Source organism: Xiphophorus hellerii, chromosome 20, assembly GCF_003331165.1.
Source record: "Xiphophorus hellerii strain 12219 chromosome 20, Xiphophorus_hellerii-4.1, whole genome shotgun sequence".
NCBI classification, from domain to species: Eukaryota; Metazoa; Chordata; class Actinopteri; order Cyprinodontiformes; family Poeciliidae; genus Xiphophorus; species Xiphophorus hellerii.
The window spans coordinates 22208598-22717877 of record NC_045691.1 but is presented as its reverse complement, the minus strand read 5'-3'; the positions used below and the strand labels follow the sequence as shown (position 1 = coordinate 22717877).

General features: G+C 37.7%; 19 protein-coding genes and 3 long non-coding RNA genes across 42 annotated transcripts; 10 read left to right on the top strand and 12 right to left on the bottom strand.

Moving 5' to 3' along the window:
• Positions 1-3178: 3178 nt before the first annotated feature.
• ube2j2 (ubiquitin-conjugating enzyme E2, J2 (UBC6 homolog, yeast)) lies at positions 3179-11329 on the bottom strand. Its single transcript, XM_032549591.1, has 7 exons — positions 11182-11329; positions 9014-9144; positions 5826-5866; positions 5597-5699; positions 5376-5514; positions 5205-5285; positions 3179-5101 (listed from the first exon to the last, which is right to left on the bottom strand). The coding sequence occupies exons 2-7, from the start codon at positions 9142-9144 to the stop codon at positions 4811-4813; spliced, it is 786 nt and encodes a 261-aa protein (XP_032405482.1). The 5' UTR covers positions 11182-11329; the 3' UTR covers positions 3179-4810.
• A 1096-nt stretch (positions 11330-12425) lies between these two features.
• Positions 12426-70471, bottom strand: LOC116710476 (arf-GAP with coiled-coil, ANK repeat and PH domain-containing protein 3-like). 5 transcript variants are annotated; one of them, XM_032549544.1, is made up of 26 exons: positions 70211-70471; positions 44198-44255; positions 40489-40608; positions 40033-40086; positions 36313-36371; positions 35098-35281; positions 34889-34933; positions 34685-34780; positions 33799-33873; positions 32708-32719; positions 26664-26776; positions 26063-26114; positions 25759-25859; positions 24629-24740; positions 24290-24522; positions 23682-23751; positions 23405-23499; positions 22783-23003; positions 22608-22700; positions 22348-22437; positions 21532-21758; positions 20557-20666; positions 19950-20060; positions 18919-18980; positions 14678-14727; positions 12426-13501 (listed from the first exon to the last, which is right to left on the bottom strand). In XM_032549544.1, exons 1-26 carry the CDS (start codon positions 70255-70257, stop codon positions 13433-13435), a joined length of 2559 nt encoding a protein of 852 aa, XP_032405435.1. In that variant the 5' UTR covers positions 70258-70471; the 3' UTR covers positions 12426-13432. The 5 variants fall into 5 exon arrangements, with proteins under 5 accessions (XP_032405435.1, XP_032405437.1, XP_032405436.1 ...); XM_032549546.1 differs by having other exon boundaries at positions 22348-22428; XM_032549545.1 differs by having other exon boundaries at positions 21532-21755; positions 70211-70470.
• A 722-nt stretch (positions 70472-71193) lies between these two features.
• pusl1 (pseudouridine synthase like 1) lies at positions 71194-83261 on the top strand. Its single transcript, XM_032549586.1, has 8 exons — positions 71194-71742; positions 71813-71873; positions 72495-72682; positions 76541-76690; positions 78342-78512; positions 81672-81726; positions 81914-82076; positions 83128-83261. Exons 1-8 carry the CDS (start codon positions 71687-71689, stop codon positions 83175-83177), a joined length of 894 nt encoding a protein of 297 aa, XP_032405477.1. The 5' UTR covers positions 71194-71686; the 3' UTR covers positions 83178-83261.
• A 386-nt stretch (positions 83262-83647) lies between these two features.
• On the bottom strand, positions 83648-92196 carry LOC116710488 (ATP-dependent RNA helicase DDX19B). Its single transcript, XM_032549568.1, has 12 exons — positions 91992-92196; positions 91607-91646; positions 90169-90255; positions 89918-90053; positions 89587-89679; positions 89333-89435; positions 89130-89244; positions 88855-89032; positions 87457-87694; positions 87051-87213; positions 86586-86777; positions 83648-86476 (listed from the first exon to the last, which is right to left on the bottom strand). Exons 1-12 carry the CDS (start codon positions 92046-92048, stop codon positions 86415-86417), a joined length of 1464 nt encoding a protein of 487 aa, XP_032405459.1. The 5' UTR covers positions 92049-92196; the 3' UTR covers positions 83648-86414.
• A 15137-nt stretch (positions 92197-107333) lies between these two features.
• Positions 107334-110196, bottom strand: camk2n1a (calcium/calmodulin dependent protein kinase II inhibitor 1a). The gene is made up of 2 exons (XM_032549605.1): positions 109471-110196; positions 107334-108701 (listed from the first exon to the last, which is right to left on the bottom strand). Exons 1-2 carry the CDS (start codon positions 109637-109639, stop codon positions 108631-108633), a joined length of 240 nt encoding a protein of 79 aa, XP_032405496.1. The 5' UTR covers positions 109640-110196; the 3' UTR covers positions 107334-108630.
• Positions 110197-114631: 4435 nt separating this feature from the next.
• LOC116710504 (trypsin) lies at positions 114632-123087 on the bottom strand. Of its 2 annotated transcripts, none has more exons than XM_032549588.1 (5): positions 122069-123087; positions 119459-119618; positions 117535-117676; positions 117145-117411; positions 114632-114992 (listed from the first exon to the last, which is right to left on the bottom strand). In XM_032549588.1, exons 1-5 carry the CDS (start codon positions 122124-122126, stop codon positions 114819-114821), a joined length of 801 nt encoding a protein of 266 aa, XP_032405479.1. In that variant the 5' UTR covers positions 122127-123087; the 3' UTR covers positions 114632-114818. The 2 variants fall into 2 exon arrangements, with proteins under 2 accessions (XP_032405479.1, XP_032405481.1); XM_032549590.1 differs by having other exon boundaries at positions 119495-119618; positions 122069-123084.
• A 1566-nt stretch (positions 123088-124653) lies between these two features.
• On the top strand, positions 124654-128262 carry LOC116710506 (trypsin-like). 2 transcript variants are annotated; one of them, XM_032549592.1, is made up of 6 exons: positions 124654-124752; positions 125779-125850; positions 125962-126112; positions 126317-126458; positions 127250-127501; positions 127992-128262. In XM_032549592.1, exons 2-6 carry the CDS (start codon positions 125787-125789, stop codon positions 128139-128141), a joined length of 759 nt encoding a protein of 252 aa, XP_032405483.1. In that variant the 5' UTR covers positions 124654-124752; positions 125779-125786; the 3' UTR covers positions 128142-128262. The 2 variants fall into 2 exon arrangements, with proteins under 2 accessions (XP_032405483.1, XP_032405484.1); XM_032549593.1 differs by having other exon boundaries at positions 124675-124752; positions 125782-125850.
• A 2402-nt stretch (positions 128263-130664) lies between these two features.
• On the top strand, positions 130665-134470 carry cdab (cytidine deaminase b). The gene is made up of 4 exons (XM_032549600.1): positions 130665-131238; positions 131912-132023; positions 133595-133652; positions 133892-134470. Exons 1-4 carry the CDS (start codon positions 131097-131099, stop codon positions 134030-134032), a joined length of 453 nt encoding a protein of 150 aa, XP_032405491.1. The 5' UTR covers positions 130665-131096; the 3' UTR covers positions 134033-134470.
• Positions 134471-135435: 965 nt separating this feature from the next.
• Positions 135436-144760, bottom strand: LOC116710479 (dnaJ homolog subfamily C member 16-like). The gene is made up of 15 exons (XM_032549551.1): positions 144354-144760; positions 144135-144201; positions 143855-144000; positions 143384-143559; positions 141980-142164; positions 141620-141724; positions 140491-140649; positions 140258-140388; positions 139680-139857; positions 139296-139478; positions 139082-139158; positions 138712-138792; positions 138504-138599; positions 137183-137353; positions 135436-137098 (listed from the first exon to the last, which is right to left on the bottom strand). The coding sequence occupies exons 1-15, from the start codon at positions 144542-144544 to the stop codon at positions 136618-136620; spliced, it is 2427 nt and encodes an 808-aa protein (XP_032405442.1). The 5' UTR covers positions 144545-144760; the 3' UTR covers positions 135436-136617.
• A 922-nt stretch (positions 144761-145682) lies between these two features.
• b3galt6 (UDP-Gal:betaGal beta 1,3-galactosyltransferase polypeptide 6) lies at positions 145683-150503 on the top strand. Its single transcript, XM_032549583.1, has 2 exons — positions 145683-145986; positions 146998-150503. Exon 2 carries the CDS (start codon positions 147002-147004, stop codon positions 148019-148021), a length of 1020 nt encoding a protein of 339 aa, XP_032405474.1. The 5' UTR covers positions 145683-145986; positions 146998-147001; the 3' UTR covers positions 148022-150503.
• Positions 150504-152558: 2055 nt separating this feature from the next.
• LOC116710511 (protein FAM107B) lies at positions 152559-155940 on the bottom strand. Its single transcript, XM_032549599.1, has 5 exons — positions 155835-155940; positions 155068-155101; positions 154729-154885; positions 152795-152939; positions 152559-152689 (listed from the first exon to the last, which is right to left on the bottom strand). The coding sequence occupies exons 1-5, from the start codon at positions 155856-155858 to the stop codon at positions 152591-152593; spliced, it is 459 nt and encodes a 152-aa protein (XP_032405490.1). The 5' UTR covers positions 155859-155940; the 3' UTR covers positions 152559-152590.
• A 1191-nt stretch (positions 155941-157131) lies between these two features.
• On the top strand, positions 157132-161191 carry tmem167b (transmembrane protein 167B). Its single transcript, XM_032549607.1, has 3 exons — positions 157132-157288; positions 158456-158587; positions 159860-161191. The coding sequence occupies exons 1-3, from the start codon at positions 157279-157281 to the stop codon at positions 159940-159942; spliced, it is 225 nt and encodes a 74-aa protein (XP_032405498.1). The 5' UTR covers positions 157132-157278; the 3' UTR covers positions 159943-161191.
• A 3021-nt stretch (positions 161192-164212) lies between these two features.
• mapk14b (mitogen-activated protein kinase 14b) lies at positions 164213-186556 on the top strand. Of its 2 annotated transcripts, none has more exons than XM_032549581.1 (12): positions 164213-164673; positions 170568-170697; positions 175428-175486; positions 177865-177976; positions 178366-178395; positions 178526-178573; positions 178658-178772; positions 179098-179169; positions 182129-182208; positions 182675-182753; positions 183760-183933; positions 184008-186556. In XM_032549581.1, the coding sequence occupies exons 1-12, from the start codon at positions 164555-164557 to the stop codon at positions 184070-184072; spliced, it is 1083 nt and encodes a 360-aa protein (XP_032405472.1). In that variant the 5' UTR covers positions 164213-164554; the 3' UTR covers positions 184073-186556. The 2 variants fall into 2 exon arrangements, with proteins under 2 accessions (XP_032405472.1, XP_032405471.1); XM_032549580.1 differs by lacking the exon at positions 182129-182208 and adding an exon at positions 181658-181737.
• A 942-nt stretch (positions 186557-187498) lies between these two features.
• srpk1b (SRSF protein kinase 1b) lies at positions 187499-211615 on the top strand. Of its 3 annotated transcripts, XM_032549552.1 has the most exons (16): positions 187499-187583; positions 188190-188244; positions 197234-197361; positions 198244-198352; positions 199128-199215; positions 199515-199602; positions 199710-199816; positions 199967-200132; positions 202859-202884; positions 202989-203211; positions 204301-204732; positions 205353-205447; positions 205684-205791; positions 208048-208117; positions 210028-210120; positions 210341-211615. In XM_032549552.1, the coding sequence occupies exons 1-16, from the start codon at positions 187571-187573 to the stop codon at positions 210523-210525; spliced, it is 1986 nt and encodes a 661-aa protein (XP_032405443.1). In that variant the 5' UTR covers positions 187499-187570; the 3' UTR covers positions 210526-211615. The 3 variants fall into 3 exon arrangements, with proteins under 3 accessions (XP_032405443.1, XP_032405444.1, XP_032405445.1); XM_032549553.1 differs by lacking the exons at positions 187499-187583; positions 188190-188244 and adding an exon at positions 191539-191646; XM_032549554.1 differs by lacking the exons at positions 187499-187583; positions 188190-188244 and adding an exon at positions 194744-194882.
• Positions 194235-196484, bottom strand: LOC116710522 (uncharacterized). Of its 2 annotated transcripts, XR_004337098.1 has the most exons (3): positions 195322-196484; positions 194833-194941; positions 194235-194575 (listed from the first exon to the last, which is right to left on the bottom strand). It is a non-coding gene; the product is annotated as an uncharacterized LOC116710522 (long non-coding RNA). The 2 variants fall into 2 exon arrangements; XR_004337097.1 differs by having other exon boundaries at positions 194833-196484.
• A 700-nt stretch (positions 211616-212315) lies between the features above and the next one.
• On the bottom strand, positions 212316-216004 carry lhfpl5a (LHFPL tetraspan subfamily member 5a). 2 transcript variants are annotated; one of them, XM_032549595.1, is made up of 4 exons: positions 215240-216004; positions 213375-213473; positions 213237-213292; positions 212316-212741 (listed from the first exon to the last, which is right to left on the bottom strand). In XM_032549595.1, the coding sequence occupies exons 1-4, from the start codon at positions 215640-215642 to the stop codon at positions 212628-212630; spliced, it is 672 nt and encodes a 223-aa protein (XP_032405486.1). In that variant the 5' UTR covers positions 215643-216004; the 3' UTR covers positions 212316-212627. The 2 variants fall into 2 exon arrangements, with proteins under 2 accessions (XP_032405486.1, XP_032405487.1); XM_032549596.1 differs by having other exon boundaries at positions 212627-212741; positions 213237-213473.
• A 10062-nt stretch (positions 216005-226066) lies between these two features.
• On the top strand, positions 226067-296836 carry kif21b (kinesin family member 21B). 6 transcript variants are annotated; one of them, XM_032549512.1, is made up of 35 exons: positions 226067-226479; positions 250694-250916; positions 252069-252251; positions 253282-253431; positions 254923-255057; positions 255354-255533; positions 255628-255743; positions 255840-256035; positions 257534-257723; positions 257840-257903; positions 257994-258224; positions 260178-260301; positions 260378-260516; positions 260692-260880; positions 260955-261154; positions 261242-261349; positions 262024-262340; positions 262701-262878; positions 263294-263497; positions 263583-263684; positions 264262-264427; positions 265465-265525; positions 265695-265743; positions 266111-266358; positions 267471-267539; positions 267643-267753; positions 272338-272376; positions 278308-278444; positions 279279-279459; positions 279697-279861; positions 280866-280983; positions 282079-282249; positions 286684-286883; positions 287661-287795; positions 289908-296836. In XM_032549512.1, exons 1-34 carry the CDS (start codon positions 226439-226441, stop codon positions 287758-287760), a joined length of 5085 nt encoding a protein of 1694 aa, XP_032405403.1. In that variant the 5' UTR covers positions 226067-226438; the 3' UTR covers positions 287761-287795; positions 289908-296836. The 6 variants fall into 6 exon arrangements, with proteins under 6 accessions (XP_032405403.1, XP_032405402.1, XP_032405405.1 ...); XM_032549511.1 differs by having other exon boundaries at positions 262698-262878; XM_032549514.1 differs by lacking the exon at positions 272338-272376.
• Positions 296837-311503: 14667 nt separating this feature from the next.
• cpne5b (copine Vb) lies at positions 311504-431355 on the top strand. 4 transcript variants are annotated; one of them, XM_032549559.1, is made up of 22 exons: positions 311514-311677; positions 311834-312109; positions 344067-344107; positions 344794-344840; positions 351347-351450; positions 353716-353755; positions 355601-355615; positions 359207-359283; positions 393234-393297; positions 406496-406599; positions 408155-408259; positions 414678-414719; positions 414902-414977; positions 416192-416245; positions 416821-416882; positions 418415-418461; positions 419579-419760; positions 420044-420171; positions 424465-424567; positions 427746-427803; positions 429265-429338; positions 430451-431355. In XM_032549559.1, the coding sequence occupies exons 1-22, from the start codon at positions 311667-311669 to the stop codon at positions 430640-430642; spliced, it is 1902 nt and encodes a 633-aa protein (XP_032405450.1). In that variant the 5' UTR covers positions 311514-311666; the 3' UTR covers positions 430643-431355. The 4 variants fall into 4 exon arrangements, with proteins under 4 accessions (XP_032405454.1, XP_032405450.1, XP_032405451.1 ...); XM_032549560.1 differs by lacking the exon at positions 355601-355615 and having other exon boundaries at positions 311515-311677; XM_032549562.1 differs by lacking the exons at positions 311514-311677; positions 311834-312109; positions 344067-344107; positions 344794-344840 and having other exon boundaries at positions 351428-351450; positions 355608-355615.
• A 1313-nt stretch (positions 431356-432668) lies between these two features.
• On the bottom strand, positions 432669-450291 carry LOC116710521 (uncharacterized). The gene is made up of 3 exons (XR_004337096.1): positions 449829-450291; positions 446885-446888; positions 432669-433519 (listed from the first exon to the last, which is right to left on the bottom strand). It is a non-coding gene; the product is annotated as an uncharacterized LOC116710521 (long non-coding RNA).
• A 5340-nt stretch (positions 450292-455631) lies between these two features.
• LOC116710499 (adenosine receptor A1-like) lies at positions 455632-467006 on the bottom strand. The gene is made up of 3 exons (XM_032549582.1): positions 465623-467006; positions 462086-462380; positions 455632-460678 (listed from the first exon to the last, which is right to left on the bottom strand). Exons 1-3 carry the CDS (start codon positions 466024-466026, stop codon positions 460295-460297), a joined length of 1083 nt encoding a protein of 360 aa, XP_032405473.1. The 5' UTR covers positions 466027-467006; the 3' UTR covers positions 455632-460294.
• Positions 467007-497143: 30137 nt separating this feature from the next.
• LOC116710496 (oocyte zinc finger protein XlCOF8.4-like) lies at positions 497144-501609 on the bottom strand. Its single transcript, XM_032549579.1, has 2 exons — positions 501361-501609; positions 497144-499924 (listed from the first exon to the last, which is right to left on the bottom strand). Exons 1-2 carry the CDS (start codon positions 501539-501541, stop codon positions 499005-499007), a joined length of 1101 nt encoding a protein of 366 aa, XP_032405470.1. The 5' UTR covers positions 501542-501609; the 3' UTR covers positions 497144-499004.
• On the top strand, positions 501563-504472 carry LOC116710520 (uncharacterized). Of its 2 annotated transcripts, none has more exons than XR_004337095.1 (4): positions 501563-501675; positions 502240-502350; positions 502516-502601; positions 502876-504472. It is a non-coding gene; the product is annotated as an uncharacterized LOC116710520 (long non-coding RNA). The 2 variants fall into 2 exon arrangements; XR_004337094.1 differs by having other exon boundaries at positions 501565-501675; positions 502276-502350.
• The last annotated feature ends 4808 nt before the right edge of the window (positions 504473-509280 follow it).

Sequence of the window (509280 nt, the reverse complement as noted above, 5' to 3'; positions counted from 1 at the left end):
TAGCAGAGTTTGTATTTAGACCAGCGGTGTCAAACTCATTTTCGTTTTGGCCCAAATCATAAATGCATTTATGATTTGGGCCAAAAATGCTTATGGGCCGATTGTGCCAGAATGTACTAATACATACATTCCTATTCACCACCTGTTAATATATCAATGAATATCAATGAATTTAAAACTAAATAATAATATTGAACATCTTCTCTGTCCCTCCAGAATTTCGTGAAACATTTTGGGATTTTTTGCAATAAAAATCAAAGTGTCTGTGGTACTAATTTTTTTAATATTTTATTTATGACAGTAAATGCAACTTTTTATTCCTCGCTGTGTAGATCACGGACTATAATTTGACATCAATTAAGGCTGAGGCAGCTGTTTAGTACAAGTAAGAAAGGTTTGGACAATTTTTGAGGAAGATCTGCAATAAACTCCCAATTATTAGTGCAAAAAAGTGCGTAGCTTCGATGATTTTGCGTGAATTTCCATAATTCTCAAGAAACTGAAGGGACTGGTTGATATAATTTGGCAGTAAACAAATAAAAACTGCATTGACTAAAAACATAAATAAGCACACTTAGTGTTTAGTCTAGAATCTAGAGGGCCACATAAAAAGCTACAGTGGGCCGGATTTAGCCCACGGGCCTCGAGTCTCACACATGTGATTTAGACAGTCTGTCTGTAAAGAACATGTTCAGTCAGGCAAACATTCACTTGGGTTTTTTTTTAATAAAAAAAGAAAAACCTTATGATTTAAAAAGGATCCAGTGTGAATTTTTGTCTGTTGATTACATTTTTCATGGTTTGATAGTTTTTGTCTTTCAGGTCTGAGTTAGAGGCGTCATCATGAAAATCCCTGAGAGCTTCCTGTTCGTTTACATCCAGAATATTCTCCATTACATGTGACGGCTTTCCACTGCAGTCTGAGTCATTTAGAGCATTTGAGAAAAGCTGCGTAGCCGAAATTGCGTTGAGCAACAGCAATTAATTGGAATTAACTCGTTTCTGCTAACACGGTCCTCCTGCTGCTGGTTCCTGTGAAACAGAATTAATTACTCTGATTGTCACAAATTAACTGGCAACGTATTTGAAAGGAGAGATTTTATGGTTAAAAAACGACATAATTTTTTAAGTTAAAGAACTATTTGCTTTGACAAAATGTTCAGGATTTACTCCTTTTGACTCGCTTTTTTTGACCTTTACCGTACCTTACTGTCTTTCTGGGGTTTTTTGTTGTAATCTTTGTGTCTGTGTGGTTCCAGTTTCCAGTCACTGGGAAACAACAGATTCTGTTCTATTCTATTCCGTTTGGATTCTGAAACCCAGCAGTCTTACGCTCTAACTCCTTCTACCTTGTGTGTGAACTCAGGCGGCGGCATCCGCAGTGTAAAACCTGAACGCTTCCAGAATCATTCTCATTCCCTCTGCCATCAGACTTTTCATGCAATAAATCACACATGCTCCTTAGTTCCCTTCTCGTGAGCTCTGTAACGTTTTTGCTGTACAAAAGAATGTATTCTCTATTTATTTATTCAAAAATCTCCAGGTTTTCAGGCTTTAATTTGATTTAAAATAGGTTTCAACTATGTCTTGAGGCCTATTTTATAAGTGATGATGATGGTGGTTGAGTTGTAGACAATGAAGTAATTTGCTATTCCAAAATTGTAATAGCTACAGAAATACGCAGCTTGGTCAAAAACAACCAATCAGTGCCAGGAGGAGGGTCTTAGCGGTGTCAATCATGCTGGCAGCCTCCCCGCTTGATCTCTGCTACGCTTCAGCTGCTTCACCGCAATGGAGGTGAAGCAGCCATGAACGCTACGGCTAGTTAGCACGGCCACCAATGAGAGCATTAAGTGATTTCTACGCCACTAGCACATTTAGCAGCGTGTACACAAGCTGATTGACAGCGCTAAGACCTTCCTGGTAGCATTGGGAAGAGGTGTAGAAGCTTGATATTTTTCACAGATTATCTATAGTACCCTGTCACATCATGGTCAGTGTTAACAAATATGCAAAAACATTTTTTTTTTTCCTTTTTGCAAAAGTTACATAACCCCAGATTTAAGGAGTGGCTTTAATCTGTCTGCTTTATCATACATGATCGGTTGAGTTCTGCAGAAATAAAACTCTCACAAACATTTCTCCATCTTGTCATAGCGGGGTAATTGTAGAATTTTAATGAAAGATTATTTTAACACACTTATTTTCCACAGAACATGGAAACAAAATGAGTCAGAGTTTACTTACTCAGAAAATGTCAGGTACAGCCAGTCAGGACAGAGCTTCGCCAGGTGAATTTCAGGAATGATTGAGGTGCATTTATACGTTTTTATAGCCAGAGGTGTGTGAATTGTGAGACAGTTGTTTTTAAGCATATGCACTGACTGATGGCACCTTTTAAATTTCGTTGTCCTTGTGACAATGACAATAAAGATTTATCTTATCTTATTTTACCTGAAAATGTGTATAAGTAGGAAAAAAAATAAATTTATTCCAGCAATTGATTACTGAAGAAAAATGAGATGCAAGGGTATAAAGACTACAGTCAAAAAGCAGTTCAATTTGAAACTCTTGGTTAGAAACATTCATTTTGCTCTGGCTGTAAACTTGTGTGCTTCAGTTGAAAAACAACAGCATTTAGCCCCACGATCAAAACGGAGGTACATGAAGCATCAAGTTGTCGAGTCTCTTAGTTTGTTTCAGACTCACAACGTAAAAAGAAGAGGTTCACATTTTTCATCGAAAACAGCGTGAGGGGTTTAGTCATCTCTCTCATGTTGAATCACCTTCTGCTTTCTTCCACTCCACACCGAGAAGCAAAACTTTGCCCATAATTCTTTATAGGATATTTTCAATTCTTGGTACATTTTCTCAATCGAATTAAGCACTGTATTTTTACTGAGCCATTCTAACACAATGATCTCTGATCCAAAGCTTCTCACTGTTCCCCCCTGGTGAGTCTTAAGCAAATAATTTTATTCAACTTTATTTTCACTCAGCTGTATGGATGTAATGTTTCACTTTTTATGTGTGAAATCTTGTAGCTTCACTTCTCAAGTCAAGACAGGTGAGAAAGTATTAACATTTTTGCAAGGCATAGTTTCCAGATAAGAATTGCCTTCCTTCTGCGGAATAGGAAGTTTGCCCAAGATAACAAAAGAAGCTTTTGTGACACGAGTTTATGGGCTTATCAAATACTTTTATTTGTAGAAAAAGAAAGCAGAGACCTTCATTTGTTTTCTAACCTGCAACTATTTGCTAAACACTGACAGATATAGTTTGTGACAAAAGCAGATTCAAAGGGAGATTTATTAAACGCCCCAACAAGCAGGGTATTTATTAGCATTTACTATGAAACCATACAAGGTCACACAAGGTTAACTGAAGCATGGAAATATGGCCATTTGCTGTATCACTACACAAATGCACTCCCATCATCAGTCTCACCGCGCTTTGTTTGTGAAGGTGCAGAGAAAAAGAGAATCATCCGTTTACCGCTGAAGCATCAGATACGCAGTAGAACCATTTATTCTAAATTCAGGAGTTAATCATCAGCAAATAATGAGAGGCAGCGTCTTTGCCCGTGTTTGCACTGTGTGTTTCACAAAACACAATCAGCTGGCAGTTTCTATAAATAAGAAAACAACAAAAAAAAAGGGTAGGGAGGAAATTTATATCTTTAATCAAAGAAAATTTTGATTAACAAATAAAAATGTTAGTTCCTTATTTGGACCTGGATAGACTGGCGCTATACTGGTCAGCTAAACCGATTTAAAAAAAAAAAAAAAAAAGAAAGTCTCCAATGTGTACCTTACACTTGTGGCTCATGGGTTGACTGGGAAACTCTTACTGGCATTTTCATATCAGGGCATCAAACCCAATCTGTGCTGTTTACGGAGAGATGCACATTTATTAAAAGACTTGTTTTCTTGTTAAACCCAAAGATAAAAGTCTCTGTTCTGAACACTGAAGGAGCGACCTGACGAAGCCAATGGGATGGATATTTAGCATAAACTTTTGGTAAGAAAACAGTTTTAGCAAAAACAAAAACAAAAAAAGCAAACTGACAGTAATGTGATGATCCAAACCCGTGCGAGGTTCCAGGATTACATCGGCTGTTAAAAATAGGCCAGGCTCTTTGGAAACGGCTTCCTTTAGTACACGCCCCACAGAGAGGTGAGCTGGCGTGTGAGGTGTGATGACGTGAAACTTGTCTTTTCATGTATGGAAAGCAAAATGAAACCTGCTCAATGTAAACCTATAAACTTAGAGGCAAGTTTAAGCATTAAATTATGCCTTGTGGGGCGCCTGAGCAGGAAATGCATGTCAGGCCGAGGCGGCTCCTTTTCTGTGGAACATAAAAGCATGGATGCTTCACCCGATTAAAGATGATACTTAGATGCTTTTAAGTTCAGGAGAATCATCTTTTTTTTTCTCCCCCAGACAGGCCATGTTATTTAGGACAAAATCACTTCTTATTTTAAAGACGGTGGGAATTGCTAAGATGGATTTTTTTGTCACAACCCATGAGCCAAGATTGTTCCCAGGAACTCTATTAAACCACTGAAGCACAAAGTGGACTACAACCGTTTTAATAAAAACTGCTCCAACCCCATCCACTTCCCAGTTCCTTCAGTCCAGCCATTCTGGATGGGGTGGAGAGTGGGAAGGGGCTTTGAGTTTGTTTCTGGTGAGGTCCATGGTGGCAGAAGTTGCTGTGGAGCGATTAGAACTCAGGACTGAGCGTCTCTCCTCCACGCATTGACTGTATAAAGTTTGGAGTCATTTGGAGAAGGGCGGACGCCTCCTTTCACTCCTGAGCTATGCTCCTCAGAACGTATTTGACTGTATAAGCGAATGCAGCGAAGCCTACAATCACAAACAGGTTGGCTAAAGCTCCTCCTAAGAGTCCATGGTTGCGATTTCCCTGTTGCAGGCCAGGGGCGGGGTTGGCGTCCCCCACAGGGACTGGCCCTCCATTGAGGACCGGGAGGCCGTAATGAGCTTGCTGAGGGTCTCCATCAGGCACCACATCTGGTAAGGGGAGAGGCTGTGTGCGCGCGCTTAACTCTTCTTGGACCTTCTGTTTCTGCTTAATCTCCTAGAGGAGAAAAGGAGAAATCGTTGGAGAGAAGACGTAAGATTTTTATTTTTTAAACAAAAAGGAGAAAGAGCAAATCTGTAAGAAATCTCCTCATACTTACTTCTACCACATCAGGAAACAGCTCGCAGAACACTTTGTCTTTGAGGTTAAAAGCCAGGCTTTGGGCAGAGAGCTGTCTTTTCTAGAAAAAAAAAACAACAAAAGACGTCAGATATCTGGTTCAATGAAGTCGATCTACAGTTTTATTGTCATTCCAGATAGTTCTGCTCACCGTGTAGTCAGACGTCTCAATGCTGCCGAGTGTTGGTCCTTTTTCCACCATAAAACTGAGCAAACCCGTCAGAATTGTGCTGACAGACCACGCAGGGTTCCACGTATCAGGATGGAAGTCTGTGATGGACAAACATAACCTGTGCAAAAACACAAACATTTAGCAAAATAATCTTCAGCAGCTATATCCAGACTGATTTTCAATCTTTTTTGTTTTTTTACCTTGTGTTGCACTTGAACCTTCCGTTTGGCGTTATCATATAAATACTTGGAGGTTTAAAAGGAAATTCACGAGGAAATATGAGTTTTCCGTGGTAATATCCTCCTATGAAAGACAAAAGAAAAGATAAGGTTACACAATAGGTGCTGCAGAAACAACAAATCCAGCTGAGGTGAACAAACATCACATGACAATTTTTCTCAGTACAGAGGTTTTGTAAGGATACATTACCTTCATATGGAGTTTTCTCAGGACCTCTGACTACATAATGCCTGAGGGGAAATAAAAGACTTTCGTTAATCAAACTATTCCAGATTTCTGTAAGCTTCAGATTTATGGCCTGGAAACAGAACCAACTTTCCAAAGTGTTTCTTTAAAAAAAAATAATTCATTTTTGATCCTTCATTTAGAAGTATTGATTAAAAGTCTTTATCCTTCTATGAGAGGAATTCTGCCCTCTGTACTACTTATAAAAAGTTAAGAGCCAGAATACCAACACAACCGCTCAAATAAAAATACTTCAATAGTCTTATGTAACATTCAAATCTTCTGATAAAAATAATTTAGTTTTTTCAGTCTCATAAGGCATAATAATCTAAATGAACAAATAATAGCTTGAACTATATCCCTCCGTGTGGCTCTATAATTTACAAGGTTCTTTTACTGAATTGAAATGCTGAGATTGTCATATTCAATAAATATTTCTTAAAAGTTCAATTTCAGTAACGCAATTCACTCAATTGCACATGGTGCAATGTGTTTGCACCTTAATTTCTATTAAATAAAATTCAACTAGGTTGTGATTCTGCAACACAGCAAAAGAGCTTCATATAGTTTAAAAATATTTGTAAAGAAAAAAAAAAATGTTTTAAATGATAAAAGGATTTCATTTCAACTGAACTGTAAAGCTGACGCTGTACGAGCAAGGAAAGGTCAGCAAAGATGAACAGAGAAATTCACTGTTAAAACGCTGTGGACACGTGTGAACATTTTACTGCAAGGAAAAAGACTGTAAAATCTCAACAGCAGCTCTTTCCTGGTTTCTTGCCAACTGGTCCTTTTCAGTTTGGACAGCACATTGCTGTTCCACGGAAATCAGGCTGTTGACATACCACTGTCACGTTACATAGATAAAAAAAAAAAAAAAAAGAAAAGTGCTCAGTTGTTGGTTTATTTGAAGCAACAATTCACGTACCAGGACAAAAGTCAGGGCTGTCAGAGTTGAACTCGTGTCTTTTTAAAAGCCGATTTTGGGTTTTTAAACACGACACTATAATTTCTTTCATTTCCAAGAACTAGATTTGACAAATACTGCAAATTACATGTTTATTAAAAAAAAGTGGATGTGTGTGACAATAAATAATATTTTAATTTTTTTTTTAAATTAAGAGATTAACAGGACAAATACATTTTAATATGAGAAAGCTAGAAAAACATAAAACATTAACATTTTTTCATTTTTTTATTCCTACTTAAATTTTTATTTAAAACCTTAAATTGCTGCTGGTGAATCCTTGACCTAGGTATAACTCTTGTATGACTCCCAATAGTACCAACTAGACAATATATCAAACCTGACATACAATCACGTGCAACAACCTTACCAGTGAGGTTTTGTTGAGAAATATTCTCCCTGAGTCACTTAGCTTGTTGTTTGACCTATATTCTAACAGGGAACCATAAAGGTGCAAATAACAGTGACACATATTAAGTAGGATTAACATGTTGTCACATCCTATTTGTCACTAATAATCTGTTAACAAAAGCATGAGAGAGAACAAAACCAAATACTGATCTGTTACCAACACTGGAATTCCCCATTTTCAGCAATCGCTCTCCGTAACAGAAAGCAAATAAAATACCTCAATACCAACAGGAATGTGTGCGCCAATTCCTGTTGTCGCATGACAACACGAATTGTCATGTGACAATTACAGCATGCGTTTAGTTTTCTGCCAACGTCCGGAATTACAGCCAATCACAAGTTGCTACTTGTGGTTGAAGTTTTGGGAGAAAAAGTCAAGGGGCCGTGTGTAAATGTAAGAGTCGATCTAGATGTGGCATTTACAACCTGATGGTCCAATTCAGAACGAGGCTCTTCATGCCCTTGACTACTTTTACCAAAACTTATATAAGTTTGTACATTTAAATTACTACAAAGTAATTTAAAAACAAACAAGAATACTAGTAAATGCATTTTCCCCATCAAAGTAAAATCTTTGGTAGTTTTCTTTATTTTGAAAACCATAAAAAAAACCAATTATTACTATCATTCTTTAATTTCACATTTTAACAGTGGCTATTAATAAATCTTGAGAAAATCTTTTTTTCTAAAGGTTATCCAAGTTTGAGAGTACTACACTCTCTAACTGGAAGCTGAAAAAAAGCACAAAAATGGCTGTTTGGTGTGTAAAGGTTGCTGACCAGTGATCTAGACACAAAATATGTAGTAAACACTTCCTACAAATTTGCGTTTAAAAAATAGGAGTACCTTTGTACAAGTGAAACATGAAGCATACAACATAAAAGCACAACCAGCTCCTGACACTGAGGTTGAAAACAAGCGTGTGCGTTACCTCGAATATGCCAATTATACCTTCTAGCTGAGTGGTAATTTATAAAACTGGTAGGAAACACAGCTCTACCGATTCATGAGTCAGAACCAGTCATATCTGCACTTCTGTGATGTCTTTATAACATCTGGTAGCTGTGTTAACATTTTAACTAACACAACCTTGATTAATAATTAAACTGTTAACTGACTATTTCCAAACTCTCTCCTCCTGGCTTCTATCCTAGAAAAAACTGTAGTTTTACACCTCAGTTTGTAGTCGTGCCAACAGCTCTTTAAATTACATTTAAGGGTGTATTTTATTTGAGTTCTGAAGAACATTGAAGTTAACGTGGACAAAGTCTAAAAATTTAAAAATAAGTCATACATATACTTATAACATGAATTACTTCAGAGGAAAAAACATAATAATTACTTCTAATTATTATGCAAACATGCATTATTTGACCAGTGAGTGCATTTCAAGCTGTTTTTCCCCCCTCCAACAGCAGTTCTAGTTTCAGAGCAACATTTATTTCTATCTTAATCGTCACAACAGTGATAATAAAGTCAAGGAAACAAACCTGTTACAGTGACAACATGACCCACGCTGCCAGACCACAGCACAGAATCCATTTCATCAGGGCCTTTAAACAGGCTTATATTAGTTGTGCTAATAATGACAACCAGCTGACTGGAGAGAACTGTTGATCTCAAGTAAATTGTAGCATGTGCAAATCTGTTTATAAATACATTCATTCCCCAACAACTTCTGAAGAAATATGGTTAAAAAAAAAAAGAAAACATCTTTTGCAGCCTTCTGCTCTTTCAGCCCAGCGTTGGTCAGCACTGTGGATGGAAATCTCACCATTCTAAGATGTTGGAGGGGAGAGGTTCTGCACAGATGTAAGGCACTGGGTCTTTCTTTATCCTGAGGTAATCCTGCTTAAGTCGCTGTGTGGCTGTCGTTGGAGCTCTCTTATTCCCGGTGTTGTTCATCTGAGATCAGGAAAAAAAAAAAAACTAAGCTGAGAATGAAAAATGTACATCTTACTCTCACTAATGTGCAAATTAGCTTAACAATAAAATTCAAACACTTTTCTGTGTTTAAGTAACAAAACTTTTGATAGCTTTTTTTATTTACCATATAAAAATAAAACTAAAAGATGAATAACAATGTTAAATCAGAGACCAGATAAAACCAACATTAGCGTCATAATAAAAACAGAAATAAGCAGAAAACCAAAGTCCTTGTTTATTTTAAGCACACCTAAAAAACAAACAAACAAACAAACAAACAAAAAAAACTAAAATGGTTACAAATGTCTTCCAGATCATTTATTGAGTGAAAACTTGTCCAAACTACATTCCTGGAATAGCTGCATGGACAGATGGATCTGAGTCCAGCACAGAGATTATATGTTGCATAACACGATACACTGAGACAGGTAATCAAGTCATTTATTCTAAAAGGAGTGGAATTCACTGTAGTGTGTGCCATCTGAGTGGAAAACATTATTACAGCAAAAACAAACCACAACATCCCAGTCAAAACGATCTGTGATGTCATCAGCAGTTGAACGAAGTTCAGTCATGTGAATGGGAGAGGCTTAGACTTTCACTACCTCTTAAAGTTACCATTACACTCTGCAGATATAAGTACATTTCACTTTAACAGAGCAGAGATAATTCTTACAATTAAAGTATATAATTTGGTGATGCATATTAGTATGATTATGTAAACCCTCACATTCTGCGTAAGATATTAAACTGTGATTTTCACATTAACAGTGCTTGATAACTATTTGATAATTACTTTTTCCACAGGTAGCGGGGTCAAAGCTGGCCAAATGTAGCATTGTACTGCGCTGAGAGCAATGGTGGCAGTGACTGGTCCATTACTAGCTCAAGGACAGCATCAAAAAGTGAATTGTGTGTGCAAATTTAATTCCTATGTAACAATTAAAATTAATTTCAAAACAAATACACTTGTACTCTGTAGATATCTGAAAAAGCTGGAACAACTGTATTTCATTTTGACATTTTAGGCCCACAAAATATTGAAAACAGTCATTGCAATGTTACTGCTGAATATTGAAAACAGACGTTGAATTTCAACTATATAAATTTGGGAATGCTGAATATCATTAGCATGGAGGCAGTAATTGTTTTATTGCAAAAATCGACACTGCAGGCAAAATTTTAATATTGTGCAGTTTTGTTTGTAAAGCATTGTGACCTTTTGTTTTCCATTAACGTAGTTACTGAGATCTTGAAATAAAAAAAAACATTGGACTGGAAGATAACAGATTTTAGATAGCTGGACAATGTCATTAATGATAACCGTAAGAGCAACTATAACATATTATGCAATTTCATAACAGGTTTCCATTCCCACAAAGCAAATATGAAACTAAGTATTGCTATTCCATCACATGACTACATTCGAAATGTACTTTCCAACCGCTCACGTATTGGCCGTTCAAGTGAAAATGAGTAGTGTGTCCTCCTATCCATTGACCTATTATAGTGGCCAAACAGCAAACTAATAATGAGTCATACCTGGACTGAAAAGGTGTGTAAAGTATGACGAGAACATTTCCTGATAAACAACACCTTCTTAGCTCAACTTACTTAGCTAGTGCTAATCCGCTAGTTGACGTGCTAAGTTAATGTTAAAACACCGACAGATCGATAAGTTAGCCAGATCAATGTGGAGCAGCTGTTTAATCACGAACTGTAAGACATTTCATTTACAAACTACAGAAATATACCCCCAATTTTTTTTTTTTGACAACTCGTGAAATCACACTATATACTGTCTGTTACAGCTGGTGAACTTCTCCCGGCACCAGCCTCCAGCTAGCAAGTACAGCCGTTAAAAAAGCTGCTTCCAGTAGCGCAACGCTAACGGCTAACGAAGGCCGTTGCTACCTAGCTTTAGCCACCAGCTGTCATGAACAGCTCCCATACAGGTGACCTGCCTCAACGTCTCTCATTTCTTTCCCTACCAGTGGGTGTGTAATGTCGACATACCTCTTCAGGGACTCCAATGAGAATATTTGTTCGTGGCTGGGCACGAAATTAAGACTGCTGTTTTTGTTGTCAAGCCTCCACACCGAGAAGACGATGACACCAACGTAGCTTTAGCTAACGTCACCAGCAAGAACAGTTGCACTTCCGGTTTCTTTCTTCATGGGCAGCTCGTTGAGAGGTTCTTTAGTGTCACCAGCTGATGTGGAATAAACCCGCCATTTAATTCTTTTTAAAGGCGTACAAAATGTGGTTGGCAAATAAAAACTCCTATTTATTTTAGGGAGTTGCCATTAAAAACTGCAACTTGTCTGATTTTAACATTGTTTACCTCATCAAACAGCTGACAGGCCTTGTAGACAACACTTTTATGAAGGTTCTTCATTTACCAAATTTAAATTTAAAACAGACTGAACAAAATATTCACACAAACCTTGAAATTTGCTGCTTTATTTTATTTCATTTCTACCCTGAGATGCATACTCATCACAGAGTATGAATATTCCAGCAAAACCATTTCCGAATGTTCTTTAAGCCTTCTTTTATTTTTAGACACCAACAAAAGCAGATGATTAATGGTTAAATTCCGGTTATGACTGGGATAAAGAGAAGATCCAAAATGTGAAAAAAATAAAATAAAAAAGTTTAAACGGCTGCAAGCTCAGTTTTCTAATATTTTTTATAACGGTCACTTTATATCCAAGTTGAGCTGACATTTTATATCAAATAAGCTATTATCAATGTAGTTGTCAAAACACCCAAAATAACATCAGTTTAATAGATATGTGTAAACTAGGCTACAGGTACAGTACATATATTTCAATAAATTAGAGTATTTTGTGGAGAACTCCTTTTTTTTCATAATTACATTCAAAAACAAAATGTATATATTATAAAAATCTATTGCATACTTATTTATATTTATGTTTATTTCATATTTCACATTTTGACTATCAGAGCTTACAGCTAAACTATTGCGTTCCTTTTAAAGGGAAAATTAGAATATTAAATAATTAAAAATCTATCTTTTATTATTATTTTTGAGGCACTTGTGGTTTATATTCACAGTATTTACATCTTACACAAAACATCATTACTGAAGATGTGGGGGTTCAATTCAACAGTTAGAGATAGAAAGAAAACGAGAGAGTTGGAGAGATAAATAGAGTCAACAATCCAGTTATGTTCAGTTTGTAATTCTAATTGGTTAAAAAAGTTTTCTATTCAATCAAATAAAGCAAATTGTATTGAGTAACTGACTTGCAGGATTTATTCTTATTTATAGCATATTAAAGGAATGCTAAGCGTAATCAATGCAGCCAACAAATCAGGAAATTTAAGAGCACTTCATGCTTCGGAGATGTTTTAATTTTCCAGGAGGAATGGACATCTACCTACATTGGTAAATGCACTAAAAGACCAGAGAGAGTTGATAAAGACTTGCTGAGAGGAAGATGAGAAACACCAGACCCAACAATGGAGATAGTTTGAAGGCCATTATCAAAGCAACCTGGCATCAGCAGAGACACAAGCTGATATAGACAAACTTTTCAGTTGACTCACACTTAAACAGCTTTTTGTTCATTTTATGATTTTATTCTAATCAACAGAGAAACTGAATTTTGGGTTTTCTTTATCTGTAAGCCATCATCATCATAATCATCACCATTTTTGAATTACTGAAATAAATAAACTTTTTATTATTATTCCAATTCATTGGGATAAACTTGAGACTTTGGCATGACCAACACCCAAACTTAATCTCATCGAGAAAAAATGCAAAGCTGAATCATGGCTTCCTTCACCATTGTTTTTTCTTTAAAGTACGAGACAACAGTCATTTCTCATCACGTTTGAGCACCAGCTTAACTCATTGCTGACAACAAAAGAAAAAAAATCCACACCCATTTCATTAGTGTGCTAATTCATTTTCAAAACAAAGGAAAAAATAAATAAATTAATATAGGAAGTGATATGCCAAAGATTAGAGATGCAATTCCATATACTGAGAGTGCAGAGTACTGTGCAGAAGCTAGATTTATTGCCTCCTGAGTCCTTTAAATGATGAGCTATCTTACTAGAAAAGCAGGAGTCAAGTAACGAAGGTTAAGCCTTTCAAGCAATTTAAGTAATATGAAACATGCAGTACAACTGCTTTTATTATAACACATATTGACTAAAGAATGGGCAACGAAGCGGTGGTCTGTCGGTCACTGTAGCTTCTGATAAAGGCTGAATTGTATGCTTCTTCTCCTCAGCTTCTCGGGCTGGAGAGACGCGAGGACAGAAAACTCGCGAAAGACATCAGCACTGGAGATGTCACCTGGAAAAGGAATATTGAAATCAATGCGACACCATGGAGATCTAAACACATTTTTTTCAGAACCTCTTTTCAGAATTCAGGAGGAAATCCCCAAAAACCTTTATGACCACCTAAAGAGAAAAACCCACAGAGCATAATGAAATGTAGTTTGCCTTCCATCTTACATACAAGTTTCATGTTTTAGCAAATGTAGAGCTACAGAGAAACGTGCAGTTAGTCACTCCTATACTTCTTTTATCAACAGTTCAATTAATTTCACATGAGAAGTTCTCATTCTGCTCTTTCTTACTTACCAGTGACCTAAATGTTTGTGCCATTCTGATTGAGTTAGACCTAAAATCAGACGTGATTTCACATTTCATATTTCACATTTTATGGGTGAATGACATAATATTTCAGTTTAATGCTGGAACATTCTGATCTACTTTAGCTTGGTAACGATAAAGATTTCTCTCTGTGATTCCAAGTAAAGGTCGGACTGGGTGCACTTACTAGCCTTATAAAGTGCAATGCAAAATTCATGCTGCTTTTTTCACATCTTGTCACATTTCAACAACAAACTTACATTTTTTAAATTAAAGTGGTATATATTTGTAAAGTGTAAGTAAAAGGCCACTTTGATGTTTTTTACACAAAAAAAAAAAAAATCCAAAAGTGGGAATGACTCAGAGGAGCAGGTGCTTCCCTTAAGTAACTGTGCAATCAGTCCCCTTCAAAAATAAGTAAAAAGAGTCCTTTTTGTGAAAGTAATACAAGAAGAAAGGTTTTGTTGAAAGAAAGCCCAGATGAGCCCATATTTCATCCATGAAACATGGTAGTAGCACCATCATGCTGCAGGGATCCAATTCTTTGACAGTTAATGGGAAGTTGATCAGAGTTGGTCAGAAGATTAATTTTGCTTAAAAAAAAAATAGTAATTGTGGAAGGACAACTGTTTAAATGCTGCAAAAGAAGCCAATGCCCATCTAAAATAACCTACCAATATTTGTGGATATAATCTGACAAAATGTGAAAAAGTCTGCAGAACATGAATGGATTTGCGAAGCACTCCAAAGACTCTCCATAAAGAAATGCTCAGGTAAAGGAGCTGCAAACCAAGGGATCTGAAGAATCACCCCCCAATCACCAGATCAGAAAGAAAGATCCCACTCAGACGGCCCAGGTTGCTTCACTCACTCTATCCCGAACGTCCTTGTGTTTATCTTTCCTGCTGCCTGTGGAAACCCCTGTGGCAACAGAAGCAATGACATGTCAGTCATGGGTTATTTCCACACATGGACAAGTGTTACCTTTTTGGTGTAAGATGAAAAATTAGTCATTCGTGAGATATATTTTTCAGTTATGTGCATGGCGCTAAATAAAGCCTAAAAGTATTACCGTAGATAACTAAAGGAAATTAAGAACATTTTAAACAGAAAAAAATAAAATTAGAATCAGAGTGTTGAGATTTGGTCTTCAAATGTGAGAAACAAACAATAAATTAAAAAGTACTAAGTGATGCTCAAGTTTCTTTCAGTTTCAAACAAACATAAAATCCACCAAGCAACAACAACAAAAAAAATCTTACTGGAGTAAACTTTAGCCACATTTCTTTCTATTTTAAATCAATTTGTTGTGTTTTCAGAGTTCGGATTAAAACTTGACATTCATCTTTAGTTTTTCAGGTTCAACTTTTTTTGTTTCCAAATAAAAATGCTTTATAGTCTTTTCTTAGTTTCATTTGTACTTGTTATACTTGAAAGCATATTTTCCTGGCAGCAATTGTGGGGTGAGTTTACACAGTTTAGAGGGAATTTTATTTCTTTGAATAAGTCAAGTGATGTAAACAATTTACCATAATAAAGAAACAACGCCACACACACACTCAGGCAAGATCTGATTGAAAAAAAAAGAAACATTCTCCCAACACCTTTAATTGCTAAAAAAATAGTACTAAGATATAAACTGCAATTCCAACCACAATATTTATGAAATTGTCATGCTGGGAGGATGTTGCGAAACAACAATGGGAGCAAGAAGCAGGAAGCATGGGTTAGTTTCTCAGGAATTTCAGGTTTATTTGCATTGTTTTTTTCCCCTTAGTGCTTCTAAAGACAAGAAGTATTCCTAAAATATTCAAATGTAAGGAATCAGAAGAATGCCTCCAAGTACTTTAGAAGTGATTTCCGTCTGACATGTGTCTTTTTTTTTTTTTTTTTTTTACACACAATACAAAGACAAACATAAAACATCATCAGTTAATCAGATTCTGTGTTAGAATGCTGAGAGGCAGCCAGCTGGCATCAAGATAAAATACACACCCAAATTATTTACAGTACATTTCCTTTCGACAGTACCTTGAACCACTCTTAAGTAAATACACACAAATATACATAAAACATTTAATACTTCCTTGAAGGCGGCGGCGGCCCTTGACGGTTTGGTCACAGTAGGTTCACATCGCCCATTAAGCCTGGTTCTACTCAAAGTACACTCAACTATTGCATCTATCAGGACTTCTCTGGAACCTCGTTCAGAGGACACCGACAGTGTTTTCTACCTCTCTGCTGCTTCACAGAGCAAGGCAGGACTACTCTGTATCTACACGTTCCCTTTATAAAAGTCTTTGGCAGAGGAAAATAAAAGCACAGCTGTAGAAAATGGAGAAAGAAACAACTGTGATACAGAGATACAGAGGCCACAGCCTCAAAGCTGTGGATGGAGGAATGGCACAGATGTGCAGAAAGGACACCAGAGACCAGTGGGCTCTCACGGTGGTACATGCTCATTCCACAGGACTGCACCGTACAAAGTCATCAAATTATCAAAAGAAAATTTGTTCATCATGCATTAGAATGCAAACGATGCTGAGCTCCCCCAAATAGTAATTCTGGTAAAAGCATACATAGAATATCATAAGTACTGACCTGGAAGGGAAGCCAGACACACAGATCCTTTGACCACACAAGGTGCTCTGTTATCCCCTCACATAGGTTAATATACATGAGTATTTACAGGAAGTTGGAGGTCTTTTCATATACAGTCTCTCGAGTCACTCGTCTTCAATACATGGTATTAAACGGAAGAAGGTGAAATGGAAATGGAAGTGAAGATACAGTGCTTTGCAACAGTATTTATACGTGTTAAAACCTTCCATTGTTTGAGACAAACCAACGCAAGGCGGCATGTGTCTGGGAATTGGATGGAAAAGAACGATTGAAACTTTTTTCTCACAAATAAAAATCAGAAAAGAGTGGGGTACATTTGTATTCAGCCCCATTGAATGAAATCCAAGAAACCTATTTTCTTCAGAAGTCATCTAATTTGTGCTGTAAATACACCAGCAAGTACTTTATTCTCAGTCTAAATACTAAGCTGTTCTTTGAAAGAGCTCCACAGTTCTAGTCGCAGAATCTGAGATGTAACTTGTCCACTCTACAAATCTTGAGAAATGCCACGAAGGAATCCCTAGCCAAATGAAGCCCTAACTTCAGTTTCCCCACACACCATACTGTATATGGAAGATGGTGCAAAATAGAGACCAAATTAGACCCCTACACACAGTGCCAAACACTAAAAACCACCCTAAATGCACCAATTCTACTGCATGGTGATGGCAGCATCATGCTGTGGGCATACGTTTTTTTCAGCAGGGACATGGAAGCTAGTCAGAGTCAATGGGAAGATAGAAGGAGCTAAATACAGGGCGAACTTGGAAGAAAAAAATGTTACAGGTCGTAAAGAGTTAAAACTGGAGAACGTTCATCTTCCTTAAACATGTAGCCAGAGCTACAATGTGGAGGTTTGAAAAACGTATATTCACGAGTTAGAATGGCCATGTCAAAGGTCATATCTGATTGGGGAATCTACAGTAAGACTTGAAAACTGATGTTCACAGACTAAGTTTGAGCTGTTTTGGAAAGTTGGTAACAACATAAAACCAAAGATGTAACTGCAGCGAAAGTTAGTTTTGCAAAGTATTGAGTTAGAGCTGAATACAACTGCATGCCACATCTTTAATATTTTATTTGTAACAAAAAACAACAACAACAAAAAAACACTTGATGTGACATTTTCCTTCCCTTTCCAAACATGCAAGATGTTTTGGTCCATCACATAAAATCCCAATTAAGTAGTTTGATGTTCGTTGTTGTAACATCACAACGCAAGAAAGAGGTCGAGGAGTATAACTACTTATGCATGGCGCTGTGCAAGTGCACTGTAAGCTTCCTGCTCTGGTTTGTTGGCTCATGTACTTTACAAGTCAGCAAATTAATGGCTGCAGTTTCAGTTAAACAGAATTTCAATTCAAAAGCTTGTGCAATTTAGCAAAAAGCATCGTGTCCGAGATATCAGTGAGTTTATTAACTGCAAATTAAGGCTATTCCCTATCTTCTCCCATAAGTTCGGAGCTTTGGGATTAAAATGACAATCATTATATATATGCAGACAGGAACTGCATTCCAGGATGAATTGCACTGGTTCTCTGGTATGATAAATAAAAAAAAAAAACACTCACATAGACATAATCTAGACATGAACAATGTAAAACAAACAAAAAATAATACTTTATTATGGGAAAAGTGCACAGTTTATTTTTTTTCTTTTAATAATATATATATATAAAAAAAACACATTTAACTCTTGCTCTCCTGTTCACTCACTCTTCATATCACATCGTATCTTACACAGCAGACCAAGGACTCTTCTCCACAAGCTCTTCAGTATCTTTTTTTTTTGTCACAGTAAACTACCCTGGCACCTCCGATGTAGCTTCTCAGTTGTTATTTTTCTTTTTTTAGTAGTTGAACAGATACCATTTGTAACCTCATGCCACAGTACACAGTTTCTAGTCCTCTAAATACGATTATAGTCACATCTCTGTTAAAGAAGAGATGGGCGAATGGGATGTCACGCAGATGGTCTGTATAGATAGAGAATGTGGAAGATTAACGCAGCTAGATCCCCAAGAGGTGAGGGCCAGAAATCAACACAGAGCGCGCAGCGTTCGGTGAACTTAGAAGATTAACCCTGTTAGTACAACGCCAAAAAGCAGAAGTTAGTTTAAGTGTATGTAATGTAGTCAGCAACAGCATGAGTGGTGCCAAGAAATAACAAGCAGAGACTTAGCAGTGATGCAGGAAAATGGAGAAGGTGACTATATAGTCAGTAGAGTTAGACAGCTCCATCAGGGGTCTCGCCCACTCAGTCACCCCGTTGGCAAGAAGTTGCCTGTAAGATCTAGATCTACAGTTGACTTGAGATCAATGTCTAGGGGCAACTTCAACCCAATCGGCTCTCAGTCTGGATGAAAAAAAAAAGAGTTTATGCTCCCGGGTAAGGAAGGGACCACTAGCTCTCGTCTATGTTGAGGCAGATGAATTCCTGGATGCACTTCCTATACTGCTGCTCAGTGGGGCTGCTGCTTGGATATTGACCTGGTTGACCCAGTGGAGCCTCCGCCTCGCGCATCTCCTCGTTCATCCGCGCCAGTCGCAACCTGCAGGAGGAAAAGAGGAGGAGTAGAGGGGCAGAAAGAGATGAAGGGGTGAAATAAATGGGTTAAAAACAGATTAAGAGCAAGTGCAAATAGACACAAAGGGAGGAAATGATTGGTGATGATATATGTTGTAGCATGCAGGAAGGCTTGAGCAGAAATTTGATTTTAACGGTGTAGCCTATAGGAAAAATACCACAGATTCACTGTAATTACACAGAAACCTAAAGCTAAAAGTACAATAAATGATCAAACTGGTTTCATTTAAAAGCAACAATTATTCCTGCTGCTGCTAAAAATATAACATACTGATTTATATAGCTCTGGTAATATCTCATACAGCAGTTTAAGGTTAAATATAATATCAAATCAATTGAAAGTTACTGACAGACTTAAGGAATCATTTGCGGGGGAAAAAAACTTGAAAAGCTAATTGTTACTAAGATAAAAATCAGTTCTTATGATTTTAAACATATTTAACTACCCATTGCTAATGTGATTGTGTAGTAGTGTTTTTGATTACGTAGAGGATTCTTATAGAAAACTATTAAAACTGATGAGTAAAGATGCTCAATTTATTGCAAATTCAATCACAGTGTTAAATTAATCTTTTTTGCTCCAATGGTGGAAACTCATTCACTGGTGCTCAAGACTTGTCCTAACAGCTCCAATAAAAGAACCAGTTAAACCAGTTTTTCAATAAAAGAGTCCTGTATTTTGAATTTTGGCAGAGAAGTTTATTGCAAGGAAGGCAGTTCTTTCTACTACTGCTTCTAAGTCATACTTCTAAGTTATGTATTTGGTGCGGAGATATATTCAGCTTTTCAGTGAGTCAGTGTCTTAGTGTGGAAACTCAAAGTTCTGTCACCAGTTTAGCTACAGAGCAGGTTTGGTTGGAAAACCCCGTGAATAATTCAGACAGTAACAGCAGGGTGATTATTAATAAAGCACGTGATAATTGTGATTCCTTACAGCGTGACGATGTCTGCGTTGGCAGCCTGAACAGCGATGCTGAGGGGGTCATTACCCTGCTCGTCCACTTCCGTCTGCGATGCTCCTCTCTTCAGAAACAAACACACCTGTCTGTACAACAGAGACAGAAAGGGACAAGAAGCTCATCATTCCAAACACATGGAACAAGGAACAATGGAACAAGCATGGCAACCGATTTGTCTGTGAATATATTTTATCCATCCTCTTTCTTTTAAATGTATCCAAACATTTCATACTTGCCAAAATGATGCAAGATCATGAGAGACAATGACTAAGCCAACTGACAGGCTTATGATTCAGGGCTCAAGTGTGACATGCTGACTTTGGTCCTGTTGATGTTATAGATAGTATTGCCTCACTGAAGAAGTACCCAACTGGAAAGTTTTGAATCTCATGACGGAAATGTAGCCTGAAGAAAAATTTTCACGAACAACAACAACAAACACCACGTCATGTGCCACTGACTAGTTTTTGGAAACTTAAGTATTTCCTGAAAGCCATCAGAAATTTCTTTTAAATCACAGTCTTCTTATTACACACACTGGTTGGTGATAGATAGGTAGCTATTCCTCTGAAAGCCTCTCACCCGGTGTGGCCCATGTAGGTAGCGTGGTGAAGCGGGCCCCTGCCTCTCATGTCTCTCTGGTTCACATCAGCTCCGTTCTGTAGCAAGAACTCACAAGCGATCAAAGATCCCTGGAAGAGAATCAGACAGAGATGTCATTCACTTTGTGGAAGCTAACCACTTATTAGCTAACATACACGAAGCCTGACTTTAAACAGTATTTGATCCCAGAGCAAAAAAAGGGAGGGGAAGTCATGCTCTTTGTAACATAGTAAACACATACTGATGCAAGTGAAGTTTGTCAAAACATGTTTAAATTCAGTTTGTGATCTGCAATAAAAATGATAATAGAAACAATTACATTTCAACTATTCATGTTCTGGCAAGTAAAGTAGTTGTGGAAATTTTTATAACAAAATTTCCAGTTGTCTGGACCCATAAAAACGACGCAAATGACTCACAGTTATACCTGAATTAAAAGCGAAACTCATTTTGTGATGTAATAAAATCTAAGATAAAAGCTGCTATCAAATAAAAACGAATGTAAAAAGCTAAAATTTTTTATTATTGTTTTAGAAATTTATATTTTTATATGATAGGAAATAGAACAAAGCATGAAAAGCCAAATCTCTTTCTTGACTTAATTTTCAGTTTTTCATATTTATGCAGAATAAAAAAAACCCTATAAAAATAAATTCCATTTACAAATTTTTCAGAACTATGTAGGAACCCTGTTTAGTCATGGACATTTCAAATGAGAAATGATGATATTGGCACCTAAAAATCACAAAACACATCTGCTTGATAACTGTGAGGCGTTACCGGACCAAACACAACAGGTGTTGCACCGTCTTCCATTTAAATCACAGTGTCTACTGTGAGGAAGAAGGAAGAGATGTGACATTAAATTTATCTGAGGCATGATGCCAACTAAAAATATATTTATGCAGGTTTATATTAACACTAAGCCTGCAGACAGACCAAAAAGCCTCTCACCCCGACCACAGCCTGTATGAGAGCTGTTTTTCCCTCCTCTTCTTCGTTGGTAGCGTGCACATCAGCACCGTGCGCCAGTGCCTCTGCCATGAGGGGCAAATTGTGGAGACGAGAGGAGCGATAGAGCATCGCCCCAGGATGCAACTCCCTGGGATCCTCGGGATCCGAAGACCCCTCCTGTTCGATCTCCACTTCCCCACTGGAGGACTCCTCCGACTCCTCTTCTGCTAGTGAGCAAACGAATAATGCAGTTAAAATTTTTATCTTATAAAACACAAAATAAATGGAGTGTTCAAGCTCCCCTTTACTCTTCTAGATGCTCGAAAAAACACTGATCAGTGATTCGGCTCTTTTTCAGCTTTATCTTATATTTTATCTTTATCTTACTTTTGGTTTTGTTTTTTTTCTTCTTTTGCTCTTTCCTTTGGTTTGCTGTTTTGTTGCATTTCCTTCTAATTCATGTAAAGCCCTTTGAATTGCCTTGAAATGTGCCATATAAATGAATTTACCTTACCTTTATCAGTCTTGACCATCAACCAGAAAGTAAAAAAAAATACTAGATGTTTTTCTGACCAGTGAACACACCATTTGTAAGAACTGCTATGCAGCTATAAAACACTAAAAGCTAGTTTAGAAAGTCAACTCTATATTGATTTGTTTTTAACTAATTACTCTCTCACACAAACATTACATTCGCTTTGCGCATAAGATAAAGAATGAACACTGACAGCAGGAAGGCTAGAATTGTTTTTTTTAATTTCTCCTTTAATTATAGTTCTTAAATAGAAATCCTAATTACAGGTGGACTCGTTTTACCTTCCTCCGTCACACTGCCAAACACAAGGATGTCGGTGCTGCCGTCTGTGCTTCCTCCCAGGCCGCTGTCGCTGCTGAGACCTGCAGGGCCAAGCATCGCCAAGCCACGGACACGTTAATCATTACACACGCACAATTTCCCTTTTCTAAGCAAACACAAACATCACGCTGGAACCGAATCGCCAAAATCACTATAGTCAATGTAAGCAAGAAACGGAAATTTTCTTCTCTCTACGTTATTATCCAAGTTGTGGACTTACTGCGAGGACCAGAGCCGGTGTCAAAGTAGGAAAACAGTGAGTCCAGCTCGTCTGGGCAGAACAAGGAGTCCCGTCGAAATTTTGCTGCAGCGGCTGATTAAAATACAAACAATTGAAAAATAGATAGATTTTGCTTCATGCTTGTGATGACGGATATTTTAACCTCTTCACCGACCTGCTGTGAGGTTGGCGGGTGAGGCGCTGCCAGGCTCGTAGCGGTGGTACTTCCTGCGCGCCTTGTTGGGGGCCCGCACAGAGCTGCTGTGCCGCTGGCATTTCTTCACCATCCAGGGGCGGGACTTCCTCTCGCCTTCCACCAGTGCCTCACTCCCACTCAGCTTCTTCAGGAAGCGTTTCTCAACATATTTAAACTTGATCCAGGCCTCTTTCTCCTGCCTAGAGGGAGACAAGTAAATATCATCTCGGGCACAGAGTAAAACAATTTCCGATCAAATTTTATTTTCTATCAATATGTCATCTTTCCATCTTCCTTTGACGCATAGTGACACATTGCTATTATTTTAAATGTATAAAAATAAACAGAAAAAATGTTTTGTGGACTTTTATTGCAGGACAAAGAGCTGAAAATACTGAAATCTGAACCACTAGCTGTATTATTACCGATACATAGCATAGATTTTAATGATATTTTGAACTGGAGTTGGATACGGGAACCTCCTTGGTCTTCCATGACCATCTGTATTGGGTCAGAAAATCGTGACCAAAAAATATGCATCAACAAAATAACTGTTCATTCTAATTTTCTAGTCAAACTTTCTCGCTGGAGCTAGCTGTACCTCGAGCTAGACGGTCCCGGTTTTTTAACTCCCAGTTCCTCGCAGGCTCCCTCGTAAATGTTGTTGATCACAGTGTTTCCCAACTCACACATGAGCTGCAAGCAAAGAGAGAAAAACACAGGGGCAAAGTTGACAGGAAAAATACATTTAAAAGGAGTAATTAAAAATGTAGCAGTGTGGCAATATGCTGGTGTCAATTAATATTGCAACACCACTGGGAAGAAAGAATGCTGGACATGCAGAACAAGCTGTGGGGAAACTGGTGAGAGAGATGCACCTTGAGTAATTCTGGCTCCCACGAGTCCAGCGTCAGCGAGCGCACTTTAGAGAAATGGACGCCTAAACTCCTGTAAATAGAAAAAGGGAAAGAGATGCAATAAAGCGCATAATGTTTTTCTTTCTATATTTTTAACTTACCCCACTTTTTTTTTAAACTGCCTGGAGTGGCATATGTCAAAGTCCTTTAAAGATTGCCTACACTGTGGGAGAATCTTTGTGAAAATCTCAGTTTTTATATTTAACACGGATGGAAGTGTTTTAAAATGCAGTTACTGCTCCTGACAACTGTAGATTGCAACAGTGTGCCCTGGTTCATTATCTTTAATAAAATATATTCGTTTAAGTACCATAATACCCCTGTGCTTTTACAAGTGAAATGTTGGAAAAATTAAAGTGTTAAGGGATTGACACTTAAACATTTTTATTTTTATGGAAGGTAAAATAAAGCAGAATAAAACAACACAGGATGTCTGCAAAGATTTTTTTTTCCATCGTGTGATGTTGGTTTTACTATCAGGAAGAATTCGGAAGAGCAACAGCTAACTAGAAAATCTGGTTTGGAGTATGTTAACATGCATATGCAAGATTCCTCAAACATGCAAATACCTGTGGATCCCCGAGCACTCGATGCAAAGCAGCACGCCCAGGTTGATTGAAGCCCAGCATGGCGCCGCCTGGCTGCAGTCGCTGCACAGCTCGTTGCCCGGCAGGCTCTGCACCCGCTGCAGGAGAGACTCTCCGCCGCCCCGGCACGCCTTGTCCGCCCTCTCCCCCCTGTCTCGGGGCTCGCTGGCAGAGTCGATGCTGCTGGTGGACGGTGAAGCCGTCCGGTCCAAACGCTGCAGAACAAGGCAAATGTTCAGATTTGCTTACATTTCAGAAATGATTTGAAATAAACAGATTTTTTTTTTTTGTATTTGGTTGCTTTCTGATTCTGGGCTGTACCTCAATGTAATAGTTGTCGCCGATGTCTTTGTAAGCAGAAGCGATGCTTGCCTGGACCGCCTGGATCCAAGCCTGCCGCAGCTTCTCAGACTCTGCTTGCATCATGCAGCTCCTGCACACAGCAAATCATAAAACATGCCTTATTTGATTGCTGTGAATAGTGATAGCCCATTTAAATTATGACACAGCCTGCTATGAGACAACTACCTGTAGTAAAGAAATATGAAAAAAATACTACGAGTAAATAGTTTATGCTTGACTCACAGTGGCTGATATTTTGGCCACAAATAACACCTAATTAAAAACTATGTTTAAGAATCATCTCATTGAAAAAGGCCGTTTGTTTTGTTTCTCATGAAGCCAACAAAAAAGAAAGTAAAAAGAATTAAACGGTAACACTTTGAAGGACTGAGTATAAGACTGCAAGGTTTAGTGCAACGTTGCATTTAAAGTTTCAACCTGTGTGATTATTTACCAAATGACACTTAATGACAACTGTTGTAAACACTTTATTCATGATAGGTGTTAATGACAGCGTCATGTCAGTCTTCACATAAAATGTTACTGAATAATGTATATTCCTATACACATAAGAATATCCACTTGGCACAGCATGTTGAAGGACATTGATTGTTGAAGGATTAATTGTGTATAGTTTCACTCAGACATCTGTTCAACTTTTAGCTTAGAATAACGTAGAAGATACCTTGAAGTTAAAATTCCAAGTTTGAAAGTTTTTCATAAACCACAACCTCAAAATTAAAAAATGCCACCATGTTTTTAATCTGTAGCAGAAGCTGCAGGAATAAAATGTTTATTTGCACAGAGTTTGTATCTTACTAAATGAGACAAATTGTGAGACACATAGTGCAGAACGAAAAGCAAACGACATTTGTTCTTGTTCACTTCTAAAACGTCACATTATGCTGCTGCTTCTTCCACATTACATTTCTTTTTTATGTAATGATTGGAAAGCATATTGTTTTGGGTCCTTGTGTGTATTAGCATCAAAGTTAATTAGCTTCATCTTAATGGAAAGCTAATTAGAAGCAGAAAGGGAATCTAAGCAGCACCAGCTGTGTTTATACCACAGAGAACTGCTTTTGTTTGACACATACTAACACACTTACTTTGTGGGCGAAACCACCTCAAAGCAGAATCTCCTCTCATTATCTTCACATGGTTTGACTGAGCACAGCCTCAGATCCTCAACCACCACCGTCAGAGAATCCTGTTGTTTTAGGAAAAGAGTATCACAGAAACCACAAACTACAGAAAGCAGGTTCGACTTCTCAGGCAAGTCAGTGCAGCAATCCTCCATTCCTTGCCAAATGACTAATAAAAATGAATTTCTGGAAGCAACTTATTGGTTTTGTTGCGCAAGGGAAATATTTTTTAAAATGAAATTAGTTCAAGAACAAAAGCTACTTTTACCTTGAGTTTTTTTTGGTAGACCAGCTGGCTGTTTTGGATTGAAAACCACCGTCTGATGGAAGCAAAATGCAACAAATGTGATTTTCCAATTAAAAAAAGATTTAGATTTTCAAAGTTTAAAAAAAAAAAAATCATTTCACTATGAAAATTGAACATTCAAAAACCAAAGAAAGAAAGGACGAAAGCAAAAAGTAGACATTAAAGAAAAGACAGAAATGAAAAGAAAGAACTTAATGAAGGAAGACCACTAGGTAGAAAGAACACAAATAAGAAAGGACACAGAGAAATTTGTTATGTAATGAAGGAAAGAAATGACAGAAAGAAGGAAAGACAAAGGGAAGAAAAGGATGTAGGATGCACAAAAATAATGGATACAGAAGGGAAAACTAAAGGACATAGGAAAAAAGGAAGGCAGGAAAAGAGGAAATAAGGAACCAAGGAAGGACACAACATTCACACAATCTAAAAGTCTGGATAGTTTTTCATATTCTACTTTCTTTTTCCACCCTGATCCAGAAAAAAAAAAATCATTTTCCAAACTATTATAGAACCATGACTGTAGATATTCATAAGTGTCGTATTGTATTGTTTGGTTCCTCACCTGTTCCAAGTTTTGAAAGCATTGCTGGCTCTCTTGAACAGATAGCCCTCCATGACGACCCCATTGGGTGCGTCCACATTGAATTCAAGCTTGGGATCATCGTAGGAAAAATCCTGCACATGGAACATGTGAAAAAAACGTTGAGGTCTGGCTTTCTTTCATCGAGCTTTTAATGTGAAGACAGAGACCAATTAGATTGGTGATCAGTAGTAAAACAAAGTCTCTCATGAGGTCGGTAAGTCACTTTCTCAGCCAGGATGTTTAAACCATGGAATATTTAAACCATAGAAAACTGCAGGTTTAAACTCTCAGATTCACACTACCTTATTTAATTGTGATATTGTTGTGCAGCCTGTTTGAATCAAATTACAGCAGATAGCGGTGGCATGGCAAGGATCACATCTGGAGCTCTGCTAACAACATTTGTCTGTCTTTACAAAGGTCTGAGAAACAGATGACAGTTGCTGAGCGTGATTAAAAAAAACATGCTATCATTTTACATAGACTGTGATTATGTTTCACTTCGGTTAGACAGCTTCTGTTCACCGGTAAGGTAACACTGAGCATATGGCAGGTTGGGCACAGACAGACACACACACGCCCACCCCCCGCACACGCCTACACAGTGTCCGCACAAGTATCAATTCCAGTTGATTGATTTTAATCAGCACCAAAAATCAAGGCTCAAATGAGGAAGGTAATATAATATTTGTCGTTTTGTTGAGGCATTTGGAAGTAGGCTGTGTACAATTTTCAAGCGCAATGAATGTAGTGTCTCGCAAAAGAATTCACACTTCTAGATACTTTCCACATTTGTCCTGTTACCACAACAAGCTACAATGCATGTTTGGGGTGATTTTATATGGTAGAGCAGTACATAATTGCTAATCGAATGAAAAATGATACAATACATGGCTTCCAAAATAACTGTGGCATGTCTTGGAATCCTGTCTCCTTCATTTCGATAGCTCAAAATATAATACAGCACAACCAAAGGCCTTCAGAAGTCACTTGATTACTAAAAAATGTCTGTGATTTAATCTCAGAAGAAGCATTCAGGTAAAACACATTGTACAGCAGAACACCAACACTGCACACCACCCTGAATGCACCATCCGCACGGTGTGAGGTGGTGGTGGCAGCATTATGCTGTGAGGATGTTTAAAATAAAATGGGATGGTTCACCTTCCTGATGGCTTAGATCAAATCATTTGCAAGTGATAGAAAGGCCTAGACAAAGTCCAGACCTAAATCTAAATGTGAATCTGTGGCAAATATGTGAAATTTGCAGATCATAAATATTTTTCATCCAATATGTCTAGATATAGTATATTTGCAAAAAAAAAAAAAAAGAATGGCCAAAAAAAATTCTCCATGTGCCAGGCTGCTGGAGAAATACCCCAAAACACTTGCAGCAAAAGCTGGTTCAACAAAGCAATGCCTGAAAGATGCTGCACCTTGGATTGTTTTCCTGAGGTTTGTGGTTGTACTGTCCTGAAATTTGAAAAAATTCAAAAGGTACCAACATTTTTGGAAAACACGGCACATACCGAAAGGCAACTGCAGAGAAAAGCAAAAAAAGGTTTTATATATACATAAAACCACCAACAAAACGTACATTTTCCTCTGATTCCTATTCATAATCAGAGGGATGTGCAAAAACATGACAGTTTAAATATTAAGTTCTCTACCGAGTATGATTGGAAAACCTCAGTTGCATCATCATGCAGAGTAATGAAAATGCAACAAACAAAAGCTCTAATAGAAACAATCAGAAATGATCCTCACCAGCAAAAAGTCCAGCCTGCCAAATATCTTCATTTTCGCCAAACTGACATCTAGCAACATTATGAACAACAACAAAGTCAGCTAATATAAACAGAGCAGCAAATGTTTGTATGTATCCTGAAGGACCCAGTGGTCAGGCGTGCCAGCCACACAAGACCAGATGAGAGACTGTCAGGCGGCAGCAGCACGCTCGTGCCGTTCCTTCACACTGCGCCACCTGCCAGCAGACTAGCAGTCTTCGCCGCGTGGATGTGGATCTGGAGCTCATTACCATACAGCTGCCACACTCGTGCCCCGCTGACCCCGTCGAGAGAGATCAAACATCTCATTTTACTGCAGCGGGTAAAAGGAGGGGGAAGCGGGGTGTTCTCTGCTGCATGTCCTGTTTCTCCCCTCCGCCCTGCAGCACAATTTAAAGCTCCCCTCTAACCCTCGCAACAATCCCGAGGCCCGGTGTGTTCTGAGGGGAGTCAGCTTTCCATCTGTCTGCAGCTCTGAAAACTGTTCCTGTTAAATCAAGCTGATATTATTGCTCCCCAAGCACCAGGGCAAGACCCCCTCTTCCCACCTTAAATCAGCCGAGACCCTGCGAGAATCTAGAGCTTAAGTGCCTGGAGGGAAGGAGGCTGCAGAACGAGGGGCCCTACAGAGTGAAATCCATTTAGTTTGCAGAATCCGGCCAGTTTAACAACACAGAGACTGAGTTATGCATATTGAATGCATCCCTGTAGAGTCTTTGATAGAGTCTATGTCATGAGGTGCGGGTGAGGAGGTGGTGACGCAGACGCTTGAGACCCAGGTATAAATGGAAATGATGGTGGTTTTAATAAAGAAATCCAAATACTCCAACTACAAAACAGTCCTACAACCAGGCGGCATGGCTGAGCGGAAGCCAGGGCTCAACGCCGGTAGCAACTGGTGAATCGAAAGGACAACGGAGGACACAACGACAGACGAGACACCAAATGAGACAGAACTGACAAGGACCCGACGAGGAACAAGGAACACAGGTGGGGTTAAATACACTGAGGGTAATCACGGAAACAAGACACGCCTGGGAACAATCAAGGGGAGACAGGACAACACGGAGACTCAGAGACACAGAAACTCAAAATAAACACAGAGAAAAACACAGATCCTGACAGTCTAACTTTAATTTTGGTACTTAGATACACTGCAAAAACACACAATATTTCGATTTTGGTGTAGTTTCAAGTTCAAAATCATAAACACTTTTCATCCAATCTGAAAAGTCCAAGTGTAAATATCTCAGTACACTTGAAATAAGACAAAACTAACTCACAAGTAACTTTTCAGCATGATATAGGAGCTTGTTTGTGTCAATAATTAACTATTCTTTTAACTTATGGAAAAAATATCTTGTGCTAGTGGTAGATTTATAACCAGCACTTTTTTAATCAGTATTAAAGAACTGTTAACTTAAAACAAGCTCCTATATCTCGCCGGTTACTTGTGAATTAGTTTTGTTGTGTTTGTGCGGACATATTCGCACAAGAAACTGGACCAAAAATAGTTGGTAAGATCTTTTGTTTTTGCAATGTACAATAAGCATGCGGTGCAGTTAACAGGTGTGTCTGCGCAAAGGTGAATAAGGAGCTACATGTGACATTCATGCCATTCATTACAACTTCATTAAAGCGCACCACATTAATAAGCAGCTTCTGCTGCTGTTTTCTGAGGTGTTACGTAAAAGCTGCTGCAGCAGAAGAACCTCTCTTGTCAGTCACAATCACAGTAACACTAAAGGACATTAGGAATGTGAAACAACCGTCCAATTAAATGGCTCCATGAGTTTAAATACCTGTAAGCAAAGAGGTTGCATTTCATAGCGATTGTATGCTATGAAATGCATAGATTCAGGATAAAACTACTAGAATCACGTGCAGCTTCAGATTCAAGCTTGAACTGCCACAAACTTCGTCTAGAAGACATTTACTCTTTGGCACCCGAGTGTCTTTTTAATCTTTTGTGTTTATTTCAGTTAACATTTCTCTGATCCAGAATCTTCTACTGGTAAAAAAAAATGGGGTGGAGGAAGGGTGACGAAACGGTTCCCTTGGGAGACACAATAAAGTTCTGCTCACATAGAAACTGGGCGTCAAACAGAAAGAATATCTGTGTATCTATAGAGAGAGACACAAGGACGGATGCAGGGAAGAAAGGAAATTAAGAAAAAAGCATATAATAGAAACAGGAAAGACACTAGGACTTGAAGCAGAAAAGACACAACATGAGGAAAGAAAGAAAGATCCTGAAGGAGGAGAGTGAAAAGAAAGGAAGAAAACAAATCTATTTTATTTTTTCTATCCTCATCCAGTCTTGGAAAATACCACAAAAAACTTTCAGATTTTCTCTATTTTCCAGAGGGTGTAGAAACATTCACATGTAACTTAACTCCCCAAAGAGTCTTTTTTTTTTCTTTTTACTGTGTTGTCTGAAGTAACTTAGAGACCTATTAGTAAAAAACGTCAGCATCTATAATTCAAAAAAAATCTGCTGCTTCATGACTGTGCCTCAGGCTGCACCGCATTTGCATATTATTGAAGGAAACGTGTGAAGAAAGGGGAGGCGATCTGTCTAAATGTCTCCTTAGGCTGTTGTGCAAAACATCTTTACATTAAAGCCGTTTGCGTTACACTTCCCTTTGACAGACAATATGAGACCTTTACAGAAGCAGCCACTTTAGTGGGGAGGCGCCCTGAGAGGCAACCGAAGACGCCCTCTTCCTCACAGCTTCATTCTCCATCACACTCAGCTGGCGCTGAATCCTAATCTCTCTTTATCTGCTTGTCTTCTGTCTGTACCACTCTGCCTCACATTCAGCGCCCTGCTGCGCCTCACGATGCCATCTGTTGACTTTGGCCGGAGCTGGCAGCGGATGAAGGAGGGAGTGGAGGCAGGCTGGCATCGTGTGCGCTCACATCTCCACAATCACTGGCAACAAATCGACCTTTCTGGCACCATAATTACCAAACCTGTAGCTTAACTGAGGACAGCATCTCGAACCAGAGCCAGCCCAGAACATCCTACTGCTGTCCTGTTTTTTTTTTTTTTGAGCTCTGAAAACATTTTGATTTGTAGTAGTTTTTCATTTCTACTGCTACGTTTACTGAACGTATTTAGGTTCTTATAAAGCTTTGCAAGAGTAAGTTTGCAGTCCTAACATTGCTCTCTTTGTGAAGAGGAAAACAAAGGCTGAAAATACGTTTTTTACTGTAGCAGCAAAATCTCACACTGAAAAAATGACAAAAATTCAACATACATATTGGACAAATATTTTCAGTAGGTGTAAAAATCCAAATTGAAAACGTTTCGGTTACTAACTTTTGGTGCCAGACCAAATGACTCCTAGAAAAATTATAATAGAATTTACATTAAAATGTAGAAGTTTCTTTTTATATTTATTACAGTTTCTAGGAACTTTTAATAAATCATCCATAGAATTTTTTCACTGTAGTTCTACTTAGGCATTGTTCTAAATGGGAAAGACAAGAAAGCAAATGTGTTTTGATCCGCTTACAGTCCAAGTCTGAGCCCTCAGAATCCTTTCAAGGCTGTAATTATCTCTGTCGCTTGTGCATATTTTTCTTCCACAGCGTTTTCTTCCACTCAAATTATGCTTGGATACAGCACTCTGTGAACAGCTAGCTCATTTAGCAATGACCTTTAGATTAGATGTTATCCCATGTATAGAAGGTGACTGTCAGTGACGGTCTGCTGGACATCTGTTAAGCCAGAAGTCTTCCATTGATTTTTACTGGTCTTATGTGAAATTTGCATTTTCTGAGAAATTGAGCTTTGGGTTTTGATTAGCTGTAAGCAATAATCATTGAAATTAACAAAATGAAATGCTTGAAATATAAAACTTTTAACTGCTTAACTTTGGGGAAATATATTGAGTGATATTCTAATTTATTGCTATGCACCTTAGTAAGGTAAAAGAGGATTGTTTGCATTTTCTTTCTTTTGGTCGCAGAGATCTTTGGTGAGAGACAATGTTATCTGAAAGGACCAAAATGTTTCACTTCAAAATAATCAACTGTGACCAAGAACACAATCTGGAACAAAATAAGGGCTAAAAGATGCTGGACACTTCCATTTTCATCTAGATTTACAGATATTATCCACAAACCAGTTAAAATAGACATCCTCACTGTTCAGGCCGAACCAGAACGCTTTTATTAAATATAAAAGTTTCTAATTGGAGCTTCACTTAGGTAAGGTTACACACTCACCTGCATCAAAGTCTGGAGGTGGAAGAACAAGGCCGCACATTAGCATGGAGAAGAAAAACGGAGAATAATAAAATATTAGTGTTTAAAGTGAATGCATTAAATGTAATAAACAGTGTAACAAAGGTTTTCAGACTACTCTAACATTTTTTTGTCTATCCAGGAAACAGCTTTTAAAATTCCTTGATGGGCTGTTTTTTTTTGTTTTTGTTTTTTTTTTCATATTTCATCAAGCCAAAAGTATGCATAGAGAGTTAAAGTGAGTCAGAAAATCACCCAATTAAAGAGAAGAGGTTGCTGAAAGGCCAGCAGAGCACGAGGCTGCTCGTCAAGTCTGGCAGGATGCCTTCACTGGGCAACTACATCGATCACAGGGAAGGGCCAAGTCAGGCAGAAAAACAGGCATGTAGTTGGCATCGCCCTCCCTAACAGATGGATGTTTTTTTTGTGCATCTGTGCATGAATGTTGAATATGGAGCGGGAGCCGGATTGGGCTAAAGGAGCTACTTTTCACTCATTGAGAGATTTTAGAACAGAAATGTTTGATTTTCTTTTCAACTGTGATCTTTTACTTTGAACTTCGAAGGTAAAAAAAATATCCTGCATTCATTTTAATGGTTCACTGAAACCAGAAAGAAAACACATAATACATGATAAAAATACCTTGGCGTTTCTCTGGAAGGCTAAACAAAAACTCTGATGCCAGCTGAAGATAAGTCTTTTGTTATCTTTTCAAGACTGCTTTGTGTCTTCAACTGAATGCATTACAAACCAACAAGCTTAGGAATAAGGAAAGTAAAAAAAAAAAGATAAAAACCAACAAAGAACTAACTTTGCGAGTGAAATCGCTGATAAGGCGACAAATCTAACCCCCCAAAAATGTGGTGATTGCTAACTGAGATTACGCAGTAAGCAATCACTAACTGTGTAATCAGTTACGCAATACTGCCAATTTTTTTTCTCCAGCAAAAAAAAATTGCTGGAGACGTTTATGTTTCACTTCAGATGTTTGGAGGAGAAAAAAAATGTGACGCTAAGAAAAGATGCAATATCAGGGCGTGGGCTGGAAAATCAGAGCGGTGTTGTTTTCTCACCCTCTGCTGGATGAGAGCATGTTTGTGCTCCAGCTCCCTCTTCTCCATGGCAGAGTCGATCACCAGCTGGTCCAACTGAAACATAAAGCAGAAGCTGTCAGAGGGAGAGTACGCCTCACTTCTTTTTTTTTTTTTAATTCACCACTTTCATCTATAGAGACTAAGTATTAGTTTAACTGAAGAATTTTTTGATTTACCAAAACAACGGCAGATATGCTTTATTTGGACTCTAGGTGGCCGACAAACACAATTAGTACGTAACTGTAAATGGGGAGGAAAAGTGTGATGGTTTTCGACACGTTTAACAATAAAGACGTGAGAAAAGTGTGGCAGTTCATCTAAGTTTTGTTTAGATCAGGACTTTGACTAGGCCATTCATACATGTGAATACGTATTTATCCATGTGATTCCTCTGGCTGTATGTTTGTGATTGTTGTCCTGCTGGAAGGACTGAATCTTGAAAGATTGTCCTGTATTTAGCTGCAATCAGATTTTCATCAATTCACCAGCTTTCTAATCTAAACTTAAAAAAAAAAAGTTTACGTTTTGTTTTGTTTTTTAACTGCACTTGCTAAAAAAAACATTTTTGTTTTTTTAAGATTTCCACACAGTAACTGAATTACGATGTGGAAATTTGGGGAAGCTTGTATAAAACCAACACAAAACTTGTCTACATTTTTTCAGAAGAAACCATGATGCCACCCACATGCTTTACCGTGAAGACGTTCCTGGATAGTTGTTCATATTTTCACTTGTAAATAATAATAAAAAAATCTTTTTAAAAATCACATAATTTTTCTCCCCACTTCACAGTAATTCACTGCTCTGCTTTGGACCACAGTTCCAACAGAATACATCGAAAGTTGTGAATAAGAGTACTGTATACCTGTGCAGCCAGCTTTTTCATGTAGGGGTCAATCTCATCTAAAATGTTGAAGCCTTGCCTGAACAAAGTATACTGGGCTTGCATGAAGGACAGCATCTTAAGGAAGCATGGGAACAAAACAAAACGGTCACAAAATGATGTTCAAAACCATAGAAAGGACACATACTGATCATCTGCAAATGTTTCAGACTGTGAGTTTCTTACTGCATCAAGGATTTCAAACTTCTTCTTAGCTTGAAGGACATTAATCTGCACAAAAACAACAGCAACAAAAAGCAGATTTAGATTCGAATCTGAGAACAACACAGGTGATCTGATCTGATTTGTTGTGCCAGATACACAAGCCTCAGCAGTCGTGGTGTGTGAGTGCCACCTACTGGACAATACTGAAAACATAACCTGAGGTGTCTCACCTGCAGCACATAGTCCAGGGCAAGGTGCCTGAAGGCTTTGCGGCTGAGGATGAGCGCCTGTGTGGCCTCCTCTGCTTCGTGCACCTTGTTCCTCGGTGCCTGAGCGTTCTTCACTTGAGCCAGCTCCATGTCCTCGCGCACGCGGTCAAACTGCTTCTTGGTGTCCTTGAACTTACGGATGTCCCTGAAGCAGACGCAGCACAAAAATCCCAAATACAACTTTAAAACTATACACACTGCATCAAAAACAGAATAGCTTTGTTGACCAAGTTTGTTTGCACAAATAAGGAATTAGCCTTTGATTGACAAGCAATTATAGATGTAGAGTACAGATATTAAGTATAAATTGGTAGTCAATGCTTTTTTATTGATAAGAAAGAAAAAAAAGGGCTTGATGTGCAAAATGTTTATTTTGTTGCACAGCAGAGTAGCTGACTATTCTGGCTGTAAGGAGTCCATCGTGTTTATCAGACAAACAGCCTGGAGGAAAAAACTGTTTCTGTGGCAGTTATTTTGTACAAATACCACTTTTTTTTTGCCATGTCATAATTGCAAACACGAGGCACTTTATTAGGAGTGCAAAGTGAATAAAATATGATGTATAGTTTTCAGAATTTACAAATAAATCAATTGGGAATAATGGGCTGCATACTTTAAAATGTTATGATTTAGTAGAGCTCAGAACAGCACTGATTATGTACAAAGATTACAATAAACTCCTTGCAAGGTGTATACAGATGTGGTTTGAAAATAAAGAAAACATATGATTTAAGAGGAAATGGGTTGTTTAATAAAGGTCAGGACAAATATTTTTAAACAAATGCACTTCAGTTAGAGGGATTCATGTGTGAAATAATTGTTGTGAGGAGTTAAAACTGTATGTATAACAAAGTGTAGGTAGGTTCTTACCATTAACAGGAATTTAAATATTGCTCATCTATTTCTGTATTAGTTTTGTTGTTTTCCCCTGTTTGTTTTTTTTTAACTTGTGTATGAAAAAGTTAAAATGACCAAAATAAATACATGATACAATTTAAACCCCTTTTTTTTTTTTTTTTACTTCCACTGCATAATTAGACACTTCTTTGTCTCGCTCTGTTACATAAAATCCCAGGAAAATGCGTAACATTTGTGGCTTTAATGTGATAAAATGTGAGAAAATTTCAAACAATCTTGAACAAAGTGTCTCCACAAGGAGACAGCTGGGATACTCACTCCTTAATGAAGGTATGAAGCTGCTGTTTGATCGACCTCTGAGCCTGGTCAAACAAAATCTATACGCAGACAAACACAAGCAAGGAGTCACATTAAAGCAGCAGACAAATATCTCACTTTATGTAGACATTGATGATTACTGCACATAAATTTGTAGTGGTTAGGTGTTACCACAAGATGGCACTAGAAACCCTTTGAGAGTAGAAGATGCCACGGGGTGAGGATGAAGAGGAAGGAGAGGAAGGACACATGTGCACAGACTCAGCTGCTGCATCAACAGATTTTTGGCCTCACATTTCCCTTCCTGTTAACCTTAGGATTTCCATTTCTCCTCCCACTGCGCTTTCTTCTTTTCCTTTTGTTTTCTTTCCATCTTGGCAAAAACTATTTTCCCTCCATTACTGTTTGTTTCATGTGCAATAAAGCACCCAGCGGGTGATGGTGGTGATGGTCGTATTAGGAATAAGATTTGAATGAAATTGTGATTGCATCATAATCACACACAACAATCAACAATCAATTCTTTTGGGCTGGGATTAAGCCCTATAGAGAGAACCATTATTTATCCTGGACATACGCATTGCAGATTACAGGCTTAGTTTATGTGTAAGCCTCCATCCACATAATGACCCCGCAGCACCCGATGACATCAGGGAATCAGGTCGTGCAACATAAAAAGGTTTCTGGATGTGACAGGTCATGCATTTCCAAATAGGGTCTCTTTAGCTCTTTGTGGAAATATAAAAAGCATCATTTCCCTCCAAAGTTAACTTCTGCCAATCCACAGTTACTTCCTACATATTGATCACTGATAACATTTTCCATCCAGGAGAAATGTAGAAAAACAAATATTGGGATGACAGTAATAACCACAATGCAAAAGGAACAAAACAGATTAAACATCTTTGTAGTTTTAAGGAAACTCAGTGAAGCTAATTGGGAGGGAAAAAAGGCTCCAATTTACAAGGGAGCATGATGATTATGATGTGGATCTATAGAAAAAGGTCTGTGATCTAAAATTTAAACACCATGGCCTGCCTCTTCATCTGTTCAATCCTGGCTTTGTATTTCTAAACATTTGTTGAACAAGATGTACAAAGAGACAAACTGTGAAAAGCAGCGAAAGGACAGATTTATTGTCTCTCTGTCCTTCAGTCTCACGCTACCATGACTCCATTAATGAAGAAGAGGTGGTAGACTGGAGGACTGGGACACATTTACTGAAGAGTAATGTGAGAAAGTCATTAAGGGGAAAGAGAAAAACAAGAGCTGGGAAGAGGATCAATTAAAAACTAACGGCATCTATACAAAATCTCTGTTTTCTGAAAGTGGTTCATAAGACTGCAGCCGGGCAGCACAGTGCACACCTGAACAGCAGAATGAATAAAAGATGATTAAACTGGACTTATGAATTAAAAAAAAAACCCCACAGAAGATCTCATCAGCCTCATGGAGCTGATCAGTTCAACAGTTTGATCCGAAAAGTCATGGTTAAACAGGCTTAAAAAGCCAGAGAAGAAGAGATATGAATAAAGATTACAGGAATAGAGACAGACAAATTACTGAGAAATAAGAAGGGATCAACAGATTATTTTGTACTTCATGTTGTGCATGTGATTCACTGCTCTCCGAACACAGCTGGAAGGTATTCTCTTACTAAGAAATTGTTCTTGTGAAAGCCCCTCTACTGATTTAACCAATATGCAACAAATAGTAGCTGTGGGATCTGCTCTTTGTTCCCTTGTGTGCCATGCAAAACCAAAAGTTTTAAGTGGAAATTCCACTCAAAACTAAAACCACAAAGGGAAATGACAGATTAAATACAAAGTGATACAACTAGACTGGAATGCCTTTCAGATTTAGAGAGGCATAGTTTTGTGTGAGGTCAAAGAATGATGCTGGAGTTTGAAGAGGGAAGGATGGGGTTGTTTTTTGTGGTTTCTGGTCTAACACCATCACAAGAGCCTCCAGTGCAGCAACACGAACAAGGCAGAGTAGGAATGTACCCACACAGTTTATCCAAGCTCTGTAGGTCTGAAACATTGTTCTGTTTGTTCAACTTGATTTCACAGCAGAGAACCTAAGAACTTTTGCTAAAGTCAATGCAAGTTCAACAACATGCTCAACAAATTTAGACACAAATCATCCATTAAAGTTCATGTTCTTGAGTTATCTGAATGTTCAGCTTCCTACATCCAGAACAGATAGATATTTCTTTTATTTCACCCTTTTATCAGATTTTCAGTTTAGTTCTCCATCACTGCATGTTTGAAAAATCAGCTACAAAAAAAAAAAATGTTTCTTGTGGATCTTGTAGAAAACCTCAGATTGTTTTGAGCAATAACGAAACTTTGATGGTCAGATTGTTGGAGTTCATTGTAAAATAATAAAAAAAACAAAAACAACTTGATTATCTGCATCTTGTCATGCTGATGACAAACTCACAAAAATTCTTAAGGTATTTATCAACAAAAAAAATAGACAAAACTCCTACAAACAAATACTGAAGCTAATTGTGGAGGTGCAGAAACCTCTTGTATTTTTAGGAAAATTAGACTCAGTGCCAACAGCATTACAGTGATGCTGTTGGTGCTGGTACTGTGGCAGAGTACCAGGGACAGACACAGGAAAACCTGTATGTCCTGAGAATGTACAACCACGATTACCTAAAGAATAAAATTACATTTCCATATTTTCCTCGGTCCAGCTGATCTTTGAATAGTCACAGTCCTGTTGTGAGGGGAGATTTACAGGTTATATTATGACTTCCAGAGGTCAATCTTCACTTAACGTTTTAGTCCCATCCAACGCTGCTTACCTACGCATGCATGGATTGAACATGCAAACTCTATGCAGAAAGACTCCCAGCAGGAGTTTGAACCCAGGACCTTCTTGCTCGTTAAACTGTGCCACTGTTCAGCTGAGTTATTACTTTAACCTTCAAATACATGCAAATAACTTTCCACTGCTTTGTTTAGCAAATAATGTCATACAAAGACTAACCAGAGAGTACTAACATCCTCAGGAAGCAACTCTAAACATCCTAACACTGAAGTAATTAAAAGGAACTTTTTAAAGTAATTTCCCACTTACTTTGTAATTATCTAGTAACTTTGTAGAAGGTTACGTGATTTACGTTAGCTAATTCTTCCAAAATGAGTTTTTGGTGCTTTCTGGTCATCAACAATTTCCTGATTGCACAATAAAGGAAATGTATTTTTCCTATTTTTGTAGAGGAGATTGGTCTCTGACACTGCAAGACAATCAGACCCACCATACTGTGAGCTTATTTTGTCTTTACAAGCTTACAAAAAAAGGAAGCAGAAAGCCATGTTTATGTTCCTGTTGAGATCCCAACACGAGAGTTTTTGAAATGTCATAATATCAAGGTCTGATTCATCTCAGCAGATTCCAATTACACTTACTGGTAGTCATAAAGAAGAACCACTCTGGTGTCATGCAGGTAAAACTGTGTTTTCCGTTAAACATGCACACAAGACCCAACAAAATACAAAGAAGTGGGAGTGTGATTGTGTGTGATGCTTGGGTGTTGAGCCCTAAAGGGGAGCCGGATTACAGAAAGATGTTGGAAAGATTCGGGCATGTGGGGGCGTCTCTCCTCCCCCTCTCGCCTGTGGCAACAACAGTGTGGGGTTTCTGTGGGTGTGTGTGTGTGTGTGGGGGTGTGTGTGTGTGTGTGTGTGTGTAAAATTGTCTTACCGTTTGATAGTTGACAATCTCCTGGAGGCTTTCTCCACACTTTTCAAGGCATTCCTGCAATATTGCCAACACACAAATGTGATTATACTTCCTTTTCTGTGCACAGCACTGTTTTCACGACAGATTTTAGATCTGCTCTTTGGACAAGTCGGTGCTAACACTCAGTGATTCGAGGGGTTTTTATCTCCCTAAGGGACACTTACACTGACATGAGAAGGAGCCTGAATGTTTTAATAAAAAAAAAAGCAACAGGCTTTGCGTAAACATTTGTGTCTGTCTGTGGTCACCTCTTTCATCACCAGAACAGCTGGATTCGTCCAAGTCTGGACAAAACTGTTTATCCAACCTTGCAATCATTTTTAATGTTGGGGAATCTCAGGAATGCACTTCCAGAGATAGATGGCTGCTCGTCCGTTGGGAAAAACTCTCAGATTTTTTTTGTCAGCTTGTACTCACCGATATCATCTCCTCCTTCTTGCACTGGTGGGACAGATCTCTGATGCCATTCACAAAGAGTTTATTGGCGCTGACATAAACCCTGCCGGCCTCGATCATCCCGCTGCACAGCTTCACCAGCTAACATGATAAAAGAAAAAGAAAGCATCAGCACAGCAGCCTGTTTGATCGGTCACATGTTTTAAACAATGTGCTCCCAGGGTAATAATAGACCATCACATGAGTGGTGAGTGATTGAGTCATATGAAAGAAGAATTGCTCTCTCTGCTTGTGAGCTGTTAAAGACTAGTGAAATTATAATGAGAATATTTAAATAAAAGCAAGAATTAAACAGATCGAAAAGACAAAATGATCCAAAGACAAAACCTTACATGACAAAGCATCAGCACTTACATCATAAGTCACAAATCTCTAAACAATAATTAAGATAAAATAAATACGCATTTTTAAATTCTTATTGGTGATTTTCAATATGCAGTTTGTGGCATATTGATTAAAAAAGCATCCCTTAACCTTAACTGTGGTCCTTTTTAAAGGTTTAGCATATTGATCAAAGGCAGCACCAATGGCATAATGTTTTGTCTTTATTTTTTTACTCTAATGACAAGATTGTTAATTGTTCTTTCTTTTTGTTATTGTTTCCAACAAGGCTTTTGTGGTTTCTTTTATATAAATCTTTAACATTCATATTACAGCTACCATATTTTTAAAAAGCATTTCACATTTTGCTACTTTACATTCACAGTTTTGCGACAGACCAAAAAATAGTTAAAGAACTAGAAGGAAACTGATACATGACTGATTTTTTTTTTTTTTTTTTTCAAACACAAATCTGAAAAGTGTGCTATTCAAAAGTACTACTGAACTACATTTTACTACAGCTGCAAGTTAGGGAGTGACATGTTTGTTTAATTTTTTCTGCAAATTAGCTTCCGCTCAGTCAGATCGCTGGGAAAGCATCAGATCAATTTTTAAGTCTCTATGGATTCTCAACTGGATTAAAGTCTAAACTTTGACTGGGCCATGACAAAACCCATAAATACACTTCGAGCTAAGCTATTTCAGTGAACCCCTTACTGTGTGTTTTGGGCTGTTGGAAGGTGAACCTCATATTAGTCTTTTGCAGCCTGTAAAGGTTTTTCTTACAGGACTCTCAATCACCAGTTTCACTATCAAAGAAAAGTAAGCGGCAGCACGATGCTGCCACCACCCTGTGTTACGAAACATTTTACATGTCAGCAAAAAAAGTTCAATCTGGTCCCGTTTGACCTGGGCAACTTTTTCCACAAGTTTGCTGTGTTTTCTACGTTGCTTGAGGAAAAATGCAAACAGCACATGTTATGGTTTTGTCCTTGCCATTCGTCCATTAAGGTCAGATTCGTGATCCTTGGTTAATGTTTGTCTTGTCTACAGACTCCTGACGGTCATGTCTCTGTGCTATTCTTCTTCCATTTAGAAATTATGGATTTGTAGTGTTCTCTGAGAAGTGTAACAACTGGTACCCTACAGTCCCATGACAGGTTGTCTTAAGAGTGCTCATGGTTGCAGGACATCAGGCAGATTACTTGGAGTCTCATGACAGTTGAGCATTTAGGACATATTGTATGAACTGTCAGTATCATAGGAGAAAATAGATTTTTAGATAATGAAACTAGAATAAAAGCCACTGTGTGTTTTCTAAAAAGGTTTCAGTGGCAATTATTCAACTGTATATGGAAAGGAAGAGAGAAAGAGTTGAGATGCAGCAAATATTCCTGGGCCGGGAATCGAACCAGGGACCACCGCCTTGAGGGCTGTAGCCTCAGTACATGGTGCGCCTGCTTGAGCCCAACCACAGCATGTTTTAAGATGAACAATACATGAAAAAATATGTTTCTGGAATCGGGGTAAACAGAGTTCGTCATTTTCGGTTTGTTGTTTCATACACTCCAATTTTCTGTCTCTCTCTATTGTAAGACGAGTTTCATACAAATGTAACAAAAAATTATAAAGTTGGAAAGCAAACATTGATGTAATTTATTACTAAAGCATCATTTTGATGCCTAAAAAAGCTTGTTTCATATAACAAGAAGCAGGCACGATGGTAGCTTCCCTTTCAAACACCACATGAGGAAGCAACTACTACACCTCCCCACTTAAGAGGTAATATGATGAGCTCCACAGTGGTAAGTTGTCATTAGCAGCACATTGATGCAGCTGTGTATAAAACAGCATCAGAGAGAGAATGTTGATGCATGGAGGGCGTGCAGTAAACCTTTAATTATCTCATTTAGAGCAGAAGTTCCCAAGGCTGAAACTGTATGAATGTGGTTTTCTAGGAGGCTGGCACTGCCGTCAGTAATGCATGCACGCCGGCTACGTGAATGATTGCTGCTAAAATGAGCTGCTGGAATGAAGGCGTGGGTGGGCGTGTGTGTGTGTGTGTGTTTCTGACATGTAAAGCGTGCTCCCTTGTGTAGAAAAGTCACTGTCCAAAATCTGCATTTAAATTCATGTGTGCAGAGCTGAGAGTTTTTCTGAAGCAGCAGAAAATGTGAAGGAGCCACGACACATGCTGACCCCTCCGGGCCTGCAGTGGCATGCAGTGTATGTAAACACACTGACATATATGTGAATCTGATCTAATTGTGTGGTGTACCAAGCCTCCAGCCTGTGAGCAAGGTCATTAGATGTACAATAAATGTGTTTGGAGGACCAAAACAGGCAGAGCAATGCAAAATCTCTGCAGAGGAGTAAGCTTTTGAATTGGCAGTGCAAAGATTTTGCCTTGTTAAAGATAATCTGCAGCAGTTTCAGGGTCTTTTGGTTGTTTATGATAAGGAAACCAATTCATATCCCAATGCAAGTCCTCAGTTTAATCACTTTTTTGGTTATTGCAAAACACTTTCTTTTTTTTTTTGGCACTTTCTTATCAGCTTTTCTGAATCTTGTTAACATTATCCACTAAAACCCATCAGTGATGTCAAAGCAGCGCAGCAACATGGGCTGGCTGAACAAGCAAGCAAATCACCTTGATTCAAAACCTCTCCAATCTCTCTTCTCCGACCTTTTCTCATCTTTCAGTGGAGCTTAGTCAGGGATCAGAGTTCAGCGGGCGGTCCTGACCTGTCGGCTGGAGGAATAATCCATCAAAGGGCTTCTATTTTCTTTATGGGGTAGTTAATTTAAAATGTTAGATTATGAACCTGAATTCTGATGTGCAATAACTATCTAAGCAGGACAAGCAAAGGGTTTTAAAGGATGCTGTCTAAATGTTCGCTACAATAGTGCAATTACAGATTTTTATTTGCTTATTTTCTTTCTTCTTAATTCAAATCTGTTCTGATTTGCCCATGCTTGTGGTCTGTATCAACAACTTAAAACAAAAATGTGGTTGTTGTTTGCAATACAAACACTCAAAAAGTCATACTACAAAGAATCCCTAATAAATACGTTGTTTCTAGGGAACTATATTTTAAAGCTACCCTATTTTATATTTAACAAACACTAACGTTCCAAAAAAAAAAAAAAAAAAACTGTTGCGTCATTGCTTTTGGGAACCATCTTTTATCTTGATTACAGGCAGCACTTTGTACTACGGAACATAACGCTTCCTCTGCATTTATCGGTGTTTGTACTGTATACTGTGTGCGTGCCTTCGTGTGTAGGATATGAAAGACAAAAATATCCTCACACGAAGACAAAATATTTTCAGTTCAATGGTTCATACCTTGTCAAGCTTTGCCTCGATTTCCACCACGTCTGTCTCCACATCATCGATTCCGGCCCTGCAGGGGAAGACACAAAGACACTCGGTTAATCAGATCTGCTTTCTCTCTCATGCCACTTCTGACAGAAGGATAACCTGAGAGACAGACAGAGGAATCAATAGATTATTTGGGACAGATTCTTGGATAAGCAGCAAAACACAATATTCCGTATTGTTCCAATTACTCGTAGTTTCTTGGAAAAGTATTCACACCAATTTTCACATTTTGTCAATTGTTTTTGTAGGATTGTATGTTGAAGACCAACACAATGCAGTTGATCATGATGAAGTGGAGGGAAAATGATACATGGGTTTGAACTTTCTGCAAATAAAAATCTAAAAAGTGTGGAAGGCATTTTTATCCACCCCCTTTCCAACGAGACCTGTTTAGGAACATCACTTTTCAAGTCTTTCCACAGATTCTTAATCAGATTAAATTTTGGACTTTAAGCCTTTCTAACACATGAATATGCTTTAATCAAACTATTCATTTGTAACTTTGTTTAACATTGTTGTCGTCAACCTCAACCATATATTCTGTAGGATGTTACTGGATTAAGCGCCATCAAGATACAAAGATGTCACATTTTACAGATTCTGATTTTAAAATTTTTTAATTAACTATCATTTTCCTTCCACTACAATACTCTATGTTGGTTGATTACATAAAATCCCAATAAAATGCAATGCAGTTTCTCACAGAAACCTGAAAAAATATGAAAGAGTGCAAAGGATGTGAAGGTATTGCAAGGGACTGAATATAGACATAGAAAAGTTTTAAAACTTTGTGTCTTTGGAATAGGAAAGAAAGGGAGGGCTGTCGTGTTGGAAGAGCCGTATGCTGTTGTGCACTGTAACGTAACGCTGTGTACTCAGAGCTGCCATCGCATCAACATCTGTGGTTTAGCCTCCTGCACATTAAGCTGCAATCAGCCACCAGACATCCCAGCCTCTCAGGTTTGAGCATTAATCCTGATGTTTAGATCAACAGCGGCATCGCTCTGGTAGATTAGTGGCCCAGCAGAGCAGTAAAGAAAAAAAAAATCAATGAATGACATCATGCAGAGACATCTGCACTGATAAAGCTAATAAAGCACTCAGCAGCAACACGGACGGGTTCATCGTCACCTTCAGACATTTCACAGAATTTAATAAAAAGCAACAAAATTACAGTAAGTAAGTTACCCTTTAAACTACTGTTAGTTTTCATTTCTGTGTTTATTCAGTCTGAGGGTAATGAGACTTGAAGGCCTTCAGCAGGAGTGTGTCAGGTGGTTTTGGAGGGCGATCAGCCTTAGCCATCCCTCCCCTCAGGGTCTTCTTCCATTAGCGCAGAAGTACACAAACACACACACACACACGCACCCCTCCATGACCACACACACGCAGGGTCAGCTGTTATGGCAACCTCTTTCTAAGTGGGTCACAGAGGCTGCTCATAAGGTCATCTTTCTAAATCAAATTTTCATTCTTATTTGTCTGACGCCACTCTACGCTTCCTTGGAAAGGCAAAACAAGGTTCAAAAGTATTCCTGTGGAGGAAAATACCACAGAACAACTCCTATTTAGCCCTAATTAAATTTATATAACTCATGCCAGCATTTCCATTCTTCAATTTCAGTTGTTCCTGCCAAGGAATCAGCATCACACCCCTAAATCTGTTGTAACTTGCCAACCATATACCTCAGAGCGTCACTGATCTCATCATCCAGTCCCAGCCCCACCCTGATCCCAACTCGTTTACAGCTGATCCCGTGCGTCAGCTGTAAAAATGCGGTCTACAGATGGGGAAAGATATGGCCAATAGCACCTGCCAACCTAGTTTATTTTCCAAAGGTCATAACTCTGCTGTTGCCATTTTTACCCAACGGCAGGGTGAAGGGTGATGTGGGAGGGGCTAACGGAGATCTGTTCTCACCTGCTCCACAGAACGGCATTCCTGAAATGCTTATAAGCTCCAATGGTTCAATGTAAGGCAAAGAAATGCTCATTTTTTGACTTTTTATGACTTCTTGAGTTCTTTGCCACTTAACACAATGTGTTGATTGTATAGAGGTTTCCTTTTAGTATCACAGCATGGTATATAAATTATTTTAAAGAACAACAGAAGATAAAACACAACATTGCTCCGTCTGTGGATCCGCCAAGGGAGAAGTGAGGGGGCAGAATTTGCAGGTTCCCACTGATCTCCACTGTGACATTTTTTCTCTTATTTATGTTCACAGAAATGTTGTATATCCATGAATCTTTCTCAGCCACACCCACCCCACCTAAATATGACAACAGCATGACGAAACTCCTGAAATTCCTTGATGGCTTCATTATTTAGTTCTGGTGCACCAACCAGAGCTTTTGGGACCAATTTCAGATTCTGAAAGGCTGTGAACTGTCGATTTCAATTTCTCTTTCCGTACAATAGATAGACGTGATGCGTTTCTGTTAATTATTGTAAAACTACATCTGTAGAAGCAAAACTGAGTAGAAACGAATTACAGTAAAGCATATCTCCATTAGTCTTCTACAGGAGATCTGTTTTTCCTCAGTACAAAAACAAGGAAAACATGATTATAGTAATAAGTTCAAATTATCAGCAGAATTTTATTGCATTAAGCAAGGTTAGCATTAATAACTGTCTCTATGTGTAATCCCTGTAGAGATCTTTGGTAAACCCCACAAAGTAATTTATGTCATGGTAGACTTATAATGAAAAGTTAAAAGGACAAAGCCAAAGACTACACAGCAACATGTTCACAATGTTCTGGTTATCTGCTGACCTTTCCTTCCCTTTTAACCTTAAGTTGCCGCATTAATTAACAGCTATTACACCTGTGTTGGAAATAGTTGGCCAGCTTCTAGCAGCTTTTGTACTCTGAATTAATATTCAAGCATCTTCTGTGCTGAAAACATTAAGCTGGGTATTCTTCATTTAGAAACAACTTCCACACTGAAGAGTGTTGCCATCAGCCCCACATGTTAGTGCTTGTGCTTACTGATTGAGATAAAGCTGCATTATGACACCCAAGCCTCCGCCTGGCTGCCACCGGGCTTGCACTGCTTCCAACTTAGACTGCAAGTACTATAAAGAAAAGGTTATTTATATATTCAAAGGTGTGATTGGATAAATTAAATTAAACTAAAAAGATGTAGAATAGCTCCTTTGTTCTTTTATCTTCAACAGAAAAGGATTTCACACACCCACTCTAGGCACAGCTTCATCCTGTTCAGGGCAATGGTACAGGACTGAGTACAGACAGATTCCCTTTAGAAGAACGGTTCTCTCATTTATCACTCCTTTAATAAGAGACCTGGGTGAATTTGAGCAGAACTGCTCAAAATGTAACGATTTAATGTTTTGTTGTAAATGGTTAATGGGCAGAACTTGTATAATGTTGTATCATGTGTAAAATGTTTTTGCTATTGTTGGTTTGTTACATCTGTCTATGGTACGTTAATACATAAAGTGCTGTGAAAAATGATCTCTTTTGGAGATAATACAGTCCAAGTCTGAGTCAGCAGCAACGTGATGCTGTTAGTGCAAGCTTTATAATTTAGATGTCCTAGGCTGACTCATCAGAATGCAGATTGGACTTTTATGTAAATTTCTCTGTGAGCATCATAAAAAATGCTTAGATTTTTGGTTTACAAAGTAGTTAATCCCCAATCAAGGCCAGTCAAGTGTAACATCATCCATTTCTGGTAACCAGCTGATTTTTCAGTAAATCCCGTGTTTTGGAGCACCACCCATTACATCACAAGTGGCTCTACCAACTTTACCAAGCTGTGCTTTGCTCCCGATCTCTGTACCAGCTCCAGCAGCATCCTCTTCACTGTTAAATCACTCAGAACCATATACCGTCCCATCAAGCGGCTGTTCAATCTAGGGTACAGGCCCATTACAAGCTCGCAGTGTCTCAAGTAGCACCGACTGCCAATAAACACAGACTCAGATTTGATGACAAGGATTGCAGACAACACTTGATGCAGCTGCAGCCAAAACAGTATTGATCTGAGCTTTTAGCTTCAGCACAAGATGACTGCGCTACTTGTGCTTTTTGCAGATAAGTTACAAACTTCAGTGTTTATTGAAAGATTAGATGCATCCACAACGGCACTGCTACAGACCTACGAGATGTGCGAGATGCTTGTCCTCTTTTGGTATTTTAATAAATGAGACGCATTATAATTTTTCCACTACCTGAGTGGGATTAAAGTGAAATGGAGTAAAATTCAATCTTAAAGAGGATTACGGGTCATAATAACATGCTTCCTGTGACTTTAGGTTTAAACACTGAACAAGTGGCTCAAAGCAGCTCTGTGGATGATGAGGATGATGATGCTGGCCACTCAGAGAGGGGGGATGGGCCCGAATGCACCACCAGTTTTAGCGTAGTGTACGTCGTCTGAGGTCTGACATCGCTAATGTGGAGGGGGGAAGGGAAGCCACACGTGCACCGGCTACACGTGTCCCCCCTCCCTTCAGCACACACAACCTCTGTCCACAACAGAGTAGTGAGTCCAAGGCTCTCCTCCACTCAGATGACGAACCATAGCATGAAGCATGCACAGTTTTTGTCTTGCATCTCTTCACACATGTCAAAACAAAGAGCAAATCTGAACCTTTGGTGTCTTCAAGACTGAATCTGCCATCACTTCATGCACAAGCACAATGGCAGAAAAGATTGGAATGTTCTGATGTGCCAAGCAAAATTAAAGAAGCTCAACTACTGGATATTGTTGAATATTAACCTGATATAGACAAAAATGTATACTAAGAATATTTAAACCATGTAACCAAACCCTGCTTGTTACTGATAACCAACTTTTTGCACTGGTTGGAAGTCCTCCTTGCCATCATCATAATTTTTTTTCACCTTTGAAAGATTCCCCAGATTCAAGTTCAGATTCTGGCTGGGCCAATGCAAAAATAATAACATTACTACCAGTTAAACAAAACATGATGGTAAATGTCTAAATCTACCACAGCTTCCAATAATCTTGATCCTAACTGGAGTTAGAAACAATTTTACACAAAATGAGGAAAGCATGCAATGGAAACATCCTTGTTATGTGTTGTGACAGTTACGATAAATCCACATTGTGCTCTTACTTCTGTTTTTCATCTGTAATAACAATCCACCTCCATCATCTGTATCAACTTCGAACATCAGAGACTCCATCTAGAAGGCTGACTATTTCATCGACATGTAAAATGAGAATTCCTGACACTTGGAATAGTATTGTTCAACAAATATTGCATATTAAATAGTAATTTGGGATAGTAATTTTGAGCACAATGACAATGACAATATTTTTGAGCATCTTTTTCTCACGTGAAGACAAAACTGTCACACATGGGCATGGGCATTTAAAAAAATCAAACCAAAACACATGTACACCGAACCAGAAACCTAAAGAGCATGTGGTTATGCCAGAAATGTCTAAACCCTTGCAGACAAAAGTCAGAAAAATTAAAAAACAGCTAAATTTAGCCCATTAAGTAGCTGTGCTAGCTCTTTACTAAATAATGAGAATATTCAAGTTTTAAAAAGTACCTCCAATCTGCTGGAGTGTTTCTTCTTGAGCAACAAATTTCAGGTCAAGAAAAAAACAAAACAAAAAAACAACCAAAGAACCACTTTGCCTGTCAATTCCAGTTTCAGTCCTCTCAACATGCATGCTTAATTTTTCTCAGCAGCAGGTTCAAATGTTAATTACCGCAGCGCCTCTGGGAACCTGCGCACCAGACATGGCAAAGATACATTTGTAAGCCGTCTCAGATGTTGACATGCATATTTTTCTCAGCCTTCATTTAATCGGTCCTGTTGGCACATTGAGGGCATCAGTAAGCAACTCAGCAATGTTTTGAGGCTCACTCAAATCCTGAGTGGCTGTTTAAAGTTTCAGAGCACTTCGTTTTATTCTGTTCATATGTGGTCACTTAAATAACTCTGGTGTGAGATCTATCACCTTGTAGTGTTTAATAAGATTATTTATTTTGACAATGAAATTTAATGCACAGGAGTACTTCAGTCAATAATGCAAATATGCCACAAAGATTATTTTTCATCTGCTGTTCCAGGCTTGTTATTGGTACAAAACAAGACTGAAATATAAATCACATGATTGTTAAACACAACAAGAACTAAAAAAGTAAAAATCGGAGATTAAATACAAAACATCTGGTCAGCGTGGTGGATGGAGTCTCTTTGTCTTCCAGTCTGAAAATGATGACTGAGATTGATATCCTCCCAAATGATCAACAGTGGTTCGTTCTGCTTCCTGCAGACATTCCGAGCTTTCAGCATCACCTTCTCATTAAAAATAGAATATGCGCTTTTGTCGTCCAGATTGCACACACACTGAGCGACAAATGCATACGTCAAAATTTCCTCTCCCCATATTCCAAGCCGTGGGCTCCATAGCAACCATTCATTGACCCCAATCTCCATGGCAACAGGCATCTCCATTACTCACGCCTTTTTTCCTGACTAATTTTCTCTTTGTCTGATCTGTCTGGAGTCGTGCATCTCCCTGAAACTATTTCAGGTCCCCCTTCCCCCATCCAAGGTGAATGTTATCATCTTATTTGTCAGACAGGAAAGGAAAAATGTTCACCCCCGCCCCCTCCTGAGAGTATCAAGCCAGTGTGTTGCAATCATGAACCTCTGGCTTCGCAGCTGCATGCGGCGCCTGCTGTCAAGAGGAAAGTGCCCTTGAGTTGCATACAGATTTCTTAAAAAGCTACAAACAGAGAGTGATCTGTCACACGCTCTGGAAACACGTTCATGTCTATCAGTCAGTTTCCTCCTTTCACAGCACTTCTTGTGCATGTTTTGAAAATTTCTCATGGGAGTCCTAAAACATTTCCAAAACAATAAAATCAGTAATTAACCTAATGTGTTCGCAGAGAGCATATTTAGTAAGCGTAGTTCGTTTCTGGGGAGAGCAGGAACAGGTGGTGTTTGGGTGTGGACAATAACCACGGACCATCCCTCATCTCTTTGTTCTGTTAACAGAAATTATTTTCAGCCACTTCCTATGGCTGAAAATAATTGTTGTAGCATTTATAACTACAACAATTAAATATGATTCCACCTACCTTTCCACTAAAATGTTAAACTGCAATTTAAGCTACGGTATTCAGTCCTCTGAGACGACATTCTCCTCCCCTAAAATTATATTCTCAGTTAGCCTCTTTGTTTTTATTAATGCACGCCTCCTTCTGTTCATTTCACTACCAGTCTGCCTCCTGACTCTCTGTCCATAAGACACATTTCTTAGCTGACAATTCAGCTTATAACAAAGAAGAAGGGAGTCTCAACCAGAGGACTAAGCTGCACTGAAAAGTCTGAATTTGTTCAACAGAATTCAGGCCTCATCACTGCTGAATTCTCAAACGAGTGTTCAGAGTCAATTAAAAGAGCCTCAAGTAAAATATTCTCATAAAACACACACACACACATGTCGCACACACTCGCTTTAACACAAATAACAAGCCAAGCCAAACACTAGTATCCTATGTGCGGCAAACAAAGACGCCTTCACCGCTTCCCCTGAGCCAGCCCCGCCACCCCTCCCTACACACAACAAACATCACACTCATTCCCTGAAAAAAAAAAAGCATTTGACTGCACCGACGGTCGGCTGATGAGACAAAGAGACCAAACATGATGCTGGAAATAAGGACAACAGACATGGTAACCAACACCTATTAAACATCAGGATTAAGCCACTTAAATAAGCTAATATTTCTTACAGGAGCAGCTTGTATCTTGGATGAGGAGAAATTTGCAAAAAACAAAAAAAACAAATTCCCAATTAATATGAGTTTCTAGTTGCTTTGCAGAAGCAATGTATTCTCACTGTGTAGTGCACTCAATATTCTCACAATACAGAGATGAGTCAACAATATCAAATGATATTATGATGTTATTTGATGACTTACCAATGTTGGTAAAAATTAAAACATTATTTATTATGCAAAGGGTTTTAATCATTTGGGGCTTACATTGAGCTATGAATCCTAAATGCTGAACCTATATTGAAGGGAACTATTCTTTAAGCCTGATGCTGAGACCTCCATGTCTCCATGTTTAATGTGATGTCAATTGCTATTTTTTTTTTTTACACATGTAGCATTTTGTATGCATGCCAATGTTTGATACTGGTCTTACCTGAGCAGAGCAACTTTTTTCACATGTCATCTGGACGACTGATGGAAAACTACATGAATATGGTGAATTCAAACTTCCCTGCCTGCATTTTATTCTCTGTAGTTGTAATTCACCAAAACATGAAGGCAAGCTGACATTTAGAGAGAAAACACAGCATCTGTTTCCCACCAGCTGTCAGACCACCTACCACTTGTCCTCACTAAAATATAACATTCACCCAAATATGATTCATCTTTGTTATCGCTGCTCATTAGAAGCCATTCTGTAAATCACTCTTGGTGTAAACAAAACATTTCTAAATATTTCTAGTAATAAACGAAAGTCTTGGACGAGGAAAAGTCTTTTTCTGTCATTCCAGAGTGCATTCCAGCTGCAGGCCAACAGCAAGTGAGCTGGAAAACCTTCCGTGCATGGAGTGTGAAACAGACAGAAACCATTTTCCACTGATGTATTATTACCACAGCTAAGGCCAGGTGGAACTATTTTTTCCCCACTTGTAAATTACAACAATTTCTTTGCTTTCCAAAAGGAATGAGGAGGGGGCCGCTAAACAGGGTTTCACAGGAAGTCGCTCCACTAACTTAGAAAAATACAACCTGAGTTACATCATCATTTAGTGAATTTTTTTGCTTTGTCAGCAGAAGCTTTTTACATCTCAAACATGTCACAGAAACGGTACTGATTCCTTCAAAACTGCAGTTTTACAGTAAACACATGCCGTTTTGGTGACACATTTCTGCATCTTTGTAGACCTGTTTCGTCAGCAAAATATTTATACATGTCTGTATTTATTTAGCAAGAGCAAATGAGTAGAAGAATGCAGTTCTCATTCTTGACTGCAAAACTTGCAAGTCCATACTTATCCAGGATATTTTGAATCTGACAAAGAAAACAAGTCTGACGCCAAAGCGGTGTATCCTCTGTCTGCAGCATGAAATTAGTATCTGGACCTAAGCTGTTGGACTATTTAAGTCCAAACACAAATTCTTAATGTGAATCCACTGGTTCTTTACTCAAATGCATCAGACGTATTTGGTCCATCGCAAATTAAGTTTTGAGAAAGATTTCAAAGACAAAGTGATGACAAGATCACAAAACTGGCTGCAACACCCTCCGACTCTGAAACCAGCGTGTGACGCGAGTTAAGAAACTGTAGATAAAGAGAGCCCGCAGAGCTCTCACAAAAGAATGCGCTCGACAGGAAGCTTAAAAAAGGACAGCATAAAAGTGGGACTGTGCGCTCATCCCAATCCCTAACCTCTTTAACCTTCACTGATCTCCCAGCGGGGTGGAAGCACCAGCAGCACAGGGTGCGTGCACACAGATGCAGCCTGCATGTGAAAAGCAGAGGAGGAAGACCCCCTGTGACGTTTAAGCACTTTGTTCCCAGGACTCATTTTTCTTTTGTCCTTCTGTTCTTTTCAATATCGCAGAAAAAAAAAAAAATTAGGCTGACCAGGAAGACATTTAAAACAGCAACTAGAGGTTGTGCGTCCTCCACTGAGTCCAACATAATGAACATAGTGTCTTGGTTCCTTGCATTCTGATTAAACAGTTACTTCTTTTTGCTTATATACAAAGACGAGCAGCAGTATAGATGAGCTGCTAAATGAACAGTAGAAGGATGTAGTTGCTACAGCCAGAGATTATTCTGGAGTTTATAAATTGCTGTATTCTGTGCTGTTTTTAACATAGATGGGATGAGTCAGTCCTCCCACTCTGCAGCTTGTATCTTGGATGAGGAGAAATTTGCAAAAAACAAATTCCCAATTAATGCGAGTTTCCAGTTGCTTCGCAGAAGCGATGTATTCTCACTGTGTAGTGCACTCAATATTCTCACAATATAGAGATGAGTCAACAATATCAAATGATCTTGTTATTTGATGACTAACCAGGACACGCATCACAACCCCCACATGCCTGCAAGCGAGGAGCCAAAACCAGGAGAGAATCAAAATGAAAGTCAACGTTGTCCCTTTTGATATTATCCGTTTCCGGCGAAACAAGATTTCCTCGGCTCTGTGCGGTGAAACTGGCGGAAGAAGAGCTCATCACTGAAAGCGAAAGGAGACAGATGAGATTATGTCTTTAATCCATGCGGACAAAAGAACCTGTACACCAACCATTCTACTCTACACAGAATTTAGAGATTTCTGAAGGCAGCTAGATTTTAATAAGTGGTATCAGAGTAAATAGGGGGTCGAATACAAATGCACGCCTGGTCTACCAGCTATATTCATACTGTGTAAAAAAAAGCTACATTTAATTACAACGTGGAAAATAAACCTACATACCATTTGAACCAGTGAATAAATGTTCCATTGCAAGTCATGCAGCGTGTAATAATCTGCTCCCTGTCCTTTGTGTGTTTGGCCGGTGGCAGGGAGCTTGCCCGCAGCTGTGGTGCCACAGTTTGAGTCAATCTCAATAAATTACATCGCAGTTAGTGGCAACAACAGGAAAAAAAAAACTCAAGAGTTCATCACAGGAAGTAGAGGCTATCCCTAAATCTGGTGTGTGAAAAGCCCACATATCATTACGGTTATCATTATTACACCGTTTGGATAAAGAGACAGATTTACAGGTATGCATTCCTTGAGTCTTGCTGAGCATAATAGAGACACTGTGTCTGCTACAAGATGCAGGGTATGACATATTTCTTAAAGAATGTCTGGTACTGATAAGACTTGCTGTTCGTGTTACCCCTGAAACCCAAAACCACACCTATATGCATACACCAACACAAGCACAGCATTTACACACAGTAGTTAGTGAAGCTACTCACACACAAACACACACCTGGCTGACTGTCAAGGTCAGAAGTGTGATCAGACACAGCAACTGCAGGAACATCTGATGAGACCATGCAGATGCTTATTTAGCAGGGCTGTTTTGAGCCAATGTTTATTTTGACTTTCTCCATTAACTAAGTACTAATAAATTCCCCACAAAAGAGTTTTCTGGTTTAAATAAGCTTTTAAAGGCATGGGTGAAAATTTATATATTGATTTTAATTTGGTTTTATGAATACAAATCTGAAAATCATGGCCTGCATTTATATTCAGCCCCCTTGACTCTGATATTGCCAATGAAAGCCCAGTAAAAATGGATGTCACCTGCTTACTCATACCATAATAAAATGCAAAAGTGTTCAATTGGTTTGATTCCTTTTGCAAGGAAACCTATTTGATCCAGGCTGTCATGCAGGTTATCAGTGTATAAGTTTAGCAAGAGTAAAACTGTAAGTAAGAGTCTGCTAATATGAAATATGATCCATTACCCCACATTAAGAAAGCAGCACATTTTTTCTGTCAATCATAGAGTTTATATGTGACGCTGCATGCATGTCTGAGAGCAATCACTCTTAACATGTGGAGGTAAAGAGATCCCGCCTTGAAGCCAGCTGTGCACCAGAACAAAGAAGCAAGCTTTGCACAACAGCCAGATCTCGCTCTGTTGTCTTTGGCAGCGCTGGCTGAACATGGGGGGAATAAGACTCCTGCTGACACCGCAGTCAGATCTGCCAAACAGGGAACAACCACAGATTTACACTTCCATCCGTCGAAGAGGGTCCATCAATGTCAAACACTCACTGAGGTCTGGCAGTGTACAACACACCCACGCAAATCGATCACATGTTGGCCAAAAAGTGGCTTTTTTTTTAACCCCTCCAGGGGGTCTTTTTGTGGGCTCTAGAGTCCCTTTTCATGAAGTAGGCTGACAGAAAAGGGGGAAGGAGAGGGGGGAAGACATGCAGTAAACGTCGCCGGGTCCGGGAGTCGAACCCGCGACGGCCACGTCGAGGACTTGAGACCTCCAAATGTGGGTCGCGCTAACCCCTACGCCACCACGGCATGCCCGGCCAAAAAGTGGCTTTAAGTCTGGTTTGGTTTAATGTGGAATACTGATGTACAGTTTATGAATATATGCGGGGCTCTTATTGCACGCAAGTGTCACACAATATTGCAAATAAAGACTTTAAAATGATTTAACTGCTATCATAATAAACCAGCTCCAAATGCTGCGTTGGAATTGGTTTGCAGTGCATGTACTTGTGTGGTTTTCTTCTTTATGATATTTATTGATGGGAAAAAGGACAAATTAGCTCTACAGTGTCATACTTTTCAGGGTCATCCAGACCAACATGAAGCCTACCATTAAACCAGTGAATACCAGTGGTTGTAGAACCTCACATAAATATAAAATTAAAGCTGAAAAGAAAAATTGTTTGAAAAATACAAAATAAAACCACAATTTGTTGTACTTGACTTGGACTAGGGCCAGTTATAAGTATTCACTGCATATGTGTATTATTTGGTAATGACTAAAGAGTTTGCTGATGACCACCATCCCAGGAAACTCCGAAATTCCTGATCGGATAAAATACCATAGTGTGACTAACTTGAGTAAAGCAACAACATTTGTATTTTTTAGAAAATGGACCAGGTTATAGTTATTTTTCCATTTTTTCTATAAATCATACTATTTCTACAGCCAAAACAAGACAATTTTATGTCTTAAGGTACACGCATACTTGGGTGAACTGAAAACTTCAGTGCAATCAGTGAAAAGAAAACTTAATGAAATTATTGATGACAGATTGTAGGTATGGTTTCGCACACAGTTAAAAATGTGATTATGATCCACCATAGGGTAGACTGGAGATATTTTACTTTGTGACAGATGAGTGACTTTTCACACGCTGATAGAGAATATTTTGAGACAGCAAGGGGAAAGTTTTATGACAGTTGTTGCTTGAGGCAATATTCAAGCTGAGAACTGAAGCCAAAACTGAGTACCGAATAATTTTGTCTTCAACGTACAGAAAATACATCAGTTCGTCTATTAAATGCACTATATACAAAAATAATAGTTAAAGTGAGAAATATTCAACGTTTTGAATACAGATTGTGATATTTGGGAGTATTTCTGTTGAAAAAGACTTACAGTACCTTGTTCTTTGGGATTATCAAGTTTCTTTGGCAAATGTGAAATGGGCTTTCGTTAGCAGTTTTGGCTGAGGAAGAGACTTTTTTTATCATGTTAAATTATGTTCACTGACTTTTACAGAGCCAAGTGAGGCCCGCAGTGCTTCAGATGTTGTTTTGGGTTCATTCAGGAGGCCGACCATTGCTGGGAAGGTTCACATGTTCCATGTTTTCCTAATTTGTGGATAAATTGTGGTACATTGCAATCCCTAAATCTTGGAAGTAGCTTTGTCAGCTATTACAGATTGATAAATGTCAATCATTTTACTTCTCATTTATTCTCACATTTGCATTGTTTGGGACTGAAAGTGTTGCTCTTTGAGCTCTTTGAGGCTATATCTGGATGTGGCTAGTGAAGTTAAACTCATCCCCCCATCCCGCAAGAAAAAAAAAATTGGTTAATCTATCAATTTATGATTTACAATTAGTTTTTCAGACAAGGCCCAGTTAATTTGGCTTTTGTTTTTGCCATTAATAAATAAAACCATCATTTGAAGGCTGCATTTTGTATTTACTGAAGTTAACCTTGTCTAATATTAGCATCCGTTGGATGATCTGATGTAAGCGTGACAAAGCAGCAAAAGCAGAAGAACTCTGTAAATGAGGGGAAATACTTCTATAAGTTTCTATAAACATCTAACTTTCAGTTTCCTTGGAGTATAAACATAACATGTCACACATGTCCATTTCTTTTAGCTACTGGTCAGTGTGGTAGGTGAGGACCCAATTCCTCTCTCTGTTCACTCCAACCTTGAAAGGTCCCAGAAACCCTTTCTCGTATGCACTGCAGTGAAAGTAATGCCTTTATTCAGATTATTAGCCTCTGATGCAAAACAAACCACAAGTTGCCTTCACTGTGAAATTTCTAGTTCTGCTTGTTTCATGTGGCATTTAAAACGAGCACTGGCATAGCCAAAGAAGCTTCCTGTTCAGCTCGCTACATCTGTCTGCTCCACACTCCCATATGTGTGTGCGATTACACGCTGTAATTCCTGTTATACCACAGCCGTGCCTTAATATGTATATTTAACATGGCCATCCTTCCTTCCTGCTCCCAGACATAATGTCCATTATCGAGCCGTGACTGCGGTTCTGCTCTTCTGATTTCTTCCAGTTGTACGCAGTGGGAAATCCATCCAATAAACGAGAGGAAGCACTCCGATTTTTGTGTTTTTTCATTTGAGCGGATGCATGTGTGAGGGACTATGAGGGGGTGGGAGAGATGGATCCAAGAAAGTGTGGGACTGCTGACATAGCAGATGGGAATGTTTTCCTTTGGGTTCGGAGAATTCCGTAGAGATCTAAAGGCTGGATAACAGGAGAAGGATTGTGACTGGGAATCCGTCAGTTTCTAAGAGTGCAATCAGCATTGCTGTCTCCTCTTGTGTCTCTGAAGAAGATAAGCTTGTCAATGGCATTTTAGGTTAAGCGCTGCAGGAGTGTCTGGATTCAGCGAGGATCAGGTCTGGTGGGCTGCCAAACAATCGCCTGCATCAGCAGCCCATCATGAAACATTCAGTGATGGATGTTGTAACACAGAAAAGCAAGGATAGCAGAGGAAAAAAAAAAAACAAACAAAGAAGATGAAGTAAATCACAAAAACCCAAAAGAAGTCAGTTAACGGCGGTGTTTAGTAAACACCCTCAAAGCTCATGTCGCTGGTCCAGAAAATCTGACGCAAATTGGTTTAGCCTCCTCCAAATATGGCACCAAATACCGTTGAAGGCAAAAGGAACGTGGGTGGAGGAGGACGCAGAAGCGCCAAGGAGTGGATGAGTAAACAGGAAGAACAAACAACACATTAAAGATGAAAAATAACAGAAAATTGTGGTTCATGCAAATTAGAAGTGTTCAGGGAAACACAAAGGCAGAGAAAGTTGGGCTAAATCTGAACCAGATGACTAGGTGGATCCCAGATGTGCGCGAGCAAGAGTCAGCGCACACGATTCCTTCTGTCTATTTCACATGAAGTGAGTCAGAGTGGGGCGCAGGACTTCTTTATTGGTCACCTAAAAGAGCGGCACCTTCCATATAACAAGACAAATATCTTCTTCTCCTGCACGTTTAGGTGGACATGCACCATAAATAATGTAGTTTGTGATGCAAAGAGCATAATAATTTGCAAAATATATCAAGGGAATAGCTTTAAAGGCAATTAATCCTTCTCCTGGCCCGATTGGCCTTCATGGTCCACTCCTCTGATTCTTTTTATTTTATTTATTTATTATTTACCCCATCTTTCCTTCTCAGGCTTCCTCCCTCTTATAAACATCCTTCTATAATCCATATAAAGTACAATCTTTTCAGCTAAACGAGGCAAATGTGAAAAGTGACGGGTACATAGATCCCTCAGTCAGTAGCAACAAGGATATAGGAACAAAGGATCTCATACTTTCTCTTTTTGTTTTTTGGCCTTTTAGAACCAAACCAGTTTTTTTTTTGTATTGTGAGAAGGGCTTGTCAGCACCAGCTAATCCCCGCACTGTGAATAAATGACAAGCCACTTGTGGCTTACACATGTCTTTTTAGAGAAAAGGAACTAAAAGTATGCTACTAGAGATGGACCAAAAGTCCAAAATGTATTCTTGATTTCAGTTTTTGTAAAGTTATAAGTGTAATGATCTGCAGGCTATGATTTTTTTCCTCCAGTCCGTTTCCCACAGTTGATACTCTTCTTCAGAAGTGGCTGACACTAAATGATCTAAAATCGAGTCTTCTTTACTCAGTAGGTGCATTCACACTTCAGTGTTGATGTTACCAAAACCTGGTAACTGCTAAACTATGTTGAATTAACTGATCGTAAAACAATTGGAAACATGAGGTCACTGGTCAAGCTTAAACTAGTCCAAATTAGGTCTAAGTGCATCTCTCGCCATTAAGTCACATTGATATCAAAAGAGAAATGCCTGTTACTAAATACTGTAGACCAGAATCAAAAACACCAAATGGGTCCATGATTATTATTCAGGCTGGGTTGTATTTATATTGCTTAAAAACTAGCATAATTGTGTACCCACACCAAAACTAGCTAAAATACACCGCAGTAAAAGTTCTATATTTTCTTACAAATAACCCCAATTCTGAGTTCATCTTTAATGAAGTTATTTTGATAACTAAAACTAAGACTGTCAACTCACTGATCTTTTCACCATGCATAACATGACGAGAAATTCATTAAGGTATATTAACTTTATGCATGTATGTATACATTCAACCATATCTAAAAAGGTTTATCCAAGTATGTCTTAATAGTCTATGTGACAGTTTTATTAATTACAACTGTGTCTGGTCCTGTAGATACCTCTCCCTGTAATGATGTAATGAAATCATGATGTGATTTCATTACATCTACATGGGGGTGTGAACTCTACCGAGCTCAAACTTATGTTTTGAAGGCTTCGTCTCTGTGAAACTCAAGAAAAGATTTGTCAGCAAAGATTCATCACCTATAGTACAAAGGCATGGGACCAACCCAAAATATAAGCAAAAATATGGGTTTGAAATAGGGCTGGGACTTTACCATGTTAATGTAGATTAATTAATTACATAAATGTTAACACAATTAATCACATTTTTCCTCATATGGCAAGGTTTGCGTCAAGAAAATGATTTGATGGAATGCTTTTGATGTGTGCAAGTTCTGCAAAAACGAGTTGGTGTATTACTGGAACTATTCAGGCCTAAAATACCATCTCATTGCAAAACAGCAAGCAGAGACGTAACCATTGTTAATGTTAGCCGTTCACAGTTAATATTTCTAATGAAGTATTTTTTTCAAAGAAGTTACATGAGTGATCAGGTGTTCCTGAAACACTTCAAAGCTGAATGGTTACAACACTTTGCACCAACTGAATGGCTCAATAACGTTCAATTAGTTAAAAGCAATAAATATCTTTGTTGTCAAACTGACACGTTAGTTAATCAATATATTTGGCACCAATTTTAAATTGGTTAATTAACCCTACAATTACCTCGATGAACAATTTTAAGCGTGCCCCACCACTAGTTGGATCAGACAAAAAAAAATCCAGTGTAAAAGCTGATTGTGTCAGCATTAAGAAAGAAAAATGTGGGCAATTTAGTATCAAGATTTTATTTGAATCTCAAATTTTCCTAACTGCTGAAATTTTGTTAAAATTTTCTGAAAGAGCAGATGGATGAATGTAAATAACAGAGAATGAAAGTTATTCAATTGGCTTTATTTTTCACCAGGTTCATATAAAATCCATTACAAACTCATTTGAAATATCTTTCTTTGATGTTAATTGTAAAACCTGGTGAAAATTTCTGAGTAAAAAACATTTTCTAGATTCAGTATTAGTCTTAAATAAGGGTATATTTAATGGGATTAGCATACATTTGAAGGTTACAAAGCATTCAGTGTTTCTTAGTGAGAGCAGGCTGAGTAAACAGACTGCTACTAAAGATCAATACGATTGTTACATGCAGAACTGGCAGGGCCAGTAGGACATGTGCCCCACCTAACACTTCAAAATCACACATAAAAACACTAAGACAATAAAAAAGACAAAAACAAAATTGAAGTTCTATTGTCATCTTATTTTATGAAATACCACAGAGGACCATTAAAAGAAGAAAACACACCACATTAAATAAGCTTTTGGTTGCTCATGTTACTTTCTACACAGCAGGAAAGAATTCAGACGTCTGGGACTAAATTAGCCTTTCGAGCATCAATAATAATCGGGAAATAAGTAAAAAGCACAACTTGAAGATATGCATAAGTTTGTTGAATACTGTTAAGTCAAATGCTGGGCTAGCTATCTCTGGACTGGTTATATGTGTCAACACATGCATTCTTTTTGTAAAAAAAAGGTTGAATTTTCTGTTTTTACAGAAAGTGATGAAATGAGTTTTCTTGGACTGCATGATGTATAAAATAACGAAGAGCTGTACTACAGATAGCTGAAAAAAGCTAATGAGTGTTTCTTCAACAAGTTGTTTGGAAAAAAAACATTGCCTGATGTGGAAACAGGAGGACCACCCGTCACTCTTATTAAGGTAGCTGTATTTTAAAACTAGTTTGCAGCCTTAACCAGGCTGGCTGACTGGGTAGGTAGTAATTTCAAGTAACTTATTAACCTTCTAATTCCACATTAATATATGTGGGCACTCTACACAGTGCAGAATGACAGAAGAGAATATTATTCTGCATAATCAGAATTTGAAAATTACAGTACATCAAACCCTGCATTCCTGCAGAGTATGGATAGAAAAACTACACTGAAGTTATTGGGTTTAAGAAGCTGATAGTGTGTGAGCTTTAATAGGTTGTGTAGGCTGCTTTCTTGATTTAATCAGTGTCAGATAATCTTGTTTTATACACGGCTACCACACCAAGCCCCCTCTGCCATTACATGCAGCAGGGTGGAAGAAAATCTGCTGCAGCATGCATTCAGAGGGACGGCCCACGTGCTGGAGCGATGCTCTCTCATGGACATGACAACCTATATGTTGGCCGAGAAATGGAGGTAAAGGAATGAACAGCAGGGACAAAGAGGACAGGAACACAAACTAGATAAAGCAACTACTCACTACTGAATAATGTAAATACATTTTACATTTTTAAATTATGGTATCAGGCATCTCAGTGAGCACGCTGTATCCCTGAGATGAAAGCAGAATCCCAAGCAGGAAACCCAGGTTTGTGAGCACAGCTGTAATCTGTGCACTCTCTGCTTCAAAGTAAACAAATGCTTTAACCACCACACAAACCACAGCTGGAGAAAAGAGTCTTCATGAGAAAGATGTGTGAAGAATCTTTCGTCTACTTCCTGCTCATTTTTGCCTCAAATCACATGGGGACATTCTTAAGGGTACGCTTGAGATATGCAACCATCCATTTAATAAAACGTTTTTATTTTTTTTAACAATTTGAATAATAATCTGAACCTACCTATGGACTTTGCTTCCTTCTTTCCGTCCTTACTTCCTTCTGAGTATTTAGTTCACCTTAAAAATATCTGCTATAAATTCAAAGTGAACTCACAGTGAGGGTTTTTAATGTTTTAAAATTGGCATAAAGGAGCGAGGGCTCCTTTGAACGTTGAGTGTGGAGAAGCTAGGAATTTTTAGAAGAAATTTTGCAGGGAACCTGCAGGACGTGCATTTTTTAAAATCCTTTACAGGAATAATTTTTCATGCTCCTGACGTGAAGCGATGAAACTCTCCACTAAAGCTTAGACTTTTACACTCTCAATGGGAGCTGAAATATTTATGTGAATGTATGGGTGCTGGGAAAATTGATACAGTATTTATGGGGCAGCACATCTATGTTATCTCTTAAGTAAAACCTTATCAATAAAATGAGTTAAGGTCTCTAAGCTGCCATACATGTTGCTCCTGGTGGTCCAGACAATGCCGATTTTAAAACTGCTATTTAAAAAGTTGTAATTATTCAAAGACAATATTTATCACCTGCACATTTTTTGAAGTATAATAAAAACTGTAAAATTAATCTATGACAGTGCTTTCCAGTCCTGGTCTTCGAGGAATGCTCGCTTCAGAGGCTTCCCTGCTTTACCACGTGTGATTCAGGTGACTGCAGTTTAGCAAACACCTGTCAATTGGAATCACATGGGCTGAAGCGAAGAAAAGCCTAAAACATGCATGGCAGCGTGCCTTTATGAAAAAAACTAAAATAAAATAATGTGTTTGGCACATCAAAAAGTATGTTGAACCTGAAAATGTATCATACTGCAGCCTATGTCATCAGATTTTGCTTTTTACAGGTGCTGGAATTGAACAGAAATCCACCTTAAATGGTTTTAGGGAGATATTGTAAAGTAAATAGGGGTTGTTTGAAACATTTGTGCAGTGCAACAGTAAACAGTAAAAAAAATTACTATAAATAGTTCAGCCAGTCAGTGGTCTAAATACTTTGTCTAAATCCTCAAATCCATTCATTTATTATTCTAGTTGACACTCTATGCAGCATCTGAGTCAAACCTGACCAGCTTAAAAAACACATTTGTCATGAAAGTCAGCTTAAAGCTTTGCCATAATATTACATATTGAGTACTCTGGAATTAAACCTGCTGAAATAGATTCTGTGTGTGTATGGGACCAGATCTGGGCTTTAACACAGCCTTCCTTCCTCTACCTTCAATGAAAATGATTTTGCCATAACAAACAGAGACTTTAATATAAATCAGGAACTTCTACATGCGGAGCATTACTGACTGCAGGAAACCAGCCAGGCGCATATTCAGCACTATGTGTGCACATCTGCTGCGTGCATGGGTGCATTACCAGAAGTGCTCGGGAAAGAGTATCATGACATTATCATCTTAATGGGAGTGGTTTGGAATCTGTCTAAACATTTTGACAAGCCACCGATGCTGCAGACAGGATCTAATGCTGCTGAAGTTTAAAGGTTCACATGCTGCTCTGGAGGACGTCTGCTCCACATTCACAAACACACAGTCCGGCCAAGGTCCTTTGGACAACTTTAATCAAATTCAACATGTCGATGCGCTTTCTCGGCGCCAATAAATGCAAGGACGATCCTGTGCCCTCCAATTTCAAACCTCTCCCACCGGCGCACGCCGCTAGCAGCTGTGTGTGAACAGATACGAGTCTCATTCTGTCTCCCTCCCTCAGTGAGACTAATGGACAGGTACTCTCCATCCCTGCCAATGCCAGTGGTCACGCTTTGGAAATGGCAGACCCACTTTCCTGCCCCTGCTTGGAAAACACAGCAGGATGTATATTTTACACACTTCACACACAGCTGACCAAAAAAAAAAAAAGGATCCACTAAATCAGACCGGCAGGGAGACAGAATGTGTGAAGAAGAAAGATTTGAGGTGATGGTGATAATGATGCAGGTAGGAAATAAATATCCAGACACTTAAAAGAAACCAGGCTAGCAGACAGACATTTAAAGGCGCTTTAATATGCCACTAAAGGGAGATGTAATATTAAAGTAATGGAGAAAATCTCACATAAAACCACCCAAATGGCTTCTTTTTACAAGACACAGTTAAGTCTTTAGCCAAGCATAATCCAGTGGTGAGTCATACAAACTGAATTTTTTTTAATTACTATCATTTACTAAACAATATGAAGGCATTCAATTATTCAAGCTATTCCAAAAGTAATATTTTCATCACCAACCTTAAGCTTAATACCAACTGGGTCCTATTTAAAGGCCCAAGAAAACGGGCAGAGACGAGCTGAAAGTTATAGTTTGTTGTTAAGATCTGTAAACTGTCAGCTGTACACACAGTAAACTAAACAACACCTAGCAGGAGTCGGCAGCTGCTGTCCCACGTTCAGCTTCTCAATTTGTTTTCAGTAACCATTCAACACAGATGGCCCAACACACCTACACACACATGCTGTTATTACTGACTGGATTTTTAAAAAAATGACTAAATCTACTACATTTAACGTAATTATATAATATCTATTGGCATCCAGGGTAAAAAGTTAAAAAAAATCTTAAAATAATATCATTTTTATCAAAGTACCACAATTTAGACATTTTGCTCAAGTTCTATAACAAGGTGTGGTAAAATGTAGAACTGTAGTATAAGATCAGTACTATAATACACTACTACGACTAATATGAAGACTTAACAGCTTTGTTTGTCATTTTTTCAGCTATTTTTAGCAATTTAATTATATAAAGTTAAAGAAAATACCCATTTCCCAGCTTGTGATGTAGCACACATATCTGCCTTAAAACTATTATTTCAGGTAACGCAGAAAGAAATGCACACTTCTTTGGTCTCTGAGAGAAGAACACAGTAAGTTAGCTATTTATTATATCAATCGAAAAATCAAATCAAAGTTTACTTGTATAGCACCTTTCAGCAGCAAGGCAGTTCAAGGTGCTTTACATAATAAAAACATAAAAGTACAAGGTTATAAAGAAAACACCATACAAGTCAACAACAGTATCAAAAAGATTCTTGAAAAGAAAGCCGGAAAAAACTGATGTAAGAAACTAAAAGGAACCAAAACCGCTGTTCATTCAGACTGTGAGAGCAAGACTTTGAGCAGATAACAGGAAGACTATGAAGAATCCAGCTAGAGTTCTCCGTTTTATTCTCTTGAGCTTTCAACCTCTCTCAACTCTCTCTCTCTATCATAAAAATATGCTGAAATTTGGAAATATTGGCAGCCTTTCGGAAACGTCATGTGTTAACAATCTATATTCCCTAAAGAGTACAAACAGACACTATATTGGAGTACTGCTAGCCACGCCAACTATTTTAAATGCTAATACAAAATGCTAAAGACCGCTACGAACGTTATCTGTAATAATTTTGTCTTTGTTCTAAAAAGTAGTCCCTTTTTTTGCCAGGAGTGCCAATAAATGTAGAGCATGCTGCAGAGTGACTCTCCCCTGACACTTCTTTTGGATCGGAAAGCGACAGAAAAGAAATGACACAAAAACTGATTCTCTTGTCTCTGCAGCCCTTCTCCTCCTTCATTCTTAAATCTCCTGCCCTCCTTTCCCCAGCTCTCAGTTGTCTGTCTTTCGGCAGCTGCTGGTCGGCTACAGCTCCCACCCACCATGTGCGTATTAATAGACTCATCACAAAGATTCAGTCAATGAAATGTCCCAATTTTAACTGTGAATGGCTCAGTCGACACATTATATAATGCCGCTTGTTCTTGTCGGTATAATTATGCTTTACAGAAACGCTCTACGGAAGTATCGCTGCTGTATTTTAGCTGGAGCCCAAAATATGAGGACAGTCCTGTTTGTGTTGCCCACTCTACAGCCATTCTGTGCTTACAGTGATAGCCGAGACAAAATTTGTCTCATGCATTTATGAGTTTACTGAAGCACATGGACGGCCTACTCTTAAAAGCGTAGTGCTAAACTTCTGGGTATCTCAAGCAAAATCATATTACAATGGTTTGGTGACGACAGAACTGAGGGACACAGTTCGAGGGAATCTTTTCAAAACAGAATGAATGCAGCGGATGACTGCTGAATAAGGGGCATGGCACAATAAAGAAAACAGGAACAAAAAGATGTCTGTTATGAGTACGCAGTCCTAACTAAAATGCTCCTAAGTCATCTTCTCGTTCTGCACACACAACTACTGCACACATACAAGTTCAGACCTGCAGCATCAGGGTGCAGCTCTTTAAACTTCACGAGGAGGAAGACAGACAGGACCGGTTCTCGGCTTCTTTAATTTCGCGTTTCCCCAGAGTGACACAACGAGACAAAAGGAGAAAGAAGAAAGTTGGATGCGAGTAAAAAAAAAATTCTATAAATATAATAGAAAGTTTTGCAGCAGCTGACTTTATTTACCTGGTTGTGTCACGCAGCACTTAAAAACAGGCCGGCTGCTGTTTTTAGAACAAGTATTCCTTTTAAAAAGATTAAAAGATTTTTTTTTTTTTCTGGGATTATGGAGATTTTGTGAAACCATTTTACGGCCGAGTTTAAACTCTTAATGGTCCAGAGTTTCTTCACTCTCACTGAACTTACTTCCCAAGGTATTTGTTCAACTAAAGACGCTATTTGGACAATTCTGGTTTCGGACTGTACGTGTTGAACCACAACATCCTGACATCTAACAAGTGAAGCATTTTTCTTTGGAAGCTGGGTTTTTTTTTTTCATATCTGCACAAGATATGAAAAAAAATATATTTTTTTATCAAGGCTGTGAGTCTTGATATAGCTCACAGCCTGATTTGTTTTTCCAGACTTGCATACAGCACCTTGAAAAAATATTCAAACCTCTTGAACTTTTTCTAATTTTGTCACATTATGACTACAAACTTTACCGGTTTTTATGCGATAGATCAACTCAAAGAGTTCTATAATTCTCTAATTATTTGTTGGTTTATGTGGACAGGCCTGTTTTGGCAGTTGTGCCATAATCTTTTCATATTTAGATGATGAACTGAACTAAACTCTATAATCTTGATTTCACCAAAACTTGGGCGATTTTTTTTTTTTATAACCTAACTCTGCTTTAAACTTATTCACAACTTTTTCTGATCTGTCTCATGTGTTCCTTAGTCTCTGTTAAGCTTTTCTTGTTTTCTCGCTTTCTCTAATAAATCTGTAAGGCCTTCACAGAACAGCTGCTTTTACACTGAAAAAAAACTGGAACAGGCTTTTACAGATGTGACTTTTGAAAACCGAGAAGGATTTTGTTCCAGGGTATTAGAGTAAAAGGGGCCGATTACAAATGCTTCTCAGATTTTTATTAGCAAAAAATCTGAAAACCATGCAAGATTGTCCTTACTCTTCACTGTTATGCTCTACTTTGTGTTGGTCAATCACAACAAAAGCAGAAAAATTCATAACTGTTTTTGGTTGCACCATGACAAAATCTGAAAAAGTGACGTTTGCCAGCACTGCAGTGTTTTAAAGTGGATATTCAGTCAAAAACAGGAAACTGGAATCATAAGACTCTCTTGCTTTATCAGGTGAACAATCATTACATCATAAAAAATAAATCAAAACCAGGATTTAACTTTATAATAGGGCCAAATTATTGTATTTTATTACCATATTACTTATTTAAGGTCTCATAAATGTAAACGATGTCAGATTGCTCACCAACTTCATTATAATTATGGTACTGTACATGCTACTGTGATCCAGTGAAGCAACCACATCGGTTTCCTTTGGCTTTTGTGGAATTTTCCAAATACTCTCTTCACAAGAATATGGGAAAGTACAGCAGTAGCGGGGAAAACAAGGAAGTGCTCTGCTTCTTTCCTTGAACTGCTGTCTGAGTCATCCATAAACACTCAAGAAAGACTGAAGCAGCAGGTTGGACATCTGCCTCCGTAATTTGCTCTATAGATTACAAGTCACAAAACGAGAAAGCAAGTAGAAACAATTGCTGGAGATCAAGACAGCAAACTGGCAGCAGACGCTGATCTGCAGAGATAAAAGATGGAGGGAAAAATGCAACAAAACAGTGTGATTCGAAAAAAATCTTTTCAGGAAGAACAGATGTATCTGGGGATAAACTGGAGCTACATGGCCTGCTCGGTTCTCCACATTTTCCTCGCTGGACCCCACAGACTGGCACGTGGATTGAGACAGCTGGGAGTGATGGAGGTGAACATCTGGATGTGTGCCTGGCTGCTAGATGAGCTCCATTCCCGCTGCCTCTTTCAGCCTGGCCGCCAGTGCTGCCGCTGCCAGAGCATCTACCCTTCCTTCAATCAGTCCAGACTTAACACAGTTTCTGACCGCAACCTTCAGCATGAACAAGACGAAAGGACTGCACCCACACCGTATACCACGCTGCAACACTCTCACACAGCAGGATCTGCTCATGCTGTCACAATGAATGAGTCCCACATATCACAGCATTATGTACAGGCTGAAGGAGGGTCACTGCAATTTGATTTTGCGTGTAAGCAACATGGATCCTGTCTGTGTCTGGCCATTTATGAGAATTTACGTTCTCATAAATTCTGAGCTAATTTGCCCACATTCAAACAACAGACCACAGAAGACACCACAGCCACTAAGAGCATTCCAACAAACACATCATAAGTTAATATGAATTCTGCATAGTCTTATTTTGACGTTTTCAGCCAAGGCCTGAAAATCTGATCAGAAGGACACATAGGAAACAGACATATGGACAGAAGAAACGCCATCTTATTGTTGCACATGTGAGAGGCATCCTTTCATTCTAATTCTTGAAAGCACTACATTTAAAAAAAAAACAACAACAAAAACAACCACGCGTGATATGATTTTTTTTTTTTTTAACTCAGTCATACAAAAGAAGGTGCGCCTTTTTTTTGCGCACCGCTGAGATGTACCCTGTGATGTGGAGTCTTACCTGAATCTGGGCGAATCTTTTATACATTCTTCAAAGTCCACCGTCATTTTTGCTGTTGTGATCTTGTATTCCCACTTCAATTTGCAAATGTCATTGCCCACGGAGGGATGTCGCCTTGACCGTAAAGGATGGTGACGGGTATATCCCCCCCTGACGCGCAGCAGCAGCAGCAGTGTGTCGCTTCTCGCCCGGTGGCACCGTGACACAAAATGCGAGCTGAAGCAATGCGCGGCGCGGCGCGGCAGGCGGAGATACTACTACACTGCTGCTGCCGCTGCCGAGGAGGGAGAGGGGCGTAGCCGCAACACAGAGCCTGAAAGAGGAGGGGAGAGAGTCCAACAGATACAACCTACCCTAACAAGGATGGCAGGAGTCGTGGTGGAAAGGTAGAACCTTTATTATTAATAATACAAAAATAATAATAATAATAATTATTATTATTATTATTATAGATTCTGACTACTAAGTAAAAGTGGTACAAAATATGAAACTAATTAATATCATAATTTTAAAAGATTTTGCCAACATTTATTGTGTTTTACATACCAGATTGGTGTTTCCAACCTGACTATTCACAGCTTCTGTATATTCAGGTGTAAATGAGGCTTCGTAATTCAAATTACCTTTGTAAATGATTGAGATTGAATTCAAGCTTCAGTATCTGCAAATATATATATAAATTAATAATAATAATAATAACAACAACAATAATAATAATAATACAGATATTAACCTGTCAAGTTTACACTTAATAAAACAGCTCAAAAAGAAATCAGCATAAACCAAACCTTCTCATTGTCTCTTTTCCTGCACTTTTTGATCATTTGATCCTGAAAATCATTTGATCGATTGAATGACTCTCTTTTGATCACTTGCACTTGACATATCTCTGACATCTATGCTCTCTGGGTTCATTGCTTTCAATGAAGGTTGGCTTGCAGCTGACACCTTTTTTTTCTCCATTCTCTATGACGTCATCAATAAGCGACCAGACGCGCTTCCTTTTATTGAACATGACGTGATTTCATGCTTGTGTTTAGGAAGGAAGAGGGTTTGTCGATGGTTAACATTTAAATTAGCAGTTGTTTTTTGTCGCATGTGCTAAAATGCTGATGCCAAATCTTTAAATGTTACCCGCCAGTGTGAAGGTGACACGAAGCGTTTTTGCCTTTTATGTTAAAACTTTTATGTTAAAAAGACTATTTATTGTAAATACACTCAACCTTGCTCTTTTATTTTGATTTACTAAAAGAGAAGGAGACCTGGGTATTATTGACTGTAAGCGGCATTACTACTGCACTTCCGGACTACAAATACGGTTCTATCACTGATTTCTGTTACTGCATGTGCTCCATACGAGAGGACAGTCAGCGCTTACGTTCTTGCTGTAAACATGAACGTGAAATGGGTTTTTATCGCATCTTTGTAGTTTTACTAACAAGTGGTAACTTGTGAACGAAGATTTCTCATAACACAATGCACAACTGGGCACGTTACCTCATCTTTTTTCAGTACATTGGGACGAAATACAGGTCAGTGTGCGGCGCAAGGGTTACATTATAATAGCAATCATTTATTTACTACTTCTCTACATTTTTACAGGGGAGTAGTAAAAGTACCGCCACACCAGCTGGGTCAGTCGGGGGTCCAGGAGCACTTGGAGGTAAGTTTTACTTATTTATACTCCACCATGCAGCTTTATTTGTAAAGCACTTTACAAACAATAAGTGCTGTATACAAAAAAAAGATGCCAGCACAAGCAGTGCTTAATTAAATATATATATATATATATATATATATATATATATATATATATATATATATATATATATACAGTACAGACCAAAATTTTGGACACACCTTCTCATTGAATTCAATGAGAAGGTGTGTACAAACTTCTGGTCAGTACAGACTTTTGGTCTGTACTGCATATATATATATATATAATTATTTTTTTTTTTTTTAATTAAAAACAGTGTCTGCAACCTGCTAAGCATTCCAGTTGTCATAACTGGAACAAATAGAAATTATTAGAATGGAAACTGTTACCTTTCTGTTTTAAAAAATTTAGATAATTTTATATGTTGTTGTTTTTCATTTTTGCACGAATACCATAAAACATGGAACTCAAGATTCTTACACTGTGATAATCACCTGCTAGCACATAATCTAGATTTTAATTTTTTTTAAATAATCTTGATTAAGAGCCCTTCACACTTTTTCAAGGCTTTTTCTACATTTTGTATGCACTGAAAGCTTTGCATTTTTTCCTGTCTTTGTGCAGGAAGCAATTAAGAGACTGAGACCAGTCAACCCAGTGTCTCTGTCGGTGTCCAGCAGGACAGATACAGGTGTCCACGCCCTCTCGAACTCGGCTCACTTTGACCTCCAGCGCAAAGACGACAAGCCTCCTTTCACTGAGGACGTTCTGGTTAAAGCTCTCAATTTTCACATCAAGGAACAGCAAATCAGGTGAGTCAGGCTTCATGTTAAAGCTCATCATACATATGTAAAGTGACAAACAATAAATTCAAAATCAAATGGGATGAGTGAGCTGTAATCTGAAAACCCTTCAAAATTGGCAGTGGTTAATGAGATGCGTGCAAGTGTTCAGCCACTCGTTTCTTTCATTACCAGATTTTCTTTGTCATTTGATTTAACATTTCTGTTAATCTCACAGTGAACATTTTCTAAAAAGCATGCACTGCTCTTGGTACAAGACTATCGTTGCATAAGCTTGTATAATAAGTCTTCCTTGAAGAAGTTATGTTTTAATTTATTGATTTTTGGAAACCTTTCACTCATTTCTCAAGCAGATTTTTCTTCTGTCATTCCATTTCTTTTGCTCCGATACTGTCTGTAACCTTTGTTGCTCATCTTGACAACTCCTTTTGATTCAAAAAAGAAAGTAGTTTGTAAACCCTCATCACTTCTGACACATTAACATATGTTGAAATGAACAGATGCAAAATTAAAATTATTTGTAACAGAGCCAAATTTATGGTAGAGAAAAGTGAATGTTTTTCCTGAGAACATGTTTTCATCAAAATAACATAATAAAGAGTTTACCATCTGCAGTAATTGACACTGGGCAACACAAAGACACACAGGACAAACAACTATAAATAAACACACTCTCCTTAGGGCAACTTAGAGAGACCAGTTAACCTACAAGTCATGTTTGTGGACTGTTGTAGCAAGCTGGAGTACCCAGAGAGAACCCATGGATGCACAGAGAACATGGAAACCCTGCACAGAAAGAACCCAGGACCTTCTTGCTGCAATGCAACTGCACTGCTGTGCAGCAGACTGAAAATGATGCATGATTTTCCAAATAGTTTATCTGAAAGTGTGGCTTGCATTTGTATTTAGCCATCCTAAGTCAATACTGTGTAGAACTACTTTTTCCTGCTGCTACTGGTGCAAGTCTTTTGATGGTATATCTGTATCTCTACTAGCTTTGCACATCTAGACTGAAAATGTTGCACATTCCAGTTTTCAAAATAGCTTAATGTCAGTCAGACTGGATCTAGAGCATCTGTGAGAATACACTTTTAAGTTTTGCCACTTGTTTGGATGTGGACGGATTCAGGTGTGGACGTTGATTGGCCCATTCTGTCTGTACACTTTAGGTTATTGTCTTGTTGTAAGTGTTAGTATTATTAATAAACAATAAAATCTTTTTTCCCCATTCTGGTGCTCCCAGTTTCCTCATCTTAATCTCTTCATTAGGGATCTCTGCACTATTCAGATCTTTTAAGTGCTCACAAAAGACGCACTACAGCTATGCATGATTAGATAAGTGGCTTTGTATTATTTTCAGCTTTTTTTACAATAAAAAAAAGCTGAAAATAAAAACAATGGAGAAAGCTGGATCAACAAAGATGTGGATATTAACAAGGAGAGATTGTCTTGAAGGGTCAGACCTGTGAGGACAGATGGTGTGAAACCCAAACTGGCAAACGCACATAGAAGTGCTGAAGGATGGAAGGGAAGCTCCCTGCATACTGCTAATCCTTAAACCTGTAGAGAAAAGGTTGGAAAGGATTATCCCAGCTCCGCTGTTAGGGCTGTGCCATCCATTAACAGACACACACACACACTTCCACACACTCACAAGGATGCTTTCATCTGGCTTAATGGGAATATACAGTATAAATATGCTCTTGTTTCCATAGATGTATGACTAAATCAGCATCATGTATGTTTTTGTTTTGCGTCACATTAGAAATAAGCCTGAATAAAGTCTCTCATCACCATCACTATTCGTTTTTGCTGCAAAGGGAGCCTGTAACCGAAATAAAGACATCTTCCACAACAACGCTGGCTCACAGCTTTGGTCTGCCGCCTCCAGGGATGCAGAGCCAAGATGAGAATTAAACATAGACTGCACACTGTAAAAGAGAAAATGTCCTGACGGAATGGTCTATGTAAAGGCCCAGGTTAATGACTGTTTTCTCATAGATGGACTGGTGCCACAACAAACAATGCCCCATTTTCCCAAATTTGTGCAGCCACCTTTTGTACACTGTATGAAAATTTGATCTGGGTGTGTGGTGGGTAAGTGGGGAGGGGGCAAAAGCCGTCACTTCACATCGGAGGCGCTGGCAGAGGCATACACAAGGGTTTTCTCTGCTGTGTGCCACACTCAAATCTCCTCCCCTGGTAGTGTAACCTAGTTTTTCAGATTCTACGCGCACACACCCCTACACAAGCGTGAATTTCTTATTGTCATTGTTGTCATACCTTTGCGTGCTTGAGCATGCTTAAATGGGACTGCTACATGTCTCCCACATCATCTAGCACTCACTAAACATGTACACCATCAGACTGACTGCACTGCAGACACAAATCTGTGTGAACCAACTGTAAGGGTATTGATGTGTCACATTCAGTCACTCTCATGGTGCTACAGTTTGCTGCAGCCCTTTATCAAGTTCACGACTTAACCCTGAAGAATACTGTTTGTCACTTTAGCCCTAGTAGTGGTGAACTCTACTAAATTTATCTGCAATGCACCCATCAGACCTTTTTAGTAGTCGATATGTATTCCTGGTTTTAATTTCTGTAGCTCAAACTCACTTCAGGTTTTGTTTTAATCCAGTGATTAAGTGTTAGAAACATTTTTAAATAAACCATCAAGATATTAAGGGACTACAAGATAATCCATCACAGTATATGTCCATGACCTTAACCTGATTTTTACTCAGTTATTACTTTACACAGTTGCATAGTGACACAGTTGGTCGCACTGTTGCCTGGCAGCAAGAAAGTGCTTTGAATCCTGGCCTGAGTCTTCCTGCATGGAGTTTGCATGTTCTCCCTTTTGCTCCCAGTGCTCTGACTTCCTCCCAGTCTAAAATCATAACTGTCGGGTTCATTGATCTTTCTGAATCATTCTTGGGCATAAGTGTATTTGATTGATTGTTCTGTTGTCTCTATGTAGCCCGGTGATTGGCTGGCAACCTGTCTAGGGTGTACCATGTCTCTTGCCCACTGACTGCTGGAAATAAGCAGCTGCCTATCTGAATGTCTGTTTGGTGTTGAATGAGTGCATCACTGATTTGGGCAACATTCAGTTTGATCGCTCTCTAACCGGTGGAGACCAGGCAAACTCAAAAATCCAAAACCTTTCCAATCAGAGAAAACACGGCATATAAAGAGCTACCACATGTTTCAAAAACAAGTCAAGAGGAAGCACTTAAATCAAAGAAGCCATTTAGAAACAAACAATATTTTTTTACCACACAAAACTTGTATGTGACTACTTCAGGCTGTGAGGAAGCAAGAGAGAGCATTACGTTTTTGCAGATAACAGGAAGATTGTACAGAATACAGCTCACAAGATGCTTCTTTTATCTTTCTGAGATGAGGAACATACTGGATTTAGAACGGCTGCAAGTTTTTTGGAAATATCAGAGCTGAGGTAAAGGTTGAATTTCTTTCTTGAGTTCACAAAAGAGACTGTTGTTTGAGTTGATGACCAGGATAATCACTAATATAGGATATAAAAACACCAAATGGCAAACCTGGAATCATTTTGTCTTTTTTTTATGATAATGATTGGTTTTATAGCAGTTCTCTCACACACGCTGAGGCGTTGCTTCTGCTTCTGATGTAAATGATTAAGCTCAGGAATACGAAGAAAAAAAACATTGTGATAGTTCTTACATAATCCAATTTCATAGACTTTAAAGAGAAATTGGAATTAGCTTGAATTGTTATTACTAGGAGAATGGAAATGGGTTAAGAAAGACATTTTTCAGATTAAATTAATGGACATGCCGTTTCCAACTTTTCAGAATCAATACTGATCTTATGTTTTTCAAGGGTCACCCATGCTAACCGCGTCCCTGACGACTTTCATGCCCGTTATCGTGCTCAGTCTCGGACCTACATCTACCGAATAGCGCTGGGCGTCACCCACCACACTCTGCTCCCGCTCACAGACTGGAATCTGTGCTGGAGTCTCCGCAACACGTGAGTGATCCCATCACTATTTGCTTGCTGTGTTTCACCCATTATTTGCATGTTTTTCCATTCCTGTGCTGCATCACGAGAAATAAAGCTTGGACTATGATTTTTTTTTTCACAGTAAGCTCAGAGCTCACAGAGAATAACTGGATATTAATTGCATGAATAATCCCCAATTGGGAATGGTGGAGCTACAAATTAGGGACTGTGAGAAGGTTTTATGTAAGCTGACACACCAAAAGCAAACAAGAAGGAGGCAGAGGGAGAGACAGCGTGTACAAAGAGATAAAATGTTTAGGGCTTTGAAGCATAGGCAATGTTCTTCTGGCTGTGACTACATCGAGGGAGCATGAAGGAAAAATGTTTTAAAGAGTGTATGTTTGCTCTTCTTACTTTTTTTTTTTTTTTTAGGGAAAAGTAGGGCAAGATAAGCTGCGGGCTTATACACGCTGAACAACACCCACGCATTTTAGCCAGGTTTCCTTTTTTTTCACTCACTTTCCTTTTTTTTTCATTTCTCCATCCCTCACTTGTTCCTCAATCTCTTCTCATTCTCCTTTTCCCTAATTTCTCTCTCCGTCGTCTGCTTCTTTATCCCTCTCTCATGTTCAGCCTTTATCTCGTCTTTCTGCCCCTGAGCATCTCTGCCTCAGCAGCGTCTCTTCGTTTTCTCTTTGATCTGCCGCTCCTCTCCCGCGTCATCACACCCGCTTTTCCACTGCAAGAAATATCTGATAGATTGCTTTAGTTCTTTACTTCCCAAGCTGGTTTTCAGTAGAAATGAATGCAGCTTATTTTTTATTTACCGTGTATTTCTCAAACTTTCTTGAAGATGCACCTATGGGGTTTTTCTTGCAAGTACAGATTTCTGTTTTTGTCATTTTTAATTTGCTTCTTCTGATGTTGACAAAGCTTTTCGACAATAAATCTTAAAGTACACAGGCCCAGCTTTCCTCTCTTGTTTTAAATGCATTGTGCATTAAGTAGCAGAGTTGAGGACGTAAGTCACAGCCTTGAAGAACTTTCCAAATCCTCTTTGCAAATGGATTTTTGGCAGTGGCAGTGTGATGGTATGGGAGTGGAACCTTCTCCTGCTTGTAATTATTGGAATCAGTCTCTGGGCAGAGAGATATCAGGACATTAATCTACAATCGATGGTAATCCAATATCATTCACTCTTTGGTACCAAACTCTTTCCTTTATTGAGTCAATAATTAAGATTTCTTTGTAAGGCAGAGGTTTTAAATGATTGCATTAAGGATTTTAATGGCTCAGTCACTCCTCGCTGCATCCATCCCCGTCTCTGTCAGCTCATATTTACACAGTGACGTGAAGCTGTGGAGAGTCCAAGCCGTGATCCCACTCTCACTCCCTGCTCGAAATGAGCCACTCGTCGACATGCCTCTGCTCTCTCACGTGGCCTTGTTCCTCAGAATGTTAATATTATATAAGTTCATGGGAAATTGGAACAAGCAGGCCTAGAAATACTTCTTACTTAGTGTGAACCCTTCAGTCTGACCTAGCTGTTTAGACAAGTCGCTTTCAGGTCAGCATGAAGGAATCCCAATAACACCAGAAAAGGGCTGATTTTGGGAAACTGGCCTGCCGGGAGTCGCGTCATTTGTGCGTTTAAAATCAAATGTTTTGTTTGTTTCAGAGAGCTGGATATAGACGCCATGCATGAGGCCGCTGCACTGCTGGTTGGGACTCATGATTTCAGCAGCTTCAGGGCAGTGAACTCTGACTTGCCTTTTAAGAATCCTGTGAAGACGATGGATGTGGTTTCCATACAGCCTGGAAGCTCCTTCGCACATTCACATTTTCACAGGTAGGATTGTGGGCAGGAAAACAAGACGTTGTGCCCAGCTTAGCTTTAGCGTGTCAATATATAATTCTTGCGTTGATGGACTTTACTTTTGAATTTTAATATACTTACAGGACCTCATATATAAATACGTATATGAAAGCTCTTTGTAAACATTTGTAAAAAAAAATGAGCATTTTTTTGCTACTCACACGCTTCTCACAATACTCAGTAAGAATATTTACATTGTATGATTTCCTGATAAAAAAATGTTTTCTGAAAAAGATTGCCAACTTCATTGAAGTCCCAACTTGATTCTGATAGAGAATCTGTGGAGGGTGCTAAAAATTAGGGTGATGCAAAACAGGCGTTCCAGCCTCAAAGACCTGGATTTCCACACTGTTAGCTGAGCTGCTAATAACTGGACTGACTTGACTTTCCAGCTACGCTCTGTATTATTTAATGCCTTTTTAAACAGCTGATGTTCCCCGCTGTTAGATCAAGCAGGAATAGATGTTGTTTGTGTTAATTAAGGAGCTGTGTGTGATTATGTATTAAGCAGGTTTATGTACTTTAGACAATGAGGATTCAGTATAATCCATGGCAGAGATGGAGAGGGCCACGTGGGCTGTGGGAGATTACATTTCCATGGGGGGTCGCTCTGTATGCTAGATAACACTTCCATGAGTATTAATTATTAATCCTGAAAATATGGCGCACGTTATAGAAGTAGGTTAGCGCTTCTTAGAATAAATGTAATTTCTTATGCCCTAACCCCCAACACACGTGGTGCACCAGCATGAAGTGACCTCCAGGGTTAAAGGTCCATGGCACATCTTCCAGTCAAGCTTGCATGCTTGCATTTCTACGAAATTAAAGTCTTTTGCATATTTTATAATTAGGGGTTGATGTGAGGCAACACTGGTCTAGAAAGCCTGCATTCGAGTTAAGTGTTCATTTTTTATGACCGTCACTATTCTAAGTAACTGCGATAAAATAAAACGAAACTAAGTGATAAATTATTAAGAAATGTCAAAGGTTGGCCTCAAGGTTTTATCCTAAAAGAGGGCAGTGAAAAGGGATGGACTCGTTGGCTCTGGCTGTAGATAGTTAAAAATAAGGTGGTGTTTTGTTCTTGATTTTTATGAAGTTAATCTAATTTTATTTTACAAGTAAACCACTCTCCATTTAGTCCTTGTGCTGTCTGTGCAGTGCTTTCACCGAAAGGGTAAGTTTGTCTGAGGCTTGTGCTGAACGGACTGAGAAATAATTCAACCTTCTAAGTTATAAAAGTGAGCAGATTGTAAGGATTATTACTTGTAAGCTTCTATTGTCATATGAAACAAAAGTAAAAAAAAAAAAAAACTTAAGTGTCCCACTAAACGAGAGGCTGCTGTTCAAGAAGAAAGCCAAAAACAAATCTGCATCTACGAGCCAAACTCCAACAGACCATTTACATTTTTCCCAAAGCTTTCCAGGTTGAGACTTTTTTTCCCTTTAATAAATTATATTTTACTTGAAAACTGCTTTTTACATTTACTTAGGTCATCTTTATTAAAATTTGTTTAATGTGAAAATGTTATAATGTGACAAAAAAGCACAAACAAAGTAAATTTGTAGGGATGTAAATACTTCTTCAGAGCACTACATATTTAACATGTAAACTCCAAATGCACTAAAAGGTTGATGCAAACTGCTAGTCAGCTGGATGAAAAAATCTTCTACAGTTTTCCTGTGCATACAAGAAAGACTGTGGGCTTCCTTCCACTTGCACAAAATCTGAACAGGTATGTTCCAATCATTCTTATTAAGACAATGTTGCTTTAAAATTACAGTTGTAGAGCCACAAGGTGCATGTCTGCGAAGCAGCTGACTGTAGCCTGGCTACCAGAGCAGACAGCCTGACTAATTAACCAGCTCTTTATACTTTACTCTATAAAGTATGCTCTATACTTTACTCTGGCATATTTATGAAGGGAGAAGGATTATTCTGCACAGTAAGTCTTAGAAAATTACTACTCAATCTTCATATGTTATAAATAGAATTTATAAAACCAAAGTTACCAAAAAAAGTAACAAATTAACTGTATTTGATCAGCAATAGGGATATGTGTTGCTTTTCTTTTTTTTTAATGAAAGCGATTATATAAATCTATATATTTTGCTTGTAATTTTTGCAAAAGTCTCAATTGCAATTTATGGGTCAATATGTTCATGCTACCACAATGATAAGGCATGTTTACAAAATAGCTTGTCTGTGTCATTAGAGCTACATTCCACACAATCATTATTTAAAAGAAATCAACTGCAGCTCGATATTATCTTAATATTTCCAAGATATATGTGTCAGCCTCCCAGCATGAATGTTGTTTTATATCTTTATTTTTCTAATTAGTTTTCCTGGTACTCTTTGCAGTCATTTGGGTCAAAAACAGCAATTCAAAAAGGCCTGTATTTTACAACTTTCCCCACATTCATCTCCTTGTGTCACAACAGATGTCCAACTTCCAGCTTAAATAGAAAAATACTGATCTACTCTTAACTTTTATTTGTTTGTTTGTTTGTTTTTTGGTAACTTTGGTTTAAATATATGTGTAATAATGATGTCTAGCACACACTGCTTTCTGCCCTGTTAAATGAACGTTGGTCTATATTTAATATTTGTCAAATGCAATCAGACAGTAAGCTGCGAGTCACATTTGCATTTGACCCAATTCTTGCCACATGTCTCTTCGTTTATTTGTATCTTTCTTTACCAAAACAAAAAAGAAGAACTAGAAAGGTTGCTCTGATTTTTAATGCAGAAATGGAGTTTGTATGCCTTCGCTCAAAATCCTGTGGCTTTCTGGCATATTCGTGACGTGACATTTAAACAAATCCATGCAACAATAGACTCTTGAATTTTGTCTGATGTCTGGGTGAATGTCACATGAGCCTCATCCACGCAGACGCGGGTTGCGCCTGAATTGTCTGACATGGGTTATTTTTACCTTTTTCTGTTTTTAGTTTCCCGTCTTCCTGCTCATCTCTCATGGTTGTTAGAATAATTACATCTGTCCTAACATAATTAAAAATGAGACCTAAAAATCGTTTTTGTTAAATCAGTCATTTAGGTTAAGTACAGACATTTTTTAAAAACCTGGTTTTATGCGTATTGCTGCTAATGCTACTTTATTTTTACAGACAGCTACAATTCTGGGAGCTGACCTTTAAAAGTCGATCTTTTCTCTATAAGCAGGTTTGTTGCTCTAATCTCTTTCAAATGCCTGATACATTAATGTGTGCTCGTCTGATTTTGCGCCAATTCATTGTGAGTGGTGCCCTCTGCTGGTGATGGCTGAGTCGGATCAAAACCAAAACAATCACATATCTGCAGTGATGTTTGACGTAAACCTGAGAGTGAAGCTGTGGTCGTTGTGATCCAGGTGAGGAGGATGGCTGGAGTCTTGGTGGCTGCAGGCCAGGGGCTGCTGTCCGTGTCCCAGGTCAAACACATCTTGGATGCGCGGGACACACTGGCCTTCCCTCAGGGTGTGGCGGCTCCAGCCCATGGCCTCTTCCTTAAAAGTGTAGATTACAAAGAGTCCGGTGAGTGAGAATCACTCTGAATCTTTAGTCATATGTAATATCTCTTTTCTTTAATGTGTACAGCAAGTCTGTTATATAATCCAAAGCCTTTAAGACTCTGACAGCTAATTGAAATATAACACATTCAGGACATTACTACACTCATGTTTCCTGTGTGTAACTTCTATATTATTTTTAAAATACTTACATTTTTCTAAACTTTTTGTTTCCCAACACAAATGAACAGGGAATATTTTTACCATCATCCTTTGCTGTATGAAGGCTAGTTACTCTACCATTCTTCCATCAAATAAACTCTAAGTAGGTCAAAAACATTGCACTACATGTAGATTCTTCAATTGTATATTTATTTATTTTACCTTTTTGGTGAAAATTTGTTCAATTTAGCTTTTAAGGAAATAATGTTTGGCCTACATCTAAAACTGACATCTCCCACTCTACTGCTAAACTCACACCATTTATGCAATAAAAACAGTCCCTAGTGCCACATTTTAAAAAAAAATATCAAGTTATGCCAGTTTTCCAGTTAGGTTTTAATGCAGTATGTGCAGAAAATTTAAGTAACATGAAGACACTGATAGTAGATATGAACAACAGTTGTACTGCATTGTTGATCAGAGCTGGATATAGCAACATTTTATAATGTGTGTTTGCTTTTATTAGACGATGACTTGATGTTTCATTCATTTTAAAATTGCTTGTTTTTATTTTTCAATCTGAAATTGGCCTGTATAGCTTTGTGTTAAATTTACAGTATAAAAGATTTATAGCTGAAATGTGTGTTCCTCTCCCTTTCTTCATAAATATCAACAGTTTAAGCTTATATTATCTTATAAATGTGTTATTAAACATCATTCTGGATAAGTCACACAGGGAGCAAAAATGACTACAAAGAGTTTACAATATAGAACTACGTAACTGGTTTAGTTATCTTAATCTTAAATATAGCTGTTATATTTTACAGGGTTTTATTTTTGCTATGCTGTTATATTTCCCATACTTGTACATCAGGAAACGTCTCAGGTTAAATCTTTGTTTCTGATTTCCTCAGACCTTCTGTTCTCCCAAAAGCCTGACGCCACTGAAGATCCAGAGACATGACGATGCTACCTGAATAACAAATATTTGATATATTTGTAAAGTCTTTATGATAATGACTATAATAAAGTTTTTTAGTAACATCTATCTTGAGTTATTGGTTATGCTTTGAACTTTGGTGCTTCAGACGTCTTTAGTTTCACTCGGGAAATTTTGTCTCCAAGGCAATAAAATGCTCAGGTTTGTCAGAATTATTTCTATTTTCTAAAAGATAAAATAACTAGAAATGTTTCTTTTTATATCTATTCAGCCCATGTCAGATGTATTTCTCACTGAATATTGGCACTCTTACCAGTTTCAGTCAGCTTCTTTGGAGGGTCTTGTGCTTTGGTTCCCAGGTCGAGTCCTTCTGGTCTCTGGGATATGAAGCCTGTCTGTTTCCTGAACAGTCAGATGGCTGAACATTGCTTCTAAATGATGAGAACCAGAACCATAGTTTCCAATCTGACATAAATAAGCAATGGAGAACAAGGTGAACCTCTATATGTTCATTTAATTCAACATATAAGAATACATAACTGTGTCCATGAACACAGCTCCGCTTATACAACACCACACACCTTGAACCTATCACTGGCTACTACGGACACAACTTGCTGAATGCCTGTTTAGCTAATGTACACATTTATGAACTGGGTTCATAACATTATCAAAACATGGTGTACTACAAGTGGGGAGGTCAGGTGGGGGCAGGCGTGGTGTTCTTTAGCAAAAGCTGCTGTGTCCATGGCTCTCACACAGAGGCATTACACTACAGGTTAACAAAGTGCACACAAACACACTCAATGTATACATCCGGTTGTCCTAATAAAACTGCATTCATCACTTTTTCTTTCTTTTTTTTTTTACCTACAAAGTGTTGAGTATTCTCATGCTCATTGTTTCCTAGCTTCTCCTAATTTGTCTGCATTTGTTCAGCTAGTTTTGAGGTCCATTAACAGTCCATTAAAACCAGACTACCACCAGTTACCTTCTCTGTGCTGCTGATTGAGGCTTGTTGCAGATTCACACTGACTGGCAACTGGCTCTGAGGCTCCAGTGTTAACATTACACTTTTTTGTGTGTGTGATTTGTTTTCAACATTCCCCAAACTGATACAAAGGTACACTGATTTACAGTGCCTTGCAAAGTGATTCATATCCCATGTCTCATTGCAACAACAAACACCAATGCATTCCTTTGGGCGATAGACATAAACTAGTGTAAATTTGAAAGGTGAAAAGACAAGGGTTCATGGTGCCTGGTTTTCGAAAACCTTTCAAAGGTTTCAAAGAAAGAAACTGCAAAGTTTAGTGTACATATGTATTCAACCCCCTGTGTTGACTGCAGACATTGCCTGACTATTAAATAGTGTGTCTAAGTCACTCTCAAAAACATGGAAGAGTGGCAAAAGGAAATCCTAAAAAAGTCCCGTTTCACGTTCACCACAATCCACGAAGGAGCTCTGGTCAGATGTCTGCACAACATCCTGAACACTGTTCTTCAGCGAGGCCAGGAAAGCTGGTCATAATAAATAGAAGGAAGGAATTAAATGCAAGAAAACGTATGAGAGGCTGAAAAATGTGTTCCAAAGCTTGAAAACTGATGGTCACAGACTTTCCACCAAATCTGACTAAGCTGGGGAAAAAATATAAATTAAGTTTTCAAACATTAGCCATAAAAGACTGGTGTCTGCAGTGAGAGGGTTTCTACAAAGTGTTGAATCAGGGGGGATGAACAAACATATTCTAGAAATTAGAAAGGCACACCTCGTTCCTTCCTGTTCACAGCTATAGCCCATCACATACTACTCAAATAAATGACATTAAAGTTTGCAGTTTTAATGAAAACGTTGACAGGGGCGTGAATATTTTTGCAAGGTCCTGTATTCTATTAAAATTAAACCTCGTCGGGAATGTTTTATTGCACTTCTTAGAAGTGACAAACCTAAATACTTCACCCATGTTTATCCTTATACATTTTCTTAAATATGTACACAAGTACATGTTTTCTATGCACGCAACCATATTGAAGCAACACAGTGAGTCTGATTATTAGCATAGGTCCTCAAGTTCAATTCAGCATTTGGTTTCAAAAAGATAATGTAGTTCACACACCCATAATTAAAGGCTCCCTATTATTCAGTATGTATATCAAAATTTCAAGTGTTAGCCAGAATATTAAGCCCAATGTCTTAAAATAGCAATATCAAAATCCTATGCGTATATATAATGCACTTGAGGAAGGCATTGCGTATTTATTTTGTAACTCACAATCCTTTTGACGGCACAGTCTGGGTGAAGAATGGGAACTGCGCCGAGGTCTGAACTGGAGACCCTGATTAGAACTAGTTGGATGGGATAGCGACGACATGAAAGAAAAACGACTCACACTGGACCCTGCAGGTCATGTTTTGGACTTAAAATTAGATTTTATGAGTCCAATGAAGAAACAGAAGATGACTTATGATGAATGGCTGCCTGGACTGTTCAGATAGTGGCCATTCTGGCTTTCAAAAGTGACACAAATGGTGTGTGTTGATGGCTGACGAATGACTAGTGGCTAAGCAAAGATGCACCTTTATGCCTATGAGTTAGTATCATTCTACGCAGCCGAATTTGGCATCCGACTACACACCCTGATGCTAGAGGTTATTTCAGGATTAATTTGTGTTATGAGAATACATATTGATAGCATTTGATAATATCTATCAGGCTGATAAGTTTGCATAGACCCTTAGATCCTAACCCTCACCATCTCATAAACAAAATGATTTGAACAAACTACCACTTGGAGCAGCATACCCAACTTCACCCTTTGTACCGACCATCTGCTACGTTTTCTTTTACATTAAAACATTTGTGGCACCTTTAAATGCTTCTTTTTTTGTTTTTTAAATTTTGAACTTGTGAATATTCCTATAAATTGCTAAAACGTTCCTAAATTTCACAAGTTTTCAAATAAATAACTTGATAATGTTTAGAGCATTAAGATCCATACACAGCACTGAAGTTACAGACTTTATTATTTTTTTTTTTTAGAAAAAAAGTGTACAAAGAGTGAAATGGGGTATGTTCCAGAGATTTACAAAAAAAAAAAAAACACTTGTCTGAAAGGAGTCATGTCCACATGTAAACATATGATCTGTTGGTGTGGTTCTGCTCTTTTCTCTGACAGCTAAAATAAAAAATAAAAGCTTAAAACATCATAGAAGCGTAGAGTCCTTGGAGAGTAAGGAGGGGGTGGGGACGCTTTCTCCGCTTAGTTGGCAATTTTCTCAATTTCATCCAGATCATCTGTATCTAGTCTTTCAATTTTCTTATCTGTAGGAGGAAGAAAGCAGAGATTACAGCAGTTCAGACACCCGATCTGAGGTGTGTGTGTGTGTGTGTGTGTGTGTGTATGAAGGAGAGTGAAGCTGCTTGGACTTACTGAAATGCTCCTGGATCCTGTTGAGGATGTTCATGCTCATCTTACTGTCCACCATGTTGATGGCCAGTCCCCTCTTCCCAAATCGGCCGGTACGCCCAATCCTGTGCAGGTATGTCTCGTTGTCAGGGTTACCATCTTTGTCGACTGGCAAGTCGAAATTGATCACCACAGAAACCTGCTCCACATCAATGCCTGCATAAAAAAAAAGAAAATCAAATCTGACTACGATGCATAATCAGACTTTAAGTTGCCGATTTATAACAGTAAGTCTGAGGCATCTTCAAGCCCCGTTAGGCAGAATGGCTCTTTTCAAAAGCAGCCAGGATTGATGCAAAAAGTCACCGCTGGTTATTATAATTTAAGACAAAATTCTGCAGCAGTCTAATCTTTTGAATAACATGAGCTGCAAATTTTGACCAAGCCTGTACTTCATATTCCCTTTATTTTCCACTTCATCATCCTTACCTCGAGCACAGACATTTGTGGTCACCAGGACTTTCTCTTTTCCATCTCGGAAGCGGTCTATGACGGCAGCTCTCTGCTCTACTTGCATTTCTCCACTGAGCAGCGCCACCTGGTGGCCTTCTCTGGACAGCTCCCCTGCAAGCCAACCTGCAGTTTTTCTCGTCTGGATTGCACAGAGGAACAAAAAAAAAAAAAGAAAAACCACAAAGTTGCTGTAGCCACTTGGCAAAGAGAATAACACAACAAGCTTCAGGTGCTGCGAATTGTGGGAAAAATGACCATCCAATTTTTTCAGAGCATAATTATAACCAATAAACTCTGTTAAACTGGAAGATTTAATAATTTAGTGGAGAAAAAAAATATGCACAATGTTTTTAATGCATGGAGTGTGAGAAAATGAGCTCACATGGCAGAAGATCATGGCCTGAGCAATTGTAATGGCTCCGTAGATGTTACAGAGAGCTTGGAACTTCTCCTCTCTGCTGTTGCAGAGCACAAAGTACTGCTTGATGGTGTCCAGAGTCTCCTCCTCTCTCTTCAGCTTGATGATGTTGGGTTCGGGCACGATGCGCTGCGCGAAGTTCCAAACGCTCTCTTCAAACGTAGCTGAGAACAGCAACATCTGGCAGTTCTTCGGCAGCATCCTACAGAGGGGGGTCATGGACAGAGTTGTAAACCATCGACTGTGCTTACAGGAAGCTTTTCAAACAATAAATCTGTTGCTTTTGCATTTTCAACTTTTATGAGACACACGTTTCTATCTTTAGTTGTGAACGCTCATATAATAATCTTTCTCAAATGATTATTACATGTGCATGAGTCAGAAATGAAAGCATTTTTCTGGTAAAGGTTTAGACTGCGTCCGAGGAAAACCCGTTAGGTGTGTCACTTGAGAAGAGGTCCACAGCCTGCAGTTCTGGAGAAGATGAGCATCTTCATTAACTTTGGCCAAACATTACATAAGACCGAGTGTTTACAAATCCAAAAGGTAAGTTCAGTGTACACATTATGTGCACAAAGAAAGACTACAACAAAAAATACCCTAACAGTGCCGTAATATTTTTTTATAACATGTACGTGTCATTTTCTCTACAAACATAGATGACTTCATGTTTTCCCTTCATTTTCCTTAAATGTTCTATAAAAGAAAATGTATACACTCCTTTGTTGTAAAGCACTGATTATTTTCTTTCTAAAAGATCCAAACTGAAAAAAATGGGTTTAATTTCACCATAAAACATGTTTTATTGCACTTATTCATCTTTTTTGAGGGGCCAAATAGGTTGTTTCATCTTAGGTGATTAATGGCTGTTAGGATCGCTGAGTCCTGCACTACAGCACATGACTAAATGACTGGGCCAAAACTCTGAAAGTAAAACTTACTATGAATCCGTTTTCAAATTCTAACTTTTTTGTTGTAGACCTTTTAACTAAGTAGGTTGTGTTAATTCAAAACAGATTGGTCATATTCAACACTGCAAAGTAGTAAAATAATCACAGTTCATTATAAAATTTCCAAATTCACAGACTCAAATTTCTACATTATATTGTTAGCTTCTTAAAATGGATTTCTGAATTTCAGACTCATTTTGATGTCAAATCTATATAGGTCAATATGATTGCATTATTGGATTTTTCCCGTAATTATTTCTATATTGATATGGCTCCTAACATTTAACTAAAATTAAAAAATTGACAATTCAATTAACATCCAAGATTATTATTATTACTTTATTTTTTAACATATGGCTAATTTGAAATTAAATTTGATCAAATATTTAGTTACACGTGTGTTTCAGCTTACCTCTGGATTCGGATACTCTGGTCCTGGTGTCCCTGTGTGGCGATCATGACGTCGGCTTCGTCCAATACAAACACTCTGATCTTCTTGGGATCTATAAACCGGAATTTATTGCACCAGTCCAGCATTGTACCAGGTGTCCCAATAACTATCTGTTCCTGCAGTTTACTGCCTCGTTCCACTGGAAAAGACCCAAGACGACACTGTTCATGATTAAGGCAAAACAAAAGAAATGACTTGCTTTCTTTTTGGCAGCAAAGTGCTGTAGAGAGACTCACACTTGTTCCCTCTAATGGCGTAGACTAGTTTGACTTCAGGATAATATTTGCCCATCTGTTCGATAACTTTGCCGGTCTGAAGTGCCAGTTCGTATGTTGGTGACACACACAAGCACTAATGGAGAAGACCCAAAGAAATGTTGCAGCTCAAGTGTTGAGAAGAGAGTTACACTTTTACATAAACATGCAGATGTTGTTCTAACCTGGGGATATTTGTTGTTGGGGTCGACGTGGCTGAGCATTGCCAGGACAAAGGCGGCCGTTTTTCCTGTCCCTGACTGAGACTGAGCAATCAGGTTCTGTGGACTTCAGGAAAAGACTAAATTTGATTCCAAGTAGCAAGACATATTTCAGAAAAAAAAGCAGCCCTCTTTCAACTTCTCTTTAAAAAAAATAACAGCCCAAAGCACCAACCAGAGGTTTTTACGAGGTATAGAAAACATCAAGTAGAACTCACGGCTCTGCCAGCATCATGGGTAAGGCGGTCTCTTGGATTTTAGATGGTCGATTGAACCCCATGGCATATACACCCTGAAGAAGCTGTGGTTTGCTGTGAAAAAATGGAAAAAAAAACCAAAGCAAACTGTTTTAGTGATTTTCTTTTAGAACTGTATGAAACTGCTTTGATCAACGTATGACAGAAACACCCACAATGAAGGAAGGACATTCGAGAGTGATGAAGACAGAATGGACAGAAGGAATGAATCAATGGAGAAAAGACACAGAAAGGACAAAATAAAGACAGATTTATTATTAAATGAATGTAAGAACACAGAGGAGACACTTACAGGCGTAGCTCTTCAAAGGACTTCACAGAGTATAGTGGGGAGTTTGGATCCTTCTGGAGAACTTCCACTTGATTTGTCGTATTTACGAGATTATTCCGTATCAGCTTGTTCAACAGCGATTGTGCTGCTTTGTCCTCTGAAAGACATACAAGGCAACGCAACCTTAAAGCACAACAGACTGAGCAACTTGAATGGGTGTAATCAAAGCCCACGCTCATATTTTAGACACAGCCACATTTCAAGCTCCTCACCCTTGTCGTCGTCATCTGCAGGTTTGGCGTCACGTTCAGCTTCTGATTTTGCAGCCCCACTGGAGTCTGTGGCATTTGAAACAGTACCTAAAATGTAATATTTACAAGTTGATTTTTGCTTTTAAAAGTTGTGCTACAAAATGAATACGACATTTTATAAAATGATTAAATGGATAGAGTTGTGTACATCTGAGCACCAATTGAAGACATACAAAACTGTACATTAACAGGGAATCAATATAATTAAAGAATCCATCCATATTAATATTTACAGTTGCCCATTTTTAATGAATGTCTTTTTTTTTTGGTTTGTTTGTTTTCTGATTTTTTTAAACAAAAGTTCCAGTTGTTTTCCTCCAAACGGCAGTGCGTGCATAAAAACCCTGTAGCTGTGGTGTGTGTGTGTGTGTGTGTGTATGTCAGTGGTGTTCTGTTCATGTTCGTCTGAGCTAATGTTTTAAAAAAAAAGCCAGATTAAAACATGGATAATAAGCCTGTCAAATCAATTAATCACATGATAAATTAAAAATTAGCTGTTATACTTTGAGAGGGAGAACTTGTATTATTATGCCAATGTCAATATATTAGGAGAAAATGGTCTTAAAACAACAATATTATTGTTTATGGCAATGATTTCCAGGACAATAATAGTCCAGAAATTTTTTTTATTGTGACAGGCATAAATATGGAAGCACTCAATTAAGGCAACAACAAGCAAGGCATTAAGATTTTCTCTAAGATTTAGATTGAAAATTGAACAAGATGAGCATGATGGATGAAGAGTAGCTGAAGAAATAACACAGCACTCACAGACAGTAAAGATGAAGAAAACTAAAGTTTTTATGATTGCTTAAACTATGAAGACATACATTAAAAATTTTTTACTGTATAAATGCTCCCAGAAACATTGACTGATTAACTCTCTGCCTGTGTGTATCTGTGTGAAAATGAAGACTTTGTGCAGTCAACCTTGAAAACTTTCTTTGCACATTTAATTATGTAAATAACGCTAATTTCTAAATTAATCAGAAAAACTACAAAACCATAATAAACCACAATAAAGTAGGCATCTACAGAAGTCCTCAAAGATGCAACTTTTAGATGCTTCTCTGCTTTAAACCATGTAAACCACATGTTTGGATGCTGAAAAACAACAATAGGAGTCTGACGTCCCTGACTTAGATTACACTATCAATATATTAATCAGGCAAAGTAATAGTTCTTTAGATAATTTCTTGTTTTACATCATTATACAAGTCAAAAACGGGAGACATTTCCGATTTGACTACCGACTTTGTATTTTATCATTACACAAACACTGGAAAACTGTACAAAAATTATATGATATATGAATTATATTACCAACAAAATTATGGAATACAATTACGCTTTCCCTGTAATTTATATTTTATTTTATTCGTAATATAGCTACACTTACCATTTTCTTCTGGTTTCTCTTTTATCTGAAGACTATTAATCTGTGGAGAAGAACATGATACAAGTTTTCAATCAGAGAGTCGTAGTAAGTAGTAGTTAACAACAGTGTGCTTGGATCATTTCCATGCTAGCCCGCTACGTGCTAAAGCTACCATGGGGCTAACTTAGCCGGTAGTTTAGTTTTATGAGTCACAAAACTTCAAAAGGAAAATCTGCCGCGGAGGTCGGCTAACTCTTTGTCAGCACTATCACTGGAAAATTATGTATGTTATGAACCAACCACTGACACCTATTTTTCACACAGACCGTTCCCACAAAAGGCAAAAGCATCATTTTAAACAGGCTAACAACAGGTTAGCTCACGTTGCGTAAGTTTAGGCTTTTACCGATTCTGCCGCGGCTTCCTGCTCATCCACGGCCTGCGCCCAAGACTCTGAAGCCATTATGGGACAGGTTGATATACCACTGTTACAATCTGGACAGATGAGTTTGAAGTCTGGCTCTGAATGACCACTCGCTGATGTAAAAGTAACTACTTGTTACAATGGCGTGCCAATCCAGATTCTGGACGGGGGTGTAACGACTTAACGTTTCCGGCTGACTTAAAGGCATTAGCAACAATAGTTCCTAGCACGATAATTTAGAAAATAAATAAAATTGAACTAAGACTTTATATTTGAAAACTGCATTTAGAAATGCAATCCTTTTTATAAATAATATGCAAAACCGAATATGACAATGATAACAATAATAGTGTACTATTATTATTATTATTATTGATTGCTTTATTCAACAGACTCGTGGTCTACAAAGAGATGATACACAACAACACGACATATATAAAAAACAAGATAAAATAAATCTTATAAAAGACTTGCATACCAATGTTTCCACAGAGCCGACTGGTATCTTAGCGCACTGAGAGAGGGATGTGAAAACATTACAATAAGACTGTTCAATGAGCTGCCCAAACGACACAGAAACTTGTATATCAGATTTCTCACAAGTGCCTGGAATGTTCTGACATGTGCGTTACAAAACATCTCACTTGCACTGCTGAACCTGGGTTTCTTAAGCAGAATTCTCAGTCATTATAAGCAACCTTAAGCTTCTACATGCTAGCTTTTTTAAATTTACACCACAAAGGAGCTGTATACAAGGATGTAGCCTTTAAACAGGCTTATTTTTACCTCATCAGTGCACCTATGAAATTTCTTCCCCAGAATGTTTTCCTGGGCGTACAACATGCGACACTGCCGATAAATGTCATCATCATCACAGAGCTGGTCTGTGATGTAGTGACGCAGATATTTAGTTTTGGAACAAACATTTAACTTTTGCCCTGACAGAAAAAAAAAAATCTGAGAAACAAAGTTGTTATTTTCTTTTTAATATTTTGTAAAAGCCAGATGATTAAAATGTGAATGTGTAATGCACTATTCAGTCGCTCAGCCTGCAGAGGGAGTCAAAGTCCTTACATAGTATGCAATCTGATCTGCTGTGTGTCAAACCATCCTGTAAAAACACAGTAGCACAGAAGAAATTCAGATCCCTTGGTCATACAAAATTATAAGGGATTGGAACAAGCTAAATTGATCTAATCATAATTCTCAAAAAAATAAATAATACCTGCAGGTTTAGTGTTACATATTAGCTAAACAGAGCATAATTGGTATGTAAAACATTTTTTCGTGATACACAACTACAAAATAGAATTTATAGTTAGCTTTAATAATACATCAAGCACAATCGGTCTGTTTTTTTTTGTGGTTTTTTTTAGCTCTGTTGGACATTTCTTATATATTCTTGTTTTGTAAGAAATTACATTTGCAGAGATAATCCTGCCATTAACTAAATGCTCTTCCTCTGTTGTTATTAACTTTTTACATTTCCCTAACACATAAGTAATCCTACATTAGTTGTTTTGTATCCTTTTTTATGCATCAGCTCTGTCTTTCTAAATCCCCTAGTCGGTCGTGCCAGAAGGCCTCTTACACTAAGTCAAGTTCTGCTGGAGATTTCTTCATGTTGAAGTGGAGTGTTTCCTCTCCACTGTTAGTATGAGGGGTTACTGTAAAATCAACAATTGCACAGTAAATTGACATAATTGTTTTAAAATGATTTTATCAGAAATTGTAATTAAAAACAAGCCTCATATACATTTTTACAGCTCTCTATGTAATTGTATTCACTTGCAAAGCCCAAGACAATTATTCCATCTGACAAGAAGAAAACAAACTTTGTTCGCATAGACATTCTGTCCGTTACATAATCAGGCTCAGATGCATAATAACAATAGTTTGGTGTTTCAGTGTAAGTTGAGGTACTAACCACAGGCCTGTAGGATCAGTCCCGGTCACCTCAGGAGCATGGCTGCAGTGGCTTGCTGCCCTTTAAGTGAATGCAGAATTGATTTCAAACATTTCATCCACTCTGCCGAGACAGATAGATGGAGGATGACAGTGGGTTTGGGTTGTGTGAAAGGGAATTACATTCGTCTTTGTGCTTATATCACCCTTCCTTCCACTATATGTGCTGTACACTGGTGGTTGTTGAGACATCTGTTAGCAGACAAATTTGACAAAGATTTCAAAGAGAAGAGTTTACTACTGCCTCCAATCAGCATCCTTGCCAGAGGTATCCATAGCAACTGAAAGAGTAAAAGGAAGGTTTGAGGTCTCCGGAGAATTGGGAAGACAAGGAGAGAAGGACTTTATTTGCCAGATAAGGACTTATTTCAAGCACTGAATGTGACAGAGAGGGTATCAAAGCAGACACTGTGTGAACAATTTGAAAGAATAAACAGCACAGAAATGCATAGTAAAGGCTCACCTTAACACTTTTCCATTTTTATATACGTATATTTACAATCAATAGATGCTTTTATAATCTCCTCATATTCAGTCTAGATGTTTTTCAGCATTACGTTTTGAAATTAAAAGATGACATTGTGCCGTTCTTTTTGTTGTTTTTCAATAATGACACATAGTGAATATCAACAAAGGGCTTTAAAAATAAAAACTGTCCTTGGTCATTCATACAGTCGTTTATACACTGACTAGGATTTATGAATGGGCAAACATGCAGTTTGCCATGGGCCCGGTCAGGCCTCATCTTTTGCAGCTTGCCCGAGGAGTTTTACAAATTCAGCAAGTGTTCGCAACATTTGCATTTAAATAGACTGGGCATATAAATCCAATATTAACGGCCCTTCAAGTTTTTGGAAATAAATTGAATATATCTGTGGGTTCTGTACTGTTGCTGAGGGAAGGCATCCAACAAATACATCCTGATAGGTTATTATGGCACTAATTCATTCGGAGAGCCTCCTTCAAGATCTGGATGACACAACATTCTGGGGCATCTTGTTATTCCCATTTACCAGACAGCTTATATAGATGCATTGCTGCCACTCTGAGCCACAAATGTTTCAGTAAAAATGTCAGAGCGGTTTATTTAGTAGCTCTTCCTATGGCCGTTGATGCCAGTGGTTTTGATTTTTTTGTAGTTTAATGAGATAAACGTGATTAGAGTACAGTGAATATCTTGGTTCATATTTGTGAAAGGTTTACTGCATAAGAAAGCACTTCTAATATTTCTGAAAATATACACACATCAACATGGATGAACTACTGTATAACACATACAATGCCTCGTAAAATATTCACAACTCTCGAACAGTTAGACAATTTTCACATTACAACTATAAACCGCAGTCTTTTTGACTCAGATTTGGTTTTATTTATTTATTTATTTTTTTACAAATAAAAATCTGAAAAGTTGATCCTCCAGCCCCCAAGTCAGCATGCAGTAGGACCCCTTTAGCCATAATTATTTTATTTCAATTTGGGATTAGTGAAATCATTTTGAGCTGAATTGAAATTGAGCTGCAAGTCTTTCACACATCAAGAGACTGAAACATTTTCCCCATTCTCCTTTGCAAACAAACTCAAACTCAGCCACACTGGATGGGTAACCACTTTAAACATTGAAGTCTTGACATACTGTATTTCCCCATTAAAATTTAGGTTCTGACTTTGACAGGGCCACGTTAGCATCTTAATATGCTGTGATCTAAACTCCTCTGGTGTAGCTCTGGATGTAAGTTCGTCATGCTGTGGAAGGACAAAGGTCTGCTTCAGTTTGAAATCTTTTGTTGCCCCTAAAGGGTTTCTCATAGGTTTGTCCAGTTTTTACCTATATTATTTTATCATATTAGACAAGTTTTCTTGTTTCTGCTGAAGAAAAGTAGTTCCACAATTTTATTGTCTCATCATGTGGATGTGGTGTACTTAGATGGTGTGCAGTGTTAGCTTTGTGTCCCACGTAGCATTTTGAATGTAAGCCAGAAACATTTTATGTATCACTGTCAATCTCTGCAGCTCCTCTGCAGTTAGTATGGGCATCTTGGCTTTAGTAAGGGATTGTCGATCCAGTTTATAAAGATATGTGAACAGATTACCGAAACACTGATACCTCTTATACCATTTATCTCTTCCATGTCCAGAACAACTATCGATACTATTGCACAAAAACGACGCCATGTGTGAAACTACACTGCCCAAGGATTTATTTTGTGTGCTCAAGTAATTTTTCTTTTTTTTACCAAGACAGCTTTTAGAGACATGGCTGTCCATTGGTAGTTAATTAATCTGAATCAAAGGGAGACAAATCCTGTAAACACGAACAAGCTGTTAGAACGGGTCCGTGGGTGAAAGGCAGACAAGCGATCGGGGAGAAAGCGAGATTAAGGGCGGATTCTCTCCAGACTTCTTCATCCCACTTTCTTCTGGTAGAAGTCATTAAGATTCATACCCCTGATTCTTCACTTCTTACTGCTCTCTTCATGCATCTTTATCAGAGAGGGAGAGGGGAAAAAAACAAATAATATAAAAAAAAAAAAAAACCTGCACACCCACGCCAGAATCTAAAATGGTGATGCAGCACTTGTTTTCAGTCAACAAGCGAGAGCATACTGAGAGAAAGTGAGTATAGATGGGAAGAGTTAGGGGGCGCACAGCTGGTTTGTATTCCTGAGGCTTAGCTTAGAGGCTGCTGGTACACAGTGGACATCACTGAGGAATTTCAATGCGGGTGCAACAACTTGCTTATGTCTGAATCTCTGTACTTTATAAACTTGGGTGTTTTAGCAGCAACTGTTTCATCAGGTCAAGTATCATCAAATCAACCACAAATTCAAGTTTTTTTTTACAGCTTGTATGTTGTGCTTTAGAAATATTTATAACAAGACCTTTAAACGTAAAATGAGTATATTTTAGTTTTCCTACATGCTGTTTTTTTGTGCTTCTTTTTCTGAACAACAGCAGAACATTTTTCCTAGCAAATGTACACTGGCAATTAAAAACAAGTGGAAGCAAAAATTTCCACAGCCAGCAGCAAAAATCCTGCTTACTGTGGTTTGCATGTACATGATTTGATGGCATCACAAGAGGGTCGGGAACTGTTTAGCTAGAACTAGTAAACACTATGGTGGACAAAGGTCTTCTACCAGATGTTGGAATAGATTCCAAACCAATTAGAAGCCATTTGAGTTTGAACGGGTTCAGCTTTTATGGGTCTGAACCAGTTTGACTCAGATGAGATTTCCCCTAAGCCTGGGGATGGAGGAGCTGAAACAAACTGTGGTGATAACAGCAGTTAAGGTTTATGAAACTTTAACTGCTACAAATTTGTTCATAAACTTGTTTGAGTTATTCCATTTGATTGATTTAAATACATATTTGCATATGTATTTAAATCAATGTGGCTTGTATACATATACAAGTCACACCATTTCATTTAGATGCCCCCAAATGGCTGGTATTACAATTTTGTGCTTTTTTTGTTTTACAAAAACAAAAAAAGCACAAAATGTTTGTTTTGGGCCCAGTTTGGATCTGTAAATTGAATAACATAGTGGTTCAAAATACAATAATAAGAATTTACTGCATAAGACAGTGTAGATCCAGCCTGATGTGGACTTTGGGGCCAAAAACCAAATTTGATTTGGGGCCACATTGCCTTTCAAGCCTTTAAAATCTGTTAATCACAGAGTTGGTTTTGGCTTGACCCTCATTGTTTCCTTGCTTTATTTACTGTATAAAAAGTGAAGTAAACAGGTTGCAAATATTAGGGTTTTTTCTCTCAGTCGTATTTGAAGCATACATCGTTTTATAAAGGATTTGGTAAATCTGGGGAGGAATGCCAGTTTAACTGATTATGATTTTAAGCATACACATAAAATGGTCTTTTATTGACTGAATAATTAGAATAAAATGCTTGATAAACACACGGAAGACAACGCTCTGTCTATCAGCCTGTTGTTTTTCCCTTGAAGCCAAGGCTTAAGAATTTTATTCATATGATGAGTCTCACCCTGCGTCATCACACACCTGGGTCTTTCAGGTAACTATGGAGGCTCAAGTCGTCCTTTGAGTTCTCGGTAGTAGTTTTTTAAATCAAGAAAACAATCCCTGTCCTACATACAACAATATCAGACACTGCAAATCCACAGTACAGCTCCTAGTCCATATATGGCACTCACTTCCTGAGTGGCTAATGTACGGCCTTTTTTGGTGTCAAAGAAAGCTTTTAAAATGACTTGTCTGCTTCGAAAAACAATTAGAAGGCTAATTAGGATTATATGCAAACTGACAGTTTTGTTGTGTGGCTTAAATACAATTCTTTTAACAGCAGGAATTTTGCAAAAAATAAAAAATAAATGAATGCATGCTAAAGAAATGCAAATCTTTTTTTATTTCAAAAAAATATATTTTTTAGTATATTTGCATCAACTTGCTGATTTTAATTGTACACAGTCAAATATGAAATGTTAGACTATTGTGGAGCTATGCACTAAGTTATATGCACTAAGTCTGGACAAAGTTTGAAATCTGGTCAGAGAGCTTTTTGTGTTGTGTGGAGTTTGCCTGGACCTGTGTGACTTCCTCTCAGAGTCCAGTATTATGCATCTTAGAGTGCATGCAGCATGCATGAGTGGCTGCATTTTTCCTATTTGCCTCAATGACAATCAAGCAACCTGTCAGGGTATGCGCTCCTGGCCATTGGTGGCTGGAAACAGTCCCCTGCCTGCTAGGCAATCTCGAAAATGGATGGATGAAACAACTGCTTACCAGCTGGTGTGGTTAAGACAGAAGAACAGGCATATTCTCTCTGTTTCTAAGAATCGGTTTTGCTTGCAGTATTTTCCTGGCAATGATGAGCATTGAATTTCATCTTTCCTTCTTTCACAGCTGGGACTTCCAGCTATTAACCCCACAAATACCAGCTTGATTCCCGCATAGCTTGTAGCACAGTGCTGAGCACCCTTGATTTCTCCTGAAAATCTTCAACAAAATTGCGCAGACTACTCGTTCGCTCAGACATTAGCAGTCACTGACAATCAGGCGGCTATGTTCACTCACCCAGTTGGGCCAAAAGAGCCTCAGGGCTGTCAGGCCTCAGCGCAACAATTTTCAATTCCTTAATAATTTATTGATGGCAGGCAGTCAAATTGCATATCAATTATGTAGTAGGGCTCAGTACAGTGTTGATACAAAATACCCTTTGAGTTGGGCTCATTCATGCTCACAGACCTACAGACATATGTACTATGTTTAGTCCCACGTGGTCGAGGGCCGGCACGCTGCACGCATGCAGTCTGCATCAGTGAGCCGTGTAATGCTGGCTGATGGTAAAAATGCCTCTCATGTTTTCATTTATGACTCTGTCTTTGAAGATGTGCTCAGGATTCAGCCCCAGAGGTGAGAAATTGAGCTTTGTTTCCAGTGACGGGGGCTGGAAAAGTGCATTAGCTCCTCTACTGAGAAGGTGACAAGGAAGAACACGTGCGAGGCTTGACCACTGATGACAATATATATTCCAAGCCCTGACTCCAGAGCACTGTGTTTCAAATTATCTTCTTGTAAGGTAGTGTTTCTGTCAAAAAAAACCCCAAAAAACTGGCAGATAAAAGAAAGTTTTGCACATTTTGCACACACACTTGCTCTAAGTCCGTTGGACGGCCACGCCGTATCCGAGCATGAGCCAATCACACATGTAGAACAAATGAAGTGACCAATGGCGCCGTTCCATCTAGGTCAGCATCTTTTATTCAGGAGGCACACGTACACAGTTACATGCTATCCTGCCCCGGGGGCCCTGCAGAAACCCACTCCGCTAAGCAGAGATGGCCCACCATTTTGTTCTGTTTTGAAAATGATCTCCATGCATGAGATTAGCCAGGGGGGCCTGGAAAGCTCTTCCTTTTGTTGAGTATCTCGGTTTGGATATTTTATGGGTTGTGTCTGTGGGTGCAGGGGGGGGCGGAGGGGGAGGGGGGGTGCGTGTGTGTGTGAGTGTGTGAATACATCTGTGTGTGATTGCGCAATTTAGTTTTGAAAATGTCTTTCATTGGAATTTCTGCACATGAAAGTGATAGTCTGCTGCGGAGCGTTAGAAAGACGCCTTCGTTGCGTTTGAATCTGTTTGCAGATGCAGAAACAGTAAACACCTCAGCGCTAGTGAATATGAGGAAGGGTCGTTGGTTTGCTTTTGCCCAGGTATTTTTGCAGGAATGAGGTAATCAACACGTAAAAGAGTTTTCATAAGAAATGTAAAGAAGTTTGTTGTGGAGCTTTAATATGCCACTGCACCAAAAATGTAAAATGCCGTCTCTCTCTCTCTTTCTCTCTTTTTCTCTCACACACACACTCACTCTCTCTGGTTTCCCTCCACAGAATTAAAGCAGCAACAAAGCAACAGAGAGAAAGAGAGAGTGAGGGAGAACAAGAGGGAGAGACTGAGAGAGAGAGAGAGAGAGAAATAGAGAGAGAGAGACTGGGGAATGTGGTTGCTATAGTAACCATCTGGTAGGTCTGAACTGCTTCTCCCATAGCTTTCATTTCATCATATTGAACCCCCGTCTCTCGTCCTCTCTCCCAACCCCGGCGCTCTCACTTTTGTTTATCCCTCTCTTCTCTCCCTCCATCTCTCCTTATCTCCTCATCTCCATCTCGCGCCATTCTCTATCTCACTTTCTCTCGCTCTATCATTCCAAGCTGCCAGCCCCGCCTCTCTCTGAACGCAGAGTGGTCTTTCCATCTCTGTCTTTTTGGCTGTCAGTCCTGCTTTTTTTTTTTTTTTTACTTTTTAAATCACCATGCCCTGACAGACCCATCTGTTTAAAAAAAAGAAGAAAAAAAAAAAAACCCGGACAGAATTCAGGTTCAGTCACTTTCTGGAGATGAGGATGAGAAGAAACTCTGCTTGAAAGATTGACGTCATGCAATACAAATCTAGCCAGGTTGTTTTTACCCACCATAGCCTTGACAAGGTAGTTATTTTTTTGTCAAATGTTTCAGCAAACAGAACATTCTGCCATAGTATTTTTCCAATGGTTGACTGCATGCTTTTCCTTTTTCCTCCTTATCAGCAGTCGCCCTTGTAAATTCCCAGCAGAGACTCAATCAGCCCGAGAATACCTGATCCCACTGCTAAATGAGCTTGCACACACCACACATGCTCCCGCTGATATTTACTTGTGTGCGTACTGACATAACAAGGAACACAAAACCGGTGTGTCAGAGTGGGCCAAACCACAGAGGAGTGCGCAGGCAGTGGAGGGGATATTTAATTTTGACTCAACCCATTTGCATGCAGTACACATGACATAGCACCCATTGATTCACAGGAAAAATAAGTTAAGGTGATTTTTTTTTTTTCTTTTCCCGTGAATGCTTCAGAGTGTGAGATCAGTGTCCACATTTCCATGCGGCAGACAAAGGTCACATTTTAGTGTGCACCAGGAAGGAAGTGATTTCTGGGTTTTTTGGGATCAACCTTTGCAGGGTGTGGCTGTATCCTTTATGTCAGTGACCTGTGAATGCTCCCTCTCCCCCCCAGTCTTTCCTGCTTAAGTATCCCTGCCTCTTCCCATCCCTCGCGATGCTCCTCTTCCTCCGCTTTCCGTATCTTCCTTTCACCTGTCACAGCTTATGTAACCCAACAGCGATCCAGCGCTTGACTTTCATCTGCCCCCTTCGCAGCACCGGTGATTACTTTCTCATGAGTGCTCACTTCAAAGCCCGTTTATCGTAATATCTTCCAAACACTAGCTGAGTGACTTAAATTCCCCACTACATTAATTACAATAATGGGGGACCAATTTATTGTGAAGAGTAATTTAAGCGCAAGCTTGAATTAGAGGTAGAAGACGTCTACAGCGTGGTGATATCATTATTCCTTGGCCTTTAAGTTCGCTTAGCATGGCTGACAAAAATGTTCTAGTTATAAAATGTGTTGTTGAAGTGAGCGGTACATAAAATACACAACACAATTTATTTCAAACTCTGCACTCTGATGCACTTTTGTATGACCTTAAGACTATTTTTAATTTAGCCTTTCCATCAGACGCTCCTTTTGCCAGATTAGGATCGTTAAAACATAGCTGAACCAAAGCAAATTTGGAAAAATCTCCTTTTCATTATGAAGGCAGCCACATTCTCTGAGCTTGCCAAATGCCTATACCCTGGTGCTTTCGTGCTCAGAGGTATTCCCTCTGTATTACAATGTTTCCTTCCAGCTTCCACAGATTTTTATAATAAATACGGGAGGTTTCTGAAATCAGCTTCAGTCTTACAATAACAATCAGGATTTTCGCCAGTGTGTCAGCAGGGGTATGATACAGTATCATATGATATGATGCAATACTCTTTATTGTCAGAACAATTCTGAAATTTGCCATGAATCGCAGCACTATTGTTTACAGACATGCAAACACAATTGTCGGTTTGTCATCCTGTGCAAGGATTTTAATGACGATGCTGCGACAAAGCGCTCCGTTTAAATATCTCATCAAGTTCACTCAGAAAGAACCACACAACCAAAGTCTGAAATCTTTGTGTTTTCCTGATCATATTGTGGCAGAAATTAGGTATTATTTTACAATGTGACTGCTATAGAATTATTATATAATAAACCTTCTAAGCAACTGTTTACAAGCGTTTTCTTCTCCCTGTCCTTCTCATCACATGTTCTGAGATCCTTTTGATTGCTGCTGGAGCAGTGGTAATATGCAACACACATAACATCCAAACCACCAACAGCATTGCAATAACTTCTTTGGACCACCACTGAAGATTTGCACATGATTAAAACAGTCTGAGGACTTTCATGTGTTCATACAGTTCATGCATCCCCAGATCTTTTCAAAGACCCTGCAGAGACCGTGCATGGTCCCGTTAATTTTTAATGTCTTGGTGTGGTCTGGTGCAAAGGGACCTAGCTGCAAAGTGCTCAACTGACTTAGCACATGTGAATGTTAAAATGCATGTTAGCAGTTCTTACAAACTGCTGTTTACTTGTCCTTATGTAGCCAATCTAAGAAGAACCCACTTTTAAATCCTTGGTAATAGTGTTTTAAATTTAAAACACTATTAGCAGACATAATATGTCATAATATGTCAATATGTCTGAAACTGGACAAGCATCCAGTCAGATTTTGAGAATCTTAAACTGTGAGCGTTCTACCCACTAAATGGGTTTTTTGCAGGTGGAATTTGGCTCCTAAAAACTCTTTTGAGTGTTTGTTTGAGTCTATAAAAATATTTCAAGGAGTACCTGTTTGGGGTCAGATTATAGTGAAATAATGACGATCACTTCCAGATTTTGACTATGGCATTCCTCACTAGATTAGAAGTAATTCTGTAACCACTGTCATCAAAATGCAGGTTTTGAGAGATCCCTTTGCTTTTACCCTCATAAAATGCTTTTTATGCGATTGCTTTATAAAGAGAAACTTTTTTAATTAACTGGGGGAAGGACTACTTTCTATATAGTGACACATTTCAAGTGGTTTTCTATGTGATTTGCATGTCTTCTACTTCTTCTTCATGCGTTCAGTCCTTTTCACTTATTTTTAAGCATAGCACTTATTTTGATAACTTTCATCAGATGTTAATGTTTTTTGTTATTTTCCCTAAACAGTAACTCATATTGTCTACTTTCCCAAAGGGTCTAACACTATTTAATTCACAAATTCATCAGGGGTTTCAAACTCCACCTTACAAGAACTGCTGTCTTGTAACTTCTGGATGCGTCCCTGGTCCAACACTATGAACAAATAGCTGCATTACCTCAGCATGTGTTTAAGTTCTGCAGAGTCCTGCTAATGACGTACATATTTTATATTGTTGTGTTCAGTCAGAAATGTATCCAAAAGCTGTTGGACACCAGCCCTTACGACCATTGCTAATTAATCTTCAAGGCTTTTTCTGGCCAGCAAAATATGTGTGTGTTTCAATGCATTAGACAAGAGTGTTGTCCTGTACTACAGTAACAGTATAGCTTCACCTGCAGCACTTTCTTCCAGAAACTGGCAACAGGTCTGCAGAATTCAACTTGAAAGGTCCAACGGGCTCATTTCACAGGTTACACTCGACGTCCACCTGGCTCCTCCATCAGAGTGATGCTGCGTATCCAACCGTTGTAGTCGCCCATCTTCACACTCCCGCTTGACCTGCCCAAAAACACTTAACATGTTCAACTGGTGGATCTAATACAATTACAAGGCAGTGATCAAACTTAAGACTGTTGGGATTGGACCATAAACATAACGGCTTTCTGCTACAAAATACTCACTCCAAAGTGTTATTTCCTTACAAAAGTAAGGTAAAAGAGAGAATGTAGGTGATGTTCTGAGCTTATTAAACAGAATCCTCACTAATTTGTATGTTTTTGGGAAAGATCAATTATTTTACTTATATATCTGACTGTTTAAATTGACTGAGAATAAATATTTCAAAGTCAGACACCGATATTGAAATACTTTATTGGTCATTTTAATTTTTGCAAATACATACTAATCATCACTGTTCAGTAAAACAGGACACATGTTCCTGTTTTTGAATGTGTCTTCCAGAAAATCATATGTATGTATTTTTTTCCTGTTTTTGTCTCTCTATTTCAAACTCTTCCATGCCATATTTTGAAAAAAGTGCACAATTTTTCGAATATTGGGGTAGATTTTATATCTCAATTTTTAATTTTGTTTTGTTGTTATGATGTAAGAGCAGCAACAATATTTTCCGGTCTTCCTGTTTGGTCATCTATTATTTATAATAGGAGCAGAGACAACATCACACCCACCATGTGTGAGAGAGAAGTCGCTGACCAACAGGCGTTTACTGTTATGTGAATTACGAGCTGAATGAGTTCTTAAAAAGTTAGCTAAATATGTTAGTTAAAATAAGATCCTTTGTAACAATGAACATTATTACCTTTATTATCTCTCTGTGGATGTTTTCTCCAGAGTTAAGATCTTTTTTCTTAATCTAACATTTCCAAAAGCTATGAACATTCCCTAATCTAGCACATTTTATGGCAGACAGAGGTTGAAAACTCAAAAGGGTTCAGCCTTCCTGTTACATCCTAAAAGTCTTGCTCTCTCACAGCCTGAATGAAGATTATTTGACATGTCAGAGTAAAATGTTTCATTTTCTCTTCCAACATCTCAATGATTCCTCTCACTTTATTCTAAATTTACACTGTTGCTACTAAAATAACAAATCTGGAGATTTCTTTATTCAGTAACAGAATCAACACCAAAGAGTTTTGTTATAGCGGCCCTCACACTCAATGTTTCAGATTATCAAATTAATTTTAGTATCAGAAAATATTTCTCAAGTGAGTACAGTAATAATTTCATTCATTATTAAATTATCAGGAATTTAATAATGAATTAAATTCATGAATTCATGAATTTGAACATGCAAAGCAACAAAGACAAATTAGGTCTTTGTTGCTTTGCATGTGGTTCTGGGATGTTTTGTGACTTGAGCTCTCAACGCAGTCTTTGGTAGACCAGCAACTGAAGGTGTTTCTTTAAGAAGGCCAGATTTGTAGTCATGGTCCATGATGTCTTTATGATGGCTATTGTGGTCTGTTTTAAGTTGATTTTAGCAGTTATGTTATGCTTGACATTTTATCTTGCTATGCTGATTTACAGTCTTCTCAATTGTTTTATGATGTCAATGGCCCATCTGGGGATGTCCTCCCTTGCAAATTGAAAATTAGCTAAGGCTATAAATATCATAGTTCAGTATTTGTTTATACTTAACACGTATTCCTATGCAAATAAATAAAAAAGGAAAGAAATAATTCCTGGGAAATGTCACTATATGGTTCAATAGTGGATCGTGGCTAGTTTTTATATAATTTTACTGAAGTTAAATCATCATTTGAAAATTGCAGTTTGTATTTAATTTTCAGTGTGACAACAAAGCAAAAACAGATAAAAAATATATAAACACTTTTTTTCTGAGCACTAATGGTGTGGTGCTTCTTCTGATCAGATAGAGGTTGACTTTTTTTATCATTTCTAATTGATTTCTCAAGGCATTGTGTGTTATTTGATTTCTTTGGAAATGACTAAATTAGCCTTCCTGGTTTATTACAGTAATCTGAATAAGTCATGTCTGTTATTCGGTTATTTTTTTTACACAGATTTGGGTTAACATGTGAATTCTGGCCACATCCTTTTACACCTTTTTACATCTTTTCATTTGTTTAACAAAGCTCCAGCACATTGACACCCACCGCACCATTACTACCCAAATGTGCTACCTCTGATCCTGTGTGAGGGGACAGCTTGTTGCCAGAGAAGCCAACGCTGTCATGGTCGCCTGCCATCTTGAAAGAAGGGGCTGTTTTGGAGGGATAATGCGGTCATGCCGCTTAGCGACCAGATAAAGAGAATGAAGAACATTCCATTAAAGATAGCGATGTTATCAAGCAGAGGCTCAGGGAAGACTATTCGAAACCCACCGCTGCACCATAGAGCGCAAGGTGCATCTGTTACCATGGCACCCGGCTCAAGCAGCCCCTTTCATGTCTGTCAAGATGGGAGGGAGAAGGGATAGTGGTGGTTATGGGAACTAACAACATGTTCCTTTCGCCTGCAGATGGAGGGGAAATGGACATGCAAGTTCTGGGATGTGCGTGTTTCCATGCGTGTCCCTGTGAGAGCCAGGCGGCCCAGGTTGAAGATGCCGTGCGCTGACAGAGGCTCGTCACACAACATGAATCATTCAGTCACCATGGCAGAGCTGGAAATGTCATGTCTCATCAGCGTTCCTCACGCCCGGGTGCCCTCGACATCCCAGGCAGAGGTGGAGTTTAAAGGGAGGACTTGATTAAAGAGAGAAAGCAGAGCTTTTTAATGCAAACAGACATTTATTGCATTGGGAAGCAGTGTTGTACATTATCCCCACAAAAAAAAAAAAAAAATCTTTTCGCAGAACTGTAGCACTTAATGAGATCATAGTCCGTTGTGCAACTGTTTGAGCTCGCCTTTGTCTCGGCAGGACAAAGTGTGCATCTCAGATTCTCCGTGGGATTATCCTCTCATCATCCTGTGCCTCTTCCACGTCCGATCGCCCTCCAAAGACTGGGATGCTACTTTCTCACAGTGGAAAAAAATGCTGACTTCACCGTTCCTTGGCAGCCAGATAGGCAATACAATAACAACAGGAGAAACTGTCCAAGCAACATGTCCAAAAAGTAATCCGGGTTACCTGCTACTATCTTTAACTCTCTGATACAAAACTATATTTTCATGTTTTTGCTACAGATTTCAAAGGGTTTTTTTTCCTCCTTTTTTATTAAACAAAAAGAAACATCAAATACATCATTCCTTATTGTAAACCACAATCAACACTAACAGTAAATAGTACGTTATCATAATCTTTATTACAAGATATTAGGCCACTGTACAAATCAGTGAGAGTCGTACAGTACAACGAAGAATTAAGACTGTTTCTTGAGGTCTTTGTCATTCAAAGCTGTATACGAGGTGCTTCAAGATTACACAAGAGTTTCAGAACTGCTGCCATGCATGCATGAATTCATATTCGCCATGCATGAGTTGGTACTTTTAAGTGTTTTTTTTTCGTCTTTTTTTTTTTTTTTACCAAAAAGAGCCCTAAAAATGGCAACCCCAGGGGAAACGACTGGAATCAATGAGTAAATGTATTAAGCACAAAAAAAAACAACCAAAAAAATGGTATTCAGTAAACCCATGAGATTTGGCACACACAATAATGCACAATGAAATATAAATAGTTTTTTTTATCAATAGGGTGTTTACAGTCAAGTTACAGTATCAATCGATCCAGGTGAAAGCCTGGGTAAGCTTACAAACAGGTGGGAAGTACGCTGTTTAGAAATGACTCGTTATAGCTGCAAAGTATGGTAACAAAAACACTCAGGCAACATCGAGAATCCATAAGTGAAAAATAACATCACTCTCATTTGCTCAGTTTTTCTCAACATACAAAAAGAAAAAAAAGCAAATAAAACAACAACAACAAAAGAACGAAACTCTCCCACGGGCTTTACGTCACTTCAAAAAGACATATTCCCCAAGGTTTCCAGAATAAATTAAGTCGTCAACACAGAACAAAACCAGATTACCAGTTCTCCCTTTGTGCAAGAAAATATGGGCTACCCTTTCCATATTTACAAAACTCTGGTATTCGTTTGCCCTCAGTCACAAAACGAAGAGCAGAAAGGTTTGATTGATAAGATATAGGAGAAGTGTGTGCTTTAGTTTATTATAATAGATCTACCTCTGTATCCTGTCCCTGATTTCTGCATTTCGACAGCATCGCCTCCATCCTTCACCTCGCTCCCCACCACTTGCCTCCTCCCCCAGTCTCCTCTCCTGTGACTGGATTTATGGCAAAACCCTGTAATCAAGGGTGTGTTTGTGTAAATGCGTTATGGGGGTCCACCTGGAGGTCTCCATTTTTTTTCGTTTTCTTTTTTTTGCTGCCGCCTCCCACCTGTGGCCAGCGCTTGTGCATCCATCCATCCGGCTGGTCATGACAGACTCGGAAGAGGAGGGCGTGGAAGTGCTTGCTTGCTGCCACATGAGAGAAAGTGCTTATATACAGTGTCTTTGGGTTAGAACTGGTAAATATCGCCATAGAAAAAAAACTGGATTGTCTTTCGGTGGGTTCGGATGCCTTAAGCCTCTCCTGAAGTCTTCTCTGTTCCGTTTTTCAGCGCTTCGTCGCCATTCTCATCCTCGATCACAACTGTGGATGACAGGGGAGGGAAAGTTAATGAGGATGAGGAGGATGATGGGGTTGGTGGGGGGAGGCTGGTCTTGGTGTGGCGTCTTGAAAATTCACCATCAACTAACAAAAGAGCATGAAAAGCACAGCGCTGAGAGAGCAAGACGTGATATGTGCATGCATGTGAGAGTAACCTAGTGCACAGCAGCGCTCAAACAACTGCCTCTGATGCACTCCTGCACATGTGCATGTGTGAGTGTCTCCACTGCAGACCTACAGGTGTACTTCCTCCCTGACTGCCATGTTTTTGCTTGAAACTGCATGCATTTATGTGCAACCTCCTTTTTATGCATTGTCATAAAAAGAATTCCTTAATAAAGAGTCATACAAAAGATAATAATAATAATAATAAGGAAGGATTTATAGAAAACTCAACCATGCCACCATTTCATCAAGGGGGGAGGTTGCGTTAAGATCAATTCTATTGAGCAACATTGAAGTGGCAACGCAGTGCGCATCCAACTTGTGTTGCAATGCGAATTATTTAACAATCTACGCAACACACATGCATGCAAACAGTAAATTTGTGCACCCAGCTGAATCGATGTGGTAAAAAAAAAAAAAAAATCAAAACAAAACAAACAAACAAAAAGACTGGCCGTTGCATCCTCAGCCATGGTCCACATCAGCCAAAAGTGCGCATTCACCACATCCCCACATAAGCCAATGGAGATAGGGAGAAAACCGGGGTGGGGGGAAGGAGAAAAACCCGTCTTAATTATATAATTACCTCGTTTGCTCCTGCCAATTTGTCCGAGTTTTGGCGGACGCTTGTTCTGTGAGCCGTTGAAGAAGTTGTTGGTGTCTTGAAGGCGACAGGTGAAGGAAAGGTGTTCCTCGTCGCCCTCATTTCCATAATGACTCATTTTCTCTTCGTTGAAAGGCAGCACTTCCGACATCTCCAAAATGCGTCTTATTTACCAAGGCGGACGGATGAAATAGACAATAAATGCGGTAGCCAAGCTTAAGCCCGGTGTGTCGGTAACAAACACAGTAGAGGGGGGAAAAAACAACAACAACAGAGGGAAAGAAACAACGCGATCCGCTGGCACGACCTAGCCCTTTCTGTTTACCCCGAGGACACGTGTCTAGCTCCGCTGGTACGCACCAGAAAGAAGAGAAAATAAAGCAGGGAATGAAAAAATCTCTTCAGTTTCCCCAATCGTGGAGCTTCGGCAACATTATTTTAAAAATCCAGATGTTTTGTTTTTCGTTTGTATGTTTTGTTTCCTTTTCTCTAGTTCTCTGTCTCTCTTTGCGCGTATGGATGTTGCTGTGGAAATGGAGGCGCGCGTATATGTATGTATCTATATATATATATATTTTTTATATATAAAAAAAGAGCCGTGAAGAAGCGCCCGCTGAACCCGTCGCACGGAAAATCTGAGGAAGAAATGCAAATCGAGGAGTGATGCAAAACACCGATCCCGGGGAGACCTGATGAGGGAGCTGTGTACAGGGAGGGGGGGTTCTGGTGCAACCCAGAAGCGTCCAGCTGGACACAACCAGAAAGCTCTTTCTCTGCTAAAAGAAATCAAACAATCGACTATTCTGAACAAGGACATGACCAAATTCTGTACCAAACGAGATGAATCTATATATTTATTTATTTGCTTGTTTATTTGCTTATTTATTTACTGCAGCAGCACGAGTCTGAAAGACATCAAATTGTTAGATCTCTACAATTTGACGAATTTTGCGCATTTTTTTTCTTTTATTTTCTTTCTTTGTTTCTTTTGCCGTGATTTCTTTTCGAGGAGGACGTTTGTTCATCAGGGGGTAAAGCTGGCCAGATGATGGCAGTATTTTCATAAGCTGCGGATGTGACATTTGGACTCTCAGTTGTCACGTTTATATTGCATTCGTTATTTTTCCAAATTTATCTCCCTCCATTGTTTGCTATGAACAAATTGTCAAAAATGTGGAATCCAAAGGTCTTTTGGTTAAACATAATATACATGATGGAATAGCTAGTATTTTTTTTTCTAACTCGTTCACACTTTATGACAGAACCCCCCCCACCCCCCACACACACACAAACTTTGATGTCTTTTAAGAGAGCTTTATGTAGATTAAATTAATTATTTAATTCAATATTTAATTTGCATGATGTAAATATAATATTTCTTTCAAAGATAACTTTTCTCCCTTTTCAAGCTTCCATAATGTCCAGATTTTAAATGTTGTGCCGCTGCTCCATAGTTTGCACTCACAGGATCTTTTATTCCCAGTGAGACCAGACCAGATTTTATTTATCCAACCTTAAGAAATAAGGATACTATTAGTTGTGCATAAGAAATTTTAATGTCGAATAATTCACAAATTGGAACAGAACAGAGAGAGTCAGTCACCATTCAGCTCTGGGCTTCACTTTGAGGATGAAACCAAGACACACAGCTCTGGATTTATGCTAAACTACACCCACTGTGGGGTTCTTATCCTGTTTATGTATCAATATTTTCATGATCACGTGTGCCCAAACCTGTCTTGGGTGCAGCAGTTGTGGATTTGTGTGAGTTGTGGCAGTGTGTGTGCAAGCAAAAATAAAAACCGAGTCCAGATGACGCTATCAAAAAATAATAAAAATCCGGGTACAGACAGTTTCCGCTGAAAGCACGAACAGTTTCACCTCACCCTAAGGAGATAATGATCATTTATGCTCTCGGTTACTAAACATTTATTAATTGTACTATTACAGTGAGTGCTCCAATAAAAGTTGGCCTATCAAAAGATTGTGCCACCTGAGCTGTGGATCTCTGTAGCTCCTCCAGCTTTAAGGATTGCTTATCGTCTGCTTCTCTGTCCAGACATGCTCTCCATGACTGGACAGTGAGCTTAGGTGTCTTGGCAAGTTGCCGTACAATACCGGTTCGACTTTTAGTTGATGTACGGAGCAGTGCTCTGTGAGATGCTCAAACCTTGGGATATTGTTTGATTAACTAACCCTGATTTCTGCACAACTTTCTCTTGTATGATGTAATCTAGTCATGCTCTTTGTTCTGGACCAGTCATACAAATCAGCAACATCTGAAGATGACTGGTTGCACTTGATTTAATTAGAGGTATCAGAGGAAACCGGTTCTGTGTACAAATCCATGACACATGCAGCAGATTTTTTTATGTAAAAATGTTGGCAACTATGTATAATTTTCCTTCCATTTTACAATCATGTGCTAAGCCCTAATCATTAAAAGGATGTATGACAAAAAATTATTGGGCTTTATGTAAGCCCATAAAATATGCTGGAAGTCAAGCAAAGGGCGTTGCAGTTTTTAGGAAAATGAAGCAAATTCTTAGGCAGAAATCACTGTATGATTGCGCACAGATTTGGAGCAGCACACACATCAGCAAACGGTTCATAAGGTCAGATATCAGAAGCGCTCAAGTTTCTTTGTTTGTTTTTTTTACTGTCAAAATCTAACATGTGTGAGGAGGGATTTCATCAAAGTTAGTGACACTGAGAAATATTTTCCCGAGTGAGAAAACATTTTTCCAACTGATAACCTGAGCTGAGCTTGACTGTATTGTTCTATAAACAGGATATAAGTTTAAAGTATTGACTTTAAATCTGTATCTGACTGGGCTAACCTGACAATATGCCTTTCAAATTCATCAAATATTTTTATGTACTTAATTTTGTTTTGCAAAGGACCTGATTCACACATTTGATGTGAATCATTGTTATATAATTAATCTGGCTTGCATCGGATGTTGTCATTTATGCACCTGTGCATATTTTAAAACCAGTCAAATAATAAATGGAGAAATAAAAGGGGAACTGAGGAGAACAGCTCAGCTATTTTAGAAAACACAAAGAGAATGATTCAGCTTGAATGCTATATAATAATAATCTAGGTTTAAATACCATAATTAGATTTGAGTTACACATTTGTGGGTGGATGTGACATGGATACAGTTATTTAGCACTAGCTCTATTAAAAACAATAGAGTGTTTAATAGTAAAACATTTATAGATGATGTTAGCAGTATAAAAGTATAAAAGTGGTGCACAGCCTTGTTTTATAGATATTGTAGCTGTAAAAGTATGATCAGTATGAAATATTAATTACACTTATAAATGTTTATGGATAACGTAGTTAATGCACTTTACATGTAGGATTAGTTAAATAGTTGTATAATTTAATTACCATTCCTTTTCAAACAGGGATTGATTCAACTTCATTGATATTAATTTTTATTTTATGTATTTGATTTCATTTATATTTTATAGTCTCAGCTATAAACCTTCACTGACATGGTTTGTTGTCACATTGCTATGACAGACTAAATGAATAATTTTTTAAAAATTTATATTTATTTGTTTCCCAAATCAAGTTGTGATTCATTCACCCATCCATAGGTTCATTCATTAATGGATGCATTGTTTCGCTGTGTTCCCTTCCTTGTGTATTATGAAAAAAATACACACATTATCATGTCGGCGTCCCATATGATTTATTTTGCTGAAATAAACCACTTTAAAAGATTTATATGCCAACACATCAGGTACAAAATGTCCAGGCCAGATGAAACTGGTAGGATTAACTTACTGAACTATTTTTTAAAGTTGGTTTCCACCTGCTGTTAACGCTAATACAGTATCTGCAGAAGGAACAAGATGAAAGGAGGCCTCCCCAGATTCTTTGAGTTGATAAAGGGCCCAAATCGTCTTTTCTCAGAAGAACCAAACCCAATATAACTACGCAGACAATGGAAGGACAGACGACACATGAGCCTGCAGCAGAGCTGACTTTCTACACGTTGTCTATTCATAAAAAAGCAATTATGGCACACCTACTCCCTTTAGATTTAAAATAGATTCATAAAAACAAGATGATCTGGAAAGCAGGCCTGCAGGTTAATGTAATGCTTCCGTCTATCACCTATCACCCAGTTGTCAACTCAACTGGGTGATAGTTTATAGGCTCCAAAAAACCCTCAATTCACTCCATATAGAACCTTCTGTTGCGACTTCAGAGGCAATAAAAGGCGTATTTCTCTACAAACATCTGCGAGCATTAGTTTTTGTTGGCCACAGATTCTCAGTTGGATTTTGGTCTTCTATACTAGTCTCAAGCTTCTTGTGTCAACTAGCAAGTTTTCTTCCAGACTGGCATGCTTAGCTCCATCCATCGTCCATCCAGCTCTCACCAGATTCCCCGTCTCTGATGCAGAAAACCATCCATACAACATGAAACTGCCACCACCACGTTTCCCATTGTGGATGTTACGTTTAGGATCATGCTCAGTGTAGGTTTTATTTCATATTTTTGGCCACATTTCACCAAAACATTGTATTCCAGTTAATTACTGTATACCTACAAAATGTGTTTTTTATGGCTTTCTGTCAGCAATTACTTTCTTCTTCCAACTCCTCAACAAAGGCTCCCCCCCCCCCCCCCCCCCCCCCCCCTCCACAAAGATGCAACTGTGAATTTGGCACCAAATAATCTGTTTGCTTGGCTACCGGAGTTTACAGAAAATATTGAAAAACTACAAGCGTGCCTATGATGTATCAAAATGTTACTGGTGCAGGTAAAAAATAAATAAATAAATAATTAAAAACCGGGAAAAAATCTAGAATAGATGTACAAATAATAATATATTGCTAAATATACAGTATATAACTTAGCATATGCAAAAGTTGTCTATATAGTTTTCCAGTTTTCTGTCAGTTTTTATGATTCTGCTCTATTACCTATGTTATATCTATTGAAGTTTTTATTTTTCCTTCTACTTGATAATTATTTGCTGCTTTGCATTGGTCTATAAGATAAATCCCAATAGGAAACACTAAAGCAATGTGGCAAACTGTAAAAAAAAAAAAAGAAAGCTTAGAGATGCTTTTTACCTCACACCCTAAAAAGTGACTGAGAAATATCACACTCTTATCCAAGCGATGGTATTTATTGTCATAAATCTGCAATTTCTTACAGGTTGTGAACTACAGTAGGAGGCACAGCAGGGGATCCAGTAATGGTTTTAGTTGACGCAGACTTTTACTAAAGCTTTAATATTTAAGAGCAGAGGATGCATTTCTCTTTACACTGACACAACGACAAAATGATACTCGGAGTTTCATCTGTATCCGAAACAACGCAGGTGTGGCCCGTAGATGGTTTGATCTATCCAGCAGCGGAACCTGGACACAGCAGTGTACACGCCTGGAAACTGAGCGTCGCCGCAGCCATTGCCCCATGAAACCATGCCGTACACCCGGCCCCTGCACACCAGCGGCCCGCCCGAGTCTCCCTGCAAAGACAAGACCACACCCTCTATCAGTTACCGAGCCACAATGTCCCGTTGGTGATTACACCTTCAGATTTCACATAAAGCTGAGCCTGTGGGAAAACGTTTCAGCAGGGGCTTGCTAATCCTTTGTCTTGAATGTCTCAGGGATTTAAGGTCACTTTTACTGTATTATCTTCAAGCATACTAATATAATGTTACATAATTTGATGTGTCATTCATTTTGTAGAACAAATTACGTCCAATGAAAAAGTCTGACTGGGAAGATATGAAATATTGCATTTCAGAAATGATAGCTTTTTGTAATCGTATCTAAATTCAAAGCTTGTTTCAAAAACATCTCATAATATTATGGAAAATATTGAAACTTGTGTTTATACATATATTTTTTTCCCTCTTCAAACTGTTTTTCAGTGCCACCAATGCGACATTTGTGATGGAATACTAAAGAAAAAAATACCACTTTGTAGAAGCGTAAGCAGAATTTTTTAGATTTTTATTTGTCATATTACAACTGTCAACTTCAAAGTATTTTACTAGGATTTAATAGGATTGATTAACTCAAATTAGTGCGTAACTTTGATAGTGGAAAGAAAATGATCCATGTTTTAACATCAAATTCAACTGGGATTTGCAATCATTCACTTTCCTCTAAAACCTCTAGATGAATTACAACGCAGACAATTGCCTTCAGAAGACCTTTAATTCAAGGATATAATCCTGTGTATTTTTTTTTCAGAATAAATTCATTTATTCCCTAAAGGTCTCAGAGATTTGTTAGAGAAGATTAGCGAAGAAGCAAAGGAGCAATCAAGAGTCTCATCGCTACAGGTTGTGGACAAATCCAGCCATTATGGAACAATGGCAAGAACAAAGTAAACTTGGAAAGATAGCCATAAGAAGTCAAATTTACAGTTTATCTTGAGCCATCTAGAGGAAACATGCACAAGAAGATACTCTCATCAGATGGGACCAAACTAAACTGTCTGGCATGAATGCAAAACACTGCGTGACAGAAAACTAATGCTGTACTTCACTGTGAACACCACCCACGTTACGAAACATGGTGGTAGAAGTGGCATGCTGTGGGCAAGCTTCTTCTCTGCAGAGACGGGTAAGCTGTATAGAGTTGATGGAATGCTACATATTGCTAAACATCGAACATTCCTGGTCAAGTCAAAGAGTATTAAATTGGCAAAATCAAAGTAAAGACCAAAATTCTATTGGGAATCTGCAGCAAAATAATTGAGAATTGAATCTGATTAAACTTTTTCTATTTTAGAAACAATAATGGACAAAAACTTCAGATATATAAACCCTAAAAGACTTGTATCTGTAATTGCATATAATAAATATGGTTCTACAAAGTGCTGACTTAAGAAGCTGAATACAAATGCACTATTCATATGTTTATTTGACTCAAAAAAAACAAACATGCACAATGTTTAACTTTTACCCCACAAGTATAGATATTAGTTTATATTGTCATGAAAAATCACACTGAAGTTTAACATACAATGAAGTTTGTCGTTGTAGGATGATTGAGGGGTGTAAATACTTTCCTTGCCGTTTTATTATGCAACTGCTTGAAAAGTCTCCCAGTACAGTGTTAGATGTATCGGTTGTTCGATGTAATTAAGTAGGTTTCTCTTCACAAAGGCAAATGACTATTGGTACATCGCATATTGAATTTCAGGTAATTTTCTTCTCACATTAAAGGCTCTGAAAGGAAACACACACGAATAAGCACAATGAATGCACCATAACATACACCAGCATTTAAGTGTGCTGTTGTTTTGCAGCCATCCACCAGATTAGCTTTTTTTTGTGTTTAAAATCACAGTTAAATTTTGACCTTTGAGATTTTCCATTTCATCTACAACTATAGTCTGGCATGTCAGCCTAACAATTCATCATGTAATGACATAACGATCTGTGTCCTCTTACTGGCAAAGGGATGGACTTCCCCAAAACTGTGTTATGGATATACTCCAATGTGAGATGAGAATCAGATCAGCTTCTGCTACGTGATATACATTACTGGGTGATGGAAAATGTATTGTTTGAGAAATAAATTAATGTGTTTTCAAGGACAAGACACTCCTGCGTGTAAAACAGGTTAAGCCTTGTACCACCCTGCAGTCCCCGTGTTAACCTTGCATGCGTCCTTTCCTCCGGACGGGTAGCCGGCGCAGATCATGTTCGCCGTGATGTTGCCGTTGAAGGAGTCGCTGCCGTTGCATCTCGCGGCTGAAACAATGGGCACTGTGACCGTCCTGAGCTTAACTGGGACCTGTCCTCCACCCACCCTAACGTGGCCCCATCCAGACACCTGACACAGGTGGCCTTCGACCACGCCTGTCCCCTGTCTGGGGAGAGGCGCCAGTGACACAAACTTGTTCAGGACCATAGGGGCACGCAACTGAAATAAATAAAAAGAGTAAAAGAAAATATTAGATGGTTTCTGGTAGGAAAAGGAACTTATAAAATATTCACACGCAGTTTAGAAAAGATATGAAAAAGGAAAACTAAATCTCTGCAGTACCTTGATGAGCATGATATCGGCGTTGTTGGTGCTGCTGTTGTATGAGGGATGAATGACCAGCTTGTGGGGTTTAGCATATTGCTCAGTACCCTCGAAGATATTTACTTTGTAGTCACCTGCCACTATCATCATCTGATCTGCCCTAAAACACACACATACAAGCATTGCATGGAACATCACTTTTAAACATGATCATTTTCATGCATTTTGTTCCACCTTCAAGATGTGTGTTTGTCCAATGATGGGAGAGCGACACATATTACTACTCTGTATATCACTACTCTGAAAAATAAAATAAGATATTTTTTCAGAACACATGGACATGCATTAAAAATATTTTACCTCATTTTTCAATTACGTATTTACTTTCTAAGCAACTTATAAAACAAGTGAGCTTTAGTAGCATGTATAAATACTGTATACATGGACTAAATTAAACTTCGCTCCCAAATTTTTGACCAAAAAATTAGAGATGAATGAAATGTGAAGCTAACAGGAACCCGGTCTCCTTTGGTGTTGACTAATTCCTGCGGCCTAATAGGAGAGTTCAGAACTAAAAGGTTCTACACAAAAAGTTGATTGTCCACAGATTAAGGAACTGACTCCATGAAATCAGAGCTTATAGATGTGATGATTATTTTTCAAAGTCAGAAATCTTTATCTGCAGATGTTGATGTATTATAATTGCTTTAGCAGATTAAAATAAGCAAGTGTGGTGAAGAAAAAAAATGTTCATTCGGTTGCATTATAATTCTGCACTGTCGTAGTTGTCCAGTAATTGTACACACATAGATATTCTCATAATAAAAACAAAACCTCACTTCTTTCCTAAGTATTTACACTTGCTAACATTTTGGATTGACTTTGAGCAGTGTAGTTGTTCAAAACAATATATTCAGGAGAACAGCCTAGTGAATAATTGTGTACAGAGTTTATTTCTGTACTTGTTTGAATAAGTAGATGGCATATGGGAAAATGTGTCAGCAGTGTAGAAATTTACCAGCTCAGGGTGTGGAAAAGGATCGACTGCGACTGCAGCTGGATGGATTGTGAACAATGGCTTACTGTGATCTGGCAGGACTGGGGCAGAGCTACAGAGATGTGGATGATTTCCAGGAACTAGACAAGATGACACTTCACTGTCACTCTGTGTTTTACACACACACACACACACACACACGCACGCACGTGGACACGTACACACACAGGAATGTTGCTGCACCAAGGTCAGCTGACTCAACTGTATCTGTTTGTGTGCAGTTTGACCTCCAACGCACAGGTTTGCTGTGACATTACCTGTTTATACCAGAAAGGGCTTTTTTTTTCTTTGCTTCCATAAATCTGCTCCTGTCATGCTGAGTGAGGCTCTACACAATAAACAGACTAAAATTTACATAATTAAATAATGTGAGCAATTGAATGCAGTGGATTAAATTTAGGGATTTTACAGTAAAGGGGGCTTAATGAAGGATGCACAGTACATTTATTCTATCACATAAAATCCCAACAAAGTATGTCGAATGTGAAAAATGCTATTGCTTCTTATACATTAGAAATTATGTTAAAGAGTAGTTTTATTTGGAATGCACAATATATTCGCATTAACATCGGTTTCGGCAGATTTTTTATATAATAAAGCTGGGGCAATATTAATACCTGATGTTTATTTCCGTCTTGCTTGCCATTTGTGTCTGTGCTTCAGGAGGGGGAGGGAATAACATGTGACAGTGACAGTGATGCAACTCAGGATTGGGGGGTGTTTAACTGAGGCAGTTAATATTGCGGTGTCCACACCGCAATATCAGTGGTGTGAACATTTTTCACAGTGTGGAAAGGACTGGGGAGAATATATATTATATGAATCATGTGGCGGTATCCTTCAAGCTCTTAGTTACAGATGATTGCAGCTGTTGAACACTCTTACCCGATGTTACAGTGCGCTGCAGTCAGAACCCAGTACCTGTGAACTAGCGATCCCCCACAAAAGTGTTGGCGGCTTGTTCTCTGAAGAGACACCATGTATTTGATGGAGTTCGGTGCAGCTACGTGGCCGCCGATTATGCGGCTCTGCATAAGCGCTCGGCCTACATGGAGAAACAAATAGGATGCGATATTTACACATGTTTACATTAAGATTTACTGTGAATTCTTCATCATTGCTATCGGATATGAATTTATGAACAACCAAATCTCTCCTGGTAAACTGGGTTAGCAGTGAAGCATTGGGATAGTTTATCCTCCAAGAAAAAAAAAACAAAAACCAGCAAGCAACCAAAGCTGCATTGTAGGAAAGCTATGACAGCTGGTCAAAGTAAAACAGAACGCCCTCGGTGAGTAGAAAGACTGTAGAGTTGCTCGTAATCCCACTTCCTCCAAGTTAATTTACCCATTTAGAAAATTGCTATATTTCTGCCATATGGGGGGCCTGGGTGCAATAGAGGTAATGGAACGCAGCGTCCCTGAGTCACTACTTCATGGATGCAGAAATATTACAGCAGGGACTCTCCTGCCAGCATTATGTAACTGCTGAACCGTGGAGCTCTGACCTCAGGCTGCACAATCAGAGACCGAGGAGAAGTGGGGAACATTTCCTGCAACTCCTCAACATGAGGGGAAGAAATGCAGACTCTCTCAAAATCCTTCATATCCATTTCGACTTATGATTGATTGAGATTTTTCTTTGTTCAACGCCATTCCAAAAATAATTAGAGTGCTTTTCCTGTGACTCAGCAACTTTCTCAGCTTTTTTTTGTACTTTTTTCTGACATATTTGCATCTTTAACACTTAAACCAGTTTCTAGTGATCATAAATAGGATTTTGAACACATTCTGAGCCATTTTAAAATTTGTTAGCATTATTAGGACTGTTTTAGACTTTTGCTGCTCAAAAGTCCCTTTTTTTGCAATGAACCAGTCATGGCTGTAGCGTGTCCACTGAGAGAAAGAGCAAACTGTTGGTCTCTCTGCTGGACAGCTGTGTCACTCACAACAAATATTTCATTAATAAAACAATCTATATATCATTTGCACTTCTGTAGCATTTATAATCTCATCAAAATTGCACACTACACTTAAAAAAGCTATCAAGGGCTTTGTAGGACTTTGTGTGTTAACCAAGGCCAGTGCACTAGTGACTGTACAGCCAACTTTTCCATAGAAAGATGCATTGAACCTGAACTTTTACCATGAAATAAAGTCTAAAACCAGACTGTTGGTTCATTCATGGGCTTAGTATTTTATTTGATTTCACACAGCTGTAGTCTTCCAGTTTAGCAGTTCAGCTAAAAAGGGAGACAAAAAGGTCAATCGGGCTGCTGGTTCTCGTTTAGATTGCTGGATATCCTAAGTGGTCCTTCTTTTTTTTGCTTCAAAAAGGAGTTGCATGTGCAGAAAAATAGTTAAGCTCACTGGAGGTGAGCCAGCAAAGTGTGTAATATGAAAATAAATATATTTTTCGTAACCCAATCTCGCAAGTTGATCAGATCTGGTACTGGATCGTCTTGGCAAAGCTTCTTATTGGTTCTGTATTTTTTTTCATTTCTCTTAATATTCAGCTTTGCCTCAGGAGACAGCAGGTGAAGTGAGGGATGAGTCGTTGTCTGATGCTGATCAGCCAATCATACGCGGATTTGGTTGAAATTATTATTATTATTATTATTATTATTATTATTATTATTATTATTATTATTATTATTATTATTATTATTATTATTATTATTATTAAGGCACATGAAGAGAGATAGAAAACAAACAGACTAACCTGGAAGATAAAACTTACTCTATTCGTGCTATTTTACATTTAATTAGTCAGCCATGTGGGCATTTGATTAAATTAATATTCAGAGTTTAACCTAAAAACATTACTTATCATGGATTGTAACGTTTAGAACACATTTCTAAATTATTCAAATAAGAAATTCTACATCGCTTTACGTAGTTAACTCTTTACTAAGGAAAAGGTAAGGATTGATTTATGCTGAATTGTGGGTGGATCATAAAATTAAAGCATGTCAAATTGAATTTTGTCTTTGTTGATTCTGCAGTGTTTGGGCTCACCAGGGCCTTACATGGATCTTTGTGTTCAATCAAGTGTCCAAAGGAGCCCTGAACGTAAAAGCAATGTCCAGTTTTTAACCTCCTGAGGCTGGATTGGGGAAAAAGTGGGGCTCCTTCTCCTTCTCAAAGCATCTTTTTTCTTTCTTGCAGTTGTGCATTGCATTGTGCATGCACAAAATATCTGCAGAAAAATGACTCACTATCTGAAAGTTAAGAAGGAAGGCAGCAATCTGTTGGTCCGACATGTTCAAAGTTTGTACTCTGGCTGAACAAGACATCAGCGATTACATTTCAAATTCAATTTACAAATTAGTTAATTTATCACAAAGGAACTTTAAATAAAATATACCAATTTATGTATTCAATTAAATGATTTTTTTTTTTTTTGCTATGCAACAATCAAGGAGATACATTAAACAATCAAGGAGATACATTAAAATATTACTTTTTAGGCATTTATCCCAAAAAATATACTCACTGTCGACCGCAGTTAGCGCCAGGAGCAGACAGGCTAAACACATGAGCAGCTTCATCATATAGCAAACAAGGATGTTACTTTAGACGATATGACTGAATCACTGCAGACAAGCAGCCTTTTCTCTGTCGGCCCAGACTGTTCATTCCTTCTTCTCTGGTACCAGTGAAAGTGATTCCAATCAAACCATATCCTTCAGTTTCCAATAAAAAAAAAAGTTTTTCATTTCATTGGTTTTCATGAAGCTGCAAAGTCACTCTGGGATGGGCTGAGAGGAGAAAAAGAGAAGAAGGAGCAACAAAGTTCACATTCAGAAAGTCTTTATTATCAGAGCTGTCTGTCCTCTGACCCTTCTGACCTGTTGAAAGACCTGACGTTGTTGCCATAGCAACAAAGATGGCACCGTGCCCGGGTGGATTCATCTATACGATATCAGCACTCTGTGTTTCAACATCCAGGATTATCCTTGCTGAAATAACTGTAGGGGTGTGTGGGGGGGTGGGGTGTGTGCGTGCGTGCGTGTGTGTGGGGGTGTCTTTGTGAGTGTCTGTATGTGTTCATGTATTTGATACAGTCTAAGGACCATTTTTTTAAACAAATGCTACGCTGTGAGGACCGACTGGTCCATATGAGGCCCAAAGGTGCTGTTTTTGGGTTAGGGTTAAGGTTTAGGACAAAGGTGTGAACTGGGTTTAGGTTAGGTTTAGGGTTAGGATCAGGGTTTGGCTATAGAAATGAATGAAAAATGAATAGAAGTAAATGCAAAGTCTCTCAAAAGACGTACTATGTGTATGGGTGTGTATGTATATGTGTGTGTGTATTTCTGTATGCTCCATGTGGTTTTGTTGTGTAATCGTGGGGATATTCACACAGAGGGATTCTGCACACAAGTGTCTCTTTCTGACTCATTGGCCATTGCTGAATCTGTGTCAGCAATGATAAGAAGTCCTTATCAACCCAGCGGCTACCACAACAATGATGATGATGATGAAGATGATGATAATGATGATTATGATCAGCCATCTGGCAAGTCAATATCAGCCACAGTGGGAGGGCTGGGAGGGAAGTTTTGGTGTGTTGGGGGAGTGGAGGAGGAGTAAGGGGAGGCGGTCACCTGACCTCCTGTTGTCCCACATGTGGAGCCATCTGACTAACTGATGTTTTACCCAGAGAAAGGGAGAAACGACTTTGTGTGTGTGACCTTCCATGGCCAGGTGTTTCCCAAGTCCGAGCTGCAAATGAACACAGCACCAGACTAACAGCAAGAAAATGGTGAAAGAGACTTTCCAAAATTTCCTTTCTAAGTTTTTTTTTTTCTTGTGTACATCATTAATTTATTATTTTATGAACAGCATATTTTTAAACTTCATTTATTTTAACTGAGCCCTGAACAGACCACCCCTACTGTGGAACATGGTGGTGGTAGCATCATACTGTGTGAGGATGCTTTTCTTTAGCAGGAGATGGCAAGATGGTTAGAGTTTATATTTACATTGAATGGTTCAGACAGAATCATATTTATGTTCCAAAACAGCCCAAGAAAATCCAATTATGATTCTGTAGTTGTCTTGTTAATGGACTTTCTAAACTGTGGACCTCTGCAGCTTCTCCGGAGATATCATGGCTATTTCTCTGATTATTACTCTTCCTGCCATTTCTGTCAGTTCAGGTGGAAATGCACAACACCTTTATGCCTTTATTCCTAAAAGATTTTAAAAAACCGTGTATCACCTCCTTTCAACTAAGCACTAGTTTGTGTCGTTCTGTGGGAAAGGGTTGATTGTCTTGCCTTTTCTATTTTTCAACTTCAACATTCATTTCCCAAAACATTCCCTGTCTCACAAACACACCAGACACAAAGGCACACTCTGTTTTGTCACAGCGACGTTTCACCCAAGGGAAAGCTGAGCATGCTATCACCTTCCAACCTCACAGGTGGAATGACACCTTGGGGAGTGCTGATTGTATGTAGGCTGGGAGTTGCAAACACCCATATGGCTGCAAAGTCTGTAAGGAAATAAATGAGGGGAGTCTGGGGCGAATTTGGCTGTGAGGGAAAATGAAATAAGAACAGAGTTACATTTGAGTGCGATTCAGCTGAAGCACGGTTAGCAACACCTTCACACATGGTCATTATTTTTGATCACGAGTCAATGTGAGATGTACAAAGAGGGTTAAGAAGATTTACTCTCTGAGCAGCTTTACAGGAATACTGGAGAAAAAAAAAAGAGAAAAAACTTTTCCTTGTTCAAAGAAAGAATGACTGCAATCATCTCCTGCCACATCTCAGGTGGACAGAACATTAGAGGGCTCTTTATAACATAAAAACAACATGTCGAACAAGTATAGGTTGTCATTTCACTGGCTTGTTGGGTTTCATGTCTGCAAAGATTCACTTTATCTGCAATGCTGAACAATAAGTTGATGCTGTGAGAACAAAGGCCCCCCGAAGAAAAAGGTGTAATAAAAGAAGGATAAAGTGTTTTTTTTCTTCTAGTACTGGGTCAGATACTCTCCTTTCTGAATGTGACAGAGATGTTAATAATGGTGAGGGATAATGAGAGGGACAGGCTTATTTAGAGTATAAAAGAGTCCTGAGACTTCTCAGTCTTCTCTTGATGTGTGGGAATGTTTTAGTGTATCTTGAAGCTGATAATTTGGAGGATTTTGACCCAACTGTTGATAAGGTGAGAAAGCTTATATATTGTTACCACTAAGCAGTGAGAGTGTTATTCACATCTCAGCCAGACTTAGATTTTCATCCGCTGTCCCAGAAGTTGTTTTTCGATTGCAAATGAGAAAGGAATCTCTAATAAAACAATGTAAAACAAGTATCAGTTTGTCTTATTACATGTCACTTGACATTTAAAGCAGCAAAGACTTTTTTGTATACACCTCCAAATGATCGAGTGAAAAATGTTTATTGGCAATACAGCAATTAAACCCTTTTAGTTTTCTGCTGGTGTTTTGATTACTTCTCTTTGGTAACAATCTCCAAGTGTTTGAGGATGGAAGGCCTCATTGCTATCACCCTAATCTTTATCTCAGTCTACAAAATCTTCCTGGGGCACCCCAGAAGATTAATGTTGCATCCAGTCAAAAGAAAAATGTTGATCATATTAAAAGATTGCTGCAAACCTAAATCTGCCAGGGTGATGAATGATTTTGAGCTCTTTTCTTCACGGTTACGTTACGTTACGTTACGTTACGTTACGTTACGTTATGCTGTCATTTTATATTGCATAGAGTTACATTATGCTGTTTTACATAATGTTACTAGTGTTGGATTATTTACATCACATTGTATTACTTTATGCTATGTTTCATTTTCTTATGTTGTTAAAGTAGCTGTCATGTTATATATGTTGTGATATGTTGTATTGCATTATGTCATGTTATAATCTGTTATATTTTGTTCTGATCACAACTCCAAACTTCTGTGCAAGAGTTGATCCTGAAGTCTTATACATTTCATGTATTTGATAGTTATGATTTATTGCTGCTCTGTGAAAATGATCTTACTTCTGAGATTCATTTTACTACTTGTCTTTCTGTCATTCACTTAGCAATTCAAAATGGAATGAATTCATATTTCTTGTTTATTTTGTGTGTATGAAGAGCACAACGTTTGTGCCCTTTCCATCAGCTTTCAGTGAGGATTTTTGTCTTAACTTGATTTTTATTGTCTGTATTTATTTTTATTTTTTTTGTAGCAGCTGATATGACGCAACTTTCTCCCTACTGTCTCCTCTTACTGCTCCCCCTGATCGTTGCTAACCTGGCAGGTGAGAAATAATATGCATTGTTGTTTTGCCAGAATATTCACGTGGATCTGCTTGCAAATGCAACCCTTCGTAGAGGAGAAAGAATGTTTTGTTTTTCTTTGTCTCTTTTAGTTGAGAATGGTAACAGAATTGTTGGTGGCACAGTGGTAGAGCCTCACTCTATCAAATATCAAGCCTCTCTCCTGTACAGAGATTCCCTCTTCTGTGGAGGCACCTTGGTTCACCCGCAGTGGGTGGTGTCTGCTGCCCACTGCTGGAGGCCGTAAGTTACTGCAACTGTCCACCTTCACCAGTCACACCAATACACATTAATATGTATCAGAAGTTAGTCTACATACATAAAATGTATTATCATAATCAGTCTTTTATGGCAGAAAGAAATAACATCAAATAACTCTAACCTCATCAGGTGTCTTTAAATAAACCCTATGAAGTGAATTATGTGCTTTCCTAATAACCTCTGCAGGAATCAGCTGATGAAAGTGGTCCTTGGGGAGCACAACATCAAAGAAAAGGAAGGATATGAGCAAATATTTGACGTCTTGTTAATCATAAAACATTACCAGTTCAATTACTGGAACCTTGACAATGACATCATGCTTCTTAAGGTAAAACATCCACTGTGACAAATATTTTGATTTAGAAAATGCTGAGTCACTCAGAATTGGGAGCCACAGTATAGACTGAAATTTCAGACCATGATTTCCCACTGATGTGAAAGGGAGAAGATGAAAACTTTAGCATGTCAGCTGACCGTATGCACAAATTTCAAATCCAATTGTGTCCAAAAGTAGTATTTAAATGGAATATGCAGCCATGTGTAACATTATATTTCAATATGTCATTTATTAATATATATTTTTAATGTGAAGTGTAATTAATGTATATAAATATTTTTTAGCAATTATTTTCTGTGCAATTATTGTTAGTATTTTTATGAGGATTTTTGGAAGGTAAAAAAGTGCAATAATAATTATAATAATTATAATAATTATAGTAATTATAATAATTATAATTATTATAATTGTAATTATAATTAATAATTGTAAGAAATGTTGTCTTTCTACAGATGAATATTTTTAAAATGTATGCACATTATGATTTGGATTGTAACACCAAGTGCAATAATCCCCCCCAAAAAAAACAACAAAAAGGCAAAAATATGCAAGAGTAATAAGAAATGACTAATAAGAAATGACTAACAAGAAATTACTAATAAGAAAAAAAATGGCATCAACACTGTAGTTTCATTGTCGCCTTTTTCATTTTTAAATTCAATTGGACATTTTACAAAGCAGAATTACATGATACCTGTGAGGATTTGTTGCTGAAAAGTATTTCATATGCATTACTAACATTTTGAGATGACTAACTGACTGGTTTGTTCTTCGGTGGTCAGCTGGACCGCCCTGCTGTCATCAACGAAGTGGTCAGTCCAGTTGTTTTGCCCCGCAATGGCACTTTGCAAAACTTTGCTCGGTGCACAGTTAGCGGTTGGGGAGTCACCTCTGTCTATGGCCAGAGCCTGTCCCCTGAGCTGATGTCTGTAGATGTGGATTACTTCGCAGACTGTTGGTACTACTACTACTTCAGGATCACAAGCAACATGATCTGTGCTGGGTCCACTGAAGGAGGAAGAGATTCCTGTCAGGTGAGCCAATAAATCCCTAAACTAAGGTTGTAACAGCAGAGGAGTTGTTGTGTTTCCTCTCAGTGTTTAACAATTCCAAGGAAATAAACAAAACGTCAGAAATAAGTTTAGTTGATAAAACGGTTAGCAGTGGTAGAGCCTGCTAACCGGCTGCTCTAAATAAAATAACCATTTTATTTAGAGCAGTGAAGTAAGCTTTAAACATACTTAAGTTCTTTTCAAAACTGTTCCAATATTAACTTTTAATTACATTTCATGGTGTTTCACAAATCCAAATATTTTATGAGTCAGATCTAGTTTGGATTGTTTAACTAGTTTATCTGGAAAAAACTTTTTCTAAACAGGGGGGGGGGGGGGGGGGGGGGCGAACAAGAGTTGGGGATGGTTGTGTCACACACGAAAGTTAGATTTTTAATCAAAACCTATCTCATCACTTTAGACTGCTGGGATTTAGCTCATTAAAAATATCCCCTTCATTTGCCCTTGCCAGGGAGATTCAGGAGGACCGCTGGTCTGCAACGGTAGACTGGAAGGCATTGTGTCATGGGGCATCGGCTGTGCTTATGCTTTTTACCCCGGCGTCTACACTAATGTGAGAAACTACATCTCATGGATCGACTGGGTCGTCCAGAACAGCTAACCATCCACCAGGCCAAAGAAGACACTCCTCGGATGAATCTTCAAATGGATGCTGAAGATCAAAAGGCTTTTCTGTCTTTTTGATAGTTTATCTTAATAAACGTGAATGAATCTGCTCAGAATCTGCTCAATGAATCTGCCCAAACTTACAGTGTTACTTTTTACACTCTTTTTTTTAATCAATGACTGGAACTCAGATTATTCACATTATAACAGATCAACCCAGAGAGACACAGTTTGTTTGTTTTTAAAAAAAAAAAATAGATTCACTTTCATTGTTTTTTTTTAGACCCTATTTCAAATAAGGTTTCAACTTCATGTCTGGGATTTTTTACCCCTCTCAAACAATTCTATCAAGGAAAGAAAAAAGCTAAAAAAAATTTAAAAAAAAAAGCTAAAATAAAGATACATATTTTCTCAAACTGACTTGTCCTTTTTGTTGTTTTGCTCACCTTGAGCTAAACATGAACACGTGTGTCTTTCAAAATATTGACATCCTCTTTTACAGTTTGTAATGCAAAATGTAAAATGGGATATATATTTTAAATCTCAATCTTAATGTAAATATTTCTATAAATAATTTTCTCTACTATTGTCATTGCAGCAGGTGTAATTTTAACAAAAATGTTGAGTATTTTTGGAAAGTAAAAAAAATCTCAACAATAAGAATAATAATAGCCATGTGACATTTGAATTCTTTCTACAGATGAATGCATGCTTAAGAAAAATATGCAAGCTATAAATTATGCTAAGTGTAATAACGCAAAAAGGGAATATGCAAAATTTCAGGACTAATCAAAAAATGGCAACAACAGAATAGTTGCCTTGCTACTTTTATAATTTTTCAATAAGGTATATCACAGGGATTTTTTTTAAGGAAATGTGATTTTTTTTTGCTGAGAAGCATCTTAAATGCTCTGCTAACAACATGTAATATATCTAAGTGAAGGGTTTGTCCTTCTGTGGTCAACTGGACCGCCCTGCTGTCATCAATGAAGTGGTCAGTCCAGTTATTTTGCCCCATACGGGCACTTTGCAAAACTTTGCTCGGTGCACAGTTAGCGGTTGAGGAGTCACCTCTGTCTATGGCCAGAGCCTGTGCCCTGATCTGATGTCTGTAGATGTGGATTACTTTGCAGAGTGTTGGTACTACTACTACTTCAGGATCACAAGCAACATGATCTGTGCTGGGTCCACTGAAGGAGGAAGAGATTCCTGTCAGATGGGCCAATAAATCACTAAACCAAGGTTGCAACAGCAGAGGAGTTGTTGTGTTTCCTCTCAGTGTTTAACAATTCCAAGGAAATAAACAAAACGTCAGAAATAAGTTTAGTTGATAACATGTTTAGAACAAAAAACCATTTTACTTAGAGCAGTGAAGTAAGCTTTAAGCATACTGGAAATCATTTCAAAATTGTTCCTTCAATATTAATTTTTAATTACATTTCAAGGTGTACAACAAGTCCAAATATTTTATGAGTCACACCTAGTTTAGCTTGTTTAACCAGTTTATCTGGAAAAACACATGTTTGAATGGAAAAATGCAGGAGTTGATGCTAAACCAAGGAGTGTGAGTGCAGAGGAGTTGTTGTTTTGCTCTCAGTGTTTAACAATTCCAAGGAAAGAAACAAAAAGTCAGAACTAAATTTAGTTGATAATATGGTTAGGACAAATAGCCACTGTATTACTTCATTTTATTTACCAGAAAGAGCAGTGAAAGAAGCTTTAAGCATACCTAAGATCTGTTGAAAATTGTTCCTCCTATGTTAATTTTTAATTACATTTCAACGTGTTTGACAAATCCAGTTCCTTATTCCTTGAGACCTCTGACACGGGGAAGAGGTTTCTTCTCATAGTCAGGGCTCTTCTGCAGGTGCCTTGAAACCTTAGGCACCTGCTGGCCTAAGGTTGCAAGCCTTAGGCCAGCCAATCACTTATGTTAGATTTTAAATTTAGTTGGATGGATGAGGAACAAAGAGTATTGCTAAGTTAAAAGCACATCTTCTGAAGTTGGGACATTTATCCTGCAACAACAGGTTCCAGAGGCGTCACCTCATTCCAGATGTTGGAGTGGAATTTATTTCAATGTCATTTATGACTGTTGGCTTTTGGACACCTCCACATTTTCAACAGTGGAGCTATCCAGGTTGAAAAGGACTCTTGATTTGGAGAAAATCTCATCAAAATCAATATTCCCGCTAAATGGGAAATCCATATAGCTAGCTTGATATAGGAAAAAGCACCTCTCAAACTTTGTGCTCAAGGCAAGATGCCAGAGAGCATCAAGCTAATTTTTATTTTATATTAGACAATTAATTTAATTCTACATAACTGTAGCGGTAAGAGTCATAGTTTGTTAAACTATGATGTTTATGATGCTTAACAAACTTTGATGACTGATGCTCGTAGTAAATATTGTGATGTATACTCAAAAATGAAAAAGATAAATTATTCCAACTTTTATCAAACGTTCAGCGGCTTTAGTGCACATAATAAAGCTAAAATAATGCAGAACAGATCAAAACCACTTGTATCCGTTTATTTGCCCTTTTATGTCATTTTGCTCAGATTGAGCTCCATGTGGACACGAGCACCTTTCAAAAATATTCACATACGTTTTTATAGTCTGTAAAAAAAAAGGCCAATGAAAAGTCCTATTCAAATGCACAACACAAATACACAACCAGAACTGGAATGGGAAGATTTGCATGAAACAACTCACATCAAAGTTCAGAAGACTCATCCAAGAATATTTTGCTATAATTGTCCCTTATTGCATATTAAAACCACCTCCCCTTTTCTCCATGACGCCATGTTGGGTTGGTTTCCGAGCAAACGATTGGCTGTATGACTGCACCCTCACCCCTTTTCCCTCTGTCCTTTTCACATTTAAAGCAGAGCCACATCATTTTCATTTAGATGCTCAAAACCAAGCCAACAAAATAAAGAACGCAGGATGGACCAAAGGCACTTGTCACAGGAGGAAGTTAATGAACTGATCCATCAGTCCCACGAGGCCAAAAAGTTTTCTTACTCTCCCTACAGCAAATTTAGAGTGGGAGCTGCACTCAAGACTCGAGACGGCCGTGTCTTTACAGGTAAGCTGTGGGCGTGGACAACTGAGAAGAGAAAATAGGATGAACAGAGGTTGAATTTGATTTTAACAGAATCAAACAGAAAACTGGTAGCATTGCTTATGACTGGGTTTCAGGAGTCTGAAAAACTATAAGTACATTGTGTTCAGTGTTATGCAGTCTGACTCAGCCAAATCAGTTCTGACTTCTGGGATAAGATACCCTATTCATAATCTAATCGGCACATATGTAGGTTTGTTCTGAAGCTGATGCTGCTAAATAATGTTAATTGTTACCTAAGAGTTAACTATGTGGAAAATTCAGAGGAAAGGATTACAATCCAGCCTATCAATCAATAATCCTCCCAGGTGACAGGACATCATAAGTCCATCTGACAGAATCATATGCTACCGTTTAATGATATAGATGCAATCTGTGTCAACCTCACCTTGTACACGGACACAGATGTCCTGTCAGCATTGCTGGACAGCACAAAGCTTGACAAGTCACCTGTTTTCATCACATGAGGGGGTGGGGTGAAGGGTGGTGAGGTGAATGACAAGCAAACAGCTGTGAGTCCAAAGACCCAGAGAGCCACTGTTTGAAAAGACCTGAATAAGTAAATAAGCCAGCTCTTTTAACCTGGAGTGGGTCTCTTTACAGGATCACTCATTATGTCTGTTTGTGCCTCTGTCAGGTTGCAATGTGGAGAATGCATGTTACAACCTGGGAGTGTGTGCTGAAAGAAATGTCATTGCAAAGGCCGTGTCAGAAGGTTACAAAGACTTCATTGCCATCGCCATTGCCAGGTAACTAGCGCCTTTGATTGATGTCTGGAATTCACCCAGGACAGGAATTTGTCCTGTAGACACTTCTGAATTATCAATCCATATGTCACTTCACATTGCTTTTCTTTTTGCACATCAAAATGCTTAAACAATAATACCCAGTTTCACACAAGTTTGGTAATAAAATTATACATTCCCAGAAAAAAAAGCCCTCTCTACCCAGTGACACTATCCAGCTAAATCTGAGTCATTGTCTCTCATTGTGACCAATACCAATACAAATTCTCTCCTGAAACGTCAATGGAAACATTTTTTAAACTTATAGCAAGTCTAATAATCACTTTCATTATAATCAGAGGTTAAATTTCCTATAGACTAGAATGGAAAGCTCTTCTCATGTACTCATATCTTCTAAATAATAAAGAGAAATTTATTAATGTATGAAAACTTCCATGAGCGACCACCGGACCTCTCCATAAAGACTTTGGAGGCTTTAAGTTGGCAATCAGCTCACTAATTTAACAGACCAAACCAGAGACTTTAGTTAGTCATTCACGACTAACTAAATTGATATTGTTCATGAAAGATTTCACTCTTTCTTACCCAAATATTCAATACCTGTCCATATTAAGGAAGTAAAGTAAGTCAATGCTAACATAGCTAACATAACCTAATATTAACTCTTAAGGATATTAAGGTCTTCATATTAGCTGAACACAGTTGCTAATGTTAGCTAACGTCCTAAAATTTGCATATTAGTTTTTCCTAGCGTATTAACCACCATTAGCACAAAGCTAATATTCACTCCTATTAGCAATACATTAAGCATTTAAGCTTATGATAGCTTAAAAATTGCTTTTAGTGTAGGATAACTAGCTTTTATTAGTATGCTAGCTAATGCTACCCAACCATAGCATAGTAACATCTGATGTTCATAGCTAATAAGCTTATATCTTTATATTAGCCAAGATTAGCATTTAAACTATTGCTGGCACATGCCATTTAGATGTTAGTATTATAAACATATTTCATCTCTGAAATAACTTCTGAGGCCTTCTGCTATAACCTGAGTGCTCTACTGCATAGACCTCACTTTTCCATACTACCTAACACCTAAACATGATACTTAGAGTTCATTTTTCCATAGTTATATCCTCTTTTTTTCTCTTTTAATCCATCCATTCATCCATTTTCTGTACACCCTGGTCCCTAGTGGGGTCAGGAGGGGTGCTGTTACTATCTCCAGCTAACGTTCCGGGAGAGAGGCGTGGTACACCCTGGACAGTCTGTCACAGGACAACACAGAGACAGACAGGACAACCAACCATGCACACACACACACTCACACCTAGGGAGAATTTGGAGAGAACAATGAACCCCGGGCCTGGAATCAAACCCAGGAGCTTCTTCCTGCAAGGCAACAATTCTACCAACTGCGCTACTGTGCAGCCCTTCTCTTTTAATATTGATGCTTATTTTTACTCTTCAACAAGTGTTCCTGCTTTACATCAAGAATACAGCAGCCACACTGCATTTTCAGAGGAAATGCATTTATTCTAGTTTAAAGGAAATTGTTCCTTCTGATCTTTCAGTGATATGAAGAAAGAGTTCATCTCCCCCTGTGGAGCCTGCAGACAAGTCATGAGAGAGGTATGATGTGTTTTTGTACTATCTATACCTGTTTTTTTCTGTCTCCAGGCAGTACATGTTAGTTTGAGGGTAAATATACAAAAAGATATATACATGCACTACATATACTGCTGAGTAATTGAGTTGCACTTGGCATATTATTATGAAGTTGTGAATGAACCATCTAAGATAGAAAGATATAATGTTTAGATAAAAAAGAAAAAGTATTTATTCTTATCTTTGTATTCTTCCAACTACAGTTTGGGTGTAAATGGGACGTTTATCTTACAAAGATCGATAAGTCGTACGAGAAGATGACTGTGGACGAGCTACTGCCCCGCTCTTTTGGCCCCGATGACCTGTCCAAGAAGAAGGTGTCCAACATTCCCAGCAATCACTGAGTTTGGATTATATGACAAGTTAATTTACAGAAACAAAATGAGATATCACTCTGTTTTAGCATATACACAGTCTTCTCCACATTTATTGTCATCTTTAGTAAAGTATCATTAAAAAGAAAGAAAAACAAATCTACAGAACAGAAGCATATCTAGTTGCAATAGCATAATCTCAAACTGAAAAATGTGTGTTGGTCTTTACCTCCCTTATGTTTAAAGGTGAGTTGTTATTTTTTGGAGCCATTAGCACCCTGACTTATGGAGCTTAACATAAATTTGCCTAATTTGAATAGCATGTTCTCATGTTTTTTCATGTTGGGGATCTAAGATACAACATACTACTTTAAATAATTAAATGTCTAATGAAAAAAAAATATTAGTTGAGTTTCTCTAAAAGTTTCAGTGAAGCTGCTGTACTGCAATAAAAGAAATTCACTTAAAGTTTTTTTTTTGTTGTTTTGCACACACCTTTAACAGTAAACACCACATGTTTAGCAGCAGTTATATGTATGATTAATACCCATTTTTGTGGTTTCTGCTAACAAACAATAGTTAAATGTTCTATATCCACATTATAAAAATATGAACAGAGATTTGTTTTCAGTTTTGCGCCACTGACTCAAAAACAACTGATGCCCTGTTAATGTAGATAAAAATATTTATTAGTTCCAAGAAGCAAAAACAGAAATTGATGCACACATTTTAATAAATAAACATTTTCTGAAAATTAGTAATCTTTCATTTTCTATAGTTAGACCAGAAAAGAATATTTAGGCTTCAGTGTACAGCAAATATTATTTGTTGAGCAGCAAAGGATATTAATAGTTAAGGAATTAATTATCAGGAAAAGTGAAACATTTAAGAAGTGTAAAAAAAAATTATCCAGCAGCATTTTTTGAGTCTACCTACTTGAAGCTTACACATTTGAGGTTAAAGGTTAAGATTTAAAGAAAGACAGAATAATAGGTTCTGACTGCTTCTCCCAAATGTGACAAAAAATATTTTCAGTTTTTAAATGAACATTTCCGAATATCCCTATTTGATGTTTAAAATCTCTTGAAGCAGTTTCAAAGTTTAAATTTCCATCAGCTAAAAAATTAAGGGGGGGGGGGGGGGAGAGTTGTGATTAAACTGAAAAGTGTATCTTGTAGATTTAAAGAAGCATTTGGCAAACATGTTTCCTCTGACTGGATGTAATAACTGCTTAGCATTGAGGCAGCCTTTGACTGGGATCTGTAAGATTCATGAATTTTAAGGAGCGTCTGATTGCTGAAAAACCACTAAAGGCTTTATCACTGATCAAGTAATGGCTTAAGTAATTTTCAACATGTGCTAAATAAAAAGTTCTTGGGAGTTTGAAGTCTGCCAGGTGTATGAATAATTCTGAGCCTAACTCTATTCCTTCAGGCCCCATGCTGAAAATCAATCTCTAAAGAGAAGTCTTTTTTTTCTTTTTTTTTTTTTTTAAAAGCTTCTAAACTTGAGGTGCATTTCAGAGGTTTGGTGCGTGTTTAAATAATTTAAGTAATGCAAAAAATGCCACACACTGAATGACTTCACCTAATAAATAAGAGACAGCAGAGGATCAAACTCCTGGGGTCAGATGAAGAAAACATGTGCACACACAAAAAGCCATGTACCGTGTCTGCCTTTTCTCTACAGATAAACTGGTAATTATGAAGAAAATTAAACTCTCTTTACCAGAGTCATTTCTGTAGCTGATATGGCAGAAAAAGAGAAAAGAAATGACAGGAATGGATTGTACCCATAATCTGCTTCTCTTTTTTTTTTTTTACATATTCTCTTGAGTTTCAGCATTTAGATGGCTTCTTAATGCAACAATAAATATTTAAAGATAGGCTCACACATTTTTCTTGCTGCTGGAACTGATTTTAGCCCAACAAATGCATCCCAAGTATATAGGTCCTGGATTGGATGTTTTGGACATTAAATTTCCAAGCCTGGCTCTATAACCCAACATACAGGCTGAATGTACATCTCCTGTATATAAGGAATAGTGTTTGTGTAAGCAGAAGATCTTTCTTGCCTCTGGAAGCTTTTTCATTATCGTGCAAGGACTTTTCTCAGAACTCTTTTACTGATCTCTTTTACTTGTTTTTTTTGTTATTTAGTTCTTTTTTGCTTCTTCTTTGCTCTTGCGTTTATGTTCAAGTGCATTCGGGTGTGATGAAAGCAGTGCTTGTATCTGGGTCTGATTGAGCCAGGTGTGTCTGCACCAAATCATTTCGACAGATGTTACTGGAGGATTTTCATCCCATGTAATTATGACAGAGATTTATAAATAAAACCTATGGTACACAATGGCATAACAAAATACATATAAACAAATAAATTTCCAATTTCAGACAGGGCTAGACACAGCTAACATCTCCTGCACTGTGAATCATCCAGACTGTGAATATGACGAAGCAATATGGACAAGGTGTTGCTGCTCACCAACAGATCAGTGCCGCGCTACACAGAACGTCAACAGTTATTTCAAAACAACATGGTTGCTCTGCAGCTTTCTTTGTTCAGGAGGGGGAAAAAAAACAAACCAGAAGGTGCAGCTGTTCTTTTCTCTGACCTCAGCTCTCTGCGGAGAAGGCGCTGGAGGCATCGCTCAGCGTAGGCCACGACGAGACGTACAACCTGGGCAGGGTGCCCTCCATGAGCCGTTCCATCCACAACCCCAGCCTGTCCAGCTTGTGGTGGACCTCTATGCTCGTGGCCCTGCTCGAGCCTCTCTTGGGGACGGCTCCGTCTTCCCTGGAGTGAGAGCGAGAGCGGGAGTGGGAGCTGGACCTGGATCTGGACCGTGATTTCCTCTTGCAGTCGGAGGAGTCAGACGACGAGTCGTTGGGGTCGTCCCCGGTGAAGACGGGTCTGAAGAGACAAAAATATTTCTTGTGCCCGTTGAGGGCCAGGACGTGGCCCGTGTAGTCTAAGGACTCCTCGTCGTCCGAGTGGCTTTCGCTCGGCCAGGCAGGACAGGCGGAGCGAAGGAGCGAAGGCATCCAATGATGGTGCTTATCCGCGTTGAGGAAGGAGAAGTGGAGGGTCTGAGTGCTGAAGTAGGACAGCAATTTCAGCATAAACAACAGGAATTATGGGCCACTTCTTAACACAGCAGATGCATCTTATTAGACTCACCCAGAGAAAGAGAAAACCTCCTTTGCAAACTTTCTGAGCAGAGCATTCTTGGAGGCGTTGGTGAGCACCAGCACAACGTTGATGTGACCCGGTCTCAGTTTTACCAGGTTGCTGGTGTAGGTGACGTCTGTTAGCTCTGTCACTTCCACAAAGTCCTTCCTTGGAGGACGGCTATGAAACGAGGAAAGGAGAGTTAACTGGAGAACAACAGCGTAGATGAGGCTAGGAACTCCATACTTTGGGAATATTTGGTGGTGATTTTTTTTTTACATTTTTTCTACCTTTCTGCTCACTGTGTGTGTTTGAATGTTAAATATGAGTTCTGTGTCACATCATATTTATCATCCGTTAAAACAAAAAGCCACTGACTAGTTAGGAAGTTCATAGAAACTCTAATAAATTTTTTAATTAAAAGTATGAATCCAAGTAGAAAGTATAAATTTATGAAAGTCTATAGATTTTATTTTAGTCATGGTGAACATTTTGTACATCTGGACTAATTCAGACAATTTTTATAGCAAAATTTTAAACTTTATTTGTATTTGCCAAATAAGAATGACTGTGAATTCTTTGTCTTTTAAAGTAAAGTATTTTGCTTATAAACATTTCAAAATTAGCACTTTTCAAGCCCAGCTTAACCAGAATATGAAGTTGTCTAAAGTCCAGAAAGAAGTGAAATTATCCATTTTTCCCTTTTTTGAATGTACATTTACTCAATTAATTTAAAAAAAGAGATGTGGTAAATCAAAGATAAATAATGCAACTAAAATGCCTGCTAATGCAAAAAACTGAATTTATTAAGAATCACTACATTTTTTCCTTGAAATCAAAGAAAGAAGACTTTAAAATTAAACATTTCTCAATTTTCTTTTTTCCAAACTTATCAAAACCTGAAAAATGGTCAAAAAAAATAAAATAAAAAAATTAATTTCAATATTGTGTATAAAACCTAGCCTCAATATAGTGGCAAATGTTTTATTGTTTTGTGAAGATCTGCTAAATCAGAATTCCAGCTGAGCGTGACAGGAATCATCTTGCGAGGTCTTTCTTGCATTGATTGGACTTCGAGAGATTGATTGGAGAGATAAAATTACAGTGAGAGCTAATATAAGCAGTCGTGGAAATTAAACCAAAAATATGTTGATGTAAAACTGACCAGCTGAAAATAATTGAGCCATTTGTGTGCAGGCATGCTCTGTAGGGGCTAGTCTGAGACTAGAAGTTACTAATCCCAGTACATCATTACAGATATTCACACAAGATATGCAAGATGTCTCATATATTGGATCCATCTTGTGCTCATTTCAACATACTGCATTACCTCGAGGTATTTGCTCTGCTTGATGCATCATCCTCTGTTTGAGTTGCGTTTTGCTCCTTTGCCTTCGGTTTCTGAGGTTTGCTCTCGCTTGGCTCACTGTGAACAACAGCAAACGAGAGAATGAAAGGTGAAAGTTCCTCTAGCCATGAACTAGGAGGTTAGATTTCTGCACACTCATTCAACTGATTGCATTTGATTTAAGACTCACCTGAAAGCCTGAATTATTACAGTACCAAAAAGAATGAAGAGAGCTGAGAAGATCAAGGACAGGATAGGCATCATCTCTCGCCTAGAAGTAGGGAAAAATATAAATATTATTTTTAAAAATGTACTAAAATTCCCAGACACAGGTGTATTTGTTGATTCACCCCAGTAGCACTCCAATAAAAAGACACTGCATTGCCAATTCAGTCACTAGTTGTTGTATAACTTTCAAAGAGGAGCACTGCAGCTTTAACAGGACAGACTAAATAAGGACCAACGCAGATCTTAAAGCAGCATCCGATCTTGTTTCAACAAACACCGTTGATCTCTTTTTCCATCACATTCTGCAGCTTCCTGAGGGAGTACTGTCTTACCAGTTTGAGTATAGAAGGCCATCATATATTTGAAGGATGTAATCATACGCAGCATTCATCCACTGAATAATAAAAATCTGGAGAAAAAATCAAAAACACACACACACAAAAAAAAATGCAGCCATTAAAAATTAAACAGGACTGCAAGGCAAAAAAAAAGAAAAAAAGAAACAGCTTTCTGTCTCCAAACTGCGCTCGGTTATCTGCGACTTACCGGAGCCATCTCGTTGTTGAGTTCCGGTAAGGTTGTGTCTGAGCTCAGGTAGGTGGGGTCTTTCTGCAGCAGCTCCAGCTGCTCGTGGAGCCGGTACTTGTCCTCCTGGCTGCCGTTCCAGCCGCTGCTCACGGAGCGGAACAGCACCCTGCCCGCCTGACTCCGCCTCTCCAGAATCACCACCTGTCAAGTGTTATCGGAGAACACTTTTAAACCGAGGCGGCGCGGCACATTGCGGGTCGCGTGTCTGTAATCTGAAACAACGAATCCTATACGACTTCAACGTTTTGTGCGCCGTCAATGGGGGTTGGGGGAGTGCAGGGAGAAAAAATAAAAAAGTTCATCTTGTCCTTGGTGTTTGCTGATTCTTGTGCTTGAACCGACCTGAGGGAAGGCGGCAGCCTGGTTGGGTAGTAGCGCCTGACAGAGAGGCTGCTGCTGACGTTGGTAGACGTATGCGAAGCGTAGGATGTCTTTTTTGTTAACAGTGGCAAAGTCCACAAAAGCCTTGTTGCCTGGGAGGAAGGCTTCATCCTCACCAGTGATAAGCAGCACACAATACCTGAAAAAATACAAAAAACACATGGTACAAGTTTAAACTAGGGTTAGGTTATGAAACAATATCTCTGACAGAGATCCACAGAATGAAGCCAAATGAAGAGCAATACAGGAAGAATATCTGCTAGAAACCGCAATCGGACATTATAGTAGAGGTTCACTTTCTGGCAGGAAAACTATTCTAAGACATCTAAAATAAACTTGACACCAGTGAAAAGATTTGAAAACTGATGGACAATAATAATTTTAAAAATTATTTTAGAATTTTAATTTCTGTCTCGCCCAAACATAATTTGTATGTAGAGAAGAAGTGTAGAAGGGGCAGAAAAATTTTGTAAAAAGGAGTTTAATCAAGCCATCTACAAAATATACTATGACAACAACAATCTGCTAATTTTTCTTACTTCCTCCGTCGGTGGAACTGCTTAACTGGACACAGTTCATCAAAAAGCTGCTGGTTGACAAGCCGTGGCACCTGTAGGAACTTGTTGTTCGTAACAAACTCGTCCATGAGCTGCTTCTTCATCCCCCTGGCCTGGAAGAAACAAACGTCAAGAGGAGTTCAAAATTTAAATCAAAAAATGAAACATTTTTTTAATAGGGAAGAGCCCTGGATTTCAGAGAACACAAGTTGTACCTGGATGATGTCTACAGGCTTCTCTGTGTCCTCCTTAAACAGCAGCATGGTGGGAGCGTAGGTGTTGATGTTGAACTGCCGCAGCAGCTTAGTGTTGGGTGTCGCACCTTGATCCACGTAGCCAAAGCGAATGTAGTCTCTAAAGGCAAAAGCTGTCAGCTGAAGGATGATAAGATCGAATAGAAAGAAATGATGTTAGAAAACATGAATAGGCAAAATTCTCTGCTTCTTATAAAAATATTTCAGGATTTTTTAGCTTCAGTCTTTGGCCAAATGTTTTGCACCACTAGATAAAAAATTACCACACTGTTGTGGTCACATTTCCATTTTTTCTTTAAACCATTTCTTTAGGTATTAGTAAGGGACATATTAAACTATTTAAGACCATTTACCATTGTGATTCAAATTCAGGACTTACTTTTCATGAATAACAATTAAACAATTAAAGTCATCTTAACAGCTTACTAAGTTCTGTTTAACATGGCTACTTAATCAAATTTAATGTAACTTTGTCAACTTAAGATAGTGTTTTTAGATTTTAATCTGAATGCTTTCACATCTACAGGTAATCTAACAGCACTGCTTTCTGATTTATTCTCAAAAGTTAATGAAAATTGGGATTGCTGCAGCACACTGGATACTGTAAAGACACCAAGAGTGTAAATTGCAATAAATCCGTTAAATCATTTTTAACAAAGGAACAATTAGCTAACATCAGGAGCAAAGTTATTCACTCTGATTGTTATTTGACAGTGTAATTAAATCCAGATCCTCAGCAGGATATATCGCAGCTGCAGCATATAGAATAACTATATAGGACAGAAGCAATACACAAATCAAGAAACAGATTTATTTAAGATATTTTAAGGGCTTAAACTTAATTCTGTAGAATGTAAAAGATTTTATGATGACATAGAGAATCTGAACTGTCAATAACAAACATAATCTAAAGAAAATATTTGTTCTTGATTTATGCAAGGTTTTCAATCCTGTTGGAGATGCTATTAAAAATGGTCAAACTGTGACATTTCCATAGAGATAAATGTTGCCTGGGTGATGAGAAATTCATGATATATGTGTAGGTTAATAATGCACTTTCACATGTCTAAAGTCGACCAGATGCCTTTACCTTATAAAGAAGAGGCACAACAGGAACTTGGTCAAATAGCAGCAGACTGGGTTTATTTTCCACATGCCACCGGTCAAGAAAAGCCTGATAGTTGTTGTCATTGATCTGTAAGAGAACATCATAGAAGTTAATAAAAGAAAGACAAGTGTTGGAAACAGGATAACAACAGGCAATAGAAAGGAGGTGTGTTTGACCCCCCGCCCTGTATTTACACCTCAGTTTGCTAAATACTAATTAAAGGACAAAGCCACCGTATCCCTAGTGTGACTATTTGCATGAAAAAGGAATCAACTGCAGAAGCAGCTGTCAGGCTGTAACTTCAGAGAAACCTTTGTAAAGGTGAAATGAAAATGCAGTTACCCTCTCCACCAGGTTGTGAGGCAGCAGATCCTCCACAAACTGTCGCAGGTGCTCCCGTACCACATGCTGGTGGAAGAAGGTCATCCTGCCGTTCACCAGCCCAATGATAGAGGGAGCCCGATAAGCTCCCAGCTGGTTGGCCAGACGACGCTCAGAACCCACGTCCACGATGCCGATACCCACGCCTGATTCAACATTGACATAAAAAATGATACAATGAGGTAAAAAAAAAACAACAAACAAACAAACATGGTCAATGGATACAATTGTATAAATTTGACATATCTGAAGTGAACTGCTCATCTAAGTATGACCCCACAAAAAATTGATAGTCAAATCCATGTAATACATCCAAGGAAGGAAGTTTCAGAATATGTTTATTTGATCAAGGCAAATCACGATCACCACTAGTGGAGCTGCCAATTTACTCATGCATAGAAACCTGTGAAAAAGTACTGGTCCCCTTTCAGGTTTCCTTTATTTTAGATATTTTATTACACATAAACATATAGGTCTTGTTTCCTTATCAACAAAGCCTAATAAAGGAATATTTTTAAGGTTGGTGCAAAAATCAGTCGAGATATGATCCACTTATTTATTGGATAGATTTATTTGAAACCAAGACAACTTTGCAGGCTTTGATATGTTTAACATTCGCTGCTTTATAGCAACTAAAACAATTTTAAATAGAGAATTAAAGGCACACTTAAATTACTCTGTTGGCAGAATGTGTAATCAGTGATCTAAATCAGTTTAACCACTAAACGTACAGCATTAGTGACAAACTCATTTTCATTTTGGGCCATATCAAAAATCTGACTGTTCGTAAAGGGTCTGTTGTGTGAGAATGTATTGATAAAACCAATTTAAAACAGTTGTTTGTGTCTGCATTCAATAAGTGTTTCTTAAAATTAAATAATATTGAACATCTTTTCACACCAATCAGTCCATCCAGGATTTTGTGTTTGTGTTTTTTTGTGTTTTTTTTTTTTTTGCAATGAAAATCACAGATCTTGTTGTGCTAATTTAGAAATATTTGTAAGGAATTTTTATGATATTTGCGCTTATATATGATGTTAAATGTGACTTTTTCTTAATCACTGCATCGATCACAAACTATGACTTGACAGGATGTAAGGCTGAGGTAGCAGTCACTTAAACACAATGTTTTTGGCCAATTTTGAGACAAATCTGCAGCAAAAATTACAAAAAAAAATGTGGGGATCTGTTGAGTTTGTGTGAATTTTGCAGGTTTGTGAAAAACTGGAGGGAGTTATTGATGTATTTTGGAGTCTATAGAGCCACTTAAAAAGCTACGGTGGGCCAGATTTGGCACCCAGGCCTTGAGTTTGACACATGTGGCGTAGAGTATTGTTACGTATTTAAAAATACTCAAAGCCCTACCCAAAGGTTCCAGCTCTAGCACCGTCTCCTTCCACACTGGCTCGATGTGGATGCAGGCAAAGCACCACTCAGAAGTCACTTTGATCAGGTACGGCCTCTTGTAGCTGTCTGGGAGAATGTCGTTGTTAAACTGAGCATGGTGCAGCATATACTTGCTGTCTGCAAAGTCTCTGGACCTGGAACCAGACAGAAGTGTTTTTGTTAGGGTTTGCCAACAAGAAGCTCTGCAAAATCAAGAATATCTACATGCATGCACGTTGTAAGGAGTTTGCAGAGGTGGACTAACTTTGATCTTTACACATTTTCCCTCCCATCTTATCTTAGTAAAGTAAGAGCCCATTTTTTGGGGAATAATTATTTTTTAGTAAGTTGATATATTTTTAGATACTTTATTGGTTATTTGGGGTAGATTCTACTCTGTAGCTGCACCCATCTCCTTTGCATTATTAACAACAACAATAACTACAATACCTGGGAAAATGGAAAAAAGAATCATCAAAGTAGAAGCTGTTGTCAAAGTGGCGGAACCCATGATGTTGTGACTGTCCGAAAGGCTGATTTTCATCCATCTGTCCATAGCGGTCAAAGTTGGACCGTCGCTCCTCATTTGACAGGATCTGTGAGTAAAAACAGAAGTGAAAGGAGACTGTTTTTATACTCATGATTTCATTAACAATATAGTGAAATCGTGATATAGTGAAGATATGACAACAAGCAGTTGTGTAGCCTGTATAATATTTCTTCAACTCACCTCGTATGATTTGGAAATCTTAATAAACATATCTGCAGCACTGGGGTCCTTGTTCTTGTCTGGGTGCCTAAAGAAAAGACATCATAAACTATAGCATATATTAAGCCAAATGAAACATATTTAGTGGTAAATGATCAGCAATTATTGACACCGGTTTTTGTAGAACATGACACACCCACAATACAAACTAATGGCCTCTCACACACTTGTGTTACTCACCATTCTCTGGCCAGGTTTTTATATGCCCGCTTAATTTCTACGTGACTGGCCCTCCTGCTGACCCCCAGGACTTTATACGGGTCAAACTCATTAGTCGGTTGCACCACATGTGAAGTAATAATTAGTAGAAAGATGGCGAGAGTGACTGGACATGTCAGAGCAATCCAACCGGTGCTCCGATCCGTCATCATCTTATGCTGCTGCTGCTACAGTCTGACGTTACGGCAGTTAGCTATCATAAATCGGAGAATAAACCTTACATGTTCGGATCAGTGAAAGTTTTGAACGTCAAGTCGAATTACTATATAGTATACGACTGCTTTACTACGACGAGGCCATGGTTTTCCTTACATATGATGGACATTAGCGACCGATAGCGCCATGACAGCCAAGGCGACCTACGAAATGCAAAACTTCCTGTTTGACCTTTCAAAATAAATTTTCTCTGATATCCTCAAATTACCAAATGAACAGATAAAAATAAATAAATCGTAGAATTGAACAAAACATGCATGCCAAAGAAAGCTGACAAGTGCGACAAGCGTATTTTCCGATGTTCGCGTTTTGACAGCAAGCAAAACGAGAACATCGGAGTGAAAGAAAAATGAAGGTAAACAATATTGAAATTTTGAAACTCCCTTAACATTGTCCATATTTTACAAACACTACCTAATTTCACCAGTATTTTGTTTTCTCAGCGTACTTGTAACAAGTTCTTTAGGTTGGATTAGTTTTTATTATTATTATTATTATTTGATTAATCCATTTACCCATTGTTTTTTTCCCTAAATCAAGGATCACTCTGAGGAAGTAACAAGTTCAGCCTGGGACTCAAAAATCAAATATATCAAGCAACAATTTCAAACAGTAAGAAAATTATTTTTCATTGTATGAAAATACATTGTTTCAACAGTCAAAATCCAGCTGTGGGCTTTCATTTTGGAATGTCTATACATAACATCCGGTGTGCCTCCGAAAGTAAAATCTGGGTCTTAATGCGCATGTGCCAGTCTGCAACTGTCGTTCTTATTCTATGTTTATTCCCTGGCTTCTCTTGTCTTCAGATACATCATGAAAAAACAAAAGAAAATAACACACACGTGTATAAGTACAACGCAAAGATTCATAGTTATTTTCAACACTTAGTTATGTGGTCATTTTCTTTTGTAACAATAAAATGTTATAATTCATACTTGTATATTTGTCAGGGTTTTTTTCCCAAGTAAATTAAAAAGTTAAATTTATTGAAATGTATTCTATTCTACCATGTACGCATTTAAAATTTTTCTTTCTGTGTTTTTAATTTCACTCACTCACGGCGGGGGGCGCTTCACTTCCGCTTCCTCTTCCACAGAGCCACCCAGAACTGATTCAGATCAAGACTGAAGATGGTCACATCATATCACAAAATGTCCCTTCTAACCTATTTATAGTAACCCTTGTGATTGAGCCTGATCCATTCCCTGGTCAGACCAACATGAACAGGCTGTGTGTGTCTGCTGTCCGCGTAGAGTGCTCACAAAGTGCGCAGATGGTTTTATCCGGGTAGGTAACGCTAGCCGTGCACAGCTGCTTTCCGTGGCCCGACCTGCCTGCATCATTCAAGGGACGGTGCTCCTTTAACCCAGCAAAGGTAAACGAGTAAGCCTCTATATGATATCTGGTGACCCAATTCATGTGTCATCGGGGTGTCCTGTTCAGCAGATGGGTAGGCTGTTTACTAGCATCATGCTAATCTGCACCGTTATTAAAGTCAAAAGAACAGAGTCATCCTTAAGTGCATTTAATATTATGGGTTTTATTGCAGTTTCCCACACGGTCTGGACAAATGTAGGCTGCGATTTTGGCGTTTTCAAGTTCATCCACCCATTCATGGGTCTACCATATTAACTGATACATGTGTTTACTCATTTTTCATTAGATTTACTCATTTATCCAACAATTAATCGTCGACTTTTTTATCCACTCATACATCTAATTATCCACCCATCCATCTATCCATTTTTTATTTAATCATTCATCTGTGCATTCATTTGTCTGTCATCCATTGTTGTATCATCCATTCATCTATTTACATATTTATCCATCCAGCCATTTGTGCATCTTTGCATCCAAATGGTTGTCCTTGTCTTCTGTCCATCTGTCCATACCTTTATTGAGCTTTCCACCCCTGAATGATGTCATTTCTCCATATGTTTATCCATCTTTGCAGCCAAACATTTATGTCCATTTATTCATCCATCTGTCCAGCAGTCTGCTGTTTTTGCCGATTCCTTATCGAAAGGCTGATATTTATTGCAAACTATTGTATTTAAACTTGACAAATGAACAGAAAACAGGTAGAGAAAATCAAGTTAACATAAGTAAGGAATGACATGAATTAATGCATATTAACCCTTTACCTCTGAGTATTAGTTTGAGTCTGTCATATGTGTGAACAAATAAATACTTCAAGTCAGATATACCTGGATATTCATTAACCAGGTGCAGCCCTTTGCAAACATTGCCTTTCTTTCTTTGTTCTTATCAGTAACATTAGCAATAATCTGTTTGCAAAATGTTATGAGGAATATTACATAATCAAACAGGTTTGTAGAATTAAAAAAACACTGACAAATATTTGTTTTCCTCTTCCCACATTCAGCAACATGAATCTCTTCCGTCTAATATGTCGCCATAAGACGGCTCTGGTCATTGGTACTGTATGCAGTTTTGCCGTTGTCCTTGTCTTCTTGGCCAAATGTACATCAGAAACTCTAAAGCAGGGTCACCTGGATCCTCCGGGCTTTGCTCCCCACACCAAGTCTTTGCAGTTCCGTCCAGACCACCAGAATCCTGTGTCCTCTTCGAAAGACTTGTCAGCATTTCTCGTGGTCCTCATCACAACAGGACCCAAGTACACAGAACGCAGGAGCATTATCCGCAGCACCTGGCTTGCCAAACGTGACTCTGATGTTCTGGCCATGTTCGTGGTTGGAACTCAGGGCCTTTCCAGCGAAGACCTTCAGAATCTGAACACGGAGCAAGGACGGCACAAAGACTTGCTCTTACTGCCTGATCTGCGGGATTCTTATGAGAACCTGACACTAAAGCTGCTGCACATGTACTCCTGGCTGGACCAGAATGTGGACTTTAAGTTTGTCTTCAAAGCGGACGACGACACATTTGCTCGCTTGGACCTCCTTAAAGAGGAGCTGAAGGGGAAAGAGCCAAGCAAGTTGTACTGGGGTTTCTTTTCAGGGAGAGGCCGTGTGAAATCAGCTGGGAAGTGGCGCGAAAGCTCTTGGGACCTCTGTGATTATTACCTGCCCTATGCCCTGGGCGGGGGTTACATTCTCTCATCAGACCTGGTACGCTACGTGCATCTTAACGCGGGCTACCTCAAGATATGGCAGAGCGAGGACGTGTCACTGGGCGCCTGGCTGGCACCGGTGGATGTTCGGCGGACGCACGACCCGCGCTTCGACACGGAGTACAAGTCGCGAGGTTGCAACAACAAATACCTGGTGACGCACAAGCAGAGTTTGGAGGACATGTTGGAGAAACACCAGACTCTGCAGCGAGACGGGAGGCTCTGCAAAGAGGAGGTCAAGCTGCGGTTATCCTACATTTATGACTGGAGTGTTCCACCCTCACAGTGCTGCCAAAGGAAAGATGGGATTCCATAGTTTCTGTCCTTTGCCTAATAATATATATTTTAATACAAAATGAGGAATGTTCACGTTTTCCATTGGATCGCGATCTGTGTGGACGCTTTTAGAATTGTGCAATTGGTACTAGATGTCAGAAGACAAACAATACTCCAGTTGAAAACTTCATTCTAAACTGTCAAAAAAAAACAACCTTACATTCGTGGAAACACAAATGGATCCAGTGTAGAACTGATAGCACCAGTTATTTGCGTGTTTGTTTGCGTTTTCTCCTTCACATGCACTGTTACCTATAAACCGGAGCTATCTCACCAGCTCTTAATTGGACAAGAGGAAAGAACAGCTTTAATCAAGAGCTGGCTCTTGGAGACTTTAAACTGTCTAATTAAGGATAAAAACCTTAAAAACATTGAGCTTCAGTGTTATTTAAATGTCAAGTAAGCAATAGAATAAAACAAGCTCCCCGTCTCTAGGCTTTCTGTTCTTCATTTTATGGAAAGCCATATTTGGACTTAATTATGCGCTTTGCAGCACCATCTGGCATGTAATAAACCACCTTAAAGGTGCCACCTGCATATCATTTAGTGTTGCTGCATACTTCTGAATGACTTATGAATGTCAACAGATGCTCAATAGGAACCACTTGGTGTTCAAAAAGTGTATTGCCGCCAGGTGTTAGTTAAACATCTGGTGTTGCTTATCAAACTTCTATTGGTGTAGAATTAGTAACGCTGCTCTTAGATTTTTTTTTTTTTTGAGTTTTGTTTATTAAGTTTATTTAATGGGTAGTAGTCGCTAAATAACTGCCAGGTGGGGCTCTTAACATTATCTAGTGGTCACCAAGTGGAACTGCAAATTGATTATTAATGCCAAAACTGCTTTCTATAATAACACATCATGTAGCTGAGATGAGACAACAAGCTGCATAGAGCTGTGCATACAGACAGAGCGGAGTGGTAAGAAAAACATTTAAATGCAATTGATATTATTGCAGTCTTCAGTAATAATGCAATTTCATGTTTTCCTGATAATCCACAGCACAGTACTGTCCTGTTTTGTAGGTTTACTAAGAAGCACTATGGTGGAAAATTTTCTCTCTCATTTAAACTGGGAGGGCTCGAAAACCAATGCTAATATTCACTATAGTTTGGAAGTATTTAAACATTTTCAGATCCCTCAAAATGTCTAGTCAGAGCTTCGACAGATGTGGTTTTTGTGTTTTTTTGTAGATGTGTGATTTGGAAAAAAAAAACTTTCAACCAAGCCGAAGGTTGGTTTGAAACTCTCACTATAGTCTAGGCTTGGTTCTCAAGTCTGTTGATTTAGTCTTTGCATATGTTAATGTGGTGCAAAGACACCAATACATGAATTCCCTCTGATTTGTTTTTAGAAACAGACGGGGGTTTTAAACCGAGCTGTTACCTTTTCTGTGTAGTCTCGGACGTTTTCGACCTCAAGTTGTTCGACGTAAGTATTTCCCCAATTTAACGTCTCACTTCCTGAATAAAAGGCCAATGTCAATCCTGTTGCTTTTTTAGTCGTTTACTGCTTGAACCTCGCTGTGATCTCCAGTTTACAACCTCAGTAACTTAAATCCGTATGTGCTTCATCTGCTGAAACTTCTTCGTGGGCAATATTTAAAGTGTCGTCATACATGGAAACCTGGACATTACTCTCCCATATTGTTTTATTTCCCTTCTTTTTATATTCTGTGAAAGTAATTTTTTTGTGATTTATTTATTTATTATTAACTTATTCTGTAGCAAACGCAGCACTACAGTTTGGACTTAAGTGCAGTGGATGTTACTTCGGAACATGTTGGACTGAATGAACACAAATAATGGGTTATGAGAAATTTTCTTTTTTTTTTTTAAAACAACTTGTTTATGAACCATGCTACGTAAGGTTTTGTTTTAATGGTGCAAAAGAAAATGTTTGACTATATCTTATTGAAAAGGCCTTCCTCCTTATAGTAAAACTAATGTGAGAATGATATGACAAACATTAGCGGTACAAGAGTTTTTGTTTTTTTTTGTACTGTCGGGATCAGTGTATTTATTGTGCTAATCGTGAATGTTTGTTAGCAGCACACCTGGCACTTTTTTTCACTTGTTTTGTTTTTGTTTTTTCTAATTACTTTTAAGTTCCTGTAATGTTTCTTTGTTGGTAATTGTCGTTCTTGATGTGACTCTTCACCATAAACTCTCCTTTTTAATGTCTGTAATGTCTTAACACTTCGGGAAGTTTATGACACAGATTTGGATGATGGGCTGTAACATCGACTGGCGACCAGATTTGTTGGTTTGATTTTCAGTTTGGAAAAATTGTTTTCAGAAAAAAGAGATAAAAAAAGATCAACTTTCAAGCTTATTTTTAATGGCTCATGTTATGTTTTTGTAAATGTTGCAGTTCCCCTGTCCTCTGCGTTTATTCGTCACTTCTTATGCTTTTCTGATTGCTATCACATGTCTAAATGTTTTATTAAAAAAACCCAAATGTATGCTTGTCATTTCAAATTTACTTTGGTAATTTGGTAAAGAGTTCAATCTTAGTCAGGTAAAGTCCTGTGGACGAAAGTGTCTGCCCTCTAACAAATTTTATTTTGCCACGAGTAGAAGTTACAGATGATGAGCGTCATTTGAATATTAGACTGGGTAAATATGAATTAAATTTTTAAATGATTTAATTTAATTAGCAGAAAAAAATTATCCAAACTAGCCATCAAATTTGTAGAAAAGGAGTTTAAAAGTGGCAATGAGTCTTTTATGTAACTCTGGAGAAATATGTGCCAAGTCTTTTTCACAGAATTCTTGTAATTTAACATTTGAAGGTTTTCATGTATGAAAGGCGTATTTGTGGTATTAACCGCAGCACAGCAATTGGATTTTGTTGCATCTTCTTTTTAGTCAGCAGTATTTTTCTGCTTGGCACTCCCACATGGATGCCGTTTATTTTGAATCATAAACACTGACCTTAACCGAGGCAGATGAAGCATATCGATGTTGTTTTGTGTTCTCTGTGACTTCCTGGATGAGTCATCTTTGACCACTCCCCAGCCACTCCTGGGAAGGTTTGCCACTGTCCCATATATTCCCTGTTTGTTGCTTTTAGAGATAACTCAGCAGTTCTGTCACTCTACCCCTGTTGATATTCTGTCACCCTCCTCTTCTGGCTCAGCAAGGTTTTGGTGCTTCATTTGCGCTGTTGCAATGAGACAGTGCTAAGTAGTGATGGGAAGCTTGTCTTTTTTCAGAGCCGGCTCCTGTTGCTGCACTCACTCAAACCGCTCATAATTTATTATAATCTTCTGCGTCGAATTTTTGATTTAGCTGGATGTTTTTATATGTTAATAAATCTTGTAGCAGTTAGCGTTTTTATGATAAGCCTAACACTTTCCCAAATTTTTACATTTGTTCCATTATGAAAACAAACATTCTTACTTTTGTGTAATAGTTTATTGAAAATGTTATATTAATTTAACACAAAAACAAATGAACAAAACATTGCTGAGAAATCTACCAAACTGAACCAGAGGAGAACCAGAACCAAACTCGGCAACCAAACGATGTCCCCAATGCAGGCTGGTGTTTAAAAAAGAAAAAAAATCAAAAGCCTCAGCTTAGACGGACCGATGCAGTTTCTCCTTTTTTCACTTGTCATCTTTCCTCTCCTTCAAAGGAGACAAGTAGTAATTCACTATAGCAGCATACTGCTTTGAACAAATTAACAACATGAGAAATAATAAAAACAAAAGCAACAAAGACCTGAGAAATGATCTCATGTTTAAATACTACATCCGTTCTCCCTCAAGGACAATTTACTCTGGCCAGCAGTGTGAATAAGTGTTAATCTAACATAATTATGTGAAACAGTTATGCAGACTTTGAGGATTTCCTGGTTTCAGCCATCTCCTCCCCATTACTATTCCTCAAGAAAACAAAACCGGTCATGGCTATATGGTTAAGTTGCCTTTGTAAAGTCAGACCTTTTTGATTTTTTTTTTTAGGGGTTTCCATCACACAATGTTATAACAGCATGTTTTAGTCTATCAGCGGTTTACGTGACGAGTTGTAATTCTTTATTACACTTCCTAGTGTTACATTTAATTCATTCTACTTTATTTGTTTCCTTGTCTCAAACCCACCCAAAATCTATCTTAATTTTCCCCCATCAAATATAGAAAAAATCACCTGCAAAGCATTTGTGCTTAGGGCACCACAATGCCTAGCAACAGTCCTGTAGCTCAGCATACTTCATGTGGTCAGACAGGTTCAGTCTGTTCACAATCAGGCCTGGCAGAGTAACTCAACTCAAACACAGCAGTTTCCTTTTATAGTAAAAGAGCTGAATTGCCCCTTTGAGTTAAAAATGACACAGCCATGACTACAATCTACGTACAGCCTACAGGAAACTTTTTCTAGTGCTTGTATAGATTCATATTAAGTTGATCACTGTTTTGGCAATAACTGGTTGGATGTATGCGATTCTCGATTGAAATATGTTGTTTCAAATAAATAATGATGCTCCTTTTAGATGATAGAAACAAACCACACTGTCACAGTTAGAATGTTTATTTCTCTATTTGCATTAGGAAGAATGTGGAACGTGCTTCAGGGATTGTCTCACGCGAACAAACTCTGGCACATTTTTCAGGCCTTCCCTCCACTTCTTCTCCTCCAGCTCAGACTGCAAAACAGAAAACATTTTTTTGTGTGTGTTTTTTAAGGTTTCACGATCCCAGAGAAAATGAATCACTGAACAGTTGCTATTTTCCCCCCTCGGTGTGCTTACATGTTGTATTCTCTGCTGTCTCCTGCGCAGTTTGACCTCTAAGTCGGAGCGAGGTTGGAGAGACAGTTCCGTTTTCTTGAGCTGCTCTCTGTTTTTGCTTTCGAGCACACGTTGCAGCTCCGGCTTCGTTCGCGGCAGCATACCCCTGGAGATGCAACAGATTATTACCAGAGGGCTTGGTCTCTGGAATGAGTCACAAATGCTGCTGAGCGTGTAACACATAAATCAGTGCGGGCACAATGCACAGTACACTCCTTAATTATAGGAACTCAGGTTGAAGATGTGAAAAAAATTGAAATAAATGACTCTTATGGAGACTTGTTGACTCCTAACCTATGGCAGGTTTTGACACGACTCATATAGGCTTTTGCCCAGGGCGGCAGTGGTAAAGGGGTGGGGGGGGGACACCTGTACCATTTCAAAAATAGAACATATTTATCTGTTAGTTGTTCTTTGAACACATTTGCTACTGCTTTCATACATGTGCATCCAATGGGAGTTGGTGCCCTTTTTTACTGTCTACAGTTAGAGGTTTTTTGCCTTTGATCACACAGATTCCCCAAATGGGGTGAAATGCATGTTGTTTTGTGGCTTCTTTTCTTTTAGGTAAATTGGCTGGACAACTTCCACAACTAGCTCATTATTTCAAAAACTAGAACAGCTTCTATGGCTGGTTGTGTCATGGAAGCAGCCATAGGAGAAAGTAGAGGTAAAGCAAGTGGTATAAGAAAGGTCTGAAAACACCATCTGATTTTGATGCTGAGAAAACAACTTGTCTTCTGCTTCAGAGGTGTACACAGAATCAATATAGAAAACAATAAATTCTCATAGTACTTTTTTGTAAAGGCTATTGATTTAGGAGTTAGGGAGTGAGGGGCAAAGAAGTTATGAATCAGACAAGAACTGAGAGTGGTGGGTCAGGGCCCGAGAACAATGCTGGCAGTCAGAAAATCATTTTATTTTCACTCGTAAAGACATATCTGCCATCCTTAAAATGTTCTTTCATCTTTTCCAATTTGAACATTGGAAAATGTTCAAAATGGAGAAATAGACCACTCTGTCACAATATATTTGTAGCTACAGGCATTAAAAATCAATTGCTAATATAAAGTTATTTGATATTGATCACCTTAAAGTATCACAGAACAAAAAGAATATCTTCTTTTAATTAATTTGCCAAAAATGATTAGGAGTGAATCACTAGGAATGCCAAACATTGTGACAGCAATCATTTTACAAAAACACACAAACAAAAAAAATAATATAGAACAATAGGTGCATTTTTCTGCATTTTTTTAAATGGAAGGTTTTTAAAAATGCAGCAAAAGATTATTTCATCTTAAGGCATCTTTACCATTGGTTCCAAAAAATGTAGAAGGTGATATAAGTGCTCAAGTATTAGAAATCCACACTGTTAGAGATTGAACCCATAAAGCTAGTGGACAGTCTTTATTGACATAAGCTGTACTTCTTCATTTTAGAAAAGAAAAACACCTGTTTTAGGGATAATCAGGGATATTCAGAAGAGAGTTTGGCCTTTGAGTCGACCTATACCACCTGGACAGAGTGCTTATCTATGTCCACAGCTCCAAGACAGCTGGACAGGGAAAGCCTAAGAGGATTCAATGACTCAAACAAGGAGACAGATAAAATACAGGACTAGCACTGCGACTTGATTTACAACAACTTGATTTATAATATAGAGACAATACAGAAAGCACCTCCTTCTGAAATGACCTAGCTGAAAAGGCACATCAATCTCCTAAAACACTGAACCTGTATTTAATACCACCAAAAAAAGAAAAACAAAGATTCCAGGGAGTCAATGGAAGTCTAAATATCATCTGTTCCCATGTTTTCAGCTCCCTTGTATGTGTTTTTGTGATAATGCTGAAATGACCTGATTGTTGTCAGACAGAAAGCTGTTTCCTCACCGTCTGTGGCAGAATAGGAGCTCCTGATGAAGAGCTCTCCGTTGGACAGAGGCCAGGATGGGATTTATCAGCTTTTGTGGTTTGATGAGGTCATCTTCCTCCTGTTGTTGATTTTCAATCACCTGGTGAGGCGGCCTGATCCAACACTGCGCTCTGTCTGATACGGATAAATTCAACGTCAGTGTGCGTCAGTGTCTGTGCTACACCAGAGCTAACTCTCGGCAAGACAGAAAATGTACGCCATAAATCATGTGATTTATATTTTAACGTTGAATTGCAAAATATGAAAAAGCTTAGGCTTTTTCAGTTTACAGATCAAATGTAAACAATGAATCTTACTTGTTTTGGTTCTGAGACCATTTTTTTGTGCTACCTAAAAAAAAAAAAAAGGTCAGTTAGAAACTGTTAGGCTCAAATCATACAAATCCACAAAGACAACCATTCCCTCAATCAAGCATGTAAACCATTGAATTAGGTATATGTTTTAAATAAAATGGGTAATTAAATTTCTGTTTGATCATAACAACACAGGAAACGATAAATAACTAAGCATGGTTCTTCTAAACACTACAGAAATCCAATTTTTATTAAGTTTATCAACAATTGTTGGATTGTTCAGCATTTTAGAAACAGTTTGTATTATTTTTATTCATCTTATCCATGTCAGAACAATAAAATATGAATTAAAACCCTTTACTCTAAAATTTGTATTATGCAAATAAGGAAAGAAAAATTGCTGTGATTTTGAAATCATTATGAAATGAAATTGGATATAAAAAACTTCAGCATAGAGTTGGCTGACTAAATAAATGGTTTTCTATTATTGTGTGTCCGCTACATTTTTGTTAATCAACAATTTAATAGATTTTTGTTGTTCAAGATTTTCAAAAAATGTATAGCTAAAAAAAAAAGAATTATAGGATGATCATTTGATACTGCATCTCTGCACAGTAACACAAATGTCACAGAAATTTTAAGCCAGAAACAGTTATTAGAACAGCTTAACATTGTTTTCCTTTTTACATTTTTATTTCTTGAGGAAATCTTTTTGCTTCCTAATTATATCATCTAATAGCAGCGCATTGATCATAATAAGACAATCTTACCTGCATGTTTTGGTAGAGACGCATTGCTTTGGATAAGGTACTCCGCACAAACGGATGATGCAGGAGAAGCTTTCTCTGCTGTTTGCACACTGTGAGCTGCAGTAGCTGTGAGGTGGATCAGAACAGCTGTGCCACTCTGTCAAATCTTGTTAAGTGTCTTATGACCCTTTGTTCTACCCCTATTATCATTAGAGGACAAACTTCTGTTGTTTTTGCACTGCAGCAGGAGCACCATACGCACAGATTAGGATAATGAAACATGATGTCGGGGATAACACCAAAGTCTTTACACAAATGAGCATCTGCTTTGTAGACATATTTATTAAAGGCTATAAGTACTCACACTGTCACATTAAAGTTTACCTTGTTGTTAAATTGCACTTTTCTCTTTACGGTACTGAGATAAAACCTTAGAATTAATAAGTATAAATAACACATGAATGAAAAAGAAAGCTCATAGTAAAACATTACTTACAAAAAACACAAAAATTATGCTTTAATGTAAAAAACAACAAATACATAAAAACCTGATGTATATACAGTACCATACAATGGCAATCAGCAAAATAAATGAACAAAGATACAAATAGCTAAAATAAAATCTATCCACTGGCATAAATAAATGAATGATAAAACAAATAAATCTGACATATGTACAATATCATAAAAATCTAGAAAAGTAATAATTAAATAAAATCTTATATATGATGAGTATTGTGCACACTGATGTAAATGAAAATATACAAACAATAAATTAATTAATTAATACATTGGATACAGTACCATGCACTGGTAAATATATGAACATAAAAAAAACAAGACAATTTTTCACATAAAATGTGTTGTTCTTTAATTAAAATCATATTTTTTGTTGATTGTTTATTAATACCTTATTTGGCAATTACATTTATAGTACACCAAAATAAATTATTTCTTCTTCTATCATGCAACATCCAGAGTTGTTGAGTATATTTGATGAAGCAGGGAGGATACCCAAAAGCATCATATTACAGTGCCTGTCTGGTGGCATGAGAAAGAAAAAAATCCAAATCGATTGAAATATAAATAAGATCAGACTTGTCAGTTATTTCCATTATTAATGCTAATAATTAACGTTAGTATTAAGCCGTGCCCACGAATTAAACAAGTCATGACTACGATTTCTTTCTGTCCAATGTCACCATACGGGCTCCGTATAATGCTTTTTATTACAAACCTGTGGATTTCAATGAGGTCCTACCAATAATCTCCAGTAGGTGGCAGTAATATCAGTTGGACAACAACAAACGTACAACATAAAGGAAGAGTGTTAGGCAGGAAAACGGAAAAGTCAAACGAGTAACCAGGATGCGACACAGAATACCTTCTCTTTAAACTGTAGGATGGTTTGTTAATTATTAAGAAGAAAACCTCATATAACATAGTCAGAGGCCAAATTGAAGCTATGACGAATGGTAAGTAAATTGCTTTATCCGGCAGGTTAACGTGAGGAGAATAGTTTTAAGTTGGCTTAGTTGTGAAGAGCAGAGCTAGTGAAGGCTAGCTGGGCTGTAGACGTGGCCCCTGGTGCTGCTTTCTGTCATGTCATGAAAACCGAAATAAACCCACCATTCATTCTGATACGGACTGATCTGATTGTTTTTTGAAGCGTTACAAATGGACCGTCAAGCTCCTTGACAGTAAAATAAAATTACAATTCGAGTTGTTGGGCTACCAAGTAGTTTGCTAACTAGCATTAGTCGATGAGGCTAACTCTAAACAAATCAGGATGTCCAGGTGAACCTTGGTTGTGAAGTGTGTATTCTTCTTTTTTATGGTTGGTATCTTTGTCGGTAGTGGACAGATGTAGACTTAACCTTAAAAATGTTGACATTACTGGAACTGACCAAAACTGACTAGCAGAAGATTAATTGAAACAGCTTTTGCTACTTTTGCTTTTCAGAAATGGTTAGTCAAGCCTAGCCTGCGTGGGAAAGAATTAACACTTGAATTTAAACATTTACATGGAAGGAGAACATTTAGACAAGCAGCCTGCTCACATTTCCAGGTGCATCTCAATAAATTATATTATCCAAAAACTACAATTATTTCTGTAATTAATTAAAAAAGCAAAAAATAATATGATCGAAATTCATACAAAACAACCTATTTGCTTATGATATTACATAATTTTAAAAACTGGATTTTCAGTGAATGAAATAACCTGCGTAATCATAGCAAACACGCTGACGTCATAGTTGTCAAGTTGGAGTCAATATTTTCAGAGCCACCACACAGAGACTTATCCAGGACGGCAGCTGCAAAATCACGTGTTTAGCGACTCCTGAAGCAGAGATGTCCGAGCCAGGTTACCTGGGCTAAGGCGAAAATAAACAACTACTGTTCAAATTTTTCATATGGAAATAAATTTTACATTCTATTCGGAGATCAAGATCCCAGAGTCTGAAAGGAAGAGCGAGGAGGCACAAAGTTGATGTTGTCGTAATGGTGAAAAAAGGCATATGTAAAATTACCCACGGTGTTACCTGTAGTTTTACAGAAGTTCTCTTATTTATTTTTATGAAATTAATGGCCTAGTTTACATCTGAGTAACGGTTTGTAATGTTTGTCCTCTTTTGCAGTGTACTCCTTAGACGGCATCCTTGTATTTGGGCTGCTGTTCATCTGCACTTGTGCATACCTCAAAAAGGTACCGCGTCTCAACAGCTGGTTGCTGTCAGAGAAGAAAGGAGTGTGGGGCGTCTTCTACAAAGGTAAACAAAGTAAAATACCCCAACAGAATAATAATTCAACATATTGCACTTATTTTAAAAAATGAAATCATCATAGTGTTTTAGATATTGTTGGAGAGTTTTGCTGTGCAGAAATAATGCCATATTTTGTCATTAATAGAGGAAATGTTTGTGCCATTCATGCCCAACTTTGTCATTATAGAGCTTAGCAAATAATACAACTGGGAAAACTTTTAAAAATTCCAATTAGACCAGTATGTGTCATTGTCACAGAGTAACTTTTATTTTTATTCTGCATTTAACTTACTAGATTTTCCAAAACATTTGACATAGTTAGTAAATAGTGAGATAAGCACTCATTTATCCAGTTTATACCAACAAATTACCAAAATGCCGACATGTCCTGACACTCATTTCTGAAACGCCTGCAACCCTAACGAGATATCTGTGGTTTGCTCGGGTGGGTGCCTATCTCTTTATGGTGGTCATTGGGCTCTGACATTAAAGTTGAACTAAAATGTTTCTGTTTCTTGAGACACTTTGTTGCTAATTTGGAGGCGTGCCATCCAGGATCGTTGTCCATTTGGAAGACCCAATTTGTGCCTGAGCTTTAACACACTCTTATGTCTGTAATGTTGCTTTACTAATTTAGTGTAATGCTCTTTCTCCATGATGTCATGTATTTTGTGAAGTGCACCAGTCGCTCCTGCAGTAAATGCACAACTTGATGCTGCCACCACTGTACTCCTCAGTGGGATGGTGTTCACAGGCTTCTCTGTTTTTCCCTTAAATGTAACAATGGTGTTTATAGCCAAACATACTTCAATTTTAGTTTCATCAGATCACAGGACATGTCTTCAAAAATCAGAGTCCTTGTCCCTAAATCCATTTGCAGAAAGTTAAAAAAAAAACTTTAATGCATTACTTCACCCCATTTTGGTACATGACTCATTTAATTGCAAATGAAACTCTCTTACCTGATTCAGCGAGCTTCTTCACAAGGTCTTCATCTATTATTTTGGGATTCACACACTTATTTAACCCCAGCCACATTCATCTCTTGCTCCTATCTGGTATGAAGGATGGACATTCCTGCTGTGTTTGCAAAATAATTGTGGGAACAGAACAGCGTGACACTTTAGGGAATCTTGTACGCAAGATATCTGTTTCAGTTAAAGTATATATCAGCAAAGGAAGCAGAGTGTTCAGGTGTTGCCCTAAAATACATCTTTCCTGTGCTGTATCTATGCATCACTGACATGTAATCTTCTTCCTCCAATATCTCATTCTCAGCTGCAATAATTGGGACAAGGCTTCACATCGCTGTGGCGATTTCCTGCTTGATCATGGCCTTTTATGTCATCTTCCTGAAATGATAGTCACCTTGGACTGGACAGACTGAGTGGCTGCTGGCTGAGAACGGACTCATCTCTGTGGTCCTGTGTCAATCCTCGCCATGGGGGCTGCCTCGAAGTGACAGACAAAACCCCCGCTGGGCTTCTGGACCCTTGTAAATATCAAGCCAGTGCTGCCCCCTTCTGGAGACTAGGCATATAACTCTTCCCTGAATATGTATGCACTACAGTGATGGAGGATATTGTGAATCTACAAATCCTACAATTGAGAGAACCTGCTGGTTCTCTTGATTTCATTCTGTCGTTGGGTTGTATTATTTGTCTTAATTAAGACACTCACATGATTATTATTAATACTGTACTTTAAAACAGCAGAATGAAGGGTGAAATGTTCATACACTTTACCTGTGTACAATTTAAAATTTGCCACACTGTACATATAAAAAAATAAATAAATAATAGAAATCCAATGATTAATTCCACTTGCTCCCAGTTATACTGTTGTTTATGTATTGCTTTTCCTAGCACCGGTGGAGGGAAAGATAAAACTAATATATAAATATCTCCTTGTCTACACTATTTTTAAAAAAAATTGCTTTTAATCTTGTACATTTTCTTACTAGCGCCTCTTATGTTTGGCATCTCCTAAACATGTTTCAGGTTTGAAGGACACTTTTTGTACAAGTTTATGTTCCGTTTGTTCGATCGTCACCACGGACGCTTTTCCACATTTTGTCTTGTTACAATCAAAAATATCATTGTGCTTTACTGGAATTATATGTGAAGTACTGAAACAATGTAGTTCATATTTGTGAAGCAGAAGGAAAATGATGCATGCTTTTCAAATAAAAGAAAAAACAAAAATGTGGTGAGCATTTGAATTCAGATCCCCTAAGTCGATACTACTAGAACTGTTTGTGCTGCACACAAACAGTTTCATGTTTTCTTTGCTGTGTATTTACCAGTTTGCAATTCACATTTTTGTTAAACTGCTTAAATTCAATTAAGGATCTGGACTTTACGGTTCTGGCTCAGTTAAAAATCTCCAAAATACTTTTGTACCTTTTTGTTTCTAGGACTGATTTCTATATAGAATAATCTTAAGAACAGAACCTTACTAGTTCCTTCTACCTGCTGGAGAACAAAATTCCTACAGCATGATGCTGCCACCACCATGGTTCCATGTGATTCAGGATGATGTGCATTGTTCATTTTGTTACAAATTACATTTCTCATCTTGTTATAAACTGCTACACAACTTTATCCCCAACCTGTCTGCTGTGTTCCTTGGTCTTTGTGAAGCCTTTTCTTCTAAAAAAAATTTCTTTAGCAAACCTCTGAGGCCTCCACAGAACAGATCAGGTGTAATGAGTACTGATCTTTTGTATGTTTTAAAATTTTCTGACTGAAATTAAATCACACATGTGAGATTTGTATTAGTGAAAGGAGATATTGAAACAAAATTTTCTTTCTCTTGACAATTGAGTGCTAGATTATGACCCATGCAGTCCCTTTATAATTTATACTAAGCATGTATTAATGTGATGAAAGGGGTTGAGATCAGTTCAAGATCTATCACTAATCTACCAAATTTGCAGATTACCACAGAAGAACTCTAAATGAAGAAAATGCTAAATTAGCTACATTTAATTTGTCTGAAGATGCAAAAGCAATGCCAAACTGGTTCTGTGATCATGCCAATTTATTCATTTGCTGTTAATCAGATTTCATTATTTGTACTATTAAAATGCATTGTTTTGGAGAATTCAATGATGTTTTGATAAAGAAAAAATTCAAACAGTCTCTGCTTCTTGTGTTTGAAAAACACATTGTATTCCTCAAGTGTTAGTACCCATGAAGCAGAACTCAACATACACGTGTCTGCATGTTTCAGATTGTCAACTTGTTTCAAAATAGCTCACAGCCATTGTGGTCAGCGTTTTTCTCAAAACAATACATTGTTTTTGTGCTTTCACTTTCACCCCCAAACCTTCATGCACGTTGCAGAAACTCCCTGTAGAATTTCCCATCTTAATAGTTTTACCCCCTTCAAGCATAGTGGTGGGCTCTACGTGCTGCTACTGGCTTTAAGTTGACTTCCAGTCAGTTCAACTTAGCGTATTTTTGATTTATATAATTTACCTTTTCAATTTCATCTAGTGTATTTATGAGAGTGCTACACATGCTTTCTTATTAATGTTTTTGAACAAACAGTAGCAAAAATAGTGTACATGCAAAAGCTAGTACATCACCAAGTTGTCCCTTCACCTTCTTTTCTTCAGAACAGTTTTTATGAATGAAGTAATTGAACGTCATGTTCATTACAGGCTTTTTAGTGGCAAAAGCAGTTATGAATTGAAACATCGCCATTGGGCTTGTACTGCAAAATGTGTTAACCTCAAAGGATAAGAGATGGAATACAAGTGTGCTCTTTATAAATAAGATAAAGATCAAAAGCTATTAATATACTTCCTGTCCAAATACAGAGCCTCCAGATCCAATATCTATTGTGCATATAAAACTAAACAATTTATATGCATGTCTATGTATCTAAAATCTTTGACATTTACTGCCATGTCATCTTCTTTAATAAATATGGTGTGACAAATTTTGAAAATGCCAAGGAAATGTGTTTTTTGTAAAATCTACCTCCTTGAGCATGTCAGTTGACAAAATGCACAGTTTTGTGCTTGACCCACTCATCTTTTGGTAAATATGTCTGTCTTTACAGAATCAAGCCAGCAAATAGCAAATATTAAAATGTTGTCTTGCAGTCGTTTAAAACATGGACATAGATCAAAGCATTATTCAAGCCTTAAAATAGTCCAATTCAAATTAAGACCATGATCAAATTGATAATCAAGCAAAACTTGAAAACTGTTCAACACTGTTGCTCTTCCTCCAGTCTGACTGAGATTGAGCCATTTTTTCTTGCATAAAAAAATGGTCTGTAGATATACAAAGCAGGTGGGGACGAAAACAAAAGTTGTACAGATCTAACTGTAAAAGGGCTGAATACAGTCATAGTGTTTTTATTCATATGAATGTTTCTTTCTCCTTATTGAGAAGACCAGACTTATCGTGTTGCCATGCATTTGTAACAGATTCATGCAATTTGACCTGCTGTTGCATCTTGGATAAATATTTTGGATAGATATATTTAAACTATAGAAGGAAAATGCTTGTTTTTTACTGGAATAGCTTACTGAGGTAATTCCCATAGTTGTGTTTCAAGCATTTTGTCATATTGTATTAGGGTTCTGTTAAAAAATATGGTTGAAGATCCCAGAATTAAAACAGAATTTGGTAAAAGTGCCCTTTCCTATTTTGCTCTGCTTCTATAAGATATGTTTAGAGACAATTCCTTCTCTTCATATTTTTCTCTCTTCAATGCTTGAAAGAGACATGATATTCCATCCAGCATTTTCTTGCTGAAGAATTATGTTGGCGTGGGTCTGTTTTTGGTGATAACTTGAGGTTTTTTCTCTAATTATTTGTTTTTAACATTACTGGTTATGTTTTTGAAATTGTGCAGTGACCTTGACCAGGATTCCCTGCAGGAAGAGAATCTGTGTCTCAGTGGGACCTTGCTGGAACAACAACAATCCATCTGTACCCGCTTCCCCTTCCACAGTTGCAGGATGGCTGGTGCTGATCTTCAGTGGTCATGAGGAAAGAGGTGGAATACACACTGGACAGGTCACCAGTCCATTACAGGGCAACACAAAGACACACAGGACAAACAATCATGCACACACACACACACACACACCCACACGTTAACACAATGTGTGTTAATGTGTGTCTCAATTGTTTTTAGACTATGGGAAAGCTGGAGTACCCAGGGTACTACAACAACAGCAACTACTACTGCTACTACTAACAATAAAAATAATACAAATAACAATAATTAGTCATGTCTTACTACATACAATCACAATAAAGTACACATGTCTTGGTTATAATATGTCAATATGTGAAAAATGCTCCAGGTATTACTCTACAAGGCAGTATGTAGTCCAAATTGTCTCTTTTTTAAACCAGTTCTACAAGATTAGTTTTTCTTAATTTAAACCATATAGTAACCAAGTTTGGTTGTAATTAATATACATTTTCAAAGTATGCCTCATCCTAGCATGTTTTATTCTTATCAGAGGCTACACAAGTAAAAATATCTAACTATTGACAGAGGGAGATTCCCGCCCCAGGGGATATCCCCGAGTTACCCAAGAGCGCGCACTTTCTCGCGAGAAAATCTTTCTCACCACAGTGAACGCGCAGTGACAATCGAACGTGCGCGTTCAGGTCGCCTCGAGCCCAGCTCAGAATAGAGGCGAAAAATCCAGCGAAAGCCAGACAGAGGGCTTCCTGACCTGAAACATTGTGTACACCAAGTTGTTTTCGAGCGCTCGGCAGACAGAGGAGGGGGATTTTCCTTTTGCGCAACTGCTCTTTTTTTTTTCCTTCTTTTTGCAGAGACTGGGCGAGTGAAGTTGTGCTTCATTTTTAGAGTTTACACAGGGAGAGCGGCAGCACAGCACGTCGCCACACGCAGGGAGGAGCGGAGAAGAGGGCAGAAGTTTCCGCTGGCTTGTTTTGTCACCGCGGGGCTGCTGGTGGTCAATCCGCAGGAATGTCGCACAAGGAAAGACCCGTTTTTTACCGACAGGAGCTCAACAAAACCGTGTGGGAAGTCCCGCAGCGCTATCAGAACCTGTCTCCGGTCGGCTCCGGTGCTTACGGATCCGTGTGGTGAGTAGTTGCTGCTGCAGAGTCCTGTCGAAAGCTTACAGCGCGATTGCACAACGACCGAGTGGCTTCCCATTACCCGCGGAGGCCAAGCGAGCTGGCTCTCCTCGGGACTAAATATTAGCTTGCAGAGAGCTTCCGTGGAAGACATGCTGGACAGCAGCTATTGTTTACAGCTTCGCGTCGTGCACTTTCCATAGCAGTTCGCGTCACTTTCAGGCTTTGCTTTATGTTTTGTGCAGATTTGCTTGCTTTTCCATGCTCTCTTTTGCTTGTTGTTGTTGTTTTTTTGTTTGGTTGGTGTTTTTTTGCTTTAAGTTTTAGCGACACTCCTGGCGTCTACTGTGCAGACGGCCTTCGGTTTGCACTGGTCCCTCCTCTGATTAGATGACATGCCCATACTCGTATCCTATGGAGAAAGGGTGACTCCTCGTTGCATCTGTTCTCATGGTGTCTGTAAATAGCATGGCTGCTCTTAGTCCTGCACGTAAAGAACTAACTACCGACCCAGTATTGCATATACATTATACATTTTCCAGTTGGGTGCAGCCTGCAGAGTACCAGGAGGTCACGTGGTTTTTCGGAAAGCAGGCCCCCCTACTGCACATCGTTCTACAGGAACCCATCCGAGGATGATGATGACTCTAGTCTAGAATGATGTCATCCTTTCTCCCGTTGTGTTACACGCGGATGAGTCACAGTCCCGAGGTTAGGTGTTGGCCTCAGCTGTGACGCCCTCCACTCAGCCATGTCATTATGATATAGATGTGTTTGACCTATAACTTTCCTGCTTACTTTGACCCAACTTTAGCTGCTTGCAAGAGGAATTCCACGGAAGTGCATGCCCATATTTAGAATTGACGATAATAACCGCTATTAAAATGAATCTGGAGAACTCTTGCAAAAGGTTGCAAGAGTTCTTGCCCCCACCCGAGCTCCATGTTACAATCACAAACTGAAGTGGTTTTGATGTTGTGGAGCCACAAAACAGTTGCATCCAACTGTGAAACGGAAGTCATTTAAGTCTGAGTGCAAATTCAGCTGTTAAGTGAATGCTCGAAAGTTTATTAGGTTTATCAGAGAGTATCTTTTTGGAGTACAATATTTAGCCAGTAAAACAGAGTTTCAACACAGCAAAAGCTCTCACTTAGAAATAAATGACATTTCCATAAATGCTGAAGGTCATACAGAGCAGGAAGCGCAGATCAGAAGTAGAGGAAAGAAGAAAACATACATATATAGCACCAGATATTGTCATTGTAATATTTGATAATGTTATCATTATTGCAAGATTTTCTAATATTGTGCAGGCTTAGTTATTCATATATTAAAATGGCGTAGTCAAATTTTCCTAAGTGTAATTCAATATCTGTGGTCAAGCTTAGATTCATGTTTGCTCTCTCCATCCAAACTGACCGAGCTTGAGGGATTTTCCAAGGAATTTGAAAGACGCATTCCTCAAAAAGACTTGCAGTTGTAATCAAAGGATGAAGTCATTGTAAAGGGATTGACAGAATGCACACTTTCAATTTTTATTTATGAAAAAAATATGAAAGCTTTGTTTCTTTTTTGCCTCATTTCTCAATTATTTACTATTTTGTGTTGGCATGTCGCATAAAACTCCTCCAAAAGTCAGTCAAGTGGGACACAGTCTAAAAAGTTTTAATTCTGTTATTACTCTTGTGAGGTTCTTTGTGATTAAACTATTTTATATGTTTTCTTTTATGCTTATCTTTTCTTTGCAACTTTACTGAAAAAGAACTGATAAAACTTTGAGCTTGCAATTGCCCTCTTGTCACACTGCTGTCAGCTGCTACTGTATTTCAAAGTAAAGCAGACCAGAAAGGGAAAAAAATCCTTCTTCTTTTTTTTTTGAATCCCGCTCAGTATCATGCAACAAGTTCATGACTTCTTTGTTAGAAACGTCAAAGCCTGTTTAACTACAGTAGCTTCTAATAAATCATCCGGCCAGTTTCTCCAAACAGCCTCCAGCCTCTGAAATTGTTCAGTGTTTCTGAAAACCATGAATACCATCAGCTCCTCTGGCATGCTGAACTCATTTTAAGTCTTTTATTGTTGCTGCCATAGTATTGCTCAATTTTCTCACACAAATTTGGGTGAAACAGATTTATTATGTTGGGTTCTTGGTTTCTTTCTCAGTGATATAATGTGAAAACAATCCCATGTCTTCTTAGCAGTGCTCAGTTTTATTTTAAAAAGTCGCACTGATTCAAAAGAGTTTAAAGGTTTGTAGAGTTTACCTTGAATGTCACTGTTTGCAGAAAGTCAGTGTTGAATACTTTAAATAAGCTCCAAGTTGACTTTTCTCAGCTAAGAACAACAACAACAACAAAAAAAAAACACGAACCCAATATAGAGCCAGAGATCAATCACATTTTAAAGTGTCAGACAGTCAAAGATAAAAATGGGGCACAACTGTGTAGCAAACAAAGTTTTTGAAATTCAATTTACACGCCTTATTGCGCTCTGACTCACTCAGTTCTTGTCTCACAGCATTGTTTTCAGCTTAAGTTTAAAAACAAATCATTTTCTGTCTAGTTTCAGCATCTTCAGAATTCATTTTAGTCTATAGCTTGGATTGAACGTCACAAAGCGTTACAGCAACTCTCAAATGGTTGAAAACGTCAGTTTTGCATACTTACAGGTTTTTTTTGCAGGTCTGTCCTTTTTTTCTGGATGAAACGAAAATACTTATTTTGCCTGGAAAGTCATGTCCTTTAGTATTGTATTCAGAAAATGTGTTTTATGTGTCTTTCTGAGCAGAGCATATTACAGCTTCACTGTATTTTAATGTTTTCTATATACCGCAATTTACTTTTCCTTTTCACGTTCCTACTACTTCAGTTTGCTAAAAAAAAACACACACACAAAAAAAAAAAAACAGGAAATAAGCAGGGTGTAGCTTGGTTGCCAAAATCACAACTCTCATATTTGTCATACCAGTTAACCTCTTACATTGATTGCTCTTGTTGCCTTATGTCACTATGAGGACATCAACACCTGAGCTCTGTAATTATGTGCATTGTGAGATCTGACAACTTGAGCCCAAAAACAGCAAATCTAGATGATGAAGAGTGCAAATACATCTATGACAAACCTTAAAAACGGCTTTTATTTTTTTTTTTAGTTTGTCATGTTTCTCAAAGGTTAGTTTGTTAGCTGGAAAGGCTACACTGTCCTACATTTCTGGGTCATCTTGATGTTTGTTCTTGTCATAAAAGAATAGAACGGATAAAAAGATTAGTACTCATAACACCTGTCTTATATACCTGCATGAATTAGTTTTATGTCTTGGTGCAGTTTTTTTCTCCATTCTTTCTTTGCAAATGAAAATTAGGGTTGTGACAGCAAAATTCACCTAAAAATATTTTTATAGCCTTAAAAGTTATAAGAATTATATTTGCCCTTTTTAAATAAAAGTTTGTTTTTTTAACTTCAGTGGGCAAGAGGGCATATTTTTTAAATATTGCATTTGTACTCAATTGTTCTAAAAACACACACTAAGTAACAAAAGCTAAATGCATTGTAGACTTTTATGTAAAGTTTTGTTTAAACCTTTCTTTTTATTATTTTCATTTGATTAGAGTTCCCAATGTGCTGCTGCTGTTGTACTGAAGACATTGCTAGAAATTAATATAAATATCCTTTGCGGTCCCACATTGGGGAAATTCTGGTGTAACAGCAGCATCAGGGCATGTAGGTTCACATAAAGATAAATGTTAAAAATATATAAAAACAAAGAAAATTAAGAATGACATATTGCATGCTATTGAAAACGGTTATAGAAAAGTTTTTGTTGTCTCAGTTTAATCATGTTGGTTTATTATGAGATGCTCTAATAATCTGAAATTTCACTAAAGAAAGCACCTGTCTTCAGACTTTTGTGATTAGACTGCGTATAACTTGCTGAGGTTTTGTTGTCAGAGGTGACCAAACACCTTCTTGATGTGTAAATACAAGGTGGCACAAAACGCCTTACTTAGTTTTAGTTCACACAACAATGTGATTGTAGGTTTAGGATTTTGTCCAGGAGAGAATAGCTAAAATGCACTGAAAGATTAGACTGCACCTATTACAGACATCTCTACCAGTCATTTGTAGTACACATTTATGTGTTTGCTCACTTAGCGTGCCTGTTAGTCAGCAGCCTGGCTCTCCACTTCCATGAGAAGCTGGCCTGACAGCGCTGCTCCTTTTTACAGCCCACAGTTTATGGCCATTTGTTGCTGCACTTCCATTTATCACAGACTAATTGGATGATGTGTGCTTAGGCTTGTTCTGTTTGCCTTGTAGATTAGCAGTAGTTTTAAACATGGTTTGCTCGTGTCATTTATTTATTTATTTTTATTTCAGTTCTGGTTCTGCTGAGTATGACTTTTCCCTCGCTGCTGATACACACATGGTTGTTCCTCAAGCCTCCAACATTGGGTGTGGGAGATTATCTCCAGCTTACTGGAAAGAGCACAATGCTTATCTTAATGTTCTTGTTATGGATGCATGACAAATAGGGTTATAGTTTACCACTAAATCTGCTACAGCTGGGAGTAAATTCTAGGATGTGTTTTGCATTCTTAGTAGTTTAAAATGTTGACCGTCCAAGTGTCTGTTAAGGTGTCCAGGAGAAATTTACACTGCTCTGTTTCTGGGTTAGGTTATGTTTTTACTGCTCAATGACTAAAGTTCCTGTTTTGTATTTGGCAATATTATAGTCTAGACTTACAAAAGCATGTTGACAAAAAGCAAACTACCATTGTAACAACAAACTTGTTAGCATCATTACTACAAAATCATTGCTATTTTTTTCCTGCTGGGTTTGCAATCGTCTTTATATCTATTTAGATTAGGTGACTGACCTCAAAGGAATGTGGGTTATCTTAAGCAGGTTGTACTCCTTTCAGATGCAGGAGAGGCAGAAATATGTGGTGTGTTTTATAGGCAAGACCTGTCTGACACTTTTCTCTGTGTTGAGGGAACCACGGAAAATCCTTGAGTAACGTTTGAAACTTGATAAAACAAAATCACTTCTCTGCTTTTTGGAACATGCATGTTTGGTTCGACCGGATTCGCTGTATGTTTTTAACAAAAAATATCCTGTTCAACTGTTTTTATTTAGAAACAGTTGCTTTGTAAGCAAATAGGTTGTGCGGCAGTCTTCTTTTTAATTTGAAAAATCTCTGTAGTGTAAACAATTAATCACAATTGCATTCTTTTAATGTAGCAATATTTTATGTTTTTTAACTCCAGTAATTTTTTGCATGCAATTTCTTTGATGTAGAGTCTAATGATTTGCGAAATAATGCATACAAAGCAGTCCTTTGTAATTACAATACAGTACACTTAAATATTATAATAACGATATGTATGTAATAAGGATACCTAATATGATGTGCAGCTCTGGTGTGATAAAAGAGTAATTAGTTAATAGAGATTTGATGATGAACATGTATTTCTCAGTACAAAGTTTTTAAAGGTGTAATGCTTAATATGATGGCAAAAATTGTCTTTACAGCATGCAAACTTAGTAAATGTAACATGTTCCATATACAATGGTAGGTTTGCTTTATCTAGACAGTGCTTTGAACAGCATAACAGTACTAAAGTGACTATTGTTCTTCTGCCTGTTGCCGTCCACAGTGGTCATAATGTTCAGCAGCAGGTTCAGTTATTAAAGTAAGAACTGAAACCGAGGGATCAGTGTTATGCAATTATTTGCTCTGTCTGCTGGGTTGTGACCACCTACACAGTCAGGTGAAGGATCTCATTGTCGGCTAAATCAAGGGAAACGTTGAGCTTTTGATACGTTGTTTATTCCCTGCCTGCATTAACACATCGACTGCCTTCGTCTCATGCGTTTCATACGTTCTGCTCGTTCACAGCTCAGCGTTCGACGAGAAGACGGGCCTAAAGGTAGCGGTGAAAAAGCTGTCCAGACCTTTCCAGTCCATCATCCATGCAAAGAGAACGTACAGAGAGCTGCGGCTGCTCAAACACATGAAGCACGAGAACGTAAGTCCCCTGCAGTTCGGCCTCCCTCGCTTCCAGCAACACCTCTGTCCTGGCTTTGCAAACCCGCACACAGACCTGCATACGTTTTTGTTTATTTTAAGATTTAATAACCGCTCGATCACATTTATGTCTGCTGTACATGCAGGGAGAGACATGTGACATTAGGATATCATGCGGAGCTGATTCTGGGGGGTGGGGGTGGGGGTGGGGGGGGGGACATGTTGTGACACACGTAACCAGACTTTATTAATCAGGTTACAGGTTATTTATATAGCAGGTTTGAAAAGGCTCCAATTATGAGAAAAGTGAAGGTCACAGCAACACACAGAGGTTTCTCTTGTTCTGTGAATGATAGCATAACCACCCAAGACTTAACTGGCCAGCTGAGGCAGGTGTCAGCTCTTGCTTGAAGAGGTTTTCCCCCTGCTTTGTGCTTTCTGAGTCACCAAACAAGTTTACTAAATGCACTGTCCTCACCCTCTGATCTATGGAGTCTTCTCTGTGTGTCCCTTTTTGTCACAGCAACACTGCATTGTTCAGGGAAGTGGCTTCAGTTGCCCTCCCACAAATCACTGCTTTGGTTTCCAATTTGATTGAATTGATTTCAAAGTCTGGATAAGCATGAGGAATAAAAAGAAGTATAAAAATATTTCAATTTGTTGTTTCCATTCTTCCTTTTCTTTTTTTCCTTTCTTCTTTAAAATCCTACTTTCCTTCTTTCCTACATCCTTTCCATATTATTTTCTCTCCTTCTTTCTGTCCCTCTTTGTCTCATTTAAGTCTTTATTGGTGTCCTTCATACTGCCTTACTTTTTTTCCTTTTGTTTGCGTCCTCTCTTCTGTTCTTCCTTGTGTCCTTATGTTTCTTTCTTTCCTTGGTGTCTCCCTTTTTTGTGTCCTTCCTTCCTTCTGTACTTTCATTATCCCATGATCCTTCCTTGCTTTGTCTGTGTGTTCCTTCTTCCTTCCTCTGTGGTGTTTCCTGGTTCCAATTTAAAGCTTTACAAACATGGAATTTTACAAATTTGAAAGGTATTTTATATGAAAATCGTGTAGGAACTCTAATAATAGTAGTACTCCACAAATGACTGAGTTACTCTAGATAGCAGATATTGGCTATTTAAGGTTTAGGAATAAGTTGTGTGTGGAGAAATTTGAATGGCTAAGAGTTTGTTTGTTTGTTTGTTTGTTGGTGTGCTTGCAACTATCACAGGAGTAAGAGACTTTGCTGTACAAATATCTGAAATTCCTTTCTTATTTTCAATTCGTTGTCTTAAAAACAAAATTTTGTTTGTCACATTCATTCATTCAGAAATTCAAGAATAGTCCTCTAAACACCCACTACACAATTAGCCCAGTATTCACAATATACAGTAAATGATTTCAGTGTTGGCACAAGTTTAGTAAGCAGTGACAGCAAACAGAAAGCATATCAACACAGAAGAGTAACAGAGAGAGTCATAGAGTAATGTTTGATTAATGCTGTTAGGCTGATTGTCTCTGGATGGGGTAGAGAGAAGAAGGGAGCTGTTGTTCAGCAGCCTCACTGCCTGTGGCTACAAGCTTGTATAGACCTGCACCTTCTACCTGAGGGCAGCAGATGGGACGGGTGATGCACCGGATGGTGTTGGATACAAATACGTTTGTGGATACTTCTCAGTCAGTGGTTGGTGTGGAAGAATTGCTCCAATAACTTTCTCCGCTGTTTTAGCCACTTTGCTTTCTGAGGAGGTTTTATTGTCCTAGGTCAAATCCTCTGAAGTAGTTACTCCCAGGTATTTGGAGTTAGTAAGTCTCTCTATTACCTCCCTGCCTGCAGAGATTGGGGTGTGGTTTTGTCTGCTTCTGCAGAAATCCATAATAATTTCCTTGGTCGTCTTGATGTTCAGAATCAGGTCATTGTTGCTGATGCCAGTTGTTGCAGTTCAGTCCTGTACAGTGTCTCATCATTGTTGATGAGGCCGAGCACTGTCATGACATCAGCAAATTTAACAGTGAGATTTGATGGGAAAGAGGAAAAGCAATCATGTATGGAAGAGAGTGTATTTCTTTCTGTTTTTCTTTTCTTTTGTCATTAAAGCTTTTGATTTAGAAAGTGTTTATGAACTGTTCTACTTCAAGCGTTCAAAAGGCCTTTTAAAGCTTGTCTTAGTTTTGCTCCTTTATTGGAATTTATGGATATTTGAAAAATGTCTCATAAGAGTTTCACATGTTGTAATTAAGTATCAACAAACTGTCATGAATTCAAAAGCTTATCTGATTTTTGGACTTTGGAAGTAAAACACTGAGAAATTATTTGTTAACAAAGCTTCTGCACATCACTTTGCATAAAAATTAGTGTAGGATAGTTTTGACTAAAATTACAAATGCTGGTTAAATTTTTCTTGATATTGTGGAGCACTTATATTGGTAACACATAGTGAGGTTAAAAATAAACCTACTGTAGACCAGGTAGGATCAGATGAGATAACGATTCAATTTTCCAGATTTAAGCAATATTGACTCAAATCTTGTCTTTTCCTTTCACTTTGGGATTTTTACTCTACTTTCTGTGGGTCCGTCACTTAAAATCTCTGTAAAATACGTTGTTGTAAAAGAATTTTTGTGTGAACCTGATTCCTTTGACTAAAACCCGATGAAAGCTTGTTGTGATTCATTGCACTCTCAACATGACTTTTTAGCTAGATCCTGTTTCCTGAACACACCCTTATTTCACTACTGGATCAGCTACAGCATGTTTGTTGAGCAGTTTTGGAATTAGTGTTGCACAAAGCAGCGATACAGTAGCTACCTCTCTGTATTCATATGAAAAACAAGTTTTACATGAGGGGGGGAGATTATTTGGGATTAGTGGAATCATTGTGCTAAATGCATATCAGTGACATTGTATAGAAACTGAATAGTTTGCTCGCATAATAAAATCACACTGAAGGGCTTATGTAAGAGTGCATGCATGCTATCGAGCTCTTGTTCTTCATGTTTACAGGAAGCAGAAGCATAAAGCTGAGCAGCGTTTTGATACAAACGTGAGATTTACACACACAGAAAAGGGATTCTGTGTTTTGCTAATGCTGTTGCCAGGAGACTGCCCGGGTTTTGATTTTGGAAAGTCAGACTGGGCCAATCAGCTGTTTGCTGTGGTTTCAGCTCCACCAATAAGCTCAGAGTTAGGATGCTGTGTGGGTGGGCCGCTCAAATGTTTTCCCCACACCTTATCCATCTCGGCCTCTTCTCTAGGGGTTGGGGGCAGGGCTGGCACTCTTTGTCAGTATGCATGCTTGCACGTATATGTATATATGTAAATATGCATGATTGTGTGCATAACCAGGTGCTTCAGATGCATATCAGATGGAGTTTATGCTCAGTGTTTTTGCACAGTGTTCCCCACCTTTGTTTTGGTTCATCCTGCAGCAGCATGAAAGCAGTTTATTCATGTTCAGATATTTAACGCATCGTTTTTGGTTTTCCTTTTTTGCACTTGCTGTCTCACTTGACAAGATTGTAGATAAGCGCAAAAGAGCCACTGCTCATTTTATTGTATGCAACTTTTCTTTTAAAATGAACTGTATTTAGACACATCAGTAACATCCTAGTGGTTTGTGTTTTTTAGCTTTGTGCACACACTTGACCACAAAGGAAGTAAAAAATTTTATTCTGTGTAATGTCCCCATTTGTGTGATTAAAGAGTTATGCAGTCATAACATAGCATGACCTACATCTAATATAATCAGATCAAATTAGATTTGTTAGTTGGACTTAATCTAAAGAAACATTGAGGTCACTTTAATATCTAGTTATTGTACTTCAGTCAAGGTTACTACAGAATCTTAAATAGTTTGGAATTTACTTTTGTTATTTTCCAGATCTAGAAAACTATTAAAGAAAGCAATTGCATATGGATAAATAGTTGAGTTTCCCGTCTGCACTTTCTATTCCAATTTTCTTTTTTTAAATCATCTGATTTTCTGGATTTTTTACGATTTATATTTAAGTGTCATATCTTGATCCCTCTCCTGACCCCACTAGGGACAAGGGTGTAAGAAAATGGATGGATGGATGGATTTTCATCCCGGCAGCAGAAAATTTGTGAGAATTGTGAGAACTCCATCAAAATATAAGAAAATAATATTTTGATGGCGTATAGAGCTCCATCAAAATAATGAAGACATTCATAAATATATACAAATAGAATTATCTGGCAGACGAGAGAACAACATCCGTTAAAACATTTCAGCCAGTTACATAAAGTAAAATTAGTTTTAATAAAACGTGGTGTTAGAACACTTAACAATTCTGAGCATAGATCTTAAAAGTGAATAAATTAAAATCTTTAAGGTCTAATTTCAGAATAGGTATGATACAGCAATACCTTTTTTTAAAACAGTGCTGATCTACATTGGTCCACCAGAAGCCTTTATACTGTAAATGGCCCTTTATCACACCAAGACATTGAAAACTAACTTTTGTGTTGTCTTATTTCATGATTTGTAGAACATGCAGATGCCAGGACCTGTTTATTTTGCAAGTGAGGTTCTAGTACTCAAAAAAGCTAACACAAAAAACATTTTATTTTGAGAAAATTTCCATCTGCAAAGTCTGTAGCGCTTTTTTTTGGTTTAAAACAAGCATATTTAATCATGTGAGCCGAGTGTTTTCAGATGCCATGTTCTGTGTCGAAGAGCAGGCAGTTGTAAATGTTTACTAACCTCCTAACTTATGTTTCCCTGCAGGTAATCGGACTCTTAGATGTTTTCACCCCTGCAACCAGCTTAGAGGAGTTCAACGATGTGTAAGTTACGTTTTCCACACCTCTCTCTTTCTGTTGCCTTTTTGTCCCCACTTGGAGTCTTTGGTTCTTACTGTTTTTCAGTTTCTCTTCCTCCTTTCTGCTCACACTTCTGTTGCTCGACTTCAAACCTAAATGACGTTTGTGCAACTAATGGCAGTTCAGCAAAAGATAGTTAAAGTTTCTGTGAGCCCAGCTTGTGGCGAGTGTGTACCAAGGTGAATGCAGGGTTGAACACACGGGCACAGTGCACATCACAGCTAGTCTCCATGGTAACAGCCATCTGGCCATCTCTGTGAATGTATTCTCTGTGTGTGTGTGTGTGTGTGTGTGTGCGCTGAATCCTCAATGAGCGTCCTTGAATTCTCTGTGTGCTGTTGCGTCATCAGCTTGTTGCACATTTGTGGAAATGTGAGTTGAACCTGCACAGACAATTCAGGATGTGCGACACCTCTATTTTAGGTGAGCGTTCGTGAAGGCAGTAAAAACAACTTTCATCCTGCAGAAAATCAGATGGACACAAGTTTCTCACTAATGATGATTTGGGCCATTAGAAGCAGAGCTTTATAGATGTAGCATTAGACTGCGCATCAGTGTGCAGCATTTCCATTTGGTGAAGCAAAACGGGTTTCAATTTCACAAAGTAGGAGTAAAAATTCAGCTTTTGTTTCATGCTGTTCGAATTCAGAATGTTAATGCGTTCCGATTACAAATGTGTTCTGCTGTGCTAATTATGAGTTGTATGTGTTTGATCTTGAATTTAATTTATTAAAAAAGTAAAAGCATCAAATAGATGCATCTTAATAAATTAAAACATAATTGAATAGTTAGTTTATTTTAGTAATTCAATTCAGAAAGTAATACTTACTAAGGTACCTTGCAGAAATTGCTATATAATTCCACATAAAAAAATTGCATTTAAAATACTATCCCCAAAAATTTTACTTGAGGGAAAAAAATATAATTTTTCCTTCAAATACAGATAGGTTGAGTTATAATTAGCTTCAACAAACAGATCATCATGTTAAACCACAGCTGAATCAGAGACCTCTAAATCATTTTTATCTTAAGGAGAAAAAAGTGACTGGATTATTGCTCAGTGGTCTACAGTCCTCTAAATGGCAAACAGGAGTAATAAGTGTTTTATTTGGTTATCAAGGTCCCAGAGTCTGGAGGGAGAGTGGGTAGGTTAAGTTTCCCCAGTCTGTGTTTACTGAATGATTGAAACCATGCCATGTGTTGCAGTTGCTATGCGTGTATCAGGTTTTACAATTGAATTGCTGAAACAAATAAACAGATTTTCTCATTTATCTCCTTCCACTTGGTAACTATTTCAGCTTTAGAAGCTAAACCGAATAAAATAAAGGGAAGTATTTGTTACAAAATGCAATGAATGAATTGAATAATCTGTTTAAAGAGATTTAGAAAACTAGATGCTGAAAGTGACAGTGGGCAGGTTAGGGATGCTGTGTACCTTGTCCTACACTGTAGTTTTGGCTCCGCTGCTTATGAGTTACTTGGTGTAGAAAATACCTTTTCCATTCTCAGCAACAAAAATAGGACATCAGTCAGAAAGTACTTCAAACATGCTCTACTAACCAAGTTAAATGTGTAGTTTATGTGTAGTTTATAAGTCTGGTTATGGTCTTATTTGCAATTAAATAAAAATGAAAGCACAACTTGTGGCCTAGAATCAATAACATTTTTATTTTAAGTAGATTTTTTTTTGTTAGTGAAACAATAAAAAACATGCAAACTAAGTTAATATTCAAATAATATGTTCCTTTGTTTGGATTCTATTATACCGATAACCATCCTGCACCCACGAGCTACCAGTGAAGCATAATGGATTGACGGGCATAACTCTAAAAATATACATGCTCAGTTAGCTCCATATGGCTCCATCTATTTTAGCTAAACAAAATTGAATAAAAAGAGAATCTCTGCATAGAAATATATGAAAAAACTTGTAAAAATCTGTCTATATAAGGAGCGGACACATGAAATTAATGATCATATTATGGCCAATCCATTTAGAATGTGTTTCTTCTCCATTTTCTTCTAAAATACAAGAATCTTTGTCTGGCTCAAGAGGTAAGAAATTGTGGCTCTCAGAACATGTAAGGAATCCAGCTCCACCTCTAACAAACATGGATGTGGTTTCATTATCAGGAAAGCATGAGGGAAACTGATGCCCAAGTTGACCTTCGTTCTTTATGCTGATAATGCTGATGAGTTTTTAGAAGCTTGTAAACAACTTGCCAAGTGTTATAATGAGTTACCACACAATTAGGGAGAGTAATGTAGCACGAAAAAGCCTTCGCACAGCTATGAAGGCTGATACTCATGTATAATAAAGGTCACATCTGTTTCATTTGCAGATATCTGGTGACGCACCTTATGGGAGCAGATCTAAACAACATTGTCAAGTGTCAGAAGCTGACAGACGACCACGTCCAGTTTCTCATTTACCAGATCCTCAGAGGCTTAAAGGTTGGTGGGAGTCTCACTCAGTTAACAGCTTGAACTAAAATGACTAAAATTAGTAACTGGGTGCAACTGGGTAAAATGATTCTGAAAAGCAATGATGCATATATTTTCTGTAAGCTTCGTTATAATTTTATAAACATTTATTGCTTTATCTAATCATAAGCTTTTAGGTCGTCTTTAGTCTTTCATTTAATGGTTTAGTCGACATGTACAAAAGAAGTCAAAACAATGCAATAATCAAACCTAACATTTTTTTTTCTTCTTTTGTTTTTGCATCAATTTAGATTGTATTTATGTATTACATGTAAATATGTATACTTGTATATTCTATTGTCTAAAATAGTATTGATTTTATAAGTTAAACCCTTTTTCTTTTGCTCTTTCTCCTACAGTACATCCACTCAGCAGATATAATCCATAGAGTAAGTGTTGGCTCTGCTGAATATGTAGATAAACTCCATATATTAAACTATTTTCTTTCAGCCAAAGAATACTGTTTTTTTTTTCTTTGCTAAACATGGTGACTAAATGGGACCCTTTAACCTTTTTTAGGACTTAAAGCCCAGTAATCTGGCTGTTAACGAAGACTGTGAGCTTAAGGTGAGGAACATTTCCCAGAACTGTTTTGGACCCACATCACAATGAGCGGTGCTCAGCACACTGTTCTGTCTTCTCATTGCTCAGATCCTTGACTTTGGTTTGGCGCGGCACACAGATGACGAGATGACGGGATACGTAGCAACGCGGTGGTATCGAGCCCCAGAGATCATGCTCAACTGGATGCACTACAACATGACAGGTAAGCTGTCATAATTCTTAAAACTGAGATTAACATATGCAGTTTTACAAATCTTAGATTTTGTATTGTGTGCTTAATTGTACTGTTCCGTTTGGATAAATAGGCCTTATTTCTAAGTTCAATAAATATAGATGGATGACATCAAGAACAGCCAGTGTGTCAAGATTGTATTTTTATTTTTTCAGTGCATATTTGCAAAGAACATTGGACTCACAACTTCTCAATGTTTTTTTTTTTCTGTTTTTTTTTTAAGAAAATCTTTTTACCTTATCTGTACAGATGAATTTTCATGCCTGTGCTAACAGATTTTTTAAATGTTTAACAGTGGATATCTGGTCGGTTGGATGCATCATGGCGGAGCTGCTTACAGGACGGACACTCTTCCCAGGCACAGACCGTATCCTTTCACTAATGTTACTCCTCTGCGTTAAATCTCTGTTTGGCTGTGATTTCTTTAATGCTATTCATCTAGAGGACATTTTTACTGTTTATGTAATTTAGTTGTACACCAATCTGAGATCATATTAAAAACTCAGCAATCCTACCCTGCTAAGGGTAAGCCAAAAAATGTTGCAAAGTGTTTGTAGGGTGCATGCTGGAAGAGTAAATTGATTTATGTGATTCCCTAATAGAAGTGTTGTGATGGACCCTTTAGTGCATGGCTCACCATCTTCTGCCTCTCCACGACAGTGCATTGTTCTGCTTCTCTTCCACAAGGATAACCACAAACAGCAGCTGAGCATTCAGATTATTTTTTATTAAAACATGCATGATGATAATATGTCATTTTAGTGCAAACACAATGAAATGTAGACATTGGCACCTGTCAATGGGGCAATGGTCCTGTTACAAACAAAAACATGGGGCTGGCAGGCGATTGTGTAATGTATTGGGATCCTGCTCTAAGTAACCAACTCATCCACGCTTCCTCTGCATGTCCTGTGTGTGGGTGTCGTTAGAGTTGGGATTTCTTACCACATGTGATTCACTCTTTTGAAGAGCAATCTTTCTGGTCTGCCTCCTCATAACCTCTCTGAATGAAATATGAATATTTATTTGTTCATGGGGAAATCTAAGAGGACTAGGTGTTTGCTTATTATTGCCAGTTAAAGTGTTTGCAATTATTTGCAAACGTTACGACAAATGTATTGTATTCATTGTAAGTGTTGTGCTCTCTTAGTAACAGCAGATCAGATTTATATAAATATTTGGTTCGCTGGTTTGCTGGATGTCCGGTTTCTAGAACATCAGTGCGTCATCACATTAATGCTGTTTTCTGGATTCAGTTCTCCCAGAGTGAGATTGCTTGGTGGGAGAAAATTAAAATAATAATTGGAGGTATAAATATTAGAGTTTTGTGGCTCATATCCATTCTCCAATATTTTCTTTTGAATGTCCGACCTGCTTATATTACTTTTAGGCTAGTTCAATTTCTCTCCAACAGCTTATGAGCTAAAACAAATAGCTTTAAGATGTATTTTTTGATTAATATATTTATATTTGAAGCTGTTGTGGCATGTGTAAGAATGGAGTGGTTGTTAAACAAAGTTGGTTCTACTTTTTTTTTTAATAACAGACAAAATGATTAGGACGTTTAAGATCTTATATTGGCTTGAATCTCTGTGTGAGTTCCCTGGAAAATGACAATCTTTACTTAACTGAGATTTCCAAAAAGAGGTCAACATCTCCAAATGCAGTAAGTTCCATGGCGAGCATATTTTGAAAGCCGAAGAAAAAATTAAAATGACTTAACTTTGCTGTACTCCATTTATCCTTCCTGTTATCCAATGAACTTTTGCTTTCCCCTGCTCTCTTGCAGCCTGAATGAACCCCAGGCTTATTGAAAAAGAGGATAGTTTTCTTTATGTGTTTAAAATTAACTCTCCTCTGACTTACTTTCATACACATCACTCATACTGAAAATGACTGACATGGAGGCTCCATTATGGTCACCAGCTGATTTCTCTGTGAACCTCTAACAATGGTTATTTGAATTCAATCTTAAGCTTGACAGCAACCTCGGAGTGGAATAACACTGCATGGCATGATATTTTACGCTTTGTTAGGCTTACTGAGGAAGTAAGCATAACTCCTTTTCCACATTATAATGAAATAGTTTGCAAAGTCTTATAAAGAGGATCTTTTAGACAAACTTCAATTCAAACTGAAGAATAACACAACAAAGTTTTTGAGTAGGACTCTTCAAATCCAGTCCTTTAGCCACTGCTTTGAGCATTTATTTATGTTTTTGTTTTAATACATAAAAAACATTCCATTAACAAGTCCAAAGATGGAAAAAAAATATTTAATCCTTGGTGTGTTAGCAAGACATGAATGGGAAAAGCAGAAAGAGCAGCAGATGAGAATGAATGATTTCCAGATATGTTAGGGAACAGCAGTGGGGATCATTCTTTAAGATCAATATTTATGAGAGAAAAGACTGTGAATTATTTTTCTGAAAATAAGAGAAACACCAGCTTTTGTCCATGAAAATCAACAAAACACCAATCAATTTGCAGGAGATGAAGAAAAGGCTTTTCTGTGTCCGACAAAATGCTTTTGACATCTGTCAAACAAATTTAGCGCTCAAATGTGACGATGTTTAATAGAGCACATTTATCCAAACAGGTAATACGTAATGTTTTCATTTTCTGCTCTCAGTCTTAATAGAGATCTTCCTGCTCAGAGGGGTTTAAATGCTGCAGCAATTCCCATTCAGTCTTGCTGCGTTTGTAGCGTTGCATTTATTACTCTAAATCTCGGCTGAAATTACTTTGGATTATTTCTTCTTTTTTTTGCATGTTTTATCACTCATTTTTCCTTTTTTTATCAGTGCCATCCATCCATTCCTTTGGTTTTTTTTTTCCTTCATGTGAGTGTTGTAGACATTGATCAGTTGAAGCTTATAATGATGCTCGTCGGAACCCCAGGGCCCGAGCTCTTGATGAAAATCTCTTCAGATTCTGTGAGTGCTAAGTACCATCCCGCCCAGTTTGTCCGTTGCCTGTCTGTGCGTTCATTGCCTCTGTTTTGTTCTGGTTATAGTTAGCCCACTTCCCTGTGTTTACACTAAACCATCTTCAGTCCAGCTTTGTGTGGGACTGCAGTTTGACTTGTTTTGTCTTTGCTTTCCATGTTTGCCAAGCATTCTTTGAGAACTGCCGAGCTCTAAAGGATTTATAAATCTTTTTATCTGTGACAAGTCAAAATATTGACTGTCACAGTATGTCGCAGCTTTTTGTCTGATACCTTCCCTTCCACTCTTCTATATCTGCCTCTTTCCATTTATTTACAAACTCCACTAACCCCCCATGCTTGTTGACTCGCTATGATTCCCCTTGACTCCATGGCTTTAGATATAAACCAGCTGCAGCAGATAATGCGCCTGACGGGGACTCCCCCAGCCTCCCTCATAAGCAGGATGCCCAGCCATGAGGTGAGACCCCCTTTCCCTTTCCCAGGTGGCCTCCTTCTTCAGCCAGAGTCGGAGGGCGGGGACGAGCAGTTAGCTGTCAGCTCGATGTTTGTTTGCAAACAAATAGCGGCAGACTTCCCTTCCCCACCAACAGTCTCACCACCACTCTATGCTGTCGCTCCACTTCTTCCCTGTTTCCTTTCTGACTCACCATTCCTGTCACTGCGATGCCTTTCAGAGTGCTGTCGTGGTGCAGCTCCTGTTGCACTGGTGATTAGTTTTCAGTATGAAATTTTGTGCAGCGTTTTTTTTTTTCTTTCGGGGAGTTGTACTAACTTAAGTGTGTGGAGTGTAGGTCGTTGGCTAAAAGTTTGGAGCTGTCTCGCTACACCCGGATGGGTTGCTGTGCGAATATTTCTTGATGGTGACAATAAAAGGTGGCTTTTTTTTTAAACAGTTTGTCTTATTTTGTTTATCTCTTTAACAGGCAAGGAACTATATTAACTCGCTTCCTCACATGCCCAAGAGAAACTTTGCTGATGTGTTTCTTGGCGCCAACCCTCTTGGTAAGTTCCTCTTTAGGTGTTGGTCTGTGGTTTTTACCACTTCTGGCTCACTGCTTCCCCCTAGTGGCATCATAAAGCATTATTTTAAAAGTTGCCATAAATCTTCACAGTGGTATAAATCAATCTAAACTTCTTTCTGCAGTTAAAATAAGTTGAAAATTATTATGATGAAGCAGTATAGCATTGAATAAGCTGACTTATTATGTATTGTGTTTTAGTTATGTGTATTTCTGTGTGTATTTGAAATATGGCTGGAATGGTCCTCTTGGGTTGAACAGTTAATTTTCTCTTTATGTAAATAGGAGGCAGATATGTTTGTGCTTCTTTCTGCTTTTTCATTCATAGTTTAATTTTATCTGTTACATTGACTTTTCATATGTATCACTGAGTGAATGAAATACAAGATAAAATGAAAAATGTTACCTTTTGCATTGGAATAAGTTGCTGATATGAAACTGCTAATAAAGACTGTGAGCAGGGGGCTAAAAGTTATTGAGATTAAATTTCAGCACATCAAGATATTATAAATAAAGGAAAGAGGTAAAATTGTGTAGATGGATTGGAATTAGAAGCTACCCAAATTTGCTTACATTTTACAGTGCTTTCCTCTGTTGTTTAAAATGTGTCTCAATGAAACCAGAAATCTATTTTGGTGGAATTTTATGTGATAGTACAACACATAATTCTGAAGTTGGAGGGGAAAAAAACTTTTTAATTTCTTTTACCGAGTTGCAAGTGATACAAACTGTAATTTTGTGAGTTGTACATGTAAATAGGTTTATGCAGAGTTTATGCAATTCAAAATGGCATCTCCAGATGTTAAGTGTCTGAAATTTGATTTGGTATTGAAAAGAACTGAGTGAAAACTTAGTTTCACACAATTTATTTTAATGTACCTTGTACTGTAAAACCAGATATGAAAAGAATGTCACAGAATGTCTAAAGATGTAAGTGTTCCTCACTGTAAACCTTATATAACCGTTATGCAACAACCATTGTGCTTCAGCTGTAGACTTGCTGGAGAAAATGCTGGTGCTGGACACAGACAAGCGGATCACGGCGTCAGAGGCGCTGGCGCACCAATACTTCTCTCAGTATCATGATCCAGACGACGAGCCCGAAGCGGAGCCCTACGACCAAAGCTTTGAAAGCCGCGACCTGGAAATCGAGGAGTGGAAGAGTAAGTTTGGACGAGATGGGAACCTGGGTTGGGATAAGAAATTTGTACTAATTGTTTTGTTTTCCCTCCCTTAGGCCTAACCTATGACGAGGTAGTCAGCTTTGAGCCGCCACCTTTAGATGATGAGATGGAATCCTGAGTGGGGAAACGCCTTTTCTTCCTTTTTATTTAGTTCTTTTATTATTATTTTTGTTATTTCAAAGGAACACTCTTAAAACTATCAATCACACGTGACCATCTATTTGTTTCCTGCTCACATGCACAACCATGACATTCAAGTGCCTGCCATCATTTATATCTTGGGGACGTTGTGATAACCTGTTCATAACGCCCCCTAATTTGAACCCTCTTCTGAGGCCAACTTTAACTGTTCCTTGTTTCTTTTTTTTGCTTCCAACATTTAATTACTAGTTTTCACGTTTTAGTCACCCAGTTGGAAAAAAGCATACATGCCAGTATCTGAAAACAATTTATTTGTTAAACATTTATAAAGTTTTACTACTTAGGAGTTAGCACAGCAGGGGCAAATTTTATTAGTATTCCTCTCCTTCAAATATTAGACAAAATGTTATTTCTGTGTAGATATTGCAACAAACAGTATTTGTACATAAGTATTTTAGGCTAAAATAATTATCACATTAGAATATTCATTGACACTTTAACCAGTCTCTTCAACAGTATGGATTTGATTACCAGAGTTCATCCTAAAATGGCCTAAATTGATATTGTATGTAATTTATACTATGTATGTACAGAATATGAGGGGAAATGTATGAGATTAACTCATTATGACAAGAAAAAAAAATCTAGGCTTTATATTTCTTCTTGGTTTTGTAGACTTGGTCATTTTTTAAAGAAATTATCACTTATGGAAGAATTGCATATTCATCAAATACATCAATTTGATGTATTTGTTTTCTCTGAATCAATTCATAAAACTTCTTTAGCTCCAAAATGAATGTTTTAGCAGTCAGCAAGCTTCAGTATCACAGCTGCATGATGAAGACAGGGTTGGCTTTGTAATTTATTCAGATCGGATGTTTCCTGCGAGAACATTAGCTGTCAATGTAATTTAATCATATTGCATTTTATAAACCATATTGCATTTATTGTGTGTGTTGAATGTTTTTGGGCACCAGTTTGCTCTGTATTTATGATCCTTTTTGTTATGTTTGTATATCAGTGTAAAAGAGAATGTTATTTGTCAGATTTTAGGGTTGTTTTTGTTATTTATGGAGAGCCTCTTGTTTCAGTATCCAAAAGCATCATTAAATATCTGATTTTTCCCTCATTGGCCTCAGGGACTGCAGTTACAGCTTGTGTATCTAAGCAGACAGAGAGAGCCATGCTGTCTAAAATGTGTTAATGTTAATTTTCTGAAAACTGAGTTCTCAGCATCCTGCCGGTATGATAGTCCTGTTTACAAAAACGAAGATGGTAAACATATTCAGAAATGTAGAGCCTTGACAATGTTCATATCCCTTTAATTTTTCAACATTGTGTTACGTTACAACACGAAACTTTAAGGTATTGTAATCAAACTTTATTTGATGGACCAGCACATAGCATTGGATAATTAAGACGCACAAACAAATTAACGTGAGTTTTTTTCTCCATAAATAAAAATGTAACATCAGAACTTTGGAGAACTGTCTTTTACTTTAATTACAGCTGGAAATACTTTATTTCAACTGGCTTTGTCCATCTAGAGACAAAACAATTTTGGATGAAAACCATCTGTGAACATTGATTTTTCCGGTCTGGACTTTGACTGTGCCATTCATCCACATAAATATGGTTTGTGGCCACACAAGAAGTTCTACTTTAGTCTGATCTTACTAGAGAATGATCTTCCACATTTTTTTTCTGTGTTCATATGACACGTGGGCCTCTTCAGAATTCAATGCTTTGTGCTGGTCTATCACATGAAATCTAGATAAAATGCATCAAAGGTTATGGTTACAGCATGGGAAATTAATATATATATATATATATATATATATATATATATATATATATAGTTCCAGGGGTATGAATAGTTTGGAAAGTCACTGTTTACAGCATCCGTCAGACCACTAAAGTGAAGATTTCACTTTCAGAGGCCGGAAAATATTTTCCAGTCAAACCACATTTCTAGTTCTACCACAGTTGCTCTGGCTAAGTCACCCAAACGACTTGCATATCTTTTTTTTTTTATTTCCTTCCGGTTAGTTCATTTTTTTTTTTTTTTTTTTTTTTATGCATTACTTTACTGCATGTTCAATAAAAAAATGATGTCAGTGATTTATATAGGGCTGATTTTTAAGATATTAGGAGGATCACAAGAACCGAAATGTTCATGTACTAGAATATCCAAGCAAGGCACATGAGTGGATGTTTACTCGGTGGATGCTGAAGGGTGATGCCGATTTCTGTCATGTTTACACATCTGCATCAATCAGATTAAGATGTTTCTTCTCCAGGTCCCAATGTCATAAGTTAACCTGGTTTGCTTGCTTTGCCTGAGATATGTTCATGTATTTTCCACTGAGTTCTTCACCTAATGTACCAACACAGCAAGGCCATGTTATGTGTAAATATACAACCATCAGTAAATAAAGGCTACTATTTTTCAAAGCTGTAACAGCGTGCGTTATATTGGGTTGAGGTTTGGTGGTTAACATGACACCACATGGGGGCAGCATAACGTAATCTCTTATTTAGAGAACTCAGTCATTTTTTTTCTCCACACCACGTATTTTATAATGCATGTCATTAACTACACAAAAGGACGCTTTTTATATTTTGTTTGCATTGTGGCTGAGCACCTTTAAAGGTATTAAATAGATATTAAATGGGTCCTTTTTGGATGCCTCAGCGGTTTGGGCTGACTGATCGCAGCTTTAACATTGCACTCGGCAACTTCTTGGTCTCGCAGTTAGATAAGAATCCTATTTATAGAAATCCATTTCACGCAAGACAAATTGGAGTTATAAAATTGTGTGCAAGTGCTATAATGTTAATTATTTAATCCGTTTGAGCACAGATAGTCTGCTATTCCTACCTCCACAAATTGATGCATAATCAAATTATTTGTAGGCAGTAGGTTGATCACTACTGCAGTCTTTTGATTTATTTAAAGCAATTAGGTGATTCTGTAAATTTAAATGCGTCTGCAGTTTTCCGCAAGCGTTGGAGGAGACGGTGGGAAAATGCTGTTAGTTGATACAAAATAAGCTACATTTTGGTCATTGTTATTCGAAAGCATATATTACACTCTGCTGCTCCCTTTTATTTTGGTTCTGAGTTCTTTTTTTTTTTTTATGGCGGTTGGCTAGCAACGTAGGTTCTGAGTTTTGTTTGGGCCTGTTGATTTAAGGCAGATATGATCAAACGTTATTTGACTGGTGACCTTCTGATGGATCGTTACATGAGGTCATACTGTCCTCCGTAAATGTCGGAAAAAACCCGACAAAAACTCAAAGGGACAAAAATTTACATAAAAATCTATTTAAAAATATTAAGATTAGCCAAAACAATTCACACAAGTAAGAGTCAAGGAAATTACAGTTTCAGAACACAGCGCCCTCTACAGCTCATACCTCCTTTCAGGCAGTTCCAACAGCCACTGAACGCAGCACTTGACTGGTTGTTCAGCATGGAAAGAAAAGGTAACGCTGCTAACTAAACCAAAATGCTTTTTACTTGTTGAACCTGTTACTCACAACGCATTAGCATTAGACGCTTATCGCCGATTAAATTCTGCTTAAATAGATTTAGCAAATGTTAAACAAACTACGTAACTACCGGTTAGAGTACAAGTGTACCATGCGTTCTGCTGTGTGTTTTCTGTGGTAACGTTATGTTAGCTTTAGCTTCACATGATTGTGCACAGTTTTGTCCCAATACATTTTGTTATCGCTGTCTGTGAGAAAATATATACGTCGTACTGTGACAAATGCTTAAAAATAATGAAAGGACTGTTTGTGGTGGTTAGTATTTTCACAGCGAAACGTTCGAAGTTGCTGTTAGCTAGATTAACAATACCCACAATACACCGCTAAGCCAAGTAACCTGCTAACTGCATAGTTTCTCATTTTGCCGTCATTGTGAATTTTGTTACACCTCAGAAAAGTAGCTAATCTTTTTACTGAGATCTAGGGTAACAGCTCGGAAAAAACGCGGACTCGTGTTATCTCTGTCACACAAACATAACAGCGTGTTTTTGTCTCAGACCTGTTTTCTTTATGCTTTTTTTTTTTTTTTTTTTTTTTTAGTTCTCGCGATCCAAGCGAGGAAGAAGAGGACGAAGCCGAGGAAACCTGGCAAAAAGTAACCAGAAAACTTCCTTTTTTATTTATTTACACATAATGGGTTTCTTTACTCTGTTCAAGAGGCAGAGCAGGAAGTTTAGAGAGCACTTTGTGATCACAGCAGACAGGGAAACTCAGGTGCGCCTAAATAATTTGAATATTTTCCAAAAGTGACTCCCCTCCCCGTCCCCCAAAGAATCAGTTTATAAAGAGAATCGGATGTAGATTCATTGCACATAGTGTGATATACTTCCAACAGTGTATTTCTGTCCGCTTTAATAAGTATGACACTAATGAAAACTGCCAGTTTAGTTTCTCACTGAATGTTAAATTCTTTTCAGTCCTGCTGAAAAATAAAATGAGCATCACCATAAGGGGAAGCAGAGGGAAGACTGCAACACTCTGAGTACCTGTAAAATGACTTTGCTGACTTTAAACTTGACTAAAACGCAGTGGACTAACACCAATAGATGACATGGCTTCCCTTATTATTACTGAAATATCACATCAGACCTCAAGCAACTCTGATGCGGTGCCAGTCTGGTCTTCTTCCAGACTCTTGAGACCTTGATTTCCACATGAAATGAAACATTTATTTTTATCTGAACAGAACATTTGGACAACTACACAGCAGTCCAGTTTTTTTTTTCTCATTAGTTAAGGCATCAGAGATGTCTTTAGTTCAGGAGTGGTGAAATACGAGGAACAGAACAATAGTAGTTCAGGGTACATTTGTGTGTGTGTATGTGTGTGTGTGTGAGTGATGGCTTTTAAAACAGACTCTCCCACAAACTCTTGAATGAACTTAGCTACCTCTCAAAGCTGTTGTCAGTCTTGTCCACTTTTTGTTTTACCATACTTTTTCCTTCCACTCAACTTTCGATTTATATGTTTGCATTCAGCCAAACAACTGATTGCACCTCATTGTTGAGGGCTTTGAGAGTGTTTACTGGACCAATTCAGTAGCCTCTACGTGATTGTAGTTTATAGCATAAAAAGTCTGTATAAAAATATTTTTATTGGGTTTTTGTAATATCCAATCTTCCAAGATGAGGAATTTTAACTGTAGTAATAAAAACTTTCTTTAATGTATATAATATAGGTGTGTAACTTTTCAATTACATTTGATTTATTGAAATACGCTTGTATTCGTTGTGCTCCAGGTTAGCTGTTTTTCTTGATTATGTTTGGTAACAGATGACAGTAGATCTAAAGGGGATATATACACTGCTCAAAAAAATAAAGGGAACACTTAAACAACACAATATAACTCCAAGTAAATCAAACTTCTGTGAAATCAAACTGTCCACTTAGGAAGCAACACTGATTGACAATCAATTTCACCTGCTGTTGTGCAAATGGAATAGACAACAGGTGGAAATTATTGGCAATTAGCAAGACACACTCAATAAAGGAGTGGTTCTGCAGTTGGGACCACAGACCACTTCTCAGTACCTATGCTGTCTGGCTGATGTTTTGGTCAGTTTTGAATGTTGGTGGTGCTTTCACACTCGTGGTAGCATGAGACGGACTCCACAACCCACACAAGTGGCTCAGGTAGTGCAGCTCATCCAGGATGGCACATCAATGCGAGCTGTGGCAAGAAGGTTTGCTGTGTCTGTCAGCGTAGTGTCCAGAGGCTGGAGGCGCTACCAGGAGACAGGCCAGTACACCAGGAGACGTGGAGGAGGCCGTAGGAGGGCAACAACCCAGCAGCAGGACCGCTACCTCCGCCTTTGTGCAAGAAGGAACAGGAGGAGCACTGCCAGAGCCCTGCAAAATGACCTCCAGCAGGCCACAAATGTGCATGTGTCTGCACAAACGGTTAGAAACCCACTCCATGAGGATGGTATGAGGGCCCGACGTCCACAGATGGGGGTTGTGCTCACAGCCCAACACCGTGCAGGACGCTTGGCATTTGCCAGAGAACACCAGGATTGGCAAATTCGCCACTGGCGCCTTGTGCTCTTCACAGATGAAAGCAGGTTCACACTGAGCACATGTGACAGACGTGACAGAGTCTGGAGACGCCGTGGAGAGCGGTCTGCTGCCTGCAACATCCTTCAGCATGACCGGTTTGGCAGTGGGTCAGTAATGGTGGTGGGTGGCATTTCTTTGGAGGGCCGCACAGCCATCCATGTGCTCACCAGAGGTAGCCTGACTGCCATTAGGTACCGAGATGAGATCCTCAGACCCCTTGTGAGACCATATGCTGGTGCGGTTGGCCCTGGGTTCCTCCTAATGCAGGACAATGCTAGACCTCATGTGGCTGGAGTGTGTCAGCAGTTCCTGCAAGATGAAGGCATTGAAGCTATGGACTGGCCAGCCCGTTCCCCAGACCTGAATCCGATTGAGCACATCTGGGACATCATGTCTCGCTCTATCCACCAACGTCACGTTGCACCACAGACTGTCCAGGAGTTGGCGGATGCTTTAGTCCAGGTCTGGGAGGAGATCCCTCAGGAGACCATCCGCCACCTCATCAGGAGCATGCCCAGGCGTTGTAGGGAGGTCATACAGGCACGTGGAGGCCACACACAATACTGAGCCTCATTTTGACTTGTTTTAAGGACATTACATTAAAGTTGGATCAGCATGTAGTGTTATTTCACTTTAATTTTGTGTGTGGCTCCAAATCCAGGCCTCCATTGGTTAATAAATTTGATTTCCATTGATGATTTTTGTGTGATTTTGTTGTCAGCACATTCAACTTTGTACAGAACAAAGTATTCAATGAGAATATTTCTTTCATTCAGATCTAGGATGTGTTATTTGAGTGTTCCTTTTATTTTTTTGAGCAGTGTATATATATATAGAGCACATAGTATACAGTTAAAACAAAGCTTTCAGTTTACCACTTATTGTTTCATTTTAAAATGCCGCTCCATGTTGTTAGAAACTGTCCAACAACATGCAGCTTTAGAGCTTGTGGAGCGAAAACATCCCAAAGCATCCTGCTCTGCTTCTGGACTCATAATTTTCTCAAATAATATTGCAACAGTATTGCCATTCCTCTCACCACACTACTAACATGTGAAACAGCGATTGGATTGCATTTTTAATTGAAAATAATTTTTTTCTGTTATGAATAGCTGGCAGCAGACTAGTATTATTCAGCCTCCCTGTAAGACTTCTCCTGCCCCCTGCTCCTTCCCTCCCACTAGCTCTTTTTGTGCCTGCTGTGGCGAAAGGGACTCAGCAGCAGCCACAGTGCATTCAAAGAGCAGCGGGTGAATAGTGCAGTCCTCATCACAACTGAGACTAGACATAATTCCAAACACCTAGTTATTGGCCTTTCCGGTCAGTGTTTAAGACAAAAAAAAAAACGAAAGCGTTGTGTCTTCTCTGTCATGTGGCTCCTGGACTGGATCTTCTCCATCAATACAGCTGTGGTGAAACTTGCCAGTGGGCTGACATGGAAGTGAGTAGCTTTTATGCATGCATTTGGAGGAGAAACCAGTTGAAGAAGTTAAAAATTTCAACTTGTTTTTGTCATTTTTGTTGGAGCTGTGATGGTTTACGCTGAGCCTGACATGGCTTAATGCTAGGATGATGTATTTTTTCATTCAGGAGCTTTGACAGACGGCTGCAGCCTCACTGATCACCTCATTACCTGCTAATGTATTCTGCTTGGTGTGGGAGAACAGGACCGATTGCGTCTCTTGTGGATTTGTGCCTCCAGCTTTTCAAAGAGCATATTTTATTTAATTTTTTTTTCACATCCCTGGGATAAAAAGCCCCCACCTGTTTCTTTAACTTTCCTGCTTCAAATTTTTATCAATGCAGTTATAGCTCAGGCGGAGATGTAGGAGTGCGCCGAGTTTCTACCAGTGCTATTGCTCCGTGTTATGTTTAGCTTTCATCTCTGCTGCTTCTCTCCCAGCACTAGCTGTGTTTTTTTTTATTACATAACCCATCAACTCTTTTCTCATCTGCAGCCCTCTACAGCACCAGACCGGTACACTGCAGGTTTCGCAGCAACTCTTTCTCCCTTTTCTTTCCTCTTTGTGGTAGAAATATTAATATGTTTGCCCTGATTTGTATTATTATTATTTTAAGGAGTTGATGGATGACTTCAGGCCGTAAACCTTGGTTTGTGTTTAACAAAGAGCTGTTGTTTTTATGAACTAAGAAAACCCTCAGTGGAGTTAGGCGTCTCTGTTTTGATTGCTCTGGTTCCAGTATGATGCTAGTTGAGGTCAACGTGGAAATCAATTTGATCCCAATTTTTTAAAGTTTGCATGATGTTGTTTTTAGCCTCCCTTTATTCCTTCAGTGAGGCTTGGAGTGCTGAAGGGCAATGCTTTATTGCCACCTTCATTTACACTTTGTGTGCATCGTACCTTCATTCTGCTTGTCAGGCACTTTGTATTGATTTTACTTGAAGGGAGGGGAGCCGGGACAGCAGTGTTTCTGGTTCAGCTCCATCGTCAGGAGCAATGTCTTCTTCTGCACCTTGTTTTGTTTTGGGGTTTTTTGTCCTACTTCTCTGATCCGAGTGTGGCCGAATGGCTTTGAAAGCAGGAGACGGCGACAGGCTCTCATGTCGCATGTTTTCAAGAGTAGTGGATATGTTAAGAGGTTGTGAGTTAGTTTTGCCATTTTATCCCTGACTGGGGTTGATGAATCTTAGTAGAAAAAGTGCAAGTTCAACTTGAACAAGAACTACTTCTAAGTTTCACACAGGGTAAAACTCTGTCAGTTTGTTTTCATAGTTCACCAACTATTCTGAACTAAATTCACAGAGCAGCCTGAATAAGTTCTGTATTTAAAAAAAATAAGTCTATATAAATGTTTATCCCATAATGACGTTGAGATCCAGTTAGCACATCATTTAGCTCGTGACCTGGCCTTTGCCAGTTTTTTGCATTTTTTATTCTCATTTTTTCTGTGCTCACACAAACCGTATTTTGTTTCTCTCTAAACATTCAAGATTTGGTTTACTAAATCAGCTGACAAAAAAATTAGTTCCCTCTAAGACTCTAATTTAAAGACATCATATGTGCTGTTACTTTGACTAATCCTACATTTATGATTGTCGTGACAAAGTCAGAAGTGATGGAAAGCATTAAGCTGCAGCTTGTGCTTGTCTCTGCTGTATCTGCAATTCCTCTTTTATTTACTCCCTGCCTGCAGCAGGCTCAGTGCACCAATCACACAAACTGAGATGCAAACAAAGAAACTCATAGTCTGTTCGTTTTAGTGGCTAGGGCTTGAACCTTTAGTTTAGATTAAGTTTTCAGAAAAAGAGAGGCATTATGGTCAAGGTTAAACAAGGGGAGAGAAAGTATCTGCTATCTACAAAGAGCCTGTGTGTGTGTGTGTGTGTGGGCGTGCGTTTCTGTGTGTAACAGCCTGAAACACACACACACAGCGGTCACCAAGTTCTTGGCTTCAAGGGGAAATGTTGTTTCTCTTTTCTGCATAAAAAGTGTTGTTCACCAAGAAAATACGTTTTACATCTTTACTTCTGTTCTTGATAGAGCAGCTTTTCGCAAGACCCAAATAAAATGTATTTAGATTAAAAAAACAAAGAGAATTGTTGGGTTCAGAGTGCCAAAATCTTGGGTTACTGATAAAATGTCAGTGTTTCCATTCTTGCTTGAGAAGAGCAAGTTTGGACAAAAACGAAATGAAATATTTTACTTCGTAGTCTTGCATAATTGTTTACAAAAATCCCACCATTAAAGGAATACATTTATTTAAAGGGTGAAAATCATGTATAAAGAAATTGTTTTTGACTCATTTACTAGTGGTACAATTGTTGATGCCACTAACTTTTCTTTTTTTTTAAATAAACATAGCAAAAGATTTTTTGCTGATCTATGATGCTGTGGGTCTCTCATGTAAACTTTTATCCCCACAAAATAAGTGTACAACATAAAAGTAGCATATCTTCAACTAATTGAGCAATTGGATGACGACCTGTCAAAAAAGTTATTTGAAATTGTGTACAGTTGCTGTCGATTGCGTTTCTCTTGAAAGTACATGCGAGTTGGATTTCTTCTGAGAAATATTTCAAGATATGTGAGGTGAAACACGTAAAGTAAGACCTGTCACGGTTACAAAAGCCCACTCTGGGTCCGGATTGGAGAGAAACGGTGTATTTCTTGGTCATTTAGCTAATAAAAGCCACGCATTGAAGTTGGTGGTGATGGACTGTCTGGGGGCAGAGGAGGATGGTGTTTGGTCGGATCAGGAGGGGCACTGACGTCGCACCTCACCTGCAATGCAGTGCTGGGGTCTTTCCCCCAATCATCTTCCAGCTGTCAGCGAGAGGGGGGTGGGGCCAAAAGCTGACGACAGCCAAGGAGAGATCTCGGTCAGACGGAGCGATGGAGAGGCAGTGACTGTGGGAGAGAGCAGAAAGTGAGCGAGAATCGCAGCATGTAGTGGAAGCCTGCAGTTCGGGACTCGGTCTGCAGCTCAGCCTCGCCACATCTCGCCTTCCCACTCTCCTCCTCTCTTCTCTCCCCCTCCTGCTGTCTCCTTGGCTTTTCAGTCATCAGCTCAGACTGCTTTTGCTGCCTCCTATCTACTTTTCCACTTCTGAACCTCCGTCACATTTTGCTCTTCGGGCGAATGGAGTGAGAGGCTTTTTCAGTACCTGGTCTTCCTCCTCGCTTCTTGTCCCATGGGCATACGTGCATCTTGCAGGTAGGATGCGTGTTGTTGTAGTGGTGGATTGAAGAGCTGTAGCACCCTTCAGGCTTTGGCTGTCAGAAAGAGGAAGGGTACAAGTATCTTCAGTGTTGCAGAAGTCCTTGAAGTACCCTGGTGTGTTGTGTGATTAGGAGGCATTGAACTGTCTCCTCTAAGTGGAAATAACAAGTGACAAAGTGTCTAATTTACATCATACACACCTCGGAAAATCACAATCGTGATGTTTTGGCATCAATTGTCTGTGATGTAAACATCCAAATTCGCCTGTCTTTGTAGTCTGCACTCCTTTTTCTTGGACACTGGTTTAGAGGGGGATTTTATGTTTTAATAATACCCTACGCCGATTAATTTACTAGAAAATTTCAGAAACGATAAATGAAACCTCTGTTGTAAGTCTGTAATAGAAGAAAGGTTAGGTTTTATTCAGAACTACCTGTCAAGTCAGAGTATCGCCATGATTTATCTTTTGCTTCCGTCCTGCAGAGGTGTTCTGTCCTCCAGTGCAAGGACACCACCCCTCCCACTCACTCACTCACTCACTCACTCACTCACTCACTCACTCACTCACTCACTCACTCACTCACTCACTCACTCACTCACTCACTCACTCACTCACTCACAGCGGCTGTAGTTGACATCATGTCCTCACTTACTCAGGAATTTACTGCAGCAGGAATTTTAAGAAGATATAAGGTGTTTGGTGCGAGGTCTAATAATAACGGGTGCTGTTGTGTAGATACTGAGGTGACGCAGGGGTTTGGGTGGTCGCCATAGCGATAATAGATTCTCAAGTATTAAAATGTGTTGACGATCTGGTCACGTAGAGGTAGCTGGATCATCTGACTTCAATCTGCGACTTAGATTTGAGTCTTGTTCAAAGTCCTCAGACTTTACTTGGACTCTAATGACTGTAGACTCAACTTGCACTTGAGGTCAGGACTTGAGTCTCCTGAACAATCTTTACTTTATCTTAATCAGGAGTGAATGTAAGGCTGATCTTTAACATTTAATTATACTGTGTAGAAGTGTTTCCCTCATTATGAAAACACTTCAAGTTCGTCAAAAAGACATTTGTGGGTTATTTTTTTTTTCCATTTTCTTTCAAAAATAAAATCTACCAAGCCTTGCTCTTTATTTGGTAATATATCGCATATCTTGGAAGGCTTAGATTTTAAGTGCAGATTTTGTACCTCATTTCAAAATAACCTCCGATTAGACTCTGACGTCAAGAGAAGAAAATTCTGTCAACTTTGTATGTTGCACTAAAGTAAAGGAGTGAATAATTTAAGCCAAGTGAAATCTACGTCATTAATGTCACAATTAGATGAAGGCCTCTTAAAAATGTCATTTGGTCTATGTATTTATGTTTGAAGAATGTTTGTTTTTAAAAAATTAAAATTTTTTTGTACTGTAAAAAAAAAACTTTCTGTGTATCAGGTTACACATTTGTCAATAATTCTTTTTTTTTTTTACAGCGTTTGTTTGGGGTGGTGGTACTACTCAAATCAAAAATCAAATAAAATTTTATTTGTATAGCACATTTCAGCAGCAAGGCATTTAAAAGTGCTTTACATCATATCAAACACAGAAACACAAAGCAACATAGAATCAACAATCAAAACATGACATTAAGTCAAGTTCCATCAATAAATTTGTAATTGATTACGTTTCAAATACAACGCTAAACAGGTGGGTTTTTAGTGGAGATTTAAAGGAAGTCAGTGTTTCAGCTGTTTTACAGTTTTCTGGAAGTTTGTTCCAAATTTGTGGTGCATAGATGCTGAATGCTGCTTCTCCTTGTTTGGTTCTGGTTCTGGGGATGCAGAGCAGACCAGAACCGGAAGACCTGAGAGGTCTGGAAGGTTGATATAACAGCAGCATATCTTTAATGTATTGTGATGCTAAACCGTTTAGTGATTTATAAACTAACAGTATTTTAAAGTCTGTTCTTTGAGCTATAGGGAGCCAGTATAGGGACATTAAAACTGGTGTTATGTGCTCCATCTTCCTGGTTTTAGTGAGAATGTGAGCAGCAGCATTCTGGATCAGCTGCAGCTGTTTGATTGATTACTCATTAATCAATCAAAAAAAGACTAGTCATTCATTCTGGATTTCATTAGACCTTTTACTTGCAAACAAAGACCCAAATAATCAACTACCAAAGAAATTGGGTTGTGTTCTTGCCTCCTTATTTTTGAAATGGTGTAAAATTAATTCCTATTTTTATGGTGTACAACTCAAACATTTCACTCTGTAAACGGCCTTTACAAAATCTTGCTCTACTTTAAACTTTATCAGACCTCCCAGTACTGTTCTCAGCATGCTGTTTGTTGTCGTCCAATCAGGCCAGAGCCTCATGGTCGCGGCGGGGCGTCTCTGCAGGGTCAGGGAGAAAATCCCCTTCCGGAGCAGGATGAGGAGATTCTGGGCTCCGACGACGACGAACAGGAGGATCCCAACGATTACTGCAGGGGTAGGGTCTCTTTTGATCTTCAGAAACCACTTCTGCATCTGCATGATGAAATTAAATAGGTTCTAGCTTCTCAGAGGAAAATTATTTTGGTCTAGATTGAAATAATTTTTAAAAAATGTTTGTGATTGATAAAGCTGCTGGACTGATAAAAGCATTTTTTAGTCTTTACTGATGGATTTCTGCTGACTCTTGACTTTTAAACCAGGGAATAGTCTGTTGTACTTTCTGGTCTAATAAATTTTCCTTTGACTCAGACAACAAACTGTCTCCTTGCACGCCCCCTCTCTTCAACTTTTTGTCCATTTTTTTTTCTTAGTGGGATAAAGATAATAAGCTGGAGAAAGTAAAGTGTTTTTGCCCACACCAAGTAACACATCATGGCTCCTACACTGTCTGGGATTTGATTTCCATCTCGTCTTGGTTCTTTCTTGGTTCCTCAAACAAACATCTAAAGTTTATGAGCCTTCATCTTTTCTTTTGTTCTTCTTCCTGCCAAAAGTAGCTCTTCTTTCCATCCTTTCTTTGTTCTCTCACTAATTTCCTTTTTTCCTTCTGTTGTTCCATCCACATCTCTTGCCCCATTTCATTCATTTGGTAATTGTGGCCTGCCTCTCTCCCTTCCTTGTGTCCCACATCCTTTCTGTATGTCTATCTCTTCATCCTTCCTTTAATATTGTTTCTGATTTTCTTCCAGCTTCCATAATTAGATCCTTCCCAATTCAAAGGTTTTATTCATAAAATTCCACTAAACTGGATTTTTAAAATGGATTCTAGTTGTTTTAATCCACATACAAGTTAAACACATTACTCCTGATTTTACTGCACATGGAAACCACAACATAATTTCACCCGGTCTTCCATTTTGCGTATGTGTTTGTTCAGGTGGATATCATCATGTGAAGATTGGCGACCTGTTCAATGGAAGATACCATGTGATCCGTAAGCTGGGGTGGGGTCACTTCTCCACCGTGTGGCTGGCCTGGGACATCCAGTAAGTCTGCTCATCAGTTTAAGGAAAGAGAAATAAAAATGAGCAGGACTCATTTTTACATGCTGGTTAGCAGGTTTAGGATTTATTTGTTAGCAGTTGTCTTAAGTTCACACACAAAGAAAAATTTGGGTATTTGACAAAACTGTAGGGCATGTCACAGAAACTAGAAGCTGCAGTGGCTGCCTGTTCTGCCAGCTAGAGTCAGTGCATTGTTTCTTAGAAGCAGGAGCTTCAGATCTAGAAATGACGCCGCACCCAAGCTGAGCATGTTTTGGTTGCAAGTGGAAGAACCAGTAAGGGTGACTAAGTGCTGTTAAGACGGATATGATTTTTTAAAAATGTTTGTAATAGATAAAGCTGCTGGACTGCTTTCATCTTTCCAGCAGCTTTCATCAGGAAGTCTGTTTTTTGTGTCTAAGGAAACATTTTCATAAGTAAAAGTAGTCCAGTACTCTGTGTTTGTAGGTTAATGACATACTGTACAAACCATCAGAAGTGCTAATAAATAATATATACCGGCAACTTTCTGTTTTGTATGGGGAGCAGCCATGTTGTACGTTGAACTCTGGGTGGCTCAGAGGCGTCCACCTTTCTACATCAGAGTTCTGACAGTTTTTGGGGGGTTTTTTTGCAGACTGAAAATCTGACTCAACTGCAATATTGTCCTATTAGTTTCCACTTCATTTTAGCTATAGGTGTCACTTTATTCTATTCTATTATGACACTTAATTTTTTTTGTGTGATGTATTGTATTTTCATTTTGTTTTTTTCTCAGGGAGAAGCGATTTGTGGCCATGAAGGTTGTAAAAAGTGCTGAACATTACACAGAGACTGCGCTGGACGAAATCAAGCTGCTGAAATCTGTAAGGAACAAAGATACAGTATATACTTTATTCAAGTGTTTACAGAAAAAATGAATCTGTCGTTTTTCCTCGCCATCTGTTTAAGTTTAATTAGGCTTAATTTCACTTATTTTTTTGGACCATAAATTTACCTATACTATTATTTATTTGAACTATTTAATGTGATTGAAGAAAAGTGAGATGCACATCTTTATATACAATACATGTAAACATTTGGGGAAAATGTATACGTTCAACCTAATATTATCACTTATGCTCCACTTTGTGACGTTCCCACATGCCTCATTGATGATTTCCAGGTGAGAAACACGGATCCCAGAGATCCCAACAGAGAGAAAGTGGTGCAGCTGCTAGATGACTTCAAGATTTCTGGGATGAATGGAACTCGTATCCTCTACTGAATTATGAATCTGTCACTGATTGTTACAGATAATTAAAGGCTGCAGATTTTTAATAATTTTATGCAGAGGTTTCCTTGACTTGGATTTCTTCAGATGTGTGTATGGTGTTTGAGGTCCTGGGCTACCACCTTCTGAAGTGGATTATAAAATCAAATTATCAAGGCCTGCCCCAGCCTTGTGTGAAAAGCATCATACGACAGGTAGAGAATTGCAACGCTCAAAATGTGGTTGAGCAAATCTAAAAGTAATCCTTGTTACAAAACATTCACATATATCACATTATTCCCCTGAACTACATTTGAACACATTTTATCCAGAAAACGCTTCATTATCATCCGACTCTTCTGCAGGTTTTGCAGGGCCTAGACTACCTCCACGCCAAGTGTAAAATCATTCATACAGACATCAAGCCTGAAAACATTCTGCTGACTGTCAACGAGCCCTACATTAAGAAGATGGCTGCCGAGGCGACACAATGGCAGAAGTCTGGTGCTCCACCTCCATCTGGATCTGCAGGTAACCATTTCTTATGTTTCACACTTTAACAAAAATGTGGACCCATTGACTTATAATGAATGAGAAGGGGCTTTAATTCAGAACTTTAGTTATTAATACGTTTCGATCAATAAATCAAATTTTATATGTATAGCACCTTTCAGCAACAAGGCATTTCAAAGTGCTTTAAATCATAAAAAGGCAAAATTACAAAGTCTCACAGTCATTGACATTACATTTTGCACATCAGATTATTGATTAGTGTTTCATGATTAGGTTTCAAAAGCAACTCTAAGCAGCTGGGTTTTTAGTCTAGATTTAAAGGCACTCCGTGTTTCAGCTGTATTTTATGGAAGTTTGTTCCAGATTTGTGGTGCATAGAAGCTGAATCCTGCTTCTCCTCATTTGGTTCTGGTTCTGGGGATGCAGAGTAGACCAGAACCAGAAGACCTGAGAGATCTGGAAGGTTGATACAACAGCAGCAGATCTTTAATGTATTGTGGTGTAAAGCCACAATACATTCAGTGATTTATAAACAGTATTTTAAAGTCTATTCTCTGAGCTACAGGATATCAGTGTAAGGGCTTTAAAACTGGTGAGATGTGCTCTAACTTCCTGGTTTTAGTGAGAATGCGAGCAGCTGGGTTCTGGATCAGCTGCAGCTGACTGAGTTTTTTTTTTTTTTTTAGGCAGACCTGTGAAGACAATGTTGCAGTAATTAATGCGACAAATAATTGTTTTTTTTTTAGATCCTTCGAATATGGATTGCTACATGTATATGCAGTGCCTTATCTAAAGTTTTCAACCCCCCTTAAATATTTTTTTTACAATCCAACCACAAGCTTCAATTTATTTTAATGGGATTTTATGTCCCTATGTCCAGACAGTGGAACTGGGCACCACTGTGATAGACCAGCACAGTGGTCTATCTAGGCCTGTCACGATAGCAAATTTTGCTCAACGATTAATTGTCTCAAAAATTATTGCAATAAACGATCATATTGTTTGAAGACCTTTTTACACTGATTTAATGGAAATGACATAATAATGCATGCGATTTCCTGCCAAAGATAGATACACTTTATTTTCAAAAGAACACTCAACACTTGAGCTAATAAACAAAATAAACAAAACAACCAAAAATAAAATGGATTCTCAGTCTCCATTAACAAAAAACCCACTTGAAAAAAAAAACCTAAACAACATAAAGCCAAAGTGGAAATAAATACTGCATTCAACCAAAAGATTATGAAGTCTGTGTATTATGTTGCCCTTCAGTAATAATTAGATTTAAATAGAGAAGATGGGCACATCGACTACCTGATGCAGTAGTTCACACTACATGATTTTTTGCTTTTATTTTTCCCCTTATGACAATCTTAGAAAGTTGGCCTTTCTAAGATTGTGTGGTGTGTTACGGTAGATCGTTGCCACTCTGATCTAAATCAGGGGTTTTCCCCGACTGTTGAATGTGACAGGCAGCCAATCAGAAAGCGCAGAATCAGAAAGCGCAGATTCTCCTCGTGTTTTCTGAGGGGAAATTACAGAGGGGAATCCTAAACAGCTGACACGTGGCAACCCGAAGTCCAGCAGACATTGGAGATGATATGTGGAAACAACATTAATGTTTATTCAACATGCAAAGAATATAGAAATGACAAGAGGAGGAGTTGGAGCGAAATTGCTACTGCATTTGATAAACCCGGCAACTTTTCAGCTGTTCTTCGTTAACGTGACGTAAATAGGTTATAATGATTTTCATTCAGTCATGACTTTACGCTGACAGTAGCCACATGCATTGCAGGTAGATTGTAGTAAAGCATTGGTTAATGCCTGGTTTTAAAATTAGTTCACTGGACTTGTAGCCATTATTTTGTGCCCATTGTTGGACACCACACGGCAGGAACGAACCCGATTGAACAGTTATACCTAGGATTTCTGTCGGGTAATGTGTGGTCTGTCAGGTTTTGAAAATGGGGCGACAATCGGCCAACAACTCCTAAGATCGTGTAGTGTGCGCTGGGCATTACACTAAGGAAATGAGGAAGGGGGGGTCAGTGGAGAGCACCGGAGTTGAGCCTTTTTTCATTCGGCGTCATCAACAGAAAGAGAAAAAGGCCGGAAGAGACGATAAAGCCGATAATTAAAATGACGTCAATAGTTTTAATTTATCGTACGATTAATTGATTTACCGTTTATTGCGACAGGCCTAGGTCTATCACAGTTTTATTTATTAAACTGACATGCGTTAAGCAAACATGTGGAAACTTTTCTGGTATAAAATTCTCTTGTAGGGCCCAAGCAATTTTTGGGCCCTACTTAATCAATAACATCCAATATAATAAAATATTTGTCCAGCATCAATATTTTCGTCAATTCAACTTCTGTTTCAGTTTTTGTGGTCTCTGATGTCTTAGTTATTTTTCTACACATATTGTTGGTTTTCTAAGAAAGTGACATACTGTAGTTTGTAGTGGTACTGTATTTGATGATGCTGCATGTTTTGAGTAAAAAGCTGCTTCTAATAAAAGCGGCGAGCTGAGCTCCGTCTCGCTATGAGTCACCACTGGATTGGTTGCGGCTGTCATCGACTCACTCAGAGATGTTTATGAGACTCTTGAGCCTCCACAGAGGCAGTGTGTTAGCAAAACCCAGCCACCAGAACAAAATACTCACTATAGAACGGCTATGAATGTGCTGCGCATCACTCAATATTATCACCCTTTGATGTTTCCCTTCTCTTGCAGTGAGTACAGCGCCGGCACCCAAAACGGTAAGTTCTCTCCCTTTTATCGCGTTCATATGCTGTGATGTGACAATTTCTCAGAACACGGGGAGTAAAATGTGACTGGAGGACTGCGTGTTCTCCATTTGTAGATGGCCAAAATGTCAAAGAATAAGAAAAAGAAGATGAAGAAAAAGCAAAAGAAACAAGCAGAGCTACTGGAGAAGAGGATTCAGGAGATGGAAGGCGGTGCTATGCCTGATGCTGCAGAGGAAGATGATGACGATGATGAGACGGAGACTAATGAAGATACGTCCTCAGCTACTGTTCCTGTCTCTTCGACACTGCAAGACGTTGCTAACCACACAAGCACAGGTAAATAATGGATTTGAATCTGGTGTTATCTTTGAATCTCAGTCATATGCTCTTCCGGCAGCTCCACAAGTCTGATTAGGATCTGCTCTGCTTAATTTATCAGAAATGTTTTATTGGCTAAAACGGGCTTCTAGAGAGTCTGGAAATGTCCACAATATGATATGATATGTTTTGACTGACTGAATTCCCAGATTTAATCAAGAATGGGAAAAAAGTCATAAATAGTTGAATATTTGCACTTCCCGAGTATTTCCCATCCCATCTTCATCATTTCTTCCTGTGGGATAAGTGTGGAAAATATTTGTAATTTCAGACTCTAAACATCTTTCCGTCCACTGTTGGAATGAGAATGAAGAGAGTTTGTTTGGTAAAGAGCAGAAATTAAATCTTCACCTGCCTGAAGGATGAGCTCCTGTTAATTCCCCAGGCAAAGATAAACTCTTTAAACACTGGTAAAATACAGGACAAAACCAACGTTGTCTTATCTTTCAATGGTGACAGCTGAAATGTGCACAGTGTCACTATGACCTCATCTAAATCTTCATTTTGACTTAACAGATGCTCCTAAATTTGAATGTGGAGAAAAAATGTTTGAAGTCGACAAAAACTCCAGCTGTGTGCCCTGACCCTATTCACGTTTTGTGAAGTCAGAAGTTTTTTTAGGCTTTTCCTGGAAATTTTTGTGACAGCTGAGCTCAAAGCAGTGCTAAGAAAATGATGTAGCATATTTAAAAATGTTTTCCACATGCATATCTTTTCTCTGTACCTGCAAGTTTTTTGAAGTAGGTCTGTTTACCTCCTGCGTAGGAAACCTGTGCTGTTTTTTTAATATAAGTTATCTTGAGTCAGAGTGTCTGTGAACATCAATCCCAAAATTTCTTTGTTTGGACTTTGACTGGACCATTTTAGCCACGCCATTGTAATTCCGCCTGTATGTGTAAGGCCAGATGAACTTTAACACCACTGTCAAGTCTTTTGGAGCCCAGTAATTAGTTTTTTCAACCTTCATATTTCATCGTAAGGGTTCTGGATGAAGAACTGTGTTATTAAAAGTCTTATTAAATAAAATAAACCCTTTTTTTGCGGCAGACTCCACTTCCGACGAGCAGCCTCCTCTGACGCCTCAGCTAGGTCATCAGAAAGCGGGCGCAACAGCGGAGGAGAACCAAATGGAGATCAACTGCAACGGCCATTCCTCCTCACCGGACAACAAGGACAGTTCAGAAAAACAAGGGACCAAGGAGTCTGCGGAGGAGCAGGAGGAGGAGGAGGACCAACAGAACGCGAACCAACCAGAAACCAATGCAGAGACTCCAGATTCTATATGTAACGAAGAGGAGCAAGAAACCTGTGACGCCTCACCCGCAGTGGCCGATCCCACCTCGGAGCCTCTCCCTGCTTCCCTCAGCTCCGACGTCGCCGTGGAGCCAAACGACAGAGAAAGACAGGAGAAAAAGATGGAAGATATGGAGACTCAAGGGGAGAACAAAAAGGAGAGTGAGGAAGAGGACAACCAGAGTGGTGAGTTGCAGAACAGATATTGGTTTTCCCTTTTACTACATTTTTAAGATTTGACTAAATTCATCTTGCTCGTGCTGTTTCTCTACAGAGACAGCTGAATTTTATTAGAAAAATATTTACTGTTTATATTGAAGGTCTCCAGTACACTCCCTTATCTGTTGAAAACTACAAGACTGGGATAAATTCCATGAATATGAAGAAAATGTAAAATGAATATGCTGTATTATTATTTTCTTTAAAGACAAAACAAAACAAAAAATCACATAATTAATGCAGATGTAAACCAGATTGGAGTTTAATATGCAAATCAATGCACATTAAGCTATGTTTCACTGTGGTTAGAAACAGCTTGCTGACGCTCTAATCTGTGTGGGTTGAGTCCAGTCAGACTACTGCATTATGAATGTGTTATTTTCTAGTCTTCACACATTAAATCAAATCCTCCACTGTAACTAACTTTCTAATGAATGCACACTGCAACACTTTGTAGCAAAAGCTTCCTCCAAGTTCCACTCTGTAAAATTCTTGGACATGTTTTTATATAATCTCTGGTGATAGAGAAGACTCCGTGCCAGTCTCTCATCTGTTTTTGTCTGATTTCTGACTCCGCTCTGTGCCAGGCTCAGCAGGCAGTTTGTTGGTAGACCCCCTGGATCCTCTTAACGCCGACAAGCTGCAGGTCAAGATCGCTGACCTTGGCAATGCCTGCTGGGTGGTGAGTAAAAATATGCATCCATCAGCAGCAGGCAGCTTCTTATAGGTGTTAGTGGGCGGGGCCTCTACGGGTCAGTCTTGATCGTGTAATTTGTCAGAAATCAAGCCATTCTTTAAAAGTACCTCAAGATGCTTTCTGTCGATTATAAGCGTTTTGAGTCTTTTTTTTATCTTATAGCTCATCTGTTCATTTTGGGATCTGTGAATTTTACTGAGATGTCGGCATTGTTTTTGCAGCACAAACATTTTACAGATGACATCCAGACACGGCAATACCGTTCACTGGAGGTTCTGATCGGAGCTGGCTACAGCACTCCAGCCGACATCTGGAGCACCGCCTGCATGGTAAAACACAAACACAGGACCACTGCATGGACAGTGCAATGAAAGCTGGATACTTTCTGTTAAGGTTACAGCAACCTGTCAATAGAGAAAGGCTTCTGTAACTTTAAAGGGAAAAGCCTTTAAAGTAAATTCTCCAGCATTTTATTGTTTATATTATATATTTGAACACAGAGAAACAGGAAGTAATGCATTAATTTGTGATTTCTGAACACATTGGCTTAAAATAGTCGAGTATTACAATAAATGCTTTGGTTCCATTGATTCCTTTGGAAATATTAGAATATTAGAGGTGTAAATAATGATTTTTGTAAAGACAAATTTTTTTTAATGGGATTTTATTCATCCATTCATAATTGTAGCTATCTATATATATATATATATATATATATATATATATATATATATATACACACACAGTACAGACCAAACGTTTGGACACACCTTTCTATGAGGGGCCGTTTAGGACAAAATTTACGTTTTGTCTCTCACACACTACCAAAAAGTCTCGCATACTCCAAAAAAGTAGCCACGCACACTCCAAAAAATTACGTTTTGTCTCTCACACACTACCAAAAAGTCTCGCATACTCCAAAAAAGTAGCCACGCACACTCCAAAAAATTACGTTTTGTCTCTCACACACTACCAAAAACTCTCGCATACTCAAAAAAATTACATTTTGTCTCTCACACACTACCAAAAACTCACGCATACTCAAAAAAATTACATTTTGTCTCTCACACACTACCAAAAACTCACGCATACTCAAAAAAATAGCCACGCACACTCAAAAATTACTCACGCACATTCAAAAAATACTCAAATTGCGTATACACACACTACTAAAATGTCACACACACACACACAAACGTTAACTTTCTCGCTCACATACACTGTACTAACAGCTCGCACATTCACAAACGTTAACTTTCTCGCACACATACACTACTACCAGCTCGCTCACATACACTGTACTAACAGCTCGCACATTCACAAACGTTAACTTTCTCGCTCACATACACTACTACCAGCTCGCGCACATACACACAAACGTTAACTTTCTCGCACACATACACTGCTAACAGCTCGCACACACACAGACGTTTATCTCTCACATACACAAGACTAAAGTTGAACACACACACAGTACTAAGACTCGTTTTATGTATGTGCGCGAGCTGGTAGTAGTGTATGTGAGCGAGAAAGTTAACGTTTGTGAATGTGCGAGCTGTTAGTACAGTGTATGTGAGCGAACTGGTAGTAGTGTATGTGTGCGAGAAAGTTAACGTTTGTGAATGTGCGAGCTGTTAGTACAGTGTATGTGAGCGAGAAAGTTAACGTTTGTGTGTGTGTGTGTGACATTTTAGTAGTGTGTGTATACGCAATTTGAGTATTTTTTGAATGTGCGTGAGTAATTTTTGAGTGTGCGTGGCTATTTTTTTGAGTATGCGTGAGTTTTTGGTAGTGTGTGAGAGACAAAATGTAATTTTTTTGAGTATGCGAGAGTTTTTGGTAGTGTGTGAGAGACAAAACGTAATTTTTTGGAGTGTGCGTGGCTACTTTTTTGGAGTATGCGAGACTTTTTGGTAGTGTGTGAGAGACAAAACGTAATTTTTTGGAGTGTGCGTGGCTACTTTTTTGGAGTATGCGAGACTTTTTGGTAGTGTGTGAGAGACAAAACGTAAATTTTGTCCTAAACGGCCCCTCATACCTTTCTAATTCAATGGGTTTTCTTTATTTTCATGACTATATATAAGGCAAGAAATCCCACTTATTAACCTGACAGGGCACACCTATGAAGTGAAAACCATTTCAGGTGACTACCTCTTGAAGCCCATCAAGAAAATGCAGAGTGTGTGCAAAGTAGTAATCACAGCAAAGGGTTGCTACTTTGAAGAAACTAAAATATAAGGGGTATTTTCAGTTGTTTTACACTTTTTTGTTTAGTGCATATTTCCACATGTGTTATTCATAGTTTTGATGCCTTCAGTGTGAATCTACAATGTCAATAGTCATGAAAATAAAGGAAACTCGTTGAATTAAAAGGTGTGTCCAAACTTTTGGTCTGTACTGTATGTATGTGTGTAACTGTTTCATTGTTGAATGTAATAATTAGGCATCGTCTTTTAGCAGGAAACTTTCTGGTATATAAAGTTTTCAGAGACAGAAACACAAAAACCAAAATAGAATAAAGTCTTGACTGGTATACCTGTAATTAAACCCTCCTTAATTCTGGATGTGTGTTTTGTTTTTGTCAGGCCTTCGAGCTTGCTACTGGAGATTATCTGTTTGAACCGCACTCTGGAGAGGACTACTCCAGAGATGAAGGTTGGTTCAGAAAACAGGAGTTCCTTTACAAATGGCTGCCAGGCTTAAGTGTTGGAACTGGATTCAATTTGGGATCTGAAGTATATAAAACCTAAAACTGTTAAGAGTTGTGACTAGACAGAAACATTAAAGCGAAGATATATTTATTCTATGAGATTGAGTTCTTTCTTTTCTACATAAAGTACTTTGCAGACATTATTTATACCCCTTTAGCTTTTACACCGTGTTCCAAATTATTATGCAAATTGAATTTAAGTGTCATAAAGATTACATTTTTTGTTAAGCGCTCTTTGAATCACTATAATTAATTTCAGAGAGCTGGGTTAATTAGTTTGTCTGGTGAGCTCAATTAAAGGAAATCTACTTAAGAAGGATGTTCCACATTATTAAGCAGGCCACAGGTTTCAAACAATATGGGAAAGAGAAAGGATCTCTGCTGACGAAAATCATCAGTGTAGTGTCGTATGACAAGATATAAAAACATTAGATATTTAACGAAAACTGAAGCGTTATCATCGTACTGTGAAGAGATTTGTGGCTGATTCAGAACAAAGATGGGTTTGTACAGATAAAGTCATAATGAGGAAGGTTCCTATTAGACAAATTCATCGGATTAAGAGAGCAGCTGTTAAAATGTCCTTACAAAGCAGCAAACAGTTATTTGAAGCTGCTGGTGCCTCTGGAACCTCAAGGTGGAGGATCCTCCAGAGGCTTGAGGTGCATGAACCTGCTATTCGACCGCCCCTAATAAGAGCTCACAAGCAGAACCGGTCACAGTGGGCCCAGCCGCAGAAGATCTAAGGGTGGAATGCAGTTCATATCAAAACAGCTCTGGGAAGGTTTTCTGACATCCTGCAGAGAAATTCAAGCAGAAACTTTCCACAAACTCACAAGTTCAATGGATCAATAATTGTGCAGGTGATATCAAAGAAGGTCCTATGTTAACATGGAACTCGGTCTGTTAAGATGTTTTTGATTGAAATAGCTTTTGATTTTAGTACATGTGACCACTTAATGCTGCACATTCAAAGAATGACCGTTTGCAGTTCTTTATAATCCATAAAATGTTTAGAAAATCTGCTGTGCATAATAATTTGGAACGGTGCATTTTGAGTTTATTTTTGAAAAAAATACTGTTCTCATGGGGAGCTTTGTTCAGTAAAATTTGATTTATACTGTAATAGTTCATGACTTTAAAATTATACTGACCATCATTTGCATTGATTTTAAGAAAATCTGAGAAAATCTCACTTGCTTAATAATTTGGAACACGGTGTGTTTGCAGCAACAAACTTCAGTGTGTTTTATCAGAGATTTATGTGATTGACATATGTGTGTGTGTGCTTTTATAGGGAAAACAAGATGTTGGTTTTTAGTATTTATAGCAAAAATCTGAAATGTAAAGACACACATTTGCAAGCAGCCCCCTTTTACTCCAACACCACCTGTAACACCCATAGATCTCTAAGGCTGTCGCAGATCAGCAATTTTCATTTACACGGCAGAAGTTATTTTAAATAGTGACTTGTGTTGGGTGAATGAAGGTTATGTTAAATTATATTCATGGATCAAAGTTGACCTTTTTCAGTCGGGACTGGTTAAAATTTCCTATATATTTTTTTTTTTCCACTAAATAACAATCAGGCCCAGATTAATCCGATTGGGTTTCTCTTCTTGATGTTGTGGTTCTGTTGCTATAGCATATTTTTCTGTTTGAAAACATGTTTTGTTTTTTTACTTTCAATTGTTCTATTTTGTGTTGATCGATTAAAAAAATTCCCTTAAAATACATTTAAGTTTGTGGGGGAAAAAAAAGTTGAAGGGTTGCAATTCCTTTTTATGGAGCTTCATATTTGATGATTCTTGTCACCTGTACTCACCGTGCGTTTCCACATCTCTGCTCCCTGCAGATCACATAGCGCTCATCATTGAGCTGCTTGGCAAGGTTCCTCGGAAGCTGATCGTGGCGGGCAAATACTGCAAGGAGTTTTTCACCAAGAAAGGTAAACACACCCGCCAGCTGTCTGCTGGAGAGCTGCTTCCCCTTTCGCTTTGAAACATCCTCAGGTATTTGGAGAGGAGATGCTATTTCAGGCTAAGCATGTGACGCCTCGAAGGGAGCAGCCATCTGCTCCGCTCAGGACAGAACCTGCAAAAACTAAATGAAGCTCAGCTCTGTGAAGGTCCACCGAGATTGAATCTTATGAAACGTGTTTCTCCCAGGTGACCTGCGACACATCACCAAGCTGAAGCCGTGGGGCCTGTTCGAAGTCCTGGTGGAGAAGTACGAGTGGTCCAAGGAGGAGGCTCACTCTTTCAGCAGCTTCCTGCTGCCCATGCTGGACCTGGTGCCTGAACGGAGGGCCACGGCGGCCCAGTGCCTCTCTCACCCATGGCTCTCCTCCTAAAGCCTGCACACCGCCGCCATTTTTATATATCGTGACAGAACCCAGCCAGCAAATACATTCATATCTGCGAGCAGGACCCTCATGGTTGCCAGTACATCCAAACGACGGAGAGGAAAGCAGTCGAGGCTTTGTCACTAATTGGAAAACGTTCAACAACGCCCTACACTTGTACTTAGAAAGAATTGGCATTTATTTTTTTATTATTTTCTGAGTGCAGGTGTATCGCTGGTGCACATTTTTTTCTCTTCAAGAACTAAAATTTGCACTTTTCTGACACAAACAGAAGTGAAAGAAGCTTTGTGAAACAGTAATCCACTGGGTGTCGTATAGTTGAGCCAAATCTTTGCCAGTCATCATGTGCCAGCTTTTACACTTTTTGGCCTAAGACTTTGTTCAGTTTGCTCCTGCACAGTGCTTATCAGATTAAAAAGTTACCATTGATTTTTAAGAACAGTCTTAAGATTTATCATCACCAACAACAAAAGGAAGATAAAAGTGTTTTTTTTTTTTTTTTTACATTTTTACACAAACATCTCCACAGAATATGACATTTAACACAGTGTGCATCAATAACAGTTGTCCAAAAGTACACTGACAACCAGGCTTTTTTTTTCTTGAGGTATTGTCAAGGTTCTGCATTACTTTGCATTTTTTCAGCATTTCAGGGTAAAACAGATTTTTTTTCTTCTGGATGGACAGCTCTGCAGACGGTTTATAAACACTGGTATACTTGGAATCCAGCCACACATGGATAAGCAACCAGCGCTCAGTACATCGTACCAAAGAGTTTGGCTTGACGCAGATTCTGAAAAAGACACTGAGTAGCAAAGGAGGCTTTATCTGAAGGGCTTAAAAACTTTTTCATTCTGTGTGATCAGGCAATAAATTTAGCTTCTACTGTGCAAGACTCCCCCCTCCCCCCCCATGAATGTGCTGGTTTAACAAAAGATTGTACTAATTGCAGATATTATTTTATTGCTTTGACTTTCTTCACAGTTGTCATATGTTTAATGATGCAAGTTTCTTATGTCCATGTCTTCCGTCTTTATTTCTTCCTGTAGAATATAAGAATAAACACTTTTCCAAATTAGTTTGACTTGTGAGCTGAAGGTTTTTAGTAACTCCTTGCAAAAAAACCAAAACAAACAATACACTCTCAACAAACGTGAGTGTATTTTGTAGTACTTAATGTGCTAGCCCAACAAAGAGTAGTAGCAGAATAACAATGTTGAAAGAATATGACAGACATTTCCCTACGTTTTTATAAATAGCAATCAGATTATTTTGGTGTGCACTTATGCTGCCAATATTACATCTCTACCAGCTTTGGACATCTAAAACTTTTTTCTGCTAATAATTTTTCCCCACCGGAGCTGTGGATCTGTACAGCTCCTCCAGAGGTACCGTGTAAACATATCGGAGAGTCTTGTATAATTTTTCTTCCACTTCACGTTTACTCATGACTTTTTCTCGTGCTATTTAAAAAAAAAAAAAAAAAAGCATTGCGATTTATGGCTGGTGCATGACAAAATGTGAACAAATTCAGAAACTGCAGACTTCTGCACTCCTCTAATAAAACAAAACCTAATCATATAAAAGTTGAAAAATTAAAAACGTTGTAATTGGAAATTCAATTAAGCCCAAAATAATTCACAATCTTTTGGGATTTAGGTTTAACTTTATTTTACCAAAGTCTTTCTTCTGAAAGAAACACTTTGAAAATCTTGGGGAATTTGTGTTTCTCCTAAACACAAATTCCATTTGTGACTTGGATCTGATTTTATTTTAACTTTTTTTTTTTTTCTAATCTGTGGAGAACTAAAGCTTTGATCGACAACAAGCCGGTCTTCCATCTTCAAAGAGAAATCCTCAAAACAGTGGAATCGCCCAAAAAATATGACCAGCAATTATAAGAACGGTTTGATCAATTTAATGTCATTAAATATTTAGAGGATAGTCGATTGCATTGTCTGGTTAAACTTTTGAGAGATTATGACCAAATTTTCTGTCAAAAGTAAACTTCTGGTTGAAGTCCATAATACTAGGCAGGTCTATACTGAAGCCAGAGGTCAGTGGAACACCTTCGCTCTGTCCGAGTCGTTTCAGGAAGGACATGAAGGCTTTTTGCGGAGGCTGCCGGTAAACTCATGGGAGTTTATTTCAGTGTTGAGTTGGTTGCATCTCCTCATTGTGTTCACCGGGGATCTATGCATGATCTGTCAAAAGTGGAGAAAAAAAAGATTTGTCAGATCAGATGTTTTCACTGTTTAATCTGAGTCAAAAGTTTTAACATTTATAGGTGGCAAAGCATAGTAAAACCCTGTGCATTCTTACTGCATCAATCCGTTATATAGCTCAAAAAACAATTTGCACTGCAAGTATCTAGATAGACAGGCCCAGTGTTGATGTTTTTGGTGCACAGAGCTCTGATTGGAGTGTAAATAATTTGTTTTACCATTATGCCCACTCTGATTCTGGCTCTGCTCTACACATGTACCAATTTCATCTTATTGGACCACTCTCTCTTTCTCTCTCTGTGTGTCTTTCTTTTTTTTTTGCAGTGTAAAGGGTAAAAGTATTTTGAAACCATCTTAACCGTTTCAAGTCATTCCTCCTTGGGCTCTGTCCATCTACTTCCCACCCCTTCATGAATGTTAAAATCCCTACTCCTCTTTTCTCAGCATTCTCCCACCACGCCATTATCTTCTTACCCTTCTCCTCAACCTGGAAGTCCTCGGGCAGCAGCTTGTCCTGCCGGCTGCCCAGGCTGAAAGCCAGAAAGGACAGGATGAGTGAGTCCATGATGCTGATGATGGCCAGGATGTAGGCCCAGCGCACCGTGCAGTTACCCAGGGTGTATTTGTCAGTCCGCTGGCCACACATGCGCTTCACTTCCTCCGAGTCCCAGCCGTCGGGATAGATCATGCAGCCGATCACCATGCACGTACCTGGAGAGACGGGAGATACACAAAGTGGCGAGGCGTCGAATTTTGAAGCTTTGCGGAACTTGTGTTCGTTTGTTGATTGAGACATTTGTGACTGAAAGCATTCTAACTTGCAGAAGGATTCATGTGCAATTGGGGTTTTCAGCTTCTCAGAAAGATGAATAATTTTGAATTTGTGGCAAGACAAAAAAATATAAAAATTATGTTCCACATGTTGAGAATGCAACATTACAAACCATTTCCTTCATACTGATAAAATGAAAAGCAACTACTAATAAAGCAAAAAAAATGTATTCACCAGAGAAATAAAACTTACACACACCCCTTCAATATTAAGTTGCTTAGCAACTTTGTAGCACAGAAAGACGAAGCTATTCATCCATTATTAACTCCGCCGCCAGGTTTGTGCAATCTCACTTTAACGTGAAGTGAAACACGACGCGTCTCAGATCTTAACTTCCTGCTGCCTACAAACACTTTAATTCTCACAGAAAGGACTCGGCTGACTTTGTTTCCTCTGAACAACAAAAATTTTAATTGAGAACATTTTAACATAAAAAATTATTTTAAGTTAAATCAGAAGTTTTGTCATAGGTCAGTCTGCGATTAATTTAGAAATGTTTAATGTATTTAGCCCACATTCAAAGCTCCTCATTAACACTCCTAACTCCTTTGAATTCAACAAAAAAGGCACTAAAAAAATACTTCATAACATCTGTGCTAACCTTTCCCCAACAGCAACTTTAATGTTGCTCCATTAATGCTGTTTTTTATTTTTTTTATTTTAAAATAAAACCTTAAATAGTCTCAAACTGACCAAACACCTCTTTGTAACCACCTGAAGACAGAAAAATGAGCAGCCAGGAAGAACGCTGCACAGACGCATCATGGACAGCAGGTGTGTGTTGGGATGAAAAGTGAGAGTAAAGTGTGTAACAGCACACCTCCGGTTTTCATCTCATTACTTGTTTCATTACAGGCTCGTCCTTTCACTCGCAGGCGCGTCTGTTCACAAGCTGCATCGTGTTTCCAAGCCGCACTCATGTTTCTCTCTCTGCCTCTTAGTGTTTCTGAAGGAGAAGCTGAACTGTCCCTCACAGTCTGTCACACATTTGTCAAGGTTTGCCAAACTTTCGCAGCACTGAGTAGAATTAGTTTTGCTCTAATTTACATTCTCTATACGCTATTGATTGTCCACAATTTCATTAATACTTTTAGTATGATTTCTGGCTTTGTTAAGCAAGTTGGTCGTACATTATATTGCAGGTACAATTCACTAGGATGTCTAGTGTAAAAAAAAACAAACAAAAAAAAGTTATTGCTGTTATTTTAAGTTCTCCATCAAATCTAACTGACAGATGCATGTTTTCATGCCGAAAGCGACTTAATTAGCAGAAACTGCATCATCAAAAATGATTATACTTTCATAGTAACAATAATAATAATAATAAAAATAAAACCATTATCCACACCAGAAACGTGATTTGGTGCAGGCTGCATTGTCTAATGAGGAATCGGCGACAATTTTACTTTCTGGATGCGCAAAGACAAACCCAGACAAAAGTGCAGCTGCAGTTACAGCAAAAACGTTGCTCCACAAAGTAGAAAGCAACAATTTGATATCTCCACCTTAAGAAATGAGGGTTATTTACTAGCTTTGTGTGTTGAATGTACCCGCCGAGCTCTAATTACACACCCTCCATCTGTTCATCATGTCAACCACTTTAAAGAGTAAATCTGCAGCAGAGAAACTCTGATCTAACGCTCACTGGAGGCCAGCTGCGTCCAGGCGCAGATCTTGTAGACGCTCCCGGCGTTGCAGAAGAAGAAGAGGCTGAAGCAGACGATGCTTCCCACGATCAGCAGCATGGAGATCCCCACGAAGAACATGGCCGTCTTGAAGGCCCCGGACGGGATGGAGCCGAAGTCCAGCGCGCTCCCTTTGCAGGTGAGCTCCGAGGTGAGCGCGTTCCCGATGCAGTAGTGAAACAGGCCGAAGTAGCCCGCCTGCGGCGTGTTCACGCTGTCCCCGATCCAGTAGGGCTGGATGAACACCACCACCATGATGACCGCGAAGGTGACGGTGAACACCTGCCACATGACGCCCATGGCCCGGGCGTTGCGCACGTAGTTGGTGTGGTAGATCTTGGCCGCTTCTTGAGCAGGAAGCATCCCGAGAGACAACTGGCAAAAGTTATTTCCTTATCTTCAGTTAAGTCTAATTCCCCCCTTCAGATGACTCGCTTGAGAACATCAGAGAGTGCTCTTAGGCGCCCAAGAAGCCTCTCGTCTTGCGTCAAGAGGATTCAAAACCACGGACAGCTCCACGGTGCTGAACACCGTGAGGTTCTCTGACTCATCTGCCCCACGGAGGCTCTGAGTCCCCGTAAAACCAGCGGACGGGCTGCAGTAGCAGTGGCTTTATCCCTGAGCCTCATGTGGAGGCGATAGTTGTTCTCTCCCCCGGGGAGGCTGTGGTCTTCACATAATGAATCATTAATGGTTAAAAGATCCGCTGAAGAGTGAGACACACATCCAGCACCACCAACCGCCTTAACACAGCTTTATGATAATGAACTTTATTTAATTAAAGGAAGGTGCAACTCAAACATAAATGTCACCATTTGCTTGGCGCTTTTGGTACGCTGTGCCACCAAAAGCGAATTCCCGTCTGTTCCTTGACACGTTGCAAAAATGGATACAATACAATAATAAAATAAGACAGAAAACATAACACCATAAGTTGGTTTCTAATCACAACACACGCACGCCCCCCCCCCCCCCCCCCCCCCCCCCCCCCCCCCCCCCCCCCAACCCCCCCCCCCCCCCCCCCCCCCACACGTACACACACCACACTCATGCAGTAAATGTGTACACCTGAGCAATTTTTAAACAATATTTTGAAATTAGAATTAAAATAGACTTATTAATGTTGGAAGACAGAAGATGGTTGGTTAATGTGATTATTTAAATAGCCTAACATGGCAACAGAAACTGTTCTTGCAGTCGGGAGCGGTTTTTTTTAATTGTTTTTTGTTGATTTGCAATTTTCAAACAAATTGCTTTCCACCTTAGGACTTTCCAGTCTTGGGTAGATTTACTGGTACGTTTCTGCGTCATCGTTATGTTGTAATAACTAGTTCTGTTCATCTTTGTCTCTCATTTTCCTCATGGAACCACTGATAAAGAGTAGATCTTCCAGATCTTTCCAATTCATGGTGGGCCATGAATTGTGGCTGCAAAGCCTCCTTAATCAATAATAAAAAATGATCCCATCTTAGGTCAGCAACAATTAAAAAACAGAAACAAGCCTATGACCTGTTTTCGCACTGGCCATGACCTTTTTTTATAATCTAATTTTAATTAGTAAGTTGTTTAAATTAAATTTAATAGCATTTTTATTTGCTGGCAATAGACGAGAAAAGTTCCTGCTTTTATCACAGTCGGCCACTAGATGGAGCTAAACAACTGCTGCCTACAAGTTTTCCCTTTTTCTCTATTTTCTAGACCATTGTAAAGAATTGTACCCCAGACGTCTAAAACCGTGTTAATGCATGCTAGTCATTTAAAGTGAAGAACAGTAGTCAATGAAACTCTCAACTGCTTATTTTTTCTCCTGAAAGTATGCACCTGAGTATTTGAAATAACTATTTTAAATTCTGAAAGCTCTTTTTCTGTCATGTTAGAACAGGCGGTTTCTATTTACTGCTACAGTAATTCAATGGAAGCAATTTTAGAAGTGGCAACAAATCAGTTTGCTTAGAAACCAACAATGCTGTCATATATTTAAAGTTTAGTGTCATGTAAGCTAGCTATAAGTGTAACATTTCCTGACGTGAACAAATATTTTTTTCTGTAGTTTTCCAGTTCAGTTTCAAATCTTTGTTCTTAGTGTTTGTTTTCATGTTGCTGCACAAAGAGAACACAGGAATGTGTAGACTAAAAGGCGTCTTTTCATACTGTTAATCCTAACAGATTTATTGTGTCACAAGATTTCTAATCCTGTCACCACCTATGTTTTTTGTTCACCTTTAGCTTGCTTTAGTCATGCTTCTTTCAATGTACATAGAAAAGGAGTTGTGAGTTATGATCATGCAATAGTTTTTCTTTCTGTCTGAATGTTGACACACCAACAGGGCACTGTACTCGAGCTTTATTAAGTGATACAGACCCTGGTGTGAGGCAGAAGCTGCTTATAATCAAGTTATCTGGAGAAGAAATCCAATTTTCTTATACAGAATGGAGTGATATTAAATGTGTGTGGGGGTGTGTGGGCGTGAGTGTGTGTGTGTGTAGGCGTGGACATTGGTGTTTAGAGGGGGAGTGGATTTTGTGGAGTTTTTTTGTGCAAATCTTTATTTGCATGCCCAAGGTGGTGAATAGATGATATAAAATGTTACTCTGAGTTCACTTGATTGAACCTGTGAATTGTAATGAATCTTAACGAGAAAAAGAAAACAAAACTTCTCTGAGGCTGATCATTTATGGCAGAAACACTCTTCCACGTGCAGTAGCAGTTATGCAGGTCATTGCTTCTTGTTGAATGACTATAAACAACATTTAGGCGTGCAAAGATGTCTTTGCAGGGAAAAACTCACAAAACTCACTTGGTTTTGTGACTTTGGGACTAACTCTACATTTTTATTGGCTGGTTTACTTTGAGAACATCAGAGAGTGAAAATGCTTTTCTGTCATTTTGCAAGGTGGTGTTGGTAGGTTTGCGCACGGACCATGTAGTTATAATATACGTGGTCTCCATTATGCTCACTTGACAGAACAGCTGCAATAATACTGCAATGAAATCACACAAACATGGATTATATTTAGGGGCAAATACAAATGCACTCCACATTTTTCAAATTTTTATTTTTCAATTTTCTTCCACTTCACAACTATTACACTACTTTCTGCTGGTTGTTAACTACATCAGTAAAGGAGACAATCCCTCTAATGTTTTAACAATTAGTTGAGGTACTATTACAAATAAGCAACAGAAATAAATGTGTCTGCTTCATGATGAATAAATCCTAATTTCTCTTTAAAAAAAAAAACCCGGTCAGTCAGGATTGCAAAGTGATTGAATGAGTGAATGCAAAAAGCTTGCAGTTGGACTCATAACCAGCCACACTCCACCGTCCTTAACCAATCACAGGCTGGTCTCGATGTGCTTGTGTTGCACCACTGTCTCGGTCACTACCTCCATGCTCTCTCCTTGCACCTCCTCCCCTGCAGCGACCAACCACTGTGAGCCACCTTCACGCCTCCACCCGTCCGCCTCTTGCTCGTGGCCCATCAGGGAGAGTCAGAGACCGGAGAGAAATACTGCGGGTCATTAAGTTGCCCTGCGGGAAAGGACTCTGAAATGTAGGTCCACTTTGTGGTGGAATCATCTCTGATCAGTCACAACCAATAAATCCCTCCTCTTTTTGGCCTGGTAATCTGCTCAGGGATGCGCAAGTGATCTGCAGCCAGAACCTTCCACGTATCTTTTCATGACATCGCTGCTTTCACGCTGCTCTACAGATATGTCCACAGATTTACATTTTAATTATACCTCTCCGCAGCTTGAAATATGCATTTCTGTTCAGTTCTTCCACAACGTTTTTTCAGATGCTGCTGTTTAGCTCTGCTCTGTTTCAGCACTAACTGGGTTCAGAAATGTCTTGTACAGCTGTTCCCTCTGTCATGGTACGATACATAAATGCAGTGTGTGGCAGAAGTATCCACATCGTGTTTTCGCTGTTTGTCTTTTCAGCTCTTGCAGCTGCAAATTCGTCGTGGAATGTCTCTACCATCTTTTCATGTAGCAGTGTCAGAGTATTTGAATACACACATGGCAGAGCACATTTTTTATGTTTTATTTGTACAAGTCCTTCCACTGCGCAGCTGTTTTTTTTTTTTTTTGGCAGTGTTCTTAATGTTGAATAAAGATCTCCATCGGCTTGAGGAGGTTTATTCGTAAAATATTGGATTGTTTGTGACTTATTTGCTCTTTTTGTGCTGGATTTAAACCAGACTGTAAAATGGTAAATAAAAAGAAGCATGACCAGGAGGATGAAGATATTTACGAACTCAAGCAGGCTGTTCATTGACTGATCTAACTGCTCCTGTTAATGGCATCATAAATTTCTTTAGAAATGTATTATGCAAATAATACCAGACAGTGGCAGGGTTAGATGGGGGAGTTAGATGTTGTCCTTTTGAAACGCCCTATCATCATCTCACAGATGGCCACCCTCAGACTGCAACATATTCAGATACTCTGCACAACCTGCAGCTCCGTTCTTCTATTGAAGGTAAAAGCTCCCACATCATGATACCCCGCCAATGGGATTTCTTTTTTTTGTTGTTGTGTATTTTTTGATCAAACATAATGTTCTCTCCCACCTTTTGGTGGTTTGGAAGGAGATTTGACTTTTGAAGACGGTTATTTTTCTTTTGCACATGCCATCTTATTGGACTGCAGTGAGCATCAGTAAAGGCCTTAATTTGGATTGAGGTTGAGAACCTCCAGTCTGTTGGAGCTTCCAGATCAGCACAGGAGAATTTTTTTTTTTTTGTCCCTTAGTCCTCTGGAATTTAAAAGGGCTGTCTTACTGTGGGAAACCTTGGCAGTAAAGGCGCCTTTGCTCATGCAGCCTGACAATCCTGGCAGGTTCAACGACAAAGGCCCTTTTTTCCTTTGGTACCAGGGAGTCATGAGAGAGTGAATGCCTGACAGGAAATTACATGAAAGACAGACTATTGTGCAGACTTGGATTTAAAGCTCTTGTGGTCTGAAACCTTTGAATTTAAATGAACAATAATTTGACAACTGCGTTTTGTCTCTTACACCTGTTTCTTGTTGGTAATCATCCACTGCAGCCACTTTAGTGTTTTTGTTGTTAGTAAAAAACATTTTAGGGTAATCCCTGATTAGAACTAAACAAGCTGGATTCCTTCTGTGCAGAAAACGTGTGACCTAGATCCATTCCACTAACAATTGTGCAAATATCAGGTATATATTTATACCCCTCACCATAAGTCTTAAAGTTTTATGTTAATAGAGAATTGTTTTTTTCCCTTTGAGATAATGTATGCTAGGAAGATTTCATCAGAATCCACTGATCAGAATGAGTAATGTGGAAATGGTTTTGGCACGGCAATGTTCACCGAAAGCCTTTCATTTTAATAAATCATTTTTTCATTTTTCATGTTTTTTTTTTTTTTTAAAGCAGTCAGTAAGTCTCATGAAAAATAAGCTCAGACCCCCTCCCAACCTCACACCAACACTTCAAGTTTGTAGCAAGTAATTTCAACATAAACTTGATCCAGTGTGTTCCCTAGAAGCAAATTCTGGATTTTCTTAATCGTAAAACATATGCATAAATCAAGAAACACCATAGCTTTGTACAACTCACACATTTCAGTGATACTGCAGTGCTGAACTCACTTTTAAATTCTACTGATTCATCTTTCAGACTTCTTCATCCATTTGAGATCCCTGTACATTGACAACAAGATGTTGGAAAGGAATTAGAGCTGTTGTTAATTCGTGAAATACCCACTAAAGGCTTTCTCGTGTTTGAAAGATGAGTAGAGTAGAGTTGTGCAGGATGATGGGACAAAATGCAACACTGCCAAGCTCTAGCAGCAGGTTGTTCTGTTTCACACCACTGCAGCTGACACAAATAAATCTAAAACACTGTTCCTCTGTTGCACACATGCATGAAACACAGCCAGTATCAAACATCCATGAATGCTTAATGACACTCGGCCAAGTACTCACATTGTTCAGAGCATAAATGGAGGCAAACATTTTTATTTCTATTTCAGCAATGCACTTCTTCTTATTCCAGCCAGCAAGTCTACAAAATACAAATCTTTGGAATAGTACTTCTATCCTTCATGTTTTGTCAAACAGCCACAAACTTCAATTCACTTAATTGGGACAGACCAGGTGTCTTCAAGGGCCGGTGTCCTGAAATTTTCAGAACTGTCTTTGCTTTGACACACTAGAGTCAAATAATGAGCTAATTCGCAGGACTCTGCAAAACTTGACCGCCAACTTAGAAGGTGATTTAGCCATTTGACTTGGGTGCGTTGGACCAGAAACACGTCTAAACGTTGCAGGACACCAACCATTAGAGTTTGAGACCCATGATATAGACCAACACAGAGTAGTGCAAACTTGTGAAGACGAAGTCAAACTCTGATGCATCTAAATATACACACCACAATACTCCAAACTGGTCAGAGTGTGAGATATGAGGAAGTTTAAAGCAGGGTTAGGTTATTAAAATCTGAACATCTCAGCAAACAAAGTTCAACCCATCCTCTGACAATACACGGTGCAACTCCACACCTACTATGACTTGGCTGTCTACCTGAATGGACAGCCTGGGGAAGGATGTCATATTTGTTGGTGCTGTCTGTAAATTCTGTGTGTGGGTGTGTGTGTGTGTGCTTGTTTATGTAATCTATTTAGGACCTTCCTAGAAGATCCTAACCTTCTCAAGACTAATGGGAACTTTGGGGAACAAAGTATGACCCCCTGTTTTTGTGCTGTGGGTTAGAATTAGAGACATGATGAAAATGAAGTTTAGGGATAATAAGGCATTGGTAATGGTTAGAGGTTAGGTTTAGGACTAACATGTGAATAAGGTTAAGGTTAGTGCTAGGAATACATTGGTAATGATTATGTCAAGGGTAAGAGTAAGGGTTAGGCTGTAGAAATGAATGAAAAATGAACGGAAGTCAATGCAAAGTCCTTGTAAAAATAGAAAGACGGGGTGTGGGGGTATGTGTGTTCGCTGTGTTTCCTCCTGCTTGCAGGCAGTCAGGTTAACAAGTTCCAGCTGCACCTCATCCAATCACATCAAGGCAGCTTTAAGGAAGTGGAAGAGGAGACGGAAAACTGTTAGATATTGTTCCACACTTCATTGCTAAACTAGCTCCATTTAATTTCCTCCTGGCCTTCTTCTGTAAAGTTGCTTACCTCTCACTGTCCCTCTTCTCTTTAGATCAGGGGTCTCAAACTCCAATCCTCGAGGGCCGCTGTCCTGCAGTTTTACATCCTGCAGATGTATTAGTCTAAATACGGAGCAAGAACTAGGATATTTTTAAACATTTATTTAAAAATATCCTAATTTGTGTACATCTATGACATACTATCCCAAGAAACACAATTTAAAGGGGCTAAACATCCTAGTTTTAGCTAAAACACAAACCTATTTAATGAGATTTTTCTCCTTTAGCTCCAATAAAGGATTAATGAAAATTGCACAAAGTCAATGTATTTCACCGTTTAATGTGTCATAATCAAAATGATACATTCAGTGTTTAAAAATACTCTCAAAAAACTGCAGTACAGAACACACATGACTCATCTTTGTTTTCAGAAGGCAGGATCTGGTGGATATTCTCCAAAAAGCAGTCTGCTCGCATTGAAATCATGTTTCTGTAGGAAGCAAAGCATTTAACCGGAGCTGAAGAAATAAACCTCTAAATCTCGCTGATGCAACTTTAGGGCAACTGGGATTACTTCATTTCAGCGCCTCTGATGGTATTAGGTTGCTGGTAATTTAACTGTATGTATCTGTAAATAACAGGATTATGTGTTGGTCTTACAGATGCCAAATTACACCATTTTCAGGGTTTTCTAACCCACACGGTGTACTCTCATGAAATATGCTGTTTATATTATCGAAATGCTGAAGATTTTTTTTTAAGGTAGATCTCACATGGATTACATACTGTAGAAATGCATGAGGAGGAATGATGAAGAAAACAGGGTAGTGTAATTACATAACGGTTCAGAGTCTGAAAGTCTATGATGTGCATAAATGTGTGTTCGTTTAGGTGCATCACCCTTTGACTATGTGCCGTCGTTCCAGTTGTGGTGGCTGCAACCTTTCCCTGTAGATCTGGCAGGATTGCAGTTTTATCCTTATATCTGGTTGCTAATCTTGTGGAATCCAGCACCGCTGCCTGTGCAGCACTAATATTGCCACCTGGTCCCTGGCACACCAACACACAAACACTGTAAGCTTCTCTTTAGCTACACAAAATGGGTTTATAATTCATGCTAGTGCTCACACACTGTATTTTTGTCATGAAAAGTGACTTTTCAGCCTATTTTTTGAATCCAGTGAGCCTGCTGCTGTGATCAGGAAACAGGTGATGGTGCCAACTCCTCACTGTTCAGCCCACGGATCAGCATGATGTTGTGAAATAGCCCAGTGAAAGTATTGCGCTGCAAGCTGTTGGTCAATTATGATCACTTCCTCTGGGGAATCAAAGCTTTTGACAGACTCCAAAGATTAAGATTGTAAAGATGTGAGTTACTCACAAGTTAGAGCATTGCTATCAGTGTAGTGAAGTGTGGTACTGTACATTAATTTTACATACATAGCTGGCTCATGGTATTGGCAACCTAAGCTGCTGCTGCACATATTTTAAAGATTTTTTGAAGTTGAAATTTACTACAGATGTACTTGTTGTAAGCTCCTTTGGCAACAAGTACAAATAAATGTCGATAAAATAAAAATACGTATTTTGTATACAAAACAGATTCAACTTGACCCCTTCTTCCCTAGCAAAACTGACCTACTTCGAAAATGCATTTACTACTTTTTAGTAATTTACTAATGTGGAGTAACTAATTTTCGTGTTGAGAAAAACATCCTGTGATTTGGCACATTTGCAAACTGAGACTAGGGATGTTAAGATCGCAGCACACAGTCAAACTTTGAGAATTTAAAAGGGAATATAGGCTTAGATTTGGTGACTTTGGATGTTATCATATATGTAATCGATCTATTTAGAGTCCCGTTCCATCTCCAACCTGCGCTATTTGCATGTATTATTCAATTTAGTAAGAGAGGAAGATACATCAGATCAGAATGTTAAAAAAAAAAAAAACCTGAAAAAATTCACATTATGAAATTGTTTGACGCAACAAAGAGAAAAGGCTCCAATTTCCCCTTTTGAATAAATGTTAGTCAGGAGAAGGAAGAGTGTTTTGTGTGACTTCCCTTAAATGCACCCTGCCAGACTTTACCGTTCAGCTTGCACATAATGGGCTTTTAACAAGTTTTGGCCTTTGACCCCAAGGTGATCACACCGATGGCCCCTCCTCACCATCACGATCTTTTTATTGCAGCTTCCTGGGCTTCAGATGTCGCCGCTGCAGCAGAGAGGGTTCAGAAAGGCCCGGTAATCTTTACAGCAGACGGTGGGTGTGTTTTTTGGGCGGAACCAACACGTGATTGCAGCCTGCGGATAGGTGTGTACTTTTAAAAGAAGGCGGGACTAATCAAGCCTATGGCTTTATGTCATGTCAATCAAACGCGATTATGCTGCTTTCACTGACTTTTGGTATTATTTATTACTGGTATAGGAAATACTACATTCATTTGGTGTTAGGACAACGCAAAGTAAATCATCTCTTATAAACAAATGTATAAGGTGCAAAAGTTCATGAGGGAGGTATAAATCTTATTAGTTTTTCTTTTTGCTTTGGTTTTCGGATGACCTGTAGTGATTTAGATGATTTATTCCTAATTTAACCTTATTAAAATTAACAAAGCTTTAGTTTTATTGTACTTTTGATTTGATACCCACATGTTATGTTTAATTAAGTATATTTTGTTGTTTGCTAGTTTAACTTTTATCTGGAGTAAATTCCTTTGTGTTCCCCTTGATTGATTGATTGATTGATTGATTGATTGATTGATTGATTGATTGATATTTACCAGATTACTTTCATAACTATGGCAGGATATAAATACATATATAATTTACACTTAACTTCATTTAACTTTGCTAGAACTACTTTAAATGTTACTAAACCAGCTAAAAAACAGCGTAGCAAATCTAATAGATTAACAAGATAAAAGTATGAGAACATTTTTATGTACTTTATTTTGGCCAGCTGCAGTACTTGCATTATTTCTCATTTCTTTTAATCGTAATAAGATCAGAATAAATTTTTATTTGTGATAGATTTCTTTGTTCTGCAGTTTGCTGCAGAGATTAGAGTCGATCCAAGGCACAAAAACCCAAACAAAAGCTGAACAACTTCTCATAGCATCAGAACTAACAGCGAGCAAGTGGTTATATATGAATTAGGATAACCAGGCTTTCTGAGTAAACATTTTTGCCATTGACTATCTTAGTATACTGGCTATTATGTTCCACCTTTTCTACCTAGTGAAACCTATTTAACGTAAGTATAAACAAACTGTTACAGTAAAGATTTGGTGCATAACGAATAAATGGATGAACACAACCATAATGTGTGATGATTGAGGTTGCTTGGAAGGGCCCCAAAGAGCCCTGGACTGGCCCTGGCAGAAGGGTATAGCCACATATGTTTTGCATTAGTTTTATAACATAGGAAACATAGTGTAGCTAAGGAGCTTAAAGAGTCTTTATAAAACAATCTGGCTGATGAAAGATGGCTATTAGCTCACCGTATTCGATTTATGTGTTTTAAAACCATGTACATGTGAAACCAAATATAAGTATTTGAATGGAATGATTTGGGAGAGACAACTCTACATTTCCGACGGCCCATGAACGCGGCACCACCCCCCTCTCTCGTGCACGGTGTGAGCGCTCATTCAGCTTTATCGCCCAGAGAAGCGCTGTGGTTGCAGAGAAGTGCACATATGCTTCGCTTACAGGCAGTTTAAACAGGATGTAGCGACTGAAACAGACCACGGAAAGAGAGAGGCAGACGGAGAAGAAAAGAGCAGCTCGAACTGTGTGATGTGACAATCCGCAGACAGACAGAAATGACCGCCTCAGCGGAGGAGAGGAAGACGACAAGAGGGGTCCCGGTGAGAAGGCACCTCGCCGCCGCTGGCAGGTCTTGACGGCTGCTCCCGGTGACCTGAGAGAGCCGAGCTGAAAGCAGCAGGACGTTACCCACGCTGAAAAACACAGCACAGCCGGAACAGTCCACGACAACCTTGAGAGCGACCATGGCGAGCCAGAGCGATTGCTGTGTGAAGGTTGCGTTGAGGTAAGCCTCCGACGTCTGTCCGCTGCTGGAAATCTGCCGACTTTGGCAGACCACATTGTGTCTGTACCTGCAGGCGGTCAGTAAGATCAGAGGCATCCTTTGGTATCATTTTCATCACAAAACGCGCCTGGATGTCACAGCTCAGTGCTTGATCACCCATACACCCGTATGCTGTTTTGCAACATATGGGTGGTGCTCCTCACTTTATTGATAAGAGAAAACGTGTCTGTGCCATACGTCGTATGGCACAGACACAGACATTGTATGACTGATTTCATGATGCAGGGCTGGGAGTTTCCTTTCATCACCGGTATGCTTACAGTGGACGCTGAATGTTGCATTCAGGTTTTAAGACTGGGTGAGGTGACAAGAAAGGACAGCTACAGCCAGGTGCAGGGATAGGGAGGACAATGGGCGTTTCTATTCACGCCAGTATTAGTTTAATCATCTCCACAGACCTCTCCCTGCATTGCCACCTTGCATCTAATCAACTCTGAACATGTGCATGGCAAAGTCTCTAACAAAGCAGTGGGAAAAGCAGTGGTCTTTACTTTCTTATTGTTCCTGACATAAGCACAAAGACATGCCTCCCATTCTTGGACCTGTATTGCACCCCTCAGTGTTGAAAATGCAAGTACAAAAGCTCCACTCAAAGCTCTCCTTGATTTGCATGACGACAGATAGATGTTTAGCTGTGTGCTAAAAATAATTGAAAATTCAAGGATGATTGTACAAATGTGCTTTTATGTTTTAGCACTTTTAGGATTGAAGCATCTGAAATTGGCAGGCAGGACCTAATTCTGACTTTGTGTGTATTCTGAAATCATGCTCTAAAATAAAACAAGCAAAAAACAATCTTGCATAAGTGAAGCAGTAATGTGACATATCCCCAAACATCTTTTAATCTTAGAACTTTTAAAACTTTGTAATATCAGCTTTGCTTTCTTGAGTAAAAACTCGCTACATCATTCCTGCATTTTCTTAGTGTGTGTCCTCTAAGTGTGTGTCCATTAGGCACCAGTGGTGTTACACGATTCAAAGTCTTGTCCATCATGATACTTGGAATTGTCCCTTTGCCACCCCCAATGTATCCAGGTAGTTACCACCAATCAGTGCGTGCTCAGAGGCAATCAATAAGCATCAAGGCTTACCCAGAATTCTTTCTTTCATCTGGGAAGAGTATGAGACCACTATGGTGGCACTCTTGGGTGCATTTCTGCTGCTTATTGATACTTTGATACCAACCAGAAGGAATCCAATATACAAATGGCTGGAGGCTTCAGACACTATATGAACTCTGGTGCTTGTCAAGGACCTACAGATATTATTAGAGTGTATGTTTTATAATACACTTTTGGACTCCCTTCTTTGGTATGCCTCATCCATTGGTCAAGGACATCTTCCTCATTTTATAGTTTGATCAGATGAGGATAACTTTGGCTTCTTATAGGGGACATCCTAGCACAAGAGCTGTCAAACAAAGCTGATTCAAATGACTATTGGCTTTCCAGCTCATGGTGTGATTCAGCTTTTCATAGTAATACAATGCATAAGTGACCCAACTGAATCATGCTCCATTGGACATTGGCAGGTCTTACTGTTTGCCAGGTTCTCAGAGGTTCATCGTGCCACTTGGAGGAGGTCAGAGGATGTAAGCCATAAATTGTGAATTTTAACAATCTTCATTAAGGACCCATTTGAGGTTCATGGATTAAACTTGGGAATGGGAGGTGACTGTGGTTCTGTAGGACTGCTTGGTACAGCTGAGACTTAAAACAAATAGCTCCATTCCCCAGGGGGTATGTTTCAGTCGCTGAGTGTCTCTCTTTCAGCTTGTTCACACCGCCAACTGCAACAGGAAGTCGAGTAGATTCTGCTTAAAAAGAGAAACTGTATAAACCACCAGTGACTGCTTTACAACAGGTCTTATCGAACAAGGGATAGATCGATCAGAGTTGATGCAGATCTGTATTTAAGACCTTTGCAAGCTAAAGACAAGACCAAATCAATTCAGAGTGCTGCAGAAACCGCAGTAAACTGTTAAATCTGTTTAATTAACGTTCTCCTCAAGGCTTTTTTTCTAATTACACGACTGGTTTCGTTTTCAAGCTTTTCATCATGAGTGACCTATATTTATACACCCAGTGAGTGGCACACAAAGTGTCTGTGTATTTAACAGGAAATGGGAAACAGGCAAATAAACACACGTAAAAGGATAACTTCCTGCCACATTTTCCCCCCATATCCGCTTAACAACCTTCTGAGCTTCTTTTTCTTCCCAGAGAAAGTCGCCTGCCGATAAGAGGGGGCTGCTGTTTAATTGCTCCCATGTTGTGTTGCCCGTAGGCTCACTAGTTTCACCGTTTTACTTTTAAGTTTGTGTGCTGATGTGCAAGCATGCATTTGGGGGTCAGTCAGGTCTTCGTGAGGCTGAAGGAGCACTGCGACTGAAGTTGCCAGCACCCGCTTCCTCAGAGTCTGCTCTGCTTTCCCTAAACAATGTCCCTGTATCCAGTGACATGGCCTACAATCCTGCATTCAGACCTGACTGCCTGAGGGACGGATTATTCACACTGCATCTGCAGCGCTGTCAAGTTGGGCACGACCCCACGCACCTAATGGAACAGTTACTTTTTTAAAACAAATCCTATGAAAAGGTGAAACCTTTTTGGTTATATGTTCCATGCACAGAGTGAAATGTCTCAGTTGTTTATTTGTTAATTTTGATAATTATAGCTGTTTCCCAGGTTGCACAAGACCACTGTATGGAAACTGCCTGTATTTTTGGATGTATTGTGGGAAAATGTTCCACGTTTAGACTGCACTACCAATTCACCGTGAATCGGATGTAGTTGTCATGCCAACGTCTACACGGCGCTGGGATTTTTAACATGTCATCAAAACACGTGCGTGCACCCTTAGTTTCCACCTCATTTAGAAAACAAGAATCCATCTCTGATGAACAAAGTGTTTACGCAACACGTATATATTCTTTTTCAGAAGTTGTGTTAAACCGAAAAGGTTAAGTAGCACAACACAGCACAAAGCCATCCACTATTGTTTTTGTTTATCTGCCCATTCCTGTGAACAGTGAATCCTCAAGCCTTTTGTTCTCTGCATTTTCACTTTCACACCTTTGGAGTACTTCACACCTTCGTGGAGTTATTCCCGAAAAGCTTCACTCTGAGACCTGGTTTCAAAAAGCGTTGATGTCAGAGACTGCGATTGCTGGAGACGTATAAACAAGCGACTGGACTGCATCAAATGTTATGGTTTCACTAAAGAGCGGTTCTGTTTAAACGGGGCCCCAGAAAACCCAGACAGAAACGTATCCATGATATAGGTTACAAATCAACAGAAATAAACTTTTGAAATGTGTCACTTTGTTTGTGTTGAATATAGAATGTAAAGGGTTTTACTTTAATTGAATTATTGAAATAAATTACCTTCTCAATTATATTTTAATTAATAGAGATACACACTATCTGCATAAGCTAACTACTGGTGCACCAAGGTTTAAATGAACAATTTCAATATCCTTAAATCTTTAATTACATCTTTCCGTTGGTTTGAAATTGTGGTTTTTGACACTAAACTGTTCCCTCCCCACTTGTGGCTGCACACTGCCGGTTAGCTGGCTGAAGAAAGGCGGCTGCACTTTTCCATCACTTACACAAAAAAATGTGGCTGTGCTGAAATAGTTATTACTGAAAGAAACGCATCCATGGTATGAAACTTACAGAAGTGCCACCCATCATTTTTTCTTTTAGTGAAAATGGCTGTCTACCTGAGCTAATATACTGACTATTTAATCAACTAATGTAAAGCTGTAAATCCTTGAGGGCTTTTGAATAGGGAAAACTGGTGGAGATAATGAGAATACATTTTTTGTTTTAAAACTTTGTGTAAATACCATGCCATTAAAACCATGGTATTTTTATTTCAGGTCATCATAACATGGGGAATCTCATATCGGCCCATGTCTAAATGTGACTCCTCCACTTGGTGAACTTTGCATCTTGATGGTCCTGTAGTCTTTTACTAAACTACCTTACTCTGAAGCACAGGGGCTGTAAGGATAAAGAGATTAATTTGCAAACACAACATTTTATTCACACACATGGAGTATCACTTTATGTTGAGTGCTTTAAAAGGTTTACATTAGAACTGACCTTGAGTGGTTTTGTGCACCGTTATGAAAGCCAATAATTCATCTGTGTGCATGCGGGGTGGAGCCTGACTTGAGAGTTATGAACTCCGTGTGAAATTCCTTCTGCATATTGATCTAGCCCACCATTCCTCCAATTAGACCAACGAGTGAGTCGTCTCCTGCTGAACTGCTCCATCAGCCTCTGGCACTCCTTATAAATAAACACAAAGACAAATCTGTTTAATGCGGCGTTTGAACTTGTGGCCTCTCAGAGATGTTCTCACCTTAACACACTTTCTCCTTAAGGCTGTCCTGCTGGTTCAATTTGCAGCCATTGCTCAAGAACTTACCAAATAGCGAACCTCTGTGTGCTTCCTGCTATTGTGGTTTTAGGGGGGGGGGAGTGCGATGGGGATGACTTTAATGAGGCGAAATAAAAAGGAAAACTGCAAAACGGAGCATAAAATATTCAGTGTTCCTTATTAGCCTACAGATGGATGACCAGCATTTATGACGCAGAGCGTTTTTAGCTAAGAGGCAGGGGGAGCTCAGCTGATGAGGTGATGATCAATCAATCTGGAACCATTCAGACAGAGAAGGCTCTCATAAATCCATTACTGCTCCACTGCCTGCGAAACAAAACAAGAGCAGTAGAATACAACTGCGGAAGTGACCCTTCTCACAGCTGATACACAAAGGCTTTAAATGGGACAACAAAAAAGGTATTTTGTTGTTGGACATTTGTCCTGTGTAGGCTACCAGTCTCGCCTGTTTCCTGTGTGTGTTAATAGTTTGCCACACTGTCTGGGTTACTTACCTCCCATGGGGGTCACTTCTAAAAGGCTGGGTTTGGTGGGAAAAAGTCAAGGATATCAGGCTTACATTGCTGGAGTTACTGGTCATAAGGTTTGGCTGCTGCAGTTTAATCTCCTCATAAAAGCATTCGTACACTTGGCCTTGATATTTCCCCGCACCCCCACCTTGCAACTGGCTTGACACCGATTTACAAAAGTAAAAGCATTATTTGACAAGAGTCGCTGCTGAAACAGTTGGTCACTGATTTTTTAACTCCATGGAGGGAAGAGGAGCAGGAAATGTAGCAGAGCACACACCCAAGTGTACCATCCACAGCTGTGCATCACTTCCTTCTTACCCGCTGTGCTTTTTTTGTTTTGTATTGCAGATTATTATTTGGTATTCTTATGTGATTGCGGAAAGAAACAGATAATGAGTGCAAAGATAAAGTGAGCTTCAAAACAGGATTTCATAAACATCCATGTATTGGGGCACTCATGGTCACTGATTTTTAGTGAAGGTCCTCTTTGCATCGCTAAACGTGGGGAGAAGGGTGTTAAAGGTTAGAAGCTGCACTTTTTTATGTTTTCTGTCCTTTGGACTTTTAAGGGCATAAATAATTACTTTTTAAAATGTTATACATGGATGTAAAATGTATTATTTAAAAATAGGCTTGAACTTATCACAAGGCAGCCAGTTGTTGAGAAAGAACTGTAATAAGTGCAGCGCACCAAACTTTGGCGTTTCATAGCATCCAGCTCAAATTTTTTAGCATTTTCAGGTGGAAATTCTGATTTCTGCTTGGATTCTGACTGGTGTTGGTTCACTCATGTGCTTGGGTAGTACTTCCTTTTCTCCCAACTGTTGTAATGGTTTTATAAGTGCTGTGTGGCAGTAAATGGAAGCAGCTAAAAGTCACATTTTCCTCCACATAATCATCCTCTTAGTCTTGTGAAACTATAGTTGCAATATTAGCTGTCAAATGTAATTTTAAGGACACCTAGTCATGACAGGTAAACTCTTTAAGTCTGTTTACAGTTAATTTTCTCAGAGGGTCATGTAATTTTGTCTTGAAAAGCCACTTTAGTTTATACAATCAAAATACTGCTTTACAGTGTGCTGTTTACTTGGCTCATGCAACTCAGCTACTTAAACTAGATCTAGGTCTTTGGGGAAAGTAACTGTGCTCACTCTATCATTTTTTCCTGTGTTTCTCATTAATGACCACAAAACTGTTAAACAAATTCCCCTTTGAAAAAGTTCAATTTGTCAAGATATCAGTAAAGGTGCTTAGATCATTTTGCAAATGTGCTATAACATTTAGTGAGGACTTGGTTTTAGAGAAGGGTGACTCAAAAGACAATTTTTGTGTCAGAACACCATGTCTAAAAGTAATATTGCAAACAATGGAAAGACATATATATATTCAACCTTTTAAGATTTTAGATTTCCTAAAATGACCATAGAATATAATTAAATCTGCAGTGAGAGTGGTTTTTTATGTCCTTTGGATTTGTTGGTGAATATTACAGTATAAGGAAGCTGTGTATTGGAAACAGTCAACTTTTTCATGCTTTTGCTCCAAATGTTTAAGTTGCGTCAGCAGTCTTTTGATGAACTTCTCCTGATTCAGTGCATGGGTACTCCCAAATGGTGTGCTGCTGTTGCAGAATGACTTCCTGTAAGGCCGCTGCTGAACTATCCACACTTCCTGTTTGCTTCCTGCTTTGTGAGCCGTTGCTGTTGACACGATTCAGTATGTGACTCGGAGGTGAAACAGACTGGAGAACAAGCCTCGGACCTTCACTTGACTGAAGCTGGACAGTATGCATTCAGAGTGTGACTAGCGAGCTCACTTCATTTTATTTTAATACTCCTCTTTTAAACGCTTTTCTCCTCTCTTGTGCATGAATGTTTACACAGTCTGGGAAAATAAAGTGTGAAACTGTAACCAAATAATAACTTTTTTTGGTCAGCCCCTCTTATTTAGTACTTGAACATTTAAACACAGACACAATCACTCGGATCTGTATTTATTTGAATGCACTCATTTGAATTTAGAAAGGAATGAATGGTACTTCAGTCTCTTTCAGCATTAGTATTTTACTGTTATCGTCATATGTCACTGGCCCTCTAAATAGACATGTTTATCATTATTTATGCAGCTTTGGCTCAAGGAAACCCTTTTTGCTGCTTGTGTGGCCAAAACAAATAATAATGGACGTCCTTGTGTTGTATTCTCGGGGAAACAATAAATGCTTTTCTTTTAGTGTCCTTTGATGCTTGCATATTTTGATAAATCATGTGTGTGTTGACATTGTTGTGGTCATTTGGAGATCACAAGGGGCTCTGTGTGTGGGGGTGTGTGTGTGTGTGTTGAGGGGGAAGGGGCTCATCTGTAGCTCTTTAAACAGAGCACCTCTTGGGTGAGTGTAGACAGAGGACACAGTGTGAATGAGTCTGATGTCACTGCAGGTCTTTGTGCTCTCTGCTGAGCTTGTACACACATACAGAGACTAGTAAAAGAGGAAGAGGTTCAGGCTGTAATTTTTAAATTGTGTAGAGAAGAGATGTGCTTGGAGTGCATTCCTTTTGTTGTCTTATTTTCATAAACTGCTCCTCCTATGTTAAAAGAGAATAACGCTTCCTTGATTTTTAGCCAGGCAAGCACAAGGAAGAATGAGGTGGAGATGCTGAGGAGGATGGTGGGCAGAGGGTGGGTGAAGTGAGGGGGAAAAAAGAGCAAATGTCTTGTCCTTTGTCAAAAGGGTTATTGTAGCGAGCTAATATGAAGTGCCCATGTGTGCGCGTATGAATAATTTGAGTGCAGCTGCACGTGTTTGCTATTTTCCCGGAGAGAGAAGTAGAGGCAGCGGAATGGAAGCCCTCAGGTGTGTCTAGACTATAAAGTATTTATCTACTTCCCTGTTTTAATTCCAGTAACCCTTTTGAAATAAAATATCTCATTGTGTTCTGCTTTTATTTTTTGTAAGTTTATATCTAGAGCCTTATTTTGTATTCACATAGACACAGTGCACTTTTTGTTGGACTCTTAGGTCGATATTAATTCGCTGTGTGTGTGTGTGTGTGTGTGTATGTTGTGACCAGCTGGCCCATGATCACCTCCACCATTAAGTAGCTTAATCACAGCTGGTGTCCATTTGTCTTTACGTGTTTTTGTGTCACGTCTTTGAAAGAAAAAGAGGAGTCAGCAGGAAAATAATATCTTTAAAACATTACTTTAAGTAGTTACGGAGTGCAGGTCTTTGCAAAAGTATTCAGACTTGGTTTATTTAATTTTTGTTTCATATGAGAACCGTAAGCCCTGATGTTTTTTTTAAAAGGAATCACATCTTCAGCCTTTATTTAACCAGATTAAAACTGTCAGATCAAAGAATCCAAAAAAATCTGAAAAGACCAATACACAGTCGCTTATTACTGTGAAGTGGAAGGAAACGGTTTCATGGTTTTCAATTTTTTTACTTTGCAAATTAAAAAAGTGTATAGCGTTCATCTGTAGTAATGTAGTTACCCTAAATTAATACACTGTTCAGCCACTATACTCTAAATACCACATTTCATTTTTGATACATCTCCACCAGCTTCACACAACTAGATACCAACAGTTTTGCCCATTTATTGATGATAGTAAAATATCATAAGCTTATTTCGTGCTTTGTGTTTGAATAGCAATTTTTAAGTCATAGTTTGTTGATTTGATTTAGCTCTGGAAATCTTTTAGATCCTTTTATCCTCTTATTGACTCACTTCCCTGTCCCTTTTAGAAAAAATGTTTGATATTGCCACCACTATCTTGAAAAAAATGACTGGTTTTATTTGATTAGGTCATCTTCTTTTACATGTTTATTGTCTCTGCTACATGGTCTGTGGCAAACAAAAGATCTTCTGCCCTTCTTTGTCTTATCACTCTTTAACAAAAGACAGATTTTTAAGAGCCAATTTTTCCAGGTGATCACATCACTCATTGTTGTGTTTTAATTCCAGTTTCAGATTGGCCTCCATGAAATTTGTTTACAGGATGAACATTGCAGATCCGGTTATTTTCTACCTTCTACTGAATAAATGTCTTCTGTCATTATGTTCAAAAAGTTGTACATGTAAATGATGTGTTCTTTTCTTTGGCCCTTTAATTCTTTAACAAAACAATATGAAAAAGATGAATGCTTCTGGAAAAGCTCCAAGTTTAAGAATGAGACAAGAGGAATTTAACTGACTTTTCCCCTGGCCCAACGTGGGCCTGTGGAAGTAATTTGCATAATATTTGGGAGTTTAAAACTGTAGGACCTATTGTTAAGTCAGAGTGACTCCTTTGTCACTCTGTTACATCATTGCATCATTATTAAGTGGTACAGTGAGGAAACCGGTGGTGATTGAAATGGCCAGTGAATGTTGACAACACTCTTCAGTGTGGAAATTGTCACTGCAGAAGAAAAACAGAAAGTTTGGTGAGGCTTGTCATTCTACTCCTTTGCTATTTTTTGTTGCAGATTTAGTGGTTTCTGCAAAATAGTCTAGCAATTACTAATTTAGCCAATTTATTTTTTAAAGGTTTTATTGGTTCTACTGGCCTTCATTTGATAGTAAATTGACAGGAAAGTGGGTAGAGAAGGGGAAGACAAGCGGAAAAGGTCACTAGGATGGGAATCGAACCTGCGGCAGCCACGTCAAGGACTAAGGCCTCCATATGTGGGTTGTGCTTAACCCCTGTGCCACCGCAACACCCCATTTAGCTAATTTCTTATAACAAAAAAAGCATGACCATTCAAGACAAAAAAAGCTAGAAATATTTTTTTTATTTTGATAAATATATGTATATATTTATTTCATTTCTCTCTTTAATTAGCATTTCTTAGGCTGCAGTCATTTTAGGTTGATTTATTACATATGTTTGCTGTATTGGAAGGAATGCATATGTTTCTGCAGATATCTGACATAAAGGTTCACATACCTACAGACAGAGACAAGCTGGCTGAATGCATTAGCACTCAAAGTAAATGCTGTCTGACAGTAGGAGGCAGGGTGGGTGGTAATATTAACCAGCCCTCAAGGGAGCCAGGCAGACGAGCAGAGTCATGGTAGCAGTCTGCCACTCTACTGTATTTGTTGTACGTTTAACAAAGGCATCTGCTCCCAGTCTTTCCCATATTGGATTTGTTACCTTCAATTTATTTGTCTAACATCATCACAGCGTGGTGGCTTTGGTGGAGTTTTCTTGGCTCGTCCAGGATTCAAATAGCTTTTTAAACCCATCAAGCCCTATTTTCTTTTAGCTTTAAATTTGCAACTTTACTGCTACACTTCCTTGTCCTATGCTTAACCAAATGAATTTAAAATGTATCATCAGAGAATTTTTAGCTGGGGATGCAAAGTCAGGATTTGCATGCATTTTATTGACAGTAAACCCTGGATAGACGACATCAGGCTGTAAACATCCATTTTGTATCATATTAGTAATGACTTGTTTTAAATCTTAGATATTATTAGATTTTTTTCTGCTTGACCTATCAATTTTTCTTACTCTGTAGAGTATGTCAAAAATATCTTCTCTCCTTTAATTTCCAGTTCCTTTAGTTTTTGTTTCTTTTTTGATGGCTGAAATTTGTTAGAATCAAGCTCGGATGGATACTTACTGACCTTGACAACACTGTCTATCATGAAAATGTAGGAGAGGAAGCTAATTTGATTCTTTGTCACGCCTCCACCTCCCCCATGTTGCAGCCGACAGAGCAGATGAGACGGATAGGAAGGGGGAAACGAGGAAGGGGGAGTTGGCTGAGGAAATGGGGTGAGGATTGACCCAGAATCGGTTCTTATGATGCGTGCTGATGTAGTCTGGTAACAATGAGCTGAAACTGACTGATGGATGCTTGTATTTTACTGCATTTGTATAAACAAGGTATATTTCTTCCTGAATGGCACAGTATCTGTTTTTCTACAGCTTTAGCATGAGCAGCGCAAATGTATTTAAAATAAAAATAAACTGTTCAAGCAAAGACAGAAAAAAAAAACCATCTCGTGATGAGAACCTTCAGGGTAATTATTCCGACAGCCAATCAAGGCAATCTTTGTTGGCTTTGTTTTTTAATCTCTTTCCAAAATCTATCACAGCGAGGCTTCCCACATGGTCTGTTCCATACAGCACTGTCCTAATTTAGTAGATCTTTTCTGCAATAGTTAAGGATAGTTTAGATCTTTTAGTCTCAAAGTAAACACAAACATATTGACTTTAGTCCATGTAAAGATAAACTATTAAAAACGGTTAAAACAAAAAAAGGATTGTGGATTTCGACTGAAAATTTTTATAACCACTTTCTTTTTGAAGATCCATTGTTTTATTATTTATAAATATATCTTTTTATTTATCTGATACATCTTGAGGAATTAACTTGGCTTTAGGCTCTAATAAATGTAGGACAACTCTCTCTGAAGTCTGGCTCAGATTGGGAAATGTTCATGTTAATGTCCATGAACCAGTTTGCCCACTTATTCTCCAGAGTTTGATACTGGATGTTAACAAATCCAGTCAAACCAATGTTCAGAGGGTATGTGAGTCCAGCTCTCTCTCATCGCCGATTACCGATTGGCATCATTGCCTCTGGCAGTGGGGTCGCCAGCCTGCAAGGATCATTTGATAGAGAGGGATAACATGAAAGAGGAAAGGAGAACTACATACTTTGTGTTTAAGAGTGAATAAAAATAATTAAACAAAGGAAGGTGTGGTATAGAACATGGTGATTAGGAGTGTTTTGTTTCCAGGTTCAGAGTTTTATTTTTGGTTTTCAGTACACTACTAACTCTCCATCCAGATAAGGACACTGTTGGGGCCAATAGGTGGTAATAACATCCACAACTATGAACCCAAAATATGTAGATATGTGGTTCTGATGAGGTTCTAGGTCAGTTAACCCTGTCGCCAATTCTTTGCCCCCCTGTTGATACTTCAACATCTCAAACAGATTTGCTGGAAGTCCAGACTTTGACTAAATCATTTTAAAGGGCAGGTATTTTGTATTTTCCAGGAATATACACAGTGTCATTTTATGTCAATCAAATAACTGTATTACAGTTGTTATGAAAATTATATAACTTTACAAAATGGCTTCAAATCTCTAACGCCTTGTAGTTGGGTTTCTGTCTCTTTAAGAACTTCCACCCCCTTTTGACACTCCCACTTCAGTATGTCATCACAACGACGCTTCTCCATGTTGTTCATTTATGCTGTTTACAACTGTTCTTAGAAGCGCTGTAGTTTGAGTGATAAGCTCAGACGTGCAGTTCCACCAGGTATTTGCTGCTGCTGCTAGTCTGGTGGAGCTGTGTGGGTGGGGTTTGGGTGCTATGTCGGGCTGAATCTTAGCTGGGGATTAAAGCTCCATTGTGCAGCTTTGGGTAAATTGGTGGCGCTTCGTATGAGTGGGTATCAAGGCACTGCTGTTTCTTAACTCTGTATGCCTGGTAGTTATCAGGTCAGAGTGTGGTGAATCAAACTGAACTAAAAAATTTCCAAAAAAATCTGTATGCAGACAAATATTTTTGCACAACTTTTAATACTTTCCTCTCATTTGTGAGAGGAAAGTATTAAACCAATCATATACCTTTATAAAACTGCTGCCTTTATGCGTGTTCATCTCTTCAGTTGTCCTTGAATTTACCTTGTTGATTCCGATTGAAAAGCCAAATTCAGTGCTTCCAAACTGGCCTTATTTTAATTAGATTAATGGTATTTTACAGAATGGCTTCAGGACTACCTTGATTATAGATGAATGAATGGGAGATTTTCACTCATTCACTTTGCATAAGCTGAACCAACATAAGAAACTCTGAATGTGAGCGCCGTACCACTTGGCCTGTGGCCCGTTACCCTGCTGTGTTATTGGGTCAGCGGGAAGCGCTGGAAGCTGAAGTGAGACAGATTTTGGAGCGAACGTCCCGCTACCATAAGCCTGAGTGGCAGAGAGCGTCCTGCTATTTCACTCATGCACAACACTTAACTGATTGCAACAAGAGAATAGCTCGAACATTATGGGAAGAGTGTCTGCGATTGATTGCGATGGCTAGAGCATCGAACAGAGGAAGAGATGGTGCATTGGAGAGAAAGAGTCCGCTGATGGTTTTATGTGCTGATTCACTGCAGTTTGCTGATCCAGAAAATCAATGTCAGCACTGATTAAATGGGCAACAGCACAGAAATGCCTACTGTAGCTCAATAATCCCAAACATTTAGCTGCACTATGCCGGGACCTCTTTGTCAGATGGCAGGAAATTGGTGTTAACACTACGATAAATAGTTGGGACCTTAAACATACCAAGAGGTTTTAATTTCTGTATTCAGAATATTAACTGCGAAAGTTGAATTTGTTACGGAAGCAAATTGAGCTACTCAGATACTGAAATAGTGCTAATAAGGAATAGATCAGAGATGACTGAAAATTAGGTCAGTAAGTGACAGAATTTTTTTTAGAACTAAATAATTACAAAACTTTGAATCATACCAGCTATAACAGCTGTATTTGATATTTTTTCTTAAATTATTGGATCACAAACAATGCTTGCATGTAGCTTGAACCATTATGTGTTCTCACAGTCAAATACTGACTGAAATGGGGATTAAGTGTAATACACTAAAACAGATTTAACTTTTAAATTATTTTTAAACGTGCTTTTGCTCAATTTTACTCATGTTTCAATTAGCTTTGACCAGATTCTCTGTCCTTGCTGAAGAAAAGCTTCTCCACATCATGATGCTGCCAGCACTGTGTTTCACAGTAAGGGTGATGTGTTCAGGGTGATATTCAGTGTCCTTTTTTAAGGTTTTGTATGCAAGTTTAGATGGATTTAGACCTAATATGCAAGTTTAGATGGGTAAGTTTAGATTACCCAAAGCTTTGAACTACCCTCTGCCCATCTGATCTTTTGCTTCCTCTCCCCTTTCTGCTCTCATTCTTCCCTCTTAGTCATTTTGTTTTGACCTTAACAGCCATTGGTTTGCCTCTCCTTCATCCATTCCCGCTCCACCGGGCCTCTCTCATTTCATTCCAGAGTCACTGATATGCCCAAAGCTCCCAACCCTAAATGGGCCAGGGTAATTTCCTGAGTTTCTGAGCTTTTCATGTCAAACATGCGGCAACCTCCTTAAGTTCCCATTGCAGCCATCCTCTTGTGTCCTTATTTTCGTTCTCTCAGGCTCTTCATTGTGGCCAAGGCAGATACAGTATGAATGCAAAAGAGAGGTAAATTGTTTAGAGAACATTATTTAATTCCACCTTTACACCGTTCTAGAAGTTTTGTATCAGTTTGTGTGAACAAAGGATGTCCGCCTTCAAAGGTGTCTTTGTTGAATGTAGATCCCTCATCCCTTTCCACCGACATTTAGTATCTTAGCAATCACATTTTAGTTTTCTGTATCTGTTAAGGTGGCAGCTGTGGTATCTGGATCAGTTTAAAGTCAAGATAAAGCATGACACATTAGAGGTTTTTGCTAATGTCGAGTCAGGACAAATTCTGGATTAATCATAACCCTGTTAAGTTATTTGACCAACATGTTTCTTCTGACTGGAAGTAATATTAACATTTTGGAGTTGCCCAACCAGAGTCCTGACATGAATCTGATAGAGAATCTGTTGAGGGAGCTAAAGATTAGGGTGATGGCAAAGAGGACTTCCAGACTCAGCCACATGGAGCTCATCACAGAAAACAAATCATTTGAAATACTGGTGGAAAAGGGGGTGAAAAAAATCTATTGATTAATGAAAAATATAGAAACAATTTTCAAGAAGACAGTTTTTCCTAAAAATTAACTTTTTAAAATAATTTTTTATTTTTATTTTTTTTAAACTTTTGATACCTTTTTTGCAATGTCTTATGTTCTGGGAGATGCCTGTGTTATTTCCTGTCAGAAATGAGCTTCTTAGTTGAAAGAAAATAATTACATCTAAATCCGTCTGGCGTGTAAATAAATTGGGGCTTAGCTGTATGCTGTTGGACAGGGAAAGGAATTCAGAGTGTGGCTCCAGGCTAACTTTTCTGCTCTAGTTGAATTGGTGCACCACCTCATATTTTCTGCTTTAATGGTCAGATTTTTATCATTTTCCATATACAGATAGTCAAGTAATTGACTGCAGCTGCAACAAATGTGCAGGTAAATGCTTCTTTATTTTAGCTATGACAATCAAATGTTCAAAATCCTTCATTTTGTCCAACTGATCCTATAACGCGGTGATTATTAAAGTCCACCCATAATCTCCAGCTTATCTGAGGGGGGCAGGCCTGGAGGGAAACCCAGACCTTCCTCCACAATGAATAAAACAAATAGCCCTTATATTAAGCTGTAATACAAGTCCTGTAATATAAACACTATATTACAGAGGATATGCAAAGTGTAAAGCATTTACAAAAAAAAGCAGACAATTATTGGAGATTATTGACCATTTTGCAGCTAAATTGTTCTGGAGCCTTTAAGAGTATCCAGATATGACCCACAAACACGCTGGGTAAAATACAAACTCCATGCAGAAAGACTCCCAACTGTTAGGCAAATGTGAGAACCACAACCATGTAGCCCAGGAGCTAAATGCGCTGACTCACTTACAACTTAAGTTTATGTTTCCAGTCAACATTTCAGTCTCTGCTTTCTAAATTGCCATAAGGGATTAGTGTAAAGAGAAAAGGTTCATGGGGTCCATTTATTTTTTAATTTCAAGGAGGTCTGTTTTGCTATTCACAGAGGTGAACTTCTTTGAAAGTATGTGCGTGAAGTTATCTTTTTCTGGTTGCCATGGGACATGGGTTTGACGTGCTTATACAGCAGAAAGATAAGAGCCAGCTGGGTTTGGAAAGTCAGAGAGCACACAGACAGGCTAGGAACCGTTTCAATTTTGTTAGGTGTTTTTTTTCACCGTTATTTCTTCTTGAAAATTCAGTTTCTTAGTTTTAACAATGCTTCATGGCATCTTTCCATGTAGTTTTCATACTTTTCATGATACGGTTGTCGCAAGTCAAATGCATGGTTGAACATACAGATATTTTGTAATTCACCATTTTGTATCCCTATGTGGAGAGAGCCAAACACAGTCAGTTGGGGTAATCCTTATCTGAGATCTGATGACAAAGCCCTATTCTGAGGTATGGCACAGGCAAACTGAACACAACCAGACGGACATGTGTTCCTGTTTATGTAATCTCTGTTGTGCTGGGTAATCTGTCAGGGAAAAAAAATCCTCTTTCTGCTCAGTAAACCAAAATTAAAACACTGAGCCTGGAAGGCTCTTTCAGGTGATCATTGTTACGTCATTGTTACTGGGTTGGATTATGAAAGTAATCCAACCCATCAGACAGGCTGCATCAAAACTAAAAACCCCCAATTTTGTGCCTATGACCAACATCAGGTACTTTGAGGCATTTTTGAAATAGATATTATCTGATGCATCAATGGGGTTAACCTTGTAATTTCTGAATTTTCTGCTAGATTTAAATTTACTACATCTTTTCTTTTGTTTGTCCATGTTCATTTTTTTTTTTTGCTGTGAAGCATAATTGGTGGGCTAGAGGTGGGGGCTCATAGAGGTCTCCTCCAGTATAGTTTAGTACAATTTAACAGTAAAAAAAAAAGTCAGCATTACAGAAAATTCTAAAAAACATCATTTTCTTGAAGTTTTGTTGAATTGATTGTCCTTAAGGCAGTTATGGCTAACATACCTTGAGTGCATTGTGATTTTTTTGCACATCTTTGAGTGTCAGCTGTTCAATAAGCACTTTCATTGATGAGATCTCCTTTTAATATTAAGTTGATAAATGGCTATGTCATGCTTCATTATTATTTGGCTGCATAAGACTGCAAGAGTTTATTAGGAACCAAGACTGTGGTGTTTCTGTAGAGACAACACCCAAGCAGCTGACTGTGTGGCGGAGCTGCGGTGGAGTCAAAGCAGCAGGGATCCATCATGAAGCTGCTTGGAATGGTGGCTACCACAAACAAGTGATGACAGGCCTGAAATTAAGAGGAGAACACCTCAAAGCACATTAAGTTTTCTCAGGAAAATCATTAGACTCTGGCTTTCATGTCTGCATAGTTTGTATCATGTTGAACAGAAATGGGTTGTGAAAAAATGAACTGTCATTACTGAAGGTGTCTCAGAATAAAAACAGCAGTAAATGTTATAGGTTACATTATTATGAATGATAATAAATGCTTTAGACATTTGAGCTTTTTATAGTTTATTTGCCCCTTTCAGATCATGATTCCTCTGAAAAATATACAACCACAAACCTCTCAGTACTGATCACTTCGTCATTCACATCATGCAAGTTTATCTGCAACCTGGCTTTCCAAATCTTTTAAATGCTCCCAATACAAGCAAAGTTGTTCTTCGGGGATCAGAGGCGTAGCGGTGGTGGGCTGACTTCAACAGCCACCTGCACCAATTTTTGAAATTGTCAAGCTGAACATGTAGATCACGAATTGAAAGTATGACCTGAAAAGAGGTATTGACTTTCTTTTACCCAACTCTCCAGAACAAACCCCTTCTTTGTCAAACGTCCTGTTCTACATGCTAAGCACTGAGTGAAAATATGAAAAGGGATAATGATAGTATGAAATGGAAGCATGCTTTGCATCGCAAGGCTTAAAGTGGAGCTAATGGATTTTAAGTCTGTTCTCTAAGAAATATGTATGAATACTTCTTACTGCCAACTTTCTTTTCATTGAAAACATAGAAACACTTTTGTCTTCTTTAAAAACAAGTGACATAAAAATTATGTCACAATATGGTTTAAGAATTAACTTTATTCTGGGTCAAAAGCAAAAATCAAGGTTTATTTTCTTTAAACATCACTGTTTAATTGAATGAAGCTCCATGTGAGTGAAATACAAGAATCAAAACAGCTGCAGCTGCCCTGCAAACTGTGAACCAATGCTGCTTTGGCTTCAGCCAAATAATTTTCACTACAGCTGAAAAGGACTGGTCCACAATCTTCCTGCCAATGCACATTGTACCATGATCATCCTCCTTCTACATAGAAATGTGTATACAGTCTTCAGTCTGTGGAACAGACCTCCTGGTTGTTGTGAAGGGCACACACCTCCAAAGTGCACATGGTCTGGTTGTTTGGAAAGATTATCAGAATGTATATGTTAAGAGCAAATCTTTAAGGATTTGCACACCATCTTTAGATCTTAAGTTTTAAATACCGTACTTGTTACTAACAAACAAAATCAATCCCAATCTTCTGGCCTTCGTAGAGATAGTTTGTTGTTTTTACAGTGGCGTTTTTGAATATCCTCTTTCATCTGTGTATTTATTTACAGTGAAGACTGATCACCTGCTTTTATTGTCTACCTGTTAGCTCAACGCTTCAAATACAAAATAACTATAGAGGTATCTGTCAACAGCTTTTCTGGATGTGCTGCTGGATCAAAGTGGGTGGACGGGGTGTTTGTATTTTAAACAGTTGTTGGTGGAGCAGACACAAAGAATTCAATGTGTTTTTTTCAGTAGCAGGAAGGCATTTGATTATTAGAAAGAAAGACAGCCAGAGGGTGAGGAAATGAGAGAGAGAGCTAAAGTCACAGTGTTGGAGAGGCTCTCTTGTTATCATAAGGAAGAGGAAAGTGGAACAGGCCCTTTAACTCCCTCTGCTATTCAATCTTTTGTGCTGCAGTTTTTCATTGGCAGTAAACCGAAGCTTAGCTGAAAACAGTGCAAGATGTGACGATGGACAAGAGCACAAAGGATTAGGCACTTTGCTGTGCAGCGATTGTAAAGTTGATATCACAAATGGCAGAGAGAAAACTGGAAGTGAGTTATTTTAAAGAGTTATTAAGGAAGAGAAGATGTTAATCCTCTTAAAAACAACAAAAAAGGGTCTCGCAAAAGACATAAATGGAGAGTTGCTTCCTCTGCTGGCTCTGTGCCAGAGGAGAGACAAGAGAGGTCTGAAACACTCACAGCTCCAGTGAATACTATTAACTGTCGCTGTGTGTGTGTATGCTTGCGTGTGTGTGGGCTGTGCCTTTACTGAAGTGTTTACATTAGGGAAATGAACTGTGGCTATCATTCGCTTGGTCTTGGAGGTTGATTGAGCATGAACACACAAAATTGCCAAGACACACACATACACACACACATGGGGGAAAATGGCACTTACTTATTATTGGAAGTGATCACACAGACTGATTTTTATTGGCTCTGTGGTTACACACCCCCACTCCCATCCCGCAGTTGTTTAGCAGACTTGTCATTTGGATGGGGCTATTTTCTGGAATGCAAATGGATATGCTGTCAGCACTTGTGTTACAGCAGAGATTAGTGCAGAAATGGATGTGGTACCTTATTAGGATTTGTAGTTCACAATTTAAAGACCACAAGAATTATAATGAATCAGTAATTAAAGCTCTAAATTATGCTTATAGATTCAGCCAATTTAGTTCATGGGGTTTCTGCTATTTAAATGGAAAAATACATCAAAATATTGAGACTTTTAGTGACTTGGACATATATTTTTAATTCCTTTTATCATTTGCACATCACTAAATTAGCATTGTCTCTTTTTTTAATTGGCCAAAAACCATGTAAAGGGGATTATTTTACTATGTAGCATTTTAAATGAAATGAGGCATTTTGTTTTGTTGTTGAATCAATAGGCCATCTAAATCGCTGTGTTTATGGATGTGTGAGTTCCTGATGTTTTGTGGCATGCCTCATCCTTCTTGCTGACATGTCAAGTTTCAAACAGCAGTTGTTTTTAGTTTATGACACATTCCAATCTCAATATTCTTGTAAGGCTAGAAATCCCATTACTTTTGAAAAGCAGGACTGTGATGAGAAAAGCTGAGTCTTCATGACTGTATTTTGAAGAAGCCTGCTGCCTTGTTCATGTTTCAGGTAACTTTACTTTGCATCACTGAACATTAATGCACTTGAGGTTGATATAGCAGTTATCTATTAGCATTTCTGAAGATCCCACCTGAGGTACTTAAACCTTTTTTTTATGTTAGAACCCCAAAGGTGAGAACAGATGGAATCATATAGTCTCAATTTCTGTCTCTCTTGTTTTATTGCATGTATTCATGGTGACTTGGACTAATTTTAGCATCAGATGTTCTTTATTGATTGTGTGGTCTGAGTCTGGTTGGTTGTGCACATGTGAGATCAATGCTATGGATCTATTCTTTTGTTGCTGCAGCTGTCTTAAACACTCATCCAGCTGAGCCCTTGTGCTGGTTGATTACTGAAAGCTGTTAGTTCTTCATCCCATAGGCCATCTGATGGGATCTCACTGCCATGTATGTGTCATTTGTTCACAATGGTATTAACTGTTGTTTAACTTTTGCTTATAGTAGTTAATTTAGAATCATTCCTCATGTTTTTGTTTTGCCTGGAAGGCACCCAAACTCCAGGGAACAGTAAATTGTTTCTCTATAAAGAAGCTATTTCAGATTGGCTCATTAACCACTTGGTTTCTTCTTTTGTTCCCCAGTTGTTTGATTTTTCTCATTTTCTGTGGAAACTTTATTCAGTATGGAGTCCTGGCTTGCTGACACTGCTGAAAATAAGCAAAAAAACATCCAAAGTAGTACATAATAATACTGCATAAAATCCAAATACAAGACATCGAGGTTTGAGTACGTTTGCATAGCGGGACACAAGAAGCAATTCTTTATGTACTCTATTCAGTTTTTCAATATTCTTTAGTATAATTTCTTCCAAAGGAACAGTTAAGCATAAACCTAAGCTGTTAAGCTGTTTTATGTGTATTACCTACTCTCTTCCTCTTCCCAAAGCAGTACACAAACATACACACACACTCTCTATCCTGCAGCAGACAACTCTATTGTATAAAGTCAGTGCACTGCTCTTTTGCCATATCCACTTTATGTTTATAATTGGCTTAAACAGCACTTTTAGATCCATTAACCTGTGTCAAGGTCACATCCAGGAATAAAGGAAACTCATCTGTCTGCTAACTGCTTTGAGCCTCTGTCTTTATAATAAGGTTGGCCTGGGCTCATATGCGGCTGCTGAATCGCACAATTCAAATGTGTTTAATCCCTCGCTGCAAGAATCTCTCTTCAGAGATGCCTCTGTGCCTGAAGGAGAGCCAGAAAAAATGCCCCGGTGTGTGTTTCTGCAGCACCATTAAGACTTGCGGTAAAGGGATTAAGTGTGTGTCAGTGGAGGGTGTGGTACTTAATGCATGCTTGAGAGGAACCATGTGTGAACTGAAGATAGTACTGTTGATTTTTTTTAAATTTTATGTATAGTATTTATAGAAGTTCCAGTGTTAATGTTTTTGTAGTTTAGTCCCGTCCTACGACAGCTGTTGGGGATTTTTCTGAATCTCGCTGGCTTTATAACATAGTATGTTTTTGTGTTGCAATTGTAGTGCGTTTGTCTGAATAAGGAGGTTTATTTACACCAGGTAAAGACTTTATAAAATATTGCTTTAGTAAATGTCAACTGCTTACCTTTCTTCTTACCCGTCCTCCCCACCGGAGCTCTACCGTCTCTCCAAAAGCTCCAGATGCAATTCAGCAGACCTGCTCTTCAATAGTAAAGTAAATTAAAGAAAAGTAAAAGTTCTCAGATAGTTTTTCTTCAGTGACTCAGCACTGATGCAGAAGCATGTAATTGTGGGAAGTCTTAACTGCAGTAAATCAACTTTATCTTGCCCGTAAGGATTTATGCCGTTGTTCTGTCAAGAAAATCTAAATTATCCTGAACTCAAATGTTCAGACGTCATTTGTCAGTGACTTCAAAGCTGTTCTTGGCCAGGGACCGCTTTCTTTCACTCTCGTCTTATCAGGGATTATTTTCCAGCTGGGATGTTAGGGGAAAGTAATTAACTTCAGCAAACTACCTGTCAGGATGGAAACCCGTCCTGATTAGAGGAGTTGACAACAATGCTTGTAATAGTGACTTGAGTCTCTCTCCATAAACTCAGATGCAGGTTTTTCTCCCGAGTTTCCACATTGTCTGATATTAAGTGACTAGTACTTATAATGTTTTGGATTTATTTCAGATTTCTGCTCAGTTTCATCACTTATAGATAAGTGAAAGTGTTTCTTTTATACTGTTTACCTAAACTTACTCCAACTCTCCTCAGTCTGCTCTCTGTAAATGGTCAGGCACGTCATTTACATTTCCCGTGTTGGAACTATGTAAAACTGTTCCTACCCAATTGAAATATAATTTAGTTTTTCCTGTTCATTTCTGACGTCTAACGTCAAAAGTATTGGGTGGGGGATTGTTTATGGGTTTTGTGGTGTTTCATTATGGTGTAATGATAAAACATAAAATATTTATAAAAAGTAAGTGGAAATGTTTGTATTTAGTAAAAGGTATTTATTTAAATAGGTGGAGATTGGTGAATTGAGATCCCCCTGTGAATTAAAGGTGGTTTTGTCTGTCACAGCTGGGACTATTTAAAGATGCAGTTTCACCTGTGAAATGATTGTTGAGGCTGTGTGAAGAATAAACCACTGCTGTTTCCACCTGACTGCCTCAGCTTTTCATCCTCACTATAAAATCCAGCTGCAAAAGGCCACCTTGTTACAAACTCTAGAGTTAGTTTATGTCTTTGACTAAGAGTAATTAAGACAAAAACATTAAAAACACGGGGTATTATCATTAATTAAAAGTGAGATTTTTGGATCTATTTCAGAGATAGATCTCCCCCCCAAAGTGGTAGAGTGCTGCAAATCAAGACGTATAATTAAAAACATTTCATGTTCTTTTAATCCTAAGTGTTCATAAAAAAAAGATCGCTGTAAAAGGTATCTTCAGCTTATTTGAAGTTTTCATTTGCAAACATTTAAAATGGGCTAATAAATCTGAAAAAGCGTTGAATAGTAATCTGTATGTTTGTGGGGATGTAATTTTTTTTCTTGGTATTTATATAAATTTGACCAAACATATAATTTAGTGAGGCAACTAAGAAATGTAGTGTAGATATTGCTGTATTTTGACCAGTAGACGTACTCTGACTCAGCTGACATCCACACACATGTGAATCAAGACCACAGCTTGAACAGACAGTGCCACGGAGTCTGACCTCATTCATTTTTTCGCACCGTTTATCTTGATTAGTGTCAGGAAAAAACTGTTCTGGCATCTGGTTTCATAGATTTTCAAACAGTAAAAATGACCATTTTTATATATAAAAAAAACCCCAATCAATTTGATTTGTCAGCAGAGATAGTGACTGATACTTACTGTACATGGAAAAAAGTGTTAATGTTTCTGAATTTAGAAGATTTTGATCAAAATGTCCCAAACCATAAACTTTTCTTTTAATTTGTTAAATTTAGTACGATTCACAATATCAGTTAGTCACTCATTTAACTTTAATAAATTATTTTGACATGCTACTTTAAATAACCTAGTGAGTTTGGGCAGCCCCTTATTTCTGCTAAAGCATCTTGAGCCATTTTCTCACATAACCCCCACAGAGTTTTCAGGAGAAAACTGCAGAGTTTGGTCCAGACTTTTCCCACAGCTGCCGTTCACACGTATATTTCACAGCAGAGGATTTTCTACTTGGGATGCATTCTCACCGCATGGCTGCGAGAGACGGGGTGCCCAAAACTTTTTTTTTTTTTTTAGCAGCTATATAACGCGATACCTAATGAAATGATCCTGTTATGGAAGATAATGCAACATTTCATGTCAGGGATGAAAGCAGAGGCTGTTAGGCGATTGTTTTGCATCAACTTCACTTGTAATTAAATGTAGCTACAATAGTGATGAATGGGTGAAAAGGTTTACACAAGTCAGCAGATACCATTAGGCACTCCCTTCTCATCTGCAGCAAATGCTTTCAAAGATTTACTGCCTACCTGTGTCCTTAAGATGTCCGGAGGAAGTTCTGCAGATATTTGCATATTCCAGTCATGCGATCGAGTAAAACATTCAGATTTAGTTTGGTGTACTGTTTGGTGCACATTTTCAATGGAAAGATGTTAAAACTTCTTCACCATCTTCACTTTTTACTTTGAAAGAGCCCTTGTTCATTTCATTAGCTCTTCAAGTATAATGTTTTTTAACCTAGTTTCCCATTTACAGCTGGTCTCTCTCAAATGATCGTGTTTTAGCCACATGATGCATTTAAACAATTCAGACTCAGTTTTCATCAGTGGTTTGTCTGCTTAGCTTCTGTTTATGTACTAAATTTCCACATTTAAAACTCTCATCTTGTCATAAATTCCTCCTTGCTTGATTTTTATGTCCATATCGTTGACTTCCTATCTTTTAGGATTCGTCCTCAGATGGCCAAGGAGAAGATCGAGGGCTGTCACGTGTGCACGCTGGTCACACCTGGAGAACCGCAGGTCCTCCTGGGAAAGGACAAGGCTTTCACATACGACTTTGTGTTCGATATTGACTCAGAGCAGCAGCACATCTACCAGACCTGTGTGTACAAGCTCATCGAGGGCTGCTTCGAGGGCTACAACGCAACCGTGTTTGCTTATGGACAGGTGTGACCATGAGGATTTGTAGATTTTGAGTTATTTAGGCTACAGTTACTACGCATTCACATAACATTGCATGTTGACAACAGAAAGCATGTCAGCCACTGATGTGGTGACATCAAGCACCTCAAAGTACATAAAAAATCAGTGTCAATGCAAATGATGATAGCTAACATATTTCACAAGAGATGCACTGATCAAAAATTTGTGGCTTATTATTATTATTATTTTCATGATCTATAAGATGTAAGAATGGCTTTTGGATTATTTTTCTACCTTTCCTCGTGTGAGATGTCATTAAAGACATACTGATCTTGTAGTTGATATGACTAAATTGACCTGGATTAGCTTCTGGTGGGGTTTGAATTACTAAAACAAAGTTTTCCCTGCATATTTTCAATATGTAGATTCTTACTTTGACTGTAAGATTTCCAAAATGCTGTCTGCATCTTTAAATCCAGCTTGTCCCGTGACAGATGACATTTAAAAGGCTAAATGGATGAAACAGAATAGCTTTCCTGTTATGGGTTTAAAGTCTTGCTGTTCTCTCTCTTACAGTCTGAATGAACTACAAGCATTTCTCAACAAAGTCTGATAATCCTCATTGCAGATTATGCAACAAAACATGGTTTAGACCCTACAAGTGCAAAGCAGAATAGTAAAATCTACATGTAATCTTAAAAAAACAATGTAAGCTAGGCAACATAAATAAAAATATGTTTAAATTGTGTAATGAGAAAGAGCTACTGAAGTTCAACAGTGATGATTACAGTATTGTTAATTTATTCAGTTGCAGCCATGACTTGAGTTGGCGCTAAGATATTCTGTTAATTCATTTTGTCTTTATGCCAGAGGGAAAGTGGCTTCCTTTTAAATGGCCTTAATTTTTAAACACCTCACCAGTTTATTCAGCAACAACTTTCACATTGTGTTTTTAGTTCTTTAGCTCACTAATTGATAAAATAGTTTTTTGAAGTTTAGACCACCAGTCATGGCCAGTCAAAGTGAAAATCAGACGACCAGTTGATTTCACAGTACATTAATTGGTTAAGGGGTTTAAATGAGCCCTCATTGCCTATTCATGGATGGATAAGAAATGATATGTAGATCTTGGCATGGTAAGAATGTTCTCTTCTTTTTTAACAAAATGTCTTCCAGACGGGCTCAGGGAAGACCTACACCATGGGGACGGGTTTTGATGTGAATCCGAGCCTGCAGGAGCAGGGCATCATCCCACGGGCCGTTCACCAGCTGTTTGAGGGCATCCAGAGCAGGAGGGATCGAGCCCAGGAGATCGGCATCCAGCCACCAGAGTTTAAAGTCAGCGCCCAGTTTTTGGAGGTGGGACACACGAAAAAATTTGATCTAACATTTTGAAAAGTCCTGGATCAATACATTTGGTTGTTGGTCCATATTAACGCCAACCAGAACATAAAGGAAGCAACAGGATCAGCCTTCTCATTCACAAACAGGATGTGACAGTCTGAAGACAGATGGGCTGTGATGTCTATGTGTGCTTTGTGGGACCTGATTAATGTTTGCCATTACCTCTGACATTATTCCTCATCACTAAGGAGCAGAAGACAGATAAGAGCAAGGAATCAGAGAGAGGGCGGGATGCTTGTGTAGGAGAAATTAGATATATGGCTACTAATCATTTCCTCTGGGGATTTCTGGAGAGCAAATGTGAGGGGCATGTTAGGGAGGGTTCTGTTGTACGTTTGGGCGTGTGTGTTGTGGTTTCTTTAATGATCAGGTTATAATAGAAATCCTAATAAAACCAGAAAAATAATAATCTTATACAAATAGCTTCTACTACTTTCATTTTTAGTCTATCTTATTCCTTGATATTGGTGTGTTTTCTTTTTGCTTTTGGGTCAAAAGTTTATCCGTGTTGATGGTAAACAGACACTTAATGTGTGTGTTTGACATTAGGTGGGAACAGCTGAGCTTTCAGTGGCCCTCTGTGACCTTTGACTTGGCTTGTTTGAAAGAGGTCATTATTTTGAATGTTGTTCCTGGAGATTTGTTGTTTTTAGTGTTATTCAGGGTTCCTGTGCAGTCTGAAAAAGTGCTTTTATTATTTTCTAGGTTGTAATGAGCATGGAAAAAAAATAAGTATGAAAAATGTTAGACTTTTTTAGGAAAAAAATCCCACTAGATGCAGGGTTTTTACATCACATTAAATTAACATTCTTTCATTAATTTGCTTCATCACGCTTTGATCTTTAACATACTACAGATCAGTAATGTTGTTTTTGAATCTAGAAAAAATTTAGAATTTTGTGATTTAAAAAACTAAAAAGAGGCAGAAACTCTGACAGTAAATACCATAACTCATAATGATGAGTGCCTGTGTGACTTGTCGTAGTTGTACAATGAGGAGATCCTGGACTTGTTTGACGGAAGTAGAGATCCAGAGAATCGCAGCAGGAAGTCCAACATCAGAATCCACGAGGATGCCAACGGCAGCATCTACACCACAGGAGTCACTTCCAGACTGGTGCAGTCAGAGGACGAGGTGGGTCCTTGTTTATATGGGTGGTCTTTTTATAGCCAATCAAACTGGGCAAGAGTTCACCAAGTTTTTTTTTTTTGTTTTTTTGGTGAGATTCTATCAATTTTTTTATGTAAAAATGCATCAGTTTTCCATCATTGCTCAGTTAGAAACCATCTTTTGCTTATATACCAAATTTTGTATGATCTTATCACTTTCATGTTTATCCTTCAGACACTGCCTGCTGCACAAGCCAAGAGAATTAGCTGATTGATATCTAAACACATATAGAAGACTTTTTTTTTATTAAATCTCTAACTTTTTCTTAATTTCCTACCTCAATCCTGCTTAAATAATTGTTTTACTGCCAGTTCCTTGTTTCCCCCCAAAATGGTGATTTCCTAAAGTTTACGTTTTATATATTTTCACTCCACTCTAAAATGTAAATTATTTCACATATTTTTGGAAATACTACAGCACCATTGCAAAATACAAAATCATTACTTTATTCTTCAACTGAAAATAAAAAGTAGAAAAAAAAAATCAGTTCCACAATGATACCATGCCAGTAGTAGTCAGTGATTGTGTGAGGAAAAGACTTCAGATATTATTTTATTGACGTATATTTGTTAAACACAATGACAAAGAGGGCAGGTGGTGATTCTGCAGAATGATCACAGGAATCAATCAATCAAATTTTATTTGTATAGCACATTTCAGCAGCAAGGCATTTCAAAGTGCTTTACATCATATCAAACACAGAAACACAATGCAACATAGAATCAACAATCAAAATATGACATTAAGTCAGGTTCCATCAATAAATTTGTAATTGATTACGTTTCAAATGCAATCCTAAACAGGTGGGTTTTTAGTTGAGATTTAAACGAAGTCAGTGTTTCAGCTGTTTTACAGTTTTCTGGAAGTTTGTTCCAAATTTGTGGTGCATAGATGCTGAAAGCTGCTTCTCCTCAAATGACCTTGTCATGATTTGCTGATTCAGTCTGCATCGCTATTTCAATCATTATCCAGGGTGTTGAATAGAGACGAATGATAGCCTTATTTGTTTCAGCTCACCTGGGCTTTAATTTTCCAAAAATATAATCTATTTAAAGACCCTTGAAGATGAATGGATGCTCCTTTTGTGACAAAAGACTTAAAGCAGCAAAACAGGTTGAGGGGGAGAGAATGTGGCAATGAAGGAGCTAGGGAGACAGATGGAGGCAGGATGATTAAAAAGTTAGGAGAGGAAGCACCAGGAGGGGAAAAAAACATGGTTGACAGATATTCAAATGAGCAGAGATGGGTTTGAGTTGGGAGACGGCCAGATAACGATTTTTTTTTCTCTAAATGATTAAATAAATATGCAAGGTTTTCAATTCCTCTGGGCAATGGTGATAAGCATTAGCGTAAAATTAGATTTTCTTTTCAAAATTGTGTCTGCTTTAACAATTTTCTCTTCTAATTTTAAATGAAAAGTCTGCAAATGTCCTGTATGTTTGCCGTGTTTTGCAGCTGCTGCAGTGCCTGAAGCTTGGGGCTCTGTCCCGTACCACAGCCAGCACACAGATGAACGCACAAAGCTCCCGCTCACATGCCATCTTCACCATCCATCTCTGTCAGATGAGGGTCTTTCAGCAGCAGCAAATGGTAAGACTGGAGGTTTGGAGTAGAGATGTAGAGAGAGCCTTAAATATGAAAGAGAAATAAGTAAAACATTTTCAAAAAGCATAATTAGGAGGTCTAGCTTAAGGTGTTTATCAGTTACATCGTTTCTCTAAATGAGACTGGGCAGACAGAGAAGACAAAAATAGCATAGATAAATGTGTTTTCATATATAACTGAATAAAATATAATTGTAAGGAGCATGCAAGCTGGTGAAATAGTTACCAGTTTGAAGTAAGATGCTGGAACTCATTGAACTCATTGCTTGCCTTTTGGAGCAGAATGGAGGAGAAGAGAACGGCGAAGTGAACGGCGTAGACTCCTCCCCCATCGCCCAGCCGGAGTACGAGACCCTGATGGCCAAGTTTCACTTCGTGGACCTGGCCGGCTCAGAAAGGCTCAAACGCACGGGGGCCACTGGAGAAAGGGCCCGAGAGGGAATCTCTATTAACTGTGGACTGGTGGGTCAGAAACAAAACAAGATTGGATCATCAGTGCATTTAAACATTTTGCTCTGTTTAAATGCTGTTTGGGATCTTCTCCTCTCTGTGATAGCTGGCTCTTGGAAATGTAATCAGCGCTTTAGGTGATCAGACTAAGAAAGCCGGACACGTCCCATATAGAGACTCCAAACTTACCCGACTGTTGCAAGACTCGCTGGGAGGCAACAGGTACTCAAATTTCAAATGTATCTTCAAATGTAAGAAAGTCTCTCATTTATCTGATATGTCTGAGATGAACTGAGCTGCTGATCCTCTCCTCTTTAGCCACACAGTCATGATTGCCTGCGTCAGCCCATCGGACCGGGACTTCATGGAGACGCTGAACACACTGAAGTACGCCAACCGTGCCCGAAACATCAAGAACAAGGTGGTGGTGAACCAAGACAAGACCAGCCAGCAGATCAACGCCCTGCGTGCGGAGGTGGCCCGACTCCAGATGGAGCTGATGGAGTACAAGGCGGTGAGTGATGGATGTTAGGTGGGAGCTGGAGGGGGAGAAGGAGGTGAACCAGAAATGCAAGAAGCCATTTGGATTAAGCAGAAGTGGGAAGAAGATCAAAATGGAAAGTGGCAGGTTGAAGAAGAAGTGATAACGCCTCGTCAGTGTGACGGATACTAAAAAGAGAGCAAAGGAGGTGACAAGATGAATGAAACTGAGGATACTAGCTGGACATAATAAGAAAATGAAACAAGAACTTTGTGGTTAAGCTGAGTAACATATTAATTAAAAAAAACAAACAAAAAAACCCCACAGATTTAATATTAATACCAATTGAACTTCTCAGCATTTGGAATAAAAGGATATGTAACTTGATATATTTTCAAATCATGATCTAAAGTGTGGTGTGTATCAATGAACTTCCCATGTCAATTGAAACAGATTTCACTACATTTACAGCAGCAAGGCTTTTGGCTCGGGCTCTGTGATATCTCTTCTGTATATAAATTAAAATTTATGACTGTTCTTTGCAAAAATAGATCAAGCTCTTTCAGATTAGAAGGAGCACATCTGTGAACACTAATTTTCACTTCTTGGCACCGACTCTGCTTTTGACTTGGTTCTGGACTTTGACTGACTTCTAATATATGAATATGGTTTGATCTAAAGCGTTCCATTGTATCTCTGGTTTTATTGTCAGGGCTGTTGTCCTGCTAAAATATGAACCTTTACCCCAATGTCAAGTGGTTTTGCAGGCTTTAACATTTTTCTCCATCCATCTTAAATCTTTTACACCCTCTAATGTTCTCTGAGAAACCTGGATTTATACTGAGATTATATTATATTACACACAACTGAACTCAACAAATGAGATAAATTCACACCACAGTTTGATAAGTCTATGAAACAAAATAAAGACCCATTAAAGCATATTAGAGTTTGTTGTTTTAGGTGACAAAAGTATGAAAATAACAACATTTCCATGAAGAAAGTTATAGACTGCAAGAGGTCCTCATGCAACATACAGATGTTTTTTAAAATCTATTGTTCTGAATGCAGTCAAGGACCACAAGTATAGAAATATGACATAATAATATCAGAGCCTTTAGGTAGGGGCTACTTTTGTTCAGCTTTGACTTGTGTGACTGAAACAGACAAGCAGTTGTTTAGCTTGAAGTTACCATGGTTACCAAAGGGAAGAGACTCTAGCAAGAAACTGCAAGCTGACCTCTAAGTGGTAAGGGATGTGATGTGACTGTAGTCTAGTAATGGACTGTGGTGTGAGCTGTGACTAGATACTGGCTCTCAGTTTCAGACATAAACAACAGATTTTTTTTTTTTTTCCAAACCCAACAATGACTCCTTGAAGAGCCACAGACGATTGCACTCATTCTGAACAATGGCGCAGTGTTCGTTCGGGATGTAGAGCAACAGTGTTTTTTTCCAGCTCTGACTGCTATTCTACTGAAGACCGATTTTGTTTTTATTCACTGCCATGTTTTTGTTTACTTCCATGCAGGGTAAGCGTGTGGCAGGTGAGGATGGGGCTGAAGGCTACAGCGACCTGTACCAGGAGAACGCCATGCTGCAGAGAGAAAACGACTCGCTGCGCCTGAGAGTAAAGGCCATGCAGGAAACCATCGATCATCTCAACACACGGGTGACACATCTGCTGGCCAATGAGGTCAGCACTCTGCTCACCAAGTCAAGTACGTGAATGCAGAGATGCTCTACACCTGAGCTCTGTCTCTTACACTTTTAAGGCCCTTTCTATGTTTACTGGTTAAAAATAATCTAACAAAGTTGACTTTATTTTTACCTGCAGGTGAAGGCAATGAGGAGATTGGAACGCTAATACAGAACTACATCCGAGAAGTTGAAGAACTCAGGTAGGGGCTTAGCTGCAGCTTCCCCAGAGTTGAGAGGAGATGTATGAGCGTAAATATCAATAAACCTTCCCACTCTTCCTGCCCTGTTAGATCCAAACTCCTTGAGAGTGAGGCCATGAATGAGTCACTACGTCGACAGGTGGCACGGCTCTCCTCTCGTTCCTTGTTTCCAGCCTCCGCTCTAAGCCCAGCCCCCGGCCATCCCCCTGGCTCCTCCCCTATATCCATGTCCATGGAGGCCGAGATGACGGATGTTCTGCGGCGCGCCAAGTTGGACATCGAGCGGCTGAAGAAGAAGGAAAGACGGCAGAGAAGGCTGAGGTGAAGGAACGGAGACTTTCAAACTGACTACAATTTGCTTTACCTTTCCCAAACTACACAGTTTGAAGAATCCTGTAAATAGATGTAGAGATTTGCAGTTAGCTAATTGAAGCACGATTACCATTGACAAAAAAGACCAGGAGTTTAATTTTAGTTCTTTTATACACATGTCAGCTAAAAAAACAAGTTACTGACAATACAGGCAACAAAACAACCTACTTATAATAGCAAAAAAGGGAGTCTAAAATAATGAGTGAGTCTTCAGCAATCTGATTAAGCTCCTGCAGTTATCCAGACTTCCTCTGATTTTCACTAATCCGTATAAGAAAAGATCTCCTCTGAATCTGGTTTTCCATCTGACCTAAGAAGTAAAATAGAGGAAGAGTTTGAACTTCTCTCTTCAACATTCATTCTTATCCAGTTCTAGATCTGCAGAGTAACACATCATTTTCCATGATTGATTGTAAATGCCAGCCACTTCCTCACTGGATCTCAGGCTCTCAGCTATCAGGTGGGAGAGACAACGGTTGAGCTCTTTATCTCAATCTCTACGTCGGTTATTCTGATTAATAAGAGACGGCAAACCCGCCGGGACCATGGAGTGGTACAAATGTTGATAAAAGAACTCAATCTCTCTGGAGTTTCACAGAAACGTCTCTTTTCAGGAAAGTTGAAACAGTAAAAATTCTCTGTAATGGCGCTGGCAGACAAACAGGCAATGTTTACAAAAACAAAATGAAGAATTTGCCAGATGATCTGGCTGGACCTCTCAGAAACAAACACGTAGAAAATCCAAACATAAATAAAACCCTTCTAAAATTGAAACAGTGTCTTCAAACACCAAAGCTTTATGTAAAACAATTTCCTAATTTCTCCTGCTCAGCCTGTGATGATTCACCTGTGCTGAATTTTTTAGGCTGAAAGGGATTAATATTCTCTGCAAACATGCGCTCCTTGCCTCACTTTCTCTTTAAGAGATTCATTCAAGTCAATTATGACTCTGGGACTTAGGGAGAGTTGGAGTGCTATCAGTGCTAGGTTGTAATGCTGGCAGGGACACTAAAAGGTTTCACACAGTTATCCACGGGGTCATAAGAGACAAGAGTAGGAATCCAGCAGACTAATTGCTTAGAAGTGGTAGCAGATGGAATTGATGATAAAAATCTGTAAAATAGGAGCAAAGGGGAAAATAAAGCAAGTAATAAAACTTAGGAACCTAATGGGAAGGATAAAAGTTGATGTACTTTAATGGACTTGGCAATTACATTAGAAGGCTTATTTTCTCCTGGCAAAAAAAAAAAAGTCGGTATTGCAAAGGTTGCTGGAGCATAAAGCAACCATTTTAGGATCAACAATTACGCAGGGCGATGAAATACATTAATGATATTATTAGGGCTGAAACTATTAATTGTGATAAATCAGTTATGGAAATAATTGTCAACTAATTGATTATTTGATAACTGGAGTTTACAGACTAAATAAGAAAAAGGTGATTTGCTGAAAAGCAACATATTCAGAGAAGTAACTGAGCCAAAGCTGTACAAAATGTACATACGTTTGGCATTTTATAATGAAAGCGCACTTGTCTGAAAATGTCTTTCACCCAAAACTCCTCTAGTGGCCTCATTTTAGCTTCACCTGGTTCAAATTTGCCAAAATTAATGCTGTTATTTCATTTTAGACAATAAAATGTTTATTTTCTTATTTTAAAAAATCAATTAAGTTATTTGTTTATTTGCAACTTTTAATTTATTTCTAATATTGTATAAAAAGGCTGTAGTGGTTAAATGAAAAATCTGTAATGCCTAAATTTTTTTAGCCGATTAATCGTCAGAATAATTGATGGATTAATTGATTACTAAAATAATTGATAGTTGCAACCCTAGATGTTAGGGTTATGTGTTTATTTTTATAAAAACCTTTTACCCAAAAACACCTTTCTATGTCCTGCAGCCCAGAGTTGGAGAAAGGTCTCAAGAAACGAGTAAAGCTGCACACTCAGGAAAACGGGGAGAATCGGCGAAGCGGCGAAAATGGACAGAATGGAGAGATCGATTCAGATGACAATTACACCGAGGTGAGGTCTTCGTGCTTTACCATGTCATCGCCATACAGACAGAACAACATCTTAACTGAAGTGTTTGTCTCTTTAGGATATCATGTCTCCGCTGCAGGAGGAGAGTGGCTGTGAGGAAGATGAAGGCGAAGATGAGGAGGAGGGCAGGGAGGAAGAGGATGATTTTGACAGTGACGAGAGCCTAGTGGATTCAGATTCTGACTCGGATGAGAAAGGTAATGGCAGACTCTACATTCAGTATTTACACTCACAATGAAGACATTTTAATAGTTCAGTATTTAACATGTCAGTTCGGACTCATTGTTTTGGCTGATGGTTGTTTTCAAACTGTGCATCCAGTGCTTAATTAGACTGGAGTTCCAATAATTTCTCGAACCTCCCAACTTGCAGCCAACTTCCAGGCAGATCTTGCCGACCTAACCTGTGAGATTGAGATCAAGCAGAAGCTGATCGACGAGCTGGAGAACAGCCAGCGGCGGCTGCTGATGTTAAAGCTGCAGTACGAGGAGAAGCTCATCCTGCTGCAGAACAAGATCAGAGACACGCAGCTGGAGAGAGACCGCGTGCTGCAGAACCTCAGTGAGTGAGGCTCGGTAATCCTCAATTAATAACCTTTCGGAGCGCCTATTCAACGTTATTACCTGCCTATGCAGTGTCCATGGAAAACTACACTGAGGAGAAGGCCAGCAAGATCAGGCAGGAGTACGAGAAGCGCCTCAAAGAAATGAACCGTGATCTGCTGAAGCTGCAGGCAGCACAGAAGGAGCATGCACGTCTGCTCAAAAACCAGGGGAAGTACGAGCGGGAACTGAAGAAGCTCCAAACTGAAGTCAACGAGATGAAGAAAGCAAAGGTAAGGGGGTGACGGGAAGATTATTCTGGCAGAATGGTAAGAGTAAAGAAATGTATTTGAGTTGGCCGCCCTCCCGGCTGTTTGCAGGTGGTGCTGATGAAGCAAATGAAAGAGGAGCAACAGAGAAGGAGGATGGTGGAGGCAAAGAGGAATCGAGAGATTGCTCAGCTTAAGAAGGAGCAACGGCGACAGGAGGTGAGGAAGCTTTTGCCAAAATTAATGCTGTTATTGCATTTTAGACAATAAAATGTTTATTTTAAAGATTGTGTGTTTGGAGGAGATGTGTCTGCTCTGCGGGTATATTTGTGTCCTCTCTCGAGGACATGGATCAGCTTCACTGGGTTGTAGTTATCAGTCTTTAATATTTTGCATATGCATTTAAATATTTGCTCCACTGCCAGAAATAGAAGAAGCTTTGAGATACGAGAGCCAATATTTCACAACATGCAATGTTTAAGCTGACTTACCAAAGAATCTTTTGGGAAAGGGAAGGTAGAAAGCCTGAAGAAAAAATAAAAGCAAAGCTGTAAAACACTTAAAAATGGGGGTTTATGTGCAATCATTTTACATTCTGCATTTTGTTCCTCACATTAGCACATATTCTAAAAATATTACCTTTCCATTTTGGTTCTGTTTGTTTCTTAGGAGCATGAAACCGTACACAGTGATGCTGTAGGCCTCAGTCCTAATCCTTTTATTTAGGGATTTATCTTAAGTCTTAAATCCCTTCTTGATCAGTACTTTGTGAACTTGTTGTGTGAAAAATAAACACTTTGCGCTACGGAACATAAATAAAATTTAAATAAAAGAAAAAAGCTGTCTATGAACTCTAAATGATGCTGAGGCTTGTATTACTCTGATGCCATCAGTACCAGATTCGGGCGCTGGAGTCTCAAAAGAGGCAGCAGGAGCTGGTGCTGCGCAGGAAAACCCAGGAAGTGACGGCCCTGCGGCGCATGGCCAAGCCCATGTCGGACCGCGTGGCGGGTCGAGTTGCCCGCTGGAACCAGACGCCCCCAGTTACGGACTCCGGAGCTGATTTGTCGGCCAGCACAGCGGCAAGCAGCTCCGAGGCGGAGACTGCGAGGACCGTGAGCGGGCTGGTGCGCCAGTGGAACAACAAGAACAACGCGTATGGATACATGGCGGAGAGCGAGGGGAGTATGGATGGAACACGGGTGATTAGGTAAGTAGTTGTCTTGTCTTGTCGCATAAATGGGGCTGAATCTATGCAGTGCAGCAGTATTCATCTCCCCTTCCTGTCCAACCTTTCCACCTTTTGTCTCGCTACAACCACATACTGCTGTGTATTTCATCAAGGTTGTATGCATTGGACCAAGAAGTGCTATTGTGAAGTTGAAGTTTATTTAAAAACATAAACACAACAGTTTCATGAATACAAAATTAAACGTCTTGTTTTTATGTTTTCAGTCATCTTAGATCTGATGCCACTGAAGAAAATGCAGTGAAATTCAATTAGTACTTAGAAACAAAACAGTTTCATCATTTGGGGATGTTTTTCTTCATTATAACTTTGCAACAGCAGGAAGAAGCTGCAGAGGAAGCCAGTGGGCCTGGGCAGCACCGCACCTGCAGGCAGAGCCAACAACTTCTCCAAGTCTGCCCGTCTAAAGTGGCAAACCCTTGAGCGTCGCATCATGGACATCGTCATGCAGAGAATGACCATCTCCAATGTGGAAGCGGACATGGATCGCCTTATCAAGGTGTGGGAAGGCGATTTTAATGTGTTTAGATAAAGGGGATTTTTTTCCTCTGTTGGAGTTATCTAGTTGCATGCCACCAGATGAGATGAGCTGTCATTAGAAATTAGGCATCAGGTTGAAAATGAAGGTGGTAGCAGCTGTTTTGACTCATTCCTGTCAGTAGATAAGAACTGAAACCACTGTGAGGACCTTTGTTCCTCTTCTTCCGACATGTTGAAGTGTGTGAGTAAAAGTAGCTCTCTGCTGTGGTCACTCTAAATAGCAACAACTTAAGACTAAAACCAACAAAGGTGTTTAAGTATTTGTCAGGCCAAATGAAAAATGGATGTGAAACAAACTCCAATTGCTTTTATTGTTTTAGCTAATTATGATTAATTTCGGAATGCCTGTGCTGTTTGTGTTTTTGATGAGTCAGAAGCGAGAAGAGCTGACAATGCAGCAGGAAGCTCTCTCACATAAAAGGGAGATACTGATGGCCGACGGAGAGGGGCCAGAGGCGGAGGACCGCCTCCTTCAGGAAGTTAACGAGGAGATCGAGGTGCTGAATGCCAACATAGACTACATCAATGACAGTCTGTCGGACTGCCAGGCCACCATCGTGCAGATAGAGGAGACCAAGGTGAGAAACACAATTACATGAAAACACATCTCTGTGTGTGTAGTGATGTGATTCCTTCATTGATGTGAGTGCTGTTTTTAATCAGGATGAACTGGACTCGGTGGATACCTCAGTGGTGATCAGCTCCTGTTCCCTGGCTGAAGCACGCCACCTGCTGGATCACTTCCTGAAGGCTTCCATTGATAAGGTGAATTAACATGTGGCAAAACGGAAGCACAAAGACAAGTGAACCAATTCCTAAACCTTTTTATAGTTACCTGTGTTGCATGTTGCAGTTGTAAAGAGTCCCTTGTATGTCATCTAGTGGTATCTCTTTGTACTACAGCCAGGTTTCATACTTGAATATTAAAAGCTAATGTTATAAAATTGTATTGCTAAATTTTCAGCTATGGTTCAGGTTTATTGGAGGTTTGAAAAGTATAAAACGTTGTATTCTTTATTGATAATTAAGGATAAAGTTGTATTTCCAAGCTATTCTATATTGGATTATTTTGAAAGACAAATTTTCTCTTGCAAGAAAAGTGCTAAACAAAGTCTTCATGACCCTGGCATTGATTTACTTCCTTAAAACCTTCCATGCGTTTGTTTTTTAGCTGCTGATTATAATGACTGGTCATGTCTGAGAAAGAAAGGCTCCACATTTCAGTCTGTACCTTTGGAGAAAGTTTGAAGCACGTAGTTTGAAAAGTTTGACCCCAATTAAAACATTCAAATGAAAGTTATTAAATCTGTCTATTTCTTTCTCTGTCTGTGTGATTGTATAGAGCTTACAGGTGGCTCAGAGGGAGGCGCAGATACGACTGCTCGAGGGTCAGCTGAGGCAGACTGATGTGATCGGCTCGTCTCACAATCACATGATCCTCGACGCGCTGCGAGAAAAAGCAGAGTGCATTCCTGAGCTCCAGGCTCTCATCCACAACGTCCAGCAAGGTAAGAGGATATTTTTTTTTTGCTTTTGAATGCAAGAAGAAAAATAAACTAAATAAAATGAGGGAAAAGTCACGTTTTTTATTTTCTTTTGGTTTGCTTTATTTCTCCTTATCATTTTAGGAACAGTTAAAGCATTACTCTTAAGAGTTGTTGTGTTCAAAATGTTTAGTTTAGATCAGCAACCACAACATATTTGGATTTACTTGCCGTTCAAGCTTCCTCTTGAAACTTTGGTTGTGAAGCTCAGGAATGTGTCTAAAAATCACCATCGGTCAAACCCTGCACTGCCTTTCACCCCAAGATTGTTTAATTTAGACAAAACCAAAAATTTAAAAATGTATTAGTGGCCTAAAGATTAAGATGAATTCTTAACATTTTGCTACGTCTCTGCATCAAATTTTGATATTTTATCAAAATTAACAGGACAACACAGACCATACACAGCCTTAAAAATTTTACGTGTACAAAAATGTAAAAATAACTCTAACATGCATTTGTATTTAGATTACTTTACTCTGATGAACCTAAATAAAATCCAGTGCAACCACCTTTGGGCACCTAATTATTGAGGACTTCTCATGTGTGTAGTCTAACACTAGAACTACCAAAGATTCCCAAATTGAGTAATAAATTCAGCTGTTCTGTGAATGTCTCAGAGTTAACAAACAACATCATAAAGACCAAGGAACACAGCAGATAGGGTAGAGATAAAGATGTTTAAAGCATGTTTAGGTTATAAATCCCAAGCGCAGAACATCTTACAGAGCACTGTTCAATCCATCTTATGAAAATAGAATGAGCATGGCTGAAAACTGAATATACTGAAAACCATGTTGGCTCTATTCGAGCACATTAGCATGTGAACATGAAACATCAAAGAAGGATATTTCACCACCAAGGCTGTGTCACCTTGTTTGTCTGAACATATTATTTGTGCCATTCTGTCTGCATTGTGTTGAAGTTTAAATTGTGCACATTCTGAAGAATCCTCACTGTTTACTGTGAGCTTTCGGGTTTTGTGCTTTGTTTATTTTCAGAAAATGGTTACGCCAGCACGGATGAGGAGCCCTCTGAGTTCAGCCAAGCCTCTGACAGCAGGTGAGCCGTCAGCATCTCCACCTTCCTAGTCATCTAAAAATCTGAAAGCACACTGCTAACATTTTTTGGTATTGATTATTTTGTCTTAATGTGGAAAAATACATTAAATCATTTGTAAAAGTTATGTAACATCTGTTTATATTGTTTCACCTTTCTGTGACTCTATTAGTGTTTCACAGATGAAAGAATCCAACAGCCAGGATGACTTTAAAGTAAAGGTAAAAATTATCTTTATATAGAAGAACAATATCACTTTGTATTGGTGCTTGAGGCTTTTGTCTGTCTGCTTTCACTGCTTGAAACCACAAGGAGGCAGTAGAAGCAAACACTTAAACCTTGATGTTAGAAAACCATTAGAGTTGACGCGGATCTTCTGTTTATGTTAGACTTTGGTGTTTTTATTCAGCATTAATATTTATTTGCTAAGCAGCTTATGCTTCCTTGTTTTCACTCATTTCCTTACCAAAACATGCATTGGAATCATTTTTAGCATTCATTTTTGTATTATATCTTTTGATATTTTGTCATCCCACTGCCCTCCTTTCTGGTTCTTTTTAACACAATGGCTTCACTTAATTCACCCAGATGGAGCCTCGCCTCTCGGCCCAGATGAAGGCGGTGTCTGCGGAGTACCTCGGTCCCATCCTGGATCCCTCATCATCAAGCAGCAAGCAGCAGCACATCACTAAGTCCCTAGCCTCACTGACCGACATCCAGGAGGATGGCTTAAGTCTCGTTCCAGGAAGTCTGGCACTGAGTGTTCCCCTCCGGGACCCTTTTCACAGGGAACGAGCGTCCCGCACAATCAGCCTTCCTGTCAGAGGACACACTTTGTAAGTCATGGAGAAGTAAACTGTGGTGATTAATTGTTAATCTTAGGGGTGACAGGACCAGCCTAGATGAATGTTTGAAATTACTCTCACGGTCCAGGTGGAATTAACTTCTTAAAGACTACAGACCTTTTTTGTTCAGAAGTTTCCCCAACCAGACTTTTGTGACAGATTCACAAAATTCTTGTTTGTAATATCTTGTTTGGAAATCTTTGTGCTGCAAATACTAATTTCTATAAGAAAATGTAAAAAACAAGCATTCCAAAAACATTTTTCTAGCCTTCTGGTTGTGAGTGGCTGTTAACTCATGATCCAAACTTGGTATCTAATGTTTATTTGTAGTTTTTGCCATTTACCGTCTCAATTCTTTATAACTTCCTTTACTGAAGATGTTGCTGTGATGAGGCAATACACGGAGTATATCAGGGAACAAATCTCACTGGTTTTTGAGCAACTGGAATAGAGTTAAGTTAGATGTCATTCCCAGTTTCAACACTCGCCACCAGTATTTGTTCTTTTTCTGCCAACTTTAGCTGAAAAAGTACTACTTTGAGTTCTCAAAATCCCCATGTACATATTGCTTCTTAGCTCTGCATCACAATTTTTTTTTGTACAAATAGTACTTGCAACCCTAATAGTTAATAACATTTCTAATGAGTACCACTAAAGATGATAGCCAAAGAATGGCCAGATGGTCATACACCTCTTGAAATGTTGAAGAAAATACAGTTTTCTTTCAACCAACTTCTTACAGCTGTTGAGCACCGTCTCACTTAATTTCCAAACATATCTCTTATATTGATAATGGTTAACCTTAAGACTTCTTTCCCCAACAACAGTTTCTACTCTGAAGGTGGTAATCAGTAGGGTGCGATTGTGTTTAAGTATATTTTATGACCATCTGACAAGAAAATCTCACATTTTGAGTTGTTTTTGACTGGCTACTTAAACTGAAAATCATCTAATTCCAGCTGCGATTTTATTTTTAATTTCCTGGTTTAGAAAACACCCACCGACTGAAATGGCGTCTTATATTTGATCCATTTCATGTCTCGCCAGCACCTTTGCAATCTGTTGAAATTCAGTTAAGGTTTTTTCTGTTGTCTGTGTCTTAGTCCCAGGCAGTCTCGAGGTTATGACACTTCCCCCATTACAAGAAGGAAATCTTACGACCGTTCGTACAGGTACGCATGATTTCAAGATCGGATGGAGACCCGATTACTGAGTAATGTAATTTAGCTCAACTGTTTTCACTGACATGTTATTATTTCTTTAATTCCTCATCAGGCCCACTGATGTCTACACTCCCCCCTCCTCACCTCCCTTAAGGACAAGGAATGATCGCAACGTCTTCTCCAGACTGACCAGCAACCAAGCGCAAGGTTCTGCTCTGGACAAGTGAGTACCGTCCTGCACAGAGACCCGAGCAGACGCTGTGCACTTTTTGCACCCACATTCTTATCTGCTCAGTTCAGTTGCCCTTCAAGTCATTTCCTACTTCTTCTTCTTCACCGGCTATATGTGTTGTCAGGCTTTATAGATGCATTAAATGCAATGCCTTTGGAGAGCAATGTAGAATTGAATCCCACTTCCCCACTTTATTTCCTCCCATTAGTGTTGAGTGTTGCAGAAAGTCCAGAAAGCTATGTTGGAAAGGCTTTAAGATACTGAAAAAATCAGATCAGCAGAATTTTTGCAATGCTGAAAATATTGTGGGAGAACAGGTTAATGTTATTGTATAAATTGGCAAACAGAATGTAAAAGTGACAGATGCAATGTAGCTCCTTCCCAAACTATTAATCTCCCTTAAACCTTTTCATATTTTGTCTCATTGCAACCAGAAACATTATTTGATATTCTGATAAACATCAGATTACAACAAATCTGATGTGATCAGATATGCAACAAAGTTCTGAAACTTTGTTGCATAAGTTTAGCAACAAAGTTCTAAACTTATGTGATTTTTATTAATAAAAATCAGATAATTGTATTTGCTTCTTTGAACATCAAAATTGAGGTCTATTTGATTTCAGTCCTGGGTTTTCCATGATTATATTTTTAAGTTCTTCTTCTCAATTTTCAGGTCTTTTGCAACTACTAACTACGCTAGTTTTCATCTAGAATTGCTATTTAGATCCATTTATCTTTCTATCAACTGTGCCCAACTTCCCTGTTTCAGCCAAAAAAAGAATCCTCTCAACAACAAAATGTCACCACCATTTTGGTGTAAAGGGGCCTTAATACATGCGCATTTTTCAGATTTTTTATTTGTAAAAGTGTTTTTTGTAAATCATGTATCCTTTCTTTTTAAATTTATACTTATGTAGTACTTTGTACGTATGTTCCATAAATATCAATAAAATACATTTAAGTTTGTGGTTGTAAAGTAACAAAATTTGAGAAAATTTAATGGGTATTTATGCATTTTCAAGTCACTTTCTTTTTGTTTTTTTGAACAAGATTATGCACAAAAATATGAGTGATCTTGAAAATGTAAATGAAACCGTTCCAAAATCTGCATTGTGCAGTAGGTTTGAAGTTGTCTACTATATTTCTGTAACGGTGTTAACATTTAAAAGTGTAAAAAGACACTTCTTGCAATGCAATTATTTAGTTACATCAAACTGAGGAGGTGAGGTCTTATGGGACTAATGTCAGCTGAAGGAGAGCCCAGTCAGAAATGAGTACTTGCTTCCCTTCCTGCTCGCAATCAATTCCAACATCCTACTCTGACAAATGTCAGTGGTTAATTTCAGCCAGCATTTGCAGGTTTATTTATTTTTTTTATTCTCCGTCTGTTATTAAGTTGTTGAATATCCTGGCTTTATAGAACCCTAATTGCTAGCAAGATTGCTTTGAGGAATCAGCCAGGGTGTCGGGTATGTGTGTATGTGTGTGTGTGTATGGTATGTGTTAATAATGGCTGACTTTGTGTGTGCTGGAGCCTGTGGCTCCTCATTATCTGGACCAGGGGTAGGTAAATGGGATGGCACTTGTCATGTGCTCGTGCAGCTGTTGTTGATGGAAGCCATTTTGAGTTAACACGGCGTGAGAGGGTGTTTGTGTTTAAGGTCTCTTATAAGGTTGCTCCAGGAAAATACTCTTGTACAACATGATGCAGCAGGATGGATTGAATTGTGTATTTTTTTTATTTCTCATATGCTGTTGTTGGCAGTCTTGGAATTTTTTTATTTATTTGGAAGGACATCATATGTTTGTTTTGTCTGTTATATGTGAGACGTGTAAGTGTTTTCATTCCAAGTTAATAATTTTATTCCATTGCTGAGACCTTATGAACTCTACCACTTCATGTATTAGAGACATGCTTACATGTATCTAATATTTTTAAAGCACAAAACCTCTTAAATGATGAGAAATGAGGAATTGTGTTAATAAAGCTCTTCCACATCTTTTCAAGTTCAAGCATCCCTTTGCATCTTGTGAAATGCAAAAAAGAAGTTTTACACTCTAATCACTCATTCATGTTTAAGTTCTTTTATTGCTGATGAGACTAGAATCAATGCAAACAGAATGTTTTTTGGAACTTATACGAGTTTCAAAAAAGCTGATGAACTTAAAATAAACAAATTTGAAACGGTTTTCTTGTTTTTTCTTTTGGCTTTAATCATCAAATGCAGTCAGAATTCGTATTATATCTGAAAAAGAAATGCATTTTAAAGCTTTTGGGGAAAGTTACTGTAAAAAGAGAGAAATGCATAAATTGCAGTGATTTTTTTTTTAGCTCTGCTACTTCCACAAACCTAGAAGTAGGCATGAACCGGCATGAGATGCTTTCAGTAGGATAATCCTAAATTTTAGTGGAATTTATACAAAACTAAAGGGGAAGAATCAGAGCTTTATGCTCCATACAGCCAGACAAAACTCTGGTACTCATTGTTGTTTTTAGCTTAAACCATAGAAACAAAATAAAGTTTTTCAACTATTTATACTTTTCTAGCTAACATTTGATCTGTAGTTATCCATGTTTTAACCACAAAGAGCACTTTGTTTTTTTGTCTGTGATAATTGCTAAATAAGTAAATTCTTTTCTTTCTTATTTTGATGGATAACTGTGAGGCGTTAAAGATCTTTTAAAACACAGGCATACTTGGAAATCAGTTGCCAGCCCATGCCTGCAGAATATTTAGATTATTTTTTGTTTTATTTTTATTAGAAAAATAAATAACACAAGGTGACAAATAGGAGATGACTGAATATAATTTTCAACATTATATTGTCATTTTCCATACAGAACTTGTTTGACTTTTGAGTGTGGCATGGATGTTGGGTTTTTCCTTAACTCAGCAGTTTTCCCCCCCTTCTGTTAACCCTGTTTGCCCTCCAATATCTGTTTTCTGTACTAATGTCTTGAAAATGTCAGCAAAGATTCAATTTAAGAGATGACCCTGACCTCGTTGTCAAAGAGCAACTAATCTGCGACCTTTGGTGTGACTATTTTGGCATCAGTGTTTCCTTCTTAGTAGCCATTTTTTTCGCCTGATAATCCCCTTAAGTTTTTATTTTGTTTCAACTGACAGTTTGACATTTTTGGAGATGCGACTATTTGCTTTCTTCAAGAGCAATATGTGAGAGTGTTGACACTGCTAATCCATCTTGTTGGTTCACAAAAGACAAGCGAACAGGCAGCAGCAGTTAGTTTAGCTTTAGTGAATAACTTTTATAATCAGTGTAAAATAAAGAAAGATAATTTTCGTTTTAGTATTTTAAGGTACAGTCTCAACAATCAGAGTTTTATAGACCATTTTTGAAAACTAGATTTAGTAAAGCTTTGAGAAAAAATAATAAGAATTTAAGAGAATGGGATTAAAAACGATTCTTCTAGCCTTACTTATTTTAGAAGCTCATGTTTTGTCACATCATGTGTGTGAGCGAGCTGTCACGCATTTAAAACAAAAATAAAATGATTATTTGGTCAGCATTTTTTTTTTTTTTTATCGCCCTGCAAGGGGTCTTTTTGTGGGCTCTAGTGTCCCTTTTTTCAAAGTAGGCTGACAGAAAAGGGGGAAGAACAGGGGGGAAGACATGCGGTAAACGTCGTCGGGTCCGGGAGTCGAACCCGCGACAGCCGCGTCGAGGCTACGTTTTGCCTGAATGTGGGTCGCGCTAACCCCTCCGCCACCACTGCACGCCCTGGTCAGCATTTTAAATGGTCTTTAGAATGGCCAGTAATACTGAAACAGTGGTACCTGAATAAATATTCCCTTGAGAACACAGAACTGAATATACTGTAGCTAACATACTGAGGAGATGTTAGTGACCTATAGCATTTAAGTATGGCGCATTCACCAATTGGCTCAAAGGTCTGATCTTTGAGGCTTCGACCTGCTGGTCATTGCTTAGGTCTTATTAAGCTAAAAAAAAAAAAAAAAAGGCCAAATCCAGTCACTACATGATTTCATGAATCATATTTACGTCATAGGTTGAAAGCCAATATAGTCTAGTATGTATTTTTTTATAAAATTTTGACTGAATCCAGACAGTTTTTGCTGTTGTTGACAGATATCATTCTAAGCTAACTATCTATGAGCTAGGCTAACAGGCTGCTAGGTGAACATTTTTGTATGACTCTATTATTGTCTTCTCAGCTCTTGACCAGAATGTAAATGACTGTACTTCTCCAAACGGCTTTCTTTTCCAAACCTTTTAATCTGTATTGTTTAACAAAAATTAAAGTCCATTTAATGTTGAGTGTTGGTGTGGCTGGATTGAGACTGACATTGGTCAAATAATACAGCTTGTTCAGTGACTTATATAGCGAGCTACCTAATCTCACTGAACAAGATTTATTTTTGACTGAACTTTCCTGCCTGTTTGTGCACTTATGTCTGAACCCCTTTCTACTAGTCTGTGCTCCCTTTTTTAACCCTTTGCCATGCAGTAACCCTTCTGTCTTTTCTTAGCGTGGTTAACCCTTTCCTCTTCCCACCTCCCGCCTTCTCCTCGCTCCTCTTCTGCCTCCAGGTCGGATGACAGCGACTCCTCGCTCTCCGAGGTGCTCAGGTAGAGGAATCGTGTCTGTTGCTCTCCGTTTTTCCCATTTTGCCTGTTAACTTGTATGGTGTCTTGTTTTCACCTTCGCCTCTCCCTTTAGTCCTCCATGGTTGAAGTCACTGTGAAATGCATGCATTAACTATAGGTAGCTTTTTCTATCTTTGCCATGCTGTGTTTCTCTGTGGTTCCATGCAAGACCTGTACGAGTCATACAGCTTTTCTTTGTCCCACTGTTGAAAGGCATAAAGGGGCAAAACATCTGTATTTGCAAAGCCTCGTAGGAATATTAGTTTATTTTTTAGCTGAAAGACTTAAAATTGAGGTTAGCAAATCAAAGCTTGCTGTCCTGTAGAAGCCCCCCCAATCTATATCACTATATACTTATTTTTCAAGGATGGCTGTTGATGTGGTTGATCCAAAAGCTGAAACAAAACTAAGGGATGGACTCTTCTATTCAGCTGTCTGTTAACTATTTACTTTCACTCTAATAAATCCTCAACGTGCAGCATCTTATAACTCAACTTAATTACTGTATATTTTTGTATCTTTTAAGAGTACAAAAAATGAAAGATTAACCGTCAAATCTGAGACATTAAACCTGCCTTCAATTTGGTTTCACCCTAATGACCTGCTGGTCTTGGGGTGAATGACCAGCAGGGTCATTCAACCTTTTCTTTTGAAAACCAGAAGTTTTGTTTCTAAGGGTTTGCTTTCACAAACACAATCCGCCACTCTGACATCTTGTGGAAGTAGTACAAGTCAGAAAGCATGTGTTCACAACATTCATTTTGGACGTCTCATGGTAGATTACCTCCAACAAGTACCTGGTCTGTAAGGCTAGTAGAATGATGGAGTGAGTCAGTGTGATACGCCAGCAGCTAATCCACTCTGCCGACCAGCATGTTGCTTTCTACTCCCTCATCAATGTCTTGCATATGTTCAAGCAAGGAGTTTCATCTGCTTTTCTTGACATGGTGAAGAAAAAAACAAAAGTACATCTTCATGTCCAGCCTTCTGTGCAATCAGCCATTGCAACACACTGAAAGATTTCTACTTGCGGGAACACATCTCCAGCTGGAAAAATCTCCAGCTGTGAAGTAATTTAGAGCAGCAGCTAAAGAGGATGTTTGAAACCTACTTTCAAGACTCATATAAAGTGTTCATATACAGTGCAACGCAGTTCACTGTTGTTCCATATAAATGCTAAATGCATGGAAATTAAGGCATCTTTTATTGCACTAGCATGACATTGAATAATTTTTTGGAAAATATTAATCTTAATTTGCACACATCTATTATACAATGCAATTCTTTCTTAACATACCTCTTAAGGAATGCTATTTCTTTCTGTTAAAAAGTGTTTTGGATAGAGGCACAATTATTATCCATCAACACATTGTATTATAGGCGTCTCCCGTAACATTTCACAAGGTTGATAAGGTTGGAGGGTATAAAGAGAAATATTTGACCATTCTGAAGAGAGTTCTGGGCCCTTTCTTGTGTCTTCTCTTCTGCTTATCCTCCAGATGGCCAGAGGAAATATGTTGATTACGTATAATGTGGTGATTTGACTAGGGACCCTTTTCAAAGTTACAAAGTCCACCAGATTTTTATGAAATTATCCTAATGTTTTTGCTTTGAATACATGATGTCATACACTGTAACAAGGTTCCTAGGGCTTTTAAAAGGGAATCAGGCCCACAGCATCATAGATCCTCCACCTAACAGTGGCCATGAGTTATTTTTTCCCCATCATCTTTCACGGTTATTGTGGAGACTTGATGCCACTCTTTTCTACAGCCCTCTAATACTTGGCAGTGTAGGAATGTTTTGTCAATGCCTTTATCTTTTTTTCATGTGCTTATTGGAAACGCTGATTAACAGCTAACTAAGTAGAAAATATAATAAATAATTCTTCTGTTCCAGTTATTTTAAAGAGCTTGCTAGGGTGCCAGTAATTGTGTCACTGGTCATTTCTTTGCAATTATACTCACTGTTGGATTTAGAATTATCCATGTGTAATTATGCTACTCCAATAATATAATTTTATCTGAAGGCTTTTGATGCATTGTTTTAATAATTGTCAATAATTGTGGGGTAAAAGAGAAGATGTAGAAATAATACACTTAGCAGTTAGTTTGCTACTTTACAAAATGTCTTCAGTGCCTCTTTATTCTTTCAGTTATGAGATTCAAGTTTCTCTCTTGAATTATTAAAAGTTGTTCATTTTAAGAAAATGTTGCTCACTTTATTAAAACAAACAATCCTTGATGTGATGCCGGGCACTTAGATTAAAAAAAACACATCAATCCAATTTTAAATCAGGAATGTTTATCTCCAACCCAGATGTTGAAACGTTCTTGGTATTTCTTCTAGAAAAAGAAGATATATACAGTATGTATATAATGAACCATATTTCCCACTCTTAATCATTAATTTCCTATTTTTGATCTTTTCTAGCACACACACAAAGACTTTCCTGAAGTTCCTTCTGCCAATTTTTCTCTGTACTTCAGAGAGCACATGCTGATCTCCCTCCATGTTTTCATTAGTGCTGGTCTCTTGGGCCTTAGCCCTGCAACATCCATTAGCAGCTCTCTCAGAGTGCATAGCACAGTAGACCATGATATCCTGTCCTCAGACGCTGATAAAACCAGAACTATTTCTGTCATTTGTAGTGTCGCTCTATTGTAAGATATGAAGTGCTGCATTAGGCAGCAGTGCCGGTTGTTATTTAGAGAAAAACAACACGAATAGAAAGCTTTCAAAATTGAAGTTGTCAAAAACTACTTTCGTCAAATAAAAGTAGTTTAGTTACACACCATCTAAGTGGGGAAAAATTTATATCATTATATATCATATCATCATATTATTATTATTGAAGTGCTTCTAAAAAAGTTTGGTATTATTTATAAATAATGGAGAAAATCTATTCAGCAGTGTATTTATTTGACACTGTTGTTTTTTTTAAAGTACTAATTTTGTGAAAGTATGTCATATTAAAATAGAATATGTTTGGTTTTAAATTCATATCCATAAAAATATTATGCACAGAAGACTATCTGGCAGGTGAGTTAGGCATTGCTATTCATTTCCTTAACCCAGATCCCTCCCTTTGTGATGCCACTGCATCTTTGTCTTTTTGCATTTCTTGAGTCCTATCAAGAATTTTCTGTATTTGCTGAAATGTACAGCATTCAGTCTCTAAACTTAGTAGGAAAATAGAACTAGCAAAATGAGTGTAGCTTAAAATTGCTTAATATACAATATAAATTTTATTTAAAATGGAAAAAACAAAAAATCAAGACAAGCCTTTTATAACTCTCCATTTCACTCTGAACATTTGCCCTGTAATCCCTGGAGAAGTTACTAACTGGACAACTTGTTTCCACCTAACCTACATGTGCCACATAGCTTTCTCTCTGGGTCCCTAAAGGCATTTGGCTGTGGAGGAGCTGAGACTCTACCTCCTGTTTTTGGGGATAAAAGTCTACAGTGTATTGCATGTGTCAATAAGGACATTCCCGGATCTCAAGATGGAGTTCATTGTTCGTAGAGTTGTTCATTTGACTGTGACGTTTTTTTTTTTTTTGCTAATAATTGTGTTTGAGCTTGTTCTGTGCCAATGAGTTGAATTTTTGTGCTTCATGAATCTTGGCAGGCATGCATGTTTCACTTTTTTTAATGGCTCATGGATGAGACTTCTGTTTTTATTGGCTGGCCATTTTACATGCTTTGAGCGAGATTTATGAAGTATGTTTTCATGTTTGTGATTTGAATTGTGTTTTCTTCATCTCCTTGTGGACATGAGTGGAGCATGTTGCCGTCTTTGAGACAGTGAACCGTGTTTGTGTAGAAACAAATCTGTTCAGAATATTTTTTGGTGTATAAGTCACAGTTTTATTTTCCCACACCCTCTGGTTATCCCTGTATCTTTTGCACTTCTTGTCACACTTTCTCACATACATGCACCCTCACTTGTGTGCAACATACAACCTAGGAAGTCCACCAGGGACCAATTTTTTTCCACAACTCTTCCTCTCACCCTCCTTCTGCTCTGTCTCACTCTGATGACTGCTCTCCAGGCATTCTGGGACTCTGGCCTGTCACAGGGACATATATTGGGAAGGTTGAGAGGGGACGGGGGTTGTGGCGGTCCATCTTGAGAGCCTGAGTGCACATAATACATGTCTGTGTATGTGGGGCTTTAAAGAAGAGGCAACACATTGACAAGTAAAATAAGGGAGCAGATTTTTACTGCTGTAGTGAGTTAATTGGGTTGCTCTGCAACAAAAAGGGACCAGACCAGAGAGAGCGAGGAGAGCTTCAGACAACATCAATGTGTTGTTTTCCAAAATATCGTGAGGACAAGCAAAGCCATGCAAAAATACTAATAACCTTTCAACTTTTTATATTTTGTCATTTTACAACACAAACCTTCATTGGGTGTCAGTGAGATTTGGTGTGATAGGTTCACACAAAGTAGTGCATAATTGTAGGAAAAGTATTCAAAGTGTTGGCACACAATTTCAATTACAGTTTCAAAAACAATTTGATCAAACTAAGATTATTTTTCCAACAGGTATAAAGTTTTTTTATGTAAGGAAGGTTGTTTACATCGAGTCACTGACTGTGCTGCTCTCCTGCTGAGCTAGCATGTGGCGAGGGGAAAGGAAAGACTCCCTTTTAATATAAAGGAAGCTCCAGCTCTACTGAGACACAGTCTCCTGTAGTCCATTGGGATTTGAACAGAGCAAGCGGACACCCCGAAAACACAGAAGAAACACATGATAGGTAGTACTTTCTATGTTAAAGAAAATTAGATGCTCTTTTAAGAGAAATGCGCATAAGCAGCTGATCACTGAGCATTTTGTTGTTGCCAACATTTAGTTGGTGGCAGTAGTGGTTGGCTTAATGACTTTGTCGTGGAGAGAAGGATAGGGTTAAACACAAAGGCAAGGCAAACTGACTTCTATAGAGAGAGATCATGAAGTTAATGGCATTATTAGCTCAGTCGACCACCACCTTGTGGACAGGTGTGCCACGCATGAGTCTTGAGCTGCTTTATTCAACAGTGGTACGTGCTGCCTTTATCTGTGCTTACAAGTCTTTTTATTGGGTTATTCCGCTACCAACTTTGCAGAAAAAAAAAGATCCAGCAATAGAAAAGTTGAACAAATTTGAAGTTTTTGACAACAAAACACATGGTTGTAGGACTGGACTTTTATTGAACAATAATAGCACTGCATCCTCTGAGGCTGAACCTTTACCCCAGTCATAAAATTTTCATATGTTCTAATAGGTTTTCTTCCAGAATTGCCCTGTGTTTTCCTTATGTATGAATGGCTTCCCTGTATTGATTGAAGATGAGTGGCTCCTCCAGAGTTACCATGGTCTTATTCAATTGTCTCTTTGTACGGTTTCTCAGCGTAGATGGATATCCATGTCTTGGTAGATTTTGCAGTTCTGCCACTAATTAGATGACATCTTATAAAAGCATCTCGTTGCAGTGGATTTTAGTTCGGTGCATTAAAGGGGGTTGAATACAAATATCTACCACACTTTTTAGATTTGTTTTTGTAAAAAAAAATAAAGAAATGTAAAAACCACTTCTTTTTTTGTACTCTGCAATTATGCACTACGTTGTACTGGTCTTTCATGCCCAAGCAAAATAATTTGTGGTTTGTGCTCGAAATGTAATAAAATAGTACTGAACAATACTTATCATAGTTATTTCTTAGGGGAATTAGTTCAAGCATAAATTGGCTTCTTGTTGGTTACAGAAAAGTTTCTTGTGTGTGTTGTGTGCATGCTCACTGCGAGCTTGTTTATTTTATTGTGCATCCACTTTTGATCTAAAAAAAAAAACAAAACGCATTTGACCATTCTCCTTTAAACTGATTAGAAACTGATGGTGTTTCTGTGTTTTTTGACCCATAGGGGTGTGATCAATCCCATTGGAGGTGTAAAGGGGGGTCGGACAGCACCCCTCCAGTGTGTCTCTGTTGCCGAGGGCCACTCGAAGCCGGTTCTGTGTGTGGACGCTACAGATGAGCTGCTTTTCACTGGATCTAAAGGTACACACACACAGACTCACCCAGGCATGCATAGTTGAAAAAACACAAATAGGTCACCTTAAAATAATTATAATACGATATTACTAATGTTATCACTGCATTTGGTAGTGATTTGAAACCAAAATCTGTTCCTGTTTATAGAAGGAAAATGCCACATTATGTGGGTTTTACACTGCATAACCAATTTTAACAAAACAAAAATAATATAAACTGCAAATATTTTATAAAACAATCCCATATTGCACTTTCTTTAATGTCTCTGATTCACCATTGGCTCAACATAAGGAATGCAACAGGTGTAATCATGGACACGTTTGTGCGCTGCGGCTCTTGAAACAATGAGTTGAATGAACTTTGCTTCCAAATCCTCTCCAGCTTGCCGTTGTCCTTCTGGTTTGTGCACAGTTTTTGTAACACACTTTTTGCTTCTGCTCTGTTTTCCACTATTGTACTAAATTAAGTCCCCTGTGATCACCCATAAAGTGGCATTAATCCATATTTAATGTCAAATATGAAAAAAATGCGATTTAAATAATATTAGCATTATGATGTTTTGCAATGCACATTGAATAGAGTTTAATGCAAGCTGTTGATATTAAGGAATCAGTAAGATTAGCAACTGCTGCATGTGTGATATTTGCAGCATTAAAACCAACATCAATATGTTACAGATTATACAAAACACCAAAGTTATTCTGTTTTATTCCAGCCGTACAATGAAGAGCTGAATGAAATGTCACAGAAGAGTGGGTGTGCAGACAGAAAGTGAATTGTATTGTAGATTTAGAAGAAAACCTTGGATCCTAATCCAACTTTTCCTGTTTTCGTCTTCAGATCGCACCTGTAAGATGTGGAATCTAGTCACAGGTCAGGAGATTGCCACCCTCAAAGGGCACCCAAACAACGTGGTGTCGGTAAAATATTGTCCCTCTTCTGGTCTGGCCTTCAGCGTCTCCACCTCATACATCAAGGTGTGGGACATCCGTGACTCTGCAAAGTGCATACGCACACTCACGTAAGCTTGTTTCCCAAATCAACCAGATGGCACCATTTTGAGATTGATGAAACATTTCAGTAAAAGATGATGTACAAATATGCTCTTTTTCCCCTTCAGCGATGTGCTTCAGGTTGCATTAAAGTGACAAATTAAACTGAAGTGCTTTTAGAGAAAATGACGGCTGCTGCTTCTTACTTTGATCTTTTTTTTTTCTTTTTCTTTTACACTGCTTGATCTCTCTTTACCCTCTGACAGGTCATCAGGGCAGGTAGTTACAGGAGACGCGTGCGCTGGCACAACCACCCGGACAATCACCTTTGCTCAGGGCGAGTGTCAGATCAACCAGATAGCGCTCAACCCATTAGGATCTGTGCTCTATGCTGCTGCTGGAAACATTGTTCGGATGTGGGACCTTAACAGGTACATTTGTAACAACGTAGCATTTTTCTTCTTTGGTTACTTATGTAGGTAATCGGTCACTCAGATATCCACTGTTTATCTATCGGTCTTTATGTTTATGAGAAGTTTATTAAAAAAGAGAGATTTTGATCAACAAGTTTTGAATGTTAGTTTGTCCAAAATTCACATTTGTTTGAGCAACCATCCATCAATCACTTTCTCCAACTCTTATCTATCAATTCACCCAAAATTCACAGATCTGTCAATTTTTCTGTCAATTTGAATAGCATTCTTCCAATTGTTTTGTCCATTTATCTGTCTATGATCCATCTTTTTATCCAATATTAACTATATCATTATGCTGCCAATCCGCCCATAATTCACCTGTCAGTTTGTCCAAAATTTACCCATCTGGCAATTTGGCCATCCGTCTGTTCGTTTGTCCACCGGTCTTTCAGTCATTTTGTCCATCTGTCCGTCCATCTGTCGGTTTGTCTGTCTATCCAATGCCCGCCATTTGTCCTTCCCTTTGCTTGTCTGTCCAACATCTATCTGATTATTTTGTCATCCATCCATTTGTATATTTTTCTTTCATCTATCCCTCTGTCTGCCACTCATCCATTTAACATGGGGAAAGTACAGACATCTCAAAATGTGTTAGAATCCAGTCAGTGTTTTCTACGATCAGTTTTTGACATCTTTTAGTAAGGCCTCATTTTCTTGAGTTTTTTTTTACGCCTTAAAAGATAAGTGATCAACAGATTGGAGCAGACAGTTCACGCTGAGGGGCTCCAAGGTATTTAATGATGCATAAGAAACCCCCCAAGAAATGAAAAATGAACAAATTAGGCATTTCTTCATTCTCTGCCGGAGGCATCAGTGTGTCGTAATAGTTCAACTTTACGCAAGAGAGGGAAGGTGTCTTCATTTGGTGACACAGACAGCTTGAAAATCAGATTTCATTTTTGTAATGAATTTCACAGACCTTTGTTTCATCTCCTAAGTGTGGATGTCTCTTTGTGCAGGATGCAGGCAACAGGCAAACTCTCAGGTCACATCGGTTCTGTCATGTGTCTGACAGTGGGACAGTCTCTGCTGGGCAAAGACCAGGTCATCACTGGCTCCAAAGACCATTACGTCAAGGTACAGCTCATAAGTATAAATACAGTACTTTGGAGAAGTATTCATACACTCTTGACTTTTCTTACATTTTGTCACTTTGCAACCACAAATTATAAAACACATTTTATTTGGATTTTAGTCATTGGGAAGTAGAAAAAAGGATGCAAGTTGTTTTTTTTGTACATAAAAACATTGTGGCTTTCATTTGTATTAAGCTATGTTAGTCAAGACTCGGAACTGAATTAATTTGCTGCAATTATAACCAGTTAACTTTTGTGGTTTGTTGCTATGGAGAGCATTTGTGAACATCAGTTTCCAGGTCTTGTCACAGATTGTTAGTTGGTATTTGATCAGGCCATTGACAGGGCCATTTAAAGACAAATATATTTTGATCTGAACCATTCAGTTACCTCTGGCAGTATATTTATGGCTGTCTTGCTGGAATGGAAACTTCCACCTCAGTTTGACATCTGTTGCAGTCTCCACTAGATTTTCCTCCAGGATTTCCCTGTATTTAGCTCTACATATTGTCAACTCTGACCAGCCACCCTATTTCCTGCTGAAGAAAAGTATCCCATCATGTTTGACCTTGGTATGTTCAGGGTAATTTGGAATGTTTTGCTATGTATTGAGTGAAAAGTTGTTGTTTTTTTATCTGACCAGAGCACCTTCTTTTTAACCAAGACTTGTTATGACTTTATTTCAAGTCATAAGAAATAAAGTTATTACTAGAATAAAACTAATAGTTATCACACTTAGATTTTTCTCACCTGAGCTATGGATCTTTGCAGCTCCTCCAGAGTTAGCATTAGTATCCTAGCGGTTTTCAATGGTAGGACATTTTTTTCTAACATACCCCTATTAAAACATTTTCACAGCTTTATCCTTGACCTTTCTGTGGGCTCCATAAAGCTGTTTATTCAGCAATGTTGTTTAACAAACCCTATTAGAGAACGAAGGCTGAATAGAGGGAATAGGGACACACACTTGTTTTGTAGTTTGTGGTTGTACAGTGACAAAATTTGAAATGGGTGGTATGAAAGCTGTAATTTTGAAAGATACTGTATTAACAATCTAAGTGCACAAAATAATGCTTGTTTCTTTTTTCCTCTTGAGATATTTGATGTGGCAGAAGGAACTCTGGGTAATGTGGGTCCCGCTCATAACTTTGAGCCTCCGCACTATGACGGCATTGAATGTTTGGCCGTGCAGGGAGACGTGCTGTTCAGCGGCTCGCGAGACAACGGCATCAAGAAGTGGGAGCTGGAGCAGCAGGAGCTCACACAGGTTTGTGTTGTTTTGCATGTATGAGGAGTGTAGAACATGTGTGAGGAACCCAAAACATGTATTTGTCATGTTTAATACATGTCAACAGCTGCCAAGTGATTCTTGAACAGAATGCTACATGATCCTAGTGTATTGTCTCCTGTTGACACTGAGAGGTTCACTAAGTTGAGTTAACAGCGGGAGGGATGTCTTATTATCATGTGGATAATAATTCACACATCGGAATTAGAGGAGTACTTTCTTGATAAAACATGGCATGAGTCTGCAAGTTGAACAATGAGTAAGTCTTGAATTGCAATTAAATCCTGATCTCTTGACCCTCATAATTACAGGGCAATGTCCAGCCTGCTCCATACAGTGTGTGTTGCAATTAAAGTGCTAACAAGGTATATAGCTGCAGTAAGATCTCCCTTATTAGTTATAATAGTGAAGAACTGCATCACTACCTAAGCATAAGCTCCTGATCAGTGGAGCAACTCTTTAAGTATTACAACTGTGCTTCATCTTCCTGACTAGCAAGACTCTGTAAAACTCTGCTCCACATCATTTAGGTTGAAAGCTTAGACATATTTACCCATTTATAGTTTAAGTCCCTGCAAGCTGCTCAGAGATTATCTGCATGTGGTGACAGCAATGCATAATTTCTGTATCTTAGGATGAGTGAACATGCATATATACTGTAGATATATAGATGAAATTTCTCAATTTTTTTTGAGTTGTACTTGCTGGTATTATTTTTTATCATGCTAATAAACACCTTCTAGGTTAGCCTCTAGCTGTAAAGTACAAATAATTTGAAGTGTCTGAGATAGGCAGGAATGAAATAAAAATGTTAGGCAACACTTTCAAAGTACAGTAGTTGCTTTATCCTATTGAGCTAAACCACAACCTCAGAAAGCAGTGATTGGAGGGCGCTAATGTGAAAAAAAATGATATTTCACTGTTTGAATTATAACCGATTGTTCACACTTGACTCGTCCATTTTGTGACATAATTACAAGGATATGTCGCTGTGTATGTTATAAGTAAACTAAGTGTATCATTAATAATTAAGATGATCGATTATTAGCTTAAATAAATCAAAGAAAACATTTTTCATGTTAAATTCTTAAATGTTCATATGAGAATTTTTCTTTTGCTATTAATGCTAAATTTGTTTTACTCTGTGAGTGAAGAGCAAGTTGGACGTTAGTTTATCATAGCATAATAAAAATGTATTTATAAAAGGTGGTATTTTACTATAGAGAAAAACTAAACATCAAAATGAAGAATATACTACAAATAAAATGTTTATTGGTATAACTTTAATTACTTTAAATTTACCATACTGAAGTTAAGCTAACTACATCTTTTAACATTGTTTGCTTATTACTGTTACCAATATATGATAAAAAAAGGCCCTGAAAGACAAGTTTTTGTTGTTTTTTGTCTTGCCAGATGTTTCTCGTTTTCATGATTTTAAAAGATTTACAAAACGTCATTAGAAAAGTAAATAATAATACCATCAGCTGACTTGTTAAACCTGCTACTTGTAAAACTGTTGCGTATTTCAAAAAATTTGTTTGACAGGAGAAGACATGAAATGCATAATTTTTTTTCTTGGTCGTTGTCCAGTTGGGATATTCAGAGACAGGCTTTCTATGCAGACAGTCCTAAAAATGATTTAGCTCTTATTTAAACGGTCTTTGTAATAACAATGAAGAACTGAGCAGCCAGTTGCAAGCTCAGCTGGTGGCCAGCTTCCTGCTACCCGAGTGCTCCCTTCATGTCCCTTTTACCCACAGTGTAGAGGTAGCCAGCAGTGTGTGTTGTCATGTGTAATGTGGCAGGAAAGTGGCGTGTCAACAGCAGGGAGCTTAGAGCCCGCTCACACCTCAGCTACAGGTAGTGGTGGAGGAGCGTGTCTTTGTTCCTGTGATTCTCCACCGTCTCCTGTGTATCCTCCCCTGTCTGCGTTTGTTAATAATGCATAATCGTACAGCTTGTGGGCGGATGTGGTTTACTCATTTGCATGCACATCACTTTCCCAGTTTGTTTTGCATAACTTCTGTTTTGCCTTTTGTTTATTCAAACAGACAAAGCCAAATCACAGGACATAATTATTTCTTTCCAAAGCTGGAATTAAATCAGCTCTCTCTTTGCTGCGGACTGTAGCATATGACCTTAACCACATTTGTGAAGCAGCCAACACCATCCATTTTACAGCTTTCCCAACTCAGCGATCTCTGTATAATTATGTAATGGGATCAAATTGTAGCTTTGGGTATAATAACGTAACATATTACAGTGGACTCTGAAACTCTGCCTTCTTCAGGATTATTACTGGGAGCTGCTATGCCTTGTCCAGCACCATAAAAAGAAGCCTCTGTTGTTCTTTTCCTCAAGGAATATGTGAAGTAATATTCTTATAATTACTCAAGACTGCAGTCTAGTGGATCCCACACTACCCGACATGATGAATGTTCCAATATTGCCTTCCCAAACAGCTTACAGTGTGTATGCGGCTTTGCCGAGTAATAAGTGTTTATGTAACTGTTGTTATTGCTGTGTGGTATTATTCTCTGTAAAGTGTTTAAAAGATTTGACAGACTTTCACCTTTATGTGTAAAGCTATAACAGAGAGTGTTAATGTGGATTTATCAAGTCGTCTTGTTCAGGTCGTTCCGCAGTTTCTCAACATTTCTGTTTATCAATAATCATGCACCACATATGCTTTCCCCCCCTTGCCGACAATTGATAGTGAAGCCTACATTGAACTTTCACACAAGTTTTAAAATTGTTTAAATAGAATCTAGTTAAATAGATGAATTAATGTACAGCAAAAACTATTCACGTCCCATTTTATTGTTACAATCAAAAATTTTGGATATTTTGTGTGATATCCCAAGACAAACTGTGCAGCCCATTTCTAATGCATTCTATCATCTTATTAAATAAATTCTTTGTATTTGGCTATTGTCCTCGTACCGCCTATATGGACTAGTTACCCAGTTAGACAGAAAAACATCCCCATAGCATGATGCTGCAACCACCATGTCTTCTGCAGAAATGGAGGGAAGTGTTGCATTTGCACCAGCCACAGATCTGCTCAAAGTAAAAACAAAATAATAACAATAGTATGCATTTGGTAACATTTCATGCACTTTTTCATTCAATTGTGTAAAGTAAATATATATTGGGATTATGTGTGTAAAATACATTAAGTGTGCTGTTGCCTAAAGATGGAATTAGTTTTGTTTTGTACTTAATCTATGGTTCATGCTCTTGTGAAATTTATCTTTACCTGCAGTTCAGGCAAGGAAGGTGCTGCATTAAGATGATCTAACTATACAGTGTTTTATACTTTTTTTTGTTTTTAAAATTAGAAAAAGCATGTCTTTACATTTACAGGCATATAGTGGGTTCAAACTAAACAGGAAAATAAATTACATCTATTGCACAAGTCTCAACCATGACAGATTCTGAAAATCTTTTAGGTGTATTTTCATTAAAAGCAAATAAAAAACATGTATGAAATCAGCAGTGACAGATGACAGACATGCAAAAAAAAAGAAGGGGATTAATTTAGAAAAGCCGTTTTCCTCAGTGTGTGTTCTTCTGCTCCAAGCTACCTTAATGTGCAGCCCTGGTGGCTGAGATGAATGCAATTATAGAACAACATTAAAACCCAAACTGAACGAGTCATAAAAGTTTAATAAAGCCCTGCATAAAATTTAAATTGCTCTCTCTGTGTTTGCTCTGTGTTTTAGGGGAAAAGGGTGAACTGATTTTGTTTGACATCTTACCTCTGCAGTGATTTATCACAGTCTTGTGTTAAAAAACTCAATATCCAATCAGAGGTGTTTTGTTTGATGCTCCTGTGGCACTCTTGGATTTTCTCAGAGCAAAAACATAGCCTACGAAATAAAATGGCAAAGACCATTTGAGGGCAAAGATTTAACTTGTACAAACCCTCATGAATTGTATTGTCAAGTAAAACTAAAATGCTTTTGGCTCACCCTGAGAATAAATGACTCCAAGCTTCATGGGTCCCCACCTTCATCACCCGTTGCTGCAGAACAGACCTTCATGTTGATGTGAACAGATCATTCCTTGCTTATGAATTCTGTTTGAAGCCATTGTGAAACACACAGTGAATAGACACAGTCTAAGAATAGCTGTAGCACAGTCTAAAAACGGTCTCTAAAAACTTGTACTTTTATGTTGCCTAGCAACAATGAAGTGCACTTTTAATTCAAGGAATATGTTGTTGTTCCCGAGATAATTCATTTTTGCTCCATTATAAATGAAACACAGAACATGTATGTGTATCTGCTGTTATTTAAAGAATGCAGCAACACAAAAGTCGAGTGTCTGCTGCTAGATTATTGAATTAAATGTCAGATATATATTTTTTTATTCGGCTCCTAATGCAGGTCTGCTCTGACTTCACAGCAAATCCCGAATGCCCACAAGGACTGGGTGTGCGCTCTGGCCTATGTACCCGGCCGGCCCATGTTGCTGAGCGCCTGTCGGGGCGGCATGCTCAAGGTGTGGAATGTGGAAAACTTTACGCCCATAGGAGAGGTCAGAGGTCATGACAGCCCCATTAATGCCATATGCACCAACTCCAGGCATATCTTTACAGCCTCCAGGTATGTTTAAAGAAATATATGGACAAACTGTGTCCTATTACAGCTCTATACAGTTTCTTGCAAATATGTTAACAGCTATTGAATGTTTTTCACTGTTTACCCATCATATAGCCACACAGTTCAAGCTTTAATAATAATATATATATTTTTTGTGGGGGGTCAGGGGCAACATTACAAACCAAGATTCCAAAATGAGCTTCAAGTTTGCTGTTGTAATATCACTAAATGTAAACTAGTGATTACGTTTGCAAGGGACTTTATGTTAGAAATGACCCTCAACCTGTATTTTCTTGTTTCCAGCTTGTTCATGCATATAAAATGATTTGTAGGTAGTCCTTTATTGAAGTCTTCTGGAAATGATTTAATGAGAGCTTTGGAGTTACAAATGCCAAATGACATAAAGTTCAAATTTTCCTCAATATAAAATGTTAAGATCAGAAGTAAAAAGATTGCCCTTTACCTAAAAGGTAATCTTTCTGTGGAAGACTGAATCATTTCAAGAGCTAATAAGCAGTTCAGCCCAGAGTTGCTGAGAGTGTTGAACTGCAGCTTTGATTTCACAATAGCGTGAAACAAAGATGGTGCTGGTTTAGCTGCCTGGGTCTTCTCCTTGCTGTCTTCTTTCATCACATCTTAAACTTTATTAATCATCTCCTGTTGTTCTCTTGCTCCATCGTCATCCTCACTACGACCAACTATTTCCTGTCTTGGAACTCCACACTTTGCTTTTCTCCTCTCGCCTCCTTGTACTTCTCCTCCTCCTCCCATGGACCCCAGTGACTGCAGGGTGAAGTTGTGGAACTATGTGCCAGGCTTGACCCCATGTCTTCCTCGTCGGGTCCTGGCCATCAAGGGCCGAGCCACCAGTCTCCCCTGATTGTGTCCTCTGCACACCGAACCTCCTTTCCTCTGGTATTCTCTTAGCCGATCATTCTTTTCTTCCTGTTGTTTGTATTTCCCCAACTTTGACATTTCTTCACCTTTGTACCTAAAATCCACCCTTTTAATTCTTTTTCTTTGTGTTTCTGCCCTGTTTTTCATTTTGTGCTCTTTTCGTTTTTGGTTTCTTTCAAAATCCTTCTCTGTTTGGCTTTAAAGAATCTTTTGTTTTTTACTTTTTGTAGTTATGTTTTGTTGGTCACTTGAGACATCAAGTGCAACAGGGAATAACAATCTCAATCCAGTTTGTTCCAAAAACCTTTATAGGGAAAGTTTTGCGTGATCAGGCAGTAATAAGACTTTGACATATTTTCTTTATAGAAATGTTGATACTATTGATGGGTCTGATCATGCTCCAAACTTTGACTCTAAAAATTTAATTTACAATTTAACAGGCAAAACAGATAATCAAAACCAGATACATATTTCTGTGAACTGCAATATTATCAAATTGCAGTTGTAGTTAAATACATACTTCATTTCAATAATAATAAAAAAAGATTGATTAAAATAAGAACAAACTAAATAAATACAGTGAGAATAAAGAAATCTGAACTCTTTGCTATTAGTATTAGTTACTATAAATTTCAATACAATAAATGGAGTCAACTGGACACCACTTGGCACAATTTTATTTTTGAATCATAGTGCCTCTGAAAGCTCTGCTTATCGGTGTTGTTTTGCCATGTTTTAGTGCCAGTGGCCCTCATGGTGATGGGCATCACTGAACCTTTAAAGAGTCAAATCTTTATGCACATGCCAGTTGCATGTACACGAATAATTGTTTATATGCTGTGTATGTATCATTCTGTTTCATACTCGACTTTTAGCAAAGTAATGAGTTGGTGTCGGGTAGAAATTTAAAGGCAGCAGATCAAAATATTGCTGGAATCAATCACTCCTACCATTTTCCCCTTTCCTCTTGGATAGATTTGTGTTCACATGGCATATGCAGTCACAAAAATTTGAGTTGCTTGTGGTTGTTAATAACATTTCATGAATTGGACCCTTGCAGACTTGTACAGGGCGCCATGCAGGCACTGCGGCCAAGGAGATGGGGAACAGTGCACTCATCATCTATGTAACCCCAGCAGCACGCTGTAGTCTCTCACTCCCCACGGTCTTTTTTTTTTTTTTTTTTACTGCTGCTGCATTGATCTCTCATACACAGAGCAACATTCTCAATACCTCACTGCCTCACCTGCTGCTCGCATCAGACAAAGTTTTGTGTTTGCGCCCCAATGAGCAGCTGTTGTAACGGCATGATGTCCAGGTGCTGGATCTGGTTTGAACACTGCAGTGTGAAAGGGAACCAAACTAAATGAACTTATGAAAGTTGCAAAATCGAACAAAGCTTCCTGGACAAATCCAGGGTGACAGCAGCCCAGGTTTTCAGTTAATCTGGAAGTTAATGTTCCCCTTCTGCTCCCACATGCTAGCTGATAGAACTGTCAAACATAGGGCGGCATCTTTGTTGCCGTTTTGGAGAAACTTTCAGATGCAGACCAGCAGAAGGTTCTTGCATGAGGAGAACTGGACAGAATCCAGTTATAAACCAAAAGTCCATATTGTTTGGTTTAAAGTGAACAGAGAGGCATATATTTTTGCAAATTAGCTAAAGTTTGATTTCAAGTTTTTCAGTTAAAGTTTGCATTCACTGCCATGTAGAGGGCATTTAATTATGACATGGATGAACTGTTCTCTCTTGAAGTTCATTGTGTTACTGAGTTCAAACTTCTCCAAAAGAACTAATGACAGACTTTATCTGAGTTACGAGAAGATGGTGGTCGTGTATGTGAGAATGATACTATGCTCTGTTGTTTGAGTTTTCATGACGATGCAGGCTAGCTTTTCAGTGAAGAGTCACTGCCTTTGTGAAAAATGTTTTTTTAATTATGTGTGTGAGCATGTACGTTAGTGAAGTGCACTTTGAGATATGCGTCTTTCTAATTTGTCCGATGCACACCAGTTGTTGTGGAAGGCAGGACTGCCTGATTTATCTTCTGTTATTTTTCCTCCATTTGTTGTGCTCTCCTTGCTTTTATTACTTTGCTCATCGTCCCTCCTCTCTCTCTTCCTCCCCAGCGACAAGACAGTGAAGATCTGGCTGTCAAAGGTGTGGAGGAAGAGGTGAGAAGCAAAGTGACTGTGTATCCTCTGTCAGCCATCTTGCTGCAACAGCAGCCGCTTCCAGCGACACGATGTGACGCCTCAGTCGCAGTTTCCAAGGCAATCAAGGTGTGGATCATGCAGAAAAATGGAGGACCGGGAAGTCAAAAAATATGCCTTTCAGAATTTTTCTTTTCTTTTTTTTATTTTACTGCCAACTTTCAAAGTGCCATTCTGCTGTGGTGCTACTTGGAGATAAATGTTGTCAGCCTGGTGAAGCATCCGCCAAGCAAACAATTTCTCACCTGACATGAAAACAACCACCTGCAGCCTGGTACTAAATGAAAGTGTCCTTCTCTTCTTTCACCAAGGTTTCAGGCAGTGAGAGATGAATCTGCTCATGTATCTGCTGGACTGCAGTATTAGGGATTGTCTCAAAAACATTGTGGCTGCTTAGATACTGAGCACATTGAATAATCGTGTTAAATGGTCATGGCAGTGGATCAGTGGACTACTGCTCAAATGTCACTGGAAAATTACAGACTACCACTAATTGGTATCCAGTTTTAGCAGCTGTATGACTGGTTGTTTATCATGTTTGTGTTTTTGTTATTATAATTTCTAATTTATTGTTTTTCTACCTCACTCGTTTTAAACTCTGACCTGAGATGGCTAGAAAAAAAATAACATTTTTACAGGTCTTTGTGTGGAAACACTTGGTGCTTTATGTCTCTAAGTCATTCATTTAATCACTATCGCTGTATGGATGTGTCCTGTGTGGGCCCCCTGGCAATCACACCGACTGGTTGCAGAACAGATATGGAGGTAGCGTCGGTCCAGCAGGACCTGACTGAATCTCATTATTCGTTCTGGAAAAGGCTAACTGCAGCCAAAGTAAGAAAAAGACGTGCAGTTTGCTGACAACATGAGCACTCCTCACGGAGATGTGTGGCAGGTATTGCACTGCGGCCAAAATGTTGGATTGTAATGCTGTCAACCTGCAGCACGGGTGCCGTTTTTGCCATTTATCATTCAAGCGCCCACTCCAACACTTTCTGTCTCTTTCCTTTTTAAGGTTGCGCTTCACACTGACCTTACTTTGGAGTCCACCTTTTTCCAGCTTCTAAACTTCTCCCAGAAGCCAATTTAATTAGAGCTCGGCTCTTCCAGCTGCTTTTCAGGCAAGATTTCTTGTGTGAAAGTAGGTCATCACTGAGAGGGATTCTTTTCTTTCCCCTCTTTTTTTTTTTTTTTGATTCCCAGTTTTCTTCCACCCACCATTTAGCTGCTACACTTTCAAGCAGGAATAAACTTCCTGCGCCTGTGCACTGATGTACAAATCTGTTTATGTGGCAGATTAGGCGTGTGGGCAACACGCACATATGCACATGCCACGGATAAATAAACAGTCTGAGAGGATGTTTCGGCTATCCATCTTGTTTGATGCGTCTTGGCATCTTTCACTGTGTTGATTTAGAGTCTCCATAATAACACAGAGACATACACTCCTAGGCGCTGCAGCATGCTCTAAAAGTCGCCTCCATTGCCTTTTGGTTGCCTGACACCTTCTAATACTGAAAATAGCTCCACATAATTCCATTATATCCTACCTTTTGCTTAACACCCCATCAAAAAAAAAAAGAAAAAAAGAAGCTGGGACAAACTTCAAGCTTCCTGCCACTCAGATGTCTTACGGCTTGATAAAAAAATAACAAAAAAACAGTTTATGTCTGCTGGTCATGTTCTGCTTAGCAATATCTGTTTTGAAAAACCATGTTTTGCTCATTTGGTGCACTTTTCCTCGCAGAAGACCCAGAGTCGAACAGTACGTAGTTAACTTACGAGTGATGCTTGGATCAGAAAACTGAGTTCAGAGGAGGAGAAGAAAGTAGAAAAAAAACAAGTTTCCTGTTAAACGTCCTGCTGCTGCTTCATGTGTCCAACATGAATCTGAAGCTGCTTAAACTTGCGAAAAGCAATTTTCTTGGTTGTAGTGTTCTGCTTAGGGGATAAAACATGATTATTCTAATAAAGCGTTGTCTTGAATAATATTTTGTTATGATTAGAAACTCAGGTATATGTGGAAGGATTATTTCAAACTTTAGTCATAATGTGACCCTGTGAACTAGCTTTTTCTACCAACCAAATGCCTTGTTTGTGAGAATATTATTATTTTGAACAGAAATGGTACTGTCAGTGTTTCATACCACTTTGTGAAATACTCATTTTCCATGTTTCATGTTTCCATTTGATGCCCTTTACTTCTTATCTATGTACTGTGCCAGTTTTACACGGCACCTTCCCAAACTGGCCAAAACTGAATGCCTTGAAAATGTGCACTGATGTATATTGTTTGTTTTTTTGTTGTTGTTTTTTTTTTTTTACCATAATGACATCTTTAAAATGTGTACAGTATGTAAAATATGTAAGTAGCTGTCCTGTAAAGCTGGAGTGACTGGTACATAATGTGGTCATTAGCAGGGTAATGAACTTCCACAGAGCAAAAGAGTAGGAAACCTTGACCATGAAGCTGTTGAGCCCTTCACTGCATTTCTCTGTGCTAATTAGCCTAACTGACCCTGCTCACCATCACACCAGGCTCAGAGTGATAGTAGTGAATATACAAGGTTATCTCTTTCTTTTTCTTGCTCTTTTAGACTTCTGCTTGTTCTTTTTAGAGGCTTTGTAGTTCCACGGCTTTAGATAATCTGTTGCCCATTGCTTGTACATTTGCTAAAGGGTTTGTAATGTCAGTTGTGCTGATTGGTTGATTTAACCTCTGCAAACATTGCTGTTCAGTGGGGGACTTAATTGTCTGTATGTTGCTGATCTAAGTGATTATTTATTACCATTGACATGGTTATTTTTCCTGGACTCTGAACAGCATGCCAAGTATAAGAGTTACTCAGACCATGCAAAGAGTTTACGTGGTGCATCTGAATAGATTTAAATATTATTGAAAGGTGAAACTTGTGTACTCTATGGCTTTGTTACGGGTTTATCTATTAATTTTGTTGATTGTACACTTGCCTCAATCTTTTGAATGTGGTGTGGATTTTTTTCTCCCACACTTTTTTCACCCATTAATATACTTTGGTGCAGAACTATTTGAACAGAGATCTTAACTGAAAGTGACCTGAAAATGAAAAATAAAAAAAACCTTGTCCGAAAATTAGACATTTTTATTTTAAAGCCAACAATTTAAAAAATGATTAATTTAAAACCGTTATGGTCATATGACTGCATATTTGAGAGTTGTCCAGCAGACAGTCATGGACAGCCTCAGTAAGGACCTTAAGCCCTAACAGGTCATTTTTAAAGGAACTGGCTGTTTACAGAGTGCTGCATCAGTAATGGAGGATTGAGTAAAAAGAAAAAAGAAGAAAAGATCAACAAGCAACAGAGATAAGTGCAGCTTCAACATGGCTGTAAAGCAAAGTTCATAACAGATTCACAGAACGATATATCAAGAGTTTTACTTTTAAAAATTGTTGCAAAAAAAGCTTTTTGAAGATATTCTAAGCTATTGAGATGCACCTTTTACTGTTTTCTGTTGACCCCAAGCTCTGACACTTCAAACTATTCAGCACCACCCCATTACTTGATGTGTAAATAATTGTACCATATGATTTTTTTTTAAGCATTGTAGCAATGAATTTGAGTTCAACTGACTTCTTTCAGATCAGTTGGTCTCAGATTGATCTCTGCAATTTAGGATTTACGAGCACTTTGGAAAACAAACTTGCTGCAAACACTTTACACCCTGTTTTCTAGATGTAGATGAAGCCATGTTTTTATCTTACCTTATTAAAAAATGCAGACATTGTCCTAAAAAAAAAGCACACCTGTTTAAATCTACTGTAGGTTTAGAAGTAAGTAATCATATTAGTTCTAGGAAATATTACGTGATGGAAAAAGGAAATAAAAGGTAGTCCTTGCTTTCAGATTAGCTTTTTAATCCCATTTTAGGGCATAACACAACTTTATAGATGCACATGAGACTTTATCTTCTTTTTCTTAGTTGTGTCTTGATATTCAAGTTCAGTTGTCAGTAATGACCACAAACCACATGTTAAACTGTCTACTACGCAATCAGGAATGTATGCTAATCTTGCTAAGAGTTGCATTCTGATTCAGGCAATACAAAATAGGCAACTTCTCAAGAATGCTGGAAATATTTTAAAATATAGGAATGAAGGAAAAAACCATCAGTATGCAGTGGAACAGTCTACCTCACTAGCTGCAAACCGCAAAGCAAAGTGCTTAAATGTCTGGTCAAAAAGAAAAAAGAAGAAAAAAGCTTGGGAATTGAATTGAAAGAAACATTGTAATGTAATTTATCTAACTGTCAAATAAAATTTCATCCTTGGTAGATCATGCAAATTTATCCAAATTTGAAAAACATTAAGAGATACTTGCTGGAACCTTTTACAGGTTAAGCCTCCCAGAGCATACTGCAACAAGTCTTAAAAAATGAGTCAGAAGTAAGTAGTAGGCGGCTTTGAACGCAGCATGCATTTATTTGTTTAAATTCCCAACACTGGTCGCCCCCAGCTCAGTGTAAACCTCAGTTTCCTGATTTATTGTCAGTACACATGACGAACTCCACTGTCTGGAGAAGCACAGTCATTTTCTAATAATAGCACGGAAAACTTATGTTTAAAGGTTTGGACAGATACCACCAAAACAGAATACTTCTGAAAGGGATATTTAATTTGTTTTAAGGTAGGGTTGGGTTGAATGATTGACACAGTTTGGAGAAAAAGTGAGACATTTTCATGGGGGAAATCAAGCTAAATGCTGCACAGGCTCAGTAAAGATGTATTTCTTTCATTGTCTGAAATGTCAAAAACCAATATTTCTACTTTAGATGGCATATTTGTTATGAGTACACTTTTGCGTGTAAAACTTGTTTACATTGCTGTTTTCATTGTTATGCTGACTGAGCTGGAGTTGTTTAAAATATCCCACTAAATCTTTTAGTGGGATATTTTAGGTCTTTTAGTGGGACCTAAAATATCTAAATATCTAAAATATAGATAAATCTTTTGCGTCTGAAATTTTGGTCTTAAGAAGACATTGTACCCGTTAGTAAAGTTTTAAGAATAAACTGGGAAAGTGTGGGTTTTGTTTGGAGAAACATTTAGCTGCTTCAGTTTCCATAGCAACACAGATCTAAGGTTAAAAAAATAGTGCTAACGTTAGCAACATCCATTATGATTAATTCCAGAGTGTAGAAGTGAGGTACTGTAGAGTTATCATCACTAATGGCTCCTTTACATATCATAACTCCATGAGCTTGTAGAAAAATTATGTAAATCCTGAGTGTTGTATGACTAACAAGCTATGTACAGTAGATGTACTGTTTTAGCTGACCTCAGCTATTCTAAACAACTTAAACTGAAAATTTTCATATAAATGTGAAACAATGTTTTGTCTACAACTTCACAGAAACCTAAGTATGGTGCCGTTTTTTTCAGCTGATCATGGCCTGTGTTACTGACACAAAAACTAAAAGCTCCATATACAGTGACCCTAGTGGACTGGCAAGTTGCTGCGGATCTAGCTGATTAAGACAACCTACAAATCCACAATGTAACCTCGCATAGTAATATGAAAGTTGCCTGCCTGGAAACGTTCTACCAAACTCAACGCTGGCCTTCTGTGAAATTGTAGGAAGCTTTTTTTTCTCTGATAAGATAATCCTGTGTGATGCTGTGTCCAGTGATTTTAACGTTTTCAATTTATTTATTGGAAATTGCTAACATCAGCTCATTCTACATTCTGACTTACTCACGACTCATTTTCCAACAAGCTCACAATGATATGTTTCTACAAGAAGTAAAAGAGCTTTTGCTGATGAGTAAAAAATCAGGACTACCCTGTTAGGTAAAAAAAAAAGTCCCACAAAGCTTGAGTACTATTTATATGGCAGAATGCTGCTTTTGAATGTGCCTGCTATTGGTAGTGTTAGCTTGATTCTCTCATGATAACTTCAGCCTGGTTTTCAAGGCTAAGATTAATCTCACTGTTGTCTACTAAAGGCAATATACTGACTACTCAACTACCACTAAACAACAAACCCACTTGGCAAAAACCAACTATCCCTTTAATATTACCCATTTCCAGATGAAATAGGCAATTATGTTTTTAGAGTATTGCCTTACAGAGTTGTTATTGATATAGTTATTTTAATTTTAAGATTTATAGTATACAACCTTCCAGACATATTCTAACAAATAATACAAAACAATGTGATATGAGTAGCCAGTGTTTGTATGTTATAGAAAGATCTAATGTTTCACAAAATTGAAGCTTCACAAAGTTTGGCGTTGTGCCTCAGCCAATTCTCCCGACTGCCTGTAAAAAACAAAGTGTATTAAGGACTTTGACAATCATCCACCAAACCTTATGAATCTGAGTTTGATGTGCTTTTTGGGATTGTGGATTGTCCTTCAGTTCTGTTTTAAGCCGGTAAGTACTTCTGCTTACTCTATCTTCCTGGCAGAAAAGGGCTGCGACTTTGCCTTGGGCTGCTGAGGGGATGGAATGGCGTTTACACACCATCATGTGAGGCTCTTGATCGAGAGAGCACTTGGCTACTCTGTCACACTTCAACACGCATCTTCTCTTACAGCTGCTTCAGTAGATTTCCTCCAGGATCTCGTGTCATGCTAACACAATATCTGACAATATACGGTATGTGAAATATGTACACTTAGGATAAAAATGTAGGTTCAGAGGCAAGGTGTGTCTTCTGTTGCACGCACTGAGCCCTCGGTAGTGTAAATGTGTGTACAGTTTTTATATGTGATAAATATGCATGTAATGAAGCCATGTACAATTATTTGTGAATAATGTAAATAAATATTTAATGAAGAATCCAATAAATGAGTTCAAACCAATTTCTGGTTTTTGGGACATTTAAATTTTGCATGTTGAATATATTTTTCTTGCTTTTTGTAACCAGGTATTGTATAGCTTTATAGTGTCCAACATAAGTAAAGTCGGATGTTTTACCAAAATTACGTCTATAGGATAAAACTAGGAACAATGTAAATAGCATGAAAACAATTAAAGAAAATTGAAAGGGTATGGTTACATTTGTAGGGTTGTGTTGGTTGACGCGACTCTGCAATGTCGCATGGACATCGGGGGCAGTTCCCCTGGATTGGCAGACTGGGGTGGTGGTCCCCCTGTTCAAAAAGGGGGACCGGAGGGTGTGCTCCAATTATAGAGGGGTCACACTCTTAAGCCTCCCTGGCAAGGTCTATTCAGGGGTCCTGGAGAGGAGGGTCCGTCGGATAGTCGAACCTCGGATTCAGGAAGAGCAGTGTGGTTTTCGTCCTGGTCGTGGAACGCTGGACCAGCTCTACACCCTCGGCAGGGTCCTGGAGGGTGCATGGGAGTTCGCCCAACCAGTCTACATGTGTTTTGTGGACTTGGAGAAGGCGTTCGACCGTGTCCCTCGGGGAGCCCTGTGGGGGGTTCTCCGGGAGTATGGGGTACCGGGCCCTTTGATACGGGCTGTCAGGTCCCTGTATGACCGGTGTCAGAGTCTGGTCCGCATTGCCGGCAGTAAGTCGGGCTCGTTTCCGGTGAGAGTTGGACTCCGCCAGGGCTGCCCTTTGTCACCGATTCTGTTCATCACTTTCATGGACAGAATTTCTAGGCGCAGCCAAGGTGTTGAGGGGATCCGATTTGGTGGCCTTAGGATCTCATCTCTGCTTTTTGCAGACGATGTGGTCCTTTTGGCTTCATCAGATCGTGATCTGCAGCTCTCGCTGGAGCGGTTCGCAGCCGAGTGTGAAGCGGCCGGGATGAGGATCAGTGCCTCCAAATCCGAGGCCATGGTCTTGAGCCGGAAAAGGGTAGAGTGCCTTCTCCGGGTCAGGGGGGGTGTCCTGCCCCAAGTGGAGGAGTTTAAGTATCTCGGGATCTTGTTCACGAATGGGGGAAGAAGGGAGCGGGAGATCGACAGGCGGATTGGCGCAGCGTCTGCTGTCAAGCGGGCGCTGTACCGGTCCGTCGTGGTGAAGAGAGAGCTGAGCCAAAAAGCGAAGCTCTCGATTTACCGGTCGATCTACGTTCCCACCCTCATCTATGGTCATGAGCTTTGGGTCATGACCGAAAGAACGAGATCGCGGATACAAGCGGCCGAAATGGGTTTTCTCCGTAGGGTGGCTGGGCTCTCCCTTAGAGATAGGGTGAGAAGCTCAGTCATCCGGGAGGGACTCAGAGTAGAGCCGCTGCTCCTTCACATCGAGAGGAGCCAGTTGAGGTGGCTCGGGCATCTGGTCAGGATGCCTCCTGGACACCTCCCTGGTGAGGTGTTCCGGGCACGTCCCACCGGGAGGAGGCCCCGGGGAAGACCCAGGACACGCTGGAGGGACTATGTCTCTCGGCTGGCCTGGGAACGCCTCGGGATTCCCCCGGAGGAGCTAGAAGAAGTGGCTGGGGAGAGGGAAGTCTGGGCCTCCCTTCTGAAGCTGCTACCCCCGCGACCCGACCTCGGATAAGCGGAAGAAGATGGATGGATGGATGGATGGATGGTTACATTTATGAAAACATTTCAGTTTTGCTCTGTATTTTTTTTCAAGAAGACTTTAAGCTAGATTTTTGTGTTCCAATAATTAATGTAAAAGATTTAATATTTTAACTATGAAAAAAAAGAAATACGTAATGCCATTTTTATGATGGAGATAAATTTCTTTATAATCAGATTAAGTGGTTTATTTTATAGTAATTACCTAGCTGTGTTTTACATAACTTGATATGAAAGCCGCTAATAACATAAAATTGTGTTTATTTTGTATATCACTTCGAATAAGCAGACAAACCCACCATGAAACATGTCATGTATATATAGGAGTTATTTCTCATCCTGGTGCTTTTCCTTCTATTTCAGGGGCAGCAATACAGACTCAAATCCCATCAATCTTCATTTCCTTTGCAAACTCTGATCATTAACTTGTGTCAGGCTGCGCCTGTCTCAACCACAATGGGAGACGCAAGCACTGTGATATACGATGGCCATTAACGTCTCAGAGGAGGCAAAACCCATCTGAAGATGCCTGTGACAAACAAACAGCCATGCACAGAGCCAGTCACATCCCAGCTGCATGTGCTCCGACCGCTTTCTCCAAAAAACAAACTTCTGAAAATTCACTTGAATGAATCTGTCTCTCTCACACACACACACGCACACCCACGCACACCCCCGCACACACCCACACACACACACACGGCGTTCCACTAACCCTGTGTGTGCAAGCTGATCCATCAGTGTCTGACAGACAATGCCAATCACCTTGTAACTTCAAAAATCTTTACTCTTAGCGCAGAGGAAAAAAACACATCCATCATTCTTCCTGTTCATTTTTACATCAGTATTTCTGTAACTGTTTTTTAGGTCATTTTTCCACATAGGTCAGAACTTTGCATACACAAATTGGGCAGCTATACAGCATTTACCAAGCTGGTTTTTGTCTGTTTACTATTGATGTGCTGTTTTTACCAATTTGACTTTGCAAAAATAGAGAGCATTCCCTCAAAATCAACTTTAAAGTCTTGGCACATATTCTTAAGTGGAATTAGGTCTAGACTTGCACAAATAGGTATTTTGTTTTAGGATTTTTGTTGCCCCAGAGGACTTTACTTGACAATGAATTGACAGGAAAGTGGGTTGTGAGAGAGGAAATACAAGCGTCAGGCCGGGACTTGAACCTGTCATGGCAGTGTTGAAAACCGAGGCATCCGTACATCGTACACTCTTCCCCTGCGCCATTGCTGCATTTCAGGTATTTGACAAGCTTTGACTCCTGTCCACAGTCCACTTTCCTTCTTTCTATCCACTCTGAGCAGCTTCCATGTCCCTGCTGAAGAAAAGTCTCCCCACAGCATGCTGCAGCCACTACCATGTTTGACATTGCAGATGGTGTGTTCAGGCTGTTGTGCTTCTTTGAATTAAGTTGATTGTAGCTTAAAATTGTATGTTTTTTTTTTGTTGATTTAACTTAAGATTATTACATTTTTAGTAAGTTGATTTAACCTTTTTATGCATAAATTATGATCCTTTGTGTCAGGATTTTTTTTTACTATTTTTTTTATTTTATTAAGGCATAAAAAAGGTAGGAAAGAATTTTTGTAAAAAAAAAATATATAATTTTTTTTTTTTTTTTTAGGTGATCAATTGTAATTTTCTCCAAATACAAAGTTGTCATTTGAAAAATACATCAGTAGTATTGTTCTTTAGGTGTTATCTGATGTCACAATATTTTTTTTACCTGCAAGAGTCGTCTACAGTAGAAGGAGGGACAGGGTCGGTTGGCATGCTTTTTTGTCTGTCGGCTATATTGGATTTAACAAAAATAGCTGCAGAGGGTTAATTTAAGATTTTACATTTTTATTAAGCTGATTTAACAATCTACGTAGGCGAGCTAGACACATTTTCCCAAGCAAAGAGAATGGATTATTTTTAGGTTTTCTCTCTCTTAAGTTGGCATTCTAACATATTTTAAAAGGTTAAATTAGGTAATGCATACAGTTAACTTGATATTACATCAGTCCAACTGACTAAAACCCATAATTATTTTCATGTGAAGCTTTAATGACTTCTCCTTATTGTCTGTACTATTTTCTAAAAAAAGCTTTCTGTTTTTTCTGCACATAAATCACAACTTTGCAAGCAGATTCTGTTTAAATTGTCTTTAGTCATTTTGTTTCTATGAGGCTGTCACAACAATACATAATTTGTTCCCATTTCTTAAGTTGCATCAGTAATAAATGTCAATGGTGGCACAATTTGACAGGCATAAAAATAGTACCTTTGCACAAGAGCTATTAGCTGAAACTCTGTCATGGTGTATAGTAGAATGAAGATTCGTCATCCTTCAGCAAGAGAAGGATGACGAATCTCTAGGGTATACAATATGTACCATTTTCTCTTTGTCTGAAACTAAATTTTAAGACTTTATGGCATGCTCTCTTTATTGTTATCACTTTGTTGACTGCATGTCACACCATACTGACATATGTGCAACTCCTACTACATCTCAAAAATTGTGAATCTTGCTTAAAAGCACCATTTTTCTTAATATGTAACAGATTGTGTACAAAAGGTGTAAATATTTGTGAAAGCAACTGCAATAAATCTGGAGTCACTGATGCTTAAAGCCATCACCTTTATTTTAAATAATAAACCTAACTTTATTAGGCAAACAAATTAGCATCCTTCTGAGAGAAATAACTCGTTTACATCCTGACTGTATGACTTGAATTCACAGAGGATTTCAATACGGAGCAAAATAATAAACAATGCCTCAAAAAAAAAAAAAACAACCTCCTACTGAGCCTCAGCAAGCATCTGTACAACTTCTGAACAAAATGACTACAGAGCAAATAGCAGTTTAATCTCATTATGCACTCGCTCTTTGAGTCTGGGTTTGCACACACAACCCTCTCTGTGTTACCAGACTTAACCACATCAGAGGGTTACACTGTCATTCATGAACACAGGAGGATAATTTAAAAACCCCACATGTTGTTTTTTTTTTGTGTCTTTGAGAATAATAAATTTTTTTTCCTGACAGTGTGTGGAATATGTTAAATATTTGATCAAATGAGCCATCTGTCACTTTAGGAGAAGTTTCCTGAAGTAAAAATGATAATTAGTGGCACTGAGTCATTGCAGACTTAACTAATACAACAGTCAAAAGCAGAAGAATTAGTGTTTATTTTTAGTTGTTGAATTAGTTTAGTTTAGTTTTAGAGATGAGACCGTGCAAAAGTCGCAAGACTCACAGCAACTCAAAGCCAGCAACTTACTGTGTCGTGTTTGGTCAATTTGTTGCCCCAAGATGCTTTAATTACAATGAGCGACCAATCAGTCCCAACAAATTCATTTTAACTCAAAGGTTTGTCTGCTATGTATACTGATTATATTCACACATGCACTGTAATTCTCTGAAGCTATTCATTTTCACAATCTTTTGAATTTAGGAAACCTACAAGAATGAATCATAATCAGATGGCCAAACCAAGCAAGCTGTTTCAGTCAGATGTATACATTCACTCACATTTTTTCTGGTTGAGTGATTGCATTGCAACTAACATCCATAATTTTTTATAAACAAGAATTGCTTGAAGTTATTTTGGATTTTCTTTAATGTACATATAGTCTAATTTTTTTTTTGCACAAAGAGAGGAAAGCAAGCAGAAGGAGAAAATATGTGTGCAAGAAGCATAAAATCTGAGCGGGCAAACACAGATTTGATGGAGAACTGAGTATATCTGAAAGAAAGCAGAAGTTTTGCATGCAAGCATTACAAAGATTTTAAATTCTACTCTTACACTGAAAATGTAAGTAATTTCTTATCTGACATTTGAATTACCCCATTTACATAGAGCCTCAAAAATATGGATAAATTCCAGCTTGTGTTGGAATAAATAACAATCTGATTTTTTTTTTGATGGCATCAATGAGCAGTGGGATAATTCTAATAATATGGGATATTTGACAACTATTTTGATTAGAAATGGATTTAAAATGCTTTTTTTTTTTCTAATGAGACCTAGCTTTTATTCACAGAGCATGAGTTTTCAATGGTGTTGAGGGCAGAGCTCTTCCCAAAACCTCCTTTGTCCACCGAAATTAGCGGAGACAATCCAAACATCTAAAAAAAGTTTTATGATGCGACAAAACAAAGATTAATTTGAGTAATTTGGTCCCAATGACAAATAGTATGATTATAGTAGTAAATGTGAGGCTTATTAAGGAATGCTGCACCAGCTGTCAAGCATAGTGATGGTTGTATCATGCTGAGACTCAATATAAAGAATTAAGAAAAACTGTAAATAAATGCAAATACCTGTTGTATGTTGTTATATCGGCCTATAAAAAAAAAGGGTTTAAAATGACAAAATTAACATGAAATTCATATTGATGATGAGTAGACCTCTGTATCTCCCACGGCCGTTAAGTTTTTGTTTATTTCAACATATTGTGAAAAAACAGTTCACAAATGAGCAGAACAATTATTCACATCTGTGAAAATTCATGAGGTTTGTAGCCTTTCATTAACGTTTATGTCCAGCATTTATTTACCAAGGCCCCCAAATACATTTGTAGTACAGCTGTCAAAGCAAAAAGGATTCATGAAAGATAAGAGAGAAGGATCAGCATCCATCTTTGACACTTTGTAAACGCAACACCGTGTCAGCTGCAGCCTACTGTTGCATCACATCTCGCCTCCTATCCACTCTAAACCCCCAAGAGGTTTAATAGAGGTTTCAATACATTACATAAAGAGAATCTCTTCAAAGCATTTGTGTCAAAAGCAACTGGACATAATTCCTTGGCTGTTGCCCCAGAATACATGGGAGAAAATTAAAAGTCTAAACTATTATCAATAGAAGCAAACGGCACTGAAGTGCTCAGCCAAATTACATTTGTTCTCGTTCATGTATTCTTCCACATGCAATCTGTTCTGCATCTCTTCTTCTCTTGTGCTCATTTCTTCTTCTTTTTCACTTCCCTCTTTGTTGTCTCTCTCCAGGGCAGGAAGTTGTAGGACACCAAAGCTGTGAGGAGGTAGGTGGCCATGCCGGTGTATCCTCCAAACACCAGACACAAGGGCTGCGCCAACACAAACAGGCAGAACACGTTCATCGACGCCCCGTCATTCAGCTCCACCTTGTCCTCCTTCGAGGCTTTCATCACTCCAAAGAAGTAGATCAGCGCCACAGCGGGGTAGAAGGCGAGCTCCACCATGCTGGTAAACAGGAAGCACCCACGCACTCTGGAATGCTTTAAAATGAAGGTGCACAGGTGTTAGGAAGGCAGCTTTAAGAATCCAGCCAGACAAAGACTTTTCAGGACACACACTCACCTCGCTGTGATTTACACCCTCTTCCAGGCAGAAATACCTTGGAGGTGTAAAGGCGGATGTGACAGGGAACACAGAATTGGACCTTTGATCCTTTGCCATAAAAGTACTGTGAAACATTACCTACCTGCTAGGCTCCTTATCTAGACATTCAACCTTTTTTATCAGCACGACGACATGCGATGACTATTTTATTTCATTTTTAATTTGAATAAATCCAGCTTGTAAATGCTCCACCTGTCCAAACCAATTACGTCGTGCTTTCATGTGCATCTTTTCAAAATGACAACCAGCTTCCTTCAACAGTTGCATCAAAGTAGCAGTCAAGTTTCACCTCAACTTGGTTTGTGTAAATAACATGTCATGAATTGATCATGCTGTGGAAACTGGAGCATGTACTGTGCCTTGTTGAAATTATTCACACCACTTCAACTTTTCAACAACAACAACAAGTAGCTTCGGTTTATTCTGTTTGGGTTTCAAGTGATAGACTAACACAATGTAAACCTTAGTTGTTAAGTGAAAAGAACCCCTTGACTGTCACCCCCAGGTCACTTATATGTTGGTCAGTGGGTCTATGACTAACATTGACAGTGTGACTGACAGCGCTAAGTCCTTCCTCTTGCCTCTGATTGGTTATTTCTGACCATATACTGTGATGACAGTTTTATCAAATATGTATAAAACATATTTTAGTTAAAGTTATCTACTGCGGCTTTAAGGTTTATGTTTGTATCCTGACAAAATTTCGAGTGGTATGAACGACTCCGCAATTCACTATCTAGACAATAAAGTGCTTAAGTAAAAAAAGACAAGTCTTTAAGTAAAAGGATTCAAGGAGTGTTGACTTCAAATTTGGTATTTTTGTGGCTTTTTGGAAGAGGATTAGCTTTCATGTGAGGAGATAAGAGGCTGAAGTCATTGTCATATTCCTCTCTGTTCAGCCAGAGCTCAGGATTAAGGAAGTGGACTGTAACAAAGAAACATCTTGGTCGGCCCAAATAACATGCATTCATGTATCATTCAAAGTGCGTCATGCTAGGATCCCTTTATCAACTGAAATCATCATATAATGTCGACTCAAAGAACATTTGTATTACCATCTAAGTTTGGAAACATTTTCTTTTAAGCTATCTTTCTCTTCTAAATAATATTATTGACTGATACGAGCCATTAGTGGAAACATCAAGGAGAAGTCTGGCTGTTTCATCTTGTTTCCTGTGATTAACAAACCAAATGAGAATTTCCTCATTTAAGTCGGGATCTATTCCATCAAAGCTTCATAATGTAGGTGTAATTTTAATCATACAATTGGAGCTCTCAAGATTTAGATCAAAGCCTTAATAACGCAATTTTGCCGTACTTTCACACAAGGTTTATTAAATACATTTTACCAATGTTAAATAGGACTCATTCTTTAGTCATTTGGCTACATTTCTTGCTGGTGCTAATAAAAGGCATAGTTCAAAAAAAAAAAATGCTTTCAGGCTAATGCTGAATAAATATATATGGAGTTAAATTATTCCATCAACCCTGAGCCAAAGCTGAGTGCTTCCTTTGGATGTTTTAAAAAGTCCCTTATGGGGTCGTAGTGTGTGAGTATTTCATACACCAGCCAGTCTATTTCACATTCCTCCGTTTACACTCAGACAGAACTCGCACCAATTTGTTGAAAAGTAAACTTTCACCAGACATGCTTGGCTGGAGAAACGCCAAGAACCAGAGTGTCCAGGCAACATGCTAACTTTCCCCAACGATGCTGCACTTTATTCAAGATTTTGCATAAGCAGCTGCTTTGAATGTACCAGCCTCTGACTATCTGATTTGGTTTGGTTTTTTTTAATGTGAATGAGCTCATGAGCAGATCTGGTCATTTTCAGTTTGATTGCAGCTTTAACGCAGCAGAGTGTTTGAATCCCTGTTGCACCCGCAGGACGCTTTGGCACCTGAGCCAATCACTGAGCCACAGGTTCACCACGGGGGCAGCATGTGTGTGTTTGCTTGCTAGAGTCAAAGGAGTCATTCATAAAAGGTTCCTTTGTGATGTTTGCCACCTGATGAGGATGGGGTTTGATTCTGGATTAAACCACTGGCTCACAGAGCAGGATTACTCTCTGGGAGGGAACATGTGGCCCTTTGAACTGAATTTTTCAAACCTCTTCCTTCTCTACAGGGCACAGCTGAGAAACATACTTGCATCGTTCAGAGAGAAACATACAGTGCAGGTCAGAAGCTTACATACTCTCTTTATCAGCATGGAAGTTGAATTGATTTGGAGCCTTTTATGCATTTATTCCTTCATTATTTGACTGGTTTAACAAAACATTGCTCTGAAAATATTTAATAGCAAGAATGGGCTTGTTAGGGTTGAATTTTTTCGTGGCTCTTCTCTATTCCAAACAGGATTAAAAATATACACACAGGCTCAAATATATATTGACATGACCAGAAATATTTGACAATATTAAACAAATTGCAGACAAACCACTCAGTCTTTGTTGCCGTCAACAGGATTCTGGTATAACTCTGCTTGGATGTTTGACCATTCTCCTATCAGTCATGGATTTGCTTCTCTCATTTCTTTGGTTGCATTACTATCACACATGACATTTTCAGCAGGGTTCAGGTCAGGGCCCACAATGCTAGCCATTTTTTCATATGTACTTGAAAGTGCCTCCCCTAAAAAAATTCCAATAAAGCTTTCTGATAAAGAGATTTCCAATCATTCTACTTTGTTTTGTTAATCACACAAGATTTTCTTTTTGAAGAATGTTTTATTTCATAAAAGGGTTTCTGACTGCCAATGTGATTTTTATAGCCACTGTTGTTGGAATGTCTTTATCCTAAACAAATTCACCAGTCAGGTTCAGTTAGTGTGAAACTGGAAGAAAAAGGATTTAAAAATTAATCTAAGAACCTAGCAGTATTAAAAGAGAATCCATGGTTAGATGTATTCATCCTTTTGCATTTCCCTTTTCTTAAATCAGAGTTTTAGTAGCAACACTTCAGATAAAGATCTGTAAAGACTTCTGAGAAAAAAAGAAAAAAAAATCTAACCACTATCAGCAGTCCCATTAAGCCATTCCTTTTAAAGTTCAGATAAAATCACTGAGCTCTCTATAAGTTTTATGATGCAGTTCTGGTTCGCTAAAGCTAATGTTAAGTTTATCAAATGTGTTATTTTTATGGGCTTATTACAGAATTTTCAGACACTCAGGTGTCGCTCTCTAAATGTGATTAAAGATCTTTAAAAGTCTCTGTTAACATTTGTCCGTCAATAATACTGTGCTCTGAAATTATGTTCGCTGGTTATAAGGTTCTGCACTCATTAACAAAAGGGAGCCAATAATTAATTCTATCACAAAGATGGAACTTTTTGTCTATCGCAAAGCTGAATTTGTTTAACTCATGACAAAATCACGACACCAAATAGCAGCAATGCAACTGCTTTTGGCACTCAAATGACTTGCTGATGTCAAATTTGGTGAGAAAAAACACGTTCGTCTCAGGACAGCTGGAAATCCAGTTACTTTAATTAACAGCCAAGCGAAGCTTTAAGATGGGATGTCAAAGCATAACTAGACCTATGAGATACAGTATATAACTTTTTGAAACTACACTCATAAAAAAGAAAATTGCAATCAGATGTTTACTTGACAGGACATTTGTTTATTTTTGCATAATTGCTGCAAGAAAGGCAATATTTTTGGATGGCATGACGCAAGTCAGAATAAACACTATAATTAGTGCTGAGAAAACTGCAGGAAGCCGGAGAGAAAAGGACTGGGAAGCAGCAGAGGATACATTTGAATCCTCTATGGTGTTATTAATGTCACCAGCTGAGCAACGTGTTGACCACGACCTGGTCCACTGCTGTCGGATGACAGCAGCATTTAAACTGACATCTGCTTTGGACGTGCTTTCTGTTGAAAATTTGACTAAAAACAGTAAATCATTAAAAGTAAAAAGTCTTTTCTAAGTTTTTTTTTTTTTTTTACCACACCAGACCAGACTGCCGTGCTGCCCGGTTTGGAAACTGTGACTGACTGAATCAATGCACCAAGGTTACTGGTGTTAATGATTGCTAATCATTTTGCCTTCATTATTTTCAAATGTCAGCCGTTAATTAAAAAGCTGTTTTCTATTTGACTGAGTTCTGAATGTATTTTCAGCTGAAGCTGATGACAAAGAGTTGCAGTCACTCATTTGTTAAACATCTTTTTAACTAAATAAAAATAATAAGATATTCTGTTTATTAGTGCTTTTTATGACAATCAATGACAATTTACAACACAACAAATCGTAATCACATAATAATTCATGTCGACTTTCATATGATAGAGAGCAACATCAAGTAGTATTTACTTGTGAAGGTTGGAATATGACTTTTTGTTCTTTCTAAAACTGCAATATTGAATAGTACAGTATGTTGTGGACAAATAAAATTAAGTATAAATAACTGCCTTTTCAGCTAGTTTGTGAATAGAATTCACCTTAGTGTAATTTGATCTCAGTATAAATACATTTGTTCTACAAAAACCGCATACAAGAAAACCTCATGTACAGTGGATGGATTTGTTGTCCATTCCTCAGTTTTGTGCTACGTTCTGCCATTCTATCAAACAAAATCCAAACATACATAGAAGAAGCTTGTTGTTGTAACAAGAAAGATTTTTGACAATTTCAAGGGATGTGAGTACTTTTGCAAGAAACTGTAATTGAGAAATATTCGGTGGTCATGGGTCAAAACAGTTACTATTGTTTGTTCCTGCTCTCATCAGCGCACCCTGTGGATCTGTACCAGACAGATAATGTAATTTTAAACACTGAGTTTAAGTTCCTAAACACTATTTAAATTTCCTGCTCTACAAGACAGTATGGATGTTGGACATGCCTTGTTCATCCTTTTTCAACATCTCCCCTCCCCCCCAACTCTGCTCCCGCCAGCCCACTCTGTGGAACATCTGCAATAACATGCTCACCCACACCGAACAGCCAACCCTCAAAATACATGAATCACCCAGAAGAGAGGGGGAAAGAGACATTTGTGTGTGTGTGTGCGTTTGTGGATGTGTGTGCCTCTTTATCTCTGTTTATGGGTCGTTCAGTGACATATGAGAAAATAATTTGGTTTTATGTGTGCACAGCTCTGCGTGCTTCTGAAAGAATGATTGCGCACACCCCTTGTGTGGCTGTGTGCGTGTGCGCTTCTGATGCAGAGCTGGAGGGCTGTGTGGGCAGAAGCATCCTGTGCTGGTGTAAATTGATTTCCAGAATCCAGACGTTAGGTGCTCTACGCAGGAAAAAGAGCTGTGTGCCTCAGCAGCCTTTTATGAAAGGCGGTGAAGTGCTTTATGCCTGTTTGTGTCTCCCCCTGTGTGTGTGAGAGATATGTGTGAAAAAGAGGAAGAAAATAAAAACTGAAAAAAAAGTATAAAGCAAAAGGTGCAATGACAGAAAAATGTGATGCATCCGAACATAAAAAAAAGACAAAAAAAACCCTGCAGCTTTCCAAGTTGTTGCAAAGTGATTTGTTTCCAGATGCAGTCCAGTAATCTATGGCAAACAGCTGGTAAGTGGTTTATTCATGACCACAAGTGTTACTGTGCATTTGTGTGTGAATCCTTTGTTTATTCATGAGAAGAGACAGAGAGGGATGAGCAGTGTCACAACAAGTGAGATAAACAGTGAGGTGGCGGGTTAGAAGAAGACAGACACCAACACAGTTGGGAATAGCTGTTATTCAAAAGTGACAATATGGTTTCCTTCTCTGCAGGTGGGAAAATTGAGTAAGTTTAGCACATTATGTAAAACATGTTTCACAGATACATCAGGCTTTTAAATCTGGACGTGATTTACTCCTGGTGATTAGTCTTGATTTTTAAAATTAGGCAGCCTAAAGCCTGAACTGCTGGCGTCTTGCTTAAATAGAGTGCAATCATGCAATAATAAGCAGCCTTAAATTTTTGTTGATTACATCTTTGTAACAATTTATGTACATTTTATTCTCTTATATTCTAATCAATATGCTTGAAAGTAAAGTTTAATAGGAGCCGTGGAGTTATGAAAAAATAAGACCCCCAGGACTGTTTATTTTCTGTTTATCTGTTTATTTTCAAGCAATATCTGGGAATTCAATAATATATGCAAACTATAATAACCAAGAAAAAGTCATTTTAACATTTTCTGTGCTGTATTATAAAACATAACTGCTGATTTGAAAGACCATGGCTATAAAATCAGAAAGCGACTACTGAGGCTTCATTTTTTTTAAAGATGTGTGCAAAGAGGAAATATTTGGTCTTTAAATAGCATGAAAGTTTGCAGCCACATGCGAAGCGGTCAAAATGAAAATTAGTACCACCAAATTAGTGACCATAATCTTGAGCCAAAACAAGGTAGAGTGTGTTATTCTGGTAGGGCCTAAGGGGAGCAGTTTCTTGGGGTCTTGTTCATGAATGAGGGGGAAAATTGAGTGAGAGACAGAACACACCGGATGGACCATGTTCCTTGGGACTCCCCAGGAGGAGCTAAAGCTCAAGTCACTCGGTGGGTGAAAGCATGGGCTTCTCTGCTGAGCTGCTGCCGCCGTGACTTGAACTTAAACGAACTCGGGATGTTTGCTGAGAATAGGGAAATGGACAGTTCTGAGCTGAATCAAAACCTGGATTTCATCTCATTGAGATGGTGTGGGGGGTTACTTGAACCGGGCTGTAGATGTTACCAACCTCTCAGAGATCTGAAAGTAAGGAGTGGCTGAAACTTCCCTAAGATGGATTTGAGAAACTGGTAGATGGCTACAAGAAGCAACTCACTGAAATGATTTCAGCCCAAATAACTAGCTATTAGGTCGCAAACCTTTTCCCTAAGATATAATACAAATTTTGATATATTTTGTTTAACAAGTAAAAGTATGCCTATTTCTTGAATTTACCTTTAATTTGTTTTGCATAACCGTTATGTGTAGCAAGGTTTTCAAAATGTTTTTCATGATTAATCGTCTGAATGCAAATGACCAATGCATTTTTGAGAAATGTCCTCTACAACATTAATGGCGCCGCCTCAGTTTTGCCTCAGTGACCCAGCTTGCCAATATCAAAAACAATTATAAGCAGATAATTGCATTTGTTCACAAAAATGTACAAATGAAACAACTGGAAGTAAAATGCAGTATCATTTAGAAAATAAAAATGGTGCAATGTACCGTTTTTAACTCCGTAAGGAAATAATTCCCCAGCTTGTTTTTATTTCCCCTCTGCTCATGGAGCTGTTCCACTGCTGTGGTGCTGAAATGCCACAACAGTGGCATTTCAAACATTGAAAATGACATATAAAGCATGACAGCATCTACAATGTGATTCCGTTCTACTATATTCATTAATATCAGTGCCGCAGAGTTTTATTTTAACTTTCGAAGAGTGGGATTAGGATGTAATTATTTGAGATAAAAAAAAAAGTGTATCTCATTCATCCATTTATGATTTTGCCGTTTCACATAAAGTGTCTGCGACTACAACTGGGGCAAAACTATGTTTTAAGTGAAGCTTCAGTGGATTTTTCTTTATTAAAGAAATGCTACACCTTGCAAGAAAGCAGAGCACCTGCAATATAACACATCACATCGTAATTAATTTGTCATTACTCCCTTATAGCTCATCTTCTCTAGGGTGACAGCAGCAGCAGCAGCAGCAGCGGGGTACATGGGCTGGGTTGGCAGCACTTGAGTGTAATTCCATGTGGGAGGAGGAGGATGGGTTTAAGTGCAGCTATCAGGTCTTTTCTTCTCACACGCTCCGCTGTGCGCACAGACTGAGGAGAAAATCAAAGAGCGGGTCCACCTCCCCATGCGATGTGCAGCAGGTCGGTGAGGGCGCAACAGTAATCTCAGATACTGTCCCCGCATTCAGATATTCACGCTGTTTGGCGAGTTAACAAAGTCCGCTACAGTTTTCTTTTTTGCGCTTTTTAATTTTCTTTTTCATTCACTCAATGCTCACTCCCCTCCATCCTCTCCAGCTTCAACATCTGTGAAGTGGCTGCCTCACCCGGTCGGACCGGAGGCCGTCTGGTCTCCGATCTGGTCTCAGGAGTCAGCAGGGGAGACTCGACGCGCTCCGTTGGGGCCAGGCTGTGCGCCTCTCGGATCACACCGGAGCCGGCGCGGGCTCTCGCCATGGAGATGATGGAGGGGGACGTTATGGACAAGCTGGGGGACATGTCATCGGTGTACGACTTTGACCCGATCACCGGCAACATTCCGGCCACGAAAGTGGAGATCACCGTCTCCTGCAGGTGAGTGGGCGCGAAGCTGCGTGCGTGAATGAAAAGTTCGGGAATCGGGACGGCGTGCCGGGAAAGTTCTGAGAGAGCCTCACCCTTCCTGTGAGATGTGCTTATTCCACGATGATACAACGATCCTGCCTAATGTTGCGAATGTAACTTCCGAAGTTGCTCGTTTTGATTTGTGCCTGCGTGGACGTGGGGGTGTTTCGGTGGACAGCAGTGGCCCTTCAATGGGCTTAACTCCTCACACTTGCTGTGGGTTTAGTGTGGCTCTCTGTCCAGGGCATTAGAGGTGAGGGGATGAGTTAGGAGAAGTTACCTGTCATTTCTGCCTGAAAATTTTATTGCTTATTTGCCAAAAGCTCTTTTTTTTATATCGCAGAAAGACTTTGGAAACAAAAACTAACTTTTGTTTGTCCCTGAAGAAGTGTTCTTTATTGTTTCTTTGAAAATGGGACCCAGCAAATGGTGCAAATTAGTGTCTGATTTATATTTAACCCTGAAATATGGCTTATTTGTTCTGGATGATATACGTTCTTGTTTTTTTTTCATATCCCTGCTTATGTACCTATTTACTTATCACTGCCATTTGACCTGTGGCCCCTTCTTCATGCCAAGTCCTGGTTAGAGAGCCATTCACCTAAACGAGAGCAGCCACTACACATCATGCATAGAAGACTTGAAGTGGGCTACTCAAATTAAGCTCTGATTAGGTCCTTAAAATCTTGGGTCAGCTCTTTTAAAATAATGCATTATTATTATTATTATTATTATTATTATTATTATTAGCTTTTAATGAAAAATCAATAGCCTCATTGCATCCTAAAGCCTCTCTCATGTGCAGGTTTGTACAGTAACTGGCTGTTTTCAGCACCAACCGACCTCTGAAAGCCTCAACCCTTCCCCTGCTGCATTCTTTAAAAAAAGGGACTTAAATTTTCAAAGCTTTGCATCACATTCACACTGTGCCCATGTCCCTGGCCTCAAGCTTGCTTCCTGTTCTGTAATTCTACAGTATTTCATTTTCAGAAATAATTTATGAAAAAAAAAAAAAAAAAAAAGAATGTCTGCCATCCTAATACGGACAGTCACTCCCCTTCCTAACAGAAAGCGTTTTTTATGTTAGGGCTGACAGTATTCCTCCCTTAAATACTCCAGCATGCATGCGCGCACGCACGCACACACGCACACACGCCTACACGCATGCACACATATGTTTCTGCTCTTTGATGCTGGGTTTTTGGTTGGTGAGCCATTGGAGCTGAGTGAGTTTGAGTTATAACAAGCTGTGAGTGCATTATTGATGGGCTCTCTGACCTTCAGAGAAGCTTGCTTCAACATCTCTCTGCTCAGAACTGAAAAAAGGAAAATACGGACCTTTTCAAGAAATTTGCTGAATGAACAACAATTATGTTGCAAATGGAAATCTTTAGTAAGCAGTTAGTTTAAATGGAGAACGGATGGGTAGCGAAATGCCATCTTGAGCACCTGATAGATTCTGACATAAGTTAGGGATTTGAACTTTCCCAGCATGCCAACTTAATCTGACTGGGCTCACATCATACACAAGCATGTGCAATTAGACATCATTCAGGTAAATGATGAGCTCCATCCTGAACTCCACCAGCATTTATGCAAATGATTTCTCTGAATATATCATCCGAATATATCCCCATGTTGATGTATGTTGGAAAGGTAGGAAACATAATGGAGTGTTGATCATTCCCTCATACAGAAAGACGATGAGTTTGAGTCAAAACCAGTAATTGGAAGAGGGTGGTTGGTGCTTTTCCATCCTGCTTCAGTGCCAGTGTTTTCTGTAGGAAAGCACCCATCTGATGTGCAGTAGATGTACAGTTTCAATGCTAATCATGTGAAAAAAAGAACACGTGGCTTTCAGTAATTAAGCTCACAGCTCCTGCTGTGATTGTGCTTGAAGTGCAGTGGCTTGCAAAAGTTTGGCCAAAAAAAACAACAAAAAAACCCCAAACATTTTTTAAGTTCATTTTTGACTGAGTTTATCTTTTCTGCTTGGGAGATCATTGTGCCTGTATTACATGGAGTCATCACTCCACATTGTCTAGTTTCAGAAAATCAGTCAGTGTTCCTGACTTACCATATCTGCAGGGAAGATAATTCCTGCTACATGCTCTACTCTATATCTGTCAAATCTAAGGTTATGTCAAAAACCTTAGGAAAAAATAGGGAAAAGACTCCTTTTAATATTTTTAATAAAAAAATAAAGGGCCAATACAACTTGAACTGAGTTCCAAATAATCTCATTCAGATGTAAAATTTTGCATTTGAGGTTTGACCAGTCAGAATATTCAAGGTTTTGACCTAGAAATGAACAAAAGCAGTCTGCAGCTTTTTAAATTACTGCCAGATTGGACAAAGTGAACAAAATACATCTTTAAAAATTATATGGACTGGCAAGCCAAAATATAACAAATTTAGATGTAAGTAAAACATAACTTATGTTACTTTTTTATATACAGTATATCTCAATTTAAAAAAAAATCTTTTTCAGAACTTTGCTATTTGTTTTCTTTATTTCAGCATTGAATTGAGTACTTTTATCCCTTTATGAATAAATATTGTTGGCATCAAGGTGGTGCAGCGAAAGCCCAAAGCAGAATTGACCCATGTGAGTTTGAGATTCTTTGTGGTGAAAATATTTTCTAACCATTGTGCGGGATTTATTTCTATTAAAGCTCCCAGTTTGCTAAATTCTTTGACTAAATCTTATGATGAGAAAACATTGCAGTTCGTCTTCTGATGTGTCCTCCATGAGGGTCATATATCTGTGCTGGTTATTCTGTTCAATGAAAATAAAGCATTCCTTTTATCAGACTTTGATCATTCTTTTGGTGATTGTTGAGGGTTTAGAGAGTCTGAATAATCAACTGGTGTCTTTAGCTCTTAAAAACAAAATGCATCCAAACAAATGCCTTAGTATGTGTTTGGATGTTTTTTTTTAATTCCCACAACTGCTAGTTCTGTAGCTGTTTCAGTTTTTTTTGGGAAGCAGAGCAGATAAACCCAGACATCCTTCTGTCACATTCAGACACCTATAATAACCTCGTTAATCCCCCAAATCCTTTGCCCAGATGTTCCATGAGTCAGATTTCTTTTCAGGAAAGAAGTGTCTGTGTTTGGTAGTGTTCGCACCTCCTTCAAGTGTGTGCTTTCTGCGATGCCCCCATCCATGATGATTGCTGTTCCCTGAGGGTAAATACCCCTTATTACAAGCTACAGCCGCGCTTTTGACAATGCACCATTATCGGGACCAGTGTCAAACGGAGAGGGGTGGGTGGGCTCTTGATCAGGCAAATAGGGAGAAAATTATATGGAATTAGTTGGTCACTCATTCAGTTTAAGAAGACAAGTCAAGCGTTGGGTCTTAAAATGACGAAAATAAGACTTTTAGAAATGAATACTGTACTTTTTTTTTGGCTCTGTAATGCATTTTCTACAATTTTCTACAAGCAGAAACTTTGAATATTCACTTTAAATGTTCATGTTTTAGGAATGTTCTCTCATTACAAACAAAAACCTTCAATATGTTTTAATGGGTATTTTTTTTTGATGAAGGAAAAGTATATACTACATACTGGTGAAGTTATATAAAAAACTCACGTGACATTTCTGGAATTTTAGCCAACAGTGGCGCTGCACTGAGCTGAGCAGAAATTAGGGTCAATGATCAACATATCTTAATTACCCTATTACTGACATTCATGGCCCTATTACTGTGATTATTCTGAGTACATACGCCTGTTACTTCCGACCAAGCTAAACACAGAAGCAGCCTTTTGGATAAGAGGCAAAACATCTTCAAGAAACTAGAGAAGTTCAGTTGCAATTATCTTATCTGGCCTTTATCTCCATTTACTGCTACAAGTCTGTCATTCTGCTTTTAAAATGGCTAAAACTCAGGGTGACTGCAGTGTGGGACCAATTTTTAGGTCATACCACAGATTTTTATTCAGATTTAGGTCTGGATATATTATTAATATCTTAATCATGGCTTTGATACATTTTTTTTCTATTGTGGCTCTGGTCTGCTCTTTTAGACTTGTTGTCCTGCTGGAAGGTGAGCCTTCACTCATACTCAAGCCTTATGCAGGCTTTTACAGATTTCCTTCCAGTTTTACCCTGTTACCAGCTCTCTCAATTCTCCTATTAGCTTTGATCAGCTTAATTATCCATGCTGAAAAATGAATCTTGACAAGATGATGCTGCCACCACCAAGCTTTGCCATGGGGATGGTTAGTCCAGAGTGATGTGCTGCTAGTCTAGTCTACATGGGAACACTATGTTCCCATGTAGACTAGACTAGACCTTTTTGGTTCCCATGACCAGAAAGTATATGAGTTGACTGGGCTTATGGCTTTTTTTTTTCCCTCACCAATATCTCATTTATTGTTGCTAGACTTCCATCAGCTTTAATAAAATGACGGATTATATGCACTATTTAGTTGACGTCTGAAGGTAGTCAGTTCAAAAAAAGGGAGGCCAAACATAAAAGCACAGAAAACTTTTCAGAATTGAATTTGTGTAAAAAATTGAAAACCACCATAATTTTCCGTCCACTTCAAAATTATGGAATACTTTGTGGTATATGACATAAAATCCCATTGAAGTACATTGGCTGTGATATGATGAAAGGGGGAAAATGTGCGAGGAATACGAATACTTTTACAAGCCACAATATTAGCAACAGGATGTTTAATTAAAACAAAGGTGGCTTTAAGCACACAAGGATTTGTTCCAGCAAGTGTAGACTTTTGAGCTCAGCTCACATTTTTCACACTGTTTTATGTAGCACTTTTATGAGTGTGTGTTTGTTTTGTGAAGAAGCTGGCCTCCAAGAGATGTGTCAGAGAAACAAAACGGAGAGTACAGGTTGGCAGTCCCAAAAAAAGGCACATTTCTTTTTTCTTGAGGATTCTCTTAAACTGGTATTTATAATCCCACAAGGCTTGACAGTCAGTGGTCTGGTTCCCAGTGCCACTGACTGTCCTGGTAAATGAGAAAACAAAACAAGGTGCAATGTGGACAGGAGAGCAGAGGTGTAAATCCTTCTGCCACAAAGCCACCGTTCTGCATTCAGCACCATTTGAAATCCCTGTAAACCCATTTACAGGCAAGTCAAAGTCTGCTTTACACTCTCTGCTCTGCTTTCTTAGCAGTCAATTCAGCAACACAAAGAATGACTTATGCATCCAGAGTGGCCTGTAGCCATTTAACAATCTCTCAAAGCCTTTTGAGGAGAGACAGGGTACCTTGTGTATTCCAAGGCAGGTCTTTCAATGGACGAAAAGCAGCTGCTTAAAATGATATCAAGAAGCACTGAGTTCAGCTAATATGACTCACTGCTGTTTCACAGTGTTTCGCAGATGAACCTATTCATAAAATTCTAATTTTAGGACTGTAGACAATGTATATGCAATAAGCTCCAATTTCTTCATCTTATTAGCATCCAGTTACATTTGAGTAACTGGATGGAAGAATTGCTGAGGAAATCTTTTAAAGTCACATTTTTCAAACTGTGGCGCACTAACCACTTGTTGGAGTCGGGCTGCCTTTACTCAGAACAAATTATGGCTTTAACTGTATGGAAGGTAAGAAATAAATCGAGCACTGAGAAGGCAGAACGATTGATAGTTTCAGCACATTCTGCACTAGTAGAACTATTTTTACAATATTACCAAAGTCACCCAGAATATCTTATACATTACATTAATTTTTAAATGTAAGGTTTTCTCGAGAGACAAACTTTGTTTCTCAGTGAGATTACATGCATAATGAACCTGAGATAACTTCTTGATAGATAGACAAAATGAAATCATACCAGAGGCAGATTAATGATTATTTTATTTATTCCTGTGTTTTCCCATGCTGGTCTTGCTCAGTCACTTCCTCTGCATTTCTTTATGTTTACTTGGTCATTTCTAGCCATGCTTCCTCAGTACCGCAGTTTATCCTCCTACAATGTTGTAGCAAATTCTGTTAATTACACTCATAGGTAACGTCTAGTAATCACCCTCCCCATTGTAAATACTATTTTTGTTCAGTCATTCCCTTGTCAGATCTTTCTGTTCACCTGTTCCTCTTCATGCTTGTCAGTGTGCTCATGACAAGCATGAAAACACTCCATTTTTTCAGCTATAAATCGAGTAGGTCTGCTTCTTCTCACAATATGACCAATTCATATTTATCAAACACCAATGATGATGCACACAACATTATTATTTTTCTCTGCATGCACTCCACGGCAATTAGCAATTTTCAAAGTTCATTAAATTATGTCACGGACAAATGACAGCCTGGACACAGAACACCATTCAGATTGGTTTTGTGAGCAGAGAGGAAACTGCAAGACAGTTTATTCAGTGTGAATTGGGGTTCAGGGTGAAGTATTTTTAAAGGCTTTTATTGCGAATGTTTGTAAAATGTTGCATCTTAGTTCTATGAAAATTGAAAGAACTTTTTCCTTCATAGCTCTGGTCTGAGCTGGAAGGAAGTTTGCCTTCAAAACTGTTATTATTATTATTACACATTCAGATAAGCACATCAAACTAAAAACTAGATTTAGGCCTCTGGGGGGAACCATCTGTTGCAGAAGGCTTAATTCCTGTTGCTTTCAGTGGTCCTAATGACTCTGACCAGCTGCATGTCAACAACCATCACCAGAGCTCAGAATCAATGTAATGTCTCCCCTGAAGGTCTGTTCAAGGAAAAAGTTTCTAAACACACAAAGTACCAGAAGCCTTTTGTGCAGCTCTGTGGGATTAATGGGGAAAATGGAAGTTATGGAGCCTGTGAGGTGTAACGCTTAACGAGCGCTGAGTCAAAAGTCGCATTGACTGAATGCAGAGGAGAGAACCAATTAAACTAATAACGGATTGTCCTTTTCCTAATCGTGACATGTAATCCATGTTCTTTATTAAGGTGAAGATAGCTCTTGAATCTTAATATAATTTGTGGCTTCTTGTATCACAATGGCTCATTCTTTGAGCAACTTAAATGTAGGAATGTGGGTTTCTGCAGCTTTTCTCCTTAAACCATTCAGTTCAAGTGTTGCTATAATTACATTTCCCTTTTCCAAATGGCGGATGACCCGCATTTGCATAAATATTTGAGTTTATGAGAACCAGGTTTTCCAACTCATAAAGCCTCCTTCGAGAATCTTAAATAGATTTAAAAGCATATTTTGGAGTTTAGGACCTCCAAAGGGGGGATCCCCCTCACTTCACATCATAGCTCTGATGATAGCTCTTTCACATCGAATGTCTTTTTGCTTTGGCTTCTCTGGTGCAAATACATACCCCTCCAAAGAAACTAATTAGCTACACGAATAATATATATGAAAAAAGACGAGTTCAGCTTTGCAAATCACAACATAATTATCCTGCAACACACCACCACCATCATCACCACCCCCTAAAGCCAGATTAAGCTCTTTCCCCCTGCACAGCTCTCTCATAACCTCGGTTTATTTTTTGGCACAATAAGATGGGCACTCTGCCCAGTGTCACACAGTCCAACTTCTCTGGGGTGTGAGATAGAGGTGCGGAAGGAGAAAGAATAGGGCGAAGGCAGATGAGCGAACTAGAGAGTGAGACGAGATATTGATGGTGGCTACACCCCAAATTGCACAACACCATGGGAACAGGGAAGGCAGTTCATTATGGTCAGCAAAAAGGAAAGAATTATAAATTAAACTCATGAAAAATTTAAGTAAAATTGCAGGAAAAAGTCACCAATTAATTGATAAAACAACACATCCTGGGTAGACACTGAAGGATTTGTCAGCAAACAGGAAAACCAATTAGAAATGTTTTATCTCTAACTTTGAACTTAGAGTGTCCTTTTCTAGAACCCACACTGGGAGGGGATTTCCGCAGAATACTTTTGATATTTTCCTGCAACATTACGGTTTAAAAGAGCTCATTATGTGTTTTCCAGACATGTAGTGCCATGTTATAGCACAATCAAGTAACAATGTTGCTTTTAGTTGTTATAAAAGTGCTGTATATATCAAATATAACTTAAAAAAAGTTACTTCCTGATTTCCTGATTGGGCTTCTGACTCTTTAAAAACTCCTTCTCTTTCTAAAACTCCACCTTCAGGAAGTCATCAGGAAGGAGATATTAACTCCTTCAGGAAGTTAATATCTTCTATTAACCTTTCAGCAACGTTTTATTGCTCTGAGAAGTTGCACGTGTTGCTGTTGGCGAGTCTGACGGAGCTGAGAGTTGGTGGTTTGGGAGAGGGCTGCTCTGTGAGGTGGAAGCTCTGAAGCTCCGAAACTCCAGCTCCGAGGAGGAACTGCGCCTTGAAGGCAGTGCTAGGTGCTGAAAAGTTGCAATAGGAAATTAAAGGATTTCTCAAACATACATGTACGAATCAAGGCAACTCTCCAGGTACGTTTTTAAGTAGGGAATAACAAAAAAGTCAATTTTACATGATACTGCCCCTCTAAAGAGTCAGCCTGAACTTCAGCTGTAACTGTTATTTTGACATTGCTTGAAAGTAATGTCAAAATTGCTTTCAAGCAAGATTTGCTTTTAAGAAAGATGAGAAATATATAAGCGTCACCCTTTTAGGTAAACTCTAGTAAAATAAAATAAAATAAAATAAAAAACAGACACAAAACCTGTCCAGAGGAATCTTGTAAGCTCAAACCACCTGGCTGCCTGAGGTCTTTTGCAACCACAGGGAATAAAGCTCTGTAAACTCCAACTTTTCCCCACTTCCAGACACAGCTTTCTTTGCTGAAACTCACTCAGTTCAGCTGAGGGTATCACAAGCCTTTGACTTGTGCATGCAATATTTTCTGTTCATTTGTGTAGCACACCCACACATTTATTTTCTTTTTCTCATATCCTTGTAGTGCTTCAGCTGCTGTAAAAGCTATGATGAACATGAAAAGCCTACAATGGCAATGCGCTCGCCTCTCTGACTCCAAACTTGACTTTTTGGGGGCAAACACAACTCACAGTCTCAGAGTTTCACCTCTTCTGTGTTTCATATTTCATGGTTAACTCGGCTGGTCTGGTTCCTCAACAGCCGACAAATGCGCTTCCTTTGGGAGTTGAATTAAAACACAGTAAGCCAGAATCTTTGCATGTTAAGAGGGTGTCGGAGTTGTTGTTTTTGTTGTTTTGGGCTTTTTCCTTCCTGCCTAAGAGACAACATTGATCTACAGCAGGAATATTGTGTTTACATACAAGAGACAATTGTATGTATACACTGAGAAACTTTTCTTTTAACCCAGCTGAACAAATTTTGGAACATTTTCCACTATTCGCCAACAAAGCGATTGAGCGTGTTATAGATGGCACAAACAATTTGCTAACATTTGCTATCTATCACAGTTCAGTGCATTCTTTTTTTTCCCCTTTTGCTTTTATAAATTTCCTTTTCAACTGCTGTCTGTACTCTAATTGACAGACTGTGACTAATGCTTTCACTAAATCAATAAAATGGACTGTGGGCATGTTGGAAAGATAAAGCAAGCTCTTTTCAAGAGCTCTGCATCTGCAATTTCAAAAGCCATGGCTGCCTTCACTTGTGTCATTATGTTAACGATGAATAAAATATCCCAATCATTGACCTGGAAATCACGCGCTTGGTTTGATTAAAAATACATAAAAATAAATTGATTTTCACCTGTCATCTCATCCTAAACCGTTCCCTACCAACCCGGACAGAACCGCTGCTCTGCGTGTCAGAGCTCTCAAAGCAGCAGCTATAATCAGCTCTGTCAGCTGAGATATAGACGTCTAATTCCTGCAGCCATCAAATTCTTCCACCCTGCTTGCTTGTATCATGCTTGTATCTGCAGCCCTTGTCCCTGAGTGAGAGAATCTCTTCGAATGCAAACAAGGCCGCTCACCAGCGGATGACACCCCTGAACATAAGTGATGTCAATTTCAGTGGAAGGAGGCTAACACTCTTTGGAAGTGTTAATGATGGTTCACTGTCATGCTGGCTTTAGTGGTTGAGAGACTGAGACAAGGCTTTGATCTGTGCTCTCGGGCTGACAGGGCTCGGTGGGGTATCTGGTGAGAACAGAGAAGTCATGGGCGGACAAAGTCAGATTTATCTGGGAAGGGCTGGAGCATAGCCGAAACACCATCTGTCCAGAGGACCTAAGGAAAATTTGACCAGAAAGCTTGTAAACATGAGGACAACTGTAGCCAAAAATTCAATTTGGGCGGGGAGGAGGGGGACCCTGCAACTTCTACTGTACTTTGTGTTCAAAATGACAGAAAACAAGGAAAATATTTCCTGTGAATTTTTTTATTTTTTATTTGAAATCAGTATATTTAAATTATGGACTGTTCAAACATAACCCAACATGAGTTGTTGGGTTGTGAGAGAGAACACAAGCAGATTGTGTTCTCTCTCACAACCTGATTTTCTGTCTGACAACTGTCAAACAAATGCCACTAGAGTCAACAAAGTCTTTTAAAAGAGAATATTGTAGCTTTGATTAGTCGATTAAATATGGGCCTGATAACAACGGCCCAGAAAACACATAATTATTCAGTTAAGGTTATTAGACTCATTAAAAAAAAAGAAAAAGCCTTCAGTTTATCACCAGTTTAAAACTCTGAAGTAGAGGGCACCTGTAGTGTCTAATAATCCGACAGGCATGGTATTCTTATGTTGCTTCTACATGTATGATCTTTTGTCTGCCATGTTCTCACAGTTCCCTTTCTCTATTGAATATCGGCTAAATCATCTAAAATAATTCAAAAGTGGTCAAGCTATTTTCAATGCTGGTCGAAGAGTTTTGTCAACCAGCTCAACAGGAAACTAGTCAACAACACAACAGGTTAATCAAAGAACTACTTCCTGTTCTTGGTTGCCTTGAGCTCACATTTTGTTTTCTTTCACAACTGTTTACATGTTTGGCTCATAAAAAGTAATATAACCGTCATCAACAACAAACTTGAACATAACTAAAGAGTAAAAGTTGAAAAAATACAAAAATTGCCCTTTAAACATATACTGTATGTTCTACTAATAACATCTTACTCTTACTTTGCCTGATAAAGTGCTGACAGCAACTGGACAGTGAATCGTTGGATTGACTTCTTTTCGATGGGAAATATTGGGGCACTTTAATATCTTGTGGCTCTTTTTACACTTCATTCATTCATTCATTCCAGCCCTGAGCTGCAGCCAATAATGCTGTTAACAGGAAACTCTGCTGCTGCATGCTATTGCATGTCGTTTTAGATATTTTAATTTTCACACATTCACAGGTTTGCCCTCAGCTACCTCACTGTGTATGACCTAAAAATGATCATACAGCAAAAACTTCATCTTTGTGTAAAAAGAAGAAAAAAAGCATTGTACATAATAATCAGATTATGAAGGAAGTAATAAAACAGAAATAACTCATGATCTTGACATTTAGCAAGTAGAAATCATTTTCGTAATGTCACGTTTCAAGTGTGTGTGCTTTTGTAAAAGTGATATTTTCTGTTTTCCATAAAATGAACATGATTTTACCAACGTAACTATTGGGCGGATTTGTGTTTATGTCAACAGTATTTTATGATTCTCATTTTTCTGGCTTATTACATTTGTTTTTTCTGTTGTGGCTCTTGACAAGTCACAAATTAGACAAGGCTAAAAGGCTGCATGGAGACAAACAGTGGTCATTAAAAGGAAAAGAAAGCATGTAGGGAAGAATACAGGTGAAGGTGTAATTACATGAAGGCCAAATCCAACAGCTTGTAGCAATAAACTGGTGCGTATGCAAAATGTGCTGATAGGGTACACTCCATATCACCATGATGAACTGAACCTCTGTCATTAACCCTGTTGTTGTCATGAAATATCCAAAACAGAGCTTTTCAGTGCTTTTTTTTTTCCTGTTGGAAAATGGTAACATGAGTGCTTGTTTACGAAAGCAAAGAACAGGGTCACAGAATGAGTCATAAATGCAGATCAAAAAATATAAACCCTCTGAGCTGCAGACCTGATGTCCCCTCAACATTCCAGTCCAATAAATCACATTGGCAACATGTGATATGCACCAATAGTTCTTAGCAGAAGTATCTTAGAAGTTTTAAAAATCATACTGTATATACCTACCAGGGAGGGGGGGAATGTAAAAATGAACCATGGGAAATGGACTGCGGCAAACCTCTGTGCTGTCAAGATCCTGATAAAAAAGACAGTTGCATGAAGAGTCATTCACTTGTGTGAATTGCACCCTTTGTGCTGTGCCAGAAGCATCTGTTGACGATGTATGAGATGGAGTAATGGAAGCTTAATAGCTCTGTCAGAGCTTTTGAGGAAGGTGAGTCACAGCTGTGGACAGCTTCCGCTCCTGTGCAATCAGACAAATAGAGATTCTTTTTTTTTTTCCCTCGGACCAAATCAGGGCGAGTGGTGCATTTTAATTCACTACAATGAACTAATTTGTTTTGAGTCACTTACTGTCAAAAGTGAACCTTCCACCAAATTTCACTATGCATGCTGCAGTAAGTCTTACAGCCAGCACTTGTTCTGAAGCTTTCCAGTAATAGAATCCACTTATCAAAACAAATTTCCTGAACAACCATGTTGAATTTAATCTGCGGCAAAGAAAAATTAGAAATAATATGGATCATGTTTCAGCTAATTAGTTCAGCATGCTTCTGGTTGGTAGGAGCAGATTTTGATCTCTTGATTTTCCTATTGGCAACCAGCCAGCAAGGATAAACCAAGAGTCTGAAGTCCTAAAGGTATTTTTCTGATATTTTATTGCAAACATGCTATCTTCAATCCAGTTTAGCCAGATTGTATTTAATCCCTTATGGTAAAAGCATGAAGGCACAAACAAACAAGTCCAGTGTTTCTAGATCTCTTGAAAGTTTCCAGTTTATGTCGCATGCAAACCACAAATGACAAAGTATTTAATTCGGGATTTATCTGTTATATTATTACAATGTAGTGCATAATTCTAAAGTGGAAGTGAATTTATTCATGGTTTCAGAATAATTTTAGAAATCTGACTGACTCGTCTTTTGTTAGTAGACAATTTTCCACTAATGTTCTCTAACAAATATCTGAGAGATTCACATAACATGTATTTGTGCTGAGATCATATCAAACGCACTATTTACTTATAAGATATCTTAGGCTATTGGTATTAGTTGCACAAGATTTTACTTAGCGGGATCAAAGTATAGGGGGCTGAATACATGTGAGTGCAACACTTTTATAACTCTCCTTGCATCGGTCTACCACATAAAATGACAATAAAATACATAACACTGCATAATACAGGAGGGAGCATTGCAGCAGGCTTGCCTAAAACAAAACTAAGGTTGGACGACGGGCACACTGTGTGGCAGCATTGGAAACTCGGAGGATCAGTTTGTCAACTTGTGATCCCCTGACACTTAAAACCTCATATTGCAGTTTGTCAATTCCTCCTGAAAACTATATTTCATAATTGCAGCTGAAAAATGAATGGGAAGAATAATTTATTGCTCAGGATTTTAGTTTGAGCAGCGCTTGGTGAGTGAGCATCTTGTGGCGAAAGAGGCATTATTGAGTTTACTCCTCAGAGTAGATACGAAATTGCTTGTCCATTTTCAGCTCATAGATCCATTTGAGCCCCGCCTGTGCTCTCTTCAGTGCAGGAAGGGATGATTAGGTAAGATGGTCATGTGTGGTTATGACAAAGACGGGATGTGTGAAAGTGTGTGGGCGAGATGGGGCGATTTGATTATGGAGCAACCACTTGCCCTAAGGGGAAGAATGTGATGAATGAGAAAAAAGAAGGCTTTTATTGAGTGTGATAGAAAATATCTTGTTTCCCCGCCTGGTTTTATAACAGCTTGATTGCATCTTAAAGTGGTTTAGGACAATTTTTGTAGCAAACATAACTGTACATTCACATTTCTGTTGGCTTTCTGCACAAGTAAAGGTGTGGTAACGCTGCCTGCTCTTCTTTTCCTTCTGTGTATCCTGGACAGGAATTTCACCAAACATTTCTAGAGTGTATATAAAGTAAAAAGCGCCATATAAAACTCGGTTAATTTATATTTAAAAATCAGAGACTGAGGACCAATATCAAGTATTCATCTTAAGTTGAAGAGATATACAAAAACTGTAAAGTTTTACTGAAAAGATTTTTGCTGATTTAAGTTTAAACAAAATAACAGTTAATGTCTACACTGCTTTCTGTATTGAATGTTTGTACAGTAGAGGTCATTGACCGTTTTCACTGTTTTAAAAGTCACTGAAATTCTAACCAAATCAAAAAGGACTGAAAACTGAGTTGTTTCGCCAAAATAAACAAATCAATTATTCAAAAGGAATTAGAGGGACAGATAGATCAAGCTGTCAATCCCAAGTAAGCTGCTTCACCTGGCGTAAAGTTATTGTAAGAGGTTATTGCACTGGCCTAGAACGACTTTCTTTATTAGTTCTTATTGCAGTGGAGCTGAAGAAGCCTCAGGCTGAAGGTTTGGAGCTGTTTAATCAGTGCTGTCCATATGTTCAGATTGAGTAGCATTCATCTTCTCAACATCACTTTTAGTGGATTTGAAACTCTCCTGGTTTCTTTGTCATCATTAGCCCATTGGTGCAGCGGCTCAAATGGATTAGTACTAAAAAAGGGGCAACACAGGCTTGTAATAATGCAACATCCTGTTTCAAAACATGGCTCTTTCAGAAATAACCTTGATTTATTTTGTTAACATGCTCGCTGGAGCAATTTCCATTGAACAAATATCTGTAAACCTGCCCCTTTTACATAATTTTGTCCAAAAATGAAAATCACCTTCTAAATACTGCTAGTTCCCTGCAAAGCTGCTGATACCTCTCAAATTTCATCACATCTAGTACAATCAAATGTCTTTAAGGGTCACCTAATAATGCCACATAGAGTTCGTGTGTAATTTAATCACTGCTGTTCTGTGAATGGCTCAAAGAAGTTGAACTCGGTGAAAGCCTGTTCAGGTCACTGGTTTGTCCAGGTTTCTATCAGTCTGACCTCCCTTTTCCCTGAAGCAAGTAATCTATTTCATCCCTGACCAGGCAAACTCAATGGAGAAAGGGCAAAGAAACATTTTGTGACAATATCACTGCATTCATATAAATCCTACATTGTATTTTTCTTGGAAGAGACATGATCAAAGTGTCGGAAAGGTAGTAGAGTGTTGGAGAAAGAGATAAGGTGAAATCTTCAAGAGTTTGTGTGAACGTACTTAGGTAACTTAAGATCAATTTTAGACAAAATACAACATTTGTTCAATGTCTAAAACACAGTTTCTCTTTTTCAGAGTAACGTTTCATGTCTTACTTTGCTAACAAAGCAAACCCTCCGTCTTCACTCTGCCTCTGTGTGTTGTTTTATCTGTCTTCATAGTCTGAAAGCTTGATTGAGAGACATTAGTGTCTGAAATACTTTCCTGCCGCCTTGTCCCAGTAGAATCCATGGTTCTGCAAGTCCAATATTCATGCTGTGTAATTTTTTTCAGGACTCATTTATTTTATTTTAGAGGGAGCCCACCTGTGATGATGGATAAAAAGGTGGGGTTACTCAAGTACTATATCTTTGGGAGACTGGTCTCGGTTTGGAGATTAAAGGAGAAGTTCTAATTACAATGTTGAGCTACTTGACTTCATGCTGGGTGTGCACCAGTACTGTAGATGTGACTTATGCAGCTCTCCTAGGCGCATGGTGCTGTTTGATCTCACACATCTGAAGGAAGACTACTTTTAAAAAAATCTTCTCTACTTATGACAAGCAGTTTTGTATCATTATACAGTTGAAACCAGATATTTGCATATGCAGTGCAGAAAGAGAACCTTTTTCACACTCTACACACTATATTTTTATTTTTGGTCAGCCAGTGTTGATAAAATTATTTCTGAATTATTGCTGAATGACTACAATGTAAGGCTTATATTTAGAAGCCTTATATACTCCTCCAACCCCCAAAAATGGAACAAGTGATGAAAAATGTAAGATTTTTTGTCACTTTTTTCAGAACAAGTGACATTTATATAGATATATTACACACAGAATGAAACATTTCAGGCTTTTATTTATTGTAATTTTGATCAATGTGACTTAATTTTTAAAAGGAGTTGCGCTTACTAAGAATTCGCTCACACAATTAAGATAGTTTTTAGGAATAAATTTGGTGTTCTTGCTTTTTTTGTTGCTTTTTTATCTTTATTCTGTCCACTTGTACTTCAAACCCATAAAAAATATGTTTCACTCAAAGCTCCAGCATCTAATGTTTTTACAAAATAAGTTTTTTACACGTAGAATAGCGAGACCTTCTTTAGTTAAGTAAGAGTGGTGTTACTTTAAAATAGTATTACTCAAGTCAAACTAAAATATGACAATTATTAGTACTGTAATTTACCAGGACGTATTGTGCCTAATGAACAGTTTTTAGGCTTAATTTCTTCATATCGTCTAATCTACATGAAAGATTGATGTTTATTTTTATGAACAATCACAAATTCATATGGTCTGTATTTGCTTTTTTTGAAAAGGGGGATTGTTCTGAAGAAAATGCTAGTGGCTGATCGAAAAAGAATGAATATATCATTTTCGGTTCATGAAAAGATGCACAGCTGCACTATTAAGAAAGCAGTGATAGGCGTAGCTGTAAACAACTCTATTTGCATAGTTACTTATCTCAAGATATTTTTTGAAATGAGCAGAAATGGCTCTAGCAGAAACAACATGGTTTGAGGTAAACTTTCAATTTGTCCAATTCTTTGGTTTGTGATTATTATTAAATAAAAACTAATGAAACCCACATCTGTCCCAGCTGCACAAGTGTATTTTGAATAGAAATGAACAAAACACTGTGCCAGACTATGTCTGTGAACTTGTTAAATTACACCTTCTAAACATTTGCATGTTCACGTGTAAACATTAGCATTTAGATTAAAGTACCACGGCACAGAAGTGAAGCCTCACAGACTCACAAGAATGGCTGCAGACTCTTAGTCTGGATGATATTCATGACTGCTGTGAGAGAATGATCCACGTTCTCTTTTTGGTGTATCTGGAGAAGCTCATTAGCCCAGAGAGAAGATCCCGGAGGCAAACAGAGGTGGAAAGCTGACATTAAAATTTTCTTTCTGCAGCGACCCAATTCTCTAGTATAATTATACAGTTTACAATGAACTAAGTCTGATCGAGTGTCCAAAAGCTTTACCCCAGGATATTAGTTTTAAAGTCAGAGATACTTTAACTTTTCTCGTTGCATTTCTCCTTTGTTAATTTATTTAACAAATGAAGTTGTAAAGGCAGAGAGATCCACATCTTCCCACATGTGTCTAATTGGTATGAGCTTTAAAAGGGACTTTTCTGATTGGCAAATGAATTGCAAGGAGGTACTTATTGTTTTTCCTCAAATTACTTTTTCCTTAAAATTAACCAACACATTTTTACACCACACACACACACACATGCACGCGCACGCCCACGCGCGCACACACAACAGATGCAAGAATCCATAAATATTCCATGAATCTCATTTTGTCAGGGTCCTAACCTTACAGTATGTGCTGCTGCTTGTTAGGAATTTTCTGATGATCCTGATCTTCCCTGGCAGGTTGCAGGCTCCCAATGTGTGTCTGGCTGGCAGGGCAGGAGTCTCCCTGGAGGAGATCTCGGTCTGAATAATTCAGCAGCTGGTGGGAAAAACGATCCTGCTTGGTTCTGTCATCGATCTGACACTAACGCAATGCCAGTGCGATAATTTGGACATAGGTGATTGAGGATTTTAGGGGCCCCAGAGTGGACTATTTTTGTTTTAATTGAGTTTGTTCTGGTTTTAGCTCTAAGACAGGTAAACAAGAAAAAGTAACATGGAGAAAATATCTTCTTTATCGTTTAAAACTTTGAAGTGAGAAAGTGATATAGATTTTTTTCTATTTAATAATTACATCCCTTTTATTCAATTTTGCGGTTAGGACAATAACAGGACACCAAAGTAATAATAAAGACAAATAATGAGAGAAACAATTTAAGTGATAGAGAGAAAGCGAAATGTGTTGGGACAACTCCTGTAACTTTAATAAAAGTGTGCTCCATATGCTTAAGCCACTGCTTCATTCTTTTGCTCATAAACATATTACTGTCATTCCTCCACCCCCACAGCTCCCTATATTGCTCATATTACACATTTCCTTGAGTCTCCATCTGTTCACCCCTCTCTTATTTGGTATCCTGTTCTACAAGCCCTCCTCCAGTGTCCTCTCTTTCTTTATTTCCTTTTCTATTTCTGCATTAATCTCTTGCTTTCCCATGTCAGCCATTCAATCTATTTGTGTTGCAACCATTTTTGTTAGAATCCATCCATCTTCCGAGAATAACGTTTTTGTCCAATGTCCTGAGGCAAAATATCCACCTTGTATGTACTTTTTAAAATATTTTCAATGCTGGATATAAAACTCATTTTTTAAAACATATTGATTTCCTTACCCAGATTTCTTTCCAATTCTGAGTTTAAACCCCGGGTTTGTGCAAAATAATACATCTTCCCGTCTTTACGTAAACACTCAGCGGTCACTTTATTAGGTACACCTGGCTCCCAGCTCAGCCCTCATTTATCTGGTGTCAACAAAGAGTCCTTGGAGATTTTGGTCCATTATACAAGATGTTATTTTTCTGTTCTGCCACATCTCAAAGTTGCTCTGTTGGATTTTGATCTGGTGACTATGGAGATTATTTGAGAACAGTGAGCTCTTTGTCATGTCCAAGAAACCTGTTTGAGGTTATTTAAGATGTGTGCATTATTGTGCTGGAAGTAAAGATAACATGATAGGTACTTTGTGGTTATATTGGGATGGACATAGTCAGCAACCATATTGCGGTCTCCTGTGGCATTTTGCAAAGCTGAACAGTGCTACCTACGAGTCCCCCATAGGTTGCACTACTGCTGACATGTCTCTTTGTTAGATTTGGGTTTTTTATTGCCAGGTGTAATTGCATTATCTGTTTTTTGAATTAACCCTTTTTGTGAAACTCGTTGTAAATTTTGTCTGTGAAAAGATGCCATATAAATAAACATACTTGTATCTTCCTCAATGTTTTAACATGTTGCGCTTTTAGTGATGGTATTCGGCATAACTTGGTTGTAGAAAGTGGTTACTTGAGATACTGACAACTTTCTCCTCTGACATCAACAAGGCAGTTTTGTTCACAGAGCTACTTGCTGTTAATTTTTCTATGTCAGGCCATTCTCACACCAACTGTGCTCTACCCCAGGGTGGCTTATTACTGGACATCTTCGGTTAAGTACCCTGATATTGCAGGTGCAGCTACTGTGATGACTGACACTGTAAGCGTTTGGATTTCTCAGTGAGGCTGTAAAAACAATCTTGCGTGTGTTAATGTTCTTGACAGCTCCTCATTTGATCATATTGTTAATATCCATCTCAATGAAAACGCAAACTTTTGGCTGCATTTGTCCGATATCTACAGATTTGTATACCTCCAGGGGTAAACGTGCAATTCCCAGGTGTCTTTCAGACGTATTGTGTCCACCCATTATTTCACAGCACTGGATAACTGCACTTTCTGATACCTGAAACATTTTTATTGAAGCTAAAGATTTCTGGCTGATTCTGATATTTCCAAGTCTTCCCCCCTCAAAACCAAAAGAATGGTCTCTGTTATCGTTTCTGCATCTTTTTAACAGATATTTTGCTTAATAATTGATTGGCTTACCTGGAACGATTATTCATCGGAAGCTTTGGCTATTGAATTTAATTTCATTGCCATTTATTTCTCACCTTTGTCTTTCTGAGGTTGCTTTTCAAGCTAAGATGGATGGGAGCTACAAATGCCTGTTCAATAAACCGAAAATTAACCAATGAGGCAACATTTTGCTCATGTCAATATGTTTGATGTTTTAAAAAAATTGAAAAGTCGTTTTTGTTGTTTTAGCTATGCATAGGTAAACTATGCTCATGTCCCTTTAAGATGCAGCGTTACTTGTAGTCTATCGTCATGTGACTTCACACCATCCAGTATGTGACAAGAAGTTAAAGAGATGATGAAGTAGAGAAAATGGAGGGAATTTCAAAAGTTGAAGCGGTGGCAGTAGAGTTGGTTGAAGCAAGACTTTATGACTGCAGTCTGGAGACCTCTTGCGTTGCCAGAACACTCGTATCACAGCGTTCGCCTGGTTAACTTAAGCCACAACCCTCCCTGGTGATATGTGATGTGAGCTTTTATTTTTAAATGTAACTGCATGTGGAGTATGGTATACATTCACCAGACGAACACCATGAGATGAGTGCTATGACATGGGAGGTCTCCAGGCTGCAGTCGTACCTGTCTCAGTTGTGCAACTCATTCCTTCCAAAAATCAGTCGTTTGGCAAGATTTTGGGTTTAAAGTTTAAAGTTAAGGTGTTTCCTACTACTAAACTTGCTCAGCTGTGCCTATTTTTCAATAACACAACAACAAAAAGTACACAATTTTATTATTTATTTGAAGATGCTGTGATTTTAAAGTCCATTAAAGTGGCGAAGAAAATTGCTGTCCAGAGGAATCCTACCATCAATGTAAGTGGCTGTGAATTATTTATGCTTGTCTATCACACGCTCTATTGTTGGGGGCACAATGGAGAATCTGATAAACATTCTTCATTGTGAACACTAACCCACTAATAAGTGGGTTAGTGTTATCGTCCGCTTATTGTTATTGAGGTGAGCTGCTCAATATATCATGATATTGATTTCAGACCACATTGCCCAGCCCTATTTAGCACATTTTGTTGCCCTGGAACAGGAGTCAGAGAGTTTGCTATATTTTTACAAGCATACTTCAAATATTTCACAACGAAAGAAAAGAAGTGCTTCTGTTGATCACCCTTGCTCTGGTTTATGATCTCTGTGCGATCCAGGAAAAGTCTTATGGGTGCATCACTGGGCCTCTCAAAATGATTGATAAGGTGTTCCTCGACTTGTTTAAGGGTGTAGAAATCTTCTGTGCAGTTCATTGTCATATTAGCATGTCTGGCTACTGATAGCTGCATAGAGGAGCTAGTAACAGTAGTAGCTTATTCATGATGCTTGTCCAACATGCAGCTTCATCACAGAAAACTGACTACACTGGCTTATTTTCAAGGTTGCAGCCCAGTCATGTCTACACTAACATGGCAGTGGTCCAGATGACCTAATGTTACAAAGTTTAAACAACATTAGACTGGCTGCTCTTAATGTCTACTGATTGGCAAATGGCAAAGTGAAGATAAAAGAAAAAAAATGCCACTTTTAAAAAAAAAAAGTTGGCCTGGTCCACCTACAATATCTTTTCTGTCTTCATGTCTTCATGTCAAAATGGAACACCTCTTGGGTAAAATATATCCTACTTGGATTTTAAGCAATAAAAGCATTAGTCATAATGTTTATGGACTTAAACTAAAATAACATGCTGGGTTTGCCTTTTATTCCATGCTGTGTCTTGGCTCATACCACCTCATAAGAGTAAAGCCCTCATAAAATCTGTGAGAGAGTTTCTGTCTTTACAGCTTTTTATTGCCTGTAATTGTTTTTTTTAAGTAGCAATGTTTATATCATCTATTTGAATTTTTTATTATTGTATGACAATAAGCACGCAAGAACTGATATATAATATATCAAAGATATGCTACATATTTGAAAAATGTAGATTTTTAAAAAACTTTTCTATTTTATTGTTTGTTATTTATTATTTATATATTTATAATGCTTGGTTTTAGCTCTTAGAGTTTTATGTACTTTTCTGATTTTATGTTTGTCTATGAAATGTACATAAATCTACATTATTGTGTTGCCTCAGTTCCTCATCTTGGTTGTTTTCTTTTTTTAATCGTTGCATATTATCCTTCCTTGCTGTTTTTTATTTTTGTTTGATTTTAAGGTTCTATATTATTTTTTTGTAATGGCTAAATGTGTTTAACCTATAAAGTACATGGGTTTACAACATGCTGCATGACTCTACAAATATTTGTTTTAGAACTCACAAATGGGGAAATAATAGGGAAAACAAACTTTTGGTAGCTTTTTCTAATGGTTGTATCCTGTGACAAAAGTATTCATTTTATTACAGTTCATTAATCTTCATTAATTGTGCTTCATATGAAACTGTTACTCAACATCATCAGTTATCACAAATATATATATAAATTCATTTTTTGCATATTTTTTTCAATATGTTCAACTGTAATGTGCACAAGAAAGATGTTAAGAACAGAGTGTGGGTTGTTTGCATTCAGCACAGACCTGTTTAACTCCCACAAACCATTCTTTCACTAGGAATTTACATTTTACATGGCAACCATTTGCTATTATATTCACATGCTTATATCCAGCTTTGTCTTTGATGCCGCTTTCTATTGAACGTTATGTTGACAACATAATGTAGACATGCAAAAAACAGCATTCAATGTATTCCATTGTCAAGAAAATTAGCTCCTCTTAATCTCTAACTTGTGGAGGAGTTCATTTATAGTAAATGGCGTCATACATTTCTTCTTTGCCATAATATGTGGGAAAACTATGCATATATGCTGCAATAATGTGGAGCAATCATGTGAATAGGCACATGCTCATAAATCACTCCACAACTGAGCAGCACATCCATTAGCTCCCAAAGTTTTCCTTATTAGCCTGTGGCAGCTTGTTTCTGCTGAGTTGCGCTTCGTTCCAAGTCAAGAATCTCGGCAGCTCAATATTCACATCTTCAAAGAGAGCCACTGATCCCTAGATATTTATCATCCCTCTCTCAGCCTGCTCTCTCAACACTTGGAGTTGGAATGATGAGGAAGCTCCCGCAGGTTAGAGGAAAGGGGATGTCTAATTATTGTGGTTTGTGTCAGATTTCTGTAAATAAAGTCAGCAGTGTCTCTGGGTCTGTATAACAGACGCTCGTTTCTTCTCCCTGTGCAAGAGGAACTCCGTTATGCTCGGTCTATTTCTGATACAGTCTCCTAGGACTGTATTCGCTTCACTCTTTCCAACTCCATATGCACTCACACGTTCTCTGACACATTTTTTCCTCCTCTTCAGTCTTCTGCTTACATTTTATCTTTCCTTATATTCACACCCTCTTTTGATTTAACAAATTCCCATGAGTGCATAGCCATAAATATAAAAATCTAGCACCCTGCTATTAAGGGATCTAGTTTCTTTAAAAAAACAACAACACAAAAACAAAACTCATTTACATTGTAAAATATGCCTCACAAAGTTAGTTTTAAACCCCTATTTGTATTGCCAGTTCCTTTGAAACTGACTATGCAACACTTAACTTACATTTGGTGACATTTTAAATATTTTATTGTATGACTGCAGACTAAAACAGATGCAACTTTATAGTGTATTTGAGAATATGACGCTTAATTAACAAAAACCTTTTCTTTCATAATCCTGTTGAATAAAAGATTTCTTTCAAAGGTTTATGACTCTTATGAAATTATTCTTTTTTGCTTTGCTTTGCATAAAACACTAACCTAAAACTGCAAAGACTGTTGGCTTGTGGGAATGAAAAAGACCTCATTTGGAATGAGAGCACTGTATTTTACAGTAATTGCTGGAGTCTGCTTGCAGACATGCACTGTTTTCCTGCAGATGAAAGCCCCTAAGTCCCTGCATTTTTAACGACAGTAACAACTGTTTGATTTTCTCTGGGCTCGTTTAGGATCTGCATTCACCTGTGCAATAAAGTGCTGAAGAATCTTTGGAGTCGGCACGTCTTCGTTAGGAATTTTCGGGTGGGGTTTACTGTCAGATTTAGGGCAGCACCATTGTTGTCTTGGGGCTGGGGTGTAGGCAAGGCATCTGCTGTGGGGGTGCACTTGACATGGTGATAAAAGAATTGCTTTGATGATGTTTTGTTTCAGCAGACCTACTTTTGAATTTACCCAAGTTAAACTGCTAATTGGTCGGTTGCTGGTGCTGGAAGTATCAGCTATTGCAGCCTTTGTTCCAGTATTTTTAACCTTTTCCCTGTTTAGTATTTTTAAAACATATTTAGTCCATATAGCACACCCCTTTAATCAGCAAAAATTTTCTTTATTCCTGTTTTTTTAGTGCATTGCAAAATAATTTATGTCTCTTGAAATTTTTCAAATGTTTTTATGCCACAACCATAATACGTTAAATACATTTTATGGTTATTTTTATGACAAACCAGGACAAAGTGAGATATACTTTGTAAGTTGAATAAAAATTACACGTTTTTCAAAATTGCAAAAAAAAAAAAAAGTATATAAAGTATGATGAGAGCATCTATTCAGCTTCTACCAATTTCTGCTCCAGTAAATGCTGCAGATCATGTCTATTGCTGTATGTTTAGTTGTATTCTAGCTCTGTAATTTGCCAGATGCATCTCACCCCTCAGTAGAAATGTCAAAAATATCCCCTCAGTATGATTCTGCCCCCAGCATCTTGTGATGATAGTGTGTTTTAGTCTCATCTGACCACAGCATCTTCTGCATGGCTGCCATGTTCTCTGCAACACTTGTGATAAACTGAAACCATGATTTATACCGTTCTTTCTATGTGGTTTTCTTTGTGTTACTCCTATAAGAAGGACAGATTTGTGGACTGCATGATTAAAAGTTGACCTGCAAACAGATTCTTCCAGCTGAGCTGTGGATCTCTGCAGCTCCCTCAGAGTTGCCACCTCTTTTGGGGCTGATTAATGCTCTCCTTTCTCAGTTCAGGGTGATGACCATTAGTGGTAGTTTTGCCCTACATTTTCATTTTTTAGATAATTGACAGAACAGAGTTCTGTAAAATATTCAGAGCTTGCCACCTTGACCTGTCTGCTTTGTAGTACCTTGATCTTTATGATGCTGTTTGTTCACCAAGTTCTTTCACAAACATCTTAGGTATTCACTGAATAGATGCATACACTGAGATTAAACTGCATTCTGAATGATGTATTCACATTTACATGAGCTTTGAAATCAAATGGTTGTACTGGAGTTAGCAAGTTTAAAAGTGTCTCAATAGAAATTTGTTTCACATTTTTGTGATTTTGTTTTGTAAAGATGAAAGATAAAGACTCAGTTTTTCTTCCCTTTAATAATTGTGCACAATTTTGTGCTGGGGAATAAATTGAAGTTTATGTTTATAATGTGAGAAAATATGAAAAACAAGTGAATGAATATTAATGCAAATTTTTTTGTTGATATTTGTAAGCACCTTTGACCCAAAATCTTCTTTCCGTCACAGCCTATACCGATAAACCAAGGGTGAGGGTAAGAACTTGACCAGTGAGACAAAACCATCATGCAGCTCTATCTTTAACAACAGCCTGGAGCACCCTCAAACCCGCAGACATTTATTTTTCCATCTGTCAATCCACTGTTTCCTTTCTCACCCACTCACAAATAAGACTGCAATACACCTCAAATTCTCGACCCCTGGAGACCATTAATTTCCAACCTGGAGCAGACAGTCGATGCCTTTCCGTCTCAGAAGCCGAGCCTTAAACTTGGAGGTGCTAATTCTTACACCAGGTTTTGCACATGTAACTACAAACCGCCCTTAACCATTTACCATCTTTAGTTATTGCGAAGATCCTGAGGAATTGATATTGCATGTGCTGTTTTTAAAAAAAGCATTGATCTATTCTGACAAACGCTGAAATATTGCTATGAATCTCAAGAGAAAAAACAATGTACTCGCATACTACAGATTTCCTGTATTTATGCATTTGGAAAATATTTGCCACTCTCTGTATCTATATGTACAGTTGAATGGAAATGTATTTGCCCTCTTACAGATTTCTTCTGCATTTGCTTTTTTCCACACTTGACTATACATCATTCCTAAATCTATTTTTGGCCATTCAGAGGTGGACCTGCTTTGGATCATTGTCATATTGTCAGAAAGGGTCGTGTTTAAGTAATTTTTAATTCTACAGATCTCTGGGTGTGACTTGCAACATTAGTACGACTTCCTAAAATTTAGCATATTTCAGGTTTACGTTTTCACACTGGGACAGTTTGGTTTGGATGACTTTTTGATCTCAAAAGAATTTGAGCCTTAACAAATGAAATAATCATCTGGGAAATGACATCACTGTTTGCAAGCTGCTTTATTATGTTTATTAAAAATATTTTTGTCTGATATGAAAAGTTTGATGGTTTGAAACATTTAAGTGTGACTATGAAGCAAAAATTCAAAATCATTGAACAGCAAAATATTTATTTCCACAACATGTGTAATGTGTAATTCATCAATTTTTCATACATGCAGTGACAAATAAGCGAATGATATATAAGCAGATGTAAAAATATGTGATACCTTGTTTTTATTATTTGCTTGTTTTTTGTATTCTTCTTAAAAATTAAAATATCTGTTAATAAAAGAAAAGAAACTGAAGAGTAGTGGCAGGATGAAGATGTTTTGAGGCTCTGCTTACCATGAGAGATAATGGTGAGGCCATTAGAGGAATGAAACAGCCAGCAGATAAACAGAAGGTGGAAATGACAGAGATAAAGGAGGCAGTAGTGGAGGACATATGGGCCGGTTCGATCTGTACCAGGAAGTGTCCAACAACATGAGCCAAATTAGGAAACACGTGGAGAGACGGAAAGGAACAACTGGTTGCTTCTTGCATGATTGGGTGATAACGTCTGGATAGACAAAACACAAAGATTAAACTCAAATTCACATAAAGATGACTAAACTGAAATCAACATTTTTTATTTTGAATGAGAAAATTGTTGTACTATAAATTTAAATTACTCTGAAAAGCAAGGTGAAATTGGAAGCAGGAATAGCATGTTTTCATGTTATAACAAGAAATAAAGAAAGAAAAGGTTTCTTCTTCAACTTCTTTGGTTTCCTTTAAATTTTTACAATATAAAATATTCGAGACAAACTGTGCTAATTAGCCTTTCCAACATGGCTCACAGAGGTGGGTGTGAGGCTTATTAGAAAAGCTGTTTCTCACATTCACAGAGTTTCTGCATCTAATCTTCCTATGTACATAGACAGCTTCAGAGCCAACCTTTACATGAACTCACAGTTCCCTCTGTGATGACAGACCATGGAAATTTCAACACAGACTGCATTCTGAGCTAAAAATAAAAACGTAAAACATGAAATGCTACATAGAGTGTCATGCTTCCTTTAGGGTATTAGTGTATTTGTAAATTAAGTTGGAACAGTAGAAGCATCTTTTTTCCATTCTGAAAATAAAAAGAAACTGAACATCCAGAATATCTCCAATTTGCTATATTCCACCACTAGTAACAAAAAGACAACTGATGATTTAACAAGAAACAAGTGTTTTGTAATTTTAGAAATATACAATGATCCAAAATAGCTTTTTGTTCTTGCCCAGATGAAGAAGTACAACTTTCATTTAGGCATAGGACACTCTACAAAAGGTTTTTGATGTCAAAGCAATAGAGCGACTTGCTATGGACATGAGTGAGATTCCTTTCTTAGCAACAGGATACTAACGAGAAACTAAAGCGATTTGACTCTATATGAAACATCTGTTTAAGGTATTTCTCCCTAACAGTGTGTCATCTCCACTAAAACAGTTTTATTAAACCCTCAGCACAATCAAATTTTGACCATTTAGTATGTAGACGTTTTTGCTTTATATCATCCTTAAATGTGTTTTTAGGCTTTTCTCATGCTCTTAGCAAGTTTCAGTAATTTAAATGCTGTCAACATCCAGCATCTTGTAGAAATCTACAAGCTACAAACAGGCACAGAGGTTTTGTAAGGGTAGATAAAAATGGAGTAAACTTGGGAGGCAGAAGAGCTTTAATGAGCATTGCTTATGCTCTGCAGAGAAAGGGAGAACAATTCCTTTAACTAGACTTAAGTGTTGACACTACATTCATTTTTCCAATTTGTTGTTTTGCTTTAAAAAACACCATTGACAACTTTTTTCACTATTTTTCATCAGTTCCTCTCAATGGTATTGCTTCTGTTTTTTAAAGAAAGCACTCTGGTTGTTACCATGGTGAAAGCAACCTATTTAAAATCCTCTGTCAGGTGTATATTTGAATGACTTATGGCCGATTGTCTTAGAATATCAGTGCGAATGTCTTGAGTATTCATACATCAATCAGAATTGTGGGGCCAGATCTGGAGTTTTTGTAATTTTGATCAATTCTTCAGAAGAGCACTGAGGTGAATTTTAGCCATGCTTCAGTGAGACGTCACAAATAATTTATTTTGTGGACATAGACAACATCACTCTGCTATGTTAGGGAACAGTCAGTAACAGATTATTACTAAAATGATCATGTGGTGGGAAATTTACACTCATTATTATCTTTAATAAGTGGGATGATGCAGACAGCAATACTAAAACTGTACACTCCTTGTGTTTGTTCAAGACAACAATTTCCTTCTTGTTAGTTTCTGGACCAACTTCCAGGGCATAGAGTGTTGTTGCATGTGCAGAGAAGAAAAGCGTTATATTTTTAGATTTCCAACCTGGAAGTCACTGATCAGGGCAAGTCAACTCAGTAATGAACAATATCTGGTTTCTAGATTATCTACGATAAAGAGCTCTAAAGCTAGAGTTTCATCACAGAGCAAAAAGGGGTCTATTTATCTATTTACCAAAATGGAGCTTCAACCAAGCTCCATTTTAGTTGACATAGTCAAAACTTTCATTAAAACTTTTATCTGAATTTATTATTGCTCCTTTGTTTTGTGATGTAACACAGCCATAAACAGTTTTCTATTGCATGTGACATTGGGAAAACTTGTATGAATTTAACAGCAATAATAAAGCATGACTTGAATTTAATTACTGCCTCACACTGCAAAGCTTATGCACATTTGAAAGCTGCTAGAGTTGGTGCTTGGAAATAGTCCAAATGCAATAACATTTTTATCTGGATATAACTTGAATGAATTAAACTTAGCAAAGCTGCCAGTTATCAGAAACAAACTGCTGAGACATTCTATTATGTGAGCCTAAAAATTGGACAATTAAAATATTTCTTTTGAAATGGCCTCTATTGGAGCAAATAAAATAAAAAATGTGGGATAGGAATTTTTGATAGCTATGTTACTCGAATAAAACCAACCATTTCTTTTTTAAGTCAAACTGACAAATTTACTTTAGTCACAGCCCATCACAGTTACACCAGACGTTTTGAACGTGATGCATAAGACAAAAAATACAATACCTTAACTCTTTATGTGCCTCTTTTCTGACTTGAAACAACTCACAGAGTTTGATCTTAAAAGCTGTGAAGGAGGGACTGAGACTAGTACAGCTGAAAGATCAAAACAGACTGAGGCTGATGAAAGAGCAGAGCTGATGGTTTATAGCAAATGGAGGAAAAAGGAAATGGGAAAGAAACAGAAGCAGAAACTAAAACCTGGAGGAGCCAGCAGGCTTTGTCACCTGGAGTGAGAGCTCTCGTGTCACTGTGGTGACCCTGTGAACAAAACAAAACAAGAAAGGCATTGCTTCCAGGTTCTGAAACCCCATAGCAGACATTATAAAAAGGTCTAGTGAGTCTGATGGAAGTAGATAACTCTCCAATATGGGCACAGACTAAGTTGAAGGATGAAGGAAATGTGAATTAAGATCAGACAAAGACTGAACTGTTTCTAATTCAAAACTCAAATTTCACATTTTTGCAGAAAAAGAGCTACATGTACACATTTTTTTATTCCTTTTTGGGGGGATACATATTTAAAATATATGTAAAACAAGTTACTAATCCCAACTTAGTGCAGTTAGGATTACTGCACTAAGTGGGCGATGAGCAAATCAGCTGAGTAAACAGACTAAGCACAACAGCAATCAGGAAGCCATTGTATAGGATGTCAAACCCTGCAATCTACTGGGGTAATGTTGCTGCTGGTAATGTTAGTTTGTAACCCATGAATGCACAAATGAGCTTATTGGCACACACTTTGGTTTTTACATACAACTGGATGTGTAAAACAAGATAAACAAATGAGTGTAAGTGCTAATTGTTTTTTGATAATGCAAATTTGAAACTCCCATGTCTATGTAATTGGTGTACCTGTGAAGCGTGGAGAAAACACCCATTTTCTAAGTTTGACCAATTGTTTTTTATCTCTTGACTTTAACCCTCCAGCAGTCCTAGGATGGGTTGACTGGAACCTGTGTTTAGCTTTCTACACTATGCGCGGACCCAGTAGGGATGCAATAACCCCACTTGCACTTTTAAACCTTAATATTTCTATAATAATTACCCTAAACAGGAAAAAAATAACCTAAGCTATCTATTCTTAAGTAAAAGTTTTCTTAATATACATTTATATGTGAGCATATAAATAAAACAAAAGTTAGGAATGCCTGATATTTAATCTAAGTACACTTATTATTTAGATGAACAAATTTAGTTTTCTTTCTCAACAAAGAAAGCTAAATTGACTATTGCTTAATTAAAATCCTGTTAAGTTCACATTGGGAACTGTATGAAAATATGAACAAGAAACTGCAAATTTCAATTTGGTCCTTTAGTAAAGGACTATTTTATTGTTTTTTTTAAATAAAACAAATTTTTAAAAGAGTAAATCTATTTAAGAAAGCCTTGTAACAGATTCTCAAAAGAGAATCGAGGTTCAAAGGGCATTAAGTAGGACTTCCAGGCTCATTGAAACATATCCAGAACAGAGTCAAGCAGGCGTGACACTTAATAGGGATCAATTACATACCCAAATATGTGCTAAGACTTCTTAGTTGGAGTAGTGTATATTCTTATGCTAGTATTTATTTATTTTGCAGCAAAGGCTAAAAGATTAAGATCATTATTGTTTAGTGTCCTTCATGCAAGTGAAAGGAAAAATGACAAAAGACCAAGTTGGGATTTTTTAAAGGAATTTGGATTGCATTTAATCATTTCTCATTCTCAATCTAAAATAGTAGAATATTCTAAACATTATTGTTAGTGCTTTTTTTTTTTGGAATAATGATCACATTTTAATATTGTGGAGCAAAAGATAAGGCTTAACTACAACATCATCTCAGAAAAACCAGCCCCCTATGCAAAGATTAATCTGTAATATGGATTTTTACAAATATTTCAGTGCCAAAAGATTTTATCATGTCTGTTTCTCAATTTAACAAATTGTTACATCTTAGAGCCTAACAATCCCTCAGAGTGTAATACTGTGCACATCTGAAGGAATGTTGCCTCTTAGACCTCAAGTATTTACAGAGAAATAGTGAAAAGTGAGCTGGTCCAACACATTAATAAATAAGTCCCTCCAAACCTATTTGGAAATATGTTCTTGAATCTAACCTTAAACAAAACATCTTATATTTTGACCAAGAAAAGCAGTGGTGTCTTTAATTCAACACATTTAATTTATTTCCAAGTTACATTTTTGCTTCGTGACTTTAGATGTATTATTTCTGTAGAGGTTTATTCTCCTTCTACAGAATTGCCAGCAGAGGTTCAACCATCAGAATGACTGAAAACATCTGCCTGACCCCCAAAAAAAAGAAATAAATGATGATGAGAAACAAATAGCTAGTATGAAAACCATACATCATGCAAATTAGTTTCCCCTTTTCTGCCTGAAAACACTCCTATTTTACCAAATGATAATATGCTGAAAGTCGAACAAGAGGCAGAATTACAGAACAAGAATGACTTTATGGAGCTATACTTTTCTTTCCTCTGTTGCATACACAACTAATTTACACGTGTGTTCCAGATTACCATATTGTTCTGAGATCATTTTCTTACGATCTGTGTTTTTTGTTTGTTTGGTAAACATGAGAATAGATGCCTATCAGTCAAGTTTTATGCAGGATTTGAATTTTAGATGTTTTACAATAACCAAAAATAGCAATAAATGCCATTAAAAGTAAAAATTATAAGCTTTTCAGATTTTCTGATCTTAAATACATCTTTGTTTCACTACTAACCTTTAATTACTTACTTACCCAGAATGAGTATGAACTGTTTCAATTATCTTCTCTTTTTCTATCAGAAATCTGCTGGATAAAGACACCTTCTCAAAGTCCGATCCTAGTAAGTACCTGATAAAGACAACAATGTTTCTGTCAGATTCTTGTGTTGTATGACCATTTTCATATTGTTTCTTTCTATGTTTGTAACTTTATTTATTTTATTTTTTTTTTTACATATTTGTTAACACTATAACCAATTTGTGACAGTATGGTAAGAGACATAATGTGTGAAAAGATTGAGCCTCGCTCCTGGTGAAAAACAACCAATCAGAGCCAGGATGAAGTTTTCAATCATGTTTGTGTACGTGCTGCTCAATGTGATAATGGCAGAGAAACAACTTATCTTAGCAGAAAGAGCTAAGCTAAAGCTAAGAAAAAGCCACTGTCTTTGGTGTGTATTTGTGAAAATGACAACATTACCACAAAGAGAAAGGAAAATAATTAGTTTTTTTCACAGATTGTATGTCTTATCTTCTATTGTCACGACATAATTATAATTTTGAAGACTTCTTTTTTTTTCTTTTATAAAAACTGCATACTGCAGGTTAAAGGTTTTGGCGTCCTGTCATTTTTGAAAATCTTTGTTTTACTTCAAGAGCTATTACTTCTGTTCAACTTGTTATATTACCACTTTGTTTGAACTGGCTGTATTTTTTATTTGGTCTTTCTCTCTGTTTTATGTTTCCCATGTTTCCTGCACAAAGTGTATTATTTTTATTGCTGTTTTGTACTTTTTTCACCCCACAGTGTGCGTACTGTATACGCAGGGTGTTGAAACCAAACAGTGGAGAGAGGTGAGTGTACATCCCATCACACACATACGTCAAAGCAAAAAAAAAAAAAAAGAAAAAGAAATTAATCCTTTCTAATTAAGCTGCAGTACTTTGGGTAAGACATATCATTTCGGTAGCTGTTTCACTGTGGGCTTACAGCAGTTTATTATACCGATTTATTAAAGCTTCTCAAGCATCATTTTTCTGAAAATGTCAGAGAAACATCCCCCTAATTGGGGCTTTAAAGCAAAATAAAAATAAAAATGAAGGGAATGATCAATATGTTGGCATTTTGGGGACTAAAACGCTCTCTGTAGAGGGATTAATACTATTCTCATTGTACTTGTTTAGTTTATGTAGCTTATTTAGTATTAGCACCAGTTCTCTCTTTGTCATATGATCTATTTGTTTGTTTGTCTTGTAAATAGCCCTAATAATGTAGGCGGGTGTCAACATTGACGCTGCTCATCCAGGGAACAGAAATGAGGCGGGTTTAAAGTTGATACACATAAGCAACATACACAAGTGGGCAACTATACCTATTTGTATTTCTTATTTTATGTATTTGATTATAGTGGGACTTTGTTATAAATAAGAAAAAAAAAAACTTCAGTAGTTGTGAAAAAAATACTTTAACATCAGTCTTGATGAGAAGAAGCAACAATTTTATTAAGACCTTTCAAGTCAACTGCTCTAGCTAACAGCTGATTCTGGCTGTCTTTGTTCTGGTCAGTAAATCTTGTGACAGAAGGTTGTCACTGTTATGTTGCTTCCCAACACAGGGAAGAGACAGAGCTATAGGTGTGAAGTTGTGGATTGTTATGCACCAAGGACTTTGTGGAGCTCAGCACAGGCCATCTTGGGATTTACCTTTTGTGAAGAAAAAGGGGTCTGTGTTTGATGTTAAAGAGGACAGCTTTGATACGTTCTGAAAAATTAGGCTTGAGAATCAGTCCCCTGCTGTTTGAAGACACTATGTGGATATGTAAATGGACTGAACTTATATAATGACTTCCCAATCATTTTGACCACTCAAAGCACTTTACACTATAGTCACAATCACCTATTCACACCAATACATAGCCAGTTTAAGTCCCACATTGAGATGTGCCAGGAAGATGCTAGAATCAAACCTACAACCTTCCGATCACAGCATCTCTACCCACAGAACCATAGTCACCCCATAATGTATTATTTGGGTATGTCTGTTTGACACCAGGTGACCAATCTCACAACTATTCATAGAGTAACCAAAAGATAAAGAGAGAGCACATTCTACAATTGTCAATCACAAGTTCTGTTTGGTTACATGTCTAATTTTGAGAACAATGTATTTGGACATTTTGTTGTGCATTAAAATGTAAAACACTTTTGGGAAACCTTCCCCTGCCAATTGTTAGAGTCCTTGACCATAGCACTGAACTTACAGTTCCTTACTGTCTTTGTTATCACAGTGTGCATGTGTGAGACAGGCTGAGTGAATAAAAATCATTGTGTGAAAATGCTTTGAGTGGTCACTATGACTACAATAGTTCACTCTATTCACCCATGTGAAAAACGTTTTTGACACATCTCACATGTGATTTCTAATGTGTAAAATTTCACATGTGGTCAGTCAGACTCACATGTGAAGATATGTTCTTGTGTGATTTTGAACACACACTGGGAGGTGTGCTGTGGAAAGAGAAGTCAGTCAGTCAGTCTTGGCTGTACAGCAAACAAAGCCAGTTTATTTATTCTCAGGCACCACAGCAGATTTTAAAATGGCCTCCCTCCCATCAGTCTTCATGCCACATCCAGCAGTCAAACCCCGCCTTCTCAATTCAAATCGGCCAATTACCTCAGCCTTCCAGAGTCTGGGGAGGAGAGAAAGAGAAAGAGGAAGGAGGAAGGGGAGGGGAAGGAAACAAAGTTAACTTTCACATACATAATGTAAACACTAAAAATTACTTATCAGTAATAAGACATCAGGCAAACATCTTATGTATGCAAATGCACAGTTTCAGAAAAGTCATTTTATTCTTTTAATTACTTTAAGTTTCTACCAATCAAACACCAGCTCTTATCACCACACTTCCTATAAAAGAGCTGGGTTTGAGGCAGGCCTCCTCTTTAGCAGGAACTCAAGATGGCTGCCACAAAAGACACACCCACAAGGTAACAAACATTTCATCAGAACATTGACACAGAATGTTTGTTTGGACACTCTTAGAACTAACAAAAAAATAGGCTAAAGAACTGAATGGCTCTTTCAAAGTCATATTTTTTTTTTAGCTTTTAACAATTATCAACCTCAAAGTTATCCAAAAAGTGTAAAACACAAGCAAGCTTCACTGCTCTGGTGAGTGACCTACTTCTTCTTGACCAAGTTTATGGACAAATATTGGCTATTCATTGCCATCTTAGTTTGAATTGTATTATTTTGAATGCAGAGCAGAAATAAACATCAACCTGGTAAGAGATACTTTTTTTTTTACAGGACACCAAATAAAACTATTATATTTCACACAGGGACATGTTATCTCATTAAAATAAGCCAAATGTAAATATCTGATATTTTATTGTCCATATTTGTTGCTCAAATATTAATAGATGACTGTGTGTGTGTGTAGGCTTTGTTTCAAGTGTAGCTTTAGCATAACCTATGCATTCTTTAATGCATTTATGTAAAAGATGTAGATTCCACTGCTAAAAGTTTTCTTCTTTCTGCCCACTCTTTTCAGTTCAGGTAATGTGTCACATAATTAAAAGGACATAATACATTTTAAGCATTTAATTTTATGTAAGGTCAAAATAACTTCACACTATTCTTTAGGACACCTTTGAATTCCTAATTGGATTTTTAGGGAAAATGCCTTGTATCACTAACAATGCAGTTTTGACAAATGACAGTGAACACATCAGATTCAGGAAATATGGTGCCTTTCAAAGGCATTTTTACCACTCAGACTTCTTTACATTTTGTGACATTACTGCAAAGTGTTTTATTGAAGTTAATTAATAATATTAATAATAATAATAATAATATTTTTTTTTTCTTTTTATAAATAAAGCTTATTATGGGATGCATGTGTATTCTGCATTTTTGAGTGAATACTTTGTAGAGCCACCTTTCACTACCTTTGGAGATGCAATTGATAAAGAACAGCTGCATTTCTATTTACTATTTAGGTACATACTGATTTCTGGATTTTATTTAGTGGTGTCAGAGTAAGAAAGACAATTTAAATGAATGTCACATAAAATAATTTTTCTATCTTTCACCAATAATCTTTATCACAAAAGTGAAAAAGTTCAAGAGGTAAGAATACTTTCTCAAGGCACACTACTGTAGGTAAAGCAAAGTATTTTCTGACGGCACCTGCAGCACACAGGTCAAGTCTCGGCCACAACAAATGAGTATTTACATTTCCTCCAGGAGGTAGTTCATGCAGCAGATTCTTGATAAAGGTTATGTGTATCCTTTTTGGCTTATCTTAAATTACCAAGATTTGTGTATGCCCTCTGGTCTTTTTTTTTTCTTTACAGATGGACATTACCCCATACACCACAGTACCCTGCTTGAGATTGGTCTGAAAATACTTTGAGGCAATTTCTTGCTTTGACTGATGGAACTCCACCAGCAACTATTTTCCCCAGAAAGTTTAATAATTTTGGTTCAGTGGAAAATATTTATAACTCCATTGCAGTTTAATAGCTGATACATTTTAAACCCACAAAGCTAACTGGCATACCCTGTAGAGTTTATCTGCTACATTTCTTTGATAAAAAAGTTACAATTACAGCTTCATGACAAACGCATAGGAAAAAAGAAAGTACCTACCGTCTATCTACCACAGATTGTAAAAACCTGACACTGAAAGTCTGAAAAAATTTAAATATTGTAAAAACTTAAATATTGGAAACTCATGGGTTCATACTATAATAAGGTAATCAACTCAAAGCACCTGCAGACATTTCCTGATCTTTTAAGGGTATTTTTATGACTGATAGTCTGGTAGAATTGGTTGGTTTGGAGACTAAAATTGCAACATTTGTTACATTTTCAGAAAGAAATTACACAGAAACCTCTGAAGAGGACATGAGATCAACTTTCTTCTTCATGAAATGACGTGGCATCAGATTGTAGTGCTTGTAGGATTTTATTTTGGCTTTCGTACAAGACCACAAACAATTTCTCCCTCTAGCTCTAGACATGCACGTTTGTTTTGGTAGTATTTACTCAGAAAGTCCTGCACTATAATTCACTTCTTCCATTTAAAACAGTGTCCGACCCACTTGCATCTGCATATTCAAACCGCGCCAGAGTTCATTTCAATCGAACTGAGAGCAGAGTTTTCTTTTTTTGGTCCATACTAGAATTTGTTTGCACATTCAGACCTCTCTAAAACAGACAGAAAAATCTGGAATCTAGAGTTCAATTAAAGTGGACTGCGCTGGTGTGAATCCACCCCAAATGGTTAAACAGCTATCCAGAAGGCAGATGTTGACACCCTCCACCAAAAGGCTAAGCCATAAGGAGTCTAAATTTATTCCTCACTAAAAATTTAATTTATTAAAATACATCTTACAGAAAAGATAAACATATTCCTAAGTTTTTAATGTATGTGTACATTAAAAACTTCTGTGTTCTATGTCTAAAATTCATACAAAAACAGCTCAAAGCTCAAGCTAACCCCTGGATTATATTTTTTCTCATTTAGACACACAACATTTTTAGCATCTCTATGAAAATTCCTCCCCAACCAGCCAAAATGCTCCTGATGCTTTTTTATTCCTGGGGGTTTACAGAATGCTATTTCTGTTTGCAGTGTGTTTCTCTTTTTGTTATTGAGCAATTGTTGCATACACAACAGAGCTTTTTTTAAGTGAAGGCCACAGCTGAATAAAAAAGGCTCGTCTCACGCTAATTCACACTAGTGTCATTTACCTCTGCCTGTAAAAGCAGAAGAAACCGCCAAGCTCATTATCGCAGCAGTATGCAACCGTCTACTCAACAACCCATGAGGACGGTAAAATCCCATGTTGGTCAAAGAAACAACACAAATCCCCAGCTGTGGTTTGTGTGTGCTCTGGGGAAGAAGATAATATAATTTTGGTCAAGTTTGGGACTGAAGACTCACCACCAAGGCAAAGAATTATCCTTGCATTTTTTATTGCCCTACTTTGGTGGGCACACATGAAATAACACCCTCAGTGTGACAGTGTTTTTGGATATTCACATTCTAATATCAGACACTGTAAATCTAACTGTTGCCTGAAGAGTTCAGTTAGCCAAGTTAGACACATGTGCAACACATCTGTGGAGATTCAATTTGTGTAGGGGTGTGATAGTGAGGGTGAAAACTGAGGGACTCCATGCCAGATTCTCATTAGCCAGCTCCTGCAGTCAAGCAGCATCTAATGAACTCTGCAGAACAGTATTGTCTCCTCCACTCAGTGGGGAAATCACATTACAGAACTCATCTTTAACCATCACCCGCCTCTTTACTAACATGTGCTCACAGCTTCATCAACACCTCGGGGTCTCTTGGAGATTCAAGGTGCAGCACAGATTCAATTTCTGCCTTTTATTTCCGTCTCCCACTTATAAGATTCAGTTAGTGGGTTCTTTGGAAAAAGAGGTATTTAACCAAGCAAGGAGATAGTAAACAATGTGTCATTTTCTCCTAAGTGCCCAGAGTTTATACTGTCGGGCGTTTTTACTGCAATAAGTGAAAAATCCTCATTAACATCCAACAGTGATCAATTTCACCACCATTGGGTGGAAAAACAGGTTACCGTAATTTCCAGTCTATTGAGCACACCTGATTACAAGCCACACCCATTAACTTTGAAAAGAAAATAAAGTCTGTATATATACATGTACATATACAGACACTTGTCTGTATACAACAGAATGTGGTAAGCATTTTTCATGTAGCAAATTTCTTGATCGAGTTCTATATAAAATTTCTGCAATAATGTTCTGTGTGCTTGATACCATCTCCTGTGAAACTCTGCTCTAACTAATTGTGTTTAAGTATGCAAGGTTTATGTCATTTTAAAAGCGTTTTCTTGCCATATTTTCCTTCGTTTGGTAACTTGGAAGGGAAAATCCCGCTAATTAGGAAGCCTTAATCACTACTCTTCTCCACCTCTGCTGTTTCCACCCCATCCTCTTACCTTTTCTGTCCAAAGCCCCTAGTTTTGAGTAATACCCCCTTTTCTTCTGCCCACTCTTTGTACTTCCTATGCCATTTTTATTCCTAGACTCTTTTTATCTCTGCCTACACATTTTCACAGGATCTTTTACTTATCTCTTGCTTCCTGTAGGGCTTTGATGAGTGGGTTATCTTTTGTAATTAGGGATAAAGGTGGGGATACAGGAATTAAAGGAAAACTAGCTTTTTTTGCACAGCAGCCACTAATAATAAGGCCTGATTTAATACCACAAAGGTTTTGTTACTATTTTGTTTTTCCAGTTTTTTTTTGTATCCATTCATCATTTCTGTCACCTGACTTTCAACTATTTTTTCCCTTCATAGTTCGGCAGGACGGAGGTGATAGACAACACCCTAAACCCCGACTTTGTTAGAAAGTACATCTTGGACTACTTTTTTGAGGAGAAACAGAATCTCCGCTTTGACTTGTGAGTTATTTATAATCTTCTGTCCTGTCTTCTTCTTCTCTTTTATGTCTACTATCAGTGATGAGAATGCCAACCAAAATAACTAAAAGATAATGCAAGCCATGTTATCAGTATGTTCAAATGGTACAAAGCCTTCAAACTTATGTGTCAAATTTCAGTCATGATTTCTTTACACCCTCAAAACTGGTTAATAGCATAGAAATGTCTGTGCTGGATGTTTTACTTGCAGAGCTTATTTTCTACTTTATGTCTTTGAATGTTGAATATTTTGAAAAAGGCATTTTCTTTCTTGTAGTAAATTAAGTGAGAATAAAGCATAAAAAAATAACAATATGATATTGTCTTTCAAACACCTTGTGTACTCAAACCAACTATGTCCTTACCTAAGACTTCTAGTATGAGATTATATCTCATGGCTGGCTTGTGAACACCTTTGTATGCCAGTGGGAAAGCTAAAAGCAGAGGAATGGGAGGTCTGCAGATCACTGTTCAGATTATGCTTCTGCAGCCCAGTTCCAGATAAGGGAAAAGACTAAATGAACGACTGACTTTAGGAAAACATGAGCTTGACCTTAAAATAGAGTGACAGTTCTTGATATTTATTGCTGGATACCATTTTTTTTTTTAAATATGTAAACTGAAAGTCATACATAAATAACCCCTGTAACCACTATGGTTTTGTATATTGTGTTTTGTAAAAATGAAACCACTTGAGCCTTTTACATTTTCTTAACATTACAACATTAAATCTTTATACATTAAATTTGGTTTAAACAATGCAAAGTAGTGCATTATTCAGCCCCTTTTCCTCTGATACACCTTAATCTAAACCAGGGGAAGAATTAGCCTCAGAAGTCACGGTCTAGATATGTCTAATAAGTTCTCATTATAAATCCAGTGGTACTGTGAAGGCCTCAGGGGTTTGTTAGAGAATATTAGTAAACAAACGGCATCATGAAGGCCAAGGATCAAAGCAGACAGGTCAGGGATAATGCTCCAGTTTAGGTTATACAACAACATCTCAAGCTTTGATCATCTTACAAAGCTCTGCTCAATCCATCATCACCTGAAAATGGAAAGTATTGTAGTAGCAAGAGTCTGGAAACAATTGCAAAACTATCAAAACGTCGCCATCCATGACAACTGACAGGCAAGAAAAAGTAAGCATTTAGTAGAGAAGCAGTCAAAAGGATCATAGTCACTCTGGATGAGGTGCAGAGATTCACAGCTCAGATGGGAGAATCTGCAGAATGGACATGTTTTATTGTTCTTCACAAATTAACCCAGAAGAGTGGCAAAATCTATATGAATTACAAAAGAAAACCTCAGGAAGCAACATCTACAGTGTGCATCAAACAATGAAACAGAGCAAAAAAGAGGAAGAATGTACTCTAAGAAAATATGTTTAGTTGTGAATTATTTTTTATACGACTTCATGTTAACATAAGAAGTCAATACTGGACTTTACATATAAAGAAAGCATGGAACACTTAACATTTTCCAGATTAGTTCATCTTGATTATGGGGCAAACCGTTCAGTTCGGAGCTCTTGTGTTAAAGTGTTTGACTGTATTTTTATAATTGTTGTAGGTTCATCAGTTAAAACAAAAACAACATAAATAAAGAGGATTTATGCAACGTTACCCACACCTGATTCCTGAAAAAAAAAGGATCCATTGTTTCTGTCATATGTTTGATATTGGCCATCACATACACTCTCTTTCCCTCACTTTCATTGTTTTATATTCACATGCAAATCAGATTAGGTTCACCTCTCAGGAAATAAAGGTCGGGTTGAGCCCATCCTTAATTACTGAGCACCACAATTGGGAACATCTGAAAAGATACTCAGATCCAGGTTCTTTTCATTTGGCCACTTCTGAATTGATACATTTGATTATGCTTTTCTGGTCACCTCTTCAAACAGACTGGTTTTCAGTTTAGCACATTAAAATATGATGCATTTGTCTTTGTGTTACCTTCTTTTCTTTGGTTTTTTAGTTTCAAGTAATACTTTTATACAGTTAGTTGTCTCTTTCCTTCATTTGATTGTTTGTGACAGCATTACCTTGAATTTCAGAAACAAAAACCAAAGGCTAAAATTTAACATGGCACAAATGACACCGCCTATTTTATTTCTAGCGACTGCAGTCCTTTGTAGTTCCATTTCATTTTTGGTTTGAGAGTATGTTAAATTAAATATATCGACTTGTTCATATTTTCTCTACTAAAAGTTCTGCTTTGGTCTTTTTTTTTCTCTCTCAGCTATGATGTGGACTCTAAAAGCCCAGACCTGTCCAAACATGTGAGTGCTTGTTTTTAATTTAACCTTGAACCGCAAACAAATTGAAGCAAATCTACAGTAAAATCTGAACTACTGGCTTGAAATGCTCTGTCACAGATAAAATGTAGTGCTTGTCGAAGCTTAATTTAACCTGATGAATCTGTAGTCAACTTGTGAAATAGTCATATTATTATTTTTGTTTTGTTTTCTGCACGTTTTGAGTGGGTGTTGCTTGCAGCATGTTATTTTTTTCCCGAAGATGGAATAAAACAAACCCCTTACTTGCCTGATTTTGCACGCGTCCAAATGCTAACTAATTTTTCTGTTTTTACACAATCTTGTTGGGCAGTGGCGGTTCTTGCATGAATGATGCCCTGGGTGAGACCCTCTTTCTACTTTTCCAAACAAAAAGTCGATTTGACAAGGAAAGAAAATTTTTCCACTGTGTCCTATCGAGAAAAAGCTTATCGATCTGTTTTTTTATTTAACAATCCCTATTAATCCCTACTTTACTACAGATTATTCTTCCTTGGATCCACACCAAACATTACAATAAAAACATCCTTTACAAACATTACAAAAAGGACTTAATGGTATCCCTTAAAATACAAACAAAATGACATTGAACACAAATTTCAAATCAACAGCTTCAATGTCTTGCAAACATTATGAAAAGACAACAAAATACCTTACCACATAAAACTGTTTCAGATAAATAATTCATCTTGCTTTCATTCTCTTACATGGCAAAATCTAACAAGTAAGTGTAAAAAGTCGTTTTAACACATCTGCCATGTTCACACTTTATGTTCATAATTTATAAATGCTTCTTTGAACTGTCTGGAATTACTGAGGAATAAATAAATCCATGATTGACCAGTCTATGATTCTTTATACTCATCTCAATATACAGTGTTCCTAATATTGTGAGAGCATTGAAAGGATTTTTTTGTTTTCAAAAATGTTCATGTTGATTTGTTGAATCTCAGACTGTACTGTAAGCAGAATAAACCAACAACCTGATTACATATCAATGCAGCCAGAGATAGTCAAGGCTCCCTGAAAACACATTGAAATAATGACTGAACTTAGCCCAGAACCACAAGTTGTGAATCCAACACAAAGGTCAATGTTATCCGTCACACTTCACATTGTCAATGACACAGAAGGTGCAAACAGAAAATTTCGCTTGTTTAGCATTGGGGATGGTGCGTGCGAGTGTGTATGCATGGAAGGGGGTGATGGGTTGTAAAGTTTCCTCTTTCTTTTGCCTCACGGCGCTCCTGACATTGTGCTGCCCTGGGCAGAGAACCCTTTTGCCCATTTCAAAAACCGCCACTGTTAGGCTTAGATTTTAATGGCATTTGTGTTTACTGTAATCTACTGTCTCCTCTATTAAATGATCATTTAGATTCCTACCTATCCTACTGTCTTTTTTGAGTTGCGATAGTATCCCTGCAGTGGCAGGGTCTTTAAAAAACTTTGATAGTGCAATGCTTTTGATTTTGAGTTTCCATTTAAACAGTGCAACAGGCTATACTTCATGTTATTTTCTTTCACTAGGAGCACATGAGCTGTGATTTTCTTTTACTTAGGATTGGAAACTGGTAACAGAAAGCATTGACAAAAGTTTGGAACAAAAATAATCATTGTCAATGATTATTTGATGTGTTTGGATAACAGGGGTTTGCATTTTCCATCATTAGCTTCACCTGTGATCCGTGTCTTGGTTCTTCCGCATGGTGTCAATTTAAACAGGAGTTTTTAGGTATTTGCCATAGTGTTGTGCCTTGGTATATGATGTGCTCTGTTGTTACTGTTGTTGCTGTCGTTGTTGTTGCTGCTGCCGCCCAACCTTTCTGGAAGCCCGCAGAACTCAATGTAGGTTCCTGCATCTCCTCTCACACTCACACTGCATGGCTGCTGTCTCACATTAATGATCTGTCTCTCAGAGGGAACGACTGTGTCAGTCATTAGGCCAGAACACCTGAAAACCAAAGCAAGCCAACTGAATATCTCCAAATCCCCAGAGAGAAACACACAGGACACAGTGTGGGAAAAAATATGTAACTGTCAAGTCTTTTTTTTTTTCTTTATTGTAATTTATAAATAGAAAAAAAGTTATTTCCATGATAACTTGCTACAGGCATCAATAGTTTACAGTGACTACAATCAGTAGGCAGACTGGAGCAGAGATTTCTGTGAAATGTAAAACATTTCTGGATGATGATGAATTATTTAGTGGGCCCTGCCTGCCAAGGCCAAAGTTAAGGACTTTTGGTATGGATTGCTTCACCTTGCAAAACTAAAACCAAATTCCAAGTCTGATTCTACAGCTATCCTGTCAAGTGCTAAAGTGATCATTGAGAAACTTTTGCTGATAAGGACATGTGATGCCTTGCCAAAGTGTGTTTATGCTAATTGGAGTCTTTCACATTTTGTCAAACGGTAAAATCACAACAGATTACATGGAGGTTTATGGAAAAGTTCAAGGGGTTTGAACACTTTCACAACAGAAAATATTATTTATCTAAGAAGTCTCGAGCCATGTCCAACACTCACATTGATCATGCTTTTATCATAGAATATGTTTCACTATTTCCACACACACACATACAGTATTTGTCCTTGTTTTCACTTCAAGTCACTGAAACACCTGTGATGTTCAATATGAAGAAACAAACTTAAAGGTCAACTGTGGGTTGTTTCCGACTGTATCACAGTAACAACATGTTGTAGTTTAGTACTCATTATCAAATTATCTTATATGAATTTACATTTGTTGGAAAAAAATTTACGAACAAAATTGTATTTAAGGTCGATAGCACCAGGATCAGGGCAATTAATTCTTACCATTTTGCCTCATATGGTAAGAATTGGGGACTGTTTAATCCTAGCATTGGGTTTCAGATATCTGCATGAGTTTACATGATTCTGGCACTGGGAGCTAACATACTACAGTTTTTACTCTGCCTGTATTTTTGCAGGTGTAGATAAAGCATTTATGCAAATATTAAACTTCTGCGTGTGCATATAGGCAACATTTTTTGACACCCACATGAGTAAACAGTGAAGGTTTCAAGAAACATTTTTAACAATGAAAGTTTTATTTGTATCTTTTTATTGTGGACATAGTTTTAGATTTTTCCCATTTTTGCATCTTATGGCATTAACCGTCTTTCCCTCACTAGTGCTCCCACAAATTGTACCAGAATGGTCAGTATACATATTATCACATTAGTGTACTTGGTGCCACTTATTTACTTTTTTTCATGCAGAAAACTGATGCTCTGCATTCTGGGAAAACATATGTTTTGGGAGTGAAATACACTTTTGTACAGCATAAAACTTTTCTTCTTGACCATAATAAAGCTGGCCTGGACTAGGTTTCCATTCTATCTATTAAAATAAACCATCATACTCGAGTAACTTGAAAACTGAGAAAATAGATATTTACCAAACTGAAATGCGGCATGTCAGAAGTAAAACTGGGACTTGTTTCTTGAAGAATCACATCGACTGCTTTCCCTTTCTTGGTCATTCCTCGTTGCAATTATTACTTAGTTTCCTTCAACTGACCAGCTGCTGAATTCCAAATTATCACACAGTGTCATAGACACTTTATCATTTGTTAACAGTCGCAATATTTAATAGCATTTACAACAACTACTATGTATATTTTACAGGAGGTGTTTGGGCTACATTTGACCTTTGATTGTTTAACAGATTTTGGTGGTGTTTGATCTCAGTAAACCTTAATTTTTCACACCAAATTTAATGTTTAGGAGTTCACAGTAATATCAATAGTAAGACAACACAATAAGTGTGGAATAGCAGACACAGCACTTTGCAAAAATACTCAGACCTTTGTTTCCAGCTTTTTTCACATTAGTACTACATCCTTCTAAATGTTATATTTTTATTTGGATAAGAGTACTTCATCAAGTACTATGACTTGATGAAGCATTTGTATAGTTCTTTATCAAGTCAGAGTACTCCAAAGTGCTTTGCTCTACAATCGGCTATTCCCTTCTTCATGGACAGTCACAAGGTGATAGTGGTGACTGACGGAGCCAGGATTTGACCTGGTAATGCACTGGTTACATGACAAACCCCTACCATCTAAGCCTCTCTTGCCCCAAATACATAAAAATGATAATTTGTTTTGAAAAACTAAAGATTTTTGACACCACAAATGCTAAAACGTGTGGTGTGCATTTGCACACAACTTGCAGGAAAGTGATTTAATCTAAGCCATTGAATTACAACTCTGTCTGTCTGTGTAGGTTTTCTCTGATGCTGAAAGGTGAACCCCTACTATACTTAGTGCCATCAGTTTTTTTCATCAACTCTGACCAGCTTGTACTGCTGAAAACAAGCACACACAAAGCATGATGCCTTCACCTCAATGTTGGTGAGCATTGTGTCTTCAGCAGTGTTAGTTTTTCACTAGGCATAGCTTTTACATGCAGACTAGTGAGTTAAACTTTGGCCTAATCTAACCAGAGCACTTTCTTCCACATGCTTTGTGTCCCACTTACTCTTTTCCAACAATAGATGAAATTTGTAGTAGATCCTTGAAACATTATTTTCTTGATTGCACTAGAATTTAGGTGGAACAAGAGTTTCTCTTACCTGAGTTTCCAATGTCTTTAACTCCTCCAAAGTACCTGCTCCTCTAATTGACACACTACCTACCCAGCCTCTCAGTAAAGGTCAATAGCCATGTTTGATAGTTTTTCAGTTCTTCCATATTTGTTCCATTTTCAGATGATCGATTGCACAATGTGCTTTAATACAGCTTGTGATGTTCCATAACCCAACTATGCCTTAAACCTATCCACATCTTCATTCCTGACCTGTGTGATGTGTTTCTTTGTCTTCACGGTTCTGTTTGCTTACTAATCGTCCGCAAGAAACGTCCAAGAGCTTTAAAGTCCGGCAGTAATCAGGCTGTAAATAAATGATACGCTGGAGGACTCTGTTTGTTAATGTGACTTCTGAAGGCACTGGTTTTATTTTAGGGATGGGAAAATAAAGAGGCCTGACTAAAAAAAAAAAATTCTGCTTCTCAATTTTATTGAAAAGTTAACCACTCTAATTTTTCCCTCTTCACATAATCCCCAAACAACAAATGTTTGTCTTGACAAATGTTAAAAGGTTCACGGTGAATTAAAAACTGAAAACTCTTTTGATCAGTCACTCACTCATGGTGTGAGAAAATGTCACACCATGAATCATGTGCACTATGTGCAAGGCACATTTTAAAGTTTGGTTTTCATCTTCAAAATGTTCATGAACACTAGTGTACAAGTTCTTTGGAAGAAACCAGTGCTAGAGATTGCCACTTGCATGAAATCTGGTGAAAGTCAGTCTCTAAGTCTAAACATAAATTTTTCTCTTTCTACTTGCTTCCAGAATTTTGCTCTTCTTCCTTTTTTCTTTTCAACTTTCCCTTTTGCTTCCCTCCAGGACTTTTTAGGTCAGATGTTCTGCACTCTCGGGGAGATCGTTGGATCACCAGCCAGTCGACTGGAAAAACCACTGGGGTGAGTACAAATTTCATGCTATTTTTCTCATGCTCTCTGAGTCCAAATGAGATTAGGAAATGGTTTATTGTGCTAAAAAGGGGAGTCAAAACGTAAGAAAAAAAATATTTTGGAAGCAAACGTAATGATTTCTGTTGAAATGTATTAAATCAGTCATAAGGATTACTTTGGGTGTGAATTTTTGGAACTCGGCTTCATTTTCTCTAAAAGATAGGTAGAAATAGAAGGAAGCATATGCTAATTTTTGAGGAATGAACCCGAGTCAGTAACAGAAGGAGAATGAGATAAAGAAAAAAAGAGAGTCTAAATAAAGGCTGGAGAAAATAAACATGGGTGATTAAGACGGAGATGTGAGGAAAAGACACTGATCAGACCAGAAAAGAGGAGTGAGGAAGGAGACAACACATCTACAGATGTTTTCCACAGATAATTATTGTCATTAAAGAAAAGGAAGAAGCATAGAACAAAATTACCTAAATTACAGCTCGCCTTACCTGCCTGTGCTCTTTCACAAGCGCTGCAAAATGGAGTGTTAATGGAGCATCCTGTGATCTGCCTTTTTACATCTGTCAACTGTCAACATCAGCATTAGTGTCCTGGACTATTGTGCAGTTCAGGTGAAGTTTAACTAAGGCTGAACCCAATACAATGCAACTTGCTTCTGAATATGTCATCTGCAGCTCCTTAAGTGTCTCAGTTACTACAGAGTTCCTGGTACATAACAAATGGTTCATAAAAACGGAGCTGTGTACAATAATCTGTTCATTGTTCATCCAACAAATTGTTTAAAACCCCTAATCAATTGCACAAAGTTTACTGTATGTCAATGGATATGTTTGATTGATATTGTACGCTTTTTGTGAATTGAAATATATGGTCTTCAAACGTAACTTGATCTGGACTCTAAGAATGCTGTGATTAAAGAGATGATTAAATAATTTTAATTTAGATTTTTTTTTTATGTTCTCAAATAAGAAACCAGTTTCCCACATACATTGATGTGGGTTTATTCCTCTAAAATGGTAGCTGTTAAAAAAAAAAAAAAAAATTAACTAAATATTCATGAAATATTTGGGTTAAAAATTTGAGAGGCATGGCCAAATGTGGGGATGAGTGGAAAGGTAAGCAGGGTTGTGAGAAGTACATTGTTGCCAACTTATCCACTTTGTTACAATATCTAGAGACATTTTTAACAAAATAGTGACTAATGACAAATCTAGTGACTTTTTTCTGTCATTGGAGACTTTTATGCTCACATGTGAAAGCAGTCCTGTTGCAGCTCTGCTCTGTCCTGAGTAGAGTAGAGCTGTTGTGAGCTGCACCCGCTTCCTAAGTACTGCATATCACTAGGCAGTGACAGGCCATTAGGGATACTGTATACTGTATATCAAGCATATTTTAGGTATGCCCTGGGGTCTCCTAGGAGGAAATACCCAGAAAACCTACAATTGAGGTGCTCAGGAGACTTCTTGGTCAGATGTTGGAACAACCTCAACTAACTCCTTCCAATTAGCAGTGGCTCTGCTACAAGCGTTCCTCCAGATGAATTTGCTTTTCGCCCCAACTCTAAGGTTCAGCTGTCCTATTAAGGAAGCCGATTTCAGCGACTTGCACCTATAATGCTACAAGTACTCGTAATTTATGCCATAGGCTTCTTTGTACCCATGAACAGATGGTCTTGCGTTATCTGACTATCGGTGATCAAACTGGAATGAAGTTTGAACAGTGTAATCAATCACTCATGGCCCTGAAGCCTGCTCCTCTTAGACAGTTTTAAACATCAATAATAAAAATAGCACACTTTAATTGATCATCCTATGTTATTATTTCTACCGAGATAACCTATTGTGAATATTTAGGAATAATAATTATCCAATCTCTTTTCTCAACCAAACTTCCTTCAGTGACTCAGAAAATGCGATTGGTGCCAAGTTGCATCTGGTAGTGCAAGTTTGCAGAAAGTCCTAAGTTATTACTCAACAATGTTATATTTTCAAATAATTGTTTTTATATACTCTGTCAGAAATGTATCAGATTTAAAGTATGCACTTTTTTTGAACGAATGGAAATATTTTGTCAGCAAACCTTTGACACCGACAATTTTGCAAAATGATAAGGACATTGTTGTAACTTTGAATTCTCTCCCTTTTATGGATTTATTTTTGTTCTTTGCCTTAAGGGATTTCAGCAATATCAATATAAGTGAGAGGATAAACCTTAATAATGCTATTTCAGGTGTCAAGCTGAAATGTATTTTAAACTCAGAATTTGTATGAAATGGTTCAACAAAAACAAAATGCAATACTTGACAAGTCATTTTCTTTCAATTTGACTCTGCAGCTGAGAGATAACACAACTCTCTGCTAAACTGTATTTTTATGACAGCTTTTAATCACACAAACAAAACGATCTGAAAAACAACTTACAAAGAAGAACCCCCCATGGTGGGAAGCTTCACAGCCAAAAATGCTAAAACAAGATTCCCTTCTCAACCTTTCTGTCGCATATGTAGGGCAAGCCTGCCTTTGAAATACCAGCATGCACTTTGTTCTGTGTACTTTTTATGGCTGGTAATGACTGTAAATATGTATAGTTTCATGAATCCAATGTTCATCTCAGCCTCATTCAGCTGCCTGATGAATGATTGTGTGATTTTGGTGGATGTGTTAAACATTTTCCTTCTTCTACATTACAGATATGAACTCTGGACAGTGTGTGAAGATAAAAAAAACAAACTGTAGAGCTGCAATTTTTTAAGTTATTCTCAAGATGCTGTGTTTCACATGAGAGAAGGGGTATTTCACTGGGGTGGAGGAGCCGTAAACACACATACACAGACTGACATAGCAGTGGTAGATATGCTCCCTGCTTGTGTTTGTTTCATGTAGTATTGAAGGATGATTCATATTTCAGTTTGTGAAAATTGAAAAGCATTTTGCCTGAACTGTGCAGAGCCAGTGGGAGAACGTTTTTGACCATTTATTTGTTTTTCAACCATTTCTCTGCTTTCTCTTTCCACCTGCTCATGAAATACATCAAACACTAAAAACCATCGTCTGTGATATATGACATGCTACCTGTCACCTAAATGTTGGTATTCCAGAGGAACATCTTCCTTATGATCAAATACATCAAATCCACAAAACAGCAAAAAAGTAGATCCAAAGATACATTTGCTTGTCTCATTGCTCTCAGAAATATTCTGTTTAAAATGCTATATGCACATTGTTACAATGAACATAAGATAGCCGTTGTTGTTGTCAATTTTATTGCCGAGTGCCTTTACACGGACATGCCGGTTAAACTGTAAATAAAGTAAAAACAAAACGTCAATACTTAGTATTGTAATATTCAATAAACACAAACTTAAACATAGATTTTGGAGCTTGACTTGACTAACCGGTTATATGGCAAAGTTTACTCTTAGAACACTTTGTAATGTAATAAACATCGGCATTCAAATATCACAGTGCAGCAACAGCTAGCATTTGGCTAATTAGCTCTAGCAAATTCATCAAGTGCACTCTTAGAACAGATAACAAAAATTTATCTCCCCTCAGCTTACAGCATTAATATAACTCACCACGTTGGGCAACACTCATGAACATCAGTAAGATATGATTTTATGGCAGATTCAGCTCGTTAGTTTCAGCTAATGGCAACCTAAGCGCACTACTGGTCCGCTGTCAGTTTTCTTCCTCTTCACGTCAACTCACTTACCAATGCAAAGCAACTATAGAGCCCTCTAGCCGAATGGGAGGAGTGAGTCCAACACACATTAAGCTTCTTGTTTTCTTTTTATGTACTATTCTGCACTTTGCTTTATTGGCACATAAATGAATTTTAATTTTGTCCTTTGTTATCGTCTTTAATTTCAATCACAATGGCTTCGGTCTTTCACAAATTATGGCTTATTTAATTAGGCAGCATGCATTGTGGTTGTCATTAGAGAAATAGGCTTCTGTAATTGTTCAAAGAGTGACATTAATGAGCAGTCAGGGATGCACATAAATGTCAGAGTAGAAAGGAAGATAACAGCAGAATTTGAGGAGTGAATGTCTAACAAATGTGATGACTCGGCACAAAGGATCTGAAATAAACTGGAAACCAGAGACTGCCTGATAATACTTGTAGTTGGAATCAATCAATCAAAAAATCATGATAAATGTATGATTTATCAATCATAAATGGAATGCATTTGATATGAATTGTTAACAATATTTCTTTGAAAATAGTAAACCAATCAATAACAAAACAGAAAAATAAAACTGCTGGGGAAAATGTTCTCTATGAAGGACTAAATACTGGGATGTAGAATCATGTAAATCCATCCATCAATCAATCACTCTTTGATACAACATTCATAATATCATTGTCATCCATTTGTCTGTTTGCCTAAGATTCACCCCAGTTTGTCTGTCCGTCCACCCATCTTTGTCCAACATTCATCCATCCATTTATGTCATCCATCTATCGGTTTGTCCATCTGCAATTTGTCCTTCCCTTTGCTTGTCTGTCCAACATCTATCTGATTTTAACCTCCCTCCAGCCCACCCGCTTATCCTAGCAGGGTCTCACGGGCAGCTGGTGCCTATCTCCAGTGGTGAGAGGTGAGGTTCGCCCTTGACAGGTAGCCAGTCCATCGCAGGGCAATAGTGACATGCATGCAAGTTGCAAATAAACCTCTCTGAATAAAGCTGTTCAATCTTACTTAATGCATTCAAATATTTACAGAAAACTGATCCAAATAGGTCTTTAACAGATCAGAATTATTTGTGCTTTGTTCACATTCATCCACCATCTCTCTCAACAGAGGTGCTCCCACATTATATTCATGATTCTCATTCTGCCATCTTTGAGTCATTATTTACACAGAACACAATAAATGCTATACATTTGCTTCAGATTCTCTGTATTAAGCTGAAAACCACTTCAGTATTAATTCTATTTAATCTATAAATAAGACAACATTCAGAATAGAGATTTCTTCTTGCATTTTCAAATTTCTTACTTTTAGTGGACGTTTGATCTGAGACACTATTATTCTAAATATCAAATCACTGCAAAATCTGCATCGTTACAAACTAGAAACTTGGCTATCAGACAAAATTAAATATAGCATACTGTGTTCCAGGATTTTGCTTCCTAGAATGCTTTTATAATTGAAAGAAAATAAAAGATAAACAATTTTTATTAACGTCTGTGTATATTGCAGTTAAACTCCAAATTATTCATAGCCCAGCATAGTAGGTGTAAAATATCATTTTAATTTGGCCAGTATGCTCTTATTTATTCATTCATTTTTGAGTGAAAGTAATCTTAATGCTTTGGATTGACCCCGCTACTCCTCACTTGAATCTGTTTGGCAGTTTATGCAGAGAGCTAAAAAATAAGGTTGATAGGAAGGAGAGCTTTCAACCTCAAAGACGTTCAACGCGTCATCAAAACTCAATCTTTGAAACACCTGTGAACACATGCAAAAAAGGAAAAGGTTCATAATTATGAGAAAGGTTTGACTGCTATAATACATTTTTTTTGTTTTGTTTTTAGCATATAAATGTTATCAAAGTGTAAATGATAAGAGATAAATTATGTTATTGTTTTTTTTAAACAGATGCTCATCTTATATATATTTTTTATTATATTCATCTTCACATTGCCTACCAGAAAAAAAATGTTCCGGTTAACAGATAAATAATTTTAAATCAAAACCCTCCATAGGCATAAAAACATTTGGGCTTAACTGTAGGCACACGTGGTGAAGGCTACTCAAAATATGTCCAGAGTTTTCTATTTCACATGCTGCCTGGGCCTTTTCAGTTCCCATCATAATTATATGTGAGTAATCACAGTAAAAATCATGCCAAATTGAACAAAAGAAGAAACGCCAGTCCTATAAAAAGTCAAGGTTTCATTAAGATTTGTTCAGACTTCCACCATTATCTGGCTCAGCTGAAGGTTTGTAAACAACTCCTTACTGGAGTCTGTTTCCATGGAAACATTGACTCACTCAGCAAAAAGACTAAAGACATATCGGATGAAGAGACTATAATTTATACCTTTGGGTTTCTCTTACTGTTAGAAAATTTTGCTGAGCTAACAAACGGAATCAAGTATTCATAGTATTGAATATGTATTGCATTTTTATGTAATATAATACTGGCTATATAATATATGCAACAATATTATAGCAATATAATAAAACTTATAGCAATGATGTCATTAATTCTGACTGGATCCTCTGTCCCTGCTGAAGAAAATCTCCACAGCATGATTCTGCCAACACCATGTTCACATATTAGTTTTTCTCCACAGAGTGACCAAAGAAACACAAAAGTTATCTACTCTATCAAGTAAATCTTCCTTATAATAAACTGAAGTTTATGGCTGTGATGATGAAATATGAAAACAATGTGAGGGGAATGAATACTTGTGTAAGGAACTGTAATAACTTTCTCTGTCCATTTAACCAACAGGTGGAACATAAAAAAAAGATAACAGTTTTAATTACTGGCTGCATTCTCTGCTCAGCAATTGTCTAATTTTACATTTTCTTGACATATTTGATGTTAATCTATATTCCTTGCCTCATCAGGATGTGTTTATTGTAACAAATTACTGCAGAAATATGAGTGTGTACATGTGTGTGCCATGGAAAGACGGGTTGACAGAAAGAGAAAGATAGAGGCGAGCCGCCAAACAAGACATTTGTTTCATGTGAAGATGAAAGGCACTTTGCTCTTTCATGACTGCTTCAGATTTGACAGTGCTTTCTTGTTTTTTTTCTTTATTATAATTTTGATTATACGAGTAAGCGCTTTTATGTTTAATAGGCAAACTGACGTAAACTTTCTATTCCAACAAAAGGCAGTTCTGTTTCTCACTCACTCATAACTCTCACTTATTTAGGTTAGAAACTCAATTAATTTGTCTAAGCTGAGTCGTCTTTATTTATAAGCACTTTAAAAAGAGGATGAATGATTAAAGAGTTAAACAGATGTTGTATGTAACATCATACAACATTTGTTTGCATGATGTTACACAAACACAAAAATAAGAAAACACATAAGATATATTACAAAGCGAGTCAAACTAATAAAATGAGTTCTCTCAAGCAGAGTCAAAAGAAAAAGGGTGACTGTATTATTTCATGGAGTTGCAATAATAGCAAGTTCAGACCCCCCCCCCCCCCCCCCGATCTGGTGTTTTCCTTGCTCATTATGATGCAGTTTTTGAAAAATTTTAAGCAAGATAAGGAAATAACCATATTCCAAGTTCGGACATCCCATTTAGCAATGCTGAAGCGATTCCCATGATGCAGTGGGGATGCTTTGTTATAGCCTAGTCAGGGAATCTTGATTTTAAGATAAATGGAGCTAAACAGAGGGAACAACCAGAAGAAAACTTATTGAATGGGCAGTAATATTTATTTTACTGCCCTAGTATAAGAGTCAAATTGCTCTTTTACCATCAGTTGTGAAAAAATGCTTTATATCTCATACATATTTAATAAAAAATTGACTTGTCTCTTTCAGTAGCTCATGGTCTTTCCGACCCTTGGCATTACCTCATCACAGCCATGCTTCTCATCTTGCTGTTTAGACATTTTTAATAGCATTGGACTGAGAAGTAGTTTGCATGACAAACTCAGCAGACTTGCCATTTCACCAGGTGTTTGTAAATAGACTGCCACTAGTCTGGTGGAGCTGAATGTGGGAGGCATGGGGGAGAGATGGTCGGTGAGACAGAAACTCAGCTTGGAGGAGCTTTGTGGAACAAACAGTTAGGCACTCCTGAATGACTGCCATGGGAGATTCAGGGATTCATTAAGCATGCATGAATCAAAACAATCCTCCAGGTATGTTTTGGATGAGGGAATCATTATAGCATGATATAAAGATCAAAAAAGTTGATTTTACATAATGCTGCATGGATTTGAGACTGAAGTGGAGGTTCACAATGTGGTAGAGAATTTGTTTGTGTTGCTCTATAACAGAAATGCTTAATATCAAAGTTTGTGGTTGACAAAATGTTAAAAAAATTTTCTGCAGGATGTTTTTTCTTGATGACATTGCTACACTTGTGTAGAATAACAGCTGGTCTGGCATATCTTGAGATCCTGGCCTGTGACTTTTCATGATATATCTAAAGACTAAAACATTTGACAGCTAGCAGTTGATTCAGCGTGGGTTTATGCTTTGTCTATGAGTGGAATCCCACTTGCTGACATGGCATTTATGATCAAACTGACAAGGTGACAGTGTGCCTGTAATTTGATTTTGAAGAATGGAGAATGATTTTTTTTTTTTCTTTGCCTTGTGACTCATAATTACTCAGAGCAGTTGTTGTTAAGAGGCTGGTCAGAGAGCCTGGTGTCTGTGCGGCTCAGTGATGAAGGGAAACAAAACCGCTTCCCAGCAGTTAGAGTAAACACCTCCGTAATGTGAAATGAAAATATGGGCCATTATATTACCATAAGAAATAAGCCTTCAATTATCCACACATCCCATGAGATAACTTAGCATTCTGTTGATGGTTCTGTTCTAATGTGACTGCAAAAAAAAAAAAGCATTGATATAAAAAGGGAAATTAACTTTTCGCATTTTGTTCTGATGTGTTTGCTACAAGCCTGTCATTATGCCCAGCAGAATTGCTAGTCATTTGCTGGATTGCTAGATATGTTGAAGAAAAAGCTGAATGAAAATGATGACTTAATGTTCCTGTTTATATGGAGTCTCTGCAGTTCTGCAGATAAAATTGTTTATACCTGTAAATGATTCAATTAGAAAGATTTTTAACAGTGATCCATGGAACGTCTGGGCATCATTGTAAATTTACCAATTCTGAGGCACCAAGACAACACTGCAAAACAGAGAATAACTTTACTTTTTTAAGGGTTTGCCATAGGAAGAACTGGGTCATAGGTAAGACACTTTTCTCACTTGTCAAACCCAATCTGAATCATTCTTATTGCCAAAAAAAATACTTCCCAAAAGCAAATCTGTAACTGTGCAATGAAGATTACAATCTAACATAGACAATGTCTTGACAAAGAACAGTACAAGTGACAAATGAAAACAGAATTAATATTTATTTTTTAATTTCTATTTGCAGAAAAATAATTCTAACTGTGTAGCCTCAAAGTTGGAGGGAAGCATCAAACCCAAACAGCATGTTCCCCCTGAGCAGCTTGATCAATGCCAGAGGACACAAATGGCTCCATCTGGGATTCAACACTGATTGACAAGATCACTTTACTCTCACTGCCTCATACATTATCACATGTTTACATTGACCGTCTGTGTTTCAGAAATCCAACGAAATGCCTAACTATTCAGAATATGCAGCCAGTACATAGAGAATTGCCAATTATGTTGATTGATTTATAAATACCCAGCTTTTAAAAAAAATAATGATTTTAAATTAAAATACAAAAAGGCCAAAAGTATTTTTTTTAAATGGGGGGGGGTTACCATGTGTGACCTTTTACTAGTTTCCGTATTCAGTGACTGTCAGGGGAGATTACTAGAGCAGAGCAGGGAAATGGAGGGAAAATAGTTTTAAATGTCAATAGAGGCATCCATGCAAAGGTAGGATACCTAGGTGTATGGAAAGAAAACAAAAGCCATAGTTTAGACTTGTTTGATGTTAAAAGGTTTGGACTATCTTTGTTTTCTTTATTCATTTGGAACCAAAGATTCTTAGATATTTTGTTCTTAAGAGTTAAGATGTAATGTATAAACTGTGACAAGTCAAATGTCTTTGGATTTGGTGCCCACATTTGATTTATATTTTTCAATAAATTATTAAATTTGTGACTCTGTTTTATTATTTTCTTCTTTTGAAATTTCTTGGCAATATACATAAAAAAAACAAAATCCCAAGGGAGAGTTCATAAGTTAAATATTTATAGCAATGTGTACCCTCTGAAGACAGGACTGTAGCTGGCAGACCTAACAGACCAGCACTCTACTGTGGATTTAAAAAGCGCTTGTTGGAGAGCTCAGTCTGTAATTTGCCACAGCAGTGCAAGGCTGGTTTTGACAAAAAAAAAGTAGTTCACAAAACTAAAATTTGTGCATTATTAAGGTATAAATATTTTCTGCTCCATTTTTACATTATTCTGAAACCACCAATACTTCCAGTGATCTACCTGTGGAATTAATGGAAAGAGCTGAAAGTACATATTGTTTTGACTCATAAATGTTTGTTTTACTCTTTAGTCTTTTAACTACTTTAATGCAGCTGGTGATATATTATTCTGAGAAGATATCAAGTTCTCTAGGTCTATCTACTGCTTTACTATAACATGTTGCTTGTTCCTGAAAAGTGACTTTAAGCTAAAGTACTGACAAAAAGAAAAACTAGTCACTAATGTGCTTACTTACTGCGTCTAAACATGCAGTAGGTACTTTTGGAGACTGTGTTTATTGCTTTATTTAAGTACATGATGTATGGACATACACATGCTATTGTATTGTTGTACTACTGATGGCAATAAAAAACATAGCTAAACACCCCCAACACCACATATTTTACCTGGAAAACTTTGCTCTCAAATAACTTTATGCGTTTGCCTCAGTAGTCTGACCACTGAGTCCCCTGGCGCTGTCTAACATCATGATGGAATATTGTGTTCTTGCCTATCAGCACTGAACTGTTGCTTTGCTTGAAGCCAGGCTCCCAAGTGTTTCATAATCCTGGGGCAAAGTCTGTCTTGAATAGACAGTTTTTGGTGGGAGACGAGAAGTCTGCCCTCATCACTTTCACAAATCTCATCCACTTTTCTTGCATGGAGAAAATAACAGCATATACTTTTCTGTGTCTCCAATAAGTGACGCTTTGAGTCAGCATGTTCCCATTTGAAGGCCTTTTTTGTCAAGAAAAATGGTTTGTTTACAAGACTGGACAGTTGCACTCTGAGACGAGTGATCACTCTGTATCATAGTATCTTTCTGTTCTCCTGTGATTTCCTAGAAAGACATTTAGTTACAGTAGTGTACGCTCTTGTTGGTGGATTAAACACTGCTTCTAATGAAGACCAGTAAAATTATCACGTTATAGGGAGTCATTATTTTAAAACACAATAAAGTCCCTTAATTGTTGGTATGCATAACAGTATCTTATGAATGAACAATAAAAAACCAGATTGACTTTTTGCCGCTCTGAAATTCTCCATTGGTCCTGACAAAAAAACAAATTTCCACATGAATTTTTCTGTCAAAAATAATTTTCGTCTGTGAACAAATGACACACATTTAAACACTGCTGTTGGCAGGATAGTTGAGGAGCTCTTGACCAAAATCTCAGTGTTTTTATTTCTTCAAATCCCAATGTTTAGATTTGTTTCAGGGTAAAATCTCTTTTTTTTCCTTTCTCTTTGTATCCTTTCTTGAAGCACCTTGACTAGTTTGCAGGTAACATTTTGAAAATACAAAATTTTAACCTAATGTTTTTGAAAAGAAACGCCTGACATTTTAGAAAAAAAAATACTTTAAACTACCAACCTAAGACTTTACATAGCATTACAAGAAGCCCAGTATAACCTACTATTTGCACAGCAATAATTAAAATTGTCCATATCCTGAGCGACTCTGGTTCAAAGGGAAAAATAGTTTTCTTACACGTGAAAAGCTGTGGGTTCAATTCCACATTATTTACATTTTGATTCAATTCCTTCCAGTCTAGAATTGGTTATGTTGTCTGGGGGCACAGACCAACCACTACAAGATCTAGATCAGCACTCAATATGTGGATGCATGAACTTTCTTTCAGACGTCTATGTCAGCACAGCACTCTTCATGCTGGATTATCTTTATGGAAACAGTAATACATCCTGACACTTATGAGTCGTCAATCTCAATCACACCGCCAACCAGAACGATATAGTGGCATGGAGTTGGTTTTGACTCAGTGATTGCTACTAGGGAATTTCTCTGTTACCTCTGCCAAACGTACAGATTATTGTTCTACACTTAACATCATCAGGCAGGTTTTGTATTAAATAGCAGTTGTGGTTCTTTTGATTGGATTGACTCCTGTGTTTCAACAGAGCCCTACATTACAGTGGATATGACCTACAAGGTGAAAAAACTCTGCTGTTTGTTGCACTTTGAGTAAAAGCTTTGGACAAAGTATTTCTCATAAAATTAATGTAATTTTTTTTCTTTCATTGAGACATAGAAAATAGTACAATTTGAACTTCTCTGTAGGCTGAATATCTGTGCTGTTGCTCAGATTTTCTTCTCAGCTCTTTTTCTCATTTGCTTAACATAAAATTTCAGAACACATTGTCATAGCAGGGCTTCCAGCAATTTCTGCCCTATACTTTTAGTAAGCTTTACCCTGCTGGGCTGCATTAGGACTATCTGAAATATGTAGATCCACAGAAAAAGGCAATGAGAAAAAAAAAACAGTTTCTAGCAGTTTTTGGTGATACCTTCTCTGTGTGATATTTCCTGCATGTTGAAGCTTATGCATGTATGGCACCCCTGGAAAAAAAAAAAAAAAGAACTCTGCTCAAGATTATACTGTTTGCCTTGGGAGCATTACATTTTACATTTGCAGCAACACTTCCACCAAAGGGGCCTCTGTTTGCCAACAGATGTGCTCACACATGTTTGCTCAAAACATGCCGACAGAGATCACAAACAAACTACATTAGATCCTCAGCTCAGCCACAGTTATGAAAAGCCTCTGTGGCTATTCATGACTATCAAAGGCACCACACCTACCCGATTCTGACTGTGTTATTCTGTCATAATGTCTTATACTTTCCCCTTCTCAGAAACCATTTCTTTATCTCTCCCACACACGTGCTCATACACTTTCTCCTCAGATTAGACCGCATTCCTCCTGAGCCGGTGGCAATGCTTTGATTGCTCTCGGGGGATCTCTTGATTGGTGGCCTGGGTGGCTGTTGTAAAATAAATTTATCTGCTGAGATGAACACACTGCAGGTGTAGGTTTCTCTGGAGACAAAGTATCATACAGTAAATATAGGGTATAGGCCTTATATCCTTCAGGGGGTTGTTTTAGTGGTCAGGAAAGAATGATGGCTGGGAGTGTAATTACTACTGGAGGGCTTCTTTTCCACATGGGTACCTCTTCCTCTTCCCATGCTGTCTGTTTGGTTTAAAGCTCTGGGTTGATGGGGTGTTAGGTTTTTATAGGGTCATAGCTGCTTCTTTGTCTTCTAAGTGTATAGTTAGATCAGAAGTAAGTGAAACGCAATCAGATGACAAAGTGGTTTTGGAAGGAAGGTTTTGTGATAAACCAGATCATCATAGAGGAGGTTAAATGTCTTAAGACTTGAAGACTTAAAACATGTTGTAGAAACTAATGTCAACTTGCCGCTCACAGGAATTATCTAAGAATAGCTCAGCAACAGCAACACCTCTGTCAACACATGTCTTGAGCTTGTGAAAGATAAATGCACTGAAATGTCTTTATCAACCATGGCTATTGCTGCAGTTGCTCCAGTACATTAGCTACTTTACTGATTACATTAAAATATACACATGTATGTATACATGCATAATGTTCCTGCGATGTGCTGAGACATTATGCATCTGAGACAGAAATGTGATCTTTATTGGTGCAACAAAGGAAATAACTGGTAAGGCAATAGGTTTATTCTTCTTTTTAATAAAAATAATTGTAATTTAGGATAATAATATTGGTGTTAGAAGGGATAGTTCAGATTTTCTGGAGTGATATTCTGTGAAGCTATAAGTGGTTGTTCCTTTTCCTCTAGTACACACTATGTCACATCAGACAAAGTTTGAAGGAATGTGAATTTATCCTCAGAGTGGGGGAAGGTAAAAAGCCGGTCACATCAACTTCTAGTTGTTTTTAACATAAAAAAATCTAACAAAACTGTTTATTCCTACAAACAGTAGAAATTAACATAATTTTTTGATTCATTATTCACAGTAACAATTATGCTTACAAAATTAACGCATTTAATTGCAGAGTGGAATGTGCTCTATATGCCATGTGAGCTAGTAGTGTCTGAGTGCAAGTGAATGCAATATCTAATAATGATTTGTGAGCTAAATAGCACTGCTTTATGCCTGTGCTGGCGAGTGGGCAAAAAAGTCGAGGGCTGCAGTCTGCTGTTTATGTCTCCCAGAAACATTGGATAACAGGAGTAATTGACTAACTTTTCAGAGTGATCTTCACAGATGATTGTGACTGGAAAGGCCCAGTATTAGAAATCTAAAGGCAGAGAAAATTTGTGGTGAAAAAACAGATTCTGACAAAGTAAGAGAACCAAAGACAGCTAAACCTGTTTGTGTTACAATACCAACATGCTTGAGGTGTTAAGAAAAATCCTCTAGTAAACAATGCAGAGAGGTTGAACACAATACTGATATTTAAAAAGTTGAAAATAAATGTGATTAATGAAGTGACTTTTAATAGACACTTACATAATCACTGTGATTATACAGTGAGGGAAACTATTACTAATTATATCTTTGCAGAAGAAGTTTTTAAAAAAAAATGCAACTTATCACCATAAAAAGATTTTCATTGACACAAAGCTCAACAGAAAATTCTTTCACTCGAATAGTAGTGTGTCTAGAAGAGTATTAACTTGCAATTTAGATCCCATTATCTTAATTAAATATCAAATTAATGATTGTGTTCTGCCTAAGACAATTGCTCCCTTGGTATTAGTGATAGTAATCAGCTGTAAACGAGGAACGTTTTTCTATTTAAGTGATTTTAACCCTTATAAAACAAATACTAGAGACAGGAGAAATGTGATCTTTATTGGTACAACAAAGGAAATAACTGGTAAGACAATGGGCGTATTCTTCTTTTTAACAAAAATATTTAGACTGTTATTTTTAAGATTAGAGAGTAAAGCTGATTTAATTAGAGACTTTAAAATGCTGCTTAAAAGTCAGCTTGAATTATATTTGCTTAAAGCTCTGATTGTTAAGGTTTGAAGGAAGTTGAACTTAAGCTCACATTATGGATTCACAATGTAAGATACAGTAGATGCTTATTTAAATGTCTGACAAAAATCCTTATGTCTTACTTATAAGCAGACAGTTGACATAAGTGTTAGTTGACCAATTTTAAGACAGACTAACCAAGCTTTTAAGATTACAGCAAATATACAACAGTGGCCAGCCAGCCAAAATAACCCAATTTTTTATATTTTTGACCATGTACTTTTCTTGATTTGATTTATTGCCACAAGACTAACTAAGCTCTTCAGTTTTCAATTTTTTATAACAACCATTAAAACAGATAATTGTAACAATGGACAGTGAATAACATCTTTCCTTCTTGGTAAAAGATTAACACTAATCCTATATATTAACACATATTGTAATTTCACTCAGTACTGCTACACAAATAGCTTATTCAGTTCTTGTAAGTTAAAGAGGTGGCCTGTTGATCTCTGAGTCGCTCTGTCTCATCTTACTAAGTTCCAGCTTTCTGTGATTGGAACTACTACAATATGTGGTTATCAGTGGGCTGCACGGTCGAACAGTTCGTAGCACTGTTCCTGTTCAGCAATAATTTCCTGGGTTTGAATTCAGGCCTGGAGTCTTTCTACGTGGAGTTTGCAAGTTTTCTGTCAGCACGGTTGGGTTATGTGCAGATTCTCCAGCTTCCTCCCACAGACTAAAGTAATGGCTCTGAGCTTAATTGCTTCCTCTAAATTTTTGCCCTTAGGTTAGAAGTGTTTTTATGCATGTTTGTTTCTCCTGCATGTCTCTCTGTTGCCCTGCGGTGTACAGGCGACCTGTCCAAGGTGTACCGCGACTCTGCAAGGAAAAGCGGGTGTAGATAACAGATGGTCAGTTAGCAGGAGGGTGTGCTAGAATATTCTTCACATGAAAACTGTGCAATTTATTTTAACTAAAACTCTGGTGAAGTTGAGCTGACCTTGTTGGAGTTATGGAATGATATCAGGGTGCAGCTGAGCCATGAGTCTAGTGCAGCTTGACGCTGTTCTGTATGCTACAGCTGCCTTTTCCTGTTAAAAAAACACATAATTACACCTAGAAGACCACTCTATTTTTATTATTAACAGGCTCCCTGGCAACATTGCTAAATTCTAGTTGGACATGCTAGAAGTGCTGGCAACTGAAACCTTTCCATCCAAACGCCGAAGCACTCGCTCAGCTGTGAAACCTATATCCTGTTGCTATGGTAGATGTCTGATTTAAAATCCATTCAGTAATGAAATTGGTGGGGATCTACAGTTGTTGGTTGCTATGGAGACTGAACTATGGGCAGAGAAGAGACATTGTGGACCAAGGAGCCACACTGGTTTATTAGAAAGAAATTAGTCAGGTGTTACTCCCTGTGTCAAGTGCTGTTTAATCTATGACATCTTAAAGAGGACAATGTTACAGATATCCTGCAGACATGAGAAATATAAGTTTGTTTCCTTTTTTTTTATTTTGATAAGAAAAAAATAAATTACCCTTGGGTTTCCCTACAAAAGCACATTGAACATTTCTGCCATTGACCAAAGTACCCTGCTATAGAAGAAAACATTTAAAAAAAACAGCATGGAATACAATTTTGTAGCGGTGGATTCTGCAAAATGTCTACCCATTACCATCTTTCCTTTTTTTTTTAAGTGACAAAAAAGTGTTTCATAAAGAAAGATGGATGTACACGGGAGGAAAGAGTGAAATATATATTTATTTCCACTAACCCTTCCAGCTCTTATGCTGACAGAGAAGTCTTTGATGCTGTGATGAAAAGTGACGGCTACGGTGCCCAGAGCAGCTTGTGTTTGCAGGGCCAGGTGAAGTGAACCAGATAGTTCAGAGATGCTGAGCTCCATGGAAATGTGCTCACCAGGGCGAGGTTCCAACCCCTTTTCTGCAGGATCATTAACTGAACCTGTGGCCAATGCTAACTTCAAAGGGGAAGATGTCCAAATAACAGAACTATTGTTGATGTGGGAGAGTGTAGTTATGAATTTTGGTGTCTTTTAGCAATATAAATGGCACAATATTTATTTTGCCAGCTTTATGCTACATAGATGCTTCAATCTGCTTTGTTCTTATAAGTACTTCCTTCTTACATGCCTTGTTTGAATTAGACCCTGCTGATTTACTAGCTGAGCTTTCACTCAAACTGAAGTCGAGTTAGTGTCTTGCTTCATTATGATATTTGCAGGCTCAAATGTTCTATTACTTGGCAGATTTTTCCTTCTCTGCGCTTCTTGAAAGTGTTACACGATAATTGATCTAGAAGTAGAGTAGTGAGTTGAGTTGTTCTGATGTTTTTGCTTTAATATTTTCCACCAATTATCAAATGTATATAAATGCTATAAAGAGGTTATTAATATTTGGGTTGACCTCAGTGAACACCAGGCTCCAAAGACATACCATACATGAAGAGAAGGATGAACTTTATTTTAAAACAGAGGTTTAGATTTTTCTATCGATATTCATAGACTGGTTCCTGGAAGAGTGGCTCAGATTTTGACTCCAGTGCAGGAATCAGCAACCTTTGCAGTCCAAAGAGCCATTTTTGCCCCTGCTCCAACACATTGAAATAAAGTGTCAAGAGCTGCAAAATAAAAAATAACTCATTAGTTTGTTTGTGCACCTACTGTGTAAAGTTTTTGTAGTAAGATCAAACAACCACATTATTTAAATCATTTGACTTTAGATCAGAGAAAAACATAAAAATGTTACAAAAGAAGAATGAAGAACAAATGAGCATTCCATATTTATGGAAAGTAATAAGAAATGTCATAACGCAAGAGAAGAATGAAGGGTTGTTTTTTTTTTTTCTCCACTGGTTTGATTCTATTTGAGAAAACATAGAAAAATATAAGTTTTGTTTCCCTTGTGTTTTAAAACTGTTCTTTTCTGTGTGAATAATAGCCTCTTTGGAGAACTGAATGAGCAACATGTAGCTCCAGAGCCACAGGTTGCAGACTCCTGCATGACTGGAACTGCCAAGAAGGGGATTGAAACTTAGTGCACATGTATGGTGGAGGTGATTCTTTTGTGGGTTGTCCTTTGGTAGAATTGGCAATTGAAAATGAGCTTTAAAGAGCTATGTCTGCATGTTCAGTAGAAAGTCAAGCTTGTTTCAGTTGTAGATTGGACTCTGTCAAGGCTGGTCTTTCAGTTCTGTTTGTGGTTTTCATGGACATGATCTCAAGGTGGTGGAAAGGAGTGTGTCTGGTTTGGGAACCAGAGGGTCACATTTATACTTTTGGCACATGATGTCTTTCTGTTTTCAGTTGTGTGTGAAGCAGCTTCTTTTTTATTGCCAGAAAAATACATTTGGATGAAGATCTGATACAGAGTCACTAAAAACAAGGGACTAGACATGCAGAAAGTGCTAAAAGACTGATGACAGACCACACGTCTTATACTTTGAAAAATGGAATCTGGTGTGCAGACAGAGATAAAAGCAAGATGAACAGAGAAACAGAAGCCAGACAAAGAGAACACAAAACATAACACTAAAGTAACAAAACAAGAACATTGTAGCAAAATCCAATAAAAAAAAAACAAAGACTGTGACAGTATTGCAGATGTTATTTCCTCTCGTCTGTATGTGATCCTCTCATGGCACACAAATGCCACACCACCTCCTCTTTTAAGTACATCTTGACATTTGGGCTTAATATTATAGACTTTGTATAAAAGATGTGCGACAATATGAGCATGCAAACTTAATTTTCTTCGACATCTTCCATGTCTGTCTTCTGGACTCTCTAAATGGTAGTAACATATCCACCCAACACTGACTGAAATACAAAATAGGAATTTAGTTTACAATTGATCCTTTAATGCATGAACAGAACAAAAATAAAATCTCAGACTATAAATTAGTTTATCAGATAAGATTTCTTTCAGGAAAATAATACCTTGCATGTGACTAATCTCTTCATTTAATTAAAAATAAGCTCCAGAGTGGATATTATGTGTATATAAACACACTATAAAGCTGAAACAACATATGATGCTGATAAATGACTTTTTCTCAATGTCTGAACCTATACCAGACCAAGGTTTACTGTTTTCGCTCAGTTAGAATTACCATAATTCTTGTTTGTTACATACAAGAATAATAAAAATATAAATTTAAAGGATTTTCTTTTCCCTTAAAGTCAAAATTGTAAATCCACTAAGATTAGCATGCCCTTAAACATCAAGGCTTTCAAAGGTTTTAATAGGTTAATTCACAATATTTGGTGTATTTGGAGTCATGGGGATATCATAGAAAAAATCTTCCTCTCTTTAATCTGACAATTAGCAAATGGGAATAATTCAGGCTGTCCTCATACTGACCTAAAGCAGAAAATGTTTGGTCAGATTTATTGTCAGATGTTCTTCCATGCAGTGTATGTAAACATATGATTTCAACCGTACATAAACTTAAATGAAGTTCTTCAATTTGATCCAGGACAGAAAATAAATAGAGAAAATTGATTATGTTTCATGAGAAATGAAGGTAATAACAAAAAACCATGTAAGTGGTGAAAATGTATTATAAAAGAAAATCTCTGAATATTACATCTGGGAAAACAATGGGAATAATAAGCCCTCTGGTTGTTCAGTTTAATTTGTTGTCTTGCCCTCATGTTGGACTCATTTATATACAATACACAATTCAAAGTGTAACCTCAATTAAACCAAGAAACCCTTATAAAAAGGAGCATGGTGTGTTTTCCCATGAGTAAATTCAACATTTTCTCCTGTTAGGCTGACGGTATGAGTAATAAAATGCTTATTTTTATTATATAGCAGTCAAAATATTTGCACTCACAAGACAACATTCATAGAATAAAAATTTTCTGTTATAAAAAAATATAATTATTTATCAACCAGAGACTAAGCCAGAATGAATTAAAAAAATAAAATAAAGAAAATCAAGTTCTATATCTCCTAAAAAAGTTTTTTAAAAGTACAAAATATAGAAAATCCTTAAATACTGAAGTGGGGTTAACATAAAACAGCTTTACCCATAAACTTTTATAACTTTCTTAAAAACAAAACACCCATGCTGACCAGTCAAGCATCTGATTGTTGAAAGGCTGTGGCAGGGGAGTTAAAAGTTTCATAAGCAAACCTATTTTGCATATATAGTAACAGGGCCGAGGCACAAGAGATAATGATTTTTCTTCATGAGTCCTTTTTGCTCCTGGGTTGCAACAAGAGCTGCATTGTCTGTTTTACCATTCAGAAATGAACAACTGGCTCTGCCACGTTCATGCTCTAATCTGAATTCACTCAGATGCGATTGATGAGTTGCACAAAGTCGATTCTGCAGCTACAAGCATTCACATCTTTATTGGCATTCACATCTTTATTGGCAGAGGGTTTGTAAAATTAAAAACATCCATGTATCATTAAAATTGACACAGAACTGTTGTACTTGTGACATATAGCTAATTTTAAAAAAAAGATTCTTTTTGAGATTTGAGGGTGAGGTTAATGCAAAAAATCTGTCATGAAGTTAGACTGAAAAAACACCATTTTTAAGTCGCCTAGAGCTAAAAGTTTGGTCTGATTTAACTTCAGATTGAGATAAGAAAAGGTGTGTGTTTTTATTTGGCATGTGTAAGTATCTGGTCTCAACTGTATTTAAATATATCGTCTTTCAAGTGGAGCTAGAGCGGTTTCTACAATTTTCTCTTTAACATATAAAATAGTAAATGGCTTTGCACCGCTCTGTTTATGGGGCTGAAATCCCCAACGTCCCCAGGTATGTGAGAGCTTTTTTATTTCATGCACCAACATTAGGGAATCACTCTAAGGGGCACACATGTAAAAATAATATATACCACATATACAGTATGAACAACTACCACACCAGTATTGTTGCCAGCACCATCTGATACACATGGTGTGCGCTCTAATTGGAAAAAGATTGGATCTTTTAATTTTAGACCAGCTGGTTCCTGGTCAGGTCCTGTTGAGATGAAATTTGGCCAATGTCATAACAATAACATTACAGATGCCCATTTCTTGGTGCATCTGTAATGTTTACATACATTTCTAATGTTGTGTAAAAGAAACTGATTTCAGTGTAACATACATCAGAATACACACTATATCAGTTTATTCATGCTTCCAATCATATGTCAAACTTTACAAAATAAGGCCAAAATTGTAGGAGCATAAATTGGGACTGACTGAAGAGCTGCTTGAAAGCAAATCGAGTCTCTGTTTGCTGAGCTCAGCCAAATGATCTGGCTGACTGAGAAGGACAGGCATCTCGGTCATTAGCGAGTGTCTCTGGAAGCATGCTTTGCCATAGTAATACACATTCCACCTAGAAATAGGCCCTGGAAGTGAAAACCTCATCAGTTTTGCTGCTGCAGGTGGTTGCAGTGACAACTTTCTGACAACTTTTGACAGGATGTTTTCAAACTGTAAGGAAATGCAAATTGTTCTTTACATGAACAATTTTATGAAGGAATGAGATTTGCTCATGATCAGACTGGGTTTGTGTGTCTTTGTTTCACAAAATAGGGTTGCTGATTTAATGCTCTTGAATAACTCTTATTGCATCTCATGACAGCTTTTTAATGGTAGGATTTCTTTACTTTTGCTTACATGTCACAGTCCATTGTTCTCCATGTTGTCTTGTCCTGTCCTACATATGGCCATGGCTTAGCAATGGGCGACAGGACGTAGAATTAGTCTGGCCACACTGCTGTCCCTCTGGATTTCATGTAGCTATGACACACTAGAAGAAATGCAAACATCTTTTTAAAATGGAGCTTAGCAGTTTGTTTCAACAATGATGTTGCTTGTTTAGTCCCTAATGATCTGGAGCTACTTAGCAGATGGCAGCATGAGAATTTTTGTTGTTCCAGGTCTTACAGGACTGGTAACAAGTGCTTAGACTTTACATGACACAACAGTGAACCAGAAGGGATGAGAACTGCATGGTGCTGTTGAGGAAATAATGCAGTCATGGCCAAAATGTTTGGCAGTAACAAATGTTTTTTTTGGGATTGATTCATTTTATTATTTCACTCTTTGATTAGTATTGCATAGGTGCACAATCTACAATGTTTCAACATGTTATGAGCATCTCAAAGTAATTTTTGGAAACTAAAATAAATATCTTTAAGTGTAAGAAAATTGTCTCACAAATAAAATTTGATTTGTTTTGTATTGCCTTCATTCTGATTTACACAAGTTTGTTAAAATACACTCCCAATACTCCAAATATTTTTAGCATCGACCTTGGCTATTATGAAGGGAATGACACATTTTAAATATGAATTTAATTTTGTTTTTGATGATTATAAGGAAAATGTGGAAACTAGACGGCTTCATGAGAAAAAGTAAAGCTGCTCTGCCTGTGCGCTGTCCGACTCCCACCTTTATGCCTCAGCACGGTGTGTATGTGTCTCGTTAAAATGTATGGCTTCATTTTTCTCTTGTGTGAACACTGACTCTGTCCACCCAGACAGATCTGGATGCTAAAGTTCTACAGACAACCTCTGCAGAGCCATTTCACAATAAACGGCAAAGACGTTTCCTCTCCACTGATGCTTTGGTGCAGGAAGGGAGCTGTTGTCTGTACGGCAGCTCTCCCAGAACTGACACCCAAGTGGCTAATATATCTGTGCAGAAATCCATTCCTTTTCCAGCAGGCAGCAGCTGATCACATCTCTTGCTCTCCAAGCTGAGCCATCTGTCTGAAGAGTGATATTTTTTATTTATTTATTTATTTTGTCTTTGTCGATTCAATTGGAGCTATAAGATGACATACGGGTTTTTCTTGCAATAAATTAAGAAAACTCAGGTCGTCTTTGAAAGATCAACAATTTCATTAGGTTATGTTGTATTATATAGTCAACTCTTAAACATTGTGGTCACCGGACTGCAACTAAACAGAGAAACATGTTACTCCATTTGCACCGACCACAGCTCGTTTAAACATTTGGAGGCAGCTCTTTTGGCAAATAACATTGATTTCCCCCCCAAATCAAATTAGTGGACTCAGCAGTGTTGATGGAAAACAAGGCATTACAAAGATTGGCTGCCATTGTTTCGATACTAATTGCCTGTGGTGTCATTTGTTTCCAAAACAGGCTGTTTTTTTTCTTCCATGTTCACCTTTTATACACAGGGCTTTAAACTAAAGGATGGTTTAGAAGTAATGTACTCTGAAATTTGTAAAGATCGTTTTAATCTGTTCTCATTTGAAATTCAGCAGCTTAATGTCCCACTCTTTTCCACTTAGCTTTGTTTAAAAAGAAAACAGTGATCCAGCTCTAAAAAAGTATTTCTTTCAAGTAATCAAATTAAGCTTATCCAAGTAAATATGTTAAGTTTATTAAGTTGTAATGTTAAACAAATGTAAATAAATTAAGTTTGACAAACTTAATTCAATTACATGCAACAAATTAACTCTTTTTTTTAAAAGTTGGAGTTCAATTCTGTTTTTTTTTTTTTTTTCCAGGTTATTAACGGTTTGCATTACTAATGTGAATGATAGGATACCTCAATAAGCTGCAAATACTTTAAATCTTTTTATACATGATGGGTAATGTTAGATTTTATTTAAGGCAACAGCAGTTGTCCAAAAAGTTTCAGTCTTGTTCTTATCTGGCAGAGTGCTGTCTTCCATTTATTTGCTGTGTCCCAAACATGACTTGTGGACTTCTTATAAATGTCATTCATCAGTGAACTTCTTTTGAAGTCACTGATGAATGACTAAAGAAGACATTAATCTTAGATGAACCTATGTAGATGAATCTCTAAATAGATTTGTTGAGTGCACAACTATTGGTGAACTATGACTATCTCTTGGGTGGTTTATAGTTGTCCTCTTTTTTTCATCTTTCAGATGGTGAACTGCGCGGTGCTCCATGAGATGTTTATAACTTGAGATGTTGTTTTACAATTTAATGTAACCTTTCTCTAAACATCTCCACAATTGCATGTCAGAGATATAGTAAATAATAAACTTTGACTGACATAATATGTAGTTTGGAAATGCAAGCCATCAGATAGATATTGTATATTACATTACATTGTACAGATACAACATTGTCACTGATATTTCAATATAAATATTTATGTACATCAGCCTGGCATTTTCTGTCAGCTTCCTTCAGTGTGAGCAACGTGAGCCTGGGCTATAAAATTAATATTCAACAGTCATCTGCTGTGAAAGTTTGCCAATGAAGATGCTGTCACAGGACATCTACTAAATCAGCTTGGTGGGATACAGACATCTGATAAACTTCTCAACCTTGGGATGCCTTCATCTAAATCAAATGCAGACATTTATTTAACATCTTCTGAACATCTGTTTGCCGAGGCAGTAACTCCCTTTGTTTCCAGGTGTGGACGAGGCTCCATGATGGATGCAGGCTCACACATCGTTCTCTCTCAGGCAGAATTCGAACAGAGACTCCACAGTTAATTTCTCCTCTTTCCTGGGTGGCTGCTCACTCTTTGCCTCTGTTTGATTAATGACACCACCCCTCCAGTGGTTGTTGTAATAAAGTCAAATGAGGTCCCGAATGGCTAAGGCTTTGTGGAATCAGCAGTGGGTAATTGAGGAGGTGGTTGTCTCAGGTGGCTTTGTGTCCTTATAGCAATAAAGTAGCACTTCTCTTTCCCCCCACCTCCTTTGGCGGAGTTGGGGAAGATGGTAATTGTGTTAGAGAGTTTGTGCTTCAATGCACATCACTGTTTGTTTGAACGCGCTGTTTTAAAGGTTACAGAGCCTACCATGCGGAAGAAGCATTTCTGGTTCCTGGACACATGAAAGCATGGCCAGATTGTCTGCTGAATAATGCAGAGAAGTGATCACTGAAACTGTGTAATCCATAGTATCTTCTTTAAACAGTTGCCACGTCTCTTTCATAAAAGAAGCAAGTTCTTCCTCCTCTGGTAAATTTTGTCAGAGGAAAATTGCAGAAAAAAATCCACTTTACACTTGTAATCCTTCTTCTCACTTGGCAATATTGGATTGTCTGTGATTTTTAGATAGTCTATTTGGAAAGTTAATAGGCAATAGATGTTGCAGAGCACTCCTCTTCCTTTGGGAAAATAGCTCTGATTTAAATTCAGTCCATTCTGCAAAACACAAACCAAGCCAGATTGAGGGAAGTGACTCATGAATTTGTCATTTCTTACATGATGAATTTTGACTTTATTATTGTTTGTTGTGAGTGCTGGATTACTGCAGCAGGTTGCCTCTGTTCTTTCATGTGATAAAATGTTAAACGATTTAATAGCTGAATTTAGCACTAAGTGTGAAAGGCAGTAAATCTTTGTGCTACTTGCACAATCTAAACCATTTTTAAATTCCCAGTAGTTGTGTAGACAGCGTTTCTCATAGTTTGTGTGTTATTAAAAACAGCATACATATAAAATGGTTGAAGGTGTTTTTTAGGAAGTTTGGGAAAAGATCATGCTGGCATTTAGTAATACAAACATGTCTGAATCATTTAGTAGCTGTTTTAACATAAATAATTCAGTGTGCAAGTTGTTCCATAAATGCATCGTGCAGTTGAAACACAAGAAGCTCACCTAGAAACACTCTGACAGACTCTTAACACTATGTTTTAGACGGAGTATTATCTGGTTTGTTTCTATGAAGACTCCCACAGTGAAAATAGAATATGCTACATACCTCTTCATTGTTAACCATTGTTGGAATAAACCCTTTATGTAAAGTTGTCTGACACATCATAATAGTCCTACATAGCAGACTTTAGGTATTGCTTTGAGTCCTCACACTCTGCTTTGTTTCAGTATTGCTTTTCAAACATGCACGGCAGAACAAAGACATCCTCACATAACCACTCTGCATGTGTACAAATTTAAAAACACTGCTGTATTCGTTAGGTGTTCTTGCATGCTGAATTGCAAGGCACATTGCAGAAATATTTCAGTAAGAATACATTAGGGTTGTAAATCTAATCTGCATCAGATACAGTGTGCACCTCAATACACTGCAAACAATCTGATTCATCTACCATGTGTGGGTGGTAAAATATGTTACAGGACTTGATTCACAACTTTATCACCATTTAGCCTAATTTAGTGATTTTAGGGTAATCAAAGTGCAGCTAGATGCAGTGAAAGAAATAAATTAAACTATCCAGCTGAATAAGTCCAATTCATTAAACGGTTTCCTTTGACAACTAGGTTTAGTCTAGTCTGAACATTTTTTATAATCTAAATTACAAGAGATCAAAGCAATAATATTGCAACATTACAATAATCTGACGGGATGGAAATGTGCTCAGGACTCATTCAGTAACAATGAGTAATCAGCATTGTTACTCACTCAGTAACAATGCTGATAATGCATGTTGCATTATCAGCAAAATGCATTTTCTATGTCATGAAACATCTAAAATTATAGTTCAAAAAGTTTTCCCTTAGTTTTCTAGCTTTCTAAATTCATAATCAGTGTTACAGACTGATTGTGTTACAAGAAAGTAATACCACTACCAATTTAAAGAAACTTTAAACAGCAAGCCCTTTAAAAAATGTGTTTTTGTTTTAAAAAGCACATCAATACACAGGAGTCACTGAAAGCCCTGTTTGCTGTAAAGCTCTGGTGTCTGTAATTGTCTTTAACTGAGCTGAGATGTTAGGACGGAAATAATGCAAAAAAGTTGGAATATTTTGCTCACAGATTTGGTCGCTCTTTTCAGTTGGCAGCAGGTGAAGCTGAAGCACTGGTGGATCGAAATAGTCCCAGCATGCCCCATCTTGAGTGTGTTAAAAGACTGATTATGGTAATTTATAGTTAGCTGCCTCTGCTGTCTTTAACTTGTTTTTGCTTGTGAGACATATACATATGCACAGAGAATTAGCAGTGCTAGTTGTCTGTTTTCTAGCAATACAACAATAACATAAACAATAATACTTGAGTGGATCATATTCCTTAGTCAAAGTGTAGTTTACCTGGTTCATAAATGGGAATTATGCTACATGATGCGAAAAGTAATGTCTAGATTTAATGAGTTTTTTTTAAAATTATTATCAGCTGCCCCACCAAACGTACTCACAACTTGCACATACATTTTAATGGGAACAAGATGAAAAGGTTAATCGTTACATCTCTGGAAGGCATATACTATTTCCCCACTAATTCTGCATTAGAATTTGGTATTATTATTAATGTCCTGAAAATAATGTTAGACCTTTGTTGCCAGCTTGGTAAATTTTTACATGGCATATGTGGTTGCAATATTCAACCACATATGTTTGTTTGTTTGTGTTCAAGCAAAGTCAGCAACAGCCAATGTTTTCTTTTAGAGTACGTTTCACAATAGAATAGTTGAATTAAGTGTATATTTAGATTAACACAAGAAAGCACTGATGAACTTTTTAACTATTAACTCTTATCAACTCTGTTCTGGGTAACAGGTGTGTCCAACAGCTGCTCTTCTAGTCACCTGATGTTTACCATCTTTACTTTAATGACAGAACTTCTGTGGGAACTCTGGTCTTTACTCAGTTTTTCTTATTTGTATATTGTCTGAACTTAAAATTCCTCATTCATGGACAATTTCAAACACAAGCTAAAAAATGCTCAAGTAAAGTTTCAGGATTAAGCATAAAACTCTGACATTTTTGACTTGGGTAGAAAGAGAAATGTGTAGGAAAAAAATGTAAGCTGAGACAGAGTTACTGTATTCACAGTAAGATTAGTCTGATACCAAATAATTGTTTACATTTAAGAGCACCCTCTGCCGCTTTTGAATTTCACTTAAAAGCTGTTGTGTCCAAACTTTTCCCTCATCGAGTTAAACATTTAAGATGAAAGCACTCACAAGCAACGAAAATTCACACTTTAGTTTTTAATAAACTGATAGTAATTGTTTTGTCAATAATTTTTTCCATCTCAACAATAAATTGAAACATATAGTCATTTAATAAAACAAATGAAATAGCATGATTGTGTAGAAAATGGATGTGTACTACTTTTGTGATCCAAAACATTATAAGGGTCTGGTGTTTTTGACTTGTTAAAAGATGGACGTACACTAGTCAACAATATTTGATAAATCGGTGTGTCCTGGTCTGCTTTTAAATAAGAGTCTTTGGATGTTTCTATTTCTATTCAGTATAATATTAAAAATAAAATCAATAATATAAAAAATATAGTTAATAAAAGATTAATATATTTTTAATTGCACAAAACCTTTCTAATGCTTCACTTTGGATGACCTGCACAGGCAACAGGACAATGAACTGTGCAAAGTGTCCACTGTTGTGGTTTCACTCATCAGACTGTACAATGAGAATGTGACCTGACAGTGTTCAGACCTGTGTGTGATCCTGAAACGATCTGATGATAGAAGATGAGTTGGATGTGTTTTAACCTTGTCAAGACACTCTTGAACTAACTTTGACAAAGTCTCATTGTCTCTAGTTACTCATTCTTCTGTAAAAAATTCATGTCTGTATTTCGCCTTGAGCAAGATTGAAAGCAATAGCATATACAGGGCTCCACTTTGGTAATAAGTAACCTACTTCTTACTTCTCATTAAACCTTAAGTCCTCTGTATCTTTCACTGTCTGGAACTGTGCTGAAATTGTTCTGCTTCAAATAGTCTTCAATATTCCCAATATCAAGAGAAAATTTGCATAAGTTAAAGTGCTTTTCATTCTTTCTTCATTAAGATACCGTAAGACCATTTTGGAGTCATTGTCAAATAAACAAGCCAGTGGAGGCTAAGTGGAGGCTAATTCAGCCATTAATAAAAACGTCACTTTGATCGTCTTTGTATCTTTCCGTCCTCTAAAACATATACGGATGAGCATTTGGTCCATTTTAATGATATTTAATCGTCAAGATTTTTATTAAGACCACTTATGAGCGCTCACTGAATACTTCTTCCGTCTCATGGTGTTCAGTAAAGGCGAGCTGTTTGTGACTTGAAGAGAAGCACAAGACATCACCTCATTAGCCTTCTTCATCCAGCTGGAAAAACAGACATGTAGATTGTGAAGAATTTGGTAACTTGCAGATAAAAGCTTAGCGCAGATTTCAAAAGAACTGACTGCACTCTTTGAGCACTGCTTGCCTTAATTTTCTTATCCAATATTCCCCCATTTCCCATTTTGACCTAAATCTTTTATTCTTATATAAATAGTATTAATATTATACATTTTTCATTTTTTTGTTATGGTGGAGTTTCTCACTTTTTCAATATACTTCATTATTTTTCCTCTCCGCATTTGCACCAAATTCCTAAGAGTATTTCCTATTAATTCAATTTTAAATGTACACTAGCTTGGATATTCAGACAAAATCTATTATGCAGCATTGAGGGGCAGTACAATGCATGAATAAGTCAGCTATAGCATCTGTCTCCTGATGGTTCTCTGTGTGATGTGAGGAGAAATTGAAAGCCTTTAGGGAGTGGAATAGATGTCAGCCCTTGCAATGAAGCTGTCTTTAGTTTGGAGGCATCCTCTTTCATCCATACAGCCCCTCTGGAGGGAATAAGCAACAGATGTTTGTCTATAAGGTTGCTGTCAAGCTATTCTGTTTCATCACCATCTACACTCGACTCACACAGGTCTTTATTGGTAGGCAGCCGCTGTAACGCCACAACGTGACACAGGAGCATAAACAGCTTTCAGTTCATTTTAATTTGTATATTTATTACTGATTATATCAGTAGTAACGTTGCGACTAAAGAAAAGTCTGATTCCTGATGAGAGAGATATTGTTTCCACTCTACTGACTGCAGTCAATGCTAGTCCCTCACAGACCCACTCTTAGATGAATCACCCTTCTCCTTCAGAATGACCATTGTTCCTGAGTTGTAAATGAACACGAAGCCATCTACTGCAAGCTAATTAGTGCCTGAAAACCAGAAAAGTTCAGCTGGAAGTGATGATGGCAACCCACTGTTAGGGTGAGAAGTCTGTTTCCTGCTAGTGGGCTGAGTAATGTTATTGATGTGATCTTTACAGGCGATGCGCATGTCTTGATAATCTAGCCAATGGCTGACAGGATGTGAAACTTCACAGGTTCAAATATGCCTTCACAGGTTCAAATATGCTAAAGTTTGCTTAAATTTCTCTCAGCGAGTTGCAGAGAAATTAAATGCATTTCTGACCAACTAGAAACTTCTGACACAATTTTGGGTAAAAATGTGACAGCTTTCCTTTTAGGACACATTTGACTTTTTTGACTCAGCTTTTTAGGAAAATCAATAATTTTTTTCTGCAGATTCAGCCCATTCTTAATGTTAACCTGAAAACCATGCTCAAGAACAACCCACAAACAACCAAAGCTCAACGATAAATGAGCAATCATCCGTTTGGTGCTTATTGAATAGAAAAAAAAAATATATATATATATATACCTTTTGACTATTTTTAGTGCAGACACACAGAGAATGGTTCAAACAAATCCTTAAAATCCCCCAAATATTAACATTTTTACGAATAGTCAGTGTTTATAGTTAAACCCAAAATTATTCATGATCCATACAGATTTATGGTCATTTTGCCAAGATGTTTTTCTGAACGGATTCATTATTAAATTTAGGGGTTGCCCAGCCAAAGTCCCATCTTTAGTCTGAGAAAATCTGTGAAGTGAGCTGAGTATTAGTGTAATGGTAGGGAGGCCTCGTTCTCCTTGAATCGTTGACTTTGATCAGAAAATTTATCATCACCAAAGTTAAATCTGTACTTGTGGAAACGTGCAAAGAACTGGTTAGCAATTCTGATGGTGTAAAGCTCAAACAGATGTTTCCTTTGATTATTCAAAAGGGTATGTTTAATTCTTGATATGGTAATTTTTATATTTTTTTCAATTTTATTTAAAAATAAATATACTGCTCAAAAAAATAAAGGGAACACTTTAAGTGTTAAACACCTGTTTAAGTGTTCCCTTTATTTTTTTTGAGCAGTGTAGTCAAAACATGTTTTTTTCAAAATGAATACCACTTTTACATTGTTTTCTTCTTTTTTTGAGAGAGCATTTTGTATCACATTCTGTCAGAAAGAAATGTAGCTGAATGAAAATGAATCTATCAGTAGTATACCAGTAAGTATTTCAATGTCTCGTCTAAGGCAATGGGTGTATTTAAGATTTTTTTTTTTCTTGAGTGAGAAATGTTATGAGAATACATTTTGCTCTAAATAAATAAATTGCAAAAGTTTTGTAGTCAGGATTCCAGAACATTCATTATTCCTGGGCTTGTAGTTCAAACAAATAACATTTGTTTATAATCTTCGTATGCATCTAGAATAAGACAGAAAACGATTTTATCAGACCACCTGAGGAAGTGCTCTTTTATCAAATGCAACTAAGCTTGTATTCTGAAAAAAGCAAACTGTATTTTCTTTCCTGATGTAACAAACTGAAAAATAATCCTGTAATGTAGTTAGCTAAATCTTGTGTCTCTCGACTTTAAACGCCCTTTAAAGTATTTTTTATTTCCTTAACTCTCTGCCTTTCACCCTCAGATCACACTTCTCATTTTTCAGTCTTGATCTATTGAATATTGATCAAGGTCTGTCAGCTGAATCAATGAGGAGCCATTGTTTGGCAGAGTGCTCCTGGATTGCTCACAGTTCACCTTCTGTCTCAAGAGGCCTGAACGTGTACAGCAGTATTTGACCTTACACACAAGCTTTTGTATTTGAAAGTACTGTGCTGCCATTTAACTGCTGCACTAGAAGAAAGTTGTCAGGAAAATATTCAAACACTTGTTCATAATAAACTTTGGACGTTCAATGCAGAACTTGAAAACCATACAATGTTTCTTGCTGTATAGTCATTCTTTGCAGTTTATTTTAAATCACTTTTATATCTTTATATTAGTCTAATTTAAAATCGTACATAAAAATCTGTAGCTACTGTATGTTTGCATGTCCTTTCATCTAGACTGGAACATGTCTAAGAGATGCACTAAATAAGTAAATTTTCAGAGAAAACTGTTGTCTGGAAGAAATAATGTACAGTTTGCGTGTGGGGCCCATCCTTGCAGCTCCCTGATGTTCTTTTCTTAGCTTCTAATAACCATTTTAAGTAAATGTAACAGTTTTACTCAGAGCATCTTCATGCATTGGCTCAGGTCTGTGACTCCCTGAAGGCTTCTCTAAATGCAGGTTCTCATTACGGAGTAAAAATAGAGTATTCATGCTTGTATGTGTGAATAGTGAGTTTAGTTTCTTGGCTCATCTTGAATCTTCACATAAGAGATATATTCTGCTTCTGCTTATGTGTCATGCAGTATCTATTAGTGCACTTCCTTCCTGTTTTTCTGTCAAAAACGTTCAGAGTGTGCCCTGCTGGTCTTTTAAGATCTTTGTTATTCCTAATATAATAAAAATAAAGCCCTCCTTTATTTTGTGTTGCTCCAGCTTCATTCAAAAATAGTTTTCAGCTTTTTCAAAGGTGCTTTTGCTTGGTTACTATTTCAAATATGCAGTTGTGTGTTTTGTGGCACCTTTCCAAGGACTCTACATATTATTTTAATCAATATAATTAAGAGTGCAGATTACAAATTAAGTCTTTGTAAATACATTTCTTTAGAAAAACAGCTTTAATTATTTTTTTTCTTTTGCAAAAGGTAAATAAGAAGGGCTCCATACAACAAGTAATATATTACTGTTTACTACCAGCCAAAACTATACAATGTACTATACAAAGTGTGTAAATACATTTACACACTTTATCGCATTTTGTCACACTTAAACCACAACACAGAGAAGAACCTAATTTTGAAGTCGAAGGAAATTGATATATGATTTCTAAAATATTTGACAAAAAAGTTGTGGGGTGCCAAGGTCAGTTGCTGCTTATTTATATAATTGTGATGCAGCTCATTCTGAAATGGGATCAAAATAGGCAGAACTAACCAGGTGAAATGCCATTTGGTGATTTTGTGCAAAAATTTTAAGGAGTATGTTTCGTAAAGCCCACAGACCTATTCTAACTTGTTTAAGGAAGCTTAATGGGTTCACTTTAAAAAGCAATTTCTTCGAAAAAGAAATTGATAGGGTGACATGCAGGGTGAGAAAATAAATTTGTGTTTGAATCTGTAGCTGACAGGGTGCCAAGGGTCTGAGATGGCGTGCACGAAAACTTTGGGTGGGAAAAAAAAAAAAAACGCTCACACGGTTTCATGCATCCATCACTTGTGTGAACAGCTCGGTTTTTCTCACCTGAGGATCGATTGGAGTCTTTCAGTGTGTGAATCAAAGGTCTCCATCTTCTGCTGAAAAACACTCAAACCTGGTAGGGGAGCCTAAGACATTTTTTTACACAACTGGAAAACACTATTCGGGCCTCTGACCTTGGCGTGTTGAGTTAAAATCCCAAAGCGTCAAAACCATCACTCTTTTAAACAGGCAGCTGTCATGGAGATCTAACTTGTTGAAGCTTCAGTTTCCCTCTTGTTTGTGATGGAGCAAACAAAATCAGTTTTCACTTTTCCTCACTTTCCCCTATTTAACTCTTCTCATATATACATGGCTCAATAGTCGCAATAAAACAGTTTGGGGTAAAACTGCAAAGTATGAATAGGTACAATAGGATTTTTATGCACATGTAATGAGCTTATTTGTTTGAAGTGCATTTCTCAGTTTTATCCTCCGGACAAAATAATCCAAGTAATGTTTCAAAACACATAAAAATGTCATATTTAGACACTTTTACTACAGTGATGACTGATGCACCATAGACGAGATCTGCTGGTTATAAGTTAAGATTCAAAGTCTGTAAATATTTAAATAAAAACAGTTTTCTAAATATTTTGATTAGTTCACATGAAACCTTTCAAAGCACTTAATTTTTAACAGTATATCACATTCTGCTGGATTTTACGGTAATGTCAGGAGAATTGAGACACAGTTAGTATAAGTAATTAATGTAATGCTCTGCGTTAGTCCTCTAAGAACAAATCCTGCAGAGAAGATTATTTTTTCTGTAATTTGGATTAAGATTTCCCATCTTTTCTTTTATTTTCCTCACAGAGGGATTCCTGGGAAGAAATGTGGCACAATCATCCTGACGGCAGAAGAGCTCAGCAACTGTCGAGTGAGTAAATTGTGATAATCTCCCAAATATACATGTTAACAAGAAAATAGTGCTTGTACACGTACATCTCCTAACGTCGGGGCAAGAAACGGCAACACTGGAGTTTTCCTGTATAAGGCATACAGCAGCTCTTTCCTCACTCCATGCAGTGACCTGCTGTGTAATGAAATTGTGCAGAAACATCACCCAGAGCCCCCTATCAACCTTACATGTGTGCCGTTTTCTCAGGTGGGCTCCTGCAAATGCCACACTGAACTCCTCTCACACCGCATTGGGGTAGGATAGTGAACAAAATTATGTGGATCAAATTGAACCAAAAGCAAAATTAAAAATGTAAAGGAGTGAGAAAACTAATGAGCACAACAAAAGAGAAAGCTGGAACAAAAGGAGCATGAGTCTATGTGGAAGAGAAAAGGTGGAAAATTCAAATAGGCTTAGAGAGATACAGTAACACGAAAAGGAATTGGCACAGGATCATTTCATGCCACTGTGAACCAGCCACAAAAAAAAAATAAAATGCTTGGCTGGTTTTGGAGGTAGAGCATAGGTTAATTACCAGGAAGAACTGTGCGACCTTGTCTTCTGCTTTCTGCTGGTGTTAATTCTGTCTCGGTAGTCACAGCATGGTCAACTGGATGAGTATATGTGCCTGTGGCCCATACACACTTGAATGCAGCTGGATGATAAACACACACATTGATGTGCATCTTTCTCTCTTATAACCTCCTCTCTCTGATTTGGAGCTTACAAACAGAGCTACAGGAGGGCAGAGCCTGAACATTTTTCTCACATTACAGATTATAAAAGCCTATCTAAGGACAAATGCTGCTAGTTAGCTCACACTATCAGCACCATGATAAGGGCATGGGGCTACTGTTTTACTACGTTTCTGTCTCTATCAAATAAACTTAAGAATAATGATTGTCTGAAAGGAATTTGAAATAAGGTGGATAATGGTGTTCATTTGTTTTGCACAGGTTAAGTTTTCAGACTTTACTAGATAACAAACTGAGCTAAATTAAGAGTCCAAACATAAAATTTTTCCTTTTTTTTAAAGAATTCAAACATTTATAAATTCCGCATTAGCTTTCTAAGCACTTGAATTGTAAACTGGCCTTTGACAGATTATTCACATTTGACATTTTTAAAAGTTCTCTACTGTTCTCTTTGTAATATCTATTTCAATTTGCCTGACTTCTCAATAACAGTGCTCTCATTTACACATGATCCTACCTAAATTGTAATATATCGAAATAACACTGAAATTCTGATTTAAAAATTAGGACTACTTGTTCAGCTGTAAAAGTAGTCCTTGTACAATGTGCAAAAAGGTTGCTCTGCCCCTCTGACAAAATCCCGACTCTCTTCAAACATATCAGCTGACAAATTGGTCACTTTCTTAATATATTAGAAACATTCATATTGATTTTGGTGGTACTTACCCATTTGATGGACCAAGAGAAAATTTCGATTTGACAAAAGCTACAACTTCCTTCCTCTGCCTCCAGGTCTCACCCTGTCCACACCTAACTTGCTGCAGTTAAAGCAGAGGCAGCAGAAAACTTAACAGGGCACCAAGTTTGGAAATGTGGAAGATTAGATAAAAAAAAAGAACATGTATAACCTCTAACCTTTAAATTTGCTATGGCTGAAAAACAGCAAAACTAAGCAACTAAAACGATAAATAAATAGTTAACAGAGCATAGTGCAGGTCTGTGGTCTTAACCCTCTCTTATGTTCTTAGATAAAGAGCATTTTACAAGCTAAACCTTACTGAATACTCCTCACTCAAACCACCATCAAACATGAAGATCTTGACGGCAAATAATCTGTCAATATCTGAATCAGGAAAAAGTTTTAACAAAGATCTCTTATAAACATTCCTCTTTACCACCTCCATACTATGCTAATTATTTTAATTGTAAATAATTATTAATATTTTCCAGTCCCTCAGTCATTTAGCTGGAAACAGTTTTCCTCGAATGCTTAATTCCTGGATAGAATATAAACTATAACTCAAGGTAATGTGAGGCGCTTTTCTGCACTGCCAGCAGGTCTGGTGAGGTTAGAGAGGTCAATATCATTTTTGCATTTAGTAGCTCGTGTTATTCTCTACTCTCTAATTTTGTCAGGCAATAGGAGAGAGTAGGTGTAAGACGATACTTTAGAATAGCTTTTTTATTATTATTATTATTTTTTTTTTTAGAATTTTTACTCCTAGGTGAAAAGTAGCAGGTAACAACTGTTATTCTTGTGCAAAAGTATTTATGCCCTTAGGTTTTTCATAGTGTTTACATTGTAAATTCAACATTTATATTTAAAAGTATAACATTTTGTGTTAAAAACCCAAATTGCTCCATGCTCTATAAGATGAGATCTATACTGCTATTTTTCTGATTTAAAAATTGTGAGAATGTCACGAGAATTTGATCTGATATATTCAGATGTGTCTGGTGAGAGTTCAGTTCTGATTGCAGTAAAGTAGGATTTCTGAACCAGATTTTATGCACCTTTTTTATTGCTAAATCATTAAAATGAAGAGACACTGCAGTGCACTGAAATTGTATTTAAATGGGATTTGAGGACACATAGTTCTGCACATATCGTCCTATTACAACATTATTTAAAAATGTAGTACATCACATTAATGACTATAAATATGTAACAGACTAATGTTCCAACACTTTAGAACATTATTTTTCATAAATTTGTTTGTCTGCAACAAATTTAGATAACAAATGAGATGAGAACTTTTCACAATGTTTATGAAATTGCTTAACGATTCAGTGTCTTTACTATCAACCTTACTGTAGAGGAGAAAACACTGCCAAGTTTTTTCATCAGTTTATTAGCCACTCAAGTGGCAACCAATCGAAATGTTGTGAGATCTGCTGATTGTGAGTAGTAGGTGTTTAAAACAACATGCAGTACTCATTACTTTATTATGTTGGCGATATCTAGACTTTCTCAGAGAAAATATTGTCTGAGAAGTTAAAGTATCTCCAAGCACTTTGATCCTATACAAGAACAAACACAGAGGAGGAGCAAGAATACTGAATGAGAAGCTCATGGGGACACCAGACTGTAGGTTTTAGTTTAGTTATGAAAAAACTTAAGTGGTTCTTTCAAAAACCAGCTACAAGCTGAGGTGTGGCAATGACCCTGTCAAAAGTTAGACATTAACCTGAATTGATGGGCTGCAGCAGAGGGTTATGCAGAAACTAATGTCTGCAAACCTCCATGATTTTAGGATATTTGCAAGAAGTGAGACCTAATTTATTCACAACAATCTGAGGCTGTGTGATAGTCATTATAAAAACAGCTGATTCAAGTTACAAGACACCAAAACTCGAAAACAACTTAATTTCAGGAGGACAAACTTATTTCAGAAAATATAAAATAATTATTTTTAAACATCTCAATTTGTTGTTTTAGTCATCATCAATTTATGAAATGAAATCTTTCTTTTTTACATTATTGTGTTTTATACTCTGATCTACGGTGGCCCTGAGGTGCAAACCATTTCAACAAATTCAAAAACACAACAACATTCATGAAGCACAATTACAACTTGCAAAAACACGACAACATTAACAAAATGGAAAGGGTATGTCCCAGTTGGAGACCTGAGAAATGGCTGATTGGACGACGGTGTTTTTGAACCGGTCGGCCCGTTGTTGCGATACGCTATAGCGTCCGCCATATTGAAGGTGGCTTACCTGCCAGCAAGCTAATACAAGTAAATGGACCAAACTTCGTAAAGTGCCGTTCTGCAAAGTATTTTAAGTTAATGAATGTCACTGACACAATCTCTCACATACTATTATATATAGGAATGAAAAAAAAACCTCTAAGGACAACGTTTCAAACTTTTTGATGTGATTATTTAATTATTTTGGGGCACAATAATTACATTTGATACATCTGATTCTGATAAATTGTTTTATTGATGAACACACACACGCCTACAGTGGTGTATTCATGAACATATTAACACAATTCCATAATTATAACAATAAACAAACGGCAATAGCACCCGTTACAGGTTTCTCATTGCCTCTCCCTCTTTAGAAAAATAACACAGTATAAAAAAAGCTAGCTAAGCTAAGAAAATAATAAGAGTAGTTAACTGGGGCAATTTAGTTACAAAGTCATAAAATTCTGCTCGTAAATTTACGTTATTATCTTTAATTCTTACCTGGTAAAGGCAGTGGGTCCATTCTGTACTGTGAAACGGTTGAAGCTAGTGCACTCAGCACGTTTTCTCCACTGCCACTTTTAAGATGGCGGCGACGTAAGTTGGACTCAGCATATACGTATTCATACCTATTGTCCAATCAGCGATTTCTCAGGTCTCACACTGGGATGTACCCTTTCCATTTTGTTAATGTTGTAGCTTTTTTGTAAGTTGTAATTGTTCTTTCTTAATGTTGTTGTGTTTCTGTAGTTTGTAATTGTGCTTTCTTAATGTTGTATTTTTGAATTTGTTGAAGTAGTTTGCACCTCAGGGCCACAGTACTGATCAAGATTACCAAGCAACTTATTTTTAAGTCTTAGTCAAGGTAATTAATAGTTTTGTTTTTAATCTTCGCCAGAACACAAATAAGGTTTTTGAAAATGACTAGTGAGACAAATTCAAAGTAAATAACTCCAGATGTTTATGGTTATTCAACCCCTTAGTCTCTGCCTGCTGCTTTTTCTAATTTTGAGCTCATCCATCCTTAAAGATTTGTAGATTCAACAAACGAAATTAGATTGGGACAAAATGTCTCAGATAATTTTGAATCACATTATTTCCAAAGCAGAATGACTGTGATAAATGACAACCATATGGCTTCAATCCAACGAGAATGTGAGGAACACAGGTGGCAGTGAGAGGGAGATTTTTCTCCCATTTGATCTGGTTTATGAGCCGAGCAGTAAAAGTATCAATTTAAGTTTATCTGAACAATTCTCAAATTCAACATGAAAGCTATTCAAACCTTTTGGATTGTAAATAACAAAATATTTGCTTATGCAAAATAGATCAATTTGTTCTTTTTAATCACATGAAAACTAACTCAAAACAAACACTAGGCACAACTGGTAATGATTTTATGCAAATATAAACATTTTCCGAGATTTGTGACAAATACATTTGTCACATTATAACTCAGGTTTAATGAATTCATTTTGAGCTCCTGTTGAAATATTATTGAAAGTCTCTTTCCAATATTAACCCACTTAAAATGGCTCCTAACCAAGTTACAGCAAGGCAATTTAAAGCAGGTCTGTGTGATACTTTGATTCTCATAAGACAATGTTGTCTAGATAATAATTTTTATCTCCTTGGTGACATTCGTTTAAGATTCCATTATACAAGTAAATCTCAATAATTTAGAATATTATCAGAAAGTTTTATCTCAGTAATTGAATTCAAAAAGTTACAATTAAATTACATAGATTTATTTCACACAGAGTGAATTTTTCCTACATGTATTTCTATGCATTACAAACAATTGGCTTAAAGTCAGTGAAACTGGGAAGACTTGACAGTTCTCCAGCGAAACTCATTGACAAGAAGTTAAGTCGCTAAAAATCATTTCTTAATAAAATAGTTCTTTACAGATTACTTCCAGATTATTTCCAAAATTACTGTAGGAAAGTTGAGTGGAAGGACAGGTTGTAGGGGAAGTTTGTTCACAAGCAACAGGGATAACTTCAGTCCAGGAGGCTTATTGGAGATTTTCAGGAAATGCACTGCAGACTGAGTCGGTGTGCCAAGACAAGCAACTTAGAGATGTATCCACAACTGTTGCAGTCGATGTTAAACCAGAAACAACATCAGAAATGTCTTGAGGACAAAAAGGACTGGATTGTTGCTCAGTAGTCAAGTCTTTTTAGATTAAAGTCAGTTTTGCTTTTTGTGGAATGAGGACCAGAGAGTTTGGAGGAAGAGTAGAGAGGTCATGTTACATGCTGCTTAAGTTCCAGTGTGAACAGAGGCGGCCCTAGCTTGCTTGACGCCCTGGGCGAACCACCTTTCCTTGTCCCAACCCTTCCATGGCATTTATGGTCAGCAATGGAGAATTATTGCCAAGAGAAGATGACAGACACCAAATCCAATAATGTAAATGACCCAAAGGCTGCAATTAAAGTAATGTGAGCTTCCATTTGCACCTCTGCAGAGTCACAGACTAACCATTTCCATGCTACATAAAATTGATGCAGGAAATTAGGCAAAAGTAGGCCTAACCATGGCATGAGTGCACATAACATACACTACATATAGAACTTTAGAAAATATACAATTGAAAGTCCTTTTGGGTTGTACATGAGCTGTTAAATATAATTATTAAAATTAACAAGAAGGAAAACAAATAAAATGCATCACTGCATAATCGATCTACACAGTGACTTTACAAACCAAATAGATAAATTTAGTTTTATTTGTTTACTTGTATATCAATTTGTGGGTTTGCCTGTGAAAAACCTGGGGTGTAGAAAATATAGACATTTGTTTTAGGCAGAAGAAACAGTAAAGTTTTGTTAATTTATATATTAAGTTTTCTGACATATACATGCCCTATATTTTTAGTCTTTGACAGCTCTGGAAAACCACAACATTTTGCTGACAATGAAACATTTTTTATATTAAACAGGACTGTATCTGGATGTGTTCAAATGCCAAGCCTTGCTTTCTTTGCCTCCCTTCCTGTATTTCCATTGAACTTGTTGTCCTATTGGGAGCTTTTAAAGTTGGCTTCACACTGCGCCATGCGTCTGAGAGACAACACTGACTTTATTGTTTACGACCCAGAGCTGAGCAGAATTTCACACTGAGTGTTGAGAATAAGTAAAAGGTTGGAAAAATATCCAATAAAGGCAAAAAAAAAGTCTAATGTGGCTGGTCATGCAGTGATTAGTGAAAGGAAGCCACAATGGTTTTGGCAACAGTTGCTCTGTTTCACTAATATACAGTCTTGTTTTGTATATAAATCACATAAAGATTTCTTGTCACATTAAACCCAAGCAGACATGAGTAAACTAATGCTGGCTAAGAAACAGCTTCATGCAGAAATCCCACGAGTAGAAACCACAGACTTATTTCAGAGCCAGCTGAGATCGTAGCGGTTTGTTCTCATCATTCTGACTGAGCACTCAAACATTCACAGCATGCAGAAAAACTACACAATCAGCAGGATATCATTCATCCCTGTCTATCACGTTAAGTCCACCTTCATTATTTATCTCCTTTCTACTTTATCAGTTTAGCTTTTAACTGATTCATTATTTTTCCCCTACCTTGTATCTGCCAATTACCCCTTTTTCTTCATTTAATCCCTAGAGAACATAGACCCGCACTAATTCTGTCTTCTCCCTATATTTCATTCCTAATTAGTTTAGCTTTACCTCTGTACAGTGACACACATTCTTGCGCCGATCTTTTCTCTTGCCACAAACAATCTTTCATTCATCCCCAGGGGGTTAAATGTGCATCTACCTTTCCTGCCCCCTCTTTAAATATTGATACTCTGATTCTCTCCACATTAGCAAATGGCTGTTGATCACAGAGCTTTGTGAGGGTGTGTGTACGTGCTGCAGAACATTAATGAGCATGAAGCAGATGCATATTTAATACCCCAAACACATTCCATCACCATAAATGCTTTTATGTCCCCATCAGCTTTGTGGAGATTGTCTCATGAGTCCTGACTCAGAGCAGCAACAAAGCCAAACTCTCACTGTTAAACAACCAAATTCATGTGACCAGCTTGTTCGGAAAGTTAGTGTAAGTCCAATTAATTCCCAATAAGCAAGCCAGTGAAAGCCGGTTAGAACATTGTTAATGAGGTCTACAGTACATTCATTTACATCTAATATCAGGGACTTTTATCCATCTTTGTCCAGGTGGGCCCAAAGATTTAAATGAGTCTTTCCCATGTAACTGCATGATTTTTTTTTTTTAAAGAAAACAGCAGAGATGCAAAGACTCTTTGCTTTTGCTGGAGGCAGAGATAGTTATAAAGTATAATAGCTGTAGTAACGCTCTTTTGTGCACTTAGGATGCAGCAGTCTGTCCCAGAAGGAGCTCTACAGTTTTGTAACAGCTTAATGCACGATCTAACCTCCACCTCTATTACGACTTAAAACAACTGGTTAAGTTTTAACCATTTAGGATTTTAAACACCAGACACTTTGCACTGAGAAAAAAAGAAATCATGATCAATACATTATTATTTTCCTTGATGGTATACACTGGTTTTATTTTTGTGTATCTTATTATCTTTACTACCGTATTTTCCGCACTATAAGGCGCACCTAAAAACCTTCAATTTTCTCAAAAGCCGAGAGTGTGCCTTATAATCCGGTGCGTCTTATATATGTACCAATATTGAGCCACAACAGGTCACGCAACTACGGTAAGCAGCCGCCGACTTCATTTTCCCCCGTAGAAGAAGAGGCGTGCGGTGCACGCTGGGTTTTGTGTAAAGACCTCAAAATGGCTCCTATTAAGAGACACACTTACGACGCAGAGTTTAAGCTCAAGGCGATCAGTCACGCAGTAGAACATGGGAATAGAGCAGCAGCGAGAGAATTTAACATGAACGAATCAATGGTGCGGAAGTGGATATATATTGTGATTGCACTAACGTTTGATTTACCGTAACAGTATCAGACTGTTTTTTACGTGTTTATTGAATCGATGAAAAGTTTCCCTCCACTACATGTTATACCTTGCTGTTGTTAAAAGATAAACTGTGTCACGAAAATACCATGTCACTTACTTTACCTCGGGGAAAATAATAAAACAGCTGTTTATTCATTTTGGGAATGAACGGAGTTGTCAGAACGCTGGTTTGTAATCTATTAATAAAGTTTGACTGACCTATCTGACTGTTTTGTTGACATTCCCTTTAGCGCAGTTCCATCTAATGGATGCATAACGTAACCCCAGCCTCTACTGTAGCGTCTATTCTATGCGCCTTATAATGCGGTGCGCCTTATATATGAAAAAAGTTTTAAAATAGGCCATTCATTGAAGGTGCGCCTTATAGTTCGGAAAATACGGTAAATGTAATTTTATTTTCTATTTTATCATTTGTCTACCTGTGATGTTGTGAAATATTTTGGTCAGCTCAGTCTGTTGTAAATGTGCTATATAAATAAACTTTGGCTTTTTGCGACCAATGTTGTGATGATCTGGTGCATTTATGCAAGTGGGCAACTTTGCCTCTCTTCCTGGGGTCTTCTGGGTTACCTATGTTTCCAACTATCCCCTTGGTGTAGATTTTTCTGCAATACTTACAAATAACAAAAAAGGGACTCCTTCTTGTCAAGTTCTCTGAGGCTCACCAAGCCAAGGCTTCAATTTAATGAGCTGACAGGCATTTGATTCAGCAGTTTACTTAATGCAGTGCAAGTTTTTTTATTATTAAATCAGAACAGTTGCTACAGCAAATATTTCAATACTTTCATACATATAGGCAAAAAAAAATTATTCATATTCATCCATCACTGAGCAGTAAGGCAGCCTACAGCCTCCCAATGGATTAAAGGAGAATTTAAAAAAAAAAATTAGACCGCAAGCCAGAGTGAAGTATGCGTAGGCGAGCTGTGTCAAAAGCCAGTCAAGTAGAGTGCACGTGTCCTCGGGGTGAGGGCATGAATGCAGATATAGGTCCCTTCTTTCTGCTGGAGCTGAGTGGATGTGATGTGTTCAGGAGTGTATGCTGCTCGGTGTCTGCTTGTGTCAGATAAAGACACATAGCAGACACGGTAGCAAAATGCGCACAGGCTCTAAAATAATAATCGAGGTACAGTATGTGTGTGTAGAAATGCTCCCCGTCACACACTCATTTGGACATTGCATTGCTGAGTTGCCCCACGACACAAAGCCACACTTGACAGGCAAGAGGGAAATGTTTTAAGGCTATAAACAGAAATTCACAGTGATGCAACATCTAAATGTATGGTAACAAGCTAATGAGTTTCAAAGATTAGTGGTTAAAAGCCAGAGATAAGTCAGATGCCATTACACAGGGTGAGCCAAACAAACAGGGAGGGGTGGAGACAAGTGCGATGAGATTCAGCAGCAACCAAGTGGCGTATATTTGGAGCGCAGTATTTACTAAAAAAGACATGTAGATAAAAACTCACATTAGGTTCATTTGTTTGCAAGAGCATATGTACCACAAGAGAATAAACATTAGTTTGTAAGTGTTTTGTGTTAGATTCCTCATTGTTAATTTTCTAAATCTCTGACATGCTGGTTCCAGTTTTTACCTATCCTAATTTATCTTTCAGAACCATAACGAACAACATTTTAATCAAAAATTCTAATCTTTTAATAAATGGTAACTTTCTTAATAAAAGTTTGTTTTAGTGAAATAAAATTACAGAGCTCTCTTTCTCTGCATGACTCAATAAACTCAGTAATATTCTCTAGTCTATAGGGTAGAGACAAATGTAAAAGAAAAATCCAGTGAGCTGCACAAACCTCTTTTATTAGACAGATTATACCTCAGTATTTTTTTTTACACACCACAAAATGTAGTAGCATATCATGTATCAATGGATTTTTATTTTATTTTTTTTCAAAGATCGCTTTCAAAAATAACTTTCTTCCACCTACCTGTAGGGACAAGCTCTGATTCATTCATTCATTCATTCATTCTTGTATATTCTGTATAATCTGTATAATCTGTGCATATAGCTCCCATATTTATATTTATACGCAATATCTATATCTCTTGCTATAACCCCTTATAGTCCATACATACATAGTCTTGTACATCTGTAAATAAATATTTATATCTCGTAGAGCACTTCTGGATAGATGCAAACTACATCTCGTTGCTTGTACTTGTGACAGTGCAATGACAATAAAGTTGAATTCTATTCTATTCTATTCTATTCATTCATTCATTCCTTTATATTAACTGTAAGTATTTACTTAAAAGATTTTAAGCAGTTTTTTTCATCTTACATTAACAATTAGCACATATTTAGCATTGCTGTGTATTCTCTAGATGAAGTCGGCCATTTGCTTTGCTCTGTGATTTTCAAATGACTCCCTATATTTTTCTAATCCAGCATGTTTCATAACAAATAACTGGACTTTTAAAAATGATAAAACGGGGCACTGGAATGCATCTAGCTTCCTGCTATATCTGTTAATGTCGCCCTGTTGGAGCCTGAAAGAATAGCTGGAATAGCTCTGTAGAAAACACTTTTCTATAAGCTTTTTTCAGCTTATTTTCTTCCCTTGACTTCATCTTTAAACAAATTATCGATACCAATACCAAGAAAACATTGTTGACGTCATGTTAATTTCTACAATGGGGTGTGTCAATGCTTCTGTGACCCAGTAGTCATTGGTTTGTGTTGATTTGCTAATTGAAACAAAATCTGGTTTAAAGTTTCAGATCAACAGATCACCAGGTAAAATTTAAAATGGACAGATTATACTCTAATTAGCCTCAAGTCCCTCCTCTAGGCTTAATATTTGATTTGACCCATGATATATTTTTTGATCATTTCAAGGTATTTTACTTTTTAAGATGTGGTGGTGTTTATGAAGAATTGCTATCAACTACAATAGTGCAAAGTTAAATTAGTTGTTCAATTTAAAGATTTTAATGTGACTTGAATATTTTTCTACCATATGAAAGTACATCAAGTGCGATGTCCTATTAGCATTTTTTAAAAACCTGATCATTTTTAAAATAATGCTGTCACAATTACTTTTTTCCGGAAGCTCTTATGAACAAGTACCTACCAGCATAAATTATTCCTGAAATAAAACTGCGAACATTTAGTGGAAAGTATTGTACCTAAAAGCTAACATGCAAGAAGAGAACTCGGTGCAGAAAATAAAAATCTTCACTGCTTTGTGTTTTTCTCTCTAAGATTCTCTAGAAGCATCTAATGCGTTCACGGTGAATATGATACCGTGAACGCACGGCATCAGAAAGAATTAGCATGATGACTATTACTCATGATGGAGTTAGACTAGTGTTGGCAAGACCATCGGTTGGTGTATGAAGTTGCCTGTCTTGAAATTTCAAATGTCTTCTTTATGTTTAGGTAAACATGAACACACACATGCACACCCCCGCATAAACATAGTACGTCTTTCCATAAGGAACAGTCCATAAAGCGTAGTAAGTGTCTTTGGAAAATAGTCCTTACAATGTATCAAATAAAAGGCCACACACACACACACACCAACACACACATAACTAGTGGATCCTTGGATCGTGTTTGTAGATAATGTTAGAGTGGTCTTCTGGCTGAGAGCCTGCAGTCTACAAGGCAAAGGCTTAAAAGCAGGTGACATTTATAGTGTGCAAGCTAACTCTGACAAACATCTCACAAAAAAAGTACTTTGGGTAAGAAATTGTGCTGCTATATTTGTAGGTTTTTGTTTGCCTTTTAAAGTCTGTCATGTTTGAGGAGATGTTCTGGACAGTCAAACCATTTCTAGCTTATTTCCTTTGGATCAACATTATTAGCTTTTCCTTCTTTTGTTCTCTTCTTGGTTTGTTATTTTGTTATTTCCTTTTAAATTCTGTAAAGCACTTTGTATTGCCTTGCTGCTGAAAATGTGCTATATAAATAAAATTACCTTTATCTTTCAAATTTCGTTTGATGTTTTACACACAGGTAATCAGCTACAAATAAAAGATGACAAGCTTATGTTTCAATTAGATTTGTCAGAACTTCAGCCAAAACAAAATATCATCTGTGAACATACACACACTTACCTGGTGAGACAGCTTTGACTACCAGGTGGGAATCCAAATTATCCTTCTGCTCAGTGGCACAGGAGACATTACCTTTGTTACAGACACGTTTTTTATAGAGAAGTTTCTCTTTCTTTAAAAAGGGAATCCAGGGGCCACATGTAAAATCCTTGCACAGAAACCTGCAAGGACCTCACATTGTTTTTTTTACAATCTGAGGTCGTAAAAAACATTTTTCTTTTATCGCTTTTGCATTTTAAATTATGAAATCCCAAAATGCTTATTTCCATTAAAAATGCATTGTGGGACATGTGTGTTTTGTTTAGATTTTTAGGTAATGTGTGATTGTTGAGAAGATAACACTTAATACACTTTAGTCTCATGATATTTTGAACCTTCAAGGAAGATAGGTCACTATAAGTGACACCTTAAAGAGCCTTTCCTTCACTAATGTCTATGCTTTTCTGCAGGACAGTGCCACCATGCAGTTCTGTGCCAACAAGCTGGACAAAAAGGACTTTTTTGGCAAGTCTGATCCTTTCATGGTTTTCTACAGAAGCAATGAGGATGGCACGTAAGTTCATCTGATTTTGGCATTTTCTGCTTTGTCAGAATGTTTGGCATCACTCTGTCTTTTTCAGGATGTCATGCAACCCTTTTCTAACCATCAGATTAGATATGGTGAAAGCTACAAATAAAGTCAAAGGATACAATGCAACATTTGGTGTGTTGGAATCACCCAATCAAAGTATAGGCCTGAATTTTATAGGCCAACTATTTTACAAATAAGAAGTGGCAATAATTTTAGTCGCTAGACATTCAGAGGTGGTAGAAACACATCCCAAAAATACTTGCGGCTTTAATTTTATTTATAAAATGTATTCACTTTCTAGATTTCTATTTGTAAGGGATTTGAAAATATTAATTATTTTCCTTCCAGCTCACAATTGTGCATTACTTTCAGATAGTCTGTCTCAGAATATAAAGAGTTTATGGACTTTGTTCCAGCAAAAAAATCATATCCTTACAAGTTTGGGGTTTTTTTTCAAAAAATAATTCTAAATTTTCAAATGTCTCTAATAAAAAAATTATAAAAGTAAGTGAAGTGGAAGAAATTTAATGTGATAAACTGTGTTCCTTTCTTGCACAATCTGAGAGGAAATCTGCGGTGGTTATTGGGCCATGCACATCATATGAGGATGTATAAAAAGACCTGTGTATCCTTTTCAAATCACAAGTAAAATTTTCATAGTGCAACTTATAAATGAATCCAGGACTGCAAACGTGAAAAAGAGGCAATTAATGTAAAAATTTATGGAAAGAGGGGACAACAAAACCTCGGCATCTGCATTTTACATTAATGAGGTAAAAGCAGCCAATTGCAGAAGCAATTTACTAAGAGATGCATAACACTCTCCAATCTCCTCACAGGAGGAGCACTCCTCTCAGAGTACTCCCCAGTGGATCATAGGGCTTTGTATTTCTAGCAAAGTCAGCTGTATCTGGCTAAAGATCGTCTGCAGGTTTTCCTAAAACCTTTTTCAATAGAAATTACCAGGGTGTGAATAGACCCCCTAGTCTTGCTGAAAGTGTGTCTCCTACAAATCCCAGGCAACGGTGTAAATTGGAGAGTTGTGTGGTTAAAGGAGTCATTGGACATTAAAAGGTTGCAGCCACTCAAACAAGCACAAACAACCTAAGCCAGGGATTTGGATTAAGGCAAAAACAGAAGCATGATACATGTTGTTGCTTTTCAAGGGGGTATTTGGGTGGTATCTTCTCTGCAAAACATTTTACATATCTGAAAAATCCATTTGCAGGTCATTGTCACACTTCTTCTCCACGGGGAGAATTTAAAAGCCAGGGCAGAATTTTAAATTGGTCTCTGTGGTCTGAGACGTGGGACCAGAAGAAAACAAAACTCTATTTAAAGCATTTCTCCTGTCACTGCAAGATATGACTGATTGATCTCTTCCCTGTATCTCCACACACTCCTCCCCCTTCTTTGCATATTTAGTGCATCTCTCTTTCATTCCCTCCAGGTTTTGTAGGCAACAAAGAATCAAATTTCTTCCCGACACTCTTTTTGACGATATCCTTTTTTCATGTTCATTCTCTTCTGCCTCTAGGTTTACTATCTGCCACAAAACAGAGGTGGTGAAGAACACATTAAATCCAGTGTGGCAGCCTTTTACCATCCCAGTGAGAGCACTCTGCAATGGAGACTATGACAGGTACAACACAGTTGCCCCCTGCTCTATCTCTTCTGCTGTTTTTTTTATTTGACACTGCACTTTCCCCTTTACTTCTACCACATTATTAATACACTTTAACCATGAATGGTGTCTACTGTCACTGATTCCTGCCGGCTCAGTCCGTCGACTGTCATTAAAGCTCTTATTAACGTTTTCTAACTGACAGTGAGTGTACTAAGTGGAGTGATTAGCACACTCTGTTCAAATATAAAAAATACTTTAGCTAGTAGGAATCTGTACCTGTTAAACAATTATTCTGCAACCATTTTTACCTCAAAGTAGCTATGTGCTATGTATTCATATATTTCAGATCTGTTAGTCTATATGTCAATGTTTTTTTTGTTGTTTTATTTTAAGTGAAAATGCAGTTAACTAAAGGAAAAGAATCCAAACCTATGAATTTTTGCTACAACTGTGTGCATTGGTAGTTTTTTCACAACTTGGTACATTAGAACAAGCCATAAATATCTGCTGTCATCTTTAGAATGAATTTAGAAGCTAATGGTTTTACCTATTCTCTGTCTCCATGCCTAGTAAGAAAGGTTGGGGTAAAGTGCATAAAACGATTTAGCTGTTTTTACATCCTAAGCTACTTTCTTTAAAATAAGAGACAGACATTGCATTTTAAATAATCAGCTGTTGCTTCCTGAAGTGTTTTATGTCTTGCCTATCTAATAAAGAATACCTGAAAAGGATGACATATATTTGTGTTCACCCCCATTTACTCTGATACCCCTAATCAAAAGTGCAACCCAAAGAATCCTGATTGTTAAACAACATATAAACACCTCAGGGGTCTGTCTAGTCTAATCCAACTAGAAAAATAACCCTCGGCATCTCCTTAAACACACTATCCTTACTGTAAACCGTTGTGGTGGTGGCATCACGCTGTGGGTATGCCAATCATTAACAGGGACATAGGAGCTCATTATATTTTTCCAATCAAAGCCACGTTCTAAATCAAATTTAGAGCCCGAGACAGAACATGGTAGTTTATAATCAGAGACGTGCTCCATCCAGTCTGACTGAGCATGAGTTGTTTTGCAGCTCTTTTGACGTTTCAGCAGACATTTTTATATGTTTATGTGTGGACTTACTATAAAACATGCAGCTGTAAATGCAATTAAATTGATGTTCTACTACAGTATTTACTCGGAGGTGCAAAATACTGTATTTTTTTAGATTCACTGGTTTCTGTGACACCAGTGAATATTTTTCTTCTACTCCACAATCAGAAACTGCTTTCTATTGAACCATTACCAAAATCTTGTAAAATGCCCTGACATTTGGAGGTAAAGTGAGAAAATAGGGAAAAGTTTAATGGAAAAGGAAACATTTTCAACCCACTCTGTTAAATACTTTAATAGCGGCATATGCTGAATGTTCAGAGGAGAAATATTAAATGTTGTTTTGCTTTAATGTGTCACTGAAAACAGCAAAAAAAGAATCTACAAAAAAATAAAAATAAATAATAATAATAATAATAATGAAAATGCAGGGTTGCTTTTTTCCCAGCAGGCACATTATTAATGCAAACTTGTTTAGTCAATGATGATAAGAATTCACTTTTCTCAAAGCTTATCTGCATATTTCTAATTTAAAAAGACAGTGATGTGAAGAAAACAAGATAAATCTTGAAGGAACTTTGAGGATAGATGAAAGGATAGAGTGACAGGCAGATTGCCTTTATGGGGGCACATATTTCACAAGGAATATTCAATCCATTTTTCTAACTTTCCTTTCTCATCTCTGTCTCTCTCAAAGGTGTCTGCCTTATCTTGTTTGTATGCAGTCAAACTAATTACGGAAACTGCTGAGAGCCTGGTGTGCGAGAAAGAAAGCTGAGATAAATCCCTAACAGACTTAATTTATGGATATATAGGGTTGCCACATTTAGGAAACATGAAGCTTTGGTAAAAATGGATGAAACTTATCAGGTGGTAAATTGTACACCAGTCCAAAATGTTTTTATTTTGTCAGATTAAGCTATACATGGGCATAAAAGGTTCTTCCTGAAATGTTTCTGTGCCAAACAAACACACTTAAAAAAATGCTTAAGATGCTCACACACCCACTGTGGAAAGAAATTTGACATGGAGCATCTTGAAACATCAGCACATCGGCTAAGAGAAGTTTTAAATTTGTGTGATTGTGATTAAATTTCCTGGTGGTGCTTGGTTATATTTTTGTTCATGTTAACATAAGCACAAAGATGATACCTGACTTGTACATTTAACTGTATTAGAAGACATGAAGTTTTTTTTTCTTGCTTACCATTCCTGCTTTAGATCTGATAGGATTACAATAATTATTTCAAAGTGCTACAGGCCAGAATAACTACACAGAGACAGTTTTCATATTGCTTGCTGAAAGTTTGTCCCATTCTTCCCACCAAATCTGTTGTAGCTGAAGTAGGTTTGTAGGCCACCCTGCTCACACACCCCATTTATAATGTGGCTTTATGATGACCACTCCAAAACATTATTTAATGTCCTTAAGCAATGTTGCAGCGCAGTACACGGTGTGATCAGGGTCTCATTTGTTTCAAGGTCTCTCAATTTATTGGCTGATGTCCTGAGATGTTCCACCAATATTTTCACAAATTCCTCACTTTGATGTGTATCCGTCCATATATATGCCTTAGATAACTGTGTATAATATACACGCCATAGGTATTTGCCAAACACAGCTTTTTAGGTTGCATAATTGCTGTTCACGTCTGTCAAGTAATGGAAAGCTTTCTGTTTGTGTTTCCCCTGCAGAGGTGAAAAATGTGTTCAATGCAGACTGTTTTCATAAAAGCAGTTTAATCTACCAAACAAAACATGCCGTCTTGTCCTTGTAAAATCTGGAATCAAAATATGACCTCTTCATCAAATAAGTCATGCTATGACTTCACCAGTCCTCACCTTTATTTCATCATACCTATGCAAATAAAAACAATCAAATTTTGACTGAAAACGCTGATATGTTCAATAGAAAATAAAGATACGTACATTAATTCAAGGCTGCACACAATTGTATTGCATCACCCAGCAGTGAATTGCACAGATTGATATACTTTGGTTTGGACTTGCCTCTTTTATTTTTGGTACTTAAGAGTAAGATCTAAGGCTTGAACAAGTTAACAAAAAGTGCCCTACATTTTTCAAAGTGGATACATTGCTGCTCTGATATCTTCAAAGTATTCTCTTAGGATTTTATGTGATAGAGCAACACAAAGCATTGCAGTATTATGAAGTGAATACAAATTTGCTTCAAATAAAAATCTTTACACGTCAGAAGAGTGTTAAACATTTGCAATCTGCCATCTGTTCACTGATACCCCTAAGTCATTGAGGAAGATTGTTGACCTGATACTTCTGGGCATTTTATCTTTTAAAATCGCCTAATTAGCAAACAGAGTCTTCCTAAAGTGCAAGCTGATGTCAGCATAAATACGGGTGTTCTGTGAAGGCCTTAGACGTTTGTTAAACCCTTGAGAAATGGAGACAAAACAGAATCGTGAACACTAATGAACACATCAGACAAGTCAAAAAGAAAGTTACTGAGAAGTTGACAGCATGTTTGGGATCTTTTGCATTGTGTCAATGAAATATATAAAATACCAACAAAATACATAATATTTTGTTGCTGTGATAAAACAAAATGCTAAAAAGTTAAGTTAAATACTTTTGCAAGGAACTACATTTGATGCACAAATTGTTTTCTGTTATGTTGGCTTTCAGTTTTGTTTAGAAATACTTTAGACTTCATTAGAAAAATAATTTTAAAAAACTATTTAGTGGTTTGAGAGATGTGCAATAGTAGACAGCTGTCAGTTTTAAGGAAGCATGTTTCATTCAGGTGGTTACACTGCCTTGATGTGCATTGCTGTTGTATTAAACAAGAGAAGACAGGAAAGGATTTGACTGAGTTTGAAACAAGGAGATAGAAGCTAATGAGAGGGGAGTAATAGATCGCACACAACAAGGGCAAGGATATTTACTCTGTTACAGAAGAAATAAAGAAATCCAATATGTCACAGACCCTGTTGCAGATGAGTTAATGGAGATACATGTGGGAGGGTGAAGAGAAACAATCGAAGCTGGAAGTGTTTCAGAGTGCTGACTACTTTGGTCAGTAACTATCAAGTGAAAGGAGTAAGTTCTGCATCTTTTTATAGCTCCATTGTCAACCACCTGGAGAATTACTTGCTTTTAGTGTGGGTGATACAGTTATTCACTGCAAATTCTGAACAAATATTTTACATTATGTGCTCTTGGATTACTCAAATAAACCATTTTGGTTCAAGAAGAAAAAACAAAAACAAGGAAATAGAAGCCACCGATGAATATAATCCTTCAACTGGTGTCTTTTCTTGAACTTCAGTCATGATTAATGAAAGATGTCTCAAAAATTTAGAGAAGATTATCTTCTGGATCCACAACAGGAACTCAAGGATCTAAGCTCAAGAGTACTTCTAAGCACCTGTAAGATAAGATACACAGATCTTAAAAAAGGAAAATTTGATAAATGACTTGAGTGACGATAGAAGTATCTACTGTAGGTCCTTCATTAACATATCGGTGTGCGAATAAACATCAGCACCTGCTTTTGATTTGTTCCTGTGCTTAGGCTCGTGAAAGGAAATATGCTTCAGTCTGTTATTTTTACTTCTTTCCTGCTGTCACTTTCTGTATGTTCTCCTTTCCCACATTGGTGGAGAAGGGCCACATATGTATTGGGATGACAAGCGGATTTTCTTTAGCTCACATCCTCAAAAGAACAAACCTTCAGTGTGAAACAGCATGTGCCAGATGGTAAGGAGGAAGCTGAGCTTCTAACAGGCATCTCAGTCCCTTAGTTGCAGGAAAGCCTCTATGATGTATCACTTGATTCTGGTTTCTTTGGATCTGGAAGGTGTCGGTGCTTGGTTGAGGCGGAAGAAGAGAGAAGGGAAGCAGAAGCGGGATCAATATGACTATGGAATGAAAGTGCCAAGTAAAGTTTTGTCCCTTTTATGTCTGCAAAAGCACTTTCTGCAGCATTTGTGTAAAATGTTGATGTGAGTTTTGAGTGGTGGAAGCAAGCATGTGCTGCAGAGTCTGTTGCAGAGCAACAGCTTTATATAATTTCACCCCCCCACATGATGCACCCTGCTGTTCAGCCTTATTCTGCAGCTGCAGCAGAACATTTCATGTCTTTGTTGATTAGAAGATTAGAAGCATTCCACAGCACTTTGGGAAGTTTTCATACTCCTTTTAATGTCTTCAAGTATTGTCAGGTCACTTTGGTGTATTTTAGTGAGATTTTATGTGACAGGCAAACATGAGTGGAAAGTAGATTAAAGGTTTAATTTTGCGTGTGTGACACATGCATCTACTTTATACCTACTTGAATCTGTACTTTGTACATTTGCTTGAGTTATAGATCCACATCTAGAGACTGAAATTTCTGCCTGATCTCCTTGCACAGTAACTCCAGCCTGTCAGAGTGGATAGAGAAAGTCTATTAAAGACAATTACACGTTACATGTCCTTCAATATAAACCTGTGTCCTGTAGCTCTAGCTGTATGTTTAGGGTCCATCATCTGCTGGTTTCTTTTCCCTGCTGCAGAGAACGATACTCCCAACAACATGTTTCATAGTGGAGACGGTCTGTTCAGCGACCCTTCTTCCACACTTCTCACATTCTCCTGGCTTTCTATCAAGGAAAACAACTTTCTTCTTGTCACTGTTTCATAAAGACCAGATCTTTGGAGTGCACAACCAGTGGATGTCCTTTAAGTAGTTTCCCACACCTGAGCTGTGTCTCTCTAAAGCTCCTCCAGATGTATCTTTGCTTTGTTAGTTGTATTTTTTACATCTCTGTTATGGTCTTTGTGCTTCATGAGGATGTTTAGTTGCTAATGTTCTAAAACACACTTCTCAGGCTTTCATATAATATATGTGGTTTTAGTAGGAATCATTTTCTTCTCAGGTTATTTTTAAAGGTTGCGTTGGATAATGTGACAATGCAGTAAATGCATTGTCACAAGCAGTAAATGCATTGTCACAGTAAATTTTTTTTTATTTTTTTTTTTAGAAAGCTTGTATAAATTTTTACACAATCAAAAATTATACATTATTTTATATTCCTCAACTACATATAATCAGAATAAAGTAAATTTACGCTGTATGGATTGTAATTTAACAAAATAACAAATGTTCAAGTGCTTCCTAAGAAGGAAACTGCTAATATCATGGCCAACATGTAAAATAATAATTAAATAACTTAATATTATATATTTTATTTGCAAAAACTTTGCATAAAATGTAATGCTCGACCTTAGATGTCTAAGAGAGCTGAAGAACATGCTATTTTGAAAACAATCATGTGCAAATGTTTTCTGACTTGAGTGTTTTCTTTGCACAGAACAATCAAGGTGGAGGTGTATGACTGGGACCGGGATGGCAGGTGATTGTAAATACTTATTTTTCATATTCACAAACAATTCAATGCAACAACACGCTTTGACATGCAAACAATACAACCCCCCACCCCCTGATCAGAATAAAAACTTCACTTCTGGAGTTTAAGTTTGTTTTTCCTTTCCTGTTTTCCTTCGTTTTGTTTTCTTCTCACTTTTTCCTCCCAAGCCATGACTTCATCGGGGATTTCACGACCAGCTACCGAGAGCTAGCTCGAGGGCAAAGTCAGTTCAATGTGTATGAGGTGAGTCATCTCGCTGTTCCCACTGTTCAGCAATATGTCTGTTCGATCCTGAAACACGGAATCCCAGTGTGGGAGATATCTGGATCTCGTGACCGATATGTTTGACACTTCCATCATTTGACAACCATGTTACACTGCTTTCCATAAACGTTAGTTCTTTTCTCTCCATGGACATTCTCTATTCTATGAAATGAACCAAAAAAAATAAATGTTTTAAAGAGAAACAGAGAAACACTGAGAAAATTTTTATTAGTGTTTTCTTGAGCTTTTTTATTGTCAGTCTTAATGTCTCTCCACCTTCCGTGATCTGCAATACATTCAATAAAACCTGATTTACTTTATTTTTTTGTTTTTCTCTTTGTAATTGGTGGTCTGCTTACTTGCATATAAATATAATTATTATCAGCAGCATGAAGCAAAATTAATAGAAAAACAATGCAGCGATTTAATTGATGCTTTAAATGTTCATTTCTGAGCATTTTATTTTTCAATGGAAAGCTTAGGATGCAATTTAGATCTGAACATTTTTCATGAAAATCCCATTTTAGGACATAAAAATGACATGAGTATATTTCATGTTTATCCAAACCATGACTTTTGATATACATTTAACAATTTATCACATTATGTGATGGTTTTACAACCACAATTCTTTGAGCTATGCTTTAAAATCTACCAATCAAAATGAGCTGAAATCTTTGAGCGGGAATTAAAAGTCAGAATCTTACCAAGAATAAACGACGTGTCGATGCTTATGTGCCCCTGTGGGTTGGTGGCCTTCAGCGAAGGACAAATACCTGTCTTTTAGATGTCAGCTCCATTATGCTCTGCATTTGATTCTTCTTTACCTCCCAGTGAGACTGAAAGGCCCTTTAGTTTTTGCATCAGCAGATTGTTTGGTGTGTCAGACAAATTGCCATCCCTCCATGTTAAATTAGGGGCTGTCACTTCCATGCCTTGCAGCCATTGAGAATTGAGGTAATGAGCTGAGACGTCTTTGGTGTCTGAATTGGCATTTCTCTCTTGTTCTTCATTCGCAAGAATGCAGCTTAATGTTAGTCGCGTGCATTAAACCTATTCCACTTGAGAATCCATTTTAACTTATCATTATATCTAAAATGTATACATATTTATAGTATTGCCAATCAAGTTTTAAGGAGTTGTAAAAGAATATCACCTGCACCTAATGCTTTTTAATCTTTTTATCTACTTAGGTGATTAACACCAAGAAGAAAATGAAGAAAAAGAAATATGTTAACTCAGGAACAGTGAGTATGGCTTCAGAAACTAAGACTTCTTCTCTCTTTCCTCTGTTCAGTGTTGGTTTTCTTTTGTTGTATTAAAAGAGGCACATTTTCTTCTGTCTGGGGAAAAAGTATGTACAAGATTAAAGAGTTGATTTGCTCAGATGTATTATTGCATGGAAAATATGACAGTAAGGCAGAATGAAAAGAAAGTTACGTGGGAAAAAAATTATAGTGAATTATATGTGACTGGTTGTGGGGAAAAAAACATGTAAGAGGCACAAATTGAGGAAAACTCTGAGGAACTTGAAAGACATCAGAAAGATGAGTGATACCAACGACCAATTGAGACATCACTTTTCACACAGCTTACCCAAACACATCTGCTGGAGTGAGTAATGCATACAAATGCATCCCATCTACTCTTCAAACTTGTCCTTTGGCATTGCAAATAATTCAATTATTTGAAAGGCAGTTTCCTTTCATTCTGATTCGATGGGATGATTTGAGTCAATATGCGGAGGTGTAGGATGTATTAGGAGGAAAACACCAACGCCAATGAGTCTAATCAATTCTTTCTCCTTCTTTATGATTCACAGGTGACCCTACTCTCATTCTCTGTTGAGTCAGAGTTCACCTTCCTAGATTACATCAAAGGAGGGTGAGTGGAAATGACTTTTTGCACAAATGGAAAAAAAAAAAAAAACATCAAATAGACATTTTTTTCCAGCTGTGCCCATGATAGGAAAATGATATCCACATTATTACTTGCAGATTTTTCCTCATCTTTCTCTGCACAGTGACGCCTTAGAGCAAGGCAATCTGGACTTAAGATGTATTCTCACAGTTGGTCATACTCTTGAGAAACGAGGCAGGGCACTGTGCTGCTGTACTTACAATGTTTTGTCTGAATTTGTGGGTCCTATTTAGAAGTACACATAAATATACATATAATTTTTATGAATTAAAGTTAAATTCTCCTTAAAGGGTCTAGCAGCCCTTGAACCTCAGGTTAGCTTTAGCGCTAGAGATGGCTTGTGCATATGAAGTATTTCTCAGGTAAAGTGATACTTTCCAAGCAGGCTGGACGGTGCTTCGATCTCAGCTGTCTCTTCACAGCAGGGAAACTGTCAGTGGTTTTTATGTCCTGTGGCAGAACTGACAAGTGTGACAGATTTTGCTGACAGCTTTCAGCTTTGGTGGATTTATGATACAATAATCTTAAGCTTTAGTGACCTCACTTCAGATATATATACAAATGGATGAAAAAGAAAAAAACATCTAACATGAGTTAATTGATGTTATGGGGAAACTGGTTGGTATTTAGCTTTCCCCCCTTCTGAAATGCATAAAAATAATCTTTATTAAAAGAAACATTACTTTTAAAGTGTAAATTAAAAAAATAAAATAACTGAAACCCTAAAAATCTCAAAGAAAGATGGTATAAAGTAACCGTTGGCTACAAAAGAAAGAAAATTCAGATGAAAAAAAAGAGAATCACTGGGAAACCTTTTTTTATTTCTTCTTGCAGATGAACCATTTGCTAACCTCATTCAGAAAAAAGTTAATTAATTAATAAAATTAACTTTAATTATGTTGGCACGGTCAGGCTGTGGAACATTACAGTCCTCACGCCAAGCTGAAAGGTTAATGGGAATATTAAACACGTTCATTTTATCATCGTTCTTTTGCTGTTCTCTCTGGTGACTTTTCTAGATAACGAGAGGCTGTCATTTAAGCCCCTTAGGGCCTCATTTTGTCGTAAATTAGCAAGACGTAGAGGGGGAAAGCTTCGTCAGCAGGGAAAATTGGATTATGATTTGCTCTTAAGTGCTCCATCAGTCTAATAGCTTGTTACCAGGCTTGGTCTCTCACATGCTCCTCTAGTCTTTCATTGAGAAGGTGAAAGTCAGATACCTTGGATATCATGTCCTAAATTTTAATTGCCAAATGAGTGGCTGCTGTTTGCGCTGTAACAGTGTTGTTATAGGTTTAGGAAAGTGAATAATAAATAAAGTCCTGTTGAATAAAAGTATAGCCATTATCTGGTTTGTACAATACCCTTTTAATTGTTCTGAGGAAAATAGTTTCTATTGTGTCACAGATTGTGGGGGTGAGAGTGCATTAATTTTGAATATGACTGTCTGGTCCCTGTTGATTTGCTTCTTTTTTTTTTTTTTTTGCCGCTTCCAGAACGCAGATCAATTTCACTGTGGCCATTGATTTCACAGCATCTAATGGTGAGTGATTACAACTTCAAAGCGTGTGTTTGGTAAGGAGGGAAGGAATAAATTGAGGGGAATATCTGACTGTGACATGTTCATATTTAGAATCAATCTTGCAAACAGAAAGACGGTGCTGTCATGGACACTGTATACAATCACTGCTCAGTAAGTCAAAGCCTTCTCTGGGGATTTCCTCCTGCTAAATGTTCTGCTGGTGCACTCATCAGGGAGAAGGATATGATGTTACAAGTTTTAATCCTCACACTGTGGAACCACTGAATACCAATGCAATTAATTCTTACAGGTGCTTCTATCTTGGAAGTTATGTGTGGGAAAAGCTCTCCCGATTAGAAAATAAAGTTAATTAGACGAATAAGTTTCTACTCTTTACCGATGAAAAATGTGCAACACTTCAAATCACTGCCATTTTTCAGTAAACGATGAAAAGTGAAACTCTTGTCATTTTCAATCTAAGTGGTTGTATTTGACACATATCAGAAATGCTGGGCTGTAAAAACCTAGTGGCATATCATCACTGAAGGAATCATTCAGGTGGTCAGTGTAATGGTGCGTTCACACCAAACGCGTTTTGAGTGTCAGGCGCCTCTAGTTTACATTCAAACTCTATGTGGAGGCACGTTGAGGGCTGTTGCGGCGCATTTTGAGCTTCTAGCGAGGCGCAATTTGAGCCTTTTGGAGCATTTTGAGCGTTTGACACGTCCGATGCTCCACATAGACTTTGAATGTAGACCTGACAACGAAAACGCATTTGGTGTGAATACACCATAAGACCATAACTGGCCTATCAAAGATGTGGGATCAACAGCTGCAGTACATACAGGTACAACTTTTCACTGCCAAAATGCATTTCTAAGCCATAAGTATGAACCTGTTGTCATTTATTATGGTTGAATAATTGACAACACTATACTGTGGTTTACCTTACAGCAGAGACTCTACTTCCTGCAGCAACTCAAGAGGAACAATCATTAATGGGAGCTGATTATTCAGTCTGTCCAGTGCACATTTATTGTTGTATGGCTTAGCTCATCCACAAACTAGGACAGGTCCAAACCAACGAACAATAGGGTTTTCAGAGGGGATCATTGGATTCTGTTTCATTTATCCACAGGTAATCCTTCCCAATCTACTTCATTGCACTACATGAACCCTTACCAGCTGAACGCCTATGCCATGGCCCTGAAGGCTGTTGGGGAAATCATTCAGGACTACGACAGCGACAAGATGTTTCCAGCTTTAGGCTTTGGAGCAAAACTGCCTCCTGATGGGCGAGTGTCTCACGAGTTTCCACTGGTGAATCTCCTTTTATTCAAAATAACTCCATTCATTTGATTTTTCAAACTGTCAATTGTTTCTTGTAGACATTAATTGATTGATTGATTTGGATATTATTTCTGCCATAAATATTTAGTTAATCTATTAGGTCTATTGTTAGCTCTTGTATATTGTATATATAACGAACCTGTGTAAGGCATCTACACTGAAATAGTTTGTGAAGATTTATTTGTTTTGTTTCAGAATTGTTTCTATAGGCCTTAATAATCACATACCTTGTGTTTGCTTTGATCATTTTCAGAATGGAAACATGGAAAATCCTTATTGCAATGGTATAGAAGGGATCCTAGAGGCATACCATCAAAGTCTGAAGACAGTTCAATTATACGGGCCAACCAACTTTGCTCCAATAGTGAACCATGTTGCCAGGTGTTGAACTATTTGTGACATCTTCACCTGTTTGTATTGCTGCTGTTCATGGGTAACTGTGACTCAGTGGGTAGAGTAGCAATTTTACAAAAGTTGCATACTGGATGCATGTTCAAGGGTGAAGCAAGTCAGCATGACTAGAAAAACACTGTTAAATTTCAGTTCATTTGGTGCAAATATTTAATACTGCATGGATGTTTTAGCCATAAAAAAATGTGGAACACTTTTTTGCAAGTAGACCAAGGTTATCCCTTTTATTTGTTTAGCTAAAAGGAATTCTGTAATCCGTACAAATACAAATATGATGTGCTTGTTCAGTGCTCGCTCTTGTTTAGTATAGCTGCTCCTTTAGGTTGTTTGCTCTGACAAGTTGAACTAAATAAATTAAAATATCATTACAAAGTTAATTTAGTGTATAGTGGCTTACAGCTGACAACTCAAATTTCAGGTTTAGAATACAGAGTTCATATGAAACCAACAAGAAATAAATTTTAATACAGAAGTATTGGACTATCAAAAAGTAATAATTGCATAAAATGAATGAATTACTGGATTATTGCAGTGTGACATAGAGGCAGGCTGTCTGTAGCTCTGCTACAGCTTAACCTGTCAATAAAACAGTTCATAACAAAGTCCTAAGTTTGGAAAAACAGTATTTATATTTTATTATATTAATTATAAACACATCACAAGAGTCACTTTAAAATGCTAAAAGAAGAAACTGTAGAGGAAAAAAAGCTTTGAGTAGGTAATTAATTGAATAGAAGCTCAAACAACCTGCGCTTCAGTGCATCAAATGTTTGACTGTTAGCCCTCCCTGTGTCAAGCAGCCTCCACTTGAGTTTAACTTTTTGTACAATGAAAAGCCTGCTTGACATTTCACTCAGTTCTTTTTGAACTGTCAGCTCAGTTTGTTTCTTCTGTTTGTTCATTTTCTTCTGGGTCTTTTCTTTTTTTTTACAACCTGGTTATGATCCACCAACACAAAACGCCAATGCTGATCATTACATTCATGCTCTTAAGATGTAGATCAGTAGCGTTTGCTTTGAGCTACCAGGTTCTTTAACCATGAATATTGTGATTAACTGTTCCTGAGGAGGGTGTCAATGGCTGCCTGCTGGACGACTGTCAAGTCTGTCATGTCAGTATTCAGTGGAACTTAATTTCACATCAGCATCAGTTGTAGGCTATAATTATCACAGTTGGAAAAAAAAAGACTTGGAGTAGATAATGTGTGTGTACTGAATAAGCAATTAAAATTTTCATTTAATTGACTGAAATAAATTAACTTCTACTTGATAATCTAACTAAGCTAAACCTTGTGGCTCCTTTGACTATTATTTTTGACATTAGTTAAATTATGTTATTACCATCATGAGAAACACTGCACAGCAAACATCATTTTATTTAAGGTTTTAAGACTGTTAAATAGACATGTGAGTAATTTATATTGTCTTACATACTGTCATTAGTAATCTACATGCATTTCAGTTGTTCAAATTATAAAAACATACATGCACATTAACATTTTTAAACTTTGATTTTACTTTCATTTATTTTCTGCAATCTGCCAAAAAATGCAGTTTTATTGTCTCAAATTGTTTATTAGGAATACGTTATTAATGCAATATAAAGCACAGAGTCATACAGTGACATCCAACAGTCAGTAGCAGAAATCTGTTTAAATCGTGCGTCAATCTGGATTCTGGGTTCTTTAAAGAAGAAACACATTTTCACAATTTGTTGTTTGGTGCACCTTTGGGTAATTAAATTTTCTTCTCACTAAACTGGAGTACAAATTAAACAAATATTTGATGTTTGATTTGTTTTGAAATCAAATATCCAGCGAATTGATGTCGCCTTTTCTTTTTCATTCAAAATAAATTATAAAAATTTAAAGTAAATTGAGTTTGGTTTCATAAATTAAAACAATAAATAAATACAATTGTGTGAAAAGAGAAAAAAAAATATTTCATCATAATCAGACACATGTTGGCAAGAGCTCCAGGTTAGTAATAGTCTCCCAGACTTTCTATTGGTAAAAGGTCTTAAAGCCCATTAGCCTCAAATAATTTCCAGCCTTTATCCAGATGTGCATGAACTTGTTTTGAGGTCAGAGTTCTTCAGATCACTTTCAGAAGTGGTCTGTGACAACTGCACCTGCATTGGTTTAAGCAGTCTAAACACAGTCCTCACACATTCAAACTGAAGGGCTGCCTACTGACTTGACATGACTCTCCTGAAGCAGGATTGTTGTGTTGCATTGTGTTTGTGCAGAATGCAGCTCTGTATTCTGCTGCCAGTCTTGGCCAGGATTCTTTTCCAGAAGAGATTTTTATCTCAATAGGATTTTCCTGGTGAAATAAAGTTTAGTAAATAAATGAATAAAGTCAGTTTTTTATGTTATTCCCAGTCACCTTTTACACAGTCTGAGCTCTAATTTAGAAAATATGGCTGGGTTTTGTAGCCAATATGGCTGCCACATGTATTAAATGAAGCTAAAGTTGAATGTTTGATTGGTGCTATTTTGTACTATGTACACTGAACCAGTGTCACACATAGAGATGTACAACCTATATTTGTGAACATGTTTCTTCAGTGCTTGAAAACAGAACACAGAGAGAAACATATTATTGCCTTGCATAACTGCTTTGACTGGGATCAGAAAAATTAGCAATTCCTACCATAAAGCACTCGGCTTAGGATGCGAGTGATGACTAATGAACCATTATTTCCCTGAAATCTGAGTGAAGAAAAAAGGAAAATGTTCTGTTAGTAGCCTTGTTAAAATAATTTTTCTGACTGAACACAAATTTGTTGTTTTGTTTTCTTAACATTGCTTCCACAAGTCTAGCTCTTATTGATCGATAGACATCAGGATGCAGTGTGAGTGAGAGATTTGTAGTATGAAGTTTATTTTAAACACTGTGGTCACTGCATTGTAAAAACTTCTCAATTTAGTGTAATCTGTACTTGGATTAGTGTCAACTTTACATGGTACATATGGAGCAGCTTGCAGAAAACTCTCAAAAGCTTTAGTGCTCTGCTGTGTTAAAATCATCAGTTTTTTTAAGGTGTCACATAATGTTGTCTGCTATAATTCTCTTATCGCTCCCTGTTATCCTCAAGAGTTTTGCTGCCAAAAGCAGTCCATGAAAATGTTACTCTGATGAATGTATCTGAATATAAGTGTTGTTCAAGTGTTCAAATGTATCAAGGTTTTAGCTGTCTGAGGGATGTGGCCATTTGCTTGTAAATACTCTTTCTGAATGTTTGCTAAACTCGTCTACGTGCGTCTTAATTACCCTGCTTACATATTTTCCCAGGTTCTAGGTCATTTTAGACATGAGGAAACACCATAGAAACCAGGTTACAAGATTTGTTTTGTAAAAAGTGTAACCATTTTACAGGAAATTAATCTAGTTTGATTTCTCCAATCAAACTGTGTCAACGGCTTTAACTGAGCCATGAATGCAAGTCATTATTTTCACTTTCTCCGCTCTGCAAAACTATATTGTTGGTCATTTCGATTAAATGCTCTGCTGGGAAGTCTCAGGACACGACATTCACTCTATCAAAACACTCTTAATAATCTAGCACATCCATCTAATGGCAGCAGCCCATCACTGGCGGTGTCCTCCCACAGCAGGATTATGTGCCCTGGACGCTCTGGCAGCCTGTCTGTAATTTGGAGCTCTTGCCTTGATGAGGACATCTGGTTTCAGAATGAGAAAATGAGCCATCTCTTTGATTGTGTTTGCCAGAAATACTAGTTCATTTTAAAATAGTTTTCAAAATATGAAAAACAGCCAAATTATAAGTTTCTTTTAATCTTTTTATAGATCACAAAAATGATAACATTTATTTGTCATTTGAACTTGTTTTTGTTTTTTGATACTTGAGTTTTTAAAGTAAGTTGTACTTCTAAAATTACAACAATCTTTTGTGGTACTAAAAGAATAATAGTCAGTATTTAAAATTTGCACTAATGCACCAATAATTGTTTGATCTATGAATCTAATTTGTAAAACAGAATATAAACATCCTGCTTTAAACATGTCTGTGTTATCTGACCATTGCATATTTGAATATTCCTTTTCTTTTTTCACACATCAGCACAAAAAACGTTTTGTGTGTGATAAGAACTGAAACAAGTTCTTCTTCAGATGAATTAGAATTTTGGATTTATTGATTGTTTTGATAAATGTGTGAGTAAATCCAAATTTCAGGCTTGTTTGGTTTCTATAGTGAATAACAAATGATCTCCTAATGTGCGATTTTATCTGTGGGCAGATATGCAGCGGCAGTGCAGGACGGCTCTCAGTACTTTGTCCTCCTAATCATCACAGATGGTGTCATTTCAGACATGGCCCAGACCAAAGAAGCCATCGTAAATGTAAGAAATAAAGACAATTCTTCATTCTCTCCTACATTATGTGAAGCTAAACATATCCAAGGATACACATTTGTAGGTACTGAAGCTGTGTTGAGGCTGGAGTGAGCATATATTCTTTTCTTAATGTTTCTCAGTGAATTTCTACTGAATTTAGTAACTCTAAAACAGAGTATTTATTAAGATAAACTGCTGGTAACAATAGTCATTCTGACTTGAAAAAGCTATAGCAAATTGACAACTAAAGCTTTAGATGATATTGTTTTAAATAATTATTTATTACAAAAGCAGTTAAAAGTGATAAAAATATTAATTATTTTTCTCAACTTAGTCTTAATTCTTGGTGACATCCCTCAATTCAGCAGTCTCTTTGCAACTAATAGAGCTCTTTTACCTTTAAAAATATGAATATTTATTTAGTTAAGTAACATTGCTGAAATTGCTGAATAATAACAAATGAGACGGTGATATGATTGCGTTTAGCACCAACTTTTACCAGCAAAATCTTGTCAGATGATGAAATCTACCACTGCCAGACTTTGTCAAATATAATGAATATTTCATTGGAAAGCAAATGTGTATATATGACGTACAACAACAAATATTGCATTTCAAAAAGTATTTTGTAACATCACTAATGAACACGCCGACATTGCGAAGATGTTGTGCAACTCAGAAGACTATGCACTAAAACTCTCTCTGTAGAACTTCTTGAGCAAAAAAAAATCACATTTACGAAAACACTAGCTGGCATATAAAACCAAAGAGAAAAGCAGATAATGCACAAATGTAAAAAAAAGCATATCAGCTGTGAATTTCAACATTCCTCAGTTTTCTCTTGTTTTCACACAAATCCAGACACAGCAGGAGCTTTGCAACAACAGCTGTTCTGCAATATGTAGAAAAGAAGCCCTAAAGCCACGGCTTCATATAACAGTGTCAACAGGAACAAGAGCAGTAGAGTGGATATAGAGTATTTGTTTTTACTTTCAGCTGAAGATTACTACCTTCCTACCAAACAAAATATGCTATAGATCTTTGAAGTTTTTGCTGCCTCTATAAACACAAAAATAAAGCTACTCTCCAGAGGCTTTCCTGAAACTTGTCGTCACTCACATTTTTTCGTCTTTTAGCTGTAAATGGCAAATGTGTGCTACTCTTTTCTTTTTCTTTAGTATGTCCCTCTTTCCTCCATCCTTCCTGCACCTCCTCAGCCTGCCGCCGGCACAGAACACCCAGCAGACTGGATTTAAAGGGAATTTGCGACTGTTAATCAAAACATTAGAACAGCCACACCTTCCTTTTAAGATCTTGCCTGCTGCTCTATCTCACAGCCTCCAGCCCTGTGGACTCCTGATGCTTGCCACTTCCACTCTTTCCCTTTTACTTTCCACTGCTTCGGGACGAGAGCGATCTCTGTGCTGAGGTTATACACTATGTGTGCTTCAAACTAAATCATGATTGAGTTCATTTTTCAAATAAGAGCAGAGAGACAGATTGAGAAAATCTAAACATGCCCAACTCTGTAAACAACTCACCACTCTGTTTGGTTATGTTGTTAGCATGAGGCAGGATATTTGTGTTAAATTAATATTTTTTTCCTCAAAATTATTTACACCAGTACCTCATTATGACAATGTGGCAAAATGTTTTTGAGTTTTTTGCAAATTTGTTGAAAAAACAATCTGCTTTTTTAGAGTACTGTAATAATCACAATATGCACAAACTTGTATTTGATTTACTAATATGAGGATTTCTTTTGTGTTACAATGGATTTTGTTCCTTCTGAACTCCCTGATATGCAAACAGCTGTTTTATTTATCAAAGACTAGGAAGAAGAAAGTTAATTTCAAAGAACTGACTTGTAGGATGCATAACTAATCCCTCTCTGGTCAAAACATCATGCCACCTGAGCTGTGGATTTCTGCAGCTCCTTCAGAGTTACCATAGACTCTTTTCTGCTTCATCATGACTGTAATTTTTGGTGGAGGGTTCTGAAATAGCTTTATGGCCTAAGCACTCTTTAAGCTTTCCTGCACCTTTAATCCCAGAACAGTCAGCTGCGTCACGTGATTCTCATCATTCTGTTATGTTAAATGATTTTCTCTAACAAAACTCTTTGGCCTTCGCAGAACAGCTGTATTTTTATTTTTCTTCTGAGATGACGTCACACACAGTTGGTCTCTGTTGAACAATTGGGTGACATCTGGAACCAATTAGTTCATCTTAGAATTAAACTAAATGAGGGGAATACGGATGAAAAATACATTTATCAGGTTTTTATTTGAAAAACTATTTCAAAACCGTGTATTATTTTACCTTCCCTTCATATTAAATTTTTGGGGTTTACCGTAGTCCTGCTAATTCTGCTTCATGTTTGTTTACAAAATGTCGATCTCGCATACCAAACCATTGTCTCGTGTGATTAGAGGTGGAGCCTGGAATCGACTGGCAGGTGACGGGGAAGGTGGCTGTAATTACTTGTCCAGCACCTCCCCCCTTCCTTCCTCTCATGGCTCATCCATCTGCTGCAAAATGCTCAAGTTTGCTGCCAACAAATTTGTAAATTTTTTTTTTTCTAAGTCGGCATCTCAACCAACCAGCCATGCATTTTTGTTCCCCACATACTCATCTTTCTTAGAGGTGAACATATTGCTAAGGCGGGCTGTCATTTGCGAGATAAGATCATAATGTTTTTAGGTGAAAACAGTTTATGTGAGTGACTTGCCACAGTTAGATTGGTTGTGTAGTTATCTAAACAGCATCAGCCACAAAAAAAATAAATACTTAAAAAAAATCTCCCCATGCATTTCAAGTTAAACGTTTACCATGAGCAGTCAATTTACGCCGCTATCTCGAATCTGATAACTTACATTCAGTGTCCTGCTCATAAGGAAATAGTTTGTTTACTTGGAAATATAAAAACATTAATGTTTCTGCCAAGAGGAGTAAAAAACAAGTTTAGAGAACAAGTTTGTTTACTACCTAATAATGACACTGTAGTAACGTCAATCTCTCTCTTTTTTTTCTTTTATGTAAAATTGGGGTCTTTTGTCATGTAATATGTTAACACACAATATTAATGTAATATGATCATAGAGACCTCACATACAGAACATTTTCACATTGTTTTTCTCTGGGAACAACGTTTTACATTTTTGGTATTTTGATTTCTTCACAGGCTGCCAAACTTCCTATGTCCATAATCATCGTAGGAGTTGGTCAAGCTGAGTTTGACGGTAAAATAACTTGATTGTTTTATAAACATACAGTACTTTGCCAAACTTTTTATTCTTTTTGCGCTTCTAGGGACAATCAGAAACTTTAATGTGGCCTTTTCAAATCTAAGTCCAAGATCAACAAAAAGTGGACTTTTTACTAATTAGCTGATGTCTGAAGGTAATTTATAGCATCAGAGTTTATACAAATATATGCCATGTTTCACAGATTTGTTTTTGTGAAAAATAAAGCATAATTTCCCTTTCACTTCACAATTATGCACTTCTTCGAGTTTATTATATAAAGTCCATATACTGTATATTTTCAGTTTGTGAGTGTAATGTCACAAAAATGTGATAAAGATTCAAGGATTATCAATACATTTGCAATGCACCAATAATGTTAAAGAAGAAATTAAAATACGCATGCACAACAATAAAGATTAATATTGTTATACTAAGCCTTTAACATAAGAACAATTGAAAAGTTTGTAAATGCAGACAATTGCAAATGGAGCTTTCCACAGGCTTTTCTTTGACTATAATAGTTTCAAAAGTGGGATTCATAAAAAATACAGCCATATTCACTGCAAAATCTAAGTAATTTATAATTTTTCAGAGCTAAGAAGCACAACTAAACTCAATGCAGCATTTTAAGTTGAATGTGTGTGTTGTACAGATGTCTCCAAAAACAAAGAAAAGATTAAAGAGACATGAGTTTTCCCTCATCAGCCTACTATCATCTCACCCTGACGTTCTGTCACTAGCTCGTGTCTGCTCTCACTTTGTTCAAAGGCTGCAGCTGAAAAATATTCATAAAACAGCAAAAATATAAATAAAGCAAAACCAAAGTAGCTTAACGCACGTTTGAAAAAGAAAACAAAGGCTCTAACTTCTAGAGCCTATGTTTGAACAGATGTATATATACAGTATATATATATACAGTATATATATATACAGTATATATATATATATATATATATATATATATATATATATATATATATATATATATATATATATATGTAAGTATGATGGCATGTGTGTGTGTATTTACATACAGACACACACACATGTTCTGAGTCTGTAATGGTTGCTAACCTCTCTGACTGTATTTTACAGAGAAAACTGTTCAAACTCTTAAATCTGAAGGGAAGGGACTGTGTAGGTGGATGCAGGCATAATTGCAGAAGAACCGACTAAGGTTAATTGCTGGGTTTGCAATGTTTAGTGCTGATGTTTCTAAATTGCACAGTCTATAATAAAGGCCTTATTACAAGATTAGACCGCCAATAAAACCTGCACAGCTCAACATATGTTTAAGCTTTACTACAGCTATACGGTGATGCATGAATACAGTGTCACCTACATCTTTACATAAGTATGGATCTGCCTTATCTCTGTTGTTATGAAAGCTGTTTTTGAAATATGCTTAACGTCACATGATTTTATGCATGCCTGCTTATGATTTGTTTCTTGCAGCTATGGTGGAGCTGGACGGTGACGACATCAGGATCTCATCCCGGGGCAAACTGGCAGAGAGAGACATTGTTCAGGTGACTGTGGGAGATAGAGTGATTTTATTCTCACAGATGGGAAAACTTGTGAATATTTAAATCTTCATTAGACCTAATTGCGAAGTGGTAAATTAAAGTAAATGAATATTTTTTTGCGTGTGTTCCTTGTATCAACATATTTGGGTTGTAATTGTGTAATTGTTGCAACAGTGGTGATTTCAATGTTCCTTAGTTTTGACATGTGCTTACTGACGTGTGCATACCATAAAACATCATTTGTCACTAATGGCAGATGACAACATGAGGAGTAAATTTGTTTTATGTGATTACATGTGGGTCAAAGCATTGCAAATGTTTTGTATTGCATGCCAATCCAGGAAACATGATGCGTCTTACCTGTCAAGTTGTTTCATCTGCAGTGAAACTAAACTCGACTCCCAATGCCTGCTGCTATTCTGCAGACTGTGACTTTGTGCTCGTAACAATGCCACCACTCAATTTAAAGAAGCACATTTTCAGGTGCACGGTTTGCTAATCTATGTTCCAGGTCATTCGAATTATATTGCTAAACTGAGTAATCTGGGTTTCTCACACAGAAATGATCATTCTGTCATCATTGATGAATGTCCTGTTAAAAGGCATTGTCTTTACAAACATTGGTGTTAGTGAAACGTCAGACATGGATTCAGTATTTCCAGTACAAAATCCTGAATGACTTGGTTGGATTGTCCCTGTTATTTGGATGTTTCAATATTTTTGGCAGCGTTTCTAATTCCTATCTAGATGAAAACCTTTTTTACTCAATAATATTTCTTTTTAAAGTATTATCCAAGTATTTCAGTCTAAGAGTGTTTTCACACTTGATAGCCCAGAAGAGTCAGTTAGATTGGAGAGTAAAACAGCAAAATATGTTACATTTTCATCTGGTGCAGTTGTATTCACACCTCCCCAAATGAAAGGGACATTCTAGGCAAATGGACTGGAGTTCGATTAAAGCATACCGAACAGAGCTGGTGTGAATGCACCATAAAGCTAGGTGATGATATAACATGTATGAAAGAACGAATTTCATATTTATTAAGCATTTTACATCATGTTTTGCATTACTTTTATGCTGTATTTTTTTTCCCCTGTCTGTCATTGTTCTTCAGTTTGTTCCTTTTAGGGATTACATGGACCGGACAGGAAACCACGTGCTGAGCATGGCACGGCTCGCCAAAGATGTGCTAGCAGAAATCCCTGACCAGTTTATCTCGTACATGAAGAGCAGAGGGATCAAACCCAATCCTGCGCCGCCGCCATACACTCCGCCTGGACACACACACCACCACACACAAATCTGAGACCTTTTTCTTTGCATTTCACTGAGGACAGATAGCATGCAGCAGCCAATCAGAGTCCAGTGGGAACTCTCTACCTCCTGATTTTATTTTACCTAATTTTCTGTGAACAGGAGGCCAAGCAATGGGTGTAGAATGTTGTGCTGTACTCTCCCATTGACTACAGAAGCAGTATTTTTCTTTTTCTATTTGTTCGGTTTTGTTTCTACTGTGATATATTTCTTTGTAGGCTCTCTTCAGGAGATGCTGACCCAATTTTTCAGGACTTGTTGCTGAAAGCCTTTCGGGCAGTGACTGTTTCACGCCTACTTTTGACAGCAGGTTGATTCGGAGGTCATGTTGTGGTTAAACCTTGTGCCTGTCTGTGCTTGTTTCTTTAAGTGTATCAGGACATTTGAACTTGACCCAGGCTCTTCTTGTCAATCATCAGTGTGGCCTAATGCAGTAATATTTTTTTAGCCACCTTCTCCTTCTCGAATATGTTTTGTATTTTGGGTTGATCTCAATTTCTGATGATATCGCAGTTCTAGCGTTTTCCAAACGACACCACCTCCTTTCCTCTTTAATACTAAATGTTGGTATGAGCATGTCGTATGAGATTTACTTGCATTTTTTTAGAATGGCATGGATATTTTTTACATCTAATTTTGAACAAAACAAACCTAATGAATTTTAGCAAAAACCAATTATTCTTAAGTGACTGAATATGAAAGCTAGCACAACTACTACTATGACTGTACCAGATGGCCATATACTATTGGAGTGCTGCTAATCATTAATTTTGAGGAAGTCATTCATCCTTGTCAAATATTTTACTTCCATCACCATCATTTAATACAAAGCATGGAGAATTAAGTATGAAAAAAACTGGCTTCTATTACACTGTTTGTAGGACGTTTATTGAAAGTGTTTATACAAACATGTGCAGAGCAAATCCAAGGCATATGCAAAAATAAACTTCTGCTTAGGACCCCAAAATCACCAGGAGTGCATCCGTTGAATTCTCATACTGATCATAGATCTTAGTTTTTTTCTTCTTCTTTTTCTTGACAGTGAGCATACTACTAATACAAACTGTCTCAGGACTTTCAAGAGATTTTGAGTTGACATAAAAAATACAAATAAATGTTATGGTTATATTTTAATCTTAGCAGAAGTAGTAAAAGATACTAACTGTATATAATATACAAAGAAATGTATTTTAACATAGGAACTATTTAATGTAATCCTTTCTGTTAAGTTTCTGAAGTGGGATTCATATTTCATGCACTGCCACTGTTTACAAATACATTTCAAAAAATCATTGTCAATTCTTTACAGTCAGCGGCACACACAACTAAGTAAAACTTAGATCCAAATAAACTTTAAACTCAACATATTAAAACTACACTGACCAAGCTTCTGGATGAAAAAGTCAAACAGTTCCCATAAAGAAGTTAAAATGAAAGTTATCGTCATTAGATGTTCTCCTTTCTGCCATCAATGTGTGAGTAGGATTACGGTACATTCAATAGCACAGAGCAGCTCTCTGAAATAAGCTTGAGTATATAGTATATGAGAGTTTGAATTAGCTAAAACGTACTGAGTTGTAATTTCAAAGTAAGATACTGGATGGCATTGTGGTGCTGGATTGCTTTAAAGTTGCTCATTACAGGAAAACACAAAATCTTCCCAAAGCGATGACTTGTGATTAGTGGAGAAAAAAATCACATTATAGCTCAAAAAAGTATCATTTGTACTCAAACTCTTACAGTGAAAGCCATTATTTATTTTCTATGCAAATGAATTCACTAAAAACATTTACAAAATCATATTAATGGGAATAAGTAAAATAGGTTTTTTTTGTTTTGTTTTGTTTGTTTTTTTTTATAAAGGGATGCCTCATACAGAAAACTATGACAATGTTTGATATCTCCTGGCGGTATCACCCTAAAATAGTGCTACACCTATTAATAAAGACACCATACAAAAATAACAATCTGTCATGAACTGGATTTCATTCATTCATTCATTCATTCATTCATTCATTCATTCATTCATTCTAACTTATTTCTAACTAAATAAATTAGATCCTCAGTGAGTGAACAAGTTAACAAAAAACTTAACAATTTCAGAAAAAAATCTGTTTCTAATCCTTTTGTTTTTTTCAAATTGACTTTAATTCAGTAAAAGCCATTTGGTGCAGGTTTTTTTTCTTCATCCCATCAGAAAAAAAAGTATATAAATAGCATTACATTGAGCACTACTGTATGTTGTCTGGTAATAGACCTTTGACATTTGACTTTGAACTTAAGAGGAGCAGAAAATCTTATTTTATTCAAAGAAAAGTTAAGGCTAATTAAAAAAAACATTCTCTTACGAGCAATATCAGAAGAAAATGACATTTAATAATAATGAGTACACATTATTTCACTTTTTATGTTTTTTTTATTTCAGCTTGCATCTTTTATTAGGTTCCATTAAAAAAAGTTATAATGAGGATTTTGCAGATGTTAAACCACTGAGATGGTGGAAATATGCAGCAAAGCAAGATGCTCCATTTTTAACCTCCTCAGCATGCAGACTTCAGAGGCAGAAATGTAGGTCAATGCCATGCTGAGATATTTCAGCAAAAGCTTTTCATCAGATTTCTACATCTGTTTCTAAATTCTATGAATCTTTATGTACCAATTGCAGAAGCTCTGCAAATAAAGCAATGGTAATCTCCTGGATTTAAGATTTTTTATTCAATATTATATATATATATATATATATATATATATATATATATATACAGTATATGTTTATTTATTTATTTCCGGTGGTATTCAGCCACCACTCCTGAGAAGTATGTGGATGCCTTCAAGTGTTGGAACACAATTTACTGCAGGTTGGAATAATCTAGAGGACAAAACTTGGCATCAGTAACTATGGCTATGGTAAATTAATTTAATTTTGTTTTTTGCAAATTTGTTCTCCAAAAGAAGAAGCATAAACAAGATAATTAGAAAATGTTTAATTTGGGGCCGAATTAGTTTTTGTGCTTAATCCCATTGTTTTTGTTTTTTGTCTCATTATTATACATAGTAGTCATTCTGCACTTCCAATTATTTTGTGTTGCAGTGACAGAATTAAATAACAGCACATTTTCTAGTTTGTGTCAAAGCTCTGATGGCTCTGATTGATGGACCATAAAACAAAATGTTCCCCGTTTCTTTGAAACACATCAGAGTATTGAAGGAACAGAATATATTTCAATTCAAAAGGCTTGGGCTGAACTGTTTAATGTAGCGAACTATTAAGGCCTTAATCATTTGAACAGTAGTCACTCCATCCTATTTAGTCCTGTCCTGATACGCAGCTAAGATGGATGGGTAAGGTTCAGAGGAGTAGAGCAACAGCTGGTTTGCATATAGAGTCAATTAAGTATAAATCCTACTGGAACTAAGGTTTGCCTTCAAATCTTTTAACATCTTACAAACACATTTTCTAAAGCAACAAAAGTAGTTTGACACGATCATGAACAAGAGTGATCATTAATAGGAAAGTGTGAGTTCCTCTAAAAGTTCTTGCACTACTTGAGTTTTTAATGAATATATTTTCTGTTATTTTGCAGTTTTCTTAGGGTTAGGATCTAAATCATCTTCGCAAAAGACTGTCTTGGGCTCAAGCAGTCAACACAAAAAAAGCACACTTTAAAAATGCTGTCTGACTGAAACACTTTAAAAGCATAAATCTCCTACAGCATTAACATCTAATCTCTAAAATGAATGCTAACTGTAAATGTTTTTATATATTTTTTTGGAAAGACTGCTGTATTACAAATATTTGTTAAATTTTTTAGAACATGAGAAGCCATTGATCCTTTTATCTTTTCAAGCCCTGATAATTCGTATCTTTATCAAAAGCATGACATTCTTTTTTGTATGCCTTCATCTGTTGGAGGAAAAAATACACAGTCCATCCAGAATACCAGTATTTCTGCACCAAATGCGGCAGTGAAAATGGACTGCAAGGAATTTGTTCTCTCTTGTGCCTGACTCCTGAAACTTTCCCGTCTCATCGGTGTTTATAAAGAATAAAATAAAAGAGCTGTAGCTAGTTTGCATGTTACAGTTAACACCTTTTGTTATTTGTTTATCATTATTTTTGGTCTGATTCCACTGTTTATATCTTTATTATTTAGGTTTATTAAGTTCTCTGTTCTGCATGACTCGGCTTCACGTTTCAAGGGTTTTTATTGTACATGATTAGTGTCATATGGTGGGTTGTGAAATGCTTTGTATTGGATTGCCTTAAATCAAAATTATTAAAACCTGACTACTTTTATAAAAGCTGGTGAAGAGTTTGTTTGATGTCACTTGTCAGTACTGCAGTTTAATGGCTTCGAATCAGCAGAGAAAATTAAGTCTCGCAGTGTGTTACCTGTTTGCGTGAACAGCAGGGTGTGAGACAACTAATTGAGTCTGTGAGTTGGATGTCATAAAAATGCTATAATCTGAAAAACTGCTGCAGACTTATTTGTTTCAGTCTAATTGCATTGTTTGTCTCTGTCCTTTTCATAATTTCATTGAAAAAAGTTGATCATTACTTCTAAAAAAAAAAATCATCGTAATTCTTTGGACAATTTTTTATTACTATATTTTTCTCCTTAAAATTGCAGTACCTTGGGCGTTCGTGGTGGCGTAGTGGTTAGCGCGACCCATATTTGGAGGCCTTGAGTCCTCGATGCGGCCGTCGCGGGTTCGACTCCCGGACCCGACGACATTTGCCGCATGTTTTACCCCTCTCCTTCCCCGTTTACTGTCATTTAAGGGACACTAGAGCCCACAAAAGACCCCCTGGAGGGGTAAAAAATAAATAAATTGTAGTACCTTACATTTTCTATAATCAGGCAGATATGTTTTTTCAGCTATTCATTTTCAGTTTTCTTCTTGCTCATCTGACATGTCATGGCAAATAGTAATAGAAAACAATAAGCTGAGACGCGGTAAAATGTTGCCAAAGCCCATTGGCTAATTTACTTGAAGGACTGTGGACCAATCTGATGAAACCCCTCGGCCCTTCATGGCCCCTCCCCTCCTCTTTGACCAAAGTTACCAGATTTTGTCATTTGAGATTACTGGAGTTACTGAAGAAAGCACAGGGGTGTTGCAGAAAAGCTGTATGAAAAAAGGTTAAGAAGCTCGCAAAATGCGCCAAATTAAGCAATGTGTTGATGGCATCACAAGTTTGACTGTACAGCACATTCAGGCCAGAGAAGGAGGCAGAACTGGTGGTTGGGGGAATTCATCTTTACAGGATGAGTTACGGGACACAGGAACAGATTGAGGAAGAGGTCAGATTAGCATCTGTCTGCCAGTTGAAATATTATTGAGAAGGATGTTTCATGCGGAGAGGAGGGCTGCTGCCAGGTTTTCATACTTTTAAAGTTTTTATGTCTTCTAAGTCTAACTCTAGGATGAAACTAAATATTCCCTTTAAATTCACACCTTTTTTCTGTTTACAACAGCAAAGATTATAAGTAAATATAATTTTTTACCTGCTAAAATTAGGAATGCTTCTTTCATTTAATGTATTTTATTAAAATTCAAAATCTTTTCAATAAATGTAACATTTTTCAATAAATTGATTTGCTAGATTTTCTATTTTTTGTTCAGTGTAAACATTTCTTCACATTTTTATTAGAGATCACATAATTAGTTTCTGCTATTTAACTTATGAATGTTGAATGACTTACTTTTCTCTAAATGTTTATGGAAACCTATAAATATCATCAGTTTACACGTGCAAGTTTGTCTTCCTTAAATTATTCAGCTTATGCTGGATATGCATGTGACAACCTGCAGTGGGGGTGGCAGCAGTGACAGCTGTCATAAATCAAACCTTTAAACAAATGTGAAAAAATATGTTCACCATTGCTGCTCATAAAATCCTGAGTAGCATTGTAGCTAAAATAACAACTTAGTTGCTGCATTAACAAATATGTTGTTTCATAGACAGTTTGCTCATTTATTTTCTAAAAAGAAATCTCCTTCATGCACCCACTCTTCTCTTTTCTGAAAGGTCTGGCACCTACCTGGGCTTTGCTGGCCACTTTTTGGGAGTCATTTACTTTCTGAAATTGAAATACCTGAGTGTAGAGAGATTCACGGGAATATTTTTAGCTTCTAGGTCAAGAGAAAATAACAAGGTGGAGAAAGAATGTAAAACTTCTGGATTTAGTTTTTTTTTTCTATTATTTCAAAAGATTTGACAACTTATCATTCCAGCACATGGATAAATTACACAGGCTGATACTAATAAACATTCAAGTAAAGGTTTGATTTTTTTTTTCTTTAAAGTTATGCTGTATAGAGATGTAAATGTCTTTATTATCTGAGATCCTTTTGGTCACACCTGTCACAATGTCATTGTGAAGTGCTCGCAAACATTGATTATTTTTCTTTTTTCATTTTAAAACAGTTTTTACTAACTAGCAACAATAGTAATTACAAGTATCTGTGGTACCAAAATGTTGCTCATGCCAAATATAAATATTCAGCTGATTTACATGCATAGCATTTGTAATAAATAAATGTGATTTCAGCTTGACATTCAGCATGCTGTAGAACTGTCTAATTAAAACAAGAGTCAAGACCAACAGTGGTCTCACACCAGACTGTTTCAAGGAGTCTGTCATGTTAGGAGACCAATTTCCTGCCAGAATAGAGACAAGAGCCTCTGCAAACAGAAGGTAAGGATGACAGCCAGAAGCTGATTAGCACAAAGAAGAATTCAGAAACAATGGTCATGTTTTCATCTAGAGCTGCAGGTGACTATATAATAAGGTTGTTAAACATTTGAGAAATGGACAAGGCAATGCTTACTTGTCTCCAGTATATCACTAATTTTATTGTACTCCCAAGTTTCTTTCTTCAAAAATACATAATTTCACACTCTCCAACCATCGTTTCTGCAGTGATAAGTGCAAAGTGCCTCAAGCCAAAATTTCCCATAAGATGGCTAAGTTACTGATGTACACACATTCATGCAGACCAAACCTTGGATAAGTAGCTTATCTTTCCAGGAGGATACTTTCCGTTGTTCAGTGCAGACTTCAGTAAATGTTTGATGGTTCAAGTGCAGAATCAAACATTGACCACTTGAATTTGAAGAGCTGGAGATGCTCTAGTCACTCTCAAAAGTATACACTTTTTGAGAAAGCACTTTTTAGTGTACACTTTTGAGAGTGCGCATTCCAAATACTCTCAAAAGTGTATTTGGAATGCAGTTCATGTTATAGACTTATTAGTCTCACTTAATTCTCAAAAGTATACACTTTTGAGAGTGCACTCTAAATTAGATAAACCTAATGAATTGAGTCTTTATGATTATAATATAATAATTTGGTCAGACGTAGGAACTAGCATTGAACTCAGTTGTTTTAAGTAAAGTCAAAGTAAAAAGTTTTTTCAGGTTAAAGATTTGTAACTTTTAATTTAATTGGATGCAAAAATATAAGTTGTCATAACTAAAGCAAAAGAATTAAGTGAGATTAATTTATATAAAATTGAGATGATCTACTGCTCAAATGCACCTTTTAGAGTGTCTGAAGGCAGAATATCATCACAAGATAGATTGTATTGTATATCTGATCTGTGTCTCACAAGAAAGTCAAGAAATGTGAAGTTACTGTGGTCACAATCATAGTGTCAGAATCAAGACATGTGCCAATATGTCATGGTAAATTCACCTTTAAAACAGCAGGAATGTTACATTTTTGCAATTGCCTAAAAAATTCACAAAATTACAGTGACCAGATATGCATGTGGTAGGAATACTAGCCCATTTTATGTAGAAAATACTATAATGATGTTTGATGATTAACTTAGCAAAGCATAGATATTTTAATACAGATTAATAAGACTGCCAGAGAGAGAGACCCCCAAAGTACATGCAGATGGGATAGCAGTGGGAGATGGCTCTTCAGTATTTAGTGACGTGGGCTGAATATAGATGCAAACCATATTTTTATTTATTTATTGCAAATGTCTTATTCTGTTTATTGTCTTACTCTTTTTTCCACCTTATACATTTTGGTGGTCTATCACTGTCTATCTCAAACCCCTATGATCCGAGAGGGGGATCACTTTACACTTTGCATTGTCTTGTTGCATAAAAGTGCCATGTAAATAAACTTACCTTGCACTGAAAAAGGTCACCAGTCCATCACAGGACAGACAACCATGCACATATATTCATACTACACCCAGCAGTGTTTTAGAAAGACTAATTAACCTACCAGTAATAATGTTGGACTGTGGAAAGGAGCAGAGAGGATATTATTCAAAACTCAGGACGTTGTTGCTGTGGAGCAGCAGTGCTACCAGCTTTGTTCTGTATATGCTGAGAATTATCCTGAGTCCTTGTGTGAACAGAAAAGTATTCTGATGCAGTCCATGTGTTGGGTTGCTTCACACCCATACTCACAATTCTTATGACAAAGAACGGGAACAACAGAGTAACCTTTTGAAGCTTATGTATAAACAAGAAGTTTAACTTTAAGATAAACTGTTCAGGTGTTGGGTGGATTTTTGGCTAAAATATGTATGATCTCCTTTCATTTAAATACGACTTTAAGGAAAAGAAAATCTGAAAAATGTTAAATGTGTAAAACTTTTGTGCCACTGTCAAAATTCTTGGCAATGACTTTTGGCCCTTCTCTTGTTTCTTCCCATGGTGGGCATCTGTTAGCATTCTTTCCATAGTCAGTCAGAGGCAGTTCTGTATTCTCTGTTGCTGCTGTTGTCTTCGCATTCTCACACAGATGAGTCTGTGATCTCAGAAGCAGAGAGGCAAGTTATCTGCTCATTGCCAAAAATGTCTGATATATGACTTGGCACTGAACTCTTCAGATGGGGGGCTGATCACACAGATGTGCAGCTGAAGTAAACATTTTTTCTTTTTTTTCCCTTATGAGAAAATTTCATTTGTGCCTCTAGGTTTGTTTTCTACTCAGTGATTCATACAAGTGTGAACAAAATCTGGAGCAAGTAAATTATTTACCAGCTGAGAGAAATTGTGTTTGACAACAGTTTAATGATAACCGTAAATCTAAATGGGGTTTGCTGATCAAACCACCGATTAGAATTTATGTTGATATCCATTTTAAGACTACAGATATTTGGACAAGAAACAGAAAACCCCAGAGTAAACAAGGTTTGTCTTTTAACTGCTTATAATAACTTCTGATTGGCTCATTGCTTTCCTAATTCAAAATCAATGTAAGGCCAGATCTGAAACAGAAGACTCCGAATCAATCTTATTGTAGAGCTCAAAATAAAGCTTGATAAATGTTTATCAGTTTATTTTAGTCTATTTTATACATTAAGTAAAGTTCTGAAGTTCATGTTTATCTATTATTATTTATCCTTCATTAATATTTTTGTTAATGGGATCAGCTAAGGCCTTCTTTAAAAACCCTGTGATGTTCATTAAGGCTCTGGAAAGCACTTGACCTCAACGACATTCAATTCTTGTGCACTACGCCCCAAAAATGTGTCTGTGACAGGAAATCGGTAAATGTAAAAGAAGTATCATTTCTGCTATAATTGTTACGTCCAATATCCAGATATATTTATACCAGGAGCTTTTTGACTGAAGTAAGAGTATGTGGTGAAGGTGCAAGTTGTAAAAGGCACACTTTGCAAAGGGATGAGTGACCAAATGCTATTGGCATGTATGAACATTTCAAAGCTTTCCTAGATAACAGTGTGAAAACATACATTGAATTAATACTGATGAACCCAGTTATTATTTTAATCATTGAAGTTGTGTGTTTTATAATCCTATAATTACCTTTCAAAACTTCTCATTCAAAATTATTATGACTTTCAAACCCATAGTGAATGCCAGTAGATGTCTGAATAAAACTGTAAAGTGAACAATAAAATAACTCAATTTATGCAGCTGTGACAAGGGAAAGGGGGAAGTAAACAAAACCAAAAGCAGAATAAGAAATGTTTTACTTGATAAAAAGGTAAATCAGTGGAAGGAGGGAGGTGGGAATACAGAATTTCACACAGCACTATGTGGCAGTCATATGCTATAATCTAACCATTATCAGTTTTAAAATATATTTCCTATAGGATGTTATGCCATGTATCAATTTTGCCACAGTCTCAAAACAGTTGCTGACAAATGGGTTGCATAGTAAGGAATACAGCACTTCTATGCAACAGCTTCTGTTGAGTAGAGAAAAATCATTTAGAGCTATAACCTAATACTAATGCCTGTGGTTTCAATTGCTTTCTTTGTGCATTTTGATTTGTTCCATTTTTCTTACAAATTGCATATTTAATGAGTGCACCAAAGAATCTTACAGTGTTATTCTTGATGCCCAAATGTTTTCAGTTTGGCTGGCAGGCTCCTAGCTGTTGCACTAAATGCAGAAAAAACTGCTTGTGTTATTACCAGAAAAGTTTTATTCTCCCATTACTTTCCCATCACAAACAACATCTTAGTTGTCACAGGTTTCTCTCTAAGTGCATTACATGAGAATATGTTCATTATTTCCATGTAATTCTTCTGACACTCTTGGAACTCATTTCATTTTGAAACTTAGTTTTCTAATTTTCTGCTACAATGATGAGCCGGTGCTGCTTTTCGCCTTTGCACTAATCGCTTGTAGCTTTCCACATTTGGAAAGAGAGTTTTAGTCATCCAAGATAATATCTTTGCACTAAAGCAATCACTGTATTGTTGTGAAACCACTGGGTAACTTTAATCAGCCTGAGAATTAATCAGATAGTTGTTAGGAATTTGATTTCAAGAAAAATGCAATCTTTTTATTTAACTTGAAAAGATACAATAAAATGAGTCACCGTTTTTGCAGAGATATTCAAACCCCTTTAATTTTCCTCAAGGACTGCCAATAATTTAAATAATGGATAACAAATTGAAAAAACATTAGTAGAGGAAAAGTAAAAAATGCATTTAAAAAAATAAAGACAAAATTTCACCAACGTAAAAGGTCAATAGTTCTGATATGCCATTTGAAAATGGCACGTACTCTCAAACAAAAAGGGCAAAGGATTTTATTTTCTCACACCACCTCCCGCCTCCCTTTAAATCATCCTCTAAGCACGGCAGGCAAACAAATCATAAAAAAGATAATACATGGGAGGTGGCAGAGAGGTCACAGTCTCTGTTTATATTCAGCTGAAACCTAGAAGCCAAAAAGTTCCTTAAAAGTAAACATGGAAAACTCCCTCACTGAGTAACTCATATGACTTCATTTCAATGCAGAGTTTGAAATTATGCATTTTTATCAAAAGGAACACTACTGTTCATACATGCCTATACTCATCTCATTAGCTCAAGAGTAACGAGGAACTGATTGCGCTTCTACAAATCTTAGCTGGTTGTTTGTAGAAAAAATGACTCCAGGAAAATATTGGCAACAAACCTAAGATAAAAATGGAAATTCATCAGTGTGTCTCTGAAGGTTGCTGTTATAATTATAAAATATGCTGCTGTGTGCACATTCAAAGTCCTCCTCCTCCAGCAGGTTTTGTTCTCAGCGAAGAAAATGCAAAATTTCACAAACCAAAAGCAACAACCTGGTGGGAAATCACATCAGCTCATAAATATACATAGGGATCAAACCTTATTATTTATGTTGATTAAAAAGTGGAAAAACTATAAGTTGTGGTGCAATATAGTAGTTTGCAAAGGTACTTGTACAAGTTTAAATTGTTTTTATTTTTGTCCCATTTCAGCCACAAACTGAGGATGCTTTTTTAAAAATTTATTAAGATGCTGCTGTAGAAAAAGACGTGTAACCATTTTTTATTCAATAAGACTTTATCTTTTTTTTTTCTTCTTTTTGGTCGTTTGGGATTATTGAAAATTTTTTGAGAGATTTTGTTTTGTTTTGTTTTTCATTTCAAATTCAGAAGTTTACTCTCATTTGTTTAGTATTTGACAGAGTTACATATTAAACTGAATGGATTGGATCAAATGTTGTGGGTCTTCTCACACAAGCTTCTCTTATCCCATTCCTCTGGACTTAACTGGTTTAACAAGATCGGGTTTGTCACACACATTTCCAGCTCTAGCCATATATTTTCTAGAAGCATTTAGAAAGCATTTAGAAAACCTTAAGTTTGATTTCTTTAAGTCACTTTGTAACTAATTTGGTTGTGTGATGTGTGCCATTGTCCATTTGGAAGACCATCTGTGGTCAAGCTTCAACTCCCTGGCCCTCATGGACATTTTGAATGCTCAAAATTCCACGTTAAAGGGATGATATTTTGTATTTTCAAGGCAAATATTTTCATTTTACAGCGCAGTTTACCTTCACTTGTTCTAAAAATGCTGTACATATCAAGAATGACTTAAAAGTAAGTAAGTAAGTAAGTAAACTTTATTTCTATAGCGCTTTTCACAGACCAGGGTCACAAAGTGCTGCACAAAGTGTAAAAAATAAAATAAATTAAAAGCAACATACAAAACAATAAAACACAGTATTAAGCTAAAAAGCAAGTTTAAAAAAGTGGGTCTTAAGTTGTTTCCTAAAAGTGTCTATACAATCCAAAGATCGAATGGTACAAGGTAGCTCATTCCAAAGGCGAGGCGCCACAGCTTTAAAAGATCTGTCTCCTCGAGTCTTAAAATGGGTCCGAGGAACCATCAGCAAGTTCAGATTGGACGACCTGAGGCTCCTAGTCGAAACATAAGGCTGGATGAGGTTCTTAATATAGTCTGGCGCCTGTCCATGAAGAGCTCTAAAAGTCAGTACCAGGGTTTTGTAGTGCATCCTGTAAGATACAGGCAGCCAGTGCAAACTTTTGAGGATGGGTGTAATATGTTCCCTCCTGTGAGTGCGAGTGAGCAGGCGTGCAGCAGAGTTTTGTACAACCTGCAGACGCGCAAACTCCCTCTTGTTAAGACATGTGAACAGACTGTTACAATAATCCAATCTCGATGAGACAAAAGCATGAACAATCATCTCAAGCTCACCATAAGTCACCATCTCACGAAGTTTAGAAATGTTCCGAATTTGGAAAAAGCAGTTCCTAACAAGCTGATTTATGTGCCGCTCCATAGAAAATTGACATTGGGCCTTTGTCTCTTTAAGAAATTTGTACTCTTGTTCTTTTTTGGGGCTGAGCATCTATTTGTTGAGCTATTAAATCGGTACATATTATGACCAATACTTTGCCATTTCGTCATCAACTGCAAATTAAAGATTATGCAGCTGCAGTTGTCGTTAGTTAATCCTTAGCACTTAAATCAAGTGCTTTACATGCACAGCTGTTGTGTTTTGAAAGATCAAATGATTTCAGACCACAACATACATTTCTGTGAATTATCCTGATCCTGATCATTAGAGGCCAGTAAAGGGATCAGTAATACTTGAGGGAAATATAGTCTTTTAATCATACATTCGCTAGCTATGGCAAGTATTATGGTTTTGTCCTTTATGACACATTAATTTAATTAGTCAATAAATTTAGTGTAATTAAAATGATTCTCAATGGACCTTTCAGTATTTATCATTGTAGTTAAATCCTGTCACAGGTGACAGAAGATTAACACAGCATTCAACATGTTAGAAGGGAGTTGAAAATGTGTGGGATGGATTAAGAGTGGCACAAAAGAATGTGTGTTCAAACAAACAAGATGGAATTGGATTTATTGGGGAGCATAAAATCATTTGTCTCAAATCTTGCCACAAGAATACACAATAACACATGAGCATACTTTGATCCTAGCTGTTCAAAACCTCTGCTCCAGTCTCAAGACTTTCGTAGCCTTTGTAGCCTTTTTTTCATGTTTCCAAATCCCTGTCCAGAGAACCTTCTTCCAAGTTTAGGGCAGACAATAATGGTAATAGTAACAATAGTAGTAACAATAATAGTAGTTGTGCTTTGTTAAGAGATTTTCCTACCTGGGCTGTGGGTCTCTGCGGTTCCTCTACAGATAACATGGGCTTCTTGGCACATATTTGATTAAACATGCTCTTTGTTCATCAGGTATGTTTGCAAAGATATGACCTAAGGTGTTCATCTCAGTGTCTATTGTCCCCCCATTGGTTTGTAGTTTCTTTGAGTCTTCAGTCAAGTCCTTTGTCTTAATTAGTCTGTCTCCCTCAGTCTCTCTTCTTGTATTCTGCCATAGCTGCTCCTTATCAACTCTGATTAGCTCATCTGGTTCCTTTGACATTTTCACCACTGCCTCAGTATTTAAGCTGGTTTTAATTATTCATTGTTGGATTCTTCAGTTATTCTGCCTGAACTCATTGACCTGCAATTTTCTTGTAAGTTTTCCCTTTTATTATTTTTTTTATACTTAGAGGGACTTTGCACTTAAGTCCTTTACAAAACTGCAACATGGCATACAGTTGTGACAAACTCTTTCTTTTTTCAAGTGGTATGATTAAACTGAGCTCTCTACAACTATCCCTGACCCGTCTCCTGTGTCCTGTTGTCTTCAGGATGCTATTCATTCACTAATGTTCTTAGAAAAGCCTGTGATAGATCCATCACAGAATAAATATTTTTACACAAAGCTTGAATTACTGCCCAGTGGGCAGTAACTTACAAATTATATGACTTCTGAACTTAAGTTTATTTGGATTTTTATGGACTGTCAGAGTAAGATGACTGACCACAAATGAACAGCACACTTTTTAGAGATTTAATTGTAACACATTTCAAAACCAATTCTTTGTTTATTGATTTTTCACATAAACTCTTGCTAAATCAATTTAACATCTGTGTCTGTAGCATGACACAATATGTTCTTGGTTTACTTGTACATTTGCTAGGCAGCTATACAAGTGAGCCAAATTTCTTTCAATGCAGAAAACCCCTTTTGCCCAAACAGTAAATTCTCTATAATAAGCAGTGCAAACTTAAACATGCTATTACTTTGTGAATAAAGAGAATGAAGCAGAAAAACAGGTTAGTATTTATATTAAAAACTGTATTTCATCGTCAGTCACAGCGGATTTGTGTTTGCAGCAGGGTGGGGCATTTCCAAGCAGATCTTGTCTGTAAGGTAGAAGTCGCCATCTTCTGGTCATAAACATCATAGCATTTTGTTCTTTGTGCAGTTATACAATTGTATTTAACACTAACTAAAATGGATGTCCAGACCTACCACATGTACCTTACCACATCACCAACCTAAAATATAAAGTAGGTAGAAGTTTAAAGTAAAAGATTAACGCTAGAAAAATATAAAATCAATCAGATGCAATGCCCTGTTGTGTAGATAAAATAGTAAACATGTACTATTTTGACAAGTTGGCATTAAAAACAAAGAAAATAGGGTCTTTATTTTATTTAGTGAATCCTCATTACAGAAATGTTGCATCACATTTCACAAGTGACAAAGTCCAAGAGAAACTGCGGTTTCTCTTTACTGCAGTAAAGAAAAACTGCGGTGGGGATGATGTTCTGTTAATCCTCAACTGAGTTTGTTGACCCACGTCTGACACTGGCAGGTAACAAAGCATTGCTTTACCTCTCCTTGGAAGTCCAGAAAATATTCTAAAGATTTGCCATTTTGAATTTTTAATAAAATTACAATAAAAATCCACTCACTGTGAAAAACCCTGACTTTTCACCGAAGATACACAAAGCGATTGTAGCATCATAGGCAAAAACTCATAGTTTTAGACTTTATTAAATTAAACAGTTACATTAGCTTGTACAATTTTAGTAACTTAAGTTAACTTAATAAATTTGAACAGACCGCAATTACTTAAATGACACCCAAAGCTTTTATCTTCTTTTGTATGTTTTAACCCCAAAGCTTTCTGAAGGTACTTTTTTGAACTTGAAACTACATGTGTAAAAAGAAAATTACTTGACTGCTTTTTAATTATTTCTCTGCCTTGACAGATAATATAGAAATCAATAATAGTTTGCTCACTTTTATTTCAGCACAACAAACAAAATCTGTTTTTGTGAGTGTCGCAGAGAATAGAACAGACTGCGGATGGGCTGCATCTCCAGACAGAGCAGGTGGTCATGAAAATGAACATACAACTCACTCATGATGGTGCAGTTTTATGTATGCAAATATGCATGCCAAAAAATAGCTAATAAGAGCTGCATTGTTATGAAAGTAGGCTAATTCTTGATTAACTTGCTACATAGATGAAGTTTTGCTATATCAATTGTTTCACCTTAAACATCTTAAAACAAATTTTTGTGACAAAAAAGGGATTTATAGTTGCTGCTGGTGGCGGCATAATGTACTGTGGGATACCTTGCTGGCCAATTCTAAATGTCAAATTAAAAAAGTACAAATTTTAAAAAGCTTTTACCTCAAAAACCTCAACTTATTTATGTAAAAAAAAAATTCCACTTCATTCGATTAAAATCGACATTACATCCAAAAATTCACATGGCTTAGTTTAATGTCAATGCCAATGTCGATGTCAAATTTATTTATATAGCACTTTAAAAACAAGTTTAAAAGCGCACCAAAGTGCTGTATAAAAATGATAATAAAATAAATTGAATGTTAAAATAATAAGAGTAATAATAAGTAAACATTGAGCGTTACCCAACATTGACCAAAATCAAGCTCTATTCCCTCAGCTTTTTCATTTAAAAACAGTGATACAATAAGGGCAAATTGGCAGCATAAGGAAATTCCAAGTAGCTCTTAAAAATAACTCACTTTGACTTTATTTTGTACATTTACATGCACACTCTGACTTTAAATACATGGTTTTTTTTCATGCCAAATCTTTTTTTGATGTCATACTGTTACAGAAACAGGGTTATAGAAACATGTGTCCATGTGGTTAAGGGACACAAATCCGTCATTTAAAAAACATTTTTATTGGTTGTATATTCGACCATGAACAGTGTATCAATCTGAAATATAATGTGAGTTTAAAGTGACGTCTTAAAGGCGTTCCCGTCTAATATTAGTCTGAATGCACAGATAAGATACGCTTTTATAGCACATTTGACATTTCACACAACTTTATGTGAGAGATAACAGAGCTACTGAGTTCTTATTGCTTTCTAAAGCTGATCTGTTTTAGCTTTGTTTTTCGTCTGAGTACGAGATATAAATGATTTTTTTAAATCAATACGATGAGGTTGTTCCTTTTTTCTGGAGATTCCTTTTGTTATGGAAGTGAAGCATTTTGTCACTATAGTGAGACGTTAATTGTGTTTTATTTTGTAAATTCAGACGGAGTTGGGGCATGACCTTAGTTTTACTGTTCACGGGCCGGATGCTACGTGTTGACGCCCAGACTTGCAACAGCTTGACTGATCCTGAGGTTCCATAAAAGAAGAGCCCCGCCCTGTCTATTTTAGTCAGACTGCGCCTGCGTATGCCGTGAAGGTTTTTTTTTTTTTACTTCTCTCAGCCGGCAGGTAATGGCTCCTAATATAAAGGTACAGACAGAATGGGTAGTTTTTCATCTACTGGGAGATGAAGATGACCGAGAATGCAATCGGTCGTCCGGAAAAGTGGAAGCTGACAGCGCAGTAGACCCGCGTAAGTGTTTTTTGATTTCCTCTGTTGACCCGTCACCGCTTCTGCTTTCATTTTTTCTCCCGGAACAAAATTTGCTCTGTCATTGACGGATCATTTCGCTTTCTATCCATTTTATCCTAAATGGATTCACTCCAGCCATTTAAGGTAAATGGTTGGAATTTCTCTGTATTGTTTTGGCAATAAATGGTTCGAGTTTTTCTATATTGTTTTGGCAGTCTAAAGCCTACACCGATCACTGACATCATTATGATCACCTGCTCCCTGTTTTGGACCCCAAATAATGGGATGTAGTATCTAACATCACATTGGTTGTCCAGCACGCCCCAGATATGAATGGTCTTGATTCAGGTCTGGGGATTTGGGAGGCCAAACCACATTGAATCGTTACTGTGTTCGTCGAAAAACCCAACCCTGAGCTTTTATGGATGAGGTCATAACATGAAAGTATAAATTCTATTTATTCATAAATGTATAGTTTGCTTAATTTGTATTTTACATTACTTTCTGGTCTATTCTGTGTATCTGTGTGCTTCCATATACCCTCAATTTTCTGCTGATAAACTTGAATTTCCCCGTGTGGAAATGACTATTATATTCTATACTATTTTACTAGGTCTTTTGCAATGTCCTATTATCCATAATTTACCTTTTGCTCGTATTTGTGCTTCCATTTGGGTCTCTACAAAAACAAGAAAAAACTCTTAAACACTCATTTTGTGGCATTAAGTTAAAGGTCAAATAAAGACTACTTTAGTTTTTCAAATAACTGTTTAAATTGATAGTGTGCAGTACAAATATCCATCAAATTTCTAAATTTTTTATTTTTTTTAAATGGGGCCAAATCATACCACTTCATAAAAAGTGTATGAAAATCAGAGTTTGAAATTTCCTTCTGACGTCTTGAAGAAGGCGGAGCAGTGACGCCACAACGCAATCTTCAGTGCTCTCAGTGTTTCAGATTTCCTAGTTAGCACTGGGACCAGTGGGAGAAGGAAGAGGAGCTCAGTCTCTCTCATAATATACATACATGTAAAGCAAAAAATTAAGCTACATGCTGGAGACGCTCTGATTCAATTGTCCAGCTAACACTAGTTTGCCTTTACTCTTGTTCATTTGTTTTTGCTTCTATCAAATTAATATTGTGGACAACATACTAATGTGCTTCCTAATGCATCCCACTCATTAACAAGTGCCATGGTACAGAGTTAATTCATTAATTCACCTGTCTGTGGTCATAATGTTATGCCTGATTGGTTGTTCTCACAGAAATTTAATGCATACCTTATTTAAGCTGCTTGTTAACGGCATTATTTTTTCTTTTCAGAAGACAACTTTGACCCAGTCATAGTTGCAGATAGGCTGAGAACTATCGGTGATGCTCTGAATAAAGACCCGAGTTTCAATCGTGTAATTAAGACGCTGGGTGAGGCAGTTACAGATGAGGTATGTTATCACAATGTATGACTATGAGCCTGTTTGAGTTTAAAGGTGGGGTCATTTGCAACAAACCTGCTTATGTACATTTCTAAATACTGCATCTGTTCATATGTGCTGAGATGTGAATTATCTTTCTAAAACACAAAGTGTCTTTACTTCTATTTAGCATCACTAATCTGTACATGTCTTGGTATTTCAGTGTTAAAACTAGACATTGCATGGACAAGTTTAAACAAAAGCCATGTTCATCTACAGCAGTGTTTCCCAGCCCTAGTCCTCAAGGCACACTACATGTTTTAGATGTGTCCCTGCTTCAGCACACCCGATTTCAATTGATGGCTGCTTAACAGATTTTTGCTGAAAACCAATCATCTGCATGAGGTGCGTAAAAGCAGGGAAACATTTAAATCATACAGGGCAGTGTGTCCCAAAGAGTGAATGTCTACAGTATTCATTCATACTGTAGACTATTTCTGATTTCCAGTATTTGATCAATAAACCTTTGAGCTGACTTCTAATGCTATTTGAAAATTTATTTCTAAGAAAATATAAAAACAGCTTTCAAATGAGATGTTTTTTTCTTGCCTTTTCACCATAGCCAATCATGAAGCGTTTATATCCAGTGTGAAAAACTAGTCACTATAAAACAGACACTTTGATTATGGAGTTGACCTTTTCAACTGCTTTTACTGTCTTGCAGTGCATTAGTTAGTGAATCAGTACTAAAACAGCGGTCTCTAAGTGCATTACCTAGAAATTGTAGTTCTTTTACTTTAATTCTGAAAATTCCAAAAGGCTACCAGCATTTCCAAATTCAACATGTTTCATGACACGCAATCTTGGAAAGTTTAAAAGGATAAATCAGAGCAGCTTTGCTGTAATACAAAACCTTTTGTATCTGATAAAAAGTCTTGCTCTCCCTTTGTCTATGGCAGCATGAATGAACTGCAGACATGTCTGAGCATGCCTGGACTTGTCATAGAAAACACAGTTTCCTTTTAAAATGCTTCTTGCATGTTGTCACTTCCTCTCACTTACCGTACTTTCAAACTCTTCACTAATACTGGAAAACGACCCATTTTAAATATTCATCCTACAGCAACAACTTTCCCTCAGAAGAGTGATGGTGTCAGCATGACCTAGCAATGGTCAGTGCGGCACATTCACTGATTGTCAAGACATAGAAGTTTATCATGCTTTTCACCTTGTCAGTCACAGTTTAGGTTCAAAATTAGTCAGTTTTGCTCAATAGACATATTCTCAGTGCATCTCTAGTGTTAAGATGATATTTGTTAGGGGTACTTTGACCATACAGTGGAGCCCCGCCTACTTGTGCCTCAGTATTTGCAGATTCCACTATTTATGGAATTTCCTGTGTAAAATTACTCCGAGCTATTTGTGGGAACAAATGCTTCTTTGCTGATCTTGGATCATGTCTGAAGTAATCTAAAGAAAATAAATTTTGGGAAGCTGAAACATCTAGGTGCAATTCTATGTTATGCTATGTTATTGCCTGCTGATTGCAAAACATCCCATCCAGGAGTGGCTTTCATTTTCCTGGGCATTGACTGACTTTAGCCCTGAAACCAGTAATAAGGAAGATTATGGATATTAGCTTCTGCAGTGATGTTAAAGATGAGTTTCACTGTTTTCAGAGTATTATTCAACACATATTAATTGTTGAAGAATAACAATTAATATTGTTATCGAAGTATATTTGCTGCAATGAATTCTACCTATTTGCAGACAGATGTGGTCCCTAAGCCCTGCAATGATGGTGATTCAATGTATTCCTAATTGAGCACTTGCAACATTTAACTTTATCATTAGATTTATGTGTTAAATGTCTCCAGACTCTATTACGTTGTTGCAGTTAAATACAAGAATGAAACATTCACTAGTTATCATCCTAAAAGTACCAACCGATATATTATATGAGCTTAATGCATTTATTTCATAAATTGTACTGTATTTATTTATGATGTTGCAATTTGACTTTTAAAAAAGCGGAAACCCGGAGTACTTTCTAACTTTTTTTTTGGTAGAGTTTCTCATAATCCCATGACTGCAGAGCATTTCATAACTCAATAGCAGAAATTTGTAAAAGCATTTATGCTTTAAGCAGTTTGTCTCAGAGTGAAATCTCTGTTGGATTAGGATATTTTATTGGTATGATAAATCATAACATTTTCCGCTTTTACTACTCCATTTTATTTGCAGATGATAAAACCATAATCATTCTCTTTTTAGTCTTGGAAACACACTAACCTGAACTGTATTTCCCCAGGCTGCAGTTGCAGTGTTCGAGAATAGTGTGGAGACCCTGTGTGCATCTTACGCCTCTTGGGGCGCTGGGGTAGCCCAGGAGTTGCAGCTCATCCGTGCATCAGTGGCATTGGGGCTCTATTTGAAGAGGAACTCTCCAGCTCTTAAAGACAAAGTGAAGAACGCTATGACTACGTTCCTCAACAGTCGTGTCAGTACATGGGTTGATCAACAAGGTGGTTGGGTAAGAGCGTGTTTAAAATACTTTTCAGTTGCATTCCAAGTCTTTATCACTTCAAGCCTTTGTTTAACTGTTAGACTTCGAACAACGACGTTGAATGGAAATGGCAAGAAAATTACTCCGCCCCAGTTATCGAGATTTAATGCATACTACAAATATTTTTCTTTCTACATCTTTTACTTTTTTAACCAGAAACACTACTTTTTTGTATACCAGAAATAAACAAACTCATAAAGATAACAAAGGTAGAATGTGAACATAATCTCTCTGAAACATCTCATAATTCACTGAATCATGCATTTGCAAGATTTACAGTACATGCATTTAAATCTCTGACTGTAACATCTTGCTATTTCTCCATTTTAAAAAAAACCCTCTAGATCTTCCTAATATTCACAATAATAATAATGGCGATTGCAATACTAACTTTTCCCCTCAGAGTCTTTCCTTTATTTTATAACCTGATATCTGTTTTATTTCAAACAAAAATATACAATTAAGTGTAAATAAACATTTTTCTGTTTTTGTTTTTTCAGGATAAAGTGCCAGTCTCCAACTAAATCTTGCCATGTAATGAAGAACGGCGCTCTTAAAAAGCCAAACATCAACAGCCTTCCACTTTTTGATCGGTGATGATTAGGGTTTTTGCTAATGCACACAATGACACTATGATAAACTAAGCCTTCTCATGAGACCATGCCTTTCTAAAAACAAAGAAAACTTGATGTACTTAATGTTCAATTATGAATAAGTTTGAACTCAAACTGTGAAGAAATTGATATTTTCATTGTCAACCTCCTAGCAAATATTTTAGGATTTGGAGATTTGATACTGTGAAACTCCAAGCTCAGGGGAAAAAAATACAAAGCTTGATGCTACAACAACTGTGTTTCACTGTAGACAAAGTTTTCTTTATTTGTTTTTGCCATTAAAGATTTGAGTTTTCAGTTAGATTATACAGGATTTATTACAAATTAAAGACGAAAATCATTTTGAAATGACAACCCTGGCATTGTAACAACTGTTTTTATACATTTTAGATCTGGATGATGTCTTTATAACTACAATTTCTTAAAAACAGGCAAAATGTAAATTATGAAAGGAAAGCAACCAAATAAAAGGATAAAAATTTTCTTGCAATTTTTATCTTTGTAAGAACATTTTGATATTGGGGAACAGCCACTCTACCATCACTGGATCTCCACTACATCTCTACTTGGATTGTTGAACAATTTTCATGGTCTTGACTTCAGCCTTTAGTATGGATTTCTTTTTTCTTCAGATTTTTCTTTTCCATTTCTTAACGTATCAAATGAATATCTGAAACCTCAATGTCTGTTTTATTTTTATTTTTGATTCTTTGAATTGTCCTGGTGCAAATATTTATAAAATCTTTGCAGATGAGGCAGTTCATGTTGTTGTTTGAACATCTATGATTCTCTCTTTTCTGCATTGATTTAAGCGTCACTTTAAAAACGTACTCTTCTTGGGATGAGGTTAATTTAAAATGCAAATACTTTAAAATGTTTTCTGTCTCTTAATTAAAAGGATTAAAGCACAAATACGGGTTTATGAATCTATTGGCCTTTGGTGTTCAATTTCTTACTTTCTAAGACTGTTTATAATACAGACAAATGTGTACGTTTTCCACCATTTGTATGTTGTTCATTATGGGTGACTGATTTGGTGTCATTATTAAATGTGAAGAGTTTGTCAATTATTTTACCAACTGAGCTCAAGCCAACTATAACAAATGTTAGAAAATGTTTTTTGGGGGAGGGCTTTCACTTGTACCACTGTGCCATTGTTTTTGTAATGATTAAAATAAAATTATTTTGTGTTACTTTTGAATGATTTGGCATGCTCAACAAAAAATGTTATGTTTGTTTTTTCGACTGAGTACCTTGATGTGTTTGAAGTTCTTGTGAGGATAAACCACTAGAAGGCAGAGCTATGTCACATGATGTCAGAACACAAGTTCCCATCCCTGTGATTTAGTTTAATAGACAAAACTGACTTATCTAGGGAAGACCATGATTAAAAAACACAAGACATCCTTGTACATTATTCATACAACAGATTCTCCTAGCGGTTCTCTTTTTTTTATTTAATAACATCTCTAATCCGGACATCTTCATAGGAAATTATTCTTGCATAGTAGGTTTATGGGAAAAAGTGTCCAGGTATTTGCATTAAACAAATGAGGTTCCAATTTACAAAGGAAGACTCACTAAACTCTGACGCACACTAAACTCTGACGCATACTAAACTCTGAATGGTGTGTGTCTTTTACTATGCCTGGTAAAAGACACACACCACATTTAAGATTGTCTTTGCTGTTTCAGGGTTGAATCATCATGCTGTAATTAGCACTGCTTCCTTAGCAAAAAACGTAGCATATACAAACAACTCTGAGCGCGTCTGGTTCTTCCCTGGTTATTATATTACATTGTGACTCGAGGGTGTTAACAAGCTGGATTATTCTAAAAAATTTGGTAAAACCTCAAGCAAAAGTATGTTAATGCCAAAATTTTTTATATAATTGTATGAAAAAAAAATACCACTGACATGAGGCTGCACAGTGAAAAGTTAGTAGCACATTTTCTTTGTAGTAAGAGGGGTCTTATACCATGATGTTTGTATTCTCTCCCCATTTTGCTACTCCTGCTTCTTAAAAACAAAACACGTTAAGTGACAATGTGTGCATACATGCTTATGTGTTGCCCATGTTTTCAAATTAACTATAGTCTTAAGAGCTCAGGCTGGTCACCGAGAATAGATTGATTTAATTACTGCAAATTTACTTTAGATTACAATATATTTGCATTTTATAGAGTTACAGCTATCAGAATGTCAACCTACTTCAGTCCAGCTTCTTACTGTATGTCAGTGGTGCTTTGAAAGCAATGTAAGGTGTACTCAAGCAACAGCGCCCCCTAGATTCAAATAATTTATTGTAAAACATACATTTGTATAATAAACTAATGTCAAATTTAAACATTGCTTGTTTAGTTACCCAGATTATATTTTTCAGCCCACTCTTTGGTGGGCTAGATCCAGTTTCTGAGAGCTGAAAACTTTACCCATTATTCTGGGCCAAATCCATGTTGAACTGTTGTGTTTAATTAATCCAAATCAAGATTGGTTCAGGACTGGGTCAGGAAAGTAACCTAACCTGGCTTGTTTTTCTACCATGCAATATTTAGAGTTTACCTTCATCAGCATAAGTTATGTTACCTTGTTAAAAAAGTGTGTTTATACTTTGCCACATGTGATTGCTCACACGGGTGTAATTGTAGGATTCATACAATCACTGCAGTTCTTCCCATCAGTACTTAGGGATGTTTCTGAATGTTCTCTGAATCATTCTGTCTCCCACAAATTTGATCCTGGAGAGAAAAAACACACGGCCAAATCTTGATAGGTTATTTGCTTTTGCAGCCCACACGATTGCATTAGAATATTTTGACTTCACGCCACTGGAATTTCATCATTTGGCCAAACAACAATTATAAATGACTGCTTTGCAGAATAAAATAACAGGCACTTCAAAACAAATTGTCTGTTTATTTCACATGTTTCTGTAACTGGAAATTGAACTCTTGACAAATAGTAAAGTCTAAACAGATTTCTCTTTTTTATGTTTTGTCCTTATTCCTTGCTGAAATCTGGTTGCATAAAAAGTGCCTGTTCACAGATATAATACATAGAGAAGAATGTCGAATCTACAGTCAGTCTACATAGAATGCGCACCATACGCAATATCTTCTCAACACAATCTGCATTTTCTGTTTCTTAGAATGACATTCCTGTTGAATGATTCTGCAACTATCCTCTTTATTTTAACATACAAAAAGATAAGCTAATATTTCATCTCTCCACGTCTTGGTAGAATAATTCATTAGCTTAATAAGATCAAATATTTTTTGTCTCAAGTAATGTGCACCATCAGTATAACAGCACTTAACAGCAAGGAAACAAAAAACAAAAGACAAGCTAAAAACAGTTTATGAGAGACGTCAAGAAACTGTGAAGACACTTCTGGAGGCAGCAAATACTCCAGGTCTGGATAGCAGTTCTGTGGAACGACGACAAGGACAACCTGTCAGGCAGAGTAAAAAATAAAGTAAAATAATAAAAAAAAAAATACTCCAAGCTGGAACAGAGATTTTTATATAAAGGGCAAACCACATTCAATATTCAGCTGTGGAGAAAATAAGTTCAGAGGTAAAACAAAATAGAATGCAAGTGGAAGAAAGAACTTTATTAAAATGAAATGGTAAGTACAGCTGCTCCCTTTTTTCTTGCTGGTTAAGTCACAGACAGTGTTTCAGTAGATTTCCTACCCCAAAGATGTCTCAGATTAGTTTTGATAATAAAGACCTTGCCATCTAAATACTTCCTGCCTGCTGCCTCAATGCCCTTCAATGAGCTTTTTCCACAGAACATTAATTATTCAGCCTCTGACAACTGAACTGATCCACTTTGATAATTCCAAGAAAGTGTATCTCCAAAAATATTTTACCTCTACAAATTGTAAAACTGAAAGCTGTCAGTGGACTTCAACGCTCACTCTCTTGTACCAAATAACAATTTCAATTAAAATATAATCTGCAAATAAATTATGAAATACAATCCAACTCCCTTGGAGCTTCATACATAATCCTCCTGTACAAGTATTTACATCAGTAAATTAACAATTTTGATGCATAACTAACAGTAATATATTGTCTTGCAAACACATTTTAGCTTTTTCCCATTTTATCGTTAGCACAACAAAGCTGTGTACAACAATGTTGTGCATGAAGGTGAAGTACAAAGAAAAGGATAGTTTTGAATGTTTTTACAAGAAAACATTACACAGTAACCCTAACCCTGAGTGAATGCTATGTTCAACTACATTTTGCTGCAAAAATAGTAACAGATATATTGGTTTCTTGCTCTACCAGTGATCTACATATGGGCTATAAAGGCTTTTTCCCATTTCCGCTTTTGGAAACAGCTCACGCTCAGTCATATTCTTGTCAAAGATTTATTTTGCATTTAACTTGAGACTTTGACTAGGCTATTAACCACATAGATGTGTAGCTCCAGCCAAATGTGTGGCGCCCAAGATGCAGTTGTCATCATATTATACTTTTTTTCCACTCCATATTTTCCAAATAGGTCAGAAAGCTGAAGTCTGCTCCTCTGAGATCCCCGGTCTCATCTGACCTGTGGATCTCTCTTCCAGAGCAATCATGAACGTCAGCTTAGATGGACAGTCCTGATTTGAACACTGGATTGTGAGATTTTGAAAGCACATCTGCACAACTTTATCACCGACATCTCTGCTGTTTTCATTGATCTCCTTGATGCTGGTTATTCACTCATATCCTCTAACAAACATGAAGTCCTTACAAAAAAAGTTGCATTTATACAAAGATTAAATTACATAGTTTCTAGATTTTTGCAGATTTAGAACCTGATGTCATTTTTCTTTCACTTTATAATTTTTCACTACTTTGTGTTAGTTTTTCATATAAAGTCCCAGTAAGAAATATTACCTTTTGTGGTTATAATGTAATAAAATGTGAAAATCTTCAAGGGATGTACATCATTTTGCAAGGCACTGCATATTTTGATTTGTACTGTATCATCCCACTCCATCCTACAGTTCACAAAGCATTTTGTTACTGCGGATGACCTTATATAGCGAGAGTTTGGTAAAACGTGAAGAAAAACAAAGACATGAACAAAGCTATGTAATCACAATTTTTTTTATGTTTTATTTGAACTATCATTTCTCATCTTATGACAACCTGCACTTCACTTTGAAAGATCTTTTATATAAGAATTGAACTATTAGTAAGGTGCTAATACACTTCAATAGTGTCCTTCCAGATTCAGTACTTTTAAGATTCTTGTAGAATAATTCAGCAAATTCAAAGGTTAAGTTTGAATATATTTGGTGAGATCATATTCTGATCTTAAAACTTTCCAGTGCAATGTAGCAGGGCAATAAATGCACAGAAAATGAAAGAAAGTAATCACGTGGACACATTATTGTATTATAACAGTGCAGCATTTGAAATACACTCAGTCTTGTTAAATTAGAATGCTCAAGTGTATGTTTGTCTTTTCTCTGTAATACCTATGTAAAAGCTGTACTTTTGTATAACAGGTTTCTGCCTAAGAAGCAACTCTTTCTAAAACATAAACTCTAGATTTGGTTTTACTTCTTTCCTGCATTCATGCTTAGAAGCCCCTCACTTATTCACCCACTGTCTGCCACATAACAGAAATTTGTGATGCATGCTTTCAGAGGAAAACAAAATAACCCTTGACTGTCTTAACATGTCATACAGACATCCATGGAGAGAAGAATGAAAAAAAAGTAAAATAAATTGTGATTCTTCAAAAGTTTTGTGCAAATAATGCATTACAAATCCAAAGCCCCTCAACATTTTTTCTGGCTGGTCAAATAAGAGGGGCTTAGAGGTTGGACTTCCTGCTCTTTGCAAACAACAGCTGTGAATTTGTCACTGCACAGCTGTTCCCTCAGTGAGATGAATCTTTAACAGTGTCTCCTACCAGCGCCTACATGAGTTAGTTACATTGAGTTCTATATATCATATTCGTGTCAGCAGTCATATATTACCATGTGCATAACATACAGTATCAATTATGATTCATTTTACACAAGCAACATTAATTAAAGTATCCCTGCCTTGAACGGAAAATTAATTAAAAAGACATGATTGTATTTTCTCATGAATAAGAGTAAACTTTGAAACAGTGAACGACCAGCCGAGTGTGCAGTGGGGATAAAAGGACTCATTCAAACAGAGCTGAGAAGATGAAGGAGCACCAGCATTCTTTGAATGCATTGATCTTTAATTAAAACTCTGATGTGGCTGCAGTTATATGACCAATGTGTCTGTGGGTTTTAAGCATTGTGTCCACAAATATCTAATTAAAAGCAAGAGTTATTAGGTAGGATTAGTTATTTTGTCAGTCAAATGGTCTCAGACCCCAGCAATACTGCTCCAGATATTTTTCTTGATATCTAGTATTTCGGGGGTAGATAGGAGGGGTAGATGTTCATCTAAACACTCTGTGGAAAAGCAATCAGAACTGTTGTAATACCCATCCGGCAACACAAGGTGGGGAAAACATTAACTTTCATAACATCAAGATTCGGCACAAGAAGGTTCTGAACAGGCCTGAAGCAAGGCTCGGCTAAAAAGCAATATGGTTCCTATCATGATTTTTTTTTTTTTATCTTACATTTGAAGTTTAATGAAAAAGCAGTCTGACAAAGCATGACAGAGGTGGAATACACAGAAAAATGATTTCACTCTTGTTGTAATATCAACAAGAGTTGATCTTTCAGATGTCGAAAACCATAACGTTTGCCTCTATGTTAATGTTTCCAGTAGTCTCCTGGCATCTGGTCCACATGTAAAACAAATCTTTCACAATCTCAGATTTTGTCTCCAATAACCATGTTCCCTGTAATGACAGGCCAAATAATAAATTCCATATTTTTTTAATGTTAAAATAAATTCAGACATTTGTTTCATGTTTCATTTCTAACTTTTCTTTGCCTTCAAAGTTATTCTCTACTCTGTTGGTTTTTCTAAGAAAAATAAAAAATAAAAAATACTGAAGTGACAAAATATGGACAATTTTAAGAAATTTTAATACAGTTGGAATGAGTCTGAATTTCAATTTTACTTTAATATGAATAACACCAGAAGTTTTGCTTCTGATTTGAATTTTTTTCCCCACATCAACAACAAACACATCCAACATCATAAACCTTCTTAAAGCGCCAAACTTCATTTTGAAGCTTTCTCTTCAGTCACAACAAGTTCACCAGAGTCATCATATTCACCAATGCTCAGTTCCTTTTTATCCTTAAGGCCACAAAAATGAAGCATTTTAATGAAGCAAAGATTTTAAATGAATAGACTTGAGCTCTTTCAGATGTCGAAGGCCTTGAATTGTAATTTTAGTCAACGAATACAGTACACAACACTATAGTACCACATGTTCTACACATATGCACTTAATGATTTCAGTTCAAGAGATTGGTCATAAAAGCCCCACTTTCTCTGTACCCTTAATGTCACTGGGATCTGCAGCTCCTTGAGCGTCAGGTCTCATGTTCTGTAAACAACTGCTGTAAAAATTGTCAGTAACACAATAGCACAATTAGTTCCCAAAGGTCAAACATCGTCATCGTCATCATCATTCTGCCTGAGCCTCGTGTCGCGGCTCTGGCCTCTCTGGCTCCCTCGCTGAGGAAGGCGACCGATGGGGTCCTGACACAGCATGTACTGTTTCCAGATTTTCCGAAACGCTGTGCGGAATTTCTTGATGCGGAAAGCGTAGACGATGGGGTTGACGGCTGAGTTGCCATGGGTGAGAATGATGGCGACGTAAAAGAGGGACATTGACATCTTGTAGCCCGGGAGGAAGAGAGTGATGCAGTTGAGAATGTGAAGTGGGAGCCAGCTGACTGCGAAGAGGAAAAGGACGAGGGCGAGAGACTTGGCTAATTTAAGTTCTTTCCCAAAGTATCGTCTGGGATCCGTGTGGCTTGCTGTCACCTTCAAAGACATTAAGAAAAATCACGAAACATTATTGTAAATGTACACTACCTTGATGAAGCAATAATGAGGTTGATCCTTTTTGAAATAATCTGATTGATGTTACACTTGAATTTCTTTTTTTTAATCTATTCTAACCCTCTAACTTTTTCCCATTTTGTGACAGTACAGCCAAAAACTTCTATGTATTTCATTTGGGTTTTGTTGGGGTCACACAGCACTGTTTAATCCATTTCCTAAAAGTAAAATGAGAATCGACCAACTGGATAACTATCAAGTCATTGCCAGGCAAGGAGAAAATTATTCAGAGAAGCAGCCAAGAAGCCCATGGTAACTCTGGACAAGCTGCACTGATCCACAGCTCTGGTGGGATAATCTATTGATCCAGACAACTATTGGTTGTGTAAATTTGACCCTTATTAAAACTGGGAAAAAGAAAGTCATAGGAAGTTTTATTTAAAGCTTGCCCAAGGCATACTGAGAGATGGTACTCCTGTCAGATGGAATACACATTCCTCTTGTTAAAGCCTGATGGTAACATAATGCTGTGAAAATGTCTTTGTTAGGATCTTGGATTGTTTTGGTGTTTTGAATATTTCGTAGTTCCATTATCATTGTGTTCCTTAGTTTATTATTTCGATTAAATAAGATCATTCTTGTTCATGTTTTTCTTAGCTCAGTCCTTTCTTTGTGATTCAAGGTTATTATGTTTATTTCTTGTGTCTGGTTCTTCTTGGGTAATGTTTAATTATGGTTAGTATGTTTAGTTTTGCCTTACTGTTAAGACTCATTTCCTAGAACCTTGGCTACTCTCCCTCATCCTCTGTGCCACTTTCTCTCTGTCCTTCTCCTCAGTCTGCCTTCTGCTCTCTCCTCACATCTGCAATCAGTTAGCTAATCAGCCCAGGTCCGTTGTTCCAACATTCACCGTCTCAGTATTTAAATCCTTCACCTGCTGACACTCCTTACTGATTCCTCCTGTTTAATTTCGTCAGATCCTGTTAATTCCTGTTAGATCCTGTTCCCCTGACCATGCTCCTTGTGCTCCTTGTGCTTTTGTTTGTCCCTGATGTTTTTTTGTTTGTTCTCCCCTAGCTCCCTGTATTCTCTGTGGTTTTTGGAGATTTTTTCATTTCTTTTCATTAAAACACTTATCATGATCCATGCTCCCAGTTCCTGTCTGCATTTTGGTCCATCCACAAACTCATTCATCGTGACAGTTTTTTTTCAACAGAGACAGAGTTGAGAGGAAGACAGATGGAGCTAAATGCTGGGCAAGTAAACCTAGTAAAGCATGAATGTTTGAATCTGTAATGTGACAATATGTGGAAAAAGTGTAAGGATTTTTTTTATTTAAGAAAAAAAAATACTCAACAAAATATTCCTGTATGAATAATCAAGCCTTACCTTCTTGTTGAGCTGTTTATGGATCATGTAGAAAATCTCCACATAGATGGCCAGCATGAGCAGAAGAGGCGGCAGGACCCAGCCAAAGAAGTTAAAGTAGACCATGTAGTCCATGCTGATGACTGTCTCAAACTCGCAGGTCACCACAAGCTCGTCAGTGGTCACGGTGCCATTTTTAAGGAGAAACTGCAGGTTATTCCAGCCAAACATTGGCGTGAGGCCCACTATGATGGACACCAGCCAACACAACAGCACGGCTGTCCCAGCTCGCCGAGGGGTTACCACTCTCTTGTAACTGTGACAAAAAAGAAGGTGAGAATTGTACTCAAATGATTGTATTCAAGATTTACCCAACTGTTGTAATTTTGCACATTTCTACACTTTTGTTTTCATCTCAGCATCTCTAAGTACAGCTTGGGCTCTAAGTACAGCTAAGTACAGCTTGGGCTGTACTTATGAAAACAGCCCAAGCACTGTTGTGCTGTTATCTAGCAATCCCAGCCAAGCCAAGCCCTTTACCTAGCGATCCCAAACAGAGCTCCAGCACGTTTGGTCAGCTGGTTTTACAGCTGTACAATGACTGCTGGAAACGACATGTGTTTTTTGATGACTTACCATCCATAAACCACTTGCTGCATTCTTGTTGGTAGTATAATTTCACATCTGCACATTTTTTGCGAGTGTAAACATTGAGTTGGGGAAGGAGAGGTGGCGTGGCCAGCAGCAGCTAATTTAGATTTAAAGTAACAAGAGGCCCTAAAGCAGCTCATTCTGATAGGAGCTCAAAATAGGCAGAATTGACCATCTCAAAATCTCATTATCTAACAATGACTTTGTGTAAAAAATGTAATGAACATGTTTTGTATATCCCATAGATCTACCCTGACCTGTTGAAGGAAGCATAATAGGTCACCTTTTAAATCAGAGTGAAAGGTTATGTCTTTTTATCCAGTGCAGTTTTGAATTTATCTATCATGTCATTTTTACTTAATAAAAACAGCAATTTGCCACTTTTGTACAATTTTGAGATGCACTGTGATGTTTTGGGTGTGGGAAAATTTGCCTTGGACTGTAAAACAAAATCTTGACCTCTTAATTTAGCAACGCTGGAAGACAAATACCCTCAAAAATTTGTTTTCCACTATTAAAACATTTTCATTTCAGTAGAAAAAAAGATATGAATATTTTATAGCACTCTTTCTCAAACTGCAGTCTCCGGACCGTTGTTCTTTCTTTGATGCTTACAATTCTCTACTCAAACGTCAATAGTTATTTTTATTTAGTTAAAAATGACTAAATTAATTAAGTACAATAGATAAATACAATTGCTAGAAAGTGGTGGAGATATTTATATTTAATGGTGCAGAAGAGAATCTTTGTTTTTGGCAAAGCAACTCAAGGTTTTTTTTTCTTTTATTGTGTTTCTAAATTACAAATATTCCTAAAAAAATTATTAATGTGCACAACATTTGGTATTAAAGAAAACTTCTTTTTTTTAATTTAAAGTCCGGCATGATCCTGCATGAGCTTGCGCTTTTTAAATTGTTCATCTATGCTAAAAAGCAAAAATTGACAAACGTGAGTACATATTAAGAGCAATAAGCAGTAATTCTCCTCCTTATCACAGCTGCATGCTGTCTGGGTAATCTCACTTGGCCAATAACAAACACACTGATAAAATGTGTCATTTTTCTTTTTCAACACTTTTCTTCCTTGACAAGTAGTGAACACATTCACAAGACAAAATAATTAAAGGATGATAAAATAGATCATGGCTGGAGGAAAGGAGGACAACTTAAATGTGGTATCGGTATTTCTTTTAACTCCACATGTGGAGCCCAACCCTTGGAGCAGCTGCTGCTCTCTGGCTGCATACCAATAAGCTCACCGTCAGCCAAAAAAATGGCTGTCTAGCTTCTAACTGTTCTCTGTCCATCCAGTTGTTGTCTAGCACCTGTAAATCCTTTCCAAGCTCGCCAGCAAAGCATGAGAAACAAATTTCAAATCTCAGGCCAACCTTATCAACAAATACAAACACCTCAGCTATAAAAAGCAATCAGTGCTTAAAGCGTGTCCCTCCACAGTCCCAAGGGAGGCACAAAGAGGGGAAATCAATTTCTGGTTCAAGTTACGGCTAAATAAAATTCATTCAAGACTGAAATGTGAATATGATTAAAAGAGTAAATAGATCCTAGATGGCGTGAAGATAATTTTTTAAAATTGTGTACATGACATGGGCACAATTTTATGCAATCAACCACTTACAAAGATATTAGTTATTTGGCAGTTTTGTGATGTCAATACGTTTTTAATTTGTTGTGGAATTTGTTTGTATATTCTCCCAACATATCCTAAGCAGGCAGACATGTCCAGCAGAGCCCAGAACAGTTAGACCGTCAGTATTCACATAATGGCCAATAAATTAGAAATGTTTCCTGATTCATGTCACTTTAACTTGTATTGATGTCCTTTCACAGAAAGAGCCGGACTGTGCACAGGAGCATTTGTTTCTATGTGTGTGTTGGCTTGCTGGCTTGACAAATTACACAGTCCAAGAAGCATCCACCGTGAGCCTATTGACCAATCATGCATTCTCTTACAGACCCTCTTATTGGCTGATTGTCCAATGGCTCAACATTGGCAATTCTATAAAAAATATAAGAATATGTGAGGGCAAAATATGATTAGGCACCAAGCTTTAAAATCTTCTCCGAAAATTATTTTGATAAATATTGACTATTTTTATCTTTATTTATGAAATAGGCAGTACTCAGAAATATTTTTCAGCCTCTAGTACTTTTTTAGATGATATTAATGCATTGGAGTTGTAAAACCATTGTGCTGATCCGAATTTGTGCTTTGGCAAATGTTTATTTTTATGTAAGGCTTTTAATCATGTGACTGAGCTGAGCTTTAAAGCAAAGCTTAAAGGTTTTTGTGATTTAAATCTTTCCTTAGATTTCTTGTGTATAAAAGATATTATACAAACTTGTCTAACCTAGAGTTCGATAGAGAATCTATAGACTGGGCTAAAGATGATAGTGATGGTAATAAGGCATTCCATCCTCAAAGATTAATAATCACTTTAATTATTACTTTTGGTCAGCATTTATAAAAATAAATAAGAATTACAATATTTTTCCATGAAATAAGGGTGTATAAACATAGACAGAAAGATCACATCTTATTTTTAACTTATGCTGCTTCTGTTATTACATTTTCATAGGCTACCTCTCATTTCCAATCAGAAACAAACTTCTAAGAATTTTATTAATTTAAAATCTAAATCTGCAAGGGGTGTGATTAATTTGAATTCTAATGTCAGACGTATGTGAAATCAGATTATGGTTTAGTAAAGAAAAACAACATATAAAATAAAAAATCCAAAGGCACCCACTACACTAAGCTGCAGGAGTAAAAGGAAACCCTGGAGAGAATATAATCAGCGCGCTTAGGTTCAAGCAGACACAAAGCCTCCAGACACAGGAGACAATGTATTTTAAAAAAACTATAGTGAAAATTCACCTTTAGGCCTACCTCATGGGTATTTTGACTCTCAGATAACGATCAATAGCGATGGCCAGCAGCGCAAGGATGGAACTTTGGGTTAGGACGAGCACCGTGCAGGCGAACAACAGGCAGCTGTAGAAGTGTGTCTGGAGCCCGATGCTGATGGTTATGGCCAGCGGGATGACAAGAGCCCCGACCGCAATGTCAGCCAAGGCCAAAGAGACGATGAAGCAGAACGTGGTGTCTCTCAGAGACCGGTTGATGCGAACAGCCCAGACGACCATCACGTTGCCGATGACCGAGGACACGGCGATCACCACCTCCATTCCGATGTAGAGAGGCAGAGCCGAAGTCATGGTCACAGATGCTTGATCGGAGGTGCGCTCAGCGTGAACACGTCGAAGGAGTTCCCGGTCCGAGTTTGTGGGCATCGACCGAGACACCCTCGCTTAGGCTTCGCATTTTCTTTTTTGTATGTCACAGAGAAGAAGAAGAACTCTGACGCTCGGGGATTATTTAGGATGTAAGTACAGGAGGTGCAGTCTGGATGCGCGCCAGACGCAAAACTTCATCAGTTTCCGAGAAAGAAGTGTCCTCCCCTCCACTCCACTCCGACGCACCGCAGTCCGGCTGGCTGAGGAGCGGGACGGAGCACCGGAGAAGAGAATGACTCATGAACAGGTCCCCAAAGAGCGGATTAACAGATCTGGTATCTTCACAGGGTCGAAACACACGGAATCCACCCCCGGAGTCCGAAAAAAAAAAAAAATTGTATCTGAGTCATTTCAATAATTGCGTTCTGTTTTTATGCCTCAGTCTTAAAAAGAAAAAATCTTTTTTGTCTTTCTCCGGGGTCCTCTTTATGATCTTCCTAAATAAATATGATGACGCTCAGGTGGAGAGCTCATATTATTAGAAGTCCTTCTCTTGTTTTGTGCAAAGTCACATGTCGGACTGAAAGCTCTCCCTCTGTGGGAGTGGACAAATGAAGTCTTCGGGAGGATTCACATGGCAGGTGCATCCCACTCTAAAAATGCCTTATCGTGTCAATTATTTACAAGCAAGGCATTTACTTTTCCCAGAAAAAAGTATGCATCTTCCTTGGATGTTTCATCCTTTTAGTGCGCTGATATTTTTAACACAAATAAACATCTTAAAGTCAAGGGTGAAAGGTGTCCGAATTATATATAAATACGTAATCTAAAGTGGTTGATTGCATAAATATTCACCCCCTTCAATGCTATGAACCTAATTTAAAAGAGAACCAACTAGTCAGCAGCATTTTTGTGAGTGAAATGGAAGTTACATGTTGATGTGTGTGAGTTCATCATAAGTACTCGTAGGTCCACTCTCAAGCAACGAGGAGAAGAGATCATTGAATCCATCTTTAAGAAATGGTTGTATTGTAGGGCCACCAAGACACCTACAATACAACCACTGAATGAGTCAAAAGCTTTGGTGGTTCATTCTTGGGTCTAATGAGACAAAAAAAAAGTATTTTTGGTAATCAGACAATGCTGTGTTTTGGCAATACAAAGCACTTTACATCTCCAAAAACTCACCATCTCCACCGTAAAGCAGGGTGGTGGCAGCATCATGCTCTGATGCTGCCACCATCACCTCCAGCAGGCACTGGAGGTCTTGTCAAGATAGATGGGAAGAAACATAGGGAAATCCTGGAGGTTTATCTAATTCAGCATGTCAGAGAGCAACGGCCTTCTGGAGATCCTGAGCATACGGCAAACTTTTCACAAATACAAGAAGCTGGACATTCTTGAGAGGCCAAATCAAAACTTAGATGTCCTATGAAAATATGTGGCTGGATTTGAAAAGAACAGTACACACCCTGTTACCAAGAAACCTCAAATAGGCTTCAGTTGCATTTAAGCTGTTTTGTAAGGAAGAACGGAGAAAAGCTGCTGGGTCGAGATGTTCCAGTCCAGTCCAGTTGTTTTCTTATTAAGTAATTTACTATTTAAGAATTTAAAAACTCAGGCGTCACTTTGATATTCAGTGGTTTTACTAAAAGCAATTAACGGGTGAAACATCCAAGGAGGTGAATACAAAAGGCCATAATTAAATACAAATATAATAATAATAATAATAATAATAATAATAATAATAATAATAATAATAATAATAAATAATTATTTTTTGAACATTAAAATGTTGGATTATTGCTGTAATGCAAGAAAACACCTGATAACCAAGTAAAAAACTGCACTCAGTATGTTTGCAAATACCAAAAGGAAGTAGGAAGATTCTGTTCATCCTGACATTAGGGTGTATTTGACTGGACACTGTAATGGATTAAACTATTTGATTTCAAATTATTGTATAATATTATAACGACTACATGTATTAATTACTAAAGTTCAGATTTCAGTTATTCATGCTACATATTATTGCCATGCTAAAATGCTATAGATAAATTGTTTACATTTTAAATGATGAATTAAATTACACCACTTTTGGTATTCTATGTGTCAAAGCCGTCAGACTCCCAAATGGTTTAACAGAGGAGCTTTCTTTATGGTGTGTTGGATGTGACTGAAGTTACAGGTTACATAAGAAAGGGGTGGAAGACTTCAAAGCCTGTGAGGGCTAAATGCTCTGGAGAGGATGTACAATAAAAGGACAGGAGATGAAGACAGATGGTTCATGTGTTTTGTGTTGCAGAGACAATGAGACTGCCTTGGACAACATGATCTGGGATATCATTGGAAAACAGCTGCACTCTGCTGCAAGACAGATGCACAGAATTAAACATGAAAATGCAAATGAGAAGCATTTGAATTAGAGAACGTGAAGAATGGGTACATTCACAAATTCATCTCCATTTTCTTTAATGAGGGCCATCTTGGGCACACTTTGTGGCATTCAGGTTCCAAGAGAAAGCGCAGACAGGAAGTAGAATATGGTGGGTGGCGCTCCCTTCCCTCACCTTGAAGACAATGAATATCCATTCTCTGAAAACGATTAGATTTTTTTTTTGTGGGGGGGGGAGGTTCTGATTCAACCTTAAGCACTGGAAACCCCAAAGAGCTTTCTTATTGATCAAAGAGAATACACGAAGGTTTTTGAAAAGGGTTCTTTTGAAGTGATAAGAAACCTCACCTGTTATAATTGTCTACAACAAATACACAGTTGGAGAAAAGCCAAGACCATGTCACACCCAAAAGTGTGATGGCAGCTTACTGTTTGATGAACCTTTAAAATACCGGATGCACAGTATTTATAGCCAATATTAGCTTTCACAGAAAATCTAAGTAGAATATATCACCAGCGATCTTCCTGTGTGAAGCAGGCACCAAGAATAAAACATGTAAGTATTTTCTTCCTGAGTAGCTTTCTAACAAAAAAGTAAACACATGTAAACGTAATAAAATCTAAATAAAACCTTTTATTTTATTTTTGCTTTTTACACAAGTATATTAATTCCTTACAGATTGCATTCTCTGCATGTTTTTCATTTGGAAGATCTTCTCTTGTAAATACTCATTGGACACTCCATGAATAATCCAATTCATACTCAAAAACAGAACGATGCAGTTTCTTAGTTATCCAAGATGACAAAACAATTTTAAATGATTAAATACAAGTCCATTGGACCTGTGTTTTTGGGTGTAAAAGTGAAAAGGACCTAATCAAGCCAATAAATTAAGAAATAAATTAATGGCCCTGTTAGAATGAACAAAGCCTTTTGAAAGGTAGGTGAAATATCTTCATGTTATAGTTTCTTTTTTATGATGGTGGAGATCTGCTTTGGTCTTGACCTCTTATTTTGTAAATACTTTTTTTAAACTTCAAACCACCAAATTTGCATGGTTGTTTAGACAGAAGCTGATGATTATTACAGGAATTGGAGGTGAGAGGTGGGATTAGAATTGTGTCAAGCCATCATCTAAATTAAAGTGGAGTTTAGGCCAAAAGTATTTTAAATGCAATTTTGTTTTACACTGCCTTACTTTTCTAATAACAATCTGATTGGAAGTGCTTGGCATGTTTCATTCTTTTCAGACACTCACTGGTATCTTTATTAGTTAGACACCTTCCTTTTACCAGGTTAGACCCAGATTTGCTTTCAGATTTGACATAACTCTTCAAAGCATACATTTAGTAAAGTGTCTAAAAATTCCTCTGAGATTTTTGTCAACATTGACTTGGTTGCAACATATTGTTGCAGTAGGTCTGTTGGCTGGACTTCTTCTATATGAATGAAGGTTTTTATTTACTATTGAGACCAATGGAATATAATGAATTCACTGTCATGTTGAAGAAACCAGTTTTAGGTACTTTACACTATGTGGCATTATGCGTTATTCTGCCAGAAGTAGACGCCAGAAGATGTGTATGTTGTAATCATATAAAAAGATGGACTTGATCAGCAGCAACACCCAGGTAGACTGTGAGATTCAAAAGATGCTCATTTGGTAAAAAGGGGTGCAAAGTGCGACAAGATAATTTCTGATGTCAGCATTTGAAAATTGTTGCCTCAATTTCCTGTTTTTAGCAGACAGGAAATTGAAGCAATTTCCGAATAGACCAGTGTGGTCTATTCTGATAGATAAGTTTGCCTCAAAGCCGGACATGTTTTGTTTCGAGCAGTGGTGGTCTGCATGTATTAGTTGTATCAAGTATTTTTTCTGAGCTACAGTTATCTTTTCTCTCAGACCAGCTTATCTGGCAACAACTGTCCTTCAAAATATGCTCAAAATATTATGAATTCTCTTCCTTTCTTTTTCTGATACTTGACTGAAGTTAAGTAAGTCATCTTGACCACATTGTAATATCTAAATGTCATGTGATTGGTTGAAGCATTGTTTTGCTTAATAGCTGATAAGATGTAACTAACAGGGGGTTTGTGAGTGCATTTACATGCAGAAATATTTATTTTTATTTTATTTTTTTGCATATTTTCATAATGTTCACCTTAATGTCCACCGTAAATAATCATTACCTTCTGTGTAGTTACTGCCCAATGATGGTATGAGAGTGCCAGCAGTTCAAAGATTCATAAAATAATTTGATTAAACCACAGCAATGTTTTTGGTATAGGTGATTTTGGCTACCTGAAACCAGCTAACCTAGATTTACTCTTTTTGTCGAAATCAATAAGCTTTTCTACTGCAGGTAAGATTTCTTTACCTTTTCGAGTCACCCCACTTGAAAAATATGTTCCTATCCCTTTAAGGCTTTGAAGATTGGAGCATAAGTGCCGACACATTTTAATTCAACATGCATAGCGTCTTCTCCAACCATCATGAGTGCTTTATTACTGCCATGATAAATTAGTTAGATAATTCTGGCTTGACCTGCCTCAAAATCTTCAGTGACCTTAAAGTATTAGGTGCAGTGAAATTTTAAACTCAAAAATGTCAGAACCATGACCTTGTCTTGTCCTTAGAAATTGGTGTATTTAAAAAAAATAGTAGGAACGCTTGAATCGCTTCAGAGAAAATACGTTTGCTGAAACACAGAGGAAACAGGGACTCAGAGGACATACTGCCATGCTCACATGCTCATCATCGCTTTTATGTTCAAAACCTTTGTCAGTGTTTGGTGTTTTGCTTTGTAAATAAAGCTGGTTTGGCTTGACTTAGCAAAGAGCTCTTCAGAGCAGCCAGATGACACAGCGTGCTTGTTTTTAGGCTTTGAAAGGAGGAAAAGCCATCCATGCATGGGGAGAGTATGCAAATTCCACACAGTCAGGTCACAACCAGGATATGAACAGAGGATTTTCAAACTGGAGAAATAGTATTTGTAATATCTATGACTGTATTGTCTGCAGTCGAATGTAGCTGAACTTCTTTCTTTCCATTTGTCTTTTCCATGCTACCATGTCTTTCTCCCATGTGCAATTTTTTTGTGCTATTTTAAAATTGTAGTCTGCCTACAATCTCTGAATGTAGTCATGTTTAGGCTTATAATGAGCTCTAACATTGTTTCTCTATATTTAGTTGGACTGTCCCACCTTTGCTTCAGAATGTAAATCTTCATGTGAGAGAAAGCTGGATACACTTATTTCACTCAGTCAATATTCACCCACATTTGAATGATCTTTTTTTTATTGCTGTAACAACTATGTTCTCAGGATAAATGGTCATTGCTACTATGTGATTTATGTGGTAGTGACCTTCTGCACAAGACAAATGGTGTTGTTAAGCTGGGAAGACTGAAACAATCCTTCAATTAATGGCATATTGACTTTTTTCATCCAAAGCAGGAAGAAAACTCTGGATGATTTTATCTTGGCCTGGCTGATGTACAACATTTTCTAGCATGCATTAGACAACTTTATCACTTTTTTTTTTGTCAATCTACAGCATACTCTGGTCTGTGGTGTTAAACTAGATCAGATACGTTTAAATTCAAATCAAGCAGTGGAATTTTTTTATGCTAGTCCAAGTGTTTTCACTGATGACTCAAGAGGTGAAAGTACAGGAATGAGAGCACAATCATGACTACTTAAGGGTAATAAAAACAGGAACTGAATCATATCCTCAGTTATACGGCTGACATGAGCGAGAGTGAGTCTCTGTGTTCAAAGCTGATGCAGTCATTGGCGATCCTAAAACCTGTAGTTTTTTCTTTGTTTTTATTTGGCTAAGATTCTTACTGGTTGTGTTACAAGTAAAAATCCCTATTGTTGGGATTATTATGTGATGAATCAAAACAATTTGCTTCATAATTGTTATAAAAAGGATAAGATTTCAACTCTTTTTTAAAACATTTAGGAGCTAAAAAGTGGGACGTGCATTTGTAAACAGTCAGTACTTTGTAGAACCACCTTTGGCTGTGATGACAGATGGAGCTGGGGTAAGTCTGTACCAGTTTAACGCTCCTAGAGAGTTAGACGTTTTTTGGGTTTTTTTGCAAGAAAAAGAAGAAAAAAAGGAAAAATGACAAAAGCTCAGAGTGGAGTAGAGAATGGAGAGCATATGTGAATACCAATTCTACCAATCACCAACTCCAACACCTGAATCAGTTTTGAAGCTCCACTCCAGCTGCAGGTCATTTGTAGCCTCAGTTTTCCTTTCCGCACAGTTTGCCACATGCAATTATGAAAACACGACAAACATGGGGAGAAAGGTTTCTGGTTTCCAAGGTGATTAGTTGGGATTAAAATTTTACTTTTTTTGCCTACATGCAAAATGTTATTTGTGGCAGTGCTTCACATCTCTCCAACCACACCAATCCCATAATGAAAAATGATGGTGCCACAGAGTTGATGAGAAGATGGATGGACCTAAATATTGAACAATCTCTGAAGAAAGGTTCTTAAGAGGTTGCAAAAGACTTGAGATGGGGTCAGGTTCAACTTCTAGAAGGACAATGACCAAAGTCATACAGCCTGCTGCGAAGATCTTAAAGATCAATGAACTTCCATGTGCTAGAAAGGCCAAAACTTAAGGACAAGCTGAAAATCTGTAGACTTGAAGATTAGAAAATTTGTGTTTACAGATGTCGCAGTCCATTCTTACTAAGCTTTCTCTATTTCACAAAGAAAAAAGTGCAAAACTTTCAGCTTCTATATATGAAAAATGGGTATTTTCTGATTGATTTAGGGGGAATATAAATGCCCACCACAGTTTCCGGTTTGTATTGGCAAATCATTTGAAAATCTTGGATCATTCTCCATCGACTTCACAATGTTGTTACGTTGTGTTGGTTTATCATCTGTAAATTACATTATTTGTGGCGGTAACCTGATCAAATGCACAAAAGTTCTTTCTTTGCTCTTTCAAGGCACTATGTTTTAGTGTCTGATAATGTCAAACTTTCAAAGAATAAAATGTGAAATGAACCCTCATGAGCCCTCTGAATGTGTCCTGGCACCCAATGGGCTTCATTGTGTTGAATCTGTGGTGGCTGTTGAAGCGTGATAATTTAGGGAGAGAACGTGCAACTCCTCATCAAGCCTCGCCAGCTCTAAATGGAGGGAATTGTTCGCTTTGCGACTGGAGTGACTCCATATCACATGCAGCTCATTTGGTGACCCAGAGGAGGGAGAACTTTATGAGATGGAACTGAAAATTTAACAAAATGTGCACAAGTTAAAGTAGTATTCCTGCTGCTTCACAAATGTCAGCAATTTACAGCACTTAGCTGATCATTCCGAGTATCTAAAGCACATATTTTTACATCTTGATTAAGTGTTTTAGTTTTGGGCTGAGATTTTGTACATTACACTATAAATAAGTGATTATCATGCTAAAGGGCTTAAGGACCGAAGACAATCTGCAAGGAGCAAAGCATTTTTCTTTTTTCTTGGTCAGCTGTGGGATTTGCTTTTGGAACTTTCCAATGAATGTGATTTTATTTGTCCTGTCTTTTAACGTTGAATCATGAACGCTAAGCTAAAGTGAGGCAAGTGGAGACTGCAGTTCATAAGATGCTCCTTTGGGGTCTTTTGTTACCTCCTAAATGAATCAATAATGTGCTCTTGGAACAGCTTTGGTAGGCTGGTGATTCCCAGGAGGATTCACCGCTGTTCCATTTTTTTTTTCTATTTGTGGATAAATGCTTTTATTATGATGCACTGGCATTTCAAAACTTTTAAAAAAAGACTGCGGGACCTTTTACAGACTGACTGATTTTTCTTTGTTCTTTAATTTCCTAAAAATACAGTCATGATTCAGAGGGTTTTTTTAGATCTTAATCTCCCTCGTGTTGTCAAACATTTTTCATTTGAGGAAATAAAAAAACATTTGAAAGCTGCTTTTTTGTTCAACCATCATAATTTGATAACTTTATTTCATGGTCTAAAAAAGTCAGGTCTGACAAAAATGCAAAAACCTCAGAAATCAGTTGTTTCACACTACTGTGCATTGATGTATATTTTCAAACTGTCTTGCTTTGATGATATTTTAAAAATGCTCAGTGGGAACTGAAGGGCAAATGGTGAAAAATTTAATAATAAAAATTCAAGAAATGTCAGCCTGGAAAAGTCTCATGAGCAAATAATCATGGGCTTCCTAGTATGCCTGGGTTAATCTATGAATATATCCTTAGCAGCTGCACAGTAAAACAGTAAAATTACTTCCGTTCTGACTGAGTCCTGAGTCCTGAGTCCTGGATTTTACACCGTGTTGAAAATTATTATGCAAGTGATATTTTCTCAGACTTTCTTAAATGGTCAATGCAAATGATGGTCAGTGTAATTTTCAAGTCATGAACTACTGTATTACAGTATAAATAAAATTTTACTGAACAAAGCTCCCCATGAGAACAGTATATTTTTCAAAAATAAAAAACTCAAAATGCACTGTTCCAGATAATTATGCACAGCAGATTTTCTAAACATTTTATGGATTATAAAGAACTGCAAACGGCCATTCTTTGAATGTGCAGCATTTAGTGGTCACATGTACTAAAATCAAAAGCTATTTCAATCAAAAACATCTTAACAGACCAAGTTACATGTTAACATAGGACCTTCTTTGATATCACCTGCACAATTCTTGATCCATTGAACTTATGAGTTTGTGGAAAGTTTCTGCTTGAATTTCTTTGCAGGATGTCAGAATACTTTCCCAGAGCTGCTGTTTTGATATGAACTGCATTCCACCCTTAGATCTTCTGCTTGATGAAACTCCAAAAGTTCTCAATAGGGTCAGAGGTCAGAGGAGGATGGTGACCACACCATGAGTTTCTCCCATTCCATGCCCATAGCAACCAAATGACACAGTGGTATTCCTTACAGCATGAACATGCCACTGTTCTATCCCAATAAGTAGCTTGAGAGAAGATTAAATGACTCTGCATACATATCTCTTCATAAATACATAAAAGTGAGAATAGGTCTATCATCTTTATTTTATATAAGTGTATAAAATAGAGTAACTATAAATGCTGTGCAAGCATACTTTTTTATTAAAGCAGAATGCCGAACAAACTGTCGCAATGTTTACTATGCAGAACCAAGCAATATATTTCCTGTTTCACAATGTCTTCACTGTCTTGTGCAAACTGTCTTAATGTTTCACTGCTCCAGAAAAGAGTGAATCACCATCACTCTCATGTCTATCCATACAAGACATTCAAAGTGATTGTTGTGATAGAGCAAAACTCCCATAGATTTGCTCATCCCTGTTGCCAAATCCCACGAGGTCCATAATTCCCATTTGTATAACAATCACTTGTAAAGATTGCTTTTGATGTCATGTTTAGATTAGTCTGTGTTGCATTCCCAGAAAATGTTTCCAACTTGTTTTTTTGTATTTTTCACATCTGATGTCCATAAATAGTGAAATTAATTTAAAGAGATACTGTCTCATTCAAATGTATTTTCTACTTGTCATTGGCAATTATCCAACTTTTCATGGTGTAAGCTAATATTTTGGAGATATGCCTTCTTCAGATCTTCATATATTCTAAGGGGACACATCGTACTCTCCATTTTGTCCAAGATCTGGAATTCTACTCGTTATATCAGCAACTTTATCTTGGCTAGCTCCTGTGGGAAAATACCAAAAGTGGAAAATACAAATATTAGCTCTGTCAATTTTCAAATGAATAAAAAGCACACAGTGTACTGTGTAAGTGATGTCACATCAGTTGTAGTCTGTAATTCAGCAAGTCCATTAGTGATTAATGAGCCATATCAAAAGCATTTAACAAGTGTCATTACATTTGCAATGTCTACTTTCACAAAGCATGAACTGGCTGCCCACTGAGCCACAGAATTACAGAAATATGTTCAGAAAGTTCACACCAAAGTCACCTGATAAGATCAGGGTGTTTTTTCACATGGTCTGAGAAAACATGTCATTTACATTACTTTTAAAACATCCTTGTTTTTTCTCATCACTCGAAGAGTTTATTTTTTTTATTATTATTATTATCTTATCCTCTGCGACTTCATGCTCCTCTCCATTTTCATAGGTGAGGCACCATGTAGGATTACAGTGGGGATGAAGAGAAGATTGGAAACCTAGAAGTTAGGGGCAGAGTGTGAGTGAAGGCTTATAGCAAAAATTGCATGTGAGCAAAATATTAAATTGCAAGTTATGTTCATTTTTGTGTCTTTTTTAAAATTTGGTTAGAGAAAGAAAAACATTGGGTTTAAGGAGAAGTCAGATGGCCTGTTTTTGGAGCAGTTTATTAATCAAGCTCACTGACCCTGATTTCACAAGGCTGACACCATAGTACCATAAAAAAAACGTTTTCATAAGACAGTGATATGGGAGTCCTCTCTTTACCTCCTCCTAGAATCAGGAATCCCCTCTTTGTTATTGTCCATTGCTTGTCTGAGACCAGTCCAGCAGGCTGTGTAGCTGCATGACATCTCCTGCCTATCAATAATCAATTTATTTATTGTGATGTCATTTGCAGACTTAATTATTACTGGTGTTGGAGCCAGAGGCCGTGCAATCAAAGGCGAAGAGTCAGCGTCAGTAAATCCCAGGCTCACAGCACCAATATTTCTGTTTCAAATTCTGAGTGAACATTCAGCAGTTTGAAGGAAGGTTTTTTTTATTTTTAATTTGTATGGCAGATTTCAATGCTAAGCTAAATTTAACAGCAAGCACGACCACTTAGTTCCTTCAGTATCTGAGTGCTGCATGGATTTCATTGGCAGTGTTTATCAGTGAATGTGTACTTTTCATATTCAAATTAGAGTCCAAGGTCGCTGAACGGATCTTTTGATGAGAGCCAGTCATGTCTTCATTGTTACTGAAATGAGAGCAATGGCCTGATGGTCACGGAGGAAGGTCAAAATGTTTTCAGTTTTAGATGGGCACAACAATGGAGAGCTTTGAGGTGGACAGAAAGACCTGAGCAGGACAAGGTTTGTGGGGATTTAGTAGCAGATCTGAACACGTCCCTCAACTTCTGTTGCATTACTTCTTTGGTCTCTCTTATTTTTTTAGTTTTTCTATCTCGCTGATCCTTTTCTATGCTCTGTCACATGTGGCAACCAAAAGAGATGAGAAGCATGTTTATCCCAGGGTAAAAGGTTCACTGAACTTATAGGCGTGTTGGAAAGAGGATTGAAAGGAATGTTGGAATTAGGGCTGGACCCTCAGAGCTAACCAGAGCAACCCATGGTTTTTTTTTCTGAAGACTGAGCATAATGCATGCAAAAACCTGAAGAGGAATTTTTTTGAAATCTGCAAAATATTTTTAAAAATTTGCAATAAACAAAAGTTGAAGGATATGACTACATTTTAAAGTCTGAATTGTTTCTAGCTGAAAGTTTGTGGAAGTACTGATAAAAAACTGACTTTTTTAACCAACATGTCTTTTCCAGGTTTGGTCACAAAGATGCTGAAAACAGGTTTTACAACCACAACAATATACAACCATCTTCAAGTAGACCACTTTTTATCTTTCATTTTTTAATCACCTTTACACATATTTTAAGATAAAAAGACAAAGTCACATTTCAATTAAATTCATTATATACGTGTTATTATGCTCTGTCAAGATCTGTGGAATGAATATTACAGACTTTTGACAAATGTCCATACCATGAGCCTAAACCAGACATACACCAGTCTCAAAAATGTTGTTAATTTCATGAGTTGATAACTATGATGAAGCTGCCACTTTGGTACAGCTATCATGCCAAAATATAATCTAGAGACATGCACCTTTTCAAAAAACATTGCCACCCTGAAATGGACCGAAATTTTGGCCTCGGGCATATGGACTAAATATTGTAGACAAATTATCTTCTCCTTTGACATGTGACTCTAGTGAAACATATGCCAAAGTTTTAAAAGGTTACAATTTAAAAACTATGAAAGTTTCATGTCATCCATTTTATAGGATAGTGTTGGACTGATTCCTTAAAATGAATCTGCCCTTTGTTTTCTATTTTGCCATCTCCACCTGGTATTTAAAATAACCCCCAAGAGCAAAGAGCAATCTTTGTTTTACATAATACTTAATATGTCTTTAATAACTGTTACTCTATTCATTTTAATTTTTTGTATGCCTTAATAAGTAAAAATACATGAAATGCAGCCAGGAGACATGACTCCCATTCAAGAAAAAATATTACAAACATCTATTTCTAGATGTCTTACCTAAGTCAATAATAGTATTAAACAAGAATGGTTACTTTGAAATCTGGTATTAAGATTTAAAAAAAAACATTGCCTTAAGAGCAAAAGGTTGTTTGCATAAAGCAACAAATGCATTCTTTGGGTAATATTTGGACTGGCAAACAGGTTTCTTACTGATTTACGTAACTTAACTCTCTTGACACAAGAAGTATTTAAAAATTACGCGTCCTTATCAGAATAATGATTCACGAATTGAGTGAAGAAATGTGACTGGAGTGAAGGTATGTGTTTTGTCTCCACCTTGGACAGCTGATGTTGGGGGAGTCATTGCAACCACATTTTTTTTCCCCTCAGAGTTTGAATTGTAAAATCTCTAAACAAGAAAAGCTTACCCTCTCATTTATATTCTGGTATACACATTATATTTTTTTTATTTTGCAGTCAGAAGCACTGACTGCATCCAACACACAAAAACACATTGTGGGTTAACTGAGTTGGTACTGACATGTGATTTTTAAGTCCTGAACAACAGGTAGTGTATTTGGGACAGTAAAAACATGTCAAGTGGGTCTGAACAGAGAAAATTATCTGTTTTCAAGCTTACAGTTCAGATTGTGCAGATCGAGAATTACAGAAGTGCAGGACATCTTGCACATTGAAAATTAGCAAGAGGTTGTTGTCAAGTAAAATTAAATTGAAAACACGTTTTGCATCCAACAATATCTTTTAGGAGGCAGCTTAATGTCAAAGGCGTCTCGGTGAGTCAGTGTTCATTTATATGCTGGCAGTCTGAGCAGAATCTCAGTGAAAAGATGCTGCTCTCTGACCAGCTTAGTGTGATGTGGATGAATGAGCATATTATAATGCATGGCAACATTTTCTTTCTACACTGCAACCTGTTCTGATTAAATCTGAGATTAAATTTCAAAGAGAGCAAGTCATTGATTTTAGATTGAGGTGCAGTAAACAATCTATTTTATTTCTCTCATTTAAAGTACTACTTTTAATTTTCACCTTCGACCAGGAAGATCAAATGCAAGTTCTTTTTTTTAAGACATCTTTCACAGACAATTGTGAAAGATTGTATCTTATCTTTTTGTGTCTTGTGGAAAAAACAATTTTACCAAGCACTGTCAGGTGAAATCACTCAATCAGGTTTTTTCATATATTGTGCACAATACAGAGAGTTTGTAGGACAATCAATAACGAAGCAGGTCTGGATAAAAAGCTCTGCCAGGCAGAGACAACACATGAGTTTTATACAAAAGGGATAAGGGACCCAAAGCATGGGAAACAGACTGGTTCCCCAGCAGCTGTGAAAAACAACATCCAACCTTTTACATGTAACCCAAATAGTTTTATCTTGGTGGGAATATACTGGAACTTAGACTAAACATATAGCAATACAACTAGCAGGTGTGACCTTATTGTAATTTTCATCAGTCTCTTTAAGATTTCAGTTGTCCAACTTATTTTATTAAGTTGTCTAACTTAATAAAATAAGTTGGACAAACAAGATGGCAGCAATCTTAAAACAATAATCTCACTTCCTCCAAATCTCTTTAATATTGAACAGAAAATCTTTTTGGTGTTTGCTCTGTGATTTGATACTTTCTGCAGCAAGACAGGTACAGAACATTATTTTTGTTTATTTAGTGAAGTTGATCTACTCATCCGTCAGGAAAATAGATATACTGCAGACAGAAGCACTTTAGTTCATTAACAACCTGAAATGTTTTTCTGTAGGCCTGAGTATTTGACCAAGGTTTTCACAACCCCCTTTAATAAATTTAGTAAAGTTTGTAATTTATTAAACTTTTCCTTTCCGCAGTGTTTGATTTTGTTTTAGGTTTTCGCTACATTTCAGTGTCTAAATTGAGCAAAATCTAAATAATCAATTATTACATGGCTGCATTTATAAGATCTTCAAAGATGTGGAAAAAGTATTTCCTACTGTTTTGGGTTTTTTGTCAAACCTCAATGCTTCAGACTAATTTCAGTATGAAACAAACAAGATATTCAGTGTGCTCTCAGCACAAAACTGGACATTTTTTTATTTTAAAAAAGGTATTGCATGTTTTACCCCTTAAAAATAATGTAATCATTTAATTATGTCATTGTTGCAGGATTTTAAATTTAGATGATCTGAAACATATATGCATACTAAAATAAGAAAAGCAAAAGAAATGTTGTTTTTTTTTTTACTCAAATATACCTCTGAAATACCAGTGGTGAATGAGGAAAGTGGCTTCTTCTAAATAAACAAAACAAGATACATCTGAATATTTTTGACAAATAAACAGCAAACAAGCTTGCAGTGAGATGGCTACACAACATGTAACCATGTCGACAACAAATTTCTGTTGTTTTTAACATCATACATGAAATAAAATGTCATTTAGCATGATCATCAGGTAATTTAAAAAGCTAGGCGTTTTTAATGAAGTCTCAACCTTAATAAATAGATCACATCAGTGGTATAAAACAATACAAACAGCAGTGCTTTTTACTGTATGTTGTTTTGTTTTAGTTTGGAGAAATAGTCCTGCTATTGGACAATGTGTTATAAAACTGAAGCTTCTTCAAACACGTCTGCAAACCCTTACAATGAGACTGGGGATTAAGAGCTGTGTGGCCAGTGAAGATTGCAAATCAATCAGAATACAAATCCATTACATCCGACCACTAATACCATGCAATTCCCATGGAGGGTTATTGGAATGATAGATGGAGGAAGCCAAGGTAAACCTCGGGAAAATGTGTTAGTCTGTGGGTGTGAATGGCAGGGAAGGACTCAACCAGAAATCTTACAGCTTAGCTATGATTGAATGAGCATAAAATAGTCCAGACAGGGAAATATGCTTGTCGGCTCACACAGGAGAAGAGTTATTTTGAAACTATCATTAAGATCAAATAATGGCTCTGTTGTTAACTGATCACGATCGAATCAAATTTGTTTATGAGAACAATTAAAAGCAACAAGGGTGTACAAATAACAACGATGGCAAATATTAAGAATGAAGTAAAAACTAGACAGTCCAATAATAATAGCAATATAAGCACAAATTAAGACAAAATTGTCACAGCTCACTCTGGTTTAAATGCCAAAGAATAAACACGAGTTTTTAAATGTAGTTTTGAGATATCGAGTGGTGGAGAGGTTATGACTATTATTTCCCATTACTAATGTATTGAGAAGTTAACTATTTTTATACATAAACTTGGGTTAATGCAAACCCAGTTTTTGAAAACTGTGTTTTCAAAAAAGGGTGGAAAGGTTTTACAAAGTGAAATATATATATATTCTTCCTTTATTCTAAGTGAACTGGTTTGATAAAAGCAGTACACCTAAAAATGCCAAAAGAATATAGTGCAGAAGAGAAAAGATAAAAGGTATGGTAAATACTCTTTCATCAGAGATATACTGATAAACATTTGAGAGATTATAAGCTATTTTTGTGTTGTGTTCATCAGGGAGAAACCCGTTCCTGAGAGGATTGTCAAGTGAAATCCATTTAAGAATTTGGAGGAGCTTCACAAGGCTGAAGCAGGAGTCAGTCTATTAAGAGCCACTTCACATTCACAAATATTCCCCTTGTCAAGCCACTCCTGAGACGACGTCAGAGGTGTCTTACCTGGACGAAGAAGAAAAGGAGTTGAGGAATGATCCAGAGTCCAGTTTTCAGATGAAAGTTTTGCATTTAATTTGGAAATCAATTTCCCAGGGTCTGGAGGAAGAGTGGAGAGGCACAGAATCCACGTCGCTTGAAGTCCAGTGATCATTTGAGGTACCATGTAGTCTGCTGGTGTTGACCAGCAGTGTCCAGTGTGTTTTCTGAAATCCACAGTCAATGCAGCAGTCTGCCAGAAAATTCTAGAGCATTTCATGTTTCCCTCTGCTGACAAGCTTAATGAAGATGCAGATTTTTCTTCCCAGCAGGACTTGGCACTGCCAAAGATTCCAAAAGCTGGTTCAATGACCATAGTGTTCCTGTTCTCGATTAGCCAGGAAACTCCACTGACCTGAACCCCGAAGGGAATCTATGTGTTGTTAAGAGGAAGATTAATAAGTTTCCCAACAAGGCAGCTGGCTGCTGGATGAATGTTATGAGAGCCAGGTGATACCGACCAGGAGCACCCAGAACTGAGGAGCTGAGAGAAAGTGGCTTAATTAACACAGAAATTAAGCCACATTTTAATGTGCCAGAAGCCCATTAAAAAGCTGTCTACATCGTTTTAAACTGTATGATTGTGAGCGTGAGTGGAAATAAAAATAGCAATAGGTATTTTGTTCCATATAACACAGTAGGAGTGTAACAGGTAAACCTTTTATGGATGCAAACTCGACTAAAAACCCACCTGTTTAGGATTGTATTAGAAACGTAATCAATTACAAATTTATTGATGGAACCTGGCTTAATGTCGTGTTTTGATTGTTGATTCTATGTTGCATTGTGTTTCTGTGTTTGATATGATGTAAAGCACTTTGAAATGCCTTGCTGCTGAAATGTGCTATATAAATAAAATTTGATTGATTGATTGAGAAATAAACACAAAAGGGATCTAACAGAAACACAAAACTGAAAATTAACAACAACCTCAAATGATCCAAAATCAGAATCAACGTGAAAAACAAACTCCAAATCTTTACATTTTGGGGGGATAATTGAGTATTTTTCAATGCAAACATTTTTCACTGAGCTGCAAAGTTTGACACTAACTGAACGGCAACCCACATTAGGAGCTTATCACTTCCACTTGTCAGCTGGATTGTTGTTTACATGCCTCTGCAGGGCTGAGATGGTGCAGACGGATGGTGAGGTCATCCATGTCCACTGGGCTCTGTGAAATAAACTGCGAATAAAAGACACACTTCCAAAGACCTCTTGTTCACACCAGGAGAGGAGCTGAGAGGTGTGAACTCAGTTGACATGTTCCTAACAAACACTGAGGCTGGTTAACATGCTCAGAGGGAAATTATTTCCATACCGCAATCAAACCTTTACCTGTTCAAACCAAACGCCTGCTACACAGGCTTCATGACTCAATCAGAAACTTAATGCTAATGTTTGTTTAAATATCCAAATTATATCCATTATCTTCTAAATCATCTGATGAAGGCTGGACATAAATCTGACATTAACTCTTTAACTGTTAAAGTTTACAAGTTTATGTTACAATCTAAAAGCTAAAAGAACATCAATAAAGCAGAAAAAATTCCAAAAAACTTTTCATAAATTATTCTGGTTTATTCAATGAAGTTAGCTTGAAAGTTTTTATTTTATTTATTTATTTATTGTCTATTTTTGATGTATTTTGCCTTGGACTGCATCCACAGCCAGCAATTATTTTGTTGACATTTTGCCATGCTAACTTCAATATTTATTACTTATTTAATTGGGATTTTCCTTCATCAATAAACACAAAGTAGCACATAGTTAAGTAAACAAATAAAAATAGTTAAGTATACAAATAAAAATCCTGCATGCATTTGTTTTTATTATTCACTGCAAATGCAAATAGCATATCCTTCATTTCTATTTTTATTAGTCTTTGGCTCTGGTGACCTTTATTAAAAGTAAAGGTCAGTAAAGGAAACGGGATGAGGAAGGAAGGGAGCAACAGGCAGTAAACAACACAAATCTGACAACAAAACCCAGGAAAGCTCCATCTAGAGTTATGTGGAAATGGCCCAACTGAGCCACACAGTTACAATTAGTTCTTGCCATCTTCCTTGGTCCTGCTGAAAGGAATGTTCCCCACAACAAGATGCTGCCAAAGCTACATGGGTTATAGTGTTAGATTTTGCAAAAGCATTCATCTACATGACCAGCGCACCTTCATTCACATGCAATGGCTATACGGCTTTTAGCAAAATGCAAATGGAAGATGTTTTTTAACAGATGTGTTAAGTGCTCTTAACCCCACATCTGTTGTGAAATCAGCACATCTTAAATTACTAAGACCTTGCAAAAGTATTGTTTTGTCCAAAATGTTTTTCCGTAAGGGGGCAGGTGCATTGACTATGTTTCAGTGTGAGAAGTAATCGAAAAGAGTAAGTGGCTGTTGTGTCTGCTTTCCCTTCATATCAGCCTTGGATCTTGTCAGAGATGACTACACATTAACATCTCAAAGAGAATCAGTGACCTCAAACAAGACGCAATTAAAGCAACTTATTAGAAATACTATTGCTGCTGAGAAGGAACGGAGACTTCTTTGTCATATTCTTTTTATTAAAGTTTGTAGAAAATAAATGTCTTCGATGATTTTACCTTTGTGAACTCTTTGTTCTATTCTGTCAGTTCAGTGAAGTGGAAAAGAAATATCTCAAGATTCCATAAACCATATTTTGATCAATACATGAATAAAACCCAGGCTTAGGTAAACAAACATTTCCTGGTGGTTGTCTTCCTGTGCTCATCTCCAGGACTTTTCAGTCAATTTTAATTAACCTTTCCCATCTCTGCTGGTCACCCCTTTCTTTGCACAGTTCAACCTTCCTGTTACTTCATGATTCTCTTCTCGAGCTCAAGTAATGATTCAGTCACACAGGAGATGAGGTATGTGGAATTGAGCAGAACAGCATTAACAGAACAAGATAGTGCCTCTCTTACATTTCTCTTTGCTAAATCTCATAATAATGAGAATTTTTTTCCATTACATTTGGGAAAACCCATGTGATGATATCATGGCTTTGTAAGCTTCTGATACGTCAATTTAAAACAGCTCATTTAAAAGCAGACAAAAGACTATGAATGAAATCAGACAAGTATAAATGCCCATTTTTATGTCCAGCTTAGAGATGGGTTCTGTGTCCTGGAGATAAACTATTTCGGGGTGAAAATGTGCGACTCAAACCCAGAACAAAGGTAAAAGACCTTGTGAAGATGCTGGTTGAAACTGATACACAAATGTCATTGTCCACAGTGAAACAAATCATTGATGGGAATGGGCTTAAAAGTCACACAGAAAGAAAAAGCCAGACTTTTGAAAAGGACACATGATTGATTTTTTGGAGATGAAAGTAAAATTGTGGATCATCATGACCATCGTTACATTTGGAAGTAAAAGCCTGAGCATAACTTCTGACTGTGAACTATAGGGGTGGCAGAATCCTGTTGTGTAGATATTTTGCTGCAGGAGGGTCTGGTGCACTTCACAAAATAGATTGCATCGTTAAGAAACTCTATATTGTTTTACTCTAACAGGAAGCCAAAGAAAACCCACTTTCCTTTAGGGCCCTAGTTAAAATAAAATTGACATGCAAAATGTAAGAAAAGCAAAGTGTTGCTATGGATAAATGTTTTGGTTTAACAGAATTAAAATATAAATGAATGTTTAATTTTTTGTTGTTGTTGTTTCAACACATTTAAAGCCAATGTATTTTGATAAATTCCTGAGACACTTTTAGCCAAAATTAACACTTTTGATTTTTTAAAGTTTTTTTAATATGAACTTATTGATCAAAATCAAGGCGCAATGCCAAATTGCACCCTACATTTGCATTTACTAAGAGACTTTTACTACGGTAGTAGTGAAAAATTTAAAACATGCTAAATTACACTGTTTTAGGAAGCTAAAATCAGCTAGAATTTTAAAATCAAATTAATTCTATTTAAACTTTTCAAAAACAAAAGAGAAAAATCATGTTTTTCTTTGAATCAGGTTGCCTTTCCATATCTTTTTAGAAGCAATAAATGTTGTTGCATAACCAAAACGTTTATAGTGAATTTTCCCACTGTCCTCACCTCCAAATGTTTTGATTCTCTTCCATTAACCAGCACAGCTTTCTACTGAGAATGTCATTTTACCCATAGGGAGTTATGATTGTTATATTTTTCCAAACCATTAGAAAGCTCTGTGTCTGCTCCATTCTGGTACTATGCTTTGACAATATACAGCAGTGATGCAAAGCCTTTGAAAATGATGTCTCTTTATCCCCAGGTAGGTCATTGTATCTGTAACAGCAGTCCTGCTGCAGCAAATGACAAAACTGTGGGGTTTTATGTACCATGTAGAGAACAGAATGGGGCTTTAACCATCACATTAAGGGGGTGAAGTTGATTTAGCAATAATCTTGTGTTTGGATTGGTGAATTAAAGCATCAGTTATGTTTCAACTTTGAGGTTCAGTTTTGACATTGGAGCTGCTTCCGTAAATGCCTTAAATCATTACAAAAACTTATACAAAAAGAAATCTTACAAAGAAAAATCTTTACAATTGTGCATAGTTACAGTTCAGCTGGGATGCTGTGGTGGCACATGAGTAATGCACAAACCACGTACGGAGGCCTTAGTCTTTGACATTTCCGTCACAGGTTTGAATCCTGACCTGATGACCTTTACCACATGTCTTCAGCCTCTCTCACTTTCAGGTCCAACCACTCAAATGAAGGCTATAAAGACTTAATAAAAAAAGAAAGAAAGAAGAAATTGCATTATATATCATGTAATTTATTTAACAAAACAAAAAAAAAATTTTAATTAAATACAAAAAATAATTAAAACACAACTCAGCTTGTCTTTACAGATTCCACAAGAAATGAGAGGATAAAAATTCTACCAATCTAGAATAAAATATTCAACTAGTCTGCAATTAAAATTTCTCAAAGTAACACTTTGTAGCTCTACTCAGATTCTACACTGATGGTGTTGTTTGCTGAAAGCTTCTATCCTGCGTCCCCCAGCTACAAGCTGGGAGATGCAGGAGAATATAACGGGAAAAAACGGCAAGCTGCGCTGCTGCTGGCTTGCAATGAAAAAAAAAAACTGGTCAGAAGTGTCACATTTTCAATAATCACTCCTCACTTCCATTGACATTTACCCAATATTCTTAAAAATCACTTCTCAAAGCAGACCAACTGTCTAAGTGTAATGTCTTTTTTTTAATTCAGAAGGCAAACCTTATTTTTCTGTATTTCTCCAGAACTTTAAGCTTTGCCTTTTGTAAATTCTGTTGTCTACCTCTTTTATCACTGCAGTGAGCCTGCTGTGCTATCTGTGAAGAGAGAACAACTGCAACATGATGTAGTAATAGGACAAATTGCTCAAAACTGCGAGAGTTGAAGGGTGTGTTTACATCTGCAGGCAATCTGCTTTGTGAATCATCTCCAGATGAAAGACAATATCGGATGCAACATTTCTGAAAAAAATAAAATACTCCAGTTTTTCCACAACAAAGAAATAGATTCATGTTGCCTTTAGATGACGTTTTGTTTGAACTGATGCTAAGAAAACCATCTGGGTGAAAGTGAACAATACGTTTTGCGAAAAAGTTTCCAGTTGTCACAGAAGTAGGTTTTAATTAACCTTCAGTATGAGACAAAGACAATGATACAAATATGAATCAATCTCTTCATCAAAATATTCAAGAGTCAAATATGAGGTTGGTCCATATTAGGCTAAGCAATAATGCTGCACATTTATGAAAATAATGACTAAAACAGGGGTTGCCATGGCTCATCCGGAGTCAATGCAGCATTGATGTGTGTCACTGCTGCAAAGTGTGAACCAAAGTTGATCCATTTTTTAGGGTTTAAAGATATCGATAAAAGGAAATACAAATAGATACTTGGTAGAGAATTATAGTAATTGTCTTTATAACATTAATTCAACTCACATCTTTTAATAAAGGATTTTCAAGTTTCAAGTTCTTGTGATTTGTAAAATATTAATCACACTTTCCAACAGATAGATTTTGCCACACTCAAGAATCAGTTCATTTTCATTCATACCAGGTTAACAACGATAGGTTCTTAATGCTAAAATAATATTTCACGTAGCAACAAATGAGACGACATCTTGTTAGTTGCTATGTACTGTATGTGTGACACAGTGTATCTTTTTCAGCACCGCCTTGGTTTAACCGTGTGACCATCCATGTAGAAACACTCTGCTCTGACTGATTGCTTGTCTCTGAGGAAACGAACTGAGACACTCACAGATTTAAGCGTCACTCTCACAACGTGAATGCCCATCCAAAGTGACAGACTTGACTAAATGTAGTGGGAGCTCTGAGACTATATGGAGTTGTCTAAAATTCCACAATGTTTTTCTTTTTTTTCCAAGTAATTTAGCAGAAAACTGCTTGTCTGTATACCAAATGAGTCCTTAAGGAACATGAAGAAAAAATAGCAAACCAGAGCAAAATAGATGTTAAAATCACAATGTGCTCATCATGATTCAGAACGAAAAACACATAAGCATGACTTTTATTTGAAGTACCAAACTTGTTGTTGCCATTTTACTCTATAATAGTTTTTTTTCTGAGATTATGTTAAACTTTATATTCCTCACAACGTCCCATTAACTTTTCAGTCTTCATGATAACTCTCATCATTATGCCAGCTATGATATGTAGATATATATTTAAATGAATTTGGTTTCTAAGCAAGCAATGATTTAGTCTGTTTAGACATAAATTGTAAAACTAGTTGAAACTCACTTTCTGAGCCTGATTAAAAGACGTTTCACCAGCAGAGAACCGTGTTCTTTATAAGAATGGCTAAACACTAACAATAAACATTAATGTGACATTAATTTCCTGACTTAGTAATTCTATAATAAGAGCAATATTTTTTTAAATGAATTTGTTATCTTCTAAATGCTACTTTAAAGGTTTCAGTCCAAAAATTTTGAAACATAGTGGCACAAATGGGTTTTTTTTTCTCTCTCTCTCTCTCTCTTTCCTCCTGGAGCTAAGCTACTAACATGTAATGGGTTTAGAAATAAATGTTATTGATTTTTTTAAAAGACTGAATAATTTAGACGAGTGGAAGTAACGGAGGAACCTCAGGGAACGAATGAGGCACTCCTGATCCTTATGTGGTTTTGAAAGCTTTCTCCCCTCAAAACCTGGTTGCCTCACCGGGGTCAAAAGAGCAGAAGTGTTGGTAAAAATCTTCAGCTGTAACATCTCACCTAGAATCAGGTTCATAAAACATAAAGCAAAGCAATCTGTGGTTTTCACGCTCTTTCACTTGTTTCCTTACCCTCCTTCTTGTCCTCGCACCTCGTAGCAGAGTAGATAGTGGAGGGTTTGACATTCCTCGGGCAGCAGAGGAAGATAACGCTGTTTTAAACAGTCTGACAGCTTTCAATAGTTGCACACAGAAGTTGCGTATCTGACCCAGAAATTGTGTGAAACAATAATCACATCAAATAAATAAATGTTGTAGATTAAGAGTGCTATTGTTAAAACTTCCCAGGAATGTGACACATATTCGATTTGAAACTTTTGACTATATTTTTAACAAAACCCTTTTTCTGTTGATCTCAACATTTAAAGAAAACTCTGCTTTTCCAGACTTGAGACTTTCTGACTAATGTACGCTCCTCACAAACTCCTCGTTGCTCTCTCTCGTCCCGCCTGTTGTCCCCCACTTAAAACCGTCCAGTGGAGCAGAAAGGCCATAAAAAGATCTTGGAAACAATGACCGCCATGCTTTGCATTGTATGATTATGTAATAGCAGCAGGGTTGCACTTGTGGAACAGTGAGCAACAGCATGAAGCAGATCCAGGAGTCTTTAATGAGTTAGCAGCACTTATAAGGCTGATGAAATACTTAAGAAGAAATTGATGGTGAAGGGAAGTAGTTTGTTTTAGTTGCAGAACAAATTTGATTTAGGTGAAGGTTGAAATTAAGCTGGATTAGAAGCAGATGTTAGTAAAAGTGTCAATTATAATGCTCCTCTGCTTTTTGTGTGGCAGCTCCCGTTATAGTTCAGTTGTTTTTTTGTTTTGTTTTGCTGTAAATCTTCTGTGTTTTGTAAAGCTGCTATATTTAATCGATAAATCAAGTTTATTTGCATATTTTCAACACATTTATGCTTTACATTTGAACAGACTTAAATGAATTCAAAGCGCTTTACGTCATTAAAACCACAAAAATAAAAAGTCATGAAACAACATGCAGCCAATAACTGAGAAACCAGTGACGAACATTACATTATGATGAGTGCCATCATCAACGTCATTAATGCATGTCGAATATGTTGATCAATTTTCCACTTATTATGATTCAAAATCAATTCAGGTGAATTTTTAGTCATGATTTAAAGGAACTCAGTGTTTCAGCTGTTTTGCAGTTTTCTGGAAGTTGTAACTAAAGAGAAACACATGGATGAGTTTCTCTAGATTTAGTTGCAAGTGTTGCTCTGATTTTAGTGGTTCGTTTTGAAACTGGTAATATTGCTCCCTGCCCAGGGCAACCTTGGAGGTCAGCCATGTGACAAAACAATAAAAGACATAGATTTATGCATATTTTCGTTTAAGCTTAATGATTTTTTCCATTGCTTTTGGGCATGTTTACTGTGGACACGGAGTGTGCACGGTCAGAATGAATACCGCTCACCAAAGAGGAATAAAAGTGCTGTGGTTGTGGCTAGATTTGCAAGTTTGCATTTAGCAGGGAGGAGAGAGAAGGGTGAAATCCTGTTGCTTATAAGAGGGGTTGCATCTGAAAGGGCATTCAGCATAAAACATCTGCCAAGTACAGTATGTGTGCATGCAGCTGTAGTGTGGGGGAACCTGAAGCACCAGTCATTCACCAAGTGAACAGTTATAAACACTTGAAATGTGTTCCTCTAATGAACTTACACCATATGACATCATAATTCCTTTACATGCACATGTATTAGTCAAACAACATCCTCTCTTTTGTTCAGCTCAAAACTTGGCAAGGCAGATATCTGGTGAGCCCAGTCACTCTGCATATATTTTAAAAGACCTGTTGTTATTTTCTCCAACATCATATCAAACTCTTATTCTTTGCCTCTAGGTGTTGGTTTGCCATTCCCCAGAGCGTCCTAAAACAGGGCAATTTATTTTCTCACTTATCGCCAATCACCACCAACAAAATGAAAAGCCTTCAGACGTTCATGTGAAGGCCTAGAAATATAACTGTGCATAAAACCCTGGAAATTTATGGCTTCAGACTACATATGAGCACTGAAGCAGCCATCTGCTTTGCAAAGATCCTTGTGAAATAGGATGACAAGGCCAAGAGAACGTGAGGCTGCAGGAGACAGTAAGAGTGAGGGTCGATGTTCTGGGAAGAAACAGTGGAGGTGAGGTGGCAAGCAAGCGAACATAAATTTAAAAATCTATCAGGAGGCAAGAAAAGAGTTCCGATGAAATAGGAATTTGCTTTTTCTATTTGAACACGGGAGAGGTTTTTGTATTTTACATTAATTTATCACTCACAACACCTTTGTGGTTACAGAACTGATGTCATTTATGAGCACAAGCTGCTTTATACATTGTTTCACCTTAAACACTTTGATGCTCCTAAAGATGAAGTGAATACGCTACAAAAATGTTTCCATAAAAAGCATGCCTACCACTCATCGCTCAGATTACACTGACACTGTTGGGAACCGGGGTTTTGGCTCTTCGTGGAGATTTTCTGTTGCCTGCTGCTTCCCTCTTCATCCACTAGATGGTGACTTGAGGCTGCACACCTTGGAGGGCGTGCCCGCTGACTCTGTGAGCGCACCTGCGATTCATCACTCAATCATCCTGGAGTATATGAGGAGCAGGCTGCGCAGCACTTTGAAGCCTGAGTGTTTGCCAGTTATGGTACTCTGCGCCCCTCTGCGCTAGCTCTCAGTGTTTCTCTGAAATTACTTCTAGTAATTAATCCTTGTTGCCCCTCTCTCTCAGGTGTTTCCTTGCGACGCCTTGGAAATTCTCCTGTGAAGCCCGAGTCCTGGCTTTCTGGCTTTCTCCCCTCGTGACGGGTTACCCACTGGTTGCCCGTGCAGTGTCTTCTTCGCCTCTGCAGATTAACCATAAACCGTTTCTGGATTCCCAGCTGGCAGTCGGTTCGCTCCTCGTTCCTCCACACCTGAACCTACCTGTCCGCCCTCCACCGCAGCCTCTACATCTACCTGCGAAGAACTCACTCCGTCAAGACGTCACACTGGAACCCGGACCACTTCAAGGACACCCACAAAGAGACCATCCCCCGGAAACCATGGCATTGCCCCCCTGGCAGAAGTTTTATATTCATCTCTAGTAAGATCAGTCTAATTTCTCCTGAATTTCCACTTTCCGACAACCTCAAACTCACCATCTCTTTCTCACTGCTCTTCAGAATACAGACGACCCTGGTCTCCAACCCCAAGGACAAGAACTACACAATCTCACTTTTCCTCATTGTAAAAATAAACTTTATTCATCTGATCATCTGTTCTCCTGGTGGTGTTCTGTATGTGGGTAAATAAACTAGGACCCATCATGACAGACACAACATAAAAACAAGGATTAAGATTAAATTATGCTTAAAACATGAACAGTAGAAAACGGCAGTTCTTTGGAACTGTGCGTCAAACTCTGGAGATTTAAATGCTACTTTAAGTAAAGTAGCATTCTACAAGCAACTTTATTTAAAACCTCTTTCCTGAGTTAAGTCTAGATTTATTTATTTTTTCTAAATTCCTCGCATTGTTTGACAAATCCTAAAATCTGTTTAAACAACTAACTATTGTCTGTACACATGCTTTTCCAATATTGTCCTTTTGCTTGTCCTTTCACTGATTGAATCAAGACCCAAATTTCATCAGACTTGGAGTCAATTACATCTATATTGATTCCTATACTTGCATAAATATAGGTAAACGGCATATTCTGATGTGGTTTGTTTGTAAAGGCCAGTCTGTTTGTAATGTGTGTGTGGTTAATGTGTAACTTGCATCGTGATTAGTACATCAAATAGTTCTTCAGGTGTACCAGCACAACATTTGTGTCATTTGTTCAGAGGAAATCTTGCTGTCTGGGATTCACTGAGAATAATCACAATCAACAGTGAGTGTCTCTCCATTAATGTTGCTTCGGGACTTTGACAAAGGGAGCCCTAAATGTCAAATCTGACCTTCTAAGATTATTGTTCATTGTTGCAGAAGAGATCCTGTATCCATCAGATTCAAATAAAAGGCTTAGATACTACATAAGCCAAGTATTTTAATGATTTGTTAGATGCACACAAATAATTTTTTTCCCATCCTTTTACATATAACATTGCATATTTTGGAGACTTTAAAGGAAACCTAATTTGACAATCAGCCTTAAACATAAACGTATTCTATATTTCCAGTATATGTGATCTTTTATGACATAAACAAGATCTACTTTTCAGTGAGAAGGTTGTTTTTTTTTTTTTGTTCTTTGCTGCAAAATAATCATCTATTTCAGTCTAGTACACCAGCATCCTTCAGTGTTCCCAGAAGGTCCTTGGAACACCCATTACAAATGACTGGCTTACTTAGAGTCTGAGAGATGATTGGTCCAACAGCTACGCTTTTTATTACCTTTCCTATTACTTAAGCTCCTGCAGGAAAGCAATATGTGCTTTCACATCCACAGTCCTCCAGAGGCAGTGACATATAGTGGGATAGAAGTGGTATCATACGACCATACACATAATGCTGCCAGTGGCTCTCTGAGGAGGGGAAATCGATCGGTCAAAGAAAAGCATAACAGAAGCTGCAAGACATGGGTTCTATAACAAAGTAATCATGTTTCTGTGTGTGAGAGTGTGCTGTGTGGGTTTGGTGGTGTGTTAGTCCTTAAGACTGCAGTAGGTAACTTTTATTGAAAAAAAAAACGTTTTTTATATATTTGTTAAAACTGCCACTATGTCCTCACAGAACAACTTGAAACAATCTGTGAAAAAAAATCTTCCTCCCTGATCCTTCTATCTGCAGAAATACTCAATTTGGTCAGAAACAACCAATCAGAGCCAGGAGGAGGGTCTTAGCGATGCCAGTCATCCTCGTGTACAGGCTGCTTACATCCTCCCGCTTGCTCGCTACTATTCTCTAGTCTCTACAACACAGCCTGTCATGAATGCACAGGCTAGTTAGCATGGCCACTGACGTCAGCAGATAAACAGTTTTCCTACAACGTAATGTTGTTTATCCACCAATATTTTCAGTCTCCTTGGTAAAATACGCATTTCTATATCAATACTGATATTTCTATATCTGTACAAAATATATCTCTGCACAATGCATAGAAACACATATTTTTATATCAGTAGCAATATCTGTCTCGTACACTCTCTAAATTGTGGCTTGTTTTTGAAAGCAGAATTTGTTTCTTACTTGGCTGGATTTGTAAAATCATTCCCTGTTTAAATACTCTACTTCTTCAACCAAGTCATTCAATCAGTAACCTCTGATTAGGATGCTGGAGTGTACTTAAGCTTGTCTGGATGAAGAGCAGCTCTTCTCTAAAAATAATGGTGATGCAATAAGGAACAAGACACCGGACACCAGAGTCTCGCTGCGATTAGCTGTTGATCTGCCTGGATTTTGTGAAGCTTCAGTTCACTGCCATTTTTTCCCATGCACAAGTACACCTTCAGTGCATTGTCTAGTATATTGGCTTTTGTTTCAGTTATTTGTTTATGCACCCACCTCCTGTAAAATCATTATTCCCTTCAACATGCAAATAATAAATGATTCTCTACCAAAACATTTCCTGCAAAACTTAAGGGCAACTCTTCTCCTGTGAACCTGTCAGACTGGGAATCCATTGGTCAAAAATGCATCTCCTTCCATTACCTAACATAATTCTTGTGTTATTACCTTGCAGCTGCTTAGCTGATCCCACCTATGGTGTCCTAGCACAGTTTGGGATCATTAGCAAAAGGTTTTTGTGCCCAATAATTAGGATTGGGGAAGGTTATAGTTTTAAAAATATCCAGATTTTCAGCTATTTGATTTGTCTGACAGAGGGACGCTGTGAGAGCACTTTCTGGAGAAATTTGAAAAGAACTAATTGCGGCTATTGAATAATGAATTTAAATACCAACTTGGCTGCTTATCTATTTAAATATGAGCTGGGATTTTCTTTTAATATATATTTGGTTTGCTCGCAGACTACATCACTCAAATGCAATTACATTTTCAGTTTGAAAACTAAACACAAGAACTCTGCTGAAATGCAAACACCCTAAACCACAATGACTTGCAGCAACCGCTGAATTACTCACATTCAGTAAGACAAAACAACCATTTGCTCTACATTCAATATCTTCAGTAAGGCATTTCTCATCTGAACACTACACATGTTCTCATGGTATCTCCACGATTACAATCAAACATATAAATAAATAAAATTAATAATCGTCTGAATGCTCACCGTATTTTAAATCTTACACATATTTAGTGGAAAAGAGATGCTTATTAACAAATACAATAATCCAACTCCACTGTGTGTTGCTATTGCTCTGAAAGTTATCGTGAGCCAATATGATGTAAGAAATCATTGTGGCTTAGTGTCCCTCTGTCTCCTGGCGCTGTGTCCTTACTGCTGTGTTCCCAATCTGTCTCCTGCTGGCACCTTTACAAGATGTGGCATTTTAGTGGAGGCCAGCGTTCAGAACAATGCCCTTATATTTATAGTGGCTGCAGACACGTCTGCAGGGTTGAAACCAGGTGAAATGTTATTCTGACTTTGATAAACATCACAAGAAAGGGTATTTATTTACAATTGAGATATGCACCAAGTCTCTTTTTAAATGACAGCTGCTGGCCTTGGCATTGGGAGTGTAGAAGAAGCCATAGATATCAGTATTATTTATTCACATGATTTGATTATAGTTCATGTCTTTTTTTGTTGTTTTTACTTTGAAAAATTGCTGTCAAGTTTTCTTAAATTAAAGTGGTAAGTGTGCCCCCAAGAGTCGTAAACATGTTACTGCATAATCATTTGCAGCAAATCGATTTTACTAAATCACTAAGAGTAGCTGAGGACTTTTGCAGATCTATATTGAGTATGACGAAATTAACTATTGTTCTTTACTGCAGCAACTTTTTGTCTTATTTTAGGAAAAGCTGAATAGGAGCAATAGTGATGATTATACATTGCAGGGTAAAAAACAACCTTCCCATAGCTTTTGAAAATATTCATCTTGATTTAACTTTTTTATGTTTTAGTCATGGAGACCGCAAAATGTTAATGTGTTTTACAATGATTTTATCTGGCAAACTGTCAGAAAGCAATGCCTACCTGTGTAATAGAAGTCCTTTTTTTTCTAAACTATTTTGTAGTCAGTCACTTTTATTGCAATCCACGTACAACAAATCCACCACAAATGTTTTCAGAAGTCTTCAAATTAGCAATTAGATTTGCACTGGCACCCAATTTTATTATTGCTTCTCAGTGAGCTGTTTTGCAAAGAAAGGGTAAAATCTGAACATTTTGAGACACCCCAAAAGTCTTGTAGCACTAATGGCAGCAAAATCTGATCCTACAAAGTATTGACTCGGGGAGACTGAACACAAATGCACTAAACTCTCTTCAGTACAATCAAATGCTGTAGTTGGAATGTGATAAAGTATACAACGATGTATAAATATTTTTGCAAGGCACCGTATGCACACCACAATGGTTTTATATTTGATACATCTTTTATTGAGGTGGGAAATCTTAACATTCTCTGTAGCTAGAAACTCTTTCAAAAGACACTCTATTTGCAGGGATAAGCTGATTTGGGACTCCTTACAGTAATGCAAGAAACTCACAGTAAATGGTCAAATATTACTTTATTTGAAAATAACATTTAATTGGTAAAACACTGTACAGGGTATGTGCTGGGGAGCTAAGATCCCCCTAGGAAGACGGCATGTGATGAGCTACTGGCCAGTTGTGAAAAACTAGCAACTATTTATTAATTTGTTACACACAGGGGGAGATAAGCGACCAACAAGGCTCTGGTATACTCTGCTGGTAACAACCTCCATTCATGTTCAAGTCTGGGTTGGTTAATCTTTTAGCAAAATTCTGCAGTACAAATCAGTTTGTGCTTATTGCAGGATCAAACAAAAACAAATGTAATTATTTTTATAACGACATATCGCTCTATAATGCAACCTCTTGATGTACATGCAGCCTTAATTCTGTGGCGGAAAACAATGGCCCAGAAATGTAAAAAGAAAGTACTTTTATTTCATGTGAAAATGAAAAAGTATATATAAAAACCAAAAACTTCACACATTGTGGAAACACTGGTGCGCATCAGCTTTTACCCTGCTTAGCACTGCAAGATAAGTGGTTCTGTTAATACTGTATGGTTCTACTTCATTTGTGCATCTGCAAGCAAAGATACCACAGCAGATGTTATGAATGAAAGAAAAAACACGCCATACATTCCTAAAATAATAGTGGGTTAGAACAAGTGGCATTCCACACAATATCACATTATTTTATTGGTGAAGTCTCACGTTAGATTTGACAGTAATCCCGTGAGATGGCAGTGATTTGCTCTGTAAGAATGCAACAGCACTAAACAGACAGAAGAAAGACAGGATTAAAAGTGAAGCAAAGCAGTAAGATCTGCAAAGCTTGAAACTCAAGCCAGACGTTAGAGATACAACAATCTCTAACGTTGTATCAACTCCATAATCAGTTGTCTTTTCCATTATTTCAAGGTTTTTATTTTAGCATTTTGCATTAGCATTTTGTTAATTTTGACAAAATGAGAATATTTTCCATTCATGTGTTAGTTTTGTAGCTGCATCATTCTTCATATCTAGAATTAAAATTAGAGTGTCTGTAACGCAAATGAAAACTGGAGATAAGAGGGTTTGGGTTTTTTTATTGAATGTAAAGTGGTTTGCCATACACACACGCAGCTTCTTGTGTTGGCGCCTCACTAGCTGCTGCATAAAGTTGTTTGGTCTGCTTTCTGTGTGAAAATGAACCAAACCAGATAGAGGTGTGAAATCTTTCAGCACTCCCATCCACTTTAACCAAGTTCCCAAGATCACGCTGGTATGACAAAACTTAATCGCCTAAACATTAAAATTGGAACTAAGTCCAACTGAGAAAATGACACTGAATACTGTGGAGTTACGTTCAACATAACTTATTGATGATGCTTCATGATACACACTTTTTCAAAATTTACTAAGAATTGTGCTTAATCTTAATTTTAAAACCAACAAAAAGAATGACCACAAAGAAAATGTGTAGTCTGCAGCTCCAGCCACATGGACATAGTGACCACCTGGTGATACACTGAATGTGCTGATCATTCTTGATACATCCCCGTTCCAAGGCTTGTATGGAAGACTCCATGCTAATCATAAGGCTGGAAAAACACTACATAATCCTGAAAAGTTCAGCTAATAATTCAAATTGTGTCTACTTTAATAATACGTAATGATAAATACAAAACACTGTAAAGAACGTACTAAGCTGGCTAATACAAACTATATAAAGGAAGTGAGAAATTACAGGTTTGGTTAAAAAGTGTTCTTTACAGAAGCAGAACTTCTACGTTCTTAGAAGTAGGAAGAAATGCCTCGTCACTGGCAGCAATTGTAGCTTTATATTGAAAACTTTCCCACAACAACGACGACGACTGCCAAACTGAACCCCTTCCATTACTGCCCCGAGAAGTAGGTCCCCTCCCGACTGTGCGTCTGAAGGTGCCTTTTGATTTTGTCAGAGCGGCTAAAGCACTTGCCGCACACGGGGCAGCTGTACGGCTTCTCTCCGGTGTGGATCCTCATGTGGACCTTCAGATGAGCCATCTGAGTGAAGCCCTTCCCACAAATCTGGCAGCGAAAGGGTTTTTCTCCCGTGTGGCTCCGCTGGTGCTCCTGAAGTCTTCCGGAGGAGCTGCAGCATTTTCCGCACACTCCGCAGCGGTAAGGTTTTTCTCGAGTGTGCACTTGCACGTGGACGTGAAGGTGTCCGATGTGACTGAATGCCTCGCCGCAGACTTTGCAACAGAACGACGACATGTGGCCCTGCAAGGGAGATTTTTGATGGGGGCATTCCATGCCATTGGCCCCTTGGTTCCTCATGAGAGGGGTTTGTCCTCGGTTAGGGTCAGTCACGGCTCCTTTGGCGCTGCCCATCTGTCCACCGTTCTCAACACCAATAATGTCAATGTTGTTCTCATTTGAGCAGTTTGGGTTGACTGGTGCAAGCGGCTGGGCACCGCTGCTGGATGATGCAGCACCTCTGTGACAGCCGCCGCTCTCGCCCTTCACGTGCCTCGATGCGTTGCGAGATGCAGGGTCTCTCTCCCTGTTCTCCACGCCCTGAGTCTGAGGAAGATTGGATGTGTGGGGACCCTCCTGAGGGTACTCGTTCGCTACACGTGGGGGGGTGAACATATTTTCCGCTGTGCTGCAGGAGCCATGTCCTCGAAGCTGATCTTCTCCCTGGTTGGGCCGCATGTCTCGTTTGTCTTTGATCTGAATGGGAATACGCTCTTGATGTCCCATACTTGGACTCCACTCTCGACGGGGATGCTCACTGTCATCTTCCTCCAACAGCGCCATGGACGAGCGATCTGAAAGGAAAGAGGCAAGAAGTGGAAAGGACGGGAAAAAAAGCCATGCAACCAAGAACATGTCACATGGAGGCATGGGAAGTTAATTCAAAGAGACTTTTAATTAATTTCAAAGTCTCGAGAGAAACCAGTCAGAATAAATACCTCCACAGCAATATAACAGTATAGTCAGTTAGCACAAAGACTTGTGGGCACTTCTTATTCCCATTGGTGGTCCAACCAGTTATTTTGGAAATAACTGGTTGGTTATCTTTGGAACTGAAATTAATTTAATGATCTAAAACACTACAATGTGACAAAAAGCAGGTAAAGTCTGCTTTTTGTAACCTTGAGAAAGCACAGTGCTTTTCTCGTAACCTTGAAGATTTCATTGCATTTGTAGATTTTAAGCAATGCATCAACAGGTCTGTGACTTTGGACCGTTTTAGAAAAATAATTTCATTAACTGAAAACACTTTAAGATTATAAAATACTTTTTTTTCTTTTTCCTTGGAAAGTTAAAAAAAACAATTCTGTTATTTGTCTTTCTTAGAAGTTGGAAGCAACAAATATTGAAAATAAACATATATCCTGCACCATCCTTGATAGAGATTATAGTTTTAAATCCAACAGAAAATGGAAGTATTACAAAATCATTCCCTTTTTAGGATGATCTTGTAATAATTCCTACTTTTAAAATATTTTTTTTTATCAAGGTAAAACAGAACAAAATAAAGCAGAGTGGGAAGTCATACCTCAAATTACCTGATTAAAGTGATAATGTGATTAATTACACCACACAAGGTTCAGAACAAAAATTGGAACTTATCTGAGGTTTACTACCAAGATTTAACAACGTTTCTTTAGATAAAAATAAAAAAGCTTAGTGTCTTTTTGTTTCAAGCCTGAATATTCTTTGTTGCGGTTTTTTATTTACGATGTTTTTATTATCATGTTCTATACAAAGTGCTTCCGTGAGTGAGCTAACATATGAAGACAACAAACAAAAAAAAAAGAAATAAAGGCACAGCTAATCATTTCTATTGATGCATGTACTGTTATGTTCCAAAAAAAAATCTAATGAAGGTCTCAAAACATTTTTCTAGCTACCATCAGTTGCTGTGTCCCTGCCAAAATAATGCAGGGTTATTTAAAATAAACTGTTAAAGTGCAAAGGAAGAGTTAAACTATACTCAGGTCAGGTCTAAACTGGATGTCTGCTAGCTGACTGGCTAACGAACAAAGGTCGCTAACATGTTAGCCGCTTCTCAGCAGCAGCTAATAACACTGAGATTTCCACAACAGTTCTGCAAGGATATTCTTCAGCATTGTATTAATAAATTAGACATTTGTTCCAAATACTTCCCCCCGCCCCCAGTCTGAATAAGTCCAGCTTTAGCAGGACTTGGTGGCAACGTCGCAAACCGTTTCCCCGTTAGCTCCTTAAAATAGCTAACCTGGCCATATCTCTATCCCAGCGTCTCGGAGCCTCCGTCTCAGATGGTCGTTCTCCCTCTCCCTGATCGCGATCTCCTCCTGGTACTCCAAAATCGTGTCCTCGACAGACTTGTAAATCTCCTGTGCGGCAAGCATGAGACGCTCAGTCAAAAAGACGTTCAAAAACTGAAGTTTGGTCATTTTCCTAGATTACTCGGGAGATCCTGGGAACATCCAAAATGGACCAAAAGGATGCTTTTCCCAGTCACGTGACGTGGATCAGCGCTTCTTCTTCTCTCCCCTCTCGATCTTCGCCTTCTCCCAAAAGAGAGTCGGTATGTCAGGCTGATTTGTCATTTTATAGTGCGGTTTCTCGTGGTAGTATTCATAATTGAAAAAATCTTCGTCCAAATAGATTCAGCTATCCATAATGCAATTCACGCTTAATACCACACGAGGTATTCCAAATATCTTAAATCTTCTTGTTTACATCAAAAAGATTCATTAGTTAAATATTACATTTTTGAAATACTTTTCTTGGACTAATGCATTTTTTTCAGTATCCGAAAGTTTTTTTTTATTTTGAGGGCTGCGCATGGAAATGAAAGACAATGCTGCCTGTTATAAACGTATACTACACTGACTTAATTGCAGCACCGTGACAGTCGCGGTACCGGTTTCATTAAGGAAATAATAAAACGCAGTGGCGATTCTAGCCCTGTTTTAGGATTGCCAAAACAGCGCAATAGGATTGCCACCCATCCCGTAAAATACAGAGTCGTCCCATATTTGGCAGTTAAATGTGCGTCCCGTATTGAACCGATATATAACTCTCCGATAGACACGGACATACACTAATCAACACTAAGTTTAACAATAATGGCCAAAATAATACACAGGAAATATTAAGGTCAGCTACATTGTCGTGGCTGCAGCTAAAGGACCCCCAGAACTCTACGGACCGACGCTGAACGTCACGGTTGCCTAGAGACGGACACTACGCAGCCGCGGTGAGCTGCTATCATGACTTCTTGTTTTATTTGGTGGAAAAACTCAACGTCTGTTGTCAGTTTAAATATTCACTCTGCTGAGACGTTCCTCATTTTTTAGATGTTCCCTTGTTAGAGCTTTATCTGATAACTGACCATCTGGTTGCTTTTGGTTTTCATTTGCAGATAAATGACGGAGTTTCAAAGAAACTGTCGACTTCTTCATAAGGACCTGGGGTGAAAACCGACCCACAGTTTGCAGCCATTTTCAGGTGAGTGTAAACATTGAATTGTGGGGCCAACAGCAGCATAAAGGATGAAAAGTGACAGAACTTGGATTTTGACAGGAGCTCAAAATATGCAGTTAATGTAATTGAGTAATTTTGACTACTTACTACCCAACTCTGAGTTTTTAGTATTTTAAATTTGGTCTTCAAAAATACACCAATATTTCCACATAAATCTGTAATTTATCCATCTGATTTTGTAATTTTTAAATATTAAATGTTTTGTTTTTTGTCACTTTTTCTTTTTTACTAAATGCAGATCCTTTCTTCCTCTACTTCATGACCGCCTCTTCTTCCGCTCCTGTGGCTCTGCGGTCGTTGCCACGGCGATCCTGGGCTCTCTGCCCCATCATGCTGTGGGTCTGTTTCATTATGAAGGATTATTTTAAAAATCTTCACCTCGACATCTAGAAGGTTCTACAAATTTAAAAGATTCAATAATAAATCAATTAAGTGGGTGGAATCATGATGCTCTGTGTGTGTGCAGGCGTGGGTGGGTGTGTGTGTGAGAGAGAGGATTAGCTTGACTGGTGTGTCGATGTGAGCTGAAGGAGTCATCCTCATGTATTGTAAGATAATATTCATCATTTATTATTCATAAATCAAATTTTTTTGCATCACCGTTGAATTAAATTTAGCGGGGGTTTTTAATCCTACTAAACCACTTTATAAATTATATACTTTTAAAATAATTTTTCATATTTCTCAAGGTTGTTTCCTCTTTAGAATAATGATGGGATTTTAATCACATTTCTCTTTCGGATTAAACAACTGTTAAATAATGAAAAACAGTACATACACACACATAGGAAATGAAATGTAAAATTAATTTAGAATATTTTAAAATTTCCAGTTTGTTTCTCAACATTTATCTCCAGCTGACCTTTTCGTCTTCTTGCTATCAGCTGATTATTATATATTTCATTTTATCAAACCCTACCGATCGGTTTGGAGTGTAATCATAATTCATAATTCCCCACCACAGATTTCAGTCTTAATCCTCGTCCAATCTCTGCAGATATTCACAAACTGATGCTGATTATTGGATGTTTAAATAATAATAATAATTTCCCAACATTTTAACTTATAACTCTGACCCGACTTGTTTCTGTTTATAAAGAACTGATGGATTAATTGATTTCATTGGTACAATGGTATTTATATCTATTCAATAACTTATCGATTGGTTTGGTTTCAGATCAAATCCATTTGGCTACTTAGTCCAGACTTTTTTTTCTTAACTTTAGGATGAAATTTAAACGATAAAACCTTAAAAAACAGACAAAAAATGAGCGCTCCTGTAGTTACTGAGTGAGAGAATCTAAAAATCAAAAACTCCATCGTTTATTTTAATAAAGTCTGATTGTGACGCCTTTATTTCACTGCTGGTTTTGGTGCTGAACAAACAGAATAAAAGTATCAAAAATCTACAAACGGCATTTATTATGGGATAAATTAATACTAATCTAACAGTTACAGATTTTAACAAAATGCAGATTTAACTTTTCGAAAAGTCTCCTTCAGGTTCTCCATTCTGAGAAAAATATTTGAAAAAGTTTGGAATTGTTAAATATAACGCAGCTAAAACTGAACAAAATAGATATTGAGCTTTAATAAATTTCGTTTTACGACTTTAAGTCCCTTTTTATATAAATTAAAGCAGAATTTAAACTTTCATCAGAGCAAATGCAGGTCACTAATAATTCTAGTTAACGATGTGAGTCATATTTTCATGTTGCTTCATGTTACATTGTGCTGTTACACAGTGGCGCAAAAGGTGGCTATGCAGTGTATGCAACGCATAGGGGCGCTGCACTAGAGGGGGCGCAAAAACGATGTGGGGAATATTTTTTATATAGTCAGCATTTTATGTACTTAACAGCTGTTTGTGTATGAAATGATCAATAACAGAGGAACAGCACTGATTAGGCGCCCCCCTCCCATACAGGCAGCTTGGGCAGCGGCTGAGGCGCGTTTTGTTTTCTTTTAAATTTGTAGTAATGCCTCGACAACAGGGAGCTAAAGATGGGGCGCAGAAAAAACTCCGGGGCCCAAAACAGAAAACGGAAGAGGGGGAAGGATAAAGATGTTGGAGAGACGAAGAAAAGCTTTTCAAAGTGGTTGAAAGACAGAAGGTGTTAAAAAAAAAAGGATGATTTAACGTTAACTTTGGACAAAACGTTTGGCTCTTTCCTCTTTAATTTTTCCCGGGATCCTCAGCGAGTGGCGGCGTGCTGCTAAAACGAAACAACAACAAAGCGCATTGACGTCACAGATCACAGAGTTTAATCTCATACAAAGCAATCAACAACAAAGCTGCAGAGGAACAGAGATATGCATTTTTCTCATAAAAATAAAGACAGACAAGGGGAAGACAGACAAACACAAAACAAAGACAAACAAAAAGCAAAGACGTCTTTGGAGAGAGCCGCTGCAAAAAAGCAAAAAAGTGGCAACTTTCTGAAAATTTAGTGGTGACACTAAATTTTATACTGAGTGGGTGTTTTTCTATTTAATTTATGCATTCTAGGCGTTCCTCTTGTTGACCAACTGGAAACTCCCTTAAGCACTCAGAGAAACTTGGAACTCCCCCTGATCTACGCAAAGATCAAAGGACCATCTGCCTTCTACCGAGACAAAGAAGCAAACCGCTGCGCTCTGACCCCCGTGGCTCCCACGGTCATTCTGAGTACAGTAAAATCCTGAGATAAGACCTCACAGATACCTGTGAAATCTAAAGTCTCTGTCTCCCAAGGAAAATGCTAATTTTATGGCCTCCTATAGCCCGGCCTCACAGTGGGGAGGCTCCATTGAGTGATCTGCATTTTGGCCCCTGTTTGTCTGAATGCCTGCTCATCTGCTCAACAGAAAACTGTTCCAAATAAGAGTGCTGAATATACCTTTAACACATGTCGTAAGATTAACTGTATTAAGCACTAAAAATAATCATTTTTCCTTAACAAAGGTAAGAAATGTCCGTGTATCAACAAGAGAGTTGTAAATATTCAGGTTAGCTTAAGCTAGCCTACAATGATGATGTTCGCATCCACCTCAAAAATATGTAGTTGCGGCCCTGGCTGCAGCAAACACAGTTTGACTCTGATAATGTGTCGGATGAATGAGCACGTGACGTCAGCGCAGCAGGTGCAAAGAGCCCATTGGTACATTGATCTTGTAGCCAGAGAAACTGTAATCTGTTTTGGATTCTTTAAAGTGGACTGCAAACATTTGTTTTTGTTTTATTTTGGCAATAAAAATAAAGGTTTTAGGAGCAGAGCTAATGGTGCATTTGAAATCCATGAAGGCTATGTGTTCCTCTGTTTGATCAATGACTATTTACCAAGAGAATTAGTTTTAGTTTCACTGAATCAATTAAAAGTAAGTCCTGTAGATTTAATATTTCTCTATCTTAATAAAGTTTTGTTCATTATTAAAAGAATGTTAAGATGTCCAGAATCAGCTGCAGCTTGTTTTTTTTTTAATCTGCGCAAAGAAAAATTAACATTCTTATCTAATATTTTAATTCTTATAATTCTACATAATTATTACTCAGATTTTTATAAACATCCTTTGGACCATGCAAAGCATTTTAGCTGTTTCTCTATAAGATCTATTTTCTATTTCCAGTTATTAAGTTCTTCCAAACTGCTATGAGAGCAACCTTGAACACAACGATCATTTTAATTTGATATTTGTTCAAATCATCTTTCCATTCTCTTACTTTGACTCACTTGCTCCTTGCCTTTCTCCTTATTTCTAAATCACCACATATGCCTACTTACCAAACCTACTACTCAGTTTATTAATTCCTGCAAACCATGAGCTAGTAGTTTTCATCATTATTTTTCTTTCTATGAAACTTTAACTGTTTAAAGTTTCCTCATCCTTTTCCTTCTTAAAAAAACTTTCATATTCCCCTTTCTTGTGTTTCACATTCCTGTCTGTTACTTGTTTTCCTTTATGACTTTTGTTCCAGTTTTCAGATATTTTTTTATTTATTATATTCATCTACTTATTCCTGTATTTATTTATTTAGTTAGTGTTTCAATTAGTCATCTATTTATTTGCCAACACACTGTTATCACAATCTTCTGTTTCCTTAATTTCTTGGCTCTTTCTTTAGTTTTTTATTTTATCCTTTAGTTCTATTTTAGTATTTAATTAACCTTTTTACCTGTTCTTTACTATCCATTTATTCAGATATTTTCTATTTTATCAGGGTCCTGCCCTTCAACACACTCCCAATATTTTCACTGCTGTTAATCTTTTGATTTACATTTACTGTTGAAATATAAAGCAGTAATTCGTTCAATGGTTGCTATGCCGCCATCTGCTGTGTATTCTCCAGTACTGCAGTTATTTTTCTACCATTCCGGACAATTTAAATGAATTCATTTATAAAAGAAATTAAACGAACACATATTGAAACACTTCTCTCCATTTCCTGCTATTTTTACCCATTTTAAACAATTTAGACCAGTTTGTCAACACCTAGGTTGTTCTAAAAACTGGTTTCTTTTTTATAGTGGGTCACAATTAAAAATACCAATTGTGGTAATCCTTTCTTGGACTCTTACGAGTGGAGGATTCTTGCCTCTGCATCCTCAATTGGTTTGCTCCTTCCAAACCCGCTACTTTAAATGAGATAAAATACCTAAAGGTGTTTATACCTCCAATCACACTTCAGTTCCGGAGCTGAAGCGTCTTCACGCAGGACTCCGCCGCCCTGTTTTTTACGGAATGAAACTTTTAAGACGGATTTAAGCGGCTGCTCGCTGGACTCCGCCATCCAATTATCACCACAACAGCATTAAAGTTAAAGCCATTTAGTTTCAGCTGTTAGAGCCCAGGATTCACAGCGTTTCTTACACAGGATTTCTTTTAACGCGAACGCCATCAACTCATTCACGCTTTTCTTTTAAAAGACAATTTACTCTCAGTAAACAGAGTCCCGTCAAGGGTCAGATTCCAGCTGGTAAACCAAATACCAGTCCCGGAAAAAGATCTAAACTCATTCTGAAGAGTTTAGCCGTGCGCACGGTCCTTCTGGATTCGGTCTCACCCGCTGGAATCCTTCAGGATCTTGGGATCCGGCTTGGAAGGACCAAATTAATGTCAGGTTCATCTACCTAAGCATTCTCAAACTGAAAAAGAAGAGAGAGACAAGTGAGTTTTAGATTTACTTGCAAGGAGAACGGACAGCAGCGTGCTTTAGTTACAATCTACCCGCTCTAAAACAGCTCCTCCCAGAGACTTTCTTTTTATTTCCTTAGGGCGGTCCTAGTTACAGAGCCTATTCAGGGGTCTCAAACTCCAGTTCTCGAGGGCCGCAGTCCTGCAACTTTTAGATGTGCCTCTGCTGCACCACACCTGAACAGAATAATTAGGTCATTAAGGCTCTGGAAAACTGATCTACACAAGGAGGAGGTCATCAAGTCATTTCAATCCAGTGTTTTGTACCTGTGGCACATCTAAAAACTGCAGGACTGCGGCCCTCGAGGCCTGGAGTTTGAGACCCCTGGATTTGGTTATCTTGAGTTAATCACATAGCAGCTGCTTCTTCTGTTCTCTTGAGTCACAGGTGTGTTGCACCTGCAAGCTGCTGTAATGTAGAATGCAAAATTCAGAGTTCTTGTTTATTTCCTTCTGTAGAAACGATGCAGGAACTGATTAACCGACAGAACAAGGAGGTGTCTTGTGCATCCCTGTCTCATGTACAGTTCCTCTGTTTCTGGTCCATAAACTTCGACCCTTAATCATCCGTCAGTCATCACTCTTGCTGCAGACCATCTGGTGTCAGCTTCCAGTTTGACCCGTTTAGATGTCTTCCTGCAAGCATCTCTCACTAGGCACAAATTCCAAAAGCAAACAAGAGTATTTATATTTGTAATTAATTTAAACGCATCACTATCCCACAAACATCCTGTTTCCAGCAACCCAAAATATCCTTTACTGTTAAAAAAAAACACAGGGTGGCACCCAATACGCCAACGTTGAATCGTACATATGCATAAAAATTCTCCCTACTTTCTGACATACTGAAAGTTCCTCTTCCTGGATATGTACCCTGACTGTTTCTTCCCTTTGCTGGACATCTTTGCTTTTTTCCGCCAGCCTGGATTCGATCCTGTCATTTTTAATTTTCAGAGATACAATCTCTTTATTTAACTCCTCATTTTCTCTCTCTAGCCACTCAAGTTTTTCTGTGTTTGCTCTTAATTTGTCCGCTGCAGTGTTTCTCTGTTTTTTCCGGTCCTCTTCCAGTTTATGTTTTATTCTTAATTTGGCTTCATTATCACATCTTAGCTGGTGTATACTTGCATTTTCTTCCTCCAGGTCCAGATTAATTTTTCTGATTTGTTTTTTGTAAAATGCATTTGATTTTAAAAGTAAGCTATTTTCCTCATGCCAGTTGTGTGTCTTGTCCGTTCTGTTTAGTCTCTCTAGTTTAATCTTCAGACTTTCTATGGTTTTCTGAAGCTCTTTGTTCTCCTCCTGCAGCTTGCTGCGGTTCTTCTGTAAATTGTTTATTTTTGTCAACAAAAAATTATCCTCTTCCATCTTTGCTCTCTGGTTCAAACTGCAAATGAATTTCTCTGTGGAATCTGGCAATACAAAGGCAGCCGCCAGTGATGTCATAGACAGGATGAGTGACATCACTATG

Excerpts from the sequence above, each read along its gene's own strand:
- ube2j2 (XM_032549591.1), bottom strand. The coding sequence starts at position 9,144 with ATGAACAACACCGGGAATAAGAGAGCTCCAACGACAGCCACACAGCGA. Across the intron at positions 5,515-5,596 it reads AGGTTCAAGTGCAACACAAG|GTTATGTTTGTCCATCACAG; the intron begins GTAAAAAAACAA and ends GTTTTTGCACAG. Across the intron at positions 5,286-5,375 it reads TTGAGACGTCTGACTACACG|AAAAGACAGCTCTCTGCCCA; the intron begins GTGAGCAGAACT and ends TTTTTTTTCTAG.
- LOC116710476 (XM_032549544.1), bottom strand. The coding sequence starts at position 70,257 with ATGACGGTGGACTTTGAAGAATGTATAAAAGATTCGCCCAGATTCAG. Across the intron at positions 35,282-36,312 it reads CTTCATACCTTCATTAAGGA|GGACATCCGTAAGTTCAAGG; the intron begins GTGAGTATCCCA and ends CGTCTGCTTCAG. Across the intron at positions 20,667-21,531 it reads TCATACAGGCTGTGGTCGGG|GGATCTTTGATCGCTTGTGA; the intron begins GTGAGAGGCTTT and ends ATTCTCTTCCAG.
- pusl1 (XM_032549586.1), top strand. The coding sequence starts at position 71,687 with ATGCACAACTGGGCACGTTACCTCATCTTTTTTCAGTACATTGGGACG. Across the intron at positions 78,513-81,671 it reads GCACATTCACATTTTCACAG|ACAGCTACAATTCTGGGAGC; the intron begins GTAGGATTGTGG and ends TTATTTTTACAG. Across the intron at positions 82,077-83,127 it reads TGTAGATTACAAAGAGTCCG|ACCTTCTGTTCTCCCAAAAG; the intron begins GTGAGTGAGAAT and ends TGATTTCCTCAG.
- LOC116710488 (XM_032549568.1), bottom strand. The coding sequence starts at position 92,048 with ATGGCTTCAGAGTCTTGGGCGCAGGCCGTGGATGAGCAGGAAGCCGCG. Across the intron at positions 89,245-89,332 it reads CCAACAACAAATATCCCCAG|TGCTTGTGTGTGTCACCAAC; the intron begins GTTAGAACAACA and ends CTTCTCCATTAG. Across the intron at positions 86,477-86,585 it reads CAGGATCCAGGAGCATTTCA|ATAAGAAAATTGAAAGACTA; the intron begins GTAAGTCCAAGC and ends TTCCTCCTACAG.
- camk2n1a (XM_032549605.1), bottom strand. The coding sequence starts at position 109,639 with ATGTCGGAAGTGCTGCCTTTCAACGAAGAGAAAATGAGTCATTATGGA. Across the intron at positions 108,702-109,470 it reads AATTGGCAGGAGCAAACGAG|TTGTGATCGAGGATGAGAAT; the intron begins GTAATTATATAA and ends TGTCATCCACAG.
- LOC116710504 (XM_032549588.1), bottom strand. The coding sequence starts at position 122,126 with ATGATGAAGCTGCTCATGTGTTTAGCCTGTCTGCTCCTGGCGCTAACT. Across the intron at positions 117,677-119,458 it reads GCAGCGCACTGTAACATCGG|GGCAGATCAGATGATGATAG; the intron begins GTAAGAGTGTTC and ends TGTGTGTTTTAG. Across the intron at positions 114,993-117,144 it reads GAGGAAAGGACGCATGCAAG|GGAGACTCGGGCGGGCCGCT; the intron begins GTTAACACGGGG and ends TTGTCTTTGCAG.
- LOC116710506 (XM_032549592.1), top strand. The coding sequence starts at position 125,787 with ATGACGCAACTTTCTCCCTACTGTCTCCTCTTACTGCTCCCCCTGATC. Across the intron at positions 126,459-127,249 it reads ATGACATCATGCTTCTTAAG|CTGGACCGCCCTGCTGTCAT; the intron begins GTAAAACATCCA and ends TTCGGTGGTCAG. Across the intron at positions 127,502-127,991 it reads GAGGAAGAGATTCCTGTCAG|GGAGATTCAGGAGGACCGCT; the intron begins GTGAGCCAATAA and ends TGCCCTTGCCAG.
- cdab (XM_032549600.1), top strand. The coding sequence starts at position 131,097 with ATGGACCAAAGGCACTTGTCACAGGAGGAAGTTAATGAACTGATCCAT. Across the intron at positions 132,024-133,594 it reads ATTGCCATCGCCATTGCCAG|TGATATGAAGAAAGAGTTCA; the intron begins GTAACTAGCGCC and ends CTGATCTTTCAG. Across the intron at positions 133,653-133,891 it reads GCAGACAAGTCATGAGAGAG|TTTGGGTGTAAATGGGACGT; the intron begins GTATGATGTGTT and ends TTCCAACTACAG.
- LOC116710479 (XM_032549551.1), bottom strand. The coding sequence starts at position 144,544 with ATGATGACGGATCGGAGCACCGGTTGGATTGCTCTGACATGTCCAGTC. Across the intron at positions 144,202-144,353 it reads AAAAACCTGGCCAGAGAATG|GCACCCAGACAAGAACAAGG; the intron begins GTGAGTAACACA and ends TCTTTTCTTTAG. Across the intron at positions 139,479-139,679 it reads AGGCTGCCGCCTTCCCTCAG|GTGGTGATTCTGGAGAGGCG; the intron begins GTCGGTTCAAGC and ends AACACTTGACAG.
- b3galt6 (XM_032549583.1), top strand. The coding sequence starts at position 147,002 with ATGAATCTCTTCCGTCTAATATGTCGCCATAAGACGGCTCTGGTCATT.
- LOC116710511 (XM_032549599.1), bottom strand. The coding sequence starts at position 155,858 with ATGCGTCTCTACCAAAACATGCAG. Across the intron at positions 155,102-155,834 it reads GTCTCTACCAAAACATGCAG|GTAGCACAAAAAAATGGTCT; the intron begins GTAAGATTGTCT and ends TTTTTTTTTTAG. Across the intron at positions 152,940-154,728 it reads CTCCTATTCTGCCACAGACG|GGGTATGCTGCCGCGAACGA; the intron begins GTGAGGAAACAG and ends TTGCATCTCCAG.
- tmem167b (XM_032549607.1), top strand. Across the intron at positions 158,588-159,859 it reads GTGGGGCGTCTTCTACAAAG|CTGCAATAATTGGGACAAGG; the intron begins GTAAACAAAGTA and ends TCTCATTCTCAG.
- mapk14b (XM_032549581.1), top strand. The coding sequence starts at position 164,555 with ATGTCGCACAAGGAAAGACCCGTTTTTTACCGACAGGAGCTCAACAAA. Across the intron at positions 177,977-178,365 it reads AGATCCTCAGAGGCTTAAAG|TACATCCACTCAGCAGATAT; the intron begins GTTGGTGGGAGT and ends TTTCTCCTACAG. Across the intron at positions 178,773-179,097 it reads GATGCACTACAACATGACAG|TGGATATCTGGTCGGTTGGA; the intron begins GTAAGCTGTCAT and ends AATGTTTAACAG.
- srpk1b (XM_032549553.1), top strand. The coding sequence starts at position 191,576 with ATGTGGCTCCTGGACTGGATCTTCTCCATCAATACAGCTGTGGTGAAA. Across the intron at positions 202,885-202,988 it reads CAGCGCCGGCACCCAAAACG|ATGGCCAAAATGTCAAAGAA; the intron begins GTAAGTTCTCTC and ends CTCCATTTGTAG. Across the intron at positions 205,448-205,683 it reads TTGGCAATGCCTGCTGGGTG|CACAAACATTTTACAGATGA; the intron begins GTGAGTAAAAAT and ends TTGTTTTTGCAG.
- lhfpl5a (XM_032549595.1), bottom strand. The coding sequence starts at position 215,642 with ATGCTTCCTGCTCAAGAAGCGGCCAAGATCTACCACACCAACTACGTG. Across the intron at positions 213,474-215,239 it reads CTGGACGCAGCTGGCCTCCA|GTACGTGCATGGTGATCGGC; the intron begins GTGAGCGTTAGA and ends CCGTCTCTCCAG. Across the intron at positions 213,293-213,374 it reads GACTGACAAATACACCCTGG|CCTGGGCAGCCGGCAGGACA; the intron begins GTAACTGCACGG and ends TCTGGCTTTCAG.
- kif21b (XM_032549511.1), top strand. The coding sequence starts at position 226,439 with ATGGCGAGCCAGAGCGATTGCTGTGTGAAGGTTGCGTTGAG. Across the intron at positions 262,341-262,697 it reads GATGGAACACGGGTGATTAG|CAGGAAGAAGCTGCAGAGGA; the intron begins GTAAGTAGTTGT and ends ACTTTGCAACAG. Across the intron at positions 266,359-267,470 it reads CCTGTCAGAGGACACACTTT|TCCCAGGCAGTCTCGAGGTT; the intron begins GTAAGTCATGGA and ends TCTGTGTCTTAG.
- cpne5b (XM_032549559.1), top strand. Across the intron at positions 351,451-353,715 it reads CAGAATCTCCGCTTTGACTT|CTATGATGTGGACTCTAAAA; the intron begins GTGAGTTATTTA and ends TTTCTCTCTCAG. Across the intron at positions 393,298-406,495 it reads AAGAGCTCAGCAACTGTCGA|GACAGTGCCACCATGCAGTT; the intron begins GTGAGTAAATTG and ends GCTTTTCTGCAG.
- LOC116710499 (XM_032549582.1), bottom strand. The coding sequence starts at position 466,026 with ATGCCCACAAACTCGGACCGGGAACTCCTTCGACGTGTTCACGCTGAG. Across the intron at positions 462,381-465,622 it reads AGAGTCAAAATACCCATGAG|TTACAAGAGAGTGGTAACCC; the intron begins GTAGGCCTAAAG and ends TTTTTGTCACAG. Across the intron at positions 460,679-462,085 it reads ATAAACAGCTCAACAAGAAG|GTGACAGCAAGCCACACGGA; the intron begins GTAAGGCTTGAT and ends ATGTCTTTGAAG.
- LOC116710496 (XM_032549579.1), bottom strand. The coding sequence starts at position 501,541 with ATGACCAAACTTCAGTTTTTGAACGTCTTTTTGACTGAGCGTCTCATG. Across the intron at positions 499,925-501,360 it reads TGGGATAGAGATATGGCCAG|ATCGCTCGTCCATGGCGCTG; the intron begins GTTAGCTATTTT and ends CTTTCCTTTCAG.